We start from the raw sequence: 475948 nt of genomic DNA, 5'->3' as shown, positions 1-475948 counted from the left end.
CATGACATAAGGAATAAACTACTACTTAGGTACTTCTTGAAGCACCATTATCTTCTATGATATCGAATAACCGTCGAGATCGATATATCAAACCCACTTTTCAACATGTTTCTATTTTTTTTCTCGTTTCCCGAATTCGCGTATTAACCGATTAATTTTCCCCTTAACCGAGTTGGAGTTCAAAACTCTGAACTTCCCAAATTTCTGAATGATTATCGATCCATGGTGGAATACTACACCAGTTATTCGATCGATGATGCAACAATGCATCAAGCCCACCCTTTAACATGTTTCTATTGTTTCTCTCGTTTCCCGTATTTGCGTATTTACCGATTAATTTTCCCGAACCGAATCGTTTCCCGAGATGAAGTTCAAAACTCACATATTCCCCAAATTTCGGAATGATAATCGATCGATGGTGGAATACTACACCAGTTATTCGATCGATGATGCAACAATGCATCAAGCCCACCCTTTAACATGTTCTTATTGTTTGTCTCGTTTCCCGAATTCGCGTATTTACCGATAAATTTTCCCGAATCGAGTCTTTTCCCGAGTTGGAGTTCAAAACTCCCAAATTTCGGAATGATTATCGATCGATGGTGGAATACTACACCAGTTATTCGATCGATGATGCAACAATGCATCAAGCCCACCCTTTAACATGTTCCAATTGTTTGTCTCGTTTCCCGAATTCGCGTATTTACCGATAAATTTTCTCGAATCGAGTCTTTTCCCGAGTTGGAGTTCAAAACTCCCAAATTTCGGAATGATTATCGATCGATGGTGGAATACTACACCAGTTATTCGATCGATGATGCAACAATGCATCAGGCCCACCCTTTAACATGTTCCTATTGTTTGTCTCTCTTCCCGAATTCGCGAATTTACCGATTAATTTTCCCGAACCGAGTCGTTTCCTGAGTTGGAATTCAAAACTCCAAAATTTCGGAATGATTATCGATCGATGGTGGAATACTACACCAGTTATTCGATCGATGATGCAACAATGCATCAAGCCCACCCTTAAACGTGTTCCTATTGTTTGTCTCGTTTCCCGAATTCGCGTATTTACCGATAAATTTTCCCGAATCGAGTCTTTTCCCGAGTTGGAGTTCAAAACTCCCAAATTTCGGAATGATTATCGATCGATGGTGGAATACTACACCAGTTATTCGATCGATGATGCAACAATGCATCAAGCCCACCATTTAACATGTTCCTATTGTTTGTATCTCTCCCCGAATTCGCGAATTTACCGATTAATTTTCCCGAACCGAGTCGTTTCCCGAGTTGGAGTTCAAAACTCCCAAATTTCGGAATGATTACCTATCGATGGTGGAATACTACACCAGTTATTCGATCGATGATGCAACAATGCATCAAGCCCACCCTTTAACATGTTCCAATTGTTTGTCTCGTTTCCCGAATTCGCGTATTTACCGATAAATTTTCCCGAATCGAGTCTTTTCCCGAGTTGGAGTTCAAAACTCCCAAATTTCGGAATGATTATCGATCGATGGTGGAATACTACACCAGTTATTCGATCGATGATGCAACAATGCATCAAGCCCACCCTTTAACATGTTCCAATTGTTTGTCTCGTTTCCCGAATTCGCGTATTCACCGATAAATTTTCCCGAATCGAGTCTTTTCCCGAGTTGGAGTTAAAAACTCCCAAATTTCGGAATGATTATCGATCGATGGTGGAATACTACACCAGTTATTCGATCGATGATGCAACAATGCATCAAGCCCACCCTTTAACATGTTGCTATTGTTTGTCTCGTTTCCCGAATTCGCGAATTTACCGATTAATTTTCCCGAACCGAGTCGTTTCCCGAGTTGGAGTTCAAAACTCCCAAATTTCGGAATGATTATCGATCAATGGTGGAATAATGCACCAGTTATTCGATCGATGATGCAACAATACATCAAGCCCACCCTTAAACATGTTCCTATTGTTTGTCTCGCTTCCCGAATTCGCGTATTTACCGATTAATTTTCCCGAACCGTATCGTTTTCCGAGTTGGAGTTCAAAACTCACAACTTCCCCAAATTTCGGAATGATTATATCGATCGATGGAGGAAGACTACACCAGTAATTTGATCGATGATGCAACAATGCATCAAGCCCACCCTCAAACATGTTCCTATTGTTTGTCTCGTTTCCCGAATTCGCGAATTTACCGATTAAATTTCCCGAACCGAATCGTTTCCCGAGTTGGAATTCAAAACTCCAAAATTTCGGAATGGTTATCGATCGATGGTGGAATACTACACCAGATATTCGATCGATGATGCAACAATGCATCAAGCCCACCCTCTAACATGTTTCTATTGTTTGTCTCGTTTCCCGAATTCGCGTATTTACCGATTAATTTTCCCGAACCGTATCGTTAACCCAGTTGGAGTTCAAAACTCACAACTTCCCCACATTTCGGAATGTTTATCGATCGATGGTGGAAAACTACACCAGACTGTTATTCGAAAGCATAGCATGCAAAAATTCCTTTTAATACATATATACCTAGCCCCGGATGACAGCCCACTGAGCGCACTTTCAATAGGTGTGGAATGACAGGCAGTCCACTGAACCTAATATCAGTAGGTGGTGGGTCTAACCGACATCCTCATACTGGTACTCGTGACTCGTAAGAGTCATGATGGGTTTATGAGAAATTCTCTAGAACTGTGGCCGAAAATTTGGAACTAACGGGGATTCGCCATCTGTCAGACGGGCGAATCTCTGTTTCTTCCATGACATTACCCGAGTTTCTAGGAATGCCGTATAAAACCACCATTTTCATGGTTCTTACGCTGCATCCACATTATGCCTTTGTGAGCTGATTGGCAAGACCGCTCGGTACACAAAGGCAAAATATGGATGCAGCTTTAGGATTCACTGCTTGGAAAAAGGTGCATGAATGCCTCATTCTTGAGCGTTTATACAAGAGTTTCTAGAAGTTACCTCTCTATAAGAACCATGACATAAGGAATAAACTACTTCTAAGGTACTTCTTGAAGCACCATTATCTTCTATGATATCGAATAACCGTCGAGATCGATATATCAAACCCACCCTTCAACATGTTTCTATTTTTTTTCTCGTTTCCCGAATTCGCGTATTAACCGATTATTTTTCCCCTTAACCGAGTTGGAGTTCAAAACTCTGAACTTCCCAAATTTCTGTTTGATTATCGATCGATGGTGGAATACTACACCAGTTATTCGATCGATGATGCAACAATGCATCAAGCCCACCCTTTAACATGTTTCTATTGTTTCTCTCGTTTCCCGTATTTGCGTATTTACCGATTAATTTTCCCGAACCGAATCGTTTCCCGAGATGGAGTTCAAAACTCACATATTCCCCAAATTTCGGAATGATAATCGATCGATGGTGGAATACTACACCAGTTATTCGATCGATGATGCAACAATGCATCAAGCCCACCCTTTAACATGTTTCTATTCGTCTCGTTTTCCGAATTCGCGTATTAATCGATTGATTTTACCGAACCGAATCGTTTCCCGAGATGGAGTTCAAAACTCACAACTTCCCCAAATTTCGGAATGATTATCGAACGATGGTGGAAAACAACACCAGTTATTCGATCGATGATGCAACAATGCATCAAGCCCACCCTTTAACATGTTTCTATTGTTTGTCTCCTTTCCGAATTCGCGTATTCACCGAAAAATTTTCCCGAACCGAATTGCGTCCCGAGTTGGAGTTCAAAACTCACAATTTCCCCAAATTTCGGAATGATTATTATCGATCGATGGTGGAATACTACACCAGTTATTCGATCGATGATGCAACAATGCATCAAGCCCACCCTTTAACATGTTTCTATTTGTCTCGTTTTCCGAATTCGCGTATTTATCGATTGATTTTACCGAACCGAATCGTTTCCCGAAATGGAGTTCAAAACTCACAACTTCCCCAAATTTCGGAATGATTATCGATCGATGGTGGAATACTAAACCAGTTATACGATCGACGATGAAACAATGCATCAAGCCCACCCTTTGACATGTTTCTATTGTTTGTCTCGTTTCCCGAATTCGCGTATTTCCGATTTATTTTCCCGAATCGAATTGCGTCCCGCGTTGGAGTTCAAAACTCACAACTTCCCCAAATTTCGGAATGATTATCGATCGATGGTGGAATACTACACCAGTTATTCGATCGATGATGCAACAATGAATCAAGCCTACCCTTCAACATGTTTCTATTTGTCTCGTTTTCCGAATTTGCGTATTCACCGATTAATTTTCCTGAACCGAATCGTTTACCGAGTTGGAGTTCAAAACTCACAACTTCCCCAATTTTCGGAATGATTATCGATCGATGGTGGAATACTACACCAGTTATTCGATCGATGATGCAACAATGCATCAAGCCCACCCTTTAACATGTTTCTATTGTTTGTCTCGTTTTCCGAATTCGCGTATTCACCGAAAAATTTTCCCGAACCGAATTGCGTCCCGAGTTGGAGTTCAAAACTCAAAACTTCCCCAAATTTCGGAATGATTATTATCGATCGATTGTGGAATACTACACCAGTTATTCGATCGATGATGCAACAATGCATCAAGCCCACCCTTTAACATGTTTCTATTGTTTGTCTCGTTTTCCGAATTCGCGTATTTACCGATTAATTTTCCCGAACCGAATTGCGTCCCGAGTTGGAGTTCAAAACTAACAACTTCCTCAAATTTCGGAATGATCATAGATCGATGGTGGAATACTACACCAGTTATACGATCGACGATGAAACAATGCATCAAGCCCACCCTTTGACATGTTACTATTGTTTGTCTCGTTTCCCGAATTCGCGTATTTACCGATTAATTTTCCCGAATCGAATTGCGTCCCGCGTTGGAGTTCAAAACTCACAACTTCCCCAAATTTCGGAATGATTATCGATCGATGGTGGAAAACAACACCAGTTATTCGATCGATGATGCAACAATACATCAAGCCCACCCTTTAACATGTTTCTATTGTTTGTCTCGTTTTCCGAATTCGCGTATTCACCGAAAAATTTTCCCGAACCGAATTGCGTCCCGAGTTGGAGTTCGAAACTCACAACTTCCCCAAATTTCGGAATGATTATTATCGATCGATGGTGGAATACTACACCAGTTATACGATCGACGATGAAACAATGCATCAAGCCCACCCTTTGACATGTTACTATTGTTTGTCTCGTTTCCCGAATTCGCGTATTTACCGATTAATTTTCCCGAATCGAATTGCGTCCCGCGTTGGAGTTCAAAACTCACAACTTCCCCAAATTTCGGAATGATTATCGATCGATGGTGGAATACTACACCAGTTATTCGATCGATGATGCAACAATGAATCAAGCCTACCCTTCAACATGTTTCTATTTGTCTCGTTTTCCGAATTTGCGTATTCACCGATTAATTTTCCTGAACCGAATCGTTAACCGAGTTGGAGTTCAAAACTCACAACTTCCCCAATTTTCGGAATGATTATCGATCGATGGTGGAATACTACACCAGTTATTCGATCGATGATGCAACAATGCATCAAGCCCACCCTTCAACATGTTTCTATTGTCTGTCTCGTTTCCCGAATTCGCGTATTTACCGATTAATTTTCCCGAATCGAATTGCGTCCCGCGTTGGAGTTCAAAACTCACAACTTCCCCAAACTTCGGAATGATTATCGATCGATGGTGGAATACTACACCAGTTATTCGATCGATGATGCAACTTTGCATCAAGCCCACCCTTTAACATGTTTCTATTGTTTGTCTCGTTTCCCGAATTCGCGTATTTACAGATTAATTTTCCCGAATCGAATTGCGTCCCGCGTTGGAGTTCAAAACTCACAACTTCCCCAAACTTCGGAATGATTATCGATCGATGGAGGAATACTACACCAGTTATTCGATCGATGATGCAACTTTGCATCAAGCCCACCCTTTAACATGTTTCTATTGTTTGTCTCGTTTCCCGAATTCGCGTATTTACCGATTAATTTTCCCGAATCGAATTGCGTCCCGCGTTGGAGTTCAAAACTCACAACTTCCCCAATTTTCGGAATGATTATCGATCGATGGTGGAATACTACACCAGTTATTCGATCGATGATGCAACAATGAATCAAGCCTACCCTTCAACATGTTTCTATTTGCCTCGTTTTCCGAATTTGCGTATTCACCTATTAATTTTCCTGAACCGAATCTTTAACCGAGTTGGAGTTCAAAACTCACAACTTCCCCAATTTTCGGAATGATTATCGATCGATGGTGGAATACTACACCAGTTATTCGATCGATGATGCAACAATGCATCAAGCCCACCCTTGAACATGTTTCTATTGTCTGTCTCGTTTCCCGAATTCGCGTATTTACCGATTAATTTTCCCGAATCGAATTGCGTCCCGCGTTGGAGTTCAAAACTCACAACTTCCCCAAACTTCGGAATGATTATCGATCGATGGTGGAATACTACACCAGTTATTCTATCGATGATGCAACAATGCATCAAGCCCACCCTTTAACATGTTCCTATTGTTTGTCTCGTTTCCCGAATTCGCGTATTTACCGATAAATTTTCCCGAATCGAGTCTTTTCCCGAGTTGGAGTTCAAAACTCCCAAATTTCGGAATGATTATCGATCGATGGTTGAAGACTACACCAGTTATTCGATCGATAATGCAACAATGCATCAAGCCCACCCTTTAACATGTTCATATTGTTTGTCTCGTTTCCCGAATTCGCGTATTTACCGATAAATTTTCCCGAATCGAGTCTTTTCCCGAGTTGGAGTTCAAAACTCCCAAATTTCGGAATGATTATCGATCGATGGTTGAAGACTACACCAGTTATTCGATCGATGATGCAACAATGCATCAAGCCCACCCTTTAACATGTTGCTATTGTTTGTCTCGTTTCCCGAATTCGCGTATTTACCGATAAATTTTCCCGAATCGAGTCTTTTCCGAGTTGGAGTTCAAAACTCCCAAATTTCGGAATGATTATCGATCGATGGTGGAATACTACACCAGTTATTCGATCGATGATGCAACAATGCATCAAGCCCGCCCTTTAACATGTTCCTATTGTTTGTCTCGTTTTCCGAATTCGCGTATTTACCGATAAATTTTCCCGAATCGAGTCTTTTCCGAGTTGGAGTTCAAAATTCCCAAATTTCGGAATGATTATCGATCGATGGTGGAATACTACACCAGTTATTCGATCGATGATGCAACAATGCATCAAGCCAACCCTTTAACATGTTCCTATTGTTTGTCTCGTTTCCCGAATTCGCGTATTTACCGATAAATTTTCCCGAAACGAGTCTTTTCCCGAGTTGGAGTTCAAAACTCCCAAATTTCGGAATGATTATCGATCGATGGTGGAATACTACACCAGTTCTTCGATCGATGATGCAACAATGCATCAAGCCCACCCTTTAACATGTTCCTATTGTTTGTCTCGTTTCCCGAATTCGCGTATTTACCGATAAATTTTCCCGAATCGAGTCTTTTCCCGAGTTGGAGTTCAAAACTCCCAAATTTCGGAATGATTATCGATCGATGGTGGAATACTACACCAGTTCTTCGATCGATGATGCAACAATGCATCAAGCCCACCCTTTAACATGTCGCTATTGTTTGTCTCTTTTCATGAATTCGCGAATTTACCGATTAATTTTCCTGAACCGAGTCGTTTCCCGAGTTGGAATTCAAAACTCCAAAATTTCGGAATGATTATCGATCGATGGTGGAATACTACACCAGTTATTCGATCGATGATGCAACAATGCATCAAGCCCACCCTTCAACATGTTTCTATTGTTTGTCTCGTTTCCCGAATTCGCGTATTTACCGATTAAATTTCCCGAACCGAGTCGTTTCCCGAGTTGGAGTTCAAAACTCCCAAATTTCGGAATGATTATCGATCGATGGTGGAATACTACACCAGTTCTTCGATCGATGATGCAACAATGCATCAAGCCCACCCTTTAACATGTTCCTATTGTTTGTCTCGTTTCCCGAATTCGCGTATTTACCGATAAATTTTCCCGAATCGAGTCTTTTCCCGAGTTGGAGTTCAAAACTCCCAAATTTCGGAATGATTATCGATCGATGGTTGAAGACTACACCAGTTATTCGATCGATGATGCAACAATGCATCAAGCCCACCCTTTAACATGTTGCTATTGTTTGTCTCGTTTCCCGAATTCGCGTATTTACCGATAAATTTTCCCGAATCGAGTCTTTTCCGAGTTGGAGTTCAAAATTCCCAAATTTCGGAATGATTATCGATCGATGGTGGAATACTACACCAGTTATTCGATCGATGATGCAACAATCATCAAGCCCACCCTTTAACATGTTCCTATTGTTTGTCTCGTTTCCCGAATTCGCGTATTTACCGATAAATTTTCCCGAAACGAGTCTTTTCCCGAGTTGGAGTTCAAAACTCCCAAATTTCGGAATGATTATCGATCGATGGTGGAATACTACACCAGTTCTTCGATCGATGATGCAACAATGCATCAAGCCCACCCTTTAACATGTTCCTATTGTTTGTCTCGTTTCCCGAATTCGCGTATTTACCGATAAATTTTCCCGAATCGAGTCTTTTCCGAGTTGGAGTTCAAAACTCCCAAATTTCGGAATGATTATCGATCGATGGTGGAATACTACACCAGTTATTCGATCGATGATGCAAAAATGCATCAAGCCTCAAGCCCACCCTTTAACATGTCGCTATTGTTTGTCTCTTTTCATGAATTCGCGAATTTACCGATTAATTTTCCTGAATCGAGTCGTTTCCCGAGTTGGAATTCAAAACTCCAAAATTTCGGAATGATTATCGATCGATGGTGGAATACTACACCAGTTTTTCGATCGATGATGCAACAATGCATCAAGCCCACCCTTCAACATGTTTCTATTGTTTGTCTCGTTTCCCGAATTCGCGTATTTACCGATTAAATTTCCCGAACCGAGTCGTTTCCCGAGTTGGAGTTCAAAACTCCCAAATTTCGGAATGATTATCGATCGATGGTGGAATACTACACCAGTTCTTCGATCGATGATGCAACAATGCATCAAGCCCACCCTTTAACATGTTCCTATTGTTTGTCTCGTTTCCCGAATTCGCGTATTTACCGATAAATTTTCCCGAATCGAGTCTTTCCCGAGTTGGAGTTCAAAACTCCCAAATTTCGGAATGATTATCGATCGATGGTTGAAGACTACACCAGTTATTCGATCGATGATGCAACAATGCATCAAGCCCACCCTTTAACATGTTGCTATTGTTTGTCTCGTTTCCCGAATTCGCGTATTTACCGATAAATTTTCCCGAATCGAGTCTTTTCCGAGTTGGAGTTCAAAATTCCCAAATTTCGGAATGATTATCGATCGATGGTGGAATACTACACCAGTTATTCGATCGATGATGCAACAATGCATCAAGCCCACCCTTTAACATGTTCCTATTGTTTGTCTCGTTTCCCGAATTCGCGTATTTACCGATAAATTTTCCCGAAACGAGTCTTTTCCCGAGTTGGAGTTCAAAACTCCCAAATTTCGGAATGATTATCGATCGATGGTGGAATACTACACCAGTTCTTCGATCGATGATGCAACAATGCATCAAGCCCACCCTTTAACATGTTCCTATTGTTTGTCTCGTTTCCCGAATTCGCGTATTTACCGATAAATTTTCCCGAATCGAGTCTTTTCCCGAGTTGGAGTTCAAAACTCCCAAATTTCGGAATGATTATCGATCGATGGTGGAATACTACACCAGTTCTTCGATCGATGATGCAACAATGCATCAAGCCCACCCTTTAACATGTCGCTATTGTTTGTCTCTTTTCATGAATTCGCGAATTTACCGATTAATTTTCCTGAACCGAGTCGTTTCCCGAGTTGGAATTCAAAACTCCAAAATTTCGGAATGATTATCGATCGATGGTGGAATACTACACCAGTTATTCGATCGATGATGCAACAATGCATCAAGCCCACCCTTTAAAATGTTCCTATTGTTTGTCTCGTTTCCCGAATTCGCGTATTTACCGATAAATTTTCCCGAATCGAGTCTTTTCCCGAGTTGGAGTTCAAAACTCCCAAATTTCGGAATGATTATCGATCGATGGTGGAATACTACACCAGTTATTCGATCCATGATGCAACAATGTATCAAGCCCACCCTTTAACATGTTGCTATTGTTTGTCTCGTTTCCCGAATTCGCGTATTTACCGATTAATTTTCCCGAACCGAGTAGTTTCTCGAGTTGGAGTTCAAAACTCCCAAATTTCGGAATGATTATCGATCGATGGTGGAATACTACACCAGTTATTCGATCGATGATGCAACAATGCATCAAGCCCACCTTTTAACATGTTGCTATTGTTTGTCTCGTTTCCCGAATTCGCGAATTTATCGATTAATTTTCCCGAACCGAGTCGTTTCCAGAGTTGGAGTTCAAAACTCCCAAATTTCGGAATGATTATCGATCGATGGTGGAATAATGCACCAGTTATTCGATCGATGATGCAACAATACATCAAGCCCACCCTTAAACATGTTCCTATTGTTTGTCTCGCTTCCCGAATTCGCGTATTTACCGATTAATTTTCCCGAACCGTATCGTTTTCCGAGTTGGAGTTCAAAACTCACAACTTCCCCAAATTTCGGAATGATTATATCGATCGATGGTGGAAGACTACACCAGTAATTTGATCGATGATGCAACAATGCATCAAGCCCACCCTTAAACATGTTCCTATTGTTTGTCTCGTTTCCCGAATTCGCGAATTTACCGATTAATTTTCCCGAACCGAGTCGTTTCCCGAGTTGGAGTTCAAAACTCCCAAATTTCGAAATGATTATCGATCGATGGTGGAATACTACACCAGTTATTCGATCGATGATGCAACAATGCATCAAGCCCACCCTTTAACATGTTTTTATTGTTTGTCTCGTTTCCCGAATTCGCGTATTTACCGATTAAATTTCCCGGAATCGTTTCCCGAGTTGGAATTCAAAACTCCAAAATTTCGGAACGATTATCGATCGATGGTGGAATACTACATCAGTTATTCGATCGATGATGCAACTGCATCAAGCCCACCCTTTAACATGTTACTATTGTTTGTCTCGTTTCTCGTATTTACCGATTAATTTTCCCGAACCGTATCGTTAACCCAGTTGGAGTTCAAAACTCACAACTTCCCCACATTTCGGAATGTTTATCGATCGATGGTGGAAAACTACACCAGACTGTTATTCGAAAGCATAGCATGCAAAAATTCCTTTTAATACATATATACCTAGCCCCGGATGACAGCCCACTGAGCGCACTTTCAATAGGTGTGGAATGACAGGCAGTCCACTGAACCTAATATCAGTGGGTGGTGGGTCTAACCGACATCCTCATACTGGTACTCGTGACTCGTAAGAGTCATGATGGGTTTATGAGAAATTCTCTAGAACTGTGGGCGAAAATTTGGAACTAACGGGGATTCGCCATCTGTCAGACGGGCGAATCTCTGTTTCTTCCATGACATTGACCCGAGTTTCTAGGAATGCTGTATAAAACCACCATTTTCATGGTTCTTACGCTGCATCCACATTATGCCTTTGTGAGCTGATTGGCAAGACCGCTCGGTACACAAAGGCAAAATATGGATGCAGCTTAAGGATTCACTGCTTGGAAAAAGGTGCATGAATGCCTCATTCTTGAGCGCTCATACAAGAGTTTCTAGAAGTTACCTTTCTATAAGAACCATGACATAGGAAATAAAGTACTACTAAGGTACTTCTTGAAGCACCATTATTTTCTATGATATCGAATAACCGTTGAGATCGATATATCAAACCCACCCTTCAACATATTTCTATTTTTTGTCTCGTTTCCCGAATTCGCGTATTAACCGACTAATTATCCCCTTAACCGAGTTGGAGTTCAAAACTCTGAACTTCCCCAAATTTCGGAACGATTATCGATCGATGGTGGAATACTACACCAGTTATTCGATCGATGATGCAACAATGCATCAAGCCCACCCTTTAACATGTTACTATTGTTTGTCTCGTTTCCCGAATTCGCGTATTCACCGATTAATTTTCCCGAACCGAATTGCGTCCCGAGTTGGAGTTCAAAACTCACAACTTCCCCAAATTTCGGAATGATTATCGATCGATGGTGGAATACTACACCAGTTATTCGATCGATGATGCAACAATGCATCAAGCCCACCCTCTAACATGTTTCTATTGTTTGTCTCGTTTCCCAAATTCGCGCATTTACCGATAAATTTTCCCGAACCGTATCGTTTCCCGAGTTGGAATTCACAATTCCCAAGTTTTGGAATGATTACCTACCGATGGTGGAATACTACACCAGTTATTCGATCGATGATGCAACGATGCATCAAGCCCACCCTTCAACATGTTCCTATTGTATGTCTCGTTTCCCGAATTCGCATATTTACCGACTAAATTTCCCGAACCGAATCGTTTCCCGAGTTGGAATTCAAAACTCCAAAATTTCGGAATGATTATCGATCGATGGTGGAATACTACACCAATTATCCGATCGATGATGCAACAATGCATCAAGCCCACCCTTTAACATGTTTCTATTGTTTGTCTCGTTTCCCGAATTCGCGTATTTACCCACTAATTTTCCCGAACCGAATCGTTTCCCGAGTTGGAATTCAAAACTCCAAAATTTCGGAATGATTATCGATCGATGGTGGAATACTACACCAGTTTTTCGATCGATGATGCAACAATGCATCAAGCCCACCCTTCAACATGTTTCTATTGTTTGTCTCGTTTCCCGAATTCGCGTATTTACCGATTAAATTTCCCGAACCGAGTCGTTTCCCGAGTTGGAGTTCAAAACTCCCAAATTCCGGAATGATTACCTATCGATGGTGGAATACTACACCAGTTATTAGATCGATGATGCAACAATGCATCAAGCCCACCCTTTAACATGTTGCTATTGTTTGTCTCGTTTCCCGAATTCGCGTATTTACCGATTAATTTTCCCGAACCGAGTCGTTTCCCGAGTTGGAGTTCAAAACTCCCAAATTTCGAAATGATTATCGATCGATGGTGGAATACTACACCAGTTATTCGATCGATGATGCAACAATGCATCAAGCCCACCCTTTAACATGTTTTTATTGTTTGTCTCGTTTCCCGAATTCGCGTATTTACCGATTAAATTTCCCGGAATCGTTTCCCGAGTTGGAATTCAAAACTCCAAAATTTCGGAACGATTATCGATCGATGGTGGAATACTACATCAGTTATTCGATCGATGATGCAACTGCATCAAGCCCACCCTTTAACATGTTACTATTGTTTGTCTCGTTTCTCGTATTTACCGATTAATTTTCCCGAACCGTATCGTTAACCCAGTTGGAGTTCAAAACTCACAACTTCCCCACATTTCGGAATGTTTATCGATCGATGGTGGAAAACTACACCAGACTGTTATTCGAAAGCATAGCATGCAAAAATTCCTTTTAATACATATATACCTAGCCCCGGATGACAGCCCACTGAGCGCACTTTCAATAGGTGTGGAATGACAGGCAGTCCACTGAACCTAATATCAGTAGGTGGTGGGTCTAACCGACATCCTCATACTGGTACTCGTGACTCGTAAGAGTCATGATGAGTTTATGAGGAATTCTCTAGAACTATGGCCGAAAATTTGGAACTAACGGGGATTCGCCATCTGTCAGACGGGCGAATCTCTGTTTCTTCCATGACATTGACCCGAGTTTCTAGGAATGCCGTATAAAACCACCATTTTCATGGTTCTTACGCTGCATCCACATTATGCCTTTGTGAGCTGATTGGCAAGACCGCTCGGTACACAAACGCAAAATATGGATGCAGCCTTAGGATTTACTCCTTGGAAAGAGGTGCATGAATGCCTCATTCTTGAGCGCTTATACAAGAGTTTCTAGAAGTTACCTCTCTATAAGAACCATGACATAAGGAATAAACTACTACTTAGGTACTTCTTGAAGCACCATTATCTTCTATGATATCGAATAACCGTCGAGATCGATATATCAAACCCACTTTTCAACATGTTTCTATTTTTTTTCTCGTTTCCCGAATTCGCGTATTAACCGATTAATTTTCCCCTTAACCGAGTTGGAGTTCAAAACTCTGAACTTCCCAAATTTCTGAATGATTATCGATCCATGGTGGAATACTACACCAGTTATTCGATCGATGATGCAACAATGCATCAAGCCCACCCTTTAACATGTTTCTATTGTTTCTCTCGTTTCCCGTATTTGCGTATTTACCGATTAATTTTCCCGAACCGAATCGTTTCCCGAGATGAAGTTCAAAACTCACATATTCCCCAAATTTCGGAATGATAATCGATCGATGGTGGAATACTACACCAGTTATTCGATCGATGATGCAACAATGCATCAAGCCCACCCTTTAACATGTTCTTATTGTTTGTCTCGTTTCCCGAATTCGCGTATTTACCGATAAATTTTCCCGAATCGAGTCTTTTCCCGAGTTGGAGTTCAAAACTCCCAAATTTCGGAATGATTATCGATCGATGGTGGAATACTACACCAGTTCTTCGATCGATGATGCAACAATGCATCAAGCCCACCCTTTAACATGTTCCTATTGTTTGTCTCGTTTCCCGAATTCGCGTATTTACCGATAAATTTTCCCGAATCGAGTCTTTTCCCGAGTTGGAGTTCAAAACTCCCAAATTTCGGAATGATTATCGATCGATGGTGGAATACTACACCAGTTCTTCGATCGATGATGCAACAATGCATCAAGCCCACCCTTTAACATGTCGCTATTGTTTGTCTCTTTTCATGAATTCGCGAATTTACCGATTAATTTTCCTGAACCGAGTCGTTTCCCGAGTTGGAATTCAAAACTCCAAAATTTCGGAATGATTATCGATCGATGGTGGAATACTACACCAGTTATTCGATCGATGATGCAACAATGCATCAAGCCCACCCTTTAACATGTTCCTATTGTTTGTCTCGTTTCCCGAATTCGCGTATTTACCGATAAATTTTCCCGAATCGAGTCTTTTCCCGAGTTGGAGTTCAAAACTCCCAAATTTCGGAATGATTATCGATCGATGGTGGAATACTACACCAGTTATTCGATCCATGATGCAACAATGTATCAAGCCCACCCTTTAACATGTTGCTATTGTTTGTCTCGTTTCCCGAATTCGCGTATTTACCGATTAATTTTCCCGAACCGAGTCGTTTCCCGAGTTGGAGTTCAAAACTCCCAAATTTCGGAATGATTATCGATCGATGGTGGAATACTACACCAGTTATTCGATCGATGATGCAACAATGCATCAAGCCCACCCTTAAACGTGTTCCTATTGTTTGTCTCGTTTCCCGAATTCGCGTATTTACCGATAAATTTTCCCGAATCGAGTCTTTTCCCGAGTTGGAGTTCAAAACTCCCAAATTTCGGAATGATTATCGATCGATGGTGGAATACTACACCAGTTATTCGATCGATGATGCAACAATGCATCAAGCGCACCCTTTAACATGTTCCTATTGTTTGTATCTCTCCCCGAATTCGCGAATTTACCGATTAATTTTCCCGAACCGAGTCGTTTCCCGAGTTGGAGTTCAAAACTCCCAAATTTCGGAATGATTACCTATCGATGGTGGAATACTACACCAGTTATTCGATCGATGATGCAACAATGCATCAAGCCCACCCTTTAACATGTTCCAATTGTTTGTCTAGTTTCCCGAATTCGCGTATTTACCGATAAATTTTCCCGAATCGAGTCTTTTCCCGAGTTGGAGTTCAAAACTCCCAAATTTCGGAATGATTATCGATCGATGGTGGAATACTACACCAGTTATTCGATCGATGATGCAACAATGCATCAAGCCCACCCTTTAACATGTTCCAATTGTTTGTCTCGTTTCCCGAATTCGCGTATTCACCGATAAATTTTCCCGAATCGAGTCTTTTCCCGAGTTGGAGTTCAAAACTCCCAAATTTCGGAATGATTATCGATCGATGGTGGAATACTTCACCAGTTATTCGATCGATGATGCAACAATGCATCAAGCCCACCCTTTAACATGTTGCTATTGTTTGTCTCGTTTCCCGAATTCGCGAATTTACCGATTAATTTTCCCGAACCGAGTCGTTTCCCGAGTTGGAGTTCAAAACTCCCAAATTTCGGAATGATTATCGATCAATGGTGGAATAATGCACCAGTTATTCGATCGATGATGCAACAATACATCAAGCCCACCCTTAAACATGTTCCTATTGTTTGTCTCGCTTCCCGAATTCGCGTATTTACCGATTAATTTTCCCGAACCGTATCGTTTTCCGAGTTGGAGTTCAAAACTCACAACTTCCCCAAATTTCGGAATGATTATATCGATCGATGGAGGAAGACTACACCAGTAATTTGATCGATGATGCAACAATGCATCAAGCCCACCCTCAAACATGTTCCTATTGTTTGTCTCGTTTCCCGAATTCGCGAATTTACCGATTAAATTTCCCGAACCGAATCGTTTCCCGAGTTGGAATTCAAAACTCCAAAATTTCGGAATGGTTATCGATCGATGGTGGAATACTACACCAGATATTCGATCGATGATGCAACAATGCATCAAGCCCACCCTCTAACATGTTTCTATTGTTTGTCTCGTTTCCCGAATTCGCGTATTTACCGATTAATTTTCCCGAACCGTATCGTTAACCCAGTTGGAGTTCAAAACTCACAACTTCCCCACATTTCGGAATGTTTATCGATCGATGGTGGAAAACTACACCAGACTGTTATTCGAAAGCATAGCATGCAAAAATTCCTTTTAATACATATATACCTAGCCCCGGATGACAGCCCACTGAGCGCACTTTCAATAGGTGTGGAATGACAGGCAGTCCACTGAACCTAATATCAGTAGGTGGTGGGTCTAACCGACATCCTCATACTGGTACTCGTGACTCGTAAGAGTCATGATGGGTTTATGAGAAATTCTCTAGAACTGTGGCCGAAAATTTGGAACTAACGGGGATTCGCCATCTGTCAGACGGGCGAATCTCTGTTTCTTCCATGACATTACCCGAGTTTCTAGGAATGCCGTATAAAACCACCATTTTCATGGTTCTTACGCTGCATCCACATTATGCCTTTGTGAGCTGATTGGCAAGACCGCTCGGTACACAAAGGCAAAATATGGATGCAGCTTTAGGATTCACTGCTTGGAAAAAGGTGCATGAATGCCTCATTCTTGAGCGTTTATACAAGAGTTTCTAGAAGTTACCTCTCTATAAGAACCATGACATAAGGAATAAACTACTTCTAAGGTACTTCTTGAAGCACCATTATCTTCTATGATATCGAATAACCGTCGAGATCGATATATCAAACCCACCCTTCAACATGTTTCTATTTTTTTCTCGTTTCCCGAATTCGCGTATTAACCGATTATTTTTCCCCTTAACCGAGTTGGAGTTCAAAACTCTGAACTTCCCAAATTTCTGAATGAGTATCGATCGATGGTGGAATACTACACCAGTTATTCGATCGATGATGCAACAATGCATCAAGCCCACCCTTTAACATGTTTCTATTGTTTCTCTCGTTTCCCGTATTTGCGTATTTACCGATTAATTTTCCCGAACCGAATCGTTTCCCGAGATGGAGTTCAAAACTCACATATTCCCCAAATTTCGGAATGATAATCGATCGATGGTGGAATACTACACCAGTTATTCGATCGATGATGCAACAATGCATCAAGCCCACCCTTGAACATGTTTCTATTGTCTGTCTCGTTTCCCGAATTCGCGTATTTACCGATTAATTTTCCCGAACCGAATCTTTTCCTGAGTTGGAGTTCAAAACACACAACTTCCCCAAATTTCGGAATGATAATAGATCGATGGTGGAATACTACACCAGTTATTCGATCGATGATGCAACAATGCATCAAGCCCACCCTTTAACATGTTTCTATTGTTTGTCTCGTTTCCCGAATTTGCGTATTTACCGATTAATTTTCCCGAACCGAATCTTTTCCCGAGTTGGAGTTCAAAACACACAACTTCCCTAAATTTCGGAATGATTATAGATCGATGGTGGAATACTACACCAGTAATTCGATCGATGATGCAACAATGCATCAAGCCCATCCTTCAACATGCTTCTATTGTTTGTCTCGTTTCACGAATTCGCGTATTTACCGATTAATTTTCCCGAACCGTATTGCGTCCCGAGTTGGAGTTCAAAAGTCACAACTTCCCCAAATTTCGGAATGATTTTATCGATCGATGGTGGAATACTACACCAGTTAATCTATCGATGAAACAACAATGCATCAAGCCCACCTTTTAATATGTTTCTATTGTTTGTCTCGTTTCACGAATCCGCGTATTTACCGATTAATTTTCCCGAACCGAATTGCGTCCCGAGTTGGAGTTCAAAACACACAACTTCCCCAAATTTCGGAATGATAATAGATCGATGGTGGAATACTACACCAGTTATTCGATCGATGATGCAACAATGCATCAAGCCCACCCTTTAACATGTTTCTATTGTTTGTCTCGTTTCCCGAATTTGCGTATTTACCGATTAATTTTCCCGAACCGAATCTTTTCCCGAGTTGGAGTTCAAAACACACAACTTCCCCAAATTTCGGAATGATTATAGATCGATGGTGGAATACTACACCAGTTATTCGAACGATGATGCAACAATGCATCAAGCCCACCCTTGAACATGTTTCTATTGTCTGTCTCGTTTCCCGAATTCACGTATTTACCGATTAATTTTCCCGAACCGAATCTTTTCCCGAGTTGGAATTCAAAACACACAACTTCCTCAAATTTCGGAATGATTATAGATCGATAGTACTACACCAGTTATTCGATCGATGATAAAACAATGCATCAAGCCCACCCTTTAACAGGTTACTATTGTTTGTCTCGTTTCCCGAATTCGCGTATTTACCGATTAATTTTCCTGAACCGGATCGTTAACCGAGTTGGAGTTCAAAACTCACAACTTCCCCAATTTTCGGAATGATTATCGATCGATGGTGGAATACTACACCAGTTATTCGATCGATGATGCAACAATGCATCAAGCCCACCCTTTAACATGCTTCTATTGTTTGTCTCGTTTCACGAATTCGCGTATTTACCGATTAATTTTCCCGAACCGAATTGCGTCCCAAGTTGGAGTTCAAAACACACAACTTCCCCAAATTTCGGAATGATAATAGATCGATGGTGGAATACTACACCAGTTATTCGATCGATGATGCAACAATGCATCAAGCCCACCCTTTAACATGTTTTTATTGTTTGTCTCGTTTCCTGAATTTGCGTATTTACCGATTAATTTTCCCGAATCGAATCTTTTCCCGAGTTGGAGTTCAAAACACACAACTTCCCCAGATTTCGGAATGATTATAGATCGATGGTGGAATACTACACCAGTTATTCGAACGATGATGCAACAATGCATCAAGCCCACCCTTGAACATGTTTCTATTGTCTGTCTCGTTTCCCGAATTTGCGAATTTAAAGATTAATTTTCCCGAACCTTATAGTTAACAGAGTTGGAATTAAAAACTCACAACTTCCCCAAATTCCGGAATGTTTATCGATCGATGGTGGAAGACTACACCAGACTGTTATTCGAAATCATAGCATGCAAAAATTCCTTTAAAATACATATATACCTAGCGGCGGATGACAGCCCACTGCGCCCACTATGAATAGGTATGGATGCCAGGCAGTCCAGAAATCACTATATCAGTAGTAGGTCGTGGGTCTATTCGACATCCTTATACTGGTACTCGTGACTCGTAAGAGTTATGATGGCTTGATAAGGAATTCTCTACAACTGTGGCCGAAAATTTGGAAGTAACGGTGATTCGTCATCTGTCAGACAGGCGAATCTCTGTTTCTACCATTACATTGGCCCGAGTTTCTAGGAATGCCGTATAAAACCACCATTTTCATGGTTCTTACGCTGCATCCACATTATGCCTCTGTGAGCTGATTGGCAAGACCATTCGGTGCACAAAGGCAAAATATGGATGCAGCTTTAGGATTCACTGCTTGGAAAGAGGTGCATGAATGCCTCATTCTTGAGCGCTCATACAAGAGTTTCTAGAAGTTACCTTTCTATAAGAACCATGAAATAAGGAATAAACTACTACTAAGGTACTTCTTGATGCACCACTATCTTCTATGATATCGAATAACCGTCGAGATCGTTACATCAAGCCCACCCTTCAACATGTTTCTATTTTCTGTCTCGTTTCCCGAATTCACGTATTAACCGAATCGTTTCCCGAGTTGGAGTTCAAAACTCACAACTTCAACAAATTTCGGAATGTTTATCGATCGATGGTGGAAAACCACACCAGTTATTCGATCGATGATGCAACAATGCATTAAGCCCACCCTTCAACATGTTTCTATTGTTTGTCTCGTTTCCCGAATTCGCGTATTCACCGATCAATTTTCCCGAACCGAATTGCGTCCCGAGTTGGAGTTCAAAACTCACAACTTCCCCAAATTTCGGAATGATTATTATCGATCGATGGTGGAATACTACACCAGTTTTTCGATCGATGATGCAACAATGCATCAAGCCCACCCTTTAACATGTTTCTATTGTTTGTCTCGTTTCCCGAATTCGCGTATTTACCGATTAATTTTCCCGAACCGAATTGCGTCCCGCGTTGGAGTTCAAAACTCACAACTTCCCCAAATTTCGGAATGATTATCGATCGTTGGTGGAATACTACACCAGTTATTCGATCGATGATGCAACAATGCATCAAGCCCACCTTTTAACAGGTTACTATTGTTTGTCTCGTTTCCCGAATTCGCGTATTTACCGATTAATTTTCCCGAACCGAATAGTTTACCGAGTTGGAGTTCAAAACTCACAACTTGCCCACATTTCGGAATGATTATCGATCGATGGTTGAAGACTACACCAGTTATTCGATCGATAATGCAACAATGCATCAAGACCACCCTTTAACAGGTTACTATTGTTTGTCTAGTTTCCCGAATTCGCTTATTTACCGATCAATTATCCCGAACCGAATTGTTTCCCGAGATGGAGTTCAAAACTAACCACTTCCCCAAATTTCAGAATGATTATAGATCGATGATGGAATACTACACCAGATATACGATCGATGATGAAACAATGCATCAAGCCCACCCTTTGACATGTTACTATTGTTTGTCTCGTTTCCCGAATTCGCGTATTTACCGATTAATTTTCCCGAACCCGATCGTTTCCCGAGTTGGAGTGCAGAACTCACAACCTCCCCAAATTTCGAAATAATTATAGTTCGATGGTGGAATACTACACCAGTTTTTCGATCGATGATGCAACAATGCATCAAGCCCACCCTTTAACATGTTCCTATTGTTTGTCTCGTTTCCGAATTTGTGTATTTACCGATTAATTTTCCCGAACCGAATTGCGTCCCGAGTTGGAGTTCAAAACTCACAACTTCCCCAAATTTCGGAATGATTATTATCGATCGATGGTGGAATACTACACCAGTTATTCGATCGATGATGCAACAATGCATCAAGCCCACCCTTTAACATGTTTCTATTGTTTGTCTCGTTTCCCGAATTCGCGTATTTACCGATTAATTTTCCCGAACCGAATTGCGTCCCGCGTTGGATTTCAAAACTCACAACTTCCCCAAATTTCGGAATGATTATCGATCGATGGTGGAATACTACACCAGTTATTCGATCGATGATGCAACAATGCATCAAGCCCACCTTTTAACAGGTTACTATTGTTTGTCTCGTTTCCCGAATTCGCGTATTTACCGATTAATTTTCCCGAACCGAATAGTTTACCGAGTTGGAGTTCAAAACTCACAACTTGCCCACATTTCGGAATGATTATCGATCGATGGTTGAAGACTACACCAGTTATTCGATCGATAATGCAACAATGCATCAAGACCACCCTTTAACAGGTTACTATTGTTTGTCTAGTTTCCCGAATTCGCTTATTTACCGATCAATTATCCCGAACCGAATCGTTTCCCGAGATGGAGTTCAAAATTAACCACTTCCCCAAATTTCAGAATGATTATAGATCGATGGTGGAATACTACACCAGATATACGATCGATGATGAAACAATGCATCAAGCCCACCCTTTGACATGTTACTATTGTTTGTCTCGTTTCCCGAATTCGCGTATTTACCGATTAATTTTCCCGAACCCGATCGTTTCCCGAGTTGAAGTGCAGAACTCACAACCTCCCCAAATTTCGAAATAATTATAGTTCGATGGTGGAATACTACACCAGTTATACGATCGATGACGCAACTTTGCATCAAGCCCACCCTTTAACATGTTTCTATTGTTTGTCTCGTTTACCGAGTTGGAGTTCAAAACTCACAACTTGCCCACATTTCGGAATGATTATCGATCGATGGTGGAAGACTACACCAGTTATTCGATCGATAATGAAACAATGCATCAAGACCACCCTTTAACAGGGTACGATTGTTTGTCTCGTTTCCCGAATTCTCCTATTTACCGATTAATTTTCCCGAACCGAATCGTTAACCGAGTTGGAGTTCAAAACTCACAACTTCCTCAAATTTCGGAATGATTATTATCGATCGATGGTGGAATACTACACCAGTTATTCGATCGATGATGCAACAATGCATCAAGCCCACTCTTTAATATGTTTCTATTGTTTGTCTCGTTTCCCGAATTTGCGTATTTACAGATTAATTTTCCTGAACCTAATAGTTAACCGAGTTGGAATTAAAAACTCACAACTTCCCCAAATTCCGGAATGTTTATCGATCGATGGTGGAATACTACACCAGTTATTCGATCGATGATGCAACAATGCATCAAGCCCACCCTTTAATATGTTTCTATTGTTTGTCTCGTTTCCCGAATTTGCGTATTTACAGATTAATTTTCCTGAACCTAATAGTTAACCGAGTTGGAATTAAAAACTCACAACTTCCCCAAATTCCGGAATGTTTATCGATCGATGGTGGAATACTACACCAGTTATTCGATCGATGATGCAACAATACATCAAGCCCACCCTTTTGTTTGGTTTCTATTGTCTGTCTTGTTTACCGATCTCGCGAGTCAGCTATTTTATTCTCTCGAACAAAAGTAAGTCTAAAGGTAAGCGCACATACAACGGCATCGGACGGACGGCATGGAAGGAACGGCACGGCAGCGGCGGAATTTTTATGAAGGTATCGCACATATAACCAAAGAGGAACAAGAGATTTCACTCCTCGAATTTAGTTCCCGAGTCTATGTCGATGGTGGGGCGACCTTGCAATGCTTTGCCCCGGACCAATTTCACACTTGCCTTTTAGTTTCGAGGGAGCCAATCAGATCGCAGGAATTTCGAATGGCCAATCAGATTGAAGATTCAGTCGAACAGAATCAGCTGGTCTCGTGTTTTGATTGTCAAATTGAAAGCAAATAATTCTTGGTTAAAAGTGTTTTCGTAATCCAATATTTTCATTAGAATGAAGAATAATTTATGAATAATATCGATAAATAGGCCACTCCAACCCGCTGTCAGATAGATATCAAAATAGAATTGTGGAGGATTAACAGGTGTTGTGTACGTAAATAAAACAAATAAATCATATAATTAGGAATATTATTGTAATTTTAGTTAATATACGTACATTGAATTAGCATTAAATTCTTCGAGTGAGGAATTTCACTTGTAATGTCGTCCACAATTTTTGTGAGGTTAGAAGGTTGGAATGGCTTCGATTCGTAAGAGTTTCAATCATTTTCTTCATAATTCAACAGACAATCATATTGACAATATCAATGTTTCTAGAGGATAGTTCGTGATAATTTAAAATTCAGAAAATAATAATCTGTTCCGTCTGCTAGGTTATGTTTGAATATTTCGAATTTGACATAAGGGACTCCGCCCATTTCTGCTCAAGGTCAAAGTAACACGCAGCGTCATAATAGTAGAGTGCAAAGATTATATAATCTTTGAGTAGAGTGAAATCTCTTGTTCCTCTTTGATATAACATCGGAATCGCCGGAGGAATAGATTAGTTGCGAATATGTCTTCAAGCGGTGAGGAACTAGCTTTTGTTCTGGAGGAAGAAGAGTTTCAAAAGCGAAGGAATCGTAGACGAATGTGGATACATGACATATGTAAAAAAGGAAGGATTTTGGAGAATATGTTCATTTATTTCCGCACTTGATGAAGGACGAAAAAAAAATGGTTGCTATAATTTCTGTCACTTAAATTGTACAATTCATTATAATTTTGTACGCGCAGTAAAAGTTCTCCTGAAAACTCATGCTTCTGTCGTATGTAAATTCGTATTTCGTATGACTACCAGTACAGGGTGGGCAAATTTCGATGTTTTAGCACTACAGTTTTTAAACCAGAGGAGATACACAAAATCTGATACCCCATTCTCGTTCTCTTTTTCTGAAAAACTAACAATAGTAATAGTCATTTTTGGCCACTTTCTTTTGTTTTCGAATTATAAGCAAAAATTGGAAAAATGGCGATATCGAAATAAATTTATATCTCCGCTAATACTGATGATAGAGCTCTGAAATTAAAACATTATACAGGCACTTTTTCACGTAGAATCCAGTGGCGTGCTCGCCTTTTTAGCAGGATTTTTAATTACGAAGCTATGACCCAAAGTTATGTTTTTTTAAATGGGAACGTTAGATATCTGTGCAATTTTTTGAAAGCTTAATTTTTACTGATTTCAAAAATATATAACATCATATGGTTTGTAACAATATAAATAATAGAAAATGGTCAAAAACCTTTTTTCTCAATATTTCTATGGTTTCAACTTTTGATGAGCACAGAAACATATAGCATCGTATGATTACCACTGTCTCCTTCTATAAGTCCTTTCATTATTATGAAAATATATGAAATATATCTTGATTCAAATTTTGTGAAAATTGGTAAAAAGCATAGAAAGAATGACATTGCTGGAAGGAGACTGCTTTTGTTATAGGAAACTCTATTTTTCTGTGCTCGTCAAAATTTGAAACCATAGAAATATTGAGAAAAAAGGTTTTTCACCATTTTCTATTATTTATATTGATACAAACCATATGATGTTATATATTTTTGAAATCAGTAAAAATTAAGCTTTCAAAAAATTGTACAGAAAACTAGTGTTCCCATTTAAAAAAACATAACTTTGGGTCATAGCTTCGTAATTAAAAATCCTGCTGAAAAGGCGAGCACGCCACTGGATTCTACGTAAAAAAGTGCCTGTATAATGTTTCAATTTCAGAGCTCTATCATCAGTATTAGCGGAGATATAATTTATTTCGATATCGCCATTTTTCCAATTTTTGCTTATAACTCGAAAACAAAAGAAAGTGGCCAAAAATCACTACTACTATCGTAAGTTTCTCAGAAAAAGAGAACGAGAATGGGGTATCAGATTTTGTCTATCTCCTCTGGTTTAAAAGCTGTAGTGCTAAAACATCGAAATTTGCCCACCTGTACAAGTCGCTGCATGTAGAGACTTGTAAAATGACGCAGATGCCGCGGCAATCTCCGATTGGTATCGCACATATGTCGGGATCGGCCGGCACAGCACGCATCGGTCGGAATTTAATTCTAGTTCCTCAATTCCGTCGGATGCGATGTGATGCGATGCCTGCCGTCCGCACATATGTGCGTTGCTCCATTCAGTTCCATTGAAAGTAATTTATTCCGATCCGTACCGTCCGTCCCATGCCGTTGTATGTGCGCTTACCTTTACAAGGAATCAATAGGTTTGCCGTTCTCTGGCTAGGGACCCTTACAGGGTGCTATCATCCGGGTCAGATGAACCCTGGTTTTTTTACGAGGTTACTACTCCTCCCCTTCACCCTTTTCCAACCTGGCTTAGGACAGGCTTCGGCGGGTTTATATGCACATTACAATTCACACATCGTTATTATAATTCGGATTTCGGATTTGGATTTTCAAAAACTACGGTATTTTCGAACAAGAGATTTTTTCATTAACTTAATACGAAATTTCAACAAAATCTCACAATTTCCCGAATATATCGTAAAACACTCAAAAAATTTGAATAATTCTGCACTTACAACGACCCGGGTGAACGAGGAAAGATTTAAACGTCCGTACACCGCGAAATCTGAATCAAAACTGACCGGTCGACTTATACAACTCGATCGAATGAATAATGCATTATGAAATTCGATGACGAATCAACGGTTAACGATTATAACGTTGATTTGTAGAAATTTCGGATTTGGATATTTTAACAACTACGGTATTATCAAACAATAGATTTTCCCATTAACTAAATCCGAAATTTCAACAAAATCTTACATTTTCTCGAATATATCGGAAAATTCTCGAAAAAATCGAATAATTTTTCACTTACAACGACCCGGGTGCACGAGGAAAAATTTAAACGTCCGTACTCCACGAATTTCAAATCAAAACTGACCGGTCGACTTATACAACTCGATCGAATGAATAATGCATTATGTAATTCGATGACGAATCAACGGTTAACGATTATAACGTTGATTTGTAGAAATTTCGGATTTGGATATTTTAACAACAACGGTATTATCAAACAATAGATTTTCCCATTAACTAAATCCGAAATTTCAACAAAATCTTACATTTTCCCGAATATATCGGAAAATTCTCGAAAAAATCGAATAATTTTTCACTAACAACGACCCGGGTGAACGAGGAAAAATTTAAACGTCCGTACTCCACGAATTTCAAATCAAAACTGACCGGTCGACTTATACAACTCGATCGAATGAATAACGCATTATGTAATTCGATGACGAATCAACGGTTAACGATTATAACGTTGATTTGTAGAAATTTCGGATTTGGATATTTTAACAACTACGGTATTATCCAACAATAGATTTTCTCATTGACTAAATCCGAAATTTCAACAAAATCTTACATTTTCCCGAATATATCGGAAAATTATCGAAAAAATCGAATAATTTTTCACTTACAACGACCCGGGTGAACGAGGGAAAATTTAAACGTCCGTACTCCGCGAAATCTTAATCAAAACTGACCGGTCGACTTATAAAACACGATCGAATGAATAATGCATTATGTAATTCGATGACGAATCAACGGTTAACGATTATAACGTTGATTTGTAGAAATTTCGGATTTGGATATTTTAACAACTACGGTATTATCAAACAATAGATTTTCCCATTAACTGAATCCGAAATTTCAACAAAATCTTACATTTTCTCGAATATATCGGAAAATTCTCGAAAAAATCGAATAATTTTTCACTTACAACGACCCGGGTGAACGAGGAAAAATTCAAACGTCCGTACTCCACGAATTTCAAATCAAAACTGACCGGTCGACTTATACAACTCGATCGAATGAATAATGCATTATGTAATTCGATGACGAATCAACGGTTAACGATTATAACGTTGATTTGTAGAAATTTCGGATTTGGATATTTTAACAACTACGGTATTATCAAACAATAGATTTTCCCATTAACTGAATCCGAAATTTCAACAAAATCTTACATTTTCTCGAATATATCGGAAAATTCTCGAAAAAATCGAATAATTTTTCACTTACAACGACCCGGGTGAACGAGGAAAAATTCAAACGTCCGTACTCCACGAATTTCAAATCAAAACTGACCGGTCGACTTATACAACTCGATCGAATGAATAATGCATTATGTAATTCGATGACGAATCAACGGTTAACGATTATAACGTTGATTTGTAGAAATTTCGGATTTGGATATTTTAACAACTACGGTATTATCAAACAATAGATTTTCTCATTGACTTAATCCGAAATTTCAACAAAATCTTACATTTTCTCGAATATATCGGAAAATTCTCGAAAAAATCGAATAATTTTTCACTTACAACGACCCGGGTGAACGAGGAAAAATTTAAACGTCCGTACTCCACGAATTTCAAATCAAAACTGACCGGTCGACTTATACAACTCGATCGAATGAATAATGCATTATGTAATTCGATGACGAATCAACGGTTAACGATTATAACGTTGATTTGTAGAAATTTCGGATTTGGATATTTTAACAACTACGGTATTATCAAACAATAGATTTTCTCATTGACTAAATCCGAAATTTCAACAAAATCTTACATTTTCTCGAATATATCGGAAAATTCTCGAAAAACTCGAATAATTTTTCACTTACAACGACCCGGGTGAACGAGGAAAAATTTAAACGTCCGTACTCCACGAATTTCAAATCAAAACTGACCGGCCGACTTATACAACTCGATCGAATGAATAATGCATTATGTAATTCGATGACGAATCAACGGTTAACGATTATAACGTTGATTTGTAGAAATTTCGGATTTGGATATTTTAACAACTACGGTATTATCAAACAATAGATTTTCTCATTGACTAAATCCGAAATTTAAACAAAATCTTACATTTTCTCGAATATATCGGAAAATTCTCGAAAAATCGAATAATTTTTCACTTACAACGACCCGGGTGAACGAGGAAAAATTTAAACGTCCGTACTCCACGAATTTCAAATCAAAACTGACCGGTCGACTTATACAACTCGATCGAATGAATAATGCATTATGTAATTCGATGACGAATCAACGGTTAACGATTATAACGTTGATTTGTAGAAATTTCGGATTTGGATATTTTAACAACTACGGTATTATCAAACAATAGATTTTCTCATTGACTAAATCCGAAATTTCAACAAAATCTTACATTTTCCCGAATATATCGGAAAATTATCGAAAAAATCGAATAATTTTTCACTTACAACGACCCGGGTGAACGAGGGAAAATTTAAACGTCCGTACTCCACGAATTTCAAATCAAAACTGACCGGTCGACTTATACAACTCGATCGAATGAATAATGCATTATGTAATTCTATGACGAATCAACGGTTAACGATTATAACGTTGATTTGTAGAAATTTCGGATTTGGATATTTTAACAACTACGGTATTATCAAACAATAGATTTTCTCATTGACTAAATCCGAAATTTCAACAAAATCTTACATTTTCTCGAATATATCGGAAAATTCTCGAAAAACTCGAATAATTTTTCACTTACAACGACCCGGGTGAACGAGGAAAAATTTAAACGTCCGTACTCCACGAATTTCAAATCAAAACTGACCGGCCGACTTATACAACTCGATCGAATGAATAATGCATTATGTAATTCGATGACGAATCAACGGTTAACGATTATAACGTTGATTTGTAGAAATTTCGGATTTGGATATTTTAACAACTACGGTATTATCAAACAATAGATTTTCTCATTGACTAAATCCGAAATTTAAACAAAATCTTACATTTTCTCGAATATATCGGAAAATTCTCGAAAAATCGAATAATTTTTCACTTACAACGACCCGGGTGAACGAGGAAAAATTTAAACGTCCGTACTCCACGAATTTCAAATCAAAACTGACCGGTCGACTTATACAACTCGATCGAATGAATAATGCATTATGTAATTCGATGACGAATCAACGGTTAACGATTATAACGTTGATTTGTAGAAATTTCGGATTTGGATATTTTAACAACTACGGTATTATCAAACAATAGATTTTCTCATTGACTAAATCCGAAATTTCAACAAAATCTTACATTTTCCCGAATATATCGGAAAATTCTCGAAAAAATCGAATAATTTTTCACTTACAACGACCCGGGTGAACGAGGAAAAATTTAAACGTCCGTACTCCACGAATTTCAAATCAAAACTGACCGGTCGACTTATACAACTCGATCGAATGAATAATGCATTATGTAATTCTATGACGAATCAACGGTTAACGATTATAACGTTGATTTGTAGAAATTTCGGATTTGGATATTTTAACAACTACGGTATTATCAAACAATAGATTTTCTCATTGACTAAATCCGAAATTTCAACAAAATCTTACATTTTCTCGAATATATCGGAAAATTCTCGAAAAACTCGAATAATTTTTCACTTACAACGACCCGGGTGAACGAGGAAAAATTTAAACGTCCGTACTCCACGAATTTCAAATCAAAACTGACCGGCCGACTTATACAACTCGATCGAATGAATAATGCATTATGTAATTCGATGACGAATCAACGGTTAACGATTATAACGTTGATTTGTAGAAATTTCGGATTTGGATATTTTAACAACTACGGTATTATCAAACAATAGATTTTCTCATTGACTAAATCCGAAATTTAAACAAAATCTTACATTTTCTCGAATATATCGGAAAATTCTCGAAAAATCGAATAATTTTTCACTTACAACGACCCGGGTGAACGAGGAAAAATTTAAACGTCCGTACTCCACGAATTTCAAATCAAAACTGACCGGTCGACTTATACAACTCGATCGAATGAATAATGCATTATGTAATTCGATGACGAATCAACGGTTAACGATTATAACGTTGATTTGTAGAAATTTCGGATTTGGATATTTTAACAACTACGGTATTATCAAACAATAGATTTTCTCATTGACTAAATCCGAAATTTCAACAAAATCTTACATTTTCCCGAATATATCGGAAAATTATCGAAAAAATCGAATAATTTTTCACTTACAACGACCCGGGTGAACGAGGGAAAATTTAAACGTCCGTACTCCGCGAAATCTTAATCAAAACTGACCGGTCGACTTATAAAACACGATCGAATGAATAATGCATTATGTAATTCGATGACGAATCAACGGTTAACGATTATAACGTTGATTTGTAGAAATTTCGGATTTGGATATTTTAACAACTACGGTATTATCCAACAATAGATTTTCTCATTGACTAAATCCGAAATTTCAACAAAATCTTACATTTTCCCGAATATATCGGAAAATTATCGAAAAAATCGAATAATTTTTCACTTACAACGACCCGGGTGAACGAGGGAAAATTTAAACGTCCGTACTCCGCGAAATCTTAATCAAAACTGACCGGTCGACTTATAAAACACGATCGAATGAATAATGCATTATGTAATTCGATGACGAATCAACGGTTAACGATTATAACGTTGATTTGTAGAAATTTCGGATTTGGATATTTTAACAACTACGGTATTATCAAACAACAGATTTTCCCATTAACTAAATCCGAAATTTCAACAAAATCTTACATTTTCTCGAATATATCGGAAAATTCTCGAAAAAATCGAATAATTTTTCACTTACAACGACCCGGGTGAACGAGGAAAAATTTAAACGTCCGTACTCCACGAATTTCAAATCAAAACTGACCGGTCGACTTATACAACTCGATCGAATGAATAATGCATTATGTAATTCGATGACGAATCAACGGTTAACGATTATAACGTTGATTTGTAGAAATTTCGGATTTGGATATTTTAAAGACTACGGTATTATCAAACAATAGATTTTCCCATTAACTAAATCCGAAATTTCAACAAAATCTTACATTTTCTCGAATATATCGGAAAATTCTCGAAAAAATCGAATAATTTTTCACTTACAACGACCCGGGTGCACGAGGAAAAATTTAAACGTCCGTACTCCACGAATTTCAAATCAAAACTGACCGGTCGACTTATACAACTCGATCGAATGAATAATGCATTATGTAATTCGATGACGAATCAACGGTTAACGATTATAACGTTGATTTGTAGAAATTTCGGATTTGGATATTTTAACAACTACGGTATTATCAAATAATAGATTTTCCCATTAACTAAATCCGAAATTTCAACAAAATCTTACATTTTCTCGAATATATCGGAAAATTCTCGAAAAAATCGAATAATTTTTCACTTACAACGACCCGGGTGAACGAGGAAAAATTTAAACGTCCGTACTCCACGAATTTCAAATCAAAACTGACCGGTCGACTTATACAACTCGATCGAATGAATAATGCATTATGTAATTCGATGACGAATCAACGGTTAACGATTATAACGTTGATTTGTAGAAATTTCGGATTTGGATATTTTAACAACTACGGTATTATCAAACAATAGATTTTCTCATTGACTAAATCCGAAATTTAAACAAAATCTTACATTTTCTCGAATATATCGGAAAATTCTCGAAAAATCGAATAATTTTTCACTTACAACGACCCGGGTGAACGAGGAAAAATTTAAACGTCCGTACTCCACGAATTTCAAATCAAAACTGACCGGTCGACTTATACAACTCGATCGAATGAATAATGCATTATGTAATTCGATGACGAATCAACGGTTAACGATTATAACGTTGATTTGTAGAAATTTCGGATTTGGATATTTTAACAACTACGGTATTATCAAACAATAGATTTTCTCATTGACTAAATCCGAAATTTCAACAAAATCTTACATTTTCCCGAATATATCGGAAAATTATCGAAAAAATCGAATAATTTTTGACTTACAACGACCCGGGTGAACGAGGGAAAATTTAAACGTCCGTACTCCGCGAAATCTTAATCAAAACTGACCGGTCGACTTATACAACACGATCGAATGAATAATGCATTATGTAATTCGATGACGAATCAACGGTTAACGATTATAACGTTGATTTGTAGAAATTTCGGATTTGGATATTTTAACAACTACGGTATTATCAAACAATAGATTTTCCCATTAACTAAATCCGAAATTTCAACAAAATCTTACATTTTCTCGAATATATCGGAAAATTCTCGAAAAAATCGAATAATTTTTCACTTACAACGACCCGGGTGAACGAGGAAAAATTTAAACGTCCGTACTCCACGAATTTCAAATCAAAACTGACCGGTCGACTTATACAACTCGATCGAATGAATAATGCATTATGTAATTCGATGACGAATCAACGGTTAACGATTATAACGTTGATTTGTAGAAATTTCGGATTTGGATATTTTAAAGACTACGGTATTATCAAACAATAGATTTTCCCATTAACTAAATCCGAAATTTCAACAAAATCTTACATTTTCTCGAATATATCGGAAAATTCTCGAAAAAATCGAATAATTTTTCACTTACAACGACCCGGGTGCACGAGGAAAAATTTAAACGTCCGTACTCCACGAATTTCAAATCAAAACTGACCGGTCGACTTATACAACTCGATCGAATGAATAATGCATTATGTAATTCGATGACGAATCAACGGTTAACGATTATAACGTTGATTTGTAGAAATTTCGGATTTGGATATTTTAACAACTACGGTATTATCAAATAATAGATTTTCCCATTAACTAAATCCGAAATTTCAACAAAATCTTACATTTTCTCGAATATATCGGAAAATTCTCGAAAAAATCGAATAATTTTTCACTTACAACGACCCGGGTGAACGAGGAAAAATTTAAACGTCCGTACTCCACGAATTTCAAATCAAAACTGACCGGTCGACTTATACAACTCGATCGAATGAATAATGCATTATGTAATTCGATGACGAATCAACGGTTAACGATTATAACGTTGATTTGTAGAAATTTCGGATTTGGATATTTTAACAACTACGGTATTATCAAACAATAGATTTTCTCATTGACTAAATCCGAAATTTCAACAAAATCTTACATTTTCTCGAATATATCGGAAAATTCTCGAAAAATCGAATAATTTTTCACTTACAACGACCCGGGTGAACGAGGAAAAATTTAAACGTCCGCACTCCACGAATTTCAAATCAAAACTGACCGGTCGACTTATACAACTCGATCTAATGAATAATGCATTATGTAATTCGATGACGAATCAACGGTTAACGATTATAACGTTGATTTGTAGAAATTTCGGATTTGGATAATTTAACAACTACGGTTATTATCAAACAATAGATTTTCTCATTGACTAAATCCGAAATTTCAACAAAATCTTACATTTTCTCGAATATATCGGAAAATTATCGAAAAAATCGAATAATTTTTCACTTACAACGACCCGGGTGAACGAGGAAAAATTTAAACGTCCGTACTCCACGAATTTCAAATCAAAACTGACCGGTCGACTTATACAACTCGATCGAATGAATAATGCATTATGTAATTCGATGACGAATCAACGGTTAACGATTATAACGTTGATTTGTAGAAATTTCGGATTTGGATAATTTAACAACTACGGTTATTATCAAACAATAGATTTTCTCATTGACTAAATCCGAAATTTCAACAAAATCTTACATTTTCTCGAATATATCGGAAAATTCTCGAAAAAATCGAATAATTTTCCACTAACAACGACCCGGGTGAACGAGGAAAAATTTAAACGTCCGTACTCCACGAATTTCAAATCAAAACTGACCGGTCGACTTATACAACTCGATCGAATGAATAATGCATAATGTAATTCGATGACGAATCAACGGTTAACGATTATAACGTTGATTTGTAGAAATTTCGGATTTGGATATTTTAACAACTACGGTATTATCAAACAATAGATTTTCTCATTGACTAAATCCGAAATTTCAACAAAATCTTACATTTTCCCGAATATATCGGAAAATTCTCGAAAAAATCGAATAATTTTTCACTTACAACGACCCGGGTGAACGAGGAAAAATTTAAACGTCCGTACTCCACGAATTTCAAATCAAAACTGACCGGTCGACTTATACAACTCGATCGAATGAATAATGCATTATGTAATTCGATGACGAATCAACGGTTAACGATTATAACGTTGATTTGTAGAAATTTCGGATTTGGATAATTTAACAACTACGGTTATTATCAAACAATAGATTTTCTCATTGACTAAATCCGAAATTTCAACAAAATCTTACATTTTCTCGAATATATCGGAAAATTATCGAAAAAATCGAATAATTTTTCACTTACAACGACCCGGGTGAACGAGGAAAAATTTAAACGTCCGTACTCCACGAATTTCAAATCAAAACTGACCGGTCGACTTATACAACACGATCGAATGAATAATGCATTATGTAATTCGATGACGAATCAACGGTTAACGATTATAACGTTGATTTGTAGAAATTTCGGATCTGGATATTTTAACAACTACGGTATTATCAAACAATAGATTTTCTCATTGACTAAATCCGAAATTTCAACAAAATCCTACATTTTCTCGAATATATCGGAAAATTCTCGAAAAAATCGAATAATTTTTCACTTACAACGACCCGGATGAACGAGGAAAAATTTAAACGTCCGTACTCCACGAATTTCAAATCAAAACTGACCGGTCGACTTATACAACACGATCGAATGAATAATGCATTATGTAATTCGATGACGAATCAACGGTTAACGATTATAACGTTGATTTGTAGAAATTTCGGATTTGGATATTTTAACAACTACGGTATTATCAAACAATAGATTTTCTCATTGACTAAATCCGAAATTTCAACAAAATCTTACATTTTCTCGAATATATCGGAAAATTCTCGAAAAAATCGAATAATTTTTCACTTACAACGACCCGGGTGAACGAGGAAAAATTTAAACGTCCGTACTCCACGAATTTCAAATCAAAACTGACCGGTCGACTTATACAACTCGATCGAATGAATAATGCATTATGTAATTCGATGACGAATCAACGGTTAACGATTATAACGTTGATTTGTAGAAATTTCGGATTTGGATATTTTAACAACTACGGTATTATCAAACAATAGATTTTCTCATTGACTAAATCCGAAATTTCAACAAAATCTTACATTTTCCCGAATATATCGGAAAATTCTCGAAAAAATCGAATAATTTTTCACTTACAACGACCCGGGTGAACGAGGAAAAATTTAAACGTCCGTACTCCACGAATTTCAAATCAAAACTGACCGGTCGACTTATACAACTCGATCGAATGAATAATGCATTATGTAATTCGATGACGAATCAACGGTTAACGATTATAACGTTGATTTGTAGAAATTTCGGATCTGGATATTTTAACAACTACGGTATTATCAAACAATAGATTTTCTCATTGACTAAATCCGAAATTTCAACAAAATCCTACATTTTCTCGAATATATCGGAAAATTCTCGAAAAAATCGAATAATTTTTCACTTACAACGACCCGGGTGAACGAGGAAAAATTTAAACGTCCGTACTCCACGAATTTCAAATCAAAACTGACCGGTCGACTTATACAACTCGATCGAATGAATAATGCATTATGTAATTCGATGACGAATCAACGGTTAACGATTATAACGTTGATTTGTAGAAATTTCGGATTTGGATATTTTAACAACTACGGTATTATCAAACAATAGATTTTCTCATTGACTAAATCCGAAATTTCAACAAAATCTTACATTTTCCCGAATATATCGCAAAATTCTCGAAAAAATCGAATAATTTTTCACTTACAACGACCCGGGTGAACGAGGAAAAATTTAAACGTCCGTACTCCACGAATTTCAAATCAAAACTGACCGGTCGACTTATACAACTCGATCGAATGAATAATGCATTATGTAATTCGATGACGAATCAACGGTTAACGATTATAACGTTGATTTGTAGAAATTTCGGATCTGGATATTTTAACAACTACGGTATTATCAAACAATAGATTTTCTCATTGACTAAATCCGAAATTTCAACAAAATCTTACATTTTCTCGAATATATCGGAAAATTCTCGAAAAAATCGAATAATTTTTCACTTACAACGACCCGGGTGAACGAGGAAAAATTTAAACGTTCGTACTCCACGAATTTCAAATCAAAACTGACCGGTCGACTTATACAACACGATCGAATGAATAATGCATTATGTAATTCGATGACGAATCAACGGTTAACGATTATAACGTTGATTTGTAGAAATTTCGGATTTGGATATTTTAACAACTACGGTATTATCAAACAATAGATTTTCCCATTAACTAAATCCGAAATTTCAACAAAATCTTACATTTTCTCGGATATATCGGAAAATTCTCGAAAAAATCGAATAATTTTTCACTTACAACGACCCGGGTGAACGAGGAAAAATTTAAACGTCCGTACTCCACGAATTTCAAATCAAAACTGACCGGTCGACTTATACAACACGATCGAATGAATAATGCATTATGTAATTCGATGACGAATCAACGGTTAACGATTATAACGTTGATTTGTAGAAATTTGGGATTTGGATATTTTAACAACTACGGTATTATCAAACAATAGATTTTCTCATTGACTAAATCCGAAATTTCAACAAAATCTTACATTTTCCCGAATATATCGGAAAATTCTCGAAAAAATCGAATAATTTTTCACTTACAACGACCCGGGTGAACGAGGAAAAATTTAAACGTCCGTTCTCTGCGAATTCTAAATCAAAACTGACCGGTCGACTTATACAACTCGATCGAATGAATAATGCATTATGTAATTCGATGACGAATCAACGGTTAACGATTATAACGTTGATTTGTAGAAATTTCGGATTTGGATATTTTAACAACTACGGTATTATCAAACAATAGATTTTCCCATTAACTAAATCCGAAATTTCAACAAAATCTTACATTTTCCCGAATATATCGGAAAATTCTCGAAAAAATCGAATAATTTTTCACTTACAACGACCCGGGTGAACGAGGAAAAATTTAAACGTCCGTACTCCACGAATTTCAAATCAAAACTGACCGGTCGACTTATACAACTCGATCGAATGAATAACGCATTATGTAATTCGATGACGAATCAACGGTTAACGATTAAAACGTTGATTTGTAGAAATTTCGGATTTGGATATTTTAACAACTACGGTATTATCAAACAATAGATTTTCTCATTGACTCAATCCGAAATTTCAACAAAATCTTACATTTTCCCGAATATATCGGAAAATTATCGAAAAAATCGAATAATTTTTCACTTACAACGACCCGGGTGAACGAGGGAAAATTTAAACGTCCGTACTCCACGAATTTCAAATCAAAACTGACCGGTCGACTTATACAACTCGATCGAATGAATAATGCATTATGTAATTCGATGACGAATCAACGGTTAACGATTATAACGTTGATTTGTAGAAATTTCGGATTTGGATATTTTAACAACTACGGTATTATCAAACAATAGATTTTCTCATTGACTAAATCCGAAATTTCAACAAAATCTTACATTTTCTCGAATATATCGGAAAATTATCGAAAAAATCGAATAATTTTCCACTTACAACGACCCGGGTGAACGAGGAAAAATTTAAACGTCCGTACTCCACGAATTTCAAATCAAAACTGACCGGTCGACTTATACAACTCGATCTAATGAATAATGCATTATGTAATTCGATGACGAATCAACGGTTAACGATTATAACGTTGATTTGTAGAAATTTCGGATTTGGATAATTTAACAACTACGGTTATTATCAAACAATAGATTTTCTCATTGACTAAATCCGAAATTTCAACAAAATCTTACATTTTCTCGAATATATGGGAAAATTATCGAAAAAATCGAATAATTTTTCACTTACAACGACCCGGGTGAACGAGGAAAAATTTAAACGTCCGTACTCCACGAATTTCAAATCAAAACTGACCGGTCGACTTATACAACACGATCGAATGAATAATGCATTATGTAATTCGATGACGAATCAACGGTTAACGATTATAACGTTGATTTGTAGAAATTTCGGATCTGGATATTTTAACAACTACGGTATTATCAAACAATAGATTTTCTCATTGACGAAATCCGAAATTTCAACAAAATCCTACATTTTCTCGAATATATCGGAAAATTCTCGAAAAAATCGAATAATTTTTCACTTACAACGACCCGGGTGAACGAGGAAAAATTTAAACGTCCGTACTCCACGAATTTCAAATCAAAACTGACCGGTCGACTTATACAACACGATCGAATGAATAATGCATTATGTAATTCGATGACGAATCAACGGTTAACGATTATAACGTTGATTTGTAGAAATTTCGGATTTGGATATTTTAACAACTACGGTATTATCAAACAATAGATTTTCTCATTGACTTAATCCGAAATTTCAACAAAATCTTACATTTTCTCGAATATATCGGAAAATTCTCGAAAAAATCGAATAATTTTTCACTTACAACGACCCGGGTGAACGAGGAAAAATTTAAACGTCCGTACTCCACGAATTTCAAATCAAAACTGACCGGTCGACTTATATAACACGATCGAATGAATAATGCATTATGTAATTCGATGACGAATCAACGGTTAACGATTATAACGTTGATTTGTAGAAATTTCGGATTTGGATATTTTAACAACTACGGTATTATCAAACAATAGATTTTCTCATTGACTAAATCCGAAATTTCAACAAATTCTTACATTTTCTCGAATATATCGGAAAATTCTCGAAAAAATCGAATAATTTTTCACTTACAACGACCCGGGTGAACGAGGAAAAATTTAAACGTCCGTACTCCACGAATTTCAAATCAAAACTGACCGGTCGACTTATACAACTCGATCTAATGAATAATGCATTATGTAATTCGATGACGAATCAACGGTTAACGATTATAACGTTGATTTGTAGAAATTTCGGATTTGGATAATTTAACAACTACGGTTATTATCAAACAATAGATTTTCTCATTGACTAAATCCGAAATTTCAACAAAATCTTACATTTTCTCGAATATATGGGAAAATTATCGAAAAAATCGAATAATTTTTCACTTACAACGACCCGGGTGAACGAGGAAAAATTTAAACGTCCGTACTCCACGAATTTCAAATCAAAACTGACCGGTCGACTTATACAACACGATCGAATGAATAATGCATTATGTAATTCGATGACGAATCAACGGTTAACGATTATAACGTTGATTTGTAGAAATTTCGGATCTGGATATTTTAACAACTACGGTATTATCAAACAATAGATTTTCTCATTGACGAAATCCGAAATTTCAACAAAATCCTACATTTTCTCGAATATATCGGAAAATTCTCGAAAAAATCGAATAATTTTTCACTTACAACGACCCGGGTGAACGAGGAAAAATTTAAACGTCCGTACTCCACGAATTTCAAATCAAAACTGACCGGTCGACTTATACAACACGATCGAATGAATAATGCATTATGTAATTCGATGACGAATCAACGGTTAACGATTATAACGTTGATTTGTAGAAATTTCGGATTTGGATATTTTAACAACTACGGTATTATCAAACAATAGATTTTCTCATTGACTTAATCCGAAATTTCAACAAAATCTTACATTTTCTCGAATATATCGGAAAATTCTCGAAAAAATCGAATAATTTTTCACTTACAACGACCCGGGTGAACGAGGAAAAATTTAAACGTCCGTACTCCACGAATTTCAAATCAAAACTGACCGGTCGACTTATATAACACGATCGAATGAATAATGCATTATGTAATTCGATGACGAATCAACGGTTAACGATTATAACGTTGATTTGTAGAAATTTCGGATTTGGATATTTTAACAACTACGGTATTATCAAACAATAGATTTTCTCATTGACTAAATCCGAAATTTCAACAAATTCTTACATTTTCTCGAATATATCGGAAAATTCTCGAAAAAATCGAATAATTTTCCACTTACAACGACCCGGGTGAACGAGGAAAAATTTAAACGTCCGTACTCCACGAATTTCAAATCAAAACTGACCGGTCGACTTATACAACTCGATCGAATGAATAATACATTATGTAATTCGATGACGAATCAACGGTTAACGATTATAACGTTGATTTGTAGAAATTTCGGATTTGGATAATTTAACAAATACGGTTATTATCAAACAATAGAGTTTCTCATTGACTAAATCCGAAATTTCAACAAAATCTTACATTTTCCCGAATATATCGGAAAATTATCGAAAAAATCGAATAATTTTTCACTTACAACGACCCGGGTGAACGAGGAAAAATTTAAACGTCCGTACTCCACGAATTTCAAATCAAAACTGACCGGTCGACTTATACAACACGATCGAATGAATAATGCATTATGTAATTCGATGACGAATCAACGGTTAACGATTATAACGTTGATTTGTAGAAATTTCGGATCTGGATATTTTAACAACTACGGTATTATCAAACAATAGATTTTCTCATTGACTAAATCCGAAATTTCAACAAAATCCTACATTTTCTCGAATATATCGGAAAATTCTCGAAAAAATCGAATAATTTTTCACTTACAACGACCCGGGTGAACGAGGAAAAATTTAAACGTCCGTACTCCACGAATTTCAATTCAAAACTGACCGGTCGACTTATACAACACGATCGAATGAATAATGCATTATGTAATTCGATGACGAATCAACGGTTAACGATTATAACGTTGATTTGTAGAAATTTCGGATTTGGATATTTTAACAACTACGGTATTATCAAACAATAGATTTTCTCATTGACAATATCCGAAATTTCAACAAAATCTTACATTTTCCCGAATATATCGGAAAATTATCGAAAAAATCGAATAATTTTTCACTTACAACGACCCGGGTGAACGAGGAAAAATTTAAACGTCCGTACTCCACGAATTTCGAATCAAAACTGACCGGTCGACTTATACAACACGATCGAATGAATAATGCATTATGTAATTCGATGACGAATCAACGGTTAACGATTATAACGTTGATTTGTAGAAATTTCGGATCTGGATATTTTAACAACTACGGTATTATCAAACAATAGATTTTCTCATTGACTAAATCCGAAATTTCAACAAAATCCTACATTTTCTCGAATATATCGGAAAATTCTCGAAAAAATCGAATAATTTTTCACTTACAACGACCCGGGTGAACGAGGAAAAATTTAAAAGTCCGTACTCCACGAATTTCAAATCAAAACTGACCGGTCGACTTATACAACACGATCGAATGAATAATGCATTATGTTATTCTATGACGAATCAACGGTTAACGATTATAACGTTGATTTGTAGAAATTTCGGATTTGGATATTTTAACAACTACGGTATTATCAAACAATAGATTTTCTCATGGACTAAATCCGAAATTTCAACAAAATCTTACATTTTCTCGAATATATCGGAAAATTCTCGAAAAAATCGAATAATTTTTCACTTACAACGACCCGGGTGAACGAGGAAAAATTTAAACGTTCGTACTCCACGAATTTCAAATCAAAACTGACCGGTCGACTTATACAACACGATCCAATGAATAATGCATTATGTAATTCGATGACGAATCAACGGTTAACGATTATAACGTTGATTTGTAGAAATTTCGGATTTGGATATTTTAACAACTACGGTATTATCAAACAATAGATTTTCTCATTGACAATATCCGAAATTTCAACAAAATCTTACATTTTCCCGAATATATCGGAAAATTATCGAAAAAATCGAATAATTTTTCACTTACAACGACCCGGGTGAACGAGGGAAAATTTAAACGTCCGTACTCCGCGAAATCTTAATCAAAACTGACCGGTCGACTTATACAACTCGATCGAATGAATAATGCATTATGTAATTCGATGACGAATCAACGGTTAACGATTATAACGTTGATTTGTAGAAATTTCGGATTTGGATATTTCAACAACTACGGTATTATCAAACAATAGATTTTCCCATTAACTAAATCCGAAATTTCAACAAAATCTTACATTTTCTCGGATATATCGGAAAATTATCGAAAAAATCGAATAATTTTTCACTTACAACGACCCGGGTGAACGAGGGAAAATTTAAACGTCCGTACTCCGCGAAATCTTAATCAAAACTGACCGGTCGACTTATACAACTCGATCGAATGAATAATGCATTATGTAATTCGATGACGAATCAACGGTTAACGATTATAACGTTGATTTGTAGAAATTTCGGATTTGGATATTTTAACAACTACGGTATTATCAAACAATAGATTTTCTCATTGACAATATCCGAAATTTCAACAAAATCTTACATTTTCCCGAATATATCGGAAAATTATCGAAAAAATCGAATAATTTTTCACTTACAACGACCCGGGTGAACGAGGGAAAATTTAAACGTCCGTACTCCGCGAAATCTTAATCAAAACTGACCGGTCGACTTATACAACACGATCGAATGAATAATGCATTATGTAATTCGATGACGTATCAACGGTTAACGATTATAACGTTGATTTGTAGAAATTTCGGATTTGGATATTTTAACAACTGCGGTATTATCAAACAATAGATTTTCCCATTAACTAAATCCGAAATTTCAACAAAATCTTACATTTTCTCGGATATATCGGAAAATTCTCGAAAAAATCCAATAATTTTTCACTTACAACGACCCGGGTGAACGAGGAAAAATTTAAACGTCCGTACTCCACGAATTTCAAATCAAAACTGACCGGTCGACTTATACAACTCGATCGAATGAATAATGCATTATGTAATTCGATGACGAATCAACGGTTAACGATTATAACGTTGATTTGTAGAAATTTCGGATTTGGATATTTTAACAACTACGGTATTATCAAACAATAGATTTTCCCATTAACTAAATCCGAAATTTCAACAAAATCTTACATTTTCTCGAATATATCGGAAAATTCTCGAAAAAATCGAATAATTTTTCACTTACAACGACCCGGGTGAACGAGGAAAAATTTAAACGTCCGTACTCCACGAATTTCAAATCAAAACTGACCGGTCGACTTATACAACTCGATCGAATGAATAATGCATTATGTAATTCGATGACGAATCAACGGTTAACGATTATAACGTTGATTTGTAGAAATTTCGGATCTGGATATTTTAACAACTACGGTATTATCAAACAATAGATTTTCTCATTGACTAAATCCGAAATTTCAACAAAATCTTACATTTTCTCGAATATATCGGAAAATTCTCGAAAAAATCGAATAATTTTTCACTTACAACGACCCGGGTGAACGAGGAAAAATTTAAACGTCCGTACTCCACGAATTTCAAATCAAAACTGACCGGTCGACTTATACAACTCGATCGAATGAATAATGCATTATGTAATTCGATGACGAATCAACGGTTAACGATTATAACGTTGATTTGTAGAAATTTCGGATTTGGATATTTTAACAACTACGGTATTATCAAACAATAGATTTTCCCATTAACTAAATCCGAAATTTCAACAAAATCTTACATTTTCTCGAATATATCGGAAAATTCTCGAAAAAATCGAATAATTTTTCACTTACAACGACCCGGGTGAACGAGGAAAAATTTAAACGTCCGTACTCCACGAATTTCAAATCAAAACTGACCGGTCGACTTATACAACTCGATCGAATGAATAATGCATTATGTAATTCGATGACGAATCAACGGTTAACGATTATAACGTTGATTTGTAGAAATTTCGGATCTGGATATTTTAACAACTACGGTATTATCAAACAATAGATTTTCTCATTGACTAAATCCGAAATTTCAACAAAATCTTACATTTTCTCGAATATATCGGAAAATTCTCGAAAAAATCGAATAATTTTTCACTTACAACGACCCGGGTGAACGAGGAAAAATTTAAACGTCCGTACTCCACGAATTTCAAATCAAAACTGACCGGTCGACTTATACAACACGATCGAATGAATAATGCATTATGTAATTCGATGACGAATCAACGGTTAACGATTATAACGTTGATTTGTAGAAATTTCGGATTTGGATATTTTAACAACTACGGTATTATCAAACAATAGATTTTCCCATTAACTAAATCCGAAATTTCAACAAAATCTTACATTTTCTCGAATATATCGGAAAATTCTCGAAAAAATCGAATAATTTTTCACTTACAACGACCCGGGTGAACGAGGAAAAATTTAAACGTCCGTACTCCACGAATTTCAAATCAAAACTGACCGGTCGACTTATACAACTCGATCGAATGAATAATGCATTATGTAATTCGATGACGAATCAACGGTTAACGATTTTAACGTTGATTTGTAGAAATTTCGGATTTGGATATTTTAACAACTACGGTATTATCAAACAATAGATTTTCTCATTGACTAAATCCGAAATTTCAACAAAATCTTACATTTTCCCGAATATATCGGAAAATTCTCGAAAAAATCGAATAATTTTTCACTTACAACGACCCGGGTGAACGAGGAAAAATTTAAACGTCCGTACTCCACGAATTTCAAATCAAAACTGACCGGTCGACTTATACAACTCGATCGAATGAATAATGCATTATGTAATTCGATGACGAATCAACGGTTAACGATTATAACGTTGATTTTTGAAATTTCGGATTTGGATATTTTAACAATTACGGTATTATCAAACAATAGATTTTCTCATTGACTAAATCCGAAATTTCAACAAAATCTTACATTTTCTCGAATATATCGGAAAATTCTCGAAAAAATCGAATAATTTTTCACTTACAACGACCCGGGTGAACGAGGAAAAATGTAAACGTCCGTACTCCACGAATTTCAAATCAAAACTGACCGGTCGACTTATACAACTCGATCGAATGAATAATGCATTATTTAATTCGATGACGAATCAACGGTTAACGATTATAACGTTGATTTGTAGAAATTTCGGATTTGGATATTTTAACAACTACGGTATTATCAAACAATAGATTTTCTCATTGACTAAATCCGAAATTTCAACAAAATCTTACATTTTCCCGAATATATCGGAAAATTCTCGAAAAAATCGAATAATTTTTCACTTACAACGACCCGGGTGAACGAGGAAAAATTTAAACGTCCGTACTCCACGAATTTCAAATCAAAACTGACCGGTCGACTTATACAACTCGATCGAATGAATAATGCATTATGTAATTCGATGACGAATCAACGGTTAACGATTATAACGTTGATTTTTGGAAATTTCGGATTTGGATATTTTAACAATTACGGTATTATCAAACATTAGATTTTCTCATTGACTAAATCCGAAATTCCAACAAAATCTTACATTTTCTCGAATATATCGGAAAATTCTCGAAAAAATCGAATAATTTTTCACTTACAACGACCCGGGTGAACGAGGAAAAATGTAAACGTCCGTACTCCACGAATTTCAAATCAAAACTGACCGGTCGACTTATACAATTCGATCGAATGAATAATGCATTATGTAATTCGATGACGAATCAACGGTTAACGATTATAACGTTGATTTTTAGAAATTTCGGATTTGGATATTTTAACAATTACGGTATTATCAAACAATAGATTTTCTCATTGACTAAATCCGAAATTTCAACAAAATCTTACATTTTCCCGAATATATCGGAAAATTCTCGAAAAAATCGAATAATTTTTCACTTACAACGACCCAGGTGAACGAGGAAAAATTTAAACGTCCGTACTCCACGAATTTCAAATCAAAACTGACCGGTCGACTTATACAACTCGATCGAATGAATAATGCATTATGTAATTCGATGACGAATCAACGGTTAACGATTATAACGTTGATTTTTAGAAATTTCGGATTTGGATATTTTAACAATTACGGTATTATCAAACAATAGATTTTCTCATTGACTAAATCCGAAAATTCAACAAACACTTACATTTTCTCGAATATATCGGAAAATTCTCGAAAAAATCGAATAATTTTTCACTTACAACGACCCGGGTGAACGAGGAAAGATTTAAACGTCCGTACTCCACGAATTTCAAATCAAAACTGACCGGTCGACTTATACAACTCGATCGAATGAATAATGCATTATGTAATTCGATGACGAATCAACGGTTAACGATTATAAAGTTGATTTGTAGAAATTTCGGATTTGGATATTTTAACAATTACGGTATTATCAAACAATAGATTTTCTCATTAACTAAATCCGAAATTTCAACAAAATCTTACATTTTCCCGAATATATCGGAAAATTATCGAAAAAATCGAATAATTTTTCACTTACAACGACCCGGGTGAACGAGGAAAAATTTAAACGTCCGTACTCCACGAATTCTAAATCAAAACTGACCGGTCGACTTATACAACTCGATCGAATGAATAATGCATTATGTAATTCGATGACGAATCAACGGTTAACGATTATAACGTTGATTTGTAGAAATTTCGGATTTGGATATTTCAACAATTACGGTATTTTTAAACAATAGATTTTTTTTCATTAACTAAATCCGAAATTTCAACGAAATCTTTTATTTTCCCGAATATATCGGAAAATTCCTGAAGAAATCGAATAATTTTTCACTTACAACGACCCGGGTGAACGAGGGAAAATTTAAACGTCCGTTCTCTGCGAATTCTAAATCAAAACTGACCGGTCGACTTATACAACTCGATCGAATGAATAATGCATTATGTAATTCGATGACGAATCAACGGTTGACGATTATAACGTTGATTTGTGGAGATTTCGGATTCGGATATTTCAAAAAATACGGTATTTTCAAACAATAGGTTTTTTTATCAACTAATACCGAAATTTCAACAGAATCTTAGAATCTCCCGAATATATCGCAAAACTCTCGAAAAAATCGAATAATTCTGCACTTAATACGAACCGAGTGAACGAGGAAAAATTAAAACGTCCGTAATCCGCAAATTCTGAATCATAACTGACCGGGCGACTTACACAACGCGATCGAATGAATAATGCATTATGTAATTCGAGGACGAATCAACGGTTAACGATTATAACGTTGATTTGTGGAGATTTCGGATTCGGATATTTTAAAAAATACGGTATTTTCAAACAATAGATTTTTTCATTAACTAAATCCGAAATTTCAAAAAAATCTCACAATTTCCCGAATATATCGGAAAACTCTCGAAAAATCGAATAATTCTACACTTAACACGACCCGAGCGTCCGTACTCCGCGAATTCTAAATCTAAACTGACCGGGCGACTTACACAACACGATCGAATGAATAATGCATTATGTAATTCGATGACGAATCAACGGTTAACGATTATAATATTGATTTGTAGAGATTTCGGATTCGGATATTTTAAAATATAGAGTAAAATAGAGATTTTCGAAATCGACTTTTTGTGCTAGGGTAGAAGCCTAGGCAAGTCTGATTATAGAACCGGAAATCCTAATTGGATCAAATAAATAAAACAGGAGATTGAAAATTACAATTTTTGAAAAATGCCATTTCCTAATTGAAAATCTCAACGAAGGGAGATAGGCTTTCGAAATTGCTCGCAATAGATTCAGCGTGTTCGAAAATTTATATTTTCATACCAAAATTTGAAATATCTGGCCCTGTTTAGGAGGAAATAATTTTTTTTTCCACTTTTCATTTTTGAGTTGACTTCTAAGAGCTCTCTGAAGTGCAATTCTTTATTGAATAATAAACTGTTTAGTTTTCTAGAATCTTCATAACAAATTCTATGAACTCCATATCCTGAGACATACTAGAACACCCTTATTTTTAGACTGAGTAGCAAATGGGTCATTTTAGGGGGGTATAACCTCTTGCTCATTTTTGACCCAAAAAATCGATATTTTCGAAATCGACTTTTTGTGCTGGGGTAGAAGCCTAGGCAACAACAAATTGTAGAACTAGCGAAATCGAATAGAATCGAAAAATAATGGAAAATCGATTGATTATTTTTAATTTTTTTCTCAACTTTTAAAACCACTCGATTTTGCTTCTTTTTTCAATGGTATGTAGGTATCCAGTTTCGTTAATTCTTTCCAGTTACGGTTATAATTAAAAAAATGCGAGATGTACCAGAGACGATTAATATACATAATACATACATGGTAATGAGTTATATTTTTTCATTATCTAAGTTATTTTTTCATGCCGATGAACTGCGCGCGAACATTCATTTATGTATCAGCACAAGACTGATATATACATTTCCTCACATTTTCTGAATGAAAATGCTTATGAATTGTTATCGGCTTAATGATAAAAAATTGTGCAAAACAGGTTTTCTTTCAGATTTAGGGTATTTGTAATCGTTAGTAGACAACCATATATACGAAATAATAATAATAAAGATAACGTACGCTGTCCGTGATAAATTTCAAAATTTCCTTATATATTTAAGTGTTCGTGTAAGTATTCCAGCGAAAAAAAACAGATTGAAAATGTTCAAAGTGATCTTCATAACCTTTTTCTGTCATTATGGTGAGTTTATACTAATTAACAAGTACCTTAGTCGAAAACATTTCCAACAATATGGAAACGATAGAATAAACTATATTGCTTTCTATTCTTTTACAAGACTTTTGTCACCTATACGCTATACAGGGTGAGTCTTTGACTCGTACAGTAGATTCTTAACTTTCTTTCAATACCATTTTTTTCCGATTCGGCCCTGATAAAAAGATATAGCCATATTAAGTTTTCATAATGGGCTGTGTCACCCCTGGAAAAACAAAATTACCTTCAAAATAACTAGCAAAATCTGTGACACCCCCCACATCTGTGGATCTTTTGAAGAGTGGCATTCGGTCACAGTATCCAATTTCTCCAATTTCAGAGATATTTTTTAATTTGTATTGGATTGTAAGTTTTCAGGGAACTGAAAATATGTGTTAAAAACACCCTGTAAATTTTAAAAATGCATAGGGGTCAAGGCTTATTTTTTATTCTCATTGTATATATCTGTCTGAGCTTATATTTGACCTTTTGACCTTTTGCGAACAAAATAGTAAAAGGTGAATTCGTTATAGGTACTTAGATTATCTTGTTTTCCTGCTGTAATGCAAATGAACATTATAAATAGCACAAATAATAATGATATTCATATTTTCATAACTATAAATACTATTGAAATAATAACAGTATCGAAGATATTTTATCGCTCAAAAACTGATGATAGGAAAGCGTATGATTAGAGATGAAACATCCTAGATTTTTGTGTGGTAAATATATACAGGGTGTTCCATCTCAGACGAGCAACCCCGTTCATTTCTTATCCCATAGTGATCAGAAAAATTTCTCGAAACACGCCGAATGATTTTGTTTGGGGGACATCGGACATCTATATTGATGTATTTGAGGCTTGAACGAGCAACCAAAGAAGGGGCGCTTCAACCCCTAAAAATTAAATAGGGGATAGAGGTGATGATACATTTGAAAGGTCTTGGAAGCCTCTTAACAACGGTGTATAAACAATGTAATTTTGATGAACCGTTTTCGCTAAAAATGAATTTTTAGCTCGAATGAGCCACGTTAATTGAGAAATTGAGTTCCGATTCTTATTTTTTGGCAATAAAATTGAATATTTCTCTCCAACCCCATCCACCTTTTGTGTTTCTTCTGGTAACCAGAAAATTAAAAACAAAGATTATGGTTGAATTTCATCTTCCGCGCTTCCAACGAGCCCACACATTGTATGTTTCCATTTAAAAAAACGGAAGTTGGTTTGTCCTAGCTTATACAATGGTGTTATACCTATAAGATGCAAATCTGGCACTTATTTCACATTCTTTTTCAGCTGTTGAATTAGTCGCATCACAGCAGTGTCAACTATCTAAATCATCGAGATCATGTCAACCGACCTGCGAGTTTATGCATCCACCATGCAGAAAAAGTGTTAATCCTCAAGATCTATGCCAGTGCGAAGAAGGGTACATCCTATTGAATTATAAGAACACCACTTGTGTACCTATTGAAGAATGCCCAAGTGAGTATTGAGAGCATTGCAAAAAACTTCAACAGATTGACGAAAACTGCCTGTTCATTCAAACGTGCGTTATCCTATTGAAGATATCTCTTCAAAAGGTGCGCTCGTACTGCTCCCACAGAAATTTCTTGAAGTTATTCAACATGTATCAACTGCATCGCGGAAAATGAAGGCAAAGATGAAAGAAACCAATAAACGTTACATTTTCAGGTAAATGCAGCAGTCCTAACCTTTTCTGGAACGACTGTGGTTCGAAGTGCCCAAAAACTTGTCAAAAACCGAATCCTCAAGCTTGTACGAAAATATGTGAACCTGGCTGTTTTTGCGAAGAAGGTCTTATACTGAATGAAGCAAATATGGAATGCATCAAACCAAAAAATTGTCCAAAGTAAAAAAAAAATCGACGCATTTTTCAGTGATTAAACAAAAATAAAACCACCCCTCAAGTTGTTGAATTTATTGTTTTCTGTATCACATATAAAATCTCATAACAATTATCCAAAATAATACCAAGAGTAAAAATATAAAAATACATCCAAAATTGAATGAATTTTTTTTCAACAAACTAAGTTCAGTTCATCTTCGAGGAATTGTTCTAGTTGTGATTCTGTGAAATCATTTATCTCATTCTCCTTGATCTGGAATCAAAATATCCATAATTCAATCATTACCAAAAAATCAAATTGAACAGAGAATAGGTAGAGAAGCGTGCATAAAGAACATATACTGAAGAAATATACAAAAGGATTCTCACCACAATCAAGGCTTCCTCTGAACCATCCAATATCCTCAACTTTGTCTGCATGAGACCACTGGGCCTTCCGTCAGTATTCTTCAGAGTTGTGAAATGATCCAGCACCTCTATATGCACAGTTTTATGAATGTTCTTATATCCTATAATACCAAGAATGTTCATATGGGGAATTTGATAATGAAGCTCAAACCTCATCTTCTGCTTTTTTCCAACTGTTGTGAGAGCTCTAAACACATTTTCTAAGCACGGGCGGTTCTTTAGATGTTGAGAGGTAATGAAATTCGTTTTTCCATGGGGTTTTAGATTGAGTTGGTTGAAAAGAGGACGATCTTCATAGTGAATGCAGACTAGTAGCTGATTTAGCTTCTGCTTAGTATTGCTTTTTTCTGGAACTACAAAACGGAAAGAATATTTTTTAAAAGAATAGAACCTGAGCTAAATAACATCATTGAGAACAAAGGTGATATCAGTAATCTAGGTGCAATAAATAATTATAGGAGTAATTTTACAAATTGTGGATTTTTTTGTTAACCAAATGAAATTGTACTCAACCAATTCTAAATAAATTCTAAAATAAATAAATAAATAAAAATAAAATAAGTATTATTTCAGGAGTAATAAATACCAACAAATGTTAAGATTTTAATTTAATTAACTAGCCACACAGCATCTTTTATGTCACAGAAAGACCATTCTATTGAAAACCAGTTGAGATCCTGAATTTGAAGTAAGGATTACTCACGTTGCTCAAGAAGAACTCTCCTCTCCAAAAGGTAAGGCACTAGTCTGTGACATTTATGATTTAACATCCACAAATGCCAAAAACAATCAATAACTGCATTTAAGTCTAACTCCGATGATTCAATAAATTCCAAAATTCTGGAAACAATTATATCGAAATCATATGCTTGGAGAAATATACAGTTCAGGTTACTCATTCCCCAAAGAAATCTAACTAAATCTTTGCTTCTTAACTTCTTGCTTCCACTATCTTGGGATGAATAATTTTTTATTTCTTCCATACATTTGCTAGTTATGAATTCTAGTAACTTTTCATCGTAGTATAGATTATCTGCATAGAAAGCTAATAGGTGGCAGTAGGTCTGAAATGTATAAAACTCAAAAGATTTGTTGAAAAATATTGCACATGATATTGTAGCCAGTAAATCTTCATCACAGTAGCGATTCAGTCTCAAACATTTGATTAGGGTTATAAAAAGAGCCGGATCCCTTAGTAGCATCAAATTGTCATTTAAATAACATTTAATCTTATGCAAAATTTTTTTGTTATTCATTTTCGTACTAGTTTTGAACGTAGAATTTGCAATGATACACAATTCCTCAGAAGATAGCCCTTTGATATCTTCATCTTTTAGTTTTGATAATGTTTTCCTCAATATTTGTTGAGATTTTGAGTTTTTTTTCATCAGAGCTACATAAAATAGGAATTTCATATAGTCCTTTCCTTTTAAGTTCTCCAAATCTGAAAATAACTTATCTATGGCCCTTGGATAAAACTTCAATTCAGTAACCCTGTGTGGCAAAAGTTCCATGTAGGCATCAAGGAAACTCAATATCTGTTTTGTGTCCAGATCTCCTTGACGTGAACAACATTCTTCATCAACTAACTTCAAAATTTTATGAAATTCTTTGTTGCTTTTGATCAAGCTTTCATTTTCTAGAGAACTTATAAATGAAATCAGATTGGCATTTGAAATCTTAGATTGGTATAAATCTTGGTTTCTTATTACTTTGAGCAATTCATCAGCTTTGAAAGTGTCACTGTTGTGAGTCGATTCAGTCGATTCTGGCTTCAAATAAATCATCAATCTTCCTGTGAGCGTATTGCTATCTAAATTGACAATTTTATCATTCGCAATAAATCTAGCAAAGTTCCTAACGTTGCTGATAGAAGGATACGACTTCACAATTGATGAGAATATCTTTAGTGTTCTAACTCTCATTTTTCTACCAATATAAATCTCTTAGCACTTGTATTAGATATATAATAACTTAGATAGATCACATGATGAACTTATGTTGATATGAAAGCTAAGGATTGTACATTTATTTACATTACATCATATAAGCAATTTTCCATTTTATTTTGATTTGAATGTACCGAAAATAGGTTATTGTCCTAATACATAGATTTTAGTGGTGTTCTTCTTATTCAAACTTGACCTTTGTCAGTACTCATTTTCATAAATGCCATAGAGATTTGATTGGTCTATGATAAATGCCATAATGGCCATCATGGAGATGAAACGCCAAATATGGCAATTTTTTTCAGAAATTAAACAAGAAGATATGGATTATGGGGCGTCATCTATCAGCAAGCCTTCAATCTTTTAGTTTAGTTTAAAGTACGCTACTTTCACTGACGCAAACTCCTCCATCCATATTCCATCCATATGGACGGTCATGTCGGTCAATGAACCATTGAAAACAGTGGCTCTGTAGTTTCGGATTAGATAAATCAATGTGTTTTTACCTACTGTTTTAGTTTTTATTCGAATCGATTCCAAGCTGGTGAGCCCAGTTATAAAAAGACTTCCTCTACTAAAAAGGCTAACTAAAATATTATTGCTCCGAGATTTCGTTTTTTCGCTACGTCATAAGCTGCGTAATTCGATATATCATCAAACATGTTAAAATTTTTATTTTGCAATGACAATGAGTGTTATCATTTCCTTTTAACAGAGCCGGGTTTAGGTACATAAATAACCATAATGTCTAAAACATTTATTGACATCTATTGAAATTCCTTTAAATTGAAAAATAATAATAGTTACAATAATTATCTATGCAATAGAACCTGGATAAACCTTGATGTATGCAGGAAATAAAAATAAGATTCGCAATTTACTCAAAACGAAAAATATTTTTCGCTCAGATCGCAATAATTCATAAAGTAACATGTACCTAATTTATTACATGAACCTATAAAAATTTGATTTGATTGACCTCGAAATACATGAAGAGTAAGAATTTGGATTCAATAAGCTTAACAATTATTTTATCCTACAATAAAAAAGGTTTAATAAAGAATAAATAATGATCAAATCATCCTGAGGAATTAAAGGATTCATTACTAGAACAAAAAGTTAAAAAGACCTGATCGACGAAATTTTAGTACTGAAATTTCTTAGTAGAACGTGTAATTCTTATAGAACTTCAATAAATTGATCTCATTTCATCCGATTGAAATCCTATGCATGAAAATAATACTTGGGTATTGTTCTTAGTTCTTATCTTTTATCAATAATAGCCGTTGTAAATTTGCCTTATAAATGGTATCTATATCAGCAAATATTTGAATTCTCATTTTCAGACTGATCACTTATAGTTTTCAGTACCTATTTAACATAATGACAGAGAATAACCCAGTAATATTAGTGACTGGATTTGGTCCTTTCGGGGTTCATCTTGTCAATGCCAGTTGGGAAGCTGTTAAACTGCTGCCAGATGAATTTCATGGACACAGAATCGTGAAGAAAGAAATACCAGTCTGTTATAAGGATGTCGATGAAAAAATTCCTAACATGTGGATGTCTATGCAACCAAAGGTAATAATGACTATAGGTACCTGCTAGTAATTATAATAAATTTGATAGGTCTCGCTGTTTCGTTTTCAACATTCCACTGATGTATATTAAATTTTCCGATCAATAATAGATACATCATGGTACAAAAGGATTTAGATTTTGAGACTTTTGAGAGTAAATCATCAGAGAACGTGCTGTCATCGAAGAAGAGTAGTGATAGAACGGTTTCGCTCTTATTAGAGCTCTTCAGTAACGCATGTAACTCTACCGACGATGGCAACCAAATTAAATGAGGGTTTAATATTGTACTCCAGCGCCCTTCTCCAAGTACCAAAAAAGATTTCAGAAATCTTCAACTATACTTTGTGGTTTTTGTCTGAGAGCTGCATACAAGTCTATAAATTTATTGTATAACCATTTTTTGTTTTTTATTGATATTGACTAATTGATTTGTTCAGTTAGTCATTCATGTAGGGGTTTCCAGTGAAGCCAGGAAAATAACCATTGAAAAGACTGCAAATCGTAATGGATATGAGAAACTCGACTGTTTCGGAAAGAAGCATTCAACTGGAAATGTTTGTCCGAGAGATCTCGGCGATGATTTCATAAATACCTCTATAAATGTGCCTGAAATCTGCGAAATACTCAACAGCCATGATAGTACCATCAAATACTGCTCATCAGAAAACGCGGGAAGGTGAGTTAAAAGAAATCTCCGTTGAAAGTGGAGCAACTTTAAATAGCAGTATTAAGTATATAAAGATTGCTATATTCACTGCCAATACGAAATATAAGCAACGAACATTAAGAAAATTTTTCTTGATGTCATGAAGTAGGCTATATGGAATTTTGAAGTGCCTTAGGCCCTACCATACCACTTTGTAGTTAACTTCCTTTCATACGAACTATGAAGTAAGCGATTTGAATTTTACGAGAGCTTGTAGGACATTTTTTTCGAAAACTTTTCATCTTGAAAAAAGAAATGTAATAGGCCTAGCAATACATATTTTTGTTATAAGTGATGAAGTCATTCGATTTTTTTTTTCAGATACTTATGTGAATATATCTACTACACATCTCTGAGATTAGACAGAAACAGATGTATTTTCATTCATGTACCACCTTTGGATAGTCCATATACAGCTAAGGAATTGAGTGATGGCATTCTACAGATAATTAATTGCGTGTTGAAAGGAGATTACTCTCAACAAAAGAGTGTATCTGTGGAAAAAGTTGATTTTCTTTTATCCCCTTTTATTCAGTTTTTTTCCATTAATTTATACTAAAAATCTAAAATATCAAGTATATTTCTTCCGACTATATTTTGTTTATGTTATGGTATTAAGTTGTAAATAATAAATTTTAATCGAAAGTATTCATTTACATTCATTCCAGTATTCAGCCCCACCATGATAATGATAATTAATGATTTTATGTACTTAAATGAAAGCAGACGGAGGACCAGTTGTGTTATGCGTTCATGTTATTTTTTATGAAAATCACCGATGCATTACTAAAAAAGTGTTCAGCTTGATTTTGAACAAACCCACATTTTGAAAAGTTCACATTATCAAGATAACTTAATTGGCGTTCTGTGTGATTTTGATACTATTCTGTGGGGCTGTCAAGTTGACATATCCTTCAAAATCATAACCTAAGATCTAAGATTTTTTTTCACTTCAAAATATAAACATATTGAGGTATATATTCACTAAATTCTAACTATTTGAGGAGGGAAGAGTTACGAGATAATATTTTTGCTTAATGGCTCTTCAAAGTTATCGTCATATCATTCAGATTATAAATTAACTGCTGATAATATTCTAATTTTCTGCACTCGGATAGATAATAGGTGATGTGTATTTTCAGGAACAACGTTTAATATTCCTTCCTCTCCTCATAAACTGATCCTTGGTGGACAACAAGTGGACTGCTGAACTAAAACGGAGATTTAAATCTTCATCAAGGATTACTCGTTGAATAAACTAATTGGTATAGTATATTTCATTGGAACTGAAATGGGGCGTTCTTCGAGCTTGAGTCACATATCACAGTCCATTTTTTTTTCGTTAGAAATTCACATCAATCAAATCATTCATTTAGAATATTATCAGCAAACCTCATTATTTCCTTCCTCGAACTGAAGCATTATTATCATATAATTGAATGTTGCACCAACTAACTGAAAAGAAATGTTCTCAAATAAGTATGAAATGATTACCGAAATTATTCACCATATAGAATAATGTGCCATCAATAGAAAAGAATCCACAAGCATTATATTCTAACTTTGTATTCGATATGTGATTGGAAAAGAGCAACATCTGAAATTTTATAGGTTAATTTCAAAAATATCTTTCAATTTATCAACTACAAATTTCTCACTTTTTCTGATAATTCCGGATTCAAATCCTCCAAGAGTAATTTGTGAAGCAGTATTCCTGTTCTCCTAGCCTGAAAAAATAATATACTATTGTGAATACTATAACATTTTCCATCGATGTGAGAGTTGTGTTGTTCTGACGAGGTCAAATAAGAACGAAACTGGTGTCGGCATCTACTCTTTCTCGGTGGATTAGTCTGACCGTTGCATGGTACTCTGATGACTCAGCCGGTGGTCTGTATTATTCAGAATATGATATAAAAATTGGGTATTCTCCTGTGAAAAAGCAGGGTGGTATCGTGTTTGCAACTTTCGGACCACCTCATAAAATCAAAAATAATTTTTGCTTAAGCGTTAAGAAGAGTCGATTTCGCCAATGTTTGAGTCCTTCTCTTAGCCTAAAATTCCTTATAGACCGTATAAATAATGTATTGATTCTAAATTTTCAGTGTTGCAGTGCAGCATATCTGTTGAGTAAAAACTTCAGCCTTTCGAATTTGTTTAGCAGTGAAAATGACGTCGAAATTTGAGCTGTAAATTAAGTCATAATGCGCATGATTCATATGTTGATTTCTGAATCATGCGCATCAAAGATTAGAGAGTTACCTAACCTAACTCTCTAATCTTTGATAGTTTTATGCGCATTTATGACGTGGGCGTCTGAGTATTCTGTATGCCCTTTTCTAATTAATTGGATTTGAAAAGTTTCATATACACACAGCGTAAAAATAGCATTTACCTCATTGACAGTTAAATGACAAGTGAAGCACAATAAAGCGAATCCAATCCATACCAAAGAAGTCCATTGAAACCAATTGATAGCGGAATAAATATCTTCCTTGATCTATAAATGATATTTTGACAAAAATAATTTTAGAATGGATATATAAAACTTACGTAATATTCGTAATAGGCATTGAATAGTGTACATATGTTTATCAGAAACAGGCCGGCAAAGAGGGCTAAAAATCTCATTTGATTAATTTCCTTCAGTTTATCTCCCGCCTTATTCAGATAAAAATAAATTTGAAAAAAAAGTTCGATTTTGTTTGTTATCCTTTTAGGATATTTCTGTATTGTAGAAAGAGCTGAAACAGAAACTCGAAAAAGAATTATGAAATTTATTAATTGTCTTGATCAAATCAATAGATATAGTGAGATGGTTTGCGTCAGGTCATTTTAGTTGATTGGCAAAACGCCGGGATGCAAGAATTTCAGACGACTCTGTTGAATTTTTAGAATTATTGATATAAAGCTAATAAAGCATCAAAGGTTAAGTGTGTCTGCCTTCAAAACGCTTTCTGTTGGTGAATTCTCAACAATCCCAACAAACAATTCATTAGATTCAACTCATGAAGTCTCAAGTTGAGCCTGTTGATGCCGTAGCAAATCAATAAATCTTTGGTTATGGCTTGAAACAATTTTTTTCACGGCATGAGAGTTGAAAATTAAATCTCTTATTATATCTCAAATATCTCACTTACTGAATGAATTGATTTCTCTATTTATAATCCAATATCTGGTCAACAAAAGTACCTTCAACATGCAAAACCTATAACCGTATACCACCAACATAAATGTTGCGTAAAACAAAGCAAATTGGGTAGTTGGCAATATAGAAATTTTCTGCAAATTTCCAGTAGTAAAACCTCCATATATTATCAATGACAAATAAAAAAATCCAAAACCGATTCCAGCCATCTCCATGTTAAAATGCCGCTTATGATTCAGCCTGATTTCAGTTTTCTGCATCATCTCGTCTACCAAAGATAAGTCTTCCAAAATACCTCTCATCTTACTGGAGGTGTCAATGGTGAAGAAAAAGTTTAGATAGATCTGTCCTATGAGAGTCCATTTTGTTGTTTTCACAACGAAGCCTGCCAAACCGTCGTAGTATGTTTCCTTGTTTTCGAACATTAACGAGGAGGTTACCATGAAAATCGTTATTATGTAGATCCAAAGTGTGTGAAACAGTTTGAACCTGATACTTTCTGACACGAACCACACTCCATTTTTTCGAGCAGGACAGATAGTTGATATGCCACACAGTAGGCAGATAAAAAATGTTGGAAATATAGACGGAAATAATGAGTCTACTCTCATTTTCATATAATTCACTTAAAACCACCTTTAATGTTGGTTCAATCGCGTTATATGGATATTTGTGATTCATATTCACGATTCAGAGTAGTTCATATATATACATTTATGAATTAGTCCGAAGACTCCTTTGGGATTTCCACAAATTGAGGTAACTTAATCATCATGATCGAGCATTTCAATTCATGATTTCGGCCGATGAACTAAAATAACGAAAATAAAAAATCTCTTCGTTCTCATTCCGGGGTAATAAAGCTTTTATACAAGGTCTAAATGAATAGTTGCGAAAAAATGGGATGATTCCTTCAATTCTGAACAGTTCCTGATGGTCTCAGATACAGCCACTGTAAGTTTTAATAATGAGCTGTGCCAACCCTGGAAAAACAAAATTACCTTCAGAATAAGTAGCTAAATCTGTGACACTACACATCTGTGAATCTTTCAAACAGAGTTGTATTCAGACAGAGCACCCAATTTTTTGAATTCTATAGATACTTTTTAATTGTTGAACATCAAAATTACTCGAAAACGGCTCATTACATTATGAAGAATAATTTTATTTTACAAAACGTTCCAATATTCATTAGATAGCGTAGGTACAACTTAGGTTCAAGAGTTGTGGATTCTTTGAATATTTTGTATTTTTATGGTACGTAATGTCCATAATGAGAAAACTGGAAGACGTGGGTGATGTCTTGTGTTCGGAAAAGAATCATCAAATAAATGAAAAACTGTATTCCGAAATTATAATTTCATTCGATAAAACCGTTCGCGGAGACTCACCCTATATAGGTTCATACGACGCGAAATCACTGAAAATACAATTTTTTTATGGTTTTTCAACAGCCTGTATCTTTCAAGCCGCGCCGATTCGTGAAGAATAGTAAAAGAAAAAAGTGTTCAAATTTGAAATTTGACATTATCGATAATTTTCAAAAGGGCAATTCAAATTTTCTTATAACTATTTTGAAAGATATGTGCATCAAATTGCATATGCTTACTAAATAATCCAAATACACCAAACTCGTATTCTTTGAAATACATAATTAGATATTCATGCACTTTTTTCTTTCAGAGTAAAACAGTCATGAGTCATTTAGGAGATCGTTTTTTGCCTCAACCTGTGTGTTTGGAACCAGTAGTACATGTAAGATTTGATTTATGCTATATTAACTTCTCGATCTTTCTCTATATCTATATCCCAATGGAAACATCTGAAGAGGAAGGTGGAAGGTCCCCCATATTTTTAATTGATCAAATTCCTTTTTTTCACGTAGAAGCTTTTCCAGAAATTTTCGAATCCTTTTTTGCGGAAAATAGAGGACCAATTCCATCACGCATTGGCTTACGAACATAAGGATACTCTTGAAAATGCGAGGAAAATTATTCCTTCAACGACTTTGGTTCAAAGGATGTTGAAAAAATATAGGAATATGCAAATGGCTGCCAAAAAAGGTATATAATACTTTATTCTTTCGTTTCATTTATATTTCAACTCACACTGTTGGGAAGAGGTACAGACCATCAGTTAGTCGACAAAAATATCAATAAATGCACTTGAATTGATTATACGATCTTCATAAAATGAGTTTTCAAACCATGACACATGTTTCCCTATCGCAATAGCATCTTCAGGTGCGTGAAGGTAAGCGTTTTAAATGTTTACCTTCGTCCATCTGAAGATATGCTACTGCTGTGATAGCGAAACACCCGTGTCGTGGTATAAAAATTAATTTTGTGATAATTGGATGATAATAAGTTCAAAAATATCAAAATAAATAAATGTTTATTTATGATTTCATCAAGTTTGGATTTTGCAGAGCGAAAAATTTGCAGTGTTGATACTGATGATTTGATTCTTGTCGAATTACTCAATTGGTTTAAGGAAGAATTTTTCGAATGGGTAGATTCTCCCGACTGTGATTATTGTAGAAATAAAACAGTTTTTTCCCATGTTAAAAATAATCCCAGTGAGAGGTATGCTAAGAGAGTAGAGGTGAGTGGAAAGAAAACTAATACAAAAATATTTGAGAATATCTATTTTTCTTGAATTTGACTCTATTGTGTTACTAGATTATCAGAATTATAGTACATACAACATACAACCAAACATATATGAAGATCTTATAACACACATATAAGTTTAAATGAATCATGAAAATCTTTAATGTTATTGAGATGCCTTGTGGAACACTGGTGTTCAGGTAATGGTACTTTGCTCTACTGAAGAAATTTTTTCACTACACATATGTGATAACTCCAGGAAAATCACATTTCTCAGAAATACTTTACGAATCCAAATCCATGTCGAAATAAAATTCAATTTTCTAATATACCTACTTTCCATATAAGTTTGGTTGTGTGGGTTTTGCTTAATTGCTTCTTCATGCATATCATTTCTCGTGCTATTTTCAGATTTTCAAGTGTGATGTATGTAAAAGAGAAACGCCATTTCCACGATACAATGACGTGAATATTCTACTCGAAACTAGAAAAGGCAGATGTGGAGAGTGGGCAAACGCCTTCACACTGTTGTGTCGTGCTTTAGATTTTGATGCTCGATTGGTAGTCGATGAAACGGATCACGTGTGGACGGAAGTAAGTAGGTACCACAAAGCTCAATCCATCAATCAACCATGCAGTCACTGTATATCAAAAACTGTATTTTTAAATACAGTATGATCAATGCAGAAACTGTACAGTAACTGTATTTCAAATACTGCTTTTTAGTGCAGAATTATCATAAGTGTATATCAAATACTACATTTTCAAAATGCAGTATTTGATATACAGAAACTGTGCAGTTTCAGTACAGCAATTTCTGTGCTGCACTCAGGTGGCACTTGTAATGCAGTATCTGTACAGTTACTGTATATTGTGTTTGTTGGGTTCGCTCTCGCTGTCTATTTTGTTATAAGTTCTGAACAATAATTTAATATTGGGTGTACCGCAAACACAAACCTTATAATTTTTTCCTCGATTTTTTCACAGGTTTATTCCCGTCACCAGAAGAGATGGTTACATTGCGACCCATGTGAAAATGTATGCGATAGTCCTTTGATGTACGAGCACGGTTGGAAAAAAAGATTGTCCTATGTGATTGCTTATTCCCCTCTCGAAGTTCAGGATGTTACGTGGAGGTACACTAGCAACTATAGAGAGGTTTTGAAGAGAAGAACCAGTTGTGCTGAATGGGAGTTGATAAGAGCAATTGTTGAACTCAGGAATGAAAGGCTATCGAAATGTAGTAAAGCCAAACGTGAATTTGTCCAAAGAAGGATCCTCATGGAACTGGCGGATTTCCTCACTGAAAGGTGCGAAAGGATAATAAAAATGATTAATGATTTTAACATCAGTTAATAAAAATATAAATAAGTCTTAAGGTATAAAATTGCATCCCAGGATATGGGGTATTAGGTGATAGCAAGTGGTAGTATCTTGCATGAACCATATTATTGGTGGAATATCTTCCACTCCAGGACAAAAATTCGAATGAAAAATTTCTTTCACGCTATTCAAACGTGTTTTTGAAAGCTTCAAATCCGACCGTCAAAATCGCATCAGCAAAGAAGTGAAGAGGCATCCAGATGGGTCATATAATATGTCGGCTGGTCGGTATCCTAATTGTACCGCCAAGTTATCGAAGTATACGGCTGTCCACTTCACAGAACTGGAGTCGGCGATCGGGATCATCCTCATTCAGTTCCTGAACCAATCGTATCCTATATGAGGATGAAATTCATGTTGTTTAAGGATCCTCCTGATTGTTGTGCGTGAAACACCAGGATACATCGGACAATTTCCTAGTACTAAAGGTGCGGTCCGTTGCTACCAAAGATCATAGAGTTACCTAACCTAACCTAACTCTATAATCCTTGGTTGTTACATGACCTAAGACAGCCACATCTCTCGCTTTGTCTCTTCGTGCATAAAAAATGCACAAAAAAACAAAGCATTGACGCTACTGAACCAGTAGCAGTGGATACATTTTTGCCAGGATGTCGTTCGTTAAATAAAGCCGCTGTTGTCCGCGCAAAGACAATATTTCTAAAAAAAATAATCTTATCATTACCACTCTTTATTCTACCGAATACACTATTTCAATTGTACTACAAATTTGCAATCGCTTTGACACACTTGTAATATTCTCAAAATTTCACAATGGACTAAGGACTAAGGTAACATGGTCTGTCTACTTTTTGGACAAAAAATTAATACTCTTTTGGATGAAAAAACATACTACTAAATACCTTTGAAATATGTCGGATACGAATAATATTCTCGAGATAAATTCCCTATTGCGTCTTTCACTATTTTCGCTGATATTTCATTATAGATGGATATTCTGAAGCGAAATTTTAGAGTCAGATAGTACTCGATATTGCACTAACAAAATAAGCTATCGCAACACCCCTCATACCTATTCAAAATCAAGGGGTTTTGCTCACTCCCGTTAGAGGGTTGAAATTACGGGGATGAAAAAACGGAAAAGTAGTTCCCCCATTAATCAGAAATTGACGAGTCCGAGCGATTATCAATATTTCTATTTTAAAGTCGGAAGATTGAGGTGTTAAGTATTCGTTGGACCACCTTGTATATGGATGGCCCGTGCCGACAAGCCGATCATGTGCCGATGAAAAGTAACTCAATACTCAAAAATGCAGCTTTACGTCCATCTGCCTTCAATGGGGAATTCTCCTCAATTTGGGTTATCACAGCATATGCAAGTTTAAACTGAATAATTATGAATTTCGTTCATGAATTTTTCAAATGCACCGCGGAATCTATTCAAAATCATTCGTTCTTCAAATATGAGGTTTTAAAATTTAAATCGCTTCGTTTCTAGTTTACGATTTGGCAACAGCGCCTACTAGAAAATAAAAAGAACAATGGCTTGATTATAAAATAAAAGCTGTTGATTTACAGCCATCATAAGGCACGTACTCACTGGCGAGCCCCAACAGCCACCTGCCATAAAAATCCCATAAAATTTTACGACCTTCCTCGTTCATAGACAGCCATCTTTGTCTATCTCATCAAGATAGTGTATTTACTGTATTTGTTGTCCTTCATTATCAACGCATATTTCAGTCGATGTTGCCAACTTGTGCAATAGAAACGAAACGCTTCAAATTTTAAATACCCATTTTTATTTCACATTTTTAAGTACTCAAATAATTTTTTTGGGAAACGGTTGAAATGGCTATTTCAAAATGTGACGTTTAAAAGATATTTCATAAAAAATACATCATTTTCGTCAGAAAAAGTATTCCCTATTCGGCATGTCCTGGACCCAGTTTGAATCTTTCATATTCATCCCTTCTCAATCTTACAGACAACCCGGAGATGAAATGTATGGCGGTAGAACATCTGGCTCTTTGGATTGGCGAAAAGCACGGGGTGATATATCTGACTCAGACTGGCCAAAAAGTTCCTTCTGTTTCAAGTTAACATTCCCACAATTGTCCAAAATGGAATATTCAATGAAATATACATGTTCCTCTGACAGATACGTGTATGGAAGTGATCTCAAGCTCAGTCAATGGGACCAAGCAACATATAGTCAAGTCGACATGATGAGGAAGGAGGAAAAAGATTGGAATAAGGTTTATCTGTGTAGAAAAGGTGAGAATTTGTACCTAATAAAATTGTTCATCAATTTAACACAAATTTAAGAGGTCTGTGATTCTTGGTGGACTAGGTCGCTCTTAACAGTGTTGACGAAATGTGTTGACGATGTTTTGGATGTTCTAGTCAAGTTACTCCCTTTATTTTTTCAGAGGGAACTGAACGAGGATCAATTGTTTGGATGTTTCGGCTTCTGGATACCACTATCAAAATAAACTCGGTGTACATAAAATTTCAAAGGCAGACCTTTGAAAATGGTAATGTGGCAGTTCGAATAGCCAGCAATTCTTCAGACAATCAAGAAAAAGTTGGGATTGATTTTGGCCCAGGTTTGTTTTTCAATTTCCCCATTTTCGGTAGAATTGAAAACTAATTTATTTGTTCAATCCACCATGCTGTTATTTCGCTGCAGGCAATGAAATGAGATCGCTGATGTTTCAAGGATGTGACAATATACGTATAGAAGCCACTCTTTCAGGCGGAAAAGGTTCGACAGCTTGGCAACATGCGCAACTGTTCAGGCAGGATTGGAAAACCGATACAGTTCAATATCCATTTGAAGTATTTCTTACTTTTGTGAACTAAGCAATAGCAATTAATATAATTTAACATAAATACATAATTTTAAATGATTATATTCTAGGATATTTTGTTATAATTCACTTAGACATGTAGGTATGGAATAAAAAAAGGAATATTTATTTATTTCATTGTGATATGCATTACCTACCTCATTATCATTATCTGATGAAATATTCAACATAGACTCGTACAAATATTTTAACAGTAGATTCTTGAGTTCAAAAGAGACACCTTTTTCTATACCATATTCTCCGATTCGGCGTATTATACGAAAAAATATGAATAATACTTTTATTTTACAAAACGCTCAAATATTCATTAGATGAATTTTTGGTATTTTTATGGTAGTAATATGTTCATATAATGAGAAAACTGGAGGACGTTCTTCAATTAAATGAAAAACTATACTTATTCCGAAATTCATTTCATTCGATAAAACCGTTTGAGAGAGATAGACCCATCCTGTATGGGATCATACAATGCGCATCGTATGAACCTAAATACGACGCGAAAAATTTACCTGAAAACTACCTAAATATTTTCAATAACTCGTTGTCGCTAGGTATTTGAATGGAAAAGTAACAAATTTAAAAAATTAGACATATATCTTTATATTCTCTATCAGTTATTTGAGAAATTTGCTTCATATTTTGGTTTACGTTCCATTTCCTTTCTTTGCCGCTTTATTTTCTCTAAAAAGCGATGGATTGGTACCCCTGAAAATGTTGTATGGAGCTTGATCAAAAATGGATATGGAAGGGAGTACCTATAGGACATTCAGATATGAAAATATGAAAAGGTATCGTGATACCAACGGTACTTTTTGAAGAAAAATATCGAGAACTATTGAGACAGTTTATTGGTTGCCTTTTTTATAGCATTCATACTTCAAAGTAGAGTACTATTACAGCTTTTATTCAAGCCTTGTTGAAATTGATATGTAACTATCAAATACATTGTGGCTGCTGCAATAATCTGCAAAATGAATACGTATTTCATTTTTATCTAGAATATGAAATCTGATGTAAATAGAGTGATGTGGATGTATATATGTGATTTGTACATATATATTCTAACAGTAAATTATTGAAATCGAAAAAAAGCTTTTTTTTTCATTACCATTTGTTTCCATTCGGCTTAGATAAAAATATAAAAAGATATAGCTATTTTGAGTTTTCAAAAGGAGCTATATGCCACCATGAAAAATTTCCTAATCTTCTATGGCACTATACTCTGGTTCTTTTAAACAGAGTTGCATTCAGCTAAAGTACCCAATTATTTGAATTTCACAGATATTTTTTTTAGTTTTGAATATTGAATAAGGTATTCGAAAACGGCGTATATTATACTAGAAAATATGAAGAACACTTTTATTTTCCGAAACGGTCTACTAGTTATCTGATGTGCTGTCAAATATTCATTAGTGAGCGTTTTACTTTTAGATAGGTACCTACTTTTAAGAGTTAGTTTCTTTGAATTTCAGTCAATTTTTTGGTACGTGTACCTAATGGTCATAATGAAGAAACTGAAAGATGTGGGTGGTGTTTTGTGTTTGGGAAGATTCATCACATCTCACATCAATGAAATACTAGGTATATTTCGAAAATTATTCCATTCGATGACATAGTTTTGTCAGATATAACTGAAAATTATATCTTTAATAGATTTTCAACAACATCGAATAGAAAAAAATGGTTAAATGTTGAAATATATGTATACCTACAAGTCAAAGATCCGCCTGCCTAAATATCTTGATCTGATCGAGCCCACACTTGAAATATTAAATGGTTTTATTCAACACGAATAAATATACATCAGGTATTGAATAATTATTTAATTCAAATACTAGGTACTTATGAATTTTTGAACACATATTCACATCGAGTTGATGAGCGGTAGATATAATTACTTACAGTAAAAACCAGAGTACCATCTATCTCAAAGAGTCCACATGCTGTAAATCCCACCTTACAGTGGCTGAGTTGATGTACGAAGATATTGAGCTTAAAAGAAATTCAAAACAAAGTTGTGGAATCATTATTAAAAAATTAGAATGGTTTGAATAGTTTGAGTACGCATTTGGCGTAATCATGATACGTTTTCAACACTTAAATTGAAGAATATAGAAGTTTCTAGATTCCGACATACACAATGATTGTTAGTAGGTATAATAACAATTGTTGTAGAATTTCGAAATTGGTCATTCTAATTATGTTATACATTTTTAATTCTTACTGAAATTTATTTTGAAATCTCTTACCCTTCGAGTGATTTTGAAATTCCATGAAAGCATCATTAGTTTGTTCACGAAGTATAGACATTTATCGGCCTGGAAGAAATAAGTAATTCTTGGGTTTATAGCTTTACTCCGCAGAAACAATGTGTGGCACATTGAAAAGGGAAAAAAATATGGCGTAGAACAATATTATGTTCAAAATTTGAAAGTATCGCATCAGTATCGGAGTTTTGTCATTACATTAATCCATATTAATAATGAATTGTCAGGAATAATTACGAATGTGAAATAACCCTGGTATGTAGGAAAAACTGAAAATAGATGTGTTTTGATCAAATGCGTTGATTAGGAGAGTTTTACCATTTTTTCATTATTTCAAACTCAAACCAAAAGTACCTATATAAAAATATCATCTGCTCTTGTGCATTTAGTTAGAATACACAATCGAAGATTTCTCATCTTGTTATATCATGTTATTACGATGAAAATAATTATTAGATTCGAGAGTGTAGAATCAATAGCAATTCTAGGGAGTTGTAGTACTTGAGGAAATAGTTTTCCAATGTTTCTAACACGATTAAAAAATACCTACGTCTTCAATCGACATGATTTTTGATCTTTTTAGGCATACCTCATTACGTAGAAGATGTACCATGAAAGCCTTTCTGATAAGTTCGAACATTCTTAGTGCCGCCCACAATAACCACACAATGGCCGCCACTGGTTTCGTTGTCACCTGAAAATATATGATCCTTTTCGTATATCTGCATTCTTCTGAAGAAACTTCCCATATGAAGTATGAAACTATCAATTATCAAGTGTAAATAATTTTTAAATTAAATAACTACTAAAATAAAAATAAACCAAACCGAATGGCAGACTTTTATTGATCAAAAAGTTTATGATGAAACTTGTTCGAAATACGTCACCCTGTAGTAGCAGAAGCAAATAGCGAAAGCTATCGAGGTGAATTGTATCAACGCTGAAAACGTCAGCATAACTCCAAAGACGTTATTGATTTTTACTGTCACCCTGTATAACCAATACTGAGCTTTCATACAAGAATAAATAACGTACTCGTCAGCTACTTCTGGGTACTTCTCAAACTTGTAGAATTTATTCAACAAATCTGGAAATGAATGGAATAGAAACCAAACTTTTTATGAGTGGTATGTATATGAATAATAATTCCAAGAGTTAACATTTGGGGAATTGTTTACTGAAGATGCTGCAAATGGTGAATTGAAAGAGCAAGAAAAATTTCGTTGTAAACTTCGATATTTATATCAAAACTCTTGTTTGGAAAAGGGAAATATCATTATTTTAAAAAAGAAACGAGGTGATCCAGAGTCATTCGACTACTATTTTGTGATATTTTTATAGGGGTAAGCACCCATTAACACCACTGTAACGTCCTGCAAGAAGCTAATTCTCAGCTATAACCTCATTCTATGAAAAAGAAAAGAACACTGACGCATTTTTAAACACTTTTGTAAGTAGACGAGGTAGTAAGTTATAAACACTAGACGGATGACTTTTTTTTGTTTAGTTAGAATAATGGAGGACTAAACTTATTTAAACTTACTCGGTGGTTCTCTTAGATACTCTCTGCCTCCATTGCTAACAAACAGAGTCTCCATTATCAAGTTGATGGCGAAAAACCTGGTGTATAACAATAAATTCGATAATATGAACATACTCTCGACCAAATGGATCAGAAACTGGGGCCACCCTATAACAATGGACTCGAAAACCGAGGAAGTTCCTACATTTTCTCTTGGAGAGTTCCAAATTTCCAAACCTATATTGAACCCTATGAAATACATGCCGAAACTGATGACCGTAAAATTGATAATGAATCCTGCCTTGTACTTGAATCTGTATCCAATTCTTTCCAAGATGAGGTCCGATTTTCTTATCCATTCCAGTAGGGACAATATGTGGGACGTGGCGAAAATGGTCATGCCGTATTGCAAATATGTCACCATTATTTCTGTAACTTAAATGGGTGAAATAACTGAAATATCGTCTATTGAAAAAAAAAATTAACTACCTGTTAATACGGTCACTACGTATAGCAAATAGGCTATCCTATTGAAATTATACTCTTCCTTTGATGTGATGATGTTTTTCTCCACTGAAAAATTAAAAAAACAATTTTAACAATGATGCTGGAAGCACCACTTTGACCATAAAAATTTGTCGAGAAAATGGCGGCGGAAATTTCATGTTGAATTTCATTTTGGAATGAGCTTCTCACTACAGCTGTGTCTGACATTTTCTTTCTTTTCTTGGCAGAAAATAGGACTCATTCTACCAAAAATTCGCCCACTTGAAACATTCAAGATGGTGAGCCTATCATCCCCTAAAGTTGAATGAGATTTCGTGAAAATTTACACGACTTTTGAGGCATCTGATCGGTAAAATCTGACGATGAGTAAAGTACATATAGAACCAAACAGAATTTTTATACTTTTATATTTGTGATACTTTTTATATTTGTGATTGTTTTAAATTTGTTGATTGATTTTATAGTAAAATGTGCTTTATCTCACCGTTCGCTGCGATGAGGCAGAAGGTATAGAGAACAATGTACAAAATTGGAATCCAGTAGGTCCAAAAATTACTTAGTTTGGCTTTGAGTATACCATTTTTCTTCACGCTCGTAGTAGGATGAACAGACATTATGGATGAAAAGAGGGTGATAACGATTATGCTGTCATATAGATTTCTTTTCGGTTTCTGTTCGTTTTCAGGTAATTTCTTCATTATTGTACGTACTACGAGCTGTTTATTATACGAAACTGAACCTCTGGTTTCGACCAAATCAAGTACCCATGTAAAGTTTCTTTGTCTGTTCAATTCTAGATAAGAATCGGAGGCAAATTAATAATCGATATTATCAGACTAAACTCTTGGGAATCGTAGAAAAGAGATTGACCAATATTTCTACATCAAGTCTGATTGGAAAAAAGATTAATTACATCTACAGGGAACTCTGGAAGCGTGCACTCAAGATATACAATCTATGTCAAATATGGATGTCCATTCCCACTAAATGGACGAGGTGTGCATAAGAACTGTGAAAATAGGAAACAGAAAAACATTTTCCCACCAAAAGCTAAAATCCTCACTTATAATCTTCTGATTTCTAATTTCATTAACCACTTCCGCCAAATGAGGGATTCGAATCTTAATCTTAATATTCTTGATTCTCAAGTCCAAAACCAATTATATACACTACCAATATACAGAGTGATTCAAAAGTCCAGGACAACTTTAGGAAGTGATAAGAGTTCTATTTGAAAAAAAGAATTTTCTTGAAGTAAATCAAACGATTAAATTTTTTCATCATTTATTTTCATGAATTCTAAACGAGCTGGGATAATAATTTGAATTCTGGAAGATATTGTACTCATAGGATTTTCAATATTTTTATGTTTTTTTTTTTGAGTTCCTACAAAACCGCAGTGGCGTAGTTTTCCAGTCTACTTAGTCTTCGATCGTCTTAAAAAGGTAGATTTTTTAAAAGCCCCTAGGAAGTAGGTTCCCGAGAAAAATTATTTCAAAGTTATGGAAACACCAATATATTATTGGCTCACAGTAATCAAAACTTTTTATTTTTTTATGCAACTTATGAAATGTTTCCTTTGAGTTGAAGAATTCAACATGAAACTGATGATTGTTTTATTCTAATTCTTATTCTCTTTTCAAAGCTGTATAATATGTGGGTAAAAATCATAATTACATTAAAAATGTAATAATTTTATTATGGAATGTAGGTACAGATAAGAAAAATTAGTTTCGTATGATATTTATTCATTTAATATTTGATTCCAACTACACTCAACTATAAGTTTATCAATTGAAATGAATAACCTATGGAAAAATTGATTCGTGCTCATGAATTAAACTGATAAGGACTAAACTTGTGAATGATATTCTTATTTAAATTATTCAACAGATATATTTCCAAGGAAGAAATTTTGTACCAAATCATCCAAATTCTTCTTCAACAATTTTTGTCATCCAGATTTTACAGCTTTGGAATTTATTCACGTGAGGTAGACTCTTCTGGATACCCTACCATTAATCTTAGAGTCGCCCACATTATTCTGTTCGAAATAAAAATCTCGTGAGTAATGTTTTTGTTTCAAAATTCTCGTATCTATTTGTTTTTTAATATTACTTCTCAAGCTTGGGTCATTTAGTTCACCAAGTTCTTCCTTTTTGTGATTATTCTTTTTTGGATCAGAAATTTGTCTACACATTTTGGTTTCGATTCTTCTTGATATCCTACCAATGATTTGCTTGTCGTAACTTACTATTTCTTCGTCTTCGCAATTTTCTTTAATATCAGAACAATATGGAATCACTCGTTTCAAAATATTTTCATATTGTTTTGAAGCAACTAACTGTTTCTTGTTCTCCTTTTGTTCACTATAAGAAATTTCCGATATAGTTGGTTCTTCTTGATATATTGACATTTTTTTTCCGATTTTCTCTTCTTGTTTTTCAGAAACGTTAATATATTCGACATTGGAAATGGAATTATTTTGATCATTTTGTCTTTCTTTATTAAATGATCTGCTGTTTGATTTATTGTCACATTTTGATTTATTCAGATGATTACCTTTTACATTATGTAATTTTTTTTGTTCATTTTGATTTTTTCTTAATGGGTTGTCGTGCTTTGCTAACACTACTGAAGTTTTTAGCTCGAAACATTGAACAAAATTGGGAATTTCAAAACCATTTTCTCCTTTGTTTTTTCTTCTATTAGTGCTTTGAAATTTTTTTGATACTGAATTCGTATCAGAATTGGAAGTTTGCTTGTTAGTTAAAATTCTTTGCGATGTTCTTAGGTTCACGATTTGCGAATTATTTCTCTTATTCTTATTATTGTTGAGGATTTCTCTTCTTCTATTTTGTGGTTGTCCTGTACTTTTCCGAACTTTATTCTGGTGATTCTTCTTGAAATCTTCAGGTGTATTCACGTCCATTTCCGGTATTTTTAAATTTCCGTTTTGCGAATACGGATCAGAGTGTGCGAACGCTTGCAGATGAACGATTGGGGAGTTTTTTCTGACATCACCAATTTTCTGTCCTGAAGAGAATTCCAATTCCAGGTCGATATTAACAATCTGGTGATTTCTGTATTCTTCAGATCGAGAATCTTTTAATTCTTCTATATTTCCATTATTATGATTATGATATCCTTCTATTTGAACAAAAGTTGAATTTTGTTCACTATAATCTTGGATTTCAATTTTCTCCTTCTTCACCTCGCCTGAGGTACTATCTACCAGATTTCTTTCTTTCATTTTTTTGAAACTTCTTCTTGTTGATGAATTTTTATTATGTTGGTCCCCAGACATACTAGGGGACTTTGAACTTTTTTTTTCATTATGACGCATCTTGGGTACCCTACAATTGACTGGAGCTGGAATTTCCTCGAAATATTCTTCCTTATTCTTTTCATTCGTTTCAGATTCATCGAGTGTGAAACATCGTGAAAATTGTTTTTTTGATTTTCGTGACATTTGTTCGTTTTGGGTCACCTTTGACGTTGCGTCATTTGAATTGACGTTTTCTTTTATACCCACCTGCGTATTCTGAACGAATTTCATACTGTTCAAAACATTTTGTCCCTTGTCAGTTTGAAAATTTTCTTGGTTCTCAGTCCCAGTGCTTTCAAATGTTGGTAAAACAAAATTTTGATCATCATTGAATATTCTTGGAATATTGTTCACTTCTTTTTTCTTACTGATGGGACTGGACACTTTTTGTTCTTTATTTGTGTCTTTAATACTTGAAACATTTCGTTTCTTGCGTGTATTTCTGATTGGTGGCTTTGAAATAATACTTTTTAAATTATTTATCGATACATGCTCGTTTAACTCATCTTGACTAGAATTTTGAATGGAATCAATTGAAATTACTTTGGGAATCTTTCTTGTTATTTTGCTGCTTGTCTTGGGTTTTCTAGGTTGTTTTCGATTCATACTCTTCACGAACAAAATATCAATGTTTCCACTATTCTCTTCTACGTCATGTTCAATGTTCACAACTGAATTTATTTCGAAATTGAAATTGTCGTTGGTAGGACTGTTGTAAAGTAGATTTTTCTCTTCATAATTGTTTTTAAGGGAGTTCGTACTCATTTCTAACAAATCGTCATCAATGAAATTGAAATTTTTTATTACAATGCTTGAACTCTGAGTGATATCCACTTTTGGATATTCGTTTACGTCTTCAAATGACTCAAATGGATCCCTCTCTACAATGTATAATTTTTTACTATTCCCTTCACAATTATTTTCCAGTTGAGTGTTATCTTCGAAGGTGAAATTACTATTAGTGGCATTATCGTAATTATCCAAATATTCTTGTTTCCCAACGTCAGACGATTCACTGAAAAAGGCATCGTACATTAATTGTTCAATTAACCGACTTAGAGAGTGCATAAGACTAATTGTAGAAATGAAATCAACTGATGGTGTAGTCATCAGGAATCTAAAATACATAGACTTAATAGACAGTCATACCTAATTAACTCCACTTTGTTATGAATTGAAATTTCTTGACCTGAACCGTAGTTCCCGTTTGAAGCTTAGATTAATGAAGAAAAAGAGAAGGATTTGGGATACCTTCGTAGTGGGATTTATAAGGTTGTAATGATATGTCAGTGAATTGAGAAAGAAAAATTTTTTAGTCATGTTTGTGATTAGGCATCATTTTTATGAAATTAAAAATTTTAATTAGAATATTTTGGATATGCAAAATGATGTATCAAATCCATTTATATTTTTCCAAATGTTCCCAAGTATTCTCCCCAAAATTTGCAGTATTGTAGATTTTTTCTCTCAGTTGAAAACATATTACCATATGTACCTCCAACACACAGAAATTTTTATAACGTTTTGAGACAAACGTAGATTTCTTTGATTTGTTTGGAGTCTGAAAGGTTTTGTGCTTCGTTTTCAAGAAACAGGGCGTTACATGTTTCCAACAATAAGAGATAACTCTTTAACCCTGTATTCAAAAGAGCTCGGCATTCCATGAGGAGAATACCGGACTATTGATTCTTGTATACTAGATGGAGGTGGCTATTTCAAAATATAATTTGAAAAGCTTTATGATGTAATAAAATTAATTGCTGGATTGATTTACCCGATTTTTTTTTGCATAACAATTTCTTACTTATTGTACGAGGTCTTCAACGTGAAATAATCACCTTTAAGTATTCATTTTTACCAAATCTCTTTCAAATATCTCAAGCCGTTTCGACAAAATTGAGGAATTGCTTATTTATTTGGAATGCATTCTTGAAAACGAAGTATTTCGGGACAAAGGCATAAAAAAACCTCCTGAATTTGTTCAGAATTTTTATGAAACACCTTGTTCAGTAAAGTCTCAGATCAATAAAAAACAATAAATGTTCTTTATTGATCTGAGAGTAAAGTATATCGCACGTGGGTTTTGAAATTTTCATAGTACAGAGATGCTTACATTTGCTCAATATTATCTCTGGATAATCTTTCACATTGTTCATTTCTGATTTTTTTCGAGGAAAATCTGCCCAATTTTGTCGAGGGCCTTTGTTTTTTTACCATTTCTTTCACATGAGCCGATTTCTCAGAATGAACTTGGTGCACTTTTGAATACATCGAATCTCCATCCACTAATAATACATCTGTAATAGAGCATAAAAAGTCCAAAAGTGTCTTAAACCCCATTTTTTCGTATGGAATATCAATTCCTTCCAACTCCTTGAAGTCTTCATTCAGTTGGGAAACATCTAGAACAATTTGTGAGGATATCAAAATACTTCTTAACAGTTTTTTGATTTGCAACAGATCCAAAGACATCATCGGTGGATGTACTTATGTTGTGACGTTTTAAATCATTTTCAAGAGACATTTGTTAGGAAATTGTCAAACCAATCATTGAACTAATAGCAAATTCCATTGGCATATTATGGAGGTACTAAAAAAATGCAAAAGATCTGGAGTTGAGTTTACCAATGGATTTATTAGCTTTAATTTGCTAATAGAGCCAATTCTATTAGATGAAATGTAACCTTCATTATTAAACAACAGACATTCAATGAAATTAGAGCATTTTAATTGAAACTCCTTAATTTTGTCCCAACTATTCATTTACACCCTGTATATAGATAAGATGAAAATGTTTATGAAAATTGTCTGTGTAGTAATACCATATCGATAGATAGACTATAACAATAGATTAGATAAAAATTATATGTTGTTGAGTTTTGGAAATTTTTAATTAGTGTTTGTTTCCGTATGATATGAATTTATTTATTTCAAAGTTTTGAATATTATAATCCAATATTAGTCATAATATGTTATATCTCTATATGAGAATTTCATTTTATTTCATTATTTGAAATAGGGAAAAAGGGGAACTAAAAACATCTGCCGCCATCTGCTTCCGGCTTATTTATTTTCCATACAATACAACAATAGGAAAAAGGACCCTCCAGATGAAGAACAGTCAAGCAGATGGCATATAGTGGACTGCATTTAGAGGGGCCATGATGATATTTTTAGTAATATAACATTCTCCTTTTCCATTGTTGATTTTGATTCACAAGAGGTAGATTTTTCCACGACTAGTATCAGATAAAAGGTACTCATGGTTTTAGTTCAAAAAACGATTTCCTATAATTCAGTATACACTGATTCATGTAATTATTTCACATATCTTTATTCTAAAAATAGAGTTAATTTCCATATATGATATAGGAAAATGTATAATAATTAAATAAGTAAATCATTATTTTTTCCTAGTGCAGCTACAATGAAATTTATGGAATCAATTCATTCAATGTTCATTTTTAGACCTATTTTATACTTGTGAAATTTCGTTTTGGAGAAGCAGTAGTAGTACTCAAATTTTTTCCGACTTATACAAATTTTTCCAAATGTTCCCAAGTATTCTCCTCAAACTTTGCATTGTTGTAGATTTTTTTCTCAGTTGAAAACTTATGGTATCAAACACCCAAAAACTGTTATAACAACTTATAGAGAACTGTCGTTCTATCTATGACTTTTATTGATTGGAAATTGAAAACCAGGTATACCCACATCAAAAATCAAACTAAAAATAAATAAACGAAATGATGAAATATATCGATAATTGAACTCCCGATGATAACTTCATATGAATAATGAAAAAATACTTATTAGGTACTGCATTACACGTAGGCATTATGATTTTGATGAGAATGTTGATGTATGTATTTCAAATCCGAAAGACCTGAGAAGAAGCAAGTAATAAAAAGATTAATATTAACTACTGACATTTGTTGTTGCACAAAATGGTCATATTGGTCATCCACCTACTTATTTGTCCTAGAGTTCATCAGTTACATTTTTTGTTTATACATATTTAATTATACATAACTGGTATTCGAAAATGGAGCTGAGGAAGTTAAATTTCAGAATTTTCCAGTCTCATTTCCTCGGAAAATATTTTTTTATTCCGTTCTTGGATTGGAGTAGGTATTGATCAATAAATCCACTTTTTGAGCATCACATTTTCGTAAAAGTGAAGTCGATATAATGATATAAGTATATTTTTGCGATTTATTGAATACCTTCATGTACGATATACTATGAAAATATCAGAAGGAATATATCTTCAATTCCTCAATAATCTTCCATATGTTTTCATTGAATGAAACGGTTCCAATCATGATCTGATTCATTATTCATGTATAAATAGAAGTGATTCGACTGTAACTACTAACAATATTGTGAAATCATGGATAATTTCAATAATTCGACAAAGAATGCATGTTGTTTGAAGAATTCGATTGTGTATTTTGATTCATTTTTTCGATAACATCAAACGGCATTATTTTCTATGTGAATTGTTCTATAATGAATAAATGGCGTCTTAGAAAATATCCAGTATGGGTCGATAACAGTGGAATATTCCAGAAATGACGCAGCAGTTTACATCATCGCATCAAATGAAACATTCCACACGCCTTAAAATAGTACTTAGCATTGGGTAGAAAGGAGAAAGAGAGAACAACGTGTTGGAAAATAAGCCGAGACAATAAATCAATACTAAGCGCATTCTACTTTGCGCATGACTTTCTAGAACGTTCTCCTTAGGTGGGGGAAAATACTATATAAGCGAGTTTTGACTCCCACCCTGCCATTTCAGTGTAGTGTATGAACGTTCTAGTATGGGTACTTAGTGAGTGGTTTTGCTGAGCCAGGGAAGGAGGAAGCTTACAGGGTATAAGACGCCATCTTGGTGTAATAATCCAAGGAGTGGTAAACTGTATCATTGGTTTGAATTTTATATTTGTTTTTTCGAATTGATTTTTAATATTGTTCAAGTTTCGAAATTTGACTTGCTAAAATTTCGGATATTGAGATTTTCAAATGCCAAATTGACGGTTATATTGTTTGTAATCATGGTACTCCACAACGACACGATCATAAATCCGTTTATTTGAACTGGCCATTCAAATAGACTCATTTATTGATTAGGATCCGATCAAATTCTTCAGAAGTAAATTCGATTTCACATATACCTAGATAGTCTTAAAATTTAGCAAGTAGTACAAATGCACAAATATTCGTACCAAAAAATGTTTCAATTTCAGACATTATCCAACGCACGGCGTTATATAACTGCGTTTCCAAAATGGCGATTTGGGCGCGGCTGTCACGTGCCTAGTCCTTATGCGTAGCGGTTAAATCAGCAATGTCGAAGCTCTAGAGGTCGAAAATAATTGTGAGACAAAGTCATCGCTATATCTATTTGTTTGAGGAGGTTTTACTGGTATTTAGGAGTTGTATTACCAATCCAATATGGCCGGTTCGAACATACGTTGAACTTTAGTCCAACCAGATCAAGGGAGGTTATCGAATAGTTCTTGACGTTTAAGGTGTGGTTAAAGTATGTTGAAGTGAATTGAAGGTTATGTTCCCGTTAGTTGATCTCGTATCAATGACTAACGTTTATCGAAACTTTTTTATCTAACAATTGAACTGTTTATATCATCGATATTTTAAAATGACTTTCATTATAATGATTTTTAGTGATTAATAACCATATCTAAAACTATATAAAACTGGTGAATTGTTTGGTTTTCCGACTACCAAGTTGGTATATGGCGTTTGTACCGAAATAAAACTCTGAATAAAGCTTACTAGAACAAAATCAACAAAACTCAATAGATTTTTTATGATTTGTACACCATTTATCCCACTATTATTTCGAATTGTAAGGTCCCCTTTAGGAATATCTAGTCCATAGTGGGAAAACTAGCTTAAGCATCTTCAGATTAGAACATATCTACAGTAAGTACATGATTTCTTATACTTATTCACGCTGAACTATTTCTACTGACTCGATGATGTGTGGTATATTATACTAACTGAGTTGGGACCTAATTGAACTAAAATCTGACTTAAAAATGCTGAAAGAAATATCCAGGTATGCAAATTAGGGGAATTATATCGGCCATGCGTTCACTGTACATGCATCCCTATAGGTTCACATGAAAAGGTAGCAATACAAAATGTTGAGGGTTACAAACTAAGGTTATCGATACATGAGTACTAAAATAGATTTCTGAGTTTCACAACAAATATTCGTCAAGTATCAAGTGATACAAACTGTTCAGGGGATGAAAGAAATGGTGAAAATATGAATTGACACCAAAAAATATAAGTGGAATTGTCTTAAATATCCTCTTAACAAAAGAGTGTTGTTACGTTGTCCATCACGCAAAAAATTCTTGCTAAAAAACATTAACTCTATTTGATATTTTGGTTCCATCCAAGAAAACGCAAAAAATGCTGTATATAAACATGAAATACGTAATTTCTGCCCAAGTTGAATACATACCAACAAAACATTAAAAATTATAAATATTAGAATGGCAAATATATTTCCGAATCGGTGACCCAGGTATGCGTTATATCGGATTATCATGGTTTTAGAACCTACACGCCCTTTATGTAGTCTTAATTCGATTAATTTTCACTTGTTACAATTTTTGATACCTATATATGTTTATATTTTAATTTCATTACTTTTTATATCTTCATATTTCACAGTTTTTGTATGTTTCTATGCATATATTCTATATTGAAGTTTCTCAATTTCTTTCTATATATATCGAAAGAATATTAGATCTCACTGAACTCAGGTGCAATCCAATATCTCGAATCTCGAGTACTTTCAACGAGAGGAAGGTCCTGTAGATGTGCTTTGAGTAACTTATGAAGTAATCCGGAGGAAACTGAAGAAAATGAAAATATTAGACCGAGGTATCGCGATTAGACGGCTACATAAGAAAGAGAAGATTCCTTATTGAAAATGGCAGAATTCAACAGAACAGCAGCGTCTTGAATGTTTCCCATATTTGCTCATTCATATTATTCTCAGAGCCTTCCTCTCTGCTAAAGATCTAATACTTTAATTCATAATTCCTATACAGGTTTAGTGGAACTGATTTTCTTTCGATATTTTATACTTTTTGTGTTTAATAACTTTCTAAAAATCCCTGTTGCTTGAATATTTTTCATCTGCTTTGTTGCATCATGAAAAAGCACTTTAAATTTCACAGTTTTGAAACTTTTGAGTCGTGAAGCATTAGAGTAGGAGGCTAATTGTCGCATTCTAACATTAAATGTGCATTTTTTCGTATTGTGAAAAGAATTTTACGCGAAAATTTTTGAATCCCAAATATTTGTCTTTTTGTGAACTAAGGTACCTAACCCTTATTTGATACTACTAGAATTCTTGTTTAACGAGACCTTCATCACTGTTATTTTTCACATAAAAAAAACATTTCAAAATTTCACCAGTTTAGTTAGAATTTAGTTTACACTAAAATTGGCTTCCTGAGCGATTGAATGATATTAATCTTTGTTGAATGACAGCATAAGAGCCTAAGAATTGTGGCGGTAATCACACTTGTCTTTTATATTTGTTGCATCCTGAGCACTTAGGGGGTTGAAGTCGTTTGAAATATGTTTCGCTTAAGATTTCGAACCTGCATGTTCTAACAAACATTTTTGACTGTAGATAAGTACAAATTGTCATTTGTGGTAAATGAATTAAAATACTAAAAGTTCGAATGGTTGGTACTGTTCAAGATCTCCATCTTCGAAATGAGAAAAGGTATGATGGTAGTTCGTAAAAAAAAACGCGGTAGTTTCGGATCAAGAAGACGGAAAATACAAAGTATATTTCATTTTGTTGGTGTGGATTTTAAGTGTACCAATTATTTTTTCTTTCTTTTTCAAACGATGCATAAGATGCGCCAACCACAACATTTCATTTTGTAACTATCGACTATCATAAAATTGATGTCAATATGGTAGGCTCTTGATTTGTAGGCTCTGTATCTCTAAGTACATCTCAATCCAGAAATAATGTAAAATGGTTTATTGTTGCTTAGATTATAGTTTAAACTCGAGTCTTTCGCATGCTGGTGCAATTTTGAATTATTAACTTCTTCGTGAGAAAACTCATGTTGATATGGAATACAACTGAGAACAATCAAGGGATGGTTACATACCTAATTTCCTATAAATAAATTTATTCCCTTCTAAAGTACTCAAATGAATAAGTACGAATGAATAGAGTTGTTACAATAACATATGAATAGTATGAAGCATTGTTTATGTAAATATGAATGATAATAACATTTTATGATTCAATGAAACCATATATAAATTTTATTATTGAAGAAAAATTAACCAGTAAACTGTGAATATTTTACGATATCAAAATTTTCCTGTGTACCAAACGTAAATACGTTTCACGTTGATCAAATGCTGAAATTATTTATTATAGAAAATTACCTGTAATTGGTTGTCCGAAAATTCCAATACTCTTGATATCTTTCAGATGCTAAGAATAATCTAAAAATCAGATGGAATCAAATTGGGAGAATAAACCCTCAGAATGCTTCCTTCAACTGATTTTTATTCATTGAATATGAAATTCAAAATAAAATAATAATAGGGAAAAATTCGTTTCGATATTTGCTATTGTCTTTGTTATCAACAATTTGACTGAATCTTCAGGAAAAGTACAAAGTTTTATTATCCATTATTTATTCAAAATGATATTATTAGTACCAATCAAGGAACGAGTATAGACGCAACAAAGAAGAAAAAGATAGACCGAAAATATCGCGATTAGACGGAAAACTGCAGAAAATAATACAATAAATATAAGTATCATCACATAGGATCAACACAACGCTTGAAAATATCTCTTTATGTAATGTACATTCTGATGTTTAATGGATGTATTCCACGAGACTTTTCCTAGAGAAAAAAATCTAGTTGTTGATTATCAAATACAATTTTCACATTATCAGCTTGAAATTATATGCTTTGGCTTTTATTGGAGTACTAGCAAATATTAATGCTTCTACATTTCACATTCTTCAGTAAATATTCAGTTCAGGATTGATTTTTCTGATAAAAATATATAAATTCTTAAATAGTTCTCGAAGTAAATATTTAGCTTGAAATTTCACACTTCTGCATGATGTGTATGGATTTTCCGGTTGTGATTGAATACAGATTGTTATATTTGTGGCATCTTAATCGAAAAATTTAATGTTTAACTATATATAAATTTTTACAATTTGCAGTTGTACAATAACAAGCTACCACAAATTTCCATTTTGTAATTTTTTAAAGAAGTCCAAATTAACATGCTGAATGTTTGAAAGTAATATGTAAATTTAAAATGTTGTTATTTGGAATTGCGCTTAGGTTTTTCTGTACTTTCCACTTATTGAAATACTTTTCACAATCGCTTAAATTCATTTTTAGTATTCTAGTTTTGCACTTTGTCCGTTGCCTCTTGCTTATTTGAGATCAAGAAATTAAAATTTCATAGCTGGATTTAAAGAGAATCTAGTGTATATTTGACTAACTACTCCACCGCTATAAGTTCATTGAGATATTGCAGCATATTATAGTAAGAAACGTAAGAAACAAGTGTTTAATCTTCAACGAATAATTAGTAAAATTGCTTTAAAAATGCAAAATGTTGAGTAATTTTGTGGAGGACAAGCAATTTTTAAAGATAATTAATTAGTTGACAATTGTCATTGATTTAATCTTGATACAATGTAAACAGAAAAATAATGAAAATTATTATAAACGTAAAAATCCATAAAACTACACAATGTCAATTTACCTCTTATTTTTATCTAGTTCAACTAGCTCAAAGCGCATGAAAATGCGCTCCTCATCTAAATGACCCTGTAGATTTAGCCCAACAAAATGAACCTGAAATAGTAATGCAGTATATTTGAACGATACATACAGTATATTTAGTCATCAATATATAACTGGTAAATGTTTTGTGAAATGAAAAGCTCAAAAATGAGATAGTAAACGTTTTTTGTTGAATTTACAAAATCACAAGATGAGGAAGAAAAAACAAGGAATGTTTATCATTATATATACAAATCATATCAAAATCTGATAATTTCTCTTGCATTTTATAAATTCCACAAAATTTTCGAATTAGGGTTTGGCTTGTTTGGAAAAATTTGCATTAACGCTTTTAAATTTCACATTTCTTCATACATCTTGATTTGGGGTTTGATTTTCCAATAGTTTTCATGAAAAGTTGCTTCCTAGTGAATAGACTAAAAATTCTTTTGTCTTTTTTTTTGTTTCTGTTATCGACTATCGATGTTTCATTCAACTAGTTTGTTTTCTCCAAACTAAATGTTTAGCTTGAAATTTTACACTTTGCATGATGTAACTGGATTTTTTGAATAAAAATAAATACAAACTGTTATATTTGTGGCGTCCCAATTGAAAAACTAAAATTTGCAACTTCGACAGCTTTATATTATTCATTCCACTAAAAAATCAATCACAAATTTTCATTTTGTAATTATTACTGGAGTCCAAATTAACATGCACAATGTTCAATTCAGCTTGGTATCTAAAGTAATTCATAGAAAATATAAAATGGTGTTGACTGGTATTGGCGCTTAGAATTGATTAACAATTTAAAAAAATACTATTCACAATCTCTTTATGTATTTAAGGCATTCAATTTTGAAATAATTTCTTTACCTATAATTTTGAATATCCATGAATAATGCAACAAAAACAAAAAACTAGCTCTGACTCAAGGTATTGATAGAAGGTTTCAGAAACATAGGAGAAATAAATATAATTTGTATAAAGCAAAATACTTGGTCATATAGAAAAATTATCGGTTTGAATCTGTACATTAATCATTTGGCAATTAGGGAGGCTTAATTAAATAATAATTCTTTAAGCTTGAATTTTTGAAATATCGAAAACCATTGATAATTTGCTCCTATAGAAATACTACCCATCTAAGATATTTTAATAGTCTTCATGTGAAGAAAATCATACTGGTGAAAACAACTGTAGAACCTATACAAAAGATTATGATCCAATTATAAGTATTTTTAATTAAGTATTTATAATTATCAATATAAAATCGAATTTTTCATCAAATGTTCAATTAAAATAATATGACAATAGGCTCTGTGAGAAACGGAACATGCACTTGTTGCTTGAATTAGAAAACTTATTACTGCATTTGTAGAAGTAATCGGTATTGTATAAGTGTCGATGTACAAACTACAGAATCCCATATTATATTCACTCTAATGAAAACGATCATGTGTATCGAATGCAAATATATAGATTTCCTGTCTATGTAACCTCTTCTTGGTTCGTTGATAAATATTTTCTGTTTCATGATGAAAATATACGAAAACGGCGACTATATCATTGACCAATATGGAAAAGAATGATCAATGGAAGTAAAATTATTTCTTTAAGATGAATTAAATAATATGTTATTATTTTATTATTGATACATCAAAATGAGTAACCCTCAAACTAACTATTATTCATAAAATGATTTTTATATACATGATATTTGAATTCATCACTTAAAATATTTGATTACTTATTGAAGAAATTTATGTTTTGAATATACTTTTAAATATCTATTTTCCCCTTACATTTTTTTAGATGTTCATCTTTTTAATTCTTAGTGATGTTGTGACATTTGTATTTTCTTTTATTTCTCATATATAGCTTTAATATTCAAATTAAAATTTGGAGCGTAGTATCATTAAAAACAAAAGAAATTAATATTCCAAATTTTTTTTGTCTTTAGATCATTCAATGACTTGATAAAAAAAAGTTCATCGAGAGAGGTGCGGAAGTTTATATCCGCTGTATTTTCCGATCAATCCAATTAGGTCAGAATTATACTTCTGAAAGAAGAAAAAAAGGAAAGATTAGACCGAAAATATCGCGATTAGGCGGATTTAAGATATAACTTATATATATGTTACCTTTATAGTTTTCAAATATCATCAAGTATAGGACCAACACGACTCAACTATCTCTTGCCTTGATTCTTTCTGTCTTTGGATTATTTTGGATTTCAGCGAATATACTCTGTGATACTTCTCTCGAGAATATGATATCCAGTTGTTCATTGTGAAATTCCATCATTCTACTATTCTACAAAAAATAACTATTAACACATAGCACTAAAAAAATGTATACATTCAAAATTCTTTGTTTGCTCCTTATTAGTGTTATTTTGACCTTAACAAATTTTCTAATAAGAATATTTAATCAGGCATATTTCTCCAGAAATTTTTTCAACTTCAATTCAATTAAGTATATTATCAATTGAAAATATTTTCCCCTTGTTCTCTGCCCTTTTCAAAATTCTGTGTGATAGGTATTTGAGAAGGCTTCTGTCAATTTGAATCATCACATAATGTTCGAAAATATATGAGAATTGTGGATTTGAATTTTTGCACTTCTGTGATTTTTTGAATTTCTCCTAGTTTGATGTTTTCCTCTCAATGTTTGAGATAGGTGGGATATTTATCTATGTGAGTTAGTGTAAACAATTTTTTCATCTGCATGTTTCCATTCATTCGATTATAGGAGTGTATTTTAACAGTCATTTATTGGTCTGAATGGGAGAATGGTTTTAGTTTTTCTAGAACACTAGCCTTTTTGAGAATGGTTTTCAATTCTATTTTGTTGATATCCCTACACTATTCAGTACAAGGAATAAGTTGGCAACATACACGAGAAAAATAAAAACGAATCAAATTGCAATAAATTGAATTGAATATATTAGTTATTAGTACTTTTATTTTTTCATGAAAATTATTGAATTATCGATACAAGCTTGTTACGAAAAATCATGAAAAGATTTGTGAATTGAACAATTGAACTTTTTTACTTACAAAGATATGTGTTTACAGAATATGTTGAAATATTTGTTAATCTCCCAAAAGTATAGAAAAAATTGGAAAATATCGTCGACTTTTCACGTTTATGGTTAGTGGTGAAATTTTTATAGGTAATACAGTATTTTTTTAGATAATGAGAAAAGTTTTTGGATATTCCAAATGCGTTTGTTATTGAAACTGAATGAAAACATAATACGATACGCCGAAGTAGCGATGTTCGCAATGACATCTGAAACTCCGAAAAATAATACATTACAGTAAAGAACTGATACCCTCCAAGTACAGTCAAATGTAAAATGTTCCCAAAATAACTTGAAATTGAAAATTAAAGTATTCGTATATATGGTACCACACCAGGTTCAGTGTGAGAGTTCCGAATGATGATAAAATTCCCAAAATTGATATAAAAATTACGTTATTCATATGGTATCCACATGTGCAGTGTGATAATTCCGGAAAATGAAGAGATACAGTGAATGACTGATCCTCTCAATACAAGTAGATACAGACGAATGTTTTCTGAAAACTTAATCTATAATTTTCCAAGAACTGATTGAACAAGCAAGGTATTCCTTTGGTTTCCACAATGTTTATTGTGAGAGTCCCGAAAATGATGAGATACAAAAAATAACTGATTCCCGCAAGTATTGTCAAATTTTCTCCTGAAAACGCAATCTATAAATTTGCCATTATCGATTGAAAAATCAAGATCAAGGTATCCACTATGTTTAGCGTAAAAGCTCCGATAATAAGAAAATAAGAAATATAGTGAATAACTGATCCTGGCAAGTACAGTCAAATGTTTGTGAAAACTTTATAATTCTTCCAAAATTTATTGAAGATTCTAGGTATTCGTATGTTGTCCACTATGTTCAGTGTGAGAGTAATGAAAAATTATTCGCTACAGAAAAGAACTGATCCCTGCAAGTACAGACAAATTGATATGTATAAAAATCAAGGTTATCCTATGGTATCCACTATGTTTAGTGTGAAAAATGAAAAATGATGCCAGCAAGTAGGTACAGACAAATGGTTTCTTATCTCTTCATCGATATAATTCCCGAAAATAATAAAGAGCAAGATTTTCTTAAGGAATCCACTATTTCAAGTGTGATAGTCCCGAAAAATGATACACAATGCTGTAAAAATTGATCCCTGCAAGTACAGACAAATGGTTTCTTATAACTTCATCGATATAATTTCCAAAAATGATAAAAAGCAAGGTTTTCTTGAGGAATCCACTATTACAAAAAAATAATACAATACAGTATAAAAATGATCCTGCAAGTACAGACAAATGGTTTCTTACAACTTCATCGGTGAAATTCCTGAAATTGATATAATAATCAAGGTGATCCTATGGTATCCACTATGTGTAGTGTGATGGTCCCGAAAAATAATGCAGTGAAGTAACTGATTCCCGCAAGTACAGAAAAATGGTTGTTTATAAGTTTATAGGTAAAATTGACAAAAATTTATATAAAAATCAAGGTAATGCTATGGTATCCACTATGTTTAGTGTAATGGTCCCGAAAAATAATTAAATACATTATAGTAACTGATCCCCGTAAGAACAGACAAAAGGTTGTTTATATGTTCATCGGTGAAATTCACGAAATTGATATAGAAATCAAGGTAATCCTACGGTATCCACTATGTGTAGTGTGATGGTCCCGAAAAATAATGCAGTAAGGTAACTGATCCCCGCAAGTACAGACAAATGGTATTTTATAACTTCCTAGGTAAAATTCACGAAATTGTATAAAAAAAAAGGTAATCCTTTGGTATCCACTATGTGTAGTGTGATGGTTCCGAAAAATAATTAAATACAGTAAAAAACTGATCCCTGCAAGAACAAAAAAAAGTTTCTTAAAACTTCATCGGCGAAATTCACGAATTGATATAAAAATCGAAGTTATCCTTTGGAATCCACTATGTTTAGTGTGATGGTCCCGAAAAATAATACAGTGAAGTAACTGATCCCCGCAAGTACAGACAAATGGTTGTTTATAAGTTCATCAGTAAAATTCACGAAATTGATATAAAAATCAAGGTAATCCTATGGTATGGTATCCACTATGTGTAGTATGATGGTCCCGAAAAATAATTCAATACAGTAAAGAACTGATCCCTCAAAGAACAAAAAAATGGTTTCTTATAACTTTATCGACAAAATTCACGAAAATGATATATAAATAGAAGTAATCCCTTGGTATCCACTTGGTTTAGTATAATGGTCCCAAAAAATTATTCAATACAGTATAGTTACTGATCACCGCAAGTACAGACAAATGGTTGTTTGAAAGTTCATCGGTAAAATTCACGAAATTGGTACAAAAATCAAAATAATCATGTGGTATCCACTATGTTTAGTGTGATGGTCCCGAAAAATAATACAGTAAAGTAACTGATCCCCGCAAGTACAGACAAATGGTTGTTTATAAGTTCATCGGTAAAATTCACGAAATTGATATAAAAATCAAGGTAATCCTATGGTATGGTATCCACTATGTGTAGTGTGATGTCCCGAAAAATAATTCAATACAGTAAAGTACTGATCCCCGCAAGTACAGACAAATGGTTGTTTATAAGTTCATCGGTAAAATTCACGGAATTCAAATAAAAATCAAAGTTATCCTATGGTATCCACTATGTGTAGTGTGATGTCCCGAAAAATAATTCAATACAGTAAAGAACTGATCCCTTAAAGAACAAAAAAATGGTTTCTTATAACTTCATCGACGAAATTCACGAAATTGATATAAAAATCGAAGTAATCCCTTGATATCCACTATGTTTAGAGTTATGGTCCCGAAAAATAATACAGTAAAGTAACTGATCCCCGCAAGTACAGACAAATGGTTCGTCGGTAAAATTAACGAAATTGGTATAAAAATCAAGGTAATCCTATGGTATTCACTATGTTTAGTGTGATGGTCCCGAACAATAATACACTAAAGTAACTGATCCCCGCAAGGGCAGACAAATGGTTGTTTATGAATTCTTCGGTAAAATTCACGAAATTGGTATAAAAATCAAAATAATCCTGTGGTATCCACTATGTTTAGTGTGATGGTCCCGAAAAATAATGCAGTAGAGTAACTGATCCCCGCAAGTACAGACAAATGGTTGTTTATAAGTTCATCGGTAAAATTCACGAAATTGATTTAAAAATCATGGTAATCCTATGGTATCCACTATGTTCAGTGTAATAGTCCCGAAAAATAATACAGTAAAGTAACTGATCCCTGCAAGTCCAGACAAATGGTTTTTTATAACCTTATCGGTAAATTTCACGAAATTGATAAAAAAAATCAAGGTAATTCTATGGTATCCACTATGTTTAGTGTGATGGTCCTGTAAAATAATACAGTAAAGTAACTGATCCCCGCAAGGGCAGACAAATGGTTGCTTATAAGTTCATCGGTAAAATTCACAAATTTGATATAAAAATCATGGTAATCCTATGGTATCCACTATGTTGAGTGTGATGGTCCCGAAAAATAATACAGTAAAGTAACTGATCCCCGCAAGTACAGAGTAGTACAGACAAATGGTTTTCCATAAGTTCATCTGTAAATTTCACGAAATTGGTATAAAAATGAAGGTGATCCTATGGTATCCACTATGTTTAGTGTGATGGTCTCGAAAAATAATACAGTAAAGTAACTGATCCCCGCAAGTACGGACAAACGTTTATAAGTTCATCGGTAAAATTCACGAAATTGATATAAAAATCATGGTAATCCTATGGTATCCACTATGTGTAGTGTGATGGTCCTGAAAAATAATTCAATACAGTAAAGAACTGATCCCTTAAAGAACAAAAAAATGGTTTCTTATAACTTCATCGACGAAATTCACGAAATTGATATAAAAATCGAAGTAATCCCTTGATATCCACTATGTTTAGAGTGATGGTCCCGAAAAATAATACAGTAAAGTAACTGATCCCTGCAAGTCCAGACAAATGGTTTTTTATAACTTCATCGGTAAATTTCACGAAATTGATAAAAAAAAATCAAGGTAATTCTATGGTATCCACTATGTTCAGTGTGATGGTCCCGAAAAATAATACAGTAAAGTAACTGATCCCCGCAAGGGCAGATAATGGTTGTTTATAAGTTCTTCGGTAAAATTCACGAAATTGTATAAAAATCAAGGTAATCCTTTGGTATCCACTATGTGTAGTGTGATGGTCCCGAAAAATAATTAAATACAGTAAAAAACTGATCCCTGCAAGAACAAAAAAAAGTTTCTTAAAACTTAATCGGAGAAATTCACGAATTGATATAAAAATCGAAGTTATCCTTTGGTATCCACTATGTTTAGTGTGATGGTCCCGAAAAATAATATAGTGAAGTAACTGATCCCCGCAAGGGCAGACAAATGGTTGTTTATAAGTTTTCCGGTAATATTCACGAAATTGGTATAAAAATCAAGGTAATCCTATAGTCCACCATGTTTAGTGTGATGGTCCCGAAAAATAATACAGTAAAGTAACTGATCCCTGCAAGTAGAGACAAATGGTTGTTTATAAGTTCATCAGTAAAATTCACGAAATTGATATAAAAATCAAGGTAATCCTATGGTATCCACTATGTGTAGTATGATGGTCCCGAAAAATAATTCAATACAGTATAGTTACTGATCCCTGCAAATAAAGACAAATGATTGTTTGAAAGTTCATCGGTAAAATTCACGAAATTGGTACAAAAATCAAAATAATCATGTGGTATCCACTATGTTCAGTGTGATGGTCCCGAAAAATAATACAGTAAAGTAACTGATCCCCGCAAGTACAGACAAATGGTTGTTTATAAGTTCATCGGTAAAAATCACGAAATTGATATAAAAATCATGGTAATCCTATGGTATCCACTATGTGTAGTGTGATGGTCCTGAAAAATAATTCAATACAGTAAAGAACTGATCCCTTAAAGAACAAAAAAATGGTTTCTTATAACTTCATCGACGAAATTCACGAAATTGATATAAAAATCGAAGTAATCCCTTGATATCCACTATGTTTAGTGTGATGGTCCCGAAAAATAATACAGTAAAGTAACTGATCCCCGCAAGTACAGACAAATGGTTGTTTATAAGTTCTTCGGTAAAATTGACGAAATTGGTATAAAAATCAAAATAATCCTGTGGTATCCACTATGTTTAGTGTGATGGTCCCGAAAAATAATACAGTAAGGTAACTGATCCCCGCAAGTACAGACAAATGGTTTTTTATAAGTTCATCGGTAAAATTCACTAAATTGATATAAAAATCAAGGTTATCCCATGGTATCCACTATGTGTAGTGTGATGTCCGGAAAAATAATTCAATACAGTAAAGAACTGATCCCTTAAAGAACAAAAAAATGGTTTCTTATAACTTCATCGACGAAATTCACGAAATTGATATAAAAATCGAAGTAATCCCTTGATATCCACTATGTTTAGAGTTATGGTCCCGAAAAATAATACAGTAAAGTAACTGATCCCCGCAAGTACAGACAAATGGTTGTTTATAAGTTGATCGGTAAAATTCACGAAATTGGTATAAAAATCAAGGTTATCCCATGGTATCCACTATGTGTAGTGTGATGGTCCCGAAAAATAATTCAATACAGTAAAGAACTGATCCCCCAAAGAACAAAAAAAAATGGTTTCTTATAACTTCATCGACGAAATTCACGAAATTGATATAAAATTCGAAGTAATCCCATGATATCCACTATGTTTAGTGTGATGGTCCCGAAAAATAATACAGTAAAGTAACTGATCCCCGCAAGGACAGACAAATGGTTGTTTATAAGTTTATCGGTAAATTTCACGAAATTGATGAAAAAAATCAAGGTAATATTATGGTATCCATTATGTTTAGTGTGATGGTCCTGAAAAATAATAGAGTAAAGTAACTGATCCCCGCAAGTACAGACAAATGGTTGTTTATAAGTTGATCGGTAAAATTCACGGAATTGATATAAAATCAAGGTAATCCTATGGTATGCACTATGTTTAGTGTGATGGTCCTGAAAAATAATACAGTAAAGTAACTGATCCCTGGAAGTACAGACAAATGGTGTTTTATAAATTCTTCGGTAAAATTCACGAAATTGGTATAAAAATCAAAATAATCCTATGGTATCCAATATGTTTGGTGTGATGGTTCCGAAAAATAATACAGTAAAGTAACTGATCCCTGCAAGTACAGACAAATGGTTGTTTATAAGTTCATCGGTAGAACTCACGGAATTGAAATAAAAATCAAGGTAATCCTATGGTATCCACTATGTTTAGTGTGATGGTCCCGAAAAATAATACAGTAAAGTAACTGATCCCCGCAAGGGCAGACAAATGGTTGTTTATAAGTTCATCGGTAAAATTCACAAATTTGATATAAAAATCATGGTAATCCCATGGTATCCACTATGTTCAGTGTGATGGTCCCGAAAAATAATACAGTAAAGTAACTGATCCCCGCAAGTACAGAGTAGTACAGACAAATGGTTTTCCATAAGTTCATCGGTAAATTTCACGAAATTGGTATAAAAATGAAGGTAATCCTAAGGTATCCACTATGTTTAGTGTGATGGCCTCGAAAAATTATACAGTAAAGTAACTGATCCCTGCAAGTAGAGACAAATGGTTGTTTATAAGTTCATCAGTAAAATTCACGAAATTGATATAAAAATCAAGGTAATCCTATGGTATCCACTATGTGTAGTATGATGGTCCCGAAAAATAATTCAATACAATAGAGAACTGATCCCTCAAAGAACAAAAAAATGGTTTCTTATAACTTCATCGACGAAATTCACGAAAATGATATATAAATCGAAGTAATCCCTTGGTATCCACTTTGTTTAGTATGATTGTCCCAAAAAATAATTCAATACAGTATAGTTACTGATCCCCGCAAATACAGACAAATGGTTGTTTGAAAGTTCATCGGTAAAAATCACGAAATTGATATAAAAATCATGGTAATCCTATGGTATCCACTAAGTGTAGTGTGATGGTCCTGAAAAATAATTTAATACAGTAAAGAACTGATCCCTTAAAGAACAAAAAAATGGTTTCTTATAACTTCATCGACGAAATTCACGAAATTGATATAAAAATCGAAGTAATCCCTTGATATCCGCTATGTTTAGAGTGATGGTCCCGAAAAATAATACAGTAAAGTAACTGATCCCTGCAAGTCCAGACAAATGGTTTTTTATAACTTCATCGGTAAATTTCACGAAATTGATAAAAAAAATCAAGGTATTTCTGTGGTATCCACTATGTTTAGTGTGATGGTCCCGAAAAATAATACAGTAAAGTAACTGATCCCCGCAAGTACAGACAAATGGTTGTTTATAAGTTCATCGGTAAAATTCACTAAATTGATATAAAAATCAAGGTTATCCCATGGTATCCACTATGTGTAGTGTGATGGTCCCGAAAAATAATTCAATACAGTAGAGAACTGATCCCTCAAAGAACAAAAAAATGGTTTCTTATAACTTCATCGACGAAATTCACGAAAATGATATATAAATCGAAGTAATCCCTTGGTATCCACTTTGTTTAGTATGATGGTCCCAAAAAATAATTCAATACAGTATAGTTACTGATCCCCGCAAATACAGACAAATGGTTGTTTGAAAGTTCATCGGTAAAAATCACGAAATTGATATAAAAATCATGGTAATCCTATGGTATCCACTAAGTGTAGTGTGATGGTCCTGAAAAATAATTTAATACAGTAAAGAACTGATCCCTTAAAGAACAAAAAAATGGTTTCTTATAACTTCATCGACGAAATTCACGAAATTGATATAAAAATCGAAGTAATCCCTTGATATCCGCTATGTTTAGAGTGATGGTCCCGAAAAATAATACAGTAAAGTTACTGATCCCTGCAAGTCCAGACAAATGGTTTTTTATAACTTCATCGGTAAATTTCACGAAATTGATAAAAAAAATCAAGGTATTTCTATGGTATCCACTATGTTTAGTGTGATGGTCCCGAAAAATAATACAGTAAAGTAACTGATCCCCGCAAGTACAGACAAATGGTTGTTTATAAGTTCTTCGGTAAAATTGACGAAATTGGTATAAAAATCAAAATAATCCTGTGGTATCCACTATGTTTAGTGTGATGGTCCCGAAAAATAATACAGTAAAGTAACTGATCCCCGCAAGTACAGACAAATGGTTGTTTATAAGTTCATCGGTAAAATTCACTAAATTGATATAAAAATCAAGGTTATCCCATGGTATCCACTATGTGTAGTGTGATGTCCGGAAAAATAATTCAATACAGTAAAGAACTGATCCCTTAAAGAACAAAAAAATGGTTTCTTATAACTTCATCGACGAAATTCACGAAATTGATATAAAATCGAAGTAATCCCATGATATCCACTATGTTCAGTGTGATGGTCCCGAAAAATAATACAGTAAAGTAACTGATCCCCGCAAGGGCAGACAAATGGTTGTTTCTGAATTCTTCGGTAAAATTCACGAAATTGGTATAAAAATCAAAATAATCCTGTGGTATCCACTATGTTTAGTGTGATGGTCCCGAAAAATAATACAGTAGAGTAACTGATCCCCGCAAGTACAGACAAATGGTTGTTTATATGTTCATCGGTAAAATTCACTAAATTGATATAAAAATCGAAGTAATCCCTTGATATCCACTATGTTTAGAGTGATGGTCCCGAAAAATAATACAGTAAAGTAACTGATCCCTGCAAGTCCAGACAAATGGTTTTTTATAACTTCATCGGTAAATTTCACGAAATTGATAAAAAAAATCAAGGTAATTCTATGGTATCCACTATGTTTAGTGTGATGGTCCCGAAAAATAATACAGTAAAGTAACTGATCCCCGCAAGTGCAGACAAATGGTTGTTTATAAGTTCATCGGTAAAATTCACAAATTTGATATAAAAATCATGGTAATCCTATGGTATCCACTATGTTCAGTGTGATGGTCCCGAAAAATAATACAGTAAAGTAACTGATCCCCGCAAGTACAGACAAATGGTTTTCCATAAGTTCATCGGTAAATTTCACGAAATTGGTATAAAAATGAAGGTAATCCTATGGTATCCACTATGTTTAGTGTGATGGCCTCGAAAAATTATACAGTAAAGTAACTGATCCCCGCAAGTACAGACAAATGGTTGTTCATAAGTTCATCGGTAAAATTCACGAAATTGATATAAAAATCAAGGTAATCCTATGGTATCCACTATGTGTAGTGTGATGGTCCCGAAAAATAATTCAATACAGTAAAAAACTGATCCCCCAAAGAACAAAAAAATGGTTTCTTATAACTTCATCGACGAAATTCACGAAATTGATATAAAAATCGAAGAAATCCCATGATATCCACTATGTGTAGTGTGATGGTCCCGAAAAATAATTCAATACAGTAAAAAACTGATCCCCTAAAGAACAAAAAAAATGGTTTCTTATAACTTCATCGACGAAATTCACGAAATTGATACAAAAATCGAAGTAATCCCATGATATCCACTATGTTTAGTGTGATGGTACTGAAAAATAATACAGTAAAGTAACTGAGCCCCGCAAGTACAGACAAATGGTTGTTTATAAGTTCATCGGTAGAACTCACGGAATTGAAATAAAAATCAAGGTAATCTATGGTATCCACTATGTAGAGTGTGATGGTCCTGAAAAATAATACAGTAAAGTAACTGATCCCCGGAAGTACAGACAAATGGTGTTTTATAAGTTCTTCGGTAAAATTCACGAAATTGGTATAAAAATCCAAGTAATCCCTTGATATCCACTATGTTTAGTGTGATGGTCCTGAAACATAATACAGTAAAGTTACTGATCCCCGCAAGGACAGACAAATATTTGTTTATAAGTTCTTCGGTAAAATTCACGAAATTGGTATAAAAATCAAAGTTATCTTATGGTATCCACTATGTTTAGTGTGATGGTCCCGAAAAATAATACAGTAAAGTAACTGATCCCTGCAAGTACAGACAAATGGTTGTTTATAAGTTCATCGGTAAAACTCACGGAATTGAAATAAAAATCAAGGTAATCCTATGGTATCCACTATGTTTAGTGTGATGGTCCCGAAAAATAATTCAATACAGTAAAGAACTAATTCCTTCAAAAACAAAAAATTGGTTTCTTATTACTTCATCGACGAAATTCACGAAATTGATATAAAAATCGAAATAATCCTTTGATATCCGATATGTTTAGTGTGATGGTCCCGAAAAATAATTCAATACAGTAAAGAACTGATCACTTAGAGAACAAAAAAATGGTTTCTTATAACTTCATCGACGAAATTCACGAAATTGATATAAAAAACGAAGTAATCCCTTAATCTCCACTATATTTATTGTGCTGGTTCCGAAAAATAATAAAGTAAAGTAACTGATCCCTTCAAGTCCAGACAAATGGTTTCTTTTAACTTCATCGACGAAATTCACGTAATTGATATATAAATCCAAGTAATCCCTTGATATCCACTATGTTTAGTGTGATGCCCCCGAAAAATAATACAGTAAAGTAAGTGATCCCTGCAAGTACAGACAAATGGTTGTTTATAAGTTCAACGGTAAAACTCACGGAATTGAAATAAAAATCAAGGTAATCCTATGGTATCCACTATGTTCAGTGTGATGGTCCCGAAAAATAATTCAATACAGTAAAGAACTGATCCCTTCAAGAACAAAAAAAGGTTTCTTATAACTTCATCGACGAGATTCACGAAATTGATATAAAAATCGAAGTAATCCCTTGATATCCACTATGTTTAGTGTGATGGTCCCGAAAAATAATACAGTAAAGTCACTGATCCCAGCAAATCCAGACAAAAGGTTTTTTATAACTTCATTAGTAAAATTCACGGAATTGAAATAAAAATCAAGGTAATCCTATGGTATCCACTGTCTGTAGTGTGATGGTCCCGAAAAATAATTCAATACAGTAAAGAACTGATCCCTTCAAGAACAAAAAATGGTTTCTTATAAGTTCATCGACGAAATTCACGAAATTGATATAAAAATAGAAGTAATCTTTTGATATCCACTATGTTTAGTGTGATGGTCCCGAAAAATAATACAGTAAAGTCACTGATCCTGCAAATCCAAACAAATGGTTTTTTTATAACTTCATCAGTAGAATTCACGGAATTGAAATAAAAATCAAGGTAATCCTATGGTATCCACTATGTGTAGTGTGATGGTCCCGAAAAATAATTCAATACAGTAAAGAACTGATCCCTCAAAGAACAAAAAAATGGTTTCTTATAACTTCATCGACGAAATTCACGAAATTGATATAAAAATCGAAGTAATCCCATGATATCCACTATGTTTAGTGTGATGGTCCCGAAAAATAATACAGTAAAGTAACTGATCCCCGCAAATCCAGACAAAAGGTTTTTTTAACTTAATCGGTAAAATTCACGAAATTGATATAAAAATCAAGGTTATCCTATATTATCCACAATGTGTATTGTGATGGTCCCGAAAAATAATTCAATACAGTAAAGAACTGATCCCTTCAAGAACAAAAAAAGGATTCTTATAACTTCATCGACGAAATTCACGAAATTGGTATAAAAATCGAAGTAATCCCTTGATATCCACTATGTTTAGTGTGATGATTCCAAAAAATAATACAGTAAAGTCAATGATACCTGCAAATCCAGACAAATGGTTTTTTATAACTTCATCATTAAAATTCACGGAATTGAAATAAAAATCAAGGTAATCCTATGGTATCCACTGTGTGTAGTGTGATGGTCCCGAAAAATAATTCAATACAGTAAAGAACTGATCACTTAGAGAACAAAAAAATGGTTTCTTATAACTTCATCGACGAAATTCACGAAATTGATATAAAAATCGAAGTAATCCCTTGATATCCACTATGTTTACTGTGATGGTTCCGAAAAATAATACAGTGAAATAACTGCTCCTCGCAAGGACAGAAAAATAATACAGTAAAGTCACTGATCCTGCAAATCCAGACAAATGGTTTTTTATAACTTCATCAGTAAAATTTACGGAATTGAAATAAAAATCAAGGTATTCCTATGGTATCCACTATGTGTAGTGTGACGGTCCCGAAAAATAATTCAATACAGTAAAGAACTGATCCCTCAAAGAACAAAAAAAATGGTTTCTTATAACTTCATCGACGAAATTCACGAAATTGATATAAAAATCGAAGTAATCCCTTGATATCCACTATTTTTAGTGTGATGATCCCAAAAAATAATACAGTAAAGTCAATGATCCCTGCAAATCCAGACAAATGGTTTTTTATAACTTCTTCTGTAAAATTCAAGGAATTGAAATGAAAATCAAGGTAATCCTATGATATCCACTGTGTGTAGTGTGATGGTCCCGAAAAATAATTCAATACAGTAAAGAACTGATCACTTAGAGAACAAAAAAATGGTTTCTTATAACTTCATCGACGAAATTCACGAAATTGATATAAAAATCGAAGTAATCCCTTGATATCCACTATGTTTAGTGTGATGGTTCCGAAAAATAATTCAGTAAAGTAAAGAACTGATCACTTAAAGAACAATAAATGGTTTCTTATAACTTCATCGACGAAATTCACGAAATTGATGAAAAAATCGAAGAAATCCCTTGATATCCACTATGTTTAGTGTGATGGTTCCGAAAAATTATACAGTGAAATAACTGCTCCTCGTAAGTACAGAAAAATAATACAGTAAAGTCACTGATCCTGCAAATCCAGACAAATGGTTTTTTATAACTTCATCAGTAAAATTCACGGAATTGAAATAAAAATCAAGGTATTCCTATGGTATCCACTATGTGTAGTGTGATGGTCCCGAAAAATAATTCAATACAGTAAAGAACTGATCCCTCAAAGAACAAAAAAAATGGTTTCTTATAACTTCATCGACGAAATTCACGAAATTGATATAAAAATCGAAGTAATCCCTTGATATCCACTATGTTTAGTGTGATGATCCCAAAAAATAATACAGTAAAGTCAATGATCCCTGCAAATCCAGACAAATGGTTTTTTATAACTTCATCAGTAAAATTCACGGAATTGAAATAAAAATCAAGGTAATTCTATGGTATCCACTGTGTGTAGTGTGATGGTCCCGAAAAATAATTCAATACAGTAAAGAACTGATCACTTAGAGAACAAAAAAATGGTTTCTTATAACTTCATCGACGAAATTCACGAAATTGATATAAAAATCGAAGTAATCCCTTGATATCCACTAGGTTTAGTGTGATGGTTCCGAAAAATAATACAGTAAAGTAACTGATCCCCACAAGGACAGACAAATGTTTTTTAAAAACAGCGGTAAAATTTACGAAATTGATATAAAAATCAAGGTAATCCTATGTTATCCACTAAGTGTAGTGTGATGGTCCCGAAAAATAATTCAATACAGTAAAGAACTGATCCCTTCAAGAACAAAAAAAGGTTTCTTATAACTTCATCGACGAAATTCACGAAATTGATATAAAAATCGAAATAATCCTTTGATATCCGCTATGTTTAGTGTGATGGCCCCGAAAAATAATTCAATACAGTAAAGAACTGATCCCTTCAAGAACAAAAAAAGGTTTCTTATAAGTTCATCGACGAAATTTACGAAATTGATATAAAAATCGAAGTATCCCTTGATATCCACTATGTTTAGTGTGATGGTCCCGAAAAATAATACAGTAAAGTCACTGATCCTGCAAATCCAGACAAATGGTTTTTTATAACTTCATCAGTAAAATTCACGGAATTGAAATAAAAATCAAGGTATTCCTATGGTATCCACTATGTGTAGTGTGATGGTCCCGAAAAATAATTCAATACAGTAAAGAACTGATCCCTCAAAGAACAAAAAAAATGGTTTCTTATAACTTCATCGACGAAATTCACGAAATTGATATAAAAATCGAAGTAATCCCATGATATCCACTATGTTTAGTGTGATAGTCCCGAAAAAAAATACAGTAAAGTAACTGATCCCCGCAAATCCAGACAAAAGGTTTTTTTAACTTCATCGGTAAAATTCACGAAATTGATATAAAAATCAAGGTTATCCTATGTTATCCACAATGTGTATTGTGATGGTCCCGAAAAATAATTCAATACAGTAAAGAACTGATCCCTTCAAGAACAAAAAAAGGATTCTTATAACTTCATCGACGAAATTCACGAAATTGATATAAAAATCGAAGTAATCCCTTGATATCCACTATGTTTAGTGTGATGGTTCCGAAAAATAATTCAGTAAAGTAACTGATCCCCACAAGGACAGACAAATGTTTTTTTATAACAGCGGTAAAATTTACGAAATTGATATAAAAATCAAGGTAATCCTATGTTATCCACTATGTGTAGTGTGATGGTCCCGAAAAATAATTCAATACAGTAAAGAACTGATCCCTTCAAGAACAAAAAAAGGTTTCTTATAACTTCATCGACGAAATTCACGAAATTGATATAAAAATCGAAGTAATCCCTTGATATCCACTATGTTTAGTGTGATTGTCCCGAAAAATAATTCAATACAGTAAATAACTGATCACTTAAAGAACAAAACAATGGTTTCTTATAACTTCATCGACGAAATTCACGAAATTGATAAAAAAATCGAAGTAATCCCTTGATATCCACTATGTTTAGTGTGATGGTGCCGAAAAATAATACAGTAAAGTCACTGATCCTGCAAATCCAGACAAATGGTTTTTTTAAATTTATCGGTAAAATTCACGAAATTGATATAAAAATCAAGGTTATCCTATGGTATCCACTATGTGTAGTGTGATGGTTCTGAAAAATAATACAGTGAAATAACTGCTCCTCGCAAGGACAGACAAATGGTTTTTTTAAATTTATCGGTAAAATTCACGAAATTGATATAAAAATCAAGGTTATCCTATGGTATCCACTATGTGTAGTGTGATGGTCCCGAAAAATAATTCAATACAGTAAAGAACTGATCCCTCAAAGAACAAAAAAAATGGTTTCTTATAACTTCATCGACGAAATTCACGAAATTGATATAAAAATCGAAGTAATCCCTTGATATCCACTATGTTTAGTGTGATGGTTCCGAAAAATAATTCAGTAAAGTAACTGATCCCCACAAGGACAGACAAATGTTTTTTTATAACAGCGGTAAAATTTACGAAATTGATATAAAAATCAAGGTAATCCTATGTTATCCACTATGTGTAGTGTGATGGTCCCGAAAAATAATTCAATACAGTAAAGAACTGATCCCTTCAAGAACAAAAAAAGGTTTCTTATAACTTCATCGACGAAATTCACGAAATTGATATAAAAATCGAAGTAATCCGTTGGTATCCACTATGTTTAGTGTGATTGTCCTGAAAAATAATTCAATACAGTAAAGAACTGATCACTTAAAGAACAAAAAAATGGTTTTTTATAACTTCATCGACGAAATTCACGAAATTGATAAAAAAATCGAAGTAATCCCTTGATATCCACTATGTTTAGTGTGATGGTTCCGAAAAATAATACAGTGAAATAACTGCTCCTCGCAAGGACAGACAAATGGTTTTTTTAAATTTATCGGTAAAATTCACGAAATTGATATAAAAATCAAGGTTATCCTATGTTATCCACAATGTGTAGTGTGATGGTCCCGAAAAATAATTCAATACAGTAAAGAACTGATCACTTCAAGAACCGAAAAAGGATTCTTATAACTTCATCGACGAAATTGATATGAAAATCGAAGTAATCCCTTGATATCCACTATGTTTAGTGTGATGGTTCCGAAAAATAATACAGTAAAGTAACTGATCCCTGCAAGTAAGACAAATGGTTTTTTATAAGTTCTTCGGTAAAATCCACGAAATTGGTATAAAATTCAAGGTAATCCTATGGTATCCACTATGTTCAGTGTGATGGTCCCGAAAAATAATACAGTAAAGTAACTGATCCCCGCAAGTACAGCCAAATGGTTTTTTATTAGTTCTTCGGTAAAATTCACGAAATCGGTATAAAAATCAAGGTAATCCTATGATATCCACTATGTTTAGTGTGATGGTCCCGAAAAATAATACAGTGAAGTAACCCCCGCAAGTACAGACAAATGGTTTTTTATAACTTCTTCGGTAAAATCCACGAAATTGGTATAAAATTCAAGGTAATCCTATGGTATCCACTATGTTCAGTGTGATGGTCCCGAAAAATAATACAGTAAAGTAACTGATCCCCGCAAGTACAGCCAAATGGTTTTTTATTAGTTCTTCGGTAAAATTCACGAAATCGGTATAAAAATCAAGGTAATCCTATGATATCCACTATGTTTAGTGTGATGGTCCCGAAAAATAATAGAGTAAAGTAACTGATCCCCGCAATTACAGACAAATGGTTGTTTATAAGTTCATCGGTAAAATTCCCGAAATTGATATAAAAATCAAGGTAATCCTATGGTATCCACTATCTTTAGTGTGATGGTCCCGAATAATAATACAGTAAAGTAACTAATCCCCGCAAGTACAGACAAATGGTTGTTTATATGTTCATCGGTAAAATTCACGAAATTGATATAAAAATCAAGGTAATCCTATGGTATCCACTATGTTTAGTGTGATGGTCCCGAAAAATAATACAGTATAGTAACTGATCCCCGCAAGTACAGGCAAATAGTTGTTTATAAGTTCTTCGGTAAAATTCACGAAATTGGTATAAAAATCAAGGTAATCCTATGGTATCCACTATGTTTAGTGTGATGGTCCCAAAAAATAATACAGTAAAGTAACTGATCCCCGCAAGTACAGGCAAATAGTTGTTTATAAGTTCTTCGGTAAAATTCACGAAATTGGAATAAAAATCAAGGTAATCCTATGGTATCCACTATGTTCAGTGTGATGGTCCCGAAAAATAATACAGTAAAGTAACTGATCCCCGCAAGTACAGTCAAATGGTTTTTTATTAGTTCTTCGGTAAAATTCACGAAATCGGTATAAAAATCAAGGTAATCTTATGGTATCCACTATGTTCAGTGTGATGGTCCCGAAAAATAATACAGTAAAGTAACTGATCCCCGCAAGGACAGACAAATGGTTGTTTATATGTTCTTCGGTAAAATTCACGAATTTGATATAAAAATCAAGGTAATCCTATGTTATCCACTATGTAGTGTGATGGTCCCGGAAAATAATTCAATACAGTAAAGAACTAATCCCTTCAAGAACAAAAAAAGGATTCTTATAACTTCATCGACGAAATTAACGAAATTGATATAAAAATCGAAGTAATCCCTTGATATCCACTATATTAGTGTGATGGTTCCGAAAAATAATACAGTAAAGTAACTGATCCCCGCAAGTACAGACAAATGATTGTTTATAAGTTCTTCGATAAAATCCACGAAATTGGTATAAAATTCAAGGTAATCCTATGGTATCCACTATGTTCAGTGTGATGGTCCCGAAAAATAATACAGTGAAGTAACTGATCCCCGCAAGTAAGACAAATGGTTTTTTATAAGTTCTTCGGTAAAATCCACGAAATTGGTATAAAATTCAAGGTAATCCTATGGTATCCACTATGTTCAGTGTGATGGTCCCGAAAAATAATACAGTAAAGTAACTGATCCCCGCAAGTACAGCCAAATGGTTTTTTATTAGTTCTTCGGTAAAATTCACGAAATCGGTATAAAAATCAAGGTAATCCTATGATATCCACTATGTTTAGTGTGATGGTCCCGAAAAATAATACAGTGAAGTAACCCCCGCAAGTACAGACAAATGGTTTTTTATAACTTCTTCGGTAAAATCCACGAAATTGGTATAAAATTCAAGGTAATCCTATGGTATCCACTATGTTCAGTGTGATGGTCCCGAAAAATAATACAGTAAAGTAACTGATCCCCGCAAGTACAGCCAAATGGTTTTTTATTAGTTCTTCGGTAAAATTCACGAAATCGGTATAAAAATCAAGGTAATCCTATGATATCCACTATGTTTAGTGTGATGGTCCCGAAAAATAATAGAGTAAAGTAACTGATCCCCGCAATTACAGACAAATGGTTGTTTATAAGTTCATCGGTAAAATTCCCGAAATTGATATAAAAATCAAGGTAATCCTATGGTATCCACTATCTTTAGTGTGATGGTCCCGAATAATAATACAGTAAAGTAACTAATCCCCGCAAGTACAGACAAATGGTTGTTTATATGTTCATCGGTAAAATTCACGAAATTGATATAAAAATCAAGGTAATCCTATGGTATCCACTATGTTTAGTGTGATGGTCCCGAAAAATAATACAGTATAGTAACTGATCCCCGCAAGTACAGGCAAATAGTTGTTTATAAGTTCTTCGGTAAAATTCACGAAATTGGTATAAAAATCAAGGTAATCCTATGGTATCCACTATGTTTAGTGTGATGGTCCCAAAAAATAATACAGTAAAGTAACTGATCCCCGCAAGTACAGGCAAATAGTTGTTTATAAGTTCTTCGGTAAAATTCACGAAATTGGAATAAAAATCAAGGTAATCCTATGGTATCCACTATGTTCAGTGTGATGGTCCCGAAAAATAATACAGTAAAGTAACTGATCCCCGCAAGTACAGTCAAATGGTTTTTTATTAGTTCTTCGGTAAAATTCACGAAATCGGTATAAAAATCAAGGTAATCTTATGGTATCCACTATGTTCAGTGTGATGGTCCCGAAAAATAATACAGTAAAGTAACTGATCCCCGCAAGGACAGACAAATGGTTGTTTATAAGTTCATCGGTAAAATTCACGAAATTGATATAAAAATCAAGGTAATCCTATGGTATCCACTATCTTTAGTGTGATGGTCCTGAAAAATAATACAGTAAAGTAACTGATCCCCGCAAGTACAGACAAATGGTTGTTTATAAGTTCGTCGGTAAAATTCACGAAATTGATATAAAAATCAAGGTAATTCTATGGTATCCACTATCTTTAGTGTGATGGTCCCGAATAGTAATACAGTAAAGTAACTGATCCCCGCAAGTACAGACAAATGGTTGTTTATAAGTTCATCGGTAAAATTCACGAAATTGATATAAAAATCAAGGTAATCCTATGGTATCCACTATATTTAGTGTGATTGTCCCAAAAAATAATACAGTAAAGTAACTGATCCCCGCAATACAGGCAAATAGTTGTTTATAAGTTCTTCGGTAAAATTCACGAAATTGGTATAAAAATCAAGGTAATCCTATGGTATCCACTATGTTCAGTGTGATGGTCCCGAAAAATAATACAGTAAAGTAACTGATCCCCGCAAGTACAGACAAATGGTTGTTTATAAGTTCATCGGTAAAATTCACGAAATTTATATAAAAATCAAGGTAATCCTATGGTATCCACTATATTTAGTGTGATGGTCCCAAAAAATAATACAGTTAAGTAACTGATCCCCACAAGGACAGACAAATGTTTTTTTAAAACAGCGGTAAAATTTACGAAATTGATATAAAAATCAAGGTAATCCTATGTTATCCACTATGTGTAGTGTGATGGTCCCGAAAAATAATTCAATACAGTAAAGAACTGATCCCTTCAAGAACAAAAAAAGATTTCTTATAACTTCATCGACGAAATTCACGAAATTGATATAAAAATCGAAGTAATCCCTTGGTATCCACTATGTTTAGTGTGATTGTCCTGAAAAATAATTCGATACAGTAAAGAACTGATCACTTAAAGAACAAAAAAATGGTTTTTTATAACTTCATCGACGAAATTCACGAAATTGATAAAAAAATCGAAGTAATCCCTTGATATCCACTATGTTTAGTGTGATGGTTCCGAAAAATAATACAGTGAAATAACTGCTCCTCGCAAGGACAGACAAATGGTTTTTTTAAATTTATCGGTAAAATTCACGAAATTGATATAAAAATCAAGGTTATCCTATGTTATCCACAATGTGTAGTGTGATGGTCCCGAAAAATAATTCAATACAGTAAAGAACTGATCACTTCAAGAACCGAAAAAGGATTCTTATAACTTCATCGACGAAATTGATATGAAAATCGAAGTAATCCCTTGATATCCACTATGTTTAGTGTGATGGTTCCGAAAAATAATACAGTAAAGTAACTGATCCCTGCAAGTACAGACAAATGGTTTTTTATAACTTCTTCGGTAAAATCCACGAAATTGGTATAAAATTCAAGGTAATCCTATGGTATCCACTATGTTCAGTGTGATGGTCCCGAAAAATAATACAGTGAAGTAACTGATCCCCGCAAGTACAGACAAATGGTTTTTTATAAGTTCTTCGGTAAAATTCACGAAATTGGTATAAAAATCAAGGTAATCCTATGGTATCCACTATGTTCAGTGTGATGGTCCCGAAAAATAATACAGTGAAGTAACCCCCGCAAGTACAGACAAATGGTTTTTTATAACTTCTTCGGTAAAATCCACGAAATTGGTATAAAATTCAAGGTGATCCTATGGTATCCACTATGTTCAGTGTGATGGTCCCGAAAAATAATACAGTAAAGTAACTGATCCCCGCAAGTACAGCCAAATGGTTTTTTATTAGTTCTTCGGTAAAATTCACGAAATCGGTATAAAAATCAAGGTAATCCTATGATATCCACTATGTTTAGTGTGATGGTCCCGAAAAATAATAGAGTAAAGTAACTGATCCCCGCAATTACAGACAAATGGTTGTTTATAAGTTCATCGGTAAAATTCCCGAAATTGATATAAAAATCAAGGTAATCCTATGGTATCCACTATCTTTAGTGTGATGGTCCCGAATAATAATACAGTAAAGTAACTAATCCCCGCAAGTACAGACAAATGGTTGTTTATATGTTCATCGGTAAAATTCACGAAATTGATATAAAAATCAAGGTAATCCTATGGTATCCACTATGTTTAGTGTGATGGTCCCGAAAAATAATACAGTATAGTAACTGATCCCCGCAAGTACAGGCAAATAGTTGTTTATAAGTTCTTCGGTAAAATTCACGAAATTGGTATAAAAATCAAGGTAATCCTATGGTATCCACTATGTTTAGTGTGATGGTCCCAAAAAATAATACAGTAAAGTAACTGATCCCCGCAAGTACAGGCAAATAGTTGTTTATAAGTTCTTCGGTAAAATTCACGAAATCGGTATAAAAATCAAGGTAATCTTATGGTATCCACTATGTTCAGTGTGATGGTCCCGAAAAATAATACAGTAAAGTAACTGATCCCCGCAAGGACAGACAAATGGTTGTTTATAAGTTCATCGGTAAAATTCACGAAATTGATATAAAAATCAAGGTAATCCTATGGTATCCACTATCTTTAGTGTGATGGTCCTGAAAAATAATACAGTAAAGTAACTGATCCTCGCAAGTACAGACAAATGGTTGTTTATAAGTTCATCGGTAAAATTTACGAAATTGATATAAAAATCAAGGTAATCCTATGGTATCCACTATCTTTAGTGTGATGGTCCCGAATAGTAATACAGTAAAGTAACTGATCCCCGCAAGTACAGACAAATGGTTGTTTATAAGTTCATCGGTAAAATTCACGAAATTGATATAAAAATCAAGGTAATCCTATGGTATCCACTATATTTAGTGTGATGGTCCCAAAAAATAATACAGTAAAGTAACTGATCCCCGCAATACAGGCAAATAGTTGTTTATAAGTTCTTCGGTAAAATTCACGAAATTGGTATAAAAATCAAGGTAATCCTATGGTATCCACTATGTTCAGTGTGATGGTCCCGAAAAATAATACAGTAAAGTAACTGATCCCCGCAAGTACAGACAAATGGTTGTTTATAAGTTCATCGGTAAAATTCACGAAATTTATATAAAAATCAAGGTAATCCTATGGTATCCACTATCTTTAGTGTGATGGTCCTGAAAAATAATACAGTAAAGTAACTGATCCCCGCAAGGACAGACAAATGGTTGTTTATAAGTTCTTCGGTAAAATTCACGAAATTGGTATAAAAATCAAGGTAATCCTATGGTATCCACTATGTTCAGTGTGATGGTCCCGAAAAATAATACAGTAAAGTAACTGATCCCCGCAAATACAGACAAATGGTTGTTTATAAGTTCATCTGTAAAATTCACGAAATTGATATAAAAATCAAGGTAATCCTATGGTATCCACTATCTTTAGTGTGATGGTCCTGAAAAATAATACAGTAAAGTAACTGATCCCCGCAAGGACAGACAAATGGTTGTTTATAACTTCTTCGGTAAAATCCACGAATTTGATATAAAAATCAAGGTAATCCTATGTTATCCACTATGTAGTGTGATGGTCCCGGAAAATAATTCAATACAGTAAAGAACTAATCCCTTCAAGAACAAAAAAAGGATTCTTATAACTTCATCGACGAAATTAACGAAATTGATATAAAAATCGAAGTAATCCCTTGATATCCACTATATTAGTGTGATGGTTCCGAAAAATAATACAGTAAAGTAACTGATCCCCGCAAGTACAGACAAATGATTGTTTATAAGTTCTTCGATAAAATTCACGAAATTGGTATAAAAATCAAGGTAATCCTTTGGTATCCACTATCTTTAGTGTGATGGTCCTGAAAAATAATACAGTAAAGTAACTGATCCCCGCAAGGACAGACAAATGGTTGTTTATAAGTTCTTCGGTAAAATTCACGAAATTGGTATAAAAATCAAGGTAATCCTATGGTATTCACTATGTTTAGTGTGATGGTCCCGAAAAATAATACAGTAAAGTAACTGATCCCCGCAAGTACAGGCAAATAGTTATTTATAAGTTCTTCGGTAAAATTCACGAAATTGGTATAAAAATCAATATAATCATATGGTATCCACTATGTTCAGTGTGACGGTCCCGAAAAATAATACAGTAAAGTAACTGATCCCCGCAAATACAGACAAATGGTTTTTTATAAGTTCTTCGGTAAAATTCACGAAATTGGTATAAAAATCAAGGTAATCCTATGGTATCCACTATGTTTAGTGTGATGGTCCCGAAAAATAATACAGTAAAGTAACTGATCCCCGCAAGTACAGGCAAATAGTTATTTATAAGTTCTTCGGTAACATTCACGAAATTGGTATAAAAATCAATATAATCATATGGTATCCACTATGTTCAGTGTGATGGTCCCGAAAAATAATACAGTAAAGTAACTGATCCCCGCAAATACAGACAAATGGTTTTTTATAAGTTCTTCGGTAAAATTCACGAAATTGGTATAAAAATCAAGGTAATCCTTTGGTATCCACTATGTGTAGTGTGATGGTCCCGAATAATAATTCAATACTGTAAAGAACTGATCCCTGGTAGAACAAAGAAATGGTTTCTCATAACTTCATCGACGAAATTCATGAAATTGATATAAAAATCAAGGTAATCCTATGGTATCCACTATGTTTAGTGTGATTTTCCTAAAAAATAATTCAATATAGAAAAGAACTGATCCCTGCGTGTACAGAAAATAGTTTCTTTAAACTTCATCGTAAAAATTCACGAATTTGATATAAAAATCAAGGTAATCCTATGGTATCCACTATGTTTAGTGTGATTTAGTGTGAAAAATGATACAGTAGAGTAACTGATTCCTGCAAGTACAGACAAATGGTTTCTTATAACTTCATCGTTAAAATTTTCGAAATTGATATAAAAATCGAAGTAATTCTTCGGTATCCACTATGTTTAGTGTGATGGTCCCTAAAAATAATACACAATACAGTGAAAACTGATCTCTGCAAGTACATACAATAGGTTTCTTATAATTTCTTCGATATAATTCCCGGAATTAATTCAAAAAGTAGGTTTTTCTATGTTTTTCACAATACTTAGTGTTAGAATTTCGAAAAAGAATTCATTACAGTAAAGAACTGATCCCCTCATATTCAAATTGTTCCTTATAACTTCTTGGATATATTTCCCGAAATTTATATAAATATCAATGTTTCCCTATGTTACCCCCAACGTTCAATGTGAGAAATTCGAAAAATAATTCATTCCAGTAATTAGCTGACCCCCTTATTTATAGTCAGATAATTTGTTATAACTTCTTCGATATATTTCCCGAAATTGATACGAAAATCAAGATTTTCCTATAATAACCGCTATGTTTAGTGTGAGTGTTCTGAAAAATAATTTAACTCAGCGAAGAACTGATCCCTCAACTACAGACAAATAGTTTCTTATAACTTCATCGGTGAAATTCACGAAATTGATTCAAAAAGAAGATTTCATCCTTATGTTATCCACAACGTTTAGTGTGAGAATTTCGAAAAATAATTCATTACAGTAAAGAACTGACCCCCTCATTTACAGTCAGATGATTTCTTATATCTTCTTCGATATATTTCCCGAAATTGAAATTGATATGAAAATCAAGTTTTCCCTATAATAACCGCTATGTTTAGTGTAAGAGATCTGAAAAATAATACAAAACAGTAAGGACTAATCCCTGCTGAACAACATTTCAAAAATTGTTTTGAAATACATAAATATGGTATATTGACCATGTTGAATATGAGTCCGAAAATGAACTATTTTACGTAAATCCCTATTTTGAAAGTTCATTAAATAAAATAGTATTACTTACCTAAATTTTTAACATCCCCCCTGAAATTTAAAACTGATCACACACAACAGTTGGATGTTTCTTGAATACTATTGCCCATAAATACCTGAAGTTCAAAGTCATAATTTTTGAACGACGCGACGTCTATAAAGTCAATGTGAGGTATTTTGGAATATGGAACTTCAAGGTCACAATTCGCTTGTTGCAAATTCATACATACATAGGTACATCATATATGATGTTCCTCAGCTTCTATATCGAATAAGTCTGAACTCACTCTTTTCAGAATAAACAATGTACTGCCAAAAACTCACCGTCAAAATCACCCACAAAGTGTTTCATGATGTGAATTTGCCTATATACCAAAATTAATAATTCAATAGGTTTCATTAGGAGAATTTTGAAATACAGTGCCATTATGTAAAAGAATGGACTTAAATGTCCACGCCCCCGTCCCCCAAATACTACAGTGCTCAGTTCACTACTACTACTATGAAATTAAAAACTTATAGAGGGTAGTTCTCTTGTGAGTAAACTCGACATATTGTCCTAAAATCATTCAATATTCTCCACTGTATCCTTCGAAAACATCGTTATTACCTGTAAATTTACATCATGTAAATTCCACATACCTAAACCCATAAGGTGAATATTTCATCAAAATACAGACATTACTTTGCTTTATTCTAACTTTTCTATAAACTTTTTCCATATTAGACCTACAGAATGATGATTGAAAGGTAAATACAGTGCCAATATCTAATCATATTAACTACTTAATCATTTTTCCTGATTTCCCTTTCTTAATTGAGATTTGAATTATACTGAATGTCACTGTAATGTTCTTTGTAGTCCCAAAACATCACAGTCACATTTGCACATAATACGTACTACAGCAGAATGGCCAAACTAGAACTTTTTTTTAATATGTTATTCAAAAGAGTGAAACTTCAGAGAATCCCATAATTCCACTAACTGTTGCTTGGTATACTGATATGCATAGACTCTGCGCTTTGATTAAATTTCAATAATTCCTCAAACATTGAGTGTGTATTGATTTTATGTCACAGGCTTTTGTATTGCTTGATTAAGTATTTGGAATGACACAAAGTATCATTAGTTACATTTATGAATGAAGTTGTGGTAACTGAAGTATATTAGCACATCCATTGTTGAACCTCTTAGTACCTCTTTGTATAAATAAAAAAAAATTCTCTAGCAGTGTCCTGAAGCTTCGTTCTCAAATATCTAAAAATGCTTAATTATATCAATGCACGAGATTAATGTTAATTGCACAAAGTGTTTCAATTTATGCTACAATGAAAACATCTTGATGCAATGGCAATGATTTGCATTCTGTATATTCATCATTTGACTTTATATTGCGTCATTTCGAAATGCACGTATAGGAATTTCCAATGTAATTTAACTTTAATAACGAACCCGAATTATCTTTTCATCCTCCATTATGTGTAACCATTTATTTCCATATCAACTACATTTTCATTTCATTTGAATGAAAAAGATCATTGTGTGCTTTTGCTTGTTGAGCAGTTTGAGGAGTCCGAAGATACCGAAGATATATGTCAAATAGAGAATTCGAATATCATCTTGAATCTGACCACGAACTCATTGTTTAGGTGGTCCTTGAAGAGTAAAGCAAAACCGAATAAGTAGCGCTATAGTAAGAAAATAATTTTTCATTAATTTGAACCAGTTCACATTCGAAAATGTAATAATTCATTGAAATCTTTGCGAAAAATCACTCAATAACTGAATTCGATTTATCTGGTTTCTGAAGCATTTGTCCGAGCATGTATGTATTTGGTCATGGGGAATATCTGGTTCAAATAAATGGAGGAATGAAAAAATATTTTTGGATTCAGAAAACCATCATTATTTCACATCTAAAAACGGGTTGATTCACCTATAAAATTAACTAAACAGTTATTTATGTTCCAAGAACGAAAAACTGCCTATTATAATCGAGCCTGCGAAAAAATAGACAGTTTTTTGTCAAGGTGTATATTACATTTTTCGTCGACCTCTTCATTCCTTTATGGTAGTTATAAGTACTTACCTGTTTGCTGGCCTCTGCTTCGTCTCCGCAGTTGACAAGTCCCTCAGCTTTGGTGGGATGATATCCATATCGCTATGACAATCTATTCTTGATCCCTAATTCACTCTTAAAATCTATCGGCTTTCGTAAAGAATTAATTTTACAACATCAAATGTATTTGCGGACGAAAAATACTGGCCTTGAAAAAAAGTTGACTTTTCCTTCGAAAATTAGTACGTTGAGGTCGACGAAAAACGTCTTTTATCAGTAAACTTCACCAGATTAGAAATTTGGTGCCATTTCAAAACTCTTGATTATACCATCATTGTAAAAACTTTGTATATAAAAGAAAAATAGATATTTCACCTGTTATTCAAAGATTATACTGCCAAAACTGAAATAATATAAGATATGGGGTTTTCTTATTCAAAATTGTGCAAAAAGTATTGAGTGGATATCCGATAGACGATAGATAATATTACGTAACCAGATAAAAGCCACCAATTTTGAATATGACATGAAAATCTTAAGGATGGTTCTGTTGTCATTCAAAATTTGAACTGATGATTTATCTATGGAACATTCGGAGAAATTATTCAATGCGCTGAATGGGTGTGGAGGTGGGTGGGAACATCCATAAAATAAATATTTTTTTTTAAATGAATCATTCATGTAAAAAAACGCACAATATTATTTACGAATAATTTGAATAAATCCACAGCTAAATTTAATCTAGTTATAGATAAACCTTCTCTCTTCCTTCAGTGTGAAATTTAGGAAAAAAGAAGAAGAAACTGATATTGAATTAAAGAATATCCGATCGGAAGTAAAACTAATTTTTGACATTAAGAAAATATAAAGATGTTCTAAGGAATCCAATAAATTCCGAAAATGATTCGAAAAAATCTCATGAGTATTTATTGATTAGGTATGTTGAAATTATGTCAAACTAGTTGATTAAACAAAGCAAAACAATTCAATGCGTTGAAAGGATGTGGAGGTGGGTGGGAACATCCATAAAAAATTTTTATTGAAACATAGAGAAAGAAACGGCGTGATATTTCATATTAACTGTGGAAAATTTAAGAACTGAAATTTTAATCATGACAGAACCAATTCCAATCTATATTCTCTCAGTTGGGGCTAATAGGTTATGATGTATAATTGTGAAAAAAAATTGCACCAATTTTCATTCTGAAAAACGAAAAATTTCTTATCTTTTTTCTCAGACAACATATTGAGATGACCCAATGAAAAATCATAACGTAACTGATTCGTTGAGGAAAATTATTCAATGCGGAGAGGATGTGGAGGTGGGTGGGAACATCCATAAAAAAAATATTTTTTATTGAAATACTGATAAAATGAATAACACAATAATCCTAATATATTGTGAAAAATTTAAACTCGAAAATGATCCGGATTATTATGGTTATACAGAAATATTTTACTTATTTTCACGTTTTTTATAGGAAAGAAATGAAATGAGAAAAAATTTCATTTCCTTTCTGTCAGAGAATTAGGTTGATTTGAAAAATTCCATGTTTCGGATATAATTCGAAGAAATTCTAATTCGCAACTGATTTTAACTCTATATTATAGGTTATTTTATGCACATTTCTTGTGAAATGTGTATTTCGATTAACATTTGTAGTAGGGGTTGAAGAAAGCTAATTCACGAATTCTTAACTGAGTGTTAGAAACAAAAATACCTAGTATTTTTCCGTTCCAGATATATCTTAAATCAAGCGTAGATTAAGGTATATGAACACAATAATTCCTGAAAAATAATATGAACAAACTAAAACTAATATAAAATTAAATCCAATAAAATCTTCTCGAAATACATTATAGATCTATCTACTTACTAAGCGACTATCTCTTCTTCCTTAGTAGGTATATGATATGGTATGTGCATCAATAAAAATTTCAAATACTTTACTGGTTACAGGTATAGCAATATTCTCTTTGCTGGGGATAATAGTTAGGTATAAATATATTTTCGTTTTGATCTCATATGAAATGATACCAAAGAGTATTGAATATTCAATGCGAATTCACATTTACATTGTGTTGTATTTATATACAACATTATTTGCCTTGCCAAAATGTACCGTATGCAGACCAATGTGATATTATACCATTATACGATTCGGCTTAAGGTTTGAAATCCTCTAGAAAATACGTTATGCTTATTGAATAGAAAAAAAAGGTATAAGGTATATTATGTATAAAAATTGCGGAACGAAAATGCTGATCAAACAGCTCTTTGGCTTCTTCGCCAAACTGATGAGACCCGAAAGGTCGAAAGCTGCAGCAAAGCTAAAGAGAACCTCAGGTAACGCTTGGTGAATCCTATGTTGGAGATTTCTCTCAAGCCGCAATGACCCTCTCAAAGTCCAAAAAAGAAACCAAATACCGAAGACAGTGAGAGCAAATATCAACACGGCTTGAAAAGAAGTCCACCATATAGGAAATCAGCAGAGTTTGTTTTCTCTAAGGCTCGTCTCGACTTCGATGTGTCTCTTCGGCCAGGGAAAGAACCCTAGATCTAGCTGGAATTTATCCAAGGTAACCACCAAGGTTACAGAGCAAGGATCAAGAATTTGTAAGGAATTTGTTGTTCTGATCCGATAAATGACAGGTCTTGAGGAAGATCTGTCACTGTCTGGTCTCTGAGCAAATTTTTGCTGCACTTTGTTTATCCTTCGCTTGACGCTTGACTTATCTTGATCAATAACAAACAGCTCTTTGGCTTCTTCGCCAAACTGATGAGACCCGAAAGGTCGAAAGCTGTGGCAAAGCTTAAAGAAAACACACAATGCATTCGGCACTCCTCAGTTAAAGATTTCTAAGTTGTAAAGCCATTGGTCCTATCAGAGGAAACTAGAAAATCAGCAGAGTTTGTTTTCTTGATGGCTCGTTTCGACTTCGGTATGTCTCTACGGCCAGGGTAAAAACTCTGTGACAAGGCGAAACTTTTTTTAGGTGAATATCAAGGTACCAAAGCAAAAATCAAAGACTTTCCAACAAAAGATCTGATTCGATGAATGACTGGGCGTCTTGCTCGACCTGATTACGGTCTCTGAGCAAATATGATGCACCTCATTCATCCATTGCTTCGAGTCACACTACTTGATTCACCTTAATGAGTAAGAAACAACTCTTTGTCTTCTTCGCCAAACTGATGAGACCCGAAGATTCGAAAGCTGCGGCAAAGCTCAAAGAAAACACACAATGAATTGGGCATTCCTCAGTTGAAGATTTCAGTTTTAAAGACACAATGACGCTCTCACAGTCAAAACAAAAAACCCTAAAGACGTGATCAGAGCGAAAATCAACAAGTCTTTTACAATCTTAAACTAGGAAACCAACAGAGTTTGTTTTCTTGAAGGCTCGTTTTGATTTCGGCATGTCTCTACGGCCAGGAAAAGAAACCTGGAATAAGGAACCTTTTAAAGTTAACCATCAAGGTCCCAAAGCAAAAATGAAGAACTTTTCAACGAAAGGTCTGGTTCGATAAATGACTGGGCGCTTTGCTCGACCTCATTTCAGGTCTCTGAGCAAATTTTTGAGGCACCTCATTTATCATTTGCTTCGAGTCATGCTACTTGATCCATACCTTGATGAGTTACAAACAGCTCTTTGGCTTCTTCGCCAAACTGATGAGACCCGAAAGGTCGAAAGCTGTCTTAATGCAATGGGAAACCAGATAAATAACGAAGTCATGGTTGGAATTCACAGGACACGAAAATACCTTCAAAGATAAGGGTCAGAGAAGAAGGCAAGCCGAGATTTGAGAGGTAAGCGAACTATGTTTTTTAGAAGTGTTTTTAGAATGTTACCCTCCAGGATGTAAAAGTTTTGAAAATTCAAAAACGGCAATCGTTAGTAACCCGCAATAAAGATCAAGAATTCATAAGATATTTGTTGTAGATATGTACTATTATTTAATAACAATTTTACCTTTACAGTGAGCCAACACGTAAGGAAGTAGGTACATCATTGATGGGGAGACAATAAAACAACACAAAATTATTATGAGCCATAACTACAGAAGGATATATTGTTATATCATCGCCTCAGAAGTAAATCTCTGAAGTTTCCTAGGCTTTATGGTGTATTGGCTACATGGCTACTGCAACGTGTTACTTGAGACAGAGACGATCCTTCCAAACAATTTTGGTTACGGTTGATACAGGTTGGAATATACAGTAAAATAAGGGACCAAGTGAGAATTGAAAGGAAAAGGACGATATATATGAAATTTTGCAGGAAAGTTCAATAACGCACAACGCATCTGATGCTATACTTCTTCTTTACTATTATTTCTAGCAATTAGTTTGTTACATTCTAGATAGCACTCGCTTTATTTCTTACTATATTTTATTAATAGGTACAAAGAATGATCTAAAAACGAATGTTCACGATTTTATTCTCATTATTCTGAAAGTTTGACGTTAATAAATTTACCTATTCTTTCACTATTGAGTGTTTCATTTCCCCTTTTGTTTTCGAATTATTTCCACTGAATTTAGTATGTAAAAATTGGAAATAATGAAAAATATATAGGGTATTTCCGGTGAAAAGGGAAGTAAACTAGTAAAATTAGGTGTCATTGTACTTGCCTGAAATGTTTCATAAATATCAGTATTTTTATTTCAAAGATATTTATATGTAATTTGTTCCATATTTTACCTCATCCCTGCATATATTTTAATAATATGTATGATAAGAATTTATATAACATTATTTCTCTTTTGTTTATTTAACTAATATTTAATTAATTATGCACTCAGGGTTAAACCACCAAATGTTCACTAGCTTTATAAGAAAAAACTAAGAATTTCTATTCCTAGCTTGCTTCGTTGTCTAAATACAGAGTGTCGATATTAAAAAAAAAGTGTATCTTATGAATTGCTCCAAAACTTTTTGGTGGAATTTGATAGGGGTGATTGTTCAAAATGAACGCAGAGATCTTGTTTTTTCCCAACATCAATTAGAATTTTTTTTATTAAACAGACCCCCTGTATTCCGAAAATGGATCAAGTTACCATGCAACATTATATAGGACAAACCGATACACCGATCCTGAACGTTTGACAGTTTGAACCTGGGTACCCTGTATGTGAATTTATGTAATGTAATATAGGTAATGATTGTACCTAACATCCTAGGATACATTTCAGTGAGAACTGTTAGAAGCACAATAGTAATTGAAATCCAACTGATTGTACAATCATTTATGAAGTTATAAAAATCCTGTATCATTTCAATTTGTTTTGTTACTATCATTAATTGTGCTTTGATAATTTTTACGAATACAAAACACAAATTTTTCTTGTTTGTGGAGTTTGTTCATTTTGATCCAAAAAACATTGAAAAGGATTGTAATAAAAAACATATTTTCATGATACTGATTTTTATTGTGAAGTTATACCTTTTCATACACCTAAATTCATATCAAATATATACAGGGTCTTTATAAACCCAGTCAACCAGTTTCAGTCACAGGGAAGTTGTTGGGAATTACCACTGTGGAAATGCGACTTCACAATGTTGATTTAAAAAAAGGCCACCAGTACTTACTGGAGAGTGCTTAATGTCCGCAACATCGCATATCGCGGGTAATTACCCAGTACATCACATAGTAGGTGTAAAAAAAGCACCCTAGAGAGCAACTTTGCGACTTCTCATTTTGGAGGTTTTTGGAACGATTATTTTTACTGCACGTTAATTAATCAATCAACGTCAAGTAACACTTAACTAAAACGAAATTTAATAATAGAACAGCTCGGTTAAAAAAATTATTCTAAAAATTCATTCATAAAGATTTTGTTTGTTCATTCTCTCAACACAACGCAGTCACAGAACGAAACACGTCACACCACGTTTTGCATAGCGGGATTTAGGTTATGAGTTAACCTCGAGACCACGTGCTGATAAATAGAACATTTCAGACAGTTACTGAAAGTTTTTCTTAGAGAAGTCGCTGGGTAGACTTCATCGAAATTTATTCACAACACATCATTTCATGTTCTAAAAATTTCACAGATTCAATATTTCAAAAATATCAACAGAGAGAAGTCGCATAATAGTAGCTATGTTCACTTCATCGGAACATCTCGATATGATGTTACATGCAACCACTAGGGATCTAAAGTTGAGGAATTCGCAAACTTAACAATATGCGGACGTTAATGTCCACAATGTGAAATCTTAAGTACATCCATGAAACTTCTAAAAGAAGCGCTCCAATGCGATATTTTTGGGTACTCCCTGCGACTTACTGTTACATTTCTGGTTGACTGGGAATATGCAACGCAGTGAGCGTTAATTTTGAAATTCTATGATATTTCTTTCAAAACCCTTCAGTAGATAGTAGCACAGAATAATTCTAAGTCAACTTTGACGTTACAATAATTCATCATAAAGATCCTGTATTTAATGGTTATTTTTCTATTTATCGTTTATTTTCACATGGTTATCAAGATGACATAAAAAGGTGGAAATCCTAATTGAAAATAATTAGAATTCGATTCTAGGTACTATTTTCTCTTGAACATTGACAAATTAGGTTCTTGTCTTCTCAACTTGAATTCATATTTAAATTTTAATACAATTTTCTATTTTTTTGGCCTCCAATCTTCAAAATGCAATGAGATGGAAGATAATGAGGGATCTCGAAAAAACGCTAAAACAATTCAATAAAATAAAGAGCCAAGAGTCCTCCAAAATTAATCCACATCATATTACATATTTCAATAGGCCTAGGTTTTCTGTAAACATCATATCACATTTTACAATAGCCCTAGGTTTTCTGTAAATTCCCACAAATAATCACTAGCCAACTATTGATGGTTTCATTAGTTTCCCATTTCCACGGGATATAATTATCAATTTTTAATCATGGATGGATTGCACTATCTGGCAGGTAATAATTTTTAAGGGAATAACAACTAGATATTTAAGTGAAAGATTACTTTTCCTGAATCCTATAGAATAGAATTTTGAAATCTATACATAAAATTTCTTCTACTCGAGAACATTTCAAGTCTATGCTTCATATTGTTACAATGATCCAATGAATCGAGTTGCAATTTGGCGAATGCTCCTTTTGTCATTGTCATTTTATGGTGCTTCTTGAGGCCCTCTTAAGGATTCAGTAAGATTTCGCAGTGTTAAAAGTTCCCAAGGAACTTTTTGGAAGATTCCTACAGGGCATTTCTTTTTTATCTTCTCCTGAAACTTTATCTTTTAGGTAGGTACATTATTCATTGCCAATAAGGAGTTTGAAATTCGATTCGATCTGATGACTTTCTGATAATGAATACAGGACTCATTTTGAAATTTTTATAGGTGATTTTTGGTGCAACGTTTTATTGTGAGCAGTTGTAACTTCTGTTGAATAAAATGCTCACCAGTATAAATATCCTGAAGGAAGTGATCGACGAATATTCATCGGAAAAAGAAATAGGTGTTCCTATAGATATTTTTTCATTTAAACAGAGACACATCTTTTACCCGTGTAGCATACATCTGCATATAGAAATTCTTTTTTGATGACGTGAATGGAAGACTCAAATCCAACTCAAGGCGTGTACGTGCTCTGACAAATTCGAAAACTTGGCGATTCTGTTAATATTTTCTATTACCAAGAAATAAATGTCATACCTGTTACCCTACCATCCTAATTATATTGTGTGCTATTTGTTTTAGCACATGTATTAATTTTATTACTCGCTCAACTGTTTGTTTTTTCATGTCTTGTCAGTCGCTCAATTCAATAAAGCTAAAAGGCGAAAAGAGATTAATTACAGCTCATGTTTTATTCCGCACTGGTGAAACTTGGAAAATTCCTACATACCTAATTGAACGAAGTACTCCCCTAAAAACTTTTCAAACGATCTTATCACATAATTTTCGTCTGTATAAGGAATTACGATATTACGAATGATCGATCGTCTGTCTGTATTTCCATTCGCTCTTTTCCATCTAACTTTCACTTCAACCATGTCTGTCTTTATTGTGCCGTTGGTTCTCACTAGCTTTGTCGCTTTTTCCCACTGCATTTCCATAACTGTCGAGCATAATGATAGAAAGAAATCATTACTGGAGTCGATGAAAACTGTAGCTGAAACTGACGCTAATGTTATATTCAAATTCTGCGTTTTCGTGGACCTGGAGGAACTCTCACCAGAGGAACAGAATATATTGAACAGTGTTTTTTGTCCGTCGTTATCATTGAGAACTGGAGGAGTCTTCGAAACGATGAACAATCCAGTGGTGTATCCAACTTTCCTGTTTTACATGCTCAACTCTTTCGAGGATGTCTACGAGAAATTAGACTTCGTATCCAGTCTGAACTTCTTCAGCACAAGGATCCCTGCGTTCTTTGTACTAAATTTCGAAGTGGAGGATAAAGAAGTAGCAGAGAATTTCATGAAAGAACTGTGGAAAAAATATTCCCTGCTTTTCTCTGGTCTCATCTTTTTTAAAACTGAGGTCCAGTTGATCTCCTATCAACCTTTCAAGAGAGTCGTGGTGAATTTGAGTAACAAAGATGAATTGTCGGATTATTTTCTGAATCATGAATACGCAAATCTGAATGGGAAAGTGTTCAACTTGGCTGTTTTCAACAATCCCCCTAGGAATGTAAAGAGGGGTAGGAAGTGGACTGGGGAAGATCCAAACTTCTGGATTAACCTCATCGACAGCTTGAACGCGTCTTGGAGATTGGTCCAGACCAAGGATTTCAGCTACGAGGACGCCATGCGGGCGGTTGCCAACGGAGATGCCGACTTTTGTCCATACCGATTCTTCAATGTCGATAACTACACCAATATCGAATTTTTAACGCCGTTTGTTATCGATTACCTGGTTGGAGTGGTGTCAAAGTCGAAGAGAATCCCGAGGTTCTTCAATATTCTCAAAACGTCGAAACCGATCTTATGGATTTCGACGTTTGTGTCTGCCGTTTCGCTCATGATATTGATGATGGTTTCGGGGAAATTACACAGCGATAGGAACCGTCCAATAGCTCTTTGTATATTCGGAATCTGCCTGAATCAATCGGTCAAGAGGATAGCTTCGTATCATTCACTCCAGATATTCCTACTGAATTTATGGCAGTTTGGCTGCTTAGTCATTTCTGCTACGTTTCAAGGTGCCCTCCTGGAAACTTTACTGGTCCCCGAATACCCAGGGCAGATAGATAAGATCGAGGATCTCGTCAAATCAAATCTCACAATCTATGTTGTTGCGGACATGCGAAAACTGGTGGAAATATCAGTTCCGAATTTGACCCAACAACTGGTCGCCGCGTCCGAGAAGGAAATATGCGATTTATTAACGAATTTTGGACAGGATTATGCGGTGATACTACCATATCGTACGGCATACATGATCGTTCGAAATTACAGGATATTGCGAGATGGTCACATAATGAAACAGAGCCTGGTACCGGGATTTTCCACATATTTCTTCAGGAAGAATTCGCCCTACATAAATATTTTTCATGAAATGATTGCTAGACATCTTCAGTACGGATTAGCATCCGTTTCACTGACAAACAGGGGGACTCAGAGGAACGGGGGAGAACCATCTGAAAATCTGTCCTTCAGCCATTTACATGGAGTTTTTCAGTTGATATATTCAGGATTGATCGTTTCTGTGTTTTTATTTCTTCTCGAAAAATGTTTTCATTTTTTTCACAATGTTGATGACTCGTGATTCTTTCACGTGGATGGAATATATTTGGTAGAATATTTTGTTTCATTTTTCCCTTGCCACGTGGTCGCATATTAATGCGAACCACACTTCGTATCAGTTCGGTCTAGTTGGCAGGTCATTTCATTGATATGATAATGAACTTCATGCTCCTAAATTGTGTCAGGTTATTAAATGACACAGGCTTTGCCTTTAGTGGATTTCCTTAGGTTTATTATTCAGATATTAAAATTGTAGATTTCAAAGAATAAACCTCATTACTATTACTAATATGAGAGACTTTAAAGATAACTTTCATTCCGGATATTTGAAAGGATGAAAAATTTTTCAATATGGAATGAATCACTTTCAGGGAATTTTATAAACCTGGATTCAACTGAATATGTTCCGAAACCTTTTCAACTAGTAGACAATCTAAATAAGAGTACCACAGCCCTTTCAAACACCTTCACAAGTAAGGCTGTGCCACTACTACTAGGTAAATATGAAGTAGTTCTCATAATTTCCTCATTTCCCGAGCATCTTTTCGAATATTCAGAATGAAAGTGATCTCCAAAATCTCTTATAACCTGACACATTATAAGATCATGAAGATCATTATCATATTATCAATGAAAATGACCTGCCAACTTGACCAAACTACTTTTTGAGCTTTTGTATTGGAAGAACAATTAGAGATACGACTTATATTATATATTCTGAATCAGAAAAAAATATGGCACTGGAATATGTAAAAATAACATAGAGTTTATATTTAAAAAAATGAAAGTTACCGCTATATCACTGGACTGGCGGAATGAAAAAAATCTTTGACTACGCCACTGCATTCTACATGAAAAATTGTCTCTGGAATGTAACATTTGTTTTTCGATATCACTGATACTTTACGAAATAGAGGCACCAGTACGCTGAGCCGAAAAATGAGTTTTTACTTATAACTTGAAAACAAAAGAAGATAGAGGGATGCAGTTTTGGCCATTAACAATCTTTTGAAAATCGAGGTCGGAAACGTGCCATCCATTTTTGCCTAGCTCTCAAGGTTATAGAGCTGTCATTCAATCCCATCGAATTCAACAATTTTTTTCATTCATCATAGGTATCCATAATGAATAAAACGAACAACATACTAATCATATACATAACTAATAACAATTACTTGTCTTCATTGTTCTGTAAAAAGTTATCGAAACAGACAAAATTTTGTTGACGAAAAAAGTGAATCAAAATATTCAACATAATCAGCAGTACCTCGTTAGTTTGATGAATATGTATCGATATACAGGGTGTTTTGAAAGGTGAGGCTTTTTCTGACATAACATAGAAGTCATCAAAATAAGTCATTTCACGAAAAATTTTCTATATGAAATATTCAAGATGATTGAGCTAGAACCCCTAGAAGTTCGACAAAATTTAATTTAATTTCAAGTACGGACTGTGGAAGTCGACTCCAGACTTCTGCATCGGAAAAACAAAACAAAACGTAAAGATATGGTTGGAAAATGAATGGTTCATATTCATTGAATACTTCCGAGTAGTATCTGATTATCCGTGCATCAGGTCACTTCAAAAAATTGTTGTATGGTGCGATTTAGGCTGAAAACAATTTAGACAGTTTATTGTTGAAGTACTCATGTTGGCAAAGTGCTTACCCCATTTCATCCCATTTTTACGACGATCGTTTGAGGGTTCGAGCAAGAAGAAGATTGTGATGACCATTGAGAAACAAATTGTGAATAATTTAGATGAATTTTATTGCTCAGATTTTGAACACTTGGGCCTAAGTGTTTTTCTGTCAGTTGGTATGGAAATATCTTAAACGAAACCATATATATAGTTTAGTCAGTCATCACGAGATAGATTTTCCCATTGCTTTGAGATAATTCAGATAACAAATAATCTTGGATTGTATTAGGATCTCTTTCAAGGATAGTTTTTAATTTCTTTTCCAACTTTGTGATTTTGAGAGTTTTGTATACGTGATTTGTGGTGAAACGCTTTCGACCAGTTCTACCTTCTGTTGAAAAAAAGCCTCACCTTTAAATACACCCTGTATAAAATTAACTATACTGCATTTGTATAGCCTTTTGGTCAGCCAGAATTTGAGTTATTATTACTTCACCATGAGTAACTAAAATATCTGAGTTATCTCAGTGGAATAATATTCAGTTGTTGCATTCAAATTAAATTTATTTCAGAAATTCATAACACAGATCGTTTTGACTTTGGAAATTAAATCACACTAGAAAACACCGTGGGTTGGCTCAGAATTTGAATCCTTCCTTTTCTAGTTCAGCCTTGTATTTCTGTTTGTATGTGCCTTCTGGGTCGTATTTGGTTTCGAGTTGCTTCCAGAGGTCTGGTTTGTTGATGATGAGGTGATTGATGATCTTTTTGCTTCCGTCCTTGTGCTTCCTGCTGCACTTAATGCATCCAGTTTCTATGGCATCAGGAAGAATTTCTGTAATAAGAAAGAGAATATTAATAAACTCATCGGAAATATAGGTACATTCGAAGTTGAATATAATTTACACATAGGGTTTTAATGAGTGGAAACAGTAGCGAAAAGAAAATTTTAAATCTTGGAATTAAACACTTTGGTGTGGTATTATGAGTATCACCAAATATTGATCGATTGATTCTCAAATTCAGTTTGAGCAAATCGATTCGATTACAACTTATCAAAATTTTTCAGATTATTCATCGATCACCATATCACAAAATGATGAATCGACATATTCTTTCGTACCCTTCCAATTCTATAGACGAAAAAGTTAGTGGTTTGTAGGGCTGGGTGATAATAGCAATCCTTCTCGATTGGCCGACGTTTCGAGTAAATTTTACTATCACCCAGCCCTACAAACCACTAACTTTTTCGTCTATAAAAATGATGAATATTATGCCAATCAATTTTATTCTTATATTTTCAAAAAAAAATTTCTTCAGAACTACCTTGCATAAGGATTTTTTTTCAATACCTATTCGTTTGAAGTCACTGAATATTATCAAAAAGTAAAAACTTTTGGAATGTACCAGTAGTTTGCCAAATCTTTAGAAACCATATCATAATCTTGACTTTACACCTTAGATGGTAAGTGGTAAAAGGTGAAACAAATGCAGAATAAACAAATATTAATTATCGTTGTTAAATGAAAATTACGAACTGATAGTTTCCATGAAACAACTTGAGTAACAAGGTTCTATATTTATATTCACCTTCGCCTATTTCTCTCATGAAGACCTCAAAAAAAAAGACAGTTTAACTTTGTTTACATGAATTTTATAATCGTCTTCTTTCACTATTGATTCACTCATACATAATTTTCTTTACTCATCAACAATTCATGAGAGAGAAAACAAGGTAGTCAGGATTCGATGAAAAACATGTATGAGTACCTATTTAAAAACACATTGGAAAAATTTAATTAGATCATCTCTATTGGCGCATCAGTATAATTTTTTAATTATTGTTGTAGTTTATGTGAAAACAAAATTATAGAGTCGAAAAAGATGACCTCATGGAATCAACTCACAAATTAATTATACTCATTTTTATTTTTGAAATATAAAGTTAATGAAAATGTGTTTTCTTAACATGAAATTCTTGAAGTCAATTCATGTGGAAAAAACAAATTGGTAGGCAAGCTAAAATGACATCTCTGCGTAACCAAAAATATTATAGTGTACACTCGTATGATCTTAGCATCATAAACGTGGAAAATACGAGTCGAAGACTATAATAATACTTATATTTGAAGATAAGGCTTTTCAAAAAATTGTGTGGATCTTTTATACATATATTTCTTTTTTTGAACAGCCCCTGCCTAAATAAGTGACTTCCTGAAGATGATATCTGGACAGAAATTTTCAATTTTTTCCTTCAGGAATTAAAAACCTGACAGACATTCTATGGAAACAAGAAGACAATCAAAAAATTGTTAGTGGTGCTTCTCCATAATTTCATGGGGTAGAAAATTCACCCCTGAAATTTTTTTCGCAAGAAACATTTTTCACAATTCGTATTATACCATTGAAAAATTTATTTGTAATACATTGATTCATTTTGAACAAATAAGGTCTCTTAGAATTTTTTTTGCTGAGAAAAAAAAATCATCAACAGTTTCAGAAAATGAGGTTTTCAGCATAAAATTAGAAAAGATTCCGAAAAGTTAGGGTAGTTTTCAAGAGATATAGTAGGACCGAAAACACCGTCAAGAGAGAAGGTGGATGACCTTATATTTTTGTTTTTAATAATAATGGAAGATTATCAACATATCAAAAATTTCAGAAAATATTAGAAATGTCTAAGAAGGGGGTGCATTTTAACCCCATGTTTATTCAGGAGGTATTAATGTCCTCGCTGAAGGAATCCCATCCAGATGCTCTTCCACGTACACAGGGTGTAAATGAAAAGTTGCAAAAAAATTAAAGGGAGGATTTCTGGTCGAAAATAGTGTGAGTCTTTCTTATAATTTTTTTAGCAGTACCTGATCAGATACAGCTCCCTCAAAGTTGGCAAGTGAAAAGTAATTTTTGTTTTTCATGAAAATCAGAAAACTGACAGAAATAAAATTGAGCAGACATTCTATGGAAGATAAGGAAGTAAAAAAATTTTGGTGGTTTGCAAGGAATAGAAATAGCCTGAAATTTGAGGAATGAATTTTTGATAGCTTGATTCATTCATCATGATTGAACAAATGAGGTCTCCTGTAATTTTTTGATAGTCACGGTTTTTGAGGCAACAAATTATTTTATCAAAAGGTATGTCATATAAGCTGAAATTATCTTCGAACTTAAATTTATCTAGTAGTCGGATATTATACTAACAATATAGGGGAACACAACCAAAAATTTTTTTCCATTTCCTGCTCGGTTCCATAGAACATCACCTCAATTAATTTTTTATTCAATTTTTTCGATTTTCAAGAAAACAATTGAAAATTGCTTCTGAGGTGCCAGGTGCCATTGGGGGTTTGTATCTAAGTAGGGGCTATTCAAAAAAAATATATAGAAGACTCTTTTCTGACAATTAATAACTCGCTTAAATTTTTTAGCTATTTACACCTTGTATTTATGAAGGGTATTTTTTTTAATTTAACGCATTATTATTATTATACTCACTTCTCAATTCAGCACCATCGGGCGTGCAACCGTCTCCGGACATCAGGCATTTGAAGTAGCTGTTAATCAGCCTGTCACTCCTGAGGATCTCATCGAGATCAACGTTGTCGTACTTGGTTGTGTACTGACCGTCATCAGGGCGGCACACCACCAGCCCAAAAACGGCGAAGAAAACACCAACAGCAATGTATTTCATCTTCGAATTTTTGTCTCAGCTTATCACAAGTGGAACAAGTGCGAACTGAATCAATGTTGGTCCTGTCAGATATTTATATGGATGTGGAGATGGGTCGCGAAGTCCATGGACGAGTAAAGAAGAGGAGGCAAAATGTTCAACGTAAAATGGATGACGTCAAGATGTTGATGTCGCTGATAATGGTAGCTGGGTTGAAGTATAAGAAAATCGATTATTGGTCGAGAATGCCATTAAAAAATTTAAATGAAGTTTTGTCCGATAGAAGTGCCTAATTATTGTTTTCAGTTTTTTTCTAATTCTGGGAATAGGCAGGGACCAGCATCGCAAAACAGGTTCCGTAGAGCCATTTGGTTCAGCGTACGTAGGTTTTCGAAACCGTTAATAGATTAGTGTTTTTAATTTTTCCCTGAAAGCACAGGTGCCCTCAGCTCAATCGTTTTGAACTTCATATCTCTCAACTTTTCAAAATCTTCCACAGATGACCGCAATTTTTATTGCTCGACAGTTTAGTTTAAGCTTCACTATTTCGATTATCGTTTCAAGTAATATTTTTATATAAAAAATTATATGCAACCTCATTCAGAAATTTTCACAGTTGTTTACGTCTTAGGTCATAATTTCAAAAAATGAAATGGGAATTCCAGGCGACTGCTTTGCATCTTCTTTTATTTTTCGAAAACTATTGCCTAGAATAATTAAATGCTGAAATTTGGCAGATGATATCCAGTGCCTCTCTCTCTCTGTTCACATATTCGAAAGAAAAAATGATTTATTTTCTAATACAAAAATTGACCGATATTGGTATAGTAAAACACGTATACCTAAATCCCAAATGACGTTTTGAATATTCCTGCAAAATTTGAGTGTCATCTGGCTGTGAGATTCAGGATAGTATTTCATATATCTTATATTTTTTCGAATCGTTTGATTTTTTTGAAGATGGGATATTAAAGGAATACTGTACTATTATTCGTGTTGATTTTTCACAACTTTCTACTGAGTTTTAACTCAATATTTTCAGGAAAATGGAGAATTTTCATTGTGCTATCGAATAGATAGATGTCCATGATGGTAGTCGAAATCAATTCTGCTGGATTTCTACTATTTTTAATGGACAACTTCAGGTCTGAATAATAAAACATATGCTTCTCTATATTTTTGTCCATTCGTGCTGCAGAACGAAATTGAATAATGAAAAATTCATTGTCTATCGGTTTTTTGCTTATCAACATTAATTACAGTCTCCGAAAATCGAACAGAAAGCAAACCTTCAAACATAAAATAATCATCAGATGTGAATCATGAAATTCGAAAAAAATTAACGTGTAAATTTGAAATTTTGTTTTTACACCTGATTCTAAGTGTCCATACAATCTACGAGAAAGATCATTTTTTGACAATGCAGTTTTCAATTCTCGATGAAGATATTTCCCGAAAAAACTATGATATGACATTTTAACTGCACATGTTTTATTAGGTGCCGTATTGAATTTTTCAAAGATATCAAACCATGTATGCGAATTAGCAGATTCCATCCAAAATCGAAAAAAAATATAATTTTCCATAACAGGTGTTATGATTTAACAACCTGGATATTGCTAATTATCTAATTATCGAAATGGTAACCTGAAAACAATATAATTTTAATTACAGTATTTTTTGCCGGATGATTATCACTTTCGTAATTCCCTGAAAAAACACCGCTTAATTGCTTCAGTGATTCAAGGCATTGTATGTATAACATCTACAAGTCAAATAATACATTGAAATCCACAACGAAATCTCTCAGATTATTTCAAGATCATCCAATTAATTAGTTTTGGCATGAAATATAAAATTGATGAAATTTTTAATAAGTCCACCGAAATTCAAGAAGCAACAGCTTTTTGATTGGGGTTTCCGAACTCCAAGTGAAAATAAGTGTCAGTTCGTTGTGTGAATATTTCACAATCGCCGAAACGTTTCTCTAGGTTCCTAAAACCGAAATTGATTGCCTGTATTCTGGAAACAACGAGAATAGTTCATCAATTAAATATTTCCCAATTTCCTCTTTTTTGAACTGTGCGAATTTCAAACTAGAGATTTATGATTTATGTATAAAGAAGGCCATAAAAAGTCAATAATTAGGAATAAGAAATTTAAATGCGCCAAACTAAAGCAAGTAGGTATAAATTTAATCCTAATATTGAAATAATATTTTCCGTAATTTCGTACACGAAATTAGCTGTTAATAAACCCTTTTATTGGTTAATTTCCTGTTAATGCATTATTGTCATGAGTAATCGAACATAGAAGTATTCAGCAGCTTCCCAAATAATTATTTTATTTGTATGTCGCATTGATTTTCGTAGTACCTAGCGGGTGAATTGAGAAGAGATGAATTGTGGAGGTTGCAGAAAAATTATGATGGTTAGAGAGTAATCAATATATCTATGTACTACAACTCCAGCTTCCACCAGCTCCACACATTCTGTAACAGATATTATTGGGAACGATATCAATGTGTTTTACTCAAAATGTCACAACTCGAATATGCCCTCTATGGACTTCTCGAATTTTTCGATCTGCCGCATAAATATCAACATTCCGAAATGAACATAGAAAATTTATAAAGTGTCTATTTTGACTAGGTATAGATAGAAAATTTTTACAATCAAGAATTCACATTCAATTCAAAATGTGGTCGACGGAAAAATCAACTCGTTCATTAATTGAACGATTAATGATCTCGAACATTAATTGAATAAATTAAATAAATAATAAATTAAATAAATAAAAAATAAAATATCTCAATTATAAATCGCTTTCATTAATAACCTAGTTGATTAAATAACTATTTCGTCGTATATCAAGAGTGGGTACGCCATGATTTTCATATTTTCATTCGCCAACCATCAAGTTTTGTAATTGAATGATGATTAAACTCATGAGCTAGATGAATTCTTTCGAAGAAGAACAAATGATGACAATGGTTTCGGTTTGGCTTGACCTCATCAGAGCAGCATAAAAAATTACGAACCGACCAAGTCATAAGTTTCTGAAGTCAGTTACTCAAAATAAGAAGCGTTTTCAAGATCTTGAATCCCTTCAGTCATACAGGCTGCTGAATTTAATTTTTGTTTGAATTTTTTGGGATACTGTTGATTGCAGAAACATTTCTTAAGGGATTGGAGTCGGAAAAAAAAAATTTTAACTTCTCATTTGAATTAGAACTATCACTTCCTGAAGATGTGACTTGGACTTTTGAATCTGTATAGGTGTAGATCTCACGATCAAGTTGTGCAGAATAACAAGTATGAGATAGAAGTTACTTTCTTTGGTAATCCATCTGTTATGAGAGATCAAATTGAATGATTTTATCGTTTTTTTCATTCGTCATTGACGGCTATTGGAAAATCGACAGAAAAAGACGATCAAAATGATTGATTAGTCATGAAAATATCCCATTAATTTTTTCATCTTCAATGTGGATTAATTTCGTCTTATTGCAATGGTGGTACACAGAATAATTTTATATAATGAGTTACTCTATTTACCACAACATCTCTTAGATTCATGACAGAAATTTCTGATATCTACGATCTATTGAAAAAGTTCCCAGAAGAAAAGAAACCTTCAATAAGATGATCCCATCTACAATTTTCTCCTTGATGTGAAGCATTCGTGAAATGAAATATAACAGTTCCTGCTTAGCATTTACCAATGTTTCCCTCAACTTCTTGATATGCTTAAGATCATTGAGAATTTTTCCGCAGGATTCAAACAACCTGCCAAGCTATAAATTTTCTCATTACCTACATCTATTTTTGTGGTCATATTCATTATTTTACTCGGTTTACATAATTCCGTAATATACTGACAACTTATTATTCAGGGTCGTATATCTCTTGCATCTATAAGTTTATGTACTCTTCATAGGTCATACAAAACTTCGTGTGCATTTTCAGTTCGTAAATGATGAGATACAGGGCTGGGATATCTTAAAAACGAAAACGACGAGAGCAAGTACATCTATAGGCAATGTGTGGCACGGAATTTTTGGGATGAACCTATGGGGATATTTTAATTTATTGGATCACATTGATCTTGCTTGCAAAGTTTCATAATTTTTTTTTCTTTCGTTTCAAGGATATGAACTTAGTTTCACACTTTATCTCAACCCTGTACAACTAAGTATCTATATAATGAAATGATTAATGAATAGATGAAACATCTAGTTACCGTTTTCAAAATGCCCAAGGAGAATCCAGGTTGAGGATGTCCTGCCCTGGCTTACAATGCATCTTAAACGAGCTTCTAAACAGTTAGAGGGATTTAATTGGAAGACGAGTTTTTTCGATTTGCATAATTTCTCTCTGCGATGATTAAGGGGCCAGGAAAGCTAGCGAATATTCTATCTCCCACAAAATTTCCTCCCAGGGATCACTAACCTTCCAGAAAGCTATAAATTTCAAATAAAAAACTGGTTTGATTATCCCAGCAAAATTTGATTTTTAATTGCATCACAGGATGTTGCAAAATTTGTTTACGACCTAATACAGATGTGTTCCTAGAATCAACGCATATTATTGTGATAAACTGAGACAAACTGATCTCCAAAATTGTGATATTTTCGCCGAAATTCGGATTTATTTATTTATGTATTTAATTATTTGTTTATTTATTTATTTATGTATTTATTTATTTATTTATTCATTTGGAAACCTCGCTAAACGTATTGTATGTTTGTAGAAGTGTACAGAAGTCCATCAGGTCCCTAGAGTAACTAAGGGGTCCCCAAACACATATTTTTTTTCTGGATTTCACGTAAATGAATTAAATTTCTTGTGAACCATATCGTTTAATTGTTGTGTCTTGTTTTTTAATTGAGACGATAGAATTTGAAAAGTTATTTTTCAAGGAAAATTGGGGAAGGGGTCTTTCTCTGTGAAATATATTTTTTTTTTGTAATCGAACAATCCTGGAGGAAAAAGTCCAAATTTCAAATTTTTGTGTTGAATTCGTCTTTTTGTTTCATTCGATTTGAAAACTGTTGAAGCATCAGAAATTTCTCACGCTAAATTTTGTACGTTTTTATTTTTCCCCCTTTCATCATCATCAAAGACTCACCCTGTATAACAGACCTTCATTTTGGGTCCTCTACTTAAAATATTTCGCATCGATTAAGAAACAGCCCTGTATGTCGGAAACCACCAACTGATTTGAATATAAAACGCGAAATATTTTTCAACGTTTAATTTTATTTGAAAAAAGTTAAAATTGCCCCTAGTTAGATTCAGTGACAGCTAAAAATTGAAAAAAGTTCAGGATCCCTACATTCCCTACTCGGTTGAAATTCACTTCTTATCTAGGAATCGCATTTCATAGATCCTCTTCTTCTTGGAATCCATTTGTGTTTGGAATAATTGGTCACAATCTCGATTTGATTTTGTAGATTTCCATTCATATCAGAAATTTCTATCGATGTTTCATTAATAATGCTTAGTTTTCAAACAAAATTACCTAACTCAGATTTATATCAATATGTCTATGATTCAGGATGATCATTGGAATCGTCCAAAGAGTCAGATGTTTAGTCCAGTATAATTCTTCAAGATTTGCTGATAGAAAGAACAACAGTTCATTATTTTGCTCTCATCCATATGTATGAAGAATCACCCCGCCGGCTTCAATTCGTCAAAAAAAAAAACATCCGTTGTTTGTCCAAACCTCCATGGAAGATTTTGTTCAAACCGGTCCACATTCGACTGACCCTATCATCTTAAAAAGGAATTTTTCCACGCAAATTCCCATAAATAATTTTATACGCTGTTTTACTGCCTTATACCATTAAAGTAGACGAAGAGGATAGAGATGGAAGAACTACACCATCAATTTTTGGCAATGAGAGTAAAAAGCTGGATATGAAGTAACAGATTTCAGTATTTTTCCATACTAATTTGGTATTCTTTCTCGAAAAAAAATAGTGGTAAACGATTTCATACTCAATTGGTTGACAAAATCCCTAAGTAAGCTCAATGAAAGAACATTTCACATGAATTCAGAATCATTTCACCTTCATATCTGCGAGGAAAGAAGTATTATGTTATTAAAATTATCTGAAAATGAGATTCCTCAAAGTCTCTGTTTCACTATTTAATATTGACTCAATTTAGTAGGTTTTTTCAGTGAATATAACGAGATGACGAGATAAATTTTATTTATGTTTATTACTTCTTAAGATGCACAACTATCTATTTTCTTACAGGATCATTTCCCACATATCATAACACCTTCCATTTTCGAGAATAAATTCTTACTTATTAATAAAAACATCATTTAAACATGAAATTAGAACAATTATGTACATCTATTTATTTTATTATGAGGTGAGTATATAAATAAAACTGAGAAATTGTTTATTCATTTATTTTTTCCTACCTCAAGAAAAACCAATACAATTTTGAAAATACTAAATTTCATTTGGGATATAATTATAACAGATAGGTACACCTATGGGTATTTATCATTTGGAGTTTTTATATCCCTTCGAAAACTTATATTTTATTGTATGTGCCTAATTGAATTTTCATTATTTGGGTTGACATTCAATGGAATATCGCTTCTATTTTAATTCTCATTTTGCCTTTCTTCTTATTGCAAAACTTTAATACTTATTAGTGAAAACTGTCGAAAATGTCACCATTAGAAGATATTCTTATTTGCTTGGGTCCAAGCATATAGTAGGTTTCAAATGAAATCTATTTCTACTGAGATCTATCTTAACATTCAATTATGTAGGTCTTTTTGCGTAATATTTCTAATACTTTTGCAAATTTTAAAATTTTTTTGGGATGTTCTTGATAATATTTCACATTTTCGAGAAATTTCTTCAATTTCTCATCATAACAACGTTCAAAATCAAATTTGTTCTTATCAATTTCGTCTTTCAAAATCATTTTACATTTACACTTCTTCACTGAATGTCAATTCAAGTAGGTAATGAAAATTCAAATACTTACAAGAAAAATATAACTATGATGAACAAGGTGATACATACAGAGAGAATAAAAATTAACTCACCAATTTTATTATATGTCTTAATTACTATTTTGTGAAAAACTGATACAGGTCAATTTTCATCTCAAATTAGGCAACTTTCCATGTATAACGGAGTAGTTTATCATGTACCCTCTACGAGGAGTGAAGGGTTATTGAGTTTTTTTAATGGAAACCCTAACTTTCTATACCAGAACTGAATAGAGCATTTCTTTCTGAGTATGATGTAAAATAGTAAATACAAAAATCGTGAATTTTCTGAGTTAATTTTTGCCCACTATGTATATGCAACTTTCACTACGCGCTCTTCATGCTTCCTGCTGTTTCTTCAAAATGGCTGGGATGAATGAATAATAAAAAAAGACAATTCAGGCAGTATGTTGATTTATTTACATATACACATTTTCAATTTAATACTAGGTACGAGAAGAATTTCTGTTATATTTTTTTTCAAATCAATATAAGATCAATTTACTTTATATGGATATAAAAAAACCCACCTACTAGAAAGAGATTTCCTTACGAGGCACTGACTGACGCCTAAAGAAGCATCTAATTAGAATAGGTCCAGAGAAGATATTCATACATACAAACATATTCATGATTTTTTCTGCCATACTTAAACTTTTTTGTCAAATTATAGTTGCACTGTTGATTTTTGTACGATTTGGTTGGCAATTCAATCGTTTGAATTCAAACAAATATGAATTTTAGTGTTATTAAAATTGATTTTTTTAAATTTTTTTCGACGGTTTCTCATGAATAGTCGGTAAAATTATGGATGCTGTGACATCAGGGATTTATATTTTTATATACTAATGAAATAATCATAGTAATATGTACGAAAATAAAGCTGAAAATCATGAATCACTGAAAAATATTCAGTTTTAAACCTCCCGGGTGATAATATGGTTTACAGAAGCTTGGAGTATAAATATAACCACATTTCTGTTGTTATGAAATATCACCCTGAATTCATGGCAAAGGAAGCAAAAAACTTAATATATCATCATCAGCCTCCTCATTCTAACCTCATGGAATAAATTCCTAATCACAGAATACTCCTACACATAATTGATACATATATCGTTCGAATTTATGCCTTTGTGAGCGTTTCCCACTGTGACCTATACATTTTTTTCGGGTCAAATTTCTCCATCAACTTCTGCCAGACTGCTGGTTTCTCCTGCTTCAGATATCTGAACACTTTGACAGCACCTTTTTTCTGTTGTTCATTACACTTCGAACAACCAGTCTTGATTGCATCGGGTAACAGTTCTAAAAATAAGAAAAAAATTATTCGTCATCGATGAATGATGTCATATTTGGATAAGTATTCCAATAAAGCTTGTGGTTTCGTCATTAAAAAACGAATAAAATGGTTCACCTTGCACCAGTTGAAATATCAGTACCTTGATACACCCATATTCGTATATTTGTTTGTAAACAGAAATTTGATCGTATTTTCGTTCTTCTCTGTTTGATAGGAATACTGTTGCCACCCTGTATAAATTTCTCTTTGTAAGATCATTTTGAAAAACAATTAGTGGATTTCGTTCAACATTTCCTTGTAGGTATCTCTATTTGTAACGAAGTTACAGGGAGGTCAAGTTACAGTAAAAAACCCGGTACATTACTTGGAATAACATCATTGGACTAAGATCCCATTAATGACACTGAGTCATCTTCGAAAGTCTGACATAATGATTGAAGTCAAGAAAACAAAAGATCGTCGAAGTATCCATTATACCAAATGAAATGAGTGAAATGGGATATATGTACAATTTTTTTCTACTACGTTGGAGTTAACAATGAATACATTACCAATATTCATTATTGTTTGCTCGATAATTCACGTCACTCAATTTCATTTTTCCTTCTTTGGAATTATAGAAATGATAAAATAGATTAAAACTAGAAGGCCTCGATCGAGAGTATTTGCGTGGCATGCTCCGGTATTCAGTCTTTCGTTTGGCATTTTTAGCGGCCCTCAATATGCAGCGGCTCGCCCACAGATAGCTGAATAGACAAAAATCATTCAGCAGAAAGGCCCTAGAGACGTTTTATTCCCGATACTTACAGACAATTTCATAATCAATTTTACAGAAAGTATCGTCAATTTTTCAATTTATTTCACTGTCTTTCTGGCTTCTAAAGCCCGTTTGCAACAGCCGAGAATTCTCTAGAAAATTTACTCGAGATTTCATGCGCCGTGAATTATGTACCGTTACATACGCACTTTCGGTAGAATTCTCTGTTCAGTTGCGTACTAAATAATCTCTGCCGTTTTCTTGCGAGAATTTTGTAGAGAATTCTCCACAGAATTCTCGGCTGTTGCAAACGGGCTTTAGAAGTAACTAAAAATTGCTTTTCGGGTAAGTATAATTAAGGGAGCTGATTCTGAGCAAGGGCTGATCGAAAAAAAAATTCGATATGCTTAAATTTAATTCGAGTATTTCACAATATTAGGTAGGGGCAGTCCGGGAGAGTTGAACCCCTTTTCACTCTGAGACACTTAAGTTGTATCTGTAAATGGTAGCAAGTCATATTTTGCGTGAAGATATCATGCCCAAATAGGTAACGATAGATAATAGTAGAGTGATGGTGAGATGAACATTTTGAGTACAGAAATTCTTTTTTTAGGAACCGAAAATTGGCTCATGCATCCCTAACCCATGGGAGAGTTGAACAGGGGGCGAGAGAGACTGACCATAAGTTTGTTAATCATGAAAAACATTGAAAGAAAACAATTTCCAATGGCCAACGATTGTCTATGTCAAGGTTTTCATCATCAGATGTATCAGCGTATGAAATACATTTCTAATTCAGAGTCACTCCCACCTATTTCCGAGTTATTTTTTACTTTTTTCAATCTTTGAATGAAAAAACATTCATATTTATTTTTATAATTCGATTAAATTTTTTACCTTATCTTTTACCTTAGCCCAGTGCGGGAAACTTGGATCACTGATTATGTCTCCCGACCATAGCATGGGTTAAGTCTCCCGCACTCCTTTTCAGTCTATTTAACAGATGTTTTTTTAAACTTTTACAACTATTATCGAAAGGGCTCATCGTTTGTAAAACTATATTAATCGATGAAAACAATAAAACTAAATAACACCACGCACCTATTAAACTTTTCAGACAGTGTTACAAACAATAATTAGTCAATTTCTTACTTTCCTAACAACAAAATCACGTTCAACCCTCTCACTCCCGAACTGTTCTGATGGCGGCCAAAATGGAGCAGCCACTAGTTGTGCCTTGTTACGAGTATATAGCAAGCTATTTACGATATCGAAAATTGAATTGTAATATTTGAGGTGGTTCAAGTCTCCTACCTGACCAAATTCCCAAGATGGTTTCGAAACCCAATGAAGCAAAAATAACCCTAAAAATCCACTCAAACTGAACTTGACTGTCTTGAATGAACAAACGAATAGAAATGTGTTTCAGATGAGATGTAAATCTTAAAACGAGGATACAAAGCTCTACTCACTCTTGAGTTCAGTTCCTTCTGCTGTACACCCTTTTCCTTCCATTACGCATTTCAGATAAACGTTCAACAGTCTCTCGTTCCTCAAAATGGCGTCGATGTCAATATGATTGAACCGAGTTGTGTATGCATCAACGTAGTGGAAAACTACGATTAGAAAAATGAAAACTGCGTATTTCATGGTGGAAGTCGTACTTCCTCAGATGAATCTACAAATCTGAATAGTGAATAAAAGAATCAACAATGGTAGGTCGTATTTATAAGAATGAACTAAAACATAAAACGAGGAAAATTTTAATCAGGTTGTTTCGAATTCTACCAATGAATGCAGAATATACAGCGTCCTTGTTTATGAGGACTTCTAATAAATCATTAGTTTAACAAAGGGGTTGTTTAAAATTATTCTGCTTTTTCAAAAGATTTTCCAAGATATTCATATCATTATAATTACCTTGGATTAATTTGTCATGATGAGCTGCAAACGATAAAAGGAAGAGAAAAATTCCTGAAATTGTCCTGGTTGACATTTCTTATGATGTTTATGATGCCTTTTTGACATATACAATGTTTACTCACATGCAATGTTTCGAATGGTTTTCAATATACCCTTTCTCGATGGAATTTTGGAAGAGGATATTATTTACAAAAAACAAATTTTACACATTACCACCATACATATTTCCATATCCAAATAATATGTATTTAAGTAGTCTAGCTATAATTATTTTATTCAATGGCCATAGAAGTGTCTGCCTATGTGTTCTATCTTATTCTCTTTTGAGTTTATGTGGTTGATTACAAATTACCTCAATTGATTTTGACCAAAATTTTAAAGTACCTATATCTATGTGAAAGGATTTTGGGCAGCAGTACCTTGAAACAAAATAACAAAAACCTTGATAATTTTAGTCAAAATTATTTCAGACCAATCAAGTATTCAATCCACTTACATTGAGGCTAAAAAACACGAAATGAAATCAAGAAATATTAATTTCAAATATTTGAAAATAAATTGACTTGAATTATCCTTGAGCATAAGAGGGCTGCAATTCTTTATTTGAGATCGATTTATTGAGATTGATTTCATAGCCTACTTGACTATGAATTTTTTTTAATCAAGCGTTATGTTTATAAGCTCGTCAATCAAAATCATAATCAAACCGAAAAGTAAACGCTTCTCCGAATACATTTTGAATTTTTGGTTCCTTAGGTTTCCATTGAATTTCACTAAAGGACATGTTCTCAAAAATTTGATGAAAATTTTCAAAAACCAGTCAAAATCTCAACAATATGAACCTAACCAATACTTGTGTGATCCTCAGGGGTCCTGTCAAAGTCAGCTGATCCGAAATGCCCTATTAGTCACCATATACCAAAATTTTAAAGTACCTATATCTATGTGAAAGGATTTTGGGCAGCAGTACCTTGAAACAAAATAACAAAAACCTTGATAATTTCAGTCAAAATTATTTCAGACCAATCAAGTATTCAATCCACTTACATTGAGGCTAAAAAACACGAAATGAAATCAAGAAATATTAATTTCAAATATTTGAAAATAAATTGACTTGAATTATCCTTGAGCATAAGAGGGCTGCAATTCTTTATTTGAGATCGATTTATTGAGATTGATTGTTATAACCCTCTGATGCTCGAAACAATATTTGAATTTTCCTTGACCAAAAATCAGATATTTAAAATAAAACCTGATAAAACATTCCTTGATATAATTTTTTATTTGAGAACGAATGCAAACTGTCTGTTTCTATCTCGATCGATCTCAAATGGAGAATTATAGCCGTCTGATGCCCAAACAATTTGATCTGTGTTTTTTTGAAGAAAGAATCAAATATTTCAAATAAAACCTGGAAGGTTTAAAATTTCTTGAGCTTTCAATATAATTTCATGATTTAATTTCGTAGTTTTTTAGCCTCAGACTGAGTGGATTGAAAACTTTGAAAGAGTTTTATATCCCAAAAAAAACCTGTTAAGTTTGTCTCATTTATTTTTTTGTTCTCAATATCAAAAACATGTATAATAAATGATTTTATTGTTTCTTTGTATAAGATATGGCTTCCATACAAATGAATACATAAAATCATGTAAACATAAATGAGATATTCAAAAAATAAGTATAGTAGTTCAACAGTTATCGAATTAGAGGGACTGGCTGTAAACTAAGTCATCCTAACATGTGTTGAATTCATACAAGGTAAATGCCAAGGGTGATTTGAATTCACAACAGGTATCATAGTGATTTATCCCATTTTAGGAATATTTAAAGCACAAGATTGAAGAATGAATATCATTTCCTGCTAGTTCGGTTGTCCAGTATGAAATCTCGAAAAACTTATAGGAGTACAGTATCACTTACGAAAACAAAGGTTAAATCAGATTACCTTTTGTTTTCTCAATGGAATATGGATAATTTAGAATTTTATTAACTGTAATGATTCTCCAGTCCTTCCAATTTATGCTAAAATTGTTGACTAGCTATTCCCTTTGTATACATGCATGAAATAGAGTAGACGAGATCAGTTCCACTGATATCATGAAATAGTGACTTTCTGAAAGAGCCACTGTTAAAATTAAGATCCTCCAAAACAAAAGGTTTTGTCAACTTTCTGCGAAGAACAGACAGTTATCAAAGACTATGTATTCATATGGAAGACCTTGATATAATAAGAACATTACGAGCATTTAATACATATGTATTAGCATCAGATTGAATTTGGTTAGCTACTATTAAAAATGTTAATTCAATCGTTTCCTCTGGTTTTACGTCAGTTGGACTTTTTATATGCGCGATTTTTCAGAAGCCCCTGGTTCTCCCAACACATTATTTTCGTGAGAGGTATCCCAAATAATTGACGTAGAAATGTTTCATGTATGATTGGGAGGAAATTTCCACCTACTCAAGGAATTTTGATCCATAAAATATAAATGTGTTGATTTGGAAATTTTCTGGATTTTTATGCACCATGAGCTTTTATTGAATTTATTCATTTACCAAACAAAAGCATCTGTAGTGACTTTGATAGATAGGATTTTCAGTCTCATATTCTGCACCTTATTTGAAGATGGGAAGATTTGAGTACCTTACGAGGCAAATTCCAAACAACTAAGAGATCTTTATTCCATTCAAATAAAAATTTCGTTGATCTATTTCTCACTCTCCATGCTTCTCGCTTACCTACTTATTTTGCTCTTGGATTAGAGACATTAGAGAATCTACCCTGAGTACCAACTTGTACGTATAAAACTAACGTGTAATAACTTACTTAAACAAGATAAAACGGTAAGCAGAGGTGAGTAGGGTCTATGAACATCAAATGAAAAACCTATAGAATAAAATTATCAGTCTCAAGGTTTATTCACAAAATATTCAGACAGTGATCGGAGTGATGTTTCGAGAACAAGTCTTCTCTTCTTGAGACATATGAATATTAAAACAAAAATAATCTGAAAACTTTCAAATTCGTAAAAATATAAAAATTTACATTCATCGCCCACTTAAACTATCTTGAGATATGGGTTCATCAATGCGAATGGTTCATCATTCAGCTTCTTTTCCAAGATACAGGGCGCTACGTGTTTTCTGAATAAAAAACGAATTTCTCGATATTTTTGAAACGATTTGAGAAGACTGGACTCTTGTATCCTAGCTGGAGGCGGCTAATTTCAACAATTCTTGTAATTTGAAAACTTTTTGACGTAATATAAAATTCATTGTTCTATTGCTATGCTCGAATATTTTTTTATTATCAAAACGGTTTTCAATTTTTACTGAAAAGAGAAGAAACTTATGTTATCTTTTTCATTCTGAATTGAATAAGAATTTCAAGAATGAATTTTACTTTGAAAAAGTCAATGGTGAAATATTTTTTCCTTTGATAGTTCACTGAAGTTATTAAACGAATGTAATGAATTTCGAAATATGGTTTTTCATTTATTTGATGAATCATAAGATATGACCCACGTCATTATGTCATTATGACCATTACGCACCTACCATAGAAATACCAAAAATTCAAAGAACCCCACTCTTGAATCTGAATTGGACGCTATCTGAAGAATATTTGAACGTTTTATGAAATAATGGTATTCTTCATATTTTCTCGTATAATAATGCGCCATTTTCGAGTAATTTGATGTTCAAAAATAAAAAATATCTGTGATATTCGGAAAATTGGGTACCTACTTTGGCTGAATGCAACTCTGTTTGAAAGATCCACAGATTTGTAGTGCCATAGATTTAGCTTGATATTCTGAAGGGCATTTTGTTTCTCTAGGGTGGCATAGGCATAGCTCATTATGAAAAGATCATCTTTGAACTTAATATTACGATGTTCACATATTTTCATTTTGGAAACATGAAGTGATTCAATGAATATAGGAACATCGACTTTAAAAATTCCATAGCCTAATTGACTATGAATTTTTTTTAATCAAGCGTTATATTTATAAGCTCGTCAATCAAAATCATAATCAAACCAAAAAATAAACGCTTCTCCGAATACATTTTGAATTTTTGGTTCCCTAGGTTTCCATTGAATTTCACTAAAGGACATTTCTCAAAAATTTGATGAAAATTTTCAAAAACCAGTCAAAATCTCAACAATATGAACCTAACCAATACTTGTGTGATCCTCAGGGGTCCTGTCAAAGTCATCTGATCCGAAATGCCCTATAGTCACCATAACCCTGCGAGATTACAATAATACCAAAAATACCTCCAATAATTTCAGGGCAACAAAAACTAACTCGTCCAAATTTGATTAATGCTTGCCAATTTGCATCATACTCTAAATACAGTAGTGGTCTCCGAAGAACCGATCAACCAATTACAAACAAGTTCTAATAAGGCGAAATTTTTTTCTTCATACAATGCGTTTAACATTTTTGATGATTGTCATAATTTGTTTTCTTTTATGTATGAGCGAATCGCATTAATTCGGGGTTCTATTTCCCAATTAGATGGGATGTTCCACAAACTCACAACTGTATAAAAGCCACTTCGCCATGTTTCATCTTCAGTATTCAGTTTGTCTCCGATCAATCGAGTACATCCAAGATGAAGAACGTTGTTATCTGTTCCATCTTCATTTGTGCAGTTGCAGTTTGGGCTGAAGAGAAATATACTACAAAGTTCGGGAATATCGATTTGGACGAGCTTCTGAAGAATGACCGTTTGTTGAACGCTTACTACAAATGCTTACTGGACGGAACTGGTTGTACTCCTGAGGGAGAGGAATTAGGGAGTAAGTTTCCATTTTACAGGGAGATTCATCTGATTTTTCACTGCACATCTATCCTATCGGATATAAATATAGCGATAGTGCCAAAAGAGGTTTGGGGCATTAACGGTAAAATTGAAAATAAATAGAGCAGAAAGAAATTTTGTTTCGACAGATTTTGTGCAAGGTTCTAGAGATAAACGATGAGATATCTATGTAGAATTTTATGTAGAAATTGTATAATCCAATCGTAAAGAGAAGAATTTACTTCAGAATAATGAATATCTGAAGGAATGAGGGATATAGTTCATGCGAGATTCTAGCATTGACAACAATAGGTTATTTTGAAAAGTATTAATTTCATCACTATAAGTGCGGATCTTCGAATTTTCGAACTAATTTTATTTTTAACATACATCCAAAATAGTTTAAATCCTAAAAAAAGTGCCTCTCGATTTGTTAGAACACATTAACTTTCAGTGAATGCAATAATTCCTCATTAGAGTTTATAAAATTGGAAATTGATACCTACTGATTTCAAGGAAATGAAGTAGAAGTTATAGTTCAATATTTCAAAACATCCATTGATTCATCTAGCCGATGGAAGTGAATTACTAATTTAAACCAATCTTACTAAATATATGTTAGTAAAGTTTATTGAAGGCTGCTTCTCTTAATGTTTCAATCCTTTCAGAAATCCTACCGGATGCTATTCAAACTGGATGCGTGAAATGCACTGATGAACAGAAAGCTGGAGCTAAGAAAGTGGCATCTTATCTGATAAAGGAAAAAGCACAATGGTGGGAAGCATTGCTCGCCAAGTACGATCCTGATAACACTTACAGAGTGAAATTCAAGGACCAACTCAAAGCTGAAGGTTTCGACCTATGATGGGTTTTCGATGAAGATATGAAGAATTTGGACCATACGTTTCGATTGAAGTTTTCTGAAATTCTTGTTTTTAGTGATATTCCAAAGACTTAATTAAATTTCTTTTCATGGCATCCCATTTTTTATTTGCCCCATTATTTGCCTGTCTATACATATATTAATTTATGTAAATCAGTATTCTATGAACATAGAGTGTAGTATTTTAGAATACATATTTGAATTCCCCGCTAAATATCTGTGAAAATATACCAAGGTACCAAGGGTTAAGCGTTAAGATAAAGCTACTATTTTCACGTAGTACGTTACCAGTAAAAAACGTCCAGAAATTTCTACATGGTCGCTTTGAGTAACAAAAAAATACATATATACAGAGTGAGTCTTTGACTGGTACAAATATTTCAACAGTAGTTTCTTGCGGTCAGAAGAAACCCTTTTTTGTTATATACCAATTTTTCGAATTCGGCCCTGATTAAAAGGTATAGCCATTTTAATTTTTCATAATGAGCTGTTCCACCCCTGGAAAAACTAAATTATCTTCAGAATAACTAGCTAAATCTCTACACTACACATCTGTGGATCTATTAAACGGAGTTGCATTCAGCCAAGTACCCAATGTTTCAAATTTCACAGATATTTTTTAAGTTTTGAACATCCATCTACTCTAAAACGGCGCATTATTCCAAAAAATATGAAGAATAATTTTGTTTTACAAAACGTTCAAATTTTCATAAGATCGCGTCCAACTCAGTTACAGTTTCAAGAGTTGGGCTCTTTAAATTTTTGGAGTTTTTATGGTTCGTAATGATCATAATGAGAAAACTGGAAGACGTGGGTGATATCTTGTGATGGAAAAAGATTCATCAAATGAATGAAAAACCATATTCCGAAATTCAATTTATTCGATGAAACTATTTGTGAGAAAAGCCCATATCTTTTAAAGGAAAAAGTGATTCTTTTAACCTCAATAATCTACTGTTGAAATATTTTAACGAGTCAAGGACTCACCTTGTATATATATAGGAATATCATGAAATTTAGAAATTGACAGTCCTTCTGATATATTTTCTTAATCGTGAACTTTTTAGTGGTTTTAGTAACAAAAAACTACCTATAGTACTTGGATAGTCTGGCCTCCATAAGGTTAACTCCAAGCAACGTTATGTTCAATATCTGAATAGGTTACTGCCAGGTGAATTATGTCATTATGACCATTACGTACCTAGTACCTACCATAAAAATACCAAAAATTCAAAGAATCCAACTCTTGAATCTGAGTTAGACGCTATCTAAAGAATATTAGAACGTTTTATGGAATAATAGTATTCTTCATATTTTATCGTATAATGCGCCATTTTCGAGTAATTTAATGTTCAAAAATAAAAAACTATCAGTGATATTCAAAAAATTGGGTACTTGGCTGACTGCAACTCTGTTTAAAAGATCTACAGATGTGTAGTGTCAGAGATTTAGCTTGATATTCTAAAGGGAATTTTGTTTCTCCAGGGTGGCATAGCTCATTATGAAAAGATTATCTTTGAAGTTAGTGTTATCAATGTTTACATATTTTCATTTTGGAAACATGAAGTGATTGAAGGAACAGGAACATCAACCTTCAAATTCCATAGCTTACTTGACTATGAATTATTTTAAACGTGCTTTATATCTCTTGTCAATCAAAATCAGATTCAAACCAAAAAATAAAAGCTTCTCCGAATATATTTTGAATTTTTTGTTCACTAGGTTTCCATTGAATTTCACTGAAGGATATGTTCTCAAAAATTTGATGAAAATTTTCAAAAACCAGTATAAATCACAAGAACATGAACCTAAGCAATACTTATGTGATCCTCAGGGGTCCTGTCAAATTCAGCTGATCCGAAATGCCCTATTAGTCACCATAACCCTGAGAGATTAAAATAATACCAAAAATACCTCCAATAATTTCAGGGCTACAAAAACTAATTGGTCCAAATTTGATTAATGCTTGTCAAATTCCATCATACTCTAAATAGTGTGGTCCCCGAAGAACATCAACCAATTACAAACAAGTTCTAATAAGGCGAAATTTTTTTCTCCATACAATGCGTTTAACATTTTTAATGATTGTCATAATTTGTTTTCTTTTATGTATGAGCGAATCGCATTAATTCGGGGTTCTATTTCCCAATTAGATGGGATGTTCCACAAACTCACAACTGTATAAAAGCCACTTCGTCATGTTTCATCTTCAGTATTCAGTTTGTCTCCGATCAATCGAGTACATCCAAGATGAAGAACGTTGTTATCTGTTCCATCTTCATTTGTGTAGTTGTAGTTTGGGCTGAAGAGAAATATACTACAAAGTTCGGAAATATCGATTTGGACGAGCTTCTGAAGAATGACCGTTTGTTGAACGCTTACTACAAATGCTTACTGGACGGAACTGGTTGTACTCCTGAGGGAGAGGAATTAGGGAGTAAGTTTCCATTTTACAGGCAGATTCATCTGATTTTTCACAACAAATCTATCCTATCGGATATAAATATAGCGTTAGGGACAAAAAAGCTTTGAAAAGCTTCTGATGTAGGAAGAACATACAGGGTGTTAAAGTTGAACAACAATAGATTATACGGGAATATATTGAAAAATTATTAGCCTACTATAAAACCAAACAAAATTTCAATGTCAAAATATTTTATTACTGAACATATTCTCCTCTGAATTGGATACATTTATTACAGCGAACCTGCAACGTCTCTAGACCTTTAAAAAAAATGTTTCTTCTTGCTCTGCAAACCAGACCTCCACAGCTTTTATGACCTCCTCGTTGGAAGAAAATTTACGACCTTTTAAATTTTTTTTCAGTTGAGGAAAGAGATGATAGTAGGATGGAGCCAAATCTGGTGAATGAGGGGGGTGTTCTAGTAATTCAAACGCTAAATCGCGAATTTTTTGCATGGCACCATGAGATTTGTGTGCAGAGGCGATGTCCTGCAAAAACAAAACACCTTTACAAAGCTTTCCGCGACTTTTCTCTTTAATTTTTTCCCGTAGAGTGGTCAGTAATGTCGAATAGTAATCTACGGTTATTGTTCTATCCTAATCCAAAAAATCAATCATGATTACTCCATGGCAATCCCAAAAAACTGAAACAAGAACTTTTCCAGCAAACTTTTGTACACGAAACTTCTTAGGTCTTGGAGAACCAGAGTGTCGCCATTCCATCGATTGTTGCTTTGTTTTGTATCGTAGAAATGTACCTAATGGTTGTATTCTGCTTTTCATCTGTAAGTTACAAATCTGTAGCAAAGAGTTACTCTTTGTCTGTAGCGTACGATCGATCTGCGTACGATCGATCTGTCAGTGTCCGATTCACAGATTCGTAAATAATGCAATTCTGGTAATGTTTCTGTAATTATCTTCTTCACAGTGTTACTTTTGAACTACTTATTGTAAATAGTTACGGATTCCTGTAAGCTACAGATCACTAAAAACGTCAAGAATTGCAATTTTTCTGTAGGCTCATGAAAAGTTACAGATTATCTCAGAGATGAAAGCAGAATACCACCATAGGTCTCATCCATAGTAAGTACATAATTTTTAAATCGAGCACAGATCGAACGCAATGCTTCTACCCTTGCACGCTTTTGGTCAACATTCAAACATTTGAGGATCCATTTTGCAGCAATTTTTCTCATGTTCGAATTGACGTGAACGCGTTCGTATGAAATATTCAATCTGCTTACCTCTTAACCCTTTTAAATACAGGTACTTGATGATGGCTCGATACTCCAATTTTTCGATTTTCACAATTTCGGTGGACATCTTTTTTCTTTCAATTTATTGCGAAATTCTGGTTTACTTTTTTGACCTCAAACTTCACACTGACACTTCTAATGAGTTATTGTTCGTTACTATGGTAACGCAATATTTTTTTATGCATGGAACTGGTCTAGGCTAACTAGATATAAATACATACTCGTAATGTCACACCAAAAATAATTCACCTGAAGAAATAACATTTATCAATACAGCAACATATTTGAGACATTCGGAAGCAAACTTTTCATTAATTAAATGAAATTTGAATTTCTTTAATTAATTTATAATATTCTTTAATGGCTTTTTCCACAGAAATGGGTAGAATAATCGCCTTCATACAATATCATCGATATGATGAACAAATGATTTGTATATCGTACAAAGTCAAAAATAATATGCACTGACTATAATGGATTGATGTGACTTTTCTGAAACCACCAAAATCAACTACCATTATGAGACATATATGATAAGTCAAAGCATCTTAAATTTTCTTACTATTATCCTAGTATTACACAGGGGCTTCTTGAAAAATTAAAAACTAATCTAATGCGAAAAGCCTCTTATCAGATTGATTAATTAGCTCGTACTTTCAAACTCTTCAGCCCCATAATATTAAACAGTCTCCGAAAAAAAATTGAAAATTGTAATATCCTATATAAATTTTTACCCCTTTTTTTCACTTTTCAAGCACGTGAAACTTCTCTGCGTGGGGCATTAATGGTAAAAGTGAAAATAAATAGAGCAGAAAGAAATTTTTTTCGAAACATGTTTCGACAGATTTTGTGCAAGGTTCTAGAGATAAACGATGAAATATCTATATCGAATTCTATGTAGAAATTGTATAATACAATCGTAAAAAGAAGAATTCACTTCAGAATATTGAATATCTGAAGGAATGAGGAATATAGTTCATGCGAGATTCTAGTATTGACAACAATAGGTTATTTTGAAAAGTATTAATTTCATCACTATAAGTGCGGATCTTCGAATTTTCCAACATACTTCTAAAATAGTTTAAATCCAAAAAAATTGCCTCTCGATTTGTTAGAACACATTAACGTTCAGTGAATGCAATAATTTCTCATTAGAGTTTATGAAATTGGTACTGATTTCAAGGAAATATGTATAGTAGAAGTAATAGTTCAATGTTTCAAAACATCCATTGATTCATCTAGCCGATGGAAGTGAATTACTAATTTCAACCAATCTTACTAAATATATATTAATAAATTTTATTGAAGGCTGCTTCTCTTAATGTTTCAATCCTTTCAGAAATCCTACCGGATGCTATTCAAACTGGATGCATAAAATGCACTGATGAACAGAAAGCTGGAGCTAAGAAAGTGGCATCTTATCTGATAAAGGAAAAAGCACAATGGTGGGAAGCATTGCTCGCCAAGTACGATCCTGATAACACTTACAGAGTGAAATTCAAGGACCAACTCAAAGCTGAAGGATTCGACTTGTGATAGGTTTTCGATGGAGATATGAAGAATTTGGACCATACATTTCGATGAAAGTTTTCTGAAATTCTTGTTTTTAGTGATATTCCAAAGACTTAATTAAATTTCTTTTCATGGCATCCTATTTTTTATTTGCCCCATTATCTGTCTTTCCACACATATCTTTCACGGATATATTACTTAATCGGTATTCTATGAACGTAGACCAATAATAAACGTCCAGAAATTTCTACACGGTCATTTTGTAACAAAAAAATATATACAGGGTGAGTCTCTTCAGTCTTTCAACAGATTCTTGAGGTCAGAAGAAAAAGTTTTTTCATATACTAATTCTTCTGATTCGGCCTTGATTAAAAGGTATAGCCATTTTTCATAATGAGCTGTTCCATCCCTGGAAAAACTAAATTACCTCCAGAATAACTAGCTAAATTTGTGACAATACACATCTGTGGATCGTTCAAACACAATTGTATTCAGCCAAAGTAGCCAATGTTTCAAATTCCACAGAAATTTTTTAAGATTTGAACATCAAATTACTCTAAAACGGCACATTATACGAGAAAATATGAAGAATATTTTTGTTTTACAAAACGTTCAAGTATTCATTGGATAGCATCCAACTCAGTTTCAAGAGTTTGGTTCTTTGATTTTTTGGTCTGTTTTTGGTTCGTAAGGATAATGAGAAAACTGGAAGACGTGGGTGATATCTTGTGTTCGAAAAAGATTCATTAACTGCATGAAAAATTATATTCCGAAATTAAATTCATTCGATAAAATCGTTTGTGAGAACAGTCTGTACCTTTTAAATCGAGCCGATTCGGAAAAAATGGTCAAGGAAAAAAGTGATTCTTTTGACCTCAATAATCTACTGTTAAAATATTTTTACGAGTCGAGGACTCACCCTGTATATATAAGAAATATCATGAAATTTAGAATTTGACAGTCCTTCTGATATGTTTTCTTCATCGTGAAAGTTTAAGTAAGAAAAAAGTACCAAGTACTTATAAAGTCTGGCCATCTATGAAATGTGTTCTTATTCTCTGGAATCTATCCTTTTGTACTTGGAATGTCCTATAGAGAGTTTATGCAGCATATCCAAACACTTTGGTAGGTATCACGGGCGTAGCCAGGGGGAGGGTTTTGGGGGTTCAAACCCCCCCCGAAATGATATAGGTATACATAATATCATTTTCAAAAAGTCTCACTTTATATGTCAAAATAAGAAAAATTTCATTTGAAACCCCCCCGAAACTCAACCCTGGCTACGCCCATGGTAGGTATTAAGATTGTTAATCAATGGCTACAAACAATTGCTATTAGCATGGAAACAAACGACGAAGAATGGGCCTTTTTTCCGCACAGTTTGGGAAAGTGTTAAGTCTAATAGTGTTATTTCGTACTGGTGACATTTCAGGCAAGTTAACCATATGTACAACATAGGTCTCAATACATCGATACATATACAAAATCGTTTTTTCATTTCCCTCTATACATATATTGTAGCGTACACTCAAATCATCTGCGTCATTTTTTGAGCTGTGTATAAGTATGAAAAAACACCGATCAATTCTCAACAAAAAAATATTCAGTAACTTAGGAACTATTCAACAGATGAGGCTCATTTTGCAAGAACCTCCATAAGGTTAACTATAAGCAGCGTTGTGTTCAAAATCTGAATAGGTTACTGCCAGCTCGCAAAAGCTTCTGACATCACGTCAGTGCTTTCCACACTTTTTCCATGATTATATTGATTCTCCAATAACTCTATACAATCTATTGGCTTTCAAACTTAATTACATGGCAAATACGGATAGGCACAAATGGTACAATACTATTTTCCAAGAATATAACTAAAATCCAGCATTCGTTGTTTTTTCATTGTCAAATAAATCACGCGAACCATTAACCATACAAATATAATTATATATGAAGTGACAAAGACGCTGCCGTAATAAATCAGAATGTATACGTTGTGGTTGAAATGATCCACGTACAAAAGGAGCAGAATCAGAAGATATTGAACAGTCTGAGCAATTCTCAATAACCAAAAGAAGAAGACGCCAAACATGAGATCTTTGTTCATAGTTTGTTTTTTTCTTGTGGCCAGTTCCGCAGAGGAAACCTACGACACTTCGAGATTCAAGAATATCGATGTGGACGAGATTTTGAGCAATCGAAGGTTGGTGAACAACTATTTTAAATGTTTGATGGGTAATGGGAACTGCACACCAGAAGGAGAAGAACTGAAAAGTGAGTACGTATTGCAAGCAAATTTCACTAATTTACTGGGAAAAACCTAAGAAATGTTTATTTTACTCAATTGCACTACAATTACTTCAGGGAACTTCAACAGCACCCGTTTTATGAAAACAGAATCTTTCTAGACTGTGGAAAGCGAAGTAAAATAGATACTTCGCATAATCAATTTCTTTTTACTTATTAAATTCGGGACACTCTGTATATTAGTGTAGATGGACGTTCGAGACCATGAAGAACCCGTTGTTCTCTTGCTGTTATCAATAATGTTTCATAGTGCAATATTCTAGTTGAATAAGACCTTCATTGCTTGACTCGAAATCGTTTTTCTCTACCTCTATATTAATATTAAAAAAAATATATCAGTCAGGATCTTAACATTATCCTCTTATTTCACTCTACCACATCTTCAATCTGTTGGTATTTGAACCAAAGATTATAGAGTAGAAAGATGGGAAACGCCCTCATTTCTCTAATACTAAAAACCGACTACTTTTTGGCCAGTGAAAACACATTTGAAACACAGATGGCGCTAATATCACTTTAGTCGCTTCGTTTCCCATCTTTCTGCTCAATAATCTTTGATTTTAACGTTTCCTAATTTTTAAAACTAGGTATAGGTACCGTTAAACAAAGCAATAAAATGGATTGTTTATCCATGGCTACTGTCGTGTGGCTTTTTACAGCTGGCTTAGATTCAGACGAAAAAAATTTTCGAGACCTCACAATGATAATTTATACAGAGTGAGTCTTTGACTCGTACAAATATTTCAACAGTATGTTCTTGAGGTAAAAAGAAATACTTTTTTTGCCATTTTTCCGAACCGTCTCGGTTTAAAAGATACAGGCTGTTGAAAAATCATAAGCAATCTCACAAACGGTTTTATCGAATGAGATGTTCTTGAGGTAAAAAGAAATACTTTTTTTGCCATTTTTCCGAACCGTCTCGGTTTAAAAGATACAGGCTGTTGAAAAATCATAAGCAATCTCACAAACGGTTTTATCGAATGAGATGAATTTCACAAGATATCACCCACATCTTCCAGTTTTCTCATTATGATTATTACGTACCAAAAAAATACCAAAAATTCAAAGAAACCAACTCCTGAAACTACGTTGGACGCTATCTATCTAATGAATATTTGAATTTTTTGTAAAATAAAAGTACCTATTCTTCATATTTTCTCGTATAATGCGCCGTTTTTGAGTAATTTGATGTTCAAAAATTAAAAATTCCTGTGAAATTTGGAGAATTGGGTACTTTGGCTAAATACAACTCTGTTTAAAAAATCCACAGATGTGTAGTGTCACAGATTTAGCTAATTATTCTGAAGGTAATTTTGTTCTTCCAGTGATAGCACTGCTCATTATGAGAACTTAAAATGGCTATATCTTTTTATCGGAACCGGAAAAAATGGTACAAAAAAAAGTGTTGCTTTTGACCTTAAGAATCTACAGTTAAAATATTTGTACGAGTCAAAGACTCGCCCACATATTAAATAAAAATTAGGTACTTCATATTTGTCCAATTAAACGCTTTTGTAAGACCAATATATCAGCTGAGATAGCTATTGAGTAAATTATAAACAATCACTCTGTACAGTGATACAGATAATCTGATGCAAAGTTTTTTTTCGAATAACCACTTCATGTTTTGAGCAGAGTATTTCAGTATCAAATCAGTATCTATCTACTTAAAGTCGCCTTTACATTGCTTCAAATCAATGACTTCGTTTGCATTGGAAATTATTCATCAAAAAACTGATTTCACTCCTCGGTTAAAAAGACCCACCTATTACGAAATGAATTATTGATTTGTAGAAAATCATGAAACTTACCATTTAGAATTCCCTTTCGCCATAAACGATGCTCTTGAGTGGATCATAAAAAAAATTTTTTTCTAGAAATTCTACCTGAAGCCATCAGGACTGCATGCGTCAAATGTACCGAAGAACAAATCAAAATTGCACGGAAAGTGAGTGACAAACTACGAAGTGATTACAAGGATATTTGGAAGCAACTTTCTGATAAGTATGATCCCGATGGAATCTACAGAAAGAAATATAGAAATGAGTTGAGAAGGGCAGGATTTCTGGAGGATGCATGAATTACATGAAAAATGTTGGGGAAAAAAATCGATTAAATTGTACCTCCCCTGTAGATTGAATAAAATGAACCTTCGAAAATACGTATTTTTTTGGCTCAGTGTTTTTTTAAGACAGACAGACATTCATCTTGTTAAAATGAACCAGTACAGACTGCAGGTGATGTTACTGTATTATATTAATTTTATTCTTGATCGATTATTATTATATTCAATTGTATGACATCGATGTTCATTGCATCAATGTATATACAGGGTTTAAATAAATAGTTGAACACCACCCACATTTTTTTATTGCCTTCTCGTTCCCATAGAAAGTATGATTAATTTCATTTCTGCCAGTTTTCTGGTTACCAAGAAAAAATTACTTTTTAGGTCACATCTTCAGAGGGTTGTATCGAAGCATGAGATGCTAAAAAATTTTTCATATGAAATACCCATACAATTTTTTGATGAGGAATCACCTATTAAAGCTTTTTGCAACTACTTATTCACACTCCGTATCAATATATTTGCAGCCAGACTTAGCTTTGACAAAAAATGTATTTCATCAGACAAGAAAACCTTCTCTATGTTTGATTAAGAAGGAAGTACTTACTTATTTCTACATTTAAAAATTCCAACTGAGTTCTAAATGATCCTTATGGAAGTCTCATCAATCTGTCGTTCAAGTGAATGTCTACATTTCACATTTGAATATAAAGTTTTCATTTCGATACCGTCAACAATGCAGAAAAATATGTATGTCTTGGTTTTTTTCCTGTTTACAAGTGTGTACTCAACGAACGTGGAAAAGTATACGTCAAAGTTCAATAGTGTGGACTTAAATGTTGCTGTGAGAAATGAGAGACTGGTTAATGCCCATTTTAATTGCTTAATGAAGGGCTTAAAATGCACACCTGATGGAGAATTACTTAGAAGTGAGTATAACACAAAAAATGTTCTGGAAAATTTTAATTAATACGTGATATTTCCCAACTTCTTGTGTGGCTCAATTAGATATAATCCATCACATTTTTCCCCTGTGAATTGATTTTTGATTACTCTTCTGTAATCTCTTGCCAAAAGTTACTGTTCTTGAGAAAAAAAACATGCATGAGTCGAATACAGGATTAGTCTTTGCCTCCTACAAATATTAACAGTAGATTCTTGGGTTCAAAAGAAACACTTTTTTTCTTTACCAGTTTTATCGAATCGGCTTGGTTGAAAAGATACAGGCTGGTTGAAAAACCATAATAAAATTATTTTCAGTTCTATCTCACAAATAGTTTCATCGAGTGAAATGAATTTCGGAATATAGTTTTTCATTTATTTGATGAATCTTTTTTGATCTGAAGATATCACCCACGTTCTCTAAGGTTCTCATTATGACCAGTACGTACTATAAAAATACCAAAAATAAGTTGGACGCTACCTAATGAACATTTGAACGTTTTGTAGAATATTCTTCATATTTTCTCGTATAATGCGCCTTTTTCGAGTAATTTGATGTTCAAAAATTAAAAAGTAGGTATGTGTGAAATTTGAAAAATGGGTTACTTTGGCTGAATACAACTCTGTTTAAAAGATCCACAGATGTGCAGTGCCACAGATTAAGCTAGTTATTCTGAAGGTAATTTTGTTTTTCCAGGGGTGGCACACCCCTATTATGAAAACTTAAATTGGTTATACTCATCTTTTTATCCGAACCGAAAAAAATGGTATAAAAAAATGCTTCTTTTGACCTCCACTTTTCAATGTAGTCCTTGAAGATTTCTGATGGACAATAAGTTTTTCGTATATTTCTTATGATTGAATTTCAAATATGAAATGAAATCCGCTTGACAGACTTACAAAAATTTCCAGAAAAACGCTGTGACTACGGAAACTATCATGGAGAAAAGAAGTTATGTATCAATTAAAATTTCTCCGTTTTGCACCTAGATTACATATACTCTCAAGAATGAAGATGAATCTTGAATATTGAAACCATTGCTTCTTGCTGGCCATAAAATGAAGATATTGTTGACATATCATTTTTCAGGAATAATTCCAGAAGTCATCGTAGATGGCTGTGCACATTGCACAAAGGATCATTTGGAAGGAGCTAGGAAGATAGTGAGTTATCTCACCAGAGAAAGACCTGAACTGATGAGAGCCCTCCTCAAGAAATTCGATCCAGATATGAAATTTAGGATAAAATGGGCAGCTTTCCTCAAAGAACAGGGTTTCACAACCTACGACTTCAGATAGCTGAATAATTTTGAAAATATTTCAAAAAAGTTTGAAGTTGAATCCAGTAAAAAGATACTTCATTAGTTTCTGGAAGGAAGAAATCAATGTTTTCTTGAAACTACATGAAGTTATTATATTGGCTGAAAGTTGAGAAATTATTTATATTTTATTTATTTCATTTCCATGAAATCTTACTATATTTGCTCTATTGCTATGGAAGGTATAAGTTTCCTTGTTATTTTTCGAGTACCTAAAAGTTTTATCATGAACATTTTTGATATGCTTGAAAATATGCAATTGAATATGTTTATGAAAATATATATGAGATATAGATTGGAAAATATTTCAGTTATACTAATTGAGTATTAAATCTTTTTTAAATCAAATTCTTTATATTTATCACTACCTGTCCTTCAAGATCATGGAATACTTAAATGTCGTGAACAAGCTTGCTTCCAGGAACAATTACCTATGGACCTATGAACCCAGCACTCGGTATATATTGGGAAGTGCTAAAGAAAATTATTGAAGATGGTATCAAAGGCAATGAAACAAAAAACCCGAAAAAAATTTGGTTGCCTATTCTTAATATTGGGATTTTTATTGAAAAAAAGATGAGGTTTTTTGGAAATAATCACGAGGATACAGTACAACTTTCTACTGGCATATTATGGCAATTAATCACTTGCATGATTTACTGAGCTCAACACCCATAGACTCGAGTGTAACAGGGTGTAAATGAATAGTTACTAAAAAATTTGAGGAGTGACTCCTTGTCAACAATAAGTATAGGTCTTTCATATAAATTTTTTTAATTCATCAAAGTATGAAACGGTTGAATCTGCTCTCGATGATGTTTACACCACATTGTTCAGAAGCATTCCACCCCGTAGAAACCTTGTTGGAAATGAAATACTTTCTATAGCTATAATTCGGTGCTTTTTACAAAATACACTTTGTATTGCACAAGTCAGCGGAATAATACAGAAAAATCAAAACAACATGAAAAAAATCAAAATATATCGTCACACATCAGACTGCAGAAAGCCACACGTAAAAGGTAAGGCTTAATGAAACTTCCAATAGTCTTTACAGATGTTTCCCTGATGGAAAGAGGAATTTTCTTGAAGAACTGATAGCACAAGAAATTTTTAATATTTAGACATTTTTGTAGTCTCTTTATACGGGTCTCAAATCTTGTTTTTTCCTTGTAGTCATGAAAATCGCTATTTTTAATTGAATTTTTTTGAATAGTATGAGAAAACATAAGACACTCGTATACGAAAAGACATGGAGCTTGATAAAAGATTGAGGAGCTTGAATATATGACTTCTCAATTTTTTAGAATGAAGGGCTCAAAAATGGGATAAAGCAGAACGAAGATTTCGATTTAAGGCCTAGGGTGAATATTATTTTCCTCTGGGTTGAAAGGTCAATGAACAGATTTATAATCTTAATGCGGTTTCACACTTCATATGCTCAATGGATATTTTCAGTTTATTTCCGAATTATTGAATATCAAAGTAGATTGTCCCCTCTTCACTGATCTCTGTTAAAAACAATTTAGTAGGTACCTTCTTTTCAATAGAATACTCATTAGGTACAAACTTTCCCGCCCTCCTAACTACTATCTACATATCTAAAATGACCTATAGGTAATAATGATACGCATTTCAAGAGAAATTTGATCGTTCACCATATCACGTCGCCGTTATACCAGGAAATTCATCAAAAACCATTGAAAAGGTACTTATGAGACGAGACATCGAAAACTCATTACGGAATTTTCTCTTTATATAAACGCCCGCTCAACCGAAAACATCAAAATTGTTCAAGATGTTGAAATACGTAGTGAGTTTGTGCCTCATCTCTTTCGTGCTTGTGCAAAGCCGACCAGCCGACAAATATACCACAAAGTACGACAATATTGATCTGGATGAAATCCTCAAGAGCGACCGACTGATCAAGAACTATTTCAACTGCCTGATGACTGGAAGGGGCTGCACCCCTGATGGATTAGAACTGAAAAGTGAGTAACTACTGCTCGAATAAAAAATCAACCAATATTCGTTGGTCGTAACCACCATCCTGAAGATGGTGATGGTAAGAAGTTGGACGAATCATGCTAAGGTTGCCTATTTTGGTGAAAAATGAAAAGTTTTTTCCAAATCGGAAATATCGCCAAACGTCTTATTGTCATCTTGAATTGGAAATTCAAGGGTATTAGATACACATATTTTTCAAATCTGTTCTCCTTTCTTCAACCCCTATAAATACAGATGACTCTATACAGCTCGATATTTGAAACGGTTTTTCGATATTTCGCTAATTGTCAAGCTGCGTACCGGTATATTCGGGTGACTTGGGACAGTCCTGCAACTTGGGACAATTACCCTCCTTGCAAATTTCTTTGTTTCTTACCATTTATGAGTGAAGGGACAAACTTATAAGATTGTGTATCGTCTTTTCGGTTAGTTTAACAATTAATTCCTGTTGAGTTTGCCGTGACCAGAACGTTTGAATTGACAGGAACAATTAACGAATTCGGGAGAGTAAAAGCGCGTTTTTTTATGATCCTTATACTTTATAGTGTCCTGTACATGTGTTTCACTTTATGCATGTGTAATTTTTTTTTCTGGATACGTGGGATATTGGGATATCAGATATGTCATAAAACAAGGTTAAACAACCTTGTTTGCGATTGATTGCGATTGTTTGCGATTGATCGGCGTGTTGCCGATTGATTTGTGAACACAAATCAATCGGCAACACGGATCTCATTCATTTATTTTGTTGTTTCATAGGGTAACTTGGGACAATGCCGAATAGATACAAGCGGCGCATTGGCAGCAGGAAATATGCCGATTTTTCGCATGATATTTATGTTATTTCCACAAAGAAATCACCAAAGAATGAAGGAAATCAAAGTTCCCTTGTTTTGTTCAGTTTTTTTTACATTTGAGTTGCAATATATTTACTTTCGCTGTAATAGGGGTTATCATTTAATGTTCTTACCGAATTTCAACTATATAATCACGAATTCTAATTTTTCAAAACTATACACCGTCCCAAGTCACCTTTTTCATTTGAGAGTTGAGAAATCAATAGATTTCAACTTGTGTCCCAAGCTGCCCAAATCGGTGTGTGACTTGGGACAAGTATATTTTATTTTTTTCAAAATTTATATCAGAATTCTGAAGCATGGTATATATCCTAATCAATAGCCTTAGTCATTAAGCATATTCGAAGCTCTTTTTCAGATAAAAATAGGTCACCGTTTTGAAAATATGACAAGTTGAATTCAACAATCGTCCCAAGTCACCTGAATCTACGGTATATTAGATGTGCTACCACCCAGTTTCACAATCTATCTAGATCTAAATAGAAACTCAAAGAAGCTTTAAGTCTTAGAACATCAACATCGACGTTGGCTTATAGTGAATTTGAAATTTTCAACTGTGAATTTAACTCATTTCCAATTCTTCTTTCAGGAAACCTTCCCGATGCCCTGAAGAACAACTGTGCCAAGTGCAGTGAAAAGCAGAAGGAGGGCAGTAAGAAGATCATGCGGTTCATGATTAAGAACAAGAAAAGCCTGTGGGAAAAGGTTGAGAAGAAATATGATCCCTCAGGAAGTTACAGGAAGAAGTACGAAGCTGAACTCAAGAATATTAAATCCAACAAATGAGCATTATATGAAGAATGAGAGCTAGATATAAGTCGTACCAAATGTTTGTTTACCTTGAATAAAATGTTGATATCATACGATATTATGCGTTTTAAATTATGATTTCCCATTCGATTATTTCCTGATTTTTTTTTGTATCAGGAGAAAAAGTTACCAGACTAAACTTCAAGACGAACGCAATGATTTGCCGAACATTTCTCAATATAGTTTCGCCCATCTTGCAATCTTTAGGAAGTTTCAGGAAAAACCATTGGTACTGTGCGTTCAGCAAAGAAGCTGGTAGCTATAGTCTATAACAAGAATAACAAATTGCTTGGACAATACATCCCCTAAATCTACTAAGAAAAAAAAGCAAGGAGAACTGTGTGAAGAGAATAATACTAACTAACTAAATATTTAAAATATTTTGAATTGTTTCGATATTTTGAGCTTTACTTGAAAAAAAAAACACTACCTACAAGAACGCTACTGCTAAATTTAATCGAATATCCTTTCTTAGTGGTGCAATTTCCCATGAAAAGTAGCTTCCTTTGGGTACAATTAAAATACCGAAAATCTGACACACTCAAAAAAGTATTTTTTTTATTTTCAACTCTTCAAAACAACAGCCCCTTCACACAAACTGTCAGATTAACACGAATTTGTTATCAGAGGCACCTGACGATTTTTTTAACATCTTTGGAAACCTGCTCTCCCCAACGCTGTTAGTGCATACATCAAAGACCCTTTTTTTTTTTCTACCATCTAATTGTCAAATTCCACTAGGTCTCCACGACGCTCGAGTAAATCACGATTCAACATCGTGGGCGTCCCAACTACAGACCAAGTAAATACCATCAGCGAATCTTTCCAGTGATGATAAAATGGTTATCATCTTCAAACTGTGAGATTAAAAACAGCCCACATTATTTGTGTCAAATTAATGGGTCAACACGTCTGCAACACCGAGATCAACCATCTGCATGAAAATCTGACACGCTCGAGTATGTACAGGGTGTCCAAAATTCGTTGTCTACTGAGGGGACTCGAGAACTATAGCAGCTAGAAGAAAACGGATGACACATTCTCGAACTCTTTTCTTATGACTAATGCAAATCTGAAAACAGAATCGGCCTATCATTTTTAGATTTCGAGTTATAAATAAAAATTGAGGTTTCGACGATTCGGAAAACATCTCAAAAATTTTTGTCTTTGAAGTTACAGATCTGAAACTTGAACCTTCTTAGGCACTTCCAAAATTAGAATCTACTGACAAAAGATTTTTTTCCAATTCAAAAATATTCAAATTCACTAAAAGTTTGCATTTAAAAAAATGAAAGTTCACCTAATGAAAAAATATTTTGAGCTCATCGGTGGATTCTACGTAAAAAAGTGTCTGTAGAAGGTTCAAGTTTCAGATTTGTAACTTCAAACACAAAAAAGTTAGGTATGAGAACTTTACGATATTGTAAAAATCAAAAAGGAAGTATCGAAGGAGGCTGCGGTTTTCACCATTCTTTGTTTCTCCGAAAATGAGCTCGGAAATGTGTCCTCCGTTTTCTTCTAGCTGCTATAGTTCTCGAGATCCTCTCTGTAGACAACGAATTTTGCCCACCCTGTACAAGTAACGATTTTTTTTTCATTTTCAAGGGACCGCTGTGACCTTGTGTCACGTCCCAATTATCAGTCCTTTGAAGAATAGCTCCCTTTGGGTCCAATTAACATATCCTCTAAAAATCTGACACGCTCGGATTTTTTTTTACCCTTTTCAACTCTTCCGTACGGCCAGCCCCACCACGCAAACTGTCAGATTAGCATTATCAGAGACACGTAACGATTTTTTTTACATCTTTGAGAACCTGCATACGCTTTCCCCACCGCTGGAAGTGCATACATCATAGAACCTATTTTTTTTTCCTTCTACCATCTAATCTTCCACTAGATCTCTACGACGCTCGAGTAAATCCCGATATAGCATCGTGGGCTCCCCAACTATTAGTAAAAAATCCACAACCCCTTGGTGATCTAGTAAAAACTTCTAATTTACTGTCAAAATTTTCATCTTCACTTCGTAATACTACACATTATCTCTGCTGTCGTATATCATTCCTATATCTGGGCGGCATAGTGCTGTTTCTTCGTTCGCTCGATATTCTAGATTTGGGGACAGTATTAGAGTCTCCGAATTCCCTACAAAACGCCTTCAGTTCATTGCTCAGGTTTATCATTTTACTATCTCCCACTTTAACGCTTTTCCTTTTCTCATAATTATTGTTACTTCTGATGTTTGAATGTGATTCCAAGTTCGTGCAATTCCTCGGTAGAGAATTAGAATTTCTTGGTGCATTTCTGTCCGTAGACGAACTCCTAGATTTACCTGAAATGTATTGAATTATTTCCAGCACATAAATACTCACTCATAATCCTTCTGGACTGAAAAATAAAATAGCAAAAACTGTTCAAGATGAGAAGGATTCTCAAGTTACCGGCTGAACTTCTTGGTCTCTTCGTTTTCAGACTAAAATTGCTGGGTATTACGTTGGCCTTCCCATATTTAGTCATATATTCGACTTGATATTTAGGCCCAGGACTGGGAGATTGCACGTTTTGGTCGCAAAACAATCCAGGGAGTCGAACACCCATAGAAAAACTAGGACTTCTGCTTTTGGATATGTCATGATTGTTGTGGCCTATGGTCGAAGGAAGATAATAAGTAGCTGGACCAGGCCCTGTAAGAGATTAAACTCAACTGAAATTCCATTTTATGATGACTATTCTCTCCTGAATTCATCAGATATGATAGCAAAAACTCAGGGTTAACCTATAACCTAAATCTAGAATATGAGTGAATTGGTGAAAACCTTAGATATCTCAGGAAGATTCATTACTACCTAAGTCTTCGAACAATTAAATCCCCCCCCCAATTCCAAATCAAAATTGAAGAAAAAATTTTAAAATATGAGTGAGCCTCATCTTCCCTTCTGTTATGAGGCAGTCTGTCCTTGCATTAAATGGACTTTTCAAATTCAAGAGAACTTCATAACTCCTAGGTTCTGCCATTGTACCATACTAATGGTTCTGGTCTAAGCTAGTCTAAGCAAAATGAAGAATTCTAATTTTTCATCCCAATATCTTTTTGAACATAACTCAAGCAATATAAAGTTTCGAAAAGTTTTTAGTTTATGAAATTGTGAATTCAATAAGCACTGGATTTTTTCGCATCACATATAAAAGGATCACAAATAAAGGCTTCATTTCCTCCTGAAACTAGTGTATTCTTCTATTCAACATACCCCTCACTGTAACTTGTGCTGCCTCTTGAAATAGTACCTCCAGGTTGTAGGAATCTAACTGGGTTTACGAAACCTCCAGACAAATCGATAGAGGTCGCAAAGAGCATTGAACAAAAAATCTGCAAGATGCCTTGCGACAGGGTTGTACTTGGGGTAATTCGTAAGAGTATGCTATCATTGCAATGAAGAACTCGAAAATATTATCATCTATTTGAGAGTGCTGGTGCTACTTCACCCACCACTAGTATGTGGATTAATGAAATATTGCTCTTTACTGTATGGCATCTTTTTCAATTTTTATACGAAATAATTGAAGCTGAAATTACCTAATCAAAAAAACGAACCCTAAATTCAAGGCAGAAGGCAGAAGGCAGAATAGAAAAAACGTTATTTCACAGAAACTAACAAAAATTTGACTCAGAACTTGATTTGAAGAATTCAGTGCATAAGAAGTAGAGGGCTTATTCTGGTTAACGATGTCAGATGAATTCGAGTACTGTACAGAAAATTGACCTGAAGGTACTCAAAATCTCACCGACCAGATCACATATACGTTTATAGCACGCTATTTTTCATAAATATGTACTAGGTACCTACAGTCTACATCGTCATGACTTTCGTTATCTGAAAACATTTTTATATTCTATAAGACTTACCAGCTTTATTCGTTGAATCGTCGGACATCTTTTCGAACCAACAGAAATTCTAATGTTATGTAATTTCGAATCGTGAAACTTCAATGGAAATTAGAGACATGGGTATTTGATGTTGAAATTTGAAACTGAGAGCTGTAGCATTCAAATGTCAAAAATTTTGAGCGTTTGTATTTCTATGAGAATTATCATCGAGTTTTACACTTTTCCGTTCATAGAAATCTGTTTTTTTACTTTCAACTTGGGTCATTAGAACTATTTTTCATTAATTGACACAGAAGTTTTATTTCGAATCTAATATATGCGGAAACTGACTCATCAATGGCTCTTTAGAAATCGGAAGGTACACGAGAGAAGAAGGGAAGGAGCCACATGAAAATCTAAGATAGGATAGTAAAACTCTAGTCCTGTGCTCCTACAAAAGAACTACGGAAAAGCTAGTCAGAATCACAAGAAGCATCAGCTCAGCCCTAAAGGACACTACACTACAGGCTCGCCTTTTTGTTCTATCGAGAGTTTTCCTCATGGTGATGACTTGGAGATGGTGATAAGGGAATGAAAAATAAAAAGGAATTATCGTAAATATATTCAATGAATACATTCTATCTGCCAATCTACTTCTTTTGATTCAATCAGAAGATTCAGTTTAGAATGGTAATTAAAATCAATGTTGAGCATAAAGTAAGATTGAAAAAAGAATATATCAATACTATCAGAGTAACTACTATCAGCTACTATATTCTACATGGTTCTGGGACGAATAGAAGGGAAGAGCTGGAGTGTAAAGAAAAAAATCATCTCACTGATCTCACAGCACTCTGCAACAGGATGGAAAGCTATAGCGTAGGGAAGTTTTAGCTATCTCATGAAATAAAAAGAGCACAAAATAGTTTATAAGCTCGAAGTACACTAATACCTTTGCTGAACTTCAAATGCTGTTTGCTGGAAATCCTATTGAGCTACTTTGAACATTAGATGTCCTTCTTCCAAGGGATATTTTCATGCTTTATTCTATTCATTTCATAGTCATGAGATGCTTCAAATAAAGAAATAACGAAACAAAGCCAACATCAGACATTTAAATTTATTGATTTCATAACAAAGCAAAGTATTTTGCAGAATAAATCCCAATTTCCAGCTGATTTCAAATTGGAACAGAATATATATTTTGGATTCATGAAGGTGTACAATCAAGTATCAACCAGTATTACTGGAACTATTTAACTGAAAGTATAAAGAATGAAATGATGAAATACTTAAGCACCATGTAACAGTTCTTACTGAAACTTGAAATCAGTTTGCAGATTTCGCAACGAATCATGTAGGTATAATATAGACTGTTAATTAAGAACTAGTAAATACCACATTTTCATCTAAAATGATATTCACTCTACTCTTTCAACATGAGGAAACGAAAACTTGATTTCTCTGAATTTCGCTGCAAAGCAAACCTTCTGAATATAGCAATTTGAAGGCAATTCCTACGGACTATTACGCGAATCATTTGTGGTAGAATTCTTCAGTGGATAGACTGTTACGAATCGATTTATCGAAAATGGTACAGATAATTTTTGAGTTGCAGAAGTGCGAACATGAAGTTATTGAACCGAAATCACCGGTTGATTGCACAGAAACGCCGGAAAAACGTCAATTATGAAATCTCCAACACATGTGATAAAAATATATCACCCTTGTTTACCCGACAATGAGCATCCTTTAAAAATATATTCACATGTAGGTACTATACAGATTTCTTATTTTGCCACATCCGCAAACTTCACAAAGTAGACCCATAAAACCTATAGCCGAAAAACTCTTATAAAATGTCATGTAATGATGCAATGAAATGCTTGCTGCTGTTAAGAAAGTCAAGTTTTTGATATTTGTCTTAAGTAAAAAAATTCAGTTTACTGATTTCTACGGAAATATGAATTGAGTAGGTACAACTTTCTTCATAAAAATTTTGGAATTTTTGGTATATTATGCTATCTTTTTTGTATGATTCTGTGATCCAATCGTTGAGCTGACCAAACCACTCATTGTAGTATTTCATATTTTGAATGGCACATAAATTTATATGAAAATTTTAAGAAAAGGGGTATGACACAGGAGAATGCAAACTAATGCACATCCATCCAAGAGAAATAAGCGTTAGATCTATTATCTAACAGCAGTGCATGCAGTTGAGTTCACAGAGGAAAAATTCGGTTCAAACCGAAAATTATAGACGCATCAATCTCTATTGCTCCTCCACAACAAGAAGTAACGGTAGAGAACAATCATTTATCAATACCATTTATAATTCATAAATTATAATGAATTAATATAGAACCCAAGGTCTGTGGAATGTAAACGTTACTTTTACTGCACTAGTGAAAGGGACATCGAATTCGATCAAACCAGAACAACCTAAAGTTGTTTTCATATCGAGCAACTGTTCAAGAACATGCTTTTTTGAACAGAGAGAATAAATTTGCAAGTATATTTTGTGATGAAATTATGTCACTTTTCAAGTTGGAATCCGAATAGCATTTAATTCCTGAATTGAAATGAATTTTTTCTTTAAATGAATTGGAATGGTTAGATTGAAAGAATCCAAACAATCTAAGGCGATTGGAAAAATTCTTAGTTCTTCCATACGTCGAAAACGTGAATTTTGAATGAATAGAGGTATTATAATACTTATGGTTTCAATTATGTGAAGAGATTGTACTTATTTCAATGATATGAATAAACAATAGAATCCCAATATGTTCAATTGAAAAGATACTGAATGTTTCTTTCAGAATGGGTTTCAGATTTCAAAGTTCTCTGTAGTAGAGTAGTGGATGAAAATGTATTCCTGCTTGCTGCAAACACTTCTCACGTCTTCTTCTGACATATTCAAAAACGTTATTTTGAGGCTAATGAGCCGATCTTGAAAAACATTCCCTACCGCGTCTGAGATTCTGCACACATTCTCAACATTTTTGATTACCTCTGGAATTCTCTTCTTTGGCCTATCACATCCTTGTTTTCTTTGAACATCACCTGTTTTAAGGACAGCGCTAACACATAGCGAAAAAGTACCTAGGTTATAAAGTTTTGATAATATTATTTCACATCAACATTCGGATAAACGATCCTGAAGTCGCAAAAACTTCTATTTTCTCTCCATTTCTGATGTAGGATTCAATAACCTTAAAAAATTCCATGGCCTACTTGACAATAATTTTTTATTAGAACGTTCATGCAAACTTTTGTCTGCCTTCTTCGGGAAACCTCTTGTTTTGAACTGAAGAAGTTTTCTCTTCAGTCCCCTTTCATTTGGAAAAAGTGTCACTCAATCCAAACTCTCCCCTTTAAGAAGTTGGGGTGGCAATTTAAGAAAAAATGATGATCAGCCAACTTTTCCGCGTGGGCAAACTATAAGATGATTCTTTAATCTTTATCAGATCTCATTAAACTTTTCCTATATTAATATTTATTCTCCTTTGAATTGTTGCTGTCATAATATTCTATTCTGCAGTAATTCGGATTGGCGATAATCTTCACCTTGACTATTATTCATGGAGTTCCCATATACACAATAATAAATCCTAATTTAGCGGGTTTAGATGAGCCTAAAACCGAGCAAAAATTGCATATTTCCTATTTCAAATGGATCCTCTTGTTACCCAATTACTGTATTAATTCGAAAGGATTTTTTATATCTGATCTGACGTTTCGTTTCCCACTAATTATCACATTTGATCAAAGGAAGAAATGACATCAAATGTATATAAACCCCAAAATGGATACCAACGATATCAGTTCTCGAATTTCAGTAGCGAACCATACATTTGTGTGAAGTGATTAAAATGAAAATTACATTATTCTTAGCTTTAACATGCATATTGGCTTGTGTATTTTGTGATGATGATGACCCTTTCTCATCGAAGTTTGATAATATAGATGTTGATAGTATTCTGAAAAATGATAGATTGCTGCTGAACTACCATAAATGCTTAATGTCAGGCACCGGTTGTACACCAGAAGGGGAAAATTTGAGGAGTAAGTAATTTGTATCTACATGAAAAAAAAAATTGTCCAAAGTTAAAAAGTAACAAATACTTATACATCATCCAACAAGAGCTGCAATCGGAAAAGATAAAAACATCATTTATTGCAAGAAAACAGTGAAGTGAAGATGAAATAACCTATTTTTCTGAAATATAGGTATAACATTTAAGTTCTTAGATTCAACGATGTTCAATAGGGTTGTCAAGGACAATCAATATGTCAATTCAAGAAACTTTATAAATCCCTGTTCCGATATATCCAACTTTAAGTAAAAAAAATTTTAATTATTTTATCCACGTCTATTGAATTGTGATTATAAATCGATCTGTTTCCTTGAACATCATCACAATCATAAAGCACCAGTTATTTATGAGTCATAATTCAATGGTCCATCAAATATCTAGTGCTCTGTGACAGTGAAATATCAAATTCATAGAATTTGGTTGTCTCTTTGTCCTGTTTGGTAAAGGTGATCTGATTTAAAAAAGGGACCAATATAAATGTTACTATTTTAGTATATGTATATATGTCATTTTTTCACAGAGGCTGTTCCAAAAGCTCTTGAAGATGGTTGTGAGAGGTGTACCGATAAACAGAGGGAAGTAGCCGCAAAAGTTATAAAATTTCTGATAGAGAAAAAGCCAGAATTGTGGAAAGAGTTGCTGGAAAAATTCGACCCGGAAAAGAAGTTCAGAAGCAAATACGAAGATAGACTCAAGGAAATTTCTGCCTGATGTATGAAAAAGAGATGAATGATTCACACATTTGAAGAAGCTTTATTTTGAAACCAGCTTTGAGCTGTTAATTGTATTATATGAGATATTAAAAAAATTTTCAATAGTTTATACCCAATTTTTTCTTTGACCAAAACCAAAGGTATTACCTTGTCCTTTTTAATTTACCCAAAAAAAAATTAAATCTGTCCTGAAATATTTACAGATGATGTTTTGAAACAAGAAGATTTGAGGAACGAATAGAAAATTCCGTCTATCCACCCTCCAGGATTCTTATCTAACACTGTTGGGGGTATTATATTTTGAGCTCTGGAAACTTAGCAAAAACAACTAGTGTATCCAGGGATTTACCTCTTCGGTGGATCTTTTACCACCAAATCAATTGAAAAAATATTATGAGCAGAAAAATTAATCAATCCAATCAATAAAATATTCTTACATTTTTTTCTATACTGAAAGCCCTAGAGCCCCAGCTCCAAAATCAAAATAAACCACCTCTATTCTGTCAACAATGGATAGCATGTTCCTCATATTTTTTCGAACGTGTAAAACGGCTGGCCAAGAAAATTGATAGAGGAATGTATCAGATCAACTAAGAAAAATTCAAATTTTTGACTTAGAGCTCTAACTTCAAGAATCACAACAAACTGGTTTTCTGTCTACGATCGATTCTTTTGAAAATTTAAGAAGGCCAAGAAAATTTATTTCCCCATGCACCCATTCCATCAATTTTCTTGGATGTTCATTTTAAATTTTCGAAAAAAATTAGAACATACGCTCCATCGTGAACAGAATATCGGTTCATTTTAATCGTTGGAGGTGGGGTTCTAGGGCTGTCAGAATTAAACAAAATTTTGTACTTCTGATACATTTTTTTCGCCGGCCATTTTGAACTTGAAAAATGAGGAATATGCACTTCATCGTTTGAATGTTTTGATTCTCGTACCGCCTTTTGTTTATCAAAACAAGCTCGTTTAAGTTGCTGATTATTGAAATTTTTGTATAATTTTTTGGTGAAAACCTCAAAATATCGTTCGAAAATTTTTGTAGGGTGAAGAACTGTCAGTTTTAAAACTGGTAACATGTGACTCGGTCATTCATTGATTTTTATTTTCAGTACTACGAAGTGGATGAAAATTTCAGGGCATGAAGGCCTGCAAACACTACTGCCTACACCATGTGCAATAAACATTTTACTGCAAGTCAATTGAGAACTGTTCATCCACGTAAATTGTTGTATGTAGGAAGCATCTCTTGCATGAAGGGCCCATTTAGAGAAAATTATGACTTTTATACATCCATTCAAAGATTCTCAATTGCGACTCCTTCAATATATTCAGAAATGCAAAGGTTTTATTGATTTCGTTCTGGGTATCAAGTTACTGTCGAATTGTTTCTTGGAAAGTCAAAGTTTTATGAAACCTGCTGTAAGCGTTTTGTTCATTCATTAATGAACATTCGGATAAACGATCCTGAAGTCGCAAAAACATTTCTTGTCAACAGAATATTTCCACTCCGCTTCTATTTTCTCTCCATTTCTGATTTAGGATTCAATAACCTTAAAAATTCCATGGCCTACTTGACAACAATTTTTTATTAGAACATTTATACAAACATTTCTCTGCCTTCTTCGGGAAACCTCTATTTTCGAACTGAAGAAGTTTTCTCTTCAGTCCCCATTCATTTGGAAAAAGTGTCACTCAACCCAAACTCTCCCTTTAAGAAGTTGAGGTGGTCATTTAAGACAATAAACCGAAATTACTGAAGAATACTACACTGCAAACAAAAATCAAATACTCATTACAAAAGTTTCCGTAATTTAATTGAGACACCTGTTTACTTGAAACTAAAGAACGAACTAATGATGATCAGCCAACTTTTCCGGGTGGGCAAATCGTAAGATGATTCTTTAATCTAATCAGATCTCATTAAACTTTTCCTATATTAATATTTATTCTACTTTGAATTGCTGTCATAATATTCTATTCTGCAGTAAATTGGATTGGCGATAATCTTCACCTTGAGTATTATTCATGGAGTTCCCATATACACAATAATAAATCCTAATTTAGCGGGTTTGGATGAGCCTAAAACTGAGCAAAAATTGCATATTTCCTATTTCAAATGGATCCCCTTGTTACTCAATTATGGTATTAATTCGAAAGGATTTTTTATATCTGATCTGGCGTCTCTTTTCCCACTAATTATCACATTTTATGAAAGGAAGAAATTAAGACATCAAATGTATATAAACCCCAAAATGGATACCAACGATATCAGTTCTCGAATTTCAGTAGCGAACTATACGTTTGTGTGAAGAGATCAAAATGAAAATTACATTGTTCTTAGCTTTAACATGCATATTGGCTGGTGTATTTTGTGATGATGATGACCCTTTCTCATCGAAGTTCGATAATTTAGATGTTGATAGTATTCTGAAAAATGATAGATTGCTGCTGAACTACCATAAATGCTTAATGTCAGGCACCGGTTGTACACCAGAAGGGGAAAATTTGAGGAGTAAGTAATTAGTATCTATATAAAAAAAATATCCAAAGTTAAAAAGTAACACATACTTACACATCATCCAACAAAAGCTGTTATCGGAAAAGATAAAAACATCAATTATTGCAAGAAAACAGTGAAGTGAAGATGAAATAACCTATTTTTCTGAAATATAGGTATAACATTTAAGTTCTTAGATTCAACGATGTTCAATAAAGTTATCAAGGACAATCAATATGTCAATTCAAGAAACTTTGTAAATCCCTGTTTCGATATATCAAACTACAAATAAGTAAAAAAATATTTTATTATTTTATCCACGACTATTGAATTTGATTATAAGTAATCGATCTGTTTCCTTGAACATCATCACAAAATCATAAAGCACTAGTTATTTATGAGTCATAATTCAATAGAGAATTTGGTTTGAAACGTGAAAATTTATGTTTATTTAAAAATTTTCAACAGTGGAGGATGAAGTATAGTATTCTACACCCATATTATATCTATTATTAACTTGGAGGATTTACCAAACTCTCTTTGTCCTGTTTGGTAAAGGTGATCTGGTTTGAAAACGGGGCCAATATAAATGTTCTATAACTTTTTTAGCATATATATGTCTCTTTTTTCACAGAGGCCGTTCCAAAAGCTCTTGAAGATGGTTGTGAGAGGTGTACTGATAAACAGAGGGAAGTAGCCGCAAAAGTTATAAAATTTCTGATAGAGAAAAAGCCAGAATTGTGGAAAGAGTTGCTGGAAAAATTCGACCCGGAAAAGAAGTTCAGAAGCAAATACGAAGATAGACTCAAGGAAATTTCTGCCTGATGTATGAAGCAGAGATGAAAGAATCACACATTTGAAGAAGCTTTATTTTGAAACTAGCTCTGAGTTGTTAATTGTATTATATTATATGAGATATTAAAAAATTGTTCAATAGTTTATACCCAATTTTTTCTATGACCTAAATCGAAGGTATTCCCTTGTCCTTTTTAATTTACCCAAAAAAAAATTAAATCTGTCCTGAAATATTTACAGATGATGTTGAAACAAGAAGATTTGAGGAAAGAATAGAAAATTCTATCCACCCTCCAGGATTCTTATCTAACACTGTTGGGGTTATTATATTTTGAGCTTTGGAAACTTAGCAAAAACAACTAATGTGTCCAGCTATTTACCTTTTCGTTGGATTCATTTTTTACCACAAAATCAATTTTAAAATCATGAGCAGAAAAATTTATCAATCTAATCAATATATCCTTACATTTTTTTCTATACTGAAAGCCCTAGAGCCCCAGCTCAAAGGATTAAAATATTCAAATATTTGTGAATTTTTTATATATTGCAAATGAAAATATAGCACATCCGACAGTGTATTTCATTGATATCATTTGATTCCGAACATTCTGATCACAAAACGAAACCATACTTTTGTTTTGTCGCTCAGGATGTTTGTTTTCTGGTCTCAACAAAGTCGATATTGAAATTCAATACAAGGAATAGAATTCGAATTTTCTTTCAATTATAAAACAGAAAACTGTTATTAAACAGTTTTTCTGCATTGACAGTATGTTTTCAGCGCCATCTCATTGTCAAATGTGTTTTCACTGATCAAAATGTAGTCGGTTTTTAGTACTAGAGATATGAGGACGTTTCCTATTTTTCTACTCTATAATCACCTAGTATGGATTTCGATATTTCTAGTCTAATATGCGTATTGCACTTCTTATTGATTATGAGGTTTAATACTCAATGGTATTGCCCATTTGTGTGTGATGAACACCGGTACTGGTTAAGGCCTGGAATATGAAACATTTGAGGTTGATGTCATTGTTCAACGACTATCTCTATGTCTAAAAAACAAACTTTCCAGTCTCCAACAACAATTATCAAGTCGAACATTTTCAGAATGAATGGTATTTCATTTATCGCCCACTTTCGTTGCGTTTGTACTTTCGTTTGAGTTTTCGTCAATGTCAATACGCCGTTGGGCGTTCGGCAATCCCTTCAATCATTTTTTCGGGGAAAGTGCTCCGGTTCCGACCTTCACGCCGAGCAGGAGAAAGTCGTTATCAGGATGCCTCCACTTCCAGTAGAAATCATGTCGCTTCCGACCACGATGCCCGTGGGTCATCCATCTCCGGTGGGTCAAGTGCTTCGTTACTTGGTGGGGCCTTGACCTCGAATTACAGGTGACTTGATGTCTCGGTGAAGATGCAAAGTGCATTACTTCTTCTCGATAAGTCTGTCACGACTGTCGACAGATGGTTTGTATCGATGTTGTTCCTATTGCGTCATTTTGGAACCTACTATTATGATGATCGGAGTATTCTGTTGTACCTATGTCTTGAATCGACCTGCATCGATAATTTTGCTCTCTATTTTCTTGGAAGTAACAATTAATCGAGTACGTGTTTCATTTTTTCTAATTTTTCTATACAGGGTGTGTCTTTGACTCGTACAAATATTTCCACAGTAGATTGTTTTGGTCGAAAGAAACACTTTTTTCCTTTGCATTTTTTCCGAATCATCTCGGTTTAAAAGATTCAGGCAGTTGAAGAATCATAAAAAATGGTATTTTCAGTTCTATCTCACAAACGGCTTTATCAAATCGAAAAATCATTGCATAAGTACCTTCTACATATGGAAGGTATTCTAATCCTTAATAAAATTTCTTCCCAAAGCTATTGGCCTTATTTATGAGAAATGACTAGGAAGAAATTAAGTGTTTAATAAATTATAATATTTGATATATTATTTTTCTCATATCTGGTTAATTTAGTGGTAGTGGTAAGCATAAAATGATATTTTCTTTCATATTTCGACTTCGTTCGCATCAACTTTCATATTTGTATCATCGAACTGACAATCAATATTCATTATAATTTTTGAAAATGAATAAAAGAAGATACTTTCATACCATTTACCATTTATCAGTCGATTGTCCTACTCGCATAACGAAATATCGGAAATATAACATTCTCTCATTTACATTTCTATTCTAGCTATGGGTCAGCTTTCATCTTTCTTCATCAGATAATATTGTCATCAAACATAATCTGAGGGAGACGAGGGAGTAAAAGATTATTTTTCAATATTTGGAATATCCATACAGAGCTCGACACCAGATTGGAATTAGGGGAATTTAACCTTGAAGGGAATGATTTAATTAGCATCACTGTTTTCAGAAATCTCACAAAGTTGACGTAGGTTCAGTACTACTATACCTTGATATCAAGACTGTATTATGTGTTCGCTAAATTTCAGAAGGAGCTAATTGGAATGCTCTTTATCAGCTTAGTCATTATCACAAAAAGGACACGAGTCAAGGCAATCTAATTAATACCAAAAAATACTATTAATTTTCCATTAAACTTTACAGAAATGTACAAATTGATCAAATTAACAGTGAAAGAACAAGACACAAACGCAATTCATTCATATCGGCAACAAAACAAGGGATAATGCCAATTTCTCGCCATGATCTTATTCCGAAGAGCAAGCGATCTTGATCTTGATCTAATATTTCAGGGATAAATGTTGCAGATCCTGGTCTTGTAGCTAATTTGTTCTAATTTCTCCCCAGTTGGTCCCCAACAGCATACGATGATGAATCGATTCTGTTACACGATTTGCAATTTTCGAACATAAAGCAGAAATCACCTTGGAACCGAATAAAAGCCTTCGACTCGTACAAATTTCTTAACAGTAAATTTTTGAGGTCAAAAGAAACACTTTTTTCCCTTACCATTTTTTCCGAATCGGCTCGGCTTAAGAGATACAGGCTGTTGAAAAACCTTAAAAAAAAATAATAAGGATAAATTCAGATGCATACCACCGGCTGATATGGATATCAACAAATGTCAAGATCTGAATTGAACTAGCCATCTAGTACGCCCCATCGAAGAAAAACAGATGCTGACCATGATTTCGTTCTCATTTGACCTCATCAAAGCAACATAGCTCACCGATGGAGAACGTTTGGAATTGATGGACCCTCATTCAATACTGGCAAGGGCTACTGAGTACTACCCGGTAACACAGCGACTACTGAGTACTAGACAGTTACCCAGAGAGCTTTAAGAAAATGTTATTTTAACAAACAGGTAATTCTAGGGGGGTCTAACCCTTTGCTCATTTTTGACCCAAAAAATCTAGATTTTCGAAATCGAATTTTTGTGATAGGGTGACTAAACTAAGGGAAATAGGCTTTCGAAATCTCTTTCGAGTTTGGTATCTATCAGGAAAATCATAGTAGATTTAAACGTGAAACATCCTAAAAACTAAACGAGCAACCTTTCTAGTGATAAATCTCGGTATTTCATCCACCCTAGCGGTTTCAACTGAACCCAACTTTTTGGGAATTTTTCGAAGGGCAGATTTCGATTATTTTTTCTTTCAGGATAATTATCATAGATCTAAATGTGATACATATTCTGATAGAGCAATTCTTCTAGTAATAAATATGAAAAGTTCATCTATCTCGGCGCAACCGTTCGGTCTTTACGAATTCTCAAGTGAATTTTGCAATTTTTGAAAAATGCCCTTTCCAAGATAAAAACCTGTAGGGGGATCGGCTTTCGAAATTGCACTCTATAGATTCAGCGTATTCAAAAACCTATATTTAAATACCAAATATCTGGCCCTGTTTTGGAGAAATTTTTTTTTTGTTTTTTCCCTTTTCATTTTCGAGTTGACTTCGCAGAGCTTTCTAGAATGCAATTCTCTATTGAATCATCAACTGTTTGGTTTTCTGAAATCTTCAAAACAAATTCTATGCACTCCTTATCCTTAAACAGTAATAGAACATCCTGATTTTCAGACAGAGTAGCAATTAGGTCATTTTAGGGGGGTCTAACCACTTGCTCATTGTTGACCCAAAAAATCGAGATTTTCGAGATCGAGTTTTTGTGCTAGGATGGAAGCCTAGGCAAAGCTGATTATAGAACCGGGAATCCCAATTCGATCAGACGAATATAAAAGGACATATCGCAGATTGAAATCTGCAATTTTTAAAAAATGCCATTTTCAAGATGAAAATCTAAACTAAGAGAAATAGGCTTTCGAAATTGCTCGCAATAGATTCAGCGTGTTCGAAAACCTGTATTTTCATACCATAATTTCAAATATCTGTCCCAGTTCAGCAGAAAATATTTTTTTGTTGACTTCGCAGAGCTCTTCAGAGTGCAATTCTCTATTGAATCATCAACTGTTTGGTTTTCTAGAATCTTCAAAACAAATTCTATGCACTCCTTATCCTAAGACAGTAATAGAACATCCTGATTTTCAGACATTCGGATATTTTCCAAATAGATCGAGACATTTGAATGAGATTCAGTGTGAAGGAAGACTTCATTAGGATGCTTGTACATTGCGATAATTACCTCATCTTCAGCAACTATGGTGACATTCTTAAGGACAATGACTCTCATATTTTTCAAGAAAAAAAAATAAACACTCCAAAATAAAATTAATCAAGAACAAATAAACTGGCAGAAATCTACATTCCGATTATAATATAGAAAGACTGCCGACATAAAAGGAGATCAGCGATAAACCGGTTTCGCCCTTATTTGAGCTCATCAGTATCGTACAACTAAACCAAAGATGCTGACCAAAGGAAGCAGAGAACCTTTTGTTAAAATCCAATAGCCCCATCAAAGTACTAAATAAATCGATGCACAACATGGCGTTCAACGATCTGAGCTTTCCCAGACATGGATACTCGAAAGAAGATATTTACGTACATTTATTTTTTCCCTTACTATTCAATTTAAAACAATAAAGTCTTTTCTCTAGGATGCATCACTTTTCGTCAAAAATGTAAAACCTTCCTTATGTTCAAAAAACTACGATTGTTAACTGTTTCATGGAAATGAGGCAAAAATTCTGAAAGCTAATTTCTAAAAACGGATATTATAAGATGTGACAACCTTTTGATATCTCAAGAATTGTTGAAAATGGTCACATCCATCAATGATACAAAATTCTAGTCTTCTCCTTATGGCATATAACAATCAGAGACAAATCTTTCAGAGGACTTCGATAATGATAACTTTAACTCATAGAGTTACACCCTGAATTTGTACACAAAATGTGAGAATCACCCTGTGAAAAGTGATGAAAATATGCACTCACAGAGTTGTTTTCCAGTTGCAGTGTGAGGAGTGTCAACTTTGCATCATTATCTTCTGCTTCACCAAAATTGGTGAGTAATCACTTTTGCAGATTCCATTATTGAAATTTATGTTCTAAAGCTTGTTCTTTACCTGAAGGGGCTTCACAGTGATAATTCTTTTAGTTTGTAGGTGTTTCTAGGTGATCTTCCATGGATATGACGCTTATTATCTATTGAAAACATGGGTACTCAAATAAAGATGATCGATCATGTCGAAGAGGTATACTCATGTGAAATACTCCAAAATACTTTTGTGTATTACTCTGTTACTTTTCTTTCCAACATTCTGAAAACATTAAGTGCTGCCAAGCTTCAAACTTTGTTAAATCTCACCTAGCTAGCAATCTTATGATTCTCCTGCATGTGAACCAATAATGTTTTGTGCGAAAAACAGTTCCTTATCCTTATCCCCATTGAAAAATCGTTGTCCCCTCGCCTTCGCAGAAGCTCCACACCCAAGATATGTACCTCCAACGTCTATAAGAACAATATCACTCTTGTGGTAAAGACTTTCTTCAAAGTTACACGATCGCTCTTCGTATCGAGGTATTGTAAGTAGATCGCGAGAGTCGTTGAGTGGTGAGTGATGTGATATAGTGCAGTGGTGTAGCAGAACACGCGCACAGGTTTTGGATTAAATTTTCAAAATGGTAAATATGGAATTCGAACCTATTGTTTATGGTCAGTGGTTGCATCTATGAAACTCTTTTGATCTAAGTGGATTCCTTCAACATCTAACCGCAAAAGGTCTCAAATGAGATAGCAAAAAAAAATATCACCGCATTATTAATAATACCCAAAATGAGGCGCAATCAATTTTTATAAGAATTTTTCGAATTGTCATTGGTCAGGATGGTATCCCAATTTGTATCTTCGTAATCAGAAAGTTCATCAACTGAAAAATTGATTACTAAAAAAAATATTTCAATTGAAATTTTTGCCCATCATGATATCCTGTTTTTTCCTGGAAACCTATTAAGGGTCATCTTCCCCAACATCTGAAACTCAAAGAATAAAAACAAGGAGGTTGAAAACAACACTTCATTCACTTCTGAACATCGATTTTTTTTTATGGCCGAAAATTGTAGAATTAATTATTGCAAATGAGAAAAAACGTAAAGATGATTACATTTGGTGTTTAAATGAAAGCTTTCTAACAAAACCAAACTTTACTGCCTGAAAAAATCTGTCTTCTTGATTTATTCCAAAAACTATTTTTATCAGATGAAAATTAAGTAGCTCACTTGAGAAAATGATGTTCATATCTATTTCTGATATCTGGTATCTTTTCCCTTTTCTGAATTAATTTGTGCCAGATGATTTTCTTGAAAACCATTGAGATTTTTTTACTCAACCTCTGAAAAACAACCATGAAAAATGACAGAATCTCCCAAAGTATCTTTCAATCCAGTTCTAAAACTTGTTATACGTCTTGCATTCTATCAAAATAAAACTTTTTCAGAAAGCTGAGACGAAAGCCTGACAGAATTAAATTGCCATTCAGGATACTGAGTAATTTTCTCATCAATTTTATGAACTACCTTCCTATTTGAATGTAGATCGTATACATTCAGAAATTGGAGAACTGAGGTCTGCAAATCATCCCATCAATTATTTTTGTCTTCACTAGTTGACCTATTTCTGAAAGGATACTGTTACTTTACCATTTTTGCCCATTTCTTCGTAGGAACAAGAACCTTAAGAACCTTATCATCTTGCCAAAATGCGTTATTCTCCAATTTTAAGACGAAAATGGTCTCAAAAGATTGCAGTAGACACCTTTATGAATAATTCGTGTTCAAATTCAATCCTGTTAGTATGTCCGGCCTCGACCAGTGTAACTTTCGGAAGAAAAGAGCTGGGAGCTGGGTATTTTGTAATGACTAGAATATGCCCAATGATTTCGAAACTAAAGACATTTGAAATTTTTGCTTCTCAAAATTCGATGAAATTGAAACTCGGTTAATAACAATTGGTAATAAAACAGAGGTGCGAGTCGTACCTACCTATCACGAGAAAAAAATCATCAGAAACATTCAGTTTTCAGTCGAGTATTTTTTTCAAGCAACTCTAGGCAAGTTCATTGCATGAATGGGTGAACTCTCTGGTTATGAATTTGGGCAGCACCTGATGTCTGGTCAGTGCTTTCCCTATCTTTTTGATACGAATATAACGATGATTTCTAGAGCAGCTCTGGAGCAACCTATATCATCAAACGATGTTAATGTGAATACGAAAAACCCCCACATTATAACTGAGAATAAAAAAAGGAAGGTCATATTTTCAGATGAAATTCAATAATTGAATTGGAAAAAGTACATGTTTCTCCTAGTATAATTAGATATTTATCATTAATCAACAATTGATTTCTGCAAAAACCCTCAGAGTCATCAAATCCTTCTTTGAGGGAATCATATTTTTATTAATTTGATCAACCTGCTTTCAAACATACCCCTTCAAGTTTGATAACAAGAAATATATGGGTCAAGTGACCATTATTCAAAGGTCTTTTCAATCTGAAATGCGTTTTTTTTATTGGAATCAATAAAATCACCTCATAAGCTCGTTTGGCACATGAAAATCCCATCATTGTTCTAAATTACCTGAATCAAAATAAAGTTGATGGTATAATTTGACATGGGTAGACATTTCGATTATAATATGGGCGAATGATGTGGAAGAATTGCATTCGAATAAGACATTATAACGGTAAAATATGTGTAACTGTATGAGGAAAATGATTCATTTATTCGCCTTAATTATGGAAACGTTGATTTGAATATTTCGGTCAAATCGGATATTCCGTATATATACAGAGAGTGTCTTTGACTCGTACAAATATTTTTACGGGTATATTCTAGAGGTCAAAAGAAACACCCCTGATAAAAAGATATTGCTATTTTAAGTCTTCATAATGAGCTGTGTCACCCCTGGAAAAACAAAATTATATTCAGAATAACTAGCTAAATCTGTTACACTATACATCTGTGGATCTTTTAAACAGATGAGTATTCAGCCAAAGTATCCATTTTTTCAAATTTCACAGATAGATACTTTTTAATTTTTGAACATCAAAATACTCGAAAACGGCTCATTATACTAGAAAATATGAGGAATATTTTTATTTTACGAAACGTTCAAATATTCTTTGGATAGCGTCCAACTTGGTTTCAAGAGTTGGTTTCTTTGAATTTTTGGTATTTTTATGGTACGTAATGGTCATAATGAGAAAAGTGAAAGACGTGGGTGATATCTTATGTTCGAAAATGATTTAACAAATAAGTGTTGTTATTCCGAAAATTCATTTCATTCTATAAAACCGTTTGTGAGATAGAACTAAAAATAAAATTTTTTATGAGTTTTCAAAAGTCTCTATCTTTCAAACCAAGCCGATTCGATAAAAAAGTGTATTTTTTTGACCACAAGTATTTACTCTTAGAATGTTTGAAAAACTAAAGGAAGAAAAACTAGTATTTTCAGATGGAAAAAAATGATTTTGAGAAACCGCTGGAGATTTATTTTGCACTATTTTGTTTTGAGGTACCTACCTACATGATTCAAAAAAGAATCTTTCTTATATCATCTCACCCGTTGCACAAAAAATCACTACAACATTTATTAATTTGCCAAAAATCACCAAACAACAATTGTTAAAGATCAATCAAAAAGCAACCACAAAATCTCCTTTGAAATTCTTTCATTTATTCTTTAGATTTTTCTTAGAAACCAGAAAACTGACAAAAATGAAATTGAGCTGACATTCTATGGAAGCGAGAAGGCAATAAAAAATTGGGGGTGTTTCTCTGTATTGTCAGAATGATTGATGATTTTTTTTTTCTCAAAAGCTTTTACTTTTAGCAAGAACCTATTCGTTCAAAATGAATCAAGCTATCAAAAGTTAATTATCCAACGGTGTTATATGCTTGTTGAAAAAGTTTCTTGCGAAATAAATTTTAGGGCTTTTTTGGCTTTTTCTACCTCTTACAATTATTAGGGACACCAACAAAATATTTCTTGGTTGCCTTCCCGGTACCATATAATGTCTCTCCAATTTAATTGTTTTTTTCATTTTTCTGTTTTCTTAATAGCTTTTCGATTTCCAATGTTAGGGAGCTGTATCTAAGCAGAGGCTACTCAAAAAAAATTAGGAAGACCGAAGACCTATATTATTTTTTGACAAAGAATTGTCTCATATATTTTTCACTACTATTCATTTACACTCTGTATAGAAGTTTTTTGTTGTTCATAAAACAGGAGAAATTTGCAGATCTGTTTATTTGCTAGAGACATATTTTTGAGAATAACAGTGAAAATTGATGAATATAGTAGAAATGAGACCTAAAATGCAGTAGAAGGCTGTAGTCACTCATAAGTCATATTATTTTCATTCTCGAAATTGGTTACTTCACGTTCGTAGTAAACTCTGAGAGATATTTTATTTTCGAAGTTCATACTTCTAGCGCAAATGAACAGATACCTACAAAATATTTATTTTTGTTATCTCCATTGAAAATTACTTCAATTTTATGGCATTCTCCCTCTATACCCTACTGAATTTTTCAATAATTAGGATCGCTGTAAAAGAAGAAAGAATTAGTACTCCACAATAAAAAAAACTCGAAAGTTATTGAGAACGAGTAGAAAATGTACTATACAGACTGTATCTGAAAAATGAGTGAGTAAAAATTAAGACTTTAGGACAACGACAAAAATTCTACTATGCAAGTACATCAAGTACTGAGAGTACTCAAGTATATGCAACCAGAGTTTGTCTGTCAGACCATCCAGTCTGTTGCTCAAAGTCCAAGAAATATTTCGATCTGTATGAAAATGTGCATCGATTTATTGAGGAGATAGGAGAAATTAAACGAATGCATGTTGCGTAAATCTCTCAACGATATCATTTTTCACTAGGATATCCCTTTCTAACGCCGGCATTTGGATCATACGGACACAGAGATCAATTAGACCGTGAAAAATCAAGAGTGCTAATGCGGTTCGGACTCTTTGAACTCGTTCAACTAAAACGTATAGAAACCTGACGTGGTTTAACCCGTGGTATGAAAATTGTTCATATCGCGAGTAATTATCCTGATCATTCCGAGTGTGGAAAGTAGAAAACGGAAAAAATCTTCATTAGAGACAAAGGAATCCCGTCGTGTTTTAACGTGACGAAAAAATTCAGATTAATTGTATAATTGTAATATATCTTCGTGAGGAGCGACTGTTAAATTGCTAGCCTGCAGAGTTGAATGCGGATTTAATTTCATTAGGAGATTTAGTAGGATTCTGGAATTCTCTATAGGAGTTTTTCAATCAACTATGGAGGCTTTTAATGATAAATAAACTTATATAAATGAAGGTAAATACCACCATATGTCACAGTAGTTATTATAATAGAAACAGGAATTCCGCAAAATTCCTAAGATAAATGACCAATTTATCCACTGATGTTGAAATAAAAAATTGATAATGCAGTTCCCTGGAAAAACATGTTATTACCGAACCCCTCAATCGATCAAGTCAAAGCACAAAAATCATATTAACGAACTATGAAAATGATTGAAAGAGGACAAAAGTTAAAAAAATTTTTTTTTTAGTAATTTGCTTAATCGTACTTACATCGTATATTTGTACATACAGGGTGAGTCTTCGAAATATTTTAACAGTAGATTCTTGAGGCCAACAGAAACACTTTTTCTAAACCATTTTTTCTGATTCGACCCTGATAAAAAGAAATAGACATTTTGAGTTTTCATAATGAGCTGTGCCACCCCTGGAAAAATAAATGACTTTCAGAATAACTAGCTGAATCTTTGATTACATATCTGCGGATCTTTCAAACAGAGTTGCATTTAGCCAAAGTACCAATTTTTCAAATTTCACAAAAACTTTTTGAAACATTTTTGAACATCAAATTACTGGAAAACTGCGCATTATCTATAGGAGAAAATATGAAGAATACCTTTATTTTACAAAACGTTCAAATATTCATTCGGTAGCGTCCAATTAAGTTTCAAGAGTTGGGTTCTTTGGAATTTTGGTATTTTTATTATACGTAATGGTCATAATAAGAAAATTGGAAGACGTGGGTGATATCTTGTGTTCGAAAAAAATTCATCAAAATAAATGAAAAACTATATTCTAAAATTCATTTCCTTCGATGAAATTGTTTGTGAGGACTTAAAATAACATTTTTTTATGGTGCCGATTCGGAAAAAATGGTAAAGGAAATGATTGTTTCTTTTGACCTCAAGAATCTACTGTTAAGATACGAGTCAAAGACTCACCCTATATAATCTTCATATACTACCCAAAAGTATATTCATTCGCTTCCAAACTAAGCATCGGGACAGTACGCGTCAAAATTATGGAACAAATTCATTTTCTCAGAAGAAAAATATTTGGCAACAAAATCCTGAAACGGGTCGATTTTTGTTTCACTTTTACCAAATTTTGATTCATTTTTGAAGGATTTTTGTTGCACCCTATGCCATACCCATCGACCCCCTAAATTTTTTGAGTAGGGAAAGTGGGTCATGTGGTACTTTTTTGGCCAAATATTTTTCTTCTGAAAAAATGAATGTTCCATAATTTTGAAGCCCACTGTATTTATTTTATTTTTATGTAATTTGCTCATTTTATTTCTTTCCTTCCACAGACCACACAAGACCTAGATTCGGTTTGTTCCGCTTTAAATTTGTCAAAGAAACACCTCTTTTAGAGACTTCAAAGTCGAAGTTTGACGAAAACTATTAAATGGCATTTCTACTCTTTCGTAGTTTAATCACATTTGAAATTTCAATTCAAATATTCGAAGGATGCCAAAGGTTCATTTTTAGATTTCTTAGAGCACGAGATGTTTCATTTGTGATAAATTCGAGTAACTGTTCTTTTTTAATATTCCTGATTGAAAAAATTGCTGTATTTTGGGTCATAAAATAACATCTTATACACATGCAGCATTCTTTTAGATCCGTAAAGACTGACTTGACGATTCAAAAACTACCTACCTTTCTTCGAAAAAGATAAAATCAAGTAAAGTTTGTTGCTGACTGTAACTTCAGGTTCACGTCTTTCTTCAAAAATGTGACTGTTTCAATTTCCAATCCAATTAGACCTTTTTCTGAAAAAATTTAAAAAATTGCCTTGTAACAATGTCTGATTTCACACATTTATCCACTGCGAAGAGTAACCCAAAGAAATGCAGACATTTGAAAGTTACCGTGGAGAAACTTGAAACCGGACATGTAAAGCCATAATTTGATCTACTTCCGCCAGCTAGTATTCGATTTGCCCGAGGAGATCGGAATTGATAACACTTGGATTCATCTGGTTCTTCATGATAATCAAGAATATCGCAACACTTTTAATCACTGCACTTACGAGAGAACAGATAGGGAGGTGTGGTTTATAATTAATCAGGAATTTCACCTATCCCATTTCGTACGATAATAATTAAACTTTAATAATCAACCAGTATCTTCCCTACTACTTGAGTTATACTTCTAGTCGTTGGAACTAGAGTGAAAAAAAATTATTTTATAGAAATTCTGTCTTTAGAATTCTTGCTTTCTCAATGGCCCCTGTACAGGGTGGTATTAAATGGCAGCTCCGAAACAGCATTTTCGATCACGATTTTTAAAATAGGTATGGGTAATCGCCCTCTATCTTCTTTTGTTGTCGAGTTCTAAGCGAAAACTCAATTTTCGGATATTTAAATTGGTGTCTCTCTCTCTCATGAAAGCTTAGTTATATCGAAAAACAAATGATACATTTTACACAACACACAGTCACTTTTTCATCTGAAATACAGTGGCGTAGTCAAAGATTGTTATCTAATATATAAAATTCTCGTGTCATAGTTTTCGTTACCATACTCCTCCGAAACGGCTTGACCGATTTTGATGAAATTTTTTGTGCTTATCCGGTATCTATGAGAATCGGCCAACATCTATTTTTCATCCCCCTAAATGTTAGGGGTAGTCCACCCCTAAATTTTTTTTTGTATTTTTTAGACAAAATTTTTAATTTCTATTTTTTTATGATACAACATACAAAAATACATACAATCCTCAATTTTCACCCTTCTACGATCAACCCTTATTTTTTAATAGCCATTTTAGTAATTTAATCATTAGGAAATTATTTATATGGCAAAACAACGTTTGCTGGGTCAGCTATCTATGAGAATCGGCCAACATCTATTTTTCATCCCCCTAAATGTTAGGGGTAGTCCACCCCTAAATTTTTTTTTGTATTTTTTAGACAAAATTTTTAATATCATATTTTTTATGATACAACATACAAAAATACATACAATCCTCAATTTTCACCCTTCTACGATCAACCCTTATTTTTTAATTTTAGTAATTTAATCATTAGGAAATTATTTATATGGCAAAACAACGTTTGCCGGGTCAGCTATCTATGAGAATCGGCCAACATCTATTTTTCATCCCCCTAAATGTTAGGGGTAGTCCACCCCTAAATTTTTTTTTTATTTTTTAGACAAAATTTTCAATTTCTATTTTTTTATGATACAACATGGAAATTATTTATATGGCAAAACAACGTTTGCCGGGTCAGCTAGTATTGTTATAATCGTCAATGGATTCTACTTTGATAGTGACTGTTGAATGTAATATGTATTTGTTTTTCGATATCGTTAAAACTCTCTGAGACAGAGACACCAATTCAGAGTTCCGAAAATTTAATTTTCACTTATAACTTGAGAACTAAAGAAAATAGAAGTTTTTTTATTTATGTTCTCGAAATCGAGATCCAAAATGTGCCGCCTATTTTTTACTAGCAAGTGCTCTGGTAACTGTAACTGTAAATCAGTTACAGAGCTTCTATCCCATCAAATTTTACCAGACTGTTCAAACATGACCTTTCTATCAAAGTTTACAGATAATATATAGGTAATCTTTGCTTCATCACAAAGAAAGAATTATATCACTAACTGTAATTTGTAGGAGTCAATAAAATAATTTCTAATTTGGAAAATGCTACAAAACATCAACAAACGTCCCATACCTACTGGGCTAGCTGAAATTCATAGTGAATCCAACATTCACTTTAAAGTTTGAAGAATGGTCTTCGCAGATAGATCAATGTGTTAAATTTGCAATATTTTCCCTACTGGACTTACACTGAGTTATAACCTAGTATTTCATGCAATTCATTATTCAAGTATCAATTTAAAAAGCACTGTTTTGCGGTTGAATAGAAATTTAGAATCAGTTAGTTATTCATGAATATGGAATGATATTTCGATAACTTTCATAAAAAATACTGGGTCATATATCATTGGTATTCACTAAGAGTTCTAAAGGCAAATAGCATTTGAATAATAGAGAAGAACTCTTGAGGTGATTACATATAAGAGTTCTTCGTGGTTCTTTATCTAGTTTTCATAAAAAGAAGCCTCAAAATTGGATCACAGATTTTTGACAATCGTTTTTTCTTGAGAGATTTCAAATTGTCTGGAAGTGAAGACCAATTTATATATCTACCTCCAGAAAATTATTTCGTGAATGTAAAATGGTTATGAAAATTTCTTTCTTCTATTCTTCTATTAATTTCCTCTGCTATAATAATGATGGAAAATATATTGTACCTAATTCTCAAGTGATCATTGGCTCAAAATAGAAACTGTACGAATTTCAGAAAAGATTGATGATGATTTCTTTGATGACCGAATGTATGAAAGCAAAATACAGGGTGTTTAGTTCTATCTCATAAACGATTTTATCGAATGAAATGAATTTCGGAATATAGTTTTTCAGTTATTTGATGTTTCTTTTTCGAACACAAGATATCACCCACGTCTTCCAGTTTTCTCATTAAGACCATTGGTACGTACCATAAAAATACCAAAAATTCAAAGAACCTAGCTCTTTAAACTAAGTTGGACGCTATATAATGAATATTTTATCGTTTTGTAAGATAAAAGTTTCCTTTATATTATCTCGTATAATGCGTTCAAACATTAAAAAGTATCTGTGAAATTTGAAAAATTGGCTACTTTGGCTGAATACAACTGTGTTTAATATATCCACCGATATGTAATGTCACAGATTTAGCTATGTACTCTGAAGGAAATTTTGTTTTTACAGGCATGGCACAGCTCATTATGAAAACTTAAAACGGCTATATATATGTATCTTTTTATCAGAACCGAATCGGAAAAAATGTTATGAGTAAAATATGTTTCTTTTGATCTCAAGAATCTACTGTTAAAATATTTGTACGAGTCAAGTACTCACCCTGTATGCGTCACATAATTTTTCTCAACCCAGATACAACTTAAAACATTCAATTATATTATTTTCACTACATTAAATTCTACAAATCACTACGAGTTTCACCGTCAGACAAAAATTTTTAGTTGTCTGAGGTAAAATTTTCACCTTAGGGATTGTCTTGTAGTTTGGCGTTTAAGTTCAGATGAAAGAACATGTAATTTTGTAAGTACCTACCATAAATCTAAGTAGGAGAAAGCGGATATCCAACTATTTCCAACTGATAAAAAGTTATAGGTATAGGTAATGGCAGTTAAAAAGGCCCAAGTATATTAAGTTAACGATCTCAAATCTAGGCAGGAGGCTAAAAGAGAAATTCAGCGATGCACAAATGCAGCATGAAAGAAAATGCAATATTATACTACGATTACAAATTGCAAATGATATGGTACTGTAGTATTAACCATCGTTATATTGAATCATCAAAATTGAATTATCTTTCAACATATTTGCCATTATTTGCATATAGTGAAGAAAAAAATGAGTGAATCTGATGAAAAAATTATATCAAGAGTGTCAAAAAAAGCCAGAAATGTGTTGAGAAAATGAAATAATCAAGAGCTCATAAAGATAAGAATTGTTGCTGAATACCCCACTTCCCAATAACTCACAAATAAAGAGCTCTCTCATGAAGCATACATTAATTCATTATTTTCTTCGGGCAGTATATTTTAAATTGTCCACTAATTCCCTATAATCAAATTTTTCACTAGGTCGTAAAGAGACCGACTTTTTCCTGTAATAATATCGATACAACTATCGTGATTGGAATTAATTGTATACCTGGTACAGCTTGACTCAGGTAACCGCCCACAGGTTGAACAATGAGAATATTAAGTACCTATAGAGCGAAAGAGTTTGTCTGGCCTGTGTTGCATAATAACTGGTGCAATATGAGACGGGGCAAATACCAAGTTGAGCAAAAGATATTTGTTGCTGTGCAGGAACGACCTACAAAGTGTCATTACCGGTTTATTCGTACGAATTTTACTACGTTTAATGAACTGAGTGTTGTGTAATAAGTATGAGAATTGTATAATGATTGATTGGCGTAATAACCAATAACCATACTCACCCTGTATAAGCTGGGGTCTTTACGTGAAGACTTGCACGAGGGAATTTTGAATAACTGAATACAGTTGTGAATTCAAATTCTGGAATTCACAAGGTGTTACTTCTCCTTAGTTCCATTTATTTTCTCAATTTATTTGGTCCAAATTAGGCATAGGTATTGAACAGATTCTTTTTTCAAATACGCTTATTAGAAATAAAGTGATATAAGGATAAGGCTGTGATATTGCAGCGTCTTGTTGAAAAAATTAATGTACAGATTATCAGTACTCAAATTTCTTCAACAAAAAATTGCCCCTGCAAGTGATAGCAAACGAAACTATAATTCTGTAAGAAGATGGTCCATACTACCAAAAAATTAAAGCCAACCTCATCAAAAGAAACTAGTGAAATTATATCTTGGTCTGGATTCTGAGTCGAAACGAGGAACAAATTCTGTTGTAACGTCGTCAATACTAAATTGAGAATCATCAGAGAAGTGCCAATTTTCAAGCATCGTTTGTTTATGCACATTAGGAATGCAGAGCCGAAAAAACTCAGTTTTGATGACGGTTAATCGAATCAAATACCGTGAACCGAAAAGATTTAATTGGAGAAGTCAAGATTCCTTGAAACTATTAACAACATAGTGACCTATTTCTTTATTCGAGTTTCAAAGCATTCTTAGTATGCAAATGAAGGTTTGGGAATAATGGGTGATGATACCTGATGATGGACATCGCTTTTAGCATGATCTAGGAGATGAATAAGTCGTCGAAGATATTCTTGGGATACTGTGAAGAGTTTTCTAGTCATGTCGGCATGTCATGCTATATTTTTTCGATTTTGTACTTTTCCCAAACCGTTTCCACGAGGCAGAGAAAACTGTATTATCTTGAATAGAAGTATAGCAATACTTCGAGAAACATAGTCTAGCTTATGATTATTTTTCGATGTAGGTAGATATTTGCAAGTGCTTACAAAAAAAATTTCATTTTATACATTCGTTCGTTTTCGTAATGTTCCTCTAGAAAATCAAATGATTTCGAGGAAAGAAAATGTTTAACAAATTAGGTCAAATTTCCCAAAAGCTCTTGGAGTTTCCTTTGTCTGTAGAAATACAGCATGAATCTACATTCAAAAACGGAATTACTTAATATAATTTTCCACGTAAAAGCTTTTGTATCTAAGAAAGTTGAATTCAAAATTGATTTTTGAAAGTTTTTCATATCGCATATGGTGAAATAAAATAAAAGCACCTACTCCTTCATAATAAATAAAATAAAGGCAACATTCACGTAGTAACATTGGCATTTGATTTTCTAAATCAAATTTTCATAGTGAATTGCACAAAAATAAATGAAAACACCTACCTGAAAATCAGGAATTTCTGAAAAACAATTCGATTTAATTGAAGCTGTTGCTCAAAGATGGCATATTTCTGTAGTTTTCAGACCCAAACAAAAGTATAGGTTGCAACCATGTGCACTTTAAAAATCTTCAATCAACTTTAGCAAGGTGACACTAAGATAAATTTGTGCTTAGTTCAGGAAGCTTTTTCGAAGGATTTAACAAAGTTTACTTCTCAGAGTACCGCCTAACCTCTGTATTTTTGTAGAAAAGCCATGATAGCATCTAAAATGGTGAAACTAAAAAACGTCTCTACAAGCTTGTTTCTTCCTAGAACGCGGCTTGTCCACTAACCAATCACAACTATTCAATTATTTCCACTTGCTAACTCAACCAATTCAAATATCAAAATTGAATGAAATGAATTTCAAATAAAAATGATATTCATTATCCAATCATCAGAGAATTCTCCACGAATCTTTGCTTCCTCATTGGAATCGAGTCAATAAGATATTCAATTGTATTTTCATTCACGAGTTAACAACTTAAAAAAATTGCTTGTGGTTGCGGCGTTATAAAATGAAATTTCTCATTATATAATTTGCCATCTGTATGCACGGATGGTTCATTAAACATCATTAGAACTGTGATTTTGACATTCTGATACTCGAAATATTCAATTAGAACTCCTTCAAGCCAATCCATGATCTTTGCAGTATGATAGAAGAATAAATTCCATATGAAGTTACAATGATTACAAAATATTCTACATCTTTGATTGGCCAAGCCATCATATTATGTGACTTTCAAATCTGAAGATTACTTCTGTTTGAGTAACCTAACATCATGTTAGGTGTCCCATGAAAGGGACACTACATGTAACCGTATTGCCCAAGCACAGAATCAAAAATAAATGTTTTTTTGCTATACATGATATAAATGAAAAGTTGCGAAAAATGTAAGGATTGATTCCTCGTCAAAAAAGTCTTTCATATAATTTTTTTGAGCACAGCCCCTGCTTGGGTAAAAGCAAGATAACTAAACCCCTCAAGATGACCTAAAAAACAATGTAAATTTTGGATTTTTAGACCTTATTTGTATGAAATAAATCAAGCTATCAAAAATTAATTTTCAAATGGAATAATATGAATCAGGAAAAAAGTTTCTTACCGAAAGTGGTGGCTTTTTCTAACCCTTGCAATAGGGGAACCAAATCTTCTTATTGCCTTCTCACTCCCATAGAACATCTACTCAATTTTTTTCAACACTTGCTTCCATTTCATGGTATATTCAAGAAACATATATTCTCATGATAAATACTCATAAACTGTTTCGGACTTCCTTGACCTCATCAGCGTGAGACGGTCAAGGACAGCAATTAAATGACACTCAGTTTATGAACGCCGCCAAACATTTCATCAACAATTAATGATTTTTAGTTTCAAAGTTTTGTAAAATGAAATGTTCATTATTTTTTACAGAAGTTGACTAATACAATCTGACTAAATGGACAATTCACAGATTAAAGAACATGTTCTAACTCATGATCCTACTACCATACCTTTATTGTACTTGCTTCTTTCTAATCTTCTTCTCGAAAATTATATTCGCTTGAGAAATTTCATCGAAATTTGATTTTTCAATAGACATATCATAGTCTGTTATTTAGATATCCTAATTCTACGAATTTGCTCAGGTTTTTATGAGCCACCTTTGAAAAACAATTACAGTACGTCAGTTGGTATTTTGGAACCATACGATGAGATAGATGAATAATAATTATTTCAATAAGCACATTTCATCCCTCCATAAGTAAGTTTTAATGAAAATTTCACATCAAGATCTGTGATGCTACTTTATTGAACATAAAATCAACAATGAGCAGATACATAACTAACGTCCAGTTGCAGGAAAGTCCATTAAAATTTAATACTTCATTAAAATTTTAATCCTCCATTTTCCCCTTCAAAAATGACAGTTTTGAATTTTGATAGGGCATCAAATCTTAATGGACTTTCCTGCAACTGGGCCTAAATCGTAATAGTTTTCGTGAAGCAAACAATTCTCATTCGTAAAAGCAACATTTCTTTATATCCAATTTTCAAATGAGCTGATATTTTTGGAAAAACTATTTCATATAGTATAGTATTGTTTTGGTACAGATGTGTACATACGATGATAGTCATTTGTATGGGTTTGTTACATTGTAAGCCCTATATTCAATTGACCTTGTCTCATTGTTCAAACACATTAATTACGTGCCTCTATTACAAGCATTTTTGTAACTTTTTTTCGCAATCCTTAACGAACAAAAACCCATAATATGAGGACGTGAATGTTGGAACCCTTGCTCAAATCGAAATTGTTGAGTTTCAGATCACGCCTAATGAAGGTGCTAATGATACAATGCGTACTCCGAGATTTGAATATTAATTAATTCGATCCAGCATAAGGAATTGAATGTAGAGTGGACATTGCATTGGTTCGTCAAGGTTATCGTTCGTTTATTTTCTATTCATGAAGAAGAGGTGAATATCTTTAAAATGAAAGGGGGGATATTTATGAAACTTTGAATGCAAGTAAAATGAAGCATGTACATTAACTGTACCCTGTAATTTTGCTTATATTTTATATCCCATCCCTGTGTATCATCCACTTGAGCATCAACTTGAATCAACCACTAAAAACTTGTCTGCTATCATTATGATCGTAACATAAATTGGAGTTTCTCTTCATTATATCCTGCTTGATAAAGGAAGTGAAGTTGCTCTTGTAATTCTTGGGGCTATTGTCTAAATTCTTGAAGCATGAATACCACAGAATGCACTAGACTTGCACTTGCATTTAATCCGTATAACGAACATTACATAAAGGATACTTGATGAAGTAAAATCCCATTTTACATCCGGAAAAGGCCAACTACGAAGAATGTCTTGCACTTAACACTTTGGAGGTGAGTGTAGACATAAGAAATGAAATAAGAATTAGAAATAAACAAAATAAGGACGCCCTATGGCCATTACGTGATTGATTTCTGTGTCAATTTTATTACTTCTTATTCCTTATTCTATTCGCTGTATAAACAAGCATATAAGCTAAATACAGCAGGGTAATGTTCGAATGCGCCAGTAGAGTTTGTTAACGGTTTCGGAGTAACTTTTTTTCTCATAATCCAGGAGAAAAACTGGTTGCATTTGGATTGATACTCTGGAGATAGTTAGCAAGTACTGATACGAAGAAAACAAATTGCATATCTAAAATTACTCTACATAATATGACACGAATATAACATACGAATTTACTACTACTACAAATTTTGGCGATTTCTTCATGCATGAGAATGTGTTTTATTTTTTTAACCGGAAACGGTGCCTCGTACAGCAAAAAGTCAGGAGACCGAATTTGCTCCAAATTGAATAAGGATTTAAATAGTAATTTTTATTGACGGAAAAACCAGTGGCGTATCATTTTTTCATCTGAAAATATTCAGTCTCGCTGCAGTACGGACGACACTGGTAAAATAGAAAAGAAATGATATTATGCAAAAAGTGCTCCTTGACGTACAAAACCTATGTCCCAAATTTCATAAAAATATTTCAAGCAGTGTGAAAGTTATCAATGGAAAACATTTTTTTTCTATAATTTCAACACCCCGTATCTCGGAGAGGAAACATTTCTCGACATATGTTTATATGACAAACTAGGGCTTATTTTTGATGTAGAATACGTGGTTAAATTTTCTTGGTTACGATCTGGACCACCCCGTATAATGAATATTCTTCTAATTTAACATCCTGTAGATGGTCTTTTCTCCACTGATCTCTGTGGTCACGAATATCTTCATTTTTCAGTGAAATACTCATAAATACCAGAAATGGAGGAAACTTTCCTTGCTGAGGATGCTTTGGTCATGAAAGGGTTTTTATCAATTTTTGAATTCGAATTTACACTTTTTTTTATAAGATTTGAGTTCAATGGCACATCTACTTACACTTCGGGAGTGATTGAAATCCTACAAAAGGCATTTTTTCGATAAAAGAATATCAATAACTCCTAAAGTCTATAGCCATTTTAAGTTTTTATAATGAGATGTGCCCCCCCTGCAAAAACAAAATTACCTTTAGAATAACTAGCTAAATCTGTGGCACTACACATCTGTGAATCTTTTAAGCAGTGTTGTATTCAGCCAAAGTACCCGATTTTCAAATTTCACAGATACATTTTTATATTCGAACATCAAATTACTCGAAAACGGCTCATTATGCGAAAAAACATGAAGAATACTTTTATTTTACAAAACGTCCAAATATTCCAAAATTCATTTCATTTGATAAAACTCTTTGTGAGATAGAACTGAAAATAACATTTTCTTATGGTTTTTCAACAGCCTATATCTTTTGAGCCGAGCCGATTCGTCAAAAATGGTGAAGGAAAAAAGTGTTTCTTTCGACCTCAAGAATCTACTGTTAAAATATTTGTACGAGTTAAAGACGTAGGGAAAAGATGCTGTCAGAGAAATAACCTTTCAACTTTCAAATTTCACCAATATCCTGGAGTTTCAACATCCTCAATGAATTAATTGAATCAATCCGGAAATATTTTGTTCATATGACGGAAATTGCAAAATTCCTTTTACCGATATGTCATCTCGCCCAATTCTAACGTAACCAAAATCCGCTTTCTATCCAAACAGAATTTCCGATCGATAAATTTGATCGAAAGTGAAAATGAGCCCATTCGTAACAATATAGAATATTCAGTATTCAAATGTGACCACTTTCCATCATTTTAATAAACATTTTATTAACGTTTTGTCGCCAACACGCTTTAAGCGAGAAAATATTTTTTTGACCGCAACATCCGGAGCCATAACAGCAAACCCACTTCCATTTATTAACAGACCCGTGAACGATGAAGGTTGAGGAAAGTTCAGGAGAATATAATGGCTGGCGGCTGGCTTATCCTTCGAAGCAAAACGAGAATGTCAATTCTAACCGAGTAAATGCTATTAAAACTGGTTCTGATGGTGAAATCTGATTACCTATTTAATTTCCATACTGTTTAAAACAAGCATCGCTCGGTTATTGGTGTTTACGCGAAAAAACGCCAACAGAAGGCGAAAGATCTGAAACAATGAAGCTAGAAGGGTATCAAAATTACTACCCCTTTGTAGCCCAAATGCATTTACCTCAACTTCTCAACAGAATTCAAATATCAAATGACTGCTTCGCTGAAAACCTCTCCTGTATACAAGATCGATACACAGGATAGTTGGTGAAAATACTATGGTACTAGACTCTAGCTAAACTATTCTTAGAATATTTTATTCTTTGAGGATTTCTGAAAAACCGCTTCATTCAAAAAATGTAGGATGGAAAAAATTGCCATCGTTCCAACATTTTATCATCAAGAAGTACAAGGAGAGTTGCTTCATCTTCAATAAATCTTCAAAATGACTTCCCCCAGCATACAAACATGCAAATAATTAATCATCATTACTCAAATTTACACGCAGTATAAAATTTTCTTTAACCGAAAGAGAGTAATTCAAACTAATAATCGGCCTGTGCTCATTATGTTTAAAATTGAATTACTATACTCCATTCACTTTTATTTTAGCACTCGGTTGGCCATGGAAATTTGGCACATTTCACTCTGTATAGTACGAAAATGTGGGGTTATGAAGATTGTCAAAACATTTTTGGGTTTTAAATCAACGCTTTGTTGACCGTTCTACGTAGAAGTTTCTGTTATTACGTATTTTATCACAATGCCGAATCTCTTCAGAAAATATGTGACGAACATAATTGAAGTTTATACAAACTGATTGAAGGCATACCATTTGCATGGAAAATACAAAAGATCAGTATAATATCATAATATGCACTAGCTTGAGGAGAGTTGAAGTTAATGTTCGTTATCTTCTTTGGCTGAAGTTTGAATACACGTTACATCAGATTTCAAAAATATTAACCCGAAGATGAAATGCATATGATGCAGTGGTTGGGAATAGGTATCGCCCGAAGGAATTAACAGATAATTGCAAGAATGATAAATTCTTCAACAAAAATCATCTTGCATCAATGTAAGTAAAAGGAAGTTTCAAGTCAAGATGAACTTCACCTTTGAACAAAAATTTCACATGAATAAACAATTAACAAGACAACTGGCGCGTATTTGTGGCTGTTCATCTTAATACATTGATATAATAATAATAATTTGGTACCTATTTATTGGTACCTTAAGACATTTACAATGTATAGGACAAGTCATGTGAAAAATAGAAAAATCAATTTTCGGGAACTTATTTTACGATGACATTCATCGAAAATCCTGTAGTAACTTTTCGCGTTAATTCACTCAAACATAAAATTCTCCATTGGGTCTCCCAATAGAAGGAAATTCTTTGTCATCCTCTTCATTCACAATCTTTCTGATTGTGGAAATATTCTGCTGAAATACCTATAAGTCGTTTAGATTCAGATGAAACATTATATAAATTCTCTTACATTGAATATGTTCGCTACCGGCTGACGTATTGTGGATTTTAGAATATCAGGGTATAACTATTTGAATGAGCGGACCTGAATTCTAAATAGCACCCCCTGAAACCCCGTCTATTTTTTCAATCACTTTCGGCATTTTCGTAATATTAATTGATATAAGTTGTGGCAGCGGCGTTATGACAACCTTACTCCGTTTTAGTTACAAAAACTTGAGAAAATTATTTCATGACCAACCGACTGCTAAAATAAATGTGAATGGAGTATATCTCTGATTTACTGAACTTATTCCAAGTAAGAGACCCACACTTCTTGTTATATTGTACAATAAAGTTGTTAACACGATTTCCTTAACTTTCAGATCCTTCCCAAATCATGGATGTTCGGCATCATCTTCTATATCATACTTCCGGAATCAATCCTCGAAAACACTGGTCCAACATATGATACGAGTGACTGGATACCAATAGTGCCAGATAATGCTAAATCCACCAACAGAGAAAGCAAATCTTCGGACAGAATACTCAATATAGGTATTTCAGAAGAGAAGTTCATAGGCGAACAAAAATTACCAGTCAAGAAGACCTACGTTACTCCTCACAAACCGAGGAAAAATCCTCACATAAAAAGATCTCCCAACCAGAGACCTAGGATCAAATTGGAACAACCGTATAGGTTTGAAAACATACTCTCCCCGCCACCTAAACAACATGTGAGAGGTTTCCAGCAGAAGATACCATATCAACAAAATTTTAACCTCCAGCCACAGTATCAGTTCCAGCTACCTAAACCAAGTCATATTGTGAGCCAGGAATCTTACCACCAACAATTTCCTTCGAACCCATCAATTTACAATTTGAACAACCTGCAATCTGGACGAAACATACCAAACATACCCAACTACTCTTCATCACAACTTGGAATTACGTATCAACAACAACCAAACCTTATAAATCACATTCCTACCACTAATAATACCAATTTTCAACATTCCTCAGCCTCCTCAATAAACCAAGGTTTATTCGAGACAACTTTAAACCAAAATTCAAACCAAAACGTTAAACTCCCTTCCCAAGTACCCTCCGAAGAAAAGGACACAGTTCAACTTCTGTATGTTCCCTTAGAGCAACTTCAGAAACAGCAGGGTATCGACTCAGGCATCCTAGACGAAGCTTTCAAATCACTACAACAGCAAAAACTTGTGGCTCCACCTCCAGAATCCGATTTGCAGTTGAAGGAATCTGAAGCAGCCCAATCTCGCCCACAACAGAATATACAACAACAAAATTTTCATCAACAAAATATCAACCAACAAAAATATAGAATACAACAAAATCAACCAACAAACAAGGGGGAAGAACAGGGACCAACGCAGTATTACGTTTTGCAAAACGAAGCTCCGCAGAAACGACCAGAACAGCCTACTTACTACGAGTTAGTTTCGAAAAACCAAGGGGAATTGATTCTTCAAAACAATCCAAAAACTGTCGAGGTGTCCAATAAGCAAGAATATCAAGTTCAGGCAGAAAAGCAACAAATAATCGAATTAACTTCGCCAGGACCAATATCGAATCATCAATCGCAGTATAATTCTCCGTTTGAATATCAATTGCAACAAAGGCCACAAGATCAATACAAAGATACCAGAATTCAAGATTCTAGGGATTTCGTCAAAAAGGAGCCTCAAAGCGATCAGTCTTCTGTAGTTCAAAATCAACTTTCGCAACCGTTCTCAGTAGAAGCTCCAAGACTTCAACAGTCATATATCGTCCAGAATCAACCTCAAGCACCTGCACAACAAAATTATTTCCAAGATGCTTTCGAAACCGATCAGAAATCCAGGCTTCAAAGCATTCAAAAAGATATTCTTCAGCAAACTTTGCAGGTGGAAAAATTGCAGAAGCAAATTCAACAAGGCAAATCCATTGATTTTCGGGGAAAAAACACTTCCCAACCACCAAAGAAGAGAAAACCACATCAGCCTCCGTTAGCTGTTTATATGGAAGGAAATCAACCAGGAGATGTTGATGCTGTTCTCGAAGTACTCAAAAATGCGAAATCTATTGCTGTTCAAGATCAGATTGGACCTAATTCACCTCAAGTGTTCATTGGTCCCTCAAATTTGAACGTACCGGATGGTTTTGCGAAATTCCCATTGCCTTATCTGTCAAACCTTGATAACAATCGTATTCAAAGGAAGGCTCAGCAATTTCCCTTTTTCGTTGCTCCCTTGAATTATAAAGAACCTGAAGGTTATTCAAAAATACCTTTACCTACACCGCATGTAGGCTCCGTTGTGATCAAACAGAACCAGATTCAAAATCTGAACGATAATTTTGAAGAGATCAATAGACCGGTAGCAATAACAAATTACAAATTCGTGAACCCTTCATTCGAATCTGTTGTGGACAGTAATTCACACTTCGATGATAACTTGAATGCTTACAGTTTGGAAAGTGGTAACCCAAGAGACAACCCGAACAGGCACCTGAAAGAACAAACTCTGCTTCAACAAATAACTGGATTTTCTGGATTCGATTTTCCTCAAACTCAGTACTTCACGGAAGGGAGACCTAGTGCCTTTGGTCAAGAACAAATTCCTACACTTTCCAACCAAAATCCAACACTTTCCAATCAAAATCCAACACATTCCAACCAACATCCAACACATTCCAACCAAAATCCAACGCATTCCTCTACACCTCAGACGACACGTGATCAATATCTGGAGGAAGCATATCGAAAACCAGCATCAGAATCACCAGAAGAAGTACATCAAGAAATACCCTCAAAAATAACCTCTCCTCCATCAAGTAGACAGAGAACTAGGGGCGAAAGGATTAGAGGCAGTAAAAAAGGTGGTAATACACCAAAAGAAGTTAATGAACCAGAAAGATCTGAAAAAAGCACAGAACGAAATGTCCCGAATTTTGAGGCTAAACTTCCAGAGGTTCCAACACCTAATATCGTACAGGCCCCAGAAAAAGTTGAAATATCTTCACAAAACCCATTGACACAAGATTTTCTGAACAGATTCTCATCGAACAATAATTTCAATTTCAATTATGTATCCTCCACTCCAGGCTACGCTATTCCCTCTCAAACTTCAGCAGAAGAATTACCAGCGAACATTAGGAAGCTAAATGTGAAGCCAACTCAGGACATTACAAGCATCAGGAACCAACAAGCGATAGACGCACAGTTCGAACAATCAATTCAGAGTTCTCAAAATTCCAGAGAAAAAATCACTCCCAATCAAGAAGAGAGGAGAGTGCATGTATATAATCAATACGAGCAGTATGAACTACCTCCACAATTAACAAATATAAATCCGAATTTGCCTGGTCTTATAAATGAATTAGAGCAAGAAAATCAGTACACAACATCCAAATATGAGACAGCCTCTCCAGTTTCTACAACCCAAAGTACTCCAGAATACACGGTTAGAACTACAGAAGCCACGACAACTACAACAACAACTACGAGACGACCAAGGGGTAGGGGAAGGAGTAGGTTCAATATGAAAACGACAACCTCTTCACCCTATAGAAGGAACCAGGGCGAAAGAAGAAGACCTAGCAAAACAACCGTTGCAACCACTACTGAGGCATCATATGGAACCAATGAGTACACAGCAACAAACCAAAATGAGAGAACGAGGCCACGTACAAGGCTACAAAATACACTGACTGAAAGAGTTGCTGAAGGAAGCATAGAATCGACATCCACTTCTCATCAACTATTGCAACCCAATACTAGAGTCATGGACATATCACAGAATCAACCCAATTATTTCGTAGAATTCCAGAGCTCCATAGCAAATGTAAAACCTATTCTAAGAGATGAAGTTGAAGAACCAAAAACTGAAACTGTTAGAGTCGTTGAACAATATCAATCTCAAAAGGTGACCACAGCTGAAGAACTAGCCTCACAAGTCAGAGAACAGTCACCTATCCCGCAAATTTCTGTGAGTAATCGCCTCTGCTTCTTCATTTCTAATTCAATAAAAAATATCGTAACACAATTTGATATATTTTTATTTTTTAGGTCACACAACCTGACAGATCGGAACAAGTGAAGCCAGAAATCAACCAGAGGCCCTCGGCAGAAGAGAAACCAACTAGAAAAAGAGTCAGAGTACGTGGACGACCGAAGAACAAATATTCCTCAACCACAATTGCCCCAAGATATACATCGCCACCAGAAAAAGAAGAAACTGAATTCTATGGGTTCATTCGACAACCGAATTTCTCTCAGAGTTCTCAAATAAGCAACAACAATAGAAATGAAGAAAATAACTTACATATCTATGCACCCACTCAACAGAAAAGCCCTATTTATAATCAGAGGAATAATGAACCAATAGGCCCGTCAACTTCTCGCGCAGATACAGAAAGTCCTCGCTTTGTGGGAGAACTTAGACCAAAATACGCATCCCCATCGAGAGGTACCACCACGCAACTACCAGAAACTACACAAAGGAGTAGAATACGTGGAAGGGTAAGAGTTCCTGGTAGAACTTATGAAAACAAGAGCAGAGCATCAGAAACTTCATCCACTGAAAGAAATTCAAGAGGTAGGGTTAGAGGAAAAATGCATTTCACTCCACCAAGAAGTTTAAGGCAGGAAGTAGAAAACGATGAAACTGAAAACTACCCAGCATCTTTTCTAAAAAGCAGAGAAGCAGCCACAACGCCAAGCAGCTCTGAATTCAAAATAACTGTGAGTACAGATGACGAACAGGAAGATCAAATTCCTTACTCTTCATTGAACAAGCATGAGAAATTACCAACTGAAGACAACCACAACTTTGGAGTCACCCAGGAAGGCTCAAAAAATCTTATATCCAACGAAGAGTATGAAGCAGCAGCCGATAAAATGGAAATAGTATCTTTCAGAGATAAGCAAAGAGATGCAAATACAAGAGACGGTTTCAGGGTTGTTAATTTAGATCAGTTTGATACTGCGGAATCTCAGAACTACAGAACCTTCTTCAACAGTTTGGATAGTCCTTACAAAGTGAATGACTTGAAATCGAGAGAGATTGAAGAGAGTTCATCGGAAGCTGCTGTGAATACCTCAGAGCCAATAGAACCGGAAAACGCAACGGTACCTGCTGAAAACATAACTGAAAATACAGAGAATGTGTTTCCTACCACAACCGAGATTTCGGAATCTGAGAGAACGTCACTAGATGATCTCAATTCAACGATTTTGGAATCTGTGAGAGAAACTATAGGGAATTCAACCACTCCAATCTCACCCACAACAACACCAGATCCAACCATGGCAACGACTACAGAAGATTTCATAAGAGAAACTAAGAACACGTCAGCAGAGGAATCAACTGAGAGTTTTATTGTCACAACTACATTGAACCCTGAAGAAACAACTACTTCAACTGAAACTAAAATACCGGAACAGACACCTCTGGATCTGCTCTTGCTTCAAACTTCAACATCTACAGAAATATCACATGAGACTGAAATATGTTATAAGGGAAGATGTGTCAAATCTAAAAACAAAAAATTCAGAAAGAGGCTGCTGCGTAAAAAAACAAATGAGACGGACGTTTGAGATGTGAAGAGCTATTGTGGATGTGATGTGATATAGAGAACATTTTATGTATCATGTTAACTGAGTGTAATGACAGCCTTTGTGTGTTTCTAGTTAGGTAGCTATGAGGCGATTATAATTTATTATTATCGATTTTTTCCTTATACGGAATGCCAAATAAATTATTAGTTTCTTATTTAATTCATATTTTCGTAATTCCCCAAAATGCGATGAAAATTCATCGAGAATCATTAACTATATTGTCTGAGAACCTTTGCAGTCGACAAACAAAAAAATTGGAACCTTCATAATTTCAAATTCAGGGCGTGAGGTTGAAATACGAAGTGTGCGGTGAATGGTTTAGTCCTGAGTGCAATTTGTGGGTGTTTTATGTCAAAAAACTGTCTGAGCCATAGTACCTAAATAATACTGCTCAATTCAAGAATCGAAGGTTACCTACTATTTGTGTCATAATGAAAGCTAACAGCAAAATGACGAATATCAGGGCCGTAATGGAAGAATATAGAATTTTCATATTTGGGTCTGTGAAACAGCCTGTACATAATTTTCGAAACAGCTGGTTTTCACTTTGGAAAGAGAAATAACAAACATTTCTGTAATTTTTTAGAATTGTTGCATTTGTTTTTTCTCTACAAGGTTTTTCTTTGACCATATTCATTGAGCATCTGTATATCAAAATGGAGGGTGTTTTACGTTAATCGATTCGAAGTTCAAAACTCACAACAATTCACCAAACCCACACTTTACAAAGAAAGTTTCTATATTCTGCTGGTCAAAGGCAAGATTTGAACTATTATTAGTTTATTGTAGGGATTTCAAACGTAAGTGATCCTTTATAAAAATCAGCAGAAGATTTTTGACGCATGGATGATATCCTTCACAGTGCAATTGGAGAAGTTCTCTACCTATGATTAAACATCTGTTGTTCCCAGGTACTATTTGCATTCAACAATTGGCTTGCAGTAATGTGTAATTATGTTTATGACGTATCAAGGTACACCTACTTATCAAATGATAACAAAACACAAATATTTATTGTACGAACTTTATTGTGAACTGGTCTCATTTTGAGAGTAAGAACCGGAAAATCCATGAAAAGTTATTCGTTATTCGAAAAATTTATGTGGTTCTCTTCCGTTTAAGACAAGTGTATTCCGATGACTGGAAATACAGATGATCAACACTCAGTTTTTTTTAGTTCTGGAAGGTAATGCCTCAAATTAATATTTTACTATTTCTGAAATGGAATGCCAACAAGAATAAAATTCATGATTTTCCCAAAAAAACGACTTATTATTCTCAATTCCCTAGATGCATGTAAACAATAAATGATGGAGAAGAATTTTGAATGATCTGCTTACTCATTTTGATCTGAAAAATGCATTGATAGCCTTAAAAACGGACCGAATTATTTTTACAATATAATTTCAAGGTCCATTGGAATTGCAATCCTTTATTGAGCGGTGTACATACCACGTTTAAGTTTAATGAAGGATTAAAATGTGAATGGATCATTTTGAAGTTCCTGCAACTGGAGATTAATTATTGAACATAAGTAATGAATTGAATTTTTGTCAATTTCCAAAAAAAAATCATTCATTTTCTAAATTTTGACAATAAATAACAAATATACAGGTGAAAATCCTTCCCTGAAACTACATCAATAAATTTCATTAATGAATTCAGTTTAGAGGTTCGATCTCTAGTAAATACAAAGTCATTTTAAGATTTTCACATATTTGGTACTCACCACCTACTCGAGAATGTATAAAACCTCTCAACACAAGAGGAAACCAAATACATGTGTATAGGTATAGGTACTAATTAATATAATTTATTCTTACATCGTTCAGTTTGCTGAGAAAGCACCAAAAACCAGAAGGAAGGAGGCTTGTCAGGAAAAATGGTAAATCAGAAATCACCCTCATTGAACCTGCAGATTTCGTAACGAAACACGATAAAAGATCAGATTTAGTTCATAGTCTGATTGATGCAAAGTGGAAATGGACTTTCAGCGTTCTAATATTCACCTTCATTTGTAAGTATCCACATAAACCTTTTTTTAGCATTCAAATATATGAGAATCAGTATCGGATCCAGGGGGGGCACAAGCTGACCTTCGAAAAAGATGGGTTTAGTTAAAGATTTGTCAAGACCAAATGGTTGCGCTGAGATGGATGAAATTCTCAGATTTACTACTAGAAGAGTTGCTCTTTCTGAATATGTATCACATTTCCATATACGGTTACTTTAATTGAGAGATAAACGACTCGAAAGCTGACCTTCGAAAAATCCTGAAAAGATGGGTTCAGTTAAAAATTCGTTAAGACCGAACGGTTGCGCCGAGATGGATGAAATTCTCAGATTTATCACGAAAAAAATTGCTCTTTCAGAATATGTGTCACATTTCTATCTACGGTTACTTTTATTGAGAGATAAACGACTCGAAAGCTAATTTTGGAAAAATCCTGAAAAAGCTGGTTCAGTTGAAAATTCGTCAAGACCGAACGGTTGTACCTAGATGGATGAAATTCTCAGATTTATTACTCGAAGAGTTGCTCTTTCAGAATATTTATCGCATTTCCCTCTACAGTTACTTTTATTGAGAGATAAACTATTCGAAAGCTTATTTTCAAAAAAACCTGAAAAAGCTGTTTAAGCCAATTTGTGAATACATTTTTTCACTTCGCTAGTTACATGGGTGTTCTTCGCCGTCCTTTGGATGGCTATAGGCGTAGCAAATGGAGATGAAGATGATGCAGAACCGATATATTCCCAATGCTTGATGGGTATCAGCAATTTCTCAGGATACTTGTTGTTCAGCATTGAAACACAAACCAGTATTGGTTATGGAAGTAGATCGATAACACAAAATTGTTTTGGTTCTGTCATTCTTGTCTGCTGTCAGATCTTGATCGGAATGGGTCTTGGAGGGAGTATGGTTAGCATCGTCTACGCTAAAATGATAAGTCCTAAGACTCAGCACTCGGATGTCAGCTTCACTAAACATGCTGTGGTGAGTAAATTCATTCTTCTAGTTTCAAGAACACCAGAACATCCAAGAAAGAAAATAAGATTGTTGACTTGTTTGATTGATGAAAAATTAGGTATTGTAGAATTCATTAAGAGGAAGTACGAGGATATATTGAAAAATTCATTGTCATTGTTATTTCTTGCTCTGCAAACCAGACCTCCACAGCTTTCATTACCTCCCCGTTGGAAGAAAATTTACGACCTTTTAAACTTTTTTCAGTTGAAGAAAGAGATGATAGTCGGATGGAGCTAATTCTGGTGAATAAGGGGGGTGTTTTAGTAATTCAAACCTTAAATCACGAATTTTCTGCATGGCAACATGAGATTTGTGTAAGGGTGTTGTATTGCAAAAACAAGACATCTTTGGATAGCTTTACTCGTCTTTTCTCTTGAATTTTTTCCCGTAGAGTGCTCAGTAATGTCGAATAGTAATCTCCGATTATTGTTCCACCCTTATCCAAAAAATTAATCATGATTACTCCATGGCAATCCCAAAAAACTATAGCAAGAACTTTTCCAGCAGATTTTTGGACACGAAACTTCTTAGGCCTTGGAGAACCAGAGTGTCGCCATTCCATCGATTGTTGCTTTGTTTCTGGATCTTTGAAATGTACCCATATCTCATCCATAGTAACAATTCGGTTTTAGAAGTCTACATCGTTTTCAAATCGAGCACAGATCGAAAGTGTTGCTTCTACCCTTAAACGCTTTTGGTCAACATTAAAACATTTGGGGATCCATTTTGCAGCAATTTTTCTCATGTCCAAATTGACGTGAACTATATGATGAACGCGTTCGTATGAAATAGTCAGTACTTCAGATATCCGTTTTAGCCCAATTCGACGGTCTGATAAAATCATGTCATGAACTGCATCGATATTTTCGGGGACTGACACAGAAACTGCCTTTGAAGCTTGCAGTCCGATTTTTCACGGTCGCTTACGAAGGACATTGATCACCAAGGGTATTAAGCATATCTTCGTAAATCTGCTTACCTATTAACCCTTTTAAATACAGGTAGTTGATGATGGCTCGAGACTCCAATATTTCGATTTTCACAGTTTTGGTGGACATCTTCTTTCTTTTAAGTTATTGCCTAACTCTGGTTTTCTTTTTTGACTTTCCAGATCTGCCAACGTGATGGGGAACTCTGCCTCATATTCAGAACGAGAGACCCTTCCAGAAAATATGAGTTCCAAAACTCGATCAGGGCGTTCTTGATCAAGATGAGGAATGGGGATTATTTGCTGAAAACGTTAAAGTTAGAGCCAATAGGTATCATATTATGGCCAACAGAGATTGTACATAGAATAACAGAAACTAGTCCTTTTTGGGATCTTTCTGCCAAAGATCTCGTTTCTAGAAAGTAAGTATGGTCCAACAAGATTTGCAACGAATTTCATGGTAACTTTAAACTAATTTCGAAGAACATTCAACTTTTACAAAATCGATCCCAGGAAATTGCAACTTTCAATTCTACCCTGTATACCATCAAATTCAATTGAAATTTCTACAAACCCGACATAAGGTGATAAATTAGATGAAATAGGCTACAAATAGACAACAAAATGATCAAAATTGGTGCACACCTTAAAAAGTTATTTCAATATTAATTTGGTGAAAAATTTGTCTATCCGGTTTTTTGTCCAGGAGTGTATTTAGCCCCCCATTCCATAAGTCCGACAGTATGATACGGTGCACACGCCTTTCCACAAAAAATCGGGGATCTCATCTCCTCTCTTCTCACTCTGTAGACTGGAAACAGAGAACGACACAAAATCCACTCTGTTTTCTTTATCAATTAGTAAAGTTTCGTGATTTTGTTTCAGATTCGAAATAGTGGTTGTTATGGAGGGTACAGCCCTGTCCACCAACCAACCATCAAGAACTGTAACCTCGTACCTCAGCAACGAGATTCTATGGGGCAACACTTTCAGATCGTGCGTGAAATACGACACAAAGAAGAAAAGCTACAAAGTGTCGCACAAACGTTTCAACGCAACTACCGAGGTCTACACACCACTATGTAGTGCGAAAAAATTGTTCGAAATTTACTCCGAAATTGTCCACCACAGAAGCTACTCAACCTCGACCGAGGACAGTCCAGAGGAGGCAAATCTGAGCACTAGTGTTTCTCCCGAAAGTGGAATAGCAGTATCGCCCCTCTTAGATAGGCAGGGAGGTCAAGGGGGAACGCATTACGAAAGTTCCGACTTTTCGTCCTCTGAATCTTTCGACGAAGAAGAAGAAAGAAGTATGATGAGTCGATTTCAGATAAGAAAAAAATCGTCAGTTATAGTGTCTTCTCTCTTGGATAGTTTGCAAAAATATGTCAGTAATGACAGCTCGAAGAACAATACGAGTGGTAGAAAAAACCCACCTCTTGAGACTGCGTTATAGATTATAGCTTTTGGAAATATATCTATCGTTTAAAGATTTATTTATGTACGTTCAGAGGTATCAGGGGAGGCTAAGCCTCCTCATAAAGCTGAGCACCAAAATTCATAATGTACATACATTTCTAACCCATCACAATTATTGTCATTGTCAATAAATTAAATAAATATATTATGGAAAGTCTGATCTACTTGCTCAGAGCAAAATCCTACGCCTCAAACTCGTGAAAATCCTTCATTACATCTAGCGGTCGTGACGCTCTACTGCAGTGCAAAGATTATAATCTCTATAATAATATAATAATCTCTAGATATAATCTTTGGTGCAGTGGTTTCCAACTAGTGGTCCGTGGACCACCAGTGGTCCGCAGAAGCCAAAATAGGGTCCCCGAACTCAGAACATGGAACTTAATTCGAAATTCGAAAATGATTTACAGTTTTTTATTTAAGATTTAACCGCTGCTCTCAGACCAAACAGTTCAATAGATGGCGTTAGTGAATAGAATCAGTAGTACAGTCAATTTGCTGAAAAATTTGAAAACATCGCAAATACATTCATTTTTGAAGATAACCTTCGTTTATCTGCAATATTATTTGCAAACTTCAATTGTGATTATACGTAAAAATTTCCAAAAAGATGGAATCAATTAAATAATCGTCAAAACCGAACGACCTCATCGATCTCCATAAAATTTTCAGATTTATCACTAGAAGAGTTGCTCTTTCAGAATATGTATCACATTTCCATCTACGGTTATTGTCATTGAGAGATAATCCACTCAAAAGTCACTATCGAAAAATTTCCAAAAAGATGGAATCAATTAAATAATCGTCAAGACCGAAAGGCTGCATCGAGCTCCAGAAAATTTTCAGATTTATTACGGGTTTATTACAGGTGGTCCCTGAAAATTAATTTCAGGAACAAAACCAAGTTCCTTGGTTTCGGAGAAAAATATAATTGGTTGACTGAGAAAACTTGAATACCTTGCTCCTCAAAATTTTAGCCTCCTCGGTTCAAAAGACCACGAGCCGCCACTCATACTTACCTAAGTTGTTCAAATACAAAAAAACAAATGATAAATAGTGCAATACTTTATTTTCAGCAGTTCATTCACTGAAGATGCAACACTAATAACTGAAAGTTCACGAAAATCCTATCACTCTTCTTCGGATTCTTCCCTTGCAACTGCTTTGCCCTTAGCTTCTAAATATTTCGTTCTGTAGCTTCCTGATGGGTCATATTTTACCTGCAGACGATTCCAGTATTCAGGTTTATTGTCAATCAAGAATTGCATCATGAAGTCGGCCCCTTCCTTTTGCTTTTCTGTACATTTATTGCAGTCATTAATGATGGCATCTGGCAAGTTTTCTGAAAACATATTGAAAGGCATTCATAACTCGAACCAATAAAATAAGCTTCAAGCAAGATGGTGTTGTTGTCTTGAAAATTTTCGGTATCTTGAAATGAAACATTCCATTCTTCATGTGGAATGATGAGGGTTGTAGATTAGAGTATTGGTTTTGTCTCAAAAACTATTTTCTAGTAGTAAAAGTCTCCGAAGAAAACTATTACTTTATCAGGCCTAATGTTTTCTCCGAGATTTCTTCAAGATTTGCATCTTCAGCACTTCAGTGTCTAAAATTGAATTGAAAAAGCACTTACTTCTCAGTTCTGCTCCATCAGGGGTACATCTACCCTCATCCAGCAAACAATGAACGTAATTTTTCAGCAATCTTTCATTCCGCACAACTTCATTCAAGTCAATATTATCATACATGGATGTATATTTATTTTGACTCTCAGAGAGTACGACTTGGAGGAACATACACAGAAAAAAAGGAATAAATTTCTTCATGATATACTAGGTAAGTAGGTATATTGTTATGATTTATGTTAATCACACGGCGGGGTCTTTATTGATTATTTTATGGAAATTCAAGAGGTTTGTGTTCTTATATAGACAAAAGGCTGAGACTCTTTCAGCATTTCGTGCAGAAAATTTCCCCATTTCAATTCCATAGTAATTCACATAATTCATAGCAAAAGGATCCGAATCAAACAATGTAATTTGATATAATTATAGAACAGAATAATAGCTCCAAAATTCATGCAGCAAAATGATCCCCATTAGCGCTATTACGATTATTATAAATTGAATTATAAGCCTAATTGGAAGAAGTAAGAAGTAGCAAATTTTTCTTTAGATGTATATTCATAATGAAAACGTTTATTTCGTTTAAAACATAAATATACGAGGATGTATATCAATACATCCTCGTATTTATTTTTTATTATACGAGGATGTATTGATATCTAGTTAGCCTAGACCAATTCCATGCATAAAAAAAATATTGCGTTACCATAGCAACGAACAATAACTCATTAGAAGTGTCAGTGTGAAGTTTGAGGTCGAAAAAGTAAACCAGAGTTACGCAATGAATTAAAAGAAAGAAGATGTCCACCGAAATTGTGAACATCGAAAAATTGGAGTATCGAGCCATCATCAAGTACCTGTATTTAAAAGAGTTAAAAGGTAAGCAGATTTACGAATATATGCTTAATACCCTTGGTGATCAATGCCCTTCGTATGCAACAGTGAAAAATTGGACTGCAAGCTTCAGAAGAGGTAAATTTTCCATTGAAGATGATGACCGATCGGGAAGGCCAGTTTCTGTGCCAGTCCCCGAAAATATCGATGCAGTTCATGACATGATTTTATTAGACCGTCGAATTGGGCTGAAACGGATATCTGAAGCATTGAATATTTCATACGAACGCGTTCATCATATAGTCCACGTCAATTTGAAGTACAAAATTTGCTGCAAAATGGATCCCAAAATGTTTGAAAGTACATTTCTACGATCGAGAAACAAAGCAACAATCGATGGAATGGCGACACTCTGGTTCTCCAAGACCTAAGAAGTTTAAGGTCCTAAAATCTGCTGGAAAAGTTCTTGCTTCAGTTTTTTGGGATTGCCAATAACCGGAGATTACTATTCGACATTACTGACCACTCTACGGGAAAAAATTAAAGATAAAAAACGCGGAAAGCTATCCAAAGGTGTTTTCAACCCCCCTGCACACAAATCTCATGTTGCCATAAAAAAATTTCGTGATTCAGGCTTTGAATTACTAGAACACCCCCCTTATTCGCCAGATTTGGCTCCATCTGACTATCATCTCTTTCACCAACTGAAAAAAAGTTTAAAAGGTCGTAAATTTTCTTTCAACGAGGAGGTAACAAAAGCTGTGGAGGTCTGGTTTGCAGAGCAAGAAGAAACATTTTTTTTAAAGTCTAGAGACGTTACAGGTTCGCTGTTATAAATGTATCCAATTAAGAGGAGAATATGTTGAGTAATATTATAAAATATTTCGACGTTCAAATTTTGTTTGGTTCTATATTAGGCTAAGAATTTCTCAATATATCCTCGTATCTTCTAATTATACTATCCACAGTAAAATACAACTAAATAAAATAACTCCAAAGAAGGGCACATGCCACTCATCAGCTGGAATATCCAAAATCGACTATATCTGCAACATTTTTTCACATCTCTCATATGCAACCTTGAACTATATTTGGCATGTTTCAGGTTTGTACAAGCCTTATCTTATATTACATACGTATCGTATAATCTGAGGTAAGCTATTATTATAGTCATTGAAAGCCTTAAAAATCAGAGAGTTATCCGTTATTTCTATATACCATATATTGTTACTTGGATTTTTTTTCCTCGTGCAAATTGCAATATTCAATGTTATTTTATAAACATTCTGAAAAAAACCACTGGAATTCTCTACCTAACTAGGTAGAGAATTGTAATCTTCAAATTAGTTCTAAAGATCAATTTCAAGAAGAAAAAACTGAAGAAAATATCGCACAGGTGAGTATTTCTACAGCCAATACCAAGGCTGCTGCAAAAGTCACACAAAAACTGATGGTGGATAATCAGAAAATGTGGATCTACATTAGAACGCTCACGTAATAAGAATATGCATATGTTCGAACTTGACTTCTTCCAATATGTTTTGATTCGCCTATTATGGAAAAGTCCTAGCGATTCCTTGAGCCTACACAACGCCTACCACACAAAGTAGATCATTTGCAGAGCTGAATGGAAATGAGTCATTTCGATCCTATTTTGCATTCTGATGAAGTGGATTATAATGGGAATATTGCTTTTTTATTGCATATAATCGTTGCGTGAAATACTTGTGTCTGTGTGTATTGTAAAACAGCAGGATCGTACCCATGATTTTTACGAATGATTTTATGGACTACCATCTGTATGATTCCGATCATCTTTGAAATTGAACACTACCGTTTTTATTTCTAAATTAATATCGCAAAGAAGACATATAAAAATAAAATAAACTAAGCAACAAATAGTGTAGGTCAGGTAAATATTGCCTGTTGAAATATGTTCGACTAACTATTTTGACATTACTGGATCGCTCCAAGAAAAGCATTCTTTTATCTGTATACTGCCGCAGGTTATTTTTTTCAATTCCTGCTTATTGTACCAGTGTAGGACAGCCAAAATTTTATCTTTTTTGGCGAAGAATTCGGGAGTAGAGCCTTTAAGAAAGTTTTTTTTTTTATCTGATTAGTAGTTGATTTTTATTTTTCATACTTGGGTATTCCTTGCTAATCTTTGCACTTATTCTGCTATTGTTTTTCAATAGAAGACGACCTTCGAAAAATCCTGAAAAAGATGGGTTCAGTTGAAAATTCGTCAAGACCGAACGGTTGCGCCGAGATGGATGAAATTCCCAGATTTATTACTAGAACAGTTGCTCTTTCAGAATATATATCACATTTCTATCTACGTTAATTTTTATTGAGAGATAAATGACTCGAAAGCTGACCTTCGAGAAATCCTAAAAAAGCTGGGTTCAGTTAAAATTTCGTCAAGACCGAACGGTTGCGCCGAGATGGATAAAATTTTCAGATTTATTACTGGAAGAGTTGCTCTTTCAGAATATGTATCACATTTCCATCTACGGTTACTTTTATTGAGAGATAAACGACTCGAAAACAGACCTTCTGAAAATACTGAAAAGTTGGGTTCAGTTGAAAATTCGTCAAGACCGAACGGTTGCTTCGAGAAACGAGGTCGATGAAATTTAGGGTTTTATTACTAGAAAAGTTGTTCTTTGAGATCTCGAGATAAATATTTTTTCGAATTTCGTGAAATGATTTTATTTCCCCCTTCAAATAAAAATAAGTTTCAAAGGAATTTCCTTTCAAACATATTGCTCATATTACAATTAGAAAGATAGGTTTACCTATTTTATATAAACAATCACCTCACAGAATTTCAAATATAAAATTGAACAACACCGCCCGAAAAAATAACTCCTGGAACCGGCACTGCATTTCGGGGTGAAATTCCAACATCACCAAAGTTTTAATTAGTTAAATCAGATCTGAGGCAATATTACAGCTGTCCCACTTCATTTTCTCCTTAGTTTATTTCACTTATCGAAAAATTGGTATGAATTGCCGAATTGAAATTGAATTAACAAAACGGATATTTACCTAAAGTAGGTAATTAGTTATCGATTGAAATTTATTCTGGGAGGATTCTGCATTTCTTTAAACTTTTTGGGGTTTTCACTCCCAATCTCTGAAACAAAATCAATTAAAAATGTTGTTTTTCCTGTTGATGTTCTGATATTTATTTAATTCAGCATTAGAATGTTCATTTCTAACACACGAGGATAAAAATGGATCAGACTTGTTAAAAACTCGCTTCATAATAAACCACAAGATGTTTCATAATCGTTTCAAGTTAATGTACTTAATAACTAAATTGAAAAAAAAAATTGAGATGCATTCGAAAAACATCGATATCCTCGACTTTTGAGGAGCATTTTATATGAATATTTATTCTGATAGAAATCTAAAATCATCTGCTAGTCATTCAAAATAATTCTCTAAATACTTGTTTATCTTTTGTTGACAATATAGGTATTCAATATTGAAAAACTGTCCATGTGCTCTCAAACACATTTCAAGACACACAAATCATTTGAAACAGTACCTCATTACTAGACGATGAGGGGGTGTACAATAAAAAAAAATTGATGATTCGATTTTCTGCGCTATTTCTTCAGTTTTCCAGAATCGTATTACATACTTACCCATTCACAGTGAGACAAGTTGAATCTGTCTATTTACATCGCCTTAAGGTTAATCACAAAAGTCTAGTATGGGATAATGGATATTCAGCACCAGAAAACAACTAAAATAATAATAAATAATTATTTTAGTCGTATTATGTTTAGGACCATTAAAAAATAGAGTAAAACGAGAAATGAAAAACGCCTCTTTATAAATATTGTATTCAAATGTGCATTACAAAACTTGTATGTATACCAATACATATAATATGCTCAATTTTATATCTCCATATAGATATCATAGGAATTGCATTTTATCTTTCAATAAAGGAAAAATCTCAGTCACGATGATGATTACCAAAAACCGGCAGAGTAGCCACCTGGTGGAACGCGGTTCCTCTTCTGAGGAGTGGCAGAATCTTTTTCATATGAGTGAACGACGTTATTATATTGTTTCGCTGCGTTTCCGTTTTCTTTCACGTTCCCATTTGAACATTCACTGTTAGTAACTTCGACAGAAGTTGTTACTTGTGTCTGTTTGACTTCTTCTATTTTTGTTGACTCCACAGTTTTTTTAACTTCGTTCGAATTCGCTTCTATAGAAAGTGATTCTGTCCTCTCGCACATTTTCGTTTCCGTGTGGTCTCTATTTTGGTTTGTGTTATCTGACTCCTGTTGCTTGATAATCTTGTTGTTTCTGACGGTCGCGTCGTCGGAAAAACCAAATATGTCAGATATACTTCCTGCTGGTCCTCTTGGTTGGATCTTCCTAACTTTGTCTGTGTATCCTACTGTTATGTGAGACATCTGTAAAAAATAACAAAATATGAAAAACTTTATCGTTTATGAACAGAAGTAATCAAAATCATTTCCGAATTGAAAGGATAACATTCGACATTCAAAAGAATTTCATCAAAACTATTTTATCCACAGTCATTTCAACCTGAAGATGCTGGGACCAAGATGAGTGTAGTGATTTATGAAAGTCATGTAACTTTTGATGAGGGTGCTAATTAGGCAAGAATAACAAGGTCTCTTTAGCCTGTGCTTCCAGTCACTAGGAAATCAAAGAATATGAAAAGGTCAATACACTTTTCAGGAAAGGAGCACAAAGACCTTTCATTGTCTAGAACTAGAGGAGGCCCCATCCTCAAGGTATTTGTTATAGAAGGGACTTTTTTTAAGTCTGCAGACTGCACCAAGTAAAATCTTTAGTTTTCATTATACTGTCGATCTGAAGAAGTCTTGCTAACTTTTGTTATTCGACGTAGGTTAACCGTTTATAAACATCAACTTAATACATCAGCACATATATAATTTTTTTTTATTTCCCTCTTTATGTTCAATATTATTACATGCACTTCAATTTTTGAATTATGTATATATACTCCATTCACTTTTATTTTAGCACTCGGTTGACCATAGAAAAATGACACATTTCACTCTGTATAGTACGAAAATGTAGGGTTATGACGCTTGTCAAAACATTTTTGGGTTCTAAATCAACGCTATGTTGCCCGTTCTACGTAAAAGTTTCTGTTATTACGTACTTTATCACAATGTCGAATCTCTTCGGAAAATATGTGACGAACATAATTCAAGTTTATACAAACTGATTGAAGGCATACCAAATCCAGTTATTTGCATGGAAAATACAAGAGATCAGTATAATATCATAAAATGCACTAGCTTGTGGAGAGTTAATGTTCGTTATCTTCTTTGGCTAAAGTTTGAATACGTTACATCAGTTGTAGATTTAAAAAATATTAACCCAAAGATTAAATGCATATGGTGCAGTGGTTGGGAATGGGTATCTCCCGAAGGAATTAACAGATAATTACAAGAATGTTAAATTCTTCAACAAAAATCATCTTGCATCAATATAAGTAAAAGGAATTAAAGGAAGTTTCAAGTCAAGATGAACTTCACCTTTGAACAAAAATTTCACATGAATAAACAATTACAGGACAACTGGCGCGTACTTGTGGCTGTTCTTCTTAATATATTATTTATATAATAATAATTAGGTATTTATTGGTACCTCACGACATTAACAATCTATAGGACAAGTCAAATGAAAAATTAATTTTCGGGAACTTATCCTACGATGACATTCATCGAAAACTTTTCGCATTAATTCACTCAAACATAAAACTCTCAAATGCCACCACTTTTTTGGGTCTCCCAATAGAAGGAAATTCTTTGTCATCCTCTTCATTCACAATCTTTCTGATTGTGGAAATATTCAGCTGAAATATAAGTCGTTTAGATTCAGATGAAACATTATATAAATTGTGATGATAGTTTAATGTCTGAATTATAATATTATGAAAATTTCTAACGGCATGCAGACAGGAATTGAATTCTGAAAAAAGTACCACCCAGTAGGTTCGAATCCTGCTCTAGGTGGTACTTTTCTCGATTCCTGTCTGCATGCCGTTAGAAATTTTCATAATATTATATAAATTCCCTTACATTGAATATGTTCGCTACCGTCTGACGTATTGTGGATTTTAGAATATCAGGGTATAACTATTTGAATGAGCGGACCTGAATTCTGAATAGCACTTCTTGAAACCCTGTCTCTTTTTTCAATCCCTTTCGGCATTTTCGTAATAAATATTGATATTAGTTGTGGCAACGGTGTTATGACATTAACGACATTTCATGAGGGCCAAGTTACAAAAACTTGAGAAAATTATTTCATGGCCAACCGACTGCTAAAATAAATATGAATGGATATATAAACGTTCAATCCAGACACGTTGTATTTGATTGAACCAACATAATACCGCCTTAAATACACTATCGGCCGGTTTCATCATCGAACCTTAAGTCCCTTTAAATTTAAAGCTTCCTTTCACTCTACAGTAAAGGAAGCTATAAGTTCGAAGTGACTTTAAATTTGATTATGAAACTGGACGTAAGTTCGAAAAATACACTCCATCGCCTCTCTCTACTAATATCGTTCTTTCGATCGAATCTTTCCCAAAAAATTCGATAAGAAGAACAATAGGAGTAGAGAGAGGCGACGGAATGTATTGTTCCACGAAAACTTGACTTATTGTCTTCTCCCTGTAGTATCTGTCATTATTCTATCCGAATTTTGCATTGATCCAATAATCTCATTGAAAGTACGACAACCTTCCAACTTCCAAGTATCAATCAACTCTGCTACAAATATCACGTATCAAGTGGTGATGAATTTGTTTACTGCTCACAAGCACAGTTCCTTGGAAACATTCCCTACACATCCTTTAATGTAAACAGTCGATTGTTCTTGCCAATATAAATTGTTTATGAATAATGAATACTCGGTAAGGTTTGTCACAAAGAAACGCTCATTCGTTTAAGTGAAAACATGACGCATAGAGATATTTCCTGTCCTCTGTATATTTAAGCTCTGCCCTAACCTTCCTCAACGAATTTCGATATGAATGAGTGGGTTTCCTCCCGGGAATTTTTGTGATAAACACCTTAGAAAAGATTCAAATAGGCAAAATTGATTATTATTCTATTTTTTATCATACATTCAAAAATTCTGTACGTTACTCATAAATTGCCATTTCGTTCTTAAGTTACAGGAATTCAGATCGTGAAAACATATTCAAAATGTATTATACAGAGTGTCCCGTATAGGATGAAAAACACATGTTATTTATGACTATTAGATTCTGATATACAAGCTGTCTTTAATTTAAATGTGAATAAAAACCATCTCCTGAACGAAGTATTCGATTTAGCCTATATTTGTGCTGCAAATAGCCCTCAGCGGATCCAAAAGTATATTGCATTCAGCACTAGTAAGATCACCCTGTATTTTTAATTTCACAAATCCTTCGGTATCTGGGTGAACTGTAGGATTTATTAATTCACTTAGCTGAATAACATCGCATGACTCTATCAAGGTTGTCAAGTATGCATTAATATTTTTTCCATTCCATTAAAAAAACTGAATTTATGTATGTGTATTTTATTTTCGAACATTTGGTAGGAATATAAATGAAAATATTTTAAGGGTGTGCTCATTGTCGGATCTATTGTTGGAAAAAAAATTAAGTCGACAGCTTGGATATTTTAAGAATTAAGTGCTTGGGTCTCTGACCCAAAATTCCTGGGCAAAATAGTTTTATCACCTAAAAAGTTAATTAGGGATCAACAATTCAATGAATAGGTCACAGATAATTTTTGCTAAGAAACGACCAAATCATTCTAATCTTCAAATGAATGCGATAAGTAACGAAGATTTCATCGAGTAAAAAAACGAATTATTTTTCAAATTTTACCTTCAGATGTGAACAATGCGAAACTAGAGCTATAAAAGCTAAAGCGTTGACAATGTCTGGATTTCAATTTCAGTAAAATAACTCCACGAGAAAAAGACTAGGATTTCATAGGTGGGTATAATATTCAAGTACGTCTTTACAAAATGAGGAAAACAGATTGTATTGTGTTGAAAGTTAAAACCAAGAATTTATCACAGTTGGTGGTCAAAGGTCTCGGTGATAATATTATGGAGTATTAGTCATTCTTTTTGTTACGAAAGATTGTGTGTGATGCTTGAGAAAGCTACGATTGTAGCACCATAATTGCCCATATATGACTCGAAAATGTTGGTATTCATATAATTGTCCCGGGTTTTGATATGATAGAGGCCCTCCTTATGAATAAATAGGTTGATGAACTTCAAAGTCAGTGTTAATTCAAGACGATAAAGAATGTTTATGAATTACGAAAATAAATAGAAAACAAATGGTTCAAATGGTTCAATTTAATTAATCGAATACTCTATATACCTACTAGAAGTGGCTGAATAGAAATGATTTAAATGGTTGACAATTTAGAAAGAAATATTGAAAAGTCGTAACTCCAAAACTTGGATAGCACGAAATAGGAATTTTTCCAATCTAACTTGAGGATGCACATATCTCAAATAGTTTCTTAATGGTATAGTATTCACTTCCAGGGCACTGGCTCTAAACTGAAAACCCGAAGTTCTTTGAATAAAGAAAAAAAAATTCCATTAACTTATTCACCCTAATTTTCGACCCTTTTCAACCCTTTTCAGTTTAGAAAAGGTGGTTCATATTGAGGATTTTCGAATAAAACACAAAAAAGATTAAATATAAGATATTTTTCCTCACATTGAACCACATAGTGGAGGATGGGGAATATTTTAAATTCTGAATTATGATTGAGACATGTAAATATTTGGGATCTGCAGAATTCAAGAATAATCTTTCTGGGCAGTCGGATATATATATATAGAGATTGGAAAAAATGAATCAAAACATTGGCATGTTTTTTAATTATTTACTCAATTGAAAAGGGCGGCATTGTGTAATTGGCCTGGGCGAACAAACGTGCCTAATCCGGTCCTGTGTTAACTGAACCTGATATACATACTATATTTTTTTCATGAAGTAGATGGAATTCTATCCAATTTTATAATTTTTGAAATTCGGGAGAATTAACAGCAGCGCATATAATAATAAACAATGACCAGGTGTATTCCACCATTTCAGAAAATATAGCAAACAAGTATTTCAACACAATAATTTTTTGAACCCTTGACGAAAAAAAAAATTAAAAATTTCAAGGTGACTATAAAAGATCAGATTTTCTCATATTCTCATGCAATCCACCTAGTCATTTTTTTCAATAAATATATAGGTACATAGAAATATGTAGTTCAAGGAGACGAAAAATCCTAAGATTTCAGTCGCCATTGTGTGAGAAAAAATAAAAAAATATATTTTCTACATACGAATCACAAACTTTAAGTGGGGTATATCTACTGACTGAGGTAGGTTCTTTACTCTTTTATTTTGAGGCCCCATATATCCCATTGTATGAAAAAGCATCGTTTCTTGGACACCGTGTATTTCATGAATTCAGCAATTAGTGTTTTGAAGATATGATAGAGCAGTTGAGGCAGGGTCCTTCACTTTTAAGTATTCAGATTTCACCCTACGTTCAAAAAAGCGGGTAGAATATCCAGGTAGTTTTTCCTCTAACAAACTTTCTAATATCCAATAATGCCGAAGTGAACATTCTCCACATTCTTTCACAAATACGTTCCAAAATAGAGTTGGATAAATGGAAAACAAACTCACGATATGACAAAACAAATGTAACTATTCTATATTAATTCAACAGAAACTATTCAGCATTATCAAGTATCCTTGAATCTAGCACCAATCGGTGTATGTTTTGAGAGAATCATTAGGTTAAGAGCGTGGATTTTGCCATTTTTTTATTGGATTAAAGCACAAAAATCTCAATACTCACTTTCAATTCTTTGGATTAACTCTCGTGCTTAACTGGCTGGACACTTTGCAATGCAAATAATACTGCTAGACGATGCAACTCACGCTATTGATTGGGCGAAAAACCGTGGATGACTAATGTAAGAAATCTTGCAGCTGCTGCGTGCGTACTCAAATGCGAGGGCAAACCGGCAGTTCACCGTAGTAACTTGGTACCACGTACCACTCCCAATCCCTCATATTTCCTTTTTTCGGGGCTCCTCACATGGAGGGTAGAGAGACTCTCTACCCTCCATACATGGATCAAACAAGGGCGGTCGACTATCAGGACCGTAACTCATTATTCCCATTCATGATACATAGATAGACAATGCACTTGTGTTTGTAAACCTTACTTTACCTTTTTTTTTCATCGTATTATCATCTCATGAAAGATGGCCTGAATCATGAGATAATAATAAGCTAACTATAGTAATTTGATTACTTATAGGTACTTAATAGCAAAAAGTTCATATTAATATTGTTGAAAACATGAATACAATACCAACAATATCTTCATTCCGAAATGAATATGTAGGAAAGTCAATATGGCAGTAAATGGAGAGTAATTTATAAAACAATAATTTAAAAATCCATTTCATGAATATTTCACTTTCTTCAAATTTGTCTGTATTCCGTAAAACAAATCAAACAATCGAGAAGTACGCGAAACTTCCGTAGAATGTAAACCAATCAGAGTGCTATATATCTGTGACGAAACATATTGAATCTGAGCGCATGTCATTATTTTAACTTAGGCCTAAGATGTTTTTAGACATCTTACTTAGGCCATTGCCTAAATATCAAAAATAATTATATGAAAAACCCTCACTATTTTTGTCAAGGAATCACTGCTTACATTTTTTCTCAACTCATCTTTATGTCATACCTCAAATGAATATTGTTGAATTTCTATAAAATAACTCTCTGTTTTCTTTTCTTTTTTTGAACAATGCAGATTTCAAAAGATATCAAGATCAAGTGAGCATTTTTACTGAATAAAAACTTTTAAAATTTTTTAATTATGTATGTATGTCTTGAATCGGGCAAACCATTCGCTACTTCAACATAAAGCTCATCCACCACAATTATCAAATTATACTCTCAAATTTGAAGCATTTCTTCTTGTTTCGGAATCTGTGAGTTCAACCGTCAACCAAAGATTATAGAGTAGACTTTATAATTTTTGCCGTAAATAATGAAAATTTCGAAGTATATTAGATAAGGCATTTTTCCAATAAATTATATATTTCTGGTATGAAGCAAACCATTGACAATCATTGAGCGCATCCACCACACTTCGTTTATTACATCCTTGGCCCAGAGTATCAAACCGCAAAAAGTTGACATGTTCAAATTATAATTTTTTTCTGTTCGAAATCTCTCAAGTTGAATGGTGAACGATATAATGATTTATTGTATAGTTAATTAACAAATTATATTAACAAATAAACTTGTGGCGCCATCTATAAGATTTTGAGGAAATTCTAATATTAGAATTTTGAATTTGTTATTTTAGTTAGGCTACAGCATTTTATATTATCCTTATACAAAGGCTATATATCAAGGATAATACACTAGTTGACTAGCTTATAGTTAGTTATAGCTTGATAATTGAAGCTAGGAGACACATTTAGATAAACAGAGAAGAAAGACAATGGAATTGACCATCAACCTTCAAAATTAGTTGACTTGAGAATAAAGAAGCAATTTTTGAGCTTAAGTTTGTTGAAACACAAGACAGTTCAAAAATGAAATGGGCAATGAATATAGTTACCTAACTCAATCTTTGGGAATGAGAATAGAAATTTCCTGTTTCTCTTATGCCTGGCATCTAAGACCCAGATAATAGCCCAGAAATTTTGCTTATTAATTTGACAAAAAATATTCAAAATTTTAAGTAGTCTGGAGAAAGTTGAAGCTAATAAATTATTATAGTTTAACCGTTTCCAAACCATTAATCAGACAGAGAGTTTTATGAAATTATTTTCAAAAGTCTACTTGACAGCTAAACTTACCTCATTTGGTTTGAATTCGATTTCTTCTCGAAAAGATTAGCCTTCAATGTAAAAAAAAAACACAATTAGCTTACTTTTTCTTTATTTTACACAAGGTAAAATAGGGTATATCAAAATATATGAACGCTTCAAGTTGTCAAAAGGTATTGTAGCACTTATATATTGGCTAATTAAATATTTTAAGTACATCCATGCTTTTGATTAATGATAAAATATTAACATGTCAAAGCACTTAAAGCTTCTCAAGTCTTTCTTTTTTAAGCCATGATAAAATGCAATACAAATACACAATCAAGGAAATATCTTTCGAAATAAGTTACTGAAATAAATTTCTTGCACCATTGAGGAAAGTTAAAATAATGAACGCTAGGAGATCCATCAATTTTACCATAAACCAGAGGAGAAACCTCCAGGTGGCACTCTTGGTCTTCGTTGTGCTGGTTGTTCATCCTCTTGCTTAGCAGGCGACTCCTTATTGTTTTCTTTCAGGCAGCATTCTTGAGCTGGTTTTTCTTCAGTTTTGGCAACTTGGTTTTTAGCACTCTGAACAATTTCATTGTTTGTCCCCTCTAAAATTGAAGAAGCATTCCTCTTATTATCTTCCCTCCTAATTTCTGGAACAATAGGTTCCTTAATTCCAAAAATATCTGTGTGGCCACCTCCTGGAGGACGAAGCACTCTGCTGGAACTTTTGGCCTCTACATCAACACCAACATTGAAACTAGTCGAAGTCATTCTAGAAGGAATCCAAAAATTTTAACAATACTGAACACGAATGATTTATTATTTTTCAACAATCGTTCACGCAATTCAATTTTACAACCGTAAAATTCACAGGTTATTCCGGTTCAATCCGGTTTCAAATGTGAAGTTGTTATGACTAACGGGATGGAAATGCCGGCATTTCAAAAAGAAAATTCGATAGTTCGAAATAACCAATTGAATTCATCATCAAATTGTTTAATTAATTAAAGAAAAATGTTATTTCGTGTACTCACTTTATTTCTAGGATAATTTGCACAAAAAACCCGATTGAATTGACAAAAAAACTGATAATTCAAGTAACGATCACAGACAGGACAAAAGAAATGGAAAATGTGGTGGTTCGACTCAAGAAATTATTTTACCCCTACTCCGCAAAACAAAATTAAAAGGAATAAAAATTCTTTGAGGAACGTCGACTACCAACGGTTAAATTCACAGAATCTGTCAAAAGGCGGGTACACCCAGTGATCATTAGACCATCGATTATTAATTAAAGGATGGGTAAAACGCGTCGATCAAATCCTTCGTAATGAGCGTTGTTGAAATTTCCATTTAGAGATTTCGATCCAGAGATTGCTTGCCATTGAAAAAAAGAGTTATTCTCTTTTCAATATTGATTGGCTACGTCAAAGTACGACTAATGCCAAAATTGTTCATTTGTTAGCGATGAGTTACTGAATATAATGAGAAAAATTCGGCAATTCTAAGTTTCCATTCCCAAAAATCGAATGAGCCAATATCCTAAACGAAACCATGTGGTTGAGTCAGCCATCACTAGATTTTCCCATCTCCCATTGTTTTGCGATAATTCAGATAACAAATGATCCAGGCTAGTATTAGGATCTATCGCAGTGAAAATTGAGGAGCCGCAAAAAATGTCCAAGGAAAAAGACGAATAATCGGAGCCAGTCAGCAAATACTCCTGACCCAGCTCCCAGATAGGAGGTTTTTAACGTTTGCCAAACGCAAAAGTGAAAAAAACCTACGTATCGTCATTTTGACAAAATTGAGGTTCACCGATAACAGTAAGGGGTGGGTAGGTCGATTCAATTCATCGATAGCGAAGAGTAGTTTTTTGTTTTGTATATATGTAATTCATTATGGTTTTATAGGGAAAATCGTCTCGAAAAGGTGGTTCTCATGTCCCGGCAGTTAATATTATTTTAGTTACCCTGATTTCTGTTATAGAAGAAATATGTATAGGTAGATCTTACCAATGAAAGTATCAGGACTCCTATCATACTCGTTTTCATGATTACAATATTGAATATTATTGATATTTCAATACCGAAACAATAAAACCAAGAAATAGTTTTCAAATAATAATATATTAATACATAAATTATAAACTATTGAAATTTCACTCAATTTTAACAGTGTACATATAATATATAACTCTTCAATATAAAATAGTTATTCACTAAAAGCGACAAAATCTACAAAACATTAATGTCAGACTCCTAAAAATTCAATGAAACAAGCATTAAGAGAAACGCAAAGTTTTTAATTAAACACTTGCTTCTAAAAAGTGGGAAGATTATTATTTGCACTTGTAGCAATTCAATTGATATTTCAATTAGGGAAGCATAAGATGAAAATTTTAATTGATTTTATTTGCAACAGATCATCACTATTAGACAAAAATTCAATTAAAAACGCATTGATGATATTCATAATTTTTCAGACACATTAACATTTTCAGAAATTGAACAGATGAAATAACCCTAATCAATAAATAATATTACCAAAAATATATTAGTTAAACTGGAGAAATAATTATCACAGATGACCAAATTCAAGTTACTGTATAGAGATGATTGAACTGTTGAATTGAGCGTCTCGAAAATTTCAGAACCCCCTCTCTGTCCATATTGACAAATTGGTGGAACCATATTTGAATAAAAACCATGCACTTTAATTGAGTTGCCCAACTTTTCATACGAAAAATATTCTCATAGAATATCGAGTTATTGAAACAAAAATATATTCAACTGATAGGATTGAAGAATAATTAGCAACATGAAAATTAAAATAAAATATAGAATTTTTTATTTTGTGGGAAATTAAACATTATTTTATGATGGAATAATAGTAATACCAACTCGAAATAAAAAAATTTTGATGTTTAAATCTTATAAGTGTAAAATACTGCTGTCTAATAAAATGAAAAATATTTCAAAATAAAATTAATGTAATGATAGTTATTTTTCAAGACATATTCTTCATTCTCAATTCCACTTCAACATAAACATGGTGCAAGTGATAAAAAAAATTTTTACTGATATTATTCGCATTGCTTCAGTATCCCTGCACTCAAATGTTTGATGACGCACTCAAAACAGGCGATAATTTTAGTCTTTAAGATGTGTTTAGGAAAGTTTAGTATAGCTGGGTGGAGAAAATTTCTTTCTAAGAAATTTAAGTATGTACAGTGGTAAACAGGATATCAATGTGATGCAGATCACTTTCCAGAAAAAGTCTGTCGTTTTAATGAATTCGGCATCTGCAAAAAATTTCATTACTATAGGGATGTTGCAATTTTCCTAATCAAACCTTTCAGTTTACAGATACGGAGCACATTACACCGAAAGAAGAAAAATTACTTACCGAAATAGTCATGTAGCACAACCAAGGATAAAACGTATAAGGCAAATGAGAAAATTTCCGCGAGTATCATGAGAATGTGCCATGTTCTTATGTTGAGGGCCACCATGATCAGTTCAGTTAATATCAAAGATGTGAAACTGATGGCTACTATGTGGATGAATTCATCTTCAAAGAGTAACAAGGCTCCATACATTATAACTCCACCTTGAAAAAAGTTATTGAAATTGTAAAAAGAAAAGAATGAAATTCTTCAATTATATGTATGTAAAGCCGGTTCAATAATGTTTTGAAAAACTATACTAAAAAGTTTTGATATTTACCCTGATAAATGGATATCAACACCCACATGAAGAAAGTTTTGAAAGAAAGACTTCTGCCTTTTGCCAATTCCTTATATAATTCCGGATATGTTAGAGCAATATCAGCACTGACATCTTGATCAAGTACCAAGCTGAATACCTGTAAGAAAGGACTGGTGAAGTGACTAAACTGATACATAAAAACTCGGAGTATTACACTGATACGGAAATTTCCTATGGACAATAATTCAGTGCATAAGGCAGAGAAACTATAGGTCCAGTAAAAGAGTGCAAGAATCAAAAGTTATGCGCATAATGATAATGAATAATGCAGTGTTTCACTAGAACTCTTCGTCTATTCACAGAAATAGTTTGTAGTTTGTCTTCAGTTCATTCAGTCGCTAAATAATGAAATACCATACAATGGAACATTTCCTAGTTGCAGATGAGTATTTAGGAGATTAATCCGGTTACCTTGAGAGCCATTTCATCATGCCATTTGTGGAAATTACGATCCGAAAAAACTAGTTCTGAAATATTGATCGACTGCTTCTGCACGGTGTGTGTAAAAAAAGATAATTTTAAATAGCTTCGTGTCAAAACGTTTTTTTCTAAAAAATGAGTCACTGGAAGTGTTGAAGAATCTTTCACGAGTTGGTCGAGTTAGTTAATAGGAAATACATGTCAAGGTCAGTTTGGCAAAAATGAGGTTAGCAGCGCTTGCAGACAGAGGTGGGTAGCAATGATTTAATGCGATGAGTAGTGATTTTGTCCTCACTTTTTATGCAATTCATTTCATTTTAATTTTTTAAGGCTAATTGGCCCAAAAAGTGGGTCTCTTGGGGCAATATATTTACAACTTTTGATTCTTGCACTGTTCGACTGGAACTGAAGATTCTTTATCTCATGAATTGAACCATCCACCTCAGTAGGTCATCAGGGTGTTTCACCATTTCAGTAATTTGTTATTGAACATGCGTATTATTTACCGGAAACATCGTGTAAACCGTTGCATATCCAACCATCAGGAATCCCTGATACAATGATACAGAACTCAAATAGAACACGGTGCTGAAAACGGCCTGCATTGTGGAAATAATCAATCCTCGATGAATGACGAATTGAGCTAAAGAAGCCGACCTCTTATAGGATCTTCTGCCGTGTACCAGAAGAAGACGGGAGAGGTGTGAAAACTGCGGTATGCTAAAGTCGCCAGCAAGACTGGCCTGTTTTCCTTCTCTACCCTCTATGCCTATGCCAGCGTCCGCCTGCTGGATCATGCTGACGTCGTTGCCACCATCGCCCACAGCTGCCGTTCGCTTACCTGTGTGTTTTTGAATCAGTTGCACCTGAAAAGTTTTCATTATGTCGAATTCTGCTAGTCAAGTGAGAGTTTATTCGATTTCTAGTAGAAAACTCACAACTTCTGCTTTCTGTGTCGGAGAGCACCGACAGCACACAACAGCTGGTGCGGCAGTAGCTAATTCCATGAATTCTTGCTGATAGTATGACAGACAAACGTCCAAACTTTCTCCACTTATTACCAGAGCACATCCCTGTTTTCTCCTGAAGGCATTCAATTCCAAATGAGCATCGGTCCTGGTGACCACTCTCTTCAGTATGTGCAATCCTACAAGAGATTTACTGCTGATTTCCCAAAAAAAGTTTCTTTTCTCTAATTGGGAATGTTTAATTTCAAACACAATTACAGCAGGTTTCACAAAACTTTGATTTTCTGATCAATAGTTTCCAGAATAAAACTGCTTGTCAAAAGTATATAAGGATAATGAAAATGGTATAGATTTATAGTAGTGTTTGGAAAAGTGTCCTCCCATTCTCACAATTTTTTTTTTCATAAGAATCCCAATAACTCATAAACTGTTGATTTTTTGCCCAAGGTGTGGTATACTGTTGAAATTGCCATTAAATCAGCTATCTAACGAAGCAAAGATATAATGGATGTGTCATTTGAAATAAGAAAGTAGTAGGCTGTTTCCTTTATAATCAGAAACTGCGTAGATCTAAATATTTTAGGAAGAAAGTTCATAGTCAAAAACCTCAACATGCAAAAGTTTTCTATAAATGACCAACCACTGTGGGACACCCTGTTTAGATCATAATTTTATGCAACAATATATGATAAGTATATTGAATGCAAACAAGTCAATGTGTATCTGTCAATCAGCATTGATCCCTTGATCAAGCATTATGAAATATAAAATTATTGCAGCAAACTTGCTGTTATAATAAAATTATTATATAAAAATGACAAAAAAAAATTACCTTGTGATTTGGATACCAGCCTTGAACTCTTCGCAATACAACATGCGGTTTCTAATTTATCCCCAGTGAGCATCCAAATTTTGATACCGGCATTTCTTAGAAGTTCCAGGGTCGGTCTCACATTTTCTTGTAATTTGTCTTCCACTCCGGTTACACACAGAAGTTCCATCTCTCTTTCCAGAGACTCGATAGCCTGTGACACCCTACTCATCCTATCAGAAACTGAAAGTCGAGCGGCATTGTATCTTTGCTGAAACGTAAACAGTTTGAAATTGGCTAGAGTTTATCGGACCGAACAAGTCTCACTTCGAAATCTCTGTACTGTTCTTCTGTCAAAGTTTTCTTAGCTACGACCAGCGTTCTCAGGCCGTCCCTTGCCATATTTCCCACTTCTTCCTCCAACCAATCGGTATATTGTACAATCGAAGTCATTACAACATCGGCTCCTTTCAAGTAAAAATAAATCATTCCAGACTGCAAATCCTGTGGATAGAATATGAAGCTAGAGTAAGAGCAGAGGTTATAAATTTCGAGTCAAAATAACCACCACAACCTTTTTTCCGCATGAGGTCATTACAAATGTTTTGAATTTCTGAACTGAATAATTCATTTCTCATGTTTCGTTGAAGTTCTGGCCCCTCATTGAAATCTCTCATGTTTTTTTATCCTGTTATGTTTATGGTAAGTATTTCCAAGTATAACACACAATTTGAATTTGAAACCAATATTATCAATTTTATTCCTTATTAATATATTCGAATCATTCTGAATTTTGAATTTTCTGAATTTGTACCAAAATCATTTCGAGGTAAAAATTTTTTCATGATTAAATCCAATAAGACAAAGTAACATAAGCATCATGGACATCATGGTGGAAGATACACTAAAGAATCTTACGTTAGAGAACATAATAATGGAGAAAAGATTTATTGAAAACACCCAGAATATTTCAAGTTCTTGAAAACAAACTACAAGTGATAAAAAAAGTTTTTTTACATAAACTAGACATCTTGTTTTAAGGATTAAACAAATGAAATTCGGCAAAAACATACCTTGACTATGATACCCATTCTTTTAGTTTCGCTTGTGAACGGAAATACTTGGAGAATGGAGTAATTCAAAAACCTCCCATCAGGCGCTTGAAGCTGTATTGAAGTCAAATCCCGGTTGTTCAATGTTAAACCAACCCCCCTTGTCCAATTAACCAATGCTATTTCATCTGGACTGGAAGCCTGATAAATTACATTGTCATTATCGGAAGAACGCATGTGTTGATCTGCTTCAACTTCGGTTATCACAGAACCTTCAAGAAAAAATTTACTTGAAGAATAAGGCTCCTCAGGAAAAGGACTTTCAAATTATTCAGATTGTCTGTACAAAAAATTCCATCACTTTGCTTTCCACAATGTCTGCTTCATTCAATCATTTCAATATTCTCATGCACTCGAGATGATAATTTCACGTTGGCTGTACTTACTCAAATCGCTAGCATCTTCATCTCCATCAACGTTTTTCTCATAGACAGGGGTAACATTATGGCATAATGCCAGTGCCTGCACTGCATCGACCACCCTGGTATTTTCCATTCTTCGAAATTTACTACCCATCGTATTCGTAGCACTTTCGGTTGAAGAATAGGCACTTTTCAATATCATGCTGATCTGAAATAAATGGATTTTTCAATGGATTTATGACAAGAATATAGGTGAAATGAATACTTACATCATCAAATGTGTCGGCTGCATAACTAACAGTACCAAGGTGGATTCTTTTCAGTACCATGGAATTCTGAGTCAATGTTCCCGTTTTGTCAGAGAGTAAATAAGAAATTCTTCCTAGTTCTTCTGGAATTGTAGTACATCTTACAGCTGTTCCTTTCATAGCAGGATCTTTTCCGATCGCATAAGAGTAGTATGATTTACCCATATCAAGATTGACCCTCAAACTGAAACAAAAGAATCAGGAGTTTTTTGACCCCAAAAAAATTTACAAAAAGAAAGATATCTCCACATATACCCGGATACATTACACTATAATAACATGGATTCAAAAAAAATTCGTCTTCAAAGTTATGGAAACCACATCTTATATAAAAGAGATTTCATGAACTAAAACTCCAAAGCCTACTAGTTGAAATAGACAATGGGTGGGTAGAAATTATCATGAATAAAATTATATGATCTCAGTTTTCATAAAAATCACATCAAATTCTCACAACATTGTTGTGAATGCTTCAGATAAAACAACACATAGACTCACCTGATTGGTATGATATAGGAGAAAAGTAGAACGAATCGGAACATGTATCTATACCAGGGTCCACTAAACCCTTTAAGAGCCATCATAATCAGTGCCAATCCGATTACAGCCACAAACAGGAGTTTAGTAATGGTGTTGATTTCAAGATCCAATTGACCTACTTTAGAACGTGGTTGTGAATTGTTCATTACAGATCTGGTCTCTGGACCTACACAAAAACTGTGCTAGAAAAGTTTATATCTTTTTGATTGAACTTCAATCTTCACCTGTATAAATTACAACGCCAAGTGCTTGCCCGGAAGCTATTACACAATTAGTCCATAAGGTATTTTCGAGATCCAAACTCTCATCGGAATTTGGAGAATCCAACTAAAAATTAGTAATTAGGGCTTAAATTACTTTTGTTGATATTCCTACAATAATTACCCTGGTAAATGTTCCAATGAACGAGTGTATATCTCTCTGAGGCTTTTCAGCATAGATACTGGCATCCATTTCAAACAATTGATGATCAGCACCTAGCTTTTGTGTCTGAGGTACTGCTAGCCTCAATTTCCAATCGGTTTCTCCATCTAACTGATCTGTACGAATGAAAACGGCTCCGCTTTTTTCTGTTGTACGAAGGAGAATCAAATCAGCTGGTACTCTCTCATCTTTATCAACCATTATGATATCCCCAACCTTAAATAACAATAGATGTTGAAACCCACAGAAAGAAAAATAAACATCGAACCTTCAATTTTGATGCTGGTACTATTTCAAAAAGTTTATTCCTATCATTTAACAGCCTTTTACATTTCTGATTATTTACTTCTTGATCTCTTTTATGCCGCCTCAAATCATCAACTGCTTCTCGGCAGATAGTAACTAGTAAAACAAAGCACTAGAACAAAAACATATTTTAGGAGTCTCTTCATCTAGAATCAATTCATTCCTCACCAGTGGTCCCCAATATGTATATAAATATCCAATTCTAATATCAGGAACAAATTGGCTGAGGGCCATCAATAAGAAGTATAAATTCAAAAAGAATTTGAATTGCTGAAACAGAACAAGCGGCAAGAAAGTTATGATGTTGTATTTTTGATTCCTTATAGCATTGGCAGGAAATTGTCCTTGTGTGGGTTTTCCCAGCAAAATGGTGCGAGACCTCAATTCCCTTGGACCGCAGCATCTTTTGAAAACGGAACAAAAACAGCTGAAATATAAAATCATCAATAACAAAAAAAATCAGAAATTCGAAGGCCTTATACCTCCACATCGATTTATTAGACGTTTTCAAGATCAAAGGAATGTTCTCTCTAGAGGATTTTGCAATAGTGCTCTGAGAATCTGCGTTTTGCATTGTTGTGCATAAATTAAGAACTATTAGGGTAAAATCATTTCATTTAAATCATTCAGACTTCTATATGTTCTCGTTACAATTTTAGAATTCACTTCACATCCGTGGAAAAATGTTTTGTTTTCAACAATCCTTTCAAAACCATGTATGAATCATATTTTGACACTGACATATGTCAGATTCCTTTCGGGGAAAAAAATCCGTAGGTTTTTTAGCGCAGGTAGCAGTGAAAATTAAAATTAGGATTATTTCAATGTTTATCCAAAGTAATTTTGGAATAACGGTTAAACTGTTTATCATTTACCGTTTTGGTAAATCAATGAACGAGCTGCGAGTTTGTAAACAAACATCCGTTAATACAAATGCAAGTTTCTGCATGGAGATTGCGTGTTTACAAGAAGTCGAATCGATTTTTTGCAATTCTCTGGCAACTGTAAAATTCAAACGAAATGGAACGCAAAAATCATTCTATCCTGACTAAAATTAACGATTTCAGAATGCGATCGAAGCGGAACTTTTAAGAACAAAGCGAATATTTAAATAATTAGGGGCATGAGTACAAGAAAATTAGTTTTTTTTAATAATAAATATCCAAAGAAGATTAAATGCGCTGACTCACTGATATGTGTGATAGAACCCATCTAAAGGGACTCACACATGCATCAACTTGGTTGTGTTCTAGATACAGCCTTGAATGAGCAAGCCCAAAACAAATATTGCTCATCCAAAAACTCAAATTCGTTCTTTCAATTTATCCACATTCCAATTTAATCTACATTACATCTTAATCAATAGGGTTGGAGAGTCTAGAGGCCTAGTATTATCCTGATAAAACGGAATATTGGAATATGGAATATGACTCAAAACTCAACTTATTCATTCAATTAATTCCTGATGTGTATAGTATGAGATATCTTCATTGTTCATCAGATCACCGGAAATTTTTCGGTCAAAAAAGTCATCATATTAGGAGAGATATTGTAAAATATGATTCTATTTTTTTTTCAATATGTATAAATTATAAAATTTCAGCAATATCTAGTTTTCTGGTGCAAAAAGGAAGTTATATTTTGAGAAATTCTTGTCTGTATACACCAACAAATTTGAAGCAGGCTTGATATTCAGCCTTACTTTTTACTCTGATTTCTATTGCATGAAGTCAAAGAAAAAAAGCTTATCGTGGAGAGTCTGCCTGAAATTCATTGGTATCAAAGGGGATATTTTCAAATAGGTATATCTACATTGAATATATGTATAGCCAACTTTTTCAGGAATTTTCAAGAAATACTTTAAAAATCATATGCTCAGGTAGAAACTTATGCTTCCACAAAAATAAGAGTAGCCAATTGCTATTCCTTACGAAATTAGTTTATCAATCATAATGAATGGTTGGGGATTTAAAAAATAGTTGTAACAAGAAGGTAAACAGAAATGGGCATCGATGTTAAAGAGAAAATTGATTAAACATTTTCTCACCCACAATATCATATTGAATCGATGATTTATAAATTTATATAGTCGCTCATTTCTTCGCAACTTATCGCATTTGCGTTATCTGATGTTTTTTCAACATCCAACTAATGAAACTCACCCACAACACCGGCTACCCCATGATCTCCCAGTTCTGGATCGATTATTTCTTAGTAAGGACTCCATTTCACCTTCATGGTTTTTTGAATTACCCAATAAAAAATCTGTTTCTTGGTCTCTATCGTTAAATTCCTGTAATGGATATTCCATACCAAATTGAAATTACATAAAACTACATTTTTTGATTTATCCGAAAAATTATCAAGATGAGAAATTACATGAAGGAAAAGTTTATCTATCACAGTAGAATAATCCACAACTGTTATTGTAGATAAGAAATTTTATATAAGTACAAAAATTTTTGTCCTCAAGGGGCCTCACTTGACAGCTCAACGTAATTATCGATTTAGGTTATGTTTTTCCTAGAGAATTTTTTGGTTTTTCCTCAATGAAATTTTCGATATTTTAGGTGCATACAGATTTAATTTCAAATCAAATTCTCAATAAGCATATTAAAATGATAAAAATGAAGAATTTTCCGCATAACAAAGGTCAAGGTTTTTTTCATTGTTAAAAGAAGAAGATGACTCAGTCTTTGTTCAAATTTATTTTGAAGTTTACTCTTTGTTTTGATACGCTTTGAGGTTACGTCAATGTTGATGTTCTGTGATCTCATCTCTTTTTTCGAGTTCTTTGAAGTTTGAGGTAACGAACTTCTGCTGAATTTATCGAAGAAAATCAAGGTAATCACAGGCTTTTTTCTAATACTTCTTATTTTTATGAATAAGTAACACTTTGTAGAATTACTTCTTGGCAGTATTAGAGCTATTATCAAAAATTATATTTATTTCAGTTGACCAACACAAAATGGCAAAGTCAAAGAACCATACCAATCATAACCAAAGTAAGTTCAGTTTATTATGTTTTAATGGTATTTTGATTAATCTTTCGGTATGTTTTGCAGATAGGAAAGCCCACAGGAATGGAATTAAGAAGCCTAAGCAATACAGGCATGAATCTACATTAGGTGTAAGTTCACAACCATTTCATTCTGTGATTAAAATTTCGAAATCTTGAGCTTCTTGTTTTTTGAAAGAGTTGATTTGTTTCATTTATATTTACCAACATTCCTTTATAATCCATTCTGGTCGAATGCTTTATAAATATAATTATTCCTTCTTTAATGCATGCTTAATTATTGTACATTTGGATATATGATACTAGTATTGAATTCTTTCCAGATGGATGCCAAATTCTTGAAAAACCAAAAATTCTCCAAGAAGCATAACTTGAGTACAAAACAACAGTTGAAACGTGCAGCAGAACGTAAAGCATCCAGAGAAGCTAAAGCCACTAAGTAGATTCCATTTGTTTATAATATGACATAAAAATAATTAAGTTAATCCTGTTGTTTTATTCCTTTAATTTTCTCCCTTACAAAATATCATCAACCGAAAAAGTTACAATTCTTTTTGAATGTTCCTGAAATACAAAATTTTAGTTACCCTTATATAAAGTAGTGATTCTATCTGTGGCTTGACCAGTACCAAATAATTCAGTGTAAAAAATGAATTATGCCCACTACATTCCAGAATTTTGAGATCAAATCTGAGACTGCACAGATAGATTGGACTTCATGTAGTTCAAGGTAAAGTTAATCACATTAGTGTACAAAAATATGTAATAAAATTAAAATAGCGAGGATAAGATGATACATATATAAATTATTCACTTCGTATAATCTGTAATTTTCTTCAAAGCTAGTGGTGCCAACTTCCTAAATTTTGTAGTAGGAACAGCGGAAGACGACTTAGTCCTCTTGAGTCCTGTTTGAACTGATTTTGTGTCAGGAAATTTTAAATAATCTTCCTTCACTTGACCTCCTAATCCTGTGTACACGGTTTCTGCAGTAGGCGGTTTCATATTAGATGACGATGATGTAGTCTGATTTTTAAATATTGACTGCAAAAAAAATAACTTGTTCAGTACATGTGTTGTATTTCTAATTTTAATACATGTCATGTGAATTTTTTGTTAATAAATAAAACCTACTCATCTATCATATATGATTCCTACTTTATACTTTTGGTAGAACTGAATTAAAAAAAGTTACCTTCTTTTGGTTAAGGGCTGTGGAATATCTTGCTGTGAATATGGAAGAGTAGTTTGTTTTAGTGTTCAAATAAGGCGAATCTGATTCCAATATATTCATGACATTCTCAGCCTGGAAAAATATAAAAAATAATCGGCATTAACAACGTGTAACTTATACTTACCACAGATGGAGAACCCTTGGATTCTGGATTATCAATTTTTAATAAGTCTATTCTTCTTCTAGGTAATGGTGCAGGGCTTTCTGTCAATATTCTTTGTACACTATTATTCATATTTTGAGGAGTTCCATTCTTTTGTTCTTCTGATAAATTACTGAGTTCTTCAATTTTACGTCTGAGGTATTTCTTTTCCTCTTCCCAAGACTTTTTATTTGCCTCTAATTCCTTCCTGAGCAAATAAATTTTTTTTGCAATAGAAAATATGTTATGGCAAAGTACATACCTGAGATCTGCAGTTGTTGATTCTAAAGTATTATAATCTCTCTTATATTTCATTAATTCATTTTGAGAATGCTTTATGCGATTTTGCAGTACATTGGTTTTATGTTCCTTATCTATTAATGATCTGGAATGAAGATTATCTCAAGTGACAAAAATATTTTTAATATTTGAGAATTACTTTTTCAATGTGGCAGATAATAATGCCAAGGCTTCTATATTAGTTTCATTCCTTAATATTTCTGTCACTTCTGCCCTAGTACCATGTATAGCAGTCTGAACTTTCTCTACATTATCTAATGTGGATTTTAAGCTTGAAACCTCCTCCTTCAGCCTATCAGCTTCAGATGCCCTGGATTTATATAATCGTACCTTTTCTTTCAAACCATTAAGTGCTGATTCATAAGATCTAAAATAGCAAACTTTAATGGTAAACATTCACTATATATAAAAATGTTCAAATAAATCAACATTGAAATTTTGTGAAAAACCTCAAAATGTAGTTAAATATAGGGTGTTTAATTTGAAATAATAATAATAAGTTTGGCTCAACTTCCAAAAGTACCACCAAGACACCAAGATATGATAGTTCATTAGATCCCAGCCGTTCACTATAATCCAGAAATTTTCAGAAAAAAATCTCATTCAGTTCTCTAGATAATTCTAGTAGACACTTTGCATGTTTGCTTTTTGAAGCATGAGATCCTAGTTCGTAAGTAAACAGAAAACCTTTTGTTTTCTGCATCATTGAAATAGAGCGTTTTACCTAATTTTATTTTCTAAACTAGAAACCAGCTCCTTCAACTGAATAACTTGAGCCTCCTTCAAATCAGCTTTTTCAGTTCTATCTTTTACATCTTTACTAAGCATTTGAATTTTAAAGTTAGCATTATCTAATTTAGCCTGAAGTGTTCCTATATCATCTGTTATGTGTTCAGTATTAACAAAATTGAAATATACCCTATGAAGTGATTTCTCCGTAGATCTACAACGGCATTGTGGACAAGTTTTAGATCTGAAAAGTAAATTCTATTCTTAAATTTCATTAATTCAAAATATAAAATAGATTAGGTACCTTTCCAGCCACTGTATAAGGCAACTGTAATGGAACATATGACCACATTGGTTTAAAACCATCTCTGAATTATGCGTGAATAAATCACTACAAATTATACAACTTATTTCCATTTCGATATTTTTTTTGATGGAATGAAATCACGATATTTTGGTTTTTTCAACTTACACACCATTTGAACACAGATTACAGAGTAGAATAGATCTGACACTCACGTTCTACGGTGAAAAATACAGTTTATCCCGCCCTCAGCGCCCCCATGCGTTTGCCACCCAACTAACCGGGAGTAATGTCGGTAAAACAGGAAACTGCAATTGCAAGGCGCGAAATTTAAATTAGCCCATTCACTGGTGTTTTAGACGTCGATAGAATTATATGGATTATTAGGGCGAATTTAAAGGAGAAATGAAACATCTCATGAAAAATATACATATATTGATATTTCCAGCACAGGAAAAAAAAATATGGAAATACATAAGCTATAATTATGGCAATGAATATATGAGCAGAGGTAAAATGTCAATAGGGTCACATATCTTCGTAAGACAATAATTATAATAAACGGTAATAATATTGTTCATAGGAAATGAGGTTGAAATTATTATATGTTCAGGAATCTTCAACATTATCCTAAAAGGACACAATGTTTGTTGGGAGTCGGCCATAGAAATCAAAAACAGCATGCCAAAGCTTAGAATGCATGAATAATTTGGAAAAGAAAAAATTAGTTGCCCAAAGACCTATGTGGATTTTATATTTTCCTGCAGGAAAGATTTCAAAGTCTCTAAACAACGACTCCCTGTTTTATCTTCCTCACAGTTAGATCACCAGGAATGCACTGACATGAAATTATTAATAACTAAAGTTTTGAATGATGAAAGAAAGTGTTCAACATTTGGGTTAGTATTCCTTACTCCATGTGTTCTAATGTACCCAAAAAGGTTCTCTAAACAATCTTGATTGAAAGCCCCAGTGAGAATATACTTAAAGTGATAATCATTGAACAGTTTAACAGGTAAAGGAATGCTTTCAATGTTGTCACTACATTCTTCAAAGTGGCACCACAATGGATCTTTTCTTTCGAGGGCAATAAAATGAAATATGTACTGTTGAAAATTTGTATCGCCTGCTCCCAACAAACATTGTGTTCTGTTTGAATACTAACCGTCTTCTTTAAGAGTTTCGCAGTGGATGTCCAAGCTCTGGATACATTCAACGAATCAAATAACTCATCAGAGAATAGTATAAAGTCAGCAGTGTCGATAGCCTCTCTGTGAAGCTGAACCGGATGCTTGATTTCTAAAAAGGAAAATAGTAAATTTTTGTATTATTATGTTTGAAAAAAATACTTACTCCATTGAGAAATGAGCTTCATCATTGACCCCACGGAGTGGCTTAATAACTGACTACACAGTTTGACTTTCATTTCCATTAACACAATTTTTAAAGGGTTTGGTTGAATTGGTTTAAGTATAAACAATTAATGTTATAATTACGTGGTTCTTTGAATCAAATATTTCTTACAAGAAAATTGATTTCCTCATAAAACTGTCGAGTTCAATAAATGAGTATTTTTAATTTACTCTCGTATAAGATCTCGTTTGTAAACAAGAATTTGCATTAAAACATATTGACATTGACAGTGTTGGCGTTCACAAATCCAATATGTCAGAATACAGTAATCTGTGGAGAATATTTTCGTATGCAGTGCCACATAGCGATTGATTGCAGAACTAAAAACCGTATTTGGGGTGGGGGTAAGGAAGTGTCAAGCCCCTGCCATTTGAATTTGTTTGATTCATGGGGTTATGACATTTGAATTCATGTGTCTTTTGAGCTATTGCTCGGTGGAGCTACTACTATTCTTTTTCAAAGATTAGGCTCTTGTCTTTTCTTTCTTTAATTTTCTGTTTTTTTTTTCAGAGTAATACGATTTATTATATTAAAACTATAAAATAATGACTTTCCCATGAAAGTAATTAGGTATCAATTATTATTTTTAGCATACTTCTTTATTTCCATTTACGAATTAATATACATAGTGAATCATGTATGAAATGGTAAGATTTGGGTACACTATATTCACCATTTACATAAGTGAAAAAATTAATCAAATCTTTGAAAATAGCTTTTTATTATCAGTCATTGCAGATGTACAATACTTTTTTAGTTCGATACGAATAATACGATGTCTATATGAGCTGATCAAGAGTTTATTATGCAAATAAACATCATATATTTGAAAAAAAAAAATATTACACCCAAATATTCTCTAGAAAGTGCATTCATTTGAAGGGGAAGTCAGGATGATTAGATAATTTGAATCTGCAAAAAAAAAACATGTGAAAAACAGCCTGCGAAATTGTTTCAAGAATTACCCATTCATGTCACAAACTCTGCCAGCCTCTCCCTTGTCGAGTGTTTTCAAGAGAGCTATGTCACTTTTGTCCAACTCGAAATTGAAAATATCTATATTTTCTTTTATCCTACTCGGCGTGACACTTTTCGGAATTGCAGCTACGCCATTTTGGACGAGGAAACGCAACATAATTTGAGCAGGACTTTTTGAATGCTTTTTCGCAATCGATATAACATTTTCGTCCTCCATTATTTTTGGCAGGTTTTTCGTACTGCAAAAACGATAATCTGAGAGTTACTCAGTTGTTTATTCATACATAAATTTTTGGCTCAAAAATCGAAGTGAATAATTTGCGCACATGTGAATAACCTATAAAAGGATATAAAAATTGATTTGTATATGTACTGAATATATTAAGTTAGGTGTCTACCTAAATATATACCACCTAAAAAAGGTTCCTTCTGTTACAATCACTTCGATTTATTGAGCAGAATGTGTATTATTTACACTACTTACGGATATCCCTGCTTTTCATGGAATATGTTAATCGCCGGCGATCCTAGAGGAGAATATGCTACAACAGATATTCCATGTTTTTTACAAAACTCAATAAGCTCAGTATTTTGCAAATACAAATGGGCCTCAATTTGCAAATTGGCCGGTTTTATTGTCGCTTTTTCAAGGATCCTTGCGATTTGATTTTTGTTGAAATTTGATATTCCGATAGACCTCGTCTTTCCCAGTTCGACCATTTCCTCCATTTTCTGAAAACAAACACATGGTGTAGAGACTAACGACGAAAACGCATATGGGGACGCAAAGTATATATTTCTTTTTGTTGCTGTTGTTCTCGCTTCATCAGTTCAAATATATAGTTCTCGTTTAAAGTGAAATTATAAATGATCAAGTAAGCATTTGTTGTTTTACCATTATACAATATCTTTTATTAGGTATAGTATCTTATATATTTTTACAACAATGGAACAATGTAAATATTACCTTCCAAACTGCTATATGATCTGTAGGTTCAGCTTGAAGCTCACCAGCTTCGTTTAATGGAAAGTCTATTGTTTCATGATATTTAACGCAGACTGGGAAATGCACCAGATATAAATCAACATATTCTAATCCCAAATTATGCAGAGATTTGTTCAGGAACATTTCGACTCTGTTAAAATGAAAATAAATTATTTGAACTATCGTGTATAACTTATTGATTAATAAAAGTGGCATTTTGAGCAACGATAAGCATGTTTACAGGTTTGAATATTTTCATTTTTCATATATTTAATGATTTTATGGCCGTTTCATACCGAATAAGATTCATGAGCTATTTTGCAGTTTAAAAAATTCGGTTTTGCAGTCGGTGTTTGAGGAAATTCATCAAAAAACATACGCGACAAAAGGAACCATCCACGTAAGGTCAAAATTGACCCGCACAATCGTTCAATTTTGGAAAAACGCAAGTCAAAGCCAGTGCGCACGTCACTGTATAGTTGCTGAAGACAAGGTATATTGCTTTTTATGAAATCTCCAGAAGAGAATTTGTTACCTATCCGGATGTACCCCTGCCAGGGGCAATTTGGTCGTTATGAACAATTCTTCTCTCTTGACTAGACCTTTCCTTATCCATTCTTCGATAACTTTTCCAACTATGTTCTCGTTTTTGTAAAGAAAAGCTGTGTCGAAGTGTCGGTATCCACTCTCGAAAGCTGCATTCATGGCATTTCTCAATTCCAATGGTTCATTAACCTAAGAACGAAGATCGGTATACAAGAATTGGTAATGATTCTTCTGCACTTTTATACGTTTTTTTAAGAAATTCTATCCACCTACTTGCCAAGTTCCCAATCCAATGAGTGGCATTTTAGCACCATTGTTCAGAATTATTGAATTCTTCAACATATTTCGCGCAATTCTCCCAAGAAATGTAAAACAAAATTCGAAAATTAAACTTCAGATTATATCGCGATTTGACACCAGTGGTTCGTTCCGCTAAATGAAAACATTCAATTGACTAAAACTATTTATAGTATTTATAGCACGATTATATATTTACATTTCATAATATGTTTCAACAGTGATAAGATTCTGTCAATGGAAAAAACACCTTGAAAATAATTGTCATGTTATCGACAATCGACAAATATATGAGGTAGATAAATAATAATAATAATAAAATAAGAAGCCCTTTAAATATAAATCATAATAATATGTTTTTGAAAATACACTGCTCAACACAATTGATAGGGATCACGTTTTTTTTAATCGTTGCTTTTTCTTAAGTTATCTGAAACATCTGTTATACATTTGTTCTTCAAGGAAAAACCTGAATATTTAAAGTTGTTTTTAATCATATTTTTTCCTTACTTTATCTGAAATCGATTAATTGTATGAGCCTGCAGATGGTGGCATACAAAACTATATGGTATTTGATCTTGAAACATATATGTTCAATTATTTTTTTATTTGTGTAATTGTAAAGCTTCAATTTCTGACGAATTTAATCTTAAGGATGAAATTAATATACATTAATAAAAAGCGAATGATTCAAACGTTTTCATATTCATAATTTTTAAGAATGGGATATTCAGCTGGTTTATGAACCAATTCAACTCAACTATATATGATATTTATTATTCATTGTAGGTATATCATTTTATATCAATAATTATTCTCATATGATACATCTACAATAATTAATTATTGTAGAGATCAAGGTTTTCTAACGTTCATGTCATATTGACAAGTTTACTTGCGAACAAATGAGGCCGTCACAGTCTTTGTCCATATTTGTCAAAATTGTAGTGAAATGGAGGAACTTTTCCATTCAATCACGAAGATATTAGCGCACAACATTGTTGTGCATGTTTATTCACTGCCAAATTTCTCAATAGAAAGCTTCATCACCTCGCTCATCTGTGTTGTCCACATCTTATTAATCATGGAAGTTAATTCGCTGGTCTCCCATATAACAGAAAAATCCATTGCAAAATTGAGACGACAAAGAATAATGAGAGGTAAGTTCTTGCTCAAGATAAACTTTACCGACTTTTATAAAAATTGTGGCGAGAAATAAATGCCTGCAGAACCATTCACTTACTCATTACTAACAACAGACTCAGCCCATACAAATGATTCTTCAGAACATTCGTCCTAACATGCATGCGTTGCAAATTTTTCCATTTTTTTCGAATTTTCAAGTTTATAATCTTCGCTTTCCAAATATCAATAAATTAATTCTTTAGCTTTGAAAATGTTTCCGAGAAAGTACGATTTTAAATTGTAAGTTTTTATTCTCATAAACATTTTTTCATATAAGGAACATATTTGGACTCACTTAATGTCAGGAGAAAAGAAATCTAATCTTCCTTTATCCGTTCTCAGATCCCTTCTCCATATTTCAGTCTCTTTTCAAATAGGCGGATTGCAGTTCAGCAAAATTCACTGTAACAAAAATTTTGAGTGATAAATGAACCAATTCAACACATCTTCATACAATCTTCTAAGAAAGATTTAACCCATAATAACCTAGTGTTACACATATGTAACGCAAATTTCACTGGCAAATCTATTTTATTACTCAGTAACTGTAGCTATTAGCGTTACATATATGTAACACCATTTTTCTCAAACAAAAACTATACAATTTTCAAACAGAAATTGAGTTGTTTTTGTCTTGTACACTCTATAAAGAATATTTATTCAATTAGAATAGTGATCATAACTCAGGTTATTAAGGGTTAAGATAAATAGCAAAAATGAGCGGAAAATTGCAAGATATCAAGAGGTTTTCGGCATAGATCTGTTTTTTTTTATTAATTGCCAAAACCCTTAATTGTTATAAGAAGCACTTAAAGATGGCACACATACGTCCGTATAAATAGATAAAGTATTCAACTTGAATATTTTCAAAGAAGGCTGACTTCCGATAATATCGAAAAATCCATTTCGTATTTCAAATGACACACCCAGTAGTTCATTAATTCTTGGACAGGGTGTCCAGCATCATCAATTTCGGCAAATCAAAGCCAAGAAAAGTCAGTAAATTTGAAAGGGGACCCATATAATTTTATACCCAAAATCGAAAACTGTTATTCTAGTAAATCGAAACGGTTTATTTATTAGGTGCCATCTTTAGGGGGCCTAATAATTTCTTCGAACCTATTCACCCTTTATAACGATATAAAATATTGTGTGTCATTTGAAATAAGAGAGTAGTGTGCTATTTCCGGTATAGCCGATGAATGTCGCTCTTCTATGAAAATTCTTATTAGGGTACAAATTTCCAGCTCAATTTATTGCCTCTAGCATAGCCTACTAGAATTAATTCTAGTATTCCATGCCGCTTGTTCTCCCAAAATATTTAGTAGAGTTGTACGTCAATCATCCTGTATATTTATATTAGATTGAAGACACTTGGTGAACTCAAAGTCGCTGGAAGAACTAGGTACATTACATATTATATTCACTTTAACGATTAGTTTTTACCACTACATTGGTTTCGGTACTATCTCGATAGCTTCTTCAGCATCGGCATAGACACGAGGGGAACCAGCCCCCCTTCCTCGGAATTCTTGGTGCCCCCCACCCAGACCCAGATATTAAACGATGAACTTAAATTCATTATGCAAGCATGCAGAAAATTGCACTGGTTTCAGCAACTCACTTTAATCTTTGGGTTTCAGTGTTCGTTATCTGCTAAGATTATAGATTATAACTCCATATAATCTTTGGTTATCTGCAACTGGAGCGGTATTCAGAGACCGCTTACACAGAATTAGGAGTGTATGTAAACTGTCCAAGATTTTGTATTATGCTGTAAAATCCGATGATATTCATTTTTTTATAAAACGATCCACGCAGATTGAACCTAAACGTGAGGGTACCGTGGTTACATACTACAAAAAGAGGAAGTCAATTAATACTACCCTTAAAGGTCTGCAGGTGAAAGATCTCTCGGGCAGAGACACAAATTCTGGATGCTAAAAACGCGTACACATATGCAACAGAACTTGTCTCACAGAACACCGTCTCACAGCAGATGCAAAAAGGAACTTTGACGATTTTAGTTCTGTTGCATATCTGAACCCAATTTAAAGTGTGGTCGTATCGAGCCGTTGTAGATGTCCGACGCTCCACTGTATACCGGTGGGATTCAGCTGTTCGGAGAGTTCTTCTCGCAGGTTTCTCAAGATCTTAAGCACGTGGCAGAATAAAGGTTTGCTCCAAAGAAAATTGGCCATGGGGGACGGATGTAGCTATATAATGAGAAAGATCGGCCACATCGCGCCGATGCTACAGAGGAAACAAACGTATGGGCTCTAATAATTAGGTACCAATGGTAAGAGCTAGTCTCGGGACCGAGCCCTGGGCACCCTTTCATCTATTTTGTGGAAAACAGCAACCTGTTCACTTCGTCCAGTAGGGAAGTTATTCGAGATCCACTTGCTGAGTCCAGGAGGCAATGGGCAGGATGGAAGCTTATTGATTAGAGCAGTATGCCTAACCTGGTTGAAAGGCCTTAGCGACATCCTTTGCAACTATCAAGGACACACCATTTGCGCTACTCCAAATACGTGTGACATATATGTATATGTAATGTAAGCAGCTCCTATTCTACCCATTACTGCGAGCCCCTTCGTTAAGGGTGTTTTTAATGGCCGTTTGAACATTTGCAATAATTCAACCACGTTTAGCTTTTAGAAATAAACGCGGTTCGACAATTGAAAAAAAAAACGGTAACCTTCGAAGACTGCACTAAACAGCGTTGATAAGTCAATTTTGACTAAAAAATCCCAGATCCTCCAAATTTTTCACTAGTAAAATGGCATGGCAAACTTGACTGTTTTCAAAACTGGAGAGGTCGCAGTTCGAATCCTCTTCTACATGCATATTTTTCTAACTTACGCCAATTATTTGTCACATCTTCTAGTAGGTTTAGACCTCTCAAGTAAAGTTTATGATAAGAAGAAGACATTGAAAACTCGTAGCTCATTACGCGGTAAACTTTGTTGTAAACTCGAAAGAATGTGTGTGAATACTATTTTTGGTCCTTTGGCGTTGCTGATCTTTGTGCCAATCTAAAATTCAAACTTACATAGCCTTTTTTCATCACACCCATTTCATTTTCAGACGACAGCAAGCCAAACTCCAGTATATCACTTCAAAGTGGAGATACCCATGTGAAGATGCAACACCACCTCCGAAAATACTATGAGAATCACTCGCCTTTCATCCCGCCAAACTACAGCACGAAGAAATTGACAAAAATACCCGAAATGCAAAGTTCCGACTATAATTGGATACCGACGACGGTGGAAGAGGAAAAATACGAAAAAATAGATCAGATCCTATCGGTATCTCCAAGCGATTACATAAAGAAGGACAAGGAGAAGAAAATACACGAGAATGAACTCAGGCATTGTCTCAAATCCCTCACTACCCTCTTGGAATGCAGTGTAGCATCAAGAATGTCCACAACAAGTCTAGCCAAAAGCATCAGCATCATAAGGGATCACCTGAAGACTACAGGTTCGAATGAAAATATTGCGGAAAGTAACAAAAAAGCAACTGAAAATAACAGGAAAACGACAGATAGTTTGTTTGATATGATGGAACGTTCTTTAACCCAGAGTGCGAAAGAAGACGGGGTGACATCGCATGGTGATAGGGCTCGTAGGTCAAGTCTTGAGGGCAATTTCTCAATATACAGTTCTCCAAGTGATACTAGCGCAGAGGCCGATTTAGATTCCCAATCTAATATAACGGAAGTCAAGTAGAAGAGAGCGCTGAACATTAGATTTGAAAAGTTGTAAAATAAAACATATTAACGGACCTTATATTTCATGCATTAATTTTACCAAAATTGAGTTCAACCTGAAGAACTACGCACAGAGAAAATAACCATAAAAGCTTAAGATACTATCTGCATCTTTGGAAATCTATATATTGATATATATTTTCTACTTTGATCCTTAAAATGACCAACACAAGAAGCCTTACAGGAAGAAGGTATATTATTACTGTATAACCAAAGATTAACAAGTACTTTCTTTGGTATATATTCTTTTGAAATAGAGCGAAACAATCTTTGGTACCTAACATAGCCGCTGAACTAAATAAGTGTAAAAAAAAATTGTATATGTTTTGACCATATTTCAAGAAAAGAGATTCACGAATGCATTGTACTAAAAATAATAGCGCTTGCAAATACGTAAATATTTATTTTTTCATCCCATTTTTTCAATTTTTTTTTCGAGAACGAATGATCATGTTGCGGGTGACAGTAGTGTGGGGCATAGAATTTAACAAATACTAACGCAAATACATTTCGATTCTGGCAATTTTTTTTCAACACAATTTGGATAATTTAATTACAAAAATAGGAACGAATCCTCCGAAGACGCAAACATTTCAATAATATCAAGAATGGACAAACCGAACACAATCTGTGAAAATGTAATCCTACTATTCTATGATCACTTGTCATAAAAAATCGAAAGAAAGGTTAGATTCATGAATTGATTATGAAATCTGTAAAAATACTATTTTACATCAATATACCTTCCTTGAAAAGTGCTGTTCCTTCTATTACTCCTTCAGAACGGATTAAAGGATATATTCTAATAAATAAGAATCAACAATATCATATTTCTTCAGCCAGCAGTTATGAAAACTCCTAAATGATATATATTCAAAATTGTACATAAGAACCCAAACAACATAATTTATTTTGAACAATATTTTACATTGAGAAGCATAATACACTATGCGGTATACATTTTCTATGTATCTAAATGGTTCATTTCTGAATTCAATTAATCACGATGAGGAGATAAAAGGCGCATTCTCCCTATTGTTACCTATTATGAGATTATAAAATTAATACAAAAAGGAATACAAATGTAGCTCCCATCGTAGTTATATGGATGAGTGTAAATTCATTAGGTGATAGGAATGAATAAGGGAAATAATTGGATACAAACTTTATAATTAACGATTCAAACAAAGTTTATGAAATACCAACTGCTCTATTATATAAATACCAAATATCCTGAAAAATATTAGCAACCATTATTGAAATTTAAAATTCTTTTGAAATGATAGAGATCTATATTCTATAGAGAAAAAAATTATCAACTTTACAACTAATATGTACAATCTGCAAATCTGTGAATATTCTCATAGAGACAAAACAAAAACTTCAGTTCCTTCTAAAATTTAGAAAGATTGTTTTTGAACAATTATTATAATGGTGTCTCTCCTTTTTCCATACAGATGTGGCTCTTACCTTTTCAGAATTTTCTGTACAATAAGGTGATTCAATATCCCCCTCTATGACCTCTATTGCCTCTAAAGTTGTTGCCCCATGGAAATCTAGCATTTCCTCTGCCACGTCCTCTAAAGTTGTTTCCACTCCCTCGATTGGAATAGTTGTCATTGAAGTTACCCATGAAACCTCCCCTTCCTCTTGGCGTACCTCTATTATTCATGAACTTATTCCTCTTGAAGTTTTTACCCCCCTGATAGGGGCCATTATTATAAGATGGCTGAAAACTTGATGGGTGATCTCCCATCCAATTCATAGGTGGTGCCATAGGGGGAGGGGGTATTGAATTCATATGTTGAAACATTGGGGGAGGTTGAAGATTTCCAGAATCAGAATTCCAGAAAGGTTCTGATAAATTCTCTTCTAAATCTTCTGGATTCAGAAGAAAATCGTTTATGTCATTGTTCATCTGATCTAGCAACAAATTTTCTTCCGCATCATCAGGAAGTTCGGGTAAAGGTGGGGGAGGCTCAAGCATTAATGGCAAATCGGATTTATTTGAAGCAAAGGAGGTCATACCGTCTTGACTGTTTGATCGTGAGTTCAAATCTATTGGTGATTTCAACGACTGTGAATTGCTGTTTGAACCTACAAAAATATAAGGTATTAGAACTGAACAGGATGATTATATAAGACACAACAAAGTTACCTATGATTCCGTCAATTACAACACGCAAGTTTTCTCTATGCGGATTATGATTAGAATGATCCTTTCCCTCTTGAGCTTCCTCATCGCTGAGTTCCATATCAATACTTTCTACATTATCTTGTGGAAATGATAAACCAAGTTTTTTGCTATGATTCATGCCTGAAACTACTGGTATCGGACAAGCATGTGGATTTGGCGGCGGAGGTGGCGGTGGTAGTTTTAACTGTTCTCCAATATCGAATGGCAATCTATAATCTTTATCGCCTGATTGTCGGTAATCCTTCAGGGAAAAAATTAAAACTTTTTTATCAAATATTTTAATATCAATCCTAACTAATCAATTCCATCTACTTCAGTTTTAGACACAAGGTGAACAACTCTTAAAGGGACAAATTTGAAGTGGAAAGCACAGGGAAGGACAACTAAGATGAATTTATAGGGACATAATGGAAAAAACTTCTGGTCTATCTTTGTATTAATCTGGGGCTGTTGAAAAAAGTCAAACATGTCTATGTTGTTCAACATCCTTAACAATCACCAATTTTTATCAGGCAATAATATTTTTCATGATTTTGTTTCACAAACGTAGAGTTAGTATAAATATACAGGGTGTGCAGCAACTAGTCAGCCATAGCTCATTGATAAGAAGGGTCCTATCTCTTGGACACAAAATGCGAAAATTGAGGTGTTTCTAGCGAAAATACACTTATCAGTTACATCTGATTTGTACAGTTGGTCAACACTAAAAGCTTATGCCATAGTGAAGAGATGGGAAAAAATTTCAGGCATGTAGGTAATGAGAAAAATTGGATTTAATTTTTTTCAATTGTTCACCGCAACTAAGCATTTCCGAGAAGAAATTTATAGGTGTAAAACCTGCATAGATAGCCCTCTACACACTACACACCCTGTAGAATATGAGAATTTTCAGAGCAAAAATGTGGAAGAGCCACACAAGAACTTAGAAAAACGGAAATATTCATCTTTCATTCAAAATAAACTTTTCATTTGATTTCATTATTTAATTCCGACATTATTCTCACCTGATCACCTCCTGACCAACCCTCACTGTTACATAATTGATTTGAATTCGAATCAGTGGCAGGGGATCCTATCAAACTAATCAAATTCCTGTGATCAACGTCCTGGTTTCTCCCAGGCATTTTACCTGAAACAAACCACTTATAATACACCCTCAAATAACAAAGTAAAGTCCAACTAACCAGTATCCATAAGATTAGAAGGCAACACCCTATGGTCAACGTCAGCCGCCCCACTACTCGCTATGTTATCGTGGTATTCTATAGGATCTCCAAAGGCCTCTTTTTCGAACGGGGGCGGGCTTTCCGGCGTATCTGTGTTGTCCAAAGGCGGTGGAGCCCAACTCAGATCACCGTCCCACGTCTGAATATCCTCCTCCGGGTTGTATTCTTCACTGGGAGGGTACGGATTGGCACCGATGGGGGTTTCGAAAGTTGGTTCGTTGGAGAACAAAGTCGTTATTGGGTCGTAGCTCGAGTCTGCCGGTGTGTTACTGTACGCAGGGGGATAGTTGGCCTCGGCCCCATAGGATGTGTTGGCATTGAAAGATGGCGGACCTGGAGAATCAAGAATGACGATAGCGATTCTTCGAGCCAAGTTGCACATATCGATAATTGTATCAATTTTTGCTAGATGTTTTTCCAAATTTTGTTGTAGTTGTTACACAATATACTCTGAACATATGCCAACAAATTAGATTAAAATAAAGCAACATACCATAATCTGAAACAGTCTCGTTATCGTATCTGGTTTCGTAATTTCCACCGTTGGTAAAATTCGTATCCTCCTTAGCTCCAAATGGTGGCATCGGCGGCGGTAACAGTGGTATCGAGTGTGTATTCGAGGGATAAGAGAAGGGCTCAGTCTTTGGGGGTAATGGGGGTTGCAAGATCTCAGGAATTGTTTGACTCAATGAAGGAATTACGGAAGGAAGGCTACCGAAATTTGAATTTGTTGTTTGCGGTGCTGTACTAGTAGAATTTGTACTGAATAAGTCTGACGAATTGAAATTCTGAAAAATATATGAATTATAATCCATGTTGATGAAACATATGACTAATTCTTTGTCAGAATCGAATCCATTCTTACTTGTACATTAAAGGGTAAATTGGATCCAATAAAACTAGTGAAACCGTTGGCCAAAAATGGAGCAGTGGTTTCTGTTACAGGAGCTGGCACTGGGTTGTAATAGTTTGCATTTGTGATTTGAATATTCATTAAATCTATTTCTGAAATGAAAAATAGCATTTTAATATGTTGAGAGTTGCAACAGAAATGTACAAATGAAGCTAATTGATGTAGTTTCTGCAATTAAATATCGAAAATTTAATTTAATTCAATCTTATTAAATACAACAGAGCATACAGCAATTACTTGATAGTTTCATCAAATTTGAAGATAACAACAAATTGAGTGGGTTTATGTAGAGTTTGTGAGAATTAAGACCTAAAAAGCGAACCAATCTAACCAATGGCCAGATAACGATCAAGTGGATTTGAATCAGCTGAAAATGGCATTTCTACAAAATGAATGACATGAGATTCTGGCATGATCTGAATGACACATAACTCAAAATTGAGGAATTCATGAGTATGGTAAATAATTTCTTTTTTGAAATATTCTTAATTCAAAGAAATATAAATCATTATGCTCAAATAACAAATTTTTCAGGAAAAAGGAAATCACTTGGGCCAGAACTAAGATAACTTTTGTCATGAAGAATAAATACCATATGTTTGTATACAACAAGTATCAAATCGTGAACAAGACCTTGGACTTCAAGAGATGAAAATATACTGAAAACCTTGTATGTTAATTTCATGCCTTAACCTAGTCCCAATTCAACTTCAACCTGTCTAACCATAAGGTCCTTTCGTTTGCATAAAAAGTGTAGCACTTTTCTACACTCGATTTTAGTATTCGTTTGCTGATTGAATTCACACCAGTCTAGAGGAGGTGTAGTTTATTTACATCTCCTTTTGACTATGTGCAGATAAACTACACTTCTTCTACACTAGTGTAAATCAAATCGAGTGAAGAAAGGTGCTACACTTTTTATGCAAACAAAAGGACCTAATAATAGGAATATTTTCATTGTCCAAATAAGGTTTTTCAAAAACTGTATTCCAATAAAACCCTAGCATATAAATGGGGTGCTTCAAGGGAATCCAACAGCACCCTATATTCCCTAAAGCCCTATAAACCCTTGAAGCACTAAAATATGTATCTAAGTTTTTCAAAAATAAGAAAAAACCAAAAACCATCGTGCAGCTACATATTGTCTCTATTAAATCTGGTATTAGTAATGGCCAGTTTCATAATCAAACTTCAAGTCCCTTTAATTTTAAAGCTTCTTTTAGTACTATTAAAAATGAAAGCTTTAAGCTTAAAGGTATTTTAAATCTGATTGTAAAACTGTCCTAGAGTTCTTAGTTTTTATACATATATTTGTTTGATTTACCTGAAGCATGTGACGAAGATGTCTGCTCCCCAATTTTTAATTCAGACGAAATCAATTCATTTGTGATGTTCTCAGTCATTTCTTCGGCTGAAGATGCCTCTAATAATGATTTGAGAGAAGTGAAAGTTTGGGTTAGTTGTAAATTGGGCGATAATTTGATTTTCATCAGAGTGTTAAAATAAATAAACATGCAATTTCTAACTTATACTCGATATACATACTCAGCACCGAACTTCAATAAAAAACTCGATATGTACTTCAACAATCATGCAGTAAATTAATCTCATACAAACAATAATGTCTAATAATATAGGGTGTTTAATTTATAGGCAGATTTGCTTAACCTAAAAAACTTACCTGTTTTAGCTGGTTCTACTTGATGCGTTTCTTGAGGTGCAGATGTTTGTGGATCAGGCAACTCAATATCTGTATCCGAAGTGGGAGAAGGTGCATTTACATCGGGAGATGGAATGGGACTTGCAAGAGTTGCCTTATGTTCTTCTAATTTCTTTTGAAATGTTTTAACTCTTGTACCATAAGCTTTGTATGCCTAAAAATGTACAATTTGTTAATAATAGATACACACCACTTTGTTCCGGGTCAGAAACCAGCAACATTATTACTCAGTACATATTTTACAAATCTTTGATTGCCAATCAAAGACTTGACAGTGAATTGATTTCCAAATAAAATCACTGCAACTTTTTCGATCTTGAATATATTGAAGAAGTAGCAATTGATTTTACTTACATTAGCTACAACTTTAACGTCTTTTCTATCAGTATCCAATTGACCTTCAGCTTGCTTCAATACGGATATCAAATTAATTCTATTTTTGATTTCAACTTTGAGGGCATTTATATAATCTTCCATAGAACTAACATAACAATCTAAATCCTTTTCTGCATCATCCAAATGGGCACGATCTTAAAATTTAGTAATTAATGAAAAGGTAATGTGGCATTCATCCAACCACCTATACCTTTGAGAGAAGTATAGTAAGATTCAGTCTCAAGAATTTTGGGATGAAGTTCGTTCAGTTTCTTCAGTTTTACGTCTGTATCATTCTCCAAATTGGTACAAACCCTAATTTTGTTAATAACATAAGATGATTGGAACTCATGTGGTTCATCATTTTTGGGAGCAGTAGGGGTCACACTTATGAGTCCACACAAATCTGCTATGAATTCTTCATTATAAATGTTTCGATCTTCCCATATCTTGAAAATTCTAAGAATCTTTTGTTTCACCTTTTCATCTCTGAAAATAAAATCAATTCATCAATACATGAAGCAACTAGGGACCTCAAAAAAGATCTATAAATGGGAGTTTTTTGTTATAAAATAATATGACTTACCTAACCAAAGTCGTAGCTTTTTGTAAGGCAGTTCCCCAACTTTCCACATATTCATATTTTTTCCTTTTTGAGTATTGTATAACATCATTAGCCAAATAGAATAAAATAAGTCTATGTTCAACTTTGACCCTTTTCAATACATTAAGCCATGAATTAACAATCTTCTTATGATGTTGTCTATTACTTAAGCACCACTGACAACAATTGTTAATGCTTTCTTGAGAATCCTTCAATGCAGTCAATTTCTTTTCGAACTGGAGCACATTAAACTCGTTAGAATCTTTAGCACTCATTTTGAAAATAACCTGTAGAATTTTCACATAGCGAAGAAGGACACACTAAATACGAGTGCTATTATCCAAGGAATAGTGCCACAAGTTCCATTAATTAATTCGATCTAAAAATTATCGGTAGCAATCGCTATCAACAGCATATAATTGATGTTTGTTTTCCCAAGAACTTATATACAGATATTCAATTTTTGCTACAAGATCAGATATATTATTTTGTATATTTTGTAAGTTGCTTATTTTCATTTAACAATTTGACGATCTGATTGAAATTATTAAGAGTTTGAATAATATTCATGCCGGATATAAGTTCGCCAAATTTTGTTGATGGAAACCATATTGTTTTCTTATTTTTCATTATAAAATGAAACTACTGACTACTGTCAGTGATTTTTGACAATGTTCCGAAATTGCTACTATATGATTTTTGCAATGATATATATTTTATTTCGAGATTATGTTAGAAATAGTGTTTTTCTGCATAAATAAAGATTGTTTTAAAAATTATTAATTGTATCAAGGTAAGATTTCACTTCAATCAACACAACATTAGTGTTCTGTGCTAGTTCCCTCATCAGAGTTAATATTTGATCTATGTTTAACACACGAGCACGCGCAAATAGAAATACACGATTATTTGGGAATTTTGAATCGCGACCAGGAATTCTTCTAATAAAATTAATTTTTGAGTGGGGTCGTTTCCCAGGAAAATTCTTTTCTATGAAAAAAATCCTCTCAAAGGTGAAAAATGAAAAAATGAGAAATCGTTTAAAACAATTAATAATTATTGAATAAGAATTCATAAAAAATGTTATAATATTCAGATAAAATATATATGTGTATATATATGAGTATATATAATTCCAGTGTAAAAATTAATTTTCAGAATTTCCATCTAATGTCCAAGGCTATCCGATAAAAACTTGACCACTCCTCCAGCCATTTTAGGGCCATAATGTCCAGCCCAAAATTGATTATCTCTTGCTTTATGCTCAAACAGAATGCCTTCAATATCATCAGGATAATCTTCAATTACTATCTCCACCTGAAAAAAAATTATATGAGGTATTTCTAGAATTCAACTCTATATATTTGTATATGATTCCAGGTTACCTTTTGCCACTGTGCAGCTTCATTTCCACCAAACTGTATTTCTTTTTTCCTCTCAAGAATTATTTCATCCTCAATGTTAATTGGGTATTGACCCTCATTATTACCATCTTTCTGAGCCGTGGATTCTTTAGGTCTTCGATAAATAATTGCTTTCAACTCATAATGACCTCCACAATCAAAACGACCAGCATACCATTCACTTATATAGATGTGAGGTTTAAACTTTTTTATGATATATTTTGATAGATTTCCTTGAATCTGTATCATTTGCACCTTAGTACCTGAGGTGAAAGATGTTACAAAACAACTTTTAGCCCCATTGAAATCTGGAATATCATTTGGGATTGGGTCACTGCCAATTGGAGTCTCTTCGACTTTCATTCTATGGCCACCATCTTCAAGTATTATCCAGTGTTTGAATTTTTCCTGACCACAATTATTTTTCAATAAGTTCTTATCCAGGATACTATTATCTAAGCACTTATAGCACACATACCATGGAAGTTGCCTAGGGGATTTTCTTCCTATTCTTAGAAAAATAGTAGACCATAAACTATGAGTTTTCAACAAATTATACCATTTCTTACAAACTAAACGGAGTTTTAAGATATCCCTGATCGATACGAAACTCAGAATGTGAATTATAATCTCTTCTGGTAAGTAAATATTGCTCAAATAAAGTCCGTTTTCGAGGTCGTCGTCTGGAAAATTGAAATCCAAGGCTTCTATCATATCACTCTGGTTACTATTCATATTTGAATTTTTATAGGAGTCGTAGCTATACATTGAACCCATACCAAAATTATCTTTTGCTTTTGACCATGCTAAATTTTGGAGACGTTGGAGTAGGACTTCCTCTCTTTCTCATACATTTAACATCTGATCACATAAACAAAAAAAAATTATCATTTTTGACAAAGAGAAACACAGAATCTTTGTTTTTGACATCTAATCTAACCTAAAAAACTTCAGGCACTCAAAAAATGAGCTAAAAGAAGTGAAAGAAAAAAAGTACAATGAAATTGGATGAAAACTTATTTTATTAAGTAAAAATACTACAAATACTTATTTAGAGCTTTGAGAGAACTTTTACTACCAACTAGTACTATCCAACATAAAACCACAGAGTACGTTAACCTTTGTTTATGGTATGAAGTGAAATTCAAAATTTATTTATTTATTTATTTAGACAAAGATTGCACTTATACGTATAAAATCTTTGATTACGAAGATTGAGAATTCCTCCTTGGTTTATTGTTAATAACTGCGTCTTGTCCACCCTATTAACTCAGTGATTTCAAATGAAAGTCGGATATTCGAATTTTCAAGGATTAATAAACAAAAGGGAGACATGTTCCTTCTGATAGAAAACAACAAAACATTTTACCTCATTAAAGAAGGCAAATACATAGTAGGAAGACATGTAGGCGACATCATAATTAAAAATCATTCAGTTAGCAGAAAGCATGCAGAAATCATAGTTGAGAATAATGAGGCTTTTGTTCGGGATTGTGAATCAAAATTCTTCACAACATATAATGGAAAAATACTCCTGAAAAATGAAAAAACAAAATTGGAAGACGGTGGGGAAATCATTTTCGGTGAAGTTAAAGTAAGTTTCAAAGTAGGTGAAAATCTAGTTACTTGTTCTACAGGCGTAAAAGAACATGAAGATGAACTTCGTTTAATTATAAAAGAAATAGGAGGTGAATATTTGAAAGACTGGAATGATACTTGCACTTATTTGACAACTTCTGAGATTATGGTTACTTTGAAAGTTTTACATGCTATCATGGATAACAAGAAAATAGTGACACCTAACTTTTGGAAGGCATTCCTGAAGAATATGAAAGAGAATAAATTGCCACCTGATCCATCTGAATTCTATCCACCTTTGGGAGAAAGCATGATACATACAAAATTTTTAGACTATAATCCGGACAGAAAATGTATATTTGTTGGTAAAACATTTGCCTTTTGGAAGAAAAAGAGATTCTCAAGTATGCATGCTATTATTTCAAAAGCAGGTGGAACTTGTTTGCTTATACCAGCAGAAAAAAACAAATCACAAAAGGAATTGTTAGAACTCATGGATAATTGTATTGTCATGGATCCAGAAGACCAATCCTTGGAAAAAACTTACTCTGTTATAATTGAAGCTTATAAAAAGAAAGGAAAAAGAATCATACCTGTTCAAGAAATTGTTCTTGCAATTCTGCAATGTTCATGTGAAGAAAATTGTAATCCCTTTTTTGACAGAGCAAAAACAGTTTTCATTAGGGAAAGCCAAAAACCAGGACCATCTAAAGTGGTGGTTGGGGAGACTGAATGTTTCGAGTTTGAGTCGGAAAAGGAACAAAAACCAGTTATCATTCCTTCTTCTTTCGATATGGAGAGTTATTTAAATACCCAAACTAAAAACGATAAAACCAAATATGAAAATCTCTCACAGGCAAATGATGACATGACTAAAAAAACTGAAGTTTCTGGAATTGTACAGATAGACCTGGTAGAGGATGATGTTTCGAGCAAGAAAAAGTTAGGTGAGTTCATTTATGTCTTTTCTGCAAGCTATGTGCTAATAATATCAATGAAAATAATAAAAAAAACCAGTATCACCTGGAAACAAAGGATTATTTTTTATGCTTTGGGGTTAATTTGAATTCCCTGGTTGGATTGGGTATGAATTGCCAGATATGTCATTGATCACAAAGAGAGCTTTTGGTTGCGTTCACAAACTTACTCAGAGCAAGCTGAGTAAGCTCTGATTACCCGAAGCGTTCACAAACGTACTTTTAGTTCCTCAGAGTATGCTCTCTGAGCATGACCATACTCATACTCTACTCTCGGAGTAAGTTTATGAACACACCCCTTGTGAGTCTGAAAACTGAATCCACTGTCAAGCCATTTAGTGGGGATACTTAGGATCAATTTTTATCATGGTGCACATGTAAAAAATCTGGAATATCACATTTCCGCCATTGCCAAAGCACAAAAAGTAATCCTAAGTTTGCAGAGATACTGAACTTTGTTGTTATTTTTGCAGTGGTGGAAATTGGAAATTTTCACCTATATCAGAGGCAGTGGCGGCTTGTCCTATGAGGCAGTGCTTCACCCAGTAAATTCTGGAAATTACATGCATTAATCGAATATTTATGAATCCATTTCATCATCCCTTCAGTCCTAATTTTCCATCATACAGTACTGCACTGGGTCTCTGTTTTCCATAATATTCAATCTCAGGATTCTTCTTTATTCATCTCACTTCCTCTTTAATATCTCAATTATACTCGGCTCACTGCCTTCGATACTGCCGCAGAAGTTTTTTTTGGGAAATATTTCTTGCAATGCGAGTAGCAGTGGAAGTGAGCCGAGTGTAATTGAGGTTTAAGAAGAGGTTTGAGTCATGCCTAACGCGCTTCCTTGTCTAGAGCGTTATCTATCTACATCGACGCGATGAGAAACGAGAACATATCTACGCCTTTGAAAACGGCTTCTGCTTTTAATGATCATTTGAGGCATGCGTTTCCTTGGCAATCTGCAATTATTTGAACTAATTGAAACTTATGAAATTTCAGCCCCAATTTTCAAGAGACCAGCAGAAGAAACATTTGCCCCTCCCCCAAAAAAAATTAAAGAGGGCCATGCAAGCATGAAGTTGAACCCCTTCAGTGCCATGAAATCAAAATTAAATGAAAGGGAATCTACATCAAAGCTAGAAGTCGACTTAGATCTAACCAATAATCCATTTGGACAAATTCAGTTCAAAAAAGATATCAAGAAAGAAAATGAATCTGATGATGTCATAATAGTAAATGATTCTGGAAACGACAACCCAAAAAAAAGAAAGGGTGATGATTGTGTAGATTCTGTGGTCTCAAAAAAACGTACAAAAATTATTTGTAAGAAAAACAGAAAGTTTGTTGAAGTAGCACCTATTGATTTCTCAGAATTGAATCATTCAGTTTCAAACGGAGTTTGGGTCGATAAAACTTTCAAGGAGGAGATAAAACCAACCCCTTTGAATTTAGGTGAGGAAGAACAGAAATGGTGCGAGAGATTCAACAATTCCGTTGTCATTGTATCAAAGGATTTGTGGAGGAAAGACAAAGAGAACATAACAGATTTGACTTTGGCTCCAAGTTCATCAAATGTGAAAAATTTCAAAAAATTTCGTAAGGTAACTGTTCCCAAATCAGGACAAATTATTAAGTGTTCGAAAATAGTTTTTGGGAATTCGAATTTAGGTGTTGATTACAAATATTCGGATGATGAAGACAACAGAAATATGTGAAAGATGATTTTTTTAATACTTTGTTATATGAGTTTGGTATGAATATATTAAAGTATATTGAATATTTTTTGTTTTCTGACTTTCATTTGAATGTAGCAATAGCTACATGTGGTCAGGCTAGAAAAGTGCAGAGGTACCCTGACCACCCCAATCTCTTAGACCTTCCACCCATTGAGCATGCTTGGGATATTCAATTTTGGGGTGAGCTGGATAGTGAATATTTTGATTTCAAAAATCATATCTCCATGGTGAATGAAAACCTAAATATCTATATCATCAAAGATTCTCCCCCTTTGATATTACTATCTATATTATAGATAATTCTGCTATTGCAAATGATTTAACAAGAATATCACACATCTCCAACACAATCTCTATCTTTAACTCAAAATACTCCAAAGTATAAGATAATACTCTTTGCCTCTACCAAAAATGAGACAACCTCTGCTATTAATCCTTGGTGTTTCAAATTTCACTTGAAAACAGAATTTTGTATATCGTTTTCAAACCGCTTTTTACAGAATGGGGAATTCTCCTCAATTTGGGTTATCCCAGCATATGCAAGTTTAAATTGAATAATTATGAGTTTCATTCATGAATTTTTCAAATGCACCGCGGAAACTATTCAAAATCATTCTTCAAATATGAGGTTTTAAAATTTAAATCGCCTGGTTTCTAGTTTACGATTTGGCAACAGCGCCTACTAGAAAATAAAAAGAACAATGGCTTGTTTACAGCTGTTGATTTACAGCCATCATAAGGCGCGTACTCACTGGGAGCTTCAACAGCAAACAGCCATAAAAATCCCATAAAATTTTACGACCTTCCTCGATCGTCGCAGACCTCATAGACTGCAATCTTTATCTATCTCATCAAAATAGTTTATTTGTTGTCCTTTATTATCAACGCATATTTCAGTAGATGTTGCCAACTTGTGCAATAGAAACAAAACTCTTTAAATTTTAAATACCCATTTTTACTTTTCATTTTTAAGTACCTACTTGAAATATTTTTTTTGGGAAACGGTTGAAATGGTTATTTCATATAAAATACATCATTTTCGTCGGAAAAAGGATTTCCTATTGCCAAATAAGTTCCCACATTATTGCGTTTAAGGAGGGTAGAACCCTTTCTACCCACTTGCGCATCTTAGAAGTCGAAAAATGAAACTTCTCAGAATTATACCTCAGATAACGCCAGTCATTGTCCAGATTACTTTGCTATAGGAAAAAAATTCCCTCTGAAAATGAATTTTCAGAGAAAATATAGTATCAATATTATGCCTACAAATTTAATTTGTATTGCATATAACGTAGTTTATCGATCGAAGTGTCCTTCAACTTGAATTATATTATTGCATTATTGATTCTTCTTTGTGTCTATTACATTCCATTAGTGGAAGACAATCTCTAATACATATTTTCTTATCAGATTCACGTGATAAGATGGTTGAAATTGAAGGTAAACAGATACCTACAGGATGATCAAGTAGGTGTAATGTGCGCCGTTTGTTTTTCGATAGATGAGGCTATATTCATACATCGAGAAAACGGTGAAAAGTCACTAATGCATCAAGTATACATGAATGTGACACCTGAGAAGCAATTTTTTATTTTTTTCTGACAGAAATGAAATTGAGCCAGAAGGCAATTAAAAATTTTGTTATTCGTTTATTTATGAAAAATAGAATAGGTACATGAGATCCATACCCTCTCACCTTGTAACAGCCTGTATTTCGAGAACTGAGCTTTTCCGTTCATGTTCCATTTTCGACGTAGAATATACCTTCGAATTTTTTCAACCAAATTTCGGTGCACCCCATATGAAAATCTCTAGGTATGATAAAACAGATGATACCGTAAAAAGAATAAAAAAAGTTTTCCAAATTAGGAGGGGTGCGTGATGAGAAACACTCGACATAAACCAATTTTGCTATACGAAAGATTTTTTCGGCCACTCTATACGAGTAATTCTTTCATCAAGTTCCATTCAACATTGACCTTCAGAGCGCAATCCAATTAGGGTGTCCTTTCTGAGAGCTTATAAAAGGAGGATGATCGTGGAAACGTGATGAAATTGCTGCAGGTATGCAGACCAAGGTGGAAATCCCTGAAAGTGCTTTTCTCGCGACATCAAGTGTGCCGGGGGATAGTAGTCCGGTTTTCACTTGGTCGCCCTTACCCCCCAGACGACAGCTCAGTTTTACCAAAAAGCAAAAGGTAGGTTTTGGTATATTTGGGGTAGTTTCAAAGGTGAGTATTTTTTTTATAGAAGGTAGAACTCATCGAAATATAACCCGTTGCGCCAAAAATTACCTAAACAAAACTTTCAGTCTTTAAAGATGAAAAAGGTGAAAAAATCATCGATAAAATAAATCCTCATTCGGGCCTTGTTCATGTGTGATCTGCATTATCGAGAAATATACGCATAATTGAGAGAAACATTTTATCTTTTGAAGACAATTCAATTTGATACGTTAATTATACACTCTGGCAGAAAAACCTGGGGACAACTAGTTGAATAAGATCAAAAACTTTCGAATTTTTACTAATGGCTGTAGCTATATATGCTATATTAAAGGAATATTAAATCCTTAAGTCACGTTCATTTCATACTACATATGTATTTCCATGGAATATACAGAGTGAGTCTTTGAGTTGTACAAATATTTTAACAGAAGATTCTTGAGCTCAAAAGAAATACTTCTTTCCTTTACCATTTACCAGCTCGGTTTAAAATATACAGGCTCTTGAAAAACCATAAAAAAATGTTATTTCTGGTTCTATCGAACAAACGGTTTGATCGAATGAAATGAATTAAGGAATATAGTTTTTCATTTATTTGATGAATCTTTTTCGAACACAAGATATCACCCAAGTCTTCTAGTTTTCTCATTATGACCATTATTACGTACCATAAAAATACTAAAAATTCAAAGAACCCAACTACTGAAGCTAAGTTGGACGCTATGCAATGAATATTTGAACTTTTTTTTAAATAAAAGTATATTTTATCGTATAGTACGCTGTTTTCGAGTAATTTGATTGAAAAATATCGATGATATTCGGAAAATTGGGTACTTTGGCTGAATGCAACTCTGTTTAAAAGATGCACAGATTGTAGTGTCACAGATTTAGCTAGTTATTCTGAAGGTAATTTCGTTTTTCCAGTGGTGGCATAGCTCAATATGAAAACTTAAAATGGCTATATCTTTTTATCAGGGCCGAATCGGAAAAAATGGTATGGAAAAAAAGTGTTTCTTTTGACCTCAAGGACCCACTGTTAAAATATTTGTAAGAGTCAAAGACTCACCCCCTAGAAGGTTTAGGAACTTAATCTTTAATAAAAGGGTGAATACTAGTTGCTACCATTAGTTAGATGTTCGTACAGTCTTGTGGTAAAAATATCAGGATAAAGGTTTAAAGGTTTGCTACTATTACAGGCATCCTTCATTATATACATAATATTTTACAGTTACCCCATAGAGTTTCCGAGAAGGAACTCTATCCCAACTGCGATGTAAATGTTTGGTTGAGGTCTTGTGAAGAAGAAATCATTGAACCATTAGAAGGATGCGTGAAAGGTGAACAAAGAAAAAATTGTTGAAATCCATATAGCAATAATCCTCATTTCTAGGAACTATACCGCCTTGGCTGCAAGGGTGCCTATTGCGAAATGGACCAGGATCGCTCAAAGTTGGACATGAATATTTTCAACATTTATTTGATAGTTCTGCTTTGATTCACAGGTAGGTTGAATCAAGTATAGCAGTACTCGAGAGTAGAGAGATGGCTTGATGGATTTTCACGAGGCACCGTTTAGGTCAAACGTGTTTTGGCAAATATTCTGCAATTTCAGATTCAACATCGCCGATGGAAAGGTGACCTATCAATGTAGGTTCTTGAAGTCGGACGTATACAAGAGAAACTGGGAGGCCAAAAGGATTGTGGTCACAGAATTTGGGACGAAAGCCGTTCCAGATCCGTGCCATTCGATTTTTGATAGGTGAGTTCAATTCAATCGATAGCGACTCAAAAAAAAACAACAAATTTCATACTCGAAACACACTTTGAAATCTAGAAACTGAATTACATGATTTTTTTCCACTAATAATTCGATTTCTACTTCAAGTACCGACAACATCAATTCAAAATTAAATCAAACAAGAGTTGCTTGTTAGTTGCCGTTCTTACTCAAAAATCAGACACTTTTTCTCCCACAAGGCCAGTCCATATGAAAGCTAACGCTGAGGTCGAGCTAAGCTGAGGTGAACAGCTGAAAGACTTTGGTGGGTAACCATAACCAAATTCATTCAAAGGGGACATTTTAAATGTTTAACCAAACATCAGATGTTTTTGCATAAAACAATCGATTTTAAAGATAAAAAAATTAAATTCCTTGTTCAGAAATGTCGACAGTATATTCATATTAATCAACGCTTCATTATCTTCAGGGTGGCTGCAATTTTCAATCCGTCCCTGGCTCAATCGGACAACTCTATGATATCTCTTTACCCGTTTGGGGATCAAATATATGCATTTGGTGAAATTCCCATAATACATAAAATTAATAGTGAAACTCTGGAGACAGAAAAACGAGTAGATATCAGCCAATATATATCTATTGTTCATCACACGTCGCATCCACATGTTCTGCGAAACGGTAAGAAATAAAATTATAAAGAAAACACACAATATAACATGTTTTTCAATTTAGTTTAGGTAGTTTTTCACCACAACACGTATTTAGCTAGTATTACAGCTTCTTCAGGTGGGAAAGGATAATAATAAATAGGTGTTACCTACGGGTGAAGGTAATATTAATTTGTCATTACCTTCGGAGTAATTATTACCTTCACTCCAGGTAATACTAAGTTAGTATAACAACACATTATTCAGGTGGGTGAAGCTGGCACTTACTTACTTTTATCTTTGTAAAAGCAGTCATTGTGAAAACACATACCTGGGGTGAAGGTAATAATAATTTAGTATTATCTTATTACTACCTTCACCCTACTACCTTAATATTACCTTCACCCCAGATAGGTTTAGCTGTCACAAGAGGTGGATGAAGATTATAGTAACTGCGAAGGTGAGTTAGTAATTATTACCTTCATCCACCCAGAGAAGATTGCCAAACACGTGTAGTGGTAAAACACTCATCCTACAGAAAATCATGTTTTGTAGTTCCTTGAATTCAATGTTCAATTATTGTGGATTTTTATCAAGTTCGGCCACATCAATTCAAACATGAAATTATATCCTTCAGATAGGAATAATTGCAAGTTAAAAGGATGGATGAAGTTGTCCATATCTCTCGATCGAAGGATATTCATTTAGTTTCAAATGTAGTGAAGTATCACCTAGAGTAATTTGATCGGGAATCTAAATGATATGGATCATTTATGTAGTTTTTTTTAGGAGATGTTTACAATTTGGCCATGTCAATGAGCACAAAAGGGCCCGTTTTCAACATTGTGAGGTTTCCTCATTCCGTCCCTGGTAAGTTCACATTATACAGGGTGAGTCAAACAAATATTTCAACAGTAATTCTTGATTTTTTCCGATTCGGCCCTGATAAAAAGATATAGACATTTTAAGTTTTCATAATGAGCTGTGTTAACTTAAAATGAGGGAAACATGCATCAGGAAGTGTAATTTTTGTAATACTCTGGTGTAGTTTTTCGTTTTGAAAAAGATCCAAAAACGCGCATCGATGAATCAAGGTATAAACACTGCAATTTTGAATAGTGCTATACTGAGTGTTAACTTAAAATGAGGGAAATATGCATCAGGAAGTGCAATTTTTGTAATACTCTGGTATAGTTGTAGATAATTACACTTCAATGCGTTTTAATTTATAGTGCATTCATTTTATACCCATGACAATCATCATCTGATGACTACATCATGATTTAATGTCTTATCATTTCAGAATATCACGAGGCAACATTTGAGAAAGCCAACATTGTAGCTAGTATTCCTTCAAGATGGCCGTTTCATCCATCGTATATGCACACTTTTGGTAAGGTAAAATGATCGACATGAGAAAAATTATTGTCAGCGACTTTCCATGTTACAGGATATGATTACTTCTGCTATAAGACGAAAAAAGGTTTTAGAGTAGTTTTATATGTTATATTATTTTGAAAATTGAACCTTGGGCGCCCGAAAACAAAGGAAAATTTTGAATTAAATTTGGTCCTTCATGGACGTGTGAGGCCCAACTTGGTAAAATCATCTGTACCATTTATACAAAGAATATTTTTTCAGGTATAACTGACAATTATTTTATCATTGTCGAACAACCTCTAAACGTGGCTGCTGCAGCTGTCATAGCGAACAAACTGACGAACGAATCGCTAGCTGGTTGTTTCAGATGGTTTCCCGAAGAATATGTTCGTAAAAAATATGACTTTCTGAAATTGCTTTGAAATAAGCTTGATTTATTTGCAGACTCAAATCAATGTCATCTCTAGAAAGACGGGTACGTTATGCCGAAAGTTCTACGCAGAATCTTTCTTCTACTTGCACATCATCAATCAGTACGAAGATTGTGGTCATGTTGTGGTAGATATTTGCATTTATCGAGATCCTTCGATGCTCGACTGTATGTACGTGGAAACTATGAAGGTAGGATAATAAACTAAAATTGAATAAATTCTAAGGCCACACAGTACACACTTAATTACATTACAGGTTTAAATTGAGATTTAATAGTGACACTGCGACTTTCTACACTCGATTTTAGTATTCGTTTACTGATTGAATTTACACCAGTGTAGAGGAGGTGTAGTTCAACTACATCTCCTTTTGACTATGTGTAGATAAACTACACTTCCTTTACACTGGTATAAATCAAATCGAGTGTAGAAAAGTGCTACACTTTTTATGCAAACGAAAGGACCTATTGTTAGTAGTTGTGTGAAATTGGACTGGTTTCTTTGTTTCTTCTGTTCTACCAGTCAATGTGAATCGGTGTCACTAATTTTCTTTCCAGTCCATGCATCACAATCCCGATTACGCAAAAATGTTCAGGGGAAGGCCAGCTAGGTACGTATTGCCGATGCATGAAGACGAGAACAAAGATTCTAGTTTGAACATCGTGAAATTGGAGAATACAAAAGCAAAAGCGTTCTATACGAGCAAAGGGGACATTTTAGTTACTCCAGAACGTTTATGTAATGTCGGATGTGAAACACCGAGGATCAATTATGAGAATTTCTTGGGTAGGTATGATCGCAGCCCTCTTAACACTGTTTAAGAGGGCTGTGGTATAATCTCTATAATCTTCTCATTTGGTACTTGGTAGGTATGGGGGGATGTAAGCATCCCAATGAAAATGGAGTTCGACCTGTTTCAGGATTTTTCTCGAAATTCAACATTTTTTATGAAAAAAAATTATATGTTTTAATCCTATGTTACTCGTTTTAAAATATTGAACATGAGTAGAATCTTCTCATTCCAATAGAGATGTACCTAAACGTGAACAGTTTTCTTTTCGTTGTCGACTTCAGACCATAAATATTCAAGTAATCAAACGATGCCTGAGAGATCAATATAAGGATATATTATTCCATTTTAGGAAAATCATATCGCTTTTTCTACGCCATCAGTTCCGACGTTGATGCCGAGAATCCAGGAACGGTAATGAACGAAACCTATCAAAATACCATTATTCAATCAATTTGTTTTTTAGATAATAAAAGTTGATATCCACAACAAAACGACAAAGAAATGGTTTGAATCGAACTGTTATCCAAGTGAACCCATATTTATCCCTTCTCCAGAAGCAAAGGTAAAAATCATTGATTTGATATTGAACAAAAAGTAGCTCTATAGGGTGGCGCACAAAAATCCACCCGAAATATTTCCAATGGCAACGTCCAGTTTCATAATCGAATTTAACGTCACTTTAAGCTTAAAGCTTCCTCTACTGTCATTTTTAGTAGGGTTAAAGGAAGCTTTAAAAGTAAAGCGACTTTAGGTTTGATTATGAAACCGGTCGTAAGATTTTTTTTTGGAAAACGTCATTCGATTCTCATTTTTACATAGGTGCATCTTTTTAAATCGTGAATTCGTGAATTAATTGATGGAATTCACAATGGCACTAAAAGTTAAGATTGCCATTTAAAGAAAAGAAACAACTCAACTACCCAAGTTCCATACCTCGTAGAAGACGCATGACAAACTCCTCAAATATACATGAAAAGTTGCTTTAACTGAAAAAAAAATTGACCTGCTGGACCATTTTCTACAAAACATTATACCGGTTACTGAAAATATTAATTTAGCGCGTAACGTTTTACCCACTGTATATAATTATATTTTGAAAAATATTTTCAGTTTGAAGACGACGGTGTTGTGCTTTCGGCCATGGTATGGGGCGGAGATGACGAAAACCACGCAGGTATCATCATTCTAGACGCCAGAACATTCACAGAGATCGCAAGAGCTGAATTTCATACCCCAAGTCCTGTACCGAAATGTCTACATGGGTGGTTCCTCCCCAAGAAAGACGTTTAAACCAAATAAATCGACTCAATCAAATATTTGACGTTTACAGTTTAAACAGAAACATTTACTGTTAGTATACTCTAACATACGTCAGATAATGAACAATTACATGTATATATCGAATAAATATTTGGTATTTCAATCGCTCCAAGCCACAACAACGTTGAGACCAAGATTTTCCAAGTCCTGCAGTGCATTTCGTGAGATATAGGTTCCATCCGGTTTCACCACCACTATAAAAGGTATGTGTGAAATTCCGAACCTCCAACGTATTTCCCTAAAGCACAAACGTTTATTTTAATTTATTATGAACGAAAAAAATGTGTCCTGGCATTTTTCGTAAAAGAATGGCGACAACTGAGCAAAACGCTAACGCGAATTTTATATACGCTGCTCAAAAATTGAAGTGGATTTTCTAGAGCGATTTTTTGATATTGTATATGATTGAAAAATTAACGATCTTGTTAAAGAAAATCGCTTCTTCGTTAGATACATAATTTATAACTCGAGATCGGCTGGACTCTGTTGTAATTAAATATTTTCACTTACTCAGCATTAGTTTCCATTTTGGTGGCATCTTCAAATGGAACTGCATACCAAGGTCCACTCAACCGCCGGAAGAAATAATCAAAATCGGTAGCACTTTTCTCTGACGCAATCAGTATTATTTCAAAGCCGCAACGGTGCTTGAAAGCTTCCTGAAATAGATCATATCGAAAAAATGATTACCTCCAAGCCAGTGGCAATTAGCATGTATTTCACCGGGAAAAGCATTTGATAACAAAGATTCAAGGAGCCAAAATCTATTCTGTACAATTCAAAACATAACTTACCTTATAAACTTCTTTTAGTAAGTTCATGAGTTCTTTAATTCCTTTGCATTTGGAAGAGGCAAAAAGTAGTATATAAACTTGTTTATTTTCCAGAACTTCCATGGCACTGAATCTCTCCCCATCTCTGTTTATAAGAGATTTCCCAAAAAAAACATCCATACTGAAGAATATAGTAAAGAATATCAAAAATGACAGATGCTATGCTTTGTCAATGAAAATTACATTATTTTTTAGCATCAGGTAGATTCATTATTCATGACTGTCAGCAAAAATTGAGATTCAAGACCCTCTGTTCATTGTAACGCCCAATTAGTCGAATTCGGTTGATTATTGGGATCATTGTATAGTCCTTAGATTGATAAATAGTCGGATATTGCATCTTTGACGATATGATGGTATGAACAGAAAGCCTAAGGCCTATTCTATTGGTCGATTATTTCGAATTTCATAGTGGTCAACCAATATTTTCGAAATAATCAACAAGTATTTTGGGATATCGTATCGTACAGAATGGATCATTTTCTAATCAATGTTACTAGTTTGATCCCGCATTAAATTGAAATAATTAATGTGAAAACACCCACAAAATGAAAGTCATTTCAAATAAAAAACTTCTATTTAACTATTCTACTAATCTCATGATTAATAACTTTAGGATATGTAATTTGTAACGGCATGCCCAAACACATCTTGCAAGATTTATAGGAACCTGCTCTTGATGAAAAAACTGCATGCTCAAATTTGATATCCTAAAGTGTTATATAAATGTTTTCAGCCATACTATTGAATATATAATTCGACAAATTATGTCTAATTATCAACCTCTTCGTTTGAATCAGTTAAAAAACTTTTTTTTGCAATAATTCCTTAGAAATTTTTATGGAATGACTAGTATTCAAGAGTATGTAATTCGAACAAATACTTGACGGCTTTTATTCAAAACTCCTATTCACAACATATGAAAAAAACGATGATTTCTACAACTGCGTGGGAGAAGGGAATTTTTTGACACATAATTGCACTTTTGTATGTCAAACTTCGGCGCTATTACAACAATACAGCAAAAATAGCGGAGGAAAATGGAATTAGAACCATTTAAGCCTTCCCAGCAATTACTGAATGCAGCTCCTATTATTAATTTTTCAAAGGAAAATGGAGATCATCAAATTTTGAACTAATTTGCAGTAAGCACATCATTCAACTGGCTATGTTCACAATTGAACCGAAAATAATGCTATCTTCGGCTTCATAATGATCAACATGTTTGATGAACCAAAATTAAAATTGATTGAATCTACTGCACAAGCTTACCAAGATTGAGGCACAACAAAACTGGCACTGTTAGTTCTCGACTTTTTTTGTCATATTCCTCACGACACAATGAAGTTAACTCGAAAATTCTTCATTGCAGACTGAATTTTGTTGATTTTCATATCACATCTCAAGATTGAAAATTATTGAAAATGTGTTACTACTATCACAACAATTTGTTTATAATATTTCATATCCACTTCTCTTGGTATTGGACAAAGTGCTTTTTTTTATTTTAAGGTAAGTTGATGTTTTTCTCAGTGTTACGAAAAAATATCAACATAGTTTAATGGACATAATAATAAAATATATTAATAACTGAAAATAATCGAATATATTTTTAATTAATCAACTCGAGATCAAAATCTGATGGGGTATCAAGAAATCAAATTATAAGAATAGGAAAACACGAAATATCAATAAAATATGAAGTACATAACTCATCAAATTCATACAAACTTATCTCCAACTTAGCTGAGACAACAAAATATTTCGAATATGAAAATATTTTTCTTCTCCATCTTGCATGCTGCATGGAAAAATCTGTTTATTGAATAAAATTATTTTCAGCAAAAATTATAAGATGCTGAACTTGTTACTCAATAAATATCACTTATCTTTCGTATGACTGAAAACTAATATGAAAGTTGAATAAATAAACGATAATGTTGGCACGCGATATACATTTTTTTTTGCAGCCAGCGTAATCTGTATAGATATATATTTTCTTCTTTTATTTAAGGAATCATAAAGCAGGTGGAGTTGTCCCAATCAGGAACTCGACCATTAAAGCTCTGTTTAAGAATGAATACTATCGAATTAGCAAACTGCTTCGTTAATCTCATTCAGCGCTAGCTAACGGCACACCCACTAAAGCCACAGGCACATATTTGACATGAGTTTGCCAAGTAGAATTTAGTTGGAAGAATTTCACGCCACTGAATTCCACGCCATCCACGTATACTGGGAACAAGAAATGGCACTATTAGTTTCCCACAAAACCGAGAGAATAGATTGAAATAGTTAGAAAAATGGGAAAACTTCAAGGTTGCAACAAACATGATGAGAATTATTGAAAATCTCGTTTTGAAATTTAGGTTATGTGTATTTGATTTTATCACGGTTGCAAAAACGTTGAAGAGAATAATCCGAAATGGTAGAAATTCATTTCAGCTTCATTACATACCTTTCAAAGGAGTATTGTGAGAAGAACGAACTGAGCAAATCATCCTTGATACATATTCAATGAACTGACTTCTTGCTTCTGTATCTTTCTCTTTTTCCTTCTTTTTGCCTAATCTCATAACTGCAAGCAAAAAAAAGTGAAATGTCAATTAATTCGGTTAATTATGGCTTCGACAGAATAGATCTAAAGGTTAAATAATACTCACTCTTCTGTTTTTTCTCTTTGTTAGCCAACTGTATGGCCACATTCAGTCCATTAATACAGGTTGGAGTAACCTGAATCCCTCTGAAAAGACCCTTTATGGAAATCTTTCCATCAGGTTTGCATTTCTCAGTCTTTTGAACATTTTCTCCTATTTTGGGAAACTGCCAATAGTCAATCTGTAGTTCCAGAGGTTCCCACATCTCCCTCACTTGCACATTAGGCGATGAGGGGGGAGTCAAAGAAGGGATTGAAGGAGGGCTGGAACATGTCACATCATCCATGTCGACCGAAAGGCCAGATATGGGATCCACTGGTCCAACTCTCACTTCCTGAAATGAAGAAAAAACCCAATTTTCTTTTAATCGATGATTTTATGTTGGAATTAGTTATTTACGATATGAATATTGGTAACAAGGAACTGAAGGATCTTAATTGAATGCTAGTAGAGCCTTCAAAGTATTAATAGTTCTCTCATAATGATTTTTATTGAAACCAATAGTTCCCAAACTAAAAATACAAGTAAAAAAACCACTCACATTTATGAACGGTATGAAGTGTTGATTAGAATCATCGTAACATGTCAACATCACTTCACCAACTGGCAACTGCGCAAATGGGGCAGTGGGAGGAGCCGAAATATACTTCTGCAATTTCTGCATATCGTCCACCCTGAAGTCATGTTCTGTGGGAAACAGTGTAGCATATCCCTGATCTAACAAAGTTAACTGCTTCGCGATATTGCAAGTTCCCATTGGTATTATATACAATCTTATAAATGAGAGCCAATCTGATGGTTTGGATGAAAGAAGCTCCACATATGGTCTTATTACCCATCCTACTAACAAGTCTCCTCCAATTAGGATAAGTCTGATGAAAGTAAAGGTCCCTGTTTTGGAACAACTGTTGTAACTAAAAATATTCAAATTACAAGTCAATATTCAATATAAAACCAAAATACAAGTATCCTACGTCAATTCCTAGCAAGACAGCTGTCAACACTAAGTGTGAACACCCTGTAGAAATCTAAGCTATTCAAGTAATTAAGGATTCCACTTACTACTTATGAATTTTATTGCATAGATGGGATAAAATGGCCTTCACTTCTACTGCAGATATAGGTTGGAATACTTTGTGATGAGCAAGCTTGGAACATATGGGATTCACCACATTGTCTGGCCCACTAATTAAAAATATATTTTCGGGAAGAACACTTTCTTCTAATGGTAAACTGCAGGAGATTTGTTCCAAGAACGTCTTTCTTGCCTAGAAAAATACGAGGTTGCAGAAAAAAGAGCGGAACACTAATTTATCCTCTCCATTCTTAAGTATTTGTATGAATCAATATACTTCGCGATCAAAACAACTAACATCTTATTTCTACCAAAACCTTAATGTGTTAATTATGTGCAGAAAGACAGATTGAAAAAAAACTAAAATAAATATTTGAATTCTAACTTACTGTTATTGTCTCAAATATTGGAATATCTGAGCAAACACTCAGAGAATTCTTTTTTTTAGCGGAAGATGTGGAAGAGCGGAAAAGCTTGGCTTTTCTTTCAGTCAGTTCTTGCATGATGTTACTGAAATCATTGTCGTTACTCTTTATCTTCTCATATTTCGCAGTTGGCTCCCTAGGAGGTGAACCAGTTTGTGCATCACTTTGTATCTCAGGATCTGTGCCACAGAGATCCGCATTTCCATCACTCCCTGAAAAATTAATGGATTCTTGAAGATTTCTAACTGAAGTAATAGACATTTATTCACCATTCAATTTCATATCAAATATGAATTACCTGAGTACAACTTTTCTTCAAATAATTTATCAGTATCTATAAAAGTTTGGCTACTTGAGTCTAGAAGACTTTTACTGCTGCTGAAAAATGGTCGTAAACTAGGTTTTGGAGTACTGGATATGGACATTGTATCCTGTTCGCCACCGGAATCTTCATCACAACTGAGGGATTCTAGTTCTTGGAAAAGAGCCTGAATATCACTAGTATTAGTGAGATCTGTACCCCTCCCGCCCTCACTATCAGCTACACGGAACCTCCTCAACAGAGATACAAACCTCTGCTTGAGATTATGCTGAAAGGTTTTAGTAGTTTTAAAATACCTTTGGTCTAACATTAATCAAACAGTACAGTGTCTTAAATAGAAGTGTATGGGAAGTGAGGTATAACAAAGGGTTGTATTTTGGTGGTTATTATGAAGTAACTATAAAATAATTTTATCTATTAATTTTCTGTCTGCGCTTACTCTTGCATGTGGTATTTTAGTCCTTATTGGTTCACAGTCAGATAAATCCCCTACTTCTTCTTCTACTGAACTGATTTCATCATCTTCATCACTAAAGTCATATTTATGATCCGATTTACCCTCCTGATCAACTGGGGTAGAGCTAATCTGCATAACACTCAACCGTGCTACAGGTCCAGTTCCTTTTTCTTTACCATTACTATCAGACATCAACTCAAGTTCTAAATCCATATGTTTCTGAAGGACCTATCATCAACACAATGGTATTATAAATGTTAAACAATTTACCGAACAAAGCTACCTGATCCATTCTAATAATTCCTTCTGCAAGTGTTTTGTACCCTAACATAGTACGGTTCTTATACCTTTTTCGTCTTTGGAGCAGAATATGTAGCTTATTACCTTCCCTTTTCAAGAAATGGGGATACTGAAGACAAAAGGTAAGATCCAAAGTGGAATCTAATAATCCATTAGGCGGTAGCGTTAATTCGTGTGACCGCAGTGTGCGTTTTGTAGATTGCATTTTCACAGCAATTGAAAGTGACTGCAGTTCTGATCCTAGTGGTTTTAAAATAACCAGTCTTGTGAGTGTCAACGAGCACAACCTGAAAAAATCAATGCTCTCATACTCCATTGATTAGAACTAATATATTTTTATTATTTTACCTAGGAATACAGTTCGAAGGTGTTCTATCCACCCAAGTAGCATAAAGCCGCATCTTATTTGGAACAGTCCCAGAACTGGTCATGATTTTAAGCTTATCAGACATCTTTAATCTATATCTATTAGGTTATTGCTTTAACGAATCTCAGTCATATTTCCTGGGTTTGTGGGACGATTGTTGTGTGATTAATTATCAAAACTTTACCAACAAGTTTTCCTCTTACATTTTTTATCGAAGGAAATAAACCGACTTCTGTCAGATTCAAGTGACAAAACAATGAGTAAACTTGAAATACAAAGGTTACCATACATGTTCGGATTTATATTTATATCAAATCTGTATACATCAGTTCTTATACAAGAATAGGGCCTTCGGAACTTTATAATAATGAAGTTATGAAGTAATAAATTAGTTTTGTAAGGGCTATGCCTCAAATCTTATTGAAGTAAGTGAAGTATATGTACTTCAACTGAAGTATTGTATAATAAATGCCCAAATTTTAAATCGGATCACTTCGCTGCAAGAAAGTCAGTAAAAACATCTTTCAGAGTCACAAAGTTCTCTCATTCTCAGTAATGTGGGATAAGAACTGAGAAAATATTATGTTGATCCAAAAGCGGCAGAGACAGCGGACTCTGCCTAGGGCAGGCGACCCCGGCTAGGCCGCTTTAGTTACATGCATGATCGCTAACTCACTGATTGTGATTATTATATTCGTTGATGCTTTTGGTATCACTTCTCAGAATTCATTCAATATTTATATTGAATACAAAACATACTTGCAGAGGTACTTTAGGACAGCGCCGGTCCTGTATTGATTTTGATCGGAACATCAATGGTGAGCTTTAGTATAACAATTAATGCTCTATGGTTTAGGTTCAATCACAGATCATTGATTCACTTTACATTCATACCCAAAACCTGGTCTCATTCAATCAAGAAATTTCATTATTTTTTACAAACCACTTTCAATATAAGGCGACTGCACAATTTCCCGGGAACGAGAACGCAAAAAATTTGAGATACATATTTGTGGTAACGAAAAGAAGAATGTTGGCTAAAGCTAGATTCACAATCAATTCACGGGCCGAAGTGCACTTCGGCACGGAAGCTTAGCAGATGGCGTTCTCCGTTACCATTCACAATGAAATTCAAGACAAAATTTCTTGCAAGTCGCAAACTATCACTTCGGCAAGGAATTTCGTGCCGGCTATAGATGATGCTGATGCTTATGTTTTGATCAGTTACATTTTTGATTCATTTGAGTATTTGGTTCCAAGATTATTGCGAATGGTAAATTTCGTGCCGAAGTGCACTTCGGCCCGCGAATTGATTGTGAATGCAGCTTAAGTTTAAATTTTCCCGTTCGCGGGCAATTTTGCCTTCAATTTCGACCGTTATTTTTTCAATTTTAGTGTGTCCTACAAAAGTAGGCTAAGGCAGAGACAGACAGAGTTTGTCTCTGGTCTGGTTTACGCAAACGACTTTCAAACAAAGTTGTTACTCTTTCTTGAGCTTCTTTGAATCAAATTCGGTTTCATTGTTTCAGATCAAATAGATATTTATTAGTAAGGCCGTAGATCTATCTACATTTATTGGTAGCAAAGATTAACTCTTTGTTGGTATTAATCTTTTAGGGCTGATTCTCCTCAGGCCTGTGCGGATGCGCCTTGGGCCCTCGCTCTTAACTTTTTGTGATCGTTTCTCACACAAGTGACACTTGTGGACACTTGCGCTGCGTCACACAGTTGACACTTGTGCTTCTTCCCACAGGTGACACTTATAATTTAATTAATATTCGATGGTTTTCCTTTTACTGTAGGAAAAATGAATTTGAGAAATTTTAAAAATTCCACCTTCTTCTTGGGGTATCATTCAAGTGGGCAAAAATGCAATTCGGTCCTTTGTGATAAAAAATGGCCGGTCAGGGATCGCCGAAAAGACTTCGTGCGACCTCCAAAGTTTTCAACATTTTTGCACAGATATTAGGTTTGTTGTTACGAGTGGTTTGCAACGGTTGTGAACTGTACAAAGCAAGCGCAATTCCATTTTAGGGTAGCGAAAATCCATTTGCGCTTGCTCTGTACAGTTCGGAAAATCACAAATCGACAAGTTAGCGCTTCAAATTGCGATAGAACATAAAACTTTTATTTAACATATCACATTATACACATAAAAATATTAAAAAAATCATACTTGAAGAAAAACAATTCGAATCAACTCAAAAGAGCGCCGCCAACAGTTAGCCTAAAAGAATCACCTGTACTTCCAATCAAATCATCTGAACTTAGGGACTCGCTATTTCTTTCATTATTTTCAGCTATATTTACTGATGAAATTGACCCATCTATACCTTCATCATATGTCTCATTCATATTTTCCGCTTCTGTTTCATCCTCTTCAGAATCGACTTTATTCAATGAGGATATATCCATTTGCGTTTGCTCCAGAGTAGTAACCAATTCAGGTGAGCTCTCTTCGTTTATCAAACTAGTATTATAATCTACTACCATACTATTCTGCTGTTTACATTGATTTTTGCTAATTGAGAGTCTATTGTTTTGAGTTTGCTCCCGAGTATTATTCAACTCTAGAGAACTCAAACTTGAATTACAATCTTCTATCATACTATTCTGCTGCCTAGATTCATTTTTACTTATCGAGAGTTTATCGTTTTGCGTTTGCTCCAGAGTAGTAACCAACTCTAGAGAACTCTCTTCATTCAACAAACTTGAATTATAATCTTCTATCATACTATTCTGCAGTCTATCTTCATTTTTGCTAATTGAGAGTCTATTGTTTTGAGTTTGCTCCCGAGTATTATTCAACTCTAGAGAACTCAAACTTGAATTACAATCTTCTATCACACTATTCTGCTGTCTACATTCATCTTTACTTATCGATAGTCTACAATTTTGCGTTTGCTCTGGAGTAGTAATCAACTCTAGAGAACTTCCTTCATTTAGCAAACTTGAATTGTGATCTACTATCATACTGTTCTGCTGTTCACATTCGTTTTCACTTATTGAGAGTGCATCGAATTGTGTTTGTTCTAAAGCAGAATTAATTTCAGAAGTTTTTGATACACCATTTGAAGTTGAAAAATTGTCATCTAGATTTGAAGAACAATTAACTGAATTCAACACTTCACCTTTTCGAACCAGTTCGTCAATGCTTTCATCTGTATTTTCTACTATATGAACTTCAGAATCTGACCCAACTATGCTGTCTTTCCCCTCACAACAAATTTCATTGAACAGAAATGAATCCATTTCCATTTTTTCAAGAATTCTTTCATACTCCACAATCAATTTGTTTCTACTTTCGATTCCAAGTGACAGTTCTTTGATTTCTTGTAATTTTTTCTCCAATTGATTTATATTATCTTTGGAAATTTTCAAATCTATTTCATTATCTTCGAATTTTTTCTTGAGATATTCTATAACTTCATCCGTTTTTCTCTTCAACAATTTCATTTTGTTCTTTTCAATTTTTCTCTTCATATCTTGTTCAATCTTCTGCAATTCCAACCGATATAACTCTTCACATTCTTCTTGCAAAAATTTTTTTTTCCTATGGAATAAGGCTTTGGAGTCGTTGAAAATTTCTTCCCACCCCTTTATGAGGGCTTCTTTTTCTAATTTGTAATTAGTGGGTCGATTTCTTTTCAAGTCTTCGTAACTGAATTTTCTTTCATCCAAGGCTTCTTCTAGCATCTTTATTTCTTCATCGAATTCAAAGAAATCTCTAGACTTATTAGATGAGACATATTTCATTACCATTTCTTTCGATATGATGTCTTTTGTTAATGCAGAAAAATTAAGAACACTATGTGTATCTTCAGCTGCTTCTTTAGAGGAGTTTATATTAACTATTATACAAAAATCCTCCAAACCTGATAAAGCCCTTTGAAATAACTGAGTGAGTTTAGAGTCTCTATACGGAATTATGTGTTTTATGTTAGGATTTTTCAGAGAATTCACCAGATTATTAATGCACTTTCCAAGAACCAAAAGCGAGTTATTAATACTATTACATTCTTTTGATCGATCCCTATCATTAGCCCTCCTAGTTCCATCCGCTCCAGCAAGATTGCAAATATTTAAACATGATATGAATGATGTATCTCTATTTGCTAATGTATGAGCTATTTTAATTGTGAAAATTGAATGTGACCGGTTAGAATACCGCATGCTAGTTTTTGGACATTTCAATTTCTGTGCACCATACTGATAAACTTGGTAAGCTTCCAATCCGCTTGAAACACAGAGGTATGTCAGGTCTTTGATGTAGGGTTTCCCATTCGAAATACCCAGACGAAGCTTTTTTTTATCACCATTGGTGGGAATATTTCTTTGAAGTAGATCATAAATTTCCTCATTTGAAATTTCTACAAAAGAGACCCATACGCCTAGTGAAACTTCTGATAACTGTTCTAAAGAAGCGAAAGGTTCACATCTGAGTTTATCTTGCATTGCTCTGAAAGTACAAAATATTTATTAATGATATTATAGCATTTACTTGATGAGAGATGAGAAAAACTTTACAGCTTCATAGCATTGAGTGCTTATTCCATTATATCAAATATTCAGAGTGACCAAGACAAAACTTATTTACTATTTTGTAGAAACATGCTCAAAGATATACTCTCTCCATAGTTTTTCACTACATAATATTATATAACCCTTTTAATCCATTGGGTGTAGGCTCCAAGGATACTTACTGATATGATTTTATATTTCTCGATCTGTCAGTTGCTCTTTGTGACCTCAGAATGCTTGCTTTTAAGGTCTGTTCAAATCTTTTCTGATCTGGATTCAACCGAATAACTTTACCTTCCGGGGAGGGTTTCACTGAAGCAACATCGGGTAATTCTGGCAAAGTTTTGAAAATATATTCTAAAGTTCTGGGAAAAAATCCAGGTTCTTCCGGAGTACCAATGGTTGTATAAGTTTTCCCTACAATTAACATCTTGTTATCAGTACATACACTTATTATTTAGATGATGAATAAATGTGGTCAAAGGAAGAAAATTTATAAAATCAAAGAGGTAGTTTCTCTTTTACCAACTTGAAAATGTTATAATGATAGAGAAACATAGTGAATATATGTAATCTAATCGATAAAAGTGTATTCATAATTGTTATAATAATGAAAAAATTGCCAAAACTAGAATATTTTTATTTCAAGAACTCGAAAACCCCCAAGAATTCAAAAAATTTTGCTAGGACAATATCATGTGGTCACACATTCCCATTTTACCATTATCATCACAAACTATGAATACCAAATTGAACTATCACATGATGGAAAAGAAACTTATCAATAACATATTCTCATCACATCTCATGAACTCACCTGCCCCAGGTGTACCGAATGTGAATAAAGTTGTATCTTTTCCATTCAAAAATTCCAGTACCCTTATTTTAACAATCTCATCAAAAATATGAACTTGCCTAGAATTAACATTGAATATTTTTGAAAATTCTATTCTCTTGTAAATGGCTTCTTTATTCTTGGCAGAAGTTCTATAAAGTAGTTGGTTTTCATGAATTACATAATCTTCTGCATTCGTACTTGGCTTGATTCTAAGATATATGGGGATCTCATCTTTTACAATACAGCTGTTGTCTCCCTGTCAAAAATTCAAACTAAGAATACCAATGCAAAATTTTGAATTTAATATGTAATTATTATTACAAATTAGATTAAAAAGGTATGATACTCCAGTACCCTCACTGAGCTGTTTAGGGGAGTGCTCACTCAACATAAAAAAAAGATTCTTATCAAAATTATTCAAAAAATATGGACAATTCACAAATAAAACGCTGGAGTAGTACCTTAGCAAAAGTATCACTAATAATAATTGTGTTACAGTGGATTTTATTACGAATTTGTAAGCAATGACAAAGGGAATTAAAAAACTTTTCAGTAAAATAAAAACAACCTTCAACATTAGCTGTACAAAGTCTGCACTAACTGTTTAGAGCGTCATTTTCAACTCTTCTGCATTATAGCCAAAGCCATTCAAATGATCTCATTATTCTCTACAGAAGTATCCCCAACAGTTACAAGGTGGCTATAATTTTGATGCATGTGATTAGGAAAAGAATTTCAATGTAAATAGAAAGGTGCAAATTTGAATATTTACCTCAACAATGGATTTTTTCCTATCAGTTTTTTCATTCACTGAGAATTGCAAATTTACCCTAACATTATTCAGATTTTTCCAATTGAAATTTTGGATGCTAGGGTCTCTAGACCTTATATACGACACATCTTCTGGAAAATTAAGATTCATTTTGAAAATGTAGTTGTCCACTTTACAAAATACTCTACGATATAAAATATATAGCTTTTCTTAACATTTCAAATAGTTCACGGATGATGACGGTTGAAAATAAAATTCGAATCTCTAACCAGAGAGCTTTATGTGACAGTTGACAGATTACAGAAAAAATAATTTTTGACAAATGATCTGTCAAAGATATACTTTTCTTTGGTTCTGTGTTTCTCTTTGGTTCTGCTTTGTTCTATGCACTCATTTTTGAATTTTGGTGAGGTGAAAATGTGAAAAAGGAAAATGTTCATAATATTTTGATTTTAGCTATTCATTTCAACAATAATTTGAAAGAAGATTAGCCCTTTTTGAATTGGCTGTTTAAAAATGTCTTTTCGAGGAAACAATTCTAATAAAAAATTTGTCTTTAGAAATAAGAATAAAAGTAATCCTAAAAGAAAAATTTTAACTGAAGTGAGCGTTATAGATACTGAGCCGTCACATGGTTATTATGGATTCAAAATTTATTTTCCTGATGAAGGTATATCGCTCTTGTTGTACAAATGTATTGGGAAGAAATTATTTTAATACGTTCCAGCCCTTATCGATGTGAGCATTTTGCTGATGGAAATGAAAATGTGTAGAAGGTTTATCGACCAAAATAATGGAATATTTGATTTCAACATGATACAAAAAACGAAATGCTTTGTACTTGATTATAAGTTATTGGTGGAGGAAGAAATTTTCACCCACTGGTCGGATTTTCAGACTGAACTGATTAGCAATACTGAATATATTTTGAACTGCTTCGGCCTAGCCATGCACCAGACAATATGCGAGGATTTTATTTCCAAAACTGAAGATGATTCAGATGTAACATTGGAAACTTTTCATTCAAATTTAGGGAAAATACGGGCCAAAATTATAAACTATGAACCAATTTTGCAATTGAAAGATCTCAAAGTAAATATTTATGGTGAGATTGAAGCTCTAATTCGCTCAAAATATTGAAATTTTTTCTTTATTTCATAGAAAAACTCAGTAGTGTTCGGGGCACAGTGATTAAAGCTAGTGGAACCAAAATACAATGTGAATATCTAGCTTTCTCTTGTAGTTCCTGTAAAGGAACACAGATGGTAAAGCAGAAAGATTCAATGTTTACTTATCCCTTGAAGTGTCTCACTAAAGGTTGCCAGTTTAAGAGTAATTTCATACCATTGCACTCATCTCCGCACACAAGAACCATTAATTGTCAAACTATAAAAATTCAAGAATTGATAGGGAATGATCAGGTGAGAAGACAATTTTCGATTATTTGGGAAAGAAAAATTATATTTAATTTCAGTATGAGAATGGTCGTACTCCAAGGACACTTGAATGTGGTTTAACAGAGGATTTGGTGAATTCATGCATGCCTGGAGATGATATTACAATAACAGGAATAATCAAAGTAAATTGATTTCACCTACTTTTAACTATAAGTCGGGTGTGAATCTAACAAGAACTGTTCTTGCTGAATTCACCCCTAATTCGAATCGTTTATGTATTCCTTTTATTTCGAATCAATCCTTAGGTTAAAAAAGAATCCAATATGATTAAAAATAATCAACCATCCCTTTTTACAATGTGCATGGAAGGACTTGCCGTTTCAAATAATAAGAATAGAAATCAGGGTAGCTATGGTGCTTCTGAACGTATAACTTTCCATATGGAAGATTACTATGCCATTCAGGTGAATATTATTCAATTCCATTATATTGATTGCATAATTTCGATTAATCTTATAGAAAATACATGCCGAACCAATGCTGTTCAGATATTTGGTTCAGTCATTGTGCCCAAGTATATATGGTCATGAAATCGTGAAGGCTGGTCTACTTCTTGCCCTTTTCGGTGGAACCAATAGAAATTCAGCAAGGGCGGAGTCTCACATCATGATGATTGGAGATCCAGGTCTTGGAAAATCTCAAATGCTTCAAGCGTGCACAAATGTTGCTCCTAGAGGTGAGCATTTCATGGAATGATTTACAAAGTTTTGAAATATTTTGCATGTGATGATTCTAAATATTATCATAGTGGAAGTTCTGTTGCACTGATGGAGTCAAATTAGACCGAATCCAAGGTCTTTCTGGTGATGGGTGATATATATCTTAATCAATTCCGATTGATAATAATTTCATTGACATTGAAATAAGAAGACCCTGCAATAATTGGAATTGGTATATTTGTCCTCAGGGGTATATGTTTGCGGAAACACAAGTACCAGTTCGGGATTGACTGTAACTTTAACTAGGGAAGGAGGGGGTGATTATTCATTGGAAGCAGGTGCCCTCATGTTAGCTGATCAAGGCTGTTGTTGTATTGATGAGTTCGATAAAATGCGAAACCAGCATTCTGTGAGTGATTAATTTATTCTCATCATCAAAATTATAATAGAAAATTTGAAGTCTCTACTGGAAGCTATGGAACAACAGAGTATAAGCATTGCAAAGGCTGGAATAACATGTACCCTACCCTCCAGAACCACAATTTTGGCGGCAGCTAATCCGGCAGGAGGTCATTATAATAAAGCTAAAACAGTTGCAGAAAATCTCAAAATAAGTGCTCCTATGTTGTCCCGGTTTGATCTTATATTCATACTCTTGGACAATCCTGATGAGGTGAATATTATTATTTTGATGCAGAAATAGGGGTGTGTTTTTTTATCTGTTTATTGACTTGGTAATTTTTTTTTTCAAGGAAATAGACATGTTGCTGTCTAGACATATTTTAGCAATGCATTCTAGCGCAAACAACAGCTCTATGTTGAGATCGATTACTTGTAGGGAAACATCAACCAGTGAACAGAGTTTGAGGTAAAATTCTTCAGATTCTCATGAAAATTTCTAACTTTTGAATTATTGCTATACTATTTGGCGCACTGTGGAATAATCTACTGAAAAAACTCTACCTATTTGAGCATCTCATATGTTGAATAATTCAAAATTTGTTTTCAGAACAAGGCTCCAAATACATCAGAATGAATCTATTGAATTTCTTCCACATAATTTATTCAGAAAATATATAGCCTATGCTCAGAAATACGTCAATCCAGTTTTATCAGATGGTGCGAAAGAAGTGATTAAGGAGTTTTATTTGAGCCTTCGTAAAAGATTTCAAACAGGGGAGAGCACACCAGTTACCACTAGGCAACTTCAATCCTTGATTCGTCTTACCCAAGTAAGATATTTTCCGAATCCCTTACATTTTGAAATGTTATGTGAACAGGTTCAGCACAGGATTTTGTTGAAAATTTAGATTATTGAGGCACATAGTTAGTGCCCTGGATTGAAAATCCTTAATTATTACTCTAAACTGTAAAACAAGAACAACGAAGGTAGTACTTTGTATATTATATTCATTCATTCATTCATAACTTATTTCTGGTTCCTTGATCTGTTAATGTCTATCAAATATTTGGGCGCGCTAATTGTGGATATCCAATTTTATACATTTAATCCATTGAAATCTGAGCTCACTTGTCATCTGCCAGTAATTCTAGAACAAAGATAATTTTTTTTAGAACAGTTCTCCATTTTAGCTTCTTCATACCTGTTCACATATTTTTCTATTAATCATGGTGCAAATAAACATACATTTTTCAGGCAAGAGCAAAACTTGAACTTAGAGAAGAAGCCACCACCCAAGATGCAGAAGATATTGTAGAAATAATGAAAAGAAGTTTGAGTGACATATTCACTGATGAAACTGGCTTATTAAACACAACCCGATCCCAAAACAGTACAGGAATGAGCAGTAGAAATAAAGTGAGTTCCTTCATAATTTCTTGATTTGAACAAAAGATAGTGATTTAATTAACTCATTTATCGATAAGAACATTAATTATTGAAATCATTAGTAGCTAGATTAGTAAACAAGTTGATTATAAGAATTTTCTGTCAACTTTATTGAAAAAAATCAAAGAATTCTCTATATACTCTATTTTCTATTTCCAAAAAAATAATTCAGGTATTGTTCCAAGAAATTTTTCTTTCTTTAATACTCTAATTTTTTTACAGGCACTAAGATTACTGACAGGTCTTCAGCAACTCTCTAAAACAACATCGAAATCTTTATTTACCACAAGAGAAATACAGGAACTGGGGGAAAAAATTAGTATACCCTCTGAAAAATTCCATAATTTGTTACAAACTCTAAATATCCAAGGTTATCTTTTATACAAGGGCTCAGATACCTATCAATTATTAAGTGCCTAGGAGTTTATTGAAATATAATAAATAGTTATTTTTTATTAAATAATCATCTACTGTAAATTACTCAAAATAAATTTTTTTAAATATCTGCATTTCTGATAACTTCAACTGTGCTTTCAAAGTGAAATATGTATCCCTTCTACCCATTAGGTGTAGAGTATAATAACTGTTTCCTATTAACTTACCATTGAATAAATAAATTAATTCAGTTCAAATTGAAAAGATGCAAATATTGCAAAATTATTTCAACTGATTCTGTTCATACTTTTCAAGATCAGCAAACACAGATTCAACTGGTATCTTCCAAAATTCTTTTACATATGGTAATCTATCTGATGGATCAGTACTCCAGTGATGTAATCTACATTTTACTTCTTGTTTCTCCTTTGGACTAAACTAAAGAGTATGAAACATTAGAGTTGGTAGGTAATACCTCTAGCCTGAGCTTACCACAACAGTAATATAGAATTCTTTTCCTTCTATATTCATATTAGGGCCTTTAATTGGCATTTCTGGAAGAACAATTGCCTTTTCAGGTACTTCCCACCCACACTTCCTGAAGGAAACTTTTATATGCCAAGGTTTAATCTCCCAAGGTGATTCCATGTTCATTACAACTGATAAAGTCATTTTAGCTAAAGATTGCATACACTGGAAAAAACTTTCAATTGTGAGGGCTATACTTTGATTGATAATCTATGGGGCTATAGGCTGAAAATCCCATCATTACTCACCATGGGTACTAGAGGAGATGAGGGTTTGTCTTCCACATCATCTTTCAAACTAGCATACTTAGAAATATTCTCCTCACTAGCATAAACTGCTTTTTGTAATAATATTAAAGTATTGTAACCATAGGAAGGTTTTACTTCTACAATGTCCCCTTTACTACCCAAACCTTCTACATGTGCTGTTAAGATCAATTTCAATTGTGGCTGTTTCTCAATTGTTGTATCTTTGACTAATTCATAAACGTAGTGCCTGCTTCGTAGAGTTTTGGGTGGCATATTTTTTTTGTGCAATTGTACGGGAAATTTCCGCTTCAAGATGTAAGTTGTCTGCAGAAAAAGAGTGTTAATGGCCCTAATTTAGACCATTTTAAATTAAGGAGAACTCACTCTAACTTGTTGATTCAATATTGAATGAAGTGTTTGACATTGAGGCATTAAACTCCGCACAGAAGGCCACATCTTGGTCGGAAATATTATTCGACTTGATCTGATTATTCTAATTTACAAAATAAACTTTTAAATGAAAAATTATTTTGGAATCGGAAAATTGAGGTTCAGCCATAGAGCATGAGTTCTTCTAGTTATAGAGTAACCAAGTTGTTTTTCCATCTTTTGTCCTAATGATTACAGATTCTTGATTGATCTTGAGATTTTCGATTGTCAGCAGTCAGCTAGATTTACGGTAGATTACAACTGAAATAAATAATAACTTGTTCCATTTGTAGTTGTAATCTTGGTAGTTTCATTAAATCATAGAAAAATATTTATACATTTGACAATCGGAGAAGAAAAACACTTTGAGTTGCATTTCTATGCTTTTGTAAAATGGTGGTGCTTTTGCATTTGTGGCAATGTCAATAGAAATTTAAAAATATGTCTATTTGACCAATTTCACACATTATCAGTGTTGTTACATCTTCCAGAATAAAGTTTAAATTATTTACAATTTATGCATCAATCACTATCAATATTTGGTAAGTGAGAAGAGCTTTGATATGAAGAGAATAGAAGTGTTATGAGCCTATTTGAATAAATAAGAATAAAAATGGATTTGGCATAGCTTCAAAGTGTGGTAGCATTGATGAAGTTAATGCTGAATGTAATTATTTATTCATCATTTGATCCTTATGTTATACCCTGAACTTACGGATACTTATATTCCATGATAAAGATGTGAAGTTTGGAAATGACTGAATAAACATTGGAACTTAATTTATGTACTTTTCAATTCATTAAACTGTGGGGAAAATTAATTATGTTCTAAGAATGATCATCATTTCTCAAGGAACATGTTTTGATGTTGCTAAGATTGGCGTATTCGATAATAATTTTTAGGTTAGGATAAAGAAAATATATCGTCTCCTTATTTTAAGCTAATTGAAGCCATCTCAGAAAGATTCCTCAATGAAACCTGGTTCAATCAAGTCTCTCAAGTGTACTCGATAGTCTTGAAAAAAATTTGACATTACACCTCCCCCCTGTTATATTTATTATCCTTCAGGTACTTTTTCCTACTGGGACTTTAATTAGGATCGGAGCTTGATATTCTGTTCTTCTTTATCCTAGGAATTTTCACCCTCCATTAACTACTAGAAAAACCGAATAAAGTGAAACACAATTAAACCCGATCCTTTTCTTCACAAAATATTTCTATTCAGGTTCAAAGCTTATGAATGAGATAAAAAATTGGGTGCCCGTCTAGTGTTCTCAAACCTCGAAGTGCAGTCGGTGCAGTCAAACTCCTGTTGCAACCCTGAGTGATCTATTGAGCCGGGATGTAGGAATCCCATACTCCTCCTAGCATTGATAATCAAAATGCGATCTCCAGCAGGTGTTATACTGAGCTGCCGACCTCCCTCATAAACATAATATTTCGTATAATTTGTTCCAGTTGCACAAAAACCAAACGTGTTCTCGGCTTTACTTTTGCATCGATATTGTCAATTCATATCGAACCTATGCGTCCAGACGAGAAAAAACAGGTTGAGCAGTAAATACAACTTGCCACCATCTACAGCCTATTACAATTAATCGATTTTAAAGGGCAAGAATTGACAAGAAAAAAGAATATGATGAAAACTAAAAATATCCCAGTTCTTCTTCAAAAAGCAGATGTATAACAGATGTTCCACGATATTGTATAACTTGACAAAATCCACGAAAAAGGAAAAATTTATACGTGATCCCTAACAATTTGTTAGACAGTGTATTGAAAAAATTCCTCGCATACAGATGTCGAAATGGTGCAATGCATGATCAACTTGTATTGCTAAAATAATGAAGGTGTAAATTTGAATGAAAATAAAAATATGTGTGGATTCAACAATCTCCTTATGAAAAGTAGAAAATATACTGAAATTCACACATTTTTTCACCTTTGCAAAATTAAACATTAACCACATCTCATGATGAAAAGTAAAGTTGAGATTATTCTCCCAAGAAATGCCAACAGATGCTCATACGTTTTGCTGTATTATCTATTGTCTATTGGTGTATTTCATGAAGGTTATTAAACCACGGAAAAAGTGATGGTTTTAATTTATTTGCAACCGTGAATACAGAACCGCAACTAGGATAAATCATTTAGCTTCCACACCTGATTACACGTGTTTCGCTATCACAATAGCATCTTCAGGTGGGTGAACGAAATAGCCCATTCTAGTGAAAATAATTTTTCCATCAAGTGTCACCTCCATAAATTCAATATTATCGCAAATTCTTAGCGTTAGCAATCTATACTCCCTGGCAGACGATAGCAGTGAAAACTGGCGGTACCTTTATTTTATTTTTACTCTAATCCGCGTAATGATTTTTCATGAGAAGGAGAAACATAACAAACATGCCGAGGCGGCCTTGGCATTGACCGTTGGTAACGTGATGCAGCTTTGAATATTTTCAAGGTGATCAGGGTGCTACTAGTCAGAGGATATCGTTTGACCAAGATTCGGTGTATGTGGTATTTTTTATTGAACAATGGATGGTCGGTGATGATCGGCAATTTGTGACAAAATCGTCGGACCCATTTTACAGAATATCGATTTTATCTTTTTTTTTTCAGATAATAGTGAATTCGTTTGTTTAAACGTGAATGAAGCATTGATTAACCCAATCATTCTGTTATTTTTAATAATATATTCTTCGAATTGCTTTCAGAATTATCCTTTCGATGAAGAAACTTTTAGTATTTCATAATGAACCGAAGTAAAATTTTTCTGGATTAGCGAGAGTAGCCTAATATTTTAATTGGCATTCAATACACTTTGTAACTTGCACTACCCCACGCTATAAATATTAATTGCCTGCTATCAAATATAAATAACGTTATCGAAATATTGTGGAAAAGGTCATGGACGTAAATCGAATTATTTATCAGAATGTAACGTAATTTTTGTCGAATAACGTGCAGATTACTAATAATGAAAGAAACGAGATGTGAATTTTTCTCGTGATATCATAGAAGTTCACGTAACCCTTATCTGCCCAGCTCGCAAACATAATTTTGTTTGTATTCCATCGAATTATTTTAATGGCAATCGAGAGATGAGACCGAAAAATTTTAGTATATATCTGATAATCTCAAAATATTTGTTGCCCTTAGGTTCGTATTCATGGAGATGGAAGGTTTACAAACAAGTCAATATTTGAACACCGAAGCGTAGTCTTAATCGATTTTAATCGATCAAATCTTGAATAAATTTCTAATTTATTTTTCGTGACTTTGGTATGGTATTTCTGGGTTTTCATTAGTGCTTCACCCTATTCTTGGAACCTAAAACCCTGAGATATTCTGGGGGAGATTCGTAGATTCGCGGAGCCTGAATGTCTCGTCTGCTGACTTGCCCATGCATAGCCTACTAGAAGTTCTAGTAGGCTACTAGAACTTCTAGTAGGCTATGGCTCATGCGGTAGGAGCATCGACAATGTCTCGTTATCAATCCGATGACCTGAAGCTCAGCTCGCAGAGACAAGAGACAACATAATTGTCTCTGTCAGCTCGTGGCAGCTTCAGGAGGTTTTGGTGCAGGTCGGCGGGGCACACGAATTTTTCTGCCTGTGAGGGTTGTTCCATTGTTGAACTTTCTGCCATTTCTCTAGTATATCGGCTTCTTCATTTCCTTCAATACCCTGGCATCCAGTCACCTCGTTGCCTCTGGTGTGCTTAAAATGGAATTACTACAGATCCAGACCCTTAACGTGGCCTGGCCACAAATGAGTTATTGTTGTCCTTAAAAGCGAAAGAAGATAGTGCTGTAAATACTTCAGGTATCTCTATAGCAAACCTTTTTGAATCAAACAATTTCTATTCTGCCAGTGTCAGAAATCGCACGATTTGTTTCTATTTTGAAACCATAATTTATATAAGGGAAGGTTGTTGATTAAAATTTTTTTTTTCAGATATTTCCGGAAATATGTGAATTAGCGAACAATTTCAGGTAAGACTACAATTCCCAGATCACCTGGAAGTTATTTTTTAATTCCGTTATCCGATATTCTCATTAATAAAAATAAACATAAACCTCACGTACGTGTACAGTTATAGTTCAAAGGTATCGAAACAGGCAAACTCAGTTGAATGGTCACTCGGGTTTTCATGCAACTTTTTTATTTATACTCTAAACTTGAATTCTGAGATCGAGCCTTACCCAAATGGGAAAGAGGGTGGAGAAATCTATAGATGTGAGGCTATGATAATGTTAAATGCGGGTTCGTGAGTTTGTCATTCGTGCTTGTTCGCAAAAGGTATCCAGAAATTAGCCCTCTGAGCACGCACGAGCATGAAACCGCCCGGATCCGTACATTTGCTAGCGTGCTTGTGAAGCCAAAAAGTTAGAATGCACTCTTAGATGAAAATCTTTGACCAAGATTAAGTTGGATGCTATATCTTTATTTACTTGTGTGTACTCGAACAACAGATTTATAATGTGGAAAGTGTGCGAGTGGTGAAAGATTGTTGAGCAAAAATGAGACGAGGTCAGCTGACTCTATGAAAATCCTGCTGTTCATGTCTTATGTCTGTCTTATGCGAGCTCACGAGCACGCACGAGTAGGAAAACGTGCCTGCAGTGATTCGGCTTGAGGAACTCAATTGCATGAAGGATTCATCTTTATATTCATTTTACCACCAAAGAGGCGCCACCTTACCACAATATTGCGCCACAGTTTTACTCGCGCGCTTTCTGCAAAAACCTAGCGCGGTTGAAGAACGGAAGCGTATGATATAAAGGGTGGCCCATTTAAAAATTGGAATTTAATTTTGCTATAAAAAAAAAACTGCTCAATATTTTTCAATGGTTGAACATTTATTTAAAAGGTTGGTTCATGACATTTATTTATGAAAAATAATTTCGGCCAAATGACCACCACGGCTGACTTGGCAGTAGCCTATTCGTTCCACCCAATTTTTTAATGCATTTTCGATTGTTTGGGGCTCTATTTCACCAATAGCAGCTTGAATTTCGGTCTTGAGGTCTTGAATTGTTTCTGGATTGTTGGCGTAACACTTATCTTTCACCGCTCCCCAAAGATAATAATCCAATGCCGTCAGATCGCAGCTTCTTGGTGGCCAATTCACATCAGCATTTCTGCTGATTATTCGATTTCCGAAAATGCGGCGTAAAACATCGATTGTGGCGTGTGCTGTATGGCTCGTTGCACCGTCCTGTTGAAACCAAACATCGTCAGCTTCAATTTCTTGAAAGAACCAATCGTTCAACATTGCGCGGTAGCGCTCGGCATTGACGGTTACGGCGATTTCTGCTTCATTTTCAAAGAAAAATGGACCGATGATGCCGCCAGACCAAAGTCCGCACCAAACAGTCACTCGTTGTGGGTGCATTGGCTTCTCTATGACGACGTGCGGGTTTTCTGTGCTCCAGATGCGACAATTTTGCTTATTAACATAACCACCGAGGTGCAAATGAGCTTCGTCCGAAAAGATGATTTTTCGATAAAATTCGTTATCCTCCGCCAAACAATTTTCCGCCCAATTTGCGAACCGTAGACGACTCGGATGGTCAATTGGCTTTAGCTGTTGCACCAATTGAACTTTATACGGCTTCATGGCAAGATCTTTACGCAAAATTCGCATCAAAGAAGTGCGTGAAATGTCCAATTGTTGAGAACGATGGCGAACTGATGTTGATGGTTGTTCACGCACACTTTCAGCCACAGCAGCAATATTTTCGGTTGAACGGACCGGACGTGTACGTACACGTGTTGGTTTATCCACCAACATTCCGGTTTCACGAACACGCTTCACAAATTGATCCACAAATTGGGTTTTTGGAACATTTTTTTTGTCGAATTTTTTTCTTAAATTTCTCACAGTTTGAGTAGAAGACTCACCACTTTGGAAATAAGTTTTTAATATTTCCCAACTTTCTTCAAGCGAATAGCGTCCCATTTCGTAAACTTCAAACTTTCAACTAAATATTAGTCACGTCAAAAAGAATAGTTGACGTTTATAAAGTCAAATAATCGGTAGTTCAAATTCCAAACACTAGATGGACCACCCTTTAGTTAACAATGGATGCATGTCCGTCCGTAACTCACGAGTAAAAAACGCACGGATCCGAATCATCACTTGCGATTTGGATGTTGCAGGAGCGCGCGAGTAACGAGAGATTGTGAAGCTAAAAAAATAGATCAGGCTTTGCTGACGTCATGAAAATTAAGAGGAATCCCGTTTTAACTGCTCTCTCACTTTCAAGCTCACGAGCAAGCACGAGTAATAAAACGCAACGGCTCGCATGTTTGGAAATGATTGCTCAAGGAAGTTTCAGAACACCCACACTCCCGCATCTTCACTTTCGCGTAAGATATTGTGGAAAGTGCGCGAGTAGCGAAAGATGGTGAAACTTAAATATGAGGGCAGGCTCTGGCGACTTTATGAAAAATAGAAGGGATCCCACTCTAACTGCCTTTTGCCGTGCGAGCTCACGAGCACGCACGATGAAGAAAACGCGCTGGTTCGCCTGCTTTTGGCTTAAGGGACTCTATTACATGAAACATTCTTTATAATCATCGCACCACCAAGGGGGCCACTCTTTTGGCTTAGCCAGCTTTCCCACAAGATTGTTCGACAGTTTTACTCGAGCGCTTTCCTGACAAACCAAGCGCTCGGATAAAGGAAACGCGAGATGAGGAGCAAAAAACGCACGGACCCACATTTTCACTTGCGCATTTGTATATTGCTGAAAGTGCGCGAGTAGCGAAAGATTGCGACGCTAAAAAATGAAAGCGGGCTTTGCTGACGTTTGAGGAATCTTGTTGTAACTGCTCTCTGACGTGCAAGCTGACGAGCACACACGAGTAATAAATTGCGCCGGCTCGCATGTTTTGAAATGATGGCTTGAGAAAGTTGCAGAACACCTACACTCCCGCATCTTCACTTTCGCGTAAGATATTGTGGAAAGTGCACGAGTAGCGAAGGATGGTGAAGCTTAAATATGAGAGCAGACTCTGGCAACTTTATGAAAATAAGAAGGGATCCCACTTTAACTGCCTTATGTCGTGTGAGCTCATGAGCACGCTCGATAAGGAAAACGCGCAGGTTCGCCTGCTTTTAGCTTAAGGGAGTCTATTGCATGAAACATTCTTTGTATTCATCGCACCACCAAGGGGGCCACTGCTTTGGCTTAGCCAGCTTTCCCACAAGATTGTTCGACAGTTTTACTCGCGCTTTCCTGACAAACCAAGCGCGCGGATAAAGGAAACGTGAGACGTGAAGCAAAAACGCACTGACCCACATTTTCACTTGCGCGTTTGTGTAATGCGGAAAGTGCGCGAGTAACAAAAGATTGTGACGCTAAGAAATGAGAGTAGGCTTTGCTGACGCTATGAAAATTAGGAGGAATCTGGTAGTAACTGCTCTCTGAAGTGTAAGCTGACGAGCTCGCACGAGTAATAAAACCCGTTGTCTCGCATGTTTTGAAATAATGGATAAGGAAGTTTCAGAACACCCACACTCCCGCATCTTCACTTTCGCTTAAGATATTGTAGAAAGAGCGCGAGTAGCGAAAGATGGTGAAACTTAAATATGAGAGCAGGCTCTGGCGACTTTATGAAAAATGGAAGGGATCCCACTCTAACTGCCTTATGCCGTGCGAGCTCATGAGCACGCACGATGAAGAAAACGCGCTGGTTCGCCTGCTTTTAGCTTAAGGGATTCTATTACATGAAACATTCTTTATAATCATCGCACCACCAAGGGGGCCACTGTTTTGGCTCAGCCAGCTCTCCCACAAGATTGTTCGACAGTTTTACTCGCGCGCTTTCCTGACAAACCAAGCGCGCGGATAAAAGAAACGTGAGACATGGAGCAAAAAACGCACGGACCCACATTTTCACTTGCGCATTTGTATATTGCTGAAAGTGCGCGAGTAACGAAAGATTGCGACGCTAAAAAATTAAAGCGGGTTTTGCTGACGTTATGAGGAATCCTGTTGTAACTGCTCTCTGACGTGCAAGCTGACGAGCACACACGAGTAATAAATTGCGCTGGCTCGCATGTTTTGAAATGATGGCTTGAGGAAGTTGCAGAACACCTACAGTCCCGCATCTTCACTTTCGCGTAAGATATTGTGGAGAGTGCACGAGTAGCGAAGGATGGTGAAGCTTAAATATGAGAGCAGACTCTGGCAACTTTATGAAAATTAGAAGGGATCCCACTCTAACTGCCTTATGTCGTGCGAGCTCACGAGCACGCACGATTAAGAAAACGCGCCGGCTCGACTGCTTTTGGCTTAAGGGACTCTATTGCATGAAACATTCTTTATATTCATCGCACCACCAAGGGAGCCACTGCTTTGGCTTAGCCAACTTTCCCACAAGATTGTTCGACAGTTTTACTCGCGCGCTTTCCTGACAAACCAACGCGGATGAAGGAAACGTGAGACGTGGTGCAAAAAACGCACGGATCCATATTTTCACTTGCGCGTTTGTATATTGCGGAATGTGCGCGAGTAGTGAAAGATTGCGACGACAAAAAATGAGAGTAGGCTTTGCTGACGCTATGGAAATTAGGAGGAATCCCGTTGTAACTGCTCTCTGACGTGCAAGCTTACGAGCACGCACGAGTAATAAAACGGCTCGCATATTTTGAAATGATGGCTTGAGGAAGTTGCAGAACACCTACACTCCCGCATCTTCCTTTCGCGTAAGTTATTGTGGAAAGTGCACGAGTAGCGAAGGATGGTGAAGCTTAAATATAAGAGCAGACTCTGGCAACTTTATGAAAATTAGAAGGGATCCCACTCTAACTGCCTTATGTCGTGCGAGCTCACGAGCACGCACGATTAAGAAAACGCGCCGGCTCGACCGCTTTTGGCTTAAGGGACTCTATTGCATGAAACATTCTTTATAATCATCGCACCACCAAGGGAGCCACTGCTTTGGCTTAGCCAACTTTCCCACAAGATTGTTCGACAGTTCTACTCGCGCGCTTTCCTAACAAACCAACGCGGATGAAGGAAACGTGAGACGTGAAGCAAAAAACGCAAGGTCCCACATTTTCACTTGCTTGTTTATATATTGCGGAAAGTGCGTGAGTAGCGAAAGATTGCGACGCCAAAAAATTAGAGTAGGCTTTGCTGACGCTATCCAAATTAGGAGGAATCCCGTTGTAACTGCTCTCTGACGTGCAAGCTTACGACCACGCACGAGTAATAAAACGCGCCGGCTCGCATGTTTTGAAATGATGGCTTAAGGATGTTTCAGAACACCCACACTCCCGCATCTACACTTTCGTTTTACTCGCGCGCTCTCCGGACAAACCAAGCGCTCGGATGAAGGAAACGTGGATAAAAAAATGCACGGATCCACATCTTCGCTGCGCGTTTGTATATTGCAGAAAGTGCGCGAGTAGCGAAAGATTGTGACGCTAAAAAACGAGAGTAGACTCTATGAAAATAAAGAGGAATACCGCTGCCACTGTTTAATGGTGTGCGAACTCACGAGCATGCTCTAGTAACAAAATGCTCCTGCATTGAAATTTTGGTGTAAGGAAGGATTCATCTTTATTTTCATTGCACCACCAAGAGGCGCCACTGTTTTGGCTTCGCCACCTATCCCACAAGATTGCGAGTCAGTTTTACTCGCGCGCTTTCGCACTATCCGAGCACGCGGGTAACGACGCGACGTAAGCGTTAAAAATCTCTTATTTCCTAATATCCTAATCTCCAAAGGGACGTGTACGTCGATGCATCGTCGATCTGGTGGCTGTTGTGTTGTTATTACTGCATTCGATTATCTCCAGCTTATAACCCAATCGTGATCGCGGTCCTGCTGCTCTCTCTACGTCGCGTTTTCCAACACGACCGGCCCGGCCCACTCCAGCACGTGGGTATCGGAAATCGGCATCTCCGGACCGGCTTCTCGTCATTGTGCCGCTCGTTGCTCGAGGTTCGGTACATTTCTAGCAGAATTTTTTCGGCCTCCCGTTCAGATCATTCCTGCCGGCTCGTGATGGGACCGTTCAGTTTCGGTTGAGGTGCGGAGGAAAAGTAGGATATTTTCTTGTGTTTTCCCGTCCGCCACATGTGTGTCATCCGACGGAACATGGATAGCTGGATGCACGAAGTGGTGAGTGGTTTGTTTTTACGGCGGGATTGGACGGGAAGGCTGATACCCCTGTGTTGTTGCGAAACTGAAGTAATATAATATGTTGAATTCGCAATTCTTGATGCGGACCATGTGGTTTTTATAGTTTTATTATTACTGTTGCGAAATTAAGAGTGGATTTACATGGCGCGAACGCATGTTTACTTCTTTTACGATCTGAACTCTCCAAAATTATTGTTTCAATCAGAATTCGGAATAAATTCAGAATTCATTGAGGTACCTTTTTTCCAATTCGCCTCCGTTGAAAAGATACAGGATGTTGAATATCCTCGAAAAAAATATAATTTTCACTTAGATATCCAAACGATTTCTTCGAATGGAATGATTTTCGGAATATAGTTTTTCATTGATGCAATTACTTTTCTTCGATTCACTCAAATCTCTTTCATAGGCACCATAAAAATACCACCTCTCGCTCACTAATGGGTATTTGACCATTTTGGAGAATGAAGTTATTATCCATATTTTCTCGTATAATGCGCCGTTTTCAAGTAATTTAATATACAAAAATGAAAAATATCTGTGAAATACGAAAAATTGGGTACTTTGGCTGAATCCAACTCTGTTTGAAAGATCCACAGTAGTTCCATAGATTCAGCTTGTTGTTAGCCGAAGGAAATTTTGTTCTGCCATAAAGCTCATTAGGAAAATGTATGTACAAGAGAAAGAATAACTCTGTTTATAATGAAATTTTTTTTATTCATGAAAATTTTAGACATAAATTATTATTAAGATTTGTTTGCGGTAGTTCTGGGTACAACTATTAATAAGTATTTCAAGTGAGATCAGCATTTTCACATATTTCACAGATTGGAAAAATAAGCAAGAGGTATACTACACACAATACGTAAAGTAAAAAGAGAATATTTATAAAGAACCTCAATTTTGAAGATTCGCTTTTTTATTTGATTATTTTTGCTGGAAAATGCTTTAAATGGATGAGGTATGTGTACAAAGTCTAGTTTTTTTTTTCGGAGAAATGTGGAAAATAATTTTTCTCTTTTGTTTGTCCAATTAACTAGATTTTTCATTGAATATTCTTGAAAAACACAAATGTATCAATAGTAGGTCGGTAGTTGAGGAAAAATACATTTAAAATTTGAAGGATTTGTTATTCCTCCTTAAATCATTTTATGAAAGAAACCTTTTTCTATTTATCTTATATTCCGAGAATGGTTCATTAAATGCATTAATTTTCGTTTAACTATTAGATACATCTGTATGCCTAACTTATGATGATATATTACTTTTTTGGCAAAACCACTCGATGAACTCCGCTGCTGGAATTTTTGTTCAAAGCTCGCAAATATTTTTCACCCCCCAACTTCGAATTATACAGGATGCGCCATCCATAACTTTCCACCCCGAATTTTGAGCTTTGGGACTTTTGATTCTACGGGACCGCTTCACGTCCACAAGGCCAATTGCGGATCAATATTTTGCAGGGCACATGGCAGCAAATTAAAATGCGAATTCGACTTACTTCACCATCCTTAGTTCGTTCTACCACTCCTAGACAGCGAAGTGATCGACAGGCTTAGTGCAGAAAACAGCCTAACAGGGACCTTGAATGGAAAAACATTCGATAAGTGTTGAATTCAGATTCAATTTGGTCATGCATGATTTAGAAGCAAGAGATGCAAGAGTTAGAAGCAGTGAAAGACAAAATCCTCAGTTTTTGTGGTAGGGCACACACAATTTTCGAATCATGGTATGCTATTGCTTATGTAAGAACGCCTGTGGTATTCATCAGATGCAACATGACCTCCATGACTCATTTTGAAGGAAATCAAGTCGATTTGTCGCTTTGGCCTCCTAGATCTCCCGATCATTCACCCATAGTGGAACATTTTGGGAAGAAGATTACTCCGTTTATCCCATTCTCTACGAACTAGCAGACTCATGAAGTACAAGTTGCCTGGAATGAGACACCTTAGACTTAGAAGGAATCGAACATCTGATTAGGTTAGGAGTATTATGCCCTGTGTGCATAAGGCATCGTGAAGGTCCAACTCATTTTCATTTTTTCCCTTTCTTCCTACAGTTGGATTTTTCCCAAATTTAAATTTTTATGTATAAGTTACTTAATCCCAAGGCATCTTTTTACAAAAAATTTTTGTAATAAATTCATTAACACTGGGTGTTCTCTGTCACTTGGTATAAAAGTGTCCTTGAAGTGTGTCATATTTCAATGGAAGAATAAACATCATTCGCTTTCGGATTGGTAATGCAGCATAAAAAGGAATGAAATGACATCCGTAAAGTGATCAATATTTCTGCGATCGCCTCATAATTGGTTATTCCGATAAAGCACGTGATCATTTTCCTGCTGTTTAACCTGGATGTAAAATTAGTTCGCATTCCCAAGCAGTCTAGATTATAAGATCCAAACAACATAAATCGTGTTCATTTCGCTAAAACAAAGTCAAGGCTGGGCGAAAACCGTATGCGAGAGACCGTTGCGTTGCATTTAAGACGACCTTGATCTTGAATAATCCAGTTACCAAGTCTGCTGGTACACGGTTTAGGCTGTTCAGCGTTCCGTTGCAAGCACTGTCGAATTTCATTGTTCGAGCATATAATAATTATTTTGAGAACTAAATACCCTGTGCTGAGCCAAACTGCATTTCAATATTCGAGATGGTTCCAATAAAATTTCATTTCAAAATGTGAATTTCGCAATGGGTACACAATATTCTTTCTAATAGTGGTGCAAAGTAAACGCAAGATTAGATTTTGCCGCCGCTTGTGCTGTTTATTTTTGGCATGTTGGCAACCTTAAAAAAATTGACAACTGACAGTTTAAGTTGGTGAAAATGGAGCAGGAGATTTTTTTGACGGAAAGTATAACTGGTCAAAATAAATCATTTCACCATTCAGGATGGCGGAGCTATGGCCACCGCGATTAGATCAGATGCTTCCTGACAGTTCAGAAAACTGAACATGTCGAAGCCGTTAACGTTCTACACTGCATAATACATTTTCATACACCAATAATGACTAACAGCACATACGCAAGTCGTAGGAATGTAATCAAATCATTTTCAAATATCAATTGACAATAAACTGTCAATTACTAAATAGCTCCACCTACAGTGGGAAAAACGAAACTTTATATACACCATATTCATAGACATGGAGTGAACAATTTTCATAACACCCATGTTTGGTCAACTTTTGTCCTTTACCATTTTTTCCTACTCGGTCTAGATAAAAATATACAGCCATTTTAAATTTTTATTATGAGCCATGACCATATATCTATTATATTATATTATATGCAGGGTGAGTCTTTGACTCATATAAATATTTCAACAGTATATTCTTGAGGTCAAAAGAAACACTTTTTTCCTATACAATTTTAACCGATTCGGTCCTGATAAAAAGATATAGCCATTTTAAGTTTTCCTAATGAGTTGTGCCAACCCTGGAAAAACAAAATTACCTTCAGAATAACAAGCTCTATGGCACTACATATGTGTGGATCTTTTGAACAGAGTGGTATTCAGCCAAACCACCCAATTTTTCAAATTTCACATATACTTTTCAATTTTTGAACATCAAATTACTAGAAAATGGCGCATTATACGAACAAATATGAAGAATACTTTTATTTTAAAAAACGTCCAAATATTCATTAGATAGCGTTTAACTTAGTTTCAAGAGTTGGGTTTTTTGAATTTTTGGCATTTTTATGGTACGTTATGGTCATAATGAGAAAACTGGAAGAAGTGGGTGATATCTTGTCTTCGAAAAAGATGAATCAAATGAATGAAAAACTATATTCCGAAATTCATTTCATTCGATAAAACCGTTTGTGAGAAAGAACTAAAAATGACATTTTTTTATGGTTTTTCAACTGTATCCTTCAAACCGAGCCGATTCGAAAAAATGGTTAGGGAAAAAGTGTTTCTTTCAAGGAATCAATAAAAAATTTCAAACCATAGTATTCCTCTGTAGAGTGATCTTTCAATTTAGGTAAATCTCACCGCCTATTACCTATTAAGAATTTAGGGGTGATGGCCCCTACACCTAGGGTTAAGGAGATTTCGGCTTACAATTCTGCTCAAAATATGTCCCCCTACGAATAAAAATTCGTTCCGGCATTTCCTCTGAAAACATCCTTGTCGCGACGTAATTGTCCTGGCAAGTTTTTAAATTGTCACCTTGTATAAATCGATATGAAATGACATGATTATTACACACAAAGAAAAAGATTTTACCTTTAATCTACTGAAATTCAGCAATGATCTCAATTTCCCTCATTTAAACTTTTTGGCTCTTAAGAAACCTCAAATTATCTGCTCCAAAATTATTCTCCCTTACTTCAACCATTTTTCTTTGACAATAGATGAAGAAACTCAGACACTGACACCACTGGCGGCGATTAGGGGAGGCCAGGGGGGCGGTTGCCCCCTCACTTTCTGGAGAATATGAAGCTACTTTTTTTAAAAAACTAACATTCTTTCAAGATTTCACCTTATTGCCCCCCCACTTCTTACGCCCAATCGCCGCCACTGACTGACACTGACAGTTATTAACACAATTTCTTGATAATCTGGAATGTTCTAAACTATTATAAACAATGATGGTTCGGCCATCTCCTTCATTATTCCACGGCTGGTGTCGCCGCGCTGTACAGTCCCGTACTTGAAAATTTAAATCGCATTGAACTTGCTGGGATGTGAATCCGCCATCTTGAATATTATGTAGGTGATTTATTTCGACTTCCAATTTCTGTCAAAAAAAGAAGTCACCTTTAAAACCTGTAGGATGAAGGGTATCGATTAAATTTCAAGCATTGGTCCGGCACTTTTTATGAATTGTTATAAACTTTGTGAATTCACCGTCTAAAATGTTGGGATATATGTACTACAAAAATGTATCATCGAATTCAATCTTGTTCCTTAGATTGTTCGGCAAATCTAGAACCTTTTAAATGAACAGTATTATGTTAATTGTAATAGAGATTAATGTCAATTTTACCGCATATCGTGCAAGACTTTGGGAAGTACCCCATTTTGACCTTGCGAGATAAATTAACCGTGATTTGGTTAGGGAGTGACTAACCTAAAAGCAAGTACACAGCATCGTCATAACTTCCAATATCCGAGGCTCGTTCCGTCCTAGGAACGATAGAAATTCATTCGCCCAGGTCGGGAACGCGAGGCTGAACATCAATTCATCACGTCGGGCCTGGTAAACAGATGACGGGTTCATTAAAAAAATTTAAAATTAAAATAACCAGTCATCCGCAGATGAAATGAACGCGAATAAGACTCGCCTTGTAATTTTGGCAATGTAATGGACCCACGTTGGGCCCCCTCTTTCTCTCTCCCCGAATTTTCTCGTAATAGCCAGGTAAAAACTGCATTAACGTTAGGCGGTGCACGAAATGGTGGGCCCTGTGCTGTCTAGACGAAAGTCAAGGCCGCCCAAATTGTCTTTGTTTTTTTAAATAAATATTGTACTACCGACGTGCGAATTTCGGGTATAATAATTGGGGATATACGGTAGCAAACGTTGTGTTCTGTATTTCGTGAATATTTTGCCTTCATACGTTTCCCCTTACATACAGGGTGCATAAGTTATCTGAGTGATTCTATAGTCAATTTGCAAGAAAAAATTCTCAATAGTCCAATCATCTTACTCACAGCAGGAAGGCATATATTGAGATCTAGAATTCTGATCGATTTCGTATAGTGTATGTACAATGCATTTTCATTAAGATGATAGAGTTCAAGATATATCTCCCTTTTTTTGAGTTGAAAGAGTGTTAAACGTTACAAAACATTAGCTCTATGCTCTATAGGAACTTTCTTGTTTGCTTAATATCTAGGCCTCGATGCCATATCAGAAAAAATTACAAAAAGGGAAAACTTTGGTATTGGTGGATATTTTATACGAGGATATATTGAAAAATTCTTAGCCTAATGTAGAACTAAACAAAATTTCAATGTCAAAATATTTTTTTACTCAACATATTCTTCTCTTAAATGGATTTATTTATTACAGCGATTCTGCAACGTCTCTAGACCTTTCAAAAAAATTTTTTCTTTTTGCTCTGCAAACCATACCTCCACAGCTTTTATAACCTCCTCGTTGGAAGAAAATTTACGACCTTTTAAACTTTTTTCTGTTGAGGAAAGAGATGATGGTCGGATGGAGCAAATCTGGTGAATAAGAGGGGTGTTCTAATAATTCAAACCCTAAATCACGAATTTTTTGCATGGCAACATGAGATTTGTGTGCATTGGCGTTGTCCTGCGAAAACAAAACACCTTTGTACAGCTTTCCGCGTCTTTTCTCTTTAATTTTTTCCTGTAGAGTGGTCAGTAATGTCGATTAGTCATCTCCTGTTATTGTTCTACCCCTATCCAAAAAATCAATCATGATTATTCCATGGCAATCCCAAAAAACTGAAGCAAGAACTTTTCCCAGCAGATTTTTGGACACGAAACTTCTTAGGTCTTGGAGAACCAGAGTGTCGCAATTCCATCGATTGTTGCTTTGTTTCTCATCCATAATAACAATTCGGTTTAAGAAGTCTACATCGTTTTCAAATCGAGGACAGATCGAACGCGATGCTTCTACCCTTGCACGCTTTTGGTCTACATTCAAACATTTGGGGATCCATTTTGCAGCAAATTTTCTCATGTCCAAATTGACGTGAACTATATGATGAACTCGTTCGTATGAAATATTCAGTACTTCAGACAGTGGCGTACCGACATAGTTCGGGGCCTGGGGCGGCTTTTGATGAGGGGGCCCTCGGGATGAACAGACGCCTCAGCTCGCTTAACCGTTTTTGTCCGTGCGCATTGTACTTGCGCAAGCTTTGAGTGAAAGCTGCCCAGTGGACTGTATTTTGAATGTTGACGGAACAATAACTAACTAACCATTTGTATAATGTGGAGGTCTTTGCCGTCATGGGGCCTGATAAGTTATTTAAATTTTTTTTTAAAATATGTTTGGTTTTTTTTTGCCCATCATTTGGGGGCCTATGCTGGTGCGGGGCCTGGGGCGGACCGCCCCACCGCCCCCCCCTACGGTACGCTACTGACTTCAGATATCCGTTTTAGCCCAATTCGACGATCTGATAAAATCATGTCATGAACTGCATCGATATTTTCGGGGACTGACACAGAAACTGGCCTTCCCGATCGGTCATCATCTTCAATGGAAAATTTTCCTCTTTTAAAGCTTGCAGTCCAATTTTTCACGGGCGCATACGAAGGACATTTATCACCAAAGGTATTAATCATGTCTTCGTAAATCTGTTTACTTCTTAACCCTTTTGAATACAGGTACTTGATGATGGCTCGATACTCCAATTTTTCGATTTTCACAATTTCGGCGGCTTTTTTTGAATTTATTGCGTAACTCTGGTTTACTTATTTGACCTTAAACTTCAACCTCAAATTTTTTTTATGGATGGAACTGGTCTAGGCTAACTAGATATCAATACATCCTCGTACGGTTGGTTCCAATCAACCCTGTGAGAGTGATGATGGCAACCCCCAAAATCTTAAATGGGAAGGGGGGTTGAGTGACACCTTGTTTTAAAGGTTATTCGATTGCGTTTTCAAAAATGCCGTACACTTGACCTTTTTTGTTAGTACTTCTGAAAAATAGAAAAAATGTAATTCAATTTTCAACACAAAATTGCGATTAATTCTCTATAAACCGTGGGACACCCCGTATACTTCATCCCAACTCTGTATGCGTCTTCAAATGTAAAATTTGACAAATTTCAAATTTCACTTGGTACTAAGAATCGTTCTGGCCAATTGCGAGTCCAGGAGACCCTCCTCTCCAGGCAGAATTGACTAAAACGAATTAAATCAATAATTTTCCCAATTTTTTCTCAATATTTAGGAAATTTCGAGTCAATTTTATTGAAACTCGCTTCGTGAAAATCGTAAATTTAAGAAAATTTAAAAAATGGGACCAAGCAGCTTCGGTTGAGTTCAGTACCCGAAAGGATGAACGCTCTGGTTATGAATTTGAACAAGCAGACAAAGCCTCAAACCTCCATATTTCACCTTCTAATGCTCCAGCCATTGTAATAGATTATTCAACTCAAAGATATACTTTCGTTCACAGGTGTCAATGATGACAGACACCCCTGTCCACGTGGAAGTGAGCTCGGCTGCTCCTCCACCCTCGTCATCCATCAAGAAAGAGGTGGAGGGTTTCGCCGAGTGCTCACCGTCAAATAGCAACACGTATTCTCCCAGTACAACAATGGTGCATGATCCTAGCGTAAGTTGAATTGTTTTTTTAAACTGTTGCCTCGATTATCACTCACTCATCACGCATTGGGGGTTTTGCTGGGCCTGATTTGACTGTAGGATGTGGGATTTTCGAGTGCCTTTATAATTGGACCATAAAGCCCACGAAAATGTCGTTTGACGACACTGCACTCAAAGGGGAAGAGCTCCTCTCTGCTGACCATGGTTTCGGTATCATTTGACATCGTCAGAACAACACAACACCCACCTCGACGAAAATGGAATAAATTGATGACCAAGAGGGTCATCGATATATCATTCGATATCAGCAGTGGGTACGGTGAAGGAATACACCCTAGCTCCATCTAGGTCCAACTCAATTCACTTTCACAACTCTTGAGTTAAGAGAGATTCCTCACCTAGGTTGTTTTCAGATTGACTACCAAGAAAGCACAAAATACGAATTGAGCACCAGATCTCCAGGTAGTCCAGAAAGGCAGTATTGTTCGTCTACCACTCAGCCACACAATGATTCTGGTTTAGAACTCAATGTAAGTAATTTTTTCAATTGATGAATGATGCCTTGATAATGAATTTGCATTCATTAACACAGATTACGAAAACACATATTGATAAAGATAAATAAATCATTGATGTCAAAAAATATTCCGTTAATCGTAATGAAATCTTGCTTGCAACAATCTTATGATTTTTTCATGAAAGAGAAAAATATAAAAATGTGATAGAAGGCATTTCGAGATTCGTTTGGAATTTTTGATGATGGGTGACATTTTTAGATTTTTTTAAAAATATTGCGTTTCGTGAAAAAATTGCAAGTGATAAGCGAGTTTTTCGATTGAATGGGCTTTTTAAAGATCTTACAATTTTCATGGAATTCAAAGGCGCGGTTGATATTCAGTAGTTCCAGAGACATTTTTGACCAGTAAAAAGGGTTTTGAAGAGTTCATCGCCAAAATAGGAAGTTTTATGCAATTTCGCATATCATTTAACTCCTATGTACCAAATTCAGACATTTTGCATAACCCGATTCTGAGATAAAAAGAGAAGTCTATTTTTAGGGGAGAAATTCAGGAGGTTGTAACTCCGAAAGATGGGGGCCTCCTAACAAAAATCAAAAAAAGAGGTCTTCTTATTTTGTTTCGAGAATTTGTGACCAAATTTCGTTGCATTTATTTCGGGACAGCATGTAAAACTTTTTTTTTTGGAATACATGCTAGCGTTGAGATCCATCATCTGGAATTTGTTTGGGATGCTCATCGAATCATTTTTAGGATGACTTGAAGGCGGAAGGATCACCAAGACGAGTTTGCTTAGTTTGTGGAGATGTGGCCTCAGGTTTTCACTATGGCGTTGCCTCATGCGAGGCTTGCAAGGCTTTCTTCAAGAGAACCATACAAGGAAATATAGAATATACTTGCCCGGCTAATGGGGAATGCGAAATCAATAAAAGGAGGAGAAAAGCGTGCCAGGCGTGCCGGTTTCGAAAGTGTCTGAGATCTGGCATGTTGAAAGAGGGAGTGAGACTGGATAGAGTAAGGGGTGGAAGGCAGAAATACAGGCGGAACCCGGATTGTCCTTACCAGATACAGGTGGTTTCTTCTCAAAGGTCTGTTCTTCAGCTTGAAGGTAAGAAATTTATTATGCTGCTACATTTGGTTATTTTGTCTGTGCTATAAATTTCTCAAGTATTATACTTTTTGAGTTTATATTACATTAAAATACCAACAATGCTCCAAAAAAATATGGGGTAGTTTACCTACGTCTCCCCTTAGTGGTAGAACTGAAATGAGTGCAAGAAAGTCAATGAAAACGCCCGTCAATAGTGAACAATAATTTCCACATTTCCAGATATAAAGATGCTCGAAGCGCTAGCGGCTTGTGAACCTGACCCTTTGGAGATTAACACAATGCTAGGAAATCCAAAATTACGTCACCTACCCATACTCAGTGAACTTTTCGATAAGGAATTGGTTGGTATCATCGGTTGGGCCAAGCAGATACCTGGTTTTACCGATCTACCCATTAATGATCAAATGAGACTATTGCAAAGTACCTGGGCAGAGATCCTCACTCTAACGTTGGCCTTTAGAAGTCTTCCGTTATTGGGATCATCAAGATTGAGGTTTGCTACAGATTTCACCCTTGACGAGAAGCAGTTGAAAGAGTGTGGTGCTTCCGATCTGTATCAAGGGGTAAGATGAAACATCATTTGAACAATATCTGAATAAATAGCTAATTGGTATTGTATGAACTAACTTGAAATTATGATAATATGACAGTAAATATTGTTTTTTGGAGTTTCATCCAAATTTTTCCTTTATTTTCAGTGTTCCCAAGTGATTGAGAGAATTGATAGTCTATCAATTCTAAAAGAAGAATACTACCTCCTCAAAGCTCTTGTGTTAACTAACTGTGATGTTAAACTGGAAGAAAATCATTCTTTGAAGAAATTCAGAGATACTATATTGTCGGCTATGTCAGACGCAGTTGGAGTACTGAGGTCAGTAACAAATAAACCTTTCTTCTATAACGTGTATTCACTTATACTTGGTAATGTTAATGTTTTCGAACCAACTTTTTCTTCGATAACTTGTTTATGTTGCGATTGACAAAAATTAATTTTTATTTTCAGACCTTCTGGTGTTTTATACCAAGTACAACAATTACTTCTTTGTTTACCTGCCTTACGCCAAGCAGATCAAATAGTTCGTAAATTCTGGTGCAACGTTCATCATCAAAATTTAGCACCCATGAATAAATTATTCTTAGAAATGTTAGAAGTTTACAGTCGGTAGCTAAATTTATGTCTTGCCTTATGTAAGTAGATCTTATAGGGGGAAAACTAAATTGTGAGTTCAAGGAAGGAAATTTGAACATCAATAGATGCTGAAAATTTTCAGAAAATCTACCATTTCAAACGATCTCTGGACATACAGTCTGGTTAGGTGACTTGCAGTTTATCAAGTACATTACTACTAGAAAGAGAGTCATCTGCTAAGAATTTTATCCAATTTATACTCATTATTTATTTTGAGCCGAAAAAATGCTAGGGTCTGTTTTATCTTGAATCGCCACTACAATCTACAATAGCCATTAATAATTCATATGTAATCTGCATCCATGAATTTTGATGCAAAGATCAATTATCACGAAAAATATGTAAATCATTTGAATCCGATTACTTTTTCTGCAATTTTTTTTGAGTACATGGCCTTGATATGTATTTTTCATATTGCTTAAGAATGTATTGCAGAAAAGAAACTATGCACATTCTTGTGAGAGGAACATATTATGACTTTACATGATTTTTTTGTGATCGGCGTAAGAAATATATTTTTCTTTTAACTCAGAATGAAATAAATTGTTGCATCAAAATTCATCTTGGCAGAAATTGTTTTATATATACTATTGTTTTTGCTGAATTTATATTGAATTTGATGATATGTAAAATATTATATAAAATATTTAGATGAAAAATAATTGTTGAAAAGTAGTTTTAAGTAATAAAGTATTTTGAATAAATAGCTATCTTTTTTTCAATAATGAAATTCGGGAAGTTTTTTCGAATTTTGTAGATTTCAGGGGAATCTTTCTCCATCACACTAAAAAGGGTTTTATCCACAATTGGTGCATAAGTGATCATTTTCTATGATGAGTCATCTTTGATTGTTTATCAAACATTCATTAATCACTGGTAATTTATGAGCCATTATTCACTGGTCTAAGAAAATTCATGGTCATAACCACAGAAAGAGGCTGTGAACCTGGTGATATTACAATAGCACTTTTTAAATCTCAGAAGTTGCCTCAGCTAGTATCGAGATATTGGAATGAATTGGATATTATTGAAAATGAGGCGAGATATTTTAGGAATGAAATTTTCATAATCGTGGATAATTCTATATGGCCATTATTAGACTTGAACGATTCAATCATGAATATGCTCCTTGAATATATATTAGATGAAGAAATTGCCAAAAGTATCAATAGACTAGAACTTGGTGTGATTTAATGAAAAAACATTCAGATCACAGGGTGAAGAATACTTCAACATTAAATAACCATGTTTAATACCTACACTTAAAAAAATATCATGAAATAACCATCCATTACTGTTTTATAGAATGAATTCATTCATAGTAGCATGAAACTAAAATGATGCCTACCTTCATATACATATATAGTTGAATTTGTTCAAAAAAAGAAACAAGAAACTTAACAACATAAACCATGAATCAACAAGTGAGGTATATAAAATTGCATCAACAAAGAAAATGGATACAAGGCAGTGAAACTAAATAAATTGTAAATATATATCTCTATAGATAATCGATTGCAAATGATTCACTACACACCATCAAAAATATCTATTTGAATTTTTTCATTTATTTCCTAAGACGAATACATATTTAAATAAAATCACAGTATATTGATTCATATTTTCAGAACTATCAAGACTCGTAAGTTTGACAATTATGGCATTTGGTGAGAGTACACCTTCTACTTAAAACTAACATTATATACATATTGATTTGAGTGAAAATAGCATTGGAAGAAGGAAAATTTCAATATTAAAATTCAGATTGAATCAATTCAGACAGCAAGTCTTCACTCTCAATAGAAAACTTAAATTTTTTGAGGAATAAAAGTTATAATAGGTTTTGAACAAGTTATCGATATTGTACATATTCAAAGCAACAAGATGTTTCGCCTATGCTAAAGTTTTCCTTTGGAAATTAGTAATGCTCGTAGTAAGTTCAGAATGAACTGTTTCAACCTATAACCTGTTTAATGAAAATATAAATTCAGATAGATCAGACATCTTTCAAGTTCTGAAAACTGAGTTAACTGAACATCCCAAAACACCATGGGAAATTTTATGAGCATCTTTGTTCAATCTCTCAGAAATAGCATTTTCCTAATTTTATTCAACTAGTGGTATTGTAAATTAATTCAGAAATTTAATGAAAAATTTTAAGTTAATTTCTTGAAAAATATTTGATCTATTGAACATTTCGCAAACATATGCCTTAACTTTCAATCTATTGCCATAGTGTAATCTTTTCTCTTCACGAGTTATTGTCACTTGGAGAGGCAATAACATGTACCTGTTTACCTTTTGTAGCATTATAAACTTGCCCAGCACTAAAAGGTTCTAATCTCGGATGAGTTTCATTTTTCCCTAGATGAAAACATGAATCGTTAAGAGCAAGAATATTCATTGTTCTAAATTTATCTCAATATTCATACCATAATGCATGGATTGATAACAATCCAAATTTTTTTATTGTATATGGGTAAATTATGCAAAATACAACTAGAACCCTTACCTGAGTGTCCTTCTGCAGGTATATATTTCGATATTCTAACAAGAGGTAACGGTAAATATCCTGCTGTCAAAGGCATAATATCCAAAACTATCACTTCAGGCTCAACATTGGACTCAAAGCTGACTACGCCTGCTGTCCTTCCGCAAACAGCCCAAACACTCTGTTCCGCAAGCACCTCGTACATAATAGATTTGGTTTTTACGTTATTGTCTAGAGAACTTCTCACATTCCTTATAGTAAGATTGAGATGACAGAGAAAACCAACTCGACAGAACTCGTTTCCTTTGGCAGGTTCCAAGTTTGCATCTAAGATGTATAAAGTCTGAAAATTTTATTATGATCATGAATAGGAATACTTTATCGAAAATCCTACAATAGGCATTGGAAATTCCAAGTTGACTCTGATTCAAAACGGTTTTCGATTTATTAAATCATATAAAAATTCTGAGTAAATAATACATTTTCAGTATCTCACCTCGTAATCTGTAATATCAAAAAAGTATTGGTATAATTTTGGTTCCATATCTACTTGCTTTATTCTATAAGTGATGTTGAATTCAGCATTTAGACCTTCTCCTTTCAGATTAGGATCCAAGATAATCTCCCATATCAATAAATACGTATGTCCATATTGTAGAGTCTGAAATTAATTGGAAATTGACCACTTCTTCATTTGAAACATTTATATAGGGTTTAATTAGGTAACTCTTTTTTGTTCACGTAGAATCGACTAAAGTAATGTAAAGTGAAGATTGTAATTTGAAAATAATGAGTTTTGACGGTTTCCTTTTTTCCAACATGATGATCCCATAATCAACCTATACATTTTTAGTCCAAATAGATATAACTGAGTTTATTTGACTCACCTCAAGTTTATCATTCTTATCCACAATTTGGCATCCTTGTTTAATGGTCAACCTAGGATTCTCTATGCTAATATCAGTCTGACATTGTCCCGTTACACTAATTTGTACAAACTTTCTGAATTTGACTGTGAGTAATTTCCAACTGCTCGTCAGTGGTGGAGTAAAACTTAAGCTAACCACTATTGGCTTAGGATTCCACGGGCATATTATGGAAACTTGGTGATCTTTGGAAAGCATGTCTGCCATCACTCTAAGCTTTCTTCGAACACTTGAGAATATTTCTTGATGGCCTACTTGGAATTCGCAGCTGTTTGTCAAAGGAGCATCATGACTTATTTGTAGAGTGAGACCACGAGAAGAGGTAAGCTTTATTTTAAGATTCTGAAAAAAAAAATAGTACGAAGATATACTGAATGAAGGATGGCACTGATCAAAGAAAAATTTTAATAAATAAAACCACTACAGACAGTTACATCAAATGATACAAATATCAACCAATTATTACAAAATTACTTACAGGATCAACAGAATAACTGCCGACTGTCAATATTAAATTCATGGTTTGCTCTATGCCAGATAATAAAGGTGCGGGATTCTTATACAGTCTCAAAGCAGGTCCTTCTTCCTCAACTTCTAATGCAAGCCTTGGAATTATTGGTTCCGAAATGAGTTGGAGTTGTCCAATATGAATAGCCATTTGTCCTAACTGGTATTTTCCTGTTTGGGTAGCCTTTGTGCTCAGTCTCATAAGATTTGTTCCGGGTGTTAGTAAAAAAGGCTTGAAACGATTGAAATTTTTTTATTGATCTCAAAGAGTTTGAAAGTGAAAACGAATTTGAACCAAATTTATGACAACTTCCTGCGAAGTCACATAATATCTGTGAATTTTTGGAATTTTAAGAGTATATTTAGTTGTTAATCTTGGTTTTTCCGAAAAGAATGAAGATTTTCATAGAAACAAATTAGATGAAGAGAAAATTTAAAGTCTTAGTAATGCTAGTGCTTAGTTGATCCTTCAAGAGCTTGTCTCGAGCCTTTTACTCAAAAATAAAGAGAAATTTATATGTTATCTCTATTGATTGTTGAGCAGTATATTTCAAAAAGAAATTGGGTTTATCTGAAGGTAAAACTAACTTTTGACAGGTAATTTATACTGCATATTCCTGAATTGATCAAAACCTAAATTTATTACTGCTTATTCATATTTATATTAGATATTCGCATCCAAACAGATTTGATCAGATGAAAGTTAAATTTGTAAATATTTAAATAGCTGATAATAACTCACCAACTTGACAGAATCAAAGCACCTTCGAAAATCACTATGGGGAGGTGGGCAACTATCCTTTCTTTTCAGCTCATTTAATTTACATACAACACTAACACTTGATAACTGTTTATCTTGCTTATAATCCAGATGTCTTTGTATCTTCAATTTCCTCAAACCTACATCTGTATCCCTCAAATCTTTTTCCTTAAGGCTCCTTCCCTTGCAATATTTCTCAGTCCTCTTACTTGGTTCGCTCTCTAATGAAACTAATATATTTGAACATAATATCTCTCTGGGAAAATTAGACTCTACCACACACTCCAATTCAATATTACTGTCTTGCATTATTATTCCTAAATTTTTTACACTAATGCTTATTATTTTAATAATATCACTGAAAGGCACAACTAAGGGTTTATCTAACTTGTCAAGGTATTTGCGCATATCATCAAAGTAAGTCCATCTAACTAAAGTATCTAAATCCACTGCTGACGATACATGAGTACAGCTTCTGCAAAATCCAAAAATAATTTGTTTTCATTTTGCTGGGTTCTCCAGTTAAAATTAAGATAAAAGAATTTTTTATCTTAATTTCTTAATTCTATTATATATTTTGCACTGATGTTACGTTTGATCAATTTGTAAACAACAAAAAGGCTTGATACAAAGAATAAAACTAATTTATATCAACTTTCAAGAGATAAAAATTAATTAAAAAAAAAAAGTTTCAATCTTCAGGTATGCATATATTTTCCAGTCCATCACCTTCTCAAAAAAATACATTCTACAATAATAACCGATAATAATAAAATGAAAAAATTATTCTCACCTGATGAACTTTCTCCAATCCTTCGCCTGTTTGTAACAATCTGCCAGTTCTTTTTCAGTTTCAGCTGCAACTTCATTCCAACCATCTTGCCTAAAAAGTCTTGAGGCATCACTCAAAAATGCCGCAGCTTTCTGAGTCTCCCCTAGCAGCAAATAAAAGGCTGCTACTTCCCTGCCAACAAGTCTGGCAGATCTGGCTCTTCCAGTGTGCTTGTATGTACCCATTGCCAATTCTGCTAGTTCCTAAAGCAAAAACGAGATATGATGTTTTGCAAACTCTCGTAATAAAAATGTAGAATCAGTGGTAGAACCCAATTGGAAAGATTAAATGGAAACAACTCAGAAATATTAAGTTTTAAATATCAAAAAGGCTGTATACAATGCAGTGCCTCAATATAAAACCCCTTGTCCTGAAAACTCATATTTAATTTACACATTTTCCTCTGAAACCGAAAAGTGCTTGCTACAAAAGCCATTTTCAAGAACTTCCACATTGTGCTATACTTGTACCATTGTTTTTCACTTATTGGGATATTTGCAGAAATTATGCAAGGTGTTTCACATTTCTCAGAATAATCATGGCTTGAAATAGATCTTCAGAAAACAAAAAATTCCAAAGAATTATTGAAAACCTAATGATATTAAACATCTAGACAAAAAAGTCAATTTTCACACATCAAAATTACGATTTTTTTTGTGACACTCACCAAATACGTTTTATTGAATGCTTCTTGAGAGCACAGAGCCTCTTTCAATTTATCGGTTGGTGAAGGTGCAATGGGTGTTCCAGGATTATCTCCCATGCCAGCTGATAAACCAACAACAATATGAAGTTGTTCAGATGTTGGTGTACTTCCTGGCAGGAGTCCACACAATTCACCCAAAGCTTTCAACTGAGCAAACAATTTTATTGTTAAATAAGTGAACTTACACAAGTTTTTCAATATTGTTCAAAATAATCAGGCTCACCTTTTGACTAGCGTAAGCCCATAATGGTGCAGTATGCTTGGAATATGCTTCCACCTCACCGGCATGATTAAATTTATCACAAGTCTGCAGAACTTCCATTGCAGCTAAGAAAAGCCAACAATCCAGAGCACCTGGTGGTGAAGAAATTTCTAATATCGATAATTCTCTAGTACAAGTATGCAAAAAAGGTAAGCATCTATAGGCCATCTGGAAATAAGAAGTATACAATGCAATGTCAAGAAATTCTGAATATTGATTTTTATATAATCATTATATTACAAGTAAAGCAGACAAAACAACATATAAAATTTAAAAATCTACTAACCTGCCACACTTTATCAGTCAACAAAAGCATATGTGCCTGGTTGGCAAATAGGTAAGCTCTGAGTTCTAAAATAGAAGGATTTTTTATTAGTTGAGAAGGCCCTAACTTCAAAGCATGCCATCTTTCCAATGGAGTTTGGAAATCACTCAACCAAGCTACTGATTCACAAGTCACTCCATTGACAACAAACTGAGAAAATAGGGCATCCAATTCATCGAATTGAACCAAAGCTTCATCATAAAGTCCTAGCATTTCCAAAACTTGAGCTAATTCCTCCTAAAAATAAATGTATCAATTCAGTTGGGTCAATAAAAATAACAACTGTGTACAAAATTGAAAAAAAAGAGGTAACCATACCTGTAGATGAAAATAGTTCATAAATTTCCAACCTGGTTCATTTCTCTTCTCCCTTTGCTGCCTCACATGATCTTCCAATCGTGATACAGCTTTTGAATAAGCGACAAGAAGCAGATGACGAATACGATTTATTAAACCTTTCCATGACTCAGTTGTATCCGATTTTCCAGGATTTATCACCGAAATACATCGATCTCCTGTAATATTTCTGATGAGAGGAAAGAATTACACAAAATTATTAATTAAATACCTTGCTTGACAGCAAAATCAGCTCTTATTTTATCTAACACTGTTGTTCTGGGTAACAATTTATTAGCTCTTTTACCATCATAGTTTTCTACCACAACTATCAACCAATCTTGAATATCTCTAGAAGTCAGTTCCTTTAACCAGCCTTCAATATCTTCTTTCAATGTGGACTTATATAAGTCTACATCCTACAAGAATTAATTTTGAAAATATTGGCTATTGACAGGAAGGAAAAATATATATATGTGAGATATTTATGAATATAATTTGTTTTAATGAATCCTTTTAGTTTAAATTGCAGCAGGTGAAAATTATGGATTTTACTATTACAATACTGGAACCTTTATACTTAAGTGTTGTTGTTTACTATCACAATTTACTAGATTTTGGTTTCTACCTTTCTTTTCCTAAACAAAATGAGAATCTGCAATTGAACTAAATAGACTAAATCATATATCCAATTGATGAATAGTCAACTGAGTGTTAATTTAGTTTGATTTTCACACACCTGGTGATATTGTAATAGTAAAACATGAAAAGCATTTAAGTTAGTGTTTATAGTTTTTCTACATATTTGTATATCTTCAGGAAATACATTTTACGTCTTCATTTTGTTGAAAAATGTGTACATCATCTTGAAAATAGCTTCATATAATTTTTTTATTCCTTATATCTCATTTCTTTCTCAATAACCGCAACTCACATTACATTCAGTCCAATAGATATGGAATAGAGGCTGACGTATCAAATCCCACTGAGAGCCTTTAGGTAGGCCAACAGAACTGAAAGGTACAAAATTGGCACCAATATGGACTGATCTTACAGGTCTTCCTAAGGTGCGTTTCCATTCTGCAGAATCTTTGGGTAAAGATTGCAATAAATTATCTTCGATGGGAGAGAACACTTCTAGCTCTCCAGCACCTATAAAATTACTTCAATAATGTTATTATGTTACTAAATAAAAATGAGCAGTTTACATGTAACCAAGGGTCTTCTATCAACCAGTTCTTTCTCTAATCCATTCATTTTTGATGTTGAATGCTTTTTTGATGAACCAAACTGACATTTTCAATTAAATTTTATCTTTTATTGAATATTACATCCTCAACAAACCCTATTCCATTCGGAACATGATTTGTTTAGAAACACAGATTACAGAGACAGAAATATTTTGAAACACTCCTACATATTTGACAACTGTCGACAGTTTCTGTCAAAAGTGTCAAAGTGACATCTGATTACCAACAGTTAAGATGTCTAAAAACATCTTACCAACAGTAAACCACAGAACAGACCCATATAGAAGGGAAACACGAGGAGCTAAATGCTCATACCCGAACCGACGTTGCCACGTCTGTCGTCTACTTTTTAAGCCACAGAACATTTGAAAACTGTCAACTGTTCATCTCTGACAGCCTGTCAACTCATTTCACTTGTCTTATTTATTTTTATTTTGTTATCAAAGACGCAAAGACCGTTTATTATTTACATTTTTCATTAATATTTTTTGTGAAATTGTGGTAATAGTTATATCAGAAAATCTGTATTGAATAGATGACCAATGCAACACAAATAACAGGGTTGCAATCACTTACAACATGATTAACAACATTAACAACAAGAAGTTTTGAGCGGAGCGTTAAATTAAACTGATATATCTACATATAACAACATAAGGGTCCTGTAACGTTCCTCGAACAACTGAAGAACATTAGAATCATTACTTGGAAGACTGAACCTGGTCGAAAGACCCTCTCGGTCAAAACAAAGATTTGGACCATTATAGGCCCCTCCAACCTTCTAGCCTCACAAAAATTGTGGAGGCAAGCAAAAGCGTCATTACAAGTAAAACTCCTCACTTGACGAATATTTTCGTTGTTCCAAGGTATAAAGTATTTAACTTCATCTAGAACTCTAAGAATATTTATTTGGCAATCTGTAATAGATATATGAAAAGTAAGTTGATATTAAACTTTTGATATGATAACTATCATCATCATATATCAAGATTTCTGAATTAACAATAAATTTTCTTTCAGTGAATACAGAATACCTAATTTATTGAAATTTTGAAAAACAAATCAAGAAGTGGCGGATTTTATTCCCAGAAGATAAGCCGGATGTACGAAAGCATTCAGAGCGTAGCAGCCTACAAATACTTTTTAATTGGCCTTTTACCTAGGTTACTCTATAAAATATTTGGAACAAAATATTCCAGGAAAGTATTTCACAAAAGGGTTAGCACAGATGAATTGATGTATATGCAGATAAAGGAATGATGACCAACCTGTAATAAAATACTGCTATGGGGATTGTGAAACCGTGGATCCATATGGATCACCATAGTAGACCATTGTTCCTGGCCTTTATTTCTACAGCGTTTGTACGGGTAATAAGAGATGGAATGAATATTTTCTCAAAATGTAAATACATAGTTTTGTGTAATTTAGTTGTATTAAATATTCTTGAAAAGATGCACCGTTTCATTGAAAAGATGTATTCACTATAGGTATATATAACACAGGAACACGATAGTAGAAGTAATAAACTTTATTGAAACAATGTTTCCAAGCGCTAACAACTCAGGTCTTCCTGCCCAGGAACAGTATAAAAATATAATCGATACAAAATAGAACTAGTAAGAAAAACAGCATAAATATAATGAGTATAAATAAATAACTGAAATCATTAACTCATCGAGTTCTCTTAATGCCAACATTCGAATTCATTGAAATTGATGAAAAAATCGAAGACAAACATCCAAGGTGGGCGCTAAAGTAAACAGGAGCCAAAAAGGTAAACTAGTATAAGTCAGCTTTCTTAATAATAGCATTTTTGTTGTCTCCTCGTCAAGTAATTTAAGTGAATCTTCTTATGCTAAAATACAGAAATTTCTTCCGGAATAGGAAAAAAACTTAACACTGTTTCCTCAGCCTCCACATCCAACAACACAACGAGAAAATGGCATAATTATTCACTTCCTGCTAAAATACTGTGTGACTTTCCCAAGATATTGAATACTTTCATTACCATTACTGGCATTAATAACGCACATTTAACACTGTTGGCTAAAGAATCACTAGGATTAACACCACCATCAAATTAAAAACAAAAATAATGCATTTCAATGTACGTATTTTAACTAGAAGTAAAATAATATTCCAAATTATGTGTTATTTTTGCCTACACAACACCTCCACAATTTTATTTTGACGTCTATCTGACAGCTGGTTGAAGTTTCAGTACCGAAGTTGACAGTTTCAGAATGAGAGGTAGACGTGGCAACGTCGGTACGAGTATGAGCATTTAGCTCCTCGTAAGGGAAACTCCCCTACTAAGAAGTGGGGTCAAGTTTCAGCGCCCCCATGCGGTGGTTCGAGGAAATAAAAGCGTCCTCTGGCGGCCGGAATTCGAAACAAATGAGCGGGAAAATTTGAAATGCTTCCTATTTAAAATCATTTGATTTGATTTTTGAAGTTCGGGATTGAAACAACGTACTGGAATGAGTTAATATAGCATGTCAAGATGCTATATTACCATTCCAGTACGAGTTGTTTCAAATCCAATGTTCTCAGAAGCTTGATGACTTGAATAAAAAAAACACATAGTTGGCAATGATATAACTATATTTCTTCATAAATAAATCATATATACATCACAGTGTATGGCCTTATATGTAAAGAATAAAATAAAAATAATTCTAATGTCCATATAAAACACATCAAAGTTTATGGGTTTATAAGTAAAAAATAAAATAGAAATAATTCTAATGTCCATATAATATACATCAAAGTGTATGGGTTTATGGGTACAAAATAAAATAGAAATAATTCTAATGTCCATATATACATCAAAGTGTATGGACTTGATAGGAAAAAAATAAAATAGAAATGATTCTAATGTCGATATATACATCAAAGTGTATGGCCATATATGTAAAATATAAAATAGAAATAATTATAATGTCCTATGGGAATTATTGGTTATAGGACTGAAGGAAAACACTGTTTTTTTTTTAACTTAGTCGACGTTTCATCAGTACTTTGCTGATTTTTTCAATTCAATTCAATTTGGGAGAACCCTTCATCATAAAGCACTAATATTCATGTAACCAATAATTCCCATATATATGTAAAAAATAAATTCACACTTTCACTCAAAATAGGATTTTCGTATTTGTTCAGTACTTTTAGTAGTCAACAAGGGATTACAAACTTTTTCCATCCAAAGTTTGATAATTTCCGGTTGTTTATTATCTGCTTCACGAAACCGATGACGTCTACTAGTCTTATCACCACAGTTCGGCACACAAAATTTATTGCTTTTAATTTTTCTATTTTCTATTCAATTATCAGAAAAAACACTTAGGAATCACGATGCACTTCACACTAGTTCACACTGCAGACAAAGACGAAAAGAATGAGGTTATTCTTCTTCTTGATTCTCAAGCAGACTACTCAGCAGCCAGTGATGCCCTTGACTGAAAAGGCCTGAATATGGGCTCAGCCTGAAAGACTATGCACCCAATCTCTGTGTTGTAGTATTGCTTCTTATTCCTAATTCCTGGGTCCTGGGGCATCAGGAGTCTTGGAGTTCCAATCCCAGGTTAGGTCAACTGAGGGACATTCTTTATATCATTAATATTTTGGGATTTAATTTCATGCTTTACATGCTATAGGTGGTAGGCTAATGGAGTAAGGAAGGCAACAAGCAGTTAAGGCAAAAGCACACACAGGAACTAAGTCCAGGCCGACCAGGCATGCCACTACACTCGCAAGCCACTACTTGAAAGAAACTCAACCAGCAAATCCAGCACTTCTAGTTTTTCAGAAAAAATACAATTATATATGTTAACAGGTAAGGAACTCTCATGCAAGGAAAGTGCAGTATACAGCCCGCTACTTCTGCTCAAGTTATTAACACAACCGAAAAACAAGTGTACGATATCTCCTACCTCACCACAATCACATAAGTTTGACTCTTTAAGTCCTATTCTATGAAGGTAAGATGGCGTAAGGCAATGACCGGATCTCAAACGTAGAACGACCGTGAAGAAACGGCGTGGCCGGTTGATTTTCGAAAACCAGGGATCATCCAAAAAGGTGTTGCGAGAGGCATATAACGCATAGACACGCCCTTTCAGGGCACAGATCTGATAAAAATCGTTAATCCAGGTGTTTTTTAGTTCCCTACGGAATTCTGGCCACAGTTCTCTAGGTCCACCCGGGATGATAGGAGGACCAACCTTATATCTGCCTTGATTGGCCAACATATCAGCGATATCATTACCATGTATATAGGAGTGGCTAGGAACCCAGAGGCACCTGACCGCAATCCCGGCCTTCCTGGCCTGATGAAGGAGTTTGAAGGTTCTTATCGTGATGCAATCCGTACTGGAACTAAAATTAGCTGATTTGAGCGCTTCCAGCACACTCAAGGAATCCGACACTATCAACGCTCTGGAGATATTATGCTGCCGAATCATTTGAACAGCAGTTCCCACGGCATACATTTCTGCAGTGAATATAGACCAGTGATCTGGTAAACGGGCTGACATCTTTATCAATGGGTTTGAGCAGAACACACCATAACCTACTGAGTCCGGAGATTTGGACAGCGACGCATCTGTAAAAAATATACAATGTTGAGGAAACTTTTCCGCCACTAACGCAACAAACTCCCGAGGATTCGATATTGAAAACTTTGGAAGGCCCGAATTAATTACAAAAACTCTGTTGAGTCTAACCTGAAGGGAAATTTCATAAAATGGGATATTCTGCATGGCCTTTATGAGTTGTTTTCTGGTGGACAGGTCAGAGAATGCCTGAACAAGAGGGGGTATGGATGTACGCTGCCAGAGATGGTCCAAAACTTCATGCTGTCCAAATATCTTGCGAACTGGGTGGTCTTCCACCTGAAGGATCTTTGAAACATACTTAAACGCCAGCCACCTACGTCTGTACGCAAGAGGTTGCTGTGCTGACTCATAAAGGATTGCATTAGTTGGGGTAGACTTCAACAGGGACATTGCCGCCCGCAGGACCGCATATTGTGCCCTATCAAGACGCTCCAGGTTATATTTAGAGCATCTCCCATAAAGAAAGCTCGCATAATCTAAATGCGGTAAAGCCAGTACTTTATATATTCTGATTAGTATGGCAGGATGACAGCCCCATGCTGTCCTGCCCAATGCTTTAATGATATTCAGTGCACCCGAAGTCTTAGCGCATGCAGTGGCAATCTGCCCGCCCCAGCGAAAATTGCTCTCAAGTTGAACACCAAGATATTTAAGTGAAGACTTCCAGGGGATAATCTGATCGCGACAAGACACATTAGGGAGGTCAACACGAGTCCTAGATTTAGAGAAAATCATTGCTGACGATTTTTCTGGGGAAAGTGAAAGATTCCTATCAGACATCCAAGCATGTATCCTCCCCAGGTCAGCTGAAAGCTGATCTATCATTGACTGTAAATCAGTACCACTTACAAGAAGGGCAAAGTCATCTGCAAACTGCAGGCTAACGGTACCAGGAGTCAGAGAATCAGCAGGAAGGAGAGAATACAAATTATAAAGAGGAGGAGCCAACACTGAACCCTGTCCCAGACCACACGAGGGTGTCACAGGACCAAGTATGATCCCAACTGCTGGATGGGTGATGAACAATGTTCTGTTTATCAACATATGAACAATAAGCCGAATGAGAGTTGGGGGCACAGAGGCCATCTCAAGGTCACCCAGAAGCACAGAGGGAAGAACATGGTCGTAAGCACCTTTGATATCTAAGAATACAGCCATCACCCTCTCACCACGAGAGAATGCCCGATAGACAAACCCAGCGAGAAAAGCCAGACAATCGTTGACTGAACGACCCCTTCGGAAGCCAAAAAGAGGACGATCTGGGCCTATTCGAGTCTCGATGAGCTCCTCAATTCGATTTTTCACAAGTGTCTCGAGGATCTTTGTGACACACGGCATAAGGGCAATAGGTCTATAGCTGCCAGGAAGATCAGGAGATTTACCCTTCTTCAACAGGGGAATTATTAGAGTTTCCTTGCACTCTTCAGGGATTGTTCCAGAGTACAAAATCCGATTGAAGGCAGCCAGAAGGTGAAGTTTAACAGACATTGGAGCATGTACAAAGAGCTGATATGAAATACCATCCAAGCCTGGGGCTGAGTCTCTCTTGTTTGTCAGAGCCAGAAGAAGTTCATCCAGAGAAAACGGGGGGCAGGAATCATCAGCAGACAATGAGGGCATATTATTAGGGTCAGACTTAGCAAGGCTCCTGAGTACAGAAAGCATACATCTTTTGGAAGGAGCAAAAGAAGATGATGACGTGGAACCTGAAAATTTTTTGACTACTTTCCACATTTTTTGAAGGGTTATGAAGTCGATACCTTCACAGAAAGTTCTGAAAGACGATCTCTTTTTGTTTCTCATGAGTCTTCTACAAAAAGCTCTCTTCTGCTTGACAGCTGTATAATTTTCATATGTAGGTTCATTTCGATATTTTCTCAACATCGCTCTTCTCTCCTCAACCGCCGCAGACACCTCATCATCCCACCAATGTACCTTAAAAATACCTGACACAGGAGGTTTACATTTTGGAATGGACCTGTCGGCCGCATGAGAGATCAACATGAGGATCTCCCCCAATTCAGTGCTGGCTGAATCTTTTCCAAGAAACTCACCACTGAGGCAAGATGTGTATTCCTGCCAGTTTGCTCTCTTAAGGTTGTATTTGCGAGAGGAGTACATTCCAGTATCCACTTGTCCGCCTGCAGGTCTCCCATAATCAACCAGGATAGGAAAATGATCACTCATGCTACAATCAGGGACAACAGTCCATTGCATGTTTAGGGCGATCGTAGATGAACAGAGCGCCATATCTACCGCGCTAGGGTTAACTCCAGGAGGGGTAAACCGAGTGGGGGTACCGTCATTAAGAACAATCAGATCCTCTGTCTGCAAAAACGACTCTAGAGCTGCACCATTTTGATTCATAACTCCTGAACCCCATAAGGGGTTTTGAGTATTGAGATCTCCCACTAACAAAAATTGAGGGGTAAAAAACGGAGTTAAGTTTTTGAGACACGTGACAGTTAACCTGACATCTGGAGGGGAGTACATGCAGATTATTCGAAGGGACTGAACCTCAAGTGCAAGCTTTTGCACTCTTCTTGGGAACCCTATATTATCAAGTGGGACACATCTGAACGGAAGGTTGCATCTGATTGCTGCCGCTATTCCGCCAAAACCGTCATCTCTATCCTCCCTAACCAGTGAATACCCGCGTAATGTCACACTAATATTGGAGCTAAGAAAGGTTTCGTTCAACAAGACAATGTCAGGGTTATGGTCCCTAATGAGAACTTTTAAATCGACCATGTTCTGTAGAAGTGAATGGATATTCCAGTGTAATATTCTGAGAGGAGCCATTATAAGCTTTTAAGGTTGTTAAATTGAATTATTGAATATAAGTCAATAACATAGCCGACAAAAGTTGATGGCAGAGATTTATTATATGCAACAACAATAAAATAAAAGAAAAAAAAAAAAAAAAAAAAATTGACTTGTTTACTTGTTTTATATTTATTCATTATTATTATTATTTAATAAAGACGATTAAGTGAAGCCTGGAAGGGAGACTTCCATGCTCCAGTCAAGCGGTGTAGGAGTTGATTTGGAGTTATCCACATTGTTAATATTAGCTTCTTTGTTAGAGATATCTTCGTCGTTCGAGGAGGGGGAAAGAGGCACATTTAAAGCTGACTCTGTGATAATGAGTTTTTGAGGTGGAAGAGCAGAACTAGAGGTAGAAGGATTTGAAATCAAGATGTTTGTGTTACTCGGAGTATAAGAAAACAGTGCCTGAGAGTGGGCTACCTTATCATATCCCACTGGCCTTTCTTTCCTCTTAAGTGGAGCTTTACTGAAAGTACGAGGGGAGGAGGTTTTTCGCATTTGTGTGGAGCTTAAAACAGGAGAAGTGTTGGGGGATGAGCGGTTTAAATTTGAGGGAAATTCTGAAGGTAGAGGAGCCAATTGCCTTCTAGTAGCCTGATTAGCTTCATAAAGTGAAAGATTGTGCAATGCCATCAACTCTCTTATCTTTACTTGCCGAAGGTATTCAGAACACATTTTATTATTAGCAGAGTGGGGACCTTTACAGAAAATACACCTAGGAGAGGTAGAACAGTCAATAAGATTATCATGAGACTCACCACAAGTTGAGCACCTGAAGTTACCCCTGCATTGGGTTTGTATGTGTCCAAATCGTAAACATTTACGACATTGAATCACAGGTGGAATATAAAGCGATACTTCAGTCCGTATGCTAAAGATTTCAAAATGTTTGGGTAGGGAGGTCCCTTGAAAGGTTATCAAACAGGTCCCAGAGGGAACTTGAGTTGTGACACCATTTACTTGGGAGGTACGCTTAAACCTACGAACTCTGAGAACTGGAACTTTAGGGGAAATGCCGACTCCATGCTGAATGATATCCTCCTCGGTAATATCTGAACCAATGTCACGTACTATTCCCATCGATGTTACCATTCGAGCTGGAATATATACATCGTAGCTATCCAATGAAAAAGTATGATTTTCCACAAACCAATTAGCTTGATCAGCCATAGAAAAACAAACCCCAACCCGTTTAAGGCCTTTCCTACATATATTTGTAACATTTAAATTAATAGAATAATTCGAATTATATATTATCTTACCAATATTCATTGGGTTGAGATTACTAATATTCGAGTTAATGGATTCGATAATAACGCAAAAAGGACCTCTATCTGAAGCATTATATCTAAATGAATTTCTTGCATTAGTTACATTATTACGCCCGGCAATAACTTGAGAAAGATTTTCAAGTTCCCTCAACAATTCAGTATCTTGTGAATCACTGGCTGTTTTGCTCAATACTGCAATTTCCTCTCGTAAGAGATTAAAATCTACAGAATTAGGGGAATTAGCTCTATCAGGGGGATCTAATCTACATAAGGCATGGTATGCCCTTGGGGAGAGGAGACTGGAGACCCGGGGTTCACCCCCGGGGCTCTCATTAGACATTATGTCCTGAGAAAAACTAGATTGCTAGAAAGAAGTACCAACTGACGAAAATACTTAATTCAGCCTAGACTTAACTAAACAACTCACCAGGTAAAAACGTAGCACAGATAAAAGGAAAAGGATTACAAGGATAAACCCCCTGCCAAATCTTAACCTCTTTTTTAAGAATGAGGTTATGGAAATGTTTACAAACGTAAAATCAGCGATGGAAGCGACCCCATGCGGTGGTTCAACAAACTAAATAAGGGGTCCAGTTTTTGTAGCTGAGTTTCCCCTCTATCTTGACTTACTTTATGCAGTAAACTCCTAAAAACACTGTCGTGAAGTCAAGAAGTCAAGACAAGTGTAAACAAAAACAAGTGTAAACAAAACAAATGATAAACAAAAGGATCATTTTTAGTAGAGCAGAGACCTTTCTCTATGTTTTTAAGTGCTAAGTGTAAATACAAATATTACTGAACGATAGTAATATTCATATTTTATTTTCATAATAACTTATTACTTGAAAGAACAACTAATTGAATATGGTTAGTTGTGCATCTTGTGGTTGCTCCAGGACACCAACACAAAATGATTCTGGTGTAACATTTCATGTGTAAGTAGCGTTTCAAACACAAAATTTGGTAGTGTAAAGAAATATAAGAGTTATTTATTGAAAATATCTCAGCTAACTCTTCTATTATTTTCAAAGTGCTGACTATTTTTATCGTTTTTTTATAATACTGAAATATATTCTTGTTCTAGCTTTCCTAAAGATGAAAAAAGGAGAAAACAATGGATTCGGTTTGTGAATAGGCCTGAATTTATTCCAAAAACTCGTAGTTCCTTATGTTCCCATCATTTTGCTGAGGACTGCTTTGATCGGACATCCAATCTTAATGTGAGACTACACCCAGATGCCATTCCTACCATTGAAGTAGACCGTTTAAAATATGTAAGTAAAATATTTCGGTAATTATTTTTCTTATCCTTTATTTGTCTAAAGTTAGTTCCTTATGATTTTGTTGTTGCTTTAATTTTTTTATGCTGAAATTATGCACTCATTAAGTTCTGCTCACATGGTGATTTTTGTGGTACACCAGAATATAGTAGAATATGCATTTTTATAAAAGTGTTATAATTTATTTAAGGTTAGGACGTTCAATCCAGTGGTAACCAGACCTCTAAAACCTGAGGGATCTGTCTCGACAGAGCCTAATAAATTAGTATCTATCCTCAAAACTTCATATTTGTCTGAATCTTCAGTTAGAAAGCAGACTCCTTCATCCCCTATAGATATAATATTTTCACAGTCAGAAGACACACTCTGTGAAAAAAAATTGAAGAGGCAGATTGATATTTTGGAGAAAACAAATATTTTAAAGAACCAACAAATACGGCGCTTGCAGAAAGTTAACTGGCGACAAAAAAAAACAATAAATGCACTGAAAGCACTGACATTGGAGTTGAAAAGTAAGAATTTAATGTTAGAAATGCAACATTCTGGAGAAAATAAAAAGGTGGTCAGAAGGTTTATGACTAAATCTAGACATAAAAAGTTGAAAAAAACATATGAACATTCTGTGGGGCCTTTGACAGTCTCTTTGCATACACATGATGATAAGATATTTAAAGATAATTTTTTAAATGATCATAGTTATTCAATGAATTGTAATTTGTTATCTCTAAATGATCAGGAAAATGAAGTAGATTAAAATGATAAAATTTTATCCCCTAACATATGGTAGTGAGACATGTGTTACAACACAAAGTAATAAGATGAGATGACTGCAAGCGATGAAGCTTCTATAAGATGGGAATAAAGAGAATGGATGTATAAAAAGCAGGAGGATATTAAAGGTGACTTGACAATAGAATCCTTGTCAATGCGCGCTAAGCTGCATTCGCAATCAATTCGCGGGCTGAAGTGCACTTCGGCACGAAAGTGGGCACGAAATTTACCATTCGCAATTCGGACAAAATACTCAAATGAATTAAACATGTAACTGATCAAAACATAAGCATTAGCATCATCCATAGCCGGCATGAAATTCCTTGCCGGAGTGATAGTTTGCAGTTGAAGATATTAGTGTTCTGTGGTTTGCAGTTTGCAAGAAATTTTGCCAATTTCCAATTTCGTGCTAGTCTTGAATTTCATCATTATGAATTGAATGGTAACAAAGAACGCCATCTGCTAAGCTTCCGTGCCGAACGAAATGCACTTCGACTTCGGCCGTGAATTGATTGTGAATGCAGCTCTAGTGTCGTAGAGGAGGCACGACCGGAGTATTTCCGATTATTGTCCATGCCTATTACACCTACTATCTATACCCAGAGATATAGAAGATATCTCTGTCCATACCTCTTCGGATTTATATCAGTTTATTTTATAATTGAAATTAATAATTTCTTTATTACCAAGAGTTTGGAGGTTATGGTAGTTTTCTGTGGTTGTGCCTAAAAAATCTGATGGTTGTCTATGATTTGATGTTCTGATTATTCTGTGGATTGTCGATCTGGCTAATTTTTTAAGAGATTTATGATTTATTTTAATTACCATCTGTATTATGTTTTCCGAAAATCCCAAAATCATTGTTTTGATTAGTGGAAAAAGGAAATGCGGCAAAGATTTCGTAGCCGAGAAACTGCGATCTATGTATGTTATTTATGAAATATAATATGTGGGACGACTTAAAACCAATTCTGATTGCAGTTTATTAGATAAGTGCACGATTGTGAGAATTTCTGCTCCAATAAAAAAATATTACGCTGAAAAATGCGGTATTAGCCTAGAAGAACTGCTAAGTGATGGACCTTCCAAAGAAAAAGTTAGATTAGAAATGATAAATTGGAGCGAGAAAATGAGGTCTCAAGACCCAGGGTGTTTCTGTAGATCTGCTTGTGAAAATGGTTCATATTTTATAACTTTTGGCTCATACTCTGAATTTTATGGATAATATTTTTAGCTGAATTATGTCCAATTTGGATTGTTAGTGACATACGGAGGAGAACTGATCTTGAATTCTTCAAAAAGTCTTATGGCAATAAAATCAAAACAGTTCGCATTAATGCAGCAGAAGATATAAGAAAAGCTAGAGGATGGATTTTCACAAAAGGTGTGCTTAGAGATATTGCCTTTACAAAGCAAATGAGAAACAACTCACTAAGATAATTTCAGGTGTTGATGATGTGGCATCTGAATGCGATTTAGATAAATATTCAAATTGGGATTTGGAAATAAGGAATGAAGGTTCTGAGCAAGAAATTCTTAAAATACTAGAATTGCTCAATAAAGAAACTTGAAAATTAGAATTATAAAAGGTATATGTGGATCACATACAAGTGGAGTAATCCGCTTGAACAAATTGAATAAAGGAGGAACATTCAAGCTGCAATTTGGTGATTGATAAGGGCAAAGGGAATTGATCTAAGTACATATTGAAAAAAACAAAAATTCTGCTGATTATTTTTAACAAGTTTCAAATGAAATAAAATTGAATGAACTTTTGTTTCAAAAGATGTAGAATGAATTGATGGGATGTTTGAAAATACATAGATTTAATATGAAATCTAATGTTAAAAGTTAAATATATGTGAGAAAACTCAATATAGTTTTATTAACAAATAGAAAATAGATGGAAATCCTGATTCAATATTCATTTATACTATTCAGTGTTAACCCCCATTGATTATTAGATGATTAGACTAATAATTAGTGGGAACATGGAGTAAAAAATGATTTTAACAATTTATTGAAAATATCACAATCCTATCACAATGAATTATTATGAACAAAAATGACAAATTATTATACTTTCAATTCCTGAAATAACGAAGGACAAGTAGAGTAGAGTTAATAGAATTTCACTATCATTTTTATATGAATCACATATTTGTGCAAACGAATAAAATTATTGGGAGTGAGCATTTCTATTCAACCAATTTCAACAATTAGTTGCAAAAAGGTAATTACAAAAATATTTTCTAATTTTAATTAAGTGTATGATACAGCCATTCCCATTTCACTTGTTAGGAACCTCACTATTTCTTTAACCACTGCAGCTTTTATAGGATCAGAATTGATTACCATAGGTAGCACAATGAGTAAATCTTCCGCTGTGAAACTTTGTAGTGCTACTTTCACATTCTCAGCTAACCTCCTTTGTTGGTCTGGAGTCATATCATACCTTATTATATCAACCACCGATTTACATTTGTCTCTACAATTATAGGCAGCTACTGCACTCCCTATAGTACCCCCTGAAATGAGTAAGGGCCGGTATATTCATCTTCTCTATAATTTGTCTACATTCGTTTGTTTAACTTGACCTGACCACCTGTGACTAATTTGTGTATATTCATAACCATTTATCGTTCTACTAGTTACTGAAAGGATACCGAGGAGTTTATGTTTCTGAACGTTCAGGGTCAATTTATTGACCCATTGTTAAACTGTCGAATAACCTTAACAATAGATGAACCCCTAAGACGGGGTTGTTAGAAAAATTGATCTCCATAAACTAAGAAAGTATTTTCATCCCCAATAAATAATTTTTACCAATAAACAATCCTGCAGGGCCGCCGAGAAGTGTTCCTACAGCTGCTCCAGTACCTGCAATCAAAAATCCCTTGCCTGCTTCTTTCACTGTAACATTAAGTTGTTCTTGCTCGGACAAAACAGTGCAAATGTCAATGATTTGATCCTGGGAAGGAGGCATCTTCGAGGGTTTTTTCCCTACATGAATAATATTAATAATATGAATTGATTATATTTCTTTGGTTACTTTTACGATTAAAGTGATACCTACCTTTTCGAAATTAGTATAGACCAGAGTTCAGAGTGGCGAGTTAAATATGCTTTTGACGTTTTTGAATTAAGGTATGAAATTAGAGTTATATATAGAGGTTTATTATTAAAATGGTGTAGTCATTCAGACGTATGTGGATGATGAATAATTGTTATTACACTACACAGTTTTTTTACACTGTCGATATTTTGAGGTTAGAATTTATAATTTTGGGAAAATGGTTTCGTGTAGAGATTCTCAGATTATAATCAAGAACTAATTGATGAGATAATATGGAGACGCATTTTATCTTTGCCGGAGGAAAAATTTTGGACTCTTGGAGCATAGGCGTTGATAACTTTTATTTTGGGAATGCGTACATACGAATATACAGGCTGTTTAGCCTGTTTCATAATGTTTATCCCATAGTCTCGTCAAAGTTCTCTATGGTAATATGGTTGATTCTTATGAGTGATAAATCCTTGAATTACTTTAAAGAAATTGCTTTCTGAGAATATAGGTCTTCAAACGCTCCATTACTGAGATATAAATTCTAATTCATGTTGATAGACTAACAGAATTCGCTAACGGTAGGTATTGGTATTAGAGTACAACTTAAAAGAGTATGTATGTATATACTTGCTAAAACTACTCTTTGGTATAACTACATTCGGGTTCAGAGCTCGCTCAGAGAAAGAAATTTTTTTAAATTTTGATTTAAATATAATTTGATTTAATCTTTGAATCTTTACATTCTCTAGCAGAAACGAATGCAAATTAAAAAAAAAGTATTCTCATCATCTAATGTGGTTCCAATAAGACAAATGGGTTGGGGTCTCTGATTTTAAAAATATATCAAAAATTCGGGGAAAAAATACATTTATTTACAAGATACTTCCTTATCAAACCATTGAGAATTTTTTTCAGAGCCTTTTAAATTACTAATTAAATACATCAATAAATATGAGGTCGAGAAATTCATTGAGGAATATAAAACAAAGTATTTTGGATATTCGTGCTCATTATTTGTTGTTCTTCAAGATCATAAAAAGAATGCTGATTTTGGAACGGTGGCCTCATCTTGAGTCAATCCTGAAATGAACCAAAGTTGAAATTTACGAATAAATTTACAGGTTTTTCGGCATATTTTGTTCGTAAGAAATCATTTTCGATATCGAACAATTGGTAGATCGAAGTGGCGATAAGAAATATCGTATAAGTGCCATCAGGTTTCATTATTAGCAGAGGAAATATGTAAGTACCGCAGCTAATGATAAATATGATCATTATTATAAGTAGTGAACTCAGAAAGAGCAGTCGAAGGTGAATTCTGAAAGTTATGTAACATATTGCCCTACTCACTTTGATTCTTCTTTTTCTTGCAAGGAGGATCTTCATGAGTACAGCTTCGTCCTGCAAAAAGTTTTCTCATTGAGAGATGTTCTCTTTGATGATATCTATTTGTTGGCTTAACTCATTTTTTCAGTATACTGCGTTGATTTGTTTTCAAAAGATTACCAGTCCATTTATAACCCTACTCTACTTACGTTCACTGTTTGGTACAGGTTCCCACTCTCCAGTTTGCGTATCCCAAGTCCAATTGTCGGGGCAGATTTGTACTGCCTCGTCGCTTGGGGGCCTCTTGGACCACTTCCTGTAGAATCCATTAGTGCAGAGCTGGTAGCTGGTGTCTCCTACGTCGTAGTAATATCTGCAATTGGTGTAATGCCACACTCCCCCGCAAGGAAATTTGGCCTGATCAGGACATTGCCCACCCAAGCATTTGATGGGTATACCGAATTTCTGGTTTTCCTTGATAGGTGCTGGACAATCGTCCTCTGGAAAAATACAAGGGTATATCATATCACCATGGGTCGCCCTGCCAGAATTCTCGGTGCCCCTCCCATCCCAGGTACTGAAATCGACAAAATTTTCGAACAAGGAAGCATAAAACTGCATTTAGCTTCCCAAAGCACCCCCCCCCCAGAGAAAATTTTTGGCTACGCCCATGCTTGAGGGGGATGATAACTCCGCCATCTTGAATATCTCATGCAGGCGATTTTTGGTGAAATGATTCTGAAGAGTTCTACCTTCTGTCAAAGGAACAAAAAACTGATCTTTGAAAACACTCTTTTTTCTAGTTCAACTTCAAAAGTGTATGGATTTCGATTTTTTATGTTTTGTTCTCTGATTTTGAATCTTTTGGATTTCGTTTTGGAACTTTTTATGTAAAGTTTGTTCGTAGAGTGGTTTACAACGGTTTTGAACTGTACACTGTACAGAGCAAGCGCAATTTAATTTTAGGGTACGGAAAATCCATATGCGCGGTTGCTCTGTACAGTTCACAATCGTTGACGAACAAGCCTGTTGTTTCTTACAGTTTGCATACATACCCAAAGGATACAACCTTCCTTGTTTATCCCATGTCCACTTGTATTTGTCATTCAGGACATATTCGGCACCATTACCACTTGTAACCCATTTTGAGTAGTAACCATCATTTCTTTGAACATAAATACTGTTACCTTGTCTGAAATAGTATTTACCGCTAGCTGTATCCTTATACCAGGTACCCGTCATTGGATATATGTATTTGTTGGATTGTCTCTTAAATCTACCTGAAAAGATATTACATATTTATAAGTAATATATTATCTATATATAGATTCCAACATAGCAGTGGTACATACCGATGAAATTATTTTTTTTTTCATTGAAAGTGAGAGTATGATGAGAACTCTCAAAATAATTTAATTTCAAAGGATTTTTGATGTATATCTTGATTTTTTCATGGATTCTGATGACGTAAGAGGAAAAAGATGATTTTATGGAGCACTAACAAGTTTGAAATCCAATTGTTTATCCCCAGCATATTTCTATAGGCTTTCAAATGAAACTTTCAAAACGAAAATTGGGAACAAAAAATTTCAAATTCGAATTAAGATGGGTTGAAAATATTCAATTTTCGTTTTTAATAAATATTTAACTGAATCCCTAGTGTAAATTTTTGTCCAATTTACTCACTCATAATAGCCGAGTCATCTGGTGTACAATCCTCGCATGAAACAATGGATAAGCAAAGAAAACTGAAAACGACAAAGCATTTCATTTTAGTTTGTTAGACTTCAAAGAACACGATACGAATGTTGACTGAAGTTTGGAGTCCGCTATTTAAGTCCTAACTAATTAAAGAATTAGTATTCCCCATAATCCGAATACAATACGACAAAATCGGAAGAGTTTGTTGAATAGAAGTATAATACAAAGCAATTAGGAAAATTATGAATGAACATTTTTTGGATGCATTTATGAATAGGAGAAGGTGCGTAAGCAAATGCATCAATAGCCATTTTCCTGATAAAGTGCATTTTTAATCTATGGACAGGTTCTTTCGCGTTAGTACCAGTGCTCCAGATTATAATTTCGTTGAGCTTACCGTCTATTTTCCCATCAACCATCCGAAAAAGGTTTTTTTGAGTGAATTTCGTGTGTCTAGAAATCTGGAAAGGTAACCATCATAATAAATTTTTATTATTCTCATAGTAAGGCCAACACTAATAAATATCCTTTCTGCATGAATTTATCTGAACACTAGGGAAAAAGAAAGGAAAAAAAGACAAGGAAAGAACTTACAGAGTAAAAAAAAGCTACAAATTCATTGCACCGTCGCCAGATCAAGGCTATTGCTATTAATAAAATTACTGCAATAATTGAAGATTTGAATTTCTCTCGGAATTTCTTCATCTTAATAGGTAAAAGTATGTCAAGTAGTTACAGGGTGGAAAGAACACTAGAATATATTAGTACCTAATATCTTGAAAACGGCTGAATAGGTATTTTTCGCATTAGCTTGGAATGCTTTTATAACGAATAATTCTGGATCATTGAGGTATTAAAAATCCCTCTTTGTATGTACAGGGTGGGTAAAATTAGTTGTCTACTGTGGGGATATCGAGAACCATATACAAGCGCTAGAAGAAAACGGATGACACGTTTCCGAGCTCTTTTTCAGAGGAACAAAGAATGGTGCAAACCGTAGCCTCCTACGATTCTTCGTTTTTGAGTTATTGGCAAAAAATGGGATTTTGACGATTTCAAAGAGTTCTCATAACTTTTTTTGTCTCCGAAGTTACAGATTTGAAACTTGTACCTTCTTTTAGGCACTTTTATACGTATTAAAATCTAATGACAAAAGACTTTCCAATTCAAAAATAACAAATTCAATAAAAGTTTGCATTTGGAAACACGTAAGTCCGCCTAATGATTCGAATTGAAAAAATATTTTGAGCTCATCAGTAGATTATAAGAAAAAAAAGTGCCTATACAAGGTTCTAGTTTCAGATCTGTGACATCAAAGGCAAAAAAGTTATTAGAACTTTTCGAAAACGTCAAAATCTCATTTTTTTTTGGTAATAACTCAAAAACGAAGAATCGTAGGAGGCAATGGTTTGCACCATTCTTTGTTCCCCTGAAAAAGAAGGGAAATGTGTCATACGTTTTCTTCTAGCTCTTATGGTCATCGGTAAAACAGTGTCAGTTTTCCAGGGGTAAAATAGCTCATTATGAAAACTTAAAACGGCTATATCTTTTTATCTAAGTCGAATTGAAAAAAAATGGTGAAGGAAAAAGTGTTTTTTTTTTAACCCCAAGCATCTAGTGTTTAAATGTTCTCATTGAGGTGAGAGATGTGTCACTCTGATGAGGTCAAATAAGATCGAAACCATGGTCACTTCCTCAATGTAATAGTTTTGTGTCTCCTATTTTCTCAACTATAAAAAATCCGACTTCTGTAACTCGGAAATCACTGAGCGAATTCTGTCCAAAATTAACCTAAAAACATTCTTATTCATACGGATCTTCAACTTACTCTGAAAATTCCCCCATCATGGCTCTTTTATATCTAAAATTGCACCGTTTGCTACAATTTTTGGATCAAACTCTGTGATTTTAGGTAATTATTTCGAAATGTTGAAGTTGGAATATGTGAAAAATGTGAAATAAGTAAGTTAAGGTCTTCATCGTGTTTAATGTACAAAGTATTCACAATAAACTCGAAGTAAAGTTAGTATCTGTTTGGGGAAAATGGAGAATAACACAAAAATGGATCATGGATGATGTTTATTCAAGAATTCATTCTGCATAATTTCAACTAATTGGGTTTTCTTCTATTCCTAGAGGCATGGTCCAGTACGTTTATCTGAAAGAATATAAATGTGATTTCTCAACCTAGAAGTCTATTTTTTCCAAACTAAAACTAAATAAAATATATAAGGCTTGTTCGTAGAGTGGTTCAAAACGGTTGTGAACTGTACAGAGCAAGCGCAAATGGATTTTCGTCCCCCAAAATGGAATTGCGCTTGCTCTGTACAGTTCACAACCGTTGTGAACCACTCTACGAACAAACCTATAATTCGTCACAAAAATCAAATCGTTACACCTAACGATTAATAACATAATTTTCACAAATTCTCGAGTGAGGAATGGAAATTTGAAGTAGAAAGAAAAAAAAGGAAAATTTCAAGTGAAAGTATATAAGAAGTAAAAATTATGGATACTGTCCATACTGATGAGACCATCAGTCATCGATACAATTGAAAAACAATCAAATAATGTTACAGTTTCAAGGTGGACTTTAATGATGGTTGAAACTCAACACGAGAAGAAAATTACCTACTACCTACTTTGTCCGATTTATGGTTCTTACCTATTCAGCTGAAATTCTATAAAATAGCGGCACCGGCACCGGCAGCACCACCACCAGCTATTCATGAAATAAAAAATGATTATATTTGTTTTGATTCATTCTGATATAGGTATAGAAAGTGCATATATTTCAGTACGAAATATGGGAAAATCTTCATATCAATCTAGAGACACTAACCTACGCTTTTTGGGATACTATAACCGATATTTTTGCTCCTATTTTGGTCATAGCAATTTATCTTTTAGCCTTGGAAGAATAACATTTTCAGGAAATGTTATCGAAGCTATGTTCTAAGTTTTTCACTCTAATTTTGCCGAAAAAACCCTACAGGGTAACCAATAAAATATCTGAGTTTTCATCAAAACTTCCATACCTTTATCACATGGAAACCCTTATTTTTAAATTTAATTTTGATTCTGTTCACGGAAACCAATGAATAATATCGTATCAACCAAATATGTAAAACGGATAATTATCGAGATATTCAAAAAATCTCATTACGGAACTAATATGTAATATTAGTTTGTTTTTATTTACCTCCTAAACCCCTCATTCCAGCACGCAATATGGAGGAAACTGTAAATGAAAAAAAAACTCAATTAAGGAATACAAATTCAAATAAGTCGAATAGTAAGTAGTTACGTGTTGAAACAATTGAATGAACTACTTTACCAGAAACCTACGATCACGTGCCATCTCTCCTAATTTGGAATGATTTTCATCATATATACAAATTTCGAGAGATTTTTTTGGCAAAATCGTCCTCGTCACAAAGCCAGTTCTTTTTTCTGTAAGTATTGTGTAAAAACTCACCTGGTTGTCTAGCTACGCCTAATCCATAGCCGGAGCCCCCAGGACTTAATCCTAGTCCTTGACCAGGACCATAGGGAACTGAAAAGTAATATTAAATGAGAGAACAATTAATTTAATTGAGGGTGGAGATATACAGGGTGTTAATAATTTTAAACCCAAAATCACCTAGATACTCTTTACCTAAATGAAATACGTCTACCGTCTGAGTTTCATTTAAAAATGATCTTTGTGCCCAGTACTAGATAAAACTATTTGACGAATTATTATCCCACTTGGAAGTGTAGTTACTGTACAGGGTGGGCAAAATTGGTGATACCTGAACTACAACTTTTTAACCCAACAAGATAGAGGAAAATGAATATGCCATGTCGTCTTTTTTCGAGAAACCAATAATGTCAACAACTGCACTCCTCTATCTTCTTTTGTTTTTGAGTTATAGGTCAGAATTTAAATTTTGGCGATTTCAACTTTGGTCATTATCTCCGTTTCTGTTTGTGCTAGGATGTTGAAATGAAAATATTATAAAGACACTTTTTTGAAAGCAATCCAGTGGCGAACTATGATTTTTATCCAACAGGTTTATTTGCTGAGCTATAACTAACATACAGTTGTGTTTTTTCTTATGAAAAACAGTAGTTTGAAATTACCTTGAAATAATCGCAATTTTTTTACCGTTTCAGAAATATATGATACATCACCCCCCCAGTCTTTCTAAGTCATTTTGAACTACTGTTTTCATAAGAAAAAACGCATCTTTATGTTTTAGCTCAGCAAATATACGCTGTTGGAAAAATCATAGTACCAAAAAAGTGTGTGTATGAAGTTTTCATTTCAATATCCTAGCTCAAACAGAAACGGAGATAATGACCAAAGTTGAAATTTGAATTTTGACCTATAACTCGACAACAAAAGAAGATAGAGTGATGCAGTTGATGGCATTATAAGTTTCTCGAAAAACGACGACCGTAATGTGCCATGCATTTTCCTCTATCTCTCGTTGGATATAAAAAGTTTTTGTTCAGGAATCACCAATTTTGCCCACCCTGTACACACCAACAAATTATAATAATTAAACGTTTCTGGTTACTACCAGAATGTACTGGCTGATCCCCTTAAATTCTACGCCACTGGCGAAATTGTAATTTTATAAAAAATTTCAAACATATTGGCAGTCTTTATGACCCTATAGTTTTGTATATTAGATGCGTTGATGCGTAGATAGAATCAAAACCTAAATTATTTGAGTTTTCTACGAACCACCATATTTCGCAAGCCCATAAGGAGATGCCCCATCAAATGCTGGAAAAAAAAGAAAATAATAATTATAAAAAAGAACCCTATTTAAATTAGATTAAAAAATATCATCAGAATGAATACCCTAACAACATAATGAAATGAATTTTACAAATACCGAGTTGAATCGGTTCTATACTATACGCACCCCTGTTAGTGATCGGTGCTAACTTGACTTTTGTCAAACTGAAGTGACTGATAAAGGTCAAAAATCTTAATTTTCTGAATCTCTTTTTTCCTTATTTTCGATCTGACTACGGGTCGAGAATATATTATATGCTCTGGGCAGGTTCCGGTTATTCGTCTCTATTTTATACCTATGCCAATCGGTGCTTAAGAAATTTTAGTATACCGATAAAATAATTATGAATGGAATCAAAACGGAAATTATTAGATTTTTATACGAACCACCATATTTCGCAATCCCTAGTTGTGAACCGTAAGTAGATGGCAGAGCTGAAACAAAAAAAAAATAATATAAAACAACCCAATTTAAATTAGAGTAAAAAATACATAAGATGGCAGCACTCAAACGAACGTCTTTTTTTCAATTTCGCCAGGATACGAATTGTAGCCAATAGCCAGACTTTTCTAGAATTTTTTCATGTGGAAATTTATAGAAGAGATAATTTCACCTCGGAAAGTTAATAATATGAATGAATCTTTGTTCTTCAAGGAAAAAATTTCTTTATTTTTTTCCGTTTGACGAATAAAAATTTTTCTGACTTTCCGAGCTGGCGAACTGATTGAATTTACGAGTTCAGGAACGTTTTCCAACCTTGTAAATAATAGAAAAAACTCTTTCAATGGAAACGTATTTTTTTTTTAATTAAGTTTGTGTCTTTCGGTTGCTTTCATCATTTTACAATCCTTGGAATGCCCCTTCTTCCTTGGTTCTCAAATCCGAGTGATATAATTCAATTAATTTATATTGAATTTTCAAGGTGAGTTTTAGACATATTCAGGATTTTTTCTCGTGTTTCGAGCATTATATTTATGGTTTCATCCATAGACTAATATAATTTAGACTAAATAATTCATTAGACTAATTAGACTAATATAATTTATTAGACTATGGTTTTATCACAGAACGCCTCAACTATTAATGTGTTCTGTGATGAAACCATAGTCTAATAATGAAGTTATATGGATGAAACCATAAATATAATGCAAAAAACACGAAAAAACATCCTGAATGATGTCAAAACTCACTTCAATATAATTTTTTTTTATATCACTTGGATTTGAGAGCCGGGGACATTTCAAGGATTGTCAAATGATTAAAGCAACCGAATAGCACAAATAAAATTAAAAAAAATACGTTTCCATTGAAAGAGCTTTTTCCATTATTTGCAAGGTTGGCAAACTTTTCTTTACTCGTCCATTGAATTATGATGGAAATCCCATACAAATTAGTGGTTTCTGACGTGAGCGTTCGATATTCATTTTCTCTAACTTGACTTTTGTCAAACTGAAGTGACTGATAAACGTCAAAAATCTAAATTTTATGAATCTCTTTTTTCCTTATTTTCGATCTGACTACGGGTCGAGAATATATTATATGCTCTGGGCAGGTTCCGGTTATTCGTCTCTATTTTATACCTATGCCAATCGGTGCTTAAGAAATTTTAGTATACCGATAAAATAATTATGTATGGAATCAAAACGGAAATTATTAGATTTTTATACGAACCACCATATTTCGCAATCCCTAGTTGTGAACCGTAAGTAGATGGCAGAGCTGAAACAAACAAAAAATAATATAAAACAACCCAATTTAAATTAGAGTAAAAAATATATAAGATGGCAGCACTCAAACGAACGTCTTTTTTCAATTTCGCCAGGATACGAATTGTAGCCAATAGCCAGACTTTTCTAGAATTTTTTCATGTGGAAATTTATAGAAGAGATAATTTCACCTCGGAAAGTTCTCAATATGAATGAATCTTTGTTCTTCAAGGAAAAATTTTCCTTATTTTTTTCCGTTTGACGAATAAAAAAATTTCTGACTTTCCGAGCTGGCGAACTGATTGAATGGACGAGTTCAGGAACGTTTGCCAACCTTGTAAATAATAGAAAAAACTTTTTCAATGGAAATGTATTTTTTTTTAATTAAGTTTGTGCTTTTCGGTTGCTTTCATCATTTTACAATCCTTGCAATGCCCCTTCTTCCTTGGTTCTCAAATCCGAGTGATATAATTTAATTAATTTATATTGAATTATCAAAGTGAGTTTTGACATATTCAGGATTTTTTTTTCGTGTTTCGAGCATTATATTTATGGTTTCATCCATAGACTAATATAATTCAGACTATATAATTTATCAGACTAATATAATTTATTACACTATGGATTAAAGCATAAATATAATGCAAGAAACACAAAAAAAAATCCTGAATGATGTCAACACTCACCTTGAAAATTCAATATAATTTTTTTTTATATCACTTGGATTTGAGATCCGGGGACATTTCAAGGATTGTCAAATGATTAAAGCAACCGAAAGGCACAAATAAAATTTAAAAAAATACGTTTCCATTGAAAGAGCTTTTTCCATTATTTACAAGGTTGGCAAACTTTTCTTAACTCGTCCATTGAATTATGATGAAAACCCCATACAAATTAGTGGTTTCTGACGTAAGCGTTAGATATTCATTTTCTCTTTTTGAACTGACCACTAAAACGGTGTAGACCCCTCTTTCGATAAAATAATTATGTATGCAATCAAAACCGAAATTATAAGATTTTTATACAAACCACCATATCTTCCAAAGCCTAGTTCTTCCATATCGTGATCTGGTACAAAAAGAAAATAATATAAAACAACCCAATTTAAATTAGAGAAAATTATATCTATGTATTATATCTAAAAGGCACTTCTATACGTGGAATCTACTAACGAGCTCAACAAATTTTTTATTTCATTAGGCGAACTTTAATTTTTTCAAAACGTTAACTTTTATTGAATCTGTCATCTTTGAATTCGAAAAAAATCATTCTTCAGTAGATTCAACTTATAAAAGTGCCTGAGAAGGTTTAAGATTCAGATCTGTAACTTCAAAGACAAAAAAGTTATGAGAGGTTTACGAAATCGTCAAAATTTCAATTTTTGCTAATTACTCAAAAACGAACGATCGTAGAAGGCTGTGGTTTTCACCATTCTTTGTTTCTCTGAAGGAGAGATCGGAAACGAGTCATCGGTTTTGCTCTAGCTCTTCTAGTTTCCGAGATTCCCCCACTGGAAACCGAATTTGGTACACACTGTACTTAACGCTGAAAATTATTTTTGACATTCTTGGTGGCCCGAAATTGGTGAACATAGACATATTAATAAGTCTATGCTGGTGAAACACCATACCACGATACCACACCACCCTGTCCTTCCAAATGAGAAGACTCAATTTTTAATATTCCAAACCTGCATTAAATTTTGATTTCGACAAATTTATCTGTGTGCCTCTTTGACTTTGACCACTATTTCGGACAAATTGTATAGTTGGGTGGTTTTAATCTGGTTAAACCGATTATATTCTATTATTAATTTTAACAATGATGTGGTACAAAGTACAAATTAATAATCTATTTGAGAGTTCTAATTTTTGAAGAAATAAGTGCTTTTAAATTTTCCCCCAGAAATTGTACGAATAAAAAATGTAATTAAAAAAAAAAATAAATTCAATACTTACTTGCGTATGCTAGACTAGCGGTCAAACAGAGTACAACCAATTTCTGAAAAAAAAGTATTTTAGGACGTTGTATTTTGGAAGTGTCGATGCTCTCGTATGTAAATTTCGTTTTGATTTGTTTTCTGATTTCTCTTGAGCACTTGGTGTTTATTCAAAAATATATAATTTCAGAGATTTTGAGTAAAAGTTAAAAGAAAAATTATGGATAGGTCATATGAAATGTTCACTTACAGTTGAAACTTGGACCATTTTGATGATTTCGGTGACACTGATCGAAATTGTAGTTTGTCGAAGATTTTCTCACTTATATTAGGGAAAAAGCTCTAATCTTATTGTAATTAACTTTTAACTGTTCAATTAAGTATAGCAAATGATCCATAAAAAAATTTATTATTTAGAAAATGTCGATTAACTATTCTAATCATTTAATTAATTCCCATTATTCCATATATTCGATATTTGCACGCAGAGTAATAAAAAAGTTCAGTATAGTTTTCAATTAAATAAACCGATTTTGTGAAAAAAAATATATAGGGTGGTTCTATATATTCGATATTTGCATGCAGAGTTATGAAAAAGTTCAGTATAGTTTTCAATTAAATAAACCGATTTTGTGAAAAAAATATATAGGGTGGTATGCATACGTAACACCTATAGTGTCTATTTCTATTTGAAAGAAGTTTTATCAGAACGCCGAGACAGTAGGTACAGGTGGATTTTATTTTGAGGGGGACATTTTTTGATCGTTAATTCTTGGGTGAAGGGTGCAATCCCCTTAATTGGGGTGGTAACCTTTTCAAAATGAAGAAATGGCAAAGGTCTTGAAAGTTGAAAGTACATATTAATGTTTTATTGTTTATGAAATAGAAGAAATCCCACACCTTACATTTTTATAAATTTCAGAAAATGGAATTCGAAGGAATCGTTGAATAACGATTTTTATATAATAATCGATTTCGTTTCTTTGAGAATATCAAAATTCTTAAATCAAGCATATTTCCCTCAGAATAGTAAAAATGTGTGATCAGGATAGAGGTCTTTAGTGGAAATGTGATCTTTACCGCATTGAAATTGGCAGGATTTTTTAATTCAATTTTATCTATTCAAGGGCCAGATTTGATGATGGTGTGAAACGAGATTCTTTAGTTCATGTTCAGTGGTTCACGGGTGCGGGCTGTGACATGACGTACATGTCAATGTCAAAACGGAAGAAACATCACAAACGTCATATATGACAGTTGTGTGCTATATAATTTAACTTACAATTATATTATTTGTCTCATCGAAAATAAATGATTTTTTAAATGACTTCCGGCAAAGATACCATGGGGTATGTATAAGCAACTTACATATTTCTCATTGTTATGTTTAGAATTACTGAGCCGGTTAATACTCGTTATGAATGAACTGAAATGAACAGAAGTAAACCACCCTTTTAATTCAACACTTTTTTTTCCCTGGCTGAAGTTATCAATTAAAAATATATTAACTCTGATGTCCCATACAAAAAATATGAAGCTTAATTATGAATACATCTGATCCTAACTTTCCATAGGGACATAATCCTTTTTTTTATTGAAAAGCTTTTCAAAAGAATTGGAACATTTACAAATCAAAATATTCGTCAAAGTTGGAGTTTTGAAAAAAACCTATTTTATTTCTATTATTTCGAGCAAAAATTGTAAGATGCAGGCTTATATAATTATTTATTCTCTTTGATTGATATTTTTGAATTTCTCTCTTCATATAACAATTTTTTTTCAGTGAACAACCTATTTTTTCCTGTAAAGCACACGTATTCCACATAGATCCTAAAACAAAGCGCTCATGGATGCCAGCGTCTAGTACAGCAGTTAGTGTATCCTTTTTTTATGATAATTCCAGAAGCTTGTATAGGATAATAAGTGTAGAAGGCCAAAAAGCAGTGATAAATAGCACAGTTACTCCAAATATGACTTTTACAAAAACATCACAAAAGTTTGGCCAATGGTCAGACATCAGAGCGAATACAGTATATGGTCTGGGATTTTCTTCTGAGATTGAACTGCAGAAGGTACTTATTATTGCCAATAAAAATTCTCCATGATTATAGGCAACAATATTGAATAGTCTTTGTGGGGGACTTCTCGTAGTTTTAGTATTTTTAAATATTTCCAAAACAGATTTCTTCCACATTCCATTGTACAACTGCTATGACTCAATGTCCCCAACATCTTGTGTATTTCCAAGGTACTAGTAATCAGTCCAAAATTTCAGCATCCCTGTACTGCGGGAGAATGGGCCATAGTGCCTGGATCTGATCGGTCTGAAGAATAATAACACTGACTTGTTGAAAACATTTTCTTACATTTTCATTTTTGATTCTTCACATTTTTCACTGATGAAAGTGGCATTGAGAAAGAAATGTTGAGTAAATCCAGTCTAGTCCTACTTAAGCATAGTTTAAGTCAGGGGTTCCCAAACTTCTCAAGATTACCACACACTTGGAGATTTTTGTTTTATATTGGCGCCCTAGGTTATTGAAATAGGGTACAATGATACCATGCTAAGAATATTTATCTCGCGATTTGAATTGTTCGTTTTTTATTATCGCTGAGGCACACACACTGGGAACCTCTGGTTTAAGTAATATGATCTAACCTTAAGGCCCAAACATAATCTGGGCCAACCTGTTTGATTAGAATAAGTTGACTGAAACCTACAACAATACAGAAATATGTGGTTCTTACATCTCTGATTGTTGGCTAATTTAAAAACCATTTTCTATGGTTGTTTTTCTGACCTAACCTAACAGTCCCAACATAACCAAAACTAACCTGTTCAATCAGAATGAGCCTACTTAGATCACACGGGAAAACAGTAATATGTGCTTCTTCCACCTCCTCTGATTGGTGGGTAATACAAAAACATTTTCTATGGTTGTTTTTCAGTTTATTGATAAGTTTAATGAAGTGAAAGAGGCAACTAGAAATGCAATAAGTAAAGTTACACTGAATGGTGCCAATGTTGTTACTCCTGTTTCAAGTGCCAACGCTAGCCCAATAACAACCAGAACAACTGCCACAGAATCTCCTGACAACTTATTGGAACCTCCAGGTAATAGCATGAGTCATTACAGATGTTTGCGATCAAGGCCAAATTAAAGTCAGCTTTTGTTGCAAACCAGCCCTAACTATTCCTTAATTACTTGTCCATTGTGTACAGAAGCAAAATGTACAAAACTATGCTGCTTCATTCATGTTCATGCAGTCTAATTGGTACTCTCTAAATTGGAGAATTTAGTCCATGCAAGGGTCCCATAAAGAATTTCTCCACTTTTTTGAGTTGGAGAAAAGCTAAATAAAGAGCTTCTGGGAAGTTCCACCCTGGACCTATAGGGCATATAGGAAAATCAGGATAACAATACATAATTTAGACGAAGTTTTCCAAGAATTCACATAACCATATAAGAATAAAACAGTAAATATAACGCTAAATTCTATAGTAATATATCATTTATTTCATGGATGATATCATAAACTTACAATTCCCGCCAGGGTATGAAAAATTTTTGTTAGCAGTTTGGCAACATCGTTAATTTCTATAAATAGTGCAGGCCAGAGTAAAAGTCTTGGAAAATACCAGTTATTCATAAAATGAAAAGTTATGGAAGTTTAACGAAACAACGAAAGTGTTGCTTACAGCGTTGCCAATCAGAGTGCCATGGCAAAAAGATCCGATGTTTTATTATTGTCGCACTTGTTTCGTCTTAGGATAATAAGTTCTGGTTTCAAATTTTTATGTGTATCCATTCAATCATACGGCTTACTTACTCATTAACATTCATTTTTCGTCTATGAGTGTTTACCATATGTTTGTTCCCCTAATTTTTTCATCACTTTGTCTGCTTATCTATAAAGATTCTCAGCTAATACCATCATTTTATTGATCTAAGGCTAATACTCTATTCCATTTCTATGCTTCAGAAAACCAATTTTTGGTCCCAAGTGATATTCACACTGGTATGAGGTTGGGAACGAATTTGAAGGTGGTTCTCTTATGCAGTTTAGAAAATTGTTATAGGTGTGTGTACCACTACAATAGTGTTTCTTTTTTGGGATGTTTGAAAAGTGCAGTGAAGCATTATTCTCAAATAGCAAATCCCATATTCAAAAGGGTTATGGCTAGTGCTACTTTCTCTAATTAATTTTAACTTTTTTTGTATTTCAGTTACATTCAATATAAACATGCATATAATCAACCCACTTGGTTTTATTTACGCTTCTGTTGAGATACAGACTCTAACGATTCTATTTTTCAGTTGAAAATATATGAAAATCAATGAATACTATGTCACTGTCGAGAATCTTGTTTTAGCATGTATTACAACACCTATTTTTGTGAAAAAAACGTCCCAGGTTGCAGGAAATTCTTTCTTTTTACCTCTGCTGAGCAATAATCTGAACTAGGTCTTACTGTCTCCATCAAATGGCTTCCACATTAATTACTTACGCCCAATTGAATACCTGGTAATAAATATCCAATTTAAAATGGGTTGTTTTACTTTTCATGTATCCCTCCAGCGGTGGAGAGCGTTGACACTTATGTTCTTGGACGTCATATTGAATTTTTTCTACTTCCGTGCGTTTTCTACCAAATTTCCCGCACTAAGTGAAAATGGTTGTAGAAAAAATTAGGTTCCCAATTTGTGCGGGGAAGTATCATTTTCCGCCTTCTTATGAAAATAACTACTTTTTTACTTCTGTGCGTTTCAACCTCCTTTCCCGCGCTAGTGCAGGAAGGTTAGTAACGGAAAGTGATTTTTCCCGCACTGGTGCTGGGACATGACAATTCCGTAGAAAGTTTTTTTGCCAATATCCTAGGAACCGTTGGAACTATAGCACTGCGCTTCTGTACATAGATTTCTACTGTTAATAGAGCTACTCTTTTGCACACTATTCAAATTCATTGGAAGAGGCAGTAAACCGTTTTCGGGAAAAATTAGCTTTTCGAGAAAAATACTTTTTATGAGCAATAACAAACATTTTGACAATCTTCTTGATTCAAAAAATTGATAGTAGTAATTATCAATTTCAACTTGAAAAAATTAAAATAAGTGGTTCACTTTTGAGCAATGAACCAAATGAAATGTTTTTGTGTAAATGCATTAGCTCTTCAGAATTTGCTGTCATGATATGAATTTTCACAGTTGTGTTGAAATCAGTGGAGAAAAATCCTTATATCTTGGAATCTCCACCATTGGCTTATACAATGAATTCGAATAGGGTGCAAAAAAGGTTCTATTAACCGCGGAAATCTGTGTCCAAAAGCTAAGCCCTGTAGTAGAAATAAATCCTAGGATATTGGAGAAATCTATAATGAAAAGGCTTGAACATTTCTTTGTCTTTTTTCACGAAGAGTCTACAGTTCTCCGTTGGGTCACTGTATATAATCACCTCGTGATTTATTTTAATCCCTAGTTTGTAAATACTGTCAGTGATTGAATAAAAAGTAGCTGTAAACTGCAGGTAATGGAGAAACCCTATATTCCCAGACCACTTATCGAAAATGTTGCAAAAATTGACAATGTGTACTGTAGATTGCTTAGCAGTAGAAATAAGGAACTCGGTTTATTGAAGAAGACTTTCACAGTTACTATGAGAATATCAGAAATTTACCCTCATCTCAAGGAAGATGCTTATCATGTGAAGTGATGCATAAATATACTTCGTAAGAATCATTTGAGTTAATCAATACAGATTTTCATCAAGTATCGCCCGACTTTATTCAATAATATTAAATCAATTGATCAATTAGTTCTCAATCAATTCCAGGTAGTGCCCAGCTCCAACAGTGCCAAAATAAAGATGATGAAATACCTCAACCCCGCAGCCATTCAGTCTCTGGGCTGCAAGTTAGTGATAGTCCTAGTCATCAAGTCATACAAGAAAAGCCTCTTACGGATATGCAGCTGAAATATGATAACGATAGGTTGAAGCTTGCTTTGGCACAGAGGTGAGTCGCATAATATGTGATATATCAACTATACGAAAAAACAAAATTTTTGCTTATCCGGCAAACAAAATTTTTTTGAAATTATGTTCGGATTGTTAGAATCTGTGTGCTAGAAAAGTATTTGAAAGGAAGAATTATTCAAATTCAGACCATATTTATCAGCATTCGAAATTATTGATACAATTATATTTATAATTTTCACGATTTTTACTATACTCATAATATTATATACATTTCGAAAACAATAGTTTTCCCCAAGCGCCCTCGCATACTGAATTCCATTTTTCTATGCTAAATTTCGATAGAAAATACCAATAATACAGGTTTTAGAAATATATGAGATGGGGGAGTCGTTTGATATGAAGTTTTTTGCATATTTCGATCTGTAAATATATTCCATAATCACGAAAAAGAATATGGAGTGGTTTAATTGCATTATTTGTGATTGAATCAAGAATACTTTTGATCGCATTGCTTTATTAGGAAGTTTTCAGATACAAAATTATAATGATTAATCACAGTGTGCATTTCTTATAACATCATATAAATAAAATATTTGAACACTTCATTCACATGTAATTTTTCTGGATCATGCAGCCTCCTATATCGTTGGGTAATATTTGACAAGGACGTTACATGTTAAAGATCAGCCTCAGTTCCATCTTTGTATTGATCTGCCATATTGTAAAATAAGCGTGAACCAGAACGATTTTGTGCAAAACCATATGTCCAAGCTTTTGTATCGAATTTCACTATTTGGCTAATTTGCAGTCTGTCTGGAATTTTAGTGTTGTTTGGGATATTCGTTATATTCTTCCTTGCCTTCACCACCGATCCTTGCTACTGTAGCTTGGAAGCCGTTGTGCTTGTCAGCTTTATAATTGACAATTCTTGTGGAACCGTCAGCTTCCTTTACGCTGTAAGATCCTTTCACCGAGTCTCCATCTCGCTCTTCATATTGCTGCTTGACATCTCCAGTATGATAATCGTTTACGGCATAGTTGTATTGATATTTAGGATGTGCCTGTAACATTGTATGTTTCAAATTGGAGAAATCCTGGGATGAAAGTATCGATATTCGGTACAATAAAAATTTTATTTCCACAAAGATGTAAAATTCTTTCCAAGGGTTTGTTTTGTCCCGAATTAGCTTGTTGAAGTGAGTACAATCGCAATGGTAAAGAAACGAATAATTTTTTTTATTACTGCGCCTAAGAAAGTGATTTATAGGAAAATTTCGACATATCATAACATAATCATACTTACGTAATAATCTTTATGCTCGTCTTCATCGTGTCCTCCGCTATACGCTTCTTCAACTCCCCCATAGTGTTCGATGCCGCCTTCACTTTCCAGGCCTTGCTCTAGGTAGCCTGCACTCGCTAAAGTTGCGAGAGCTAATAGCAGAGTCACCTGAAAAAATAATTAATATACGGTGTATCATAACTTATCGGAAATGGTTCAACTATAGAATCCCGAGATCAAAATATAAATATTCAATCCAAATCTCCTAGATGAAATGCCCCCTTTTGAGTAACAGGGTATTTTATTTTTAAACTATTTTTGCCTAGAACTTTATGTCCGACCTTTCATTGTCATATTTGGCAGGAATTTAGGTACTATAAGCGTTACTAAATGATGTCAAACACACGTTGCTGGCTACCACCAGTAAATCCCTCCCAAATTCTACGCCACTGTCGGAATTGCATTTTTATAAAAATTCTTCGATTCTCCCCTTCTTTCTACGTGAATATTGTACTATTTTATACCGATAAAATCATTATTTCCAGAGGTATTTCAAGTTTAACATGAAGATGCACAATTATTTTGATGTTAATGTGTAGATACCAATCATCTCGGTGTTTTGGGTCATCGGATTACATTTTTTACACAAATGAAACTCTGATGTGCTTGATCAACAATGAACTCGACTAAAATATTTTCGCCAGAGTTAGTCAGATGAAATAAGAACTGAAATATTATAGAATTCGATGGAAAATGTTGAATAAAGACATTACTACTTGATTGAAATTTGTCCAGAAACTCAATCGCTAAATGCACATCACTTACAATGAGTTTTTTCAACGAAAGCAAAACGAAAACCTTTTATCAGGGTCAAAAATGCTTTGAAATTCTTGAATCTTGAGGGGGTTGGCACCCAGCTAAGGCGGAAGATTTGAACGACTAACATTTAAGATATAATTTGTAAATAATGCCGACCCGTTGGAAAAATACTGAACCAAAATTTATTGAGGCCAGTATAATGATATTTGTAGCGATTTTTCGTCTAACTACAGTGTGGACATATATAAACTAACTTACTTTAGCTGAACACATTGTTGTTTGAGTTAGATACTAATGATTAATATGCTACTGATATTTGCAAATGAACTTTTATATCAATCGGAATATCCCCTCCTTCGAACGAATTTTCCTTCTGTTCAGTGATTTGATTCACAGAAGGAACTTTCCCTCTTGTGCGTCCGTGAATATCTGACAGCCGATTTGCACATCCATCAAAGAGATTCCTTATCTTGACTGGGCGTACTCTGGACCATTTTAAGCGTTTTAGAAACAAAAGGAATATAGGGAAGAAGAGTACGACCGAAATGAATTTTTTACAAGAAAGATTGATTTGAATTTACATTGCATTTTAATATCTATTTTTGCGGTAAACGTCCATTGGAGTATCGATTTCAACCAGCAAAATGGGTCGATGGGAGTGAAAAGCTTGGAGAACAGTTGTTCAACCATTTAAATATTGAAAATAATCCACAATACAAACTCACATTTTCCATTCCATCTCGTAAACTAAGTATTTATAATAAAATAAATTAGTTACTTAATGAACCTTCCCACAACTGGGACATAACTATGAAAATTACATTTTTCAACAGCCTGTATCTTTTCAACCGCCGAGTTGGAAAAAATGGTAGAGGGTTAAAGGGAGAAAGAGTTTTTTTTTTTACCTCAGGAATCTTCTGTCGAAATATCCGTGGAAATCAAAGACTAACCCTCTATAGGTTGTCGTATTCAATATTCAAACTAAAAAAGTTGATAGTATTCATAGTGGTACCGAAAAATATGGCATCAGATGCGTTTGTCCTTACATAACACCAATTGTCAGATTTTCATGGAGCTTTCAGTATGATATAGAGAATCTGCTGTAGAACTCATTCCGACAGTTTTGAATGAATGAATGGTGATAGTTGGGCTTGGAAAGCATCCCTTCTAGGTAATTGTGTTACTCAAAATTAATCAACTAGGTATGCATCAGTAGTGAATATTGAAGTTAAAACAGAATTTAAGTGAACAAATGCAGTTTTCCGTGTTATTTATCCAAATATTTAATATATGTACAGGGTGGGCAAAATTGGTGATACGTGAACTACAACTTTTTCAACCCAACGAGATAGAGGAAAATGCATGGCACATTACGGTCGTCCTAATAATGCCGTCAATTGCATTACTCTATCTTCTTTTGTTCTCGAGTTATAGGTCAAAATTAAAATTTCAACTTTGGTCATTATCTGCGTTTCTGTTTAAGCTAAGATGTTGAACATAAACATGTTCAACATAAAGATGTGTTTTTTCTTATGAAAACAGCAGCTTAAAATGACTTAGAAAGACTGAGGGTGATGTATAATATATTTCTGAAACGGTAAAAAAATGGCGATTCTTTCTAAGTCATTTTAAACGACAGTTTTCATAAGAAAATACACAACTTTATGTTATAGCTCAGCAAATAAACCATCATAGTACACCACTGGATTGCTATCAAAAAAGTGTGTTTCTAGCACATACAGAAACGGAGGTAATGACCAAAGTTGAAATCGCCCAAATTTAAATTTTGGCCTATAACTCAAAAACAAAAGAAGATAGAGGAATGCAGTTGATGGCATTATTAGTTTCTCGAAAAAAGACGACATGAATGGTACATTCATTTTTCTCTATCTCGTTGGGTTGAAAAGTTGTAGTTCAGGTATCACCAATTTTGCCCACCCTGTACGTTAGATCAGGTTTTCGATTATAACGTAACAAAAAATAGCAAAACACAGTTCTCATTTACTTCTAGGGTTGAACAAATGGACCGGTTGAAGATAGACCCTGTATACCTCTCCGAAAATTGATTCTAACGAAATGGTACAATCAGCTGAGCACAAAACCTTAGTTCGCTCTATTAATGTGCTCTTCCTTCAACATACTCATTGTATTTCGTTACATAATTATCGATTGCTTATTCCGATTCATCATGCGTTAAATTATGTATCTGCGATCATCTTACGTTCCATGTATTTACACAATAATCACAATTTCTCTGGACTCGTTATGTATTTGTTGTAATCATTTTTTTTCTCCTGGAATACATTGTTTTCCATTGGTTATATCCGAATCAAAAGCGCTGGCATAGTGCATAGTTTGAATTTTTTTGCATTTTTTTTTTTTATAGCGATTGACATCAATTTCTTTTTATGAAGACGATAAGGCTTGTTCAGAGACAACCTATTCTGAAAGAGGTGGGACAAGAAAAATAGATTTTTTTAAAATATGTATAGAATCAGTTTAGAAAAAACGGTACGTGTAGCTCTTTCCTGGGCTGAGAAATAGCCTTTTCCTTCTTTTTTTCTAATAGAACGAAAAGCAATGCGGAGATGTATGAATGGGGCGATCTGACGCCCCAGTAAATAGATCTTAACTTTGAAAGAGAGAATCTTCACGTGATAGGCAGTCGTGCGTAAAAATAATCTGCCATCACTCCGATGGTAAAAAACTAGCGCCTCCTTATGATTCCCATCAATGTAAAACATCCCGCTCTGTAAGTGATGTAAATTTTATCTGATCATAGATCGCCCCCACAGGTGACACTTGTGTTTCGTCCCACAGGTGACACTTGTGTTTCGTCCCACAGGTGACACTTGTGTTTCGTCCCACAGGTGACACTTGTGTTTCGTCCCACAGGTGACACTTGTGTTTCGTCCCACAGGGGACACTTGTGTTTCGTCCCACAGGTGACACTTGTGTTTCGTCCCACAGGTGACACTTGTGTTTCGTCCCACAGGTGACACTTGTGTTTCGTCCCACAGGTGACACTTGTGTTTCGTCCCACAGGTGACACTTGTGCCTCGTCCCACAGGTGACACTTGTGCTTCGTCCCACAGGTGACACTTGTGCTTCGTCCCACAGGTGACACTTGTGCTTCGTCCCACAGGTGACACTTGTGCTTCGTCCCACAGGTGACACTTATGCTTCGTCCCACAGGTGACAATCGTGCTTCGTCCCATAGGCGACAATTGTGCTTCGTCCCACAGGTGATACTTGTGCTTCGTCCCAAAGATTACACTTGCGCTTCAACTTTTTCTAACTCAATTTTCGGGTATTTGGGGGTTGTATAAGTGGGCAAAAGTATATTTAAGGCTTAAACCATATCCTTTTATTATTATGATGATGATGAAAAGCTTGTATTTAACAATGTTCTGTTGCATGACTCCCCCATTTGATTCAGTTATTTACCCTCTGTTGAAATTTATAATTGTGTTTCGTGATGTTGCAGTTCGGCCAACGCAAAAAAATGGGAAGTCGAATTAGCAACATTGAAAAGCAATAATGCACGTCTAACGAGCGCCCTTCAAGAAAGCACAGCTAATGTCGACGAGTGGAAAAGACAGCTGGCTAGTCTCAAGGAAGAAAATATGCGAATGCGGTCTAAATATCAAGCGGATCTTGAAAATAGTCAAGGTGAGTTCACAAATTCCACCTTGCTTTATTTTCCGTCTTACTTTTTACCTTCATTTGACTGCCATAAATTTTTTTAGGAGGAGGTGATATTGCGGATGAGCTAAGGAAAGAAATACATTCCTTGAGAATGAGAGTTGAGCAGCTGGAAAACGAACTGGACTGTAAAAATAATGAGATAAGACAACATAATTCTTCACAGAAATCGAATGAATACCATGTGAGTATTGTTTGTAAATTCTTTTGTGCGAATGGTCATTCAACTTTTATGTGCAATATTATAATTTGAAGAATAATGGTCGTACAGCCGATTCGAAGAAAAGAAATTGAAGCTATCTTGTTTTTGGTTCGAACTTTCATTTTATTTAGCTTCGGCAGTTTTCGAGTCATCTCGAGAACACCATCGACAAAAAAAATTTGTATTTTTTTTGTTTTTTTTTCTTATCTGCGGACCTGGAAAATTAATGACTCAAGTTCAGATCTGCAAACAAGACAGTTGATGCTCCCTTAAGTAATTTTTTCCATTTGTTTATTGTTTCGCATATCCCCACAATCTTCAGTTCTGTCTGTCAACACATTTGGGCAAGGTACAAAATTTTAACGAAAGATGATACTTAATTATTTCAAATAATGAAGAAAGTTCTGAATTTTTTATATGGTAATTTATCTTTACAGATGTTACAAAAGGAACACCAAGAACTTCTCTTAACCGCCAAATTAGCACAAACAGAACTCGATGTAGCATTAGGAGCTCATGAATCTCAAAAGCAAGTGCTTCAAACCCTCAACGAACAACTAGCATCGCGCATACAAGAATTAGTTACTATTCACGAGGAAATTACAACCGCTTTACAAACTTGAAGATATATAGCAATTGTTGAAAGTTATTAGGTTTGATGCGTTCTAATTATATAAATCTTATCAATTGCAGTGTATCGGTTATAATGCGATTAATGTTCATTTTGCGATAGATTATTGAACTGGTTGCATACATTCAACTATAATGTTTAGGGATGTACCTGAAAATACAGTTGGAAAAAAAATTATTCGAAGATATGTGTATATCATTACCTAAAATGGATATTAACTCAATCAATTAAGTGATATGACAAAAATGAAGCTATGTTATTCCGTACAACATACTACGAAATAAAGCATGAGACAAGTCAGCCTCGAATTTTTCTGATTATGTATATATATATATTTTTTTTGCTTATTTATTTATCAGAATAGGGTAAGGTTAGGCATAACCCGTTTTACATGGACTATGTCCTCTATGTATCGAAAAAATTGTGTAATTTTTGATTTATTATTTAATATACTGAACTCAATTATATGGAGAACCTCCAGTTCATGAGTTGAATGCTCAGGTGGTGTTTTATTTTCTCTCAATCATATCTCTGCAAGATTCAGAGAAATCCTTTTTTTGGAATTTACACAACTCCGAATATAATACCTTTTTTTTGGAATAAGGTCTTGGAATCTTTCATTTTATTTCAAACCATATGTCATATTTCATTCATTCATTCATTGCTGTATCCCGTTACCGGGAATGAATCTACATATTTAGAATATTCTCCATATACACGAATTAAATATGATTACGCCGAATGCAATTCTTTTATTCTTGAATTCTAGTAAAAATATTATAAAAATGTATCACAAAATAGCGGTGTCGATAAGTGTTTCCCCATTTCTTGAATATCGAGGATTGTACATCTGTCCAGTTGGATTATTTTTGAATAAATACTCCGCGAAAAAATCTAAAGGATTACTCGGTTTATTTTCAACAGCTGCCATTACAGCCTGGAATAATACAGACAGTATTTTTTCCGATAGGAAAATTCTATATTTTTCAATTCTGGAAACCAAAATCCTTTCCAATTTCACATTTTCGTGATGATACTTTTCCAGTAATTTTTTCATGTTTTTTTCTAATTCTTCTTTCTCAGTTCGCACCTGCTTCTGAAAATAAAAAAAACTTGTAAGGAAAGGATTCCAAACAAGAAGAAATAACTGAGGATATGGAACTAAGGATTTTGAGATTGCTTTCAACCATTCGAACAATTTATCTGTTGAAATTTTTTTTGACTGATCTCCCAATTCAATTATGTAATTATTTTATTTCAACCTTAACAACCACTCAAGTGTTCTCGAAAACTGACGAAAATTCCTATGGAATATTGAACATGGACTCAGCTAAAACATTATAGATCAAATTCCTACTTGTTTCTGCAGTTCCTCCTTCTCCTTTCGCAGTTTCTCCTGAAACTCATTGACCACCTCGAATTGCATCATGTCTGCAGTGGAAGACCCAAATCCTCGGGGTATCCCAATTATTTCTGTACATATGAAGAAAATGCAATTCATATCTTCTGACGGAAATTCTGATACGTCTATCTCTACTATTTCTGTTTCGCACTCGTGAAAATATGCTAGAGGACCTAATTCTTCTTCGTTTTGCCTCCTGTAAGTCATGAGGCGACGTATCATATCTCTCTCATTGTAGTGAGTGTTCTGAAAATAACAAGTTTGTGTCTGAATAGCAAAGATTCAGAGTAATCAACAGAAAGAGGACTAAATTCTGAATCTCTCATCACTTTAGGAGTGTAAATCTTATGGGTGTTGTGTAGGCAGTTTGACCTCAAAATTTATGAAAAACTAATTTTTTTACTCACTCTGATGAGACTGATGTATGTATGTAAGACTTTGACTTTTACATATATTTTAATAGAAGATTCCGGAGGTCAAAAGAAACACTTTTTCCCTGAACCATTTTTTACAATTCGGCTCAGCTTGAAAATCCATAAAAAATATAATTCTCATTCATATCAGTGTCTTCATTACGACCATTACATACCATAAAAAATACCAGCAATTCAAAGAAAGCAACTCTTAAAAGTAAGTTGAACAATCATGCAGAAATGAATATTTGACCACTTTTTAAAATAAACACATTCTTCATATTTTCTGGTATGATGCGCCGTTTTCGAGTATATTGATATTCAAAAATAAAATTATCTGTGAAATTCGAAAAAATTTCACTTTTTCAGCCATTTTTGCAGCTCTGTTTAAAATATTCACAGATTCAGCATATTATTATGAAGGAAATTTTTTTTCCAGGAGTGATAGTTTAAATTCAAATTAACTCAAAATGTCTATATCTTTTGATCTAGGCCGGATTGGAAAAAATAGTAGAGGTAAAAAGTGTTCATTTTATCTCTAGAATCATCTGTTGAAATATATGTACAAGACAAAGACTCACTCTGTATATTTTGAAAAATATTTTGAATATTGTCATGTAGCTTGGGTTTATTCTTCGTGTAATGGAAGACGGAGCATATTAATTTCTCACTTGTATGACTTCTTCAGGAATTCTACTGATTCTATCAAGTAGAAAACTGTTTGTAGCATCCAAATCGATGACATAATTTGGGATTAACCTCTTATCATGTTTAGAAGTGTATGCAGCAGATGTATCGTCAGAGTTCAATGAATATCTATTACTTTCTTTCTTATAATACATCCATGAAGCCTGGAATCACAATTTCATTTTATTAAACAATAATGCGAGCTTGTCATGAACGGGCGTAGGAAATCCCAGAGAAGTCGGCAACTGTAGACCGGTTTCGGGATCATTATTGTCCCTCGTCAGTACAGTATAGCGGTGAATATTCCAAAAGAGGATGGATAAAGCGTTTCGCCAAAAATCATCTGTACAAAATGACAGAGTTAAAATGAATTGAAAAAGATTACTGAAATAGATCCTAAAACGACCATAGATCATTTGTTATCAGACTGATCTCAAAACAAATGGAAAAAACTCATCTCGTGATGACAGACTCAACCATATGTTTCGTTTAGAATATTGGCCCGTTCGATTTTTAGCTGTGAATGAAAACGGAAACTTTAGGATTGCCGAATTTTTCCCATTATTTAGTTACTTAAACGATTTTATGAAATGACTTATTACGATACCTACTGACGAAAAATACTTAAGAGTCTTAGGACCAAGTGTAAAAAAATAGAATACTAGTTCAAAATCTCATCAAAAAAATTCTCCTAAATTATTCATAATTTTTTTCACAATGATCATCATAATCTTCTTATCGAACCCTTCAACAAACGTTCTGAAAATGGTATGTAATAGGGTAACACAAGCACTTTCAATAAACAGTCGCAATTTTTTCATAAACTTTTTAGGGTTTTCACTCCCAATCTCTGAAACAAAATCAATTAAAAATGAAATCAACGATTTGCTCCTGCGTAAATTCTTGCACTAATTTGTCAAACAAAAACCACAACTCAGAAGATTTTCTAAAAAATAGATTTTTCGTCTGATGAAGGAGTCTGATATAGACTCCGAAACGTTACAGAATTATAATTTCAACGATATTTATTTTGAGTTCATTGTCAGGCAAGAATTTTTTCTAGTTAATTTGCTCCTGACAAATTAGTGCAAGAATTTACGCAGGAGCAAATCGTTGATTTCATTTTTAATTGATTTTGTTTCAGAGATTGGAAGTGAAAACCCTAAAAAGTTTATGAAGAGATGCAGAATCCTCCCAGAATAAATTTCAATCGATAGTCGCAATTTTGTACACTTTTTCACCCAAAATCGCACGATACAACAATTTTTTCAAGTGAAGCAACTAATCAGATGGACTCGTAAGTGAACCATTGATAGTCCAGCCATATATTTAGGTTCTGCTTCGTTTTTCCGATGGAAATTCGTCAAGAAGGTATCTTATATCATAACGCTCACTTGTCTGAATGATTTTGGACAGCCGTCCACCACAAAACCCAAATTCTGGCTTTGATTCTTGAGCATTTCGTTACGAACCAGCATCGCCACGTGCTCTTCCGATAACCTCGTAGGGATTTCGTGAAAATCCTTCGGTATGAACTTGTTATACTCTTCCACTGCCATCTTCTGATAATTCTCTTCCTCGGAATCCTGAACATCGAACTCCAACAAATCTTTCGCGTCCTCTTCATTCAGCAATCCTTCTATTTCTTCCATATCCAAATCAGGTCTGTCGCATTCTTTAAACGTCGTTCTCGATCTGGTTTTACAAGTAGAATGGGTGGCTTGAAAGGAATTTTTCACCTGGAAAAAATATATGAGTTCGATATTTAGCCGTCAATATTGCCGAAATGAAATTGATTTGAATGTCGTCGATAAAAAATTGGCCTGTGCAAAATTGCAGAGGTCTGGGGAAAAAGCGGGAACACAAAAATGTTGTGCTCGTGTTTCACGGATTGTAGGGGGAGAGAAAATCCCAATATCCTTTGTATTTCCCTTTTCGAAAGGTGCTCTTTGTCACCTGTAACTATCGGCGTGTGTGAATCCGTGGTCAGTAGACAAAGGATTCCGAACAGTTTTTTCTCTTCTTTATATACAGCTGTAAACAAATGCGAAGGACTTAAAGAGATGATTCCTCGATGAAAATAAGCAGAGGTTTCTATAAATTTTTTTCGAAATCGACCTCCCTTCCAAAATACAGCCTTTGGAAAGCGATGGCGAGTTGACAGTTTTTAATTTTTTTTACGGGTTCTAAAAAACACTGAGTCATAAAACTATATATAATATGAAGGACTAAAGAGATGTAACTCACACAATTTTTTTAGATCTCATAACTTTATTAGTAGGGGTTGAACATAACAACCCCTTATGATTTTTTGTCAAAAATTGTTTTCGTGGGATAGATTTTCGATAAATAAAATTCTCTTTATGGTTTCCCATTCAATTCTGGAGAAAAAAAGTCTCTTGCAAATTTCGGTACAGTCGATACTTTTCCCGGAATAAATAAAAACTTACAAGCAGTATACGGAAGGTCTACGAGGCAGAGAGTTGATGCATGTATTTTAGCGGGAGGTAGTCATTCTATGGAACACTCATACGATGAAATGGAATGAACAGTGATCAGAACTGCTTGTTTTGATTTATTTAGAGAAAAGTATCGACTGTAGCGAAATTTTGCAAGAGACTTTTTTTCTCCAGAATTGAATGGAAACCATAATAGATTTTTATTTTTCGAAAATCTACCCCACGAAAACAATTTTGAAGAAAAATAATAAGGGGTTGTTATTTTCAACCCCTTATAATAAAGTTATGAGATCTAAAAAAATTGTGTGAGTAACATCTACTTAATGCTTCATATTATGTATAGTTTTATGACTCAGTGTTTTTTAGAACCCGTAAAAAAAACTAAAAACTGTCAACTTGTCATCGCCTTCCAGAGGCTGTATCTTGGAAGGGAGGTCGATTTCGAAAAAAATTTATAGGAACTACCCCTGCTGATTTTTATCGAGGAATCATCTCCCTAAGTCCTTCGCATTTGTTTACAGACACCCTGTATAAGTTTACGTCAAGGCATTATTCACAAAAAAATTTTCCGATTGTGAATCAAAATTGATTGTAGTAGATCGTAGAAACTAGAAACGCAAACGAATTACTTGCCTGAAACTTGCTGAGTAAGTTATCAAACGAGGAGCAAAAAAAAAACATATTCAAACATTTGGTGGACAATTGAGAAAAGGTAACTTTTGAAACGGTCACAAAATTTCCGATCTTGCTTAACTTTTATGGAGCATCAGTGTAAGCTATTGATATTCAGCGAAATATTTTTCATTTACCTTCAAAGTTTTCATTGCATTAGGATCCAATATAGCCTTAACGGATATATAATGAAGGTTGTAATGGTCGCAAAGCAGCTGAGCTAATTTCGTTTTTCCCGAGCATGGGGGTCCTAGGACGACGATTTTCAATGGTTCTAAGTCACGGCGGGTCTTGAACTCCTGCACAATTTCTTCAATATTCTCGACAAAGTTCATTTCACTCCTCCAAGTGATTCCTAGGGATGTGATTATGTACTCCGGTTCCATCACAATATTTGCGGTTAGAGAGTCGAAAGTGGCATGCTACAAATTAAAGTATTTGATGGTCTGACAGTAAAATCGTTACTACTGGGTCAAAAATTGGCCAAAGACACACGAAATATATGTATTTTTCGTCCAAATTTGTTGCATCGCCTTCAAAGAAGGCCATTCGCGTAATAATGCACTGAGGTCAACGAAAAATCCCATTATCTAAACGTTTTTTGATCAAATTTTGAAAATTTTACTTCCGTGTGAATAGTTGCGAAAAAATTTAAGGGGTGATTCCTTGGTCTTTCACGTATTTATTTCCCTGCTTGGGTACAGCTCACTAAAGGTGGCTCTGAAAAGCAATTTATACAGGGAACACCATCAAAAGTTGTTTTGATTGCCTTGTCGCTCCTATAGAAATGTTTGCTCAACTTTATTTCTGTTAGTTTATTATGGTCTCTAAGAAAAAAGTTAAAAATTGCTTCTCAGGTGTGCTGACTTTAGGAAAGCTGTATTGGAGCAGGGTCTGTTATTCGAAAAAAAATTCCATATATAATATATAAAAATCACTATTTTTTGACATGGAATCACCCCTTAGATTTTCGCAACAATTCATTCACACCCTGTATATTGGATTTAATATTGATCTTCAAAATTCATTAAAACACTCCATCAATTCTTACATCTATTTCTGGATATAAGTAGGCTTCTTCGGCCACCACATAATCAATTCTTCCAGATCCTAGTTCTCTACTTATATATTTAACAATATACTTCAGAGATGTTGGAGTTTGTTCAACTGCCAAAATGTAATGATTCATGAATGAAGCCATATCGATCAACTTACATATAACCCTAAAAAAATACTTGAATTATCTACGACTAAATTGTGATCTGCTCAACATTTTTTCTTTACACACTGCGCTAAGTCAGCAACATGAATTAGGGGCACGAAATTGCTTCCAGTTTCAAAAATCGGTAAGTACTGATCGTTGCTCCATGCTCTCTTGAACAGGAACGCCAACATATTCTCCTCAAATCCATAAGTTATACCAGAACATACAACAATGGTCTGCAATTTCCCTTTGAACTAAAAGCGTTAACAATTTGAGATTTTTGTGTTTCTTTTTAGAACGTTAGACAGATTTGAACATTTTACAATTGACATTTTTTACGGTAACGGACATGATTTGAAAAATAAAGAAATTGGAGTGCTTTTACATAATAACCATTATAGAAAATTGAAAATTGCCTATCAGTAACTTCTGATTTGGAAATTTCAAGATATAATCTTACGACTGCCCCATGTAACATTAATGATTCATTTCACCTTCCTCCCTCTCTTCATAACATCCCTTTCACAATCGTAATGTTCCTTAAAATTGGGATGTGGTTTCCTCCTACGATAATCTGCCTCAACAAACGGTATAGGATCTGGATCTGTCTGCAATACTCATTTTATGAGTGACATAAACTGCTCCGCAAAAGTTAGAGAAGTTCAAAAATGTTCATTTATGAGAAATCAAGATCTAGGCCTGCACAAGATCGGCTTCTGATCGTGTCTACCCTTAGAGAGCCTTTGAGTACTTGTCGAATCTTGTAACACAGGCTTTTGAACGTTTCTGGTATTTGGTTTCGCTTGAAACATTTCTTCGAGACGAGAGATCTAAATACATTCAATATTATTTCGTTGTTTCATTCCGTTATTGGGCCAAATTTCTTATTTTTGGACAATTATGGAGCCCATCGTGTGTCGATGTAGCTCTGGAAATTCATGGTATTCCCTTAGATAGAGAAAAATGGATTTCCTCCTGAATCTATATTAAACTTATAGAGAAAAGTGCATTTAGAACTCTCATATTCTAAGAATTGGTGAAATAAAATGGTAACTTTTGAAACAGTCTCAAAATTTCTGAACATCCTTAACTTTTGTGGGGCGCAGTTTATTTGGTTCAGATGGTTTGAGGAATCAAATCACACTCACAGGGTCCATCCTAGTGGTTAGAGCCCACGTCATGCATGTTGATATAAGAATGAATAAAACTGGTTGGGAACATTGCTTCGAAGCAGAACATTTCTTTCTTTCAATGTCTTGTTCTAAAACTGAGGAACACCACTGATATTGGTGTATTTCGGAATCAAATAGATGTTAGTAAACAATTACATACTTGACAATGCTGTTAGAGCCTTGCTAATTTGAGCGTCGTCCAGGCTTATGTCATAAATTACACAAGAACACCTTGTGAGAATATTTTTGAACTGTTCATTACTTTCTGCTGTTAATTCGAATAGTTCTTCTGGTTTTGGTTTCGCAGCTGACATCATTGAACCAAATATTTTATATTTCGATTCTACGCGAGGGCCTGAAAGAAATTTGTGAAAGCTTCTGGTTCCTTGAGTTAAAAATAGAAACGTTGAAGATTTTGCATATTTCTTCAAAGAAACTGTTTGCCTGGTAGCCCTGACTTGCCATCGTCACGGCCACCAAATGGAGTACGCTCTACCGAAGAGAAGCAGATGCTGACCTTGGTTTCGGTCTCCTTTGACCACGTTAGAGCAACATAGCTTCTTCTCCGATGGAGTAACGTTTGGAATTGACGCACCCTTATTCAATGCTGGCACGCGCTACTAAGTACTCAGTACCTTTCTTAACGGTTCCTTTCTAAGGTCTAAACCTGGATAAACCATATACATATATAGAGGACTGAGTGAAACAGCATAGATGTAATGTAAAACTTTGAATTTTAGGTAGTAATATCACTGCACAAACATTCTTCTGATAAGAGTCATTTCATGTAGATATGTACCTTGAGCCTTTGCGTTGATAATCTGGTCGAGAGTCAACGATTGATTCATTTCACTATCATTTTTTTCTAATTCTAAAGGTTCGCTTTTTTCAGAAGAAACTTCTATATTTTCCTCAGAAAGATTATCCTCACCATCTCGTTTTTCCGAAAATGCTACTTCCTCGAAACCCTGTTTGTATACACTCTAAAATGATAAGATTGAGTATCATCATTATCCCTTGATTTGATCAAGAAAATACATACGGATAATATATATTTTCCATTGAAGCTGTCGACATTGTTAATGAAAATATGGTAGGCTTCATCTTGTGGTTCTGAATCAGAAAATCTTCTGTCGGAATTAACGCTCTGACGCATTTTTTTTTTTTGAGTAAATATGAAATAATTAGAAATATTGATCACCATATGACATATTGATTGTTACCTACTAGAGTTTTGATTGAAATAGTTCATCATCCTCATTATTATGTTGCCTGTGCGAGTAAAACGACTAGGTATGAGTATATAATAATTAATTACATATGGTGAATAATCTGTATGAACTATGTATTTGGAATATTTTATTCTTGTGCACAATTGAATATTTGATAGAAATATGTGAATAAACCTTTTGATTTACTTCGTTTCATTACTTTGATCATTAAGCTCACTTAGACTAGCCAGGACTAGGTTTTTACTATCAGGGCTCGAATAGAAATGAAGGAAATAAATAAATCTTTGAAATTTTTTATTGATACACTTCGAAAATGAGTTATTCTACAAAAATGATTCATTAGAGATAGATCAGGAGGTCATAAATTAGACATAAATACTAGTTATTACAAAATTATTGGTTTATTAGATAGAACAAGCCAACAATATTCGAATCAAATAAATACTTGCTCATTTGACAAACTATCTGAAAATGGGCTAACAATTTCTTTGGTGGCAAAATAAAATATCAGTCCAAATGTTATAGAAATTGGCAGTGCTGGAAGTGCCTTCTGGAAAATAGCCAGTAAAAGCAGTGTCAAGGAGAGGCCCTAGAAAAATAATGTCCAGAATTAATTCAAGAGGAATTTTTTTCAGAAAAAAAAAATACTTACAATCAATATGGCAACAAAGCATGCCAACGTTGTATTCCAATCTCCATAAGAGCTAGCTTTTCCAACTAGAACGCTGTAAAAAATGAAATCTCCTAGACCTAATTTCACACCTCTCTCTTCCTCTCCTATAAACACTTCGCTATTAGATATTCTTGGAGCCTCCCTCTGAGTTACATTAGAAGGATCAACTCTTCTTCTGTTACTCGCTCTTTCATCATAGGTGTTTGCAAAATCAGGTGGGAAACCACCATCCTCATTGGTATTAGTAGATGGCCGCCGCGATGTTTCATCAGTTGCTGCCAATGTGGTATACATGTACGTTGCTGTTGAAAACGATTGTTAATAATCATTATAATAAGAGAAACAAAATTCATTTAGCATATTCTGCACCAAAGAACAGACCAAAGTCATTGCATACCACATATACTTACATGAGTATATCAGAGCAGGGAATATCTGTTCATTTCTTTCTTGTGCAGTTTCAACTAGAATCCTTAAAGGTCCTTTTGGCATAAGAACGGCAATAAGATCTGAAGAATTTGGATTAGAAAACTTGAGCATAAATTGTTGCATATACTAACCCCATATTGATATCACTGCAAGTACAGCCCAAGTGGTCCATTCTGGTAGGTACTTGATAAATACTAATGCCATGAGAGCAGCAATGAAAATAAGATAAGCCTGTTGCAATTTCAATGGACCTTGCCAGTGTATACAGATCATTCCCATAATTCCAAAGTTCCACATCCCAAAAAGTAATGTTGGATAATCCATTGGTACATCATATGCTCTCAAAACTTCCCTATGAAACAATGAGCATTTATTTCCATTTATTGCAAGTAAATTGTTGAATACTCACTCCAAATAAAGATATGAAAAAATTGACAAAAGCATCAAAGAAGAAACTATGAGCCATCCATGTATGATCTTATAACATCTATACTTATATAAGAATATAAGAAGGACTGTCATAACAACTATAACGCACATAAGTATTAAAGAATTTGCAGCAGCATTCCAAACTTTGGTGCTTGTATCTGGACTTTCCTCATGAAAAGGTGTATATACCCTAAAAATAGGGTAACTCAAGTTTTCCTTCAATGAATCTTCAATAAATGACTTACAGATAAATATCTTTTACTGAGTAAAAGTTCACAGTATTAATTGTTGCTACTACTACCATCATACATAACGAAACCGGTGCAAAAAGTTTCATAACATGTGTAGCTCCATATTTCAATTCTTCCTCCTGTTCTTGCCTTATCATATCGGCAGTTATATTTGCGGTTAGGATTGGAACATCCCTCATATTAGGTGGTCCACCTTCTCTTTGAATTTCACTAGCATCACCGCTACCTCTTACTCGAGTTTTCTCTTTCTGGGCGTTTTGTGAGACATGTCTAGAGTTCCCTTGGGTAGAATCATCTGTGGCGACGTGCCCGTCCATTAGGACTTAAGTGATTATATTCAGTTTTCGGCCAGTTCAAATATAATTTTTTTAATAACAAAACCTCTGACACTGAAATGTTTTGTTTCTTGCTTTTGACAGGTGTAGAAGGCAAAACAAGAAATGTCATGAGTGATTGAGTGACATTTGCATTTGTCACCATAGAATTTTAAGATTTCAGTCACAAAAGCCGTTTTTCAGCGGGAATGTATAATGTGACCTCGTCGGAAAAAAATGCAAAACGCTGAAATTTATACATTACTGGTTTATTCTTTCTGAAATCTCTTTTCGTACACAACAGCACTGAGTTGTGTTTCACATCGTTCGTTTTGCAGCACAGAGTACATCGTGGGCCAACGGTTGCGTTTTATTTGCAAATCCGGTTTAACTCTGTAGTGTAATTTTTGACATCGAGCGTGAAATTAATGCACTACACTGCACGCCACCATGATTTGAAAAAATTTATTTGAATTTTCAACTAGCTTGGTTTAAAGAGCTTATGAAGGAAAGAACCAAGCAAAGAAAACCTTCATTCGAACGCCGTCGAGTTATTTACAATAAGAAAAACATGCATTATCATATTTCAATTTAAGAAAGTATAATATAAATAATTAACTCTTACTATATAAATCACAATGAGTCTGTTAAAGTCTTTTTTGCCGATACCTGGCTTATCCAAAGAATCCTTTTAGGTCATCCGCCTATATATTCTGATTCCATAAACTCCCAGAGAGATTCATTATTTGACCTGTGAAATAATAAAAATTTTAGTGGAATAACTTACCAGCAGCACTTGACTACTGTTTGATACCCAGTTGCAAGAATGTCAATAATAAATTAATGGTCCATTAAAATTTTAATTTAGCATTAAATGGATTATATAGGACAGTTAATGGAGGATTGAACCTCAAATAGACCATTATTTTGCAATTGATGTTCCTGCAACTGACTGTGAGCTATTTGAAAATCTTCAAGTAAAATCTAGATGGTGCAGACTAGGACAGTTATTTTACAAATGAAGATCATCCTATCATGGTTGAGGGGAATGGAAATGAATTCTTAAGTAAATTTACAAATCAAGTTCTACCTTGAGGAAGAGAAAGTGAAGTAAATATATAAATCAAATACTATTTCTAGGGGGGAAAAGGGATATAAATCAAGTCCTTTTTTGAAGGAGGGAAAGAGGTAAATATATTTCACTTTCACATCAAGGCACAGGAAACTGAGCAGCAACCATGATGACGAACTCTGCAAAAACTTGCGACTTTGGGAATTGGTTCCTCCATACAAAGTCATGCAGATAGGAGCAGAACAATGCTTCAGAAGTTCCAAATTGTCGCTGGAGTCTATACTTCGCACGCATCCACATGTTTTCAAGATTTTGTAAAAAAACACCAGTATTTTCATGATGGATAATAGCATGATGTTCATACATGCTTCCACCGATGTCTTGAATGTTGCCATATGCTCTCCATCCATCAGACACAATTATTGATCCAGGTAAAATGTGCCTATAAATTAATCAACAACTCAACTTCATACTAAAAGACATAAAAACTCTTCAATATTCAATCAACAACCTTCAGTAATCTAATCTATAGGGTGTTTCAGGATTAATGAGAATAAATTTTAATTCAGAACCTTAAAATAAGTCAAAAAGTTTTCATGGGGTCATGTAATGAAGATCAAAAAGTCAACTCAACAAATAAAGAGTTAGTAAGAAAAACTAAAATAAATGAAATAACATGATGCAAATATAAGGCCATTGTACATGCAAAGAAGGAAGATTAACTGTATTTTTAATAATCTACATTACATCATTCAAACTTAATATCTAGAACCAATTCCATAATGCATGCTACCAGAAGCACATCTCAAACTAATACACATGCAGTAAGTCCTAGAAGTTACCTCTCAATTATTGCTGCCAACGTCGCCTCCGTCCTATCAGGAACTTCAACTAAAAAGCATTTTCTGCTTTCCCTTTCAATGCCTCCAAACACCCAGTGACCATCAACCCATCTTCCTTGATGATATTTCTTATAGAAAAATTTTGACTCATCGATATCGACTGTCTTGGATGTACAATCTTCATTAAGACCACCGATAACTATTTCATTTTGCATGAAATGGACTTCGCATACTTCCCGGCAGAAGTTGTACCAGTCAACAACTGTTTTGCTTCCTTGTCCTAGCTGTGCTTCCAGGGAAATAATATCTTGAGGATATTCCATGGCCCATCCACATACAAGCACCAATATCTGCTCAAGGCTCAATTCACTATTCTCAAAAAAGGAGTTCTTTCTTATGCTCCTTTGACTTTTGTAGAGCTTACATATCCACTGGTAACCATCCAACACCACTCTAGAATTAAGGCTGCAAGTCATTGGGATGTTGCAATTATCACAATCGCAAGTGTTTTTGAGGAGTTTTCTTCTTGCACACCATTTCATGGCATCAAGGGGTGTCTCAAAAACAAGACGACGGATTGTTATCTCTTCCGCTCGAATTTCAGCATCACTTAAGATCTGTGCTGGATCTACAATTTGGGTTGTACTAAACAGATTTGTATCACCCATTTGGGAAGATAAGTTAAATCAAAATAAATAAGCAGAGACAGAGTTTTTCTCTGATATGAGTTATTTTCACATATTATTCAATACACCAAAATTTTATTTTTTACTCTTTTATCTGTGTATTTTGTTGTTAACAGTCACATGAAATATTTCGCAACAAATATTCTGTTTCACAGGTAACAGAATATTTTGAAATCATAACCTGGCGGGAAACCAAATATCCACAGATTACACTGATTACCATAGAAATTATATCTTAGGTTAAGCCATATTTTCGCGATTAAGACGCGTGAAGCGTCTTTAAGCGGTGCTATTCGAGCGAATAAGTCATGACGTCAGTCTTTAAGACGCTTTAAGCGGAACCTGGCGGTCTGTGGAGAGCGCCTGTGTCATAGAGTCATCATGTCTCTGGCCTGTGTCGTCTTAAGCGGAAAGAGGTAATATAAAGAAGAAGGGAGAATATGTTGTTTATATCGAATTTGATTTGAATTCCTACTAAGGAGGAGTGCTTTTATTGCCAATAATGCAGTTTCTGCATTATCATTTAGAATAAATAAATATTTTTCAAATAATAGTCAAAGAACAGAAATTAAAAAATTCACAATTCGATTCGCTGTCTAATGACAACGACAGACGACTCACTCAACCATCAGCGATATTCTATTTTTGCGACAACAAAATTAATGACGTCACGCTTAAAGACGCTTTAATACATCGATTAAGACGCTTAATCGCCAAAATATGGCTTTAGTATATCTGACATAGACATATAGACTCTATGTCTATGATATCTGATTACAGATTTTTCTTTCTACCCGTTGATAGATCTACGCAGAGACAAGAGAACTATGGATCTACGCCATTGAACTCACGAAAGAAACAAGAAACTCTTTCTTGAGTTCAATGGGCTTTCCTTGAAATCCATAGAATATAAAATACTCAAAGTTGAAACCAGAAGAACAGGTAAGCAGGTTAAAAGAGGTTTGCGTTGAAGAACAGAACAAGTCGGAACCACAGAACAGTAATATAACGGTACTTTCCTGAATCGACTTGTTCTGTAACTGAGCTTTTAGCAGTGGCGTAGCATTAACAATAAGTAAAGTCATAGAAGGTAATTTGAATCACCTTGGATAACACCTATACTCCAATACTCATTGAACTCAGAAAAGATATGTCTCGCCTCAATGTTACTCAATAAAATATTTTTCAACGCAGTACCTTATTATCTCACCATAAAGAGATTATTTCATTCATGATGGGGCTCGAAATTTTCTAAGATTATTGAGATTTTCGTAGAATCTGAAAGGTAAAATATCTTGAAAAAAACACCGTGTAAAATTTCAACCTTAGTTGCTTAGTTTCATCTTTATTATAAAATAATGAGTATATACATAAAAACTGGTTCATATATACCAGGCGCACTACTGTGCATCAATCACCCAGTTGCAGGAACGTAAGTAACGAAGTATAATTTTAATGGACAATTAAATAACTAATTGTCAACTGGAATAATATCTAAATGACATTCACAGAAATACATTAATAGAAATTTCAATATTATTTACACACTTTTTAAATTTTCCATGTCAGCTATGGAGAGCTGATCAATTACCATATCCACAAAAACTGATGGTAATTTCCACTCCCACATTCTGTTCAATTTGTCTGCACATTCAGTCATCAATTCCAACCTCCTTTTTCCTTTTGCAAACTTATAAAGAATATCTGGACCATAAATTGGATATGAGCTTACTTCGAAAGTCCTAATTTCTTCGGTGATGGAGTAATTTTTGGCGTACAGTGCTATTTGATTTATACCTTTAGTCAGAAGTCGCCAATAAGTGACGGTGGTATTCTCTATTTCCATGTATTTGAGCATGTCTATTTCTCTAAAACAGGTGTTCAAATAATTGCTTGCCTCCTTCCGTTCGCTCAAAATTTTCAGATTTTCGTGTAGTGTAGTTCCCTTAGAAACTTCCAAGGCAATAAATTTGAGAATAGTCCTGGTCATGTAGTCCCAAATTCCCTTGCTTGAAATATAAGGTAAGAGAAACATAGCATCATCTGCAGTTATCTCAAGATTGGCTCCGTTTCTTAAAAATAACAAAGCCAATGGCCCAATTTTTTTTTTCAAGATGAGATAGAGTGGTGTGCGTCCTTGGAAATTCTTGGTCTCCAAATCGAATGCTCTATCTAGGAAAAGCTCAATCACTTCTGATGCCTCAACTGTTGCTGTTTCTGATCGAGAGACTAATGTATGCATCGGAGTCCAACCTCTAATGTCTCTAGAGTCTAGAATATAGAGAGTTGTATTCCATACATTTCTCAATAGTCTGTTTATTATATGGAAAGTAACAAGCATAATGTAGAGGAGTTCTCTCTTCCACATCTGTACTTTCCATACTTACCCCATGCTCGATAAGTAAATTTATGAAGTTTATTCTGTTATACCTAACAGCCCGATGAAGTGGGGTTTCTTTTTGTTCATAGTTGGGTTTATTGACATCGGCATTCCTTGCCAATATGTTTTTCATTGTCTTGAAAAATCCTCTTTCGATGGCAATATGAAGTGCTGTATCTCCCAAGAAACCGTGTTGATCGTTTATATCTCCCAAAAAATTCAACAGTAAATTGAACATATGTTTTGCTGAAAACAAAGAAATATTGAAACCCTTTTTCGAAAAAAAAAACATTTTTCGGAAACTATAGACTTAAGAAATGCTAAATTAATTTTGTAGATCTTCCGAAGACGCTTCTAATGAATTGATAATATACAGGACAATACATTATGAAATAAGGAAGATTTTTCAATTTTGTATTCACAATATACGGCAAGCTGTTATTTTCGCCCTGTATATCTTAGGGGGTCGATTTTTGATATGTCACTAGTGGAAGCTGCTATCGAGCAATACTTAACCGATAAATTTTAATAGGATTCTGCAATACTATATTTTCGTTGAAGAAATAAGAAATATAGGTTGCCCTGAGAAAAAACAAAATTGAGCGGAACTGAACACCCTGTGTGACCGGAATTTTTTCCACTTGTGTGGAGCTCGTATATCGTATATATAAGTTAAAAAAAATGATAAAATGAATGTTCATCTCTCTCCTGAATGGGGATGTGGACAGGCATTCTTTAACGTAGAATCCACTGACCAGCTCAAAATATTTTTTCTTTTCGAATCATTAGGTGAACTCGTTTTTTCAAATGCAAACTTTTTTTGAATTTGTTATTTTTGAGTAGGAAAAAATCTTTTATCAGTAGATTCTACGTGTAAAAGTGCCTAAGAAGGTTCAAGTTTAAGATCTGTAACTTCAAACACAAAAAGTTATGAGAACTTGTGAAAATCTAGTTCTGTTTTCAGATTTGGATTAGTCAGAAAAAAATAGCTAGAGAATGTGACCTCCGTTTTTTTTTTAGTTGCTTTACTTCACGAGATCCCCTCAGTAGACAACGCATTTTGCCCACCCTGTACCGTATTCAAATAAAGTTTATTATTATTAAAACATTGTTATTGACCATATGTTATATGTACCTGAATTCATTAGTTTTCTGGATAACAGTTTTTTTCAAGGCACAATTTAATAAGGATATTCCAATTAAAAACCTATATGAAATTATAGCAGGATCGCTCTATTTTCCAGTAAGTGTGAAAATTTCTCCCATTTATTAACTGAATATACAAATTATCCCAAAAAGTTTTTGTTTATAAAATACAATTTAGTGGTAAACCTTTATATTTCCATTTATCTCAGATATGTAAATTTTTAACAGCCCTCTACTTCAATTTAAGACTGTATATTAAGAAAATATAAATATTCAATGAAACAAATTCTATTGTGCTTCCAGAAATATATCAGATATGAGCTATCTCGAAATAGGCATTTAAAAACAATCACTTACTTCCTTTTCTGAGTATCTGTTCACCAACGTCAGTAGTATCCTTTCCGAATTTTCCGAACGGGTTATCTATCTTCTCCTTGTAATCTGCGCCATTTTGCAATAGAAATTTGATTTTTTCTTCATAATCTCGAACGGTTAAGGGATCCAGATCGGGATGATCTTCGAAAATATATATTCTCGTCGTAATTAGCCCCAAAGGGGTTGAGTATCCGTGATCATAATCACGAAAATCAACATTATATTTTCCCGAACACACCATTCTCTTAAATGATTCAAGCGACCCTCTAAGACATGCACTAAAAAGAAGACCTTTTACATCTTCAGTTTCCATTTGATGCAGAGATATTTTTATCCGTTAAAAAATAAATATAAAGGATTTACTTCCAGTTTAAGTCGCTCTCTCTCTATATATGTATATTTACTGTTTATTATATATGCGTCCACGTTCACTTCTACTACACTATTTCCGTATTGTTATTTTTCTCTCGAAAACACTACCCTTTCTGTTCACTGCCCTTTTTGAACTGAAGGAAGAACCATAAACGTATTCCTTATAACCATTTCAAAAGCCATTACAATGTTCTTGGAACATTTCGAATACCTACTCAATAATGAAATCTTTAGTTTGGGCAGCCTCCTGAAGCCAGGATTTACCGCCCATCTTTAAGGGAAAGTAATACCTCAACAATCTCCATTCAAGAACGGCATTCACTAGTTCTTAATTTACGATTTCAGTTTAGTGCATAAGGCCTTGATTTTTTTTTAATTGAAGTTAAAGGACTGATTGATGTCACCCCGTCTCTTTTTTTCCAATTTAGTTGGTTATTAATGAGAAAAAAAGTTGAACTTTAGTGACTATAAAACTTGTTTTCACAATCATTTTCGGCGATTCAATTCTTAATATATTGCAGAAATTTTCATGGTGATATATCAAAATTTAACTGAAATTCGGAAATAACTGAAAATTATTCAATATTCCTAATATTACCTCTCGCGTGGCGAAAGATAAGATTCATTCATAACTGTCATGAAATTAGGTATCGTCAAGGTCAAAGGTATTGTTGATAACATTCCCCATTTGTAGAAATTATTGCCAGGTAGTTTTCTTTCTTACGTTTTATGTCGTACCTTTTGTTGCCTCAGTAAAGGATATTTTCTCGGAAGCGCACTCCATTACGGACCATTAAAATACCAAAAATTCAAAGAACCCAACTTTTGAAACTAAGTTGGATGCCATCTAATGAATATTAGAACGTTTTTGTATAAAAGTATTCTTCATATTTTCTCGTATAATGCGCCATTTTCGAGTAATTTCATGTTTGAAGAATCGGGTACTTTGGCTGAATACAATTCTGTTTAAAAGATCCACTATTCTAAAGGTACTTCTGTTTCTCCAGGGGTGGGATAGCTCATTATGAAAACTCAAAATGGCCATATCTTTTTATCAAAGCCGAATTGGAAAAAAATGGCGTAGAAAAAGAGTGTTACTTTAGACCTCAAGAATCTTCAGTTAAAATATTTGTATACGAGTCAAAGACTCACTCTGTATAGAATCTAATGCCTTTTTGCACCGACTGCAGGTCAGAGCCATGCGGTACAGAACATATTATACAGGGTATCAAAAAATGTCTCTAATAAAAGTTTTAGGGCTGTTACTAATCTATATATCTGTAATAAATTGAAATATTAATTGGGAAGGGGGGTTGAGTGACACCTTGTTTTGGAGGTAATTCAATTGGCTTTTTGAAAACGCTCTCCTTTTGACCTTTTTAGTTTAAAATTTTCGAAAAAAATGAGTAGAAAGCTTAATCATAATTAAGCTAACAGTTTCATCACTTGCCATAGCAAGTGATGAAACTGGATTTAGCTTTATAACTTGAAATTGGAATACCAGGTGGCCAAAGAATTCTTATAGCCTTCAGATATGAAATATAGAGGTGACATTTCACAATAGGACTAGATTAGAGAAAATGATGCATTTACTAACAGTAAACGAAGTCTAGGAATAAATACTTTAAAGTTATTTTTTGTATTTTGACCCATGAATCAAGTAGTAAAGATTTCACCTTTCATTACTAGTATTTTCGGTTCTCAGAACTTTTTTTAGTGCCATTATTCATAAAAATGTCAGATCGGGAATAAATTCAACAATGAGTTGTTTGGAAAATAATAAAATATTGTAAACAAATTCATGATAAAATCCTTATAAGATAGGGTGCTGCGAAATATGAAGTCAATTCTAATTCACACATTCTGACTTTTAACATTGAAACAAGAGAAAATGGGTGTGGCCTTATATTCACTAGTAATTTTAACTCTGATTTACATTTCTCCCTGTAATTCAGCCCGATGCCCATGCCAATATCCCCCTCCTTGTGATTGCACAACAGGTGAGTACTGAGTATCTGTAAAGATGAAAATATAACTGCTGGGTTAGATTACACATTACACATATTTTTACTATTATATTTTTAATAATAATTCAAAATGTGAAGAAAATGTCCCATTGATGTAGTTGGCAGCATATGTGAATAAGTATAGATACATCTAAATTCTAAACTGCAAACTTCATTTGCACTAAGAAAATTTTTTTAACCACTAAACGTGTTTCACTATCATTATAGCATCTTCAGGTGGATGAAACGTGAAAAAATAACAAAAATCTCCTCTGGAATTTTTTAGGCTTAAGTTTCGGAACATATATAGGTTCGGAAAAATAATGGAGTGAAGAATGAGGTAAATTCACACACTGGTTAATTATTTCCAAAGACTATTCTTCAAATTATAAGCTTTCATTTTCACTATATTAAGTGAAAGTATAAAAGTTTGAATTTTGAACTGGTATGGAACCCAAACCCTGGAAGCGATATACCATATGAAAAATGAGCACTGATGTCAAGTCAGTCACCCATCCAGGTACTGAACGCATTCTAGCTTTGTGAAAAAAATTATTTTCTCAACATTTCCTGAATAAGTACTAATCAAGTTGAAAACTTAAACTTGTATAAAACTAATGTTTTGAGGGCTCTTGAGATATTTGATCTCTTGAAACTGATAGTCATAAACCATTATTCGAATCTGCATTCATGTCTCCTTATGCTCCTCATTCACCTGCAAAAATTTGTCTTTCACTATCTTATTATACCTCTAATGTTACTATAATATTCTCAATATACCCTTCATCTTCCTCGAAAAGGTTCGTCCACAATGATTTCGCATAAACTTCCGAATGTGTTTTGGAATTTACTCTCTAGGTATATTTCTTATCATTGTTAGTATACATGTAAGTCCAATATCCTGATACTGCCATTGATGTGTGAATTTCCTGTTGATTTCTTCAATTTCTGAATGAATTCTCGGCGATAATTTCAAATACTACATAAGTGAGTAGGATGTATTTAAGAATGGCTTGTTTAGAAAATGGCGAAGTTGAAAAAATATTTTCGTGATAAAATCCATATAAAAGATGGAATGAGATGAATTGGATTAATTTCGATTCGGTCAGTTTTTGTTACCTCATAGCATACCTACACAAAAAATGAGGTATTCTCTTTTTTCACTTGTAGTCTTCTATCTGCTAGATTTCCCTTTTTGTAATTCGCAATGCCCATGTTCCGAACCATGCGGTAGTCCTCCTGTTTGCAATTGCCCCCCTGTGCCTAAAGGTGAGTGTTATAAGTTTGAAAGAAATATAGTAGATCGAACCCATCAGTAAGTTAACTCTCATGCAACCAACTCTACTGCTTTTCTGACTCAAAAACTTTTCGTGTATTATTGAAATTTTTTTTATACTTTGAATTTTGCTTCGTTTCCTTTGCGATCTGAATACTTATACCAACTTTCAACTGTGAAGATATGTAGAATTTGATTTTTCATGCATGGTATATATACCTGGTTGTGTTTGGTTTTATCAAGAATAAAACTGGCATGATTGATTTCATAATGATTAAATGATTCATTAAATCCCCAAATGTAATAAAAGTTATTTGTAAACGGACATGCTTATCGCAAGAATTAATGTATTTGAAAATTTGAATAACCTCCAATTTCTCAAACAAGATAGATTTCAAGTGAAATATGATGATTCATTGCTAATAATGTGTGTTTGTGGAATTTTTTTCTGAATATATCTGTAATAAGATTTTGTTATTGATGACTATTCGATGATCTAGGCGAATTCTACCAAGCCCTTTTTCGGATCAATAATTTCCTAATTTCCGCTCTCCTAACTTTTGTAAAAGAAATTGAGTTTTATTTTCAAGTTTATTTATAACACACTTCAGGATACATACATTTCTCTATGTCTATGTCTGCTCTGTGAGTGCTATAAATTTTTTTTGATCATCGATCGTCACATAGGTGACACTTATGCTTCGCACACAGATGACACTTGTGTTTCGTCTCACAGGTGACACTTGTGATTCAACTCCTGTTCGATGGTTTTCCTTCGATGGCAAATGAAAAAATGAAATTGAGAAATGTCAACAATTCCACCTTTTTCTTAGGCATTTTACGCAATTTTAGCAAAATTGTATTCATAAGCTAATACGGTCTTTCGCGACATAACATCGTCCGTTCCCGGTCCACTTACCCTCCGAAGTTATATTCAGGGGTGTCCATCCCTCTATGATAGATTTCTATAGTCCTCCACGAACTTTGATATTTATTCACTATATTTAAATGTGAATCTTACATCAATAATTACATAATTTTATTGAAGAAGGATTGTCAGAATTGCAGATAGGAAAGAATAATTGATTTAGCGGAGCAGGAATGTTCCATCTGATGATCATGAGATTTTTGATGGTCAAGTAATGAAGATAGTTTTATATCAGAATAGCCGTAGAATCTCAACCGATAATCCTCGAAAAATAGCCAGCTTATCATTTTAGCTCGGTGTAAAAGAGAAATCATCGACCCATTCTATTATCCTCATCCTGGTACATGGTATCAAGATTCGACAAGTGGAAAATACTACTTCAGTTTGGGCAAAACGGTGTTCGTCCAGAGATCCGATGGATTTTACTCAAAATGGGTGACCTCTGGAGACGGAGCTGATTGGTCATTGAACGATAACTATCTATGGCGATGGGATAACAATGGAAGATGGTTTCCTCTGAAAGGTAAGAAGAAGGGAATGTTTTTTTTTCTGTTTCGCGAATTCAGTTTTAAAAAAGTCCGATTTAGCTCAATCGGGATTGTATACTCATAAAGATTGAAGAAGTTTCTACAACGACATCTACAGGATGAGTCAGAATAAGACCGACAACCTTCGTATGCAGATTCTTTTTTCATGTAGATATGACAAGAACAAGTGCAACTACCTAGAGAACTGGAAATTTTTCATATTTTCTAGGAAGTTCAAATTGAAGTGGAAATTATGTATCTACTCAAAAGATACCCCAAGACAAAAATATCTTTATTTTTCACAAATCGACATCAACCAACATTCCTACAGAGAATTTCTCTTATAAACTAACTTTAAGCTTAGAATCAGCATTCATTTATGAAACACCCTGTGTATTGGGTTAGTAATCTTTATGTAGTTATAAAACTGTGGGAAAAGATAAATTATTTAATGATTTCAGTCCTTTCATTAACGTGGTACATATAAAGATATAGGTATCACCCAAATTTTGTGTGATTACCTATACCAAATTTTCAATATTTTCTTACGAGGGTTCAAAGAAGAAAGTAATGATTTTATTTTGTCTGCATTTCCGATACACTATATATATATAACTTCTATACGTAGTTTGTCTTCAGCACCTTGTATCTTTGTAACCATCCTTTTTTCTACATAAAAGTGAAATGAAAATCGTAGCACCAAGAAGTGGTAGTTTTTTTAAATGAGCTAAAAATATCCTCACTCACTCTTTGTTCAAAGATTATAGAGTACTCTATAATTATACAGGGTGGCCATTTGAAAACGAAAAAGACGAGATTACAGACGAAATAAATTTTTTCGATAGAAATGCTCGGACAGGTCGATTTCTGTTTCGAGGGGTACAACTTAAGATGTAGGTTACGGACGCATAGCGCTTCAACCCTTGCTACTACAACCCTCACCTCCAATTTTTGAATAGGGAAGATGGGGTGAGTGATACCTCATTTGAAAGGTATTTTTATACTGATTTCAGCACAGTAATTGTTTTTTCATTTTATGCATTAGTTCTCGAAATATTCTTAACTAAGTATTTGAAAATGAAGTGGTGTTTTCATGGCATTTGTAGTGTTTTTTTGTGAAAAATCGACATTTTGAGCTTCAAAACAACCATGACTGTGGCTTCCTTCCTCCAATCCACTGACATAGAAATCTTTAATCAAGATGTCGAACAAACAAAGCGTATTGCGAAGGAGCTCAATCTTGCTGAAACTCAATCTAAATTATGTTCGATATAACTTGCAGTATTTCCAATAACATGCGGTAACACTTGATCGATAGAAATCTCCAAAAAGTCCAAATACGTACATATCTCTAATCAGATTACCAGGTAAGAAAATCAAATCATTAATGATGCCACAGAAATATTCCAGTCCCAATTCGTGAAACGATTTCCGACTTAATTATGAAGTGTTTTCTCAGTTGGCTTCAATAATGTTTTCATTTTTTTGATTATTGAATTCATATCTTTTTCAAAAAAATGAGAATCGATAATTTTTTATTTATTACGAACAGATCATTAAGTTGGCTTACAGATTCTTTGACATGTGAATTATTCTTAGTTTTGAATCGAGACTTGTATGTGTTCTAATTCATTGTTCGACATAGTTTATTCAATTGCAGAGCGGGTGGAAATAATTTCACTTTTTTTTGCAAACAATCAATGTGCGATTGAGTTTCTGCAAGATTGAGCTCCTTCGCAATACGCTTTGTTTGTTCGACATCTTGATTAAAGATTTCTATGTCAGTGGATTGGAGGAAGGAAGCCACAGTCATGGTTGTTTTGAAGCTCAAAATGTGGATTTTTCACAAAAAAACACTACAAGTGCCATGAAAACACCACTTCATTTTCAAATACTTAGTTAAGAATATTTCGAGAACTAATGCATAAAATGAAAAAACAATTACTGTGCTGAAATCAGTATAAAAATACTTTTCAAATGAGGTATCACTCACCCCATCTTCCCTATTCAAAAATTGGGGGTGAGGGTTGTAGTAGCAAGGGTTGAAGCGCTATGCGTCCGTAACCTACATCTTAAGTTGTCCCCCTCGAAACAGAAATCGACCTGTCCGAGCATTTCTATCGAAAAAATTTATTTCGTCTGTAATCTCGTCTGTTTCGTTTTCAAATGGCCACCCTGTATATAATTATATTATAGACTACTCTATAATCTTTGTCTTTGTTGTATCCATTCTCGTAAATGGTTGATTCCTCCTATAGATTATGCCTTTACCACACACAACAACCTGTAATTTGTCTTGTAGAGTATGATGCATCTGCAGGGGTTGCAGTTCTGTTTTAGAAAAATGTTCAACTTTTATATTGGTCGTTTTCATCATATGAGTAGTTATATAGGCACGCTACTTTCTAAGATTTTTCCCGAAAATTTAACCTTGAAACTGACATTTTACAAATCCAAAGTCACCTATTCCGGATTTCCTGGGAATATATAATCGAAAAACTACAAAATTAACCCTTCTAAGCGCACATTTGTGGAACCAAGAACTGAGTTCATCCTTCCTGAAGGAGGAAACCAAGAATTGTCATATTAGTTCACTAATGAAGCCAATAATATAATAGAACCTTTTGATGTTTTTGAATCTATAGTCTATAATCAAGCGAGTTACGTTATCATTGGTTATCTTCGGTATTTACCATTTTTATTCAAGCGGTTTTGGTCATTGTTGATTACAATCACATGACGTCATGGACAAGCCCTTCAACGTCATCATATTGAACCGAAGATGACTGCGGTCATGGTGGTAACCTGCGGGTTACCACCATACTCGAGAGTTGGTTTTAACTTTTATTGAATAGGTACACTACTCTCTAACATTTTGCCGAAATACCAAAGTTTAAATTAAACGGATATTTCATATAATAACTCTGGAAATTGGGCCAATATTGAGGTCTTCTAGATTGAAATAGGTGGCCAAAAATACTCATTCGACGCAGAATTTAGTTCTCTACAAGTTTAATGGAGATCACTTCACTTTCATATACATTCATATACTTTCGAACATTTTATGCTTGCGAATGAGCTCAAACTTTGAAATCCTCAACTCAAGTATGGACCGCTTATTTCGTAGAATACGAGCTTGGTCTCATTCGACGCAGAATTTAGTGCTCTCCAATTTGAAAAATTCTGAGGGCACGTTTTTGGGCCACCAACATTGAAAGTCACATTCTTCGAGGAAGAATATCAAGGATTGTTTCACTGGTTCGCAAATGATGCACAATAAACAGCGTTCCCACACTGGTTTTCCACATTTAAAGATCTACTGCTTTATTGACCACACTGGAAAAGTTGGCATCACAATAAAAACCTTTTGTAGAGACTATATCCTTACTGAATTCCAATTTGATCTAAGTTCTGTACCTGTACACGCTTGGAGAAGAGCTTGGCTGGAAAATTGATAGGGGTTGTTCTGCTTGATTCGATCAAAATCCAATCCCAATCTTGTGGATTATCGGACTTTGTAGTTTTCAACTGGGCTGCCTTTTGTGGCCAATACTACGAAGTGAGAAATGGGCATCTTGCATCTTATTTTTTCTTCTTGTTCGTCCCTTACTGATCCTTTTAATCAATGGCTTTTGGCTACCACTTAAACGTTATATTCGTGTTATTCTTGAACCACACTTCTTGGTGACGTGATTTCCATATCACCCATTTCCATATCCATATTATGCTAACCGATTGCCATAACATTTTTTGTACAGAGGATGATGGCGACGAATTCAAAGATACTTGCTCGAAATTCCAATTGCCAATTAAGTGCATGGGAACTGAATGTCCCGAGCAGATTCGGTTCCCTTCGAACGGGGTGTGGTACGTAACAGGCGGAAAAACCATATACAAAGATGACACTAAAGAAAATAAAAGATACGAGCTGCAGGATAATGGATTGTATCGTAAATTCAAGGGAGATGTCCAAATTTGCCCTGAGTATTGGACATGGAACATGACCACTGGCGTCTGGTACCATATTGAAGGCTCGTCAGGAAGTAAGAATTATTTCAATTATTTCATAATATTGAATTATTTAGGTGCGGTTTTTTAAGTATTCTTTTTGGAATGTCGAAGCGACGTTTATACACTGGATTTTCCTGGATAAATCACTGGTTAAGGAGCAGAAAACTTGATAATTTCATTCAACGACGTTTCGACAATATTCGTTTTCCTCAGGATATAATAAGACAAAGTGAAACTCATGAAAATTAAATTATTAACGAACTACTTTGCAGAATACTAATTTTAAAGTTGAAACTGAGCATTGACACTATCACTCGTCAATCAATCTACTTCAGCCAACCATTTTTAAGATTGAAAATTGATAATATAAAAAATCATTTGCGGAGTTTTTAATGAAGTGATATATTGAATGGTATTGAAGCAGATACCTTGGAAATAATAAACCAGTGTGTGAAATTTGTAATATTTATCGTCAATAAATAAGATTGGGATAGGACGAATGGAAATAATATATATTCGCAATGCAATATGTTTAGAACATTATCTGTTATTATTAGTTATGAACGAAAATCATAATCATTCTGTCAGAGAACATTCAATTTTCAGTATCAGCTTGCCAAACCGAAGTTGAGGATACCACAGTGATTACTGGACCAACAGGTGGGTGAACATTTTTGATCGAATTTCTCGTGTAAATTAAAAATTATTATTCTTTGTTATTGAGTTGTTTTTACATGGGATAATGAAAATACGCTGTGAATTCCTCTATACAAAGTTTCTATGCTAGAGTTTGCGCTTTGATCTATCTGCCTAAAATATTTTCAATGTTGCGACGTTGCTTCTTAAACGAAAAAATACTACAAACTTCTTTATTTCAAATGGGACACCTTATTTATGTAACTTTTTTCGCTTCTCTATCCCCATCTGAGTATTTTTGTCCAGTACATGCCATGCCTATCCTTTTTTTTCTGATACGGAGATATCGGTTTTCCACAAAAATTGTTTTACATGGATCCAATGAAATTGGCATAAAATAGACATTTCATCTTTTGGGGAGTTGAAATTTTGGAAATAGGTCACTGAGATCTTGAGGATGAGTGTCGTGTAAAAAAAAAACTTGGTTTGTGATATACAGGGTGTTCCAGAATTCTTGGTCAAAAACATCAAAAAGTTGATTTTTTTAAAATATACCACCCTACTTTTCATCAGATATTCTCAAAGAAAATCAAAATATGCATCTGATAATGAATCATGTTCGTAAATGAAAACCTCATGGTTTCGGAAATAAAGTAAAATTTTTTTGAGTGTGAGAGTTTTCAGCGTACGTCTTCTATTGCTACCGTAGAAGTTCTGTCACGTTAATTTCGTTGAATTTTAAAAAAAGCCATTGAAAACTCGACTGAAGATGTTTATATCAATCATACAAAGAAATATATTTGTTAGATAAAGTAAACGAGGCATTCTTAAAACCCGCATTTCGATAGAAAATTGACGATGATTACGAAACCATGAGGTTTTCGTAGGGGAAATTTTGGAACACCCTGTATATCACAAACCAAGTTTTCTCTACACCAAACTCATTCTCGGGATCTTAGGGACATATTTACGAAATTTCAGCTGCCTAAAGTGTGAAATGTCTTTTCTGTGCATATTTCAGTGGATCCATGTTTTTGACAATTTTTTGTGGAAAGCTGTTAATATTTTCGAAATTATGAAGAATAGAGATAGGGAATCACAAGACAAAAAAACTCAAATGGGGATAGAGATGCTAAAAAAGTTTCAAGATTTATAGGGTGTCCTATTTGAAAAAACGAAGTTTGTAAAATTTTTTTGTAAGTATAAGCGGGAACGGGATAATATTGGGAATATTTTGGTCAGATTGATCAGAAGCATAATCTCAGATTCATCATCGAAATTGTAGAATAAATAAGTGGAAATTCGATTGATTTACACAGCATGCTCGAAGGGAAAAAATGTGTGCGAGTGTTTTTATATAATTTTTTGTTTTCAATGGCCCACTCTGTAGTTATTTACTCCACTATAGTTGATTTGCCATTTTCTTATCTTTTCTTTACCATATCTTGAGATACACACAATTAGCTGAATTTCTTTATTTAGGCATCATTTTATTACTTATACTTATTCATATTTAACTCTGCAGGTGAAAGAGAGGGACTTCTTAAACCACCAAGAAAAGTGTTTAGCTATTGAGGAAACATAATGGAGATCACGTGTCGTTTTATATAATTGATTGATTTAATTTTCAACGTTTTAAATAATATATGTTTATATAGAATTAACTGGTTGTTTTCATCAGCCTTAAGAAAATAAAAAATCACTCTGCAGACCTAAGAGTCTATGGATTGAATTCGATATTTATTTTTTTTAAATACATTTCTGCTGGTTATCTTTATCAGGATGGCATAGCATTTGTAGAACTTGTTAACTTAACAGATTCACGATCCACTTGATTCCAGTCATACTACAAACTCACAACTAGTTTGATTGGAAGCAACACATTTTTTCGCTGCTTCGTTGAAAGCTGTCATTTTTTGACACGTTTTCAGCTTGCAATCGCACCACCAAAGCGTTTTCGAGCACTTATAATATTGATTACATTTCGGTGCTGGGAAAATTCCAGGTCCCTTTTGCTCGCAGTTTGGTTGTGATGCTGAAATGAGAAAAAATTCATGTTGGAAAACAGTAGGGAATTGAATGAATAAATACCTGTTGTTCTAGGGGCATTTGTGGTAGTTTTTGTAGTACTAGTGCTACTCACAGTATCGATTGGAGTTGAATCATAGATGCACCTGCAATATATTGAATCTAAAAAGTTGAACATCCATAAACTTAACATTATTATGTAAAATAGCATGTATGCTATTTTATCTCAATACTGATAATCATGGGGAAATTTTACTGATATACACTCACGGTTGGAAGTTACTAGCTTCTGAGCATCTCTGGCCCTCCAAGCAATGTTGAAAGCCAACCAACTTTTCTTCACCGTCAATAACAGTACAGAAGGAGAACGTAGTAGAGTTAACACATTTAATGGGAGAACTGCATTCTGCTCCATATACCGTTTGGGATAAAACTTTTCGATTCGTTATTATAGAAACCTATATAAAATAATCATGGATGGTAAGTATGAAATGAGAGGAAAATGAACTTACCAATATTAGTATTGTGAATTTCATTATTCTTCTCTAATGGTATTCTGTAGATTTTGGAATCGAATGTTCTATGAGGCATGGAAACACTCCACAATATATTCGATTATTTCTTTGGAAAAAATACATATAATCTTGCCTAAATATTTGATGAAATAGTCAGATTCAAAATTTATGAAAATATTCCAGGAACTAGATGTAGATTCGATCTGAATAAGGATTATGTGCAATAGAATCTTATTTATTTTGTCATAAAAATCTGGGAGTGTCTGAGGATAGAGCCGGGATTTTATTGATGTTGAATTGTCATGCAAGTGTAAACATATGATGAAAAAATCTGTTTATAATGCATATTAACAATTTCATCCTCAAAGCAACAAATTATTACGAATAAATAATTGATGTTATATTATGACTTCTCAATTTTATATTTCACAATTTGTTAGATAATGGGTTAGTTTTTTGTGAAAATAATATAGAAATATATTGATATTCTCGTATAAAACTAATATTAAGAACGAAACAACGCAAGAAGAAATCAAGTCAACTCTTGACTTTCACTACAGAAAAAAGGTGAATTCCATAAAAAAATTAAATTAACATAAAAAAATGGGATGAAATTACTGAGAAAAGTTTGCTCAGCATTAGCAGCCACCAGCTGTTGGCTGCCTTCGTTCGATATCCCAACATCTGTATACTAGTATACAGATGTTGGGATATCGAACGAAGGTTTGAGACTTGTGCCTGATGTTCTATATACAGAGTGGGCCATTGAAAACGAAACAGACGAGATTACAGACGAAATAAATTTTTTCGATAGAAATGCTAGGACAGGTCGATTTCTGTTTCGAGGGGGACAACTTAAGATGTAGGTTACGGACGCATAGCGGTTCAACCCTTGCTATTACAACCCTCACCCCCAATTTTTGAATAGGGAAGATGGGGTGAGTAATACCTCATTTGAAAGGTATTTTTATACTGATTTCAGCACAGTAATTGTTTTTTCATTTTATGCATTAGTTCTCGAAATATTCTTAACTAAGTATTTGAAAATGAAGTGGTGTTTTCATGGCACTTGTAGTGTTTTTTTGTGGAAAATCGACATTTTGAGCTTCAAAACAACCACGACTGTGGCTTCCTTCCTCCAATCCACTGACATAGAAATCTTCAATCAAGATGTCGAACAAACAAAGCGTATTGTGAAGGAGCTCAATCTTGCTGAAACTTAATCTAAATTATCTTCGATATAATTTGCAGTATTTCCAATAACATGCGGTAACACTTGATCGATAGAAATCTCCAAAAAGTCCAAATACGTACATATCTCTAATCAGATTACCAGGTAAGAAAATCAAATCATTAATGATGCCACAGAAATATTCCAGTCCCAATTCGTGAAACGATTTCCGACTTAATTATGAAGTGTTTTCTCAGTTGGCTTCAATAATGTTTTCATTTTGTTGATTAACTGAGAAAACACTTCATAATTAAGTCGGAAATCGTTTCACGAATTGAAATAATATTTATTGATAACCAAAAATCAACAGTTTTCGAGATATTTGAGTTCTTGTGTTTTTCAAAAAATTTCTCACCTTACTTCATTTTTCGTAAATTTTTTCTACGTTGACCAAGTTTGATTATAATTTTGGATTATTTTCATCAGAAAAACATATGATACGTATGAAAAAGGCAAAACTATTAGATGTTGAAAAAGAATTAGTATGATTTAAAGTTTGGTATATGAAGAAAAGAAAAATTAATTTCTAATATCAATTTGCCTGCAACTTTCAAATTTTTTCAAACATATGAATTGTGGAATTCGAAAGTTGCAGGAAAATTGATATTTCTTTTCTTCGTATACCAAATTTTAAATCAATTAAAGCAAATGAGTGATACTAACACCTCCTCCAAGGTTCACGTCTAATTTGGAAACACCCTGTATAATTTGACGATTTCCGATATTTTATGTGAACTTTTCTGGCAGTATTTCTGATGCAAGTATGACACACGAGTTCCAATAACTGTCATGTTATTCGATCACGAAATTTTTCTGAGTGACGCACTCAATTTAATTATTTTTTTTGTGGACAAAATCTCCAGTTACCCCAGTCAAAATTTCGAATAGAAAAATTCAAGATGGAGGAGATAGAACCTTTAGTGGCCCCCATTGCTATAGGAGACACTTATCAGCAACAACAAGAAACGAAGCCACAGGAAAATGAAACATTCAATCCATTTCTCCAGTCTCCTGCGGATACTGAAGTTATGAACAGTGAAGTTTCCGAAGAGGAGGAAACCTCTACACTGAAATCTGATGACCTAACAGAGAACGAAATGCCAACGAATTCAAAGAGTGAGATTGATCTGCACGAGGAGAAGACGGACAGAGTTTTGATGAGAAACATATACAACAATGTTATTAGTAGTTTTGTATTCCTCATATACAAGGTTTGAAAATATGATAGAAACCCGTACCTTCTCAGAAGAAATTTAAGTATCTGTTTCCATTATTTGGATATTTTTCAGGTCATTATACCTTTTGGAGAATACGTGCTGACGAATTCAACCCTATGGATTATTTTGAAATCGACACTAGAAGTATTACTGGAAATGTTATTATACATCATTTTGGCGATCTGTTATGTCTTTCTCAAGTTCATTTCACAAATCGAGAATAAAACTAAACCAAAGAAGAATGAAGATGAAGTAACAGTAAAGGCTAGTTAAATCCAAAGAAAATCATGTAATAAGTACAATATTTTACAACAGATCAGTAGTAACTCATTTCAAAAAAGAAGATCATATGAATAATTGAAACTTTTTTTAGTTAGGACACAACATCTCAACGAGATTCTGAGGGTATCATTTCATAAGCTTTTTTGTGGTATGTGCAAGATATATATTGTATGTATCGAAAGGTGATAAGACAGAGTAGATTTCATGTTTGAAATATTTTTCCTTTGGAATATGTTCCATGAACTGGACTGATGTTTCAGGATATGTAGAATAAAAAGTCCATTCCTATCAATGTTTAATCTCGTATTTTTCTGGCTTGAAAACTTAAGAACTCTATGGATATAGACGCCTCCAGTGACATTTTGAGATTCAGTATTGAAAGCTTAGAAAGCACTTTCAAGGAGATATAGATAAAGAAGGAGTAATTTAGTTCATCGCCTGTTGCAAGGGTGACCGCGTTTTGTTGCCAAGATTAAGCTTCAGAAAGACAGAAAAGTTCTGTCTAGATGTAATTCTTAGCTTATATAGGGTGAGTCTTTGACTCGTACAAATATTTTATCAGTAGATTCTTGAGGTCAAGAGAGACACTTTACCATTTTTTTCCGAATCGCCTCGGTTTAAAAGATACACGCTGTTGAAAAACCATAAAAAATTATTTTTAGTTCCATTTCACAAAGGGTTTTCTCGAATAAATTGAATTTTGGAATATATTTTTTCATTTATTTGATTAATCTTCTCGAAACAAAAGATATTACCCACTTCTTCCAGTTTTCTCTTTATGAACAATAACGTATCATAAAAATACTAAAAATTCAAAGAACCCAACTCTTGAAACTAATAGCAGTCACTATAGCAATTCGCGGAGAGGACGAACCAATCAAAACACTTAAAAGTGTATAAAAATTTATTACAATTATTAACAATAAAAATATAATTGAGGATAAATATTTCGAAATACATATAAAATTCTCAGGTTTAGTATAAAAATTTTAAGAGACGTTTTTCTTAAGTTAAAAATAGAAATACAATAACGACTATCACAGACATACTTAACGCTCGACTAATATTTACATTTATTTTATTTATATACGTATTAGTAACAATTTCATATAGAATCGAACATTTATTCGATCGGAGAAATTTAAGCATCGACTAAAGGTACCACTTTCTTCATTACGGACTCGGCACTATACTGCAATTCCGTAGGATCGAAATTGAGGGCATTATCATAGTCATTCTCTCCTGCCTTGAAGACGGATGCTGTTATCTCATTCTCGGGCATTCCATAAGTGGCGTTATGGAAAGAAATTCTAGAATGAAAATGAAAAAATCATGGGAGATATATATATTGCCATTCAAGGTACGGGCAATGGGTGGACGAGGGTTCAGAACGACGGTGAGGAATTTGTTGATAAAAAAGGCTTATTACAGTATCAATGAGTATTTATGTGATTCCATTATTGTGTAGTTTACAAACTTGATGTAAAGCTGACTTGTCCTATACATTGAATGTCGAACAGGATCAATAAATTATTATTATTATTATACAACGGAAATATGTGTAGGTATGAAATATGAGCGAATCAATCAGCAAACATACATTCGGGAAATTCGATTCGATCACGAGCACTTAATAAAGTTTATACCGGGTACAGTGAAAAATCAAAGGTTGTTCAATGAAATGCGCCAACCAGAACTGACGAAATGGATACTAAGGATGACCTCGCGAAGCGAAATGACTTGCTCTACGGTAACGGGATGTAATTAATTGTATTTCTCCAGAAATGAAAATAAACACAACCAGGGCGGATCTATTCGAGACTTTTATTCGATACCCCAAAGGCTACGCTCCATGACTGTTAGCGAAGAAAAGGTCTATTTTTAGCGCAACTACGGGATTTCACTGACGACGAACGGTATCTCTCATTCTCTACACCAAGGGCTTACGCATCATGACTGATAGAAAAGAAGAGATTCCGATTTCAACACTTATGACGCGGAACGCGAACAGGGGGTTGACGGGACTTTCTCTTCACTACCCCAAGGGCTTACGCACCATGACTGATAGCGAAGAGAAAAGTCAGACTCGCGAAACAGGGTAAAGTACGGCAAAATCAAAATCTTCAACGGCATGCAAGAAAAACAACGTCAAACACAGATAAACGGTTTTTTACATTTACTCTGTCTATCGGAATGAATGTACTGAATCTTTTAAAATTAAATATTTTCAAAGGCGAAAAATTTGAAATGAAAGGAATGCACTAAAATGAACTCCAATTTTTCTCAGAAAACTGGAGATCATCACAATAGTTTTATGACTCAGTGTTGTGCTTTTTAGAACCCGTGAAAAAAATTAAAAACTGTCAACTCGCCATCTTGAAGGCAATGGCTGTATCTTGAAAGGGAGGTCGATTTCGAAAAAAATTTATAAGAACTACCCCTGCTTATTTTCATCGAGGAATCATCTCCCTAACCCTAAGTCCTTCGCATTTGTTTACAGACACCCTGACCCTGAAATGAGTCGACTGACACATCATTTCAAAAGTTTCATCAATCTGTATAATATGTACCTAGTGAATGTCCATATAAGCGTCAAGTCTAATATAATAAGATTCCTGTTTCCTTCCTCAGTTTTTAAATAAATGGTTGTTTACTTCTGTCGACCATTATTTAGAGAAATATCGAAAAAACTCACCCGAAATTTAGTTTACTCTTGAACTTCCTTCTTCGCATGTAATAAACACCAATAGCGGCAACACTCAATATGGCGGCGATCAAAATCATGGAAATTATAAAAGCCGAAGATGATTCAGAAGACTGAATACTATTCTGGAAGTCTTTTTTCATTCTTCTTTGGGGTGAATCATTGACTGAGCTCCTCTGGAAATGAGATGAATAGTAAAATTTTATATAATATCCTTTCTGCATGTATCCAATGAAAAATCAGAAGTCTAGGAACGAAAATCATAAAAATGAATACATGTCTTCTCACCATGAACGAATGGCACTTTTCTCCTCCCCTAATGACTTGACCGTCTTCGCATAGACACCTGTAATACGTTTTACTCGGAAGGCACAAGTAAGAACACGTATTATTCGAGCAGTTGTCGATACCATCAGGCTGTACAGATTTTTGCGCTATGCTGAATAGCCCGTCGTTGAAGATGTCCAATTTGAAGGTTTCCTCGCTTCCGGGGCCATAAAGTTTCCACTTGTGCATCGTTCCTCCGGATGACAGGTAATACAGACGATTTTCGAAGAATTCCAATCCCATGGAATGGGTGACATTTTGGGAAATGATGGTCTTCATAGAGCCGTCGTAGTTGATCCTGTAATAAAGCTCAATAAACTGGTCTTCGAAATTTAATAGGGAATACTCCTTTTGACGAAAATGATGTTTATTTTATGAAATATCTTTGAAACGTCACGTTTTGAAATAACCATTTCAACCGTTTCCCAAAAAAATTATTTTAAGCATTTAAAATGAAAAATAAAAATGGGTATTTGAAATTTAAAACGTTTCGTTTCTAATGCACAAGTTGGCAACATCGCCTTAAATATGCGTTGATACTAAAGGACAACAAATACACTATCTTGATGAGATAGACAAAGATGACTGTCTATGAAGTCTGCGACGAACGAGGAAAGTCGTAAAATTTTAGGGTGTGACTAGAGTCCCGACTCGGGACTCGTGTCCAGTCCCGAGTGACGTAATTGAATTCGGGACTGATATTAGGTCCCGAATTCAACGATGCACTGCACTGGTGCTTTGAAATTATTAAGAAGCGAAAATCATGAGCCTATACCCAGTCAAATAGAAACAATGATTTATATTTCAATTGGGCATGTAGATATGAGTTGCTATAAAGATGAATATGTTGTTAAAGTATATTTTATTTTCAAATCATCACATTTATAAAGAAAAAAAAGAGCAATCTTGAAATGAAACATCTAAGGTGAACATTTTAAACAGAACCTCTACCTTTACCTTTTCATCTAAATTTTCATACACTCCAAATAAAAATACATTTTATTGAGGTGCCGCAGCATTGTATCGTTATTTCGTATAAAATATCACACATTTCAGCTTCCTTTCTCGATCACATTTTTTTTAGTCAAGAATGGCAGTAAGGAAGAGGTTCACTTCTGAATCAAAAATTGTCTGGCAATTCCTCTGGATCAATTTACACTAAGTTAGAATTGCATACTTCGATGCTCCTTCTATTCTCATATTCCAAGATAGTATTTTCTCCTGTCTTTGCAATCTTGATTTTGAAAAAGCCCACACTATTTTTTGATAAGCAATCACTACTTGAATTATGTCGCAACTATTCATAACTAATATTATACGATTCGCGAACATAACCTCAAAACTCTTACACAATGTCGGGACTGGACAAGGATCCCGAGTAAGGACAAGAGACTTGTTTGGTAATTGAGTCATTCGATTTCGTCAGTCGGGACTGGACACGGATCCCGAGTCGGGACTCTAGTCACAGCCAAAATTTTATGGGATTTTTATGACCGGTTGCTGTTGAGGCTGTAAATCAACAGCTGTTATTTTATAAACAAGCCATTGTTCCTTTTATTTCCTAGTAGGCGCTGTTGTCAAATCGTAAACTAGAAACGAAGCGATTCAAATTTTAAAACCTCATATTTGAAGAATGATTTTGAATAGTTTCCGCGGTGCATTTGAAAAATTCATGAATGAAACTCATAATTATTCAGTTTAAACTTGCATATGCTGTGATAACCCAAATTGAAGAGAATTCCCCATTGGATGTTCAATTAGTTTATCCATTCTCTTTGGAAAAACCCAATTTCGTTTTGTAATATACAGGGTATAAAAGAAAAGAGAATACTTCTTGAACTAAGATTTTATTATCCAAAATATTTCTTGAGTAATTTCAACCGCAAACGATTCGTTTTAGAGATACGGGGTGTTAAAGTTATAATTGCCTCAAGTTTTTCCCTAAGTATCTACACTCCACAAGATATTCAACTGAAATTTGGCTAAATATTATAATTGATACTTCACACCAAGTGACATGCCAATTTCGCTGGCAAATCTACAGGGTGAAGGGTGATATTTTTTCTGAAACACTATCCCCTGTTTTTCTTCACAACATTTTTTGGTGAGCCACTGTTAATTTGAAGAAATGTAAAAAAAAGCTTTTTTGTTATACTTAACTTTGGAAATCATAAATATCCTTAACTGTTAATGAGCAATTTAGTATCACCGCTTATGCCTTATAGTATATGATATTAGAACTCACCTATATATCATTCCTTCGTGTTGATTGGTATAATACAGATGTTTCTTGTTAATATCGTAAGTCAATCCGGAAACATACCCCTGGATATCTTCTACCAGGGCTTGTCTTCCCGAACCGTCCAAATATGTCTTATAGATGGTGCAAGATGGCGTGTTGAATAAGAACCAAGTTGTGACAGAATAAAAGAGCACCCTGTTCACTGCGTCGACTACCAGGTTGGAAACTTGACTGTGAAGGTCCGTTTTAATGAGGGAAGCGCAATTTTTACTCTGGAAGTTGCACACTTCTATGGACTTGGCGTAGGGCATATTGTTGTATGAATAAATGTTATTGGTGATCCAATCAACGGCCAATTTTTTCGGTTGTCTCACATTGTATAGGACTTCTCGCATATTCGTTTTTTCGTTGATTTTCATTATTATTCCCATGTTTTCTATTGCTATGTATATTTCGGAACGGCTAAAGGAATACGCCAGTCCGGTTATTTTGGCGGTTTCTGCTGAGTACAGCAGTTTTATGGAATTTTCTTTTTGCACCAGTTGACGGATTTCGTTGTTTGATAGGAAAATCAAGGTCATTGGGTCCCCCAAAGCTTTGCAAGACGTTTTGTCCAACCTGAAATTTCGATTCACAATAATTAATGTTGATCTAATATTTTTATGCTGGAATTCCGTTTTATTGTAAGATTCAACATCTGTTTTCACCAAAAGACCTAGGGAAACTCCTTTCTAAGTGTTCTTTATTCTAGCTCTACCGTTAACCAGCAAAAGCTGAGACGCGGTCCTCCTGATTAGTCAGTATGTCTGCCTTCTCGTTTCCATTTACCCTTTTACGTGCGCTGAGTACCAAAATTTCCACAACGTTATCTGAACTCAGCTCATACAGAGCTCTTTTGCATTCATCTACTACGTATACGTTAAATTTTTACTCAGAAATGTTGAGGGAGAATCAGGCACCCCAAAAAAAATCATCAAAATAATACTTGGCTTACTACCATTGAATTGGCTGGAAATGAAAAAAATCCCTTATATTTACTTCACACCGACCTACCTCAGTTCAAAGCCATTGTAGCAGTCACATTGATACCTTCCAGGGTGGTTGAAACATAACTGGCTACAAACTGGTGGTTCAATTCTACACTCGTCGATGTCCATGCATGTTTTACCGTCTCCCATCAGTTCGAAGCCTGCCCTACACTTACAGGCCGGTCCGAAAGGCGTTTTCAGGCACACTTGGGAACAAGGGTCGTTGTCGGATTTGCAAGCAGTTTTACACGCTCCACCCTCATCGGAACCGTCGTAGCAATCTTGATGATCATTGCAGACGAGGGAGTGATCGATGCACTGACCCGATTTGCACCTGAAAGAAAAAAAAAATGTTAGGAAAGTTCTAATTCGTATCATAGAGAAGGAGATTTATTGGGAGTGGAGTGAGTGGACAATGGTTTCATAGAATTCTATCAAAAATGTAAATTTTACTAAAATGGTGATTTTGCCTTGTGTAGGGAAGTAATGTATCGACATATTGTGTATATACACCCTGTATTTGAAGGTGAGGCTTTTTTTTCAACAGAAGGTAGAACTGGTCAAAATGAAGTGTTTCAACAAAAATCACCTAAAATAAATAAAATAGTGCACATTAGATGGGTTCACAAAGTTTCAAATGCAGAAGTCTTGCAGCGCGTGAGTTGTACAACAATTGAGACTCAAGTAACAAGAGCCCGACTCAGATGAAGCGGCCACATTCTGAGGATGCAAGACACAAGACTTCCCAAAATAGCTCTGTATGGCGAATTCACAGAGGTAGTTCGGAAACCAGGAGGCCAGTATGAGCGGTTTAAGGATATACTGCATCAATTCCTAAAATCAGTTGATGCCAATCATAACTGGGTAGTTGTTCCTAGTTATGATAGATCACAGTGGAGGTATTTGGTCCACATTCATAATGGAGACTCGAGAAGAATACAGCGGCGGCCAGATCTGGTTGGTGACTATCCACAAAGAGGAGTTAATCTTTGATATGCATGGCCGGAGTGTGGAAGGATCTGTAGATCGCGGCTGGGTCTCTTCAGGCACAGGAGTGCTCACAGTCTACAGCCCTAGCCTAGGAGATAAGGGTTTGATAGCACCATTTTTTTTTTTCAATCTTTTTGTAGGTTTATTCTCGGTAACGGGATACAGCAATGAATGAATGAATGAATGTGGTTTCGTGTAGGTTATTGGCTCGTTCGATATTTACGTGGTAATGAAAATGGAAACTTAGGATTTCCGAATTGTTCTCATTATTTTTTAGTAACTTATACGATTTAATGAAAAGGCTCATTTCGATACCAACTGACAGAAGAGACTTGGACACAAGTTAAAAAAACAGAATAATACTTCAAAATCTTACCAATAAAGTTCGTCTGAATTATTCACGAATTTTTTCACAATGGCCATCACAATCTTCTTGTTCGAACATTCCAACAATCGTCGTAAAAATGGGATGAAATGGGGTAACATCATAGCACTTTTTCAACATAACTAATATAAGAACTTTCAAGAAACTGCCTCGATTTTCTAATTTTTTTTTCACCCTGAATTGCATTGTACGATACATTAATTATGATTCTCTCAAAAGTGACCTGATGCATTTAATCCCATGAACTTGGTACTGAACCATTCATTGTCCAGCTATATGTTTATGTTTTGTTTCGTTTTTGCGATGCCGGAGTCACCTTCCACAGTCCCGTACTTGAAATTCAATGAAATTTTGTCGAACTTCTAGGGGTTGTATCTCAGACATCTTGGATATTTTATAGAGACAATTTTTGGTTAAACGACTCATTTTGATGAGTTCTTCCTTCTGTCAAAAAAGCCTCACCTTTGAAAACATCCTGTATATTTGAAAAGCTAATTTTTTTATGGTATGACTCTAAAAAAAGAATGCATCGTATTTAAAATGACGAAGTTGATTTTTTCCACCCTAAGTGCAAGAGATAAAAAAAAAGTTGCTCAACGTTTTTTACCTATCTAGTATACAGGGTGTTTCATTGGTAAATGAACATACAGTAACCTGAGCTAGAGCTACCCTAGGCGAGTCCAAAAAAACCCATTATATGATAGGTCTAATCAATTCCATAACCGAGATACAGGTTTTTTTTATGTATTCACCTAAAATTTCAATTTCTCATAACTTTTGAACCAACCAGTATAGTCGGTTGATATTTGGAATATATGATTCACTTGCACAGGTCGATAGATTCACATTTGAATTTCCAATAAATTCCAGGTCCGTAATTGAAAAATATGGAACATCTTCCAAACTGGGATTCAACACTCTGCATATCAAAATTTTTGGATTTGATTGAGATATTTGAAAAGGGCAGAAAATTTTTATGAGATTTAGTAGATTTCATTGTCCCGCACGTCATTTTGCTCAAAAGAAACTCCAGGGAAAGCGAAGTGGAAAATGTTTTCTTTGCTTATTTTGGTTACAAATCGTTCAAATATCAACCGACTATACTGGTTGGTTCAAAAGTTATGAGAAATCAAATTTTAGGTGAATACATGAAGCACCTATCTAATATGGGTTTTTTTGGACTCGCCTAGGGTAGCTCTAGCTCAGGTTACCGTATGCTAATTTACCAATGAACACTGTAGAAGTACCAGAAACAGCCAGAATCAAGCAATTTGGCACTGTATATTTGTATATTATGGACCTACTATTTTTTGGCAAGGAATCACCCCCTAATTTTTTCCTTTTTTTCATTCTATACGTACACGAGCTTTCGACTTGAATCAACTCACCTGTATCCGGAACAAGGTACGCTCAACGTGTATTCTTGATAGGCAGTTTTTCCTTCTTGGCAAGTAGCGCTGCTCTCGTCAGATCCATCGCCGCAGTCATCGGTCTTATCACAGATCCAGGCTTTCGGTATACATTTCTTGTTTTTGCACATGAATTCGTCCGACTGACGACAGTCCGAGCACTTCAATTCGTCTTCTTGGCCGGGGCACTCTGAGGTGCCATTGCACACTGCTGACATCGGTAGGCAGGCTGTGCTGTTGACGTGGCACTGAAACTCGTGCAAGCCGCAACGATGATGACCGCTCTTCTCGCAGTTCATCTCGTCGGACATATCACCGCAATCATCAGCACCGTCGCAGGTGAAAATTTTGCTCAAGCATCTTCCGTTGTTGCAGGCGAAAGAGTCGGGAGAGCAAGTCGAGGCTGTAATGGAAAGAAATAAACTTGATTGAAATCAGATCTACAGATGGCATGTGCGGCCCAGGTAGCTCTTTATTCTACCCACACATAGGTGACGCAGCTGTCTGTTTATAACTTGGAAGTAGATTTGTTTTTGTTCCAAGGCTTGACTCTTGCAAATATTTTAGCAGTTGATTCTTGAGGTCAAAAGAAATACTTTTTTTCTTTACCATTTTCTTCGATCAGGCACTGATAAAAAGATATAGCCATTTTGAGTTTTCATAATGGAGAAAGAAAATTACCTTCAGAACAACTAGCTAAATCTGTGACTACACATCTTTGGATCTTTTAAACAGAGTTGTGTTCGGCCAAAGTACCCAATTTTGCAAATTTCACAGACACTTTTTAATTTTTGAACATCAAATTATTCGAAAACGGTGCATTATACGAGTAAATATGAAGAATACTTTTATTGTACAAAACGTACAAATATTCATTAGATAGCCTCCAACTTAGTTTCAAGAGTTGGGTTCTTTGAATTTTTCGTATTTTTATGGTCCGTAATGGTCATAATATGAGAGAATTGGAAGACGTGGGTGATATCTTGTGTTCGAAAAACATTAATCAAATGAATGAAAAACAATATTCCGAAATTCATTACATTCGATAAAACCGTTTGTGAGATAGAACTAAAAACATTTGAGATGGTTTTTCAACAGTCTGTATCTTTAAAACAGCTCCTATTCGGAAAAAATGGTGAGGGAAAAAAGTGTTTCTTTTCACCTCAAGAATCTACTGTTAAAATATGTTTTCCGCCGACCTCTTAATAATAGCACTGTTTAACATACACAAAATTAGCTGTTAATGAATCCTTTTATTGGTTAATTTCCTATTAATGCATTATTGTCATGGGTAGTCGAACATAGAAGTATTCAGCAGCTTCCGAAATAATTATTTTATTTGTATGTCGTATTGATTTTCGTAGTACCTAGCGAGGGAATTGAGAAGAGATGAATTGTGGAGGTTGCAGAAAAATTATGATGGTTAGAGAGTAATCAATACTGATTGAATAACTAGTACGAGTCAAACATCAATTCACTCGGAAACGGCGCATTATACGAGGAATACTTTTATTTGTTTGTTGAGTTTCTTTGAATTTTTGGTATTTTTATGGTACGTAAATGGTCATTATGAGAAAACTGGAAGACGTGGGTGATATCTTGTGTTCGAAAAAGATCATCGAATAAATGATAAAATATATTCCGAAATTCCATTCCATGACAATAATTCTTGGTTTGGTAACCAGAGGTAGAGTAGAAAATATTTCTTTGACCCTTTGTCAACAGTAGAACTGTAGGTCAAGAGGGTTGGCTAGCTGAAGTTCATTGAAGCACTGTTGCAGAGTTAATCCACGTCAAAATTTGTAAAAAATAATCGCACAAAAATGTTCACGACTCAATTCTATTTTCTGACCAACATGAATCTTTTAAGTTACTGTAAACAACACAAGTACCTAGCACTCGTATGTCAAAACGTTATGAGTACGGTAAGCTCAAAAATGTCGAACTTAACGATAGAGCTTCCAGTTGCCAGTTTTCTACACCAGGGTTATCTAATCCCGAAATATAAAAAAAGTCAGCCCTCGTTATTAGAACAACAAAATGTTATGGATAAAAAGTATGGAAGATAAAAATTTCTACTCACAGCACTGTGGATGTTCATCGGACATATCGGAGCAATCTACTTCTCGATCACATTCCCAGGACTTTGGTATACATGCTCCAGAGTTACACCTGAAATAATTATTTCCCAATAAGTGCGAAAAGTGATACTTTTCTGCACGCAACTGACATATGTTCAGATCATGCAGTCGCAAGATATGACTGAGCGTATAGAAAGTTAACACCGATCAAAAAGAGTACCGTAGATTCGGGTGACTTGGGAGGATTGTTGAATTTGTCATATTTTCAAAACGGTGACCTATTTTCATCTGTAAAAGAGGTTCAAATATGCTTAATGACTCAGACTTTTGATTAGAACATATATCATGCTTCAGAATTCGGATATAAATTTTGAAAAAAATAAAATATACTTGTCCCAAGTCACACACCGATTTGGGAGGCTTGGGACACAAGTTAAAATCTTTTGATTTCTCAACTTTCAATGATATAGGTGACTTAGGACGGTGTATAGTTTTGTAAAATTAGACTTCCTGATTATATTGTTGAAATTCGGTAAGGAAATTAAACGATATACCCATATTACAGCGAAAGTAAATATATTTATATATATATTTGTCACAAAGGGGCCCATTTTATATGTCCATTAAACTATATAATAAAATTCCTACTGAAATCAGAGAATTTTCCCTGAAGGGATTTAAAACTGTTATAAGGACGTTTTTGATTAAGTATGCATTTTACGCAATAGAAGAATTTTTGAATGAGAACTTGTGTCTTGATCCCGCAGGAAACTTGTGTATCGATTTCGATGTTTAAATTTGTATTTTAATTATTTATTTATGAAATTGTGATTATGTCCATTTTGTATTTTGACGAGTGCAAACAATTTTCGATTGTAAAGCATGAATAAAGATTATGATTATGATTATGATTATGATTATTGCAACTCAAATGTAAAAAAACTAAACAAAACAAGGGAACTTTGATTTCTTTCATTCTTTGGTGATTTCTTTATGGAAATAACGTAAATAATAATATCCTGCGAAAAATCGGCATATTTCCTGCTGCCAATGCGCCGCTTGTATCTATTCGGCAATATCCCAAGTCACCCTATGAAACAACAAAATAAATCAATGAGATCCGTGTTCCCGTTTGATTTGTAAACAACCTTGTTTCGTGACATATCTAATATCCCACGTATCCAGAAAAAAATTACACATGCACAAAGTGAAACACATGTATAGGAAACCAGAAAGTATAAGAGCCATAAAAAAACGCGCTTTTACCCTCCTGAATTCGTTGATTTTTCCTGTCAATTCAAACGCTCTGGTCACGGCAAACTCAACAGGAATTAATTGTTAAACTAACCGAAAAGACGCTACACAATCTTATAAGTTTATCCATTTATTTCATAAATGGAAAGAAACAAAAAAATCTGTAAGGGGGTAATTGTCCCAAGTTACAGGACTGTCCCAAGTCATCCGAATCCACCGGTAGTGAACTTTTTTCCAGTAATTTCCTGGCTTGCTAGTATGAACTATTCTAATGTATCATTTCATAATGTAATTTAAAATCTCACATCTCACGTCCTTACCTAAACTGATACATAGCGCAAGTGGACGAGATACAGTCACGTTCGTCTGACCTATCCGAGCAGTCCGCGTGTCCGTCACAAACGAACTTCTCGGCAATGCACCGGTCATCAGAACACTTATAATGTTTCGGGGGACAAAGCGTACCCCCCTTCTGATAGTTGCACTTATGTTCGTCCGACTTATCCGCGCAGTCGAAGATCAGATCGCACACCTTGTGTTCTTCTATGCAAGCCCCATTGTCGCACATGAAATGGTCGACGGGGCAGTGATTTTCCGGCTTGCATCCCTCCTCGTCCTCCCCCAGCCTGCAGTCCGGTTGTCCGTTGCACCTCTGGCTGAACGGAATGCACCTGTCGGATTTTGCGCACTTGAATTCCGTCGACTTGCAGTACGTCACTTTGACGCACGTCTGCTGGTCGTTGGACAGTTCCATGTCGTTCGGGCATGCGCAAACGACCGATTTTCGGAAGGTTATGCAGAGATGCGAGCAGTTCCCGTTGTTCGAGGAGCATCCGCTCTGTATTTTTCGGTTGGTTTCCGGGGTGACGGAGATCAGGTGCATGCGGTTCAAATTATCCGGAACGAAGTCTGAAATTAAAGGGAAAATTTGTAATAGAATGGTTAATTCATAGAAGACAACCGCTGATAATTTGCTTTAATGATTTAGGTAAGGTCAGGTTAGGCATACATTTTCTTCTTGTTTCGAATCATTTTCATATCAACTAAACATCCAGAGTGATATAACATCGCAAGAAATAACAAAATGAGTCCACCATCTTGCACCCATTTTGATTTCGAATCCAAAAATACTCTGTGGAACCCTGCCATGGTAATGTACCTGCGCTATATCTTGCAAAATATCCCATGATTTCATTGTTACTTACCTAGAGTGACCCTCTTGCTATAAGATGAGTTGTATTTATTGGACCAATATAGGTTTGAAGATTGTTCGTTCACCCAAAACAGATCAGCTTTCAGAGCAGCCAAACTGAGTGGATTTGTAGACAGCATCGCGAACTGGTTTCTCTCGTCTCCTGAAAAAGCAATTCAGGAAATCAAATTTTTTTTTCATGACTATTATTGAACGAAAGGTTTTTTTATTCAGTTTAGTCCTACTCATGATTCAGTCCATTTCAAACGACTCCTTGGGTGGTGCCTATGTCCACTTAGAAAGATCTTTCTGAGTTTTAGATACGAGGATGTATTGATATCTAGTTAGCCTAGACCAGTTCCATGTATAAAAAAAATATTGCGTTACCACAGCAAAGAACAATAACTCATTAGAAGTGTCAGTGTGAAGTTTGAGGTCAAGAAGTAAACCAGAGTTACGCAATAAATTAAAAGAAAGAAGATGTCCACCGAAATTGTGAAAATCGAAAAATTGGAGTATCGAGCCATCATCAAGTACCTGTATTTAAAAGGGTTAAGAGGTAAGCAGATTTACGAAGATAAGCTTAATACCCTTGGTGATCAATGTCCTTCGTATGCGATCGTGAAAAATTGGACTGCAAGCTTCTAAAGAGGTAAATTTTCCATTGAAGATAATGACCGATCGGGAAGGCAGTTTCTGTGTCAGTCCCCGAAAATATCGATGCAGTTCATGACATTATTTTATGAGACCGTCGAATTGGGCTGAAATGGATATCTGAAGCACTGAATATTTCATACCAACGCGTTCATCATATAGTTCACGTCAATTTGGACATGAGAAAAATTGCTGCTAAATGTTGACCGAAAGCGTGCCAGGGTAGAAGCATCGCGTTCGATCTGTGCTCGATTTGAAAACGATGTAGACTTCTTAAACCGAATTGTTACTATGGATGAGGCTTGGGTACATTTCTACGATCCAGAAACAAAGCAACATTTGATGGAATAGCGACACTCTGGTTCTCCAAGACTTAAGAAGTTTCGTGTCCAAAAATCTACTGGAAAAGTTCTTGCTTAAGCTTTTTGGGATTGCCATGAAGTAATTATGAGTGATTTTAAGGTAGAACAATACGCGGAAATTACTATTCGACATTACTCACCACTCTACAGAAAAAAAATTCAAGAAAAAAGACGCGGAAAGCTATCCAAAGGTGTTTTGTTTTTGCAGTACAACACCCCTGCACACAAATCTCATGTTGCTATGCAAAAAATTCGTGATTTAGAGTTTGAATTACTAGAACACCACCCTTATTCACCAGATTTGGCTCCATCCGACTATCATCTCTTTCCTCAACTGGAAAAAAGTTTAAAAGGTCGTAAATTTTCTTTCATCGAGGAGGTAATAAAAGCTGTGGAGGTCTGATTTGCAGAGCAAGAAGAAACATTTTTTTGAAAGGTCTTAGAGACGTTGCAGGTTCGCTGTAATAAATGTATCCAATTAAGAGGAGAATACGTTGAGTAATAAAATATTTTGACATTGAAATTTTGTTTGGTTCTATAGTAGGCTAAGAATTTCTCAATATATCCTCGTAGACCGTTTTTCGCCAAAAACCGATTCTGTATCTAATATGATCCTTCAAGAAAATGAAAACAGCTTTCTTAGATGAACCTTGATATTCAACGGAAAATCAAACTTCAATATTACCATCAACGCTTATAGATTCAATGTTTCCGGTCCCAGTATCAGCGAAGAACACCCTGTGTGTGTCACGGTCGTAATACAGGTCGATGGGGCCCACAATGCCTTGATCGTGGACGTGTGTCCTTCCACTGCCATCCATCAAGAGACGGTCGATATGACTCAAATGATCGCTTTTTCTTCTGAACGATACAAACATTATGCTGAAAATAAAACGTTTGCATAAGATGAAATGAAATTGGCTTCTTGAATCTTGAATGCTCACCCCATATCAGGAATTAGGGTGATGGATTCTGGTATGTCATCCGGAATGTTGCGCAGTATTATTCTCCTGGCTTTATTGTTAAGATTCATCATTTCGATTGTTGCTTTCTCTTCGTCCCCCCAGTAGAGGTTGTTGCCCATGTGATCTGCGAAACAAAATGTTATTCCACCAAGCTGTTAACGACAATAAATAGACCTACAACTTTTGTCTGAAGCAATTTTGGATACTCTTAGCCGTTTTCGAGCTAGAGGGTGATGAGGGCGCGGAGCTTAGCCACACATGCGAAAGACCAAGGTCAATGTAGAAACCCAGTCTAATGAACCTTCATCGCCATATATCTCAAAAACGTTCAAACGTAGAAAAAATTGCTTCGGAAAAAATTTGTAGAAAATGTTTTGCTCTACAAGATTTATAATGAAAGTGAAAACAATTACAAGCCCAGGAGAGGAGAAAATTAAAAAAAACACGATTTTTGTGTCCTTTATGGAAAATTTTTATTGTTTCGGCTTGCTGAAACTGTCAGATTATATTGTTTCCGTTTTTCTTGAATCATTAGCTTCAAATTAAGAAATAAAGCCACCCTCGAGAATGAACACGTGACTTTTTTTTTGCAAGTTTGGCGCCCTCCCACACATTTTCGTCACGCTTAAATTGTCATTTTTAGAGAATATATAGGTGTATACTTTTCAACATGTAATCAACCATATGTACCTTAATCTGACACGCTCGAGTATGTACAATGATCGTTTTTTTTCATTATTCTGACAGTCTGTCCTAGACAATTTCCCCTACATACAGATCTAATTTTTGGTAAAGGTACAATAGGGTCCAAGATATCTCCGCTTATATTAATCTGACACACTCGAGTGAATCCCGAATTTCCATCTTAGGCTCCCCAATTATCATGGAGACGAATCGAATCAGTTTATCATCGCCCCAAACGGTAATTAAACTCTGGAATCTGAATTCCATATTCTTCCTGAATATCATTCTCTACTCACCGAAATCCATGGAGATAATTTTTCCGACTTCCTTCATTTCCAGAGGCTCTGGAATGCCGGTTCTCATGTCTAGTTCGATGATATCCTTAGCTCCTAAATCACTTATGTACAAGACGTTACCAATTGGATTGTATGCCAAGGCTCCAGCTTCCTTGATCACCAACGGCAAAGGTGAAAGGGTATGTTTACCCAACAGCTGATGTTCAATTTCGACCAATAAGTTCTTTGCAGCCAAAACTAGCATCTGACGATCTTCAATATCTGAAAAAAAAAGTGCAGGCGATTAGGATCACTTGACAGATGTGGTTGAAAACTCAGGCTATGTTTAGTTGATATTCTTGTTTTTTTTTTCAGAAAAGAATGAAGAGTTCAATAAATATTTTTGTCATTCAAATAGGGGAAATTCTAGGATTGAATAACAGGGTAATTCTCAGAAAAAAAGTTTTTATGATGGTCATCGCCTAACATAACAAACTTCATAGCCGAAATCATATTCTTCCAATTAGTTTTTGCTGTCAACTTACCTTTGCAATTATGTTGATCACTGGTTAACATTTTGTTTTGAGGACAGGCACACCTATAACCATCCCCCTTCAAAAGGCAGATATCCGAGCAGAACGCCAAAGCACATGGATTATCTCGATTCGGAAGTTGCGAAGAATGATAAATGGACAGACCATAAATGAATTCCTTCTTTTCCTTGATGATCGTGTGATGGTCTTTTCCGGTGAATTTATCGCAGGACTGTATGGAGTGAGTGTGCCAATCGGACCAGTATAGGCGATTTTCAAACACTGCTATTGCGTACGGATGCTTGACTACAGCTTCAAGTACAATCTGAAAATTGAGCGAATAGATAGAGTAAAATTTCATTCGATTTCAGAAAATACACAATACCAGATAAGTAAAGGGTGGTCATAGACTGATTTTCTGGAAGGGGTACTAATTGGAAGAAAAATTGAAATTTCAAATGAAGACTAGGTAGCATTTGCAGTTCCATCTTTTTTTCCTTAAAATTGTACAAGGAATCTCTCCTTTTCATTTCATTATTATATTGTTTTTTCTTAGTTTTTTCATATAAAAAATTTAAAAAATCGAATTCGTCATGGGCTCTGGGGGGGGAGGGTTAATTCCCCCTTTATTTTGAGCAGTGTATGAGATATAAAAAATACGGAGAGCTTCGAACCAAAAGTTTTTGCGTGTTTGTTCCAATTCATTAACAAAGTGGTCACCCATCCAGACATGAATTCGTGTGGGGGTGGGGAGTGGGGTGGAATGCAGTAGGAGGGAGTGGAGGGGATTATAGGGGTGTGTAGAGAAGTGGTGTGGTGTCCGGTGGAGTGAGGTAGAGGGGCGCAGATTAGAGTAGAGAAGTGAAGTAGGGGGAAAAAGTGAAGTAAATTTGATTAAAGTAAAGTGAAATAATTAATGTTGATAAAGGAAATTCGTCCTGCGAAGCTAGTAACTAATAAATCGAGAATAATGAAAGAAATTAAACACAAAAAACCCTTTTCTCATTTCCAAGAAGTGGGTGAATTCCAAATTTAGACCTTTTGAAAGAAGTCTTTCGATGCACGAAAATGGATGCTGATAGTAGGAGATACGTTATTAGAAATTCATTTGTTATTTGAAGGTGAAAAATGTTGTAAGTTAATTCACCCCTATTCATCATTGATAGATCGCAAATCAGGGGCCAAGAGTGTTAAATATGTAATGTTGAATAAGTTTCATCAACTCTTTTTGATCTACTTCCCTGAATTGTTATTGATGAAAATCGATAATAAGTCGACAGAATATTACAGGAGGAATTGGGAAATCATGGGCTGCCTACTTTTCCTTTTAGTACTCCTATGAGGTTGCCAGGTACAAACAGGTAGACATCCGTCATTTATATACCCCCATCATTAGCTGTATTTTTTAGATGAAAGGTAACTTTATCCCCTATCTCACAATATCAGGTTGCCTGGTCAATAGTGTGGCACATCCATGGTTGCCTAGATTTTGTATATTATATAACGTTTAATCGCTAGCAGGTAGAGCGACAGAGGGTTCGGAAAAACGATTTTTCATTATGCTTCATTTTTTAAATGCTGGAATTGAAACAGATTGAATATTAACAATAATTTCGAAGTTTTTTAATTCACACATTTATTTATCAATAGTATAAAGTATAATACAACCATACATAAGCATGGAATCGGAAATTCGTAATTTTAATTTGATTTTGACTCTGACTCATCAGAAGTATCCATTTGAAAATCAATCTCTTCTTCGTTTTCAGTAGTTTTCAAGGTGTCGAGTATATCCTAGACTTGTTGGCTTCAAACAGCCAACTACTGAAAACGAAGAAGAGATTGATTTTGAGATGGATACTTCTGATGAGTCAGAATCAGAATTGAATGACTAATTTCCGATTCCATACTTATCTATCGTTGAATTATACTATTGATAAATAAATGGGTGGAAAAAAATTCTAAATTATTCTTAATGTTCAATCTGTTTCAAGCACTCCCCCTGAAGCGATTAAACCTTGAAATATAAAATCTAGGCAACCATGGATGTGCCACACTTTTGACCAGGCAACCTAATACTGTGAGATAGATGATAAAGTAACCTTTCATTTGAAAAAAAAAACCAACTAAATAATCGATGAGGGTAAATAAATGACTGCTGTCTACCTGTCTGTTACTGGCAACCTCATAGGAGTAATAAGGGGAAAGTAGGCAACCCATGTTTTCCCGATTCCTCGTGTAATATTCTGTAGACTTTTTCTCGATTTTCATCAATAACAAATCAGGGATGCAGATCTAAAAAAGTTGATGAAAGTTATTCAACATTATTCAACACTTGGCCCCTGATTTAGCTGGGCAACCAATTTGCGATATATCAATGGCATATTGTCTAACGTGAAACATTTGTCGTCATCATCAAATAACAGATGAGGGTATATATTTCTCATATCTTATCTTAGACTATGAGAATTAATCAGAAAAACTTTCAACTGTCACTCACTCGCCGGTCCGTACCATCCAGATTGATACTCTCCAAAGTCATGACTTTAGCATCTGTCCAATACAGCCTCTGGTTCGGATAATCGATCGCCAACCCATTAGGCCAATGAATTCCATCGGAGATGAACGAATGATCCGAAGATCCGTCCATATAGGCCCTCGCAATTCTGGCAGGATGGCCCCAGTCGCTCCAAAACATTTCACTGCAATATAATGGAATTTCGTCAGAAGCTATCCTTTTGAGACAATTCGAAAATGAGGATTGCTCACCCATCCTCGACGTTGAGTACAATAGCTCTTGGTCTGTCGGTATCCTTGTTTACCAGAACTGTACAATGGAGTCCATCAGAGGTACACACACCGATGTGTTTGTACTCGGCATCAGTGAAATAAATGTTGTCTGTAAGCGTGTCGATGGCCAAATCTTCGGGGCATCCCAAACCAGCAGTTATCACCAGCTAGAAGATACATTTTCACAGAAACAATTTAAAAATTAGAGCAAGAATTTACGCAGGAACAAATCGATTATTTCAATTTTTTGCTTGAGTTTGTTTCAGAGACAGCAGTGAAAACTTTCGCTTTCACCCGAAACATCCCCATCCTATTTAATTTGAATAGGACACTCTTCTTTTTGCGTATATGTTCCAGACAATGTGTATAATTCAGGCATTCTATACAATGCCTAGGCAATGTATTAAATGCCTGGGTTTTCTAGACAATGTATGAAATAATACGAATGCCTTTGTCCATTTCATGAAATATTTTCACTTACTTCACAGTTTACCTAGGCATTGTATACAATGCCCAATGCCTCAGTAGACAACGAATTTTCCCCACCCTGTACTATTTACCTATTATGTTTTGTAAAGTGTTTTCAGATCCTAGAAGATATGTTTAACATTTACTTTTTATGTAAAATGAATATCAGAGACACTCTGGTGGTTATGTTAATAATTCATACCAAAATTGGACAAGAAAATTCATGAGAATCATCAGTTGGTGATTTGAATGTGGGTTTACCTCTCTTTCGGATCCATCTTCCAGAGACTTGACGATGCTCTCGTGCTCGGAGAATATATCTGTCCAATACACGTGAGTGCCATCGTAAGCAACGCCAACAACCTGCTTCAGTTGGGATGAAACCGGGAAGTAAATTTTGCTCTGCAGGAAATATGCTCTTATTTGCGTCTTGGAACTGAACACCATCATAGCTTCGCCCCCAACAGCTTTGCACGTTTTCTTGTCTTCTTGGAGGATGTATTTGTGATCGCACAGGCATTCGTAAGATCCTGGGGTGTTCCTACATTTCTGATCGCAAATACCTAAGAACAAAACATAATAATTCCTTGAGTAGGTACATTTCGTATGAGAGTATGATCTCTTTGACTGGGTTTTGAGTTTTGAGTTTACTGTTTGACATGCGACCGGAGCAAGCAATATCTACATCCTTTACTTCATTCACTCTCAGAGATTGTATATTGAGTCAGATTGAGGGAAATTTTCCCAAAAGTCAAACATAAACCAAACAAAGGCTCAAAAACACTAACGATAAAAACTACTATATCAATCAGCAAAGTCCTGGCGTAAAAGATTATTTGAGGAAATATTAAATAATTTCAAGAAAGTTCAGAAATTGTGGGACTGTTTCAAAGTTTCAATTTTTTTTCACCAATTTATTAAATATAAGAAATCTAAAACAATAATATGGATAACTGATCCAAAATCTTGTAAATACAAACGACAAGAACTGAAAAAAGTTATCAAACGAAAAAAGAAAAGAACATTTAGATATAAGAAAGTAAACATTTGATTTCTCAAAAATGACCCTTTGGTGGACAAGAATCGGAAATTTTTGAACTTCAAGTTTTTTGAGGAGCATTCTATTTGTCACCCTTCAACTTGGAAATATTTTAGAAAGCCCAGATACGACTGGGATTGGAATGCTCCTGTCTCTCCAATTTCGCTATATCTAAGTACCAAGTACAGGCTGTCCCAAATTCGATGTCCAGTGAGGGGATCTCGGAAACTAGAATAGCTTGAGCAAAACTGATGACACATTGCCAACCTCTTTTTCAGAGAAACAAAGAATTGTGAAAACCGTCGCCTTCTACGATTCTTCGTATAACTCATAACTTTTTTGTTTTTTAAGTTACAGATCTGAAACTTGAACCTTTACAGGCACTTATTTACGTAGAATCCACTGACGAGCTCAAAATATTTTTTCATTTCGAATCATTAGGCGAACTTTCGTTTTTTTAAAATGCAAACTTTCATTGAGTCAGTTATTTTTGTATTGGAGAAAAATCTTTTGCCTTTTGCCAGTAGATTCTACGTATTAAAATGTCTAGGAACGTTCAAGTTTCAGATCTGTAACTTAAAGGACAAAAAAGGCATGAAAACTTTTCGAAAGTCAAATTCTCATTTGATCTTCCTCTTCTATTTTCCGAGATCCCTTTACTGGACATCGAACACCCTGTATATATTATAATAATGGAAGATAACATTACAGAGTCAAGAGTAATATGCTACCTAAACCCAATAAATAGGTACCTACTCACCGTATATCTCACATTCGTTAATATCTTGACACTCTTTCTCGTTAATATTATGATATCCTTCAGGACAATAACATTGAGGTCCAGTTGGTAGTTGAGCACATTCATGCGAGCAATTGTGATGTGTGCATGATTGAGCTGGAGCTGTGCAGAGAATACTCTCATCCGACTTATCAGGGCAATGATGTTTGCCATCACAAACATTATGCATATCAATGCACGTATGGTTGTTGGCGCATAAAAATTTCTTGTTTTCCCACGTACATTTTTCTGGACTTATGAAGTTCTCTGGAAAAAAAGAAAATACAAATTAGTCGCACGGTCTCTCATATTACACAATTATTTCTATTTGATTTTGTGGTTATGTTTCATAACTTGGAAGTCATCCTAGTCGCTGAAATTTTCACTTTTACCTCAAGCCCGTTTGCAACAGCCGAAAATTCTCTAGAGAATTTACTCGAAAATTCATGCGCCGTGAATTATTTACCGTTGCATACGCACTTTCGGTAGAATTCTCTGTTCAGTTGCATACAAAATAATCTCTGCCGTTTTCTTGAGAGAATTTTGTAGAGAATTCTCCAGAGAATTCTCGGCTGTTGCAAACGGGCTTTATACAGGGTGAGTCGTGCAAATATTTTAACAGTAAATTATTGAGGTCAAAAGAAACACTTTCAAAAATATTTATTCCGATTCGGCCCTGATAAAAAGATGTAGTTTTGATTTCTCATAATGAGCTGTGCCACCCCTAGAAAAACAGAATAACTAGCTATATCTGTGACACTTTTGAACAGAGTTGTATTCAGCCAATGTACCCAATTTTTTTAAATTTCACAGATACTTTTTAATTTTTGTACATCAAATTACCCGAAAACGGCGCATTATACGAGAAAATATGAGGAATACTTTTATTTTACAAAAAATTGAAATATTCATTAGATAGCGTCTTAGTTTCAAGAATTGGGTTCTTGGAATTTTTGGTATTTTTATGGTACGTAATGGTCATAATAATGAGAAAAAAGGAAGACGTGGGTGATTCCTTCTGTAAGAAAAAGATTAATCAAATTAATGGAAAACTATATTGCGAATTTCATTTCATTCGATAAAACTGATTGTGAGATAGAACTAAAAATATTTTTTTATGGTTTTTCAACAGCCAGTATCTTTTAAAACGAGCCGATTCGGAAAAAATGGTTTTGACCTCAAGAATCTACTGTTAAAATATTTGTACGAGTACAATACAATACAATATTTTATTTTCCTACACAACTTTTTGAACTAAAATTTGCTTCTGCCCAAACCACTGAAGGTTCACAAAAAACTTAGTTCTTCGCCAGTTCGCCACTGTAGACTTTACTATTCATAATTCATGAATACATGTTACTTTCTTTATGCACTCAAATTATTCTTTCCTATTATATATTCAATTGGTAACCGTAAGACCTTGTTACGCACGATCATTTACAAATTTTTAAAACCTCAATTATTTGGTTGCTCCCAGATATCGCGTAGAATTCAAAAACTTATCCGGCTCAAAGGACCAATTTTGTGAGGATTGAGAAAAGAGAATTTGAAATAAATAAAAATAATTTTTGCTCAATTTCTCTTAAATCGCTTTGTTCCGACGTAGTTTCCGAATGCTTCCAGAAAGATGAAGAAGATAAATTGAAAACAGTGTAGGAAAATTGAGAAACTGTTTTGAAAGGATTGTGGCATAGGTCGTTGACAAAGTGCTATATTATCGCTACCGTATTTTACCGCATTTTTACGTCGGGTAAGATTCTGTGGACAACTTTAAACAAGATACTGTGCCGACATCTTCGTAAACATTGTTTGAATAATTTAGACGAATTTTGATTGGGAGTTATTGAACTAATATGAAGTTTATTTACCACATCCTTCTTCATCGCTGTTATCAATGCAGTCATCAGATCCATCGCATCTCCATTCGGTTGGAATACAATGATTATTTTTGCATTTGAATCCATCGCAGGCTATGGTGAGGGTACAACCAATAGTTTCATCTGAACCATCCAAACAGTCCGGTTCTCCATTACAAACCCAATCTTTCATGATGCACAATCTGTCGGCGCATCTCCATTCATTTTCTTCACATGATAAATTCGAATTTAGCTTCAACTGGAAGGAAATGAAAAAATCAGAACCAGTCGCAACATTTTTACTGAAATAAATGGTACGTTGACATATTCTTACGAATACCATTAAGTAGGCCCCTGTCTTCCCAAGGATACAGTGCTGTTGGCGACGTATATACAAATATACAGGGTGTAAATGAATAGATTAACCTTATTTGTTCAAAAGGCATCAAGCTATCAGAAGTAAAATTCGGAAATATCATTGGAAATAATTCAGAGAATATGAATCAGAAGTCGAAATCCTAATTTACTTCGAAACTTATTCAATTTATATTTTTATTTATACACACAATGATCTAGAAACGTCTATTTCATTCAGAAAAACGTCTTGGAAATTTACCTTGAAATCCTTGCATTGTTCTTCATCAGAATAATCTTCACAATCATCTTGACCATCGCAAACGAAAGATTTACTGATACATCTTCCATTTTTACATTTAAAAAACATAGAATCTGTGCACAAAATGTATTCTGAAAAAGTAAAGGCAAAATTCAACTCAGATCAGAATAGGTATAACTGTTTCATAGAAATAAAGTGTTTTAAATATATAGGTATGTAATAGGTATTCAACTATATCAAACCAGTTGTTCACAAGAGATTTGAGTGGCGTGAACGGACAAAAATACGAAAATGGGCTCAAGATTTAACATCTTGCGAAAAATTTTTATACACGCAACCAAAATATCGTATCACCGCAAAGATTTCACATATTTTTTTTAATGTTGTACTGTAGTAGTGAAAAAAATCATATTATGCCATTAATGCAACGAAAATCAACTGGGAAGATGTATGGTTGAGTATTTTTATGCCATAAACGTTTTCACAAAAATGAGTTTTTGAACCACGAAACGTTTTTCGCTATCACAAAAGCATCTTCAGGTACTTGAAGGTAAAGTTTTACTTTCTATTTTAAGTTTAATCATAGATAAATACAATCTTTATCAATGATTGTAATATCGTAGAGGGCGTCAATTTTAAAATATCTCGCGAAATATTCGTTGAAAAACTATGCTGTAAAAAGTATTTTCAATTGCATGCTAATATAAGAAGCCCCCTTCGAATGGAACATTATTTTGGATTGAATAATGTTAAAATTGGTTATAATGGGTTATCCTCGAAAGTTAGACAACAAGTAGAGAATATAGACTCATTTCACCAATTCAATGAAGGCTGTCAGAAGGTTTTGCTGCAAAACGCCGGATTCCAACTCAGTTGAATCGTATTATTTTTTGATTAGGCGACATCTGCATCACTTTACGATCTATTTAGTTATTCATATCAGTGTAAACGCACAAATGAATGGAATATTCATGAAATAAACAGACCACCGTCTGGTGAATTACATAAACATACTCTGAAAGTTTTCATCAAGTGCGTTTCGTCTTGATATATTTATTGCTTATTGCTGACGAATGGAGGATGGAGAATTTCTACTCTCGATCATTGTGATAAAATTTTCGATTAAAATAACTTATTTTTTCGTGCTTTTGGAATCTTGTATGAAAAAAAAGGAAGAAGGTGATATGAATACGAAGAAATGCAAAATTCCTTTGTTGTCCAGAATATTCACGAGACATCTGCAAGACCGAGACCGAAAATGAGACGAGACGAGGCTCTCTGGACATCGTTAACACTTACCACAATTTTCCTCATCAGACATATCCCGACAATCGTGAATTCCATCGCATCTTTTCCCTTTTTCTATACATGTATTGCCTGTTATGCAACTGAACTGATTTTCTGTACAACTGACGTTTTTGGGTACCATAAGAGAAAAACCAATCGCTGCATTTCCATGCGATATAACACCAGCCAGCAGCAATAACTGCAACATCTGAAACGTTTTCCAAATACTTAGGGAACTCTGACAACTGAGAGCCTTGTTGGTGATGAATGCTTAAAGAACCATCCAAAAAGTTTAACTTGTTCAATGTTGCGCTCACTCAAAAAAATTGGTGAAGTGTATATCCCTATTTTCGAAAATTCAACTCTATGATTTTATGCTGGTTCCCACACAAAAACTCCTCATGTACAGGGTATCCCAAATTGCTTGATTTTGGCTATTTCTGGTATATAGGTACTTCTAGACCAGCCATATAAAAACGTTGAAAGGAGTCCTGGGCTCGATTTTGTGAAAGGTCCATTAGTGGAAGCTGTTTCATGATATCTTCATTTGTATTGAAGATACAACCAAATTTTGATATTTTGTCAATTTCGAAAATGTGGTGTATCTTCGAAAATATCTAAAAACGATAAAAACTTTCTTTTGCTCGAGGTTATTTTCAAAAAGAAGCATTGCCATAGATATAAGCAACCAGTGGATGGGAACCCATGGTCCTATTGCCTGGCCAGCAAGATCACCAGACCCCAATCTTTTGAATTTTTTTGTATGAGGATATGTAAAGAATAAAATTTTCAGTCATAAATAGGACATTTCTCGCGTTATGCTGTTGTATGCAGTGAATTCTGTTAGGAAAACATGTCGAATTTTTTTACAGAATGATGCGGGAGGAATTTGAGAATTTTTTATGAGTCACATTGAAATTGATTATAAAAATTCTGCCCGATATTTATTCAAATTGAGTGCACCTAACATGAATTACATGATTGTATTGAAGTTTTAAATGTTTCAGCCAACAAATGAAATTCTATGAGCGGAAAGTTTTATTCCGTATCATAGAGATGGAGATTCATTATACAGGGTGATTCATAACTATTGGGACATAGGCTAATGGCAGATTGTTTGGACCAAAATATGGCGATAGGACCAAATATAATTAATTAATTTTATAAGGGTAAAGAATGATATTTTCTTCGAAGTTCGAAAGTCCTTTATTAAAAGAATTAGAAAAAGCATAGAAGTCGGTGGGGGCCACGTAGAACATTTAATTTAAGTTAATTCTTTTTATGTTACATTGTTTTTAATTATGCTTTATCGTCGGAATAAATAAATAAAATAAATAAATCGTTACTTCAAATCCCTTCCGATGCATGCTCTGAACTGTTCAATTGTGTTTTTCTTAAAAACGGATGAAAAAATATACAGTGAAATTATTAGCAAAAAACGAAAAAAAATTCAACTTTAACGCCCTCTATCTTTTTCCACAGCAATATTTTATTGAGGTATATTTGGTCCTATCGCCATATTTTGGTCCAAACAATCTGCCCTTAGCCTATGTCCCAATAGTTATGAATCAACCTGTATAGGAGAGGACATTTTTGTGTTCAATGGTTAATGGTTCCATAGAATTTTGTCGATAATGGGAATTTCACAAAAAAAAATTATAAAATGAGATAAAAAAAAAGATACCATCCGCATTCAAAATAAAGGAGTGATTTTTTTCTTCACCCTTAGTACAAGAAATTGAAGGTAGTTTCGTATTCCCTGTTGAAAAAGTGCCTATAGTCAGTTTTATCGTTTTCAAATATTTTCTAAAATGAAGAAGTTATGGCACATTTTCGAAATTGACAAAATATCAAAATTTGGCTATATCTTCTAGACAAATGAAGATATCGTGAAACGGTTTCCGCTCATGAACTTTTCACAAAAATCGAGCCCAGGACCCCTTTCCACGTTTTTACTTATCCAATCTGGAAGTAGCAGAAGAAGTAAAAATCAAGCTATTTTGGATACCCTGTACGCATTAAATCCTATATCTCATTTTTTCTAGTGCATGTAAATACCCCTTAATTAAGAAATTATGTGATTGAGTATCATCCCGCTTATCGTTGTTTTGATAATGAAATTTTGACGAAAAAAGGTGTCACTCGTAATTCACAAAAAATTTCGAACCAAACTGTTAAATCTTCTACCCCTTGTGTTTTATTATACGATTGTTGAAGACTCTTAAATAAAATGTTGATAAGTTAATTTATCCATGGTACACCATCTTAAATCGGTAGATATATTTTGGGTTTTATTTCAGCATTATCTGAAAATTCTCCATTAGTTTCTTACGTTCTGATTTCATTTCGATAAAGTACATTCTTTCGTTCACATTCCAAAAAAGAAAGCCAAATGAGCAATTCCTAACACTTAATCAAATCCCAAACACTCACCTTCGCTTTTAAAACGGTGAAAACTGAAGTCTTCGATGCATGAGTAACGAAGAAATCAAGAACAAAATGGAGGAATGAATTATTTGAAATGAAAATGCCCCAGATGTTTTACGATAAATTTGCGATTGAATCTCACTTCTTTTTTTCCCACGTATGTTGTGTATTCTACCAGTGAAGAGATAATTGAGTGTATTTATGTTTGAGTCTGAATAAGACACGAAACAAATAAACATTATCTTTCTAATTTAATGAGGAAGTGTTACAATAATGCATTTTTCTACCCTAAAGACCTATTTATTATCTAGAACAATAAATAATTGCGCGTCAAATTGGATAGTATTCGATTGTTTTGTTAGACGCATACACGGATTCGTTCATAAATGGTTTTCGCTGTTGATCTTCTGTTTGATTTCATTCCCTCCAACCTTTGAGTATTCAATTAATACTCAAGGCTTCAACTCATGTCCGCATTTATTTTAACTACCTTTTTTCGTCTTTCTTTATGCGAAACAACCAGAGTATTGTCCATCAAATTATTGATATCTCGATTTTTAATTGTTGACAAAGAAGACAATATACACCCTCTTTGTTGAATTTGATCTCTAAAAACTTTTTACGAAAATTACCGTCGAATGGATTGAAATTGTTAGCTTTTTCAATTACATAGAAACTATTTTCACTTTTGATGTAAAAAAAATACGTCGAACTCAAAGAAGATATATGCCCGATGAAGACTTTCAGTTTATCCAAAATTTCGAATATCTGACACTGTTCAGGAGAAAATGAATTATAATTCTCTATTGAATCATCAATCATGCAACTGTTTGGTTTTCTAGAATCTTCAAAACAATTTCAATGCACTTCAGATTCTAGGACAGTAATAGAACATCCTGATTTTCAGACGGAGTAGCTAATATGTCATTTTAGGGGGGTCTAACCCCTTTCTCATTTTTGACCCAAAAAATCGAGATTTTCGAAATCAAGTTTTTGTGCTAGGGTGGAAGCCTTGGCAAAGCTGATTATATAACCGGAAATCCCAATTCGATCAGACGAATATAACAGGAGATATCGCAGATTGAAATATGCAATTTTTGAAAAATGCCAATTCCACCTTGCGAGTAGTTTTTCTTCCAGGAAAATTATCGTAGATACAAATGTGATAATTATTCTGAAAGAACAACTCCTCTAGTAATAAATTTGAGAATTTCATCCATCTCGGCGCAACCGTTCAGTCTTGACGAATTCTCAAGTGAAATTTGCAATTTTTGAATAATGCCATTTCTAAGATGAAAATCTAAACGAAAGGAGATTCCAAATTTCTCGCAATAGATTCATCGTATTCGAAAACCTATATTTTAATACCGAAATTTCAAATATCTGGCCCAGTTTAGGGGAAAATAATTTTTTTTGTTTTTTCACTTCATTTTCGAGTTGACTTCGCAGAGCTCTCTAGAATGCAATTCTCTATTGAATTATCAACTGTTTGATTTTCTAGAATATTCAGAACAAATTCTATGCACTCCTTATCCTAAAACAGTAATAGAACAATCTGATTTCCACACAAATTAGCAAATACTACCCAAAAGATCGAGATTTTCGAAATCGAGTTTTTGTGCTAGGGTAGAAGCCTAGTCTACGCTGATTATAGAATCGGAGATCCCATTTGGATAAGAGGAATATAACAGGAGATATCGCAGATTGAAATTTGCAATTTTTGAAAAATGCCATTTTCAGATGAAAATCTGAACGACAGGGGATAGACCTTCGAAATTGCTCGCTACAGATTCAGTGTGTTCGTAAACCTATATTTTAATACCGAAATTTCAAATATCTGGCCCAGTTCAGGAGAAAATAATTCTTTTTTAACTCAGACTTGACAATGCTGATTGTAGAACCGGAGATCTCAATGGGATCGGAGGAATATAACAGGAGATATCGCATATTGATATTTGCATTTTCCTGATAGGACTTAGTGGAAGAGTTGCTTTTTCAGAATTTGCATCGCATTCGGATTTACGATGATTTTACCGAGAGGCATTCGTACAATTGCCAAAAAGATGGAGTCAGTAAAAAATTCGTCAAGACGGAGCGGTTGCGCTGAGGTCGATGAAATTTCGAAATTTATAACTAGATTTGCTCTTTCAGAGTTTGTATCGCATTCGGATCTCGATCTACTATGATTCACCTTCAGATGAGGTCTCTCTTACCTTATAGGATGGCACATTTGTGTCAAATAGTGATTCAAGGAAAAAATAAACAAAATTAATTAAGACAAATATTAGATTTATTGACGTTTTTCACATAAAAATTGTTTAGTTATTCCAATTTATATAAATATGTAAGCCTTACAATTCCTTCTTAACAACACCACCACCTATCAAGTGGTAGGACAGCCACCAGGCTAGAATGGGTTGAGTGAACGCAACAAAAAGAAGGAAATACAGCCGCCTCTTATTGCCTACCCCCTGGCTTTGGTCCCCATAATAACTGGTTTCAGTACTAACTTCAGACAAAACCTGTGCTTTCAAGGCCCTAATTAGAAAGAAAGCTAGAGCAAAATTTGTATATACCAGACAGGCATAATAACCTGTTTTCCCAGCAACCAAACTTATCAATACACTCAAAATCATCCCGACAAACTTGTATCCACTATAAGCAAGAAGATCTAAAGTACGGAGATTAGTTTGGATCATAGATATATAGAGTGTACCTAAATAAACACACAATTCTACAACAAACCAAGCTAGTGCAGAAGAGGAAAGAATTCCAATTTGTTCAAAAGTGAACCTTTGTTGAGTTCCAAGCAACAAGCCAGCTATCAATATATAAGTAATGTATGCCATCATTGGAATATAAAGGTCTGGTGCATTTATTTCAAATCTTGGTTGGACTGGAGTATCTTGCTCATATTTTATGGACCAATTCTGAAAAAGATAACAACTGTTAAGATTTTTACTTTTACTGTGTGCTACACATTCAAAGAAACTATGGAGCAGTTGGACTAAATAGGAATTGAATTTTTGTTCGATTATTCATGAATCTAACAAAAATAAGTTCATAAAATTTGGATGCATCAACTCACCGAATGAGTGAATGGAAATATCAGCAGTATCAGTTTTTTCAACACGTATTTTGAATCAACAGCAAAATAATATTTCAATTTTCCAACAGGGACATATCTTTCAACCTCTTTCTGTATGATATTTGTTCCCACATTAGCTAACTGAAAAACAATTCATTAGAAATTAGTTACTTTGAAAAGATATTAGAGATCACCTGTTGACCATACTGTAGAGCAAAATCTTGAACAATTGGTTGTTTGAAAGCAGATAAATTAGGTCTTTGAGAGTTGTCCATATAAGGCATATTCATATTATACATAACGTTTGGTGCTGTGGGTCCCAAATCAACATTCTGATTCATCATTGGAGAACTCACATAATCTTGAAGAAGAAAAGATAATGAGAGAAAGTTATTGTTAAGAACATCGGCTCTGAATCAGAGTAGAAAAAGATTTTATGACAATAAAAATAATTTGGACATTGACATTTGCCTAGGACTTGCGAGCAATAAAGTTCTAATTACTTATTATCATTATTAAACTTTGGTATTAGGTAAATGGTAAAGCCAATTTTTCGTCAGAAAGTTTGTTGTAATAAAGAGTTAATTATTATTATTTGACCGCATCCGCATCAACAGTTGTGATGTCAGTTCAAAAGTAGAAGAAAAGGTGTACCTTGTGGCGGATACTGCGGTATATTTTGGGATTCTTGACCTATATTTGCATAAGGTGCTTGATTGGAAAAATTAGGCTCAAGGGGTGTGTATCCCATCGCATTCACATCACTTACTCTTTTCACTTTGCGACCAAAACCTAAAAAATAGGATATCAGAATAAGAATGTAAATATATTTGGACTTGACCAACTGGTGCGTGTGCTAGCATTCGAGTTGTAGTTCATTTTGAATTATTATTCCGAATTCATATACTAGAGGATCACTCCATACGGATAGATACGTAAAGTATTATTAATTAATTAGATAAACATTTCTATTTTCTTATGAATATCTAACCATTCTGCTTGGTCAACACCACAGACTTTGTTATCTGTGTCACAGACTGTCAAATTGATTTATTTAACATCATAAATGTCAATTATGAATCTGAAACAGTGGAACTATTTGGGCGTTGATTCAAACAGGAACTTCCTCTTTGGTATTACCTACATTAAAATTCGCTAATCATTATTTTATATGGGAAATATTTGAGTGGCTCTTTTTTACTGAGTTCTGTAAATTTCTGTAATATTATTATATTAAATTAGTGCTCTGTGTTCTATGGCACTCTGTAGTGTTTAAAGCATAGAGAAAGGGTCTCTGGTTTAAACATAGACAAAGGAAGGATCTTTCTCTATGGGTTTAAAGTTAACCTCCAACAACCTTCTTGCTGTCTGCAAAAAAACAAACTTATGAAAACTGAAAACAATGTTTTCTATTCTTTCTAATATACCAAGACCTCTTCTTTTTGGAAGTGGAGTAGCTGCAGTTTTTGGTCTTGCTGGGTTGATAAAGTACGTTTTATACATTATCTCTTCGAGACGTTCTATTTCTGCCAGACCGAAGTTCTCAATTTTCAATTATTTGGAGACTGCAACTAGGAATTCTGATTCTGCAATAAAATAAATTGATGGTAATTATGCAGTCTAGAAAGAACTGTGCTAGGTCGATGAAAAAAATCGTACTCACTAATTTCGGGTCCCAGATTACGAAAATGAAAACGAGAATTCTGCAATCCTTTTAGTTTTCCCAAAAAAAATTGGAAAAGTTTCCCTCTGGAAGGTAAGGTTATATATAGTTAGAGCTAGTTTTCTTCTATTTTTTTAATAAATACTCGTTGGAAATGTTAAATTCATCAACATTCAAGTTCATCCTGCCAAAAAAATGCCTTTAATTCGTTGCAAACGACAATTTTATACTTTGTTTACATCCGTTGTGAACCATCATGGCCGCCATGATGTTTCGAGCTACGAACTGTTCCTATGCAACGTTGCCAAGTCTCAAACTGGTTGGTCGGCAAATTCCTTTCGAACTGTTGGGATAGGAAAAGCATATCTTTGTTCACTATTCCATATGCCTTAGCTGCATAGACAACCTATGCTAACCTATGGTTAGCTGCCAGTTAACTAATAAAATTTTGAGTCACATTGCTTAATGCTTTCTCCAGTGTCTTTTTTTACTAGGGTTAAAGGGCACTTTAGAAGTTTGATTATGATAGGTACTGGTCGTTTTTCCTGGATGGTTCATGTTATTAACATCTCGATAATGATACATTACGAATTTGACCGCGTTTTCAGAAATGATCCTTTAAAAAACACCATGACAAAACCTTTAAACCTAACCTAACCTTTCCTAATAGAAGGGTTAGGTGGTTATGGGGGTTGTACAGCTCCATAATAATTTGATATGCCAATGCGTGAAAATATTGTATAAGAACTAAGAACATATTTTCCCAAGCAATATTCCAACTAATTTCTTCAATTTAACTACACATATGTACTATTGGCAACGTTGCGTAGTTTGCAACGTTTGACAGTTCGTATGTTGAAATATCATGGCGGCAATGACGACTCATACGGATGTAAACAATATATAAAATCATCGTTTTCGGCTAAATGAAAGCCTTTTTTTGACTGGAAATGATTGAGATTACCTAAATCGAACATTTCCAATGAGTGTTGATTAAGAAAAAAGGAGAAAACCAATTATAACTATCACTAACCTCACGTTCCAGAAGGAAAATTTAGAATTTTTTTTTGGGAAAACTAAGAGAATTGCAGACTTCTCGTTAACATTTTCGTAATCTGGGACCCCTAATTGGTGAATACGAATTTTTTCACTTACCTGGCACAGTTCTTTCTAAACTGCATAATTACCAAATTGATAAATGCAAACCTTAATTTCCAATTTATAGGGAAAACAATGGTGGACAGAAATACAGAAGTGATGTCATGATTGAAGACAAAGTCGTTATTATAACTGGAGCTAACACTGGAATAGGAAAAGAAACTGCAAAAGAACTAGCTTGGCGAAAAGCAAAAGTTTTTATGGCATGTCGAAACATGAAAAAGTGTGAAGCAGTAAGGAAAATTGAATTTCAAATGAGGATTGGAAAACTCTTGATTTGAAATATAGTTATACTTTATAAACAAAGAGAATGTTGTAGGCAAGAGAAGAAATCGTATTAGAAACTAAAAATAAATATGTATATTGTAGAAAATGTGATCTGGCATCAATGGATTCTATAAAGAAATTTGTGGAACAATTCAAAAAGGAGGAAAAACGATTAGATATACTCATAAATAATGCTGGTGTTATGAGGCCTCCATATTCTAAAACAAGGGATGGTTTCGAGCTACAGTTGGGTGTAAATCACATGGGTCATTTTCTACTAACCAACTTGTTATTAGATCTACTGCAGGTCAGTGTAATATTGTATTGCAGATAAAATAGAAATCTTAACAGGTTTGCAATACAGCATGTGAGCCACTATCTCAGACCATTAGTATATAAATGTTTTTCATTGACTATTCCATTCATTTTTAGTGATAAAGTTTTCAATGTTCACAGAGAAAAAGCATGCAAGAGCACAAGTTACTTTTTCAATTCCGATATTTCTCTAGTTGGAGATATCTTGGAAACTAATCAAATATTACTGTTCAACTTATTTTGCTGTGAAAGAATCATGTTGAATACCACTTGTGGTGAAACTTAAGCAGGTAAAATTTGTCTCTTGTAATATTCAAGTTTGTTGCTTCTCGGCAATTTCGCTCATACAAATATTATTTGCAAAATTCCCATGCAATAAACTATCATATTTCAATCGAAAAATTTTGCCATTAAAATTTCATTTAAGTGGTATAACATATGATGATTCTCATTGTATTACTTTCTCTTATAAAGTTTCAATTTCAGCAAAGTGCACCAAGTAGAATAATAAATATATCAAGTATAGCTCACAAAAGGGGAAAAATAAATAAAGAAGATTTGAACAGTGATATAAAATATGATAAGGCAGAAGCATATGCACAAAGCAAACTAGCAAATATTCTATTTACTTTGGAACTAGCAAAAAGATTGGAAGGTAAGACAAATAATTCTACTGTAAAAAATATAAAATAAAGGGCAAACTGGCAAAATTCTGACTTCTCAGTATACCATAAGTCATAGAGAATGTATCGCCATTGAAGACGAATAGAAATAGACTAGTATCTTATTTGAGCTCATCAGTATCACATAACTCAACCAACTATGCGGAACAAATATAACATAACGACTTGGGTCAATGAATGTCAGGTGTAACATCAATTTATTTAGTACTTTGATGCAGATACCGATGAGCTCAAATAATAGAGAAACCAGTCTATCTCTACTCTACTTTGATGAGAACATATTCTCTTTGATATACTCTGGATGTAAATTTTTGCCAAACACCAATATAGAGATTCCACAAATGCCTAATTCAATTTTGGATGTTTTTGTCTCATGAATATCTTTACTATCTAATTTGGAGAGATCTAGGGGGTTCTCATCTATAAATTGTTTCTCAGGAACTGGTGTTACAGTTAATGCTGTTCATCCTGGTATTGTGGATACAGAGATTAATAGACACATGAGCTTTTATAATAGCTGGGTGGCAAAAATCTTCATCAAGCCTTTTATATGGCCGTTTATTAAAAATCCTAGACAAGGATCATACTCAGTGGTTTATCTAGCATGTAAACCAGAATTAGAAAAAGAAACTGGTAAATATTTCAGGTGAGTTTCAAAATTCCTCTTCTTATAGTATTCATTTTTGTTGCATTATCTAATTTCAAATTTTAGCAACTGTGAGGAAGATTTTGTATCAGACCTTGCAAAAGACCAGTCTTTAAGAACTTGGTTATGGGCTGTCAGTGAAAGATGGACTAGATTGAAAGAAACCAAAGACGTCATGAGTTAATAAAGAAAATGTGTAAAAAAATATAATTACGAATTTTATTTGCTTTTGATAAAAGAAAAAGTTTTTTCCCCAATATTCTTGAATATAAAATAATACAATAGAAAATGAACTCATTCATTCATCTTATACAGGGTGCTCCAACGAAAACTTAAAACCTCTATTTTCTGACAAAATGAAAATGTGAAATATCGATCGGACCCGTCAATTTCTGATTCGAGGGGGAACAACATTTCTACTTTTTCATTCTTGTAACTTCAACTTTATTATGGGGGAGAGCACGGGTAATCCGCTGAAGAAAGGGTGGAAATCATAAAATTATTTTTTAGAAATAACGACTCTGCGCGAACAGCGGCTTTATTTAATGAACATCCTGAAAAATTGTATATGCTGCTTACATTGTGCAACTGGTTGCCTTTGACGGTTCTGGCATAAAGTAAATCAAGGGTGTTTTCGGTGGCTTCTGGTTCAGTCAGAAACAAAAAAAGGGTGCATGAAAGAGACGAAGCGAGGGACCTGGCTGTCTTAGGTCATGTAGCAATGAATCCTACCTAATGTACTTGAACGTTTTCGACAAAACTTATATTACTGCATAGAAGTGAAAGGTGCCCATTTTCAGCATTTAATCAAAGATTAACAACTCTGATTTAATACACAAATCATAAAAGTAAGTACACTGTGTATAATTTGAGTCTGTGGTTTTGAGAGTTTTTACAGAGGTCTATGGACTTGATGTCAGTCGATGGTTTTGATTTTGAAAACCACAGAACACTAATAAACCATCGATATACTAACCTAAAAATCATAACCTTAAATAGGTTATTTTTTACCATAAACAATAACCAGAGACTTTCTCTATGACAATAACAACTCTAGATCCCAGACTAAGAAAAGGAATCATATGCATTACAATTCAATTTCTCAAGACGAGAAAATACACTATATATATAGAGAATATCAGGGCCGCTTGGAACAATATGAATTAGTGGAATATCTGCATCTGGAGAGAATTTTTAAATGAAATATGAGTCTTTCATCGTGGCAGTCCCCTGATAATAAAATATTAAAGACAGTAGTATCTGAAGGAGTGCAAAAATGTAAACCTACGGAAGGTAGCAAGTGCAAACTGCGGATTACCAATAGTACAAGTCTCGAAAGTTTAGACCATTTTTCCAATCTTGTAATTGGCGATGTTGACGGAGATTTGGGGAGACAACTTGAAATTTGTGTTACTAATATGTTTGAAAAGGAAAAATCAAATTTTGTTGTTACAACAGATAATTATGTAGTAACCCTAACGTTGGAATTGCTGGAGATGGAGTTTGCAGGTTTTTTGTATGAATGGGACGCAAGAAAAAAATATAGCTATGCTGAATTTCAAAACCAAAGAGGAAAAAATCACTTCAAAAATGGAAATTTAAAAGAGGCAGGTTTCCGTTTCAATAAAGGATTAAAAATTATTTGTTCTATTCCTATCGATGTTCAAGATCCACCAGAGACTATTGATACAGTTTCCATTAAGGAAATAGATCAATTAAAAGCAACCTTGTATAATAATTTAGCTGCATGTTTCTTCCAGAAAGAAGAATGGCCCATGGTAATAAGTTTTTGTGATAGGGTTTTTCTTTATGATGAAAATAATGTGAAAGCATCTTATAGAGCTGCGGTCTCTTATATTAAAGATTTGAATTTCGAGAAAGCAGATAATTACCTGAAAAAAGTCCTTGAAAAAGAACCAACTAATAAATCTGCCCTTGAGCATCATAAATTTGTGAAGATTAAGTTGAGAGAAGCTAAAGAAAAGTCTGATAATATTTCAAAGAAAATGATTCGTGATATTTTGAAAAATGACTAAAAATTTAATGAGATTAAAAATTTCTTAGTTTGGCATTTATAAATAATCTTTGCGTATTTTGTATCAAACTTCCATTCTATTGATATTCATACAGATGTTTTTATGCTGAATATATAGTATCATATAATGAACTGTATTTCAAATAGCTTCTCAAGTATTACTATTATGAATTCTCAATTTCGAATGCAAAATATCATCTAATATTCAGTTGTATCTTGTATCAACTTGGTTTACTGTCTATTTTGAAATAAATCATGTTCATAGCTGATATTTTTCTCTCAGTTTTGGATATAATTTTTTTTCCATAATTATAGAAAGTTCATGCATGGAAGATGTGCTGATATCGATTTATATTCTTCAACTTCGGTATTTTTTGATGCAATGAATTAGTAGAAAAAATTGCAAGAAGAAAAAAGGACCGTTTCTCATACCATTCATTACAAATCATAAACGATTGGTTATTATTTATACCATTCAAATAAATTATTATGCAGTGGGAGTCCCTAATTTGGATTGAATTCAGTAAATGAAAGACTTTTTTTTCTGTATATATGCTCAAACAGATGAGTTAGAATTGCGCTCTTTTTGATGTAAGAATGTTGTACCGTGTCCCAACTTTAAGATATATGACGTCATCCATAAATTTTTTAATATGCTATCCTAATTTTAATGACTATCCATTTAGCTATAATATCAAGTTACACATGCATATCAAATTCTTATTCCTTGTCGTTAAAAAGATAAATTATTTATCAACTACACAATTCGAAAATGAAGGAATCTGATTCAACAATCAATGGAATAATTCAGGTAGTTTAAAAATTGAATATCAAAAAGTATTTTTTTATTTCTTGTTACCTCTTGACATTCCATTTTTCAACAGCCTGAATTGTTTGAGTTTAATCAAAACCTTTTCTTTATTATTATTTTATGTTTATTTATTGATCTACGAAGAAAATAAGGATTTGATATTTGGTAGGCATGTGTAAAACTTATAATAATGAACAGAATGGTAATAAAAATTGGAACTGCAATTTAAAAAATTATCAATGATGTCATATCTTAAAATTTCGGGCGCACGCTGTATAACATTTCCTTACATCAAAAAGAGCGCAGTTTTAAAAGCTAATCGACTTATTGTCTCAGCTTATTTAAAAAGAAACTGTCTTGATAAACTGAATTTTTTCCGCATTTTCAGTAATGTTTTCGTTTTCACGTTTTTATACCATATATATTTGAAAATCCAATAAATGATTGAATTTTGGTAGCCATTTAGGTCTAGGGGATCTTTGTTTGATGGAACTCGATTTTCGTACTGAATTTCATCGAGTTATGTATTCGAAAAATAGCCTATATATGCAGCGTTCACATGTCCATAAACGTAAACAATGAAAATGTGAAAACTTGTTTCAATTTTTGCCGGTACTCAATTCCAAAGATTCGTCATAGGTAAAATGTATTTGATTACGTGATTACGATAATATTAAACACCCTTTAAAATTATCCGATTCTTGTAAAGAATCAATAACAATAATGTATTATCAAATCACATTGATTGTACAATTTTTTTCCTCAAAATTCTCGATAATGGGAATACACTAGATATTATCGAACCTGTTTTCGCAGCAGAATTTATAATTCGTTCTGATAGTGTGAAATTAACGAGGTTACCTATTGTAAATAAAGTTTTAGATAACTTTTATAGTGTGTAGTACTAGGTATATAGAGTGTCGTTTTATATCGTTGAAAAGTTTTTTCGTAATGTTATTAGGATACATTCCTAATAATATTCCTATAAGTAGTTCAGCGTGGGAGGTAAACTGCGAAACGGACTTTGAAAATGGAATTCTTCAAGAAATTGAAGTATATAATAATGAACACCACAGTAGAACCCGTGATATTCTTTTACATATTACCCGGAACTATGGGGTTCCTGGCTACACAAAACATGAACTTGGAAAAAGCGTGTAGAGTGAATCTTGGCTACAACACAACAGTGTGCGATGCCATGTTCAGAAGAGATCGCTCAGGTTACGAGGATTACCAAGAAATTGAAGTCCAAAATTTGGTAGCTAAGATGATGTCAATCAAAACTGCCATAGTGGGTTTTTTCCCGACCTGTTTGCTACTATTTTTTGGCTCCTGGAGTGATAGACATAATAGAAGAAAGCCCGTGATTCTTGTACCAATAATTGGGGATATACTCAGTTATGTATGCCTTTATGTTTGTGCGTATTTCTTTTTAGAATTATCTGTGGAGTATTCCACCCTATCTGATGCTCTGCCTTTTGCTCTCGGCGGTGGTATTCCATGTATAACGTTGGGAGTTTTCAGCTATATCAGCGGTATAAGTGCAGACAACGAGAGAACAGCCCGTGTTGGTGCTGTATCTATGTTTCAAAATACTGCTATTGCATTCGGTAATGCTCTAGGAGGTATTTTTATAGAACCCTTGGGATATAGTGGAGTTTACCTTCTTACCACAGTTGTGATGATTGTAGTGTTCATTTATGCATTACTCGTTATTAAGGACCCAAAGAAAAATGAACATCAACAAACTCATTCGAATTGCTTCAAAGATTTCTTCAATTTACAACATCTTAAAAATACATTCACAGTTTGTTTCTCTGAGGAGAGGAGATTGAAAATGTTGGTGATGATGTTCCTTACTGTAATGATTATGGGACCTTTTTATGGCAAGTATTTTACGTTCAGTTCAAATCTCAAATTGAGTTTGTCGAATTTCGAACTCTCCATTATTGTGTCTCCACTTGTGTCCAAGTGAAAATTTTGTCCGGAATTCCATATGTCGAAAAACAGTGGTGCTATTAGAAATACATATATGTATATTCGAAAATTATATTTAAAAGGTGTTTAAATTAATAGCCACGTTAACGCGTTCCAGAGTAACAATGAAGCTTTTCTATATAAATATGCTCTATTTACAGGTGAATTGGCAGTTCTTTATCTATACACCAGATTCAAATTTGGATGGAACGAAATTAATTATAGCATATATAATACTATACAGTTCACTATCCAAATTTGCGGTAAGTAGGCGAAGGATTTTTCCTCGAAAATAACGGGTTTTTGTGGTAACTAGTTTTATATTTGGTGAAATGTGGAAGAAGGAAAGGAATTTTGTAAACCCACCTATATAATTGGGATTTTCGCACACACTTTTACAACTTCGTTGAGGAAACGCGGGCTCCTAAACATAAGATTATTTTTGGTTTGTTAAAAGAAAACGCAAGAGATCCGATTTTTGCTCTGCGGAGTACCTCAAGTAATAATGATTTTTTTCTACAAGCGTGCGCGTTCAACCTTTTTCCCGCACGCATTCCAAGTTGCAAAGAGTCACTTTCCTAAAGAGTGCGGGAAAAACGCCTGCTATTTCTTTCCCGCACGCATTTGCGTGCGGGAATGGATTAGCAGGGGTTTTTCCCGCACGCAAATATTATAGAGTAAATTAAATTCTATCATCTTTCTATGGACAGAACGTCAACGATGAGAAACTCTTAGTAACGACATGCAGAATAACGTCTGTCATTATATATGAATTAATCAAATGAGATATGATCTGTTTCGTGAAATTGATATATTTATATATTTTAAGCGCTTGTAGAAAATAGTTATTTTCCTATCAAGTGCGGAAAGTGATACTTGCCCGCACGAAACTGCCGTTGCCCGAACGATGCGAAGCAGAGTTCGGGTAAGCAGTTGAGTGCGGGCAAGACACTTTCCGCAAGAGTTAGGAACAATATTTTTTCTACGAGCGCTTGAAATATATAAATATATCCATTTACCATTTCACGAAAAAGATCATATCTCATTTGATTAATTCATATATAATGACAGACGTAATTCTGCATGTCGTCACCATGGCTTTCTCATCGTTGGCGTTCGGTGCATAGAGATATGATAGAATTTAATGTACTCTATAATATTTGCGTGCGGGAAAAACCCCTGCTTATCCATTCCCGCACGCAAATGCGTGCGGGAAAGAAATAGCAGGCGTTTTTCCCGCACGCTTTGGGAAAGTGACTCTTTGCAACTTGGAATGCGTGCGGGAAAAAGGTTGAACGCGCACGCTTGTAGAAAAAATATTGTTCCTAACTCTTGCGGAAAGTGTTATCACTTTCCGCACTTGATAGGAAAATAACTATATCCGCTTCGCTAATGAAAAACCAATTATAAAAACTAAAGCGCACTGGATGCTGGAGTGTCACATATGTGACACTCGAACTTACATAAATTCGCTATACATATATACAGGATGACCCATTTTACAAGATTCACTGAAATAACTACTTGGAAAGATCCTGGATCACAAAATGTTTCAAGTTTGTTAGTCTTCAAAGGGGCATAAAAAGCAGATATTTAATCTGGACTGTTAGATTTCAGCATCAAACACTTCATATCTTCACAACGATTCATTTTATGGCAAAAACGAATAAGACAATAAAAATATGAAGTGTTTCATGCTCTGAACTATTGTTATGATGAAAGTACATTATAATAAGAGATATACAACTGCATAAACTTGATAAGTTTTATATTTCAGGAAGCACTTTTGCTTTATATTTTTTCTCGAAATATCTAGAACTAAGAGATGCTACTCTGGGAATTATAGCTATGATGAGTAAAGTTTCTGCATGCTTGTACTATGCATTTGCTCCCACCGGCTCGTTTTTTCTCATAGGTAAAACAGCAAACTTACCATTTGTTATGAAATTTTAAAAGAATTTTTCAGGAATTTGCATTGAAATATTTCATGGAACTGCTCACATAGCCATGAGATCAATAACTTCGAAAATTGTCCCCCCTAACGAATTGGGCCAGTCCAGTTCTGTATTCGGAGTATGCGAGGCAGTGATGCCTCTGGTTTTCGGGCCCCTGTACACAAGTCTTTATCAGTACACACTGACATCTTTCCCTGGTGCCTTTTTTATATTATCAGCTGGATTTTATGTCGTAACGGTATTTTTATTTTGGTAAGTATTCTCCTTTAACTTTTTCACCCTTTGAAGCTTTTAATTGGATTTTAGATTTTCATACAAATATTCATTATTTTTTCACTCAAACTTCAAAATTTGTCGAAAAAGAGCCTTATATAGTCTTATAGACTCTAACTCCTATATTATTTACAGTTGGTTGTACTATCTGAACTCGAAAGATGAAATAAGAAATAAGGAGAATCTACCCTACGAGGAAGACCCTCTGAATAGAACCAATATAGCTCAATCTACAGATATTTTATAGCCGCGCATGTAGACTCAATTTCTAAATGAAAATAAAAATTATGAACTCTTTCTTGTAAAGCAAAAACTCTTTATTAAGGTACTCGTTTCTCTATAAAGACTTCTTTTTTAACAATTGATATTTCATTCGATTAAATGGAATCGGAAGTAACACAAAACCAAAAGAAACCCTAGTTCAATCCAGGATTCTTGGTGCAAAAAACTCTCACCCTAAAATGTTTCAAAGAGGACCTTTGAATGTTTCCTCTTTTTAGGTCATTTGCACTTGAGTTTTCTCTATGTAGTAGGTTAAACAGCAGATGTCATGATGTCAACTGTTTATTATTCTGTCACTTGCGTCAGTCAATACAAATAAAAATAAAACTCCCAAGTGACATCTTTCGAGTTAAATAGGAGGAAGGAGAAGGAGTTATTGGAGGCTATGTCTCCTCCCAAAGACTGCTAGGATTTTATTCGTTGAAATTATAATGAAGTTGCGGAAGTTCAATATGTGTCTTTTATGATAAACCTGTGGCGGAAGAAATATAGTTTCAAGGCAAAAACTTGTAGGTTTGGTACATTGATTTAAAAAGCAGTTAGTGAATGTTGATTCCTCATGATGCTGTAGATTATCCGTATAATTTTAATTGAAGTTGATATTTATTTTTCGATAATCAAAACCATGGCTATGTCTAATTTATACTCGAAAATCTCCACAAAACCAGTGAAAAGGGCTCAGCAAGACAAGGAAACTTTGCCAATGTCTCAAACAAATACTTGGCTCAATGGTAAGTAGAAAATTTGTCAAATATAAAGTAGTTAAGAAGTATATCAATTTATGGCTCTGATCTTCATGTATACATCTGTAAACAGAATCTAAAGCTGAGATGGTGCTGCACTGAGAAATTCGGATAAATTTATATTTTTATTATACATTTTTTATTTCGAAACAGTACTTCAATCATTATTAGAAAAAATTCATTTAAAGAAGCGCCGGTTGTACACTTCATATATTTGTGTCATGCATTGATTAATGTTTTGAAAATCTGATAATGTAGTAACCATCAAGTCTTTTAACTATTGTTGGATTATTTTAAAGCAACTCGAATGTGTGTATCGGTCACACTGAGATCACAGTAGATCCCATTATCGTTCTTTCAATACCTCCAATGTTAGCAATGTCAGCATTGAATTGGTGGCTGGATTTCATGCAGTGATCTTATATCTTATGAATACTCTTTGCCCTTTGTCATGAAATATGAAGGAGCTAAAACATTGTTTCCTTTTTTGTACTGTAGAATCCATAATAAATGTTCTTAAATATGCACTGAATTCCAGAATACAATGGCTCAATGCAATGAGTTTTGTGTCAATTTTTCAAAGTTATTTTCCTGCAATTTCTAATGATATATTCAATAGTTCTCAGAATAGAATTTATATTTCATTATATGGAATTTATTGCAATGTCCATTTAGTACTGGCAAATTTCATTTGAGTTTTTGTTGAGAATTGCAACCATATAAATTATCACAATCCTATATGGCGAGTTGTTGGATTCTTTGAAAGTGATGCTTGTCTAATGGGCTTACCCCCTTTCACAATCTGATTTTCTTATTCGCTGGTGAACAAAGACATCGGAGAAGTTGACTATGTGGTTTTTGGTTGAATTGAGATCATATTAGATGAATCAGGAAGAGGGTGGGTGAAAAAAATCCTACTAGTGGAGCACTCTGATATTTACTTTAAATTCAACTGACTGATACCATCCACCACTACATGAATGCCCTTATTTGTAAGAAAATTCTGTTCAAAACGAACCTTGAAGAGGCGCACGTCAGCATTCATTATAACAGGCCCAGGACACGTTGAGGGCCCTAGAATCACATGGCCAGGGTTATTTGCTGACAAAGGAATGCTGTTATACTATAAGGCAACTTTCCAGAGGCAGCCCTAAGGCCAGAGGCACCTCCTATGGGTGCCGGGCCATTGTGCTGTCGAAGCACATGAAAGCTGATGAACTTACGACAGGGCATCAATGTTAACACCTGCTTATGGTATTCATCAGAATCAACATTACCACCATACCTTACATACAGGAGGTGGTGGTACTACATGTTCTGTCCAACAGACTCTTCCAACAAAATAAGGCAAGACCACATGTAGCCAGAATTACCTCAACTCATTTTGAAGGCAAACAAGCTGATTTGTTGTTTCCTGGGCCCATAAATGTTGTCTATCATCTTTCACCCATAGTTCTGGTCTGGGACTTTATGGGAAGATTACCCCATCGATCTCTGACCCTACTGGCACTTCCACATTATATACAAGTTGCCTGGGATGAAATACCTCAATCTATCATCCTATTAGGAGAAGAACAATGCAGAAGACATTTTGGTGGCTCAACACATTATTAATTTTTCCCTTTGATCGTTTGAAAGATACCTCATCCTAAGACACGTGTACAAAAAATTGTTCTAATAAATTCATTAATACTGGGTATTTTGTATAAGAAGCCATGATGTCGATAGGGGTATAGTATTATCACTATTATGAAGAACCCATACTTCAAAAGATGGTATATTTAGTTGGAGCAAAAACAAGCTAATAACTGAACGTGTAGTGGTTGAATAACTCTGTGAAAATGTTTATATTTTGTTGCTGAACGAGTTCTCCACCCTGTACTCACTATGAAATCCACCAAACCGTCAAATTCACCTGATTTCCAGCAGAAACCCTCTACAACGGCCCCCTCAGCGTGTCACCTCCCCAGCTGGTGCCCCAGAGGGAAGGCCTCCAGGTGATCCAACCTAGCAGCGCTTCCGGCTCGCCGTTTTCGAGTCCCTGTGTCTCCCCAGTGAATCCGCAAGGTACCCAAGATCCCAACTGGCAGGCCGTCAAATCTACAGTGAGAGAACGGAATGCGGCCATGTTCAATAATGAGCTTATGTCCGATGTGAAATTCATCGTAGGCACGCCTAACAACACTCAGGTTGTACCGGCTCATAAGTATGTTTTGGCCACGGGGAGCTCCGTGTTCTACGCCATGTTCTACGGAAGTCTGGCCGAGTGTAAAGAGGAGATAGAAGTACCCGACGTTGAACCGTCAGCTTTTCTCACCCTATTGAAGTAAGTGTGATTTTATCAGCATCTAAACATTACAGATTCATTCAGCCTTTTTGATATAAACTGCCCCACAAGAGTTAGGTATATCGTTTTCAATCGTTTTTAAAAGTATGTAATCTTCGATAAAATCGCTGTAAAATCATTTAAAACTCAATAACAACTTGAATCGATCCAATAAAAATCAGTATGAGACATTTCGTCAATCTGGTCGCCTTTTTTCTGAAGTTTGGTTCTTTTCATAGGCTTCATTTGAAATGAAGTCAGTTTATCAACGGCTTCGATTTGAAACGAGTTTTCTGAAAATGCCAAGTCTTGAATTAACAAACGCTGAGGCTAATAGGGCTATCGGAATGCTACAGGGTGGCGGTGGCCTAACTCAGGTTGTTGTAGCGGAAAGGCTCCAAGTCAGCCAAAGTGTGATATCTCGACTTTGGAATAGGTTCAGGGAGACACGTTCCGTGTTGGAAAGACCAAGGCTTGGTGGACACATGACCATAAGCGTCAAAGACTGGACAAGGCAACATATCAATTGAAACGATCAATGGCGTAGTGTCATTTTCACTGATGAATCCAGATATGGACGATTTTCAGATTTTCGAAGAATAAGGGTATGGACAATCCCACGCATACCCCGTAATCGTCGGCTATGTCCAAGAAGTTCATCCATTCCGAGGGGGTAGTGTTATGGTATGGGCCGGGATATGTTTCAACGGGCGCACAGATCTACACATTTGTCCTGGAAATATGACCGCCTTACACTATAGGGAGCATGTCATTGACAATGTTGTGCTAAATTTTCACGCAGCTATTGGTGAAACTTTTCAATTTCTAGACGATAACGCTAGATTAGATGATCATCAACCTACCCCAGAATCCTTAAATAATCTGGGAGAGCTTCTGCCCCGTTTATGGAACTACATTCCTCAAGAAATGTTCAACAACCTCGTGTGTAGTATGCAAAGAATGTGTCAAGCTGTTATTGATGCCCGTGGAGGCCATACATTGTATTGATAGTCTTAAAATGCTTGAATTCTCTGGGAATAAAATTTCGTTAGGTATTTTACTCGATTTTTCTTAACCTCCCTGTATACGCTGCAGACCTACAGGCTAAAATTAATTTGCAATCATACTAATATGAATTTTCATCACAAAAATCTTATTTTAACTATATTTTTTTGCCATTTAAGTCAATATCCCTAACTCATGTGGAGCAGTTTATTAGCCATTAATCACTGATGGTCTATCAAACATTCATGAATCACTTGTGATTAATGAGCCATTATTCATTGGTCTATCAAACTTTATGGTGATGATCACAGACATGATGATGAACATTTTACAGGGAATTTTCCAATATTTGTTGAAAATTTTTTGTATTCTACTCGTAAATTATGGCTATTATTCACTTGGATTGACGTCATACGGGTGAATAGAAGCCATCATAATATGCTGGTTGAATAATATACATATTTTTATATAACCTCCCTTGAGGCCTAATAAGCAAGGAATATATGACTACATATGAAAATCTGATGAAATCTTGCCTAAGCACAAAGTTTGGTAAGGAAGGAATTGCTCAAGCGATGCCTTGAAATATTCGTTGAAAACCTATGAACACGCTATTATTCAACTATGCAAAATTTTATAAACAGGACGTTTAAAAGGTGAGACTTTTTACACAGCAAAATTCGTCCAAACTATTCACAAAGTTTTTCGGAGTAGTCTTCTTCTTCAAACTAATGACTGTGACTTACTGTCACCCTTTGGCGTCACAATTATTTTCAATACGGCGTCCCACTTTTTCTACACTGGTTTCACTTTACTTCCCAGACTACAAAAGTTCTTTCGAATGACCCTAAACAATTATGCAGATTATCTCTTATGAACTGTTACCGTTGATGAATACCCTTATCATACTGACATCATACTTCATTTATGTTCTCAAAAAAGAATAGATAAAGAAACCTAAAAAATAGGAAAGTTCATTTTGCACACAATAACGATAAAATTCTTCATTCCTAAGATATGCCTAGAACAATGCTATTGAATTCAAAAACAGTCAACAAACGTGCCTTACGTTTATAGATCAATTTTTATTTCAGATACCTGTATTGTGATGAAATCCAATTAGAGGCCGATAATGTCCTCGCTACATTATACGTGGCTAAGAAATACATCGTCCCGTATTTGGCACGTGCATGCGTAAATTTTTTAGAGACCAGCCTCACAGCGAAGAATGCTTGTCTTCTTCTGAGTCAATCACGTCTTTTTGAAGAACCTGAATTGATGCAACGGTGTTGGGAAGTGATAGACGCCCAGGTACATATCTTTTTATTGCAAATTCTTAGTATTTCGGGCAACAACCTGTACAGTGCCGCGGGATAACTGCGATAAACATATGGGATTGAAATGGACATCAAATTGATTATTGTATTGGCTGTACAATTGAAGGTTGCTCATACTGTTTGTAGTGTAAACTAGGCAATAGAGGTTTTTTTCGCTCGAAAAAAAGCGGCGGTCATTTTTGGCAATATGACATACGAAAGACCTGCAGTCTTATGAGACTGAATGAAAAAAAAAATTAGGAGCGATGGACAATGGTTTGAAAATAGTTCCATCTGAAATAAACTTCATTTGATGAAAAAACGCTAGAAATTAATCTTAACTACCAATTGTCACAGAATTGTGGTCTCATGGGTATTATTCTATAATTTAGGACTCGAAATATGGACTATTGGTTTTGGGATCTGTTTCTTAGAACATCTGAGAAACGGTAGTACTGTTTCATTCTTATTGTCTTGATAACGTAATAGATTAATGAATATTCAGTGTTAATTCTATTGTTTAAAATTCCATTCATGCCAATTTATGCAGCAGGGCGCATAAGGGCAAGATATTGATAAATTTGAATTGCAGCTATATATGTTCGAATTTTTTTCATACTAATTCCAAGCGTTTTGAGACACCGTTATTTTTGCCAACTAACATGGTTCGAATATTCACCCTGTTGCAAGTTTCATTCCCATATAAGATCGCATTTTTCAAAATTCAACTATCTAAAGGAAATTTATAAAAGAAATTTGACTTTTCATGGAGCACTTTTGAGATGAATATTCCCAGGGGTCTCTATTTCCGATAACATGCATGGTGTAAATGAATAGAGAAAATTTAAGGAGTGATTCATTGTCGGAAAAAAATGTGGGTCTTTAATATATCGTACTTATAGATAAAGTTCACTAAAGATGGCACGTCAAAAGCAACTTAAAATTCCAGAAAACCAGAAAACTGAAATTTCCATATAAGCGATAGGAAAAAATATGTTGCTGGTTTTCCTCTATAATTGGAAAGGGTAGAAAAAGGCACCTGTAAATTTGTTTTCGCAAGGAACGTTTAATATTATTCAATTGAAAATCAATTTTTGATGGCTTGGTTCATTTTGAACAAATGAGGTCTCTTGTGATTTCTTGCTGAAAATAACGGTTTTAGCTTGAGTCGTATAGGCTAGAATTATCTTCGAACTTGAATATACGTAGTAGTCGGATACAATACTGGGAAACTCCAGCAAAATTTTTTGGTTTGTAAGAAAAATTTTGAAAATGGTTTTTCAGGTGCCATGTTTTTGGGGGTATTTAGTTTAAAAAAAATGCATGCGAGACCCACACTATTTTCACAAGGAATCATACAAGATGAGCATATCACGACATTTTCTAAGGAAAAAAATTTTCTCGCAGTCCAGGAAAACTAAGTCAAAAAGATTGAGTATTTTCTCGAATAAGACGTTGATGTGAAATTTTTTTAATAAGTCTTGGTGCTTCATTTCAAATAATAAACCTTCTGAATCGGAAAAAGTAATGTTTAGTGGAGAATCACCAAAAAAATAAAAAAACTAGTTCTAGTACTCCTACATAACATCGACTCAACTGTGATGGAGAACACTGTATGGTTTCAGTAAGGAATCTAGGTGAGATATCGTGAATTGGGTACTCATGAGTATGTATTTGCAGGCAGAAATAGCCCTCAAATCAGAAGGATTTACGGAAATAGACAGGGCAACGCTGGATTCAGTGTTGGCTCGAGAAACTCTCAACTGTAAAGAAATGAATCTATTAGAGGCAACTCTCAATTGGGCAGCTGCGGAATGCGGGCGCCAGGACATTCCATCTACTCCTCAAAATAAGAGGAAAGTCCTCGGGAGTTCTCTTTATCTCATCAGGATTCCGACCATGCCGTTAGAGGAATTTGCGAATGGAGCTGCTCAAAAAGAAATACTCACACAACAAGAAACTATCGATATATTTTTTCATTTCACAGCTAATTTTAAACCTACTCTTCAATTTCCAACACAGCCTCGAGCTGGTTTGAAATCCCAAGTAAGTATTGTCTTTTCTTGAGTTAATTGTTTGGTTGACTAGGTTCATTTTCATGTAAGGCCATTCTTTCAATCCTTTTTTCGGAATGTCCCCGATAAAGTGAGATCTGAAGTTTCGATCATTTGATTTGGTCATAAGTGATCCTACACTAGATTCTCTGTAGAAATTTGCGGAAATTTATTCGTACACGGTGTCCGAGTTTAAGTGTCCCTATACCTTATTGTGAAAACTAAAGGAGCGAGAAGAAAAAGTTGAATACAAAACTTGTTTTTAATCGATTGAACTTTTGTTTTTTATAACTCACCTTAATACAGGGTGCTCCGTTTTTTCCCTGTAGGTATCAACTTTCTTATTTTAAATGGAACACCCTGTATATTATTGCATTTTTTAAGGTAACTTTGGTATGACAACCATGGTCTTATATAGCACCGATTCTGAGATATTCGACTATTTCGTAAAATTTTGACAGTTGTAGGTACTCACTAAAATAGCTGATACAAGTTTTCTAATCAATGTATCAAAACCAAATTTTGTCCAGCTCTTGTCAACATATTGGATCATATGTTACATCTCTATTTTTAGCAATCTGATATACAGGGTCTGCAAAAGTTAAAGTTAAAAATTCAAATAGAAGTTTAATCAAAAATTAATTTTTCGAATGGCAACCTATATTCTTTTCTTCATGTAGAGCAGTTTAAAATGAGCAAGAAATGTTTCAAACTTTTTCTGTAAAGTGAATAGTTTCAGAAATATGGACGAAAAAGTGCATTTTCCCGTAAGAACCAACGATAATTATTAATTAGTGTGTCTGTTATATAGTTGGCTTTGATTTTTTTTATTAATTCAATTAACTAGATTGACTTATGAGAGACAAAAAGACTTTTACTTTTTACTCATAATCAGTACTCGCTCTCAATAAAATTAAATTATTTCAACTTTAAAGGGGGACTCAACTAACAGACATACATTTTTCTCAATATAATCAAATAGTTGTCTGACAACACAAAAAAAAGACTCAAAAATAAACAATAAGATACGTGCTAGTTTCATTAGTTACCATATTCTATCAGCTTAATTGATTAATTATCGTTGGTTCTCCAAGAAAATGCACTTTTTCGTCCATATTCCCGAAACTATTCATTTTACAGAAAGTTTCAATACATTTTTTGCTCATTTTTACCTGCTCTACATGATGAACACAAAAAAGATATAGGTTGCCATTTGAAAAAATTCAGTTTTGATTGAACTTCTATTAGAATTTTCAACTTTACTTTTTGAAGACACCGTATATGAGATTGCTAAAACTAGAGAAGTAACATATGATCCAATATGTTGACAAGAGCTGGGCAAAATTTGGTTTTGATACATTCATTAGAAAAGAAGTATCAGCTTTTTTAGTGAGCACCTACAACTGTCAAAATTTTAGGAAAAAGTCGAATATCTCAGAATCGGTGCTTTATAGGACCATGGTTGTCATAACCAAATTACCTTAAAATTTGACAAGGAATCCAAAAATGCAATAATATACAGGGTGTTCCATTTAAAATAAGAAAGTTGATAGCAACAGAGAAAAACGGAGCACCTTGTATCAAGGTGGGTTATAAAAAATGAAGGTTGAATCGATTACAGACAAGTTTTGTATTAAACTTTTTCCTTACTTTCTACAATAAGGCATAGGGACACTTTAACTCAGAAACCCTGTACTTCTTATGTAAAATCCTGCATGTACCATGACCACTCATCACAGAATAAGGGGAAATAACGATCTTTTTGCAGGTTTGTCATAGATTCCAATCATGTGCCTATAGATCGAACCAGTGGCGTTACAGGGGTCGTTGCGACAGCATTCAATTCTCAGTCGACCGACGAATTTTCGTGGTCGGTTTCGGCCTTTTTGGATCCTCGAATGGAGCTGCGGACTATATGGTCAAAATCGAGCTCAAGCGTCTGGGACGAGTTCTCGCGGAAAACAACACTACCTTCTTCTCGGACGGCTCCAGTAACACCTTCCACGTCTACTTCGAGAATCCGATACAAATCGAACCAGAATCATTTTATACAGCCTCTGTAATATTGGACGGTAATGAATTGAGCTATTTCGGTCAGGAGGGTATGAGTGAAGTTACCGTGGGTCAAGTGACATTTCAATTTCAATGTTCGTCGGAGAGTACAAATGGTACGGGAGTTCAAGGTGGACAGATTCCCGAATTGATATTCTATGGACCAAACTATGAGGAGTTGTAATGATAGTTGCACTCTGAATGCTGATAATTTGTTCATAATGTTCTGTTGATTTGTTTTTTACTTGCTGACTTTATTCTTATAGTATTCACTCGAAATGGTTTTATATTGGTGATATATTTAAACTTTAAAACTATAGAAATTATAATTATTTAATAGATCCAGGAATTTTTATTTCATTTAGGTTTTGATTTCCCGAGGTTGATGGCCTGGACAGAAAGGAGCTTGAGGCAGTAATTAGAAAATGCGAACGGCTGCATCGAGCTCCATAAAATTTTCAGATTTATAACTAGAAGAGTTGTTTTTTCAGAATATGTATCACATGTCCATCTACGGTTATTTTTATTGGGAGGAAAACAACTCGAACGGTGACTATCGAAAAATTTCCAAAAAGATGGAATCAATTAAATAATCGTCAAGGCCGAACGGCTGCATCGAGCTCCATACAGTTTTCAGATTTATAACTAGAAGAGTTGTTTTTTAAGAATATGTATCACATTTCTCCATTCGTTGTGAAAAAGTGAACTTTGAACGAGATGTAGACTGTGGTAACAACCTTATTGATTGGTGAGTTTTTTAACTAATTTTCAATTCTTCTTTTGACCTATGGTAAAACGCTTCATTTTGATTAGTTATTTTTTTTTTTGAGAAACTGCATATATTAATTCCAAATCTTCAGACTACTATTCGGACATGCTTGCAATACTCAACTTTATAACAGAAGATTAACAGAGTGAGTCTTTGACTCATACAAATATTTCAATAGTACATTCTTGAGGTCAAAAGAAAAATTTTTTCCTATACCATTTTTTCCGATTCTGCCCTGATAGAAAAATATAGTTTTTTTTTTTAAGTTTTCATAAAGAGCTGTGCCACCCCTGGAAAGACAGAATTACTAGATAAATCTGAGGTACAACACATCTTGGATCTTTTAAACAGAGTATTCAGCCGAAGTACCCGAGTTTTTTAAATTTCATAGATACTTTTTTGATTTTTGAACATCAAATTACTCGAAAATGGCGTATTATACAATAAAATATGAAGAATACTTTTATTTCACAGAACGTTCAAATATTTATCAGATAGCGTCCAACTTAGTTGCAAGAGTTGGGTTCTGGGTTCTTTGAATTTTTGGTATTTTTATGGTACCTAATGGTCAAAATGAGAAAACTGGAAGACGTGGCTGATATTTTGTATTCGAAAAAGATTAATCAAATAAATGAAGAACTATATTCCGAAATTAATTTTATTCCATAAAACCGTTTGTGAGATAGGACTAAACAGCCTGTATCTTTTTAACCGAGCCGATTAGAAAAAAATAGTAAAGGATAAAAGTGTTTCTTTTGACCCCAAGAATCTACTGTTAAAATATTTGTACTAGTCGAAGACTCGCCCTATATAAAAAAAAGCAGGGCATGGGGCGTGAAAACATCGGAAGCAGGGAAGGAAAAAATGATTTCAAAAACTGGAAAACGGGGGAAGAAATCACATTAAGGAGGATAGATAAATAGTATTAAAACAATCAGTGAATTGTTATCAATATCAAACGTATAACATTAGGATTCTCGGTTACTATGTGCAATTATGTTCATGGTGTTGTCAAAGGATGAAATATTTAAAAGTGGTGTATTTATTTTTCTTTCAACAGAAAAACAGATGTATATTACTAATAGTAAATATCAAAAATAAATAATACAGAGAACACTTATTCTACTCAGATACCTTAACAGAATTGAATAATTATATGTTTTGTTAAAATTTACTTTTTTAACTTTTTTACTTATTGCCATGCAAATAACACAGTAATTTGGATGTTATGCTTTGAGAATGTCCAAAGATTTTTTTCTTCCATTGGTGATGGCTTTCATTAAAAGATTTTCTTCTTGTTCGATTTGCAATTCCTTTTCTTTTGTCTGCTTCCTTTCTTCTTTATTGAATTTGTACAAACATCTGCGGAATAAAGTATTTTGTCTATTTAATTAAAAAAATCAACAGTGTTTTTACATGGAAAGAAGATCAGAAAAGAAATATTCAGATTGTTCAACCTGCAGCCCTACCTAAAATTATCCTCCAGAGCTAAATCTTTCCTCCATTCCTTACCTACAATCTTTTTGTGCATGATCATCACTTCAAATTTAATTACATACATCTTTTCACATAGATTTTTTTTTGCATGACTGCATGTGGATTAATCGAAGATGTCGTGTCTATGTTTTACTGCGCCGGAGTATTTCTCCATTATCATAACTGATGATGATGATGACGATAATACCGAAACCGGCTTACAATTATGATCTTTTGTTTCCACTTTTGTGATATTATAATGTGGATTAGTTTAGGCTATACTTACATGAATAGAGGCAGTGTTATCATGTACAAAGTAGCAGACACTAAGTAGAATGCCCCAGGGAAAACTTTTATGGTGTAATGGTATAAAGTTGTATAAAAAGGCCCAAACACAAGGGGCATTATTGCCTCACAAACCCCAAACATAGAATTAGTCTGGCCGAGTTCATGAGGCGGTACAATTTTTCCCATCAGCGATCTCAAGGCGATGTGGCAGGTCCCGTGAAATATTTCCACCAAGCAACCTACAAAGAAATATTTACTTATCAATACTTGAATTTGAAGATTGAGGTATACTAGATGAAAATCCATCAAAAGAGAATGAGAATGATTTAGTAATGAAAGCCTATAACGCATAAGTTTGTGAAATGCATGTTTTTATTCTTAGAATATCTCCAACGAACATTTTTTGAGGAGTGAAAATATAACGTGCGTTCAAAAAAATTCGTCGTCAAGTAGGCTATGAAATTTTGAAGGCTGATGTTCGGTGGCTGAACGTATGTCTTTCCTTGAATTACTTCATCTTTCCAAAATGTAAACAATGATGACATTAACCTATATATCGTAATTTTGTACGGAAAGGCACTTTTCAGAAAAGGTTACCTGTAAATTTTACAACGTTCGAAAAACATTTCTTTCATTGAGCAAGATGACAAGAATCCAAACAATCTGAGGCGGTTAGAAAAGTTCTCCGTAAAAATTTTAACCGTCCACTATTTTCATACGTAAGAGACATGAATCTTGAATTGATCGTGGTAGTATGTTTTTTTGTAAGAAGGTTCTAGTTACTTCAGTCATATGAATAAATCACAGTAAGATTCTCAATAAAATGTTTATTAATTCTCTAGAAATATTGAATTGATTCAGTCATTACTGAAAATCCATGACTAAACTAAAAGAACTGAATTACATGAAAATAGCTATTGGACAATTTATTCAAATTCAATTCAGCTATAAAAAGGCATGATGCTTTCTCCTTCATAACGTTCTGCTATTGAAGTTCCATAAAAGAAAGTATATAGGTCCACATTTTGCCTTTGACTGATGCATACTGTCAGTATGCATCAATTTTTCTCGGATGCTACAAGGTTAGGTAATCACAACCTTTTCAGTTTTCTGATAACATGTCAATCTTTATGGAAACAAATGGATATCTTTTTTTCAAAATCGGGTGGCATATGCCAACGGATACTCCATCCACTTGAGATAAAATCTGAAGAGAGGTTTGTCGAGCTTCTGTCACCATGTTTTCATTATTACTGAACTCTAGAGTTTTCTGTTTTGGTATACCACTTCCTTTTTTGTTTGAACATACCTGTTTCGTCAACACATCGCAAAACAGTACAATGGAAAAATTCATTCTTAATAATCTACAACAACATAGGCTTCAATGAAGTCGCCGGAACAGAATATTTCCATTTTCACTTTCACACGTCCGTAAAAACCATCTTTATGATTTGCTGATAATTTTAATTCAACAACAACCCAAAATGCTAAAATGACAGTTCACCTGGAAAATAGTAAAGCACGAGCTAAGAATTACGTTTAGACATGAAATATCGACGTTCAAAATTCCATAGCCTACTTGACGACGAATTTTTTTGAACGCACGTTATATGGCGAAATGAAAACTAATGAATATTGTGAATACTGACCTATGAGGAAATATTGTCCTGTTGGAACAAATGCATACACTAAGCAAGCTGATATTTTGCTGACCAATGCAATAATTCCCAAAGTGGCATCATCAAATTTGAGTTTTTTCGAAAAAAATGATAATGCAAATGTCGAACCTGAAATTACATAGTATTAATCTAATTCCTAGGAAAATATCGTTATAAGTAACTTGAATAATTATTGTTCAGGAAATTGTCAATTTTATAACTACTACAAGAGAATTACAGAAAATTTTCGAAATGTCATCCCTCCATCTCAATACATTTTTGGGCTCTGACATAAACATGATTTATTGATTTTCTTATAATTTCCGGTTTATTACTTTCATTTCATTGCATGGTGCTTCAATTATTTCTTGAAGAAGATTACTGGCATCAATCTCCTCCAAATTAAGAAATAGTCCAACGGCGATAAGTCTGGAGATCTTGGAGGCCAAGGAACAATATTTCCTCCCCTCGACCTATAACACGGCCTACATAACTAACGATCATAGCAAAGGTTATAGATAACTCTATAATCTTTGGATCGTAGGAATCTCGGACCTGCCACAGCCCTCTTAAACTGTGTTAAGAAGGCTGTGGACCTGCAAACTGCAATGGGGCGTAGCACCGCATTTCTGATTATTCATTTCAAATGGAGCAATTTGAAAATACAACCCAAGACTGAAAATTGGCCTGTATCCGTAAAACTAACGGTATCAGACCCATTAAGTGGGGTATTTTTGGAACCTGCTCAATCTCAGCTATCACTGTATGCAGTATGCACAGTTAAATAGGTTTTACCCTGTATGAACCCTGTATAAAACAAATGAAAGATGAATTTTGTGCCACATTGGTACGTTTTGTAATCAAACAGTTTTTTTTATAATTTTCATAAAATCCTGGAAAATAAAACAGTTACTCACCAATGATTTGAACGATGAATTGACATGAGCTGAATATACTGTAGTTGACTTCATTCCATCCGAATTTGTACCTTGTGTACAGGTATAAAACGGCAAATTCACCTTGAATTGATAGAAGTACTTTAGGAAAAATTGAATCTCAAATAGTGAGAATATAATGAGAATAAGCTGATGTCTAACGGTAGATTTTGAGTGCTGGATCAAAACCATAACCAGGACGGTCAGCCATCCAGGTCCTGGACTCGTTCAACACTGCTTGGTTCCATGAACGAAATTTTTTTACTAATCAAAGCTAGTATTTGGTCCTAAAAGGACGTTTTAAAGATTATTCCAGAATAAAGGCTCTATTTGCCTACTAATTTCAGAGATATTTTCTTTATTTTATTTTTTAGGCATATATAATCGCCTTGAATTTTGTATCACTGTTCTACAACTGGTTACTGAGTGTCAATTCGTTGATCGGATCGTTATTGTTTAAAGAAATATGTATATGCATATAACTCGGGAACCATTAGCCATTAGCGTGGTCCTTTAAATTTTTTTCGAGCAGACCTTGCTACTGTTTTTTCCTGCATGACTTCAGCTTAGTTTTTGTTCAATGAAAGTTCGAATATCATGTAACATCATTATTTAGCAATAACCTGTACCTAAATTTACCTTGTAATGGGCCTATAATCAAAACCGTAGCCATCATTATTATGATCACCCGCCATTTCCTATTGCTTGGTCCTTCTTTGAAGCAGATCTGGAATGTGCTCTTGACGTGCTGAAGATCCAAAAAATCCTGGACGAAATTTTTATTTTTCACCTTCACCACTCTCCTCTCTTCTTTCTTTGGATCCTTAATAATGATCATCCCGTAAACGAGACATCCACACATGATGATGGTTACAACGAAGTAGGACCCAACAAGGCCTAAAGGCCCAATAAAATACCCACCAAGAGCGTTGCCAGTGGTCATAGCTACGTTCTGAAACATGGATAGGGTTCCTATGCGAATAGTTCTTTCTTCTTCCGAGCTGATGCCACTGACGTAGCTGAAGGCACCGAGAAATACACAACTCCATCCTCCACCAAGGGCGTAAGGAAAACAATCGGTGAGCAGGACGTAATAGATGGAGAGTTCCATGAAGTAATAGGAACATGTCATCAAGCCTAATCCGCTGATTATATCACAGACGATTGGTATTAAAATAACAGGCTTTCTTCTTTGGTGTCTGTCGCTCCAAGACCCAAAGAACAACATGAGTAGGGTAGGAAAAAATCCTATCACAGCAGTTTTAATCGTGAGCATCTTCGCTACCAGTTTCTGGACCTCGGCCTCATGGTAGTCTTCATACCCTGTATGATCTCTGTTGAGCATTGCGTCGCACACGGATTGGTTGAATTGAAGACTAACTCTGCAGGCTTTTTCGAGGTTCAAATTTTGAGTGGTTAGCAATCCCATCACACCAGGTAGAATGTAGAAGAATACTAATGGTTCAACCGTTATGTGCGTAACAATATACTTGAATTTTTGAACGAAACTCCTTTGATCTTGTTGGATGGTTTTGGCAGCAATAATTTCCATGCTGATGGCTTTCGGTATATTTGGAAGCGACATTTTGACTGGATTAACTCTTGAAAATGAATAATTGGAAACACTTGCAAAAACTAATGTCTCTCACAACATATTTGGTAGTATACGATCTTTCTTTACATTTAACACTAAAACTATCCCTTTTCTACTTTCATGGCGCTAATATTAACTTATCTGCCCATTTTCTTATCGTTATTTTATATTGGATATTCAACATGAGATTCTATTGTACGTAAATTGTGGACAAACATCAAATGCTTTCGAATGTTGAGTTAAGATCGGAGGCTTAAAGCTTCCATTCAAATTCTGAGGAAAATAAACAGTCGGAGGCGATCTTCTTCAGTCGTGTTTAATTTTAGAACGATGAGAATTTTTTTCTGATCCGAATGCTAATATTGTTGATTTCTTAGCACGGAAATAATTCGAATGAATTATCTGCGACTCTGAGAACACGTTTTTTTGTCCAGAAAACGTGTTAAAAAAAATTCCACCTAATCTTGAATAATCTGAGTTTTTATAATCTTGAGCAAGAATTTTTCAAGTCGATGATTTTTGGAAAACTACTTGAAGAAGCGTTCGGATATTATTGCTTCATTGGTTGTAGATTTATTGGATTGAAAATAATTTTCATCTCCGAATTTCTTGAAGATAACTGCAATAAAATGTGTTGATCCATTAGCAGAGCTTTTGGAAGCCAGTGACGTTGTTTGATGGAAGAATCATTTGAAATGTTTACTATCGGTTTAGGATGACGGAAAAAAATATATGAATATTCATAACGATTACATTTCGATTCACGATATTGAGGATATTTGGTGCGTAAAATCTTTGATTTGACCTTATTCCTTTTTTTCTTGATATTTTTATATGCCTCATAACTTTGAGAAAGAGCAGTTAAGTATTGAAATATGTCGGCAGAATTCGCCGGTTCTTCATATATCTCATGTACAGGATGGACAGAATTCTATCTTCTCATGTTTTCGAGTTAGAAATGAAAACTCATTTTCAGCTCTTTGAATTGGCGTCTCTAGTAACATCTAAAAACAAATGTTGCCTTCCACCATTGAATACTAGAAGCTTCTACAGTCATTTTTCATGAAGAATTCAGTGGCATAGAGGAACTGAATTTATTGATATTACCATTGAGTAAAACTCAACATATATACATATCTGAGGGGTTCAGAGCTGAAGTGAACCAAGTCCATTCAGCCTAGTTTTGATATGAATGACTTAGAAGTTGTTTATCACCCATTAATTCAGAAGTGACTTCTTCAGATTTTAAAAGGTTAGAATGTAAGCATATGCTTACATAAGAATAATAATAAATAATGAAGTCACTTTTGAATTAATTGTTGATAACTTCTAAGCCATTCATCTCGAAATTAGGCTGAATGGACTTGGTTCACTTCCGCTCTGAACCCCTCATTTATTGATTGGATAGAAAAATAAGAATCTGCACTGTTTTTCTATATAGAAACTCAACAGACTTTTGAATTATCTCAAAAATGAAAATAAATATAGCCTTAAGGCTTGAAATTTGAAGGAGACAGCTGGCACATTGGCTAACTTCCTAACATCTACTAGCATGTGATTAGGTTTTATAAATTCTATGCCTTCTGCATCAAGTAGGGAGTTTCAAGGCTCTGATGAGGACCAATAAGTCCGAAACTATAGTTAGCATAATCCCTTTTCAATATAATGAAGGAATGGTTCCACAATCTTGAAAAACACATTTTTCATTGATTTCGCACCCCAAGTTGCTAGCGGATGATTGTGTGACAAGTAAAAAAAAATTTAAGATATTGATAAATTTGTCAATGCACACACAAGGGATTTGAAGTGTTTAATTGTAAATTTTATGAATTGAATCACTAGGTATATTAAAATAAATAAAAATTCCTTAAAATTAAAAGGAATGAGGGTGACAAAAAGCAAGGTGTAGATTATGTAGAAATAATTTATTCCAAAGTTTCTAGATACTTGTACAAATGCCAACAACGGTTATTATTGAATACCTAATGGCAAAAACTCATACTGGGAGAAGATACTTCACTGCACTGATGGAAACAAATTAAACCATTTTCTGCATAATGGCTGAATTCACTATACCAGCCTCTTTAATTGTCTGTGAATCTTCCAGCACTTTGGAAGGATAGGATGACAACAGATCAAAACTCTGAGTTGCATACTGCGGCCTTGCAGCTAGAATATAAGACCTTATTTCACCCACTGTATGGGTGTGATTGAACTGGGCAACTAATCTCGAACCATCGGCTAGCCGTATTTGAATGCTGAAAAAAATTTTCATTTCAAGGAGCTTCAAGAAATATCCAACATAGCAAAGCATAGCAGGCTTTGAAAGTCCAGATGCAGCTTAATTTCTGGTTACAAGAGTAAACCCATAATTTCTGTAGTTTCAATTATTTCAATTTTCATTCTAATATCGCCTTATTGGTCATAGTGAGCACAAAAACACCTAAGCTACACTGCCTACCTGGTCACAGGTTGAGAAGTGTCCAACTGCAAATTTTCTTTAGCTACTTGTTCATTGACAGGCTTGTCTTCCTCTCTACAGGCTCCAACGACAGGTGGAGCTGGGTTTCCTAAAGTATACCCAGTGCCTGTGAATACTTTGTGTTTTTTGCCAGGAACTTTGAAAGTCTCCATTCTATGGTCCTCCATGGCCAAATGGACCTCACCACCACTCTTGCTCTTGAATTCCATCGGTATTTCTCCCTTTTTGATGCTATCAAGAAAACTTTTATTGCGTGGATCCGAGTACGGCCTCAATTCTCCATCATTTATGCTGAAACCCTCTTTCCATAGTTTAAGAGTCACTTCATTTGGTTGTGGGGGCTGAGCAACACCCGGAACAGCCACTGAGTCTGTACTGGTTTCACCTAACTTGTAGCCAGTTCCAAAAAAGGCTCTGGAACTCGATGTACTTGGACGCTGGTCCACCACTTCCACACCATGTCTGAAAAGTGACAATTTCTGTGACTTATTTTTTGATTGATACGATTATATTTGAGTACTAAAAAATGAGTATGAGCAGTTGAAAAAACGGAGTGATTTTATGTTTCTACAGGAGACAATACGAGATATTTTTATGAGAAGCTAATTGTTGCCCCACATCAGAGAAGAAAGATGTTTAAAGGACACTTAGGGGGCCTAGTTCTAATCAATAATGAGTCTACCAACAAATATCAACATGTTGCATTAGTTAAATGCAAATGTAATAAATGCAATGCAATAAACTTAGATACATTTCATTCAATTCAACCTGGATTGATCATGAAATTGATTGTCATGAAGCACATTCTAAGACCTCACCAGCTGCCCAAAGATTAACTTGTTTAAATTCTCATAAAGAATTCATACTATCTTTTATATCCAACCAATTATGTGCTACAAGCTTCGTGAGTCTTTCATTCTCTTTGAGAAGCTTAATATTTTCTCCTTGCAATGTAAACAACTTGTTATTCAGTTCTTCCAACTTTGATTCCTTAACCTCAGCTTCACTCTTCATTGCATCCACCAAGCTTTTCAGTTCCTTCAACTCCTGTTCCAATGATTCATTTTTTTCTATCATATTTCTAAACTTTATTTCGAATGAAGAGCTTTGCTCAAATTTAACCACTACTACTTCATTTTCCTGCACAATAATCTTGCTTTCTGTGTCTTTTCTGAACTCATCTGATCCATTTTTCCCCAAAATAGTTGGAGTTTCTGTTTGTTCAGCATTAGATGTTCTAGGTGTTTCACAAGGACTGCTGGTATTTCTGACTTTATCGGCATTTGAGTTGTTCTTAGAACAATGACATTTATGTTTTGAATTTGACATTTTGAAACAATGGATTCATTGATGCTAACTTGTTTATACAATAGATTAATTGATTGGACGTTGTTTAGCGAGGAGCTACAATATTTTAAATATGAATCATGATAAAACTTTTCTATGATCAATGAGGGGTTTTTTCAAACTATCTCTACATCTAATCATAATATCAGAGCTTGAATGATTCTAAAATATTGTCTTACTCTTGCACAGATTTGAACATGTCAGCTACAATATCTCTTCGTTTCCCTGGCCCCAACACTTGTTGGCCACTATGTTCTGATCCTCCAGCATAAAAAGCTTGCCCTTCTTCTTCATCGTCTTCTTCCTTTGCTAAAGAATTCAGAGTACGAAATTTACTATTGGTTTTTTTTGATCTCGTCTTAGGCCTACTAGAAGCAGCTGGGGATTCACTGTCATTAGATTGAGGAGGAATATCTTCAGTTTCCATAGAACCTGCCTCCGTTGATTCATTCAGTTCAACCTGGCCGTCATCACTATTTTCATAATAACTTGCTAATGCTACCTGTAATGCGATAAAAGTCTCATAAAATTCCGAAATAATTGAAGCAATTAATACTGTTCTTACATCAACTTGCCAAGCTGCAGAATCTAAAAAAAACTTTGCTCTATCTTCAGCCGCACCAGTAATTGCTGTAAATTGTAAGAGCTTATCATTTCTATCAGAATCAGACATATTTTTTCTTGAGAAAAATTATTAAAAAACTGTAAACACTTAAGAATCTAACGATTACTCAGCTCTATTGAACTTGTCAAAAAATCTTTTGTTTGGAAGATTTCGGCTAACCTCTAATTTGATGAGAGATTCGTAGATTTCTGTATTTTGTCGATTTTTCAACCGCAGGTTAATTCATTCTGATTGATTAATTGAATTTGATCGTTACGATGAGATTTATTGTATTGCTGAATATCTTAATAGTCCTATAACTTTTTAAAGTATAATACAGAAGAAGAAAGGTAGAGAAGGAAAATTAGATCAGTGATTCAGTTTAAAAAGTGAGGTTGACAATCGATGATTGATTTTAACCTAAATTTTTTTTCATTATTTTATTTGTTTAGAATTATTATCCAATTATCAACCCATTTGAAATATGCAGCATTCTGAAATCATACAGTGCAAAGAGTTTATTAATCATAACAAATTCAAGGAAGCAGCCGAAACTATAAAAACTTTAAATACTGTAGGATTTGATTCATCCAGGTATAAATTCATTTAGTAGTTCTCCATTTATTCATTTCATCAATTTGAATGTTTTGTTTATTACAGCAAATACTTGAAAGACATCCTTCCGTATGTTTCTTCAGACTATCTCACAACAGAAGAAGAGTCATTGCCTTTTCTAATTGAACTCTTTCGTTATTTAAGGAATGTTGCAACAAATGAGGAAAATCAAAATTTCATTACAAATGATCCGCTTTTGATTAATGAAGTTGGGATCATATTTCGAACAGTTCTAGACAAACCAAATGGTACTCACTTGGTTAAAATAATTCTCCAGTTTCTGGTGAATTTAGTGGTATCAAATCAGACAACTTGTTTAAAAGTATCAAATATATTGTATGAGGATATCCTTGATTGTTTCTATAAGAGAAGAAATAATTATGAAACTCTAGCCCTTCTGTATAATTTACATTTACAGAACAGAGTCTTATGTTTTAGAGATGAACTTTTTGAGAATGTCTTGCATTTCTTGAGTGAAAATGATTCTGAATATGCCCAATTTTTGGCAGAGTTGTTTTTGTATTCTGAAAATTTATGGAGTAACTACAATAAATTTGAAATAGCTAATAGGATAGTACTTTTAGAATTGCTGAAAACAAGATGGATTGAAAGAAAATTGAATAATCTTCCAAAAATTTCATTACAGATTTTAAGTAAAAAATTCTGGGAGTCTGATAATGTTATTTTTCAAACGTTATCTTCTGAAGATAGTTCTTTGGAACCCTTTGAAATTTCTCTCCTACTAGATATTTTGGGTTGCCTATGTGGCAATGATACTTACTTAGCAATACTGCAGGGGGATACTGACTTGATCATAAGATGTGGGGTTTTGCTTATTAATATACATAAGCTAGGGAAACAATCAGAGAATTATTTTTCATCACTACAAAAACTGTCAGAATTAAAGGAACCAAGTGAAGTAATTCAAAAGCATCCTGCCTTTGGTTTCAAAGTTGGACTCGTTCGACTCATAGGTAATCTATGTTGGAAAAACAAAAGAGTTCAAGATTTGGTGAGTTACTTTAGATTATTGATAATATGGCTATCTTAGAGGGGCATTGAAATATGAAATTTATTACAATTTATTCAATAGTATTTGCTTTACATGTGCTTTTATATCAATATGCTTTTATATTTATATGTTTGTGAGACTGAACATTAAAGTAAGTAAATGATAAAAAATCAGGAACTCATAATCCAAGAATTTCATATTATGTTTGTTGTATCATAAAGCATCCTGTATTCTCATAGTTTATTTTCATAGATATCAAAATTTTATTTATACAAATTCTGAGAAAAATCTGATGTTAATGGTATGCCTTTTTGAGGTGTGATATTTATCCTCTTTCAGTTTTAAAACTGAAAGGTTCTTGTATTGTCTACCAAAATACTTTCTTCTTCAAAATACTAGGATGTGTGCAAAATTCCAGAGGGAAATGTTTCAAGGGATAGTTAATGACAAAATTCGTCAATCCTTAAGTTTCCATTTTCATTCCCGCGTTAAAATCGAACGGGCCAATATCAAAGTTATTTGGATATATTCCAAATAAATAACGAATTCCTCGATTCCAGTGCTTTTTTCCAAAATTAAATTCATTTCTATTTAATTTAAAACAATAAGAGTCTATGCGGTTTTTTCTCTAGGATGCACCAATTTTTAATGAAAAAATTGAAAACCGTTTATTTAAAACAAAACTCGAGTAGAGCAATCGAATAATGAAATTTATTATATCTAAATGCTTTTCAAATTACAAAAGTTGTTGAAAATGGCCGCCCCAGCTAGGATACAAGAGTCCAGTCTTCTAAAGACGTTGTTTAAAATATCAAGGAATTTGTTGTTTATTTGGAAAACATGTAACCACCTGTATCTTGGAAACGTATTATTTTTTCTTTTTCGTCTTCAAATAACTCGGAGATTAATATATTTGAATTCTTTCGCAGTGGTTATGAAAATACACTGTATATTTGATAAATGGAGACTCTAGAAAAAAATTACTTGTAGTTATTGATGAAATGCTCTTAAATCAATGTTAATTGTTGATCATTTGCATGAAGTAATTTATCAATGTCGATCATATTAATGATTATTCAAGATATATTTCTCTTTTTTAATACTCATTTTTTCTATCCTTGTAAACACGCCTTTATACGGCGTGGATATTCGAATATTGTTTTCACTGTTATTGGGCTGAATCTCAGTATGAATAAGAATGGAGAAATTCTAGAATAAGGCTGTAAAAACCAATGAGTTTATACTTGGATTTAGGATTTGCAATCTTTTATGGAAATTTCAATTTTTGTTTTAATTCCTTGTCACTGCCTTATAACCCCATTCTCAAATTATTTACGGAAGTTTCAATTACTCACATTCACACCACATAGCTTCCATATTTAAAATGAACACATCGATTGACCGAGCTTAATCTATTGAGATATTGAAATTTGACCACTCTACCATCTCGTGAAACTCTACGACGTAAGTTTATCCCAATGTACCAAAAAAAATATGTACAGAAATAGTCATGGAATACTAGTGCACTAAATATTCTATTGGGAGCAAAATCAGTCGATACGATTTTGTAGTTGTGATGAAAAACTATCTTATTAAAACGGACTCAAATTAGGTGCCATGCCAGCTGCAGCTGAATTCTATCCTATTATAAAAATTTGATTTCTTTCAGGTAAGAGAAACTGAAACGATACCTATCCTCCTAGACTGCTGTAATATAGATGCGAGAAATCCACGTATCCTTTATGAATACAAAATTATATCGTGATCAAAATCTCGTAGGTATGGGAGAAAATTATTTTGAATAGGAAAAATATTCTGATCATATCCAAGATCTGAATTTTTTCGGATGATGAAATCGAAAGAATCAGAACATTACTCCTATTACTGTATGAGATAAAACTCCAATCAAAATTAATGGGAGGATGCTTTCCCATTAGTGGACTGACTCAAAAATTACCCATAAAACACGAAAATCACAGTGCGGTGTTTAGTTTCTTTTCTCCCCTAGCCTGTTGTTTTTTAAAAATTTTTCAATCCAATAATCTCATAGAGTTACCTCAGGAAAGTAAAAGTTAGTATATTACCTATTCAAAATATATTCATTCTATTATATCAGAGTATGTATTGTAATGTAATCGAAATTTCCTCGTGATCTTCCTTAATATTCTCTAGTGATAATGCAATGGGTCATCCTAGCAATAAGAAATTTATGTGAGAACAACCCAGAGAATCAAGCAATAATAGCTGGACTACATAAAGAAGGAACTGTCAGTTCAGCCCTGGTTGAAGAAATGGGATTGACATTGCACGACGATGACAAAGGAGGAATAAGGATTGTCCCTCTTGACCTGAAAAAGTGATCGATTTGATAGTGACTTTGATTGTCGAACTTTATAAATAAATTTTATTTTAGAGAATATTTGCCATCTAATTTCTTTTCTACTCCGATGCGTTTTTACTTTTGCCAAATAATAGTTCAGATTATCATCATTTACAATCATTGTAAATGATCTTTTTATTCTTTTTGTCAAATGTCCATCAAAGCACTGGTTAGCTGTGGTAATGTTTGGCGTTTGTCAGGTAAGAAATGTTATTGCTGAGACATTGCAGACTATCAGACATCTTCAATACAATTTTCCCTTTATATATTATGAATATGGACTTTTTCTCTGAATTAAAAACAATAGCTACATATGCTATAATGTTTTAAGGAATAAAAAAGGTTGATTTCCGTTGAAATAAGTGTAACTGGCTCCTCGGAAACACCTTGGGAACGGTAATAATCATTCTCCACAAAGTGGTCAGATGATAGACAGATAGGGACCATGAGACAGCTTGCCTATAACCTGACACCACCTATTTTCTATTTCTATTATTTCTCACAAAGCCGTTGACTCACCTCAAAATAAGGAAAGAAACGAAGGCATGAATGGACATAAAGAACTTATCCCGTGTAATCTGAAACTTGCGGTTTTTGTATGCGGTCTCGAATTGATACATATAATGAAGCACGGTTGATATATCCGTGTTTTGTAACCGGACACCGGGACAGATGACATGGGATAGTCTAGTTTACAAGATACAGAGATACTGGATGATTGTGGGGAGAGTTTCTTATGCAACAGTGAAAGTAGGTCCTTTTATTTCTAATTGTGAAGGGAGGAAGGCTGGTACTAAAAAGGTGAGCAATCTTGCATGTTTGGACTTGGCGAGATCAGCTATCAGCTTTCAAACTGTTAACCGAAATGACCGTTAAAGACATCTTCAGCGAAAGCCCCATTTGCAACGATTTATAGGAATACGAGGATATATTGAAAAATTCTTAGCCTACTATAGAACTAAACAAAATTTCAATGTCAAAATATTTTATTACTCAACATATCCTCCTCTTAATTGGATACATTTATTTCAGCGAACCTGCAACGTCCCTAGACCTTTCGAAAAAAATTGTTTCTTCTTGCTCTGCAAACCAGACCACCACAGCTTTTATTACCTCCTCGTTGGAAGAGAATTTACGAACCCTCAAACTTTTTTCAGTTGAGGCAAGAGATGATAGTCGGATAGAGCCAAATCTTGTGAATAAGGGAGGTGTTAGGTGTTCTAGTAATTCAAATCCCAAATCACAAATTTTTTGCATGACAACAAGAGATTTGTGTGCAGGGGCGTTGTCCTGCAAAAACAAAACACCTTTGGATAGCTTTCCGCGACTCTTCTCTTCGATTTTTTCCTGTAGAGTGGTCAGTAATGTCAAATAGTAATCTCCGCTTATTATTATTATTATTATTATTAATGCAGTAAGAGCTGAGGCTTAGCCTTTGTAGCTCAGAATTCAAATATAAATATGTACAGAAAAAAAAATACAGGCAGTACAGTGAATATGCAGGCAGTACAGTGAATATTATAAACTATATGAAGAAACACAAACAGGTAAACACAGAAAAAAGCACCACAGAAGAAGAGTCAGCAAAAACACAACCAAGTTAGGTGTTGGTTGGAAGAGACCGATATGCATCATATCCGTTTTTGAAACTGTTCACGCTTGTCGCACCCACAACATCAGCTGGCAGTCTGTTCCAGGCCGTGAAGATTCTATTAGAAAAAAAAGTTTGCCTTTGGGTAGTCTTAAATTTTTCTTTCATCAATTTGAACATGTGCCCTCGTAAGTTGTTAGTGTTACGGGTAAATAAGGATGTTAGGTCGACTCCCATCACATCGTTCATAATTCTATAGTCGAATATAAGATCACCTCTGAGTCGACGCTCCTCAAAAGAGGTCAAACCAAAGACACGCAATCTTTCCTCGTAGCTAGGTCGATTGCGACCATAGCAAATACGCGTTGCCCACCGCTGCACTGCCTCCAACTGATTCACGTCTGTCCGCAGGTTAGGACACCAGGCTGGGCCAGCAAATTCAAGAATCGGCCTTATGTAGGTTTTGTATATATTACAGCAGACAGTAGGGGAACAGCCACGAAAACATTTTGACATCATGAAAACGAGGCTACCAGCCTTCGAAGTGATCTTCGCTACATGTTGGGACCAGCTCAAATCGGACGTTATCGTCAGTCCCATAGAGAAAGAAGGAAAAGAGTGCCGACTCAGTGGTAAAATAAATTAAGCCTGATTGAAGCGCCGCCATCGGCAGTAGATCTTAACTAACTTGTTACTAAAATTGACACCAGGGGGCGTATTGCTCTTTTTGAATTCCCATTTTGGCGCCTCAAATCATAATTCGGAATAATTTGAATTAAAATCTTAGTTGAAAATTGATAATAAACTGATATGTTGATTACAGTTCATTATCAATCTTCAGTGATGTTTTCTTCTTGTTTACTTTGATTTCAGATATGATACTCAACAAATAATGATATACTTTTTATTACACATTATAATACATATTGATTTTTCCAACAAGAGGTAATGAAACAATTCAGTTATGTCAAATAAGATATTCTTCTGTATATATTACCAAATTATTGAACAAAAGAACGTCCAATTTGAAGACTGTACATAATGAATTGGATTCTTCGATTCATTGGCAGAACTCCAGCATAAGCCATCTGATTCACATAACCTGAAACAGAGTGAAAAATCGTTCATACAAAGCTAATGTAGCTAATTTCAATGTATGTTTGGACTATTCAATGGATTATTTTCAATTCAGACAGCTGCTCTTATTGATATCAAACAAAAATTTTTCTCCGTGTGACAACTGGTTCCTACACTTCATATAAATTTTATTCAAAATTTCTGTCCTTTTCATCACAAAGAGGAAAAAAGAGGAAAAGCATTTGGTGAATTTGATCATGTTGAATTAGTACTCGGCTAACTATTATTGTCTAGATTTGGAAAATTCAATCTCCACCGAGCACCAGATGATTTCAAACCTCCATCGATTTGAATGCAGTGTAAAAATTTTAAAATCCGGTAGAGCTAAAGGCAGAAGCCTTGTTTTAGTCTAATTTTTTAGACTGAAATGGTCCTCCTAAATCATACTATTCTTATTAAAAAATCAATTGGAATGAATAACTGACTCGATTGCATTATCCCATCTATGTTTTGTACTTGGAGATCAAAAAAAGTGCTTGTTCGTTTTTGACCCCGTGTAATTTTTGTTCGAACAATTTGGGATGCAGAGTGAAAACTGAAATTTTAATGATGCCATACTGGTCGATTATGAAAATAGGTGCTAAGAACTAAGAATTAATACTTACCCTTACACGTAAACCTAAAGGATCTAATGGAATGAAGATATAGTAGCTCCTATCTACTTCTAAACTCCAAGATTGCTGCACAAAATTCATATTCAAATCAAAATATTACAATATAATCCGTGCCCCAACTCAAAGAAACATGTTTGTCTTTTTATCTGATGAAACTTGTTGATAAAATAAATGTATTCACTGCAGGATATAAGCCCATGTATGCATTAAAATCACAACAAATTATTTGAAAATACTAGAAAACATTGGCGAAAACTTGACTTATGACTTTAGATTCATCTGAAAATACAACTGAAAACAAAAGGAAATTTGGAATTTAGGTTATGTTATGGCGAAAACATATTCCATCTTTTTCTACTATAGCGCTATTTCACACAATTAGTTCCGTCTACTGCCGAACGGGGCGCCACGATCAGCATTTTAAACGACCAATGAGAGTTGTTTGTCTTTCCTTCCTTTGTCTATGGTCAGTCCCAAATCCTCATGTGCCTCCGTGGTGGCGAGTGGACGCCCACCAAGGAAATACGGGCGCCTCGGGTTCCCCCTTCCAATGTGTAGGACAACGCATTTTTCAGGATTGAGATCGAGCAGCCAATCCATTGACCAGCGCGATAGAGCATCCAAGTCCGACTGCAGCAGGGAATAATGAGACAAAGGGTTGTTGTAGATCTTAGGGTCATCCGCAAACTGCGAACAGGGTGATATCAAAATACGGGGTAAGTCGGCGACGTATATCAAAAAAAGAAGGGGACCCAAAACCGATCCCTGCGGTACGCCGCTGGCAACAGATCTGGTTTTAGAGTAACAATCGGACACCCTGACGGAAAATGTTCTGTTATGCAGAAAAGCGGAGATCCATAGTAGTAAATCACCTCTGATTCCAAAGTGCTCGAGCTTAAATAGGAGGCTCCTGTGAGGAACTCGGTCGAAAGCTCTCGAGAAGTCCAAATAAACGACATCAGTTGGAATGCCGCCATCTAAAGCCCTCGTCCATTCATTAATAGTCTCTAAAAGGTTGGTGAGAACGGAACGGCCCGGTAAAAAACCATGCTGAGTACTGGGCAGGATGTTATTTGAAAGTAGAAATTTTATCATCTCGTTCATTATCAGGCGCTCACAAATTTTTGAACATACAGATGTTAAACTGATCGGACGATAGTTATCAGGAGATAGTTTATCGCCCTTTTTGAAGATAGGCGTTACTGATGCTTGCAACCATTGAGACGGCAATCTATGAGAGCGGAAAGACTCCGTGAAAATCATCGCCAGCGGAACACACAAGGAGGCAGTACACCTCCTCAGAACCGCCGCGCTTATACCATCCATACCAGGAGATGAGCCAACCCTCAGGACACGAAGCTGCGCCAACACAGCCTCGGGAGTGAACTGGACCGAACTCAAGCAATCACTACAACGGTCACATCCAATGGCAGGCATTGGACCATCCGGCTCAGCCGTGAAGGAGGCAGCGAATGATTCGGCAAATACCTCAGCTGATCCTCCACATCCCTCGACGGTTACACCATCCCTAGATTGTTCTACCCTTATCCAAGAAATCAATCATGACTACTCCATGGCAATCCCAAAAAACTGAAGCTAAGAACTTTTCCAGCTGATTTTTGGACACTAAAATTCTTAGGTCTTGGAGAACTAGAGTGTCGCCATTTCATCGATTGTTGCTTTGTCTCTGGATCGTAGAAATGTACCCAAGTCTCATCCATAGTAACAATTCGGTTCAAGAAGTCTACATCGTTTCCAAATCGATCACAGATCGAACGCGATGCTGCTACCCTTGCACGCTTTTGGTCAACATTCAAACATTTGGGGATCCATTTTGCAGCAATTTTTCTCATGTCCAAATTGACGTGAACTATATAATGAACGCGTTCGTATGAAATATTCAGTGCCTCAGATATCCGTTTTAGCCCAATTCGACGGTCTGTTAAAATCATGTCATGAACTGCATCGATATTTTCGGGGACTGACACACAAACTGGCCTTTCCGATCGGTCATCATCTTCAATGGAAAATTTACGTCTTTTGAAGCTTGCAGTCCAATTCTTCACGGTCGCATACGAAGGACATTGATCACCAAGGGTATTAAGTATGTCTTCGTAAATCTGCTTACCTCTTAATCCTACTAAATACAGGTATTTGAAGATGGCTCGATACTCAATTTTTCGATTTTCACATTTCGGTGGACATCTTCTTTCTTTTAATTTATTACATAACTCTGGTTTACTTTTTTGACCTCAAACTTATTCACTGACACTGACTAATGAGTTATTGTTCGTTGCTATGTTAACGCAATATTTTCTTTATGGAACTGGTCTAGGCTAACTAGATATTAATACACCCTCGTATTTTTTTATTTTCGAACTACAAATTACTCGGAAACGGTGCATTTTACGAGAAAATATAAAGTAGGTACTTTTATTTTACGAAACGTTGAATTATTCATTTTTGTATGGTTTTTCAACAGCCTGGATCTTTTAAATCTTGTCGATTCGGAAAAGATGGTGAAGAATAAAAGTGTTTCTTTTGACCTCAAGAATCTACTGTTTAAATATTTGTACGATGAGTCAAAGACTCACCCTGTAAATCGAAATTTCTCTGAATTCTGAATTCAAATACAAATTTCACTTGATTATTCACTTCAAGACGAATAAGTACTTCTACAGATATCGTTTTCTTCATTCTATTTTTTTATCACTTGGCAAAGGATCAAACTTGGCCTAATACAGAGATCTTCTTAGGAGCAATCAATCACCATCAAGTGGACTCATCTCACGATGAAATGTTTCAGTTAATGAACCTATTTGTAATCCTTAAGTCATCTATTCTTGTAAGGTTAGGTTATTGATGATATAGTTACACTGAAGACGACCTGACGTTTCTTAGATTATGTCCTTATTGTGTTTCTTATTGTCTTATTGACTTTGACATAGCAACGTTATGTTGCGAATCTTGTAGTAATTAAGACTTCATCTCGATACAGGCTATTGCATATCAGGCACCTGTTCGCCATCATTAATCAACAAAAAAGGGGCAGGCTGATTTCAATACTAGTAGATGACAAAGTGTTCCTGAAAAATTGATTTTCATTTTGGGATGTTGACAAAAAACGCGTACAGACTTTTCTCAGATCGGCTAGAGGAAACTCTACACGCTGTATTTCGATTACCAACGAGCTTGAAATATGTATCTACCATTCCAAAAACTCAGGAAAAACACAACAAAGCCATTTTCCACATAAATTGTCCAGAAGTAGCAAAAACAATTCAGAAAATTCCTAAATAAAAAATCTCTTCTCTTCTTCTCAATTATACGAGGATATATTGATATCTAGTTAGCCTAGACCATTTCCATGCATAAAAAAATATTGCGCTAACATACCAACGAACAATATAACTCTTTAGAAGTGTCAGTAAGAAGTTTGAGGTCAAAAAAGTAAACCAGTGTTACGCAATGAATTAAAAGGAAGAAGATGTCCACCGAAATTGTGAAAATCGAAAAATTGGAGTATCGAGCTATCATCAAGTAGGTACCTGTATTTAAAAGGGTTAAGAGGTAAGCAGATTTACGAAGATATACTTAAAACCCTTGGTGATCTATGTCTTTCATATGCGACCGTGAAAAATTGGACTGCAAGCTTCAAAAGAGGTAAATTTTCCATTTTGAAGATGATGACCGATCGGGAAGGCCAGTTTCTGTGTTAGTCCCCAAAAATGGACATGAGAAAAATTGCTGCAAAATGGATCCCCAAATGTTTGAATGTTGACCATAAAGCGTGCAAGGGTAGAAGCATCGCGTTCGATCTGTGCTCGATTTGAAAACGATGTAGAATTCTTAAACCGAATTGTTACTATGGATGAGACTTGGGTACATTTCTACTATCCATAAACAAAGCAACAATCGATGGAATGGCGACACTCTGGTTCTCCAAGACCAAAGAGGTTTCGTGTCCAAAAATCTGCTGGAAAAGTTCTTGCTTCAGTTTTTTGGAATTGCCATGGAGTAATCATGATTGATTTTTTGGACAAGGGTAGAAGAATAACACAAATCTCATGTTGCCATGCAAAAAATTCGTGATTTAGGGTTTGAATTACTAGAACACCCCCCTTATTCACCAGATTTGGCTCCATCCGAATATCATCTCTTTCCTCAACTGAAAAAAAGTTTAAAAGGTCGTAAATTTTCTTTCAACGAGGAGATAATAAAAGCTGTGGAGGTCTGGTTTGCAGAGCAAGAAGAAACGTTTTTTTTGAAAGGTCTAGAGACGTTGCAGGTTCGCTATAATAAATGTATCCAATTAAGAGGAGAATATGTTGAGTAATAAAATGTTTTGACATTGAAATTTTGTTTGGTTCTATAGTAGGCTAAGAATTTTTCAATATATCCTCGTACCTATACACATTTTGTGGATTGAAATTTTACTGAATTGAGTATGAATCTTCATCAAAAGTACCCAGGTCGTAAATTAAATCAAAATTTTAGTTCAGTTTCTTCGGAATCTACTCGTCTCAAAATCAAAAGGTGAATTATGAAAACCTTTATGATCAGAAATTGTACATTTACTTAAAGAGAGGTAAACAGTATGTCTTAACGATTTTTGTTTGACTGGTGTTACCCTCCACCTTCCTCAATCAACAGGAAGGCATCCTGGCATCCCCACGAACAACAATTGGAGTACCTACACCTTCGTTTCATAACGCAGAAGCTTTGAGCTTTCTTATCATAATCTCGTATCAGTTAACGGAATCAGGTGTTGTACCTACGTGTTTGTATAAGAAAACGGAAGCGATTCAAACGACGTTGTGCGTTGGTGTTTCAGTTATGAATTGGATTACGAAAGCAGGATAATGCATTTTTCAGTTAACGTATTCGTGTGACAGCTTACATTCCTGAAGATTCAAATGTTGGGATGTTTCCAGTGGGGTTGTCAATAAGGTAAGAAGTGAATATATGCCAAACGTAATTTTTGTGTATACCTGAGTAAGATAAACACCTATAAACACTCATAATTTAGTCTTACGATGAATATATTACAAAGAAAAAACACATTTCTCAGCACCTATACAATTTTTTAATCACATCAGTAGATGAATCTCTCTATTCATCCTCATTTTTGATTTCAAGAGTTCTTCATTTCTACCACCCCACCTCTTATTACCAAATAACAACATAGAATCTCCTTGGGAAACCTTCAGAATGCATATTTTTTCCCACATTATTCAACTCTGTTTGATCATTTATTAAGATAAAAGGTCATGCTCTAAACAGACAAAGCTCTGGGTCATTATAATGAGCGTAGATTTTCTTGTACATCGTTGTTGTGATGTAGGCTTTGAATGTTGACAGTTGTTTTTTCTATGCTTGAGAGTGTTGTTTTGCTATTTGTGGTATAACCGTTTTATTCCACTTGAAATGATCGAATTTACTTGCAAACAAAGCTTCGGCAGAAAGACTAATGATACAATTAATCGATGATTTATTAATATTTCTCGAGATAAGCCACAGGGTGTAGGTAAATGAATAGTAAACATTTCGATGTCCCTAATCTTATTGGGGTAATCGAAATTATCAGTGTGTATCATGCCAAATTCGATAGTTTTTCGATCACATATTTGTCTAGTCCCTTAAAAATGGTCTATTTTCCAATTTTGCTCAATGAATACTTTAAGATCACCAAAATCCAGTGACCCGCTATTGTGAAACTGTACAGTGGAAAAATGTGAATATTTCTGTACTTGATTACGAATAGGGAATACTCCTTCTGACAGAAATGATGTATTTTTTTTAAATATCTTCGAAACGTCACATGTTGAAATAACCATTTCAACCGTTCCCCAAAAAAATTATTTTAAGTACTGAAAAATGAAAAATAAAAATGGGTATTTAAAATTTAAAGCGTTTTATGTCAATTGCACAAGTTGCAAAGTCGACTGAAATATGCGTTGATAATAAAGGACAAGGAATACATTATCTTGATGAAATTGACTAAGATGGTTGTCTATGAAGTCTGCGACGAACGAGGAAGTTCGTAAAATTTTATTGGATTTTTATGGCCGGTTGCTGTTGAGGCTCGCCAGTAAGTACGCGCCTTATGATGGCTGTAAATAAACAGCTGTTATTTTATAAATAAGCTAATCGGACATTGTTCTTTTCATTTTATAATAGGCGCTGTTGCCAAATCGTAAACTCGAAACCAAGCGATTTAAATTTTAAAACCCCATATTAGAAGATTGATTCTGAATAGTTTCCGTGGTGAATTTGAAAAATTCATGAATGAGACTCATGATTATTCAGTTTAAACTTTTATATGCAGTAATAACCCAAATTGAGGATAGTTTCATTAAAGTTTATCACTACTAAGTGAATACCAAGGAAATAAAACAAAGGAGGTGCAATAATAGGACATCAGAAGTACTCGGGTCACTTTTGTTTTGCCACACGCGACGACACACTAGCACTCATTGGCGTAACTAGCATGAAATTAGGGGGTGCAGTGCAAAAAATTTAATTAATTTAATTCTCATCTTACATTCCACTAACTGGACTTACTCGTGAAGTATCTGCAGCACTTATTGTGACTCATTAAATAAACAACGTTTTCGAACAAAAATTGGTATTTTAAATGATCCCCTTAATAACTTTACCCATTGTCTATTCTATGTCACTGCTAACGGATCCAGTTCTGTCAATTGAGTTCGGCAATGCCATCCAATGCACATCACTAAGCTGTCAAACGGCTATGAACCGAATTGTGCCTACTTTCTATATCTTCTGATACAATGTCATAAAAATCAGTGTTTTGTTTACATGGGATAGAAGTCAAAATTGCCTCTGAATATCTTTTTTGACATGACTAAGATGAAATTAAGCCACAGCCGTCTATAGATATTCCTCTAGAAGGCTGTGATGCTAAATTAGAAGAAACGGTTTCCCTTTTCATTATTCTGAAGGAAATGTATACAGGGTTTTTCACGAGGAACCTAACCCATATTTATACGGGAAACTACTGAACGTATTTTCATGAAATTCAGCACTTATAAGTATTTCACGATGCTGATGAAATCTAAAATATTTTCAAGGCATGAGCACCTCCGGTTTTTCTGGAAATGATGTCAACTTTCGTTTTTCAAATTAGAACACCATTTTTTTATTGCAGAAATAGATTCCTTAGAAAATTTCAAGTTATTTTGATGTAACATTTTTCAGTTTTGGTTGGAAAATTCTCTCTGAGCGGGAAAATTCGAAAAAAAATCGAAAATAGAGCTCCGCTGAAACAAGAATAACTTCGAGGTTTTTGGATGGAAAATTTTAATTTTTGGGATTTTTCAAGATGTAAGATTGATGTATCCACTTTAAAAATCGAAATCGCGATTCATGATACAGGGGGTGAAAAAATCGCTTTCAAAGTTAGGGATGACAAAATCGTGAAAAATCAATTTTTTCATATTAGAACCCCATTTTTTCATGGAAGATATTGAATCTACGTTAAAAAATAATGTGAGTGTATGCATCACACCCTTGCCCTAAAATGGATATTTTCTGAGTTATTCACAAAAAACTGTTTTTCGTCTTGAATTTTCAGCTATTTCTTTTCCCTTCACGCCAAAAAGATGAAATTTTCAGGAACTGTTATTTGAACCCTGCTGTAGATTTTTCACCCCTTCTTGAAACCGACTTCAAGTTACTATTAGGAGAACCATGGCAAACTCTCGCAGTTATAACTAGAGAAGATGCTCAAAGTTTTGACCGTTAATTTCTAGACATTTATTTATACGTCTCAGGAATGCTTCGTGCGTTGCTCTTCTTATTTCATCGGGAGGAAGAGATCTGCAAAAGTGTTCAAAAACCAAATTGAGTTTCAAAACTATGAATCTAAAAATCTAAACAAACCTGAACGCATTTCTGACTCGTTCTATGCAGTCCTCTTTATCAGTCAGGGGAGTTGAGTAGACAATATTTTTTATCCTACCCTAAACATAATAGTCTAAAGGAGTTAAATCGGGAGAACGTAGTGGCCAAAGATGTAGACCATTGTTCGCCAACCATCGATCTTCAAATAGTCTGTAGAGGATATTTGACACATTGAGTGAATGAACAGTCGAATCGTTCTATCTACAACTTTATTACATTCTCCATGAATTAGAATGAATTTTAAATAATCTTCATTGGTAAAATTAGGCATAGTGATCGATTTTATAAATATCAATATAGAGGAATTTGGCAGATGTAATTAATGATATCTATCATTAAAAAAAAAGAATGTAAAACATGGTAAGTTTTTGCATATGGTTCATAAGGAATTATTTATTTATCACTGGAGAGAAAACCGATGGCCGATTAGTTGAAATAAAGAGGTTTCCGATACAACCTGTAACTTTTTTCTCTTGCATATTAGGGTGGTAAAATCTAAAACATGGTTTAAGTAACAGTTCCTGAAAATTTCATCTTTTTGGCGTGAAGGAAAAAGAAATAGCTGAAAATTCAAGACGAAAAACACTTTTTTGTGAATAACTCAGAAAATATCTACTTTAGGGCAAGGGTGTGATGCATACACTCACATTATTTTTTAACGTAGATTCAATATCTGCCATAAAAAAATGGGGTTCTAATTTGAAAAAGTTGATTTTTCACGATTTTGTCATCCCTAACTTTGAAAGCGATTTTTTCACCCTCTGTATCATGAATCACGATTTCGATTTTTGAAGTGGATACATCAATCTTACATCTTGAAAAATCCCAAAAATGAAAATTTTCCATCCAAAAACCTCGAAGTTATTCTTGTTTCAGCTGAGCTCTATTTTCGATTTTTTTTTCGAATTTTTCCGCTCAGAGAGAATTTTCCAACCAAAACTGAAAAATGTTACATCAAAATAACTTGAAATTTTCTAAGGAATCTATTTCTGCAATAAAAAAATGGTGTTCTAATTTCAAAAACGGAAGTTGACGTCATTTCCGGAAAAACCGGAGGTGCTCATGCCTTGAAAATATTTTAGATTTCATCAGCATCGTGAAATATGTACTTATAAGTGCTGAATTTCATGAAAATACGTTCAGTAGTTTCCCGTATGAATATGGGTGAGGTTCCTCGTGAAAGACCCTGTAGATCGGTGTTGGAACAAGTGGGCAAAATATGGGATTTATTATTTTCTCATTTGAATATCGAAGCATAATACTGCTCAGAGAAAATTAAAACACTGGAAATTTTAGGGATCAACCTCACAATGCGTAAAAATAAGAAAATTCGAATTCAATGAGTTCAACCATGTCAGCCCTTTAATAAAAATAGAGTTGATAATAACTCTATCAATCTATCAATGAACAAATCATCTTCAACAATAGAGAGTTCTATCTATCAATTATATCATTGAGTATTTATACTACTCAGTACGGAGTATAATACTGAGAGTTTAACACTCAATGATTATGCATAAAAAGTTGTATAATTTGAAATGTAAATTGGTCATTCTTCTACAAAACAGTAAATAGTGAATAATTTTGGACGTTTTTTTCACTCACTGTAAAATCTTTCATATAAAAAAAGCTTTATATCAGGAAATACGCTGCTATTATTCATCACCCCGATAATTAATTCAAAACTTGTTGAATGATAAATGTAACTGTTTCCCTGTCATATCAGCATTTTATGATATACTTACTGACTGGGGTTTTTTGCAAACTCAGCAACCGCTGAATGATTTATAATTTGCTTGCTTCGCCATGAATAATATCGATAATTTTCCGGCGTCACAGAGCGCAAAAAACCATTGACTTATCAACCGCAAGCAAAAATTTCAGAGTTGATTTAGAGGTGTCTAAGAGACTTTCACTTAGACTTGTCGCATTAGCAATTATTATTATTTAACAACAAGCTCGAACTTGGTCGATAAATTCGAATTTACAAGATCGTGAGGTGATATGACATAGAGGTGTTAATGTTATCGATGGACAGGATATGGCAGCAAATATATCGGTACAAGGGTAGAATGGATATCAATTTGCATTGATCTTTTGTTCTGGTGTTGGCAACCTTCACATTTCATTTGAATCGAAGTGCATGTAAGGTGGAATAATAGTTGTTATCTTAATAAGCGCCCAAAGTATGACGTTTCAACACCCAACGCGAAGAGGATGAGCTTTTGCGTGCAAAAAAAGCACTTTCCGAACTATTTTTTAATTTTTTCCCTACGAGCGTATGAACTTTTTAATGATTTGATGGACATAATAGCAATTTATGTATTAAGGACGAAAAAATGTCTATTACAATGAGGCTGCAACATAGGCTAGCAAGCAGGCGAGACGATATTTTCTCGTCTATACAGGGTGAGTCATAGTCATAGGTTGATTCAAAAATTAAAAAGTTTCTGTTAAATTCAAAAAATCAGGCTAAATACAACTCTGTTTAAGAGATGAACAGATGTGCAGTTTCACAGATTGAGCTTGTTATTCTTCAGATAATTTTGTTTTTCCAGTGGTGGCACAGCTCTTTATGAAAACTTAAAATGGCTATATCTTTTTATCAGGGCCGAATCGGAAAAAATGTTATAAGAACAAAGTGTTTCTTTTGACCTCAAGAATCTATTGTTAGAATATTTGTACGAGTCAAAAACTCCCCTACATACTAGTACCACAGCCTTCTCAAACACCTTAACAAATAAAGACGGCTGTGCTTTATGTATAGGTAAATATGAAGAAGTCATGGAAATTCCCATTATTTCTTTTTTTTTTCCGAGCAAGTTCATTATCATATCATCAATGAAAATAACCTGCCAACTCGATCGAACTACTTTTGGATTTTTGTTTATCCGAAGAATAATTAGAGACACGTTGTATATTATATATTTTGAATCTGCAAAAAATATGGGACTGGAATATGGAAAAAAATATGAGGTTTCATACTTAAAAAAATTAAAGTAAGGTTCTATTATATCGCTGAAGTGGCTGACTAAAAAAAATATTTAACTGCGCCATTGCATTTGACATGAAAAAGTGTGTAGGATTTTATATTTGTTTTTCGATATCTCTGAAACTTAACGAAATAGAGGCGCATAATGAGTTTTCACTTATAACTTGAAAACAATAGAAGATAGGGATATGCGGTTTTGGCCATTATCCATCTTTTGAAAATCGAGGTCGTAAACGTGTCATCCATTTTTCCCTACCTCTCATGGCTACGGAGCTGCTATTCAATCCCAACGAATTTTGTTCACCCTGTACCTCGAACGCTCGACGAGTTCGAGGACTAAGTCAAATTCGAAGATTGTAGACAAAATCCAAACTTGAAAACAGGACTGAAAATAAAATAATTGTCATGTATAAAGACTTCAGTCTTTAGTTGTCTTTATACAATGATTCCTTGGTCCTTCTACATCTAAAAACCACATATGGGGAGTTTGGGAGAGTTGAACCCCTTTTCACTTTGAAACCACTCAAGTTGTATCTTTAAATGGTATCAACTCATTTTTTTGCGTGAAGATATCATGCCCAAATAGGTAACGATAGATAATAATAAGGTGATGCTGAGATGAACATTTTGAGTAAGTACAGCAATTCTTTTTTTAGGAACCGAAAATTGGCCTGTCTCCCTAACCCAGGGGAGAGAGACTTGACCATAAGTTTGTTTATCCGGAAAAATATTGCAAGGAAACAATTTCCAATGACCAACGATTTTCTATGTCAAGGTTTTCATCATCAGATGTATCAGCGTATCAAATATATATTTTCTATTTCAGAGTCACTCTCACTTATTTCCGAGATGTTTTCAATTTTTTTGAACCTTTGTATATTTTTTATATTTATTTCTATTATTCAATTTTCTTTTTTTTTGAAGCAATCTATTATCTAAGCTCAGTGCGGGAAACTTGGACTACTGATTATGACTCCCGACCATAGCATGGGTCAAGTCTCCCGCACTCCCTTATAATCTATTCAACAGATATTTTCTTGAAACTTTTACCACTATTATCAAAAAGGCTCATCGTTTGTAAAACAATATTAATCAATGAAAGCAATAAAACTAAATAACACCAAGCACCTATTGAACTTTTCAGACAGTGTAACAAACAAAAATTATTCAATTTCTCACTTCCTAACAACAAAATCACTTTCAAACCTCTCACTCTCAAACTGTTCTGATGGCGGCCAAAATGGAGCCGCCACTATACTCCATTCTGTTTTATTTAAGCACTCGGTTGGCAATGGAAATTTGACACATTTCACTCTATATAGTACGAAAATGTGGGGTTATGAAGCTTGTCAAAACATTTTTGGGTTTTAAATCAACGCTATGTTGCCCGTTCTACGTAAAACTTTCTGTTATTACGTATTTTATCACAATGTCGAATCTCTTCGGAAAATATGTGACGAACATATTTGAAGTTTATACAAACTGATTGAAGGCATACCAAATCCATATATTTGCATGGAAAATGGAAGAGATCAGTATATCATAATATGCACTAGCTTGAGGATAGTAAATGTTCGTTATCTTCTTTGGCTAAACTTTGAATACACATCAGTTGTAGATTTCAAAAATATTAACCCAAAGATGAAATGCATATGATGCAGTGGTTGGGAATGGGTATCTCCGGAAGGAATTAACAGATAATTACAAGAATGTTAAATCTTCAACAAAAATCATTTTCCATCAATAAGTAAAAGGAATTAAAGGAAGTTTCAAATCAATCTTTGAACAAAAATTTCACATGAATAAACAATTAACAGGACTACTGGCGCGTATTTGTCGCTGTTCATCTTAATACATTGATATAATTATAATAATTAGGTATTTATTGGTACCTTAAGACATTTACAATGTATAGGACAAGTCAAATGAAAAATAGAAAAATCAATTTTCGGGAACTTATTCTACGATGACATCAATCTACAATCCTGTAGTAAACTTTTCGCATTAATTCACTCAAACATAAAATTCTCAAATGCCACCAATAGAAGGAAATTTTTTGTCATCCCCTTCATTCAAAATCTTTCTGATTGTAGAAATATTCAACTGTCGTTTAGATTCAGATGAAACATAAGGTGCCAACCTAACTTCGTTCTAGTTACAAAAACTTGAAAAAATTATTTCATGGCCAACCGACTGCTAAAATAAATGTGAATGGAGTATAGTTGTGCCTTGTTACGAGTATGTCAAAAGCTATTTACGACACTGGTAACGCGAAATTTGAATAATTGAAATATTTGAGGTGGTTCAAGTCTCCTACCTGAGCAAGTCTCCCGTACCCCCTCCCCCCTACCTCTATCTCTCTTCATAATCGAGATATTTCGCAAAGGGCAATCCCCATCGAAAGAGACCCTGTAAATATCATCAGTTTACGAAAGAACTTGTGTTCAACATCGCTTTCGAGCCCCATACTGTACGAATTTGAACAACCTATACCTTTCTCCCACGTAGTCCTCGAACCAGATCAACAATATCGCCCAATTCCATTCAATATAGTATAAAGAGGAAATGAATATTCGGATTAACATCGAAAGTCAGTTAGCTGCACGCTCCTTATCTATACACTAATCGCCATAACTCACCGCTTAACTATCTGGAGGGAATTCCGATTACAGATCGCCGATAGTTCCCAGCAAATGCCACCATTCTGTTTCTAACTTATTACACCGAGAGGTTGGCCGTCTCATCGGCCGTTGGAATCTCTCTGGAAAGTGGTCCGCGGCTAAGTCATATTTTCAGGGTCCTACGGGGTTTTTATGGGGCGATAAACGTGAAATAAAACGATATTTACGAGTGGTTAACACGGGATTGTCGTACGCGGGCCCCGTTCGCGTTGATACGATTTACTTAATAAAGTTTTAAACGTATCGGAGGTAATTACCGTTTATTTTATGATTTTTGAATTATGCCTGACATCTATATCCAGAATGTCTTGGTCGAATTGAGAGATGTACTCCGTTCATTGCTATAAAAGCAGTCGGTTGACCATTGAATGATTTTCTTATGTTTTTGTAGCAAGAAAGGAGGAAGTTTGGCACTCATGACATGTCGTTGCCACAACTAATATCAATTAATATTACAAAAATGCCTAATGTGATTGAAAAAAGGCTTCCCTCTTTTTCACTTCCACACTTTCGGAGTATTCAAAAGTGGTGTGTAGAATTGAGGTCTGCACATTCAAATAGTAACCCTAATATTCTTAAATCTACAATACTGGGTGGGCTTTTTAAAACGAAACAGATGAGATAACGGGCGGAATAAATTTATTTCGAAAAAATGCTCGGACACGTCGATTTTTGTTTCGAGGGGGACAACTTTTAAGGTCCAATTCACAACTATATCGCTTCAACCCTTAATGTTAGAACACCAACCCCTAAATTTTGAATAGGAAAGATAGGGTGAGTGATACCTCATTTGAAAGGTCTTTTTATCCTGAGTTCAGCGTATTAATTTTTTTCTCATTCAATGCATTTGAATTTCGTACAGTACCAGTCATTACGCTAACCATGCTATGTGAAATCATCAATTATTTGACTAATTCATTCTGTGGTAACGATGGTAACCATTAATTGTCAATATTAGACAACGAAATAATTATTATTGGTAATTACTTTCTTCAACAATCAAGGTGGTTGTCTCGTCTGTTTCGTTTTAAAAAGCCCACCCTGTATACGAGGAAAGGTATATTGAAAAAATTTTAGCCTACTATAGAACCAAACAAAATTTCAATGTCAAAATATTTTAATACTCAACATATTCTCCTCTTAATTGAATAGATACATTTATTACAGCGAACCTGCAACGTCTCTAGACCTTTCAAAAAAAAAGTTTCTTCTTGCTCTGCAAACCAGACCTCCACAGCTTTTATTACCTCCTCGATGGAAGAAAATTTACGACCTTTTAAACTTTTTTTCAGGTGAGGAAAGAGATGATAGTCGAATGAAGCCAAATCTGGTAAATAAGGGGGGTGTTCTAGTCATTCAAACCCTAAATCAGAATTTTTTTGCATGGCAACATGAGATTTGTGTGCAGGTGCGTTGTCCTGCAAAAACAAAATACCTTGGGATAGCTTTCCGTGTCTTTTCTTTTTAATTTTTTCCCGTAGAGTGGTCAGTAATATCGAATAGTGATCTCCGGTTATTGTTTTACCCTTATCCAAATAATCGATCATGATTCCTCCATGGCAATTCCAAAAAACTGAAGCAAGAACTTTTCCAGCAGATTTTTGGACACGAAACTTCTTAGGTCTTGGAGAACCAGAGTGTCGTCATTCCATCGATTGTTGCTTTGTTTCTGGATCGTAGAAATGTACCCAAGTCTCATCCATAGTAACAATTCCGATAAAGAAGTCTACATCATTTTCAAATCGAGCACAGATCGAACGCGATGCTTCTACCCTTGAACACTTTTGGTCAACATTCAAATTGAAATTCAAACATTTGGGGATCCATTTTGCAGCCATTTTTCTCATGTCCAAATTGACGATATGTGATGAACGCGTTCGTATGAAATATTCAGGACTTCAGATATCCGTTTTAGCCCAATATTCGACGGTCTGATATATCATGAACTGCATCTATATTATCAGGGACTGACACAGAAACTAGTTTTCCCGATCGGTCATCATCTTCAATGGAAAATTAACCTCTTTTTGAACCAATTTTTCACGGTCGCATATGAAAGACATAGATCACTAAGGGTTTTAAGCATATCTTCGTAAATCTGCTTACCTCTTAACCCTTCTAAATACAGGTACTTGATGATGGCTCGATATTCCATTTTTTCGATTTTCACAATTTTGGTGGACGTCTTCTTTCTTTTAATTTATTGCGTAACTCTGGTTTACTTTTTTGACCTCAAATTCCAGACTGACACTTCTAATGAGTTATTGTTCGTTGCTATGGTAACGCAATAGTTTTTTTATGCATGGAACTGGTCTAGGCCAACTAGATATCAGTACATCCAAACGGTACTCCAATAATTCTTTTTTTTGTGATAACTTCCGAGCCACTCAACCGATTCTGGTGATTTTTTAATTTGACTCAATTCAAATACCAGTAATGTTTGTTTCCTTCCCCGTAAATCTTCAGGACCGCCAGGAATTGAGTGATCCTTACTTTTAGGGGGTAGAACTCTGACAGGACGGCATGGAGGTTCTCCATTCTGTTCTCTGCTCTCAACGGGCTTGCGCACAAGCTAAGAATCGTACTCGCAGCGGTGGTAGAACTCGGACAAAAGGGGGAAAAAGACATGGCGATTCTCTGCTCTGTTTTCCGCTCTGAACGGGTTTGCGCACCAGCCAAGAACCACACTCAGCAGGGGTAGAACGCAGACAGGATGGGGAGGGTTGAAGGTTCCAAGTAAATAGTACGGAGTGTTCGCTCACTTTAACGTCGATACCACCGGTTGTGACATTGTCGGTACAAAAGATTTAGAAATAATGGGTTATTCACATATAGTTTAGAAGTAGACCATCACTTCTCCTTATATTTTCTGTGAATAAACGGTGTTTTCTTCATTATTATCAGCGTCAAGAGAAAAGTCCCATATTTATTTCATTTTTCGAAATTTTTTATTTAATATTCAGCAAAAACTAGCCGGAACTCTATCATGAACGTTCATCCTGAAGGCCGAGCAAGCCAGTGTAGTTCCGTTGTTTTGTTATACCTATAGGAAGTACAAAAATCGCGGTAGTCTGGGCGTTTCAGTTATGATGCTTTAATGATCCCGATGAACCGACATTCGTGTTTTTTTTTTGTTGCTGTTGTTCACGAAATTCAATGGGCTCGATGCTGATGGCATCTGCGACTGGGACGATCCATTATTACGTTGGTAATTATTGTATTCACGCTTCTGTGATCAATGGATTGTCTTCGAACGCTCCCATTTCGTGTTTTCTATGACGGAATTTGTTGTACTTTAATGGTCGAAGAATAGCTATGCGCTATGCGATGAAGATATGTTAGTTGAGATTCTAACGCTAAATCTTCATAAGTTATTCATCGGGATTCAATTATAGTGTTTGAAGTGTGAATAAAATTGATGTTATCTTCATTTGTATGTTCACGATCTTAAACTTCAAGATGATTACGACTGAATGTTTATGTTAGCGTCGAATTGAAGACTTATGCGAGAGGAAACTGTACTGTACAGCGTGTCCCGATTGTGTCATGCTGGATCATGAAATATTAACTATCCACGTTTAAATGAAGGGTCCAGAGACTCGTAAATCTGCTCACCTCTTTACCCTTTTAAATACAGGTACTTGATGATGGCTCGATACTCCAATTTTTCGATTTTCAAAATTTCGGTGGACATCTTCTTTCTTTTAATTTATTGCGTAACTCTGGTTTACTTTTTTGACCTCAAACTTCACACTAACACTTCTAATGAGTTATTGTTCGTTGCTATGGTAACGCAATATTTTTTTATGCATGGAACTGGTCTAGGCTAACTAGATATCAATACATCCTCGTACTTAAACAATAATTGTAATTTTCGTACCCATAATTTTCACTAGTATAATGAAAGAACCCCAGTTGAAATCTAGACTCACACGTATTTATAATATTTTGTATGCTTTGTGAAGTTGTTAAAATGATATACTCGAACTATAGATACACCTACCACAATATGAATAAATGCGTATTTTGAGTAATATTGCTATTAGCATAATAATCGAAGGAAATAATGAGGAATATATTGAGCTATAAATTAAGCATGAGTTATGAATTGTCGAAGACTAAAAACCTCCGTTTTCTTAAGTTCACAAGTTATATCTGTTCGTTTACGTTAATTCTACTTATTAATCATTGTGAATTGTGGGAAATCGAGAAGAGGGAATATTTAAGGGGACCCATACACGCCCTGGACATTTTTTGAACTGAAACTTCTTGAAAGATCAGTCTGATGTAAATTATCAAGTTCATTCCAAAATCATCAGAATTATTCTATTCATGTTGATAAAAGGAGAAGGAACCAATCGATATAAGGTTTGTGAAATGACTCAGAGTTCATTTGCAATTACAGGTACTGGTACAATATGTTGTCTTCATGCCTTCATCTGAAAAATGTTTCGTTAAAGGAATTAATTTGTGGTGAGAAAATTTTAATATATAATGCAACTATTTTCAATCATTCTCAGTTTTTCTTTAATTTTCTGTTACATTTGGAAGAAAAAGTGGCTGTCGCCTTCTTTACATACGCCAAGAATTGGAACATTGCCTTTAATATTACATATGCTATAGTATAGAACAATGAACGAAACAAAAAAAGTAAATGAGAAGGTGTAGATATAACTAAAGTGGCTTACCGATTTTTTTCTTTCAAAGTGCACAGTAGAAAATTCATTGTTTTAATCGTGAAACAGATGGCGTCATTTATCCTCAAATACTACAGCGTTTTGTTGAAATGTGTGTTGATATAAAAATTTGTAATTTTTGAAGAAAGTTCTACACTCCCACCAAAAAATTGTTTTTCTGAATGCACCATCAGATAAGGAATTTTTTGCCTCAAACTCATTGATTATTTATCAAAAA

The 475948-nt window shown here is 34.4% G+C and overlaps 61 protein-coding genes and 2 long non-coding RNA genes across 85 annotated transcripts; 28 read left to right on the top strand and 35 right to left on the bottom strand.

Annotated features, from left to right (window-relative positions):
- Positions 1-48959: 48959 nt before the first annotated feature.
- Positions 48960-51208, top strand: LOC123307791 (serine protease inhibitor swm-1-like). The gene is made up of 3 exons (XM_044890224.1): positions 48960-49249; positions 50565-50753; positions 50964-51208. Exons 1-3 carry the CDS (start codon positions 49210-49212, stop codon positions 51143-51145), a joined length of 411 nt encoding a protein of 136 aa, XP_044746159.1. The 5' UTR covers positions 48960-49209; the 3' UTR covers positions 51146-51208.
- Positions 51196-53621, bottom strand: LOC123307790. Of its 2 annotated transcripts, none has more exons than XM_044890222.1 (3): positions 52250-53621; positions 51508-51899; positions 51196-51391 (listed from the first exon to the last, which is right to left on the bottom strand). In XM_044890222.1, exons 1-3 carry the CDS (start codon positions 53469-53471, stop codon positions 51311-51313), a joined length of 1695 nt encoding a protein of 564 aa, XP_044746157.1. In that variant the 5' UTR covers positions 53472-53621; the 3' UTR covers positions 51196-51310. The 2 variants fall into 2 exon arrangements, with proteins under 2 accessions (XP_044746157.1, XP_044746158.1); XM_044890223.1 differs by lacking the exon at positions 51196-51391 and having other exon boundaries at positions 51508-51647; positions 51698-51899.
- A 305-nt stretch (positions 53622-53926) lies between these two features.
- Positions 53927-56348, top strand: LOC123307345 (pyroglutamyl-peptidase 1). Of its 2 annotated transcripts, none has more exons than XM_044889610.1 (4): positions 53927-54039; positions 54857-55076; positions 55514-55752; positions 56104-56348. In XM_044889610.1, the coding sequence occupies exons 2-4, from the start codon at positions 54879-54881 to the stop codon at positions 56339-56341; spliced, it is 675 nt and encodes a 224-aa protein (XP_044745545.1). In that variant the 5' UTR covers positions 53927-54039; positions 54857-54878; the 3' UTR covers positions 56342-56348. The 2 variants fall into 2 exon arrangements, with proteins under 2 accessions (XP_044745545.1, XP_044745546.1); XM_044889611.1 differs by having other exon boundaries at positions 53929-54039; positions 54864-55076.
- Positions 56349-56657: 309 nt separating this feature from the next.
- Positions 56658-65867, top strand: LOC123308183 (peptide-N(4)-(N-acetyl-beta-glucosaminyl)asparagine amidase). 2 transcript variants are annotated; one of them, XM_044890749.1, is made up of 10 exons: positions 56658-56755; positions 56925-57047; positions 60614-60685; positions 60816-60993; positions 61359-61534; positions 61954-62136; positions 62530-62852; positions 64874-65163; positions 65319-65495; positions 65579-65867. In XM_044890749.1, the coding sequence occupies exons 3-10, from the start codon at positions 60626-60628 to the stop codon at positions 65749-65751; spliced, it is 1560 nt and encodes a 519-aa protein (XP_044746684.1). In that variant the 5' UTR covers positions 56658-56755; positions 56925-57047; positions 60614-60625; the 3' UTR covers positions 65752-65867. The 2 variants fall into 2 exon arrangements, with proteins under 2 accessions (XP_044746684.1, XP_044746685.1); XM_044890750.1 differs by having other exon boundaries at positions 56659-56755; positions 60828-60993.
- On the bottom strand, positions 57124-70063 carry LOC123307157. Its single transcript, XM_044889373.1, has 7 exons — positions 69570-70063; positions 68637-68720; positions 58336-58577; positions 58178-58282; positions 57441-57509; positions 57290-57379; positions 57124-57237 (listed from the first exon to the last, which is right to left on the bottom strand). The coding sequence occupies exons 1-7, from the start codon at positions 69970-69972 to the stop codon at positions 57166-57168; spliced, it is 1065 nt and encodes a 354-aa protein (XP_044745308.1). The 5' UTR covers positions 69973-70063; the 3' UTR covers positions 57124-57165.
- Positions 66609-68347, bottom strand: LOC123308184 (putative gustatory receptor 28a). The gene is made up of 3 exons (XM_044890751.1): positions 68009-68347; positions 67662-67751; positions 66609-66723 (listed from the first exon to the last, which is right to left on the bottom strand). The coding sequence occupies exons 1-3, from the start codon at positions 68138-68140 to the stop codon at positions 66637-66639; spliced, it is 309 nt and encodes a 102-aa protein (XP_044746686.1). The 5' UTR covers positions 68141-68347; the 3' UTR covers positions 66609-66636.
- A 1734-nt stretch (positions 70064-71797) lies between the features above and the next one.
- Positions 71798-75907, bottom strand: LOC123307662 (putative uncharacterized protein DDB_G0286901). Its single transcript, XM_044890058.1, has 2 exons — positions 75497-75907; positions 71798-74398 (listed from the first exon to the last, which is right to left on the bottom strand). The coding sequence occupies exons 1-2, from the start codon at positions 75856-75858 to the stop codon at positions 72040-72042; spliced, it is 2721 nt and encodes a 906-aa protein (XP_044745993.1). The 5' UTR covers positions 75859-75907; the 3' UTR covers positions 71798-72039.
- A 12810-nt stretch (positions 75908-88717) lies between these two features.
- LOC123306743 lies at positions 88718-89464 on the top strand. The gene is made up of 2 exons (XR_006536952.1): positions 88718-88781; positions 89199-89464. It is a non-coding gene; the product is annotated as an uncharacterized LOC123306743 (long non-coding RNA).
- A 31058-nt stretch (positions 89465-120522) lies between these two features.
- Positions 120523-122669, top strand: LOC123307156. Its single transcript, XM_044889372.1, has one exon. It carries the CDS (start codon positions 120891-120893, stop codon positions 122667-122669), a length of 1779 nt encoding a protein of 592 aa, XP_044745307.1. The 5' UTR covers positions 120523-120890.
- A 2166-nt stretch (positions 122670-124835) lies between these two features.
- LOC123307153 lies at positions 124836-138738 on the bottom strand. The gene is made up of 4 exons (XM_044889371.1): positions 138521-138738; positions 136118-136296; positions 127785-127995; positions 124836-125124 (listed from the first exon to the last, which is right to left on the bottom strand). Exons 1-4 carry the CDS (start codon positions 138696-138698, stop codon positions 124928-124930), a joined length of 765 nt encoding a protein of 254 aa, XP_044745306.1. The 5' UTR covers positions 138699-138738; the 3' UTR covers positions 124836-124927.
- A 4810-nt stretch (positions 138739-143548) lies between these two features.
- Positions 143549-144758, top strand: LOC123306860 (ejaculatory bulb-specific protein 3-like). The gene is made up of 2 exons (XM_044889034.1): positions 143549-143778; positions 144449-144758. Exons 1-2 carry the CDS (start codon positions 143592-143594, stop codon positions 144643-144645), a joined length of 384 nt encoding a protein of 127 aa, XP_044744969.1. The 5' UTR covers positions 143549-143591; the 3' UTR covers positions 144646-144758.
- A 2140-nt stretch (positions 144759-146898) lies between these two features.
- LOC123307152 lies at positions 146899-154354 on the top strand. Its single transcript, XM_044889370.1, has 4 exons — positions 146899-147100; positions 149722-149916; positions 151944-152162; positions 154073-154354. Exons 1-4 carry the CDS (start codon positions 146914-146916, stop codon positions 154273-154275), a joined length of 804 nt encoding a protein of 267 aa, XP_044745305.1. The 5' UTR covers positions 146899-146913; the 3' UTR covers positions 154276-154354.
- Positions 154355-154806: 452 nt separating this feature from the next.
- Positions 154807-156686, top strand: LOC123306858 (allergen Tha p 1-like). Its single transcript, XM_044889031.1, has 2 exons — positions 154807-155192; positions 156296-156686. Exons 1-2 carry the CDS (start codon positions 154907-154909, stop codon positions 156502-156504), a joined length of 495 nt encoding a protein of 164 aa, XP_044744966.1. The 5' UTR covers positions 154807-154906; the 3' UTR covers positions 156505-156686.
- A 1587-nt stretch (positions 156687-158273) lies between these two features.
- On the top strand, positions 158274-160251 carry LOC123306859 (ejaculatory bulb-specific protein 3-like). Its single transcript, XM_044889032.1, has 2 exons — positions 158274-158515; positions 159978-160251. The coding sequence occupies exons 1-2, from the start codon at positions 158323-158325 to the stop codon at positions 160172-160174; spliced, it is 390 nt and encodes a 129-aa protein (XP_044744967.1). The 5' UTR covers positions 158274-158322; the 3' UTR covers positions 160175-160251.
- A 1944-nt stretch (positions 160252-162195) lies between these two features.
- LOC123306857 lies at positions 162196-164259 on the bottom strand. The gene is made up of 3 exons (XM_044889030.1): positions 164103-164259; positions 162640-162882; positions 162196-162530 (listed from the first exon to the last, which is right to left on the bottom strand). Exons 1-3 carry the CDS (start codon positions 164128-164130, stop codon positions 162238-162240), a joined length of 564 nt encoding a protein of 187 aa, XP_044744965.1. The 5' UTR covers positions 164131-164259; the 3' UTR covers positions 162196-162237.
- A 3645-nt stretch (positions 164260-167904) lies between these two features.
- Positions 167905-168985, top strand: LOC123306861 (ejaculatory bulb-specific protein 3-like). Its single transcript, XM_044889035.1, has 2 exons — positions 167905-168131; positions 168684-168985. Exons 1-2 carry the CDS (start codon positions 167939-167941, stop codon positions 168872-168874), a joined length of 384 nt encoding a protein of 127 aa, XP_044744970.1. The 5' UTR covers positions 167905-167938; the 3' UTR covers positions 168875-168985.
- Positions 168986-171164: 2179 nt separating this feature from the next.
- LOC123307857 (allergen Tha p 1-like) lies at positions 171165-172280 on the top strand. Its single transcript, XM_044890322.1, has 2 exons — positions 171165-171394; positions 172014-172280. Exons 1-2 carry the CDS (start codon positions 171202-171204, stop codon positions 172202-172204), a joined length of 384 nt encoding a protein of 127 aa, XP_044746257.1. The 5' UTR covers positions 171165-171201; the 3' UTR covers positions 172205-172280.
- Positions 172281-178028: 5748 nt separating this feature from the next.
- Positions 178029-202521, top strand: LOC123307544. The gene is made up of 3 exons (XM_044889901.1): positions 178029-178204; positions 197126-200731; positions 200812-202521. The coding sequence occupies exons 1-3, from the start codon at positions 178202-178204 to the stop codon at positions 202339-202341; spliced, it is 5139 nt and encodes a 1712-aa protein (XP_044745836.1). The 5' UTR covers positions 178029-178201; the 3' UTR covers positions 202342-202521.
- Positions 202522-203352: 831 nt separating this feature from the next.
- Positions 203353-207957, top strand: LOC123307545 (G protein-activated inward rectifier potassium channel 2-like). Its single transcript, XM_044889902.1, has 5 exons — positions 203353-203548; positions 204195-204379; positions 205035-205357; positions 206502-206740; positions 207204-207957. Exons 1-5 carry the CDS (start codon positions 203499-203501, stop codon positions 207772-207774), a joined length of 1368 nt encoding a protein of 455 aa, XP_044745837.1. The 5' UTR covers positions 203353-203498; the 3' UTR covers positions 207775-207957.
- An 892-nt stretch (positions 207958-208849) lies between these two features.
- On the bottom strand, positions 208850-209711 carry LOC123307373 (ejaculatory bulb-specific protein 3-like). The gene is made up of 2 exons (XM_044889655.1): positions 209434-209711; positions 208850-209139 (listed from the first exon to the last, which is right to left on the bottom strand). The coding sequence occupies exons 1-2, from the start codon at positions 209624-209626 to the stop codon at positions 208928-208930; spliced, it is 405 nt and encodes a 134-aa protein (XP_044745590.1). The 5' UTR covers positions 209627-209711; the 3' UTR covers positions 208850-208927.
- Positions 209712-214103: 4392 nt separating this feature from the next.
- Positions 214104-219890, bottom strand: LOC123308216. The gene is made up of 2 exons (XM_044890789.1): positions 219872-219890; positions 214104-214704 (listed from the first exon to the last, which is right to left on the bottom strand). Exon 2 carries the CDS (start codon positions 214702-214704, stop codon positions 214252-214254), a length of 453 nt encoding a protein of 150 aa, XP_044746724.1. The 5' UTR covers positions 219872-219890; the 3' UTR covers positions 214104-214251.
- Positions 219891-222288: 2398 nt separating this feature from the next.
- LOC123306796 (jupiter microtubule associated homolog 1-like) lies at positions 222289-223431 on the bottom strand. The gene is made up of 2 exons (XM_044888945.1): positions 223222-223431; positions 222289-222959 (listed from the first exon to the last, which is right to left on the bottom strand). The coding sequence occupies exon 2, from the start codon at positions 222956-222958 to the stop codon at positions 222608-222610; it is 351 nt and encodes a 116-aa protein (XP_044744880.1). The 5' UTR covers position 222959; positions 223222-223431; the 3' UTR covers positions 222289-222607.
- Positions 223432-224297: 866 nt separating this feature from the next.
- LOC123306364 (probable phospholipid-transporting ATPase IIB) lies at positions 224298-233711 on the bottom strand. Of its 3 annotated transcripts, XM_044888333.1 has the most exons (17): positions 233587-233699; positions 233370-233500; positions 231376-231634; positions 231170-231319; positions 230863-231117; positions 230703-230805; positions 230437-230644; positions 229900-230122; positions 229655-229838; positions 229230-229480; positions 228484-228660; positions 228178-228427; positions 227316-227524; positions 226884-227243; positions 225916-226054; positions 225596-225799; positions 224298-225491 (listed from the first exon to the last, which is right to left on the bottom strand). In XM_044888333.1, exons 2-17 carry the CDS (start codon positions 233432-233434, stop codon positions 225358-225360), a joined length of 3171 nt encoding a protein of 1056 aa, XP_044744268.1. In that variant the 5' UTR covers positions 233435-233500; positions 233587-233699; the 3' UTR covers positions 224298-225357. The 3 variants fall into 3 exon arrangements, with proteins under 3 accessions (XP_044744268.1, XP_044744266.1, XP_044744267.1); XM_044888331.1 differs by having other exon boundaries at positions 233370-233711; XM_044888332.1 differs by lacking the exons at positions 233370-233500; positions 233587-233699 and adding an exon at positions 231690-232107.
- Positions 233712-233930: 219 nt separating this feature from the next.
- On the top strand, positions 233931-234711 carry LOC123306366 (60S ribosomal protein L29). Its single transcript, XM_044888335.1, has 4 exons — positions 233931-234051; positions 234162-234212; positions 234273-234337; positions 234550-234711. The coding sequence occupies exons 2-4, from the start codon at positions 234176-234178 to the stop codon at positions 234667-234669; spliced, it is 222 nt and encodes a 73-aa protein (XP_044744270.1). The 5' UTR covers positions 233931-234051; positions 234162-234175; the 3' UTR covers positions 234670-234711.
- On the bottom strand, positions 234703-237110 carry LOC123306365 (E3 ubiquitin-protein ligase TRAIP). The gene is made up of 7 exons (XM_044888334.1): positions 236936-237110; positions 236627-236875; positions 236042-236269; positions 235865-235987; positions 235585-235810; positions 235422-235532; positions 234703-235270 (listed from the first exon to the last, which is right to left on the bottom strand). The coding sequence occupies exons 1-7, from the start codon at positions 237046-237048 to the stop codon at positions 235037-235039; spliced, it is 1284 nt and encodes a 427-aa protein (XP_044744269.1). The 5' UTR covers positions 237049-237110; the 3' UTR covers positions 234703-235036.
- Positions 237111-239050: 1940 nt separating this feature from the next.
- Positions 239051-241410, bottom strand: LOC123306522 (1,5-anhydro-D-fructose reductase-like). The gene is made up of 6 exons (XM_044888567.1): positions 241131-241410; positions 240847-241046; positions 240294-240462; positions 239811-240058; positions 239314-239565; positions 239051-239260 (listed from the first exon to the last, which is right to left on the bottom strand). Exons 1-6 carry the CDS (start codon positions 241197-241199, stop codon positions 239221-239223), a joined length of 978 nt encoding a protein of 325 aa, XP_044744502.1. The 5' UTR covers positions 241200-241410; the 3' UTR covers positions 239051-239220.
- Positions 241411-241929: 519 nt separating this feature from the next.
- Positions 241930-246136, top strand: LOC123306523. Its single transcript, XM_044888568.1, has 2 exons — positions 241930-242314; positions 245430-246136. The coding sequence occupies exons 1-2, from the start codon at positions 242107-242109 to the stop codon at positions 246074-246076; spliced, it is 855 nt and encodes a 284-aa protein (XP_044744503.1). The 5' UTR covers positions 241930-242106; the 3' UTR covers positions 246077-246136.
- On the bottom strand, positions 242569-253780 carry LOC123306521 (regulation of nuclear pre-mRNA domain-containing protein 2). Of its 3 annotated transcripts, XM_044888565.1 has the most exons (12): positions 253135-253780; positions 252760-253037; positions 252528-252703; positions 252135-252327; positions 251778-251876; positions 250406-250545; positions 250034-250328; positions 249499-249873; positions 249319-249443; positions 248276-248555; positions 247588-248214; positions 242569-242741 (listed from the first exon to the last, which is right to left on the bottom strand). In XM_044888565.1, exons 1-11 carry the CDS (start codon positions 253425-253427, stop codon positions 247619-247621), a joined length of 2850 nt encoding a protein of 949 aa, XP_044744500.1. In that variant the 5' UTR covers positions 253428-253780; the 3' UTR covers positions 242569-242741; positions 247588-247618. The 3 variants fall into 3 exon arrangements, with proteins under 3 accessions (XP_044744500.1, XP_044744499.1, XP_044744501.1); XM_044888564.1 differs by lacking the exon at positions 242569-242741 and having other exon boundaries at positions 246943-248214; positions 253135-253779; XM_044888566.1 differs by lacking the exons at positions 242569-242741; positions 251778-251876 and having other exon boundaries at positions 246943-248214; positions 253135-253779.
- Positions 253781-254228: 448 nt separating this feature from the next.
- Positions 254229-255358, bottom strand: LOC123306786 (F-box only protein 6-like). Its single transcript, XM_044888929.1, has 2 exons — positions 254538-255358; positions 254229-254469 (listed from the first exon to the last, which is right to left on the bottom strand). Exons 1-2 carry the CDS (start codon positions 255330-255332, stop codon positions 254320-254322), a joined length of 945 nt encoding a protein of 314 aa, XP_044744864.1. The 5' UTR covers positions 255333-255358; the 3' UTR covers positions 254229-254319.
- A 110-nt stretch (positions 255359-255468) lies between these two features.
- Positions 255469-258897, top strand: LOC123306784 (nibrin). Its single transcript, XM_044888926.1, has 2 exons — positions 255469-257080; positions 258116-258897. The coding sequence occupies exons 1-2, from the start codon at positions 255889-255891 to the stop codon at positions 258829-258831; spliced, it is 1908 nt and encodes a 635-aa protein (XP_044744861.1). The 5' UTR covers positions 255469-255888; the 3' UTR covers positions 258832-258897.
- Positions 258898-260621: 1724 nt separating this feature from the next.
- On the top strand, positions 260622-267489 carry LOC123306785 (carotenoid isomerooxygenase). Of its 2 annotated transcripts, none has more exons than XM_044888928.1 (13): positions 260622-261050; positions 262306-262414; positions 262468-262579; positions 262690-262836; positions 263285-263493; positions 264252-264332; positions 264766-264855; positions 265104-265228; positions 265287-265463; positions 265831-266053; positions 266410-266477; positions 266530-266628; positions 267177-267489. In XM_044888928.1, exons 1-13 carry the CDS (start codon positions 260919-260921, stop codon positions 267354-267356), a joined length of 1752 nt encoding a protein of 583 aa, XP_044744863.1. In that variant the 5' UTR covers positions 260622-260918; the 3' UTR covers positions 267357-267489. The 2 variants fall into 2 exon arrangements, with proteins under 2 accessions (XP_044744863.1, XP_044744862.1); XM_044888927.1 differs by having other exon boundaries at positions 260625-261050; positions 265831-266059; positions 266416-266477.
- LOC123306787 (nucleoredoxin-like protein 2) lies at positions 267390-268637 on the bottom strand. Its single transcript, XM_044888930.1, has 3 exons — positions 268181-268637; positions 267897-268045; positions 267390-267624 (listed from the first exon to the last, which is right to left on the bottom strand). The coding sequence occupies exons 1-3, from the start codon at positions 268337-268339 to the stop codon at positions 267486-267488; spliced, it is 447 nt and encodes a 148-aa protein (XP_044744865.1). The 5' UTR covers positions 268340-268637; the 3' UTR covers positions 267390-267485.
- A 145-nt stretch (positions 268638-268782) lies between these two features.
- LOC123307656 (phosphofurin acidic cluster sorting protein 1) lies at positions 268783-274078 on the bottom strand. Its single transcript, XM_044890049.1, has 10 exons — positions 273804-274078; positions 273439-273742; positions 273138-273383; positions 272675-272966; positions 272341-272588; positions 271939-272144; positions 271418-271790; positions 270883-271210; positions 270678-270797; positions 268783-270454 (listed from the first exon to the last, which is right to left on the bottom strand). The coding sequence occupies exons 1-10, from the start codon at positions 273905-273907 to the stop codon at positions 270333-270335; spliced, it is 2343 nt and encodes a 780-aa protein (XP_044745984.1). The 5' UTR covers positions 273908-274078; the 3' UTR covers positions 268783-270332.
- Positions 274079-275928: 1850 nt separating this feature from the next.
- LOC123306853 (kinesin-like protein subito) lies at positions 275929-280230 on the bottom strand. 2 transcript variants are annotated; one of them, XM_044889027.1, is made up of 5 exons: positions 279954-280230; positions 279161-279437; positions 278526-278760; positions 276900-278281; positions 275929-276827 (listed from the first exon to the last, which is right to left on the bottom strand). In XM_044889027.1, exons 1-5 carry the CDS (start codon positions 280101-280103, stop codon positions 276019-276021), a joined length of 2853 nt encoding a protein of 950 aa, XP_044744962.1. In that variant the 5' UTR covers positions 280104-280230; the 3' UTR covers positions 275929-276018. The 2 variants fall into 2 exon arrangements, with proteins under 2 accessions (XP_044744962.1, XP_044744961.1); XM_044889026.1 differs by having other exon boundaries at positions 275929-278281.
- Positions 280231-280322: 92 nt separating this feature from the next.
- Positions 280323-284421, top strand: LOC123306854 (DNA helicase MCM8-like). The gene is made up of 12 exons (XM_044889028.1): positions 280323-280623; positions 280681-281058; positions 281115-281374; positions 281428-281532; positions 281656-281814; positions 281870-282086; positions 282318-282478; positions 282530-282742; positions 282822-282937; positions 283079-283301; positions 283727-283888; positions 284141-284421. Exons 1-12 carry the CDS (start codon positions 280470-280472, stop codon positions 284336-284338), a joined length of 2346 nt encoding a protein of 781 aa, XP_044744963.1. The 5' UTR covers positions 280323-280469; the 3' UTR covers positions 284339-284421.
- Positions 283463-285553, bottom strand: LOC123306855 (39S ribosomal protein L9, mitochondrial). The gene is made up of 5 exons (XM_044889029.1): positions 285454-285553; positions 285070-285393; positions 284786-284986; positions 284521-284731; positions 283463-283619 (listed from the first exon to the last, which is right to left on the bottom strand). Exons 1-4 carry the CDS (start codon positions 285523-285525, stop codon positions 284576-284578), a joined length of 753 nt encoding a protein of 250 aa, XP_044744964.1. The 5' UTR covers positions 285526-285553; the 3' UTR covers positions 283463-283619; positions 284521-284575.
- Positions 285554-285881: 328 nt separating this feature from the next.
- Positions 285882-307463, top strand: LOC123307535 (steroid hormone receptor ERR1). Of its 3 annotated transcripts, XM_044889891.1 has the most exons (8): positions 285882-286040; positions 289462-289499; positions 303793-303951; positions 304355-304471; positions 305213-305567; positions 305790-306133; positions 306269-306441; positions 306574-307463. In XM_044889891.1, exons 3-8 carry the CDS (start codon positions 303799-303801, stop codon positions 306734-306736), a joined length of 1305 nt encoding a protein of 434 aa, XP_044745826.1. In that variant the 5' UTR covers positions 285882-286040; positions 289462-289499; positions 303793-303798; the 3' UTR covers positions 306737-307463. The 3 variants fall into 3 exon arrangements, with proteins under 3 accessions (XP_044745826.1, XP_044745827.1, XP_044745825.1); XM_044889892.1 differs by lacking the exon at positions 289462-289499 and having other exon boundaries at positions 285883-286040; XM_044889890.1 differs by lacking the exons at positions 285882-286040; positions 289462-289499 and adding an exon at positions 295287-295647.
- Positions 290393-291127, bottom strand: LOC123307151. Its single transcript, XM_044889369.1, has one exon. It carries the CDS (start codon positions 291125-291127, stop codon positions 290393-290395), a length of 735 nt encoding a protein of 244 aa, XP_044745304.1.
- Positions 307464-309007: 1544 nt separating the features above from the next.
- Positions 309008-315346, bottom strand: LOC123307387 (trafficking protein particle complex subunit 10). Its single transcript, XM_044889667.1, has 14 exons — positions 315113-315346; positions 314839-315056; positions 314137-314323; positions 313887-314083; positions 313530-313805; positions 313205-313411; positions 312943-313128; positions 312237-312478; positions 311426-311918; positions 310655-310915; positions 310138-310518; positions 309747-309911; positions 309272-309593; positions 309008-309123 (listed from the first exon to the last, which is right to left on the bottom strand). Exons 1-14 carry the CDS (start codon positions 315159-315161, stop codon positions 309011-309013), a joined length of 3297 nt encoding a protein of 1098 aa, XP_044745602.1. The 5' UTR covers positions 315162-315346; the 3' UTR covers positions 309008-309010.
- A 3211-nt stretch (positions 315347-318557) lies between these two features.
- On the bottom strand, positions 318558-319457 carry LOC123306336. Its single transcript, XM_044888304.1, has 2 exons — positions 319090-319457; positions 318558-318750 (listed from the first exon to the last, which is right to left on the bottom strand). Exons 1-2 carry the CDS (start codon positions 319405-319407, stop codon positions 318742-318744), a joined length of 327 nt encoding a protein of 108 aa, XP_044744239.1. The 5' UTR covers positions 319408-319457; the 3' UTR covers positions 318558-318741.
- Positions 319458-324680: 5223 nt separating this feature from the next.
- LOC123306330 (homer protein homolog 2) lies at positions 324681-353571 on the top strand. 2 transcript variants are annotated; one of them, XM_044888294.1, is made up of 8 exons: positions 324681-324808; positions 324958-325147; positions 342240-342528; positions 343406-343571; positions 346289-346469; positions 352021-352205; positions 352283-352422; positions 352878-353571. In XM_044888294.1, exons 3-8 carry the CDS (start codon positions 342307-342309, stop codon positions 353061-353063), a joined length of 1080 nt encoding a protein of 359 aa, XP_044744229.1. In that variant the 5' UTR covers positions 324681-324808; positions 324958-325147; positions 342240-342306; the 3' UTR covers positions 353064-353571. The 2 variants fall into 2 exon arrangements, with proteins under 2 accessions (XP_044744229.1, XP_044744228.1); XM_044888293.1 differs by lacking the exons at positions 324681-324808; positions 324958-325147 and adding an exon at positions 341648-341805.
- On the top strand, positions 326679-327799 carry LOC123306332 (phosphomevalonate kinase). Its single transcript, XM_044888296.1, has 4 exons — positions 326679-326848; positions 326906-327102; positions 327159-327308; positions 327371-327799. Exons 1-4 carry the CDS (start codon positions 326760-326762, stop codon positions 327493-327495), a joined length of 561 nt encoding a protein of 186 aa, XP_044744231.1. The 5' UTR covers positions 326679-326759; the 3' UTR covers positions 327496-327799.
- LOC123306333 (protein C19orf12 homolog) lies at positions 327929-329361 on the bottom strand. Its single transcript, XM_044888297.1, has 3 exons — positions 329001-329361; positions 328751-328927; positions 327929-328452 (listed from the first exon to the last, which is right to left on the bottom strand). The coding sequence occupies exons 2-3, from the start codon at positions 328908-328910 to the stop codon at positions 328187-328189; spliced, it is 426 nt and encodes a 141-aa protein (XP_044744232.1). The 5' UTR covers positions 328911-328927; positions 329001-329361; the 3' UTR covers positions 327929-328186.
- Positions 329842-332159, bottom strand: LOC123306331. Its single transcript, XM_044888295.1, has 5 exons — positions 332004-332159; positions 331373-331597; positions 330527-330817; positions 330342-330392; positions 329842-330071 (listed from the first exon to the last, which is right to left on the bottom strand). The coding sequence occupies exons 1-5, from the start codon at positions 332086-332088 to the stop codon at positions 330022-330024; spliced, it is 702 nt and encodes a 233-aa protein (XP_044744230.1). The 5' UTR covers positions 332089-332159; the 3' UTR covers positions 329842-330021.
- LOC123306335 (keratin-associated protein 19-2-like) lies at positions 334083-340806 on the bottom strand. Of its 5 annotated transcripts, XM_044888299.1 has the most exons (10): positions 340707-340797; positions 340476-340518; positions 339547-339585; positions 338483-338530; positions 337198-337245; positions 336754-336795; positions 335497-335574; positions 335221-335259; positions 334684-334740; positions 334083-334176 (listed from the first exon to the last, which is right to left on the bottom strand). In XM_044888299.1, exons 1-9 carry the CDS (start codon positions 340722-340724, stop codon positions 334700-334702), a joined length of 396 nt encoding a protein of 131 aa, XP_044744234.1. In that variant the 5' UTR covers positions 340725-340797; the 3' UTR covers positions 334083-334176; positions 334684-334699. The 5 variants fall into 5 exon arrangements, with proteins under 5 accessions (XP_044744234.1, XP_044744236.1, XP_044744237.1 ...); XM_044888301.1 differs by lacking the exon at positions 336754-336795 and having other exon boundaries at positions 340707-340806; XM_044888302.1 differs by lacking the exon at positions 337198-337245 and having other exon boundaries at positions 340707-340804.
- On the bottom strand, positions 346699-349160 carry LOC123306334 (cuticle protein 19-like). Its single transcript, XM_044888298.1, has 3 exons — positions 348792-349160; positions 347736-347882; positions 346699-347493 (listed from the first exon to the last, which is right to left on the bottom strand). Exons 1-3 carry the CDS (start codon positions 348804-348806, stop codon positions 347254-347256), a joined length of 402 nt encoding a protein of 133 aa, XP_044744233.1. The 5' UTR covers positions 348807-349160; the 3' UTR covers positions 346699-347253.
- Positions 353572-353810: 239 nt separating the features above from the next.
- On the bottom strand, positions 353811-362471 carry LOC123308432 (adenylate kinase 7-like). Of its 2 annotated transcripts, XM_044891073.1 has the most exons (12): positions 362123-362469; positions 361880-362063; positions 361241-361435; positions 361057-361175; positions 360403-360516; positions 359993-360162; positions 359756-359927; positions 358842-359126; positions 356968-357312; positions 355558-355737; positions 354429-354719; positions 353811-354167 (listed from the first exon to the last, which is right to left on the bottom strand). In XM_044891073.1, the coding sequence occupies exons 1-12, from the start codon at positions 362282-362284 to the stop codon at positions 353862-353864; spliced, it is 2523 nt and encodes an 840-aa protein (XP_044747008.1). In that variant the 5' UTR covers positions 362285-362469; the 3' UTR covers positions 353811-353861. The 2 variants fall into 2 exon arrangements, with proteins under 2 accessions (XP_044747008.1, XP_044747009.1); XM_044891074.1 differs by lacking the exon at positions 355558-355737 and having other exon boundaries at positions 362123-362471.
- Positions 362472-362593: 122 nt separating this feature from the next.
- LOC123306775 (presenilin homolog) lies at positions 362594-364531 on the bottom strand. The gene is made up of 6 exons (XM_044888913.1): positions 364089-364531; positions 363824-364033; positions 363546-363766; positions 363396-363494; positions 362965-363287; positions 362594-362901 (listed from the first exon to the last, which is right to left on the bottom strand). The coding sequence occupies exons 1-6, from the start codon at positions 364409-364411 to the stop codon at positions 362746-362748; spliced, it is 1332 nt and encodes a 443-aa protein (XP_044744848.1). The 5' UTR covers positions 364412-364531; the 3' UTR covers positions 362594-362745.
- A 1026-nt stretch (positions 364532-365557) lies between these two features.
- LOC123308396 lies at positions 365558-367157 on the bottom strand. Its single transcript, XM_044891020.1, has 2 exons — positions 366323-367157; positions 365558-365922 (listed from the first exon to the last, which is right to left on the bottom strand). Exons 1-2 carry the CDS (start codon positions 366988-366990, stop codon positions 365619-365621), a joined length of 972 nt encoding a protein of 323 aa, XP_044746955.1. The 5' UTR covers positions 366991-367157; the 3' UTR covers positions 365558-365618.
- Positions 367158-368548: 1391 nt separating this feature from the next.
- On the bottom strand, positions 368549-371150 carry LOC123307150 (serine/threonine-protein phosphatase 6 regulatory ankyrin repeat subunit C-like). The gene is made up of 3 exons (XM_044889368.1): positions 370892-371150; positions 369344-369634; positions 368549-369279 (listed from the first exon to the last, which is right to left on the bottom strand). Exons 1-3 carry the CDS (start codon positions 371148-371150, stop codon positions 368549-368551), a joined length of 1281 nt encoding a protein of 426 aa, XP_044745303.1.
- A 1971-nt stretch (positions 371151-373121) lies between these two features.
- LOC123308266 lies at positions 373122-382325 on the top strand. Of its 2 annotated transcripts, none has more exons than XM_044890855.1 (5): positions 373122-373281; positions 375784-376014; positions 379777-380061; positions 380636-380689; positions 382191-382325. In XM_044890855.1, the coding sequence occupies exons 1-5, from the start codon at positions 373173-373175 to the stop codon at positions 382238-382240; spliced, it is 729 nt and encodes a 242-aa protein (XP_044746790.1). In that variant the 5' UTR covers positions 373122-373172; the 3' UTR covers positions 382241-382325. The 2 variants fall into 2 exon arrangements, with proteins under 2 accessions (XP_044746790.1, XP_044746789.1); XM_044890854.1 differs by lacking the exon at positions 373122-373281 and adding an exon at positions 374367-374556.
- Positions 382326-382378: 53 nt separating this feature from the next.
- On the bottom strand, positions 382379-383299 carry LOC123308267. Its single transcript, XM_044890856.1, has 4 exons — positions 383206-383299; positions 382964-383151; positions 382757-382839; positions 382379-382700 (listed from the first exon to the last, which is right to left on the bottom strand). Exons 1-4 carry the CDS (start codon positions 383227-383229, stop codon positions 382507-382509), a joined length of 489 nt encoding a protein of 162 aa, XP_044746791.1. The 5' UTR covers positions 383230-383299; the 3' UTR covers positions 382379-382506.
- A 1906-nt stretch (positions 383300-385205) lies between these two features.
- On the top strand, positions 385206-386216 carry LOC123307807. 2 transcript variants are annotated; one of them, XM_044890248.1, is made up of 3 exons: positions 385206-385650; positions 385729-385945; positions 386030-386216. In XM_044890248.1, the coding sequence occupies exons 1-2, from the start codon at positions 385339-385341 to the stop codon at positions 385927-385929; spliced, it is 513 nt and encodes a 170-aa protein (XP_044746183.1). In that variant the 5' UTR covers positions 385206-385338; the 3' UTR covers positions 385930-385945; positions 386030-386216. The 2 variants fall into 2 exon arrangements, with proteins under 2 accessions (XP_044746183.1, XP_044746182.1); XM_044890247.1 differs by lacking the exon at positions 386030-386216 and having other exon boundaries at positions 385207-385650; positions 385729-385970.
- Positions 386217-386828: 612 nt separating this feature from the next.
- On the bottom strand, positions 386829-414444 carry LOC123306570 (putative vitellogenin receptor). The gene is made up of 21 exons (XM_044888626.1): positions 414291-414444; positions 411870-412065; positions 410571-410701; positions 409967-410213; positions 408081-408365; positions 406543-406844; positions 405793-405980; positions 405524-405725; positions 403036-403348; positions 402512-402772; positions 401511-401655; positions 401252-401448; positions 399564-399713; positions 398679-399267; positions 397107-397195; positions 395003-395426; positions 392265-392573; positions 391215-391829; positions 388931-389267; positions 388634-388818; positions 386829-387248 (listed from the first exon to the last, which is right to left on the bottom strand). The coding sequence occupies exons 2-21, from the start codon at positions 412063-412065 to the stop codon at positions 387080-387082; spliced, it is 5334 nt and encodes a 1777-aa protein (XP_044744561.1). The 5' UTR covers positions 414291-414444; the 3' UTR covers positions 386829-387079.
- A 2112-nt stretch (positions 414445-416556) lies between these two features.
- Positions 416557-418412, bottom strand: LOC123306827 (protein YIF1B). Its single transcript, XM_044888986.1, has 5 exons — positions 418218-418412; positions 418027-418164; positions 417567-417733; positions 417373-417513; positions 416557-417214 (listed from the first exon to the last, which is right to left on the bottom strand). The coding sequence occupies exons 1-5, from the start codon at positions 418249-418251 to the stop codon at positions 416636-416638; spliced, it is 1059 nt and encodes a 352-aa protein (XP_044744921.1). The 5' UTR covers positions 418252-418412; the 3' UTR covers positions 416557-416635.
- A 299-nt stretch (positions 418413-418711) lies between these two features.
- Positions 418712-422326, top strand: LOC123308324 (retinol dehydrogenase 13-like). Of its 2 annotated transcripts, none has more exons than XM_044890936.1 (6): positions 418712-418860; positions 420261-420426; positions 420513-420767; positions 421262-421430; positions 421897-422104; positions 422171-422326. In XM_044890936.1, the coding sequence occupies exons 1-6, from the start codon at positions 418775-418777 to the stop codon at positions 422286-422288; spliced, it is 1002 nt and encodes a 333-aa protein (XP_044746871.1). In that variant the 5' UTR covers positions 418712-418774; the 3' UTR covers positions 422289-422326. The 2 variants fall into 2 exon arrangements, with proteins under 2 accessions (XP_044746871.1, XP_044746872.1); XM_044890937.1 differs by having other exon boundaries at positions 418852-418972; positions 420226-420426.
- An 825-nt stretch (positions 422327-423151) lies between these two features.
- LOC123306893 (FK506-binding protein-like) lies at positions 423152-424408 on the top strand. The gene has a single exon (XM_044889083.1). It carries the CDS (start codon positions 423310-423312, stop codon positions 424138-424140), a length of 831 nt encoding a protein of 276 aa, XP_044745018.1. The 5' UTR covers positions 423152-423309; the 3' UTR covers positions 424141-424408.
- Positions 424409-425595: 1187 nt separating this feature from the next.
- On the top strand, positions 425596-429456 carry LOC123307203. Its single transcript, XM_044889424.1, has 5 exons — positions 425596-426836; positions 427089-427190; positions 428705-428842; positions 428894-429134; positions 429291-429456. Exons 1-5 carry the CDS (start codon positions 425981-425983, stop codon positions 429400-429402), a joined length of 1449 nt encoding a protein of 482 aa, XP_044745359.1. The 5' UTR covers positions 425596-425980; the 3' UTR covers positions 429403-429456.
- Positions 429457-429741: 285 nt separating this feature from the next.
- On the top strand, positions 429742-439274 carry LOC123307202 (BTB/POZ domain-containing protein 6). Of its 2 annotated transcripts, none has more exons than XM_044889423.1 (5): positions 429742-430168; positions 432110-432506; positions 434606-434822; positions 436508-436873; positions 438650-439274. In XM_044889423.1, exons 1-5 carry the CDS (start codon positions 430063-430065, stop codon positions 439115-439117), a joined length of 1554 nt encoding a protein of 517 aa, XP_044745358.1. In that variant the 5' UTR covers positions 429742-430062; the 3' UTR covers positions 439118-439274. The 2 variants fall into 2 exon arrangements, with proteins under 2 accessions (XP_044745358.1, XP_044745356.1); XM_044889421.1 differs by having other exon boundaries at positions 432107-432506.
- A 1447-nt stretch (positions 439275-440721) lies between these two features.
- LOC123308280 (tetracycline resistance protein, class H-like) lies at positions 440722-445875 on the bottom strand. 2 transcript variants are annotated; one of them, XM_044890870.1, is made up of 5 exons: positions 444699-445854; positions 444042-444143; positions 443116-443253; positions 441465-441705; positions 440722-441064 (listed from the first exon to the last, which is right to left on the bottom strand). In XM_044890870.1, the coding sequence occupies exons 1-5, from the start codon at positions 445642-445644 to the stop codon at positions 440929-440931; spliced, it is 1563 nt and encodes a 520-aa protein (XP_044746805.1). In that variant the 5' UTR covers positions 445645-445854; the 3' UTR covers positions 440722-440928. The 2 variants fall into 2 exon arrangements, with proteins under 2 accessions (XP_044746805.1, XP_044746806.1); XM_044890871.1 differs by lacking the exon at positions 443116-443253 and having other exon boundaries at positions 444699-445875.
- Positions 445876-447559: 1684 nt separating this feature from the next.
- Positions 447560-450267, bottom strand: LOC123307728 (NSFL1 cofactor p47-like). Its single transcript, XM_044890148.1, has 4 exons — positions 450048-450267; positions 449662-449984; positions 448115-448597; positions 447560-447911 (listed from the first exon to the last, which is right to left on the bottom strand). Exons 1-4 carry the CDS (start codon positions 450153-450155, stop codon positions 447692-447694), a joined length of 1134 nt encoding a protein of 377 aa, XP_044746083.1. The 5' UTR covers positions 450156-450267; the 3' UTR covers positions 447560-447691.
- Positions 450268-450486: 219 nt separating this feature from the next.
- Positions 450487-454130, top strand: LOC123307727 (ataxin-10). Its single transcript, XM_044890147.1, has 4 exons — positions 450487-450680; positions 450747-451713; positions 453383-453446; positions 453886-454130. Exons 1-4 carry the CDS (start codon positions 450571-450573, stop codon positions 454071-454073), a joined length of 1329 nt encoding a protein of 442 aa, XP_044746082.1. The 5' UTR covers positions 450487-450570; the 3' UTR covers positions 454074-454130.
- Positions 454131-456574: 2444 nt separating this feature from the next.
- LOC123307595 lies at positions 456575-457897 on the bottom strand. Its single transcript, XR_006536987.1, has 2 exons — positions 457427-457897; positions 456575-456786 (listed from the first exon to the last, which is right to left on the bottom strand). It is a non-coding gene; the product is annotated as an uncharacterized LOC123307595 (long non-coding RNA).
- Between the last annotated feature and the right edge of the window lie 18051 nt (positions 457898-475948).

The sequence above is a fragment of the Coccinella septempunctata genome, chromosome 2 (assembly GCF_907165205.1).
Source record: "Coccinella septempunctata chromosome 2, icCocSept1.1, whole genome shotgun sequence".
Lineage (NCBI taxonomy): Eukaryota > Metazoa > Arthropoda > Insecta > Coleoptera > Coccinellidae > Coccinella > Coccinella septempunctata.
This window is presented reverse-complemented; position numbering and strand designations above follow the sequence as displayed.

Bases quoted from the DNA above. Each gene is read 5' to 3' on its own strand.
- LOC123307153 (XM_044889371.1), bottom strand. From the start codon at position 138,698: ATGAAATACGCAGTTTTCATTTTTCTAATCGTAGTTTTCCACTACGTT. The intron at 127,996-136,117 runs TAAATTCGAACG...GTGATAAGCTGA, and splicing joins GGGAAACGCTCACAAAGGCA to GACAAAAATTCGAAGATGAA. The intron at 125,125-127,784 runs GTGAGTATAATA...TTCTTATTACAG, and splicing joins CGATGGTGCTGAATTGAGAA to AAATTCTTCCTGATGCCATA.
- LOC123306853 (XM_044889026.1), bottom strand. From the start codon at position 280,103: ATGAATCTTAATTTTCCAGAAGATGTGTCGTATATAAGGTCTAGAGAC. The intron at 278,761-279,160 runs GTGAGTTCATGA...TGTTAATTGTAG, and splicing joins ATTCGGTACACCTGGGGCAG to GGAAAACTTATACAACCATT. The intron at 278,282-278,525 runs GTAAGTATCCTT...TTGTACTTTCAG, and splicing joins AGAAATATAAAATCATATCA to AGCAATGCAAGATAAACTCA.
- LOC123306336 (XM_044888304.1), bottom strand. From the start codon at position 319,407: ATGTTGGCCAATCAAGGCAGATATAAGGTTGGTCCTCCTATCATCCCG.
- LOC123306335 (XM_044888299.1), bottom strand. The intron at 338,531-339,546 runs GTTTGTATAAAA...TGTTTGTTTCAG, and splicing joins AGGCTTTGGAAGATATGGTG to CTCTGCCATCTACTTACGGT. The intron at 335,260-335,496 runs GTGAGTTTTTAC...TTTCATTTACAG, and splicing joins AGGCGTAGCTAGACAACCAG to TTTCCTCCATATTGCGTGCT.
- LOC123307373 (XM_044889655.1), bottom strand. From the start codon at position 209,626: ATGAAGAAATTTATTCCTTTTTTTCTGTGTATGTTCCTCCAAGTCGTA. The intron at 209,140-209,433 runs GTAAGTGCTTTT...ATATGTTTTCAG, and splicing joins TGATGGAGCAGAACTGAGAA to AAAACTTGCCAGATGCCATC.
- LOC123306860 (XM_044889034.1), top strand. From the start codon at position 143,592: ATGAAGAACGTTGTTATCTGTTCCATCTTCATTTGTGCAGTTGCAGTT. The intron at 143,779-144,448 runs GTAAGTTTCCAT...CAATCCTTTCAG, and splicing joins TGAGGGAGAGGAATTAGGGA to AAATCCTACCGGATGCTATT.
- LOC123306366 (XM_044888335.1), top strand. From the start codon at position 234,176: ATGGCAAAGTCAAAGAACCATACCAATCATAACCAAA. The intron at 234,213-234,272 runs GTAAGTTCAGTT...TATGTTTTGCAG, and splicing joins CCATACCAATCATAACCAAA to ATAGGAAAGCCCACAGGAAT. The intron at 234,338-234,549 runs GTAAGTTCACAA...AATTCTTTCCAG, and splicing joins GGCATGAATCTACATTAGGT to ATGGATGCCAAATTCTTGAA.
- LOC123307545 (XM_044889902.1), top strand. From the start codon at position 203,499: ATGACTGGAAATACAGATGATCAACACTCAGTTTTTTTTAGTTCTGGA. The intron at 203,549-204,194 runs GTAATGCCTCAA...TACATCGTTCAG, and splicing joins GTTTTTTTTAGTTCTGGAAG to TTTGCTGAGAAAGCACCAAA. The intron at 205,358-206,501 runs GTGAGTAAATTC...TTGACTTTCCAG, and splicing joins GCTTCACTAAACATGCTGTG to ATCTGCCAACGTGATGGGGA.
- LOC123307656 (XM_044890049.1), bottom strand. From the start codon at position 273,907: ATGTCTGATAAGCTTAAAATCATGACCAGTTCTGGGACTGTTCCAAAT. The intron at 271,211-271,417 runs GTGAGTGGTTTT...TCTTCATTTCAG, and splicing joins ACTTCATACCGTTCATAAAT to GAAGTGAGAGTTGGACCAGT. The intron at 270,455-270,677 runs GTATGTAATGAA...TCTTGTTCCCAG, and splicing joins TCACAATACTCCTTTGAAAG to TATACGTGGATGGCGTGGAA.
- LOC123306785 (XM_044888928.1), top strand. From the start codon at position 260,919: ATGCAGACCAAGGTGGAAATCCCTGAAAGTGCTTTTCTCGCGACATCA. The intron at 261,051-262,305 runs GTAGGTTTTGGT...AATATTTTACAG, and splicing joins GTTTTACCAAAAAGCAAAAG to TTACCCCATAGAGTTTCCGA. The intron at 266,054-266,409 runs TCTTGGGTAGGT...TATATTATTCCA, and splicing joins GAGGATCAATTATGAGAATT to TTTTAGGAAAATCATATCGC.
- LOC123307544 (XM_044889901.1), top strand. The intron at 200,732-200,811 runs GTGAGTAATCGC...TTTATTTTTTAG, and splicing joins CACCTATCCCGCAAATTTCT to GTCACACAACCTGACAGATC.
- LOC123306333 (XM_044888297.1), bottom strand. From the start codon at position 328,910: ATGCCTCCTTCCCAGGATCAAATCATTGACATTTGCACTGTTTTGTCC. The intron at 328,453-328,750 runs GTAAAAATTATT...TACTCATTTCAG, and splicing joins CCCTGCAGGATTGTTTATTG to GGGGTACTATAGGGAGTGCA.
- LOC123306330 (XM_044888293.1), top strand. From the start codon at position 341,780: ATGACTTCCGGCAAAGATACCATGGG. The intron at 341,806-342,239 runs GTATGTATAAGC...ATTTTTTTTCAG, and splicing joins TCCGGCAAAGATACCATGGG to TGAACAACCTATTTTTTCCT. The intron at 343,572-346,288 runs GTAATAGCATGA...AATCAATTCCAG, and splicing joins CAACTTATTGGAACCTCCAG to GTAGTGCCCAGCTCCAACAG.
- LOC123307157 (XM_044889373.1), bottom strand. From the start codon at position 69,972: ATGGTGACATATTTGCAATACGGCATGACCATTTTCGCCACGTCCCAC. The intron at 58,283-58,335 runs GTAAGTTTTATA...TATCATTTATAG, and splicing joins ATGCCTATTACGAATATTAC to ATCAAGGAAGATATTTATTC. The intron at 57,380-57,440 runs GTGAGAAATTTG...ATAAAATTTCAG, and splicing joins ATCCGGAATTATCAGAAAAA to ATGTTGCTCTTTTCCAATCA.
- LOC123308183 (XM_044890749.1), top strand. From the start codon at position 60,626: ATGAGTCATTTAGGAGATCGTTTTTTGCCTCAACCTGTGTGTTTGGAA. The intron at 60,994-61,358 runs GTATATAATACT...TGGATTTTGCAG, and splicing joins GCAAATGGCTGCCAAAAAAG to AGCGAAAAATTTGCAGTGTT. The intron at 61,535-61,953 runs GTGAGTGGAAAG...TGCTATTTTCAG, and splicing joins GGTATGCTAAGAGAGTAGAG to ATTTTCAAGTGTGATGTATG.
- LOC123306786 (XM_044888929.1), bottom strand. From the start codon at position 255,332: ATGGGTTCAATGTATAGCTACGACTCCTATAAAAATTCAAATATGAAT. The intron at 254,470-254,537 runs GTAACCTGGAAT...ATTTTTTTTCAG, and splicing joins AAGCTGCACAGTGGCAAAAG to GTGGAGATAGTAATTGAAGA.
- LOC123307387 (XM_044889667.1), bottom strand. From the start codon at position 315,161: ATGAATGGATTAGAGAAAGAACTGGTTGATAGAAGACCCTTGGTTACA. The intron at 314,084-314,136 runs GTATTTAATTAA...GAAATATTACAG, and splicing joins TGATTTTGCTGTCAAGCAAG to GAGATCGATGTATTTCGGTG. The intron at 309,594-309,746 runs GTGAGATACTGA...TAAAATTTTCAG, and splicing joins TTGATATTACAGATTACGAG to ACTTTATACATCTTAGATGC.
- LOC123307203 (XM_044889424.1), top strand. From the start codon at position 425,981: ATGGAATTCTTCAAGAAATTGAAGTATATAATAATGAACACCACAGTA. The intron at 428,843-428,893 runs GTAAAACAGCAA...AGAATTTTTCAG, and splicing joins CGGCTCGTTTTTTCTCATAG to GAATTTGCATTGAAATATTT. The intron at 429,135-429,290 runs GTAAGTATTCTC...TATTATTTACAG, and splicing joins GTAACGGTATTTTTATTTTG to TTGGTTGTACTATCTGAACT.
- LOC123306775 (XM_044888913.1), bottom strand. From the start codon at position 364,411: ATGGACGGGCACGTCGCCACAGATGATTCTACCCAAGGGAACTCTAGA. The intron at 364,034-364,088 runs GTAAGTCATTTA...CCCTATTTTTAG, and splicing joins TCAGTAAAAGATATTTATCT to GGTATATACACCTTTTCATG. The intron at 362,902-362,964 runs GTAAGTATTTTT...TTATTTTTCTAG, and splicing joins GCTTTGTTGCCATATTGATT to GGCCTCTCCTTGACACTGCT.
- LOC123307151 (XM_044889369.1), bottom strand. From the start codon at position 291,127: ATGAAGCCGTATAAAGTTCAATTGGTGCAACAGCTAAAGCCAATTGAC.
- LOC123307156 (XM_044889372.1), top strand. From the start codon at position 120,891: ATGATCGATCGTCTGTCTGTATTTCCATTCGCTCTTTTCCATCTAACT.
- LOC123306787 (XM_044888930.1), bottom strand. From the start codon at position 268,339: ATGGATGTTTTTTTTGGGAAATCTCTTATAAACAGAGATGGGGAGAGA. The intron at 268,046-268,180 runs GTAAGTTATGTT...GATCTATTTCAG, and splicing joins TACTAAAAGAAGTTTATAAG to GAAGCTTTCAAGCACCGTTG. The intron at 267,625-267,896 runs GTAAGTGAAAAT...TTTGTGCTTTAG, and splicing joins AAAATGGAAACTAATGCTGA to GGAAATACGTTGGAGGTTCG.
- LOC123308267 (XM_044890856.1), bottom strand. From the start codon at position 383,229: ATGAAATTCACAATACTAATATTG. The intron at 383,152-383,205 runs GTAAGTTCATTT...TATTTTATATAG, and splicing joins AATTCACAATACTAATATTG to GTTTCTATAATAACGAATCG. The intron at 382,701-382,756 runs GTATTTATTCAT...TTCTCATTTCAG, and splicing joins AAATGCCCCTAGAACAACAG to CATCACAACCAAACTGCGAG.
- LOC123306334 (XM_044888298.1), bottom strand. The intron at 347,494-347,735 runs GTAAGTATGATT...ACAATGTTACAG, and splicing joins ACGAGCATAAAGATTATTAC to GCACATCCTAAATATCAATA.
- LOC123306854 (XM_044889028.1), top strand. From the start codon at position 280,470: ATGTCTTTTCGAGGAAACAATTCTAATAAAAAATTTGTCTTTAGAAAT. The intron at 282,087-282,317 runs GTGAGCATTTCA...ATTTGTCCTCAG, and splicing joins CACAAATGTTGCTCCTAGAG to GGGTATATGTTTGCGGAAAC. The intron at 282,743-282,821 runs GTGAATATTATT...TTTTTTTTCAAG, and splicing joins TCTTGGACAATCCTGATGAG to GAAATAGACATGTTGCTGTC.
- LOC123306365 (XM_044888334.1), bottom strand. From the start codon at position 237,048: ATGGAAATAAGTTGTATAATTTGTAGTGATTTATTCACGCATAATTCA. The intron at 235,988-236,041 runs GTAATTCTCAAA...TCTTCATTCCAG, and splicing joins TTATCTGCCACATTGAAAAA to ATCATTAATAGATAAGGAAC. The intron at 235,271-235,421 runs GTAACTTTTTTT...TTTTTTTTGCAG, and splicing joins CAGCCCTTAACCAAAAGAAG to TCAATATTTAAAAATCAGAC.
- LOC123308396 (XM_044891020.1), bottom strand. From the start codon at position 366,990: ATGGGTGATACAAATCTGTTTAGTACAACCCAAATTGTAGATCCAGCA. The intron at 365,923-366,322 runs GTAACTTCTAGG...ATTAATTTATAG, and splicing joins TTGGCAGCAATAATTGAGAG to GCACATTTTACCTGGATCAA.
- LOC123306332 (XM_044888296.1), top strand. From the start codon at position 326,760: ATGTTTTCCGAAAATCCCAAAATCATTGTTTTGATTAGTGGAAAAAGG. The intron at 327,103-327,158 runs GTTCATATTTTA...TAATATTTTTAG, and splicing joins TAGATCTGCTTGTGAAAATG to CTGAATTATGTCCAATTTGG. The intron at 327,309-327,370 runs GTGTGCTTAGAG...AGATAATTTCAG, and splicing joins AGGATGGATTTTCACAAAAG to GTGTTGATGATGTGGCATCT.
- LOC123308324 (XM_044890936.1), top strand. From the start codon at position 418,775: ATGTTTTCTATTCTTTCTAATATACCAAGACCTCTTCTTTTTGGAAGT. The intron at 418,861-420,260 runs GTACGTTTTATA...TCCAATTTATAG, and splicing joins GGTCTTGCTGGGTTGATAAA to GGAAAACAATGGTGGACAGA. The intron at 421,431-421,896 runs GTAAGACAAATA...ATTGTTTCTCAG, and splicing joins ACTAGCAAAAAGATTGGAAG to GAACTGGTGTTACAGTTAAT.
- LOC123306859 (XM_044889032.1), top strand. From the start codon at position 158,323: ATGTTGAAATACGTAGTGAGTTTGTGCCTCATCTCTTTCGTGCTTGTG. The intron at 158,516-159,977 runs GTGAGTAACTAC...TTCTTCTTTCAG, and splicing joins TGATGGATTAGAACTGAAAA to GAAACCTTCCCGATGCCCTG.
- LOC123308280 (XM_044890870.1), bottom strand. From the start codon at position 445,644: ATGTCGCTTCCAAATATACCGAAAGCCATCAGCATGGAAATTATTGCT. The intron at 443,254-444,041 runs GTGAGTAACTGT...ATGTAATTTCAG, and splicing joins ATTCATCGTTCAAATCATTG to GTTCGACATTTGCATTATCA. The intron at 441,065-441,464 runs GTAAGTATAGCC...TTTATTCCGCAG, and splicing joins ATAACACTGCCTCTATTCAT to ATGTTTGTACAAATTCAATA.
- LOC123307727 (XM_044890147.1), top strand. From the start codon at position 450,571: ATGCAGCATTCTGAAATCATACAGTGCAAAGAGTTTATTAATCATAAC. The intron at 450,681-450,746 runs GTATAAATTCAT...TGTTTATTACAG, and splicing joins GTAGGATTTGATTCATCCAG to CAAATACTTGAAAGACATCC. The intron at 451,714-453,382 runs GTGAGTTACTTT...GATTTCTTTCAG, and splicing joins ACAAAAGAGTTCAAGATTTG to GTAAGAGAAACTGAAACGAT.
- LOC123307728 (XM_044890148.1), bottom strand. From the start codon at position 450,155: ATGTCTGATTCTGATAGAAATGATAAGCTCTTACAATTTACAGCAATT. The intron at 449,985-450,047 runs GTAAGAACAGTA...ATCGCATTACAG, and splicing joins CTGCAGCTTGGCAAGTTGAT to GTAGCATTAGCAAGTTATTA. The intron at 447,912-448,114 runs GTAGGCAGTGTA...AATTTTTTTCAG, and splicing joins ACTTCTCAACCTGTGACCAG to CATTCAAATACGGCTAGCCG.
- LOC123307807 (XM_044890248.1), top strand. From the start codon at position 385,339: ATGGAGGAGATAGAACCTTTAGTGGCCCCCATTGCTATAGGAGACACT. The intron at 385,651-385,728 runs GTTTGAAAATAT...GATATTTTTCAG, and splicing joins TTGTATTCCTCATATACAAG to GTCATTATACCTTTTGGAGA.
- LOC123307790 (XM_044890222.1), bottom strand. From the start codon at position 53,471: ATGAGAGTTAGAACACTAAAGATATTCTCATCAATTGTGAAGTCGTAT. The intron at 51,900-52,249 runs GTGAGTAATCCT...TCCGTTTTGTAG, and splicing joins GAGAGTTCTTCTTGAGCAAC to TTCCAGAAAAAAGCAATACT. The intron at 51,392-51,507 runs GTGAGAATCCTT...TTTTGATTCCAG, and splicing joins CAGAGGAAGCCTTGATTGTG to ATCAAGGAGAATGAGATAAA.
- LOC123308266 (XM_044890854.1), top strand. From the start codon at position 374,430: ATGAGGTATTCTCTTTTTTCACTTGTAGTCTTCTATCTGCTAGATTTC. The intron at 380,062-380,635 runs GTAAGAATTATT...TTCAATTTTCAG, and splicing joins TATTGAAGGCTCGTCAGGAA to TATCAGCTTGCCAAACCGAA. The intron at 380,690-382,190 runs GTGGGTGAACAT...TTAACTCTGCAG, and splicing joins AGTGATTACTGGACCAACAG to GTGAAAGAGAGGGACTTCTT.
- LOC123306364 (XM_044888331.1), bottom strand. From the start codon at position 233,518: ATGGAATATCCATTACAGGAATTTAACGATAGAGACCAAGAAACAGAT. The intron at 228,661-229,229 runs GTATGTTTTTGC...TTCTATCCACAG, and splicing joins GAATGGGTATCATAGTCAAG to GATTTGCAGTCTGGAATGAT. The intron at 227,525-228,177 runs GTAATTTTTTTT...AATCTCTTGTAG, and splicing joins GCTGGTATCCAAATCACAAG to GATTGCACATACTGAAGAGA.
- LOC123307535 (XM_044889890.1), top strand. From the start codon at position 295,603: ATGTGTGTCATCCGACGGAACATGGATAGCTGGATGCACGAAGTG. The intron at 305,568-305,789 runs GTAAGAAATTTA...CCACATTTCCAG, and splicing joins GTCTGTTCTTCAGCTTGAAG to ATATAAAGATGCTCGAAGCG. The intron at 306,134-306,268 runs GTAAGATGAAAC...CTTTATTTTCAG, and splicing joins CTTCCGATCTGTATCAAGGG to TGTTCCCAAGTGATTGAGAG.
- LOC123306522 (XM_044888567.1), bottom strand. From the start codon at position 241,199: ATGTTGAAGAATTCAATAATTCTGAACAATGGTGCTAAAATGCCACTC. The intron at 240,463-240,846 runs GTAACAAATTCT...TCATTTTAACAG, and splicing joins GCAGGGGTACATCCGGATAG to AGTCGAAATGTTCCTGAACA. The intron at 239,566-239,810 runs GTAAGTAGTGTA...TCGTTTTTGCAG, and splicing joins CATGAAAAGCAGGGATATCC to TACGAAAAACCTGCCAAAAA.
- LOC123306523 (XM_044888568.1), top strand. From the start codon at position 242,107: ATGGAGGAACTTTTCCATTCAATCACGAAGATATTAGCGCACAACATT. The intron at 242,315-245,429 runs GTAAGTTCTTGC...TTTCATTTTCAG, and splicing joins ACGACAAAGAATAATGAGAG to ACGACAGCAAGCCAAACTCC.
- LOC123307857 (XM_044890322.1), top strand. From the start codon at position 171,202: ATGAAAATTACATTGTTCTTAGCTTTAACATGCATATTGGCTGGTGTA. The intron at 171,395-172,013 runs GTAAGTAATTAG...CTTTTTTCACAG, and splicing joins AGAAGGGGAAAATTTGAGGA to AGGCCGTTCCAAAAGCTCTT.
- LOC123307150 (XM_044889368.1), bottom strand. From the start codon at position 371,150: ATGGTGTGTTCGGGAAAATATAATGTTGATTTTCGTGATTATGATCAC. The intron at 369,635-370,891 runs GTAAGTGATTGT...CTTTGTTTTCAG, and splicing joins ACAGATACTCAGAAAAGGAA to CAAAACATATGTTCAATTTA. The intron at 369,280-369,343 runs GTTACTTTCCAT...TCTATATTCTAG, and splicing joins AACTCCTCTACATTATGCTT to ACTCTAGAGACATTAGAGGT.
- LOC123308184 (XM_044890751.1), bottom strand. From the start codon at position 68,140: ATGTGCCACACATTGTTTCTGCGGAGTAAAGCTATAAACCCAAGAATT. The intron at 67,752-68,008 runs GTAAGAGATTTC...ATTTCTTTTAAG, and splicing joins ATTTCAAAATCACTCGAAGG to CTCAATATCTTCGTACATCA. The intron at 66,724-67,661 runs GTAAGTAATTAT...TTCATTTTGCAG, and splicing joins ATGGTACTCTGGTTTTTACT to ATTATTGCAGCAGCCACAAT.
- LOC123306857 (XM_044889030.1), bottom strand. From the start codon at position 164,130: ATGTCCGACGATTCAACGAATAAAGCTG. The intron at 162,883-164,102 runs GTAAGTCTTATA...AATCTCTTACAG, and splicing joins CGATTCAACGAATAAAGCTG to GGCCTGGTCCAGCTACTTAT. The intron at 162,531-162,639 runs GTAACTTGAGAA...AATACATTTCAG, and splicing joins GAGACCAAGAAGTTCAGCCG to GTAAATCTAGGAGTTCGTCT.
- LOC123306784 (XM_044888926.1), top strand. From the start codon at position 255,889: ATGTTCCTTCTGATAGAAAACAACAAAACATTTTACCTCATTAAAGAA. The intron at 257,081-258,115 runs GTGAGTTCATTT...ATGAAATTTCAG, and splicing joins TTCGAGCAAGAAAAAGTTAG to CCCCAATTTTCAAGAGACCA.
- LOC123307791 (XM_044890224.1), top strand. From the start codon at position 49,210: ATGTTCAAAGTGATCTTCATAACCTTTTTCTGTCATTATG. The intron at 49,250-50,564 runs GTGAGTTTATAC...ATTCTTTTTCAG, and splicing joins AACCTTTTTCTGTCATTATG to CTGTTGAATTAGTCGCATCA. The intron at 50,754-50,963 runs GTGAGTATTGAG...TTACATTTTCAG, and splicing joins ACCTATTGAAGAATGCCCAA to GTAAATGCAGCAGTCCTAAC.
- LOC123306570 (XM_044888626.1), bottom strand. From the start codon at position 412,065: ATGTTGCAGTTATTGCTGCTGGCTGGTGTTATATCGCATGGAAATGCA. The intron at 410,214-410,570 runs GTAAATTTCCAA...ATTTCCTTCCAG, and splicing joins AACAATGCAAGGATTTCAAG to TTGAAGCTAAATTCGAATTT. The intron at 405,981-406,542 runs GTAAACCCACAT...TGTATCTTCTAG, and splicing joins AAGATGGATCCGAAAGAGAG to CTGGTGATAACTGCTGGTTT.
- LOC123306521 (XM_044888565.1), bottom strand. From the start codon at position 253,427: ATGAGTGCTAAAGATTCTAACGAGTTTAATGTGCTCCAGTTCGAAAAG. The intron at 252,704-252,759 runs GTATAGGTGGTT...CTAAATTTTAAG, and splicing joins TTACTATACTTCTCTCAAAG to ATCGTGCCCATTTGGATGAT. The intron at 248,556-249,318 runs GTGAGAATAATG...TTTTCCCTGAAG, and splicing joins GTTGGTCAGGAGGTGATCAG to GATTACCGACAATCAGGCGA.
- LOC123306861 (XM_044889035.1), top strand. From the start codon at position 167,939: ATGAAAATTACATTATTCTTAGCTTTAACATGCATATTGGCTTGTGTA. The intron at 168,132-168,683 runs GTAAGTAATTTG...ATTTTTTCACAG, and splicing joins AGAAGGGGAAAATTTGAGGA to AGGCTGTTCCAAAAGCTCTT.
- LOC123306855 (XM_044889029.1), bottom strand. From the start codon at position 285,525: ATGTGGCCTTCTGTGCGGAGTTTAATGCCTCAATGTCAAACACTTCAT. The intron at 285,394-285,453 runs GTGAGTTCTCCT...CTTTTTCTGCAG, and splicing joins TATTGAATCAACAAGTTAGA to ACAACTTACATCTTGAAGCG. The intron at 284,987-285,069 runs GTGAGTAATGAT...AGTTTTTTCCAG, and splicing joins CATCTCCTCTAGTACCCATG to TGTATGCAATCTTTAGCTAA.
- LOC123307202 (XM_044889421.1), top strand. From the start codon at position 430,063: ATGGCTATGTCTAATTTATACTCGAAAATCTCCACAAAACCAGTGAAA. The intron at 434,823-436,507 runs GTACATATCTTT...ATGTATTTGCAG, and splicing joins GGGAAGTGATAGACGCCCAG to GCAGAAATAGCCCTCAAATC. The intron at 436,874-438,649 runs GTAAGTATTGTC...ATCTTTTTGCAG, and splicing joins GAGCTGGTTTGAAATCCCAA to GTTTGTCATAGATTCCAATC.
- LOC123306827 (XM_044888986.1), bottom strand. From the start codon at position 418,251: ATGAACTACAACTCGAATGCTAGCACACGCACCA. The intron at 417,734-418,026 runs GTACACCTTTTC...TTCTTCTTCAAG, and splicing joins ACCGCAGTATCCGCCACAAG to ATTATGTGAGTTCTCCAATG. The intron at 417,215-417,372 runs GTGAGTTGATGC...TATCTTTTTCAG, and splicing joins TATTTCCATTCACTCATTCG to AATTGGTCCATAAAATATGA.
- LOC123306893 (XM_044889083.1), top strand. From the start codon at position 423,310: ATGAGTCTTTCATCGTGGCAGTCCCCTGATAATAAAATATTAAAGACA.
- LOC123306858 (XM_044889031.1), top strand. From the start codon at position 154,907: ATGATCCTTATGGAAGTCTCATCAATCTGTCGTTCAAGTGAATGTCTA. The intron at 155,193-156,295 runs GTGAGTATAACA...ATCATTTTTCAG, and splicing joins TGATGGAGAATTACTTAGAA to GAATAATTCCAGAAGTCATC.
- LOC123307662 (XM_044890058.1), bottom strand. From the start codon at position 75,858: ATGATGTCTTTGGATCTGTTGCAAATCAAAAAACTGTTAAGAAGTATT. The intron at 74,399-75,496 runs GTAAGCATCTCT...TGCCTTTTTCAG, and splicing joins AGAGATAATATTGAGCAAAT to TGAATCGTCTGACGTTGGGA.
- LOC123308216 (XM_044890789.1), bottom strand. From the start codon at position 214,704: ATGTCTCACATAACAGTAGGATACACAGACAAAGTTAGGAAGATCCAA.
- LOC123308432 (XM_044891073.1), bottom strand. From the start codon at position 362,284: ATGGTGATCAATATTTCTAATTATTTCATATTTACTCAAAAAAAAAAA. The intron at 360,517-361,056 runs GTGAGTGTGATT...TGAGTATTGCAG, and splicing joins TAACCACTAGGATGGACCCT to ACAGATCCAGATCCTATACC. The intron at 360,163-360,402 runs GTGAAATGAATC...TAACGCTTTTAG, and splicing joins TTATGAAGAGAGGGAGGAAG to TTCAAAGGGAAATTGCAGAC.
- LOC123306331 (XM_044888295.1), bottom strand. From the start codon at position 332,088: ATGAAATGCTTTGTCGTTTTCAGTTTTCTTTGCTTATCCATTGTTTCA. The intron at 331,598-332,003 runs GTGAGTAAATTG...ATATCTTTTCAG, and splicing joins AGATGACTCGGCTATTATGA to GTAGATTTAAGAGACAATCC. The intron at 330,393-330,526 runs GTAAGTAGAGTA...AACTTTTTGCAG, and splicing joins ACCTGTACCAAACAGTGAAC to GACGAAGCTGTACTCATGAA.
- LOC123306796 (XM_044888945.1), bottom strand. From the start codon at position 222,958: ATGACTTCGACTAGTTTCAATGTTGGTGTTGATGTAGAGGCCAAAAGT.
- LOC123307345 (XM_044889610.1), top strand. From the start codon at position 54,879: ATGACAGAGAATAACCCAGTAATATTAGTGACTGGATTTGGTCCTTTC. The intron at 55,077-55,513 runs GTAATAATGACT...TGATTTGTTCAG, and splicing joins GGATGTCTATGCAACCAAAG to TTAGTCATTCATGTAGGGGT. The intron at 55,753-56,103 runs GTGAGTTAAAAG...TTTTTTTTTCAG, and splicing joins TCATCAGAAAACGCGGGAAG to ATACTTATGTGAATATATCT.
- LOC123307152 (XM_044889370.1), top strand. From the start codon at position 146,914: ATGAAGAACGTTGTTATCTGTTCCATCTTCATTTGTGTAGTTGTAGTT. The intron at 147,101-149,721 runs GTAAGTTTCCAT...CAATCCTTTCAG, and splicing joins TGAGGGAGAGGAATTAGGGA to AAATCCTACCGGATGCTATT. The intron at 152,163-154,072 runs GTGAGTACGTAT...ATTTTTTTCTAG, and splicing joins AGAAGGAGAAGAACTGAAAA to AAATTCTACCTGAAGCCATC.